This window comes from Vulpes lagopus, chromosome 23 (genome assembly GCF_018345385.1).
Source record: "Vulpes lagopus strain Blue_001 chromosome 23, ASM1834538v1, whole genome shotgun sequence".
Lineage (NCBI taxonomy): Eukaryota > Metazoa > Chordata > Mammalia > Carnivora > Canidae > Vulpes > Vulpes lagopus.
The window spans coordinates 54606556-55183271 of record NC_054846.1 but is presented as its reverse complement, the minus strand read 5'-3'; the positions used below and the strand labels follow the sequence as shown (position 1 = coordinate 55183271).

The window sequence follows — 576716 nt, the reverse complement described above, 5'->3', positions numbered from 1 at the left end:
GTTATTCTATATGTTGGCAAATTGAACTCCAATAAAAAAATATATATAAAAAAAAAGACTATCCCAAAGGGACTGAATGGAAGGGGCTGCCCCCCTCAGAGCAGCCAGAGGTGATGACAGTCTAGATGTTTAGCATCACAGAGCTTTGACTGCCCAACCCAAGGAACGGGAGCAGTTGATAGGGGACTGCAGTCCAATGACAGCCCGGCCGGGTCTTGCTCCTTGGCTCCTAGTACTAATTCATTCACATTGCAGGAAGCTGGAAGAGGCCCCTCTGGGCTCAGCTTTCAGATCAGTCTCCTGCACAGCCATTAGGCTCTCTTGTAGATCAGGCCTGCCCCTGACACGGGGGGCATGTAGTGAGTGGCCTGGCATAATGACCAAGTCAGATACGTGGACTGGCAAGGAAACTAGTAACTCAGAGTAGGGAAGTGACTGCCCCACCAAACTTTGTTCCAGCAGACTATATCTAGATATGAATCTTGCAGTTTAAGAGATTCCTGCAGAGTTGCAGAGGCCCGTGCTACTTCCTCAAGGGATCATAAATAAATCCTCAATCTGCTTCTATAACCAAGTTGTCCATTTACCGGGTGGGGTTGTAAGACTTTTCTGTTTAGCAAAAGGTTAGCCCCTGTCCCTAAGTCCATTCACTGCTTTGGGAAGCTTTGACCTTTTTTCTTGGTGGAGCCAAGATCACAGAGCTTCCCCTACCAGATTCCGTTGTAATTCTTTTTCTTGGTCTTCCCCAGTTGTAACTGTTAATATCCAGATCTCATACCTGACTTTCATTTGTCTTGGAGAATTCCAAATCAGAGGCTCAGAGATCAAAGGAGCAGTCCCACTGAGGCCCAATGATTAAGGCCTAGCCCTCGTCTACATCCAAACTGTCAGTTATCCAGAAAGCCCTTGATAACCGGCAGACAGGCTGGGGAACCAGAGGATTCCTGGGCTCACAGCTGCTCACCTGTGCACCAGGGGACAGTACAGGGACAGTACGGGGGATCTTGGTACAGAGACCAGCCTGTATGGTATGGTGCACAGGATGTGCAGCTCCTCTGTTCAGGGTTTCAGAACTGATTCCAGGTAATATAAAAGGATCCTTTTTTTGTTTGTTTAAAAAAATATTTTATTTATTTATTTATTCATGAAAGACACAGAGAGGCAGAGACATAGGCAGAGGGAGAAGCAGGCTGTATGCAGGGAGCCCGATGCGGGACTGGATCCCAGGACCCCAGGATCACACCCTGGGCCCAAGGCAGACACTCAACCACTGAGCCAGCCACGCGTTCCAAAAGGATCCTAATTCCTAAATAATCCACTTTAGGTTTTTAAAGGCTAAGCTTTACAATGGGAATTGGGACATTTGCCTGAGCTGGGTTTTTTTTTTTTTTTTTTTTTTTTTTTTTTTTACTTTTTTCCTTTTTCTACCTAACTTAGAAACCTAACTTCTTCAAACCACAGGGCTAGTCTATGTTATTGTCCTGGTCACCCTCTGACCCTCTCACGTTGTAGCTACTGGAATTCTGGGAGTGAGCACCCTAGCTGCTGCTCAGGCCCACGAAGGGGGCAAAGTGGGAGATGCCCTCTCCTACTAGATCTTCCAGGGGCTGAATGCCAAGATCCTTCACAGCACGTTTCTGAGAACTCCAGGTAGAAGTAGCCACACCTGACTGCCCTGTGCACCTCAAAGCAGAAGCCCAAACAAGAATCCTCTGTTAGGATTGTATATCTCCTAAGCAATGGCCTCCAGATTTTTTTTTTTAATTTTTATTTATTTATGATAGTCACAGAGAGAGAGAGAGAGAGAGAGAGAGAGGCAGAGACATAGGCAGAGGGAGAAGCAGGCTCCATGCACCAGGAGCCCGACATGGGATTCGATCCCAGGTCTCCAGGATCGCACCCTGGGCCAAAGGCAGGCGCTAAACCGCTGCGCCACCCAGGGATCCCCTCCAGATTGTTTCTATCCAGCTTCACCAACGGAATTGCCTCCATTTTAGTTGGCAAACCACCGTGGAGAGCGCTCGTAGTCCTCAGAGCAGCACAGGCATCTGGCCCCCAGGGCCCACCCAGAACTAGAGGCTGTCAGGGCCATGCCCCGTGGGAGGGGGGACGACGCAGTGCCAGGCAGAGCCGCAGCAGCCACCAGCACATCGGCCCCAAACCCCAGGTCTTTCAGTTTCTTCAGGTGTCTCCCGGGGTCTGGGACTTTGAACTCTGGCCAGCCATGGACTCCTCACCAAAAGGTCTCTGCGAGTCAGCCAGCTGCCCCCTATGACTTTTACTTTTTAAAAATAATTATTTTTAATTTTTATTTCATTAAAAATAAAAAATAAATAAATAAAACTTAACCTTTGAAAACAGAAGTGGTCATGAAGAAATGCTTATAATTTAAGGTTAAATGCAAAGGGGCCAAAATAACTAAGATTACTATTTAGTCCAACATTGTAAGCAACTGTGCTCAGCTCACAATGTACAGTAGGCACCTGGTAATGGGACTTGCCTATGCACATTGCCTCCTTGCAGCGGCTCGCTGTGGAACCTCTCATTCTTTGCACTCTTATCCTTTATTTACTCATTTTATTAAATAAATAAAAACAAATAGTTTTTAATATTTTATTTTTTTTACATATGCTTCACACCCAACGGAGAGCTGGAATTCACAACCCCAAGATCAAGAGTTGCATGTTCCACAGACTAAGCTAGCCAGGCCCTGGACTACGTTATTTTAAACTACTAGTAATACTGTGGTGGGTTGGTAGTTTATGCCACTTTTCTTTAGGCTTGAAGTCTTACAATGTGGTTATGGTAGGTCTATAACAAAAATATTTGAATTAAAGTCACTCTGTGCTTTCACAGGTAACTTCTGAATTCTCCTCCATTGCATGATTTCCAAGGATACATATAAAATTGATTTCCCTTTAGCCAAGAAATTACAGGGTTTGAGATCCTATCTGGGTCAGAGAAACACCTTTCTCTCTCCAAAGCAGATTCTGCACAGCCAAAATAGATATATGAGCATATACTTCTCTTACCTCGAAATTTGAGATACCCTCCTCATGCCTGCAGGATTGATTCCAAGTTCTTTAATAGGGCTCCCAAGACCCTTCATAATCTATTGCCATTCTACCTCTCCAACTTTATCTCCCAGTAATCTGCTAGCATTTTTCTTTCTTCCTTACCCTAGTTACATCAGACTTCTTCCATTCCTTAAAACACACATTAACTTTTTCCACACTTTATTGATGTGTATCATTTATACAATACGGAGCACCAAAATTTTTTTTATATTTTATTTTTATTTATTCATGAGAGAGACACACAGAGAGAGGCAGAGACACAGGCAGAGGGAGAAGCAGGCTCCATGTAGGGAGCCTGATACGGAACTCGATCCCAGGACCTTGGGTTCATGACCTGAGCCGAAGGCAGATGCTCAACCACTGGGCCACCTAAGTGTCCCAGGAGCACCAAACTTAACTGTACAACTCAATGGTTGTTCATATATGTATATACATGATCAAGATCTAGAATATTTCTAGCATATCTACACTATTCTGATTTCCATCAGCAAAGATTAGTTTTGCCTGTTATTTAATTAAAAAAAAATGGAAATATGCCATATGTATTCCTTTTTTTTTTTTTTTTTGAAGTAAGCTCTATGCCCAATGTGGGTCTTGAACTCATGACCCTGAGATCAAGAACTGCATGCTTCACTGACTGAGTCAGCCAGGTGCCCCTACCATATGTATTCTTTAAAACGCATAGTATATTTTTATGTTTCCTCTACTTGAGAACAGGAATGCTAAATATCTGTCACGTGCTAGTGCTCTCCCATTCTGCATCCATGGAAGATATTACTAATTCTTCATTCTTTCTTACTGTATCTACATTGAGGTTTAGGCTCTTTTCCTAAACTGTTTACCAGTAGCCACTCCTGATTGTTCAGAGTTGGCACTAGTGAAATTTCCCTGGACAAGAGTGGCCTCTTTCACATGAAAGCCTTCACCTCTACCACACACAACACATTTGATAAGTCATTTGGGTCTTGTTTATTCTATCACTGTAATATCTTTCCAATCTGTTCCTTTTTTTCCATTACTACTTCTCCTGCTTATTTCAAGCTTTTGTAATTTCTCACCTGATTTTCTTTTTTTTTTTTTAATTTTTTATTTATTTATGATAGTCACAGAGAGAGAGAGAGGCAGAGACACAGGCGGAGGGAGAAGCAGGCTCCATGCACCGGGAGCCCGATGTGGGATTCGATCCCGGGTCTCCAGGATCGCGCCCTGGGCCAAAGGCAGGCGCCAAACCGCTGCGCCACCCAGGGATCCCCTCACCTGATTTTCTACAACAACCTGCCCCTGTTTGCCCTGCCTTCAGTTCTGGCTCCTCTATTCTTTTCTACACACTGCTGATTAATCTTTTTTAAATATCCAAATGTGATATATACTATATCATTCTCTTGGTTAAAACCTTTAGGGGGCTATCTTTCATGCTAAGCCCAAGTGGTTAGCATGGTACTGCAGGCCTTGTGATCTGGCCCTGCCCATCTCTCCAGTATCATCTCCTGTAACCTGCCCTCCTTATGCCAGCTGCATGCAGCTTTCTGAAACACGCCCTGTCATCTTTCTTCTCTAATCTTGAATGCTCTTCTTTAAATGGCAAAGTCTCCTTCACTCATCAAGGATGTTTCAAGGATACTTATTTTTTTTTAAAGATTTTATTTATTTATTCATGAGAGAAGGCAGAGAAACAGGCAGAGGGAGAAGCAGGCTCCATGCAGGGAGCCTGACGTGGGACTCAATCCCAGGTCTCCAGGATCATGCCCTGGACTGAAGGCAGCACTGAACCGTTGAGCCACCCAGGCTGCCCTATTCACATTTCTAAGAGTCCCTTGAGGGAAGTGAGGTTTGTGGCTCCAGAACTCATCAGAGTGCATGACATTTTTTTTTTTTTACAATTAAAAAAAAATTGTGGTAAAGGAATGTAACATAAAATTTACCATCTTTATCATTTTCTTTCTTTCTTTTTTTTTACTATCTTTATCATTTTCAAGTGTATGGTTCAGTGGTAGTAAGTACATTCATATGGTCCTGCAGTTATCATCATCATTTACCTCCAGAACACTTTTCATCTCATAAAATTGAAATTCCATACATATTAACTTCATTCTCCCCTCCCCCTAGCCTCTGGCAAATACTATTCTACTTTTTGTCCACGATTTTGACTACTCTAAGTACCTCATAGAAGTGGAATCACACAGTGGGTTTTTTTTTTTTTTTTTTGTGACTGGCCTATTTCATTTGGCACCATGTCTTCAAGGTTTATGGTACCTACTTCAAGGTGGTAGCTTGTGTAAGAATTTCCTTCCTTTTTAAGGCCGAATAATATTCCACTGTATGTGTATACCACATTTTGCTTGTCCACTCATCTGCCAATGGACAATCGGATTGCTTTCACTGCTTGGTTATTGTGAATAATGCTGCTGTGAATATGGGAATATAAGTCTCTCTGAAATCCTGCTTTCAATTCTTTTGAGTATTTGCTCAGAAGTGGAATTGATAGGTCATATAGTAATTCTATATTTAATTTTTTGAGGAACCACAATACAGTTTTCTGCTGCGGCTGCACTATTTTACCTTCCCATCAACAATGCACAGGGTTTTTTATTATTTCTTCACATCCTTGCTAACACATTGTTTTCTTTGTTTTGTTTTTCTTTTAGATAGTAGCCATCCTAACAGATGTGAGGTGACATCTCATTGTAGTTTTGAATTGTATTTCCCTAATGATTGGTGATATTGATCATCTTTTCATCTTTTCATTGAGCTTATTGGCCATTTGTGGATCTTCTTTGGAGAAATGTGTAATCAAATCCTTTGTGCATTTTGGAATCAGATTTTTTGTTGTTGAGTTTTAGTTCTCTACATATTCTGGATATTAATCCCTGATCAGAGATAGGATTTGGAAATATTTTCTCCCATTCTTTGGGTTGCCTTTTTACTCTGCTGATACTGTCTTTTGATGCACAAAAATTTAATTTATATGAAGTCTAATTTGTTTATGTTTTCCTTTGTTGCCTGTGTTTTTGGTGTCTTATCCAAAAAAATATTTCCAAATCCAATATTTTTGCCCTATGTTTTCATCTAAGAGTTTTGCTGTTATAGATCTTACACTTAGGTCACAGATTCATTTTTAGTTAATTTTTGTGTATGGTGTTAGGTAAGGGTCCATTTTTATTTTTTTGCATGTGGATATCCAGTTTCCCAGCACCATTTGTTGAAAACACTGCCTCTTCCTCATTGAATGGTATTAGCACCTTTGTCAACTATCATTTGACCATATAGGTGAGGGTTTATTTCTGGAGACAGTGCATGGCATTTCATAGGATACAAAGATGAATCAGATTATCCTAACACACTGATGTTAGGTCATAGGTGAATTGGTCATAGGGAGATTGTTAGAATGAAGTTGGATCTCATTTTTTTTTATTTAAAAATTTTTTTAAATTAATTAATTTTAAAGATTTTATTTATTTATTCATGAAAGACACAGAGAGAGGCAGAGACACAGGCAGAGGGAGAAGCAGGCTCCTTGCAGGAGCCCGTTGTGGGACTTGATCCCTGGACCGAGATCATGCCCTGAGCTGAAGGCAGACACCCAACCACTGAGCCACCCAGGCATCCCGTGATCTCATTTTTTTAAAGATTATATTTATTTATCCATGACAGATACACAGAGAAAGTGGTCACAATATAGACAGAGGGAGAAGCAGGTTCCTGGGACTTGATCCCAGGACCCCAGGATCACCACCTGAGCCAAAGGCAGATGCTTAACCACTGAGCCGCCCAGGTGCCCCTAATTTTTGTTTTAGAGAAAAAAGGGAGAGATGATTTTAGAGGAAAGTAAAACAGCTGACTTAAAAAGAGTTCATGTTAGAATTACAGAACTTAAACCCTTTCCTGCCCTAGTTCATCTAGTTCACGTCCTATTTTTTTTTTTAAGATTTTATTTATTTATTCATGAGAGACAGAGGGAGAGAGGCAGAGAAACAGGCAGAGGGAGAGGCAGTCTCCCTGCGGGGAGCCTGATATGGGATTTATTGCAGGACCCCAGGATCATGACCTGAGCCAAAGGTAGGTGCTCAACCACTGAGCCACCCAGGTGCCCCCACATCCTTGTTTTTTTTTTTTTTTTAAGATTTATTTATTCTATTTATTCATGATAGACATAGAGAGAGAGAGAGGCAGAGACACAGGCAGAGGGAGAAGCAGGCTCCATGCCAGGAGCCCGACGCGGGACTCAAACCCGGGACTCTAGGATCGCACCCTGGGCTGAAGGCAGGCGCTAAACCGCTGAGCCATCTAGGGATCCCCATCTTTGTTTTTATATATGAAGAAAAAGAGGTCTGATGTTACTCTTGAAATCAGAATTATTTTTTTTTAATTTTTATTTATTTATGATAGTCACAGAGAGAGAGAGAGAGAGGCAGAAACATAGGCAGAGGGAGAAGCAGGCTCCATGCACCGGGAGCCCGAAGTGGGATTCCATCCCAGGTCTCCAGGATCGCACCCTGGACCAAAGGCAGACGCCAAACTGCTGCGCCACCCAGGGATCCCCCAGAATTATTTTTTTAAAAAGATATTATAGAAGATTTCAAATCAGTGAAGGAAGAACTATTATCTAGAATACATAGATTTGAGAAAGAATGAACTCTCTATAACTACAAATATTCAAGGAGAAGTTGAATGATCACCTGTAAGTTTTGCTGTAGAGAAGGCAGATCTGATCATTTTTCTGCCTTTCTTGTAAATATTCCATGACTGCCCATTAACTTCAGGATAAGGGCCTACTTTTTTAAATGGCATATTATATAGCTCTTAAGATGTGGTCCTAGGCTACCTAATAGCATAATTTCCTGCCATGTATCTATGTTCTTGATAAATCCAACTGTACTGTGAGGTCTATCCTTTCTAATTCTCAGACTTTACTCAAAAAAAGCAAGACAAAACAAAACCAACCATCTTAAAACAAACAAAACAAAACAACAGACTGTTTCTTTTTTTTCTTTTTAAGATTTTATTTATTTATTCATGAGAGAGAGAGAGAGGCAGAGACACTGGCAGGGGGAGAAGCAGGCTCCATGCAGGGAGCTGGACATGCGACTCTACCCCGGGGTCTCCAGGATCCCGCCCTGGGCTGAAGGCAGCGCTAAACTGCTGAGCCACCTGGGCTGCCCTCATTTATTTTTAAGGATGCAAAAAGACAAAAAGAAATGGATCCTTCTCACTATTTTTGAGGTGAAAACACTACATTAGGATCTTTGGTACTGTGTGCTATTTGTAAAAATCACAAAAGTTTTAAACTTTGAACATATCTTCTGCTTTATGGACAGTTTAGTGTGTTAGTAATTTCTAAGTACGTTCTATGTGTCAGGATTGTGCTGGGTGCTGGGAATACAAACATGAAGAAGGCATACACTGACGTCTCTCTCCTGAAGAAATCAGGCATCTAGGAAAAAAAGGAGGGGGAGCTCAGAGAAAATCTTTAGCAGATCAGATCATATCTCTCCCTTGCTTATAAATGTTTAGTGACTCCCCGATAACTACAGGAGAAAGCCTGTTTTTGTTGTTTTAATGGCATACATAGCCCTTTATGATTTGTTCCCTTTAAGATCTACAAGCAGATCTACTTGGTTTGAGCAGAGTTATCTCTGAGGTACCTTTTTTGTGATCTGATTTACTCACCAAATCACCTTTTAATCCAATATGATTATTTTTGGACTAAGTTTTTCTATCACCTAGGAAGAGAATAGAATATGAGTATTGATCTACTGGGCAAATTATATTTCTCATTATATATGATGAAATAAGACTTTTGTACAAGCAATTTTCACCTGAGTTTTAGAAGAAACTGTGTTCCTAGAACTTCTGGAGGGCTAAATTTAGAGATTTAGCCACAATTATGATGTCTTCCTTGCAAGTATCAGATATAAGTCCTCAGTGTATTTTTACAGAGCAGTCATTTTACTGTCTTATTTCTCAGTAAGCTGTTTCTGATTTTATTGAAAGAACATAGGACTGGTATTTTTTTTTTTTAAGTTTTATTTATTCATTCATGAGAGACAGAGAGAGAGAGAGAGAGAGAGGCAGAGACACAGGCAGAGGGAGAGGCAGGTCCCCTATGTGGGACTTGATCCCTGGACCTCAGGATCATGTCCTGGGCCAAAGGCAGATGCTCAACCGCTGAGCCACCCAGGTGCCCCAGTACTGGTATTCTAGTCTTGCCTGTGACTGACTGTATGATCCTGGTGACTAATTAAATCTCTTATGTCCAAAGTTTCCTGACTTTTCAAGTAGAAATATTATTTGTTCTATATATACTTTGTGATGACACACACAAAGTTTATTTTTTATTTTTTTTACAAAGTTTAATTTTAACTTAACGAGTATAGTTTAACTCAACGATTATATATTATATGGAATACAAATATAAGTATTTGTGCTCAAGCTTATATTCTATTGGGATTAGACTTATAAAAGTAACATCTAGGGATCCAGAAAAAGGATGGATTATATTCAGTGGAGGGAGGGGTGTGATCAGGAATATTTGATAAAGGAGATAGGGGTTGAGCTGGGTCTTGAGGAATGGGAAAGGTGGTAGAGTCATCTGGAAAGGATAAGAACAGAGAGGCCCTGGGATTCTCAATCTGGCCCCAGATTTTTTTTTTTTTTTTTTTTAAGATTTATTTAAGAGAGAGAGAGCAAGTACGAATGCACAAGCTCAGTTGGGAGTGGGGGTGAGGGGAGGGGTAGGGATAGGGTAGAGAGAGAATCTCAAGCAGATTCCCCGCTGGGTAGAGAGGCAAGGCTGGATCTCAGGACCCTGAGATCAAGAACCGGAGATTATGACCTGAGCAGAAATCAAGAGTCAGACACTCAACCCACTAAGCTACCCAGGTGCCCCTGGCCCCAGTTTTTATTTTCAGACTTGTTATCTTCTGCACACTTCAGATTAAATGATGTTTTTTGAATCAGGCATGTGTCTGGGACATAGCAGGCAAGCTTCCAAGGTCCAGCTTCTATCTCTTCCATTAAAGCCTCACCCAAGTGAATTTATCCTTTCTTCTGCATCAGTCCAGGCCTTTGTTCCTATGACCTCTTGCTTTCATTGTAGCTTACTAGAACCACCTTCCTTGCTTAATGGTGAACTTTTTGGAGACAGGAATCTGCTACTGAACTCAGTGATTTGCTTTTATGAAGTAATCAGGGAATTTTATTCAACTGAACTTGTTCCAAGGACACTGATATCACTCACTGAAGTGAAGGACAGAGGGGGGAGAGAGAGAGAGAGAGAGAGAGAGAGAGAGAGGCAGAGACACAGGTAGAGGGAGAAGCAGGCTCCATGCACCGGGAGCCCGACGTGGGATTCGATCCCGGATCTCCAGGATCGCGCCCTGGGCCAAGGGCAGGCGCCAAACCGCTGCGCCACCCAGGGATCCCTCTCTATAGGCTTTAACTTTTGTTTCCTGTTTTCCTCACCACATCCCTGTAAAGTGGTTTTGCCTTTGAAAACTTAGATGAGGAAACGCAGAGGGTGCATTTGTCCATAGTCATCCAGGAAAATTCTGAAGTCAAGCAGGGCTCTTTTGACTTGAAATCCACTATTTGCTGCACTATACCCAGACCCTGTAGAATCAGACAAGTAGGAGTAAAATGCACTTATTCTCAGTGCTCTGGTTTTCTCTTTGTAGGTGGGAGCAATAGTACTGACCACATGGGATTGCTATGTTATGAGGGTTAAATGGGGTGAAATATGTGAAGTCCCTAGGTCAAGGTCTAGCACTTGGTGGGCAATGCTTGGTGTCTTGTCATAAGCTTCAAATTCAAATGGAAACAAACAGAGCAGTAAGTATCCACTTCTGAGGTGTAGCGGGAAACAGATGGGACTCCACAGACAGGAATATCCTTTGTAACCTCTGGTAGGTTATATCCTCTGAGACAAATATGAAAGGTCATAAGGCAGTATTTTGTAAACACTTCAGATTTGGCATGCTCCTTCACCATCACGTCCACCCGTGTTCTATCCTTTTCCTGCGTCGCGTGTGTCAAATGCAAGCATTGTAGTTGAGTGATTTATGGTCAGACGTTGGTTGAATACTGTCCAAGGGTTTTTGTTTTTTTTTTAAATAACCAAACCATAGGTCCTCCCAGATCGTGATTTTAAATAACTATGCAGAGGAACCTAATACATTAAAGCATGCAAGGAGGGGCCCAGGGATGGTAGCCGATTGCAAACCCGAGTTAAACTAAAATTATTCTTGAAATCTTTCCAGGTTAGGGGGCTGTTCTTAAAATTTTCCGGCCGAGCTCCTTAACTCCTAAATAGGCATTTTAAAAAGGAAAGAATTCCAGCTTTGGTGGGCTGGTGGCAAAGGCGAGTAGGCTGGTGTCGACCCCGGTTCCTCCGTCCCGCTCCCGCTTGAGGTTCAGAAGCCCGCGCTGGGCGCCGAGGGTCGGCGAGGCTTGGCCAGGCCACAAGGTGCGCGCCGGCGGCGGCGGGGGCGGCGGCGACGGGGCAGCTTTCCGGCCCCTCTTTTTCTTGGGGGCCTCGGGAGGGCGGCCCGGCCCAGGAAGAGGGCGGAGCCGCGCGGCCGAGGCCGTCAGCCGGCGGCTCGCGGGGCCCCGCGCGGAGCCGCCCCCGCCCCCGCCCCCCCCGCGCGCAGCCGGACCCCCGGCCCCGCCCCCCTTCGACCCCGCGCCCCCTCCCAACTCCCCCTTCGGCTCCGCGCCCCGCCCCCGCCGGCACCGCCCCCTCCTCGCGGGCTAACGGGTGCCCGCGCGCGCGCCCCCGTCCGCGGCCGGAGTGTGAGTGCGCTGCCCTCCCGGCGCGGCCCCTCCCCATTGTTTCTCGCCGCTACCACCGGCCTTCGGACGCAGCCCCGCCCCCGCCCCCCGCCCCGTTTCACCCGCGCCCGGGGGCCCCCAGAGCGAAGGGAGGGGGACCCTGCAGTCTTTCCTCGGCGTCTCCTCCCCAGCCCTGCCGCGGGGTCGGGCCTCCGCCGAGGCTCCGGCCGGCCCGCCCCGCCCCTCCCCCACGCCCGCTCCCCTCGGCCCCCTCCCCTCAGCGGGTCCTCCTTTTTCTCTCCCTCTCCCTCCTCCTCCCCCACCCGATCCCTTCCCCCCCACAATGCAGTTCGCGGCGCGGCGGACATGGCGGTGGAGTCCTGAGCTCGTCGTGTCCCGGCCTCCAGCGGCGGCGGCAGTGACGGCGGCGGCGGCGGGAGGCGGCGGGGGGAGCGGGAGCCACTGGGATGAGGAGGCGCCGCGCGCGCCTGTAGCTCGCGGGCTTCGCAGGTACGGAGGTTGCGGGCGCGGCGCCGGGCGCCGGGCGCCGAGGGGGTGTGCTCGGGAAGGCCGGCGGCCCCGCTTCGCCGCCTCAGGTGCCGCGCCTCGCAGGTGCCGGGCCCGGCCGAGCGGCCCCCGCCGCCCCCGGGCCTGACACTTCTCTCTGCCGGGACGGGCTCCGGGCGCCCCGAGGGGAGGCAGGCTGAGCGCCGTGGGGCGGCGGCCTGGCGGCTGAGGCGGCCTTGGGGCGCCGCGGGGGCCGGACTTCGCGGGGCTGCGGCGCTTGGCTCCGGCCGGAACCCGCAGACCCGGGGGCGGCTCTAGAGTCAGCGGGTCGGTGCGAGCTCGTCCGCGGCGTGTGCGCCCTTCCTTGCCTGCTCCTTTCCTGCGCCACGGACGCAGATGTACCTGAAACGCGTAAATACACTCACGCGATACGCGGTGAGTCCTCTCCGGGTCGCCCGTGGCGGCGGGGGCGGCGGCGGTGCCCGCTCGCCCCTCGGCCCTCTCCCGCCTTCTCCCCCGCCCCCGGTCGGTGGTGCTGATGAAGGCGTTTGACGTGGGAAACTGTGAGGTTCATATTTGTAAACAGACGGCGGTAGCGGTGTGTGGTGCCCGCCTCCGCCGGCGCGCTGGTCCCGTCGTCCGATTGCAGAAGAGCCAGCGGTGTAGACCCGCGAGAAGCGCGTCGTCGAGATTTCTAGTCACACCTGAATGGGACGAATTACTGTTACTTTAAAAACGTTGATTGCACATTTTCTTTTCATAAGTTTATTAGATCTTTGATCCGACGAATTTTGAACCTTGCGTGGGACCTCGTTTCGGTACACCATGTTTCTTCATTTTGATATATTTCTGATACAAAAGTAGTTCCTTACACATGTGACATTCTACTTCATGTTGTGATCTTTATCGTGTCTAGAAACGCAATTCAAATTGCGTACTGTTGGCGTGCATTTGGTAATTAGCTGGAGTGGATCAGATTACCTTTTGTTTCCAAAAGACCCCCCCCTCCCCCGCCAAAGTCTTGTAGCAGCGAAATGTGTAACACTTGGCGAAACAGAACATATCCTGTTTCTAAAGTAATGAGAACTATTAGCTAATAATGCTGGATAATCCCAACTGGGTACGACAATTTAGAGTGCCCTACCAAATCGGTGAATTGTGGAATGGTTTAAAAAAAAAAAAAGTTGACTTTTTTTGTTGTTAATATCAGCATGTTCTGTGAGTTAATTGTACGCTGAAATTTCCTTTAGGCCCAGCAACCTTGTAATTTCTGCACTTTGCATCTTAGTACTTATTACAATTTGCAGAATTATGAAATAATTGTTTCATTTAGAATGCTGTACTTTAATTCACTAGTGTCTAGTATGCTGAAATGCTTTCATAAACAAATTTTAAAGAGTGCTTCTTGAAAACCGTATACTTTGGGGAAGATAACCGCCGTATGCTTTAAAATTTTGTGCTTTAAAAATGTGATGCTTAATATAAAGAAAAAGTTGATTTGAAAAATGAGCTCTTTTAGGTAAATCGCTATTTCCAATTTTTAATTTGACTAGTGTGGAAAATGAAAAAATAATGTTTCCTTGAAATAATACAGAAGCGGAAGTGAAACGTATTGATATTTAATGTTTTAGGTATAGCACATGTATAAATATAAAGGGAAAATTAAGGTGTTTTCATTGTTTTAGGTCGTTAGCAATGTAGATAAATTTACAAGATGTTATCACGCACATGTTTAGTTCAGTTTTGTAATTCCTGAATCACACAGAGGTTTACATTTATTTTTAGTTCACTTAACTAGAACAGTACAGTGTCTGTTATAATTTTAGACCTTTTAATATAAAAATTTATAATTGCAGTTATTAAGGAGAATTTTTATTAGTTCTCAGAGCAGATTCAGTTTAGTAAGTAGAAAACTTTTTTGACCTCAGAGTTAACCTTGACATGCATAATAAGCATCATTAATTATGTTGTGCGCGCTCTCTCTCTTTTTTAATGTTCTTTATAGAATGTCAAATCAGGATCTGTGGGGTGAAAAAGGTTTTTGAGTTTATTTTCTACGGAACATTTCTGTTTTCAGACAATAAATAGGACTTAACCTATAAATGCTGATGCTGGTAAATTTTGTTTATCCTAAAAAAAAAAAAATCAGGCCATTTTGATACAAAATTCAATGAGATGTGTTATTTTCTAAAGTAAACTACAAGTGCTGAGATCCATAAAATGTTACAAAATTCAATGAAAATCATTACTGCAGACCTAAACATGGAAAGACCTAAAACAAGGAAAAAACAGTGTAGTTTAAAGCAGGATATGTGATATGTAGGTTTTTTTCTTCTTAATCTTAGAGGAATTAAGATTGTTTGAACTAAGTGAATTAGAATTGTTTACACTAAACTAAGTTTCAATTCTAGAATTCTAGATAATTACATAGTTTGGGGAACTGTTTAAAGGCCAGCATAATATCCCCAAGCATTTCTTACAAATCCAAAAAGAAAGGGTATATAAATGAAAAAAGAACAGTTTAGATTTTTTCCCTCAAGTGAGAGATTTAATTTGTATGATATGTTATGGTTTCCAGATTGTTTTCATATCAAATTAATTCATTAGGTGTCCATAATTATCCTGAGTTAAGGGGGAGAGAAAAGGGAACTGACATTTGAGTAACTGTTTTGTTCCAGGCATTGTGCTAGACATGTTTATGTATTTTTTTCATTTGTTAAGTCTAACAACCTTATGAAATCTTTTTTGTAGTTGAGTTCAGTGTTAGCTGAAGATCATAGAGTTAGAAAAATTAAGAGCAGCCCACTGCTCTTCCTATTATATATGACCTGTTGCTTTTCTGATGTATCAAGTAGTCTCAATTTTGTAGGATAAACTGCCTAAAGTTGCTCATTCAATAATCATTTAATCTTTCATTTTATCAAACATTTGCATTTGTACATTAGGCTAGACGCTGGTAGGCTTTAGAGACACAAAATTATATTATCTTAAGATTTTTAAAAAAATTTTATTCATGAGAGATGCAGAGAGAGGGGCAGACACATAGGCAGAGGGAGAAGAAGGCTCCCTGTGGGGAGCTGGAAGCGGGACTCGATCCCAGGACCCCAGGATCATGCCCTGAGCTGAAGGCAGATGTTCTACCACTGAGCCACCCAAGTGAGAGAGCATAAACTGAGGGGGGAGGGGCAGAGGGAGAAGCAGACTCCCTACTGAGCAGGGACCCTCCTGCAGGGTTCCATCCCAGGACTGTAGGGTCATGACTTGAGCTGAAGGCAGATGCCCCAGACACAAAATTATTGAAGACAGTCTTTCCCTTCAGGGAACTAAAATACGGATAAATTACAGCACATTCGATCATGGAAGTTCAGAGGGAAGAAGTTGGCTCTTGAGGGATGAATAGGAGTTTGCTAGGTTAGAAAAGGGGATAGTCTGGAGGCCTGTACAGAGCTAAGGAATAGCACATGCAAACATAAGTTGTTACGGGACTCAAAATAGGAAGAGTGAGAACTTAGTGTGGCGAGCATTGAGGGTTTATGGATAGAGTGATGAGACAAACGGTTGGAAATAGATTGTGGAGGTTGTGTATGTTCAGTTATGGCCTTTGGATTTTTATTTTGCCAAACAAGATCAAGTGAGATAGTGGTTGAGCTGTGATTAGAAATGTGCTTTCTGGGGATCCCTGGGTGGCTCAGCGGTTTAGCGTCTGCCTTTGGCCCAGGGCGCGATCCTGGAGTCCCGGGATCGAGTCCCACATCAGGCTCCTGGCATGGGCCTGCTTCTCCCTCCTCCTGTGTCTCTGCCTCTCTCTCTCTATGTCTATCATAAATAAATAAATCTTTAAAAAAAAAAAAAAGAAATGTGCTTTCTGATTCCTAATTTAGTATTTTTTTTCTCTTCAGTTTCCTTACCAACAGAGTTTACCCTTGTGGGGTAAACTCCTCCATCGGTGGATGGTCAAGCCCTCTTTTTCATGCTGTTCTTGTGTCTTCTTCTTAGTAGTTGCTGTATATCAGATTGGTTTTTTGAGGATCCTGAATGTTAATGTTAAATTTCTTAGAAGATTCTTTTTTTTTTTTTTTTTTTTTTTTTAGATTTTATTTATTCACAGAAGACAGAGAGACAGAGGCAGAGGCCTAGCAGAGGGCTCTCAGGGAGCCCGATGTGAGACTTGATCCTGTGAAGCCGGGATCATGCCCTGAGCTCAACCACTGAATCACCCAGGAGTCCCAGAAGATTCTTTTTAGATAAAAATACCTCTGAGTGAGGGACACCTGGGTGGTTCAGGTCACGACCTGCCTTTGGCCCAGGTCATGATCCTAGGGTCCTGGGATCAAGTCCCTCATTGGGCTCCCTGCGAGGAGCCTGCTTCTCTCTCTGCCTATGTCACTGCCTCTCTCTGTGTATCTCTCATGAATAAATAAATAAAATCTAAAAAAAAACACCTCTGGGGGAAATCACTTGTTATATAGTTCCTTAGGAAGTTTTTTTCATTCCTTGATTAGGCTGGTTGACTGATTTCTAGTTTAGCACTAGAAAGCATTAGGATGGGGGACTTGGGAGTGTGGGCTTCCTGTAAGCTCTGTGTTCATCAGCAAAGATGAGTAATCTTTGCACAAAGCAGCCTGTATTTTTAAGAAGAAATTGGTATAAGTCACATAATAGTCTGGTAGTTTTATTTATGTATTTACAAATATTTTATTTTTAAGTAATCTCTACACCCAGCAAGGGGTTCAGACTTTTAAACCCTGGGATCAAGAGTTGCATACTCCACCGACTGAGCCAGCCAGGTGTCCCAAAAGTCTGGTAGTTGTAAGTGGGTATTTGATTTACAATGGTAATAGATAACTTACTGCAAATTTATGATATGTAATTTCTTTCTAAAGATCTTAAGTATTCACTCTTCACAACCCTTTTTTTTTGTATTATCATTTACAGGGGTGGAAAAGAGATGCAGAAGGGTTAAGTATCTTGGACAAGATTTCACAGCTAGTTTGCTGCAGAGTTAGCATTTGAACTCAGGGTGTCTGAGTCTGGATTCAGAGCTCTTAACCACTACATTGTGTTGCACCTCAAGCTTGGGGTTGTCAAAATTTAGTATACAAAGGGTGTTAAGTTCACCATAGTTACGTAGGTTGTCAAAAAATACATTGTAAGAAAAAAAAATACATTTTAAGAATGTAAAATGTGAATTATACGTAATAGTGAAATCTGCTTGCATTTTGTCAGTCTTTCCTATAGTTAAATAATTACCATTAAAATTGCTCAGTTAAAAAAAAAAACAATTGCTCAGTCAGTGGCACCTGGCTGGCTCAGCTGGAAGAGCATGCTATTCTTAATCTCAGGGTTGTGGATTCAAGCCTCCCCGAGTTTGATTTAGAGATTGCTTAAATAAATAAACTTGAAAAAATTAAAAATAAAATTGATTGGTCATTAAGTATATTTAAGCTCCAGTCTTGTGCTGAGTGTTAATTTAGGTTAGTGGTATTCAAACTCTGGGGACCTTTTTCAGGGGATCTCTGAGTCACAATTTTTCTTTTTTTTTTTTCCACAATTTTTCATAGTAATATTAATGTAATATTTGCCTTTTCCCCTCTCCTGTTATCTAGAATATAGAGTGATACCTACACTGTATGTGAAAACATTGCTTTGATGGCTAATGGAATATGTAATAGTATTTCTTTTTAAAAATTTTTTCTTTGAGATACAGTTTACAGTATCATAAAGCTCATCCTTTTATAGTTTTAAGTATATATTCATAACGTTTTATAACCATCACTGCTGTCTAATTCCAGAACATTTTCATCTTTCCAAAAAGAAACCATGTGCTCACTAGCAGTCACTCCTTCACTCCTCATTTCCCTTTCCTTCAAGTCTTTGGCAACTACTAAGCTATATTCTGTCTATGAGTTTGCCTGTTCTGGACATGTTATATAAATGGAATCATATATGTGGCTTTTTGTGCTTGACTTCTTTCACTAAGCATAGTGTTTTCAGGGTTTCTCCATATTATATCATGGGTCACTACTCCATTTCTTTTTATAATATTGCATTCTATGGAATGTGTTCTATGGAGCTACCATGTTTTGTTTATTATTTAATAGTCATTTGGGTTGTTTCTACTTTTTGACTAATATGAATAATATAGCTATGAACATCTTTGTAAAAGTTTTTGTGTGAGAGATGCCTGGGTAGTTGAGTGTCGTTTGAGTGTCTGACTCTTGATTTTGGCTTAGGTCATGATCTCAGGTCAGCCCTGCATTGGGCTCTGTGTGGTGAGTGTGGAACCTGCTTGCGATTCTTTGCCCCTCTCTTCTTATGCTCTCTTTAAAAAAAAAAAACATTTTTTTTTCGTGTGGATGTATGTTTCCTTTTTCTTTGGATATACACCCAGGAGTGGAATTGCTGGGTGTTTTGATACGTTTATATTTAACTTTAAAGATTTTGTTTTTATTTATTAATTTGAGAGAGAGAGAGAGAGAGTGCATGCTTGGCTGTGGGGGAGTGGGGGAGGGGCAGAGGGCGAGGAGAGAATCTCAAGCAGACTCCATGCTGAGCTCTCAGCCTGAGATGGGGCTCCATCTCATGACCCTGAGATCATGACTTGAGCTGAAACCAAGAGTCAGCCGAGTCAGATGCTTAACCCACTGAGCCACCCAGGCGCCCCCATTTATGTTTAACTTTATAAAGACCTGCCAAACTATTTTCCCAAGAGGTTGCACCATTTTGTATTCTCACTAGCAATGAATTTTGAATTCTATTTTCTGCATATCCTCACCAACACTTGTTATTGTTCACCTTAATACAGCCATCCTAGTGGGTGAAGTTGTATCTCATGGTTTGATTTGTATTTTGATTTGCACCCTAATAAGTAAGGGTGTCTAGCATCTCTTCATGTGCTTATTGGCCATTTGTTCTTTGGAGAATGTTTACATCCTTTGTCCATTAAAAAAAATTATGAGTTCTTTATATATTCTAGATACTGGACTCTTACCAGATACATGATTTACAAAAATGTTCTCCCATTTTGTGGCTTTCTTTTCATTTTCTTTAAAAAAATTATTTTTAAAAGATTTTATTCATCCTTTTGAGAGAGCATAAGGGCGAGGGGCAGGGGGAGAGAGAGAAGCAGGCTCCCCTCTGAGCAGGGAGCTCACTGCGGGCTCTACTGCAGGAGTCTGGGATCATGACCTGAGAGAGGCAGATGCTTAATTGACTGAGCCACCCAGATGCCCTCTTTTTTAAAATTTTTAAAATTGTGATAAAATACATGTAACACAAAATTTACCATTTTAACTATTTTTATGGATACATTTAGTGATACTATGTTCACATTGTTGTGCAGTCATCACTGCTTTTTTCTATCCCCCGAACTTTTTCATTTTTTGCAAACCAACACCATACCCTTTAAGCAGTAGCTCTCCATTCCTTCTTCCTCCCGCTCCTTAGCAACTACCATTCTACTTTGTCACAATGAATTTGATTATTCTATGTAATTAGAGTCATATAACATTTGTCCTTTTGTGTCTGACATTTCATTTAGCACAGTATCTTCAAGGTTCTACCGTGTTGTAGCTTGTGTTAGAATTTTCTTTTATCTCTTCATCTGTTGATCAACACTTTGGTTGCCTCAGTCTTTTGGCTGTTGTGAGTAATGCTGCTGTGCACATGGACATATAAATATCTGTTTGAGTCCCTGCTTTCAGCTCTTTGGTTGTATACCCAGAATTGGAATTGCTGGATCATACAATAAATTTACATTTAATTTTTGGAGGGTTTGGCATATTGCTTTTTTTTCATTTTCTTGAGTAAAGTATGTTATGTTTTTGAAGTGTGTTAAGTTTCAGTTTTGATAAAATTTGGTTTGTGTATTTTTTTAAATAAATTTCTGTTTTTAATTTTTTTGAAGAGTTTATTTATTCATGAGAGACACAGAGACATAGGCAGAGGGAGAAGCAGGCTCCCTGTTAGAACCTGATGCGGGTCTTGATCCCAGGACCCCAGGATCACACCCTGAGCCAGAGGCAGGTGCTCAGCCATTGAGCCACCGAGGTGTTCTGATTTATGTATTTTTTTCATTGGTTGCTTGTGCTTTGGGAGACTTATCTTAGAAATCATTGCCTAATTCAAGATTATAAAATTTTATACCTCTTTTAACAGTTTTATAGTTTATGTTTTTACATTGAAGTCTTTGTATGTGGTGTGAGATAGAGGTCCAACTTTATTCTTTTACATGTGGCTGTCTGGTTGTTCCACTGATAAGACTGTTCTTTCTCTTGTTGAATGGTCTTGGCATCCTTGCTGAAAATCAGTTGATCATAAACATCTGTTTATTTGTGGATTCTCCATTGTTTCTGGATTCTACATTGATCTGTATGTGTAGCCAATGCCAGTACCACCCAGTCTTTTTTTTTTCTTTGTATATATTTTTATTGGAGTTCGATTTGCCAACATATAGTATAACACCCAGTGCTCATCCTGTCAAATGCCCCCCTCAGTGCCCGTCACCCAATCACCCCATCCCCCCCACCAACTCCCCTTCCACTACCCATTGTTCATTTCCCAGAGTTAGGAGTCTCTCATGTTCTATACCACCCAGTCTTGATTACTGTAAGTTTGTATAAATTTTTAAAGTCTGAAAGTATGAGTCTTCCAACTTTGATCTTTTTCAGGATTGTTTTGGCTCTGTAGCATCCCTTGCAATTTGATTTGAATTTTAGGATCAGCTTGTCAGTTTCTGCCAAAAAACCCCAAAACAAACAGCTGGAGTTTTGAAAGGAATTTTGTTGAATCTGGTGATTAAATTGGGGAGTATTGTCATCTTAATAGTCTTCCAGTTCATAAGTATGAAATGTTTGTGCATTTACTTTCATTTCCATTAAGTAGGCCTTTACCTTTTTTTTTTTAAGATTTTATTTATTTATTCATGAGACACAGAGAGAGAGAGAGAGGCAGGGACACAGGCAGAGGGAGAAGCAGGCTCCATGCAGGGAGCCCCATGTGAGACTCAGTCCCGGCTCCAGGATCATGCCTTGAGCCGAAGGCGCTGCCAAACTGCTGAGCCACTGGGGCTGCCCTACCTGCCTTTTTTTTTTTTTTTTTGCCCTACCTGCTTATTTCAACAGTGTTTGGTAGTTTTTAGTGTACAAGCTTTGTACTTTTGTTAAATTTATTCCTAAATATTTTATTATTTTTGATGTTGTTATAAATGGTATTGTTTTCTTAATTTCATTTTTGGGTTGTTTGTTGCCAGTGTATAGAAATACAATTGAATTTTGTATATTGATTTTGGAGAGCAACCTTGCTGGACTAATTTATTAGCTCTGATAGTTTTTTGTGGATTTCTAATTTTTTTTTTTTTAATGTAAGATAATATCTGCAAAGAGACATAGTTTTACTTCGTCCTTTCTGATCTGGATACTTTTTATTTCTTTTTCTACCTGGGTAGTACAGTGTTGAATAGAAGTAGAGATAGTGGACTCTTTTTTTTTTTTTTTTTTTTTTAAGATTTTATTTATTTATTCATGAGAGACACAGGCAGAGACAAGGGCAGAGGGAGAAGCAGGCTCCATGCAGGGAGCCCCATGTGGGATGTGATCCCGGGTCTTTAGGATCACTCCCTGGGCTGAAGGCAGGTGCGAAACTGCTGAGCCACCCAGGCTGCCCAGTAGTGGACCTTGTTTCTGCTCTTAGAGGAGAGAACATCTAGTCTTTTACTATTAAGTATGATGTTACCTATGGGGTTTTTTAGATGGCCTTTGTAAGGTTGAGGCAGTTTTTTTCTATTCCTAATTCAGTGAATGTTTTTATCATAAAAAGATGTTAAGTTTTATCAAACATATTTTTGCATCTATTGAGATGACTGGTTTTTGTCCCTTATTAATATGATATATTGTTTGATTTTCATGTGTTGAACCAATCCTGCATTCCCAGGACACATACCACTTGGTGATCTGGTGTGTAATCCTTTAGTTTGTTAGTGTTTTTTGGAAAGTTTTTGCATCTACATTCATAAGAGACATTGGTCTGTAATTTTCTTTTTTCTTTTTTTTTTTATTTATGATAGTCACAGAGAGAGAGAGAGAGAGAGAGAGAGAGAGGCAGAGACACAGGCAGAGGGAGAAGCAGGCTCCATGCACCGGGAGCCTGACGTGGGATTCGATCCCGGGTCTCCAGGATCGCGCCCTGGGCCAAAGGCAGGCGCCAAACCGCTGCGCCACCCAGGGATCCCCTGGTCTGTAATTTTCTTATAATGTCTTTGGTTTTGATATTAGGATTATACTGGCTTTATAGAAGGAGTTAATAGTGTATTCTTGTATTTGAACAATTTCTCAGTTTTAATATCTAATGACATATGAATATCAATAGCTATAACCCACACAAAAAAAAGTCCTTTGGATCTTCTGTAATTTTTAAGAATATAAACACAGCCTGAGATAAAAAAGTTTGAGAATACCGGTTTAGGTGAACAGACTACCCTAGTGCCTAAGCATTGAACCAATTGGAACTCTTGTGTCTTACAGTCCTAAACCAGTCCTGTTTGTGACCCTAAGTCACAAACTTAGGGTACCTCATTAGTTTATAAAATGGAAATATTGGGGCACCTGGATGGCTCAGTGGTTGAGCATCTGCCTTTGGCTCAGGTCATGATCCTGGGGTTCTGTGATTGAGTCCTGCATCAGGCTCCCATAGGTAGCCTGCTTCTCCTTCTGCCTGTGTCTCTGTCTCTTTCTCTGTGTCTCTCATGAATAAATAAATAATATCTTTAAAAAAATAAATAAAATGGAAATACTACAGGACTGTATTAACTTCATAAACGTATAAAGATAAATGAATGAGCATACTAAACATGTATTAGCTAATGCGGTATCTTCAAAAACAATTATTTTTAAAGCTGATAAATTTGTAAGCGCTCTGGACATTTTTGTAGAAACTTGTGTTATTATGTGACAGTTTCTTGAATTCTGTCACATAGATTAAAAAATGTTAGTCTTTGGAACTTGTATTTAAGTTTTCTTTGATAGTATCAGTTTTAAGCCAGTGATGTCCATTTTCTAAGAATTACATTTCCCTTAGGCATTTTATAATTACTAGAAACCACTCATAATTATGATCCTTCTTCCTCATTCTTTTGTTCCTCTTTATTTCTGTTGGGAATATATATTCTATTTCTCAGATGTGTCACGACAGAAGAAAAATTGAGAACCATTACTCTATTCTAATCCTGTAAGGAATATAATTTATTTTCCTCACATCTCAAAGCCAGGAAAACCAGACCCATGTTTTTCTAAATATTATTTATTCTGTCTTTGTCTATAGTTCATCTTCTGTTAATAATGGCCTGCTGCCTATATTTCTTATCTGACTTGGCATTGCAGATAGGAACCTCTAGGTCATTCCCTTATATTTGCTGATATTGGATGTAATTCTTGACATTGTATTGGCAGTTGGACATTAAAGGTCATCTGACACCTTAATTTTGTTTTTCCTTAATTTCTATATTCCAGACATTCTACATTCCTTGGCAAACCTACTCATATGGTTCTGCTTCTGACCAAAATCTCCTACATATCTACATGTGTATCTTTCTAATTTATTTAGTTTTCTGATCTGTCCTTAATCTCTGTATGTAACATCTTTTTAGCTTTATGCCTTTGTCCCACTTATGCCATTATTGTTTTCTTCCCCCTTACTCTTTTGAAATATTCATTCTGTCTACCCAGTATGAATTAAAGTATTTGCTAATTGTACAAATTAGTAGACTGGTATTTTATATATTTAGTTAGGTCCTTAACACAGCTTGGCAGAATTTTAGTTAGATTTCTTTCTGTTCCTCACATATGCCATTGTTTTGCTCCTGGATTAAGCCCTCTGCTGCCCTCTGCTTTTCTCACTCAGTGCTGTCTACTCTTTCATAGAAAAGTATTAAAATTGTGTCTTCACAGCTCTGTGAGATGATAGGTGGTCCTGGCAAAAGAGTCTTCTTTAGTCAAATAAATCTGGGAAATGTAAATTCTCTCTTGGAGATTTGAGGTGCTTGTTGAAGAATCTGAAAGGTGGTTCTGGAAAGAAACACAACCTTCTCCCCCTTCCCAACTCCACTAAAAATTGCTTGTGATAAGACCCTAAATAAGGCTTTTTACTGCTATTGATACTCTCATTTTCCTCTCAGCTCCCCCCCCCCCCGCCTTTTAAAAAGATTTTATTTGTTTTTTATTTGTTTAAGAGTGAGCTAGTAAGAGAGAGCATGAGCTGGGGGAGGAGCAGAGGGAGAGGGAGACGCCAACTCCCGGCTGAGCAGGGACCCAATATGGGGCTTGATCCCAGGAGTCTAGGATCATGACCTGAGCCAAAAAGGCTGATGCTTAACCGACTGAGCTAGCCAGGCACCCCTCTCCACTTTTTTCCTATTCTGGAGTTCACCTAAAACATAAATTGTGCCACTCTTCTGCTTATTAATCTGTTATGCCTTGTGTATAATTTATAATCTCAGTTCATCTTCTATATTCACCATTATGCATGCTATTTTATGGTCCTAAAAAGCTTGCCAAAATTTTCTAAATACGTTTTGTTTACTATATACAGAATCTTATTATTAGGGCTATCTCTTCTCTCTCTCTCTCTTTTTTTTTTTAATTTTTATTTATTTATGATAGTCACACAGAGAGAGAGAGAGAGAGGCAGAGACACAGGCAGAGGGAGAAGCAGGCTCCATGCACCGGGAGCCCGACGTGGGATTCGATCCTGGGTCTCCAGGATCGCACCCTGGGCCAAAGGCAGGCGCCAAACCGCTGCGCCACCCAGGGATCCCTCTTCTCTCTCTCTTAAGTGAGAAGTTCTTTCTCAGTCCAACTGTTATTTCCATGATAAAGGCTTTTCTAAGGCTCTTTCCACAGGGTTCCCATAATGTGTGTCATGTAATATATTGTCACTATTTGTTTATATGATTATCTCTGCTATTATACACATGAGTCCGTTATTGTTATATTTTCAGCTTTTTTTTTTTTTTTTAAGATTTTACTTATTTATTAATGGAAGGCACAGAGAGGCACAGACATAGGCAGAGGGAGAAGCAGGCTCCCTGTGGGGAGCCTGATGTCGGCCTTGATCCCAGAATCCCCGGAATCAAGGCCCTAAGCCAAAGGCAGACACTCAACCACTGAGCCACCCAGGTACCCCATATCTTCAGCTTTTAATCCAGCACCTTATATGTGAATATTGACAAATAATCTTTGTTAATACAAATTCCAGATTTATATTTATTTACCTTAACAAATGCAGGCCTAGTACATAACTTACAGGGGGAAGTGCAAAATGAAAATGCAAAGACCTTGCTCAAAAAAGTAGGAAAAAGTGCCATTACAGTTTTTTGTTTTTTTGTTTTAATTTATTTGAGAGAGAGACAGACACAGACATGAGCAGGGGGGAGGAGGCAGACAGAGAGGAAGAAGCAGACACCCTCAGTCCCAGGATCCTGAGATCATGACCTGAGCCAAAGGCAAAATGAGCCATTCAGGCACCCCATTCTTCTTTTTTTAAGTTTTATTTATTTAAGTAATCTACATTCAACATGGTGGGGCTTGAACTCACGACTCTGAGATTAAGAGTCCCATACACTTCCAAGTGAGCCAACCAGGCACCTCAACAGGTTCTACCTTTGACTTTGGCAGGACTGAAAGGAAAAGGAACTGTGCCTTGTTTTTTCTTTCTGTGTCATCACTTTTAGCGTAAGTGGTTGGTTAATATAGGTAAGTAACATAAGAAAAGATTCAATAGGTTTTTTTTTTTTTGTCACATTTCTTAGAAGACTGTTGCCTTTCTTATGTGGTTGAAGCAAAGTATAGTTCAAGTAGAAAATGTAGCTTCTTGGGGCGCCTGGGTGGCTCCTTGGTTGAGTGTCTGTCTGCCTTTGGCTTATGGAGTGATCCTGGGGTCCTGGGATAGAGTCCTGCATCCGGCTCCCCGCAGGAAGCCTTGCTTCTCCCTCTACCTATGTCTCTGCCTCTGTCTGTGTATCTCTCACAAATAAATAAATTAAACCTTAAAAAAAAAAATTAAAGAGGCTGCTTCGGCATACTTAGCTGTAGACAACATGTTTACCTTATACTCACTTTGATTCTTGCTTGCACTTCTACATATGGTGGGCTCTGTTGGAATTCTACGCTGATGAGGCTTCACCAAAGATACATAAAAATGAGGTGGAAAGGAAGACCTGTATTTTGCATGTATCTCTTCTTCTATGCATATCCTATTGTCCTATCAGACTAAAAAACAGGGGTACCTGGGGGCTCCCTCTGCTGCCCCCTACTTGTGCACGTTTTCTCTCTCTCTCAAATAAATAAATAGAATCTTAAAATGACAAAACAAATTCAAAGATTACAAATTAAGAATTTCAAGATGGTGATGGCAGTTTTAAGCCAAACACAGGGTCTGTTTTTTCTGATCAGGGAGCCCTGTGTGACTGCACAGATCACATGTTCGTGAAGTTAGCTCTGAACAAAAGGATCAGAGGGAAATAGTAACATGCACTGAGACAAAGAGGCTGCCATATTTCATGTCATACCATTGTGATGAGAATTGTTAATACTTTTTTATTTTGAGGCATTCTGAGGGAAGTTAGGTGCAGCTGAGTGATCTGTGTCGGTAAATGAATTGTGAGCAAAGGTAACCAGAGCTATTCCTTCTCTCCCTGTTTTACTAAAACTGAGAGTAGCATAAGATTAAAGCAGCTTGGAATGTTGAGCAGTTGCACAAAGGATAGCTGCCTTTGAAGCCACCTGAATTCATGGAGGATTTTACATGAATTGATAAATCAACTTATGTTGTGGTCAGCATTGAATTACAGAGGTTGTTGTTGCCGTATCACCTGGCTCTTCCAATTTGTCAAATTTCAGAAAAAGCCTTGTAAGATCAGCGTAATTACATATCACAGTTTTTGGATCTATGGGATATACTAGGTATTCCCAACAAACAGTCACACTCAAAAAAATGTTGGGTATATCATAAATACTCGGGAGCTGCTTGATAATAGAAGAATCAAGAGCTCCTTGGTGAATCTTGCATTGCAGAACTCTTTGTCTATAGAGCTAGTTCTTTTTTTTTTTTTTTTAAAGATTTTATTTATTTATTCATGAAAATACACAGGAGGGAGAGAGAGGCAGAGACACAGGCAGAGGGAGAAGCAGGCTCCATGCAGGGAGCCGGACGTGGGACTCATCCCGGGTCTCCAGGATCACGCCCTGGGCTGTAGGTGGCGCTAAACCACTGAGCCACTGGGGCTGCCCTATAGAGCTAGTTCTTGATTTATAAGGAAGAAAAGGAAAACTGTGGCTTGAGTAATTTGGGGACCCACATAATCTCCACATCTCATTGGGAAAGAACTCTGAAACAGTTGGCAATCTTGGGCCAACAAATTCCTTGTGAAAAGAAGCATAACTTAAATTTCTTTTAACGATTCCTGGTAAAGATTCTAATATATAATAAAATGACCCCAAAGGCTTACCAGATAAACAAGTAAGGAAAAGGATTGACTAATCCAGAAAACCTACATAAGTGGTGACTTTGGGTGAGTAGGTAATTAGTTTGTAATCCCATTTATTTGGAAAACTGACTTTTTTGAGAGAAAGGGGCATGGTTCCACTTGTCTTTTTTTTTTTTTTTTAAGATTTTATTTATTTATCCATAAGAGAGACAGAGCGAGCGAGAGAGAGAGAGAGAGAGAGAGAGAGAGGCAGAGACACAGGCATAGGGAGAAGCAGGCTCCACACAGGGAGCCTGATGCGGGACTTGATCTAAGGACTCCAGGATCAATCACACCCTGAGCCAAGGGCAGACACCCAACCACTAAGCCACCTGGGTTGTCCTCCACTTGCCTTTGATCATAAAAATCCTGTCACATACAAATTTTACCCATATAAAATTTCTTTTTTAAAAAAACTTTAGCTATTTTGGGTTGATTAACATTTATGATTTGAGGTCCATGATACCTTATATATGTTCAGTGTACATTATTTTAAATAAACTCTTTTGAATTTTAAGTTTTTTTTATCGTAAGATATACGTAACAAAACTTAGCATTTAAGTGTACTCAGTGACATCAATACATTCAGTGTTGTATCATCATTACTATTTTAAGAACTTTTTTTTATTATCCCAAACAGAAGCTTGGGTATGCATTAAATAGTGTCTCCTATTCCTGTCTTCCCCCAGCTGGTAATAACTTCTGTTGTATTTTCTGTCTCTGTATTTATTTATTCTAAGTATCTTATAATTGAAGTCATACAGTATTTGTCCTTTTGCAACTGACATTTCCTTTAACACATTGTTGTCAAGGTTCATCCATGCTGTAGCCTGTGTCAGAATTTCTTTGGCTGAGTAAAATTCCATTGTATGCTATACCACATTTTGTGTATCCATTCATCTGTTAGTTATTTGGGTTGCTTCCACCTTCTGGCAATTGTGAATGATGTTGCAGTGAACAAGGCATACAAGTTATTTGGGATATATACCTAGGAGTAGAATTGCTGGATCATACGGTAATTCTGTGTTTAAGTTTTTGAAGAACTACCAAACTTTTCTGCATTGGCTACATCATTTTATTCTCATCAGCAGTTGCATGAGAGTTGGATTTCAAACTCTCCATATCCTCATTAACATTTGTTATTTTCTGCTTTTTTGATAATACTAGTATGTATGAGGTGGTGGTTTTTTTAGTATTTTTGATTTACATTTCCCTAATGATGTTGAGCATGTTGTCATGTATGTATTGACCATTTGGAGTAATTATTCAAGTCTTTTGCCCGTTTGTTAAGTGGGTGGTTTGTCTTTTTGTTGATAAATTGTAGGAGGTTTTTTTTTTAAATATTTTATTTATTTATTCGTGAGAGAGAGAGGCAGAGATACAGGCAGAGGGAGAAGCAGGCTCCATGCAGGGAGCGCGATGTGGGACTTGATCCCGGGTCTCTAGGATCATACCCTGGGCTGAAGTTGGCACTAAATCCCTGAGCCACTCAGGGATCCCCAAGGAGTTCTTTATATATTCTGGATACTAAACCCTTACCAAATATATGATTTGCAGATTTTTTTTTCTCCCATTTTGTTGGTTATCTTTTCACTTTTTTGGTAGTGTCCTTGCTGAACAGATGTTTTAATTTTTTTTCTTGAGGTGTAATTAACATGTAACATAATATTAGTTTCAGGTATGTGACCTAATGATTCGATATTTATATGCATTGTGAAATGATCGCTATAGTAAGTCTGGTTAATGATTAACATCCATCACCACACAGTTATAAGTTATTCTTTTTTTTTTTTTTTAAAGATTTATTTATTTATTTATTCAGAGAGAGAGAGAGAGAGAGAGAGAGAGAGAGAGTCAGAGACACAGGCAGAGGGAAAAGCAGGCTCCTTGCAGGAAGCCTGAGGTGGGACTCGTTCCTGGGTCTCCAAGATCACACCCCGGGCTGCAGGCGGTGCTAAACCGCTGTGCCACCAGGGCTGCCCTAAATTATTTTTTCTTATGATGAGAACTTTCAAGATTTACTCTCTTAGCAACTTTTAAATATACGATATGGTATTATTAACTATAGGCACCATGCTGTACATTATATTCCCAGAGCTTATTTTTTTTTAATAACTCTTAAGTTTGTACCTTTTTACCACTTTGACCTATTTTGCCCACTTCCTTCCCCCCAGGCCCAGCCTCTGGCAACTACTAATGTTCTGTATATCTATGAGTTCATTTTTGTTTGTTTTAGATTTTACATGTAAGTAGGATCATACAGTATTTGTCTTTCTCTGTCTCCCGTAGTGTAATGCCCTCAGGGTCCATCCAAATTATTATAAGTAGCAAGATTTTCTACTTTTTTATGGTTGGATAATGTTGTATTTTATATACATACCACATTTTCTTTACCTATTCATCCATGCGTGGACACAGGTTGTTTCCATGTCTTGGCTATTGAAAATAACACTACAAATTAACATGGGGGTTCAAATACCTTTTTGAGTTAGTGTTTTTCCTTTGAATAAATGCCAAGAATTGGAATTGCTGGATCATTTGGTAGTTCTTTTTAATTTTTGAGCACCTCCACACTTTTTCATTGCGGCTATACCAGTTTAACATTACCATCAAAGTGCACAGGATTTTCTTTTCTCCACATCCTTTCCAGTACTTGCTATTTCTTGTCTTTTTGATAATAGCCATTCTAACAGGTGTGAGGTGATATCTCACTGTAGTTTGGATTTGCATTTTCCTGATGATTAGTGATGTTGATCACCTTTTCATGTCCTATTGGCCATCTGTATGTCTTCCTGGGAAGAATGTCTGTTCACATCCTCTGCCCGTTTTAAAATTTGATTGTGTTTAAAAACCTATTAAGCTACATGATTTCCTCATATATTTTGGGTATTAACCCCTTATCAGATATATGATTTACATCTATTTTCTCCTATTTTGTAGATTAACTTTTTATTTTGCTGATGGTTTCCGTTGCCGTGCAGAAACTCCTTAATTTTTTAGGGGACTCCTGGGTGGCTTAGCAGTTGAGCGTCTGCCTTTGGCCCAGGGTGTGATCCCGGAATCCAGGATCGATTCCCACATCAGGCTCCTCGCTGGGAGCCTGCTTCTCCCTCTGCCTATGTCTCTACCTCTCTCTGTCGCTGTGTCTCTCATGAATAAATAAATAAAAATCTTAAAAAAAACCTTTAATATTAAAAAAAAATTTTATCTGTTTATTTTAGAGAGAGTGTGAGTGCACCTTGCATTGTAGGGGGAGGAGCAGAAGGAGAGGGGGAATCTCAGGCATTCTCCCTGTTGAGTGCAGAGCCCAACTCAGGGCTAGATCTCACAACCCTGAGATCATGACCTGAACCACACTTAACTGACTGAGCCACCAAGGTGCCTCAGAAGCCTTTTAATTTGATAGTTTTCCTTGTTAATTTTTGCTTTTGTTGCCTTTGGTCTTGGTGTCAAATCTGAAAAATCATTGCCAAGACAGATCTCAAGGAAGAAACTTTAAATTTTGATGATTCAGTATTTATTTTTTTGTTGTCTGCTTTTTTTAAAAAAAATATTTATTTTTAAGCAATCTCTGTAGTGCTTGAACTTATGACCCCATGAGATCAAGAGTCATATGTTCCAACTACTCAGCCCGCTGCTCTGTTGTCTGCTTTTTTTTCTTCCTTAAAGATTTTATTTATTTATTCATGAGAGACAGAGAGAGAGAGACAGAGACACGGGCAGAGGGAGAAGCAGGATCCATGCAGGGAATCCAGTGTGGAACTTGATCCCAGGTCTCCAGGATCACGCCTGGGCCGAAGGCGGCACTAAATTGCTGAGCCACCGGGGCTGCCCTGTTGTCTGCTTTTGACATTATATTTAAGAACCTGTTGCCAGATCCAAGATTGTGAAGACTCACCAGTTTTTATATTATGTGTGTATCTCTGTGTGTGTATGTTTGTAATTTATTTTTTTTTTTAAGATTTTATTTATTCATAGAGATGCAGAGACACAGGCAGAGGGAGAAGTAGGCTCCATGCAGAGAGCCTGACGTGGGACTCGATCTAGGGTCTCCAGGATCATGCCCTGGGCCGCAGGTGGCCCTAAACTGCTGTGCCACTTGGGCTGCCCGTATGTTTGTAATTTAAAATATAAGATAGAGGCTCCTGGCTGGCTCAGTTGATGGAGCATGTGACTCTTAATCTCGTGGTTTTGAGTAGAGATTACTTAAAAATAAAATTTTTTAAAAATATAAGGTGTAATTTTAGTGTAATTTAAAAATTTACATCTTTGAAACTTTAAAAAAATTTTTTTATTATTATTATTTATTTATGATAGTCACAGAGAGAGAGAGAGGCAGAGACACAGGCAGAGGGAGAAGCAGGCTCCATGCACCGGGAGCCCGATGTGGGATTCGATCCCGGGTCTCCAGGATCGCGCCCTGGGCCAACGGCAGGCGCCGAACTGCTGTGCCACCCAGGGATCCCTCTGAAACTTTTAAAAATACATTTTACTTATTTTAGAATGAGAGTGTACGTGACAGCATGAGCAGGGGGAGGGGCAGAGGGGGAGGGAGATGGTGTGGGAGAGGGAGGGTTGTGCTGAGTGCTTAGCCCCATGTGGTTGAATCCCATGACCCCACCTGAAACCAAGAGTCGGGCACTTAACCAACTGAGCTACCCAGGTGCCCCTTTTGTTTTTATGCTTCCATTGTTTATGCTTCCATATTTCTTTTCTTTATAAACATTTCTTTGAGAGAGAGAGTGCACATGCAGGCCAGGTGGAGGGGCTGAGGGAGAGGGAGAGGGAATCTTAAGCAGACTCCATGCTGAGCTTCTGTGCCAAAACCAAAAATTGGATGCTCAACTGACTGTGCCATCCAGGTACCATTGTTTATTTCTGAAAATTTGACTTTGGTTGTTTCTTTTTTTAAGGATTATTTCTAAGTAATCTCTAGACCCATCACTGGGGCTTGAACCACAACCCAGAGATCAAGATTTGCAGGCTCTACTGACTGAGTCAGTCAGGTGCCCCATTGTCTTCTGGATATCCCTGTGTGTATTATTTCTTTCATTTAACAGTAAGTAGGTCCTCACTATTCTCATAGCAGAATAGAGACTTCCTCATTCTGTTTTATGGCTGCATGGTAATATATTTTATGATTTAATGTTATTTTTTCTTACCAATGTGGTATTGATAGCCATTTGAGTTTTTTCTGGTCTTTTGCTTTACAATTAGTGCTTTAATAAATTATGCAATATATTAATTATGAGTCTTACCTGATGTGATCCATTTTGAATACATTTTTATAACTAGTGTAAGGTCAGGGTCCAACTTCATTTCTTTGAACGTAGATACTTGGTTTTTCCCTACACCATTTGTTGAAGAAACTATCCTTTCCCCATTGTGTATAAATCTTAGCATCATTGTCAACATCAGTTGACCAAATATGTGAGGGTTTATTTCTGGACTCTATTTTGTTTTATCAATCTGTGTCTTTTCTATGACAATACCATACTGTTTGATTACTGTAGCTTTGTAATAAGCTTTGAAATCAGGAAGTGTAAGTCCTCCAATTTTTTTTCCCTTGTTTTCTAGATTGTTTTGGCTCTTTAGAGTTTTTTGAAATTCCATATGAATTTTAGGGTGAGTTTTTTCTATTTCTGCAATAAATAGCATTGGGATTTTGATAGTGATTGCATTGAATTTTTAGATCAACTTTGGGTAGTATTGGCATTTTAAGAATATTAACAATGTAAGTTAGTTGGTGATAACTTTAGTGAAGGAAACGAGTGGGTGAGTATACAGTGGGCTGCACATCATGCAGTTTGTCCTGTCTCCAGCTTTTGGCAGCTCTGGGAAAAAGGCTTAAACCATTCTTGGGATTTTTGAGTTTAATAACAGCAAGCAAGGGGTGGAGTGCTTAATCCATTTAAATGAATGATGAACATTAGAAGAGGTGTGTCTTCCAGCTTTCCATTCCCTTGAGGGTGTAAGTAGTAGGAGCTTAAATACTTAATGGTTTCAAGCCTCAATTACCTGAAGGCAGTGATTAGAATCTGAAAGCAGAACCCAAGGAAGAGGTAGGCAGGAAAAATAGACTGGAAGGAATCTATGAACTTGGCATATTGTACTATTTATTTAAGTCTAATCTCTTTCAGTATTGTTTTGTAGTTTTATGTAGAATTTTTTTTTTTTTGCTTCTTTAGTTAAATATATACTTAAGTATTTTATTCTTTTTGATGATAAAGTAAATGGTATTGTTTTCTTCATTTCATAGACCTGATCTTTGTGTTGATTCTGTAGTCTGCAATTTGCTAAATTAGTTTTTTAGTTCTGGTTTTGGTGCTTTTTTTTTTTTTTTGAGGGGGGGGGGTGCATTTTTAAGGGTTTTCTTACATATAAGATCATGTCATTTGCAAGAAGATAATTCTATTCCTTTCCCATTTTGCTGCCTTTTCTTCCTTTTTTTTGCCTAATTGCTCTAGCTGTAACTTCCAGTAGTATTATGTCAAATAGAAGTGGAAAAAGGAAACATCCTTATTTCAGATTGTAGGGAAACAACTTTCAGTCTCTAACTATTGAGTATGATGTTAGTTGTGTTTTTATTTTGTTTGGTAAAATGGATTTTATCATGTTGAGGAAGTTACTTGATATTAAAGTTTATTGAATGTTTTTTTTTCATGAAAGGCTGCTGGATTTTTTCAAATGCTTTTTATTGCATCAGTCAAGATCCTTATGTTTTCCTTTTCCTTCAGTCTGTTAATATTATGTGTTACATTGATTTTTGTATATTGAACCACCCTTGCATCCTAGAGATAAACCTCACTTGGTCATGGTATATGACTCTTTTCATATGCTGCTTATGTTACAGGATTTCTTTTCCTTTAGGGCCCACGGTTCTTGGTCATGCTGCTTCGAAGAATGAAGATGTAGACCAAATGAAGAGTGGTGGGCAGCGAAACAAAGTTTATTGATAATACAAAGCTCCTGAAGAAGGGGGGAGGGACCCAAGAGGGTTGCCACCTGAGTTTCTAAGTCTAGCGGTTTTTATGTGCTCCCTGGCAGGCTGTTTTAATCTGATTAACCCTCTATGAGTCTGTCACCATGTCATGTTTTTGTTGTCTACCTATCACTTGGAAAAGGGTGGAGGCTACTTCCAGGGTGGTGTTTAAGGGTGGTTTCCTCTTAGGTTGGGGGCCCCTTGTCCCTGTCTGTCTTATAACTATCCTTCATTATTTGGTTTGCTAGTTTTTGTTGATGATTGTTTGAATATGTGTTCATGTTAGGGTAATGCTGGCCTCAGAGAATGAGTTGGAAAGTCCTTCCCCCTTGCCCCCCCTTTCAATCTTTTGGGAAGAGTTTAAGAAGGATTGGTGTTAATTCTTCAAATATTGAATGGACTTCACCAATATAGTCTTTTGGTTCTGGGCTTTTTGTTGTTGGGAAGTTTTTGATTACTGATTTCATCTTATTTGTTATATGTATATTTGGATTTTTTTATTTGTTCTTGATTCTGTTTTGATAGTTTGTATGTATAATTTGCCCATTCCATATAGGTTATTCAATTTGTTGGTAAGCAGTTGTTCATTGTATTCTTTTATAATCCTTGTTTAAAAAACTTAAAAAAAACCTTTTTATTTATTGAGAGAGAGCCTAAGTTAGGGGGGAGGGGCAAAGAGAGGGGGAGGAGCAGACTCCATGCTGTGCAGGGAGCCTGATGAGGAGCTCAGTCCCAGGATCCTGGGATCATGACCCAAGCCAAAGGTAGACACTTAACCGACTGAGCCACCCAGGCACCCTATAATCCTTATTTTTAAAAATTATGTGAAGCATCCCTTTATCTGCATTTTAAGAAAATGTGGCAAAATGTACATTGTTTTCATTTGGGTCAAGGTATTTTCTAATTTCCCTTGTGATTTCTTTGACCAATTGATTGTTTTGAGTATGTTGTTTAATTTTTACTTGTTTGTGAAATTTCCAGTTTTGTGTTGATTTGACTTCTAATTTCATTCTGTTGTGATAAGGAAAGATACTTTGTATGGTTTCAGTCTTTTTTAAGTTTATTAAGATTTGTTTTGTGGTCTTCCATGATGGTCTGTTCTATTTGCAGTAGAGAAGAATATGTGTTTTGTTGATGCTGGGTAGAGGCTTCTGAATACGTTAGGTCTATTTGGTTTTAGGGTTGTTGAAGTCCTCTATTTTCTTACTGATTTTCTGTCTGGTTGCTCTATCCATTACTGAAAGTTGGGTATTGAAGCCCCTGTTATTGTAGAACTCTGTTTCTCTTTTAAGGCCTGTTAATTTTTGTTTCTTATGTGTTTTTTGTTTTTGTTTTTGTTTTTGTTTTTCTTTGTTTTTTTGTTTCTTATGTTTTGAGACTCAATTATGAGGTGTGTGTTTATAACTGTTAATTGTCTTTTTTGGATTGAACTTCTTATCAATATATAACGTCATCTTTGTTTCTTTTTGTCTTAAAATGTATTTTGTTTAACAATTATATGATCACCCAGCTCTCTTTGTAGTACTATTTGCATGGAATACCTTTTTCTGTCCTTGTACCTGTTTTTTTTTTTTTTTGGTCAGGGAAAGGGGAGGCCTGAGGGAGAGAGAATCTTAAGCTGAGTGGGGAGGCTATGCAGAGCTTGATCTCAAACCCTGAGGTCATGACCTGGGCCAGAATCAAAAGCTAGAGGCACAACTGACTGAGTTGCCCAGATGCCCCTGATTTCCATGGTTTCTGATGGGAAATCATTTGTTAATCTTACTGTGAATACTTTGTACATGAGAAGTTACTTTCTGACTGCTTTCAAAATTCTCTCTTTGGTTTTCAAAACTGAATAATAGTGGGTCTTGGTGTGGATTTCTTTGAGTTTATAATGCTTGGAGTTCATTGGACTTTTTGGTAGTATATAATTGTGTCTTTCATCTGATTTGGGAAATTTTTGGCTATTCGAATACTTTTGAATACATTTCCTTTTTTCTCTTCTTTCCTATTATACATATGTTAGTGTGCTTGATAGAGAATAAAACAAATAAGAAACTCAGGAAACTACTAGGAGCAGAAAAAATTTCAAGACAAACTATTAGTGTTCATATATGAGATGATAGTCATGAGACAAGAACAGAGTGCTGCAAAAAGTAATAATCAGAAAATTATAAAGTGTTTTTAGAAATGAAAATACGATATACCCCTTGTGCTCCTCTCCTCCAAAATGTAGAAGAGTTGGAAGATAGAGGTGAGGAAATCACTCAAGAAAGAAAATAAAGGTAGAAAATATAAAGATAAGATAAATGGAGAATCAGTGTAGGAGACATTAAGTTCAATTAATAGGAACTGAAGAAAAAGAACAGAGAAAATGAAAGGGAGGAAATGATAGAAGACATAATAATACAAGAAAAAATTTCCAGAAGTGGGGGGACTTGAGTTAGAGATAAAAGAACCAACTGAATACCCAGAAAAATTCATGAAGATATATCTGCTCCCAGAGCTCATCATTTAGAAATTACAGAACACTGAGGGGAGCCTGGGTGGTTCAGTTAGTTAAGTGTCAGACTCTTGGTCTTGTCAGGCTCAGGTCATGATCTTAGGGTTGTGAGATCGAGCCCTGCATCTGGCTCTGCATTCAGTGGGGAGTCTGCTTGAGAGTCTTTCTCCCTTTGCATCTCCCCCCCCCACTTGTATGCGTGCTCACTCTCTGAGATAAATAAATCTTTAAAAAAGAGAAATTACAGAACACTGAGAGAATATCCTAAAAGTTTCCATAAAGAAGACAACAATTCAGTAAAAAAGATGAAAAGAATGGCTTGATTTTCTCAGTACTAACACTAGAAACTAGAAATCATTGAAACAATACCTATTGCATTCTGAGTGAATGATTCCTTCCTTCCTTCCTTCCTTCCTTCCTTCCTCCCTTTTCCCTTTTCCCTTTTCCCTTTTCCCTTTTCCCTTTTCCCTTTCCCTTTCCTTCTCTCTTTTCTTTATTTATTTATGAGAGAGAGACACAGAGAGGCAGAGACACAGGCAGAGGGAGAAGCAGGCTCCATGCAGGGAGCCTGATGTGGGACTTGATTCCAGTACCCTGGGATCATGCCCTAAGCCGAAGGCAGACACTCAACCACTGAGCCACCTAGGTGCCCCCAAAAGTAGTATTTTTAAAAAGATTTTATTTATTTCTTAGAGAGAGTGTGTGTGTGTACAAGCAGGGGGAAGGCAGAGAGGAAGAAGCAGACTACCTGCTGAGCAGGGAATCTTGGGGCTCTATCACAGGAACCCAAGGTCACGGAGCTGAAGTCAGACGCTTAACTGGCTTGAGTCACCCAGGGGCCCCTAAAAGTAATATTTTAAGCTTGGTGGTTTATTGCTAGTATTTCAGTGTTAAAAATAACCAACTGCAAATGATAGATTACATAATTATAAAGTCACATTTAGTGACTTTATAAAGTGTTTAATAACATATTCACTTAGAATTTATTTATTAAGCACATACCATGCATTGTAATTCAGTCTCAAGAGTCCTAGTTTATGTGGCTTCCTTTTGGTTAGCAAGCTTTTTTCCTGTAGGAGAGTATTATTGACAGATGCTCTCTCTCTCTCTCTTTTGTAAAATTAAGATAACATTGACATACAATTTTATATAAATTCATGTGTACATCATAATGATTTGATATTTGTATATATTGTGGAATTATTACTATAATAAGTAACTACTGTACAAATGCTGTGTTTTTATAGAGCTTGAGTGGTCCCTGGTAATTTTCTATAACTTGTAAGATGATCAGAACCAGTACAACATCAGCATCACTGTGTTTCAAGGATTTGTGTAGAATTGTAGCATTTAGTTGGAATAGACTCTAAAGATATCCTAGTTTAGCCACTCATTTTATAGTTTACAAATCTGTGACTCAGAGAAGGTCACTGTCTCTTTGTTGAGGGTCATTTAGTAGTTGGGTGGGTCTCAGTGGTTGGAGGCATTAGCTGAAATTGGTTCATTATGTAATTTTTTAGGGGGGGGATCTTAAAGATTTTTTGTTCATTTGAGAGAGAAAGAGTGAGTGAGAGCATAAGCAGGGGGTAAGGCTAAGAGGAAGAAGCAGACTCCTTGCTGAGGAGGGAGCCCAACATGGGGCTCTTACTCAGGACCTCAGGTCATGACCTGAGTCCAAGGCAGATGCTTAACTGACTGAGCCACCCAGGTGCCCCTATTTTTTTTTTTTTTTTTTTAAGTAGTACAAACTTCCAATGGCTTTCTGTAGTCATGCCTTACAGTAGTTGCCCTCTCTGTCCTTTGGAAGGGTTACTTGAGAAGTAATTATTGTTGTGATTAGTTTTTCTGTTCTCGTGCAACAGTTGTTTTCTGGTATACTTTCTTACTTAGTGTAGGCCTACAACTTTTTAAGTCTCAGACTCTAGAAGAGTGTGATACCTGATAGTCTGTGGCAAATAAGCAAACTTCTGATAGCTCTGTGGTTTTTCATGAACAATTATTGTGCTGCTGTTGCTTTGCGTAATTGTAACTTAAATGCACACAGAGACCCATTTAGCTTGAAATCAGACTGTACCTGCACATAGTAGCTAATGTAGAGTGTGTGCAATATTATGCAGAGTTTGTAGAAATCCATGCCTGTTCTCTGGAACCCCACATGAATATTTCATTCCCAAATTATAACCACCTGTAGAAATCAGAGCCCCATATCCACCCATGCTACTTAGGTTCTTCTCTTCTCTTCTCTTCTCTTCTCTTCTCTTCTCTTCTCTTCTCTTCTCTTCTCTTCTCTTCCTTTCTCTTCTCTTCTCTCTCTTCTCTTTCTCTCTCTCTCTCTCTCTCTCTTGATTTTATTTATTTGACAGAGAGCAAGAGAGCACAAGCAGGGGGAGTGATGGAAAGGGAGAAGCAGGCTACTTGCTGAGCAGGGAGCCCCATGCTGGGCTTAATCCCAGGACCCTGGGACCACTGTCGGAGCTAAAGGCAGACACTTAACCAACTAAGCTATCCAGGCGCCCCTTAGATCCTCTTTCTGAGTGTGCCCACACTCCTCCTTCCTTTGAGTGTGTACCTTGACTTTGCAGTAAAGCTTCCTCTGTTATACTTTTTTCGGACTTGTCCTTGAATTCGTCCTTATGGTAAAGTCAAGAACCTGGTGCCAACTGCTGGTTTAGGTCTCAGGGCCTGAGAACTCCCTAAGTCTCTAGTAGTCAGTAGGCATTGTTAGGATTCAAGGAAGGAAGACCTGATTAGAGCAAGAAGTAGAAAGTGGACTGATGTTTTATAATATAAAAATGAAATGGGATATATTCTAAATACTATTGTTTCCTGTATTCAAACAACTTTTTAAAGAAATTCATTAAACATTCTTTTTATTTTCTTGATAATTCCTTATATAAGGTTAGAATCTCATTTAACTCTCATTTACTACATTCTAAAAATGTAACCAGGAACTAGAACATGAGTCCAACATTTTTATTTGACTCAGCCAGTTTTGCTGAGTGCACTGGGAAGTGGTGAACCTTACTCAAAACCTTACCTCCTCAGAGAGGACTTTATTTCTAGGAATTACAACATTTTTGGGGAAAATTTGTACTATTGATAGCTTAAAAATAGCAATTTTGCTATATATAAGTACTATATATATATATATTTTTTAAAGTGGCCTCCTTGCCCAATGTGAGGCTTGAACTTCTGACCCTGAGATCAGTAGTTCTATGTTCTAAGGATTGAGCCTGCTAGGGACCCCACCATGCTTTTTTTTTTTTTTTTTTCTTTTGAAGTAACAGGATATCCTGCCACAGTTTCTACAAGAATTTAGATATAGTTGTATGTTTATCAACTATTTTGACAATTATGTGAAACACCTTATAAAGAATATTGAAAGCAGAATGTGTAAATTAAATGAATTAAAATATCCAAAAACCAGGAACAGTAACATTTTTTTATAGCTAAAAATGGTACAGCTTTTTATTAGAAAATAAAGTTAGCCATAAAAGATAGCAATCGTGAAAATATAAGATGGTTTTGGGTTAATTTCTTTTTTTTTGGCTTAAATTTTAATTGTAACTTAAAATTACGTTAAAAAACGTAAAATAATTTAGAAAGAAGAACATAATCAGTTTTCTTTTTTAATTAAAGAGAGAATATCAATCTTATTTAAGTAATCTCTACACCCCATGTGGGGCTTGAACTCATGAGTCATATGTTCTTCTGATTGAGCCAAGCAGGTGCCCCTAGATTGGACTGCTTGTGTTTTCTTTGTTCTATTTCCTTTTATATTCATTGTGGTACATCAGTTGCTAGTTTTATTTCCCTTTCAGTTGAAATTGTTATTGAGTAATGTAAAACAAATTTAACTTCTAAAATTCTCATATTGCCATAATTATATTAGAACATTTTTTTTTTTTTAAGATTTTATTTATTCATGAGAGAGACAGAGAGAGAGAGAGAGAGAGACAGAGACACAGGCAGAGGGAGAAACAGGCTCCATGCAGGGAGCCCAACATGGGACTTGATCCCAGGTCTCCAGGATCAGGCCCTGGGCTGAAGGCGGCGCTAAACCACTGAGTCACCCAGGCTGCCCATATTAGAACTTTCTTTATGACCATTTGGGTTATTTACCAAGTGGATTTTAACTCCTCATATGGTTATCAGAGTTTTTAAGTTTGTACAATCTCTTAAGTTTTGAGAACAAATTTTGAGAGTCTCACCAATTTTTTAAAAATGGCTTTTACATTTTAAGTAACACATTTTGTTTTGTTTCAACCCAATAGTTTGTTTGCCTAATCTGGACTTGAAGCAATTCATCTGCTGGAAATCTGCCATTTTACAGTGCCACAATTGGAAAGAAGCAGGTTTTCAAATAATGGAAGACTCTAAGGCCTCAAAAAATGAAAATCATGAACCAAAGAAGAATGCTTGGGCTATATCTAATCAAACTTTGAAAACTAGAAATGATAAATCCATAAAAGAAATTGGGACCAGCTCTCCAAATAAGAATAGTAGCAAAAAAAATAAGCAAAATGATATTTGTATAGAAAAAACAGAAGCTAAATCATGTAAAGTAAATGCTGCCAACGTAGCAAGCCCTAAAGATTTAGGATTAGTCCTTCGAGATCAAAGTCATTGCAAAACAAAAAAATCACCTAATTCACCGGTGAAAGCGGAAAAGATACCTGTTTCACAGGCAAAAGCAGAAAAATCACCAAAGTCCCCTAATTCACCAGTGAAAACAGAAAAGACACCCAGCTCACAGGCAACAGCAACAGAAAAGGCACTTAGTTCACAGAGGAAAACAGAAAAAGTACCCAGTTCTCAGATGAAATCAGAAAAGGTCCTTGGTTCACCAGTAGAACCAGAGAAGGTGCCCAGTTTACTGTCGAAGGAGAACATGAGACGGACAGAATTACAGCAAATTGGGAAAAAAATTCCAAGCTCTTTTACTTCTCTGGACAAAGTGAATATTGATGTTGTAGAGGGAGGAAAATCTGTTTTAGAAAACTCACCACTATCTCAGAAGCAACAAGCATGTGCGGATAATACTGGTGATTCTGATGATAGTGCTTCAGGAATTGAAGACATAGCAGATGATTTGAGTAAGTACAAATTAGATTATCCCACAGGTTACATTTTTGGAGAGATTTTCTGATATTAATGTTCTTTAGATAATCCTTAATGTGATTTTTACTACTTTAATTGCAAAAAGGACATTAATAATATGGCTTTTTTAAGCTAAAAAAAGAACCTTTTTATTTATTACAGTAGGCTAAAAGCCTGTGCAAATAGAAATTAGGGGCTCCTGTAGTCTGTATGTACATGTGTACACACACACACACACTTTTTAAGTGTTCCTGGTAATATGTGGCTTATTCATTCAACAAACATGCATATATTGAGTTCCTTTTATATACCAAGCATATGTTTACAAGGGAAAATAAAAAAATACAGCACCAGATCTGAAGGATACTTCTAGTTAGATGGGAGTGATACACATAAATAAAGTGGTAATTTAGTTCAGTGCTAAAAACTTAAAGAGTTGAGTGAGTGTGTGATCTGATTGAGGGATTTAGACTTTGGGTTGAGAAAATGCAGGACATAAATGTGAGAATGAGAGTATGATTGAGATTAAGTATGACTGAAACAGAATTAGGGGTGAAAGTGGCAAATGATGCAGCTGAAAAGACACACAATAATTGGAAAAAGAAGGATCTTTTTGGATGTGATAGACAGTTTGGACTTTATTATGAGTGTTTTGAGAAGCCATTGAAGAGTTTTAAGCAAGTTAGTGCTATGATCAGATATACATATTTTTATACATATGTAAGTATATGTACATATATCATGTATATACATATATAAATGTTTATAAGTATATATAGAATAAATATGTATATACGTACTTTTAATAGTTTCAGCTGTAGTGCAGAAAATTCTTTTTTTTTTTTTTAATTTTTATTTATTTATGATAGTCACACAGAGAGAGAGAGAGAGAGAGGCAGAGACACAGGCAGAGAGAGAAGCAGGCTCCATGCACCGGGAGCCCGACGTGGGATTTGATCGCGGGTCTCCAGGATCGCGCCCTGGGCCAAAGGCAGACGCCAGACCGCTGCGCCACCCAGGGATCCCCAAATTCTTTTTTATAAAATTTTTTTTATTGCAGTTCAATTTGCCAACATTTAGCATAACACCCAGTGCTCATCCCGTCAAGGCCCCCCTCAGTGCCCATCACTCAGTCACCCCCCACCCGCCTCCCTTTCCACTACCCCTTGTTTGTTTCCCAGAGTTAGGTGTCTCTCATGTTTTGTCACCCTTACTGATATTTTCACTCATTTTCTCTCCTTTCCCTTTATTCCCTTTCACTAATTTTATATTCACCAATGTAGTGCAGCAAATTCTTTGACAGGAAACAGATTGGTTAGGACACTTGGGATTTACTTGAGGCTTTTTGGTATGAAGTTTATTTTCTTTTGGGATTTTGATCTTAGCTTTAATTGCTTATAAAGGTCTATGTCTTTTGAGTACTTTTTTTTTTTTCCAAGATTTTATTTATTTATTCATGAGAGACACACAGAGAGAGAGAGAGATGTAGAGACACAGGCAGAGGGAGAAGCAGGCATCCATTGTGGAACCTGATGTGCAGGACTTGATCCCAGGACCCTGGGGATCATGACCTGAGCTAAAGGCAGGCGCTCAACCACTGAGCCACCCAGGTGCCCCTTAATTGCATTTTCAACATAACAGCCAGAGTGTCCTGTTAAAATTATTCAGATCATGTTACTACTTTTCAAAATGTTTCTGTAGTTTCCCATACATTAAGATACCAATTAATGTCCTTTCAGTAAACAGTAAGGCTCTATGTGATCTGTGCCACTGTCCCACTTGCCTGCTTTCATTCATCTACTTCTTACTTTCTCCCTCTCTGTCCCAAGTACGTGATTTCTTTGCATTTCCTCAAATACGAAGGATGGCTTTCACTTTTACTTTTTCCTCTGCCTGGAACATTCATCCCCAAGATGTCCATATGGCTTGCTCTCTTACCCTTCTTCACCTTCTCAGTGAGGGTTTTGCTGGATCCTTTATCTAAAATTTATAATTCTTTTTGCTGGTTTAATTTTTCTCCATTGTCTTTATCACTGTCATATTTAAAATTTTTCTTACTTTAAAAAATTTTTGTTATTAATTTTTAAAGATTTAGCACATGTGTGTGCACACACATGAGGAGGAGGTGGAGAGAGAATCTCAAGCAGGTTCTTTGTTGAGCAGGGAACCCAGTGTGTGGCTTTATCTCACAATCTCGAGATCATAACCTGAGTCCAAACCAGGAGTTGGTCTCCAACTGACTGCACCACCTGGGGCACTGCTGTTATTAATTTTTTAAGTATATTCCACACCCAGTGTGGAGCCCAGTGCAGGGCTTAAACTCAGGATCCTGAGATCAAGACCTGAACTGGGATCAGGAGTTGGACACTCAAGTGACTGAGCCATCCAGGTGCCCCTATCTTTTTATATAATAGCTTTATTGAGATATAATTCACATGCCAAAATTTCTCATTTAAAAGCATACAGTTTAGGGCACCTGCCTGGGTGGCTTAGTTGGATAAGTTCCTCTTGATTTCTGCTCAGATCATCATGTCAGGGTCTTGAGATCTAACTCTGCTTTGGGCTCCTTGCTCAGCATGGAGTCTGCTTAGGATTCTCTTCCTCTCCTGCACATCCCCCCCCCCCCCGCCTCCCCCCCCCCCCCGCCCCCTCCTCTTCCCTATTTGCCTGCATGTACTCTCAAAGAAAAAAAGAGTAGAAACATAATTTGGTGGTTTTTAGTACCATATTCATAAAGTTGTGTAGATTTTGTCACTGTCTACTACCTGAAAATTTTCATTTCTGCAAAAGTAACTATACCCATTAGAGTCACTACTCAGGGGCCACCTGAGTGGCTCAGTTGATTGAGGCTCTAACACTTGAGTTTGGGTTAGATTGTGATCTCAGGGTTGTGAGATCAGCCCTGCATTGGGCTCCACGCTAGGTGTGGAACCTGCTAAAATGAGCGAAAATATCAGTGAGGGTGACAAAACATGAGAGACACCTAACTCTGGGAAACGAACAAGGGGTAGTGGAAAGGGAGGTGAGTGGGGGGTTGGGGTGACTTGGTGATGAGCACTGATGGGGGGCAGTTGGCAGGATGAGCACTGGATGTTATGCCAAATGTTGGCAAATTGAACTCCAATAAAAAAAAAATAAAAAGATTAGAAAAATAAATCCTTGATAATGCTTTCACTGGGAGGGAAAAAAAAAAGATTCTCTCTCTCCTTCTCCCTTTCCCCCACTAAAAAAAGAAGTCACTAATCTACTTTCTGTCTCTGTAGATTTGCCTGTTTTATGTAAACGGAATCATACAATATGTGGCCTTTTGTGTTTGGCTTTTTTCACTTAGCACAATAGGTTTTTTGGTTTTTGTTTTGTTTTTATTTGAGAAAGAGAGGGAGAGAGAGAGCATGTGTGTCTTTAAACAGGGGAAGGGGCATGGGGGAGGGACAGGGAGAGAATCCTAAGCTGACTAGGTGCTGAGCTCAGAGCCCAAAGTGGGACCCTATTCCTCAACCCTGAGATCATGACCTGAGCCCAAACCAAGAGTCAGATGGATGTCCAACCGCCTGAGCAACCGGACCCTCCCCACCCCCACCCCCCCTTTTCAGAGAAGGAGGATGACAGAGAGGGGTAGAGGGAGAAGGAGAGAGAAAATCTTAAGCAGGCTCTGTGCCCACGGTGGAGCTTGATATAGGGGCTTGATCTTATGACCCTGAGATCATGACCTTAACCAAAATCAAGAGTCGGATGCTTAACTGACTGAGCCACGTAGGCACCCCTGCACAGTGCTTTCAAAATTCATCCATGTACCTTACTCCTTTTTATTGCTGAATTCCATTGTATGGATATATCACATTTTATTTATCCTTTTATCCGTTGATAGATATTTGAATTGTTTCTATCCTTTTCTTATGAATAATGCTGCTATGAATGTTTTTTTTTTTTTTAAGTTTATGTGTGTATGTATGTTTTCACTTCTTGATAACATGTTTTGGGGTGGAATTGCTGAATCATACGGGAATTACTATCTTAACCATTTTAGAGTTTATAATTCAGTGGCATTAAGTACATTTATAGTGTTTTACAACTATCACCACTATCTCATTGCAGAATTTTTTCATCACCCCAAAAGGAAACCTGGTACCCATTAAGATTCAGTCCCCTTGGGGGCACCTGAGTGGTTCAGTTGGTTAAATGTCCAACTTTTTTTGGAAAAGATTTTATCTATTTATTCATGAGAGACACAGAGAAAAAGCAAAGACATAGGCAGAGGGAGAAGCAGGCTCCCTGTGGGGATCCCGATGCAGGACTCAATCCCAGGACCCTGGGGTCACGCCCTGAGCCAAAGGCTGACTCTCAACCACTGACCTACTAGGCGTCCCTGGCATCGAACTTTTGATCTCAGCTCAGGTCTTGAAAAAAAAAAAAAGATTCACTCCCATTTTCCCTCCCTCCATCATCCTCTGACAACCACTAATTACACTTTCTGGTTTTATATATTTACCTATTCTTGGTATCTCCTAGAAATAGAATTATGTAATATATGATTTTTTTTCATGTCTGGCTTCCTTATTAATAAGCATCATGTTTTCAAGGTTCATTTGTGTTATAGTATATATATACATCAGTACTTCTTTTTAAGGCTGATGGTATATACTGAATTGGTCCCCTTAAAAAATACATATGCTGGGTTCCCTGGGTGGCGCAGCGGTTTGGCGCCTGCCTTTGGCCCAGGGCGCGATCCTGGAGACCCGGGATCGAATCCCACATCGGGCTCCCGGTGCATGGAGCCTGCTTCTCCCTCTGCCTGTGTCTCTGCCTCTCTCTCTCTCTGTGACTATCATAAATAAATAAAAAAATTAAAAAAAAATACATATGTTGAAGCCTTAACTCCTAGTGTGATTTTATTTGGAGATAAGAGGTTTTAGGAGATAATTAAGATTAAATGAGGTCATAAGGGTGGGGTCCTAATCCAATAGGATTGAAATAAGACGGAGAGATCTGTCTCTTTGTATGCACTAACTAAGGAATGGCCTCATGAGGACACAGCAAGAAAGCAACTGTCTACAATTCACAGAGAGCTCTAATCAGAACCAACCCTGCTGGCACCCTGATTTTGGACTTTTCCTGCCTCTAGAACTGTGAGAAAATAAATTCCTGTTGTTTAAGCCACCTAGACTATGGTATTTTATTATGGCTACCTGGGCTAAGACAGTTGAATTACATTCTGCTATATGGATATGCCACATTCTGTTTATTTATCAGTGATTGGATGTTTGGTTTGGGTCTTTTCCACCTTTGACTGTTGTAAATAGTGTTGCTATGAACACTTATGTATGGGTTTTTGAATACCTATTTTCAACTCTTGTGAGAGTTAGTATCTCATGGGACTAAAGTTCTATGGAAAAAAAAGTTGGGAAATTCTTCCTAATGTTATTTTATATTGATATTGATTTCAGAAAATTAAATAATTTTGTTTTTCTGTCTTTTAAAGAAAGATATATAGCTTTCTATAATTATATTGGCAGAAATGACAGTTTTACAGGAATTGATGTTAGTTGCCTTGTTATGCTGGGTGAATTGTACATATAAAAAAGAGAAGAGGGGGCAGCCCGGGTGGCGCAGTGGTTTAGCGCCGCCTGCAGCCCTGGGCGTGATCCTGGAGACCCTGGATCGTGTCCCACATCAGGCTCCCTGCGTGGAGCCTGCTTCTCCCTCTGCATGTGTGTCTGCCTCTCTCTCTGTCTCTATGAATAAATAAATAAAAATCTTAAAAAAAAAAAAAAAAGAAAAAGGGTTAGAATATTTTCTGTTTTTTTGTTTGTTTTTAGAATATTGTTTTCTTGCTACTATCCTTTTTCATGAAATGTAGAAATAAAACTAGGGTTTTACCTTTTTTTAATATTTCCATCATAAAATGGCTACTAAGAAACTAAATTATTTTTCCAAATACTAGGACATCATTGCAAATTGCTCATTGTGCATCAGTGTTTACCTGACAGTAATTCTGATCTTTGAGTCCTTCTTATAACATCTTTACCTAAGAGTTTGCCATATGGGGATCCCTGGGTGGCGCAGCGGTTTGGCGCCTGCCTTTGGCCCAGGGCGCGATCCTGGAGACCCGGGATGGAATCCCACATCAGGCTCCCGGAGCATGGAGCCTGCTTCTCCCTCCGCCTGTGTCTCTGCCTCTCTCTCTCTCTCTGTGACTATCATAAATAAAAAAAAAAAAAAAAAAAGAGTTTGCCATATGATTCCAGAGACTTCTGTGCCCTTGTGGTAGAAAACGCATCATTTCCAGAGGCATACCATTTCTTCTTTGTGTGAAAAATTAGTGCTATCAAAAGATAGAATAGACTGTCATGGTTCTTGTACATTGCATGTAGTTAGTTGGCTTTTGAAGGTAGAGTGGATAGATTTTTTGGTTGTCTATGAGCATTTACTTTAAGCAGTGTTTTTAGATACATCCACATTAATTTATTTGTTCAACACTTCGATTGTATCATCTCCGGCCTATGTATTAAAATCTGAAAATGAAAAGTTAAATAAAACGTAGTCATTACCATCAAGGAATCCATCATCTAAGGTAGAAGATAGATATATGAATACAAATTACAGTAATATGCAAATGTGAGATAATAGCAAGTGCTATGAGACTGCAGTTGTATAGTTGAACAACAGTTTTTGAACTGCACAGGTTCACTTATGTGGATTTTTTTTTTTTAAGATTTTATTTAGGTGGCACTAAACCCCTGAGCCACCAGGGCTGCCCTGTGTGTGAATTTTTTAAGTTTTAAAAAATTTTAAAAAGGGCAATAGGGTAAGAAAATAAAAATTTTTTAAATTACTATTTTTTTAAGTAATCTCTATACCCAAAGTGGGGCTTGAACTTAAAACCCTGAGATCAGGAGTCACATGGTCTACTGACTGAGCCAGCCAGAAACCCCTGGTTTTCTTTTTAAAATAAATACATTATGTTACTGTAAATGTATTTTCTCTTATGATTTCCTTTTTTGTGGGGGGAAGGAACAGAGAAAACAAGACAGACCCTTAAGCAGGCTCCATACTCAACACAGAGCCCAATGCAAGACCTGATCTCCTAAGATCATGATCTGAACTGAGATCAAGAGTTGGGCACTTGGGAACCCTGGGTGGCGCAGCGGTTTGGCGCCTGCCTTTGGCCCAGGGCGCGATCCTGGAGAGCCCAGATCGAATCCCGCGTCGGGCTCCCGGTGCATGGAGCCTGCTTCTCCCTCTCCCTCTGCCTATGTCTCTGCTTCTCTCTCTCTCTCTCTCTCTGTGTGTGTGTGACTATCATAAATAAATAAAAATTTACAAAAAAAGAATTATTAAAAAAAAAAAAAGTTGGGCACTTAACTGACTGAGCCACCCAGACAGCCCCTTAATAATTTTCTTGATAAGAATTTTTTTCTAAAAAAAAAAAAAAAAAGAAAAAAAGAATTTTTTTCTAGCTTACTTTATTGTAAGAATACAATATATATATAATTATATATATAATTATATAATTATACACATAATGCATATATAATTATATATATAATGTACAAAATATGTGTCGACTTGTTTATGTTACTATTAAGGCTATTTGTCAACAATAGGCTATTAATAGTTAAGATTTTGGGCAGTAAAAAGTTATATGCAGATTTTGACATCCTAAGCCTTAATATTACTCATGTGTCAGCTGTATAAAAAATATCAGACTGTCTTTGAAATGGTTTTGGCCTAAACTGAATTTTGCAGGACAGGTAAACATTACTAGTTGAAGTTAGGATAGTCTTAATAATGGAAGGAACAACATATATAAAAGGCATTGAAACTTGAAGTAGCATTGATCCATTCCAGCACATTTGGTATGAATGAAGTTAAAAGTGTTATGGCAGGATGTTGTAGTTATTCTGTTTACTGCCTTCATGAAGGAAAGGATGGCATATAATATGCTAGAGAGTTTAAACTTTATCTTGAACTCTTTGAAAGCTTTTTAAGTATGTTAAGCAAGAGACTAACATAATTCAGTTTGCATTGAAAAAAATTACACTGATAGTGGAGCCTACCGTATGCCAGTCCCATAATGCTAGGTGCTGGAAATGAAAAGATGGTAGCACACAGTCTATGCCTTGAAAAAGATTGCAATCTAGTTAGGCAGAGAAGCAAAGAGAAAATATTGATGTGGTAGAGGTATTCTGAGTTCTTTGAAAGCAAAAAGAGAGGAGCTTGGTGTGGGTTTGTGGTCTAAAGATATATGTTCTTTTAGCTGCTAGTGTATATAGTGATGAAGTCATTAAAGTGATTTTAGTGACCAGCCTTTGAGACTTAAAATAACTTTTTATCACACTTCAGAATTCAGAGATTTTACAACATGGTTTTGTTAACCTTGTGTAATCAGCTTTAGTCGTATTTGTCTCTCTTGATAGATTGGAAGAACAAGCAAGATAGGCATTTGACCCATGAAATAGATTTTTCTTTGTGAATTTTGGTACCATGTATATCTCATACTTGTATTTTACATAAGTATTCCAACTTGTACAGCTAAGGAAAGTGTAAGGCAAGAATATTTTTCCTGTATATGCATAAATTATTTTCCATTAAAATTTTTTAAATTTATCACTTCTGATGGTAACTGATTGCTTCCTTTTCTAGGTAAAATGAAGAATGATGACTCTAATAAAGAAAACTCTTCAGAGATGGACTATTTAGAAAATGCTACTGTGATAGATGAATCTGCATTGACACCTGAGCAGAGGCTAGGCTTGAAACAAGCAGAAGAACGCTTAGAAAGAGATCACATCTTTCGACTTGAAAAAGTATACTATGTCATTTTAGTTACTTGGTTGAATATGCATGTTTCATAACTTTTCTTTTTTTTTTTATTTTTTTATTTTTTTTTCATAACTTTTCTTTGCCAAGTACAGCTCTTTTTCTTTAATTACTAAGGCAGAGATAGCATTTGTTTTTCCTTGCTTCCCTCTTTCCTTCCTTCTCTCTTCCTTTCTTCTCTCCCTTTGTTTAGCAAATCCTTATGTCTGTGAGTCTGATCTCATTGATTCATTCCAGGGATCAACAAACTATGGCCTACCCTCTTATTTTTGCCTTTTTGTTTATGTGCTTTGTGTTTTTAAAATTGTGTAAAATAAGTGTAGTGCTTGGTTTTTGTAAGCAAAATTGTATTGATACATAGCCATGCCCATTTGTTTACCTGCTGTCTATGACTGCTTTCATGCTACCATGGCAGAGTTGAATTGAGTGAGTAGTTATTTGCTCCAGAGAGCATATAGCTTGCAAAGCATAAAATATTTGCTGTTTACCAAAGCATAAGAGATTTATCAAAATATTACTCTGTCCCTTGATAGAAGAAATTTGCTGACGTCTGATTTATCCACTCATCAAAACATAAATGAGTGCTTGTTATGTTCTAAGTACTACACTGGGATATATTGATGAAAATGGCAATTGGTGAATCAGAAGTGAACAGTCCATTTGGAGTGACAAATAAATTAGCAAATATTATATGATATACTACACTCACTTTTCTCCTTGATTTTTGTCCACTACTTTCCTCTTTTGTCTTCCCCATTTACTGAATATCTCTTATGTATTCAGAATTGTTCTAGCCATTAGTATCTTGTTCCTGAGTCCTAATTAATTTCTTAGCTTAGAAGTACATATTTGTAGCCTTAATAAAAACACTGCTAGGTATTGAAGGAAATAATCATAAATCAATCTGTTCACAAAAAGAAATTTGGGATATTTGTGAGTATGTATATAAGGAAATAGGTCATCATTCTTGACAAATAAATGAAAGAAAGAAATGGTATAATTTTATAGAGTTTAGGAAAATGAGATGGTATCTAGATTGAAGAAGGCAATCCTGAGTTATTAATAGAACTTTTGACAGAATAGTCATCTTGTGAAAATAGAAAGGAATATCAAAAGGTAGAGGCCCATAATAAGGAAGAGAATTTAGGTTGTATAGCTAGTCTCCCAAGGTCCGAGTTAGAAGAAAGTCTTTTTTGCAGTTTACTATTTTACTTATTAGTTCTTTCATTCCTCACTTTCTCTTCCCCGAGTCTGGAATTAGTAGCTATTCTGGATCTGTGTATTGTTAAGATAAATATTGAGTGCTATTCATGTGCCATGATCTAGTGATAAGAAGTTGAATTGGGAATGTGTGGCATTTTTAAAAACATGATACTGCTTTTCTAGGAGTTTACTAATTAGAGAAAAACATGTAAGCAAATAATAGTAATAAGAAAGTATTGTCTGAAATCTTAGACAAAAGAGTGACCAACTTGAGTTGGGATATAGAGGCATCAGTTTGGAGAATGCTTTATAAGGAGGTGACATTGGAACTGAATCTGAAGGTGTAGGAGTTTACTAGGTGAATTGGGGAAGGCTGGTGCAGGTGAATTATACAGCATGTATAAGGGAAATGTGAAAAATGTGTTTTAAGAATAAGTAGGGGACTGGATGGGTTAGAATACAAAGCACAAAAGATCAGTTCTTCGGAGATGAAAGATATTGGAGTGGAATGGATATTTGATGGTGGTAGGAAAGAATGGCTTGGTGTAAAAGAAAAGTTTGGAAGCATGGAAAATACTTTTTTATTTCAATTTAAGCAGCAATGATATAAAATGAGTGTGCCAATCCTAGCATAGATGTCTATAATCTCTTTTCTTTCTGTCACTTTGTTTCCCAGTCCTCTAAAACCTCTTTATTTTCAGTTTAGTGTACTCTTTTTTTTTTTTTTAAGATTTTGTTTATTTATTCATGAGAGACACACAGAGAGAGGCAGGGACACAGGCAGAGGGAGAAGCAGGCTCCCTGCGAGGAGCCCATTGCAGGACTTGATCCCAGGACACTGGGATCACGCTCTGAGCCAAAGGCAGATGCTCAACCACTGAGCCACCCAGGCATCCCAGTTTAGTGTACTCTTAATTAACATTTTTTCTCTACCAACTTTAGATATTCATTAAGAATATTCTTAACTATTTGCTTTTGATTTTATCAGGTCCTTTTGTTCATAGATAGTGTATCCATAGATTATGTGATTGATAAATAGAGATGTAGCTTTTAAACTATACCAAAGAATCTAAGAATCTAAGCTATTAGATTAGAAGGATAAATTTCCCTATAGTTAGTGTTAAATATTGTTTAGGAGATACTTAGAATTTCCATGCCCAGCAATCTATTCTAGCTGGTCTGCAGAAACTTTAAAAAAGTTATTAGTGTGTGTGTTTAAGAGTAAAATAAAATATAACCATGATGAAGGAATTTTAAAGCATTTGTTTATGCATTTTTCATGTGTCTCTTCTGTGAAACTAGAAGCTTCATGATGTTGTGAGAACATTTTTGTTCTTTGCTATTGTGCTTAATATAGTACCTTGGATGTAGTAGTTGGTTAATAATTAGAGGTGGTTTGCTTAGTGGTTAAGTTTATAGATTTTGGAGTCACTGGGTCTACCTCTGCCACTTAAGTGGTTGGATAACAGATAAGTTCTTTAATCTCTTTAATTAAACTTCAGTAACCACATCATTAAAATGTTGCTAAAAATTTAACACCTAGCTCATTGACTGTTATGAGGATTAAATACGTTAATACAAGTAAAAGTTGGAATGCCTGGGTGGCTCAGCGGTTGAGCATCTGCCTTTGGCTCAAGGCATGTTCCCAGAGACCAAGATTGAGTTTCACGTCGGGCTTCCTATATGGAGCCTGCTTCTCCTTTTGCCTGTGTCTGTGCCCTGCCCCCCTCTCTCTGTCTCTCATGAATAATAAGTAAATCTTGAAAAAAATAAAAAATACAAGTAAAAGTTCTTTGTATAGTGTTTTTAAGCACTAAAGATCAGCTACTTATAGAATTGAGTTATTTTACCACATAGAACAATTTTTATTACTCATTTTAAGGTTATATAGAAGCAGTTTTTGGTGTTAGAGATTTATCCAAAGTCAATTGAGATGTCATTTCAAGCCTTCTGACTCCCCATTCATGTTAAAATACACTTCTTACCAAAAGAATCTGGACAAGTCCTTATCTGCCAATATTTTACAATTAAAAAACTTATATGAGTGATTTCCTGACTCCCTTTTTTTTTTCCTGACTCCCTTTATAATCTCATCAATATTTATGACTTTTAGTGTTCTGTATTTATGTGTTCATAAATAAAAAAAATAAATTTAAAGAACATAAAGGATTGACCTATGTGGGAATTGGGAAGAGACATTCCAAGTAGAAATAAATGTTAATGCTAAGACTCTAAGGTAGGAATATGCTAATATGTCTTGAGAAACTGCAAAAAACCTAGTATATGACTAGCTCTGAGTGGTAATGAGGGCCATGTCACAGGGCCCCTTAAGAGGACTCTGGTTTTTATTCCAAGTATGAGAGGAAGACAGTGAAGGTTTTCGGTAGAGAATTAAGATTTAATCCATATTTTAAAGGGATTACTTACCTTCCTAATTCTTTTAAGAATAGAAGCAGGAAGAGCTTATTGCCATTATGGTGTACTACATTGATCTTGAAAATAAATTATGTTGGCTTGGTTCAAGAAGAGTGGTGAAAGTGACAAGGGTCTTAGCATTAACATTTACTTCTACTTGGAATTTATCAGTAAAGTCTTAAGTGATCCTTTTTAATTTTCTTTTTTTTTTTAAGATATATTTATTCATGAGAGACACAGAGAGGCAGGCAGAGACATAGGCAGAAAAGCAGGCTCCCATGTGGAGCCTGATGCGGGGCTCGATCCCAGGACCCCAGGATCACGACCTGAGCCAAAGGCAGATGCTCAACCACTGAGCCACACAGGCATCTCTGATGATCCTTTTTTAAAAAGTAGTTGACTCCCCTGCACCATATTCCTATTTATTTGTGCATTTGTTTACTTATTACATGTCTCTGTATAGTAGATTGTAAATTATGATGATGGATTTTGATTTGTTTTGTTTATGCTATATGTTCCTTAGTTCCTAGACAAATGTTTGACATACAGTATGAGCTCAGAAAATATTTAGAGAATTAAGTACTAGTTGTGGCTAGAAATTAAGAGATAGGAGTTTCTGCAAGGACTTAATTCATTCTTTAATAAGGACAGATTTGAAAATTTTTTGGTTTGTTTTTTTTAAGTTTTTATTTAAATTCCAGTTAGTTAATATACAGTGTAATATTAGTTTCACACGTGCAATACAGTGATTCAACACTTCTGTACACTACCAGGTACTCATCACAAGTGCCTTCCTTGATCCCCATCACCTATTTAACCCATCCCTGATGGTTACCCATCCCCCTCCTTACCTTGTGTTTGTTCTCTTGACAAACTTGGTTTTTTGGTTTACTACTCTTTCTTTCTTCCCCCGCTTTGCTCATTTATTTGTTTCTTAAGTTCCACACAGGACTGAAACCGTATGATATTGGTCTTTCTCTGACTAACCTATTTCGCTTAGCATAATACTCTAGCTCCATTCATGTCATTGCAAATAGTGAAAGAATTTTTACACTACAAATTGAAATGACTGGATTGAACTGAGTTTTCTTTTTTGCTTGTTGTCTCAGACAAATTATTTAATTTTTGAGATTTAATTGCTTTGCCAGTAGATTGGGGAAATTATTACAAGGTTTTAAGATTAATACATACTTTATAAATGATGGCTATAATTATTTTTAGTCTATGGTAGGACTGTTGCTAAATTTGGGGCAGGTTTCCATTTAAAGAAAATCATATTATGAAGTTAGAGAATCCTTTTGTCAGGAGTTGCAGCGTACTGAAGGTCACTCTGAAATAAAAATTTAAGCATTGCTGTAATTTCAGAAATTGCAGTATAAGGCACTAGAAATAATGTTTTAAAATTCAGTGTATATTTATTTTTTGTAATTTTTCATTTTCTAACCATATCAGTAGAGTTGGCTTTGGATTCAGATATACATAAATTTAAATTCAGCATCTCCTACTTACATACCATATCCTTGTGAAAGTTACAGGCTGTATGAGCTTTTCTTTTCACATCTAGAGAATGAAGATAATATCAAGCTAATTGGATTATTAAAGGTATTAAAATGACAAATTATATGTGAAGCACCTACCATAGTGCCTAGCACATAATAGGCACTTCGGAATTACTAAGTTTTTTTTTTTTATTATTATTTCAAGAATAGATTTATAAAGTATGACTAAAGTACTATGATAATTTTTATGTGTCTGAGTTACTCCCTTTAGAATAGTTACCTCAAGAGATTACCCATTTATTCCCATGAGATTGCAGTTGGAGTGTTTCAGAACTCAGCTTTTGGAATTTTCTTCCACATTTGTAATTCATTCTTTAGAAATCTATTTGAGGGTGGATTTTATTATTTATAGTAATTAAAAAGACAAAGTTTGAAAATAGTTTTTGGGAGAGCATTGGAATAAGATTAATAAGACTACCTTTCTTATCCTACATTAGATTCTAAAGACTATATTAGTAAAGTATCAAACATTTAGCATCATCATGATGTTGTTTGAAATGAGAATATGATCTCCTATGATGACTATTTTGAAAAGGACAAGTATCTTTTGAGTATATAAGTGCTGGTTTATTAAAAATTTATTCCTTTAATGCTTATTTTTCTTATATTTGTGTAATTATAAAATTCATATATATGGTCAAATATTTACTTCTCTGTTTTCTGAAAAAATACATTTTTTAATGTTTCAGCGCTCACCAGAATATACCAATTGCCGGTATCTATGCAAACTTTGCTTAATTCACATTGAAAACATCCAGGGAGCTCATAAACATATAAAGGAGAAACGACATAAGAAAAATATTTTGGTGAGTTCTTTTTACAAAATATTTTATTCATGTTTTGAATGATAAAACTATATCATTTATTTGTAAAACTAAAAATGGGGTATTTGTCCCATCTTACATTAGTAACTGAAGTGATAGCATTAAAAGCTATGATTGCCCTTCTTATCTTAGGTAGTCAGGAGGGGAACCTTTTCAGAGACCAGTCTGTTCATACTAAAGTGTGTTGATACTTAAATTTAAAATTGGCAGATAGGGGCACCTGGCCAGCTCAGTTGGTAGAACATGTGATTCTTGATCTCTTGGTTGTAAGTTCGAGTCCCATGTTGGTGTAGAAGTAACTTAAAAATAAAATCTTAATTAAAAAAGAAAAAAAAAATTGTCAGGCCCCTACCCTAGGTGGCTCAGTTGGTTAAATGTCTGGTTAAATGTCTGCTTTCGGATCGGGTCATGATCTTGGGGTCCTGGGATTGAGCCCTGTGTTGGGCTCTCTTCTCAATGAGGAGTCTACTTCTCCCTACTTCTCCCTCTGCCCCAGCTCCCCTATTCATGCTCACATGCTCTCTCTCGCTCTCTCTCTCTCTCAAATATTAAATAAAATCTTAAGAAAAAAAACCCCTGCCAAATGCAATCAGTCCAGTTGATATTTGTTGAGTTTTTATGTGCTAGGTCTAGGCAGTGTTGAATAAGATGGTTGTGGTTCCTACCCTCAGAGTTTCTAAAGTATTGGTGAAGGTATGCACTGAAAAAGAATTTAAGTATAATGAGTTTTATTAAAGGGAGAAATGTGGTGCTAAGGAAGTGTACAAGGATATTTTACTTAGTCTGCAACAGGGATAGTTTCTCTGAGAAAGTGACATTTGAATGGGTAGTTCGAAAGGCTGAAAGGGGTAATTTAAAACGCACAATGAGGGCACCTGGGTGGCTCAGTTGGTTGCGTATCTGACTCTTTGTTTTGGCTCAGTTCATGATCTCATGGATCATGGGATTGAGCCTGAGTCAACTCTGTGCTCAGCAGGGAGTCTGCTTGAAATTCTCTCCCTCTGCCCTTTACCCTGCTTGTGCATGTGCATAGGTACACTCTTTCACAACAAACAGATAGATTTAAAAAAAAAAAGGCAAAAAGGTAAAAGATGACATGGCATATGAGGAACTGAAAGAGTCTAGCATGATGGGCACAGAGAGATAGGAGGAAATGATGTGAGATGAAGCTAGAGAAATCCATACCATGTAGGGCCTTATAATCTTTAGACTTTGGGAATTCATAATTTTTTGGTTATTTTTATTAGAAAATTTCATAGACATAGATATGAATGATTTTTTAAAATAAATTATTAGTATTTTAGCTATTTGTTTTTTTTTCAAAGTGGTAATATATTTTAAAGATTTATTTGAGAGGGAGTGCATGTGTGTGCACAAGTGGGGGGGCAGAGGGAGAGGGAGAGAGAATCCCAAGCAGACTCCATGCTGAGTTCAGAGCTTGATCCCATGACCCTGAGATCACAGCCTGAGCTGAAACTAAGAGTTAGATGCTCAACCGACTTTGCCACCTAGGCCCCTCTCAAAGCGGTAATATTAATGCTATATAATCTCCTACTTGTGTCTAAGTCTCTGCTTGTATATTTTCTCTGAGAAATACTCTTTTACCTGACCTTTCCAACAATTCTGGATTAGGTATTCCTTCTCTGCTTGCAGAGCAGCTTGATCAGAAAACCTGATATACTGTATTGTGTATGTCTGCTTTCTCTTCTCTTTTATACGTCGATATTCCATAGGACAGGTTTCATTTCTTATTTATTTTTGTTTCTGTATTGCTTAGGACAGTGTCTGACACACAATAGGTGCTTAGTATGTCTTTCTTGAAAAAAAATGCATTGAAAATCAGGAACTCAGAAGGAAAAGAAATTCAAATTTTATCAGTGTTATCACTTCGATTTAATTAGAGTTTCAGAAGACTTAATAGAACAAAGACAAAGTTGGTGGTAGTTTATGAGATAATAACTGAGAAATTTCAAGAAATGTTGAGTGATGCTAATCATTAATTCTAGGAAGCTCAGGGAATTCTAAATAAGAAACTTAAAAGAAAGCCGATAGACATTATATATACTATAAGGTGATTTTAGAATATTCAAAAAAAAAAAAAAAAAGCCAAAACCCTTAGAAACAGCTGTATTGGACTTCTGCTTTTGTTGACGTTGTAATAATAAGGACTAGATTTACCTTACTTTTAAATAAACCAAAGGAAAAAAACAATGGTTTTCAGGCAATGAAGGACAGGCAGTGAATGGAAAGCAAATAAGATGAGCCCAATGATTACTCCAGTTTGAGTTTCCATACTGCATTATAGGAAGGGGAGCCTCATAAACTCCCAGAGTTGAGGAGATGAACTTGAGTTCAGGGAATCCAGGGTGGCTAGAGTTTGTTGGACATAATAACAAAAAAGAGAAAGCTATAGAAAGAAATCCATAGATATAAAGACAGTCCTCTGACAGTATTCAGCACAGTACTGATTGGTACATACATGTGAGACAGCTGCCTAAAGCCAGGGAAAGAATCATCTGAAGGAATTAGAGTAGCGCTTGATGCTTACATAGAGCTGAGAATAGTACCTTCTCACTATCCAGACTGGAAAACCTCATACTTCATGGGCATTGGGTAGTCAGAAAGATCTTATTTCAGGAGTGGAGAATATATAGAAATTAAATGCAGTCTCATCCCAACTAAAGAATTTTTGAAGGCAAGACCCAACAGGACAGCTTCCAGTGTTTTAATGTTGTTACAGAACAAAGCTTGAGAATATTTATAGAAATACAGAATACACAGTTAATTTTGATATATGGTGTAAAATAATAAGGGTCCATTTTGCTTATGGGTATCCAGTTTTCCTAGCACCATTTGTGGGAAAGGCAGTGCATTTGCCATTGAATGGTCTTGAGACCTTTATTAAAAATCATTTAACCATATATACGAGGGTCTAATTCTGGGCTTTGTGTTTTATTCTCTTGGCCTATACATCTGTCTTTATGCCAGTACCGTAATGTCTTGATTACTATGGCTCTTTATAGTAAGTTTCAAAATCAGGAAATGTGAATTTCTGGCTGTGTTGTTCTTTTTCAAGATTGTTTTGGTTATTTTGGGTCCCTTGAGATTCTGTGTGAACTTTCGGATCAATTCCTATTTGTGCAAAGAAAAATTAAAGGGGTTTTGATGGAATTGCATTGAATCTGTAGATTGCTTTGAGTAGTATTGATGTCTTAACAATTTTAAGCCTGCCAATCCATGAACATGGGATATCTTTCTATTTGTTCATGTCTTCTTTCATTTCTTTAAGCAGTATTTTGTTGTTTTTAGTATACAAGTCATTCATCTCTTTGGCTAAGTTAATTTCTAAGTATTATTTTTGAGGTTATTTAATTGGAATTATTTTAATTTCCTTTTCAGATTATTGTTAGTGTATAGAAATGCAACATTTTTGTGTATTGATTTGTATCCTGCTACTTTATTGAATTTGTTTATTAGTTCCAACAGGTTTTTTTGTGGTATCTTTAGAGTTTTTTACATATTAGATAACGATTAATGAATAGAGTTAATTTTATTTCTTCCTGTCCAAGTTAGTTGCTTTTTATTTCTTTTTCTGGCTGGCACTCTTAATAAATATGTTAAATAGAAATGATGAAAATGGGCATTCTTACCTAGTTACTGATGTTAGAGAAAAAGGTTTCAGTCTTTAACCACTGAGTACAATGTTAGCTGTGGGTTTTTCAAATAGGTCTTTATTATGTTGAGGTAGTTTCTTTTAATTTTTAGTTTGGTAAGTGTTTTGTTTTGTTTTTACCACAAGAGGGTGTTGAATTTTATCGAATGCTTTCTTTGCATTGATCAAGATGATCATTTTTTTTCTTTCATTTTGTTAAGGTGGTGATCACATCGATTGTTATATGTTGAACCATTTTAGCATTCCAGGAATACATTGCACTTGTGATGGCATATAATCTATTTAATATTTTACTACACCTGGTTTGCTAATTTTGTTTTGAGTTTCTATTGAAATTTTTAAAATAGGAAACTAACAATATTTGGCTTCTAGTTAACATTTCAGCCTTATCACCTTCCAGTCACCCCTTAGCTAATAACTCTTTAGCCACATTGATCTCTTCGATTAACATTAAGTTCTTTCTTGCCTCCAAGTCTTTGCATTTAATGTTTTTTGTATTCTCTGTATCTGGAATACTCTTCCCCCAGAAATTTAAATGCCTCTCTCCTTTAGTTTTAGAATTCTGCTAAACATTACTTATTTAGAGGGACCTCCTTTGTCTACTCTATTCTACAATAAAAACCCCTGCCCATCAATCTGTAGTCTTTTACCCTATTTGATTTTCTTCATAGCTTTACCTGATGCGATAGTGTACATTTATTTATCTGTTGTCTATTTTCTGTAACTAGAATGAAGTTACATAGGGCAGGGACTTCATTGATCATCCTCATGATAGTATGGATGAGGATGATCAATGATAGGAGGATATCAATGAGACTGTTGGATAGAATAGTATCCTTAAGGGAAATAGGATAGGCTTATTAATAGAATAGATAGAGGGCAGCCACGGTGGCTCAGCGGTTTAGCGCCACCTTCAGCCCAGAACGTGATCCTGGAGACCAGGGGTCGAGTTCCACATCGGGCACCCTGCATGAAGCCTGTTTCTCCTTCTACCTATGTCTTTGCCTCTCCCCTCCTCTGTGTCTCATGAATAAATAAATAAAATCTTTTTTAAAAAATAGCATAGATAGAGGAGTATGTTCATTGATTGTCTTTTATCTTTTTATTTCCATGAAAATCTAGCAATATAATTCAGAGCATTTTTTGGTATTTCTGCGTATATAAAATAGTTGTGTTGCATGTTAATCTTGTATCATTGTTTTTATTAAGTGTGTTGCTATTAATACCTTAGATGGATCCTAAAAAAATAGCCCTGAAAACTTTACTCAGCCAAGATTTAGATTATAATTAAGATCGCAGAAGTATTCATAGAAATTTATAAAAATAAGGTTGTTTTACCCTCATGTTTGATTTTCTGTGTCTTAGATAAACTTCTGTTGAGACTGAATATGGTAACAATGCATAAAATTAGAAATAAATTGTTTTTGTTTTTTTTAATATAAAGATTTTATTTATTTATTCATGAGAGAGACACACACACAGAGAGGCAGAGACACAGGCAGAGGGAGAAGCAGGCTCCATGCAGGAAGCCTGATGTGGGACTCTATACCGGGACTCCGGGATCTGGCCCCGAGCTGCAGGCAGACGCCCAACTGCTGAGCCACCCAGGCATTCCAGGTCTTTAACTATATTGTGGGGGGTAGAGAAGAGAGAACAAACTACTTTTGATTTTTAGAGCTGTTGGGAGCTATGTCTCAAAAAATAAGAGAATGTCTCTTGACTGAAATGTGATAATAAAAAATGCTGTCATTATAACATTAAGGAAATGGTATGGTCTCGGTTATGGTAAAAAATAAAGGGGTGTCTGGATGGCTCAGTTGGTTAACTTGATTCTTGATTTTGGCTCAGGTCATGATCTCAGGGAGTCCTGGGATCAAGCCCCACATCGGGCTCCGTGCTCAGTGGGGAGTCTTTCTCCCTTTGCCCCTCCCTCCTCCTACTCGCTCTCACTCTCTCTTTCAAATAAATAAAATCTTTTTTTTTTTTTTAACTATAAATACTATGATGTTGGATAGTGGATGACTTTGTATTTTACTGTTTTATGTAACTTTCACAATTTTAACATGTGTTTTTTAAAAATCAGAGTACAAAATTAATCTTTAAAAATCATTATGTATATATAGTATAGTCAGTCCCTCTTTAGCTTTTTGGTTTAAATTGGCTTTCAAACTTTTAGTAGAATCAAGCGTTTTTGGGAACAGTCATTTACCTTAGCATTGGGTAAAATGACAGAAATCAAATGTAAATGGTAGGCAGTATAATAAATGTGATGATAGTGTCTAGGATGTTTTCTTGTGACCATTTATTTATTTATGATAGTCACAGAGAGAGGGAGAGAGGCAGAGACACAGGCGGAGGGAGAAGCAGGCTCCATGCACCGGGAGCCTGATGTGGGATTCGATCCCCGGTCTCCAGGATCGCGCCCTGGGCCAAAGGCAGGCGCCAAACCGCTGCGCCACCCAGGGATCCCCTTGTGACCATTTAATATGATACCATATGCAGATCAGAGAGGATTCAAGACTTTCTACTACATATAAAACAGTTCCTTTTCTATAACAAAATTATCCGCAAAATAATCAGCTAAGTGTTGTACTTAAAGTATTTTGGCTTTGATGTAGCATTTCAGAATTTATGCAGATAGTAAAGTAGAACAAGTTTTATTTTTTTAATGTTTAATGGGAGCTGCCCCAAAGCACCCCTCAATCTTCCAGTACTTACAAAGGCAGGTATTTCTTTTGTCTTGTTTATTTCCATATCCTAGGTGTCTTGAATCAGGCACATAGAAGGTGAATATTTGTTAATACATTTTTGTAGTCTTTCTACCCTAAATATAAGGATAATAAGATAGAAACATTTTTTTCATGTTGTTAAATGTTACACTAATAGGAAAAACAAGAAGAAAGTGAGCTTCGTTCTCTGCCACCTCCTACCCCTGCCCACTTGGCTGCTTTAAGTGTTGCGGTTATTGAATTAGCAAAAGAACACGGAATCACAGATGATGACCTCAGAGTCCGTCAGGAAATTGTGGAGGAAATGTCAAAGGTTATAACAACATTTTTACCAGGTACAAATATACTTTATGCTTAATTTTTAAAATTGTACAACTCTTCTACTTGCTTCTATTGAACTTAGTGTAAATTTCTTAGTGTTTTCCTTTCTCTTCGTTTCTCCATCTTAGAAGTAGATGAATTTAATTATTTTATAACTGAATTTTTTTTTAATTTTTATTTATTTATGATAGTCACAGGGAGAGAGAGAGAGAGGCAGAGACACAGGCAGAGGGAGAAGCAGGCTCCATGTACTGGGAGCCCGATGTGGGACTCGATCCCGGGTCTCCAGGATCGTGCCCTGGGCCAAAGGCAGGCGCCAAACCGCTGCGCCACCCAGGGATCCCTATAACTGATTTTTTTGGAAATATTTCAGAAAGGGAAAAATGGGGAATTATAACATAATTTTTGTAATAAGAAAAAATTTTAAAATGTCAGTTACAGGAAAATTTCTTAAAGGTCATATTTAATATTTTTTAATATCTTTGCCTTCTGAACGGACATTTTAGTTACATTATTTTCGGTGTATACATTCCAGGTAGTCACTGAATAAGATTCCTATTGTCTGGGGCAGCCCGGGTGGCTCAGCTGTTTAGTGCTACCTTCAGCCCAGGGCATGATCCTGGGGACCCCGGATCGAGTCCCATGTCGGGCTCCCTGCATGGAGCCTGCTTCTCCCTCTGCCTGTGTCTCTGCCCCCCTCTCTCTCTGTCTCTCATGAATAAATAAATAAAATCTTAAAAAAAAAATTCCTGTTGTCTGATGGTGAGGAAAAATTAATTTAAGTGGGATCATTAGAAGTAAAATTTGCACTTTTATTTCTTCTTGACTCTGCTGTTTACAGAAAGCTTATGTTTTGAGGATAAAGGGGAGTTGTGCCAGGTTTATTGTAGATACTAATGTAAAGATTATATTTGCTTAGCCCTTATGATTTTTTTTTGCATCAATATTGAATTTAAATGTCTATTTAATAAGACTTCTCACCACCAAAAGGATATTGAACACTTGACAAAGTGTTCACTTGTTATGAGATTTATAAGAAAGAATATAAAATTGAAATTTAAAAATGGAAAACGTTTCATTTCTCTTATTTCTGTAATAATGTGGCTTCTATCTAAAAAACATTGAATACTAATTTAAATGAAATACAGAAATAATTTGCTATTGGGGCACCTGTTTGGCTCAGTTAGAAGAATGTGTGCATCTTGATCTTGAGGTTGTGGGTTAGAGCCCCACATGTGATGTAGAGATTACTTAAATAAACTTTTAAAAAAAAGATGCTTTTAAAAAAAAGAAATAATTTATTATTTTAAGAATAGAAATGAAATTTTTATGATTTTAATGACTTCAGTGACTTTCAGACTTTTTGTGAACTTGACAAGTAGACTTTTATATATACAAATGAGTAAGAACTCACACTTTGTAAGAAACTGCACTTGCCTGCCTGAATAGTTCCAATCATGTTATTTTTCAACTTGCTCTCTCTGATGAGATCTTTTTAAAAATTGCCTTATTATGATTTTTAAAATAATATATTCAATAGTCTGAAAAAGTTCTATGTTATTATTCTATATATTTTATTCTGTGAACCCTTCAAAGCCACAGGATTTTGCTTTTTTTGTTAAGTGACTAGGCTTCACTTTGTAGTTTTAAAGAATGTTGGCGTTGAGTGTCTATGATCCTTTTACCATTTACCTCTTACATAAGTAGAAATATTAAAAATAAATGGTGGTTTATGACAATAGCTATATCTAGGTTAGTACATTATTTCCTGTTACATATTAAATGTTAAATTTCTAGTCATTTCTAAATGAACTATTCTAAAATTTTGTTTAAACACTGAACTTTTATGAGTAATTTCTTCCTTGTCTCTGAACTCCATAACTGAGAAATATTTTTATTATTTTGTTATATCAGTTAAAGAAAGGATGTAATTCTATAAATGTTTTAATAAGAATTGGAAGACACAGAATTAAAATAATGCAATTTTCCTACCATTGTTTTTTAAAATTTCCCCTATTTGTACTCTGTTTCATGCTTTGATATTTTTTCTTTTATTTCCAGAGTGTTCACTTAGGTTGTATGGCTCATCTCTTACTAAATTTGCTCTGAAAAATAGTGATGTTAATATAGATATAAAATTTCCTCCCAGGGTAAGTAGAAAAACCTTTTTCTATGTGATTCTTAATTAGCACTTGGCATTTTTTAATTGATTATCTTTTTAGAACGTGTGGGGGACTATAAAATTCTGGTTTGTAGAGTGTTATGATTATAATTAAAGGTTGCTTTTGGAAACTCTTAGGTGTTAGACATAGATGGAATAAAGAAATAAGGGAGAGGAAAAAGAAAAGAGAAGAATTCAGTAAAAAAGGAAAATGCTATATGTTTGATTATGTTGAATATTTATTGCTCGTAGTAAGCAGTATAGAAAGTAAAAGAGCCTTGAAATCATACATCTGTATTCAAATCTTGGCTGCAATGAGCAAGTTATTTGACCTTTCTGAGACAAGTTTTTAATTTCCAAGATAGGGATAATAACTTTATATTAAATGAGATACTGTATATTGGCATATTTGTGTAGCGTGGTACATTATGGGTACTTTTAAAATAAGTAGTAACTAGCACTGCTAACATTATTTATTGACCTTTGGCAACATTTCAAATAGTCGGTTGACATGTGTTATGGTTTTTTTGAATAATTTTAATGCTCAAAGAGCATTTCATTTATGTGAAAATTTGATGTTTTAATTTCTCATATGATACGGTCATTTACTTAAGATTAGTATATGATTATTAAATACTTAAAAAATAGCAGCAAAGTACATATTAAACTAAGCGTTTGATAAGCTTGTTATTTAAAGTAATGTCTCAGCCTCTTGACAATGCTGGCAGTACCAGTGTCTCTTAAATTTCTTTTCTCAACAACTTCTCTTTAACAATTATTTGGTAAACTAATTTCTTTCCCATTTGTTTTGCTATGAAGTTCCAGAATCTTTCTCATACTAAGAACTTATTAATTCTAGGAATATTGATGGAATAATAGCATTACATTATTTGATTCTACTTCCATGAACAAGGTTCATTAACAAAAAGTAAAACACTTTCCTTTTTTTATTACTTTAAGATACAGAGCATGATTTTATCTAATTATTTAATGAAATTGAATTCTCTCTAAAGTTTGTAGCTTGAACTTTGAAATCAGTGTATTGATTTAATTTGAAATCTTTTAGATGAATCATCCAGATCTTCTGATACAAGTGCTTGGGATTTTAAAAAAAAGTGGTGAGTTTCTTTTTTAATTTGTCTTTCTAAAGAAAATTCTTTAAGGGTACATGTAATGTTTCTATATGGCTAATCAAGTTAAACTAATACTCATAGCATATTTGAGTCATTATATTACATATACTTATTATGTACTTGTTGAATAAGTGTGGTACAAAATTTATATGTCATTAGATCAAAAGTATATTTAAAGTTGATATGTAAAAAAAGTACTGCTTTCGGATAATTTAAAAATGTTAGCTTTGAATATTATGGGTATTCCTTGCATAAACGATAGAACACCTATAATCGTTAGGAGGTCATTGATGAAGGATGATTTTGGAAGAGACTTGGAGAAAAAATATGTCCACGTGTTGAGTAAATATGTTTTCTTCCCCTCACTTAATATTAATCTAATCTCATCATTTATATTACATTAACCAAATCATACCTTCTAAAAGTTTTTCATATCTGCCTTATTTGTTTGGATTGCTTCTGGTATAAAATGGACATTCATATAGGTAAAGCTACTTTTTAAAATAAAAATTTTTTAAAGCGACAGTTGTCCTAACCAGGACCTAGGTCAATTAGTACAATATGGAATATTGTTAAAGTAAATATGTAATATTATTAAATTTTACATATAATATGGAATATTGTTAAAGTAAATATGAAATATTATTAAATACTTCAAATATTATTAAATACCTTTTTAAAAAAAGTTACTGCTTTTCTTGTTAAAAGTAAAGTCTTAAGAGCTCAGGATCGGGCCAGACTTTCTAGGCTCAAATTTTTGTTCTGCGACTTATTGATTATATCCTTTGATAAATTATATAAGGGTTAATGCTTCAGTTTTCTCATTTGTAAAATGACACAATATGTGTATGGTATCTTTTTGATAAGGAGATTGTTGTGAGAATGATGTGGGCTAAGCCACAGTTTAGAAGTGCTTAGTTTATAATAACTTCTTATTAAGGTCTTGCTACTATGATTGCTATTACTATTGTTATCTTAAATTTTATGAATCATAAATATCTGGCAAGAATATTTGCAGTTTGACTTAGAAGATACAGCTTATTGACCTTAGCCTTACCCTGTCATTGACTTCATAGTCTGTTTTAAACTTCCCTTCTCTCTCTCTTTCTCTCCCCCATCAGTTTTCCATTATTTGTCAGCTTCTTGTTGGCCATTTTCCTTAGCTATTAAGGGAATGATTTGATCCAGTTAATCTTGTAAAGGGATTTTTTTTAGTATCACTTTCTTTCTTAATAAATAGTTTCTTATTGCATAAAAATTTTAAAGCATATTACAGATAAGAGGTAGATCTAGAGCTTTTACTTCTTTTTTTTTTTTTAAGTATTTTTTTTAAAATTTATTTATTCAGAGAGAGAGACTGAGAGGCAGAGACACAGGCAGAGGGAGAAGTGGGCTCCATGCAGGGAGCCGGATGCGGGAGTCGATCCTGAGTCTCCAGGATCAGACCCCGGGCTGCAGGCGGCGCTAAACCGCTGGGCCACCGGGGGTGCCCTAGAGCTTTTACTCCTTTAGAATCAGTGGACAGAAAAAAAAAAAAAAAAAAAAAAAGAATCAGTGGACAGCATCAACCTAGCAAACATATTTTAAATACATGACTGAATCATCGTAAGTCACATATATGGGCTTACAAATTCAGTTTAATTAAAAAATTATTGCCACCTGGACGCCTGGGTGGCTCAGTGGTTGAGCTTCTGCCTTTGGCTCAGGGTGTGATCCCCAAGTCCCAGGATCGAGTCCCATATTGGGCTTCCTGCATGGAGCCTTTTTCTCCCTCTGCCTGTGTCTCTCTCTCTCTTTCTCTCTCTGTGTCTCTCATGAATAAATAAAATCTTTAAAAAAATTATTACCTTTTCTCTTTTTTTTTTTTTTAAGATTTTATTTTATTAGAGAGCACTAATGGGAGGGGCAGAAGGAGAGGAAGAGAGAGAATCTTAAGCAGATTCCTCACTGAGCTTGGAGGGTTATGTGGGGTCTATCCCAGGACCCTGAGCTCATGATCTCAGCCGAAATCCAGAGTTGGATGCTTAACCAACTGTGCCACTCAGGCTCCCCACACCTTTAAAAAAATTTTTTTTAAAATTTAAATTCAATTAATTAACATATAGTGTTTATTAGTTTCAGAGGTAGAGTTTGGTGATTCATCAGTCTTATATACTACCCAGTGCTCAGTATATCATGTGCCCTCAAGATGTCCATTGACAGGTGAATAGATAAAGATGATGTGGTATATACGTATATAGTGGAATACTATTCAGCTGCCTTTATGCCTTCATTGTTCTCCTTTAAGACTTCTATCCTGTCATCTACAGGATTGTTTTGTTTATATATGTCTTCCAAACCCTTAATTGAGTTCTTTGTATCTTACTCATTGTCATATCCACCGTGCATATTGCAATTCCTGGCATGTAAATCTCCAGTACATGATATTTTTAAATAAATTAATAATTCCAACAATTACTACTAAGAGGTTTTCTTTAAACTTCAAATGAAATAATATCAAACCCCATCTGTTTTTATTAGATTAGACATTTATGGCATGGGAGATGTAGAAAAAGATTTCAGAGTGGGAGTGTGCCTTTACCCTCTTCCTTAAGAGCTTTGTTTGGGCAGACTCTTCATATATTAACAGAGAATGGGGACAGCGGAGTTAGCCTTTTACTTCATGGATAATATAAAAGAACTAAATTGTCAAAGAATTATTGATTCTTATTTTATGACTCCTTTGAAAATAGAAGTGGTATTCCTTGTTTTCCATATTTCTGAAGGTTTAATAACTTTGACTCGATTATATACTTATTAGAGATGTTAAGTCCTTTCTTCTTAAGGTGATTATAATTTTTGGGACAATATTTGGGATTGTGCCTGTGATTTGTGATATACAACAAATGACACCAAGAGAGGTAAGAGATTTTGTTGGGTTGATGCTCATAATGATAAGTCTGTATTATCCCACAGAAGCAATGTGAATGATTTTTAGAAGGAAACTATTTCTTAATGTTTACCATAGAGTAAATATTTGAGAGAAGTTGACATTATCTTGTTTATTTTTTTTTCTTTATTAGTATTATATATAGATGTGGAATCTGATTTTCACGCCAAAGTTCCTGTTGTGGTATGCAAAGATCGGAAAAGGTTGGTAATAATGAAGAGAAATATTTTTTTGAAATAACACCAACCAAGTATGCAGTGAACATTTCCAAGACAAAATTTTGTTTTAGATTTCTCTTTGGATTAATATAACTAGGCTAGTTTCTATTTATTGAAAATAAAAGCTTACTAAAAGACTAAAAGCATAAAGCTACCAGTTAAAAACGAAACACAGTAAGGCAAAACTTCATTTTTTTTCTCAAGTTGATTCACCCAAAAGTATTGAACTTTTACTGTATGTTAAGTACTTTTACTATATGCTTCGCTGTAGGGATACAAACATAAGTAAGAAATAGCCTGTCTTCTCAAGGAGCTCACAGCTTTTTAGAATCTAGTTTTTAGTTCAGTGAATTGAATGAGTCATTGAAGACTGATCTTGCCTTTCTAGTCAGATGTCTATAGGACTGAGAGAGCAATGTGCCTATGAAAAAGGAAACTGAAATAATACTATTTGAGATCAACGTGGGAGACATGGAAACAATACAGAAAAAATCAAGTGTTCTTTTATTGAATACTAACCTGTATATCTTAAAATTTAAGAGTACTATATTTTCTTATTCACAGTTAGAAGGATTTGTGGATTCAACTTTGTTACTTTCTAATTAAAAAATTGAGACATGGAAGAATAAAATATGACCAAATTCATATCATTTAGAGTAAAGCCAGATTTGGAATGGAAATATTCTGACCTCTAGAGGTTTTGTTTGCTTTTTTTTTGTAACCACATGTCAAATTGCCTCTTTGTGGAACCACAGATTGTTCTCCCTGCCACCAAAATATCTCTACTAGAATTCTGTCACCCCTTTAAGGTAGCTCCTATTTTCACTTACATATAAGCATTACCTGTGGGGATCCCTGGGTGGCGCAGTGTTTTGGCGCTTGCCTTTGGCCCAGGGCGCGATCCTGGAGACCCGGGATCGAATCCCACATCAGGCTCCCGGTGCATGGAGCCTGCTTCTCCCTCTACCTATGTCTCTACCTCTCTCTCTCTCTCTCTCTGTTACTATCATAAATAAAAAAAAAAAAAAAAAAAAAAAATTAAGCATTACCTGTGGATTAATATGTACATTCTTTCTAATCTGAAAGTAGTGTATCAATAAAATTAGGAAAGCTTGGATAGAAAAAAATTAGAGTCAAGAAGTATAACTAGTCAGTTCATTTCATTTTTTCTTTCTATCCTGTGCAAAGCAAAAAGAATGAACTGGGAAGGTATGTTGTACCACTTGATGTTGATGAAATCAATGTCTTTGATATAAAATAAATTTCAGTGACTCATAATGCTACTTTTGTAATTTTTGATGAATTTAAATACTAAATGAAGTTGAAATTTATTTGTGAAGTACAAGTGAGTATTTAAAAAATCTTTATATGGAACTCTAGTGATGAAATGATTTGTAGTTTTCAGTTAGCTCTCAGTTTATTAAATTCTTATTTTTATTATGAATTCCTAGATACTAAAATATGGTTACTTAGAAAGGATAGCCATAGGATTTGGTATATTCTGGTTTTTAAGGTATAAATACAGTGAAATTTTTCTTTCCCATTCACAGTGGTTTGCTCTGTAGAGTGAGTGCTGGAAATGATATGGCATGCCTCACTACTGATTTACTTGCTGCCCTTGGCAAGATGGAACCTGTCTTCACTCCCTTGGTGTTAGCCTTTCGCTACTGGGCTAAGGTAAGTGGAACAGAGGAAAAAATACTTGTCTTTTAAGGTAACTCAGACCTTTCCCCCCACTGACATGTACGTAAATGTTAGTATTTGGGGATAAAATAGTTATTTGTGCCAGACAGAAGGTGATGTGGCAGGTTCTGATTATGGATGTGAAAATAAAGTGAAGTTTCATAGAGTAATTGACTTACTGTTGTTCTCCTTTTATGTAGTATAGAAATGGTCTTACACATAGTAAATGTGGCTCAAGTTTTCACTCTTAATGTAAATTAAAGTTGTAAAATACAGTTATGCAAGTTAATACATAGGTTTGCAAGGTTTTTTTGTGAGCATCTTTTTTCCCATCTCTGTTTTAGAACATTATTCTCTTTTCTCTAAATTATTGGTAACCTATAGCACTTTCTGATTGGGTAACTGCTAGGAATCACATATCTGTTTCCTAAGTTAGAATTAATTATTAAGGGCTGTGGTTCCTTTTGTAGTTATTTTTTTGGTATGAATGTAAGGAGGAGGAGTAATTACCATTATTAGTCCAAATGACTAGAGAGGGTTTAGTTTTTCTGTGTATGTTCTTATAAGTATAGTATTCATCACTTGTTGTACTAGGGATGAGCAAATTCTCAGTCTGATACAAAGAGGATGGATATTAAGGAGGTAGTGGTGGAATAATAAATGAGAGCAAAAAATGCTCGAGAATTCTTTTTGGAATTTTTTGTTTGTACTCTGATAAGAGGATTGAACTCAGAGTTGGGGCAGACCCAACTTGGTTGGTTAAGGTAAGGAACAGCTTGAAAAATAAGGAATGATCAGAAGTCCTAAGGTTGGGGTTTCACAATTTGAGGCCTTAAAAAAATTCTAGCATATGAATATATTCTTGTAACTGATGTAATAAGATTACTGTTGACTACTTTCTGGTTGCTCTCTCTCTTAAGTACTTAAATATTTTTAGCATTCCAGTAATAGGAAATAGTTTTTTAGGAAAGCCTCTTGAAACGCTTTAGCCTTATCAGTCCCTTATAATCAAGTATAGGGAATATAGTCAGTGGTATTATAATACTATTGGTGATAACAGATGGTAGGTATACTTTTGGTTGTGAGCATAGCATGACATACAGAGTTGTTGAATCATTTACGTTTGTATACCTGAAACTAATATAATAGCGTGTTTCAATTATACTCCAATTAAAAACATTCTGAGGACCAACTGACAGGTAATAAAAAAAAAAAAAACATCTCATGCAAGGGGAAAAAAGTTCCCTGGGCTTTTTTATTTTCATTTTTTATTGTATGTATAAATACAACTTGCACAAGTTGATATTTTAATATACGTATTAATTGTGAAGTGATTACCAACCTGTTACCTCACATGGTTACCTTTATTGTGTGTGTGTGGTGAGAACTCTTGGGATATATCTTCCTAGTAAATTTTAGGTATATAGTATAGTATTGTTACCTATAGTCATCATGCTGTACATTAGATCACCAGACCTTACTCATTTTATATCACTGAAATTTTGTATCTCTTGACCAAAATCTCTCCCATTTCCTTCTCCTCTGGTTACCATTCTAACCTCTGCTCCTATGAGTTTGACTATTTTAGATTCTACATATAAGAGAGATTATTAGCATTTGTCTTACAGTGTCTGTTTTCTTTCACTTAGCAAAATGTCCTCTTGGTCCATCCATGTTATTGCAAATGGGAGAATTCTCTTTTTTAAGGATGAATAAAATTCTACTGTATGTGTATACCGACTTTTATCTCTATCTGTTGATAGACATTCAGGTTGTTTACACAACTTGGCAGTGAGATCCCTGTGTGTTAAGAACTGTCTCGAACTGCCTGAATGTTACTCCTCTGTGAGATTCCAGTAGTGTTAACAGCATACATAAACAGTTTCTTAACAGTTACAAAAAAGTTTCTAATTAACTTGACTTAGTCATTAGGTAGCACACTTCCTGTCCTAGTACTCTGGATAAATGGGAATTTATTTTAGTGGAATAACTAAAGCTCTTTTTATAAGTGTTTTTTATCCTCTCATTTTTAATTGTATTCCTTTTTTTTTTTTTTCAAGTAAGTTCTATGCCCAATGTGGGGCTTGAACTCAGGACCCCAAGATAAGAGTCACATGTTCTTTTGACTGAGCCAACCAGAAGCCCCTATATTCTTAAATTTACCAAGCCATTAAACTTCAGTGATAATTATCTTAATTATCTAAATAAAATAAAAATAAAAATAAAAAAAAAATCTAAGTATAGACTAGTCTTATATAGATGCAAAAGTATAAGTAAAATATAAATAAGTAGAATATATAGTGTATTAAAAGGTTATATGCCATGACTATGCAGGATTTATTTCAGGAGTATAAGAATGGTTTAATATCAGGAAGTCTGTTAACATAATTTATTATATTAACAATTTGAAGTAGAAAAAACATGGATGCTGAAAAGGCAAGTTCTTCATAAAAGCCAAGCTTTTAAGTAAACTAGTAAACGAAATTAATGATGAAGACTATTTACTACCAAAACCAGACAAAGACCCCACCAAACAGGAGAATTATAGACCAATACCCATAATGAACATGGAAAAAATTCTCACTAAGATACTAGCCAGTAGGACCCAACAGTACATTAAGAGGATTATTCACCATGACCAAGTGGGATTTATCCCTGGGATGCAAGGCTGGTCCAACACTTATAAAACAGTCAACGTGGTATATCATATCAATAAGAGAAAAAAAAAAGAACCGTATTATCCTCTCAATAGATGCAGAGAAAGCATTTGACAAAATACAGCATCCATTCCTGATCAGAACTTTTCAGACAGAGTTCAGGGATAGAGGGAACATTCCTCAGCATCTCAAAAGCCATTTATGAAAAGCCCACAGCAAAATCATTCTCTCTCTCTCTTTTTTTTTTTAAGATTTTTTATTTATTTATTCATAGAGATGCAGAGAGAGAGAGAGAGAGAGAGAGAGAGGCAGAGACACAGGCGGAGGGAGAAGCAGGCTCCATGCAGAGAGCCTGACGTGGGACTCGATCCCGGGTCTCCACGATCACGCCCTGGGCTGCAGGCGGCACTAAACCGCTGCGCCACCGGGGCTGCCCGCAAAATCATTCTCAATGGGGAGACACTGAAAGCATTTCTCCTAAGATTAGGACCATGACAGGGATGTCCACTCTCACCACTGCTATTCAACATAGTACTAGCCTAGCCTCAACAATCAGACAACAGAAAGAAATAAAAGTCATTCAAATGGACAAAGAAGAAATCAGACTCTCCCTCTTTGCAGATGACATACTGTACATAGAAAACCCAAAAGACTTCACCCCAAAATTGCTAGAATTCATAGAGCAATTCAGCAATGTGGCAGGACACAAAATCAGTGCACAGAAATCAGTGGCATTTCTGTACCCTGACAATGAGACTGAAGAAGGAGAAATGAAGGAATCAATCCCATTTGCAATTGCACCCAAAAGCATAAAATACCTAGAAATAAACCTGATTAAGGAGGTAAAGGATCTATACCCTAAAAACTACAGAACACTTCTGAAAGAAATTGAAGATGTAATGAGATAGAAAAACATTCCATGCTAATGGATCATTGTGAAAATGTCTATGCTACCCAGGGCAATGTACACATTCAGTGCAATCCCAATCAAAATACCATGGACTTTCTTCAGAGAGTTGGAAAAAATAATCTTAAGATTTGTATGGAGTCAGCAAAGACTCCAAATAGCCAGAGGAATTTTGAAAAAGAAAACCTGGAGATCCCTGGGTGGCGCAGCGGTTTGGCACCTGCCTTTGGCCCAGGGAGAGACATATGTAGGAAATATGTAGGAAAATATGTAGGAAAGGGAGACAAAACCAAAAATGAACTATTGAGACTTAAGATAAAAAGCTTCTATACAGCAAATGAAGCAGTGAAGAAAACTAAAAGACAACCTACAGAATGGGAGAAGATATTGGCAAATGACATATCAGATTAAAGGCTAGTAGCCAAGATCTATAAAGAACTTCTCAAATTCAACACCCACAAAACAAAAAATCCAATTATGAAATGGGCAGAAAACATGAACAGAAATTTCAGCAAAGAAGACATAGACATGGCCAACAAGCACATGAGAAAATGCTCCGCATCACTTGCCATTAGGGAAATACAGTTCAAAACCACAATGAGAGGGGATCCCTGGATGGCTCAGCGGTTTGGCGCCTGCCTTTGGCCCAGGGCACTATCCTGGAGTCCCGGGATCCAGTCCCACATCAGGCTCACCGCATGGAGCCTGCTTCTCCCTCTGCCTGTGTCTCTGCCTCTCTCTCTCTCTCTCTCTCTCTCTCTCTCTCTCTCTGTGTCTATCATAAATAAATAAATCTTAAAAAAAAAAACACAGTGAGATACCACGTCACACCATTGAGAATGGTGAAAATTAATGAGACAGGAAACAACAAATGTTGGAGTGGATGGAGAGAAAGGGAAACCCTCTTGCACTGTTGGTGGGAATGTGAACTGGTTCAGCCACTCTGGAAAACTGTGTGGAGGTTCCTCAAAGAGTTAAAAATAGAAATGCCCTATGACCCAGCAATTGCACTGCTGGGGATTTACCCCAAAGATACAGATGCAGTGAAATGGCAGGACAACTGCACCCCAATGTTAATAGCAGCAGTGTCACAATAGTCAAACTGTGGAAGGAGCCACAATAACCCTCGACAGACGAATGGATAAAGAAGATGTGGTCTATATATACAGGGGAATATTACTCAGCCATTAGAAAGGATGAATACCCACCATTTACATCAATGTGGATGAAACTGGAGGGTATTATGGTGAATGAAATAAGTCAATCGAAGGACAATCATCATATGGTTTCACTCATATGTGTAATATAAGAAATAGTTAAAAGGATTATAAGGGAAGGGGGGCAAGTGAATGGGAAAATTTTATTTATTTATTTTTTAAAACAGGTTTCTTTTTTTTTTTTAAGACTTATTTATTTATGAGAAATGCGCGCGTGCATGCACACACACACACACACACACAGAGACAGAGACACAAGCAGAGGGCAAAGCAGGCTCCATGCAGGGAGCCCGACGTGGGACTCGATCCCGGGTCTCCAGGATCATACTCCGGGCTAAAGGCAGCGCTTAACCGCTGAGCCACCCGGGCTGCCCTGAATGGGAAAAATTAAAGAAGAAAACAAACCATGAGAGACTCCTAACTCTGGGAAACAAACAAGGTTGTGGAAGGGGAGGTGGGTAGAAGAATGGGGTAACTGGGTGACGGGCACTGAGGTGGTGGGCACTTGACGGGATGAGCACTGGGTGTTATACTATATGTTGGCAAATTGAACTGAAATAAAAACAAATGTAAAAAAAGACCATTTACTAAAAAAATAAAACCATCATTTTAAATGGTGAATGACTCAAGCTATATGTGTTAGAATTAGGAATATTACAGAGATGTTCACCAGTAAAGTTGTACCTTGTTTTGGGAGATTTAAAAAATGTGATAAGAAAATGAAATGAAACCATGTAAATATTGGAAAAACAGTAGCATTTTATTAGTGGTATAATTGTACCTATAAAACTTTAGTAAAAACTATTGGGATTAATAAAAGAATTTGTAAAAAAAAAGAATTTATAAGATGACTAATTACAATATAAACATAGGTTTTAGTAGGTTTTCTCTGTCATAAAAATAAGCTGATAGAGTGAAAATCGAAAAATACTACTTAGTGATAGTACCACAAATTATAAAATAAATAAATTTAATTAAAAAGATACAAGAAGGGCAGCCCGGGTGGCACAGCGGTTTAGCGCCGTCTGTGGCCCGGGGTGTGATCCTGGAGACCCAGAATCGAGTCCCATGTCGGGCTTTCTGCATGGAGCCTGCTTCTCCCTCTGCCTGTGTCTCTGCCTCTCTCGCCCTCTCTGAATGAATAAATAAATATTAAAAAAAAAAGGTACAAGAAGAAAATTACATTATTGAAAGGTATAAAAACGAAATCTGAACAAATTCATTTATTCAGCAAACACTTGTTAAATGCTTCCTTGTGCCAGATACTGTTCTAAGTGCTTGAAATATCTAACAAGATATATAGAGTCCTGCTCTCATGAAGCTTACATGTTTGTGGAAGAATCAGCCAATAAACAAAATACAAGTAATATAATATCTGATAGATTTTAGTGGTATAAAAATGAGATGATGTGATAAGAGAGTGACATTATACTAGATGGTTAGGGAAGGTCTCTTTGAGGAAGTGATATATATATATTTTTTTAATTTTATTTATTTATGATAGGCACACAGTGAGAGACAGAGAAGCAGAGACATAGGCAGAGGGAGAAGCAGGCTCCATGCACCGGGAGCCCGACGTGGGATTCGATCCCGGGTCTCCAGGATCGTGCCCCGGGCCAAAGGCAGGCGCCAAACCGCTGCGCCACCCAGGGATCCCGTGATATATATTTTTTTAACTTTTTAAATTTATTTATGATAGTCACACAGAGAGAGAGGGAGAAAGGCAAGAGACACAGGCAGAGGGAGAAGCAGGCTCCATGCACTGGGAGCCCGACGTGGGATTTGATCCCGGGTCTCCAGGATCGTGCCCTGGGCCAAAGGCAGGCGCTAAACCGCTGCGCCACCCAGGGATCCCGAGGAAGCGATATTTAAACTCAGACTAGCAGTAACCAGCCATTTAAAAGACTAAGAGAATAGTATCCAACAAATACCTAGTACAGTTCTCCTAAGGTACAAGAGAGTTTGTGAGGAAAAGAAAGGAAGGCAGGAGTGCCTGGAATGAAGTGAGAGAGAGAATGTTTCTGTGGTAAGGAATTTGGATTTTAATTGTGAGAAAGCAGTTTTTTTTTTTTGAAGATTTATTTTATTTATTCTTTCATGATAGACATAGAGAGGCAGAGACACAGGCAGAGGGAGAAGCAAGGCTCCATGCCGGAAGCCCGACGCGGGACTCGATCCCAGGACTCCAGAATCACTCCCTGGGGCAAAGGCAGGCACCAAACCGCTGAGCCATCCAGGGATCCCAGTTTTGTTTTGTTTTGTTTTTAAGATTTTATTTATTTATTCATGAGAAACACAGAGAGAAAGGTGCAGAGACACAGGCAAAAGGAGAAGCCAGCTTCATTCAGGGAGCCCGATGTGGGACTCGATCCCAGGACCTGGTATCACACACTGGGCCAAAAGCAAATGCTCAACCACTGAGCCACCCAGGGGTCCCTTGTTATGAGAGTTTAGTGGAAGTAATTGATGAGAACTCCAAAACTTTTAGAAAATGCAAAGTTACAGTGTTCTTAGATAGGGAGATGCTACCCCTAAAATGTTACATCATCCTAATTTAATTTTCAAGTGTACAGTAATCTCAATTAGAATTACCAAGAGTTTAAAAAAATTTGATGGAATGATCTTGAAATTACTGTGGACGAATGTTTGAGAATAGTCAAAAGAATTCAGAAAGAGAACACTAGTGAAGGAGACTGAATTTACTACTATAAAATTGCTTGAGTCAAGCATATGTCATTGGCATAGGAATAGACAAATAGATCTGTGGAATAGAACAAAAGGCCCAGAAATTGTAATGTATGAAAAATAAAAGATTTCATTTCAGTGATAAAACAATGGTTTATTTACTAAATGGTGCTGTCACAGCTGTATATTTTTTAAAAATATAATTGTTTTATTTAAATTAAGTTAGTTAACATATAATATATTATTAGTTTCAGAGGTAGAGTTCAGTGAACAACGGTATATTTCTTGAAGAAAATAATGTTGGATCCTTAGGACACTTAAATGCAAAATAAATTCTACTTAAATGAAAAATCAAAATTTTAGAAGAAAATTTTAGAGAATGTGTATGTAACTTATGGTTTGGAGAAACCTTTTTACCATGTTAGGAAACCTAGAAGCTATATAGCATAAGCATATTTAAATATATATATATATATGCACACACACACACACACACACGCATTAATACATTTTGTATGATAAAACGTTCTTTAAATAATGTCAAAATAAAAATAGATTTGGAAAAGTAACATTGTTCAAGTGCATATATCAGATTTAAAAGGTTATTAACTGTAATGTAAATTGATATGCAATGTATGCAAATAGAAAAATTGGCAAATAATTCAATAGGCAGTTCAGAAAAAAGCAAATCTAAATGGTTAATAAACATGAAAATTGTATAATCTCTTATCATTGAAGAACTGCAAATTGAAGTAATTATTAGATAATATTTCATACATCCCATTTTTTTTTAAGTGGTAATACTTTGGAAAGTGTACATTCATGCTACTAGTGTAAAAGAAGAATTTTTTCGTGATTTTGGCAAACAATTAGATATTAGATATATTACACATTTTTACTTATTAGACATCACATTTTTAGATATTAGATATTATATCTAATATTAGATATTAGATATATCACACATTTTTACTTATTTTTTTTAAAGGTTTATTTATTTATTAGTGAGAGTACGAGTATGTGCAAGGGTAGGGAGAGGCAGGGGGAGAGGGAGAGAGAAACCCAAATAGGCTCTGTGCTAAGCATGGATGCCAACATGGGGCTTGATTCCATGACCCTGAGACCATGACCTGAACTGAAACCAAGGGACAGAAACTTCGACTATGTCACCCAGGCATCCCTCTATCACACATTTTGAAATCCATCAAACACATTCTTGGGAATATAGCTTATATTAAATAATCACCAGTAATAAGGATAAAACAGCATTGCTTAAAGTGGCAAAAATTGGGGATAAAATGTGAATGCTCTGGGTGGGGAGACTTGTTGAGTAGCCATCCAGATCATAGACTATAATTTAAGCATTTAAAAGATGTGTTGGGGGGAAAATATATAAATAAATAAAAGAATGTGTTAGATTTGTAGTAATTGACTTAGAGGAACTTTGTTGGTGCATTGTTAAGGAGAAGAATAACATGCAGAGAGATGTCTATAATATGATTTTGGAAAAGAATGACATAAAATCTTTTCTGCATTTATATAGAAAATAAAAATATATAGGAATACCTTTATATATGGTTATGGAAAAAGGCATGAAAGAGTATATAGATGATCGTTAACACTGAGTCAGAAGTAGAAGATAAAATCTTTTAACAGCGTGTACACAGTAAAAGTAAAAGCACTAAGTTTGATATTCCATTTAACTAAAATACATATGTGACTTTATATGCAATAAAGAAATGAATGGAAAGATTGTCATCAGTGTGTTAATAGTTATTTCACAGTGGTGAGGTTTCAGGTCATTCCTTATAATTTTTGTTACTTAAACGTTTTGCATGATTACAATAGGACAAAAACAGCTACTTATATTAGGAGGGGAACAAAGAAGATTAAAGCTAATGGCAGTACTTTCTCCCCCTTTGTTTTGCAGTTATGCTATATTGACTCCCAAACTGATGGTGGAATCCCTTCTTACTGTTTTGCTTTAATGGTGATGTTTTTTCTACAACAAAGAAAACCCCCTCTTCTTCCTTGCTTACTTGGAAGTTGGGTAAGCATGAATTTGTGATATGTATGTGCATGTATATATGTAGTTCGTTCTTACAAAGTGCTTTGTTCAAACGTTTTAAGCTAGAATTCTGGTTTGTTTGTCCATCTTTTTGTTTGTTTTTGTTTTTTAAATAATTTTTCCACTACCAATTTGGAATGCCTTTTTATGTAGATTGAAGGCTTTGACCCAAAAAGAATGGATGACTTTCAGCTGAAGGGCATAGTAGAAGAGAAGTTTGTGAAGTGGGAATATAATTCAAGTAGTGCAACTGAGAAAAACTCAATTGCTGAGGAAAACAAAGCTAAGGCAGACCAACCAAAAGATGATACCAAGAAGACAGAAACAGACAACCAAAGTAATGCCATGAAGGAAAAACATGGCAAAGTAAGCTTTTTTTTTGTTTTTGTTTTTGGCTTTTCTTTCTGTAGAATTTGTGATGCCTTCGATTGAAGCTCTTTACTAGTAGATTGACTGACTTTGCATAAGCCTCTTGGCCTCATTTTCCTCATCTGTAAAAGTGAGGGGTTGATCTGGTTTAGTTTTTCAGTACTGAGATTACTTAATGAATTTATACCTTATTTTGGAAGATGTGTTTTGCTTGATTCATGTCATGGTAATTCTTTACTTCTTTTTCATTTAGACAAGGAAAATTTCCTTCAGGAGTTGGGTTGTGATCGAAACTTTAGCATATGGGAATTGTGTTGCCAGATTGGTGGAAAAATAAAGGCCCTTTCCTCCTTTAGGGGGTGTCTTGCTTATTTAATCATTCAACATTCATTTATTAAGGACCTGCTATGTGCCAGACATATCTTGAGGGCCAGGGGACCAAAGATAAATATCCATGGATTGTGTCCTCTAGAAGAATATAGTCTTCTGAAATAGATAGACATATTACAGAAATGAAAGCATTACTGAAATGTTTGCTCTAGCTATATTGAATTATATTTAGTTGCCTGAATATACAACTCTCCCACTTTTCTAGACTTCTTTCTACTCTCAAACGACCAATAGATAGTAATTTTGCTTATTACTTTGGTAAGGCAACTGTGAAGAAATCCAAAAAGAACTTCTACACATTCCCACCACCACCTGCTACTGTTTGCACCCATATAGTCTGCCTTGATACGTGCTTTCGTAAAGGAACTTCCCAAGTTGCTAATTTTCTCCATTTGTGTATTTAATTCTATCCCTTCTTGTTTATTCTAGAACACTGCTCTAGCAGTTCTTCTCTTTGCTCTAAATTAGCAATTTTTCATTCTTTATTAAATCAAACATGCTTTTATCTCTCCCATTTTAAATAAAAAATATGAATATCATTTCCCTTCCCAGCTAGCTATTCCTTTGCACCTTTTTGCAGTGAAACTTCTTGAAAGAATTGTCCGTATTCATTATTTCCAATTTGTTTCCTCTTAACTCATTGTAATCAAACTCAGGCTTTGACCCTCATCAACCTACCAAAACTTATATTGTCATCTTCCACTTTTTTTAAAAAAAGATTTTATTTATTTATTCATGAGAGAGAGAGGCAGAGACACAGGCAGAGAGAGGAGCAGGCTCCATGCAGGGAACCCGATGTGGGACTCGATCCCGGGTCTCCAGGATCAGGCCCTGGACTGAAGGCGACGCTAAACTGCTGAGCCACCAGGGCTGCCCCACATTGTTAAATCCAGTTGTCACTTCTCAATTTTTATATTTTTGACATATTAGCAATATTTGCCAGTTGATTATTTTCTTCTCTGAAAAATTTCTTGACTTTCAATATAGCATACCATGGCTGATCATTTCTTCTCAGTCTCCTATGCTGATTGGTTTCTCCTTCTCTCTTTGGTCTCTTAATGTTGGCATGCTCCATGGCTCAGTCCTTGATCCCCTCCCCTTTCTTCTGTATCTACACTCCCTTGGTGATCTTACTCAGTTGCATGGGTTTTGCATAGCATTTGTATGATACTCCCAAATTTAAATCTTCAACCAAACCACACTCTTGAATTCTCTAGTTGTATCTCCAACTGTCTATTTAATGTCTCTGCTTAGATGTCTAATAGATGTCTTTAACTTAACATGCCTAAAACTGGACTCCTGGTCTTCCTCTTGCTCCACGTAATAGCGTTCACTTCTAATTTGATGGCATTTCATCCTTTCAGTTGCTCAGTTAGAAGCCTTAGAATCATCCTTTACTTTTCTCTTTTATACCTTATATCATGTCTGTCAGGAAATCCTGTCATTTTTATTTCAAAGTATATTTAAAATTTGAACACTTCTCACTGCCTCCACTGTTAATATGCTAGTCCTAGCCACCATCATGTTTGACTTGGATTGCTACCATAGCCTCATAATGAGTTTCCTCTGTCTACCATTGTTCCTACACAGTTGACCCTTGAAATACATGGATTTGAACTGTGCAGGTCCACTTATGTGGATTTTTTTTCAATATAGTATAGTACTGTAAATGTATTTTTCTCTTCCTTACAATTTTCTTAATATTTTCTTTTCTCTAGTTTTATTGTGAGAATATAGTATATAATAAATATAACATATAAAATATGTGTTAATCGGCTATTTATGTTATCAGTAAGCCTTTTGGTCAACAGCATGCTATTAGTGGTTACGTTTTGAGGGAGTCAAAAGTTATATGTAGATTTTGACCCCCATGTTGTTTAAGGGTCAACTTACAGTCTGTTCTCAGCACAGCAATCAGAATGGTTCTTTGAAAACTTAAGTCATATCACGTTCTTCCTCTTCTCCACACTCAAAACACTTCAGTTGCTTCTTATTTAATTTAGAATAAAAGCTGAGGATTTCTTACTGAGTAGCTCTTTTTTCTTCTCTTCTTTCCCTTTCTATACCACACTAGCTTTCGTGGTTTTCTTTTTAAAGGTAGTCAAACTCCTCTACAATATGTTTGCTCATCTGTTCCCTATTCCTCTTCTTCAAATCATATCTTTTTCACAAGAACTGACCGTGCTATTTAACACTGAAACCATGTCCTACTCTCATACTCTTGTCCCCTTTTTACTAAACCTACTCAACTTTTTCTTATTTCCACACCACTTTGCTTTTTCTAACTTGTTATGTAATTTACTTGCTTTTGTTACTTTTCTTCCCTAGAAAGTAAGATCCACTAAGGCAAGGATCTTGGTGTTTTTTCTTTTTTTCTTCATGATTATATCCGAGTGCCTGGCACATAGTAGGCACTCAATTAATAGTTGTAGAATTGAGTGAGTGATTGTTTCATGTCTTTTTGCTCCTTAGTGGTCACTTTTAGCCAGTTTTTAGCTAATTTCTTTAGAATTCAGCATTACCTGTTTTGTAAAAACTCCCTGATTTAGAGGCCCATTTTGCACATAGTGTTTGTCAAATTGTCCCTTCCTTTCCTAATACTCTATGAAGTAGGAACTTACATTATTTGAGTGGTAGTATGGTAGGTATAGTGATTAGCAACATAAATTCCGTAGCCAGGTGGTCCTGAGTCAGATCTTTTGCCCTGAAGTAGTATCTACTTCATAGAGTTGTTAGAATTAAATAGTTACTGTATGTGCAACACTTAAAAGAATAAATGATGCATAGTTGACCATTTTGTTTAAGTGTGGGCTCTCATTATTTTTTTTATATCCTCAGCATAGTGCTAGGGACATAGTAGGTTCTAAATAAATGTTTGCTAAATGAAGGAATTAGCTTTTGAATGCCCAGGGCATTATTTCGCTTTTTAAAGCAATTACTGCAGTAAGGAGCTGTAGTAATTGTTACGCAGTGGTGTGCAACCTTGGTTGTACATGCAAATCACTTAAGGGGCTTCAAAAATCCCTTTGCTTAGTCCATAGCCCAGGTCAGTTAAACCAGAATCTTGGGAAGGGCATGGAAGGGGAATGGTACAGAGCTCAGGTATTAGTGTACTTTAAAGCTCCCAGTGTTATCTGATGTGCAGCCACGTTTGAGAATCACTGGTTTAGTGGGAAGAACATAAAATTCTAGGAGTCAGTAAAGTAGAATTCTGTTCCCAGCTGTGCCACAAGCTGCTTTTTGGCAAGTTACTTCTTTATACCTTAGTTTTGTAAAGGTAACCTCTAAGGTCTTTTTAAACTGAAAATTCAGTGATTCTGTAGTTTTGTGAAGCTTAAATGAAAAGTATTTTTTCTTTTCCAGTCTCCTTTAACATTGGGAACACCAAATCAGGTATCCCTGGGACAGTTATGGTTAGAGCTGCTAAAATTTTATACATTGGATTTTGCTTTGGAAGAATATGTCATATGTGTACGGATACAAGATATTTTAACAAGAGAAAACAAAAACTGGCCTAAAAGACGAATAGCTATTGAAGGTGAGATGATGTATTTCATTTGGAGAATGTTTTTGTGTGCCACTTCATCATTTGTTTCTACTGTAGTGTTAAAAATTATATGCCTTGGCTTTGTAGAATTGTATTTGCCACTAGGTTGTCATTATACGTGTCAGGTAAATTCTTTATCAAGTCCATGTTAATTTTATAGGATTAATACTTATTTTAAGGTTCCTAATCTATAAATATATTGCTTAGAGTTGTTAGCATATTACATGCCTTTATTTTAATTTTTAATTCTGAAGATTTTCAGAAATATAGGAAAATAGAAGAGTTTGTATAACTCCCCTTTTAGAAGAAGAAACAAAAAGACAAATTATGATAGCTCCAGGCTTTAGAGCTCATTTATCTACTGTATGTAAGTGTACAAGATATAAGTACATGTTTGAGTTTATCTGTGGGTCTAGAGAAGGCCAACAGAGGACAAGGAACAGAATAATGTATAGTCTAAACAGACTTAAAATGATGGACAAAAATTCAATTCACAATCTATAAAAAGTGAGTGAAATACTTCTTAGAGTATTCCTGTAAGTTTCTTTCATAAAATTATGTTAATATATAATTTTAAAATACAGGTTTTCTGTTGTCTTCTAAAGTACCTCATCTCTAGGAATGTGTAAGTCACGGGGGTGTATATAGAGAATATAATCAATGGTTTTGTAATAGTGTTTGTATAGTGACAGATGGTGGCTACACTTGTGAGCATAGCATAACTATAGAGTCTAATCACTATGTTGTACACCTGAAACTAATGTAACATTGTATGTCAGCTATACTTCAAAAACATTTTAAAAAATACCTCAGCTATTAAATGTGGCTAAGCTCAAAAGAAAAAAGATTGAAGAAAAAAAGAAAAAAAATTGATGTTGACAAAAGTTGCACATCAAATCCCAAGAATATTAAGATCTTTAGAGATGCAAATTAATAGGATGGTTTTGAGAAAATTTAAATCATGCAGTATTTCACTCACTTTTTATAGATTGTGAATTGAATTTTTGTCCATCATTTTAAGTCTTTTTATTCTATACGTTATTCTGTTCCTTGTCCTCTGTTGGCCTTCTCTAGACCCACTCAAACATGTACTTATATCTTGTACACTTACATATAGTAGATAAATGAGCTCTAAAGCCTGCAGCTATCATAATTTGTCTTTTTTTTTTTCTTCTTCTAGAAGGGGAGGAAAAGCTTTTGGGTTTAGAGAGCAGCCTGTGGACTTAGATAACAGCGAAAAGTAACAGATGCCCAAACGTTAACAATCTGAAGCCTGTCTATTAATCCTTTTACTTAGTGTTCCTCAGTAATGAAGAAAATGTCTTTTGGATGTCATCCATTTGTTCATTCTTCCTAGGACTGACTTGTATTTAAGGCTTTTAAAATCCAAAAACTCATAAGCATTTTTGAGGTCTTTTATATTTTCTTAATAATGAAGATGTAGTTGATATAAGCCTTTTCAGCATACCCATTTTAGACTGGATCAAAATTTAAATTTTGGTTTAATTTTTACTTAGATCTCTTTCTTCCTACTTTTTTATTTCTTTTGCTGTTTAATTTTCTGACCTCACTGAAGTTAAATGTTAAAATCATAGTTTTTAACTTGAAGCTTTTGAGAGTTATAGGTTATATTTTGTTTAAATTGCAAAGAGTTTGTAGCTGAAGAATATTATGACGAGATGAAAATTATTCTTTTAAGAGATGAAAATTATTAATGGGTCCTAGAGGTTTGAAAAATTGTATCTAATGACAGAATAGGTAGGCATAATGGTGTATGCCTTTTCTACCAATTTTATCATTGAAATTTTGTAATTACTGAGTTGGATGTTCTTGACTAGCATCTCATTAATTACCCTTATTATTTTTTCTTCTCTTTGCCCCTTAACATTTTTGTTTTATGACAGAAACAAAGGAAAAGATATTGCTATTATATTTCTCTTACTCAGTTTGTAGGAACTTCCATTTAGGAAAACTTTGGGTAAATGTACTCTGTTGACAGTATAGCAGTTCAAATCTGTTTGGATAAGCTTGGAATTGTAGTTTGTTAGTAGATACTTAGCAACTTACCATTTCCTTTTTTACTAGATCCATTTTCAGTCAAGAGGAATGTTGCACGGAGTTTAAACAGCCAGCTTGTTTATGAATATGTTGTGGAGAGATTCAGAGCAGCTTATCGGTATTTTGCCTGTCCTCAGAGGAAGGGTGGAAATAAATCTGTGGATTCCATGAAAAAAGAGAAGGGGAAAATAAGCAATAAGAAATCAGTGAAGTCTGACAATATGGCATCCAATTGTTGCATTCTACTTGGAGAAAGCACAGAAAAAATAAATGCAGGAAGAGGTCAGCCTGATAAATATGAAATGGAATGTACATCACAGAGATGTATTACTGAAGATGACAGTTTGTTGGTAAATGAACTAGCTTTGGCTGAACTTGGACGGGAATCTTCCTGTCTTTCTACCAGTAAAGACAGTGAATTAGAGCCAAAATCAATTAAGAAACAAGATGATTTAGCACCTTCAGAAACTTGTTTAAAAAAGGAACTCAGCCAGTGTAATTGCATTGATTATAAATCCCCTGACCCAAGTGAATCTGCTGTTACAGACTGCAGGTCAAATACAGAAACAGAAAGTTCACATCAGATTGTGAGCACTGACACATCTGCTACCTCTTGCAACTGCAAAGCTACAGAAGATGCTTCTGACCTTAATGATGATGATAACCACCCCACCCAGGAATTATATTATGTGTTTGATAAGTTTATTTTAACCTCTGGCAAGGTAGGATACAGTTTGTAAACAATCTGAGATTTTGTGGGTTTTGTATGACTATAATTTTTAGATCCAGAAATGTAAAAATAGCTTCCTTCTATGATGGTAGACTTATATTTTGGAATGATATTTTGATGTATATTTTCACTTTTTCCTTTTACATTTATTCCTATAGTTGTCTTAAAGAATGTGTATAAAACCTCAGAAGATTTCAGGCACTCTTACTAGTTGGTTTGTTTCACTTTCTCATATAAAAGGATTCATCAGATATATGCAAATGAGTTTGCCAAAGGCAGCAAATATTTTAAATTTTATTTTTTTACATATATGTTTATTTTTTCTTCCACAAAAAAAGAACACAAGGTTTGCAAATTCTGATAGCATTCTATTTTAAAGTTTTGTTTGTTTTGGGATCCCTGGGTGGCGCAGCGGTTTGGCGCCTGCCTTTGGCCCGGGGCGCGATCCTGGAGACCCGGGATCGAATCCCACGTCGGGCTCCCGGTGCATGGAGCCTGCTTCTCCCTCTGCCTATGTCTCTGCTTCTCTCTCTCTCACTATGTGCCTATCATAAATAAATAAAATTAAAAAAAAAGAATTATATAAAGTTTTGTTTGTTTTGACATGGGGTGGGTGAATAGTCGAGCAGAAAGTAAGAACAGGAATCAAAAATAGGAAGAATCCAGATCTCTGTCTGCCATTGAGCTTTTCTTTGGATATTGGCACATCCTTTATAAATTAATGGAGTCTTAACTTTTCTACTAGTCTGAACTTTAACTTCATAAATTATCAAGATAGGATACCCTAGGAACAGAAGATAAACTGTAACCACTTTGTTAATAAAAGAAAGTTTTAGCCTATTCATATGCTTCAAATGCAGTGTACATATTTGAAATATCAGCACCCAAGATGAGAAAAAGATTATATAGATCATGTGTAAACCAAGTAGAATATTTTTTTATTTTTTTTAAATATTTATTTATTTATTTATGATAGAGAGAGAGAGAGAGAGAGAGAGAGAGAGAGGCAGAGGCAAAGGAGGAGGGAGAAGCAGGCTTCATGCCGGGAGCCCGACGCGGGACTTGATCCCGGGACTCCAGGATCGCACCCTGGGCCAAAGGCAGGCGCCAAACCGCTGAGCCACCCAGGGATCCCCTAGAATATTTTTTTAGAAAAACCTAGAAAGTTATCCAGTTTTATTGTTTTATCAATAATTAGTTGGCAAGCTTTAAAAATTTTAATGTCATTACTGTGTTTCTTTATTCTTTATTGGATATATCACTTTTTTTTTTTTTTTTTTTTTTAGGTTGCAGTGTTTAGGACATACAGAGTGTTGAAAGGATGAATTAAATGGCAGGGTTTTAGAAAAGCCTCTTAAATACATAACTACAGTGTACATTTTTTTATTCTATAAAGAAAAACTAAAAAAAAAGAAAAATTATAAAATTTTTCTCCCTGGAAGCTTAAGATAGCTCTTTTTCCAATTAAAATTTTTTCCAGTTATTTATAACATTTTTCTAGAGTTTTCTGATAAACATGTCATTTAAAAATAGTTTTGAAAAGTGAATAAAAATTCCTACGGTACTGTTAATTAGCTTTTAGCACAGCATTCCCACAAGTAGAGGTTTCTGTATATAATTTGCATCAGAGTTCATGGCTAGGTAAACTTTTGTGGCTGTTGCATAAGAATTATTATTCCTTATATGAAACGGAGTTACTTTTAGAGTTCAGCCCTACAGTTTGGTTTCTTGAGTACCATGCTAATGTAATAAATTGAACCAACTAGCCAAACAAGGTTTTATAACTGGTGGACTATGAAGATAGAAAATGTTTGGAGGGATCCCTGGGTGGCGCAGCGGTTTGGCGCCTGCCTTTGGCCCAGGGCGCGATCCTGGAGACCCGGGATCGAATCCCACGTCGGGCTCCCGGTGCATGGAGCCTGCTTCTCCCTCTGCCTGTGTCTCTGCCTCTCTCTCTCTCAATCTCTGTGACTATCAAAAAAAAAAAAAAATAAAATAAATAATAAGTTCCTTTAAAAAAAAAAAAAAAAGAAAATGTTTGGAGTGAATTGAAAGGTGCCACTTGAGATTTCTTTATATTTTATTTTGTTAAAGATCTCAGATTAAATTAACGCACATTTTTTATCTCAGGGGCTGATTGAAACATTTGCGTTAATCCATACCTATTGCATCTTCTGGTATTTCCTATATCTTACATCTTTGGGTAAATCTGATCTTGATAATATCATTTTAGTGGGGAAGAAGAGTTAAAGTGATTGTCTTAAAATATGGTTTTTACGTTTAACACTGCATTTTATTAATACTCTTTTTTTTTTTTTTTAAATCTCCTGGAAGCACAGGTTATCAGAATTGAGTTACGTAAAAGAGTCTTTTTGGACCTGCTAAGTGATGATGAAGTCCCTCAGTAGTTTATTAGATTATTAGACTATTTTTTTACCTTTGTATAGCCACCAACGATAGTATGCAGCATCTGCAAAAAAGATGGCCATTCAAAAAATGATTGTCCAGAGGATTTCAGGAAAATTGATCTAAAACCTCTACCACCAATGACCAATCGATTTCGGGAAATACTTGATTTAGTATGTAAAAGATGTTTTGGTAAGTCTTTTATTACTAGAGCTATCATGGATAGATTCTTTCCTAGATTTTGAATATTTATTTTAAAAAGTTTGTTTACATTTTGTTTTGGTAAAGGTTTTTGGTTTTTTTATTTTGTTTTTTTCCCAGTAATACAGAGACCCAACAAGAGATATTCACTAAATGCCTACTAAATGCATATCACTGTGGTAAATGGCAGGGGGAATACAGAGTCCATGTTATGTGTTGCTTTTAAAGAGCTTAATCTCTGGATCTGTGCTAATATGGTAGCCAGTATTTAAATTTAATTAAAATAAAATTTAAAACTAAGTTCCTCAATTTTACTAGCCGTATCTCAAGTACTGAATAGTTACAGGTGGCTAGTGGCTGCTGAATTAGACACTCCAGATAAGAACATTTCCATCATTGCAATACTTTTGCACAGTTCTGCTCTAGACAAATATATGATACGTGTGAAAATTGCAGTAATTGGAAGGATGTATTACATGCTGTAGTAGTAGTAAACAAAATGCAGTGCAAATACAATTAATTAATTAGTGTGGATCATAGGAATTGGAATTAATATTTAGGCATTTGAGATGGACCTTGAACTGCTTTTTAAGTTCTAGGAGACTATGCACAAAAGTATAGGATATATAATATCTTTGGGAGAAGAATTGCCTTGGATTTGGTAGGGTATAAGAAAGATAATAATTATATTTTGGGAAGAGCCTTACATACCTTTATTCAACAAACATTTATGGGTATCTGGGATAAACCACTCAGCAAACATTCTTTTTTTTAATTACTTGCTGTGTCCCAGATAAAGTAAAATTTCTGACATTATAATATTTAGTTCCCCATCATAATACCTCCCCACTACCCTTTCCTAACTTCTTGCCAGGCAACTACTTACCTGCTCTTTTAGTTGCTATAAAGTAGTTTGCATTTTCTAGAGTTATATATAAATAGAATCACATAGAATGTACCCTTTTTTTCTAAGGTGATTCTGGCTTCTTTCATTTAGCATAATTATTTTGAGATTCATCCTTGTTCTTATGTGTATAAATGTTTCATTCTTATTTATTTTTTTGTTTCATTCATTTTTATTGCCGAGTTGTATTTCATTATGTGGATGTGTCACAGTTTGTTTACCATTCACCTGTTGACTTGTTTCTAAATTTTGGTTATTACAGCTCTGCTGTAATATGTAATCTGCTCTGTATGTCTATGTGTGGGTTGGGGTATGGATATATGCTTTAATTTCTTTTAGGGTAATACCTAGGAGTTCAATAACTGGATTGTGGCACATTTTTCTCCCTGCAGCTTTATTAAGATATAATACATTTTGTTTTTATTTATTCATCATTTATATATCTCCATATAAGCTCATGGATATTTTATAGTTTGGGTTATGATCTAATACTACTGTATTGCTCAAATTGTTCCAGATTTGGCTATTGGGAACTCTTTCAGTTGGTTCCTATGACTCTTTAATATGCCCCTATCGGTGTGTGGGTGTTTTTTATTTGTTAATTTGGTTGTTTTTTAGCACTTCCTTACTTTCTGGCACTTCAAGATGCTCCAGGCTCATCATGTATATTTTTCACTGCAGTCCTAGAATTAGATATTTCTCTGAAGGACCCTGGCTCCCTTTATTGGAGAATGGTATTAGAAACTAAGATCTGGATCCTAAGGTGCTTGCTATTACTGGGTATTGTTGCTTGTAGGCCCTCTCTGAGTGAGAAAATTTTGTATATACATATTAATTTAGTATGTGCTCATATCTATAAAAATTTCTATATGTGACTGTCTTATAAGTTAAACATGACTTTGTACTGATGACTCCAACTTGAATACATTACCATATAGCTCATTCAAGACTCTTCTTTCTGCTTATCTGTAAATTTCCTGCTCCCAACAGTGGGAAACCTGGCTTCCATCATCTGCTACCCATTTACTTAATTGTTCCATTTAAGTACACATGTATAACATTATCAGAATTGTTATCTAATATCCCTATGGGAAATCACTTTATCAGAGTACAGTACTTATGTGTAGTTCCTTTTGCACTTAGTCTTAGAAACTCCACTCATTTTCAGAGTTACTTAGATTAGTCCCTTTTCCCTCCCTCCCTTGAGTGAAGTTGTCTTACACATATAGATTATTTTGTTGGAGCCTGCATTCCACCCTAAGGTTCTCCAATCTCCTAGATGATTTTTTAAATTTGCATACTGCAAAGTTTACTCTTTGTAGTGCAAAGTTCTGTGAATTTTGACAAGGGCATTGTGTCATGTATTACCATTATAGTATCCTACAAAATAGTTTCACCAGTTTTTTTTTCTTTCTTTCTTTTTTTTTTTTAGATTTTATTTATTTGAGAGAGAAGAGAGAGAGAGCACAAGTAGGGGAGGGACAGAGGGAGAGGGAAAAGCAGGCTGCTGTTGAGCAAGGAGCCCCATTGCAAGGCTCAATCCCAGGACCCCGGGTTTAACCAGCTGAGCTACCCAGGCACCCCTCACCATTTTAATAATAATAATTTAAAAATCACCTGTAATTCAGCTACAGGTATACTTCAGAGATATTGTGGGTTAGGTTCTAGACCACCACAATGAAGTGAGTATTGCAGTAAAGTGAGTCAAGTGAAATTTTTTCTTTCTCAGTGCATATGAAAGTTATATCTTACCAAAAAAAAGTTATATTTTACTCTATACTGTCATCTTTTAAGTGTGCGGTGGCTTTATGCCTAAAGAAAAACAATGTGTGTATCTTAATTAAAAAATACCTTCTTGCTAAAATACATGAACCATCATCTGTGCTTTTGGTGAATTGTAATCTTTTTGCTTATGGAGGGTCTTGCCTCAGTATTGATGGCTGCTGACTGATCTGGGTGCCTGTGGCAATTTCTTAAAATAACAGTGAAGTTTGCCACAGTGATTGACTCTTTCTGTCATGAATGATTTCTCTGTAGCATGTGATACTGTTAGATAGGTATTTTATCCACAGTAGAACTTCTTTCAAAATTGGACTCAGTTATCAACTGTGTTTATCAACTTTATCAACTAAGTATGTAATATTCTTAATCCTCTGTTGTCATTTCAACAGTCTTCACAGCACCTTCAGGAGTAGTCTGTCTCAAGAAACTACTTTCTTTGCCCATTTGTTAGAAGCCGCTCCTCATCTGTTCAAGTTCTATCCTGAGATTGCAGCAATCCAGTTACATATTCAGTCTCCATTTCCTATTCTCTAATTCTTTTGTTCTCTGCCTCACATCTGCAGTTACTTCCTCCACAGAAGTCTTGAACCACTCAGAGTTATCCATGAGGATTGGAATCAACTTCTCCCAAACTCCTCCTGTTTATGTTGCTATTTTGACTTTTCCCATGAAACACAGATGATTTTAATGGCATCTAGAATGGTGACTCCTTTTCCAAGAGATTTTTGGTTTACTTTGCACAGATTGATGAGGCAGCTATAACCTTACAAAATGGATTTCTTAAATAAGACATGAAAGTCGAAATGACTCCTTGATCCATGGGCTGTGGAATAAATGGATGTTGGGTTAGTAGGCATGAAAGCAACACTAATCTTAAGATCTCCTTCAGAGCTCTTGGGGCTCAGGTGGAACATCAATGAACAGTAATGTTGAATCTTTTTTCTATGGTAGGTCTCAGCAGTGGGCTTAAAATATTCAGTAAACCATGTTAAAACAGTTGTGCTGTCATCCAGGCTTTGTTCATTTATAAAAATATTAGATTAAGTATAATTCCTAAAGGTTCTCGGATATTCCGATTGGTAAATGAGCATTGGTTTCATCTTAAAGATTCCATTTACATTAGCCCCTAACAAGAGAGTCAGCTTGTCCTTTGAAGCTCTGAAGGCAGGCATTGACTTTTCCTGTCTAGCTATGAAGGTCCTATTATCCTTTAGTCTGTGTTGGAAATCTGTTGTTTAGTGTGACCACCTTCGTTAATTATGTCAACTAGATCTCTTGGGTCACTTGTTGCCTCACCTTGCACTTTTATGTTATGCAAATGGCTTATTTTCTTAAGCCTCGTGAACTCACTTTTGCTAGCTTCAGACTTTTTCTTCTGCAGCTTCCTCATCTCTCTCAGCCTTCATATAATTGAAGAAAGTTAGAGCTTTGCTCTGGATTAGGCTGAGAGTATTGTGGCTGGTTTGATGTTCTGTTTAGACCACTCACACTTTCTCCATATCAGCAATAAAGCTGTTTCACTTTCTTATCATTTATGTATTCACTGGGGTAGCACTTTTAATTTCCTTCAGGAGCTTTGCCTTTGCCTTCACAAGGGCCTACCTTCCATCATATCTTGACTTTTGACATGCGTTCCTCACTAAGCTTCATCATTTCTAGATTTTGTTCTGAAGAGACATGTGATTTTTTTTTTCACTTGAACAGTTAACCTTACCATTGTAAGGTTATTAATTGACCTAATTTCAATATTGTTGTGTCTCAGAGAACAGGCAGGCCTGAGGAGAGGGGGAGAGAAGGGGGGAATGGCCAGTCAGTGGAGCATTCAGAACACATACATTTATTGATTGTTTGTCTTATTTGGATTGCAGTTTGTGACACCCCAAAATAATTATAGTAGTAACATCAAAGGTCACTGATCACAGATTATCATCACAAGTACAATAATTATAATGAAAAAGTTTGAAATATCATGAGAATTACCAGAATGTGACACAGACATAAGTTGAGCAAATGCTGTTGGAGAAAAGGGGCTTGATGATAGACTTGCTCAGCCACAAAATTTCAATTTGTGAAAAATAGAGTATCTGGGACAATAAAGTGAAGTGCAGTAAAGTGAAGTATGAGATATGCCTATATTCAGCTTGCAACCACAGATGCTACATTTGTTTTTCAGAAGCTGAATATTAGTTTAATCATTATAGTAAATTACTGCTTTGTTCCCATTAACTCTTGAAGATAAGTCTGGAGGAGGAGATAGAAAAAAAAAAAAGACTATTCTTGAGACTGTGTGGTCTTATTTGGGCAAATAATATGAATATAAATGAAATAGCTAGAATATTGAATGGTTACTATCAACTGACAAGTGGTTGGGGAACTGAGGAAGTTCATTCAGGAGGCATTGAAGGCTATGAATGGAAGCATCTTATAGGGAACATGTGAATCTTGATCAGGCATTTGAGGGAACTTAGGTTTGAATGGATCAAGTGCCTCACATAACAATATTGAGTATAGACTTACAGGTGGGAAAAACAATCATATATATGGGAAAGAGCAGAATGTCTAAAGAAAACAATACTAAAGAATTTGTAGAAGTAAATATATTTTGTAGATATTTCATAGGGAAAATAATCATGTGAAACATACATAAACCTATAAAAATTATTTTTTTGCTGTCCCTCTGCAGGAACAAGGATTTTAAAGTCAGAGAAGTTAACAAATAATGAAATTTTAAGTAAAGAGTTTAGGGGAAAAAAATTGAAGACCTTTTCAGATTCCATTTTCCTTACTTTTCTTTTTCCTTTTTCCTTTTTCTTTTTTTTAACTTAGATGAGTTATCACCACCCTTTTCTGAACAACACAACAGGGAGCAAATTTTAATTGGCTTGGAAAAGTTTATTCAAAAAGAATATGATGGTATGTCATATGTTAAAAATTGATTGTTTTTGTTATTATAGCCACCTAGTCTGAGTTCTGTTTATTTTAAAAGTGTTCATTGAATGTTGTGTGTTAGGTAATATTCTAGGTGCTGGGAATACAGTACCAATACAAAAGGTGAAAACTGCTTTTGTCAGCTTATATTAAGAGGGGTAAACAGATAGTCAACTAACAGATATATAATGTGATTTCAGAAAATAAATGCTATTATAGTGTAGGACTTAAAAGGATAGTGATAGGGTAGTTCTCTTTACTCTTATGGTAGTTCTTTCTGATAGAGTGACATTTGAAGAGGGTCATGAATAATGTGAGGGAGCAAGTTATATGAATATCCAAGGAGAGAACATTCTATAGAGAAAGAATAGCAAGTACAAATACCCCAAGATTATGTTTGGCATGTTTGAAGGCCATGCAGGACAATAGGTGGCTGGAGTAGATGTGTGAGGTAGACTGAAATAGAAAGATGAGATCTTGAGAGGGCCTTAGAGATATTGGTAGAAGCACTTTGAATTTTCAGTGTCTAATGAGAAGTTTCTGGGAGGTTTTAACCTTTAAGTGACATGATCTGAGAGAATAGACTATAGGTCCATAAGAATAGAAGCAAATGGAACAATTTAGGAGGCTGTTGCATAAGTTCAGATGAGACATAATATTGTTCTGGAAGAGTCCATGGGAAGTGTTCAGATACAGGACATTTTTTGAATGTAGAACCAATAGGATTTGCTGATGCTTTACATGTTAGATAGGGGGGAAAAGGAGTCAAGGATGGTTTCAAGGCTTTTACATCAGTAGTTGGGTGATATTATTTAACTGAGAAGTCCAAATAGCAGTAGGAGCACCTTTGGGGTACAAGGGTGAAGAATCAAGAGTTTTATGGCCAAATATTTTAGAAAAGGATAGAGTTGATTTATAATTAGAATGAATTTATACTTTAAAAGATAACCTGTTATATGCTATACAATTCCATTTTCTGTTATATTTGCTATTATGTAAAGTACTGACCAAATCTAAGTCTGTTATATCAAACTCATGCATATTTTTATTTGCTGATGAACATAGCTTCTTTTGTCTCTCAGTTGCCATTGAAATTTCAAGTTGGACATCAGAACCAAATTGGAGAATTAGGTTTTTACAGTACAGAATTTGTTGCCAAATATATAAAGAATTAATAGTGAGAGAAATCCATTTAAGTCACAGCTTGTTTTGAAGAGGTACCTGTTATTGAATGACACTAAATATGAAAGGGTAACTATCATAATTTATATCAAATGGATTAATCACTCACTTTGGGAGAATCGGTTCTGTGTACTAAGGTGATAATTGTAAAACTACTTGAATTGTGCCCTGAAAAAACTAGTTTATTTCCAAAAGATAAATCTCTAACTACTGAACTTTTCTATTGGTAGTGTTGTGGAGCCTGAAGACAAGTGGATGAATTTATGAGATAGTTAAATTGAAAGAAATTAATGGACTTGTTGATTGTTTGGATGTAGAAGCTGAGAGAGAAGGCTATTAGGAACTATACATATATTTCTGACATGGCCAGTTGAGTAGATAAAGATCCTATTTGCAGAGAAAAGGGATTATAGGAGCAATAGTAGGTTTGTGGTAAAGTTGAAGAGTTAGATTTAACTTGTTTTTATGATGTCTTTAGAAAAATGGAAAAAGCAGTTAGAAACAAAGGTTGTGGGAACTTGGGCAAAAGATCTGGACTTTAGATGAATATTTTGGAATTTCTCAGTATATCTGGCAAGGGAAGGTATTTAAGCCAAAGAAGTAGACATTTTGTGTTAGTCCATTAGTAGGTAATAGAAGACTCCTCTTTCCTGATAATTATGAAACTTTGGACCTTTGTTTTCCTTTATTTAGAAAAAGCAAGATTGTGCTTATTTGGCTCTTCTAAAAATGGATTTGGATTTCGTGATAGTGATCTGGATATTTGTATGACCCTGGAAGGCCATGAAAATGCAGAGGTAAGAGTTAGTGTCTGGAAAGGGATGTGGAAGTTTATTTTCTTCCCGTGGTGAATGTATTTTAAATTATGTATGTAGTGTTGATAAAAATACAGTGTCATTCTTGGTGTAAATATATTAGCAATAGTAGTATTTGAAATGTAAAAGCATTTAGCATTATCATTTTAGAAGACATTCAAATAACTAAAGAAGTAAATTTATTATTTCAATAGTTTTCTGTCACAAAAACCATGTCACTAAGAGTTAAAAGTGCTTTGTAATGAATTTTTGGAAAAAGTACACCATAGAGTTGCAATTTTTTCTATCGGAATCAACGTGAAGCTGGCGCTGTATTAGTGAACGCTGATCTCATTTCCTCTGTCTTTTCATATCTCTTCTATTAGATGATGTCTTTGTATCACTAAAGATAGAAAATAAGTGGACATCTAATTTATAAATGGGTTGTATTGTACAAGTTAATTGCAATTTGGGGGCACTTAGAACATTTTTTTTTTTCCGTAAAGCAGCGTTACAAATTTTGTGTTCTAGGATAGCTTTTAGAAACTCATTTTGGGTGGGGAGGGGAACTAACATTTATTGAGGCCTCATTTCATTCTCACAACCACCTTCGAGGTAGATAATTTACCCCATTTTACAGATGAGGAAACTGAGGCTTTGAGAGATAAACTGACTTGCCCAAGTTCACACAGCTAGTAAATGTTGGAGCCGGGATTCGTACCCAGGTCTGTCTGACTCCACAGTTCATGCTCTTTCCATTGTATCTCATTGCTTCTCTGTAATTTATTTAACCCATAATGTAGCTGAAATATAGTACTAATAGTACTGTAGAACCTAACCACTACTTTTGGGAGTTTCAATGTGAGATGCCAGCAGCAGACCTTCCCCCAGAGCAGTCTTAGCAGTGAGAGTCTTATCATGTTAGCTTTCTTCGTATACCAGCCTCCAGCAGTAGAAACATTGTCCAAGCTCCAGTAAAGAAAGGGACTGATTGGACAGGGAAGTATCCCAGGCCTTCCTAGCAGCAACTAGAAAGGAGAGGATCCCTGTAGTTGCTTTTTTCTTTACCAACATAGCTGTTGGAATTTATGTCTGAAAACCAGGGACTGCTTGCAAGATTGGGGTGTGGCCAAGCTTCTGGCATCTGTAGTTGTGTCAGTATAGCCTCTGTTGTATTATAAAAGAATTCAGCAGAATAGTGTACCTATGTTTCTGAAAATTTTTTCATAAGGTAGCTTTTAAATTGTTAGAACCAGAGCAAAGATGGCAGAGTAAAGATGTCTGGTAGATCCTTGTTTCTGTCCCTAAGAAATTATTTCTGGTATTAACATTTTATCTTTTTCCAAAAATGGAAAATTCGTAAATATTTTAGTTCTCCTTAACTAACCTTGTACTTAATGCCATCTACTTGGAAAGAGGCTACCCTTCTCCATTTTGAAGAGCAAGAATTGAGGGACTGGGAAATGACTTTACCCAGGGGAAGAGGTTAAAGTTTAGATACCTTCAATGTAAATTTAATAATCAGATTTCTAATAACTAAGGGTTTGTCTATTATATATAATCTGTGCATTCACACTGGAAAGTTGAAGCAATGCAAAAATAAATTTCCTTCTAGATGAGACAGTTGAAACCTAAAATTCAGCATAAATTGTATCTTTGCATAATAAAGAGAAAAATTATGATCTAATTAATTAATTTATTTATTGTTTATTCATGAGAGACAGAGGCAGAGACACAGGCAGAGGGAGAAGTGGGCTCCATGCAGGGAGCCCGATGTGGGACTTGATCCCTGGACTCCAGGATCAGGCCCTGGGCTGAAAGCAGGTACTAAACTGCTGAGCCACCCAGGCGTCCCAAAACTATGTTTTATTATGTGTTAATTAGCAACTATAGATTCCCTTGAATCCTCAGGTTAAGCTGCAATGACTACCGCTCTCTTGTAGCTAAAAAAGACATGTTGGGGATATGCAAAAGTGATTTTAGTAGTAAATGTGGGCACTGATGTGTATATACCATTTGGCCTAATCCAGTTTTTAAAATAATGCCATTATCTTCCTGAATTATTCCTTGTATTATGTTTATTGTTACCATATCAACTCTGCTGTCTCAGGTTTTGAAAAAAAATCAATGTATTTAAATTTGTAGAGGTAAGAATTTTCTTGAAGAAGTAGATGCTGGTAAAAATTGTATTACTTTCCCTAATCAATAAATAGCTTACAGATTTAAAGTGCTTATTTTGTGCCAAGCATATACTGCTGAATGCTTTACATACATGTCTCATACAATCCTTCCAACTACTTGATAGGGCAGGAGTCTATAGTTACTTTGACTTTGTAGAATAGTATGAAGGTCCATGACTGGTCAGAGTCATGCAGCTAGTTAATACTTAGTTGAAGTTTGAAACCAGGTTTGTCTAAATTCATTGCCTATATTCTTAAACACTATACTGTTTGTCTTCACCAGGTCCATCTCTAGTTATGTATTCACATATTTGAAAACATTATTCTTCTGTCTTTGTGCTTCTCACACTTTAATGTGGATGCGAATTACCTGGGAATCTTGTTATGATTCATTAGACTGGGGTAGGCCTGAGATTCTGCATTTCCATTGTTTCCAGATGATGGTGATACTGCAGGTCTCTAGGCCACGTACTTTAGCTTATAGCTGGAGATTTTCAGTGCTAGTATTAAATGCCTCATTAAAGTGAATTTGCATGAGGCCAAATTCAGTTAGACAAACTTTATTATTTGTTTCTTTTGTTTTTTTAGAAATTAAACTGTAAGGAAATAATTGAAAATTTGGCAAAAATTCTTAAGAGACATCCAGGTATGAATTTTAAATTACAGCTTTAAAACACATTTTTAAGCTTTTATGAAAATTATTTAACCTAATGGAGTTTTCGTGTTTGTTTTCAATCAGGTTTAAGAAACATTTTGCCTATAACTACTGCCAAAGTGCCTATAGTAAAATTTGAACATAGACGAAGTGGTTTAGAAGGTGATATCAGTTTATATAATACATTGGTAAGTTTCTTTTTCTGTGTAGACCCAGGTAGTTTACACTTGTCATTTTAAAAGCTTACAGATCCCTGTCTATACATTTATGTTTAAAAGTTTCAAATGTGAGCATTATAAGACAAAAATATTTTTAGGAATCATCTTGGTATTTCCTTCAGATGAAGATTAGTTTTTGACTCATTTATAGGTATTTTAAGTTTTGCAATTATATATTCTATTTGGAGTGTATTAATAACTTTTTATCTGATTTATAAGTTCAGTAAATTTGAAATGCTTTCAAATATGTAATTTTTTTTCAGGCTCAACATAACACAAGAATGTTAGCTACTTATGCAGCTATTGATCCTAGAGTACAGTACTTGGGATATACTATGAAAGTGTTTGCAAAGGTATTTATGAAGTGGTTAACGATCTGCTTTGTTATAAAATACAGTTTTTTTTTTTTTTTAAATACAGTGTTTAAAATGAAATATACTGATGTCAGACTTGTGAAAAATATCTTCTCAGTTCTGTTTATCTGAGTTTTTTAAAGGAAGCAATCAATAATAAATGACTCAAGTTTATACCTCTTAGAGTAGTGTGAGTCTTAGCTTTTTCATGTATGTGCTTTATTCCTTTGTTCAACACTTGAGTAAATTCTCAGTAGTAAGATTTCTCAGTGTAGTAAAGATTTTCAGCCCGAGGTATGAGAGTTGACATATCATTCTAGTTTGAGTATCTATCTGGGTTAGGAATTCTGAGATTTGGGTTTAGTTATAAATATTTCTGGCCGAGAAAACAAAACGATACCAATAAAACCTTGTGTTTCTCCAATTATAACACTTATGCTACTGAATTGTTTTCTTGTTTTGCACTAAGTGTGTAAACTCAATGAAGATAGAGAACTGTATCCCTACTTTAGTGTGCCTGCTTTATGATAGCTGCTCAGTAAATAGTTAATTTTTTAATGTGTTGGTGGAAGGCTTCTAGTAGCCGAGTGACTTTATTGCATTTTCATTTCATAAAATCCACTTTTCGGGATCCCTGGGTGGCGCAGCGGTTTAGGGCCTGCCTTTGGCCCAGGGCGTGATCCTGGAGATTCGGGATCGAATCCCACGTCGGGCTCCCGGTGCATGGAGCCTGCTTCTCCCTCTGCCTGTGTCTCTGCCTCTCTCTCTCACTGTGTGCCTATCATAAGTAAATAAAAATTAAAAAAAAAATAAAATCCACTTTTCTACAACAGGGAGACAGATAAGTCTCCCATATATGGACAGAGGTGTCATCTTAGAAAAGAGTGGCATTTAGCCACATCCTCAAATTGTATTTGATATGGCTACTTTTCTAGATTGACCTCACAGAATACCTTTAGCAAAATGGTTCTGTACTTCAGTGGAGTTGTGGCAGTGAAACTAAGGCTTTCATGTCAGAGAAATCATTCTTCCCCCTTTATATAATATCAGCTAAAGTCTTACTCAAGGCAGTTTCTGAGGATTCTTTTAGGACTTATTTTTAATTAAAAATTTGTTTGGAATAGTCAACTTATTCATGTGGTTCAAAAGTCTAAAGGGATTTCTGGTGGAAAAATCTCCCTTCTACACCTGTCTCCTAGCCAACCAGTGCCTCTTGCTGGAGACAACTGGTGTTAAAAGTTCCTCTATATTCTTCTGGAAATATACCAGTATAAGCAAATACATACGTTTCTTATCTCCTTTTTATGACAGGTATAACTCTGCTAAAAATGTTGTTTTGTACTTTGCTTTTCTCACTGATCAATAGATATTGGAAATTATTTCCTATTAGTATACTAAAGCTTTTGTCTTCTTTTTTTTTTTTCCTTTCTTTTTTTTTTTTAATGACTACAGCCTGTTCAGTTGTGTGGTCATCGGTTGTTTAAAACCTATGCTTTATTATTATTATTTTTTAATCTCAAACAACAGTGTGCTGTGATTAAAAAAACTTTAGTTATTTCACATTTTTTTGGTGTGCTTGCAGGATAACGTCTTATAATTGCTAGGTTAATAAGTGAGATTGCTTTTGCAATTTTGATACTATCATATTATTCTTCATAGATTTTTTGCTAATTTGTATTGTCATCTGTAATGTATGAGAGTGCCTGTTTACCCATCCTCATAATAGTTTGTTATTTAACTTACAGATATTTGACAGTTTGATGGGATAAAAAAAATAGTATCTTAGAGTAGTCAGTATTTCTGCATGGAATAAGATTCTGAAATTTTATTTTCAATCATTGTTATGTTTCTTTAGCGATGTGACATTGGAGATGCTTCCAGGGGAAGTTTATCTTCATATGCTTATATCCTTATGGTGCTGTACTTTCTACAGCAAAGAAAACCACCTGTTATCCCAGTTCTACAAGAGGTAGGTGTTTAAGAAAACTGGAAAGGAGTTTCTTGTGAAAACATTAAACACAGTAGGCCTTGGTCAGTTTATGAGGCCATGAAGGATTTTTCCAGCATGGACATCCTAAGTTTTCTTCTTCTCTTCATGATATAATCACATAGTGAACCTTTTTGAAAAATTCATTATGGGGGCATATAGACTGCCAAAAGAATTTTAGACAACAGAACTATTGAATATCTTCCATAGTGTGTTTGTATTTCAGTCTTAGAATGTTGCAGATGATGGTGGAAGTCGTATGGCCCATGAATACACACATTCTGGTCTCAGATGGCAAGTGTAAAGTGTTTTCTCTCCATAGTATTCTCGCTGCTCCTGCCTGGCAGTGAAGTTTGGTATATTCTTGTGTGTACTTTGGTTGACTTTGTGAATTTTGGTTGAGGAAAGAAACCCAAGGAAATTCTTGCTCATCTCTGTAAGGTCATATTAATTGCATCAAGCATAAGAATGTACGTCAGAAGAAACCTGTTCATCAGATTTGATAATTCATGGGTTCCCTTTTGGTAGCCAATTTATACTCTGAAATAGGCTCAAAGGAGTTCTTAATCATCTATCTATTCCTCCTCATTTTTGGACAAAGTATATTTGCAAGCATTTGGGAGGATCCAGTTCTGGTATCCTTAGGTGATTATTTTGAAGTAAGAGAGAAGCATCAGAATTGTTTGGTAAATCATATATTCTGACTTTTCACAAACCAATAGTCCTGGCAGAGAAGAAAATCACAAAATAAGCAAGCCATATGGTGGATGTCAGATGGCCTTAGTAAGTTTTAAAAAGTTCTAATGAATGCCATGTGCTTATAGCAGCCTTTATTCCTCCTTTTAAATTAACAGTAAAGAAGAAACAAAAATTTCAAATGTCCTTTCCTGACAAAATTTTAAGTTGCTGAATCTACGTTGAGTGATGTAATTTTTAACAAGGTTGTTCACAGTAGGATATTTAAAATTTAACATGAATTAAGGAGGCCTGACAAGGCCAAGGTCATTCTGTATATTAGTCTAACTATTGTTAAGGCTTTAAATTTGGGTATCTTAAATGCATTATTACCCAGCAATATTACAGCAGCCATTTACTATAATTTGCTATGACTTTGACAGAACACAGTGATTAACTCAAGTGGCACACAAATTTTGTTTTCATGGTGGTTTGTCTGTGTTCTCATTCCCATGAATGAGGAGCCACTCAGGCAGTACTATATAATGGAAAGAGCAGGGGCATGATTTTGAAGCCAGAAATACCTTATCTGAATCCTAATTCTGACATTGTGGCCTTCAATAAACTGCCTGACTGCCACTAGTCCAAGTTTCATCAAAAGTATTAATGTAATAATAGTATTATTTCAGTATATTGTTATAAGGAACAGAGAAGTCAAATGCCTTTGAATTATAGTGGGTTCTAAGGTAGGTGTTCATAAATGGTGCTTGCTTTATTATTACTACTACTATCATTAGCATCTTTATTAATATTATTATTGGAATAATATTGGAAAAATATAGATAGGACTGCAGTAGCCAACTTCAAGAACTCTCCCATTATCTGCTTAACAGTGCTTGATGAAATGAGAGACAGTCCATGGAATGTTTTCCATCATAATGAGCTCTGATTGTGGGGGGCTTTGTGATACATATGAACTGATGATATATGGATTTTTGCTTCTGGCCTTTTTTGCTTGTCATATGGGACCCCATTGTCCATTGCTCTGGCATCATTTAAGTATTGGTCATTGACATCGATCAACTTTTAAGGGTAAGGATATGTTTAATGAAGCTGTTGATCTTTGACTCCATTTGTAATTGAACCTAGACTTGAAGTGACTGAGTATAAGTAAGACTCTGAGAGGTATATTTTTCATGGTTAATAACACAAAGTTCTTTAGGTCAAAAGGAGCTTTCCTAAGCAGAATGATTTTGCTGTATTCTAGAAAATCATCATATGTAAAAGTAAATTTTCATGTAAAGATATTAAAAGAAGGTTAGGGATTGTTAATCACACTTGATATTATGAACTTCCATGTTTTCTAAGCTCATACCAGCTTAAAAATTGCAATTGAATGGATGACTCTTGAAGACATTATGCTAAGTGAAATAAACTAGTCACTAAAGGGTAAATATTGTATGATTCTACTTTATATAGGGTGGTCAAACACATAGAGATGGAAAGTGGAATGTGGTTTTCAGGGGCTAGGAGAGGGAGGAATGGGAAATCATTGCTTAATAGTATCAGTTTTATTTTTGCAAGATGAAAAGAATTCTGTAGATGGATGGTGGTGATGGTACACAACAGTGTGAGTGTACTTAATGCCACTGAACTGAATATTATAAAATTTACCATCATGATCATTTTTGTTATGTGTATTTTACCACAACTAAAATATTGCAATTTAAATATAGCAGCAAATCCTAAAATACTACCATTGAATATGAAAGTAATTGTGGAAATGTACAGGATCTCCTTGTACAAATATGATTGTTTCATGAGGTTTTTAGAGGAAGGACTGAGAGCTTGAGTAGAGGATGATTAGTGTTGAGTGAAAGAGAAGAGAGAAATGGAAAGAGAAATTGTGTGTGTGAGTGTGTGTGTGTGTGTGTGTGTGTGTGTGTGTAAGAGAAAGGGAGGATAGCATTAATCCTAAGGCCTGAAACAGTGTAAATTAGAAAATGAAATATGAGAGCTCATAAAAAATATAGGCAAATCAATGATTAAACATCTTCCAATGCCCACAGGGTCCATTTACTGTGTTATCAGCCAGCATAGTTGGGCTTGGATTATGGTTCTTAGTCAAAAATAAGAATTACATTAAAAAGAATCAGGGTCAAAAGACGTAGCCTGTATTATTCCCATGTAAACCTATAATAGCATCTATAAGGGTAAAATATCCTATAATGGTAAAATTATACTTTGATTTCTTTAATACCTTTATTTCATTTTTCAGGGCAGAATTTGTTGTAGGTATTCTAGGCTTTCCCATGTTTCTTTTATGAAGTGTCAGAATTTATGGTAGATAGTAATTGTATGTAAGTTACATAAATTTAAAAAGCAACTGGGGAGCCTAGGTGGTTCAGTCAGTTAAGTGTCTGACTCTTGATTTTGGCTCAGGTCATGATGGCTTGTGAGATGGAGCCATGCCTTGGGTTCCACACTCAGCAGGAAGTCTGAGAGTCTCTCTTTCCCTTTGTCCCTCCCCCTTTGCATTCGTATGCTTACGTGTGCACTTGCTCTCTCAAAAACAGCTTATGAGCCTAAGTTTCTGGAAACTTCATCTTTTTGTAAACATGATTTTGGAGTAAATACATTCATTCAACAAACCTGTATTAAGTATTCTCTGTATGACAGACTTTGATGTAGTAGGAATTTTGGCTCCAGAATTAAGTTACAGTTTTTGCCTATGAAAAATTTAAACCTGAGTGTGAGATTAGAGGGGCCAGACATGTTAATTTTGTAAATCACTGTGCCACCTAAAATGCAAGGGGTTATGGGGACCACCTTATCTGATGGTTTTAAAGTATTTTCTGGCAAGCTGTAGGTGCTCATTAGTGTATGTATGAGAAGCAAGGTAAGATAAAAATGGGGTATGTTTTCTCCACTCAGCCTTCTATTTAAAGTACTACTTTTATCTGTTTTAAGCTTCCGGGAAGATTCCTCTTAAGAAAAGATTCTATAGCTTAAAAGAAAAATAAAATTTGATAACAACTGACCTAATTAATCTAGTCTCTCATTTTCGTTGGGAAAACTTAAGATTTTAGGAGAATAATTGTCTTGTCTAGAGTCACTACTAGGCAGGACTAAGACTAGAAATGAGGTCGGCTGACGGTGAGCCTGTTGCAACTTTTTACTTTATTGCATCTTTTTTAAAGAAGTCCTCTTACACAGGATACTTTTCTTCTAGTAGCATTGCATCACCACCACCCCTTTCCTCACAATGAGTAATTATTCATGAAGATTTTATAGTTTTTATCTGGGTGTTGGAGAGATGTCAGAAAAAGCTACCTAATTTTCTCTTCAAAAAAATCAATAGCCAGGGGCTTTTTTAGCCTCATCTGATACAGATAACTGTGTAAAAATACTAGAGCTCTTCCCCAAAACATACAGTTCTGTTGATTTCCTTTGGGTGTACAAATCAATAGGTATTATGTATTTCTACATCTATGATCCTTAGATGAAAATATGGTTTTCATTGTTTTTTTTTTTTCTTTAGTTTCACTTCATTAGTCTTGGGCTGGATGGGTTTTGACAGGCAAAATAGGTAACATCAAATATGTTATTTGGAAAGTCTCATGCTCTTAAGATATCCTTTCCCAGCTTTGATCTTCCAGATACATTTTATTCATTAATACCTTGGCATCAAATTATACCATCCTGACATGTTCCTTTTGGAAAGAAGTATCTCAGTATCTTTTATGGCTACATTCTAAAATGATATGAAGATACTTGGGCATTTGCTTTATAAAACTTAAAATCTGATGATAAAATTGTTTTTACAGATCTTTGATGGAAAACAGATTCCACAGAGAATGGTTGATGGATGGAATGCATTTTTCTTTGATAAAACAGAAGAACTGGTAATTTTTTTTCATTCTTTATGTTATAGAATGCTCACTGATATATGTTAGGATTTGCATAATTTAATAATTTTACTTATACTTAAGGTCCATATTTTGGGTAAGTATAGACATCTCTTTTTTTCTTACCTATAGAAAAAGCGTTTACCTTCACTTGGAAAGAACACAGAAACCTTAGGAGAGCTTTGGTTGGGACTGCTTCGCTTCTATACTGAAGAGTTTGATTTTAAGGAATATGTAATTAGCATTCGGCAGAAAAAGCTGTTGACAACTTTTGAGAAGCAGTGGACATCCAAATGCATTGCAATTGAAGGTAATCATTTAGCTGACATTAACTGAGGAACAAAACCAAACAAAAAGCCAGGCTTTCATTTGGCAAGGAAATTGAAGGAAAAACTAAAAACACATTAGAATTTGGAAGATTCTTCCTCTTGATTTTTATGTTTTGACCCTTTTATTACTTTTTTCCCTCCCCCAGTTTCTGTCTTTTTTAATCTATAATTTTAGAAGAATAACTTGCTCATTTGAATGGTCTGATTATGTAGTGTTAGTCTCTAGTTATGGCTCCTATGTATATTTTATGTTGTAATGAACATAATTCCTAATTGAAAAATGAAATATTTATTTTCTAGATCCTTTTGACTTGAATCATAACCTTGGTGCTGGAGTATCTAGAAAAAGTAAGTTTTAAATATACAGATACCCTGTTTTTAAAGCTTTTACACATTAAAGTCTGCATCTTTATTTATTTTTTTTCTTTTTTAAATAGTGACCAATTTTATCATGAAGGCATTTATCAATGGAAGGAAACTTTTTGGTACCCCTTTTTATCCACTCATTGGCAGAGAAGCTGTAAGTTACCATAATTTGAATTCTGAGTCTTTCTTATAGAATTGCTTTTTTTGTAATATAGGAGACCTTATCCTATTTCCAAGTTGGTGTTAGAAATAGGGGAATGGGACAATTATACGCTCCCTATTTTTTTTTTTTTATTGCACTTACCATAGTTCATAATGAGATAACTGCAAAATTTTGTGTGTCTCTTTGTTGAATTCTGTCTTTCTCATTAGACTATCATAGTTCCATGAGGACAGGGTCTGTTATCTCTTCATCATATTTCCAGTACCTGGTAAGATGGCACAAATAAACATTTGTTGAATGAATGAAGGTAGTCAAGAGTCAGTATCCTTAAATTTTGAATTTGAGGTGCTGCCCACTGCCCCCTTCCATCTTTAGAAATCTTGATGAAAATATAAAGAGGACAACACCAAAGAAATACTTCCTTACTTGCTGAGACTTCTGCTCTAATTTTGAGATAGCCGAATTTGATGGCATGGAACTGAGAGAATTCCTTTTGCCTAAACTGGGTGGTATAGTATTTCCCATTCCTCTTGGTCTCACTCTGGTTTTTGGTTGCTTTCTAATGGGAGAAGGTCTAAGGTTCGCAGAAAAAGAAACTTCCAAGAGAAGCAATCTCGAGAGAAAATGTCTCTTCTATTACATAACGAATATCCTTGATTTTGTTCAGTATAGTTTCTGTACTCTTTCTTTGGGATGTAGGGTGAGAAAAGCAGAAGAGTCTACAGCTGTTTTCCCTTGTAGCATTACTTCTCAGACATTTCTTATTATCCTGCACCTTAGGGGATGGTGGTGATAATAATTATAATGGAGAGATAGAAAATAACAGTAAAATTTGAAATGACATCAAAGTTGTGTAAGAACAAAATGTCAAACAAAAGGAAAATCCAACAATAATTTTACTAACATACTAATTAAAAATAATATATGAAGAGCACAGTCAGATCAAAATAAATCTGCTGATACACTAATAAAGCATTTTACCTGAAAATTGTGGGAATTCCAACTATTAGTGTGTATATGTACGTATGTTCCATAGGAACCTAGCAGTTTCATGTTGTCAGACTTTTTTAGTAGAATATTAGAGTCCTTAGTAAACTACAAATGTGCTAATAACTTTAGTCTATGAATACAAAGTTTTAGCAGCTCTTAATAACTCAGTATAAGTAGTCCTAGTAGATACCAGTCTTCGGTCTTGAATATCATTTGCAGTAAGACCCAAACATCAGTGGGGCCTGTCTGAAGGGGCCTGTGAGTCTGCTAACCATTTTTTGATCTACTTTTTTCTGTTTTAAAAGTCAATATATAGTATTCTATGGCTTGTGTATACTAGTTTAACTATTCTCCTTTGGTGGACATTTAAATTGTTTTTATTATCCGTGTTATAACTGATACTGTAGAAAATATCCTTTAAAGTCTTTCATACTAAAATAAATAAATAAATAAATAAAAACAAAGTCTTTCATACTTATACTTTCCATAGTAAAATTTATTCTTTTGATGCATATTTATTGATTTCTCTCCTATGTACTGACTAGGCTTGTAGGGATACAAAATAGATGTGTTTCATTCCTATATTACTGAAAATGAAGACAAGTATATTTTCTATTCATTCATATTTTTTGCTCACTCACATATTCTCTTTTCATCTATTTACATTATTAGGTCCTCTACTATTCTGACTCATTTTCTCCCATTCTGTCAGCTATCTTCTGTCTTCATTTTTCTTCCCACTTAACTTAGATTTCCTGGTCTGCTCCTGGCATATATTTTAAATTCCTTTGCACCACTGACCCTTTTTTTGTTTTTATAGGTTTGTCAATGAGGACATTTCATATAAATGGAACCATAAAACTTGTAGCCTTTTGTGACTGGCTTCTTTCACTTGGCCTAATGTTCTCAGAGTTCGTTCATGTTGTACCATGTATCACCACCTCATTCCTTTTTATGATTGAACAGTATTCCATTAAATGGAATATATATCACATTTTATTTATCCATTCATCACCTATGATGGACATTTGAGTTGTTTCTACTTCTTGCCTCTTATGAGTAATGCTGCTGTGAATATTTCTGCACAAATTTTTGTGTGGATGTGTGTTTTAATTTCTTTTGGGTATATACCTAACAGTAGAATTGCTGGTTCATTTTGACAAATTTATGTTTAACTTTCTGAGGTGCTGACAGACTTTTTTTAAAGCATCTGTGTTATTTTACATTCCTACTGCCAATATGTATGGATCCATTTCATCTACATCCTTTCTTTTTTTTTATGATAGCCATCCTAGTAGGTGTGTCTCTTATACTTTTATCTTTGACTTTAAGTAGATTTGAAGAGTGCTAAGTGGATATGTTATTTTGTCTTCCAGGGACGTGGGTACTGTTAGGACAAACTGGTCCTTGTGATAGTGCAAAACAAAACTAAACTAAAACTTAGTTTATTATGCTAGGTGGTAGGATAAAGAAAATACGATCCTGCTACTTCTAAAACTTGGGAAAATTATTTACTTTGTATTGGTTCTGTACCTTCTCTTAAATGTTACATGTTCTTGAAATGTTATAATGCAAATCCAATCATATTTTAAATAAACCAGAGGATTGCTTTATTTACAGAGAGGTCTTTTGTAAAGAGTATAATTCTTGGGGCATCTGGGTGGCTCAGTCAGCTAAGTGTCTGCCTTCAGCTCAGGTCATGATTTCAGAGTCCTGGAATTGAGTCCTGCATCAGGCTCCCTGTTCAGCGGGTATTCTGCTGGTTCCCTTACCCCTGTCCCCTGCTTGTGATTGCTCTCTCTCAAATAAAATCTTTTCAAAAAAAAAATTCTTTTTTTTCAAAATAGCCTTCTTGAGGCAAAAAGCAGGAGATTTGTAGTCAGACCAACTTAGCTTGAAATCCTGTTTACTTACCAGCTTTTTTACTATGGGTAAATGACTCAAACTCTACGAGCTTCTATTTCTTCATCTGTAAGTGAGGATGAAAATAGTTTCTACTTTAATAAGTTATTAGGCAAAGATGCCACAGATGAATGAAGAAATGTGGATGTAAAGTGGTTAGCACTATTAGCAACTGTGATATTGATGATGATGATAATTTCTTTTCTTGATTTATTTGAGAGAGAGAACAGAGGGAAGGAAGGACAGAGGGAATAGGAGGAGGAGAATCCGAGCTGAGTATGGAGCCTGACTGGGGTCTGGATCCCACAACCCCTGAGATCATGACCTGAACTGAAATCATGAGCCAAGCTGCTCAACCACCTGAGTCACCCTGGGGTCCTGATGATGATAATTCTTAATCTTATTTTCATATCATGGTTTTAATAACAGTGAAATAATTTGTTGTTATTTATTTCCTTTTTTTTTTTTTTTAAAGATTTTATTTATTTGACAGAAAGAGACAGAACGAACAGGGCAGAGGGAGAGGGACAAGCAGACTCCTGGCTGAGCAGGGAGCCCAACATGGGCTTGATCCCTGGACTCTGGGACCATGACTTGAGCTAAAGGCAGATGCTTAACCAACTGAGTGACCTAGGCACCCCATTTATTTCCTTTTTTGTTTTTGTTTTTTGATAGCGAGTTTTTTTTTTTTAATATATTATTTATTCATGAGAGACACAGAGAGAAAGAGGCAGAGACACAGGCAGAGGGAGACGCAGGCTCCATGCAAGGAGCCCAATGTGGGACTCAATCTGGGATCCCAGGATCACGCCCTGAGCCAAAGGCAGACGCTCAACCACTGAGCCACCCAGGCATTCCTATTTCCTTTTTTAAAACCACTTTTGCATGTTGGTCTTCTTTCCATTTGGATTCCAAAATTCATAGTGGTTTTTTTTTTCTAGTAAAGTTTTATTTTCTCTCTAGGAATACTTCTTTGATTCCCGAGTGCTAACAGATGGAGAACTGGCTCCCAATGATCGATGTTGTCGTGTGTGTGGAAAAATAGGCCACTACATGAAAGACTGCCCTAAAAGGAGAAGGTTGGCAAATGATTGTATATCAACATTACAGGGAAAATAAATGTGAGGCCAATTGTAGCTATAACTGTGCTCATATATAAGTGAGAAAGTTCAGGGCTTTAAATTGGACGTTAGGTAAAATGTGTATTGGAGTGGAATTTTGTTACAGAATGATATTTATTCATGGCACAGTGGTATCTCATTCATTTGTTCATGTATTCATTAATGCATTCAGTTTCTGTTTCTTGAGGGTTTTTTTTTTTTTTTTTTTAATTGAAGAAGCATTTATTGACACCTACTCTACTGGGAACTGTGCCAGGAGCCAAGAAAAAAAAAAAATGACCAAGTCATGGGGTTCTTGCTGAGTACCTTCCAGTCCTGCAAATTAGTAATTAAAATATAATTGAATCTGTGAGATATTTGAGTTATACCTATATAATATATACCTTGAGGCATATACATCCTCTATACCCCCAAAAATATAATTATCAAATATATCTTCCTATATTCTATATACTCTGTTTAATAGGCCAGGAAAATTCTTTCTTTAGTTTTCAAGGCTTGTGTAGTAAGAGCTTAGAACTTTTCAGAGAGTATTAATTCCTAGGTTCAATCAGTGCTATATGCTGACTTAAATTTAGAGAAGACACTTTCTTTAGGCATCAGCTTTTCCTCTGTAAAATGGAGATAATAAATACCAACCTCTTAAATATTGTTATAAGATTACAATTTGATATTAAAGTTTTTTCTAATTTGATATTATTAAGCTACTGGAATACCCAGTTTCTGCCATATGAGTAGGTGTGCTCTAAATGTGAGTTCCTTTGCCTTAAAAAAGGTGCATGAAACAATGGGCATGTTAATCCCTTTATTGTGAAACTTTTGTATAGTTTAGGTTGTTCTGTGCTTCACTCAGTTTACAAGTCCCTAGCCCCCACATTATTGGTATCAGCAGTTTACTGTTTAGACTAAAGAAGAAAGACAGTGAAGAAGAGAAGGATGGAAATGAAGAGGAGAAGGATTCACGAGACCTTGTTGACCCCCGAGACCTCCATGACAGTCGAGAGTTTAGAGACCCCAGAGACCTCAGATGCTTTATATGTGGAGATGCAGGACATGTACGAAGAGAGTGCCCAGAGGTCAAGCTGGCCCGTCAGAGGAACAGCAGTGTGGCAGGTAAATAGAAAAGACCAAAAATAGTTTTTGGTAGAAATAAGGTCATTTGTGTTGATGTCATTCTAAGGATTCTGATTCCTCTCTGTTCCAAACTTAGCTGTATGATTTTGGACCTTACAATTTCTTAAAGAGAGAAAATTTAGCCTTTATTTTAGACAGTACTCAGATACATTCACTATTAAAGTCTTAGCAGTCTGTTGTATTCAGTAAACTCCCTTTAAGTATTCTGTTGATTTCAGTTACATCCTTTATTCTTTCCCTAGCAAAATTAATAGAAATTAAATTTTTTTTTCCTCCAAAAGTTAACAGGAGTTTTTTTTCTGGGAACATGTACAGGAGAAATTATATCTCTTCCCATTACTATTATGTGTGAGAGAGATCTGTTCCTGTTATAATTCGTAAGTAATTTTAAGAACTAGAAACCCCAGTTTTAAGAAACTAGAAACCCCACGTTCAATGAAAGAAAAAATAGAATATTTAGAAGTGATGATTTCCAGTTACTCAGATTCTTGTTGCAGAAGGTTTTCTTAAATATATCATCTCCTTTAGAAAAGAAGTATATGTCTTTTTGTTCTTGTTTCTACTACCAGTGTATTTTTTTTTTTTTTTGGTGATTTGCATGATTGAAAAATGGCTTTAAAAATACTAGTTGTTATAAGTCTTTCACAAACGTAATAATGATTTAAAAGTCCAAGTTTATAAAGTTAGAAGGATTTGAAACTCTTAACAGAGGAAGGGAGTTTATTGATTGTCATTTCTTAGTTTTTTTATCTGTTGATTTTCTTTCTTATGTCTTCTCTTAGCAGCCCAGCTGGTCCGCAACCTTGTAAATGCCCAACAAGTGGCTGGTTCTGCTCAGCAACAAGGTGATCAGTCCATAAGGACTAGACAGTCCTCAGAATGTGTAAGTACTCTGCCTGCAAAGGGATTAGTTTTGTCAGGAAGATAGTACTATCTTTGATGGGTGATATGATTGATCTTTTAGACTGGCAAATATAGTCATCCAGATTACACAGTGCTTTGTAGAGGTGTCCTTGCTAGGCACATGAGGTGGGATGAGCATTACCTTTGGAGTAATGCAGATCTGGCTTTTTATCTGTGGGTAAGCTACTTAACTTTAGTAAGCCTGCCTTCTTATTTGTAAAATAAGATAACTACCTAATACATTTGTTGATTGGTTAAAATAAGGTAATGACTTTGAGGTTTCAGGCTTTGCCTAGTGGCAGAAGATCAGCACAATATTTATAAAAATAGACACAAAGCTTGAGATGTGTTAGGGGTTTAGTAGTGTTGGGGCAATACATGCATGGTGTTGGACTTGCCTGAAGCTTTTATGTGTCTCCTCATAGCTGATATGAATACCTAGTGAAATACGTCCTCTGAAAGAAGAGTATTGAATTAGAGTTCAGGTTTACAAGTTTCATATTAACTTTGCTGAGTTACTCTTAACCCTTGTGTAAATGTCTGTTTACCATGTACTCCTTAAATTAATTTAATGCGAATTGAATACTTCCTTACTCTAAACCTGATACTGTGCTTTGGTGCTTCACACTTGATCCCTTGGATGGCCATGTGAAGTGATAGGTATTAGTATGATCAAACTTTACAAATTGGGAAGCTGAGAATAAGAGAAATTAAAAGATTCAAACCTGGGTCTAGGTGCTAAATATGGTATAATCTGTGTTTAGAAAAAATTCTTAGAGGCTATTTGAAGATCAGTATTGGGAAAGTCTTGTAACAACTCTCCCATTTAGGAGCCCACTAACCCCACTTATAATATTTGAATACCCACTATGGTGCTGACATTTTTTTCTTTTCTTTTTTTTAAATTAAATATTTTATTTCTTTATCTGACACAGAGAGCACAAGCTCTCTGCTGGGGAGCAGCAGAGGGAGAGGGAGAAGCAACTCTCCACTGAGCAGGGAGTCTGATGTGGGCTCGATCCCAGGACTCTGGAATCATGACCTGAGCTGAAGGCAGACACTTAACTGACTGAGCTGCCACCCAGGCACCCTGGGCCTGACATTGTCATAAATGTTTTTTAACAACAGTAATATTAGCTAACATTGTTTAGTGGCTGTTGGCCATATCTTTTTTTTTTCTCCTGTTTCTTATGATAAAATATTGGAAAAGTACAGAAAGTAATAGATACCCATGTAGTGCCACCAGGCCTTAACAATTCTTTACGTTTTATTATCTTTGGTTTATTAAAAAGTGATATGTAGTCAGTAATTCCTATGTAATTCCTTTTGGATGCTGTTCCCATCTTAAAGCCTTCCCACCGTCCCTTCCTTTAGTAGTAGATTCTAAAATGTATCTACTGTCCTGAATTTGGTGTTTATATTCTGTGTTGTTTAATTAATCTACACAAAAGTCTATGAGATAGATTATTATTTTATATTACAGGTGAATGAAGAAACATTTAAGGTTCTTGCATGAGGTCAGCACACACTTGGAACTAGGGCTTGAACTCAGGCCCTGTCTCTAAAACCTATGCTCTAACCACTTTCCTATGCTGCTGCTTTTACTTTTTGCCTTTAGCACTTACTTTTCTCTTACCTGAGATTTGGGTCATAGTCTGTCTAATGGACATTGTTGTTCCGATATCTCACAAAGCGCTTTAACCTCAAAATGTGTAGAATGTAATACATATTTCTTTCCAAATTCCTAAACTTAACCTCTTGTCCCTGTGTTCTCCATCTCATTAAATGATCCTATTCGCTGGTTTCCAGAACTACTCCCTCTCTCAACCCCCACATCCAGTCCCTAAGTCCTCTTATTTTCTACCCATAAAAAATAGCTCACAGCCATTTGCTTCCCTATCCCTATATTGTATTTCCCTAGCCCACAGCCATTTGCTTCCCTATCCCTATATTGTATTTCCCTAGCCTAGGTTACCGTCATTTCAGGGCTGCTATCTTAGAGCAGTTTTTTACTCACTCTCTTTAAGTCTTCCCCTCACCCCCCAGACTCACTCTCTATTTCATTCCCATTAAGCTAGAATAATTTTTCTAAAATGCAGATTGATCATATTCCTTACCAGTTTGAAAACCTTCAGTGGTTTCCCGGTGCCCTCAGGATAAAAGTCTTAATGACAAGGCCTATGGGACCCTTCATTAACATGTCCCTCATTCTTCAACCTCAAATCTGCCATTCCCTTGCCCTTTTACTTCAGTAATATTAAACTTCTTTCAGAATCCAGTTGTTTATACAAGCCAGGAGGTGTCGATGAGCGTATAGACCTTCAGTCATGTTGTTCCCTCTGCATGAAACACTCTTCCCCTTCCCTTGTCCCTGTCCTATTTTATCAGACTGACTGCTGTTTACCCTTGTGTCTCAACCTAAAGGTCACTTCTCTGGCAAACTTTCCTTGATTTCCACTTTTCATCCATCTTATCGTTTTCTCCTCCCAAGTATGTTTAGGTATTCCTGCTCTGGGATTTCCTTATACACTATATATCATAGATTCCTTATCATGATAATGATTGTATTTCATTGTAATTGCTCATGTAATCTATTCATCTGCTCTTTCTCCTTTCCCTTATAAACTTTAAGTTCCTTCAGGGGCATGCATGTTAGTATTGATTTTTAATACCTACAACAATGCCCAGACATAATTGACAGTAGCTTGTTGAGGGACTGAATCAAAGTGGCTGTGAGATATTTAGACATAAATTTCTAGTTACAGTTGGAAATATGGGTTCTGCATGATGGGAATGACATCTAGGTTCTCTCTTCTTTGGACAGTAAAAACATTTATAGGGTAATATATATGTCAGAGAAGGTTTGAGGCTCTTGGAGAAAATTCTATTTTCATGTAAAATGAGGCTCTTACTATGCACATCAGAGTTGTGTTTATAATGTTCTGATGAAATAACTCCATAATTTTGTATTTAGATAATCTCTGCTTTTATACATTAAGATGTTTTGAAATTAATTTTAAAATGTTATCTTTTTCTCTTTGCAGTCTGATTCGCCATCTTATTCTCCTCAGCCCCAGCCATTTCCACAGAACACTTCCCAATCAGCTGCCATTACCCAGTCTCCATCCCAGCCAGGATCCCAACCCAAGCTTGGCCCACCTCAGCAGGGAACCCAGACCCCCCATCAGGTCCAGATGCCTATGTATAACTTTCCCCAGTCACCACCAGCTCAGTATTCTCCCATGCACAATATGGGATTGTTGCCAATGCACCCTCTCCAGATCCCTGCCCCATCCTGGCCTATCCATGGCCCAGTGATCCACTCTGCACCAGGCAGTGCCCCCAGCAATATTACCCTGAACGATCCCAGCATCATCTTTGCACAGCCTGCTGCCAGACCTGTGGCGATCCCTAACTCCTCTCATGATGGACACTGGCCTCGTACTGTGGCTCCAAATTCCCTGGTGAACAATGGTACAGTGGGGAATTCGGGTAACCCTTCCTTTTCTTCTTTTGCATCTGTCTGTAGAAAGGTTGGGTGATTGGTATTACTGGTTGAACTTGGGGAAATAAATATGAGGAAAAGAATGGGAAGCAATATTTATGAGGGACAATATAGGATTAGGTAAAGTTTATGGGCTGTCAATTCACACTGTCTAGATTTGAATCCTAGCCTTGCCATTTATTATGTGGCATTAGGCAGTTGCTTAATCTCTTTGTGCATTGGTTTCATCAGTAATATAGGGATATTAATAGCATCTAACTCACAGGAATGTTGTGAATATTAAATGAAGTAATATACTTAAGTGTTACTCATTTTATTATTATTTTAAATTTTCACGGCAATCCAGCATGGTGTAAGTATTATTAAAACTAACTTTATAGTTAAGGAAATTGCAGGGTTAAGTAACTGTCATGCTGTCATAATTAAGCATAGTAGATCCAAGATTTACCAATTTCTTTCTTCAAAACCTATGTATGATCTTTGCCCTAGACTCATTTCTCCGAGTAAGGATCAGTTCTTTAAAAAGGTTGGTAGCATTTTGTAGCATTAAAAAATATTAGTTTTGGGTGCCTGGGTGGCTCAGTCGGTTAAGTGTCTGCCTTCGTCTCAGGTCATGATTCCAGGGGTCCTGGGATCAAGTACTGCATTGGGCTCCCTCTGCTCAGCAAGGAGCCTGCTTCTCCCTCTGCCCTTCCTACCTGCTTGTGATCTCTCTCTCACGCTCTCCCTCTCTCTCTCTCTCTCAAATTAATAAAATCTTAAACAAAAAAATACAAAACACTAGTCTTTTTTCTGATTTCTAATATATTTTCATCATAGAACATTTGAATAATAAAGAATAATCCATATTCTCAATTCCTAGACATAGCTGCCAAGTGATATGTAGGTGTCTTACCATCCATTTGTTTTTTAAATATTGCATAATCAAAAATATTTGATAAAAGATAAATCTTGTTTTATATTTAGCTTTTTAGTCCATTTTTAAAAGACATTTATTTTAGAGAGAGCTTACGAATGGGAGGGGCAGAGGGAAAGAAAGGAGAATCTCAAGCAGACTCTGTGCTGAGGGCAGAGCCCAACTGGAGGCTCCATCTCAAGACTCAGATCACGACCTGAGCCAAAACCATGAGTCAGTTGTCTAACTGACTGCGACTCCCAGATGCCCTGATAATATATATATATTTTTAATCTTTATTTATTTTAATCTACGATAGTCACACAGAGAGAGAGAGGGGCGCAGAGACACAGGCAGAGGGAGAAGCAGGCTCCATGCACTGGGAGCCTGACGTGGGATTCGATCCTGGGTCTCCAGGATCGCGCCCTGGGCCAAAGGCAGGCGCCAAACCGCTGCACCACCCAGGGATCTCTGCCCTGATAATATTTTTATTTTAAAAACTGTATTATTAAAAATTTGAAATGTACACAAAAAGAAAATGATGAATTACACCCCCCTCCCCATTACCCAGCTTTTAGCAGTTATCAGTATTTGCTAGTCTTTGACTCCTTTACTGCATTTATCTGTTTTAAAGATTTATTTATTTTGGTGGGGGGAGGGTAGAGGCAGAAGAAGAGGGAGAGCATTTCAGGCAGACTCCCTCTTAAGCATGGAGTCTGATGTAGGTGAGGTCTTGATCCCACAACTTTGAGATCATGACCTGAGCTGAAACTAAGAGTTGGACACCTGACTGAGTCACCCAGCCAACCCACTCCTTCACCTCATTTTTTTTTTTTTTTTTTTAAGATTTCATTTATTTATTCATGGGAGACACACAGAGAGAGGCAGAGACATAGGCAGAGGGAGAAGCAGGCTCCATGCAGGGAGCCTGATGAGGGACCTGATCCTGGGACTCTGGGATCACACCCTGATCTGAAGCTGAAGGCAGACACTCAACTGCTGAGTCATCTGGGTGTCCCCCTTTTTAAAAAAAGCTTTGGCTTTATTTATTTTTTATAATATTTTATTTATTCACTTGATAGCACAAGCAGAGGTAGCAGCAGGCAGAGATAGAGGGAGAGGGAGAGGGAACCCGATGCGGGGCTCAGTCTCAGGACCCTGGAACATGACCTGAGCTAAGGCAGATGCTTAACCAGCTGAGCCACCCAGACGCCCTTGGCTTTAGTATTTAATCAAATCTTTGGCATTGGATTAAATTTCCCTATAAATGTATTTGTATTTCTTAAAACACACACACGCGTGCACACGCACACACACACACACACGAGACTATTATTACCAAACCCAGTGTCCTCTAATACCTAGTCCTTGTTCATCTTTACCTATTTTTCTTTTCTTTTCTTTTCTTTTCTTTTCTTTTCTTTTCTTTTCTTTTCTTTTCTTTTCTTTTTTTTTTTTCTTTCTTTTCTTTTCTTTCTTTTTTCTTTTCTTTCTTTTCTTTTCTTTTTTCTTTTCTTTTTTTCTTTTCTTTTCTTTTCTTTTCTTTTTCTTTTCTTTTCTTTTCCTTTTCTTTTCTTTTCTTTTCTTTTCTTTTCTTTTCTTTTCTTTCTTTTTTTTTTTTAACCCCCCTCTGCATGACTGTCAAGAAATTTTGGCACAGGTGCATGATTTACCTATTTTTCTGAAATTACTGTTGATTTTTTGGAATTAAAATTCAAACAAAGCCCCATACTTTATATATGGTGTTCTCTTAAGCCTTCTTTAATTTATAATAGTTTTTCCTATTTTTTTTTTTCAAAACCCCATATAAACTTTAAGAAATAGAACTTCCCACATTCTGGTGTTGGGTGAAATTTTTTTGGGGGGGTGAATTTTATTTTGGGGGCATTGTTTAAATTGTACCTCTGTCCCCATATTTTCTGTAAATTGGTAGTTAGGTCCAGCGTCTGGATTAGATTCAGGTTAGTTTTGTTAGCAAGAATTTTACTTTTTGGTTGGTGCTATATGGTTCTTGTTCCCTCATTTTAAAAAGAACTTACTTTCTGTTCCTCTTTTGGTGACCTACGATGGATCAATGAATTAGGCGAAGTCAGCCTGTTCTATTCATTATTAAGTTCCTCATTAATTTTTACATAATAGTTGTAGCTGTCATAGATAATTATTGCTGATAACCATTATTTCACTATCGGTTGTAAAATGATGATTTTCTATTCACAATTTGTGATTCTTCTATAAAGAACTTTCCCTTATTAGCTAGTTGATTATCCTGAAATATAGTTTGTATGGGAAAAGTAGACTAAGCTTGATTCTTTCCCTTTATCAATTTTCAAAAGAAATACAGTACTTTTTTTTTTTTTTAAGATTTTATTCATTTATTCATGAGACACACACGGAGAGAGGCAGAGACACAGGCAGAGGGAGAAGTAGGCTTCCTGAGGGGAGCCCGATGCAGGACTCAATCCCAGGACCCCGGGATCACACCCTGAGCCAAAGTCAGATACCCAACCACTGAGCCACCCAGGCGTCCCTAAATACAGTACTTTTAAAACAAAAATAATGCTATTACTATTACCTAGAGCACTATGATGGAGGAGGTATCTCTGAACTCTTCGAACAATACAGATAATGCATTTTGCTGAGCAGAGATGCCAGAATGTGGGAACTCATTTAGATTTCCAAGGTCAAGGCATATATGGCATACATAGCCATTCTGTCACTCAACAAATGTTCACTGTATATATGTCATGACATGTACCTTGATAGTTACTGAGTTATGTAAACATGAACACAGACCCACCAGTGCCTTGCCCTTTGGTACAGTGGCTCAGTTTTGACAGTTCTAGTCCTCCGTGTACCATCACTAGTTGATCTCTTTACGCCTTAATGAACTAATTAACATCCCAGAAACACACTATACTGTCTCTTATCCCTAATTGTTAATTAATTTGTTCCATCTGCCTAGAAAGTCCTCTCCCTTACCTCTCTTGCTCACTCTCCCCTCCTTTTGCTTTGTGAGAAAGCTTGGCTTGATCACTCATCCCCCATCTTTAAATTTACCTACTTTCTGCAGGACACCCTTAATTCTTGTTGATTCTATCCTCCAGTTGTGTTAGCTATCCCTTCTCTCCATGTTTGTATTATGAAAATATTTGGTTGTGAAAAATGGCCAAGGGAGATTGGAATGTATTCTAAGAAATACCTTTCTGTGTTAAAACATCGTTTCTCAATTCATCTGGACCTCAATATGTATGCCAAGTCTCGTTTAAAGAAAAACAATATACCTTGTAGTATAGCCTCAGCTCTTAGTTGTAACTTGATTTTATGAACTTCCATGAACCAGCTGCTTTTTTTTTCTGGTTACCTCCCGAGAAGACTGAGCTTGTGAAGAATGTGTCTAGTATGGGTTTTAGTTTTTTTACTGTGTACTCCTCCCTATCCCGTACCTCCTAATTTGAGTTCCTGCTAGGAAGTTCAGTGAATGAGGACAGTGTCTTTCAGATTATTTCCTGCCACATTATGACCCTGAATGAGAAAAGTCACCAAAATGATCCAAAAGATTTAGTGAGTACTTTAAAAAGTTACACTTTGAAAGATTTACTTACAGATACATCTTAAAGGGACGTAGACTATGGGGTGGTTTGCCGTAGAAAGAATAGCACTCATAGTGTTTTTGAGTTCTTACTTACATACCAGAACTTCTGTAAGTCACATTACCTCTGTTATCTAATTTAATCCTCACAATAACCTGAGGTGCATAATAGAACCTTTATAATTTTTGGAATTGGTATTTGAACTTCAACCTCTTTGGCTCCAAAGCCCAAGTTCTCAACCATTACACCAAGTGCTTTAGTTTCTAATAGAATCAACTTTCAGGCCATGATATAATTATTTCTAGGATAGTTGGCATTGTCTTTAGGGTAAAATGTAAGCTCCTTAATGATGTACTGTAGTTCTTTGAAATGTAAATTTTACCTTACCCTGTCCAGCTTTTTTTCTTATCACTCCCTGCCTTTACTCCTTTCTTTGTATTGCTATTTGTTTTGCAGCTTCCCAAACTTCTGTGCTTTCCTGTTTCCTGGCTACTGTACATGCTATTCCTTCTGTCTAAAATGCCCTCTTTGCCTCATTTTGCCTAACTTGTTCCTTGTGCTTAAAAATTCTATTTAATCATCCTAGAAAAACCTTCTCTATCCTTGAACCAAATATGTTAGTGCCCTCTCTAGAACACCTTCCACCCATCTATTACAGCAGTGACCACATATTATATGTCATCCTCTTGTATGTCTCTCTTAGGAGTAATTTGAACACAGTTACATATTTGATTCTTTAAAAACTTTGATATCCTCACATTTAGCATTGTTCTTGTCCAGTGTAGGTACTCAATACATCTTTGTGGAATGAAGGTGTATTGAAATGAACAAACTGATGTTTTAAAGTATGTCTTTCCTGTCTTGTTAAAATGCAGAGCCAGGCTTTCCAGGACTAAATCCTCCAATTCCTTGGGAACATGCACCACGTCCCCATTTCCCTCTTGTCCCAGCTTCGTGGCCTTATGGTTTGCATCAAAACTTCATGCATCAGGGAAATGCCAGATTTCAGCCCAACAAACCGTTCTATACTCAAGGTACCGTTGCTTACAAATTCATTAACAGGCTGGGTGGGTTTTACTCTGGGACAAAGGAAGCTACGTGAAGGCCAGAAACAAGGAGTAAAATTTTATGCATTCAATAAATTGTGAGAGAGCATACTGTGTGTCAGGTGCTTGTTGTTCAAGCAAGAATTAAGTAAAACTTGTATACCTAATGCATATTTTATTAGGAGAGCCAGGCATGTAAAATAGACAAGAATAGGACCAGAGTTAACAGAAGATATGGACATCAGGGATCAATTCACACAAGATTTTGACGTTTGAACTAGAGATACAGGATTTTTTTCCTGGAGATTACAGGAGAAGAGTTCTTAGCTGAAAAAATAATATAACTAGGAGTTCAAGAACTTAAGGGACTCAGGAAATGTTGACTGAATGAAATGATAACTTTAAGGGGAAGCCACTGGTGCAGATTCCATTTAGCCTTCCTAAACTATCCATGTACTACAGGGGCATCCCTGTATTATCAAGTGGCAGAGCACTGACTGTGCTTATTCTTCAGAGTAAAGAACTAGGGTTGAGGAAAGTTACTTTTGGTTATACAAGCCCTTTTAGGGCTCGGTGGGGTCATAGGGGGAGTCTGAAGTTCTTCCTTGGTGAAATTGTTGTTTTCCTCCTCTTCATCTCTCTTTTCTTTCACATACCATTTCCCTTCTGCCCTCCTCCTTCCCCTGCTAAATGTTTTGACATGTGTTATGTCCTCTTTACTGTATAAATAGAAAAAAAAAAAAAAAAAAGAACTAGCTACAAGTTAAATTCTAAGGGTTTTCAGATAAACAGGCACAAGCCTTTCAGTTTTCCTGTCTGTATTGTGTCCAACAGACAGATGTGCCACCCGTCGGTGTAGAGAGCGTTGTCCCCACCCACCAAGAGGAAACGTGTCGGAGTAATGCGAGTCCATTTTCTTTCAGCTGGTCTACCGATGCACAGCAACCAGCCAATCCTGCTGTCTCAAGGGTATCCGTACCTCAATGTCAGTTACATTCAGCAGAAAAAGTGACATTTAATGGAAAACAAAACAAATCAGGTCCTGATTTAAAATTTTAACACGTTTAGATAGCTTATTTAAATTCTAAGACTGTTTTTAAAGACTGTATTATTTGTATATAAATATGAACTATAGTTTTTACTAGTATCACCAAATTGAGTGATACAAATTTCATCTATTTTATTACCCTATTTTTAAGGGAATTTTGTTTTGTTTAATCTTGATGAATTGTATAAAGAGAGAATTTAAAAATTACATTCTTTATTTTCTATTAGCTGTATTCATACTTTGGTTGCTTCAGACTTTATATATATATTGTTCTTAAGAATTAGGAAAAACTTTCATGTGTTTTAAATTTGTCACTTCTATTCTTTACAGAACCTTGTAGTGCCAAAACTTTTTAAAAGGTAAAAAAAGAAAAAAAAATAAAACTACAACATGAAGATTCAGAATTTTTTTCTTTTACATTCTTGTATATTGAAAATATTCAAACTTGAACAGAAAGTTGCTTTTGTCTGTATTTGAAGTAATTCTATTTTAAGTTAATAAATCTTTTTGACAAGAGTCAAATTTGGTTAATTCATATGGTTGTTAGATCATGGAAATACAATGTAACAATTTAGAGATTTGTTTTACTCTCTGTGAATAGAGTATTCAAAATTACAGAATTAGTTTTAGAGATCCAAGGATCTTTTTTATGTCTTTTACTGGATCTTCACAATACCCATATGAAGTTGACAGAAACATATGCTATCTCCATTCTATCATTGAGAAAACTGAGGTGCAAAACAAAGTGAAATCCAAGGTAGCACATTTATATGTTGGAAAGAGAATTGAAACAGATGTTTTGAAGGAGAGTTTTTAAGCACTGAGAGTGATACTGACAGAGTGGAGGGAGATATTTATTTACTGAAGTACTAGCATGTGCCAGACTATCCATTCTGAGTTCTCTTACTACCTGGAATGCACACTTCCCAAGATGGTTTTTACCAGTAATGGTTGTGGTCACTTGAGTATAGTTGAAATTAAAATTTTTCTATATCGGGTGGTGTTTTGGTACACTGCAGTGAGGTAATTTTATCTGAACACCCCCCCCCCCCCAGTTATATATTTGCCAGGGATTTTGGACTAAATGATCGTATAGATTTGGAAATTTGCATTATAAGTAAATACAAACGTATTTTAAGGACAGTGTATTATCTTTGTTCTGCTTCCTCAGATATGCATTACTTAAATAGGAGACTACCTGGGCTTTTGCCATATTTTCCAGCTTGCAAGATGCTTGAAATCTATTGCAGGAGGTTGAGGGCTTTCCTGCCATATTTGCAGCCCTGAAAAGGTATTTATTAAATGTTAAGATCAGTATCTCTCAGAATCCTACTAAATGGTGGAGTTCGCTTATTTATTTTGTTAATGAGATAGCTGGCCCAGTTGTATGCTTTTGTGTTAAAATACAGGCATACCTCAGAATCTTGCAGGTTAGGTCCCAGATCACTGCAATAAAGTGAGTCAAATGCCTTTTTTGATTTTCCCAGTGTATAGAAGTTATGTTTACACTATTGTAGTTGATTAAGTATGCAGTACCATTATGTTGAAAATTCACATCTTAATTTAAATATACTTTTATTGTAAAAAAAAAATGCTAACCATCAGCTGAGCTTTAGTGAGTTGTAATCTTTTTTGCTGGTGGAAGGTCTTGACTTGATGCTGAGGGCTGACTGATCAGAGTGGTAGTTGGTGAAGGTTGGGATGACTGGCAATTTCTTGAAATAGGACAACTGAAGTTTGTCACACCAATTACCCTGTCATATCACCTGAACACTCAGGGCCATTGGGGTTAAAAGTTAGCCTAATTTCAGTATTGTTGTCTCAGGGAATAGGAAAGTCCAAAGAGGGAGAGAGACAGGGGAGTGGCCAGTCAACAGAGCAGTCAGAACAACCATTTGTTAGATTTGCTATTTTACATGGGCAGGATTTGTGGCACCCAAACCATGACACAGATTACTGTTACCAAAATACGATACAGACAACTTGGTGTCTCTGTCATATGCCATTAGACAAAAAAATCAATACACTTGTTTATGGAGGGTTGCCATAAACCTTGGTTTAAAAAAACAAAAAACAAAAAAAACGCAGTATCTGTGAAGTGCAATGAAGGAATGCCTCTATGACTTGTGTCTCCTTTAGCAATTACCAGTGCTCATTAAATGACAAAACTGTAGCAAGTGGAAAAATAGAATACTCTTAGTTTGTCATTTATACAGTAGCTGCTCAGTTTTAGAAGTATGCAAACTTCTCAAAGTTGTAAACTTTTGTGATTGTGAATTCAGATTCATTGTGGAGCAATTGAAAAGTGCTCAAATTATCAATCTTCTGCAGAGTACACATACACCCCACACATAAGATTGTATTGTTTTGAAATGTTTTGTATAATGTTTAATGACATGGAAATATTAATATTTTCAGTGTCATTAAAGATCATTCAAAACTGAATATTAATGATGTACCATTTATTTGTTTAGTCCTCTACTGATGGGCATTTCTGCTTTTCTCATATATAATAATATGTAAAATGATAGGATAAAGCTATTTTTGTGTTTATTATTCTAGTATGGTGAATTTATATTCATATATGGGATTATTCAGTAAAAAGGATAAAGTTCTAAGTTCCTGCTACATACTGCCAAATTGCCTCCCGGAAAGCTGGTTACCGTTTCTGTGGTCCCAGCAAACAGTATATAAACTGTGTTGGTAAGCTTATCAAATAACTTTAAAGTCCAAACAATTCATTTTTTTTCCTTAAAGGATAATTTAAATGTATTAAAAAAAAAGGGGAGACATTAAATAAAAACAAAGTATAAAAATCAAAGTATAAAAAGATCATCAACCAGAAATAAATACCATTAATAGCTGGTGAACTTTATCCATTCCAACTTTTTGTTTATTTTCTCATTCACCCAATGTGGGATTAGAACTTGTGACTGAAAAAAAAAAAAAAAAAAAAAAAAGAACTTGTGACTGAGATCCAAGAGCCACATGCTTTTCCAGCTGAGCCAGCTAGGCACCTTCCCCTAGCCCCAATGATCTTTCTTAAACATAGACATACATACATAGAGTTTCAAAAAAGTGGGCTCATATGCTGTTTACTAAATATAGCAAGTTGGGGCACCTGGGTGGCTCCGGTTCTGGTCCCCGGGGGTCTTGGGATCAAGTCCTGCAATTGGGCTCCCCACAGCGAGTCTGCTTCTCCCTCTCCCTGTGTCTCTGCCTCTCTGTTTCTCATGAATAAATATAATCTAATGTATATGTATATATATATGTGTGTGTGTGTGTGTATGTGTGTATACATCATCAGATTAATTTCACTTGGATTTAACAAAAAAAATGTGAGATGAAGTACTCAAAAGTTTTTTCCTAAACTTTAGTAGAAAAAAAGATTAGTTCTAAAAGATTCCCCTTAAAGTTTCGGACAATTCTAGAAAACATTAAAGAGGCTGGTTATTTTTTCCTAGTTTTCAGGTATGTTTTAGTTAGAGATCATGCATGACTCCTGTTATGAAAAAAATATTTACCAGTTCCTCTACTTCTTGGTTATATTAATTTTTTAAAGATTTTATTTATTTATTCATGAGAGACACAGAGAGAGGCAGAGACATAAGCAGAGGGAAAAGCAGGCTCCTCAGAGGAAGCCTGATGCAGGACTTGATCCCAGGACCCTGGGGAACATGACCTGAGCCAAAAGCAGATGCTCCAGAACTGAGCCACCCAGGTGTCCCTATATTATTTCTTATATAGACAATGTTCATATATAAGTTGAGTTCTACAATTATTTCCCATTGTTTTTATTTGTGAGAGACAGAGATAGCAAGAGAGAGCACAAGCAAGGGAGAGAGGGAGAAGCAGGGAACCTGATGCAGAGCTAGATCCCAGGACCCTAGGATCATAAACTGATCTGAAGGCAGATATTTAACTGACTGAGCCACCCAAGCATCCCTCTCTTTATGTTTTAAAGACAGCTTTGGCTAGGTATAAAATTCCTATCACTATTTTCTGCACACCATTAGAGCCATAGGAGACCAGCTTCTGAAGTTTTCTCTTTTATATAAGACTTGATTTCTCTGCTTAGGTATATCCCTATAATCCTTTATATCTTAAATTCATTAGGATATTTCTTGAAGGTTTGCTTTTTATTTCAGGAAAATTTTATCTAATTTGCTCAATTCTCTTCATTAATAATGTAAATTATGCCTATGTAGGATTTCAGGTTTTGGTTTTTTTTTTTTTTTTTTAAGATTTATTTATTTATGAGAGAGAGAGAGAGAGAGGCAGAGAAACAGGAGGAGGGAGAAGCAGACTCCATGCCGGGAGCCTGGTGCGGGACTCGATCCTGGGACTCTAGGATAGCGCCCTGGGCCAAAGGCAGGCGCTAAACCGCTGAGCCACCCAGGGATCCCGATTTCAGGTATTTTATTATCTTTGTAGCTTTTAAGTTTTCTATGATTTTCAGTATTTATTTCCTCCAGCCTATTTTCTCTATGCCTTATTTTATACTGTTTTCTAAAAAGGCTTTTCTCCAATTTTTCAGATCTTCATTTAAGCTCTATTAAGCTTATTTTTCCATCTTAGGTTTTAATATCATCTTTGAACTTCTTTTATACTTTGTGCATTTTTTTAAAACATCACTTTGCTATAGTCTTTGTGAAGAACTTACCACTTTAACTTTCTGTAGGGAGTGACCAACATCTGTGATCATTCTTATCTCAATACTTATTTAACCTTAGGTCACTCTATATGATAGAAATAATGGAAAGAGGCTAGAGGAATGAGCTTTCAGTTGGGTTATTATATTGGAAGACTTTCACCATACTTTAGGAAGTGAAATCAATTTAGTGGTTTACATCCAATATTAAAAACATACTAAAAAAAATACTGTACAGGAAATAGATCAGTTTTACATAAAAAATTTTTTCCTGACATGTTTTAGTTACAGAATATAACTTTTAGTGTACAGATGTAAAATGTTTCTTAATATAGACTAGTCAAAGTTAGAATACTACAGTTCCAAGACCTGTCCAGTAGGCTAGCACACAGATGACAGAAATGGCTCTCAGCCAAGTTTGTCTTTAGCTCCACCTCTTCTGGAATTCAGTAATATACCAAATCTTTAGAGAGATGTTCAACACATCCCACTCAAGAACTCTTAGCTCTTTGAACTAATGAAAGAATGGGAACAATCTATTTCCTGCTATAGTTTGGCTGTACTATTGATTCAGATTTCACCATATACCTTTTACCTACGCATACGTAAGTATGCGTTTATAGTTTGTTTGGGGAGGCTTATTTCGGTTATTAAAAGCTGCATGGGTTTTTTTTTTGGTGGGGGGAGGAGGGGCAGGAGCAGGTATTTGAATTTTTTATCTTAGACTTTAAAGTGAATATTTTAACAATAATACAGGATGATAACTTGATTGGTTCATAGGTCATTAAACCAGAGACATTTCTTTGGATCTCGATCATTTTGGTAAAGAAATAACTAACTGCTGGGACTCTATTAACAGATGTAAATAGAGGTGCTTATATTGAATCCTTAAAGGCAGTCCTATATATAGTTGTATAATGGATAACAGTAGCTCTTATGGTCAACTTTTATTAGCTCAAGTATCATCAGGAGAAGAATCTCTGAAGAATGTGAAATTTTAAATATCCCAAAATGCTTTAACATTGCTGCAAAAGTTCAAGTCAACAGCAATCAAAAGAATGTTTATTTTATGACCAGATAAAGCTTCCCAGGAAACTGGATCCTGTGAGGCAGCTGGTCTTCATAATTCTTGCTGGGTCCAGAGCTGCAGGAAGTCAAAATTGTTCCCTCTCCCCACTCCTTTTTTTTCACTTTTCCCTTTTTAAAGGAGGAAAGGTAAGTACTGGTAGACTGAATACCCCCCTCCCCCCCCATTGTCAACGCTTGTGGACACCTTGCAGTTCTTATTTTGCTTCTGAATCCTCAGACTTAGCTTCTTCAACATACTGTCTCCTAATTCTCCTTTCTTGAATGGCTCCTTTCCATTTTCAGTTGGTTGATTGCACTGCTTCCTTTCACCAGTGTTGAGTGTTGCCAATGATTCTGTTGTTCTGTTGTTGGCTTTTCTTACATAAACACACACCTCATGGGCAATCAATTCCATTTAATTCTACTTCTTTCACAGTTACCTAAATGTTGTCAATTCAGGATTAGATCTCTTGGCTCAACTCCAGTTCCTATTTATATTACAGCAGTCTCTAATTACACTTTAGGATAAACTGAATGCATCATTTTTTCCTACCAACACAACTTTCACCATATGCCCCTCTAAATCCTGGCCTCTCCCTGTTCTATTTTATAGCCTTGTGAATGAATGGCACTGTTTTCCAGCAATACAGGTCAAAACCCTGAGGGGTTATTAGATAATTTCTTCTTTTCAGTCTTAGTACCCTACTGCTGACTATTCTTAGATAAATGTCAGTGCTTACAAGATAAAGGCTGAGCACCATAACCTAGAATCCAAGGCTCTTGGGGAAGAAGAACATACATTATATTATGTTATATAAAAGGTATTTAAGTTTCATTGTTGAACTGTTCAACGTAACTGGTCCAGAGAAGCCTTAGCTTATGATCCAATGATCCAGAGAAGCCTTACTTTTGAATGCATTTTCTTCTTACAAAACTGCTGCTAACTCGTCAGTTTTCCTACTACTATTCCTACATGGTCCTGGGGCGGGGGTGTGTGTGTAGAAGCTGGAGGTTATAGGTTTTACTGATTTGATTTTTTGAGTGTACTATCAGCAGCAATAAATCTCAGAATTCTCAGAACAGTTCCCATAATGGAGCAAAACAAAACTACAGAAAAATGGAAAATAGGTGTGTAAAATTTAATAACAAAAAGGTCAACAGGCAGCCACATCCTGTCCTTGTCACTCATCCTCTCCACCCCTCAAATCCTTTCTACCCTTGTAAATTTGAGTACAGTCAAGATTGGTTGCACAAAGGGGTCAAAAGCAGCCCTTGGGAAGCACTATTCCTCAAATGGATTACAATTCAAAGAGAGATACAAAACTCAGCACCTCTTTCACTTAAGTAAAAAAAAAAGAGAAATTGGTTAAAAAGAGCTAAAATATTCTCATAGCTGCCTGGGGAGTAAGATCTTAATCCTTCCACAAAGACAGATGCCTTTAGATCCACAGGTGGCCATCTGATCTAATACCAAACTGAGTCCATTATTCATTCCCTCTCCGGCTCTTCTTGTGGCTTTTCTTAGATCTGAAATGGTAACACACATGAACCATAATAAATTTAACAGCTGTTTAAGAAGGCAGGCAAGAACTTTTGAGGAAGATACATGTATGCTGATACTGATGGGACAGAAATGACATCTAGTATTCATTAAATGTGCTTAGTGTTATGTCTAAGCAACACTGAGGCAGGTATTACTATCTTAAAGTTTATCAAATGAAAGTGACCTGTCCAATGTCACTCAACTGTTAATTGTTAACAAAGTTGGGACTTAACCACAGGTCTCCTGAGACCAAAGCTCATGGCCCACTCTCCAAAGCTGCAATCCTACATGGAAAAAACAAAATAACACAAAACAAATACATAATCCTAGTAATTCTCAGGGCAATAGGCCAATTTTGTCCTGGAATAAAGTTCCTAAATATCCCCATCAAAACGAAATTTCAGGTCTGACTTAGTTGTGTGATTGGAAGTTTGAGTAAAAAAAAAATTCTTAAAATAAGTCAATCCATACCTTTCAGGAGACTTTGAGTGACTCCTGTGTCTGTGACTACGATGATGACCTGGGGAAGAAAAGGCCACTAGATAAGTGATACTCTACCCACCTACTTTTCCACTGTTATTTTCACTTCTCCCAATCCCTTTCACTGGCATAATATTTTTTTCTGGCTTATGCTAGACACACATCTTGATAGCACCTGTCTGGACTGTTTGTTTATGGGGGTGCTTGTTTACGGTGGAGTGCCAGAAGAACTGAATCCATTTCATATGCATTTGAGGGTTATGGTTAATTTCACAAACATCACATAGGTCTTAATTCCTATAATTTCAGATGAAAAAAGTGAAGTTCATCATTCTTTCAGTAAAGCTTTTAAGAGAAAGTAAAGATGTGAATTCTTAATTTTCAGATTTTCATTTCCTTTTCTTTTAAGCAATCATATTAGCTAGGCACTCCTGTCCTGGAGAAGGTTAAGCATCTATTACATTTAAGATAACCAATAGCAAAAGTCCCAAATATTATACCTGGGGACTTGGAGCGGGATCTGTGCCGTCTATCTCGAGATCTGCTGCGGTGACGTCTTGGGCTTTTGCTCCGATGCCTTTCTCGGCGAGGGGAGGGGCTGTGGAAATGATTCGTTAGACTCCTTTTTCTGACATTTATACTCACATCACACCCCTCCATCCCCAAAAGCTGTATCCTTCATTACAAGTCAACTGAAGGCCTACCTCCTCCTTTTAGGAGACCGACTCCGCCTACACAGAAAGAAAAGAGGAAGAACCTTAGGCGCACTGCTCAAACATTCACCCACTTCTTATCCATGACCTTTGTTACATAACTTTTTATTAGAATCCTCCCACTCTAAGTCTGGGATTGGCCATGTGACCTGCTTTGGCCAGTGGGGTATCTGCAGATGTGATACCAACAGATACTGGAAGGAAACTTGCATGATTGAGCTTGTCTGCTCTTGAATTCTGTCACAGTTGAGGGAACATGCCTAACTTAGCCTAGAATGAGACACACACAGAAGAGATGAGTTGCCCCAGGTATCCTCATTAAAAGCCAATAGACAGCTGACCACAAAACAGGTATGTGAACTTACACTGCCTATCCAAGCCCAGCTTAAATCACTGATGCAGACTTGTGAACTAAATAAATGGTTATCATCTACCACGGAGATTTTGCAGGTGGTGGTTTTATAGCAATTCCTGTACTGGGCAAACATTCCCCACAAGCTGAATTTTTTCCCTCCCTGAAATCCAAACTTCTGTATTAATTACCAGGCTTAAAGTTTCCCTGGAAGAGGCCAAGGATTAGGGCTTTACCTTCTGGGAGACCGGCTCCTACTCCTTCTATAGCGCAGTGTGGGAGAACGACGGGGCTTGTCCAAGTCTCGGTAGCTTCTCCGGCGATGATCAGGTGATGGCACTCTCTCCAACTGGGAAAGAAATGGATAGGTCAACGCTGAGTACAGACTTAACACAGAACTATTTAGGGGTAGAACATACACTCCCCTCCTCAACCTGTCCCAAATTCTACCTTCAAGTGAATTTAAAACACAATAATACATAGATAACCCTAAGGACAAAAAGAACTACCAAATAAAAAAACTGTTTCCAATAATCCTACTACTCCAGTGTTGGTACCGCTATTCTGGGACTATGTGAGAATTGTGAGAGCTAAGTAATTACGTGTATCTCCTTAAAAGGTTGGATTTCCAATGTGAAAAGAGAGGTGTAAGATCAGTAAAATTAAGTACAAAGTGTACTTTACTCTTAAATTTTTCCTCTAGGTTTGCCAACTGTAAAGACCTAAAAACACCAACCAAACCCATAGCAATGAGCATTTATAGTGCCCAGAGTGTGGTATCTAAATACCATTTTCCCTGTAAAGGAAACCAATGGCTCCTTGGAAAAATGGCAATTTCAGATTGGGGCCAGAAGCTTATAAAACATGACTAGAATGTATCGTCAGAAGGCAAGGAGTCTGAGACTGCCATGGTTGTTGTCAGTTTCATGAGTCAAGTGGGGGGAGGGGGAGGGCGGAGCAGCGATCCTTTGGCCAAAGAGGGGACAATTTCATCATCAACAAGGACCTGGTTCAAAACACCTCCAATTAGCATAAATCCATGAGTTTATGTTACCAAGGACAAAAGCACATTCATCACATTGGGAGGATATTATGGACTCAACTCATTATTTTAAAAACTGATAAGTAACCCAGTATTTCTCTTTTCTATATCAACTGTACGTAAGAAAAACTAAGTATTGACTTGGGAGATTTTACAGCAGTGTTATAGGTAACATGATGAAAAAGCAAAGAATTAAACATCATGATTTTATAACCCCTAATGGGTCTAGGCAGAGATCATTTAGGCACAGTGGTTCCTAATAAGGCAGAGAAACAGACTTTGCTCACCCTACGGAGAGTACACACGAGTACCTATGAAGTAGTGTTGCTTTACTGCAAAGGGTACAAAAACCTCAAATCCAATTGAGCCTCCAGATCTAAGAGTTTACAGAAGATACAAGGGACAAAAAAACATGTTAAGTGACCCCACAGGGACATAATCAGAAGAATACAATTGTAAAAATCTGTATAGAATAATATGACTTGATTTATGGACCTTCTCTGAATACTAATTCAAACTATTAAATATAGGACAATTGGGGAAATGTGAATACTGAATATTTTATTTCCTTGTTTCAAGTTTTATTTAAATTCTGGTTAACATAAAATATGTTAGTTTCAATACCGAATATTTGACATTAAGAAATTACTGATGATTTGGGGGTGATGATAGTTATCATGGTTAGGCTTTTTCTGAGATATGGATGAGATATACTGATGATTGTGATCTATGTCAAGAAAACTGGTGTGGGGACAATTTGGAAGACATTAGAAAAAAAATAAAATGGCTTGAGTTGATACTATGGCGGCTAGGTGACAGGTAAATGGAGGCACATTCTCTCCACTTTGTGATTGAAATTTTCCATTAAAAAAAAAGGAAAAACAGAACGACTACTTTTGGTTCCCTCACCACAAAAAAGCACCTCAGCCTTAGAAGGCTTTAAATTCATGAACGAATGTTTCCTTTTGCACTCCTTAAAGGGAGCCTACTGGCTCAGAGCTACACTTCCATTTACACTCAGTATCCACCGTTTTATTTCCCCCCTACCCTTTTTGGATACATAGAGTATTATATTTTCAACATGGATGTTTCAGATCCTTCTTTCCTAACCATAAGCATTTCCACATCATATACTTTTCATAAGTTTTAATGGCTAAAAGCCTGTTGAGCTGCTAATAGTTAACCTGACTGCTTCCTGACTGTTTTCAACTTGTCAACATTTTAACTAGTAAAAAACATGACCATGTAGTAGGTATTATTTTTTTCCTTAAGCTAGCTTAATCCTTAGGATAGGTTCAACTATGAACAGTATTATTATTTTAAGTATTTATATTAATAGCTACCAACTGTGAGTCACTTATAATGTCCCAATATGCAATGGGCTTTATGTATATCACCTCATTTAACTAATAGAAAGGTATCATTCTTCTTTACTAAGGGAAAGACAGAGATTAATTTACACAAGATTATGGAGAGCTGAAATATGAATCAAAGCCTTTATTTAACTTCAATGCCCATACTCTTAAATGATAAATATTGTATTTTTTGGTTAAAGTTAAAAATTAAAGTCGGAAAACAAAACAAGGAAGGACCATTCCCCTCATCCCCTCCCATAATTATCCCTCCTGAACCCTTAAGCTCCCAGGTGCCTGACCTTCTCATCCTCCTCTTCCTCCTCTTCACTGGACTCCACGTCATCCATGTCCTCTTCTAGAGCACTAACCCGAGGCTCCAGTTGCTCAGCTTCCTCTAGCACATAGCGTTTCTACAGAAAGCATAATGAGAGTCAGGGGGCTTTGTTGTCTTCTCTATGTCCTGAACCCCTGACACTGGGGCTCTGGGATAGATGGGAAACTGGTGATCAACAGCTGAGGCAATTTCATTTCAAAGATATTCCAGACAGTTCAAAAATTTCTTAAGGAATTTAACATACTTGGAATCTATACTTTTACATCCCCCTGTAATTACATAAATACAAAGTCGAAGGGAACTTCATTTTCTGTTGGCTTTAGGCTTTATTCTCTGTGATCTTTTACACTTAAAAGTCACTGAAATATCAATCAATATAGATGTAGCCCTGAAAAAAAAAAAAAGGAGCTTCATATACAAGGGCCAATATAAGTTCAGAGCTGTGACTGGTGGCTGGTAGTTCCAAGACAGGGTCAAAGCAAAATCTACCCTAAGAGACCCAGTGAGGCCCAGCCCAGTTTGGGGGCTGAAGATTGTCTTGGTCCTGGTTTGGAATAGCATCAACTTTACTTGACCTGGGATTTAGGCAACAGTCTAGTAGAGTCACACATTTTGAACAAACTATAGGATATACACGATCCATCTTCTGGTTCCATTTTCTTCTGAGATGTGGCTTAGCTGGCTTATTGTGTGATTAAGGACCCGAAAGGCAAGGATGAGTTCAAAAATGCCAAATGGGACTGCCTGAGTCATACCATCCCTTACCATTTTCTTGTGCCCAGGATATAAAGAATGTTGGATAGTCCTAAAATAACATTTAGCTTATCTCTAACAAAATTCTATAATGGTTGGCAGAAGTGAAACAGATACCACTCTGTGTAGTCAATCCTCATTAAAGAGCTCCTTGGAAAAAGGCTCTTCAGTTACACAATCACCATAGTTTGGGATCTAGGACCGTATCAGACAGGGCATCCCAAATCCCTAATGCTCAGACTAAAATCAATATGTTAATTCACAGTATTGATGTTTGATGAAATTAGAATTTATTCCAGAGCAGATTCTTGGAATGTCAGGACAGGACACATCAGAAGCTAAATTGATGAGGTGCTTAATAAGAACAGAATCAGAGCAGAAGGTGTTTTTAAGGGTCACTTCCAGGACACACAGACCCACACCAGACCACACTTCTTGGTGATAAAATGTACACCAGTCAGATTTCAGTTTCTCAGTGAGGCATGTTTTGCAGTCTTCTAGACTCTATTCAGACCATCTTATCTGCATCAATTGGCTTGCTTTCAAGCTGAATGGGTTTTCGAACCCCTATAATTGTACTTCAAAATAATCCATTTCTTATAGTATTTCTAAAAATAGGAGCAGCTAATAATAATGACAGTTAACATAACCACAATGAAGTGTGAGAATTGGGCCCTGAAAGCAGATTTTCAGTTTTGAAATCTCTTCACTACACAGTTTACAGTAGCCAATACAGACTAAAACAGATATAGCATACATATTTTTAGAACTTTTATAGAGTCCTATTACTGGATCGCTGTGGAAGAAGAGTTGGTACATTGCATTTAAATGTGAGTACTCATCTACCAACTACTTTTTATCCAGCTGATTTGCTGCCTCATCTGACCCATTTATCAGATACCTGCAATTCATTCTATTTCCTACTTTGAACTATCGTGAAACATATATTACCATGCTGAGTAATAAGGAAAAAAACAGCACATACAAGTAGGTTCACTATTCTTGACTGTGAAGAGTTTCAAGGGTGTACACACAAATGGCAAAATTACCAAACTGCACACTTTAAATACATGTAGTTTAATGTACATCAATTATACATTAATAAAGCCATTTAAAAGAAAAAAGGGATCCCTGGGTGGCGCAGCGGTTTGGTGCCTGCCTTTGGCCCAGGGCGCGATCCTGGAGACCCGGGATCAAATCCCACATCAGGCTCCCGGTGCATGGAGCCTGCTTCTCCCTCCGCCTGTGTCTCTGCCTCTCTCTCTCTGTGACTATCATAAATAAATAAAAAAAAAATTAAAAAAAAAAAAGAAAAAAGCCTTTGTTCACATGAAATCTCACTTTCAAGCCCAATATGTGCCTTAGAGAAAAAAAGAGCTACTCTGGTTGGAATATGTGGGCTGTTTCCTCTTATTCCTCTCTGTAGTCTTAAACAGTCCCACAGGGTAGTTTAAAGACCAGTGAAGTAGTCTAAGTCCCCCATTTCATAAATGGGAAAATAAAACCAGTTTCCACAGCTAGTCAGCTATAACAATCCAGAAATTTAATCTATTTCCCTGCTGAGTCATCTCTCCATTATACATCATTCCTTTTCTCTTTAGGCAACCTACTGTTTTCCCTTTGTATTTAACAGTAGTTTTAAATAATACTCTGCAAGACCCATTCCTGAAAAGTGCTTCATGGATAATCATTTATCACTAGAAAGTGGAGCAGGGTTATAAAGTTTGACATTTAAGAGATTAAGATCTTAGTCTACCACTCCTGACCCTCCTTTTATCTGTTTTACAGCCTACAATTTCCTTCATATAACATTTTAAATAGTCACTTCCTGTGTTACCTTTTTAAAAAAAAAAATTTGTTTATTCATGAGAGACATACATATAGAGAGGCAGAGATGCAGGCAGAGGGAGAAGGAGACTCCATGCGGGGAGCCCGATGTGGAACTCAATTCCAGGACCCTGGGATCACACCCTGAGCCCATCACACACTCAACCACTGAGCCACAAAGGCACCCTGTATTACTCCCCTTTAAAGCCCCACTCTTCAAATACTTTACTTCTGTTTTTCTCTCCCAATCCTCTTTTTCATAGGTATGAAGACTAGTTAAGAGGACCCCTGAGATCATGGGCTTCAGTGTTTTATTGTGTATGTGTACTCCTCTGTCCCTGTCTTGGGGAAAGAAGGGCAACTCTGATAAGAGACCTTTATCTCTTACCTGTAGCCGGGGTAGAATGATATCACAGACTCTCTCACTGTGCAGCAGTTCATCAATAAACTCATCTACGTGCATCAGCTCAAACTCTGAAAGAACAATCACATGCTCAGGCAACTTGGAAATAAATTTATATAGTCAAAAAATAAAAGTGCAAGACTCTATTATAAAATACTTGGTATAGAAAGTGTGAATCCTCTGCAGCCTCCCTTCCCTACACATTTGCTAATAAAACCACTCAGTGTGGTTACAGAGAAGGGATTACTAAACAGACCTGGGGTCAAACTACAGTCATTCATAGCCTTGTCATCACTTACCTCATTCATTCAGCTCACCTTTACTGAGGCCATCTGTATCAGGCCTCTTCTTGGAGCTGAGGATAAAGGGATGAATGAAGCTGTCCCAATTAGCAGGAGACACAACACAAAAGCATGCACAAACATATCTAAGTTGTATAGGGGTGATTTTTTTTTTTAAGATTTTATTTAAGAGAGTGAGAGAGTACAGCAGGGGGGAGAGGTAGAGGGACAAGCAAATTCCCCACTGAGCAGGGAGCCCGATGTAGGACTCAATTATAGAATCCTGGGATCATGACCAGAGCCAAAAGCAGATGTTTAATTGACTGAGCCACCCAAGTGCCCAGGAGTGATGTTATTTGTAAAGTTTTTTATTCTTATTATTTTTTTTTTTGAGAGAAAGAGAGACAGGGAGAGCAAGAGCAGGGAGGAGAAGGAGGAGCAGGCTCCCATGGAGCAGGGAACCTGACACGGGGCTTACACCCAGGACCCCTGGGATCACGACCTGAGCTGAAGGCAGATGCTTAACCAACCAAGCCACCCATGGTGATGTTCTTGAATAGATTATATAACTCAAGTACAATTTCTCATGTGAACCCACTATATTTCTAAATATACAGCATGTATCTTACATGGTAAAGCAAAAGCTTTTTAGAATTGTTATAGTAAACATTACCTTAGTTCAGTGGTTCTCAAGCAGCAGTTAACTTTGTCACCCACAACTAGTGGATAGAGGCCAGGGATATGGCTAAACATCCCACAATGGGCTGGACAGCTCCCCATAACAAAGAATCATCTGGATCAAATTGTCAATAGGTTGAGTAACCCCATCTTAGTTTTTAACATAATATAAACATAAGTAATTCCATGATGGCCATAACCATGTCCATCTTGTTCACCATGTTATTTCCAGTATGTAGCACAGTACCTGGCATGATACTGGCACTTAATTATGTATTCAATAAACAAGGTAATAAGTTAATAAAAGTTTAAAGTAAAATAACAAATTCTTGGCTTTCTATTTCTTAGTGTTACATGTAGAGGTAAAAAGCAAATTCTAGTTAGACACTAAGAAGAAAAAGGTTTTGACTGCATTTCCCTGAATCTGCCTTTTCCACAAAAAATATCTTTGTAAAATGTATGGAGCTGCCCACTGTGGGATTCCTATGTAAGTCTGAGTACACTTAACCTATACTGCAGTGGGAAGTACGGTGCTAGAGAAGAAGGAACGCCTGGGTGGCTCAGCAGCTGGGCATCTGCTTTTGGCTCAGGGCATGGTCCTGGAGTTCCGGGATCGAGTCCTGCATTGGGCTCCCTGCATGGAGCCTGCTTCTCCCTCTGTCTCTGCCTCTCTCTGTCTCTCATGAATCAATGAATAAAATCTTGGGGGGAAAAAAAAGAGGCCACTAAAAATTACTGTGATGATGGGGCACCGGGGTGGCTCAGTTAAGTGTGTGCCTTTGGCTCAGGTCATGATCCCAAAGTCCTGGGACTGAGCCCTATGTTGGGCTCAATGTTCAGCGAGAAATCTGCTTCTCCCTCTCCTCCTCCATCCTGCTCCTGTTCTCTCTCTCTCTCAAATAAGTAAAATCTTAAAAAGGGCAGCCCAGGTGGCTCAGTGGTTTAGCGCCGCCATCAGCCCGGGGCATGATCCTGGAGACCCGGATCAAGTCCCATGTTGGGTTCCCTGCTTGGAGCCTACTTCTCCCTCTGCCTGTGTCTATGCCCCTCTCTCTCTTTGTGTCTCTCATGAATAAATAAATAGAATATTAAAAAAAAAATAACCGTGATGATGTAACACATGGAAAACTAACTTTGCGAGGTCTGAGGAAGGCTTTTACGAGGTCATTCTGGAGGCAGATCAGATGGGATGGAGTACATTGGAAAAAGTACATGATGCAAGGCTGAGACTGATATAAGATGTAGTTGGAAAAGTAGGCAGACAAGGGCAGATTGGGCAAGACTAACAGGAAGCTAGGAGTCTAATGGAATACTCCATGCAGGAGGTGAAGAACCTGAAATGAAGACCGTAACAACAATGATGATGGGCATTCACAATGTTACAACAAGAAGGCAGAAATATGGGGATCCCTGGGTGGCTCAGCGGCTGAGCGCCTGCCTTCAGCCCAGGGCGTGATCCTGGAGTGCCAGGATTGAGTCCCAGGATCAAGTCCCGGGATCGAGTCCCACATCAGGCTCCCTGCATGGAGCCTGCTTCTCCCTCTGCCTGTGTCTCTGCCTCTCTATCTCTCATGAATAAATAAATAAAATCTTAAAAAAAAAAAAAAAAGGAAGGCAGAAATATTGGTGAAATAAAAACTGGTTCAGGGAGGAAGGTCCAGACCCTTAACACTATACTCACCCCCATTTCGGTTCTGGCTCTTGATTTTTCGATAGTCGTTGTACAGAGGCTCTAAGTACTTGTAGCAATCAATTGCAGTGCCTGTCAGCCTCATGTAAAGTGCTCCCAACATGCGGACATACCTGACAGAAGAAGACAAACAGTAGGCCATCCTAAAAAGTTCTTGCTCTTGAGTTGCATACCTGGCTTTTCTCACGAAAGCAGTGGATGAACAAGTTCTTTCTCTTCTTTGGCGATGAGAGAACTGCAATTTTGAGGCAACATGGAGCAGAAAGAGAGCTAAAATATGGAAACCTGGGTTCAAGTTCCCATTCTACCACTTACTGGCTGCAGGAGCTTGGGACATGTTGCTCAACTTTCAGAGTCTATTATATTTAGAGTCTATATATGACAGGAAAATAGGAACCAATTTACCTTAAAGGATTATCTCAAATGAGATACTGAATTTAACAACAACATATAAAATATGTTTACTAATAGTACAAGAAATAATATACATACACGTGAATATATAAATTGTTGCTAGGCAGCACAGAGTGCTAGTTCTGGAAAAAAGTCATCTGGGTTGCAATTTGGATTCCATTAATTATTGACTTTGTTATATTAGGCAAGTTACTTGCTTTCTCAATTCTTGTAAAATGGAGATGATTGTGCCTAATTTGTTGGCTTAGTGAGAAATGTGTGTAAAGTGCTAAGCATAGCATACACCACATAGTAAGAAAGCTATTTTCTAGCTGTTACTGTTTTGTAAGATTCCTTTTTCTTTTCTCCTATATCCAACTACCCACTCAAATTCTTCACTTGGAATAACTAGTAGGCATTTGAAGCTCGACAGTTTCTTTATATGACAAACACAACAGAATAGTAAAGAATTTCAACACTGAAGCCAGCTTTACCACTTACTAGGTATCTGACCTCAAGGAAATTAATCTGTGCCTGAGTTTCCTACCTTGTGTAACGGAGATAATAATTTTGCAGGGTTGTTGTGAAGGTTAAGTAAATGATTATATGTTAATCCCTTAGAAGATGGTACAAAATTAGCTACTATGTTTGTCTCTTATATTTGTCTGTGAGCTCCTTGAGAATAAGTAATACAAGAATATGAGCAGCTGACATTTTGGGAGTCTTTACCAAAAGGCACTGTGTTGTGAAATATACAGCACTATCTTCTTTAACCCTCCTATCAACCTTGAGCTGGTATCATCATCTCCATTTACAAGTAAAGAAAGTAAAGCTCACAAACTTCTCTAAGGTCACAATAAGTAACAGAGCCTGGATATGAACCTCCCTCCACCTACACCAAAGTTCTCCTGCTTATCTACCACATGATGTAGTTTTCTTCATATTTGAGCCTCCAGTGCTATGAACACACTAAGCGCTCACTCCTGCTTAATATATTTTCAGTGAATTTGTGAAATGCTTTCTGGGGGAGAGGAGCAGTTACCAGGACTGAGAATGTAAAGAAGATCAATACAATCAGAACAGACAAAATACACACTGGAGAGCTCAGGAGCCAAAATCCTAGAGTAGAACTCTGTAGAAACAAGATACACTGCTCTTACTCCTCTTAACCGAAGCCAAATTCTGGACCACTGAAATTGAAAGCTTTTAAATTAGCTAGTCAACATTTCACTCACTTGAAATCTTCATTTTTGATAAACTCCACAATGATATCCTTCTCAGGCTGGATTTGAAGCATCTTCAAGGTCAAACACAGAAAAGGAGTTGGCTTTATGTTGCCACCATAGACACCGCCCACAAACCTCAACTCCATGGCTTTATCAACTACAAGTTCAGCTAAAAAAAAAAAGGCAAAAACAAAAACAAAGTGGCATCTCAGATAATTTAAGGCCAAGCTTTTCCCAGTCTGAAATGGAGATAAGTTAGTTCAAGGTTTGGTGCTCAATACTAATCAACAATTTAATATTAGAAGTGTGTATATTAATAGTAATAATAATAACAGCAGCCAATATACAAGAAAGGATGACTATATGCCACGTATTCTCCTAAGCATGTCATATTATCTCATTTAATCTTCACAACAAGCCATGAAATTCCTGCACAGAGGCTGTTTTCAGATAAGGAAAATGAAGGCTAAGAAATGTTAAGTGACTTGCTCAATGTCCACCACCGGAGAGTAGCAGGGCCTGGATTTACATATAAGCAGTCTATCTCCAGTGTCCATGTCTATCTCCATTATGTCTGGAGAAAAGCAGCCAAATCTGGAGCTAAAAGAAACCGCAACAGTATACGACCCAATAACTACATAACTTTAAGTAAATGTCATCTACAGAATAGGGATAATAACCTTCCACAAGGGATGCCTGGGTGGCTCAGTCAGTTAAGCATCCGCCATCAGCTCAGGTCATGATCTCAGGGTCCTGGGACTGAGTCCCATGTCAGTCTCCCTGCTGAGCGGGAGTCAGCTTCTCCCTCTCTTTCTGCCCCTCTCCCTACTTGTGCTCTCTGGGTCTCTCTCTTTCAAATAAAGTCTTAAAAAAAAAAAAAAAAGCAACCTTCCACAATTGTTTTCAAAAGTAAACACTAGCTGTATGAACTCTAGGGCAAGTCTTTTTACCTTACTTTTTTTCTTTTTGACTGTCAATTTAAATCTGAACAGTAAAGGTACAAAGTTTAAGGGGCTATAGTGAGTGTTAAGTGAGACAGTACAAATAAATGTTAACATCTACATGATACACAGCAAATAATGTATGAGAGATTCCATTAGTCGAAAATCATTTTATAAATCAGATTTCAAGTTCCTTTAGGATAAATTTCTATTTTTTTTGGATAAATTCCTATTAATTCATTCAACATTACAGTTGACAACTTACAGCCAGGTACTAAATACTAGAGATATAGGTAGAATGATAAAGAAGAACAAAATTACTACTCTTACAGAGTTTACAGTCTGGCAAGGCAGAAAGCATTGGAAAAATAATTGAAATGGGACAAATAGCTAAAATAAGATGCAGAATGCAATACAATTATACAACAAGGGAACATAATCTAGCATTGGAGGAAAAAGGTCACACGTTCACTTTTGGACATACTGAGTTGGCCTGATTATTAATTAGAAATTGAGATCTCAGAGGGCGATCTGGGCTGAAGAGAGAAATTTGAAGGCATCTACAGGTAAGATCATACAAGGAGAGAACCTGCAGTGAGAAAAGGCCTCAAAATTCACCCAAAATTTACATAACTCCAAAATTTAACGGTGACTCAGAAAAACGATGTGACACGTCCAGGGACACACAGCGGTCGTGGCAGCGACAGTGATGGCACAGAGTAGTGCTGGGTGCTTCTTAAAATACACACCAGTAACCATACCAAATACTCCTTATACATGACGCGTTTTACTCCTTAGAACCGTTGAGGTGGGCAAGATACCCGTTCTACAGCAGAAGAAGCCATACATCGTTCACTGGTAAAGCAGAGCTACTAAAATCAGGAGCCAGAATTCGAAGACTGCAAGGCTTGGAAGCCTTCTCGGAAGAACTAAGGTTTCTATTAGGACCCGAACGTGGAAATAACTGCACATCGTGCAGATTTAGAGAACGAAAGACCAGGAACTGGGCTTCAGGTATGTTAACGTTCCTTTAAGGACTTCAGAGTCTCCGAGTTTAAGAGGGTTTGAGAACTCGGGAGATTATCGTTAAAGATGAATAGACGCAGAGAACCCAACAGACACCCTCAGAATCAGGCCGCAGCAGACTCACACGTGTCCCCAAAGCCCAACCAACATCGATCCAGGCACACAGCAGGTGCTAGATTTTTCTGAGTGACTGACAGACTCCGCTCCAGTCTCCCGCCGGGGCCGGTGCCCCGCGCCCCGTACGCGGAACGGGGCCACCAGGGTGGAGGAGGGTCCGCGCGCGCCCGCTCACCCGTCAGGCCGAAGCACTCCTCTTTCCAGTACTTGGACTCGTAGATTCGCGTCCGAATGATCTTCTCCACCAGATACTGAGGATTGGTGCCGTGGATGCTGTGCGCATCCTTCACCGTACGGTTCGCCATCTTAGGACGCCTTCAGTTCTACTTCCGTCGGGTCCTTTAATGCGTCACATCTAGGTTAAGGCGAACCGGAGAGAGACGAAGTAGGGCGGAGGGAGCCTAAGTAGCTCAGACCACCATCTGGAAGCGGAAATGCTTCGAAGGAAAGAACTTCCTTCCGCCAGCAGCGTCGCCCACCGAATCAATGATGGCCGCGGCACGTTGGCAGACGTACGGCGCGCGCCTCGCGTAGGTGGGCGGAGCTAGAGGGCTGGCTGGTGACGCAACGTGGGGACAGTCTGGGGGCGGAGCCACGGCTTTTGGCGCGAAATTTTCTTTTCTCCACCTTGCGTAGCGAGGTTCATTTTCAACCTGCTTGGGCTCCGGTGCGGCGGGTGGCTGTGAGAGCAGTCCAGCTGGGGCAGGCTGGAGTCGCTGCGGCCCGACGAACTCCCGGAGCGGAGACGGTGGGAGCGGAGGGCTTCGGCGCCCGGTGAGTGGCAGTCCCGGGCGGGACGGGGGTCGGAGCCGCGGAGACTGGAGAAGTTCTTCTCTGGGGACTCCGTCATTGATTCATCCAGCGGATATCCACTGCGCGCTGCTGACTGCCAGGCCCTGTCCCAGGGCCATTAGGAGCATTCTTTTCCACATCCCGATTTATAAAGGGCTTCCCACTCCCCCAGGGCCTGAGAGTGCAGTTGAGGCACCGGAAGCCAACCTTAGAGACGCGTGAGCGTTCCCGTCGTCAGCAGCCTGAGGTTCTCAGAAGTGGTCTTAACTGGGCCGCCTGTCTGCTTTGCCCTTGTGGAGCCTTTGCGTCTTTCCCTCCTTTGAGCCACCGCGAACCAAGCGCCGCAGGGAAGGCGGGACAGAAGTTACTGCCCCATTTTACGGATGTAGCAGTTGAGCCCAGAGACTTATCTAGGTTGCTTTTTGTAAGAGGCCTGCGCTCCTGGCCAAGTCGTCCCCCCCGCCCCGGACCCGCTCCTAATTGCCGGCCTTTAATGCACCTTCTTTCTAGGAAAGAAGTCCAACTTTACTTCTAGTTTAGTCTAGCCCGGAATAGAGGCGCCTTCTGTTTTCACAGTTGGAAAAGCACTAGACTTCGAGGCATGAGATGTGAGGTTCTTATCCTGGGCTACTGTCTGCGAAACTGAAGTGATTAGGTATGTCAGTTTTCGATTTTAGTTGTTTGTAAAAATAGTACCCTCGTCGCTGTTAGGAGTACCTGTGAAGGCCCGCCGAGGTTTCCACAGTGAGAGCAAGGTGTACCAGGTCTTTTTGCAATACTTTTTAACATAACAGAGGTCAATATGTGGATGTTAGAAGGTTTATGAATTCCCTGAAAGTAAATGCAAAATGTTGTGCGAATTGTACGCGAGTTTCCTAACATTCATCAGGTTCTTTTTCTTCTTCTTTTTTTTTTTAAAGATCCACTGTCTCTTACAAATAAATGCAAGAGATTAAGGGAGTGGGGAAGTGAATTTGCCATTTTGCATTTTCTCACTTAATTCTAGAATGGGGCCTGGCACACAGTGGGTGATTAATAAATATTGGTTAAATTAAAGGGAGATTCTATTATCATACCATTTTGTGGGTAAGGAAATTGAGGTCCATTTGGTTTCTCAGTTGGTGGCTAGTAAGTGTGGTAAGCACACCTGAAGCAAGGCCTCTCAGGAATGTATTAACAGTACCTGCTTTCACACAGGTGTTGTAAGGTAAAGTGGTTTAGAGTCATTGGAATCCGGCTGCTCAGGGTGCAAATTAAGTCTGTCCTACCTGTGTGACACTGGGACAAGTTAATCTTCGTGAAGTGCTGTAGCACCTACCTTTCACTGAGCACATACTTATTATTGAGAGTCTACTGTGCACTTAGCATGTACTCGTATTGTTTTAGGATTATTTTGAGGATTAAATGAGATAAATATATAGAGAGTTTTTATATTGGCTTAATACATATCTGCTATCACTCTTACCGCAACTCCCTTATGTTTTCCTTGGGCGTGGCACCCTGCACTTGGTGGTGTGTATGTGCCAGATTTCTAGTATCTCCAACATTGAGAGCCTGTGGTGGGGTATCTCCTAGAAGCCAAAGCCTTTCTACCCCGTTCATCATCTCTCTCTGCTGGTGGTGGGTGAGATGAAATACTGGGTCCTAAGGTAAGAAAGTAGGATAACAGTACAAAGTGGCTTGACCTCCTTATGATGCCTCTTTAGAAGAATTCTCAGTTAATTTTTTGAACTTTTCATTAAAAAATAACTATATACCAAAAAGTGCACATATCATAAATGTACAAGGTCAATGAATTTTCTTAAAGAGAACATACCTGTGTAACCAGCCTCCAGATCAAGAAACAAGACCAGCATCCCAGAAACATTACCCTTGTCCTCTGTGCTCTCTTTCAGTCACTTAGGTTACCTTCTGTTCAGACTTTGAACGCCATGGGTTACTTTTACCTATTTTTAAACTTTATGTGAGTGGAATCAATATAGTATGATTTCTTATGGTGTCTGATTTCTTTAGCTCATTGTGAGATTTTCCCATGTGTACAGTTGTAGTTGGTTTGATTTCATTGCTGTATAGTGCTCCTATGAACATTTTGGTTCGTGTCTTTTGATGGTATGTATGTTTTTATGTTGGGTATATTGTGTTCGAACTGTTGAGTCGTAGGATGTGCATATGTTCAGTTTACTAGATGTTGCCCATGTTTCAAAGTGGTTTTACCAATTTACACGCCTTCCAGCAGTGTATGAGGACTGACTGTTCTGTCCTTACCACACAAACTTGGTACTGTCCTAAGGATTGATTGATTGATTGATTGATTGATTTTTAAAGACTTTATTTATTCATGAGAGAGACACAGAGAGAGGCAGAGACACAGAGGAAGAAGCAGGCTCCCTGTGGAGAGCCCCATGTGGGCCTTGATCCCAGGATCACTCCCTAAGCCAAAGGCAGATAGATGCTCAACCCCTGAGCCACCTAGGCATCCCTGTCCTAATGATTTTTAAAACCAGATTGTTTTTTCGTTCATTCATTCACCTATTTTGTGCCAAGTCCTAAGTGAGGCTCTGGGAATGCAGTTATGAACAAGATAGACAAGGTTCCAAGATCTCTGCTTTTTGGAAGTTAGCATTCTAATGTAGGACATACAATAAATAAGGAAGTAATATAATGCTTATTGCTTTGATCATAGGGTGATATAATGGAACATGGCCCTGAAGGATAGTATAAGGTAGTGGGAGGGTAAATTTCCATTGAGTATCACTGAAGGCCTGAGAAAGTTCTATTGGGGTTGAGACTTGAGCCATCCCTGAGAAGATATGCAAGAAGAGAGAACAACAATGGTGTAATACGTTTGAGGGCACCAACAACGTTGGTCTATTTGAGGTTTTGGAAAGCAGTCCTAGAACAGAGTGATAGACCAGAGTGAGGCAGGGTTTATGTCCAAATCCAATCTTCTTTCATCCAATATCCCTGCCTGTTCAGCGTAGGGTAAATCACCCACTCTTGTACATATGTGTCCATATTCTGATCTCACTGAACACAGCTCATGATCTTCTAGAAAAAAAATGTTAAATTTTATCTTGGATTGGTTTTTGAAGGAGGATACCTGCTTTAGTAAGCTTAAATATCGTCCGGATTTTAAAGATTTGAGAGCATGGAGTTGATTCTCTTAGGTATACAGGAGTACCTTATAGGTAGGTATGGCCCTGTTTACCAATTTGGGGTTTGAAAAAAATGAGATGATTGTTTCAGTGTGGTCAAGTGTCATAGTCAAAGTGACAAATCAAGCCATTTGTCCTACATTAGATTATTCAGGAGTTGTAGAAAGTTTTCTGGGATATAACCAGTTTGCTACAAAGTACTCTCAGTGATATTCCAGTTTTGTTTTGGTTTTTTTTTAACAGCAGTGTTTAGTGAGACCTGTAATTGACTTGGACCTTTTGTTCTCTCGTAGCCTATTTTGCCTGATTGCATTGTGGAAAGGTGAAAAGTTCCAGGTTTACTTCTGATAGTTCGGTGTTAGATCATCCACTAAAAGAAAGAAGTATCTGTCATAAGGTGACTTAGTGTCCTCGAACACTTCTACTAATTTTTACCAAAAGCTTATTGGATATAATGAATCCAAATTTATTTTTTACTTGAGCACAAATCTTCTACTTGTTTTTACTCATGAATTTTGCTAGCTGTTTGTTCATTTCTGTGATGTACTTAATTAAAATTAGATTAATTTTAATACTACCATGTTGTGAACTGTATGATACTCTTAATGTTCTTCAAAGTAATCATTTAAGCATCATTTGTAAGCTGTGTATTTACTAATGACTTAGTATCTTTTTGTTAATTAGTTTCCTCAAAGTATACTAAAAAAATACCTTTTTTAAAAGCAGAAAATCTTATAGGTCAGAATGTTCCCAAGTAGAAAATTGGACATAATGCTACTGAACTTTAGGATAGAAGCTTGTTTAATCAGGATGTCAGTAAGCTATGAAAAATCTCTTGTTTTGGGGCAGCCCAGGTGGCTCAGCAGTTTAGCGCCGCCTTCCGCCCAGGACCTGATCCTGGAGACCCGGGATCAAGTCCCATGTCGGGCTCCCTGCATGGAGTCTGCCTGTGTCTCTGCCTCTCTCTCTCTCTCTCTCTCTCTCTCTCTCTCTCTGTCTCTCATGAATAAATAAATAAAATCTTTTTTTTTAATTAATTTTTATTGGTGTTCAATTTACCAACATACAGAAAAACACCCAGTGCTCATCCCGTCAAGTGTCCACCTCAGTGCCCGTCACCCATTCCCCTCCAACACCCGCCCTCCTCCCCTTCCACCACCCCTAGTTCGTTTCCCAGGGTTAGGAGTCTCTATGTTCTGTCTCCCTTCCTGATACTTCCCAACATTTCTTTTCCCTTCCTTTATATTCCCTTTCACTATTATTTATATTCCCCAAATGAATGAGAGCATACACTGTTTGTCCTTCTCCGATTGACTTATTTCACTCAGCATAATACCCTCTAGTTCCATCCACGTTGAAGCAAATGGTGGGTATTTGTCATTTCTAATTGCTGAGTAATAGTCCATTGTATACATAAACCACATCTTCTTTATCCATTCATCTTTCGATGGACACCGAGGCTCCTTCCACAGTTTGGCTATTGTGGCCTTTTTTTTTAAATTATCTTTTCAACACAGATTGAAATTGTTAATCCATCTATCAGTAATTTAGAGTAATTCTGTCAGATTAAAGAAAATATTTTTTAACCCTGGTTTTGTCAAATTTTAGCTCCATAAAAACATTTAATTTAGAAGAAAGATTTATCTTGATTACTTAGACTTAAGATAATAGATTGTCATTATTATTAGGACTAATGGATTGCAGCTTTCTTTTTCTTTTCTTTTTTTTTTAAGGTTTTATTTATTTATTCATGAGAGAGGCAGAGACATAGGCAAAGGGAGAAGCAGACTCCCTATGGGGAGCCTGATGTGGTACTTGATCCCAGGACCCCGGGATCACGACCTGAGCTGAAGGCAGACCCTCAACCACTGAGCCCCCCAGGTGCCCCACAGGTGTAACTTTTACAATGGAATACGTAAGCTGGATTGGGAGGGTATATCAGTTGATGTTCAGTTAGGAGCACAAAAACACTTTAGGTATTTTACCCATAGTGATCTGTGTATAGTGTTGAAAAGGCGAGAACAAAAGATGATATTTCCCAGAGATCAGTAAGTGCTGAAAGCCATTACTGCCCCTAATGCTGGAGGAACAAAAGGGAAGATACAGCTTGCCTGTCTGCATTCATAGTTCTTAACCAATTTTCTAAGCTTTTAACCCTTTGCAAAGCAAAGAGTGCAGAAAGGTGGGAATCGGACAGAGTTCTAAATGAAGCGCTAAGAAGGAAGATAGCAATGGAAACTACACAAAAGTTTGTCTTCCAACAGCTAGAAGAGGGATGACATGATAGTAATTCCTGGGGCAGTTTGTATGCCTACAAGAAGGAACTGATAGGGTGAGTGGATAAAGATGTTTTATATCACAGAGATGGAAAGGGTATTTGACAAATGTGGAGGAAAACCTTATCAAACAACATCCACCAGGGGGAGCACATCAGCACTGTGGGCTTTTGTATTTGAGGTTTGGGCCTGTGGTATAGATTTTGGAATGTTTGGATGGCTGGAGTCTTTCTCTGGAGAGAGCTGGGGAAGAGAAGAGGTGATGATGATGGTGGCACTAATGAATACTTAGGTCTAAGTGATCTAATGCTGGTACAGAGTGATGTTAATGGTATTATTGTAAAGATAAAGCTAGGAATTGTAAGCATATGTTTGTGAGAAGTAACTTCAGTGGCTAATGCTCTGATTTTTGCCAGGTTTTTTGTTTTGCTGCTTTTTGGTAGCTTCTTTTTTTTTTTTTTTAATTTTTATTTATTTATGATAGTCACAGAGAGAGAGAGAGGCAGAGACACAGGCAGAGGGAGAAGCAGGCTCCATGCACCGGGAGCCCGACGTGGGATTCGATCCTGGGTCTCCAGGATCGCACCCTGGGCCAAAGGCAGGCGCCAAACCGCTGCGCCACCCAGGGATCCCGGTAGCTTCTTTATGATCACTGATTTGCAAGATTTGTTCAGTGCCTGTGATTAGAATTTTTCCTCTCAGATGCCTTTTGTAACTTCTCTGATGACTGATAACCTCAGGAAGTGGAGCAAAGTGAGAAGGACATGGATGCTGGGGAGAGTCAGATTGCTGCTGGTTGGTCCTGTGACCTTTGACAAATTATCTATGTTCTCTGTAACTTGATTACTTTGCCTGTGAAGGGGAGATAGCCATAGTATCTACCTTGCAGGGTTAATATAAGGATTAAAAATAATATGTTAATCACGTATTATCAGGTGCTTAGCATAGTGTCTGGCACACGAGAAGTGCTTAATAAAATGTTCTTGCATTTTCTTACACCTCTCTTTTTCACCTATGCCTCGTAGATTCTGAACCTCATTCTAAGAAACGTGCTCGAGTACAGTGGTTTATCCGATTCTGTGAAGTTCCTGTCAGTAAACGGCATTTGCTGGGCCGGAAGCCTGCTGCACAGGAGATATTCTGGTATGATTACCCTGCCTGTAACAGCAACATTAATGCTGAGACCATCATTGGCCGCGTGCAGGTAGGTGATGTCTTGATACTCAGTTCTATCTTGGAGCTTATTTCTGGCTGCCTCCTAAACTGCATGACCTCAAAAATATTCTTGGCTCTAACTTATGCCATGGAAATAAATTTTTTTCCTGTTTGTTGTCTCTTCTGCTTGCTACCTGCTTCATCTCAATAAATATTTATTGAGAGCACTTTCCATGTGTTAGGAGCCTCCTGGAGGAAGTGACATTTAGGTTGTGACCTGAGGGATGAGCAGGAATTAGCATATGTATCTCAGTGGGAAATTATATTTAGCTGTGAATGTGGCAGGCATAAAGCTTTGCAAGGCTGGATACACTTACTTAAATGAGGACTTCACCTTGAGTAGATCAGTACAAAGAGTGTTAGTTGCTAAGAGCAAATTTGTATTATGGGATTTTGTGATGAATCAGGTTCTAATGAGCTGAAGGTTGAATGGAGACACTGGTTTAGAGACTAAGATACAGGTTATTTTCTGAGCTACTTCAGGCCCCCCAAATAGGGGATTATATCAGGATATGAAGTATGGTCCCAAGTTTAGTTTAATGGTAGAGCAGAGAGACTTAGGTCTGGCATGACCATAGCCAGATTTTTCCAGTCTATGAGCCCAGCATAACATAAGCCTCAAGATAATTTGTCTCTGAGTTAAATGAGTAAAGGATTGAAAGGCAGATATAGAAGTTGAAGCAGCAAAATGGCAGAGAAAGGCAGAGAAAGAAAGGCAGGAGCATGATGGGGTGGGAAGGCTGAGCAGGACTGTGATAAGCCAAGCTCAGCGAGTGATGGAAGGCCATTGGGAAGAGTACTAAGCACTCAGGAAGTAAAGTGGGACCAGATATTAGAAGGTACCAAAGATCAGTTTAATAATCAAATCTTGCTGTAGCAGGGAGCCATTATAGCCTTGAGCAGGGGAGCATGCTTAGAGAAGTTGTTGTGGGGAAATTTGGCATGAGTGAATAGATTGGACTGGGTATCATACCCTATAGCTAAAAGCCTGGAAAGATGCTATGCCATGTCTGTGCCTCTTTAGTTTGGAAGAGTGACATTCTGGGTAAGGATGCAGATGTGAATGCTATTTAATCATAGCTCTCATGAAGCATCCCTTGGCTCATTTGGTTCTCATTTCTTCCTGTTCATCTATACTTCTTATATACAGGTAGTAGCTTTAGGCCCAGATGAGGTGATACCTATGGATCTGAAAAATGAGGAGACACTCTTTGTGAAACTATCTTGGAATGAGAAGACATTCAGACCACTATCCTCAGAATTATTTACAGAGTTTGATAAGCTACGAGAATGCAGTCCTAGGTGCCAGAAGCCTGTGGGAGCCAAGACTAAGGCCATAAGAAGCCCTTCTTGGACCAGAGCAGAGCATGATATCAAAAGGATTGAATCAAGGCACTCTACCTCCAAATCTCGCCCAACTCCTTCCCATCCTGCCACCCCAAGGGCAAAGAAGAGACTGGAACTCAGTGGTAAGTGTGAGATGAGTCACAGTGGGCAATATTGAGACTACAGGAATATGATAAAATATGTACTCTTGCTACAGTATCGAATTAGTGCAGCAGTGGGCCAGGTACTGAGTGGATACATGTTGAAATACACATAACATAAAATTTACCACTTTAGTCATTTTTAAGTGTACAGTTAGTGACATTGAGTACATTCATGTTTTTGTACAGTCATCCCCATCATCTGAAACTGAAACTCTATAACCAATAGGTCATAATTTCCCATGTCTCCATCCCCCATCCTTGAGCAACCACCACCATTCTGGATTTGACTACTCTAGATACCTCATTTTCTTTTCTTTTCTTTTTTTAAAAATTTTATTCATTTATTCATAAGAGACAGAGAGAGAGGCAGAGACAGGCAGAGGGAGAAGCAGGCTCCTCCCAGGGAGCCCGATGTGGGACTCGATCCCTGGACCTGGATCACACCCTGAGCCGAAGGCAGACGCTCAACTGCTGAGCCACCCAGGCTCCCAAGATCCCTCATTTTCTTTTCCTGAATTTGACTATTTTAAGGTACCTCATTTAAGTGGAATCATACAGAACGTATCCTTTTCTGACTCATTTAAGTTGGCACAGTGTCCTCAAGGACCATCCATGTTGCAGCGTCAAAATTTCTTTTTTTAAAAAAGATTGAGGTATAACTAACTTATAGCATGTTATTAGTTTCAGGTATGTAACCTAATGAGTTGTTTATATGTATCACCATACATGTTTACAAATATTATTTTCCTGAGATGAGAACTTTTAGGATTTACTCTCATAGCAACTTTCAGATATGCAATAACAGTATTCTTAACTATAGTTGCCACTATACCTCCACATACACTATATCCTTATGACTTATTTACTTTGTAACTGCAAGTTAGTACGTTTTGACCTCCTTCAGCCATTTCACCCACCCCGACTGGTGACTACCTATCTGTTCTCTGTATCTATGAGCTTGGTTTTTTTGTTTTTTTATTTAAAATTTAGATTCCACATATAAGTGAGATCATACAGTATTTGTCTTTCTCTGATTTACTTAGTGTAATGCCCTCAAGGTCCATTCATGTTGTTGCAAATGGTAGGATTTTATTCCTTTTTTGGCTGAAAAATATTCCTCTGTGTGTGTGTGTGTGTGTGTGTGTGTGTGTGTGTATCTATCCATTCATTCATTAACGGACACTTCATGCTGCTTCCATATTTTGGCTATTGTGTATAATGCCTGCATGGCAGTGCATCTATTTTTTCAAGTTAGTGTTTTCATTTTCGTCAGATAAATATACAAAAGTACAATTGCCAGATTGTATTTAATTTTTTGAGGAGCCTCCATACTGTTTTCCATAGTGGTTGTTACCAATTTACATTCTCACCAACAGTGCATGAGGGTTCCTTTTTTCCCATATCCTCACCAATACTTGTCTTTTCTTTTTTTTTTTTTTTAATTTTATTTATTTATTCCTGAGAGACACAAATAGAGAGAGAGAGAGAGAGAGGGCAGGCTCCATGCAGGGAGCCTGACGTGGGACTCGATCCCAGGATTCCAGGATCACGCCCCAGGCCGAAGGTGGCGCTAAATTGCTGAGCCACTCAGGCTGTCCATACTGATATTTCTAATCTGTACCACAGGGTTCTTCCCCTCCTTCCCATTTTCCATTGTTGTACTTCCCTTCTTCAAGAAGAGTTCTGGCTCCCAGGAGCAATCCTGAAACACACACAGTGTATCAGTTATTTCTTTAGTAATCTTTTGGAATTTCCCAAATGTTTTACATGTTTATGTTAAGCTCCTAAATATTCACTATATTAAGGAGCTATCAAGAACACAGATAACTTATACTTATCCAACCTGGCACATACGCAAAGGATTCAGAAGGACTAATGACACATAACAGGATGATAATTGGTAACATCATCATTTAGAAATAAATGGCAGTATTTTTTGATATTTTTTAAAAAATATTTATTTGAGAGAGTGAGTGAGAGAGAGTTTGAGCCAGGTAGGGGAAGGGAGAAACAGACTCCCTGCTGAGCTGGGTGTCCAACATGGGGGCTCTATCCCAGGACCCTAGGATCGTGACCTGAACCGAAGGCAAACACTTCACTGACTGACCCAACCAGGTGTCCCTTGACTATTGATTTTGCAGAACCTTGACAGTTAGGGTAAGAAATCCGGACTTGACATAATTATATAATTAGAGGAGAGAGAATATGAAAAAATTTTTGATTTTTTTTTTTTTTAAGATTTTATTTATTTACTCATGAGAGACAGAGAGAGAGAGGCAGAGACACAGGCAGAGGGAGAAGCAGGCTCCACACAGGGAGCCCGATGTGGGACTCGATCCCGGGTCTCTAGGATCACGCCCTGGGCTGAAGGCAGACACTCAACCACTGAGCCACCCAGGTACCCCTGGATTGTTTTTTTTTTTTTTTTTTTTTTTTTTATTTATGATAGTCACAGAGAGAGAGAGAGAGAGAGAGAGAGAGAGAGAGGGGCAGAGACACAGGCGGAGGGAGAAGCAGGCTCCATGCACCGGGAGCCTGATGTGGGATTCGATCCCGGGTCTCCAGGATCGCGCCCTGAGCCAAAGGCAGGCGCCAAACCGCTGCGCCACCCAGGGATCCCCTCCTGGATTGTTTTTAACAGGAGAAAATGAAGTATGAGGGAGACCAGGACACTGGAACATTTTTATATTGATCTAGATATAAGTTACCCTTGTATTCACCACACAGGTGCTAGATAACTTCCTGCACTTTATCTGCAGCTAATCCCAACATAGCCATGGACTGTGACTAAAGTGAACGTCTCTGTGCCCAGTACTTTCCTGCCTTGTTGCCTTTACTCACATCGATCTCATTTATTCTCCCTCTAGTTCCTTTTCCTCCCCTTTCATCTCTGTTGAAATCTTGCCTTTTTTCAAGGTCTATCTCAACAGCCATATTGGAACTTAGGTGCTCAAGGACACTTTTACTTCAAATTACAGGCAATTATGTGTATCATCTCCCCTGTTATACTAGAGTGTCTTATGGATGGGGACCAGGATTGAGTCTCATTCAGTGTTTGTTTTCTCCTATCACCTGGCATGTACTCTGTCATTTTTGCAGCTCCATTGATATCTGAATGAATGGCTGGGTTCCTGGTGCCTTATGGTAAGAGGGAAGCAAATCCAGGTGTGGGTCTGTGTATTCACAGAACCCATTTGATTGCCTCCAGTGATCCACCTCCTCTCTACTTATGTGTAGATAGAATCTGACTTAGGAAGAATCTAGGTCTTATTGTTACTCAGCCGAGCCACTGATAGAAATTCTTTCAAATGCTGTTAAATGGGGCCTGAGGGCTTGCAGAATCACCTATGGTTAAGAATCAGTCTTTTGGGAAGTTTTTACTTCAGGGAACTTCTGAACATTTATCCACAAAAGCTGATTTAACAGCTGACCTATGGTTCTAACTAGGAAAATCACCTATGGAATTTAGAAGACATGAAAAATTATGAGAGCTGGCTAGCCTGGGGAAAGAAAGCATGGAGTGATTAAAAATATGGGCAACTCATAGGGCATCTAGATGGCTCAGTCAGTTTAGTGTCTGACTCTTGATTTCAGCTCAAGTCGTGATCTCAGAGTCAGGAGATCAAGCCTTGCATCGGGCTCTGCACTAAGTATAAAACCTGCTTAAGATTCTCGCTCGCTCTGCACTCTCCCTTCTGTTTGTGTGCACAGGTGCACTCAAAAATAATAATAATAAAGTAACTGGCCCCTAAAATACAATGAGGCAGCAAGCCTTTGAAAAAAAAGTATATATATTTATATACATGGACAACGGTGTGTGTGTGTGTGTGTGTGTGTGTATACATATACATATATATATATTTTTTTAACTCATATCTTTGTAAAACTTCAGTGGAGGAATTTAGCTATAATGAGATTGAGGTTGTATATTAGTGCTTATTATAAAATTCATGCATTGTCTGTGGTAATTTCTTTTGGGATTAGGTTTCCCTAGGACACCTAGCACTAGGATTTCCCAGCAGAATTCAGGGGCCTTGTTGGATTCTCCCGGAAGAAGTAAAAGAAAAGTGGCCTTATCTGAGATCACCTCACCTACTAAGAGGTCTCAGCCTGATGGACTTCATACCTTGTCTCCAGCTCCGAAAACTCCACAGAAAACTGGAGAGATTCACAGCTCATGTGCCAGGAATGACAAGAAGGCATCACCTGACTGTCAGAGAATCCTGAGAACCCGAGTCCCAGCTTTGAATACCACGGAGATTATTGAGGAAAGAACACTTAAGCCTATCAACGGGGGCTGGCAATCCTCAGTGGTGCCTTCCATGATTCTGACACCAAAAAACATCAAAAAGAGGTGACTGGGCCTTAGCCTACCTCCCACAGAGCAAACTGAGATCTTTTATGTGATGTGCAATGTGTGGGACATGGCTGTTCAAGGTAGAACAGCAAGTCTCAGATCTGATTGTTGTAGCATCACCCAGGAACCTTTCCAAAATACAGATTTCTGAGCCTCTTCCCAGATGTACTGAATCAATTTCCAAATGTTAGGCCCAGGGATCTGCATTTGGAAATGCTCTTGGGATGATTCTGATATATTTGGCTGTCCTTTGGGGAATCACTGATCTAGGAAATAATGTCCCAAACCTGGAACGCTTCACAGTCCTGCTGTGGCTCTTTGCCACATGTTAACACTCACTTTCTTTGTCTGTTTTTTGTTCTTTTTTTTTATTTTTAAGATTTTATTTATTTATTCATGAGAGACACACAGAGAGAGGCAGAAACACAGGCAGAGGGACAGGCAGGCTCCATGCAGGGAGCCCGACGTGGGACTCGATCCCGGGTCTCCAGGATCATGCCCTGGGCCGAAGTCGGCACCAAACCGCTGAGCCACCTGGGCTGCCCATGTTCTTTGTTTTTTTAAACTAGAAACCATTCTCAAATACATATAGTACAAGAAGATAATACATCTAGAACAAACTTTGCAGTTTGACACGAGACAATGTTTATAAATAATGGGCTGCACAAATAATGTCATGACCAAATAGAGATTACACATTGCCATATTTCCTGCTCAGAAACTACTCCAGTACCTGGTATATATTGGGTTTGCTTGGTAAATGCTTTGTATTGAATATATAGCTGCATTTCTGCTCACCTTGAGCCTGGACGGTAAATCCATCAATGGCTCAGAAATGAAAGAGGACGAGAAGCTCTGCCTAGCATGAGAACATTCTAGTCTCCAGCTGGGGAGGTCATAAGTCTGATTTCAATGATAAGCTTCAGGCAAACTTTTATCTTTTCTTTTTTTTTTTTAAGATATTATTTATTTATTCATGAGAGACACAGAGAGAGAGAGAGGCAGAGACACAGTCAGAGGGAGGAGCAGGCTCCATACAGGAAGCCCGATGCGGGACTCGATCCCGGGATTCCAGAATCATGCCCTGGGCCGAAGGCAGGCGCCAAACCACTGAGCCACCCAGGGATCCCCTTATCTTTGGTTTTGAGTTAGGCTTCAATTATAAACTTTTTGGCAAAGTGTGATTAATTCCTTCCAAAGTAGCTGTAAAAGAAGAGGAGCCAGTCAGGCCACTGACTACTGCTGGCGCCTGCTGCTGATTCCTAGTACCCAAAACTGTTTCTTATAATCTTGCTGTGATATCTTGCAGGGAGGCAGAAGAACCAGAAGCTCAGGATGAAACTACCTCTACCCCGCATCGGATCCGTAGAAAAAGTTCTTTCTTGACTTTGAATCGGATTAGGCAGCAGCTTCGGTAAGACTGTTCTAAGCAAGCAGAAAATGTTTGTCACTGCCATCTATGATATCTATCATCTCATTTCTTAAAGCTTCCTGTATTGCTTGTTTGTTATTTGCTATTCCATTAAATTTGCCTTTTACTTAGTATGTGTGGGATTGTGTTAATTCATAGTTTGAAAGGAGCAGGAAATGCTGCCCTGGGTTCAGGGGGGCGTCCCAGGAGCCCTTATTCATACCCAGCAAGGCTGTTAGTGGAGTGCCTAAAAGCATGAACTTTGATTCTGCAACTTGGATTTAAACCTGAGCTTTGTCATACTATGTAACCTTGGAAGGGTTACTTCACTTTTTTTTTTTAATATTTATTTATTCATGGGGGTGGGGGGCTGCAGGGACACAGGCAGAGGGAGAGGCAGGCTCCATGCAGGGAGCCCGACTCGGGACTCAATCCCAGGACTCCAGGATCACACCCTGGGCCGAAGGCAGGTGCCAAACTGCCGAGCCACCCAGGGATCCCTTACTTCACTTTTCTAAGCCTCAGTTTACTCTTCTATAAAATGGGAATAATAATATACAAGTCACAAGGTTGTTGAAGGATTTAATAAGATAATAAAATTAAAGCCCTTAGCAGAGCATCACAGTAACAAGGGCCCAAGAAGCAGAGCGTATCCTATATTACTTGGTTGCAGGAAAGACTATATCTCTAGTCCACAGTGACCTATTAGGGAGCTTTTTATTTAGACACTGAATATCAGAAATAATGTGTCCCACCATTCAGGTTTTTAGGTAATAGTAAAAGTAACCAAGAAGAGGATGAGTTTCTGCCAGCAGCAGAGATTTCAGACTCTAGCAGTGAGGAGGAAGAGACTTCCACACCACCCCTTCGAGGGAGAACATCCAGCAGGGTATCCAGGGACCCAAGCTCGTCCATGAAGTCATCCTTACAGACCCCCTCAAAGACACCAAAGAAAACCGTAAGGCTCTTTTAGGTTTGTTTGCAGGGAAGGATCCTTCTCTTAATTTTAAAATTGTGGTGGCTGAGGTCACACAGTAGTAACAGCTGGATTCTGAGGACGTCTATCATGCTCAAAGTTATTCCACTTGGAATATTCATAGAGGAAAAGATCTTAGTGAACCCTAGGACTGAACATGAATTCAGTAGACAATGATTTTGAATCCGAGTTTCTTTTAAGATACAGAGCCAAATAGCCAAGAGACAGACTTCCTGAGAAGGAATGAGACCTTGCTCCTCATCTTTGCATTCCCCACAAACCTAGCAGAGTGCTTTTTGTGTAATCAGGGGATTGCAGGGGCAAGAGCAACTGGCTCCAGGGGTCCTGAGCAGACCAGGTTCGGCTACTTGACACTGACAAAGTCCAAAAGCAGAGAGACCAGTGGGGGTGAAACCAGAAAGGAGTTTATTTCAGTGAAGCCACCATGGGGAAGAGAGCAGACTAGCATCTCAAAGTCTGTCTCCGAAGTGCTGAAAACACATGTAGATGTCTACCAGAAAAATGTGGGACAAAGGTGAGTGGGTACATGCTGGTGGGCAGTAAAGTCAGGTCAATGATTATCATGGGGCCTGACCTGCGGAGGGCAGGTCTTGCTTTCGTCAGGGTGGTGGTTATAGCTTGAGGGGTAGTTTCAGTTCCCATCATGGGATGTGTTGCCCACATAAAGACATAAATTAGAAAGAAGAACTAAATCAGAAAGTATAGTCTAAGGTCAAAATGGCAGTGAAGTCCTCTTTCAAGTGCTCAGTGGGTATCAAGTCTGGAGTCCAGGGCTACTGAGCTATGTAATGTTTTTGTTGTGCCGCTTGATTGACCTGAGAAATAGGAGTACTACTGAGGTGTTGGAAATGAGTTGTGTAAAGGAAGTTGGAAGAGGCCATCTCTTCTGCTTCCTGTGGAATTTTAGCAGAATGTTAAAAGCTATTAAAAGAGGGTCTTCCCATGTTCAGGTATGTTGGAGAAATGTTTGGATTACACAGTTAAATTGGTTCATTGTCATAGGACTTCTCAAGGCCATAAATTTATTAATGTTATTGTGGCCTTCCAAGAGTCTTTGATCAGGAAACTCTTCTCATTGAATGGAGCAAATTGTTTTTAGGAAATGCTTATTTAGGAGATTTTTGTCTACAGCTGATCTCCATCTTTCCATATCAAGAAAAAGGTGATTGTGCTTGGGCTGAAGTCAAAAAAGACTTCCAGGGAAGGAAGTCAAATACTTCACCTTTGGATTAGAGGTAGTCTTAACCTGGGGTTTCTCATTATGCAAACAGCCCACAAGGTTCTGATTGCATCTGCTGGGTCCCACCCAGAAAAGGGATATTAGAGTGTGAAGGCATCTTTAGCATAATAAAAAAAGTCAGAAGTCCACCAAGGTTTTTTTTTACTTTCTCAGCAAGGTTTTGGTATTCCTTTCTTGTTACCTCCAAGTTAATGGTTGTAAAAGTGTTAGGATCTAAGCGCTTTCTGCCTGAGGAAGAGTTGGAGAGATTGTTCCTACTTCACTGCCTGGTGGAAATCAGAGGGTGGATAAGGGAAAGGCCTCCTTGGAAGGGAGTGCTTTGTGGGAAGACCAAGAAGGTACCGTAGGAGACCTGTGCGCTGCCAGTAGCAAGGAAGAAAAGAGAGTAGGGCTGTTAGCCTACACTGAACAGTGACCTGGGGGTTTGGAGTGGAAAAATCTGGTGAGGTCTCTACCAGTCTGGATTATGGAAGTCCTGAACTAAAGTTTGACCATATTTTCAAATGAGTCTAAAGGAGAAACATATGACTCAAAAAACTAGGTTTATACCTCCTACCTTACTGTGTATAGGGCAGAGTAGTTAGGGTTTCTTAATCATTTCTTGTCTTTCAGGAAAATGTTACTTTTAAATAGTATTTAGTCTATACTTTCATTCTTTACTCAGATTGACATGTTTTTCAAATTCCGATATTGTGTATAAATGAGAAAAAAGAAATTGTGTTTGGCCTGTGAACAGCATACCTAATGTGAGAGAGAAAGGGACTAAGAGATCCACCACTTCTCCTGCCATCTTATCATGAGTCAGAGTTGTTGATGTGTCCTAAATGGTGTTTTTGCTTTGGGTTTTTTCCTTCTGAAATATGTTCTCTTTTTTTGACTACAGCCCAAGCCTCATACGCCACGTCATGCCACTCCCCAGATCCGCAGCCGAAACCTGGCTGCCCAGGAGCCAGCCAGTGTGCTGGAGGAGGCCCGGCTGAGGTGACACTGCTCGTGGGCCCCTTTTAGATAGGCAGGAATGGGTCTCTGCTTTCATTCACGTCAAACAAGTAATTTGTAGTCATTCGTATACGTCATGAAGGTAGAGAGTAAAATGAACATGTGTGTTTAGAGAGAAGAAACCTTTTAAGCGGTGTCTGAGTGGGATAGTGGGGACATGTTTTCGAAGGAGTAGCCTTCCAGACTACTGCCACCGTTTGCTTAGTGATAGAAGATGGCCGGTGAGTCAGAACACCGCTTCTCCATGATGGCACCCTTTAGACCTATGCGGGAACTTTTTCAGAATATATAAGCCATGATCCTCCCAGCAAAAAAGTAAATCAGAATCCCTTGTGGGATAAGGTCCACTATAATTTAGGAAAGCTCCCTGGGTGACATGTACCCTTGGTTAGAACCTATCAGTTGAGTAATTTGGGTGGAGAAAGGGCTTATGAGGACAAATGTAGAGATTTGAGAATGAAGGCATTCCTGTGGATTTATGATGAAGTTTCATATAGAGACTACACAATAAAATACACCATTTGTTACCAAGGAGATGGTGAAATGTTTCTGATATCTTCATTTTCCCTTATGTGCCACGGATCATAGGCTGCATGTTTCTGCTGTACCTGAGTCTCTTCCCTGTCGGGAACAGGAATTCCAAAACATCTACAACTTTGTGGAAAGCAAACTCCTTGACCATACAGGAGGGTGAGTCATGCTGAGGCAGACGGGACGATCTGGGGAGAAGGCCCCTGCTAGCATACTACCTCAGGTGTCCCAGTTTAACCAACTGGTCTTTCCCCAGTGTCAGAACAGGCAAAATTGTTACTGAAGCCTGAAGGCTTCTAGAGCAGTTTTTGTCAAACTAGTTCTCTAGGAGGAAAAATTCTGTTTTTCAGAGAAAATGAAACTGGTCTTCTTTGCATACAGTATTGCTTGTGTAGAAGGAGTGATTCTTTTTTTTTTTTTTTTTTTTATGATAGTCACATACAGAGAGAGAGAGAGAGAGAGAGAGAGCAGAGACACAGGCAGAGGGAGAAGCAGGCTCCATGCACCGGGAGCCCGATGTGGGATTCGATCCCGGGTCTCCAGGATCGCGCCCTGGGCCAAAGGCAGGCGCCAAACCGCTGCGCCACCCAGGGATCCCGAAGGAGTGATTCTGTGACAAGACATGGTTATGTCTTGCTCTGACTAGCCTCCAAGGATGGCTTACTACCTCCACCTCCACATATCAGGGGTCTGGGCCCTTCCTTTGGCACACGTCCCCACACCTCTCACTGGTGCTACTGTGAGGCAGCCGGCACAGACTTAGCCCACGGGTCTTCCCTTCTTGCCATAGGTGCATGTACATCTCTGGGGTCCCCGGGACAGGGAAAACTGCCACTGTGCACGAGGTGATACGCTGCCTGCAGCAGGCAGCCAAGGCAAATGATGTTCCTCCCTTTCAATACATCGAGGTCAATGGCATGAAATTGACAGAGCCACATCAAGTCTATGTGCAAATCTTACAGGTGAGTAAAGCTATTTGAATTTTTTGGAAAATATAGCAGGGAGCCTGCTTGTCCCTCTGCCTGTGTCTCTGCCTCTCTCTCTCTCTCTGTGTGTGTCTCTCATGAATAAATAAAATCTTTTTATTTATTTATTTATTTATTTACTTTTTAAAAAAATCTTTTTAAAAGGAAAAGTTTACTTAATACTTAATTTTGTGCTTTAAAAATTTTATTTATTTATTTATTTATTTATTTAATTTGAAAGAGAGCACACTAAGGGGGTGGAGAGGCAGAGGGGAGAGGGAAAAGCAGGGTGCCTGACTCTGGGGCTTGATCCCAGGATCCCAGGATTATCAGCTGAGCTGAAGGCAGACGTTTAACTGATTGAACCACCCACACGCCCCTAATTTTGTGCTTATTGATGTTTATGATGTGCCAGACATTGTCCTTTGTAGCAAGAGCAAAGAGAGCAAAATTCCTACCCTCAGGGACCTTAAAGTCTAGGAGCTGGACATGAATTACTGAAGCCAGGATTTATTAACGTGGTAAAAACTGCACACAGGAGGCCCCGTGGCAAACTGTGGCAAACGGATTTGAGATTGGCTGGAGTTTGAACCTGGCTCTTGCATTCATTTGCTGTTTTCTTGGAACAGGTAATGTCCAGTTATAAATGGAGTCATGCAGTAATGATTGTGGAGAGGCTTCTAGGACCTGCCTGTGGCTCACTTTCATTTCAAACACTTTCTTTATCATCTCTTTTGGTGCCTTCTCTTCTTCCAGGTTAAAGTTAAGATGAGAGCAGAAGGCAGAATTTAGGATGCTGAAGTCCTCAGACTAAATTGCTTCCTCTCTTGCAAATTTAACATTAAGCTCAGGAGAGTACAAACCTTGCCGTTTACCATACCTCCTTTCCCCGCATTGCAGAAACTGACAGGCCAAAAGGCAACAGCTAACCATGCGGCAGAACTGCTGGCAAAGCGGTTCCTTACCCAGAGGTCCTCTCAGGAAACCACCGTGCTGCTTGTGGATGAGGTAAGGAGGTTCCCCTGGGAGGATGAGAAAAGTGGCATCGTGCTTGCCTGTGGCACTCCGGGAGCAATTGCTGGGTCGAGAGGGAGGTCCTGGCTCCTTTCATCCTTCATTCATCTGAGTCTGTTCTTTGGTGGGGAGAGGCATATGTCCCTTGATATCCTTGCTGCTTTCGTGTTGGGACCTGAGAAGCACATGCAGCTAAAGCAGTGGTAACCGGTCTTCACTTTGCGGCTCTGGCTCGGGTCTGTGGTTGATCCTGCATCTCTATCCATTTACTGGCAGCTTGACCTTCTGTGGACTCAGAAACAAGACGTAATGTACAATCTCTTTGACTGGCCCACTCACAAGGAGGCCCGGCTTGTGGTCCTGACCATTGCCAACACGATGGACCTGCCAGAGCGCATCATGATGAACCGGGTATCAAGCCGACTAGTAGGTCCAAAGGCTTTTCTCAAGCTGTTCTTTCAGATCCATAACCTGGGCTAAGGAGTTGCAAAAGTTAAATATACAAGAAGCTATAATAAATAGGAAAAGTATAAAATGTGATTTCTGAGATTCTCCTAATTAAATGTGTCACCATTGCACGATTTTCTGCAAACACATCTTGGTGTCTGCCACCTGGTACTCTTATGCAGCACAGCGCCCTGAAGGTCTAATTATTCATGACAAATATTGAAGCACTCACCCCTGCTAGGTGATGTTAGATGCATGGAGTATAGCGGCGAGTAAGGCAGATGCAACGTCTGCCCTTGTGGACCTGGTGGTTCATCAGGAAGCCCACATCAAGTACACAGAGCGTGATGAGTGAAGCCAGGAGCCAGGCCTGTGCTTACCAGAGAGCCAAAGATACTCCCACCTACTCAAATGAGAGCACCTCTGCCTTGATCTAGTAAATGATTCTAGTAGAATAAAAGTTATTTTATTTTATTTTATTTATTTATTTATTTTTAAATTTATGATAGTCATACAGAGAGAGAGAGAGAGGCAGAGACATAGGCAGAGGGAGAAGCAGGCTCCATGCACCGGGAGCCTGACGTGGGATTCGATCCCGGGTCTCCAGGATCGCGCCCTGGGCCAAAGGCAGGCGCCAAACCACTGCGCCACCCAGGGATCCCCAAGTTATTTTAAACAAAATAAAGAAATACTTGAGAACTACTCCTGCCCTGCAGGATAGCACTGGTCATTGTCAGTAGTGAAAGGAGCTGGAATCCATGGTGGTCCCAGGGTGGAATGTGTAACCCGTTCTATGGTACTTGGAAATCAGGCTTAGAGACACAAGGGTGGCCATGTGGCAGGACTATGAGGGTGGATAATTAATGAACTTGTTCTCTATTATCTTGTCTCCTCAGGGTCTCACCAGGATGTCCTTCCAGCCCTATACTCACAGCCAGCTGCAGCAGATCCTTATATCCCGACTCAAAAACATAAAGGCCTTTGAGGACGATGCCATCCAGCTGGTAGCCAGGAAGGTAAGTCAGCTTCAGGGAGCATTTGCTTATACCTACAAACCAGGCAGCAAGTCTTGGCTGAACGCCTGCCAGTGTGAGGCCTGTGTTGGGTGCTCTGCAGATGAAGAGAAACTGAGAAAGTCCTGTAAAAGTAAATATCAAAAGTAGAACAAAAGTGTGAAAAGTTCCTTTACCTTCTCATTGTATAATTAATTAGCAGGCTTTAATATGGTGGGCTTACATACAAATGAAGATTAATGGATTCAGGGGGCAAACAGCATTGTATAATGAAAAGGCCATTATAGGCAGTCAAGTAGCAAACCGTTTGAATCCCAGCTCTAATATTTAGTGGGGATTGGAGGTTATATGAAAGTTACTTAACAACTTCCCAAGCCTGTTTTCTTCTCTGAAAAATGGGAATAAAAATGTTGACCTCCTAGGATTGTTTTGAGAATTAAGTGAGATCATGTTTGTAATGTGTCTAGCAAGGCACACAGGCCAGGGTAGGTGTGAGGTACTGGATAGCTACATCCTCCAAGCTCACTGGGAGGATGCCCGTCAAGCCTGTTCTCTAAGGCTGCTGAGGAGCAGAAGTGGGTGAAATGTCTGCTTCAAGCTGAATGCAAGAATCCACACATCCGCAGTCTTTCAGCACTTAAAAGAAGTAGAAACTTATTTCTGGTTCTTCTCACTTGACATGATCAGAATTCTGAATGCCTAAAGCAGCAACACATGTCATGGCAGCTCAGAGCTGGGTGCTGTATGGGTTGCTGTATTGAGGTCAGAGGTGAGACAGATGGGGAGCTCAAATCCAAGCTTTGTTTTCTAGGAGCTCAAAGGTAGCACCTAACTCCTCTGTTGGGTAGTTTTTCACTTCTGCTATCATGCAGTTTCTGAAAGTTCTTTTTTGTCTCTTGTCTCTCTAAAGTGTCCTTTTTAATGCCGATCTGTTTATTTGAGATTGTTTTCTCTCTTTTCCTCCAAGATGCTTTTTGTCTGTTGAGTTTGGACTCTGTCTTGCAGCGTTAGAGACTTTCCTCAGATGTCTTGGTTGTCTACTCTGGTGTATGCACGAAGACTTAAGAGCTTTGGGGAGTTCTGAGCACATGAGTGGGGCTTGTTCACTGAGAGCTTCACTGTGGAGTAATCTGATTGGGCCAATTTCATTATCTCCAGTTCTTTCCCTTTAGGTTAAGATGGTCAGATTTTCCAGAGTAGGCATCTTGGTCCTAGCCTGGAGGGTAGTATTCTGGAAGTGGGGGAGGTAGGCTGCAGTCAGAGAGGGTGGAGGTCTTCAAATTCAGCATGCAAATAGTAAACATTTATGTCTAGTAAGGGACCTCCCCTCCCTGCAATCATACCTAGTGTTCCCTGGTCCAGAGACTTTTTGTTTACTCTTGCTTGAGAATAAATCTCTGGACTCCTGCCATGCAGAAGAGGGATCATCTCCAGGGCAAAGAGTTTTATAGCGACAGTACAAATAACCAAGGCACAGAATTACCCACAGAGCCCTAAACCTTCCTGTGAGTGGCCCTAATATTTACCCAACAGCATGAAATGGGGGAAGGAATCTAGGGCAAGGGGCAGCAAACCTATTCTGTGAAGGGCCAGGGAGGAGATGTTAATAGGCCTTGTGGTTATAGTAGTCTCTGTCACTACTATTCAGCTCTGCCCTTGCATCTTGAAAGCAGCCATGCAGACTAGGTAAATGAATGCTCATAGTTGTGTTCCAATAAAACTTTATGGACAAAAATGTGTGGCAGGCTCTACTTTGCTGACCCCTGCTCCAGAGCATCAGTTTCTTTCTTTCTTTTTTTTAAGATTTTGTTTATTTGTTCATGAGAGAGAGAGAGAGGCAGAGACACAGGCAGAGGGAGAGGCAGGCTCCATGCAGGGAGCCCGATGTGGGACTTGATCCAGGGACTCCAGGATCACACCCGGGCTGAAGGCAGACGCTCCACTGCTGAGCCACCTAGGTGACCCTAGGGCATTGGTTTCTTAACTTTCAACCAGTCCTTATTTTAGCCAAACCATCCCCCTTTACTTCCAGTTCCAGTATTGCAATCATCTGAGCACTTTGAAGATATTTAGTGTAACTTAGATTTTTTTCTTGGATTCCTTAATATAGTGACTTAGGAATTGGCTCTCTCCAGTCTGCAGAATCAACCATTACTTTGCCACCTCTTCCAGCTTGCAGAACGATACTCTCTGCTCCTCTCACGTTGCTTCCCTTCCTTTTGGGGTTCTTGGTTTCAGAAGGCATCAAATTTAGATGCTGTTTTTACTCAAAACTTTGCCTGTAATTTCAAACCTCTCTTTCATTTCTATACATATAAAGAAACATAACTATTTTATATTCTGTTTTTTTACAATTAGATGCTGTTTCCCATGCATCCCATGCAGATGTGGCTTTGTTTTTGTGTCTTTTTTTTTTTTTTATCGTATTTATTTTTTACTATATGCTTGTGTTAGAACTTTGAGAATTAGTTGAGGGCTGGGTTGAAGTTAGTTCATTTAGAATCTGTTTTTGCTTCTGTCAGTTACCAAGGGCCACTATCACCTGGGACCATTTTTAAACAAAATTCTCCACTTGAGGTTTTTAGGAGACACAACATAAATTTGGGCTGTAAATCCACATGAAGTAGTTGAGGTCAGAGTCCAAGTCTTCTGTTAGATTCCATGTGGGGTGGGCCCACTGCAGTGGTAATAATGGGAGGGAAGAAGTGATAAGTTGGAACCATCCATGGGACTTCTGTACCCACTGGATATGGAAAATCAGAGAAGGGGGGAATATAAGCTGATACTCATGTTTTTGTCTTGGGTTACTAGAAAAGTGACTTTTATTTGAACATTACATTTGCGTTCTGAAAATAAATATACACAAAACATTTATAAACTCTGATAATCTCACTTCCCACAGATGACCACTTTTAATCTTGGTGTGTTGTGTATGTGTATGTATACGCCTATACAATTTGCTCTTGTAACTTAGTGTAGCATGAATTTTGGGAGGAAATAATCATCTCAGGATGTCGTCAGGCAGGCTGTTGTTACCTGTGATGGCTGCTGGGCAAATGGTGGGGATCGCTGGCAAGTCCTAGGAATACTGAGAGATCCTTGCAGGCTGCAGAGTCCAAGAATTCCAATCTCTGTGAAATTTCTGGTGCAAGTGGCTTTCTCAGTCAGCTTGGGAGAGAGACAGGATTCCCTATAAAGGGAGCCTGTGTGCATGGAAAGAAAGGAGCAGTGGGGTCACTGGCTTCATGGGTTGGTCTGATTCATCTAACCACAGATTCCTCTGTGTCTTCCAGCTTTGTGGCTTCCTTCCCTCATGATATGGTTCATTTAGCCATTGACCAGGTAGTCTCCAAATTTTACCACATGCTGTGAGGGAGACTGCTGTAATCAAGATTGGCTCCACATCAGCCTCTTGGCTTTGGCTGGCTGCTTTTGGGGCACATTATTCTCTTCATGAAAGGAATGAGAACACTTGTGTTTCTAGGTGGTTCAATAATGATCTTGGCCAGTGGTCTAAGTTTTATTTCCCAGATTTTCAATAAAGCTAAGAATTCCTGCCCTTTCCATTATGAATTTATCTATAAATCCAAGACAAAGGTTTAGACTCAAGGAAGAATCCCAGAAACAGTGTAATAATTTATATCCAGGCTTCCATCAGGTTCCCACTGGGGCTAAGCACATACCTGCAGGCTTAAGCCCATTCTCAGCACTGCCTTTCCTTTTTAGCTGAACATAGAATCTGTTGGTTTTTCTCTTGGGCTGAGATAATGGTAAAACGACCTCAAGGAATAAAATACTTCCTCTGGTAGGTAGCAGCCCTTTCTGGAGATGCACGACGCTGCCTGGACATTTGTAGGCGTGCCACAGAGATCTGTGAGTTCTCCTGCAGGAAGCCCGACTCCCCTGGCCTGGTCACTATAGCCCACTTACTCCAAGCAGTAGATGAGATGTTTTCATCGTCATATATCACTGCCATCAAGTAAGTTGCTTCTAATGGATGTACATAACAATATTGTACTGTGATTATGTAATTTGATAAATATAGCTACAAAGGTGATTTTATTAAATATATAAATGTTCCAGTGTACTACATTGTAATCCTTAAAAGTGCATAATGTTATGTGTCAAATATACTCAGTTTTTTAAAAAGCAAGAATCTTCTGCTTCCTGACCCTGAAGCTTCCTCGATAGAACCCAGAGAAGGTCCCAGTGTAGGAAGTCCATGGAAATTTCTGTGCTTTTATTCATTCAGCCTGCATTTACTGAAGACACTGCCATTTTCTTAAGGGGCAAACTCTACAGGGAGCTAGAAATGCAAACCAGCAGAGTAGGAGAATCATGACCTGATTCTGGTACTCAGGTTTTTATGAGTATCAGCACCCACAGCGAAGTAAAGTGCTATTAGAACAAGAGGAAGGAAGAAGCTATTTCTCGCCCAATGAATGATACACTCTGCTCATGAAATGAGCATGCTGGTATGTTTCCAGATGTGTAGTTGTGTCCCTGGCTTGCACAAATGGCATTTTCTATATCGCTTTGAAACTTTAAGGGTAGAGGAAACCTTACTGAATAATATAGGAGAAAATATTTCCCAGGCTTTTTTCCCCCCTCTCTTCTCTGAAGACACAGGAAAACTTTATTTGGCTTTTCCCTGGGCCAGTGGTATAGCCACTTAACGAGAATTCTTATATTTTCTTTAAGAAATTCCTCTGTTCTGGAACAGAGTTTCCTGAGAGCCATTCTTGCTGAGTTCCGTCGGTCAGGACTGGAAGAAGCAACATTTCAACAGGTGATTGATTTTTTGTTTTCAATCCTTCTAGATTTTGCTTTTGTTTTGCTCTTGTTTTCTGCTTGTGAGATTGAGCCCCGAGTTGGGCTCTGCGCTCAGTGCAGGTCTGCTCAGGATTCCTCCCTCTGCCCCACCCCAGCTGTGTGTGTTCGTGCACGCGCACACATTCTCTCCCAAATTAAATAAAGAAATGTTTTTGTTTTTTTAAAGATTTTATTTATTTATTCATGAGAGACAGAGAGAAACAGAGACAGAGACACAGGCAGAGGGAGAAGCAGGCTCCATGCAGGGATCTCCAGGATCAGGTCCTGGACTGAAGGCGGTGCTAAACCATTGAGGCCACCCGGGCTGCCCAAGAAATCTTTAAAAAAAAAAAAAAAAAACAGAAACAAAGATCAGTAAGACAAGAGTTACTGCCCTAATACAGCTTTGGTGTGTGTGTGTTGGGGGGTGGGGGGGATAAGGCTCTCAGCATGACCCATTTTAAAAACAAATTACAAATATCAATGCAAACACTCTTTGAGCATTGTTTCAATTACATTGGACTCATTAGGGCTAGTGTTTGGAGGTTTAGAATTAGTGTCCATAGATAATGGACTAACCTTAAAAGATTGTTAAAGGTGTTTGAGTGTCTACCTGGGAGCGTGTGTGTCCGTGTGTGTGTGTGAGAGAGACTGTATTTTAGACATTCAGATAGGTCCAGCTACTTCTGTACTTTCATGGTTTCTTAACTTTTTAAAAACCTGTTTTAAACTGCTAGTTATGCTTGCCCATTATTGTTCTCCTCTTAGAGCCTGAGACAGCTCTTCCAGAGTGGCTTTCATTTTAGTGCGTAAACACTTCCTGAACATCTGTAATGTGTCATCAACTGTGAAAGTGTGGCAGGAACCAAGTTGAATTGGTCAACGACCCCGTTCTTGACAAGCTCCCAGCCTGGGTGGGGGTGATATGTAAATAGCAAGTGCCCAGGAAGTGCTGCAGGCTTGCCTGGCGCCGGGCGCCTTAGGAGTACCCCCGCCTCTCTTTATGCAGTATTCTCTTTGGGCCTTTGTGCTTTAGCACCTGTGCTATAATCTGCTAAGGAAAGTACCCTTATAGCAAAATTTGACTTGAATTATGACAATCTCATTTGGAACTCTTACTCCCTGGAGATTAGGATTGTTTATGTAAGTGACAATTACTAGATATTTTATATCCATTAACACATGAGGGATGTGGGAGTATGCTTAATAGATGAAACTAAAGCTCAAAAAGTGAAGTAACTTCCCCAGGGTTGTGTGTTTAGGTGATCAGGAGAACCAGGATTGAGACCTGTTCTGATTCCAAAGCCTGACCAGCATGCTGGCCCTGGATCTGTGCCCCATCAGGGCACTTGGTGATGCCTTCAGGGTATTGAGTATCCTACATAAGAACTGACTTGGGGGGTGGGGGGTGGGGCAGCGCCGGTGGCGCAGTGGTTTAGCGCCACCTACAGCCCAGGGTGTGATCCTGGAGACCTGGGATCAAGTCCCATGTCAGTCTCCCTGCGTGGAGCCTGCTTCTCCCTCTGCCTGTGTCTCTGCCTCTCTCTCTCTCTCTCTCTCTCTCTCTTTCTCTCTTTCTCTCTGTGTCTCTCATGAATAAATAAATAAAATCTTAAAAAGAAAAAAAGGACTGACTTGGGGCACCCGGGTGGCTCAGTGGTTGACACCTACCTTCCGCCTGGGGCGTGATCCCGGGGTCCCAGGATCGAGTCCCGCATCGGGGTCCTTGCAGGGAGCCTGCTTCTCCCTCTGCCTGTGTCTCTGCCTCTCTGTGTCTCTCATGAATAAATACATAAAATCTTAAAAAACAGAAAAAAAAATGTCTGACTTGCCTACAAGAAATAAATGATGAGGTACAGAACCAGTATATTTTAAAGTATAATTTTTAAAAAATTACTATTTATCAAAAAAATCTTTAAAAAGACTTAGAAGGCACAGAAAATATACTGAGAAATAAATAAAGAGATATAGTCTCTAAATACAAATCTATTCCAGTCAAAATCTTGGCAGGGTTTTTGTGTAACTTTGCAATTCTCATTTACATTTCCAACCAACATTTACATTTCCAACCAACAATGGAACTGACATCTAAAGTCTCCTGTCAGGCACTAAGGAAAAACACAGCACCTGTGAATAGTCCTTCCAGAATGTTCGACCAAATCTGATAAAGTTATCAGAGGAATCAAAATTGAGGGGAAGATATGCAAAGCAACTGTTCCTCTTCAAAAATATCAGTATCGGGACACCTGGGTGGCTTAGTGGTTAAGCATCTGCCATCAGCCCAGGGCGTGATCCTGGATTCCCAGGATTGAGTCCCATGTCGGGCCTCCCGGCATGGAGCCTGCTTCTCCCTCTGCCTGTGTCTCTGCCTCTCTCTTTCTCTGTGTCTCTCAATAAATAAATTAAAAAACAACAACAACAAAACGCCTAAATAGAATGCACCATGTGAACCTTGATTGGGTTGTGGATGCGAACAAGTATAAACATTAGGGAATATATATTATATGTAAGTTTGAGGTAAATGTTAAACTTTGTGAATGGCAAGTTTTTGCCGTTCTATTGAATGTTCTTATTGAATTATTTATGGGTGAAAGAACATCTGCAAATAGTTCTCAAAAATTCAGAAAAAAAGTACATATATGCATATGTTTATAATTGGATTTAATAGAGGATCAGTATCAGAGCAAAAAATTACACAATAAAAAAGAAAAATGAGTAAATAAGTCATCTACACAATAAGACACATGAATGACTAACAAAATGGAAGCCTACTAAATGAGGCCTGCAAGTCAAAACTCTTTCACACATACATTAGAAAACCTTTCCATGACCATAGGAAACAACTAGAACCCAAATGCCCCACTGATGGGAATGTAAACTGGCACTGTTTTGGAGCTGATTTGGTAATATTTAATCTGGAAAATGCAGGAACCCTCCGAGTCAGCAATCCCACCTCTCGATATATACCCTAGAGAAACACGCTGGACCCCAGGGTTTGTGTACAAGAATGTTTACGGCACGGTAATGGCAAGCAATTGGGAAAGAATCATTTTCATACTATGAAATACTATAGAGATGAAAAATAACCAGATACAGTATTAAGTATTGATGTGGATGAAGCTTACAAATAGAGCAGAAAAAGGAGTTGAAGAATGTGTGTAGTGAGACCAATGACACGATGTTGATGCTCGCAAACAAACGCTATAGACGGCTTCCAGATCCCCACGTGCAGAGGAGGGCAAAGAATTCAGCCGAGTAAGTTTGTCTTTGGGAAAATGCTGCAACCTGAGAGGTGTACAGGTGGCTTCAACTGTATTGTGATTTTTTTTTCTCTTAAATTTGTGGTAGATACCCGTGTATTTAGGTCAGTTCCTAGAGAAAATAGGAGCTACTTATTGAGTAGCTACCTGCTTTAGACACTGGAGAGAACTCGGGAAACAGAAACCTCTGCCTTTGTGGAGCTTGCATTCAAACAAATATGAAATATTGCATATGTCTGTGTATATTATTTCATTATAAGAGAAAACTTCTTTAACGAGAAGAGAGATGAGAATATGAGAGCGAAACTTCATTTTGAATGGTGAAATGACCTCTTTGGACAATGGCCCAAAAGCAGTAAGAAAACAGGCCCTTTGTCCAAGAAGAGTGGAAGATTTTTGAAACCGCTAACTACAAACTGCAAATAATAATAATGTAAAACTTTAGGATTCCGGCAGGAGCGCGGTGCTAGGTTTGTTGTAGGCGAAGCTTCCCGTTAAGGCCCCTCCACCCGACATCCCTGGGTCAGCAGGGCAGGGGAGCCGTCTCCGCGTCAAGCCGGAGTGACCTGGACGAGGTGCCTGGCCCAGCCGCTCTCACCTGGGCAACGCGCCTTCCGGCGAGAAAGGGGACGTGCAGTGCCTTACTGAGAAAGAGCAGCCCCTTCGCGTTTTTTGGGGACCCAGGTCTCGAGCAAACCCCGACCGCGGGGGCGAAGCAGGAGCGTCCCGCCTCCCGGACGGAGCCTGCGGCAGCCCCGCCCCCACGCCGACGGGGCGGGGCGCGGGGGGGCGCGGGGCGTGGCGCGGGCGTCGCGCCCGAGGGGAGGGAGCTCGGCGGGGGAAGCGGCCAAGAGCCGCTGCCGGGACGCAGCGGCCGCATGTGCGCGAGCAGCGGCGCGCCCCAAACCTGCCCAACTACCGTCTGTCTCTCCGAGCGTCGCGCTACCTGCCCGAAGGCGCCTGCGCGCTGAAAACCTCACCTCTGGAGTCACCTGTTGGCACGTCACGCCCGCCCCGGCTTGCGCCTGCGTGGTGCGCGCCTCACCGGGCGTGGCGTCACGTGTCCGGGCGGGAGCCGCCTCCCGCAGGGTCGCTTCCTGTCGCGGCCGCCGCCGCCTCCCCGGGGCCGCGGGAGCCCTGGGCGGTGCCGGGCGGGATTAGGACCGGGCTAGCGTCGGATCCGCGGCGAGGTACGCAGCGGGCCCGCCCCGGCGAGGGGTGCTGCGGGGCAGATGCGGGCGCGGGGGCGGGTCCCTCGGCTTCGCCTCCCGTGCGCGCTCCGCGGCCCTCGCGCCTCGGCCTGGGGACCTGACGTCCTCTGCCCCGAGCCCGTTCGCCTCAGCGCCCCGAGGGCTGCCGTCACCCCGAGCGCCCGCGGCCGGTGAGCCTCGGAGCCCCGTGGGTTTCGCCCCTCGTCTCCATCGCGACGCCACTTCGCGGGGCCGTGGCGAGGTGCTCGGTCCTGGGCAGCCTCCCGGCCTCCGTGCTCCCTCCGCGGCCGCAGGGAGGATCCCGGATCGCCCGCCCGGCTCCGTCACGTCCCCCGCCCCCGGGTGCTTCCCGGAGCCCCGAGGGCCCCGCCCGCGCCGTGCCGCGTCTCCCTGCGCCCCAGGCCGCAGCTCCCTCGCGCGGGTTCCTCCCCCGGAACCCTTGTGGGGGTTCCCTCTGGGAGTCCATTCCCCGCCTTCCCCCCAACTTTTTCATGACTCAGCACAAGCATCACTTTCTCCAGAAGCCTTTGGGGGTGCGGGCCGGGGCCGCGGGGGCCGCTGGGGGGTGCCAGGCCGGCGGGGCGCGCGTGTGTGGGTGACAGGCGGGGGCCGCTGGGGGGTGACGGGCCTAGGCCGCTGGGGGGTGACAGGCCGGGCCGCGGGGGCCGCTGAGGGGTGGCAGGCCGGGGCGGCGGGGGCGTGGGTCCCGTCACGTCGTGTCCTGTTGCGGTCGGGAGCCCGAGCGGGAATGCGGGTCGCTGCGGAGCTGAGCGGCCCGACGGGACTTGGTGTGGGGACGAGTGTCCAGGTTTGTGCTGCCAGTGGCGGCCACTGGTTGAGGCACTGGATTTCGAGCCGTAACGTAGCGGGAGCCGTTCTGAAGGCTCCAGCCTTGCGCGCAGCGGGTCCCTGAGTGGCCGACCGCGCCCCCGCCGTCCTCCTGGTGTCGCCCAAGCCGAGCAGGCGGGCCGGGGCCTCCCACCGCGGTGCCGCCGCCGGGCGGTGCAGGTGCGGGGCTGGGAGCTTGGCAGCCACACCCACGGCGGCGGCGCTGCTGGGGGCGGGCCCGGAGGCTCCTCCCGCCTGACGCGCTTTCCTTCCCCGTCAGACCGGCGTCCGCGCTGCCGAGATGCCAGGGCCGAGACCCCGGAAAGGCCCTCAGGCCGGTGGCCGGGGCGTGGCCGCTGCGAAGCAGGTATGGACGCAGCCCCCCTCGCGTCCCGGCCGCCTGGGGTCTCCACGCGGCTCGGGCAAACCGGGTCACCTGCCTGACTCCCTCGCTGGTCCTGTGAGACGAGCGGCGCTCCCTGGAGGCGGCGGCGCGGTCAGGCCCCTCTGACTAGCGCCGACCAGCCGCGCTGGGAGAGGAGCCTAAACCCGGCTGCGTTTCGACCCAGGCGTCCTCCTGCCACGGTCACTCCATGAGTGAGCGGGCTCAGGAGCCACCAAATTTGGGGTGTTCTGATGGGGTGTCATCACTGTCGTAGGTTTCTCATTTAGGGCCACGATTTTGCTTGCCAGCCAAGGATGCCAAGGCTTGAGGACTGTGGCCATTGGAAGAGCTTTGCTGCTTAGAGACACAGGGCTCTGGCCCATGTGGGAGACTGAAAAGTGTATCCTCTAATCTGCTCCCTTTATTTCTTCTGGGCCCAAGTCCTGAAACTTCTTAGTCCATTTTTTATTGTCTTAAAAGAAGTGAGTAAGGGAGGGTGTGGAATGGAGAGCATAGACTGAAGTCACAAGCCTTTTACTTTAGATGCTAGCTCTGCTACTTAAGGCTGTTTCAGTTTCACCTGAGCATGGTGATGGAACTAGGGCTACCTTTTCCTAGGGCCGTCAGATTCATGGAGACAGAGAGTAGGATGGTGGTTGACAGGGTAGGGGAGGGAAAGGGGAATTGTTGAGTAAGATGAGAACAGTTCTGGTGGTGGTGGTGGTAGCACAGTAATGTGAATATACTTAATGCCACCGAACTGGACGCCTAAAAATGGTTACGGTGAGGGGCACCTGGCTGGCTCAGTTGGTACAGCATGCAACTCTTGATCTCAGGGCCCTGAGTTCAAGCCCCATATTGGACGTAGAGCTTACCTTAAAAAAATGATTAAGATAATTTTTCTGTTTCATTTGTTTTTTCAAAGATTTTATTTATTCATTTGAGAGAGAGCACAAGTGGGGTGGGGGCTACAGAGGGATAGGGAGAAGCAGGCTCCCTGCTCAGGGATGCAGGCCTCGATCCTAGGGCCCCAAGATCATGACCTGAGCCAAAGGCAGATGCTTAACTGACTGAGCCACCCAGGCACCCCTTTTATGTTTTGTTTTAAAGTTTATTTATTTATTTTTAAAGATTTTATTTATTTATTCATGAGAGACACACAGAGAGAAAGGCAGAAACACAGGCAGAGGGAGAAGAAGGCTCCATGCAGGGAGTCTGATGCAGGACTCGGTCCCGGGACTCTGGGATCAGGCACTGAGCTGAAGGCAGATGGTCAACTGCTGAGCCACCCAGGCATCCCTAAAGTTTATTTATTTTTAAGTAATCTCTACACCCAGGATGGGGCCAAGATCAAGAGTCCCAAGCTCTTTTAACTGAGCCAGCCAGGCACCCTGTTACACGTGTTTTACCACAATTAAAAAAAAAAAAAAAAAAAAAACAGGGCCTAAGTCTCAGGATTTGAGAATTAAAAATCATGTAGAATGCTAAGTGCAGTGTCTGACAGCTAGTGCTGTTACGCTGTAATAATAATGGTAGTCTTACTTACTTACAATGTAGTCTTACTTACTTACTTACTTACAATGTAGTCTTACTTACTTACTTACTTACAATGTAGTCTTACTGGGTTCTTTATACTCACTAGGGAGATAATTGCCCCAAAGGCTAATGTTGCAGGCCTCAGTTTCCCTGTCTGCACATTGTGCCTCACACATAACGAAGGAGCCTGGGACTGCCTGAGACTGGCTCTAGGGCTGGTCCTCATTGTGTGGTTCCTAAGAACCCTTCTCTGCTCTCAGCTGGGGCTCTTTGTGGAGTTTAGCCCTGAGGACATGATGCTGGGAATGGAGGAGACTGAGGATGATGAAGACCTGGAGGCTGAACTGCTGGCCCTCACCGGGGAAGCAGGGGCCACAGGCAGGAAGCCAGCCCCCAAGGGGCAGGGTGAGTTTGTGGCATTGGGCAGGCTTGTTGCTGGGACCAGATGGTTCAGGTGGGTGGTAGAGACGGTTGTCTCCTCACAGCTGGGAGGAGCCAGTTGGATCACCAGGTCCTTGATACCCTGTCTTCTGCAGTACTCCCACCAGGAGGCTGTCTCGTCCTGCTCATACACCTGTGTGATGGGAAGCTCACTCCTTCTCTGACGGCCCCTCTCCCCATTATGGACAATGGTCCTAATGAGTCTCAGACTGACTCACTTCTCTATCTTAGCCCTAGCTAGGGCCCAGTAGAGCGGAGGGGCTCGGGCTTAGCACAGGTTGCATGGAGCACGTAAGTACACAGACGCTATTGAGTAAGTGCAGTCTCCCTCCCCAGCCTGGAAGAGGGCAGAGACCTGAAGCCTGGGAGCGTCTGAGGGTCTAAATCTTTCCTTTAGAGAGAACCATCCCTCATCCCATGTGCCCCTGAGATGAGGACAGTGGGAGGACCTGGGAAGGGAGTCACTGGTCTGGGAGACCCATGGCCCTTACTTCTCTCAGTCCAAACCGGCTTTACAGTTAGATGAGCCTGGGTTTGCATCTTGGTTACTAAGATTGCAATGTGAGGAAACTTAACCTTGGTATTATCAGCTCACATGTGTAAAATGGGGGTGACACCTACCTTGTAAAAGTATCGTAAAGCTTCCCTGGACGTTAAAAGTCTACACATATGGGAAACGAGGCTTTGGGGAATAGATGGGCATGTCTGTGAATACCTATGACAAAAATGCCAAGAAGGGAGCATTCCCAGGAAGCTTTCCCAGCTGAGGGTCTTTTGAGCTGGGTCATGAAGAGCAAGGGTTTTCCAGGTGGGACTTTGGCTGTGGAAGGGAAAGAGGGTTTCTCCCTGGATGTGTCTTGTTGGCACAGGGGACCAAAGACCCTCCTCACGGACCTTTGATTGCCCTCACCGTCTGTGACCTTCTTCCCTCAGCCCCCCTGCCTATGGCCCACATCGAGAAGTTGGCTGCAGACTGCATGCGGGATGTGGAGGAGGAGGAAGGGCTGGAGGAGGAAGGGCTGGAGGAGGATGCAGACTTGCTGGTGCGTCTGCCATGCTGGTGTGGAGGGGAGGGGGGGCTCTGTGATCAAGCCTGAGGAAGAGGCCTGGGCTTTGTCTCGTGTGTGCTCTGAGGTTGAGTGAGTGCCTTGCCCAAGAAGGGTCCATTTTCCTAACCACGATGTGAGGTCTCTTTTGACGTGTGGTCTGAGCTGTGCATTTGGGAATTTTCAGATTTGGAGTCTTCACTGTTTTTAAGGCTTTTAAGGTCAGATTAAAGGAGTGTTTTGGTAAAGAGGACTTTGAGGCACAGTGATTGATGCTGGCGATGCTGCTGGGGGTGGGGGGCTTTATTTTTGTACCCTGTCATGGGTATGATGCCGAGGTTCCCAAGCTCCTGAGACTTGTCTCTTTCCAGACTGAGCTGCAGGAGGTCCTGGGTGTGGATAAGGAGGCTGGGCCCCAGGATGGTGATGAGACAGCTAGCCCAGGAGGCTCTGAAGAGGAGAAGGGACAGGAAGACACCGAAGCCCCAGGGCAGACAGCTCTACTGACAGCTTCAGTCCCAGCAGCTCAGGTAGGTTCTGGAGGGATCCTGTGCACCTCTGATGCCCTGAAAGTGTCTGTGGAGAACATGCGTGTAGCATGGCTTGCTTAGGAAGGCTGCAGTAGCCCTTCCGCGCTCCTCCAAGCCGCCCCAAGCAGACAGAGCCTGAGAAGCTGCTTGCGGCTGGCCAGCCTCAAAGGCCTCTCTGTTCTCCCAAACCACCCCCTGCAGCCATTTCCTGGCCTCCACAGATTGTTTAGGCCTCTGTGTTTCCCTCTGACATGGCATCTGGCCTCTCCAGTGAGTCTTTGCCTCCCACCTTGAGGCTTTTAGGCTCTTCCTTCTCCTTGAATCCAAGAGCTTCATTTTCGGGGGCAGCTTCGTTGCAGGGAGGGAGCAGCAAGGGCCTAACTGGCCCTGGAGTGGCCATGCCCTGAACTGAAGTATCTACAGGCTGGAGGGCCTCGGGGGCTGCAGGCTCTGCTGGAGGATCGGATCCACAACTACCGGGAGGCTGCAGCCAGTGCCAAGGAGGCAGGTGAAGCAGCCAAAGCCAGGCGCTGTGAGCGTGGCCTGAAGGTGGGTTGGGCCTGGCCAAGGAACAGCGCTGGGAGGAGTGGGGCTGAGGGCAGTGGGTAAGGCTTCCCCACCACCCTTGTGGAGGTGGAAGATTCCTGGCCCATCTTCAGGCAGGGTTCAGGCTGAGATGACTCGCTGGGCTTCTGGTTCTCTCTTTCAGACTCTGGAGGCTCAGCTGGCTGCTGTGAGGAAAGGCAAGAAGATCAGTGAGGATGAGATTCCACCTCCAGTGGCTGTGGGCAAGAGACGGCCGGCCCCCCAGGAAGCCGCTGACAGGAACCCTGAGGCAGAGGCAGATGCCCCAGCTCCCTTCACCAAGGAGTCAGGTACCTGGAGGCATTCCAAGTCCTGTCCTAGTCTCTAAGCTCAGAGCCTGCCTCCCCATCCCACCCTGCCCATTGTCATCAGTTGCACCTTCCCTGAAAGGTCCTTGAGCCAACTGGACCTGTAGGCACTGGGACCCAAAGGGTGCGCCTTCTTCGTTGACCCTCGTGCCACTTCTGCGGGCTTTTTGTTTCTTAATAGACAAGCCCTCTCAGCCGGAGACAAGCCTCTCGGGCAGTCCTGGCATTTCTGCCCCACCTGATTCAGACCCAGACCCATGGGCCCTGCTGTCAGCTCGACAGAGAGAGTACAAGTTGGCTGCCCTGAATGCCAAGCAGGCTGGAGACCTAGACCGTGCCCGAGAACTCATGAGGATTGGGAAGGTATGGCATCTGACTCAGAGGCCCTGTGTCCAACCCCTTGTTTCACAGATGGGGGCAGTGACCCACATGGTCATGCATGTAGACTGGGCCTGAGGAAGATGGGTCTGGGGGGGGAGTTTAGCACAAGGGTTCCCTGGCTGATGCCCACACCTGCTTCTCCTACTGTAGAGATTTGGTGCAGTCCTGGAGGCCCTGGGGAAGGGGCAGCCTGTGGACCTGAGTGCCATGCCCCCAGCACCTAAGGGTCAGTATGGGGACAGGGGTTGGGGCCGGCTCAGGCTGACATCGGGGAGTTTCGGGGCCAGGACTCACCAGGCACCTCCACTTCCACCTCTCCTCTGGGTCCCCAGATCTGAAGGCCTTTCCACAGGCTTCCAAGGCTGTCACAGCACCCTCAGTTGTACCCCTAGCCCTGGAGCGAGTGCAGCCAGTGACAGGCTCTGACACTCCAGCAGCTCCAGGTAGGACGGGATGGTGGAACTGTGGGCTGGGGCCCTGGGGAGAGGCAGCAGACTGATGCCATCTCTTTTCTCCTTTCAAGTGGTTGCTGCTGAGCCACCGACGGTACTGGATGCCCTGCAGCAGAGACTAAACAAGTATCGGGAGGCAGGCATCCAGGCCCGGGGCAGTGGGGATGAGCGCAAGGCGCGGATGCACGAGCGCATAGCCAAGGTGGGCCCACAGCTGCACGACCTCTCTGTGGCTGCGATGGGCCTCGCTCTTCGGGTCTCTGTCTGTCTGTCTGTCTCTGTCTCGGGAGTTCGTGCTGCCTCAGGGGCTCGCTTGCCTTCTGGGTCTCCCTCTCCCTGCGTGGAGTCTACATGCCGCGGTCCCCGCAAGTCCCCCCTTCCCTTGCAGCAATATCAGGATGCCATCCGGGCACACCGGGCAGGACGGAGGGTGGACTTTGCTGAGTTGCCTGTTCCGCCAGGTGAGCGGGCTCGGCATGGGGGCCTTATACGGAGGTCTGGGAGCAAGATAGGTGGGGAGGGGCAGTGCTTGCTCATGTGTCTGCCTCTAGCCATGGCCCACAGCCGCCTCGTGCTTCTCCGAGGCTCCCCTGCTCCTCTCCCAGCCATCTGTCTTCCACAGGATTCCCCCCCATTCCTGGCCTGGCGCCCGCTGTGGGCACCGAGGAAGATGTGGTGGCAGCTACTTTAGCTGCTGCCCAGAAGCTGGCTTCCTCGGAGGATCCAGCCTCAGCAGAGGAGGAGGAGGATGAGGTTTGGCTCAGGCCCGAGGCTCCAGGGGTTGGCTGGGGGGAGTAGCGGACGAGGGCTAAGCCCACTCCCTGTCATCATCCGTACTAACAAGCTCAGTGAGGTAGGTATGCTTTCTTTGGTTTCACAGAGAAAAAACTTGGTCAAGTGCACCCAGCCAGGAGTTAGCAGAGCTAGAGTTGGGCCAGCATTTCTGACTCCAGGGCCCTGCTTCAGTCCCCATTACCCTGCTTTCCTACTGGGAAGGTTTTGAGGCAGCTTCCAGCTCTGAGGTTTTCTAGGGCCCGTGACGGGAGAGCCACTCACGTCCGGTTACATGGCAAGCTAGTGCAGCATTAGGAAGGAAGCACAGGTCTGGGAGCTGCCACAGCCCGGGTGGGAAACAGACCCCCATGACACGTTCCCGGGCACCTGCAGGATGAGCCCCCAGCCCAGGCCCCAGTGGCCAAGAAGCCAGCGAAGCCTGCGGTCCCTTCATTTCGGGCCTTGCCTGATCCCAAGGCCTCCAGTTCTAAGGAGTCGCTGAGTCCCTCTGGTGAGTTGGGGAGAAGGATGGATGAGCGAAGGCTCCAGGGAGGGACAGGCATGGCCCTAGCCATCATCCCTCATCCTTCAGTGCGGGAGCAGCTGGCATTGCTGGAGGCACGGAGACTGCAATACCAGCGGGCAGCCCTGCAGGCGAAACGTGGCCAGGACCTGGAGCAAGCTAAGGCCCACCTACGGGTGGCCAAACGCCTGGAGGCTCAGATCACGCAGGTACGAGCTGGCCGACCTGTGGACCTCTCCAAGGTGAGTCTCGCCTCGGTGAGCAGCAGGACTTCTCAGTCAGGGGAGGCGCTGGCTGGCTTGATGGGCGGGGCCGGGAATGAAGCAGCCGCTTGGTGGGGGCAAGGTGCAGATAGAATGCGGGGACACCTGGGAAAGAGCTGTTGCTTATGTTGCTCTGCCCTGTGGTCCCAGAGGAGGCCAGGAGGCCAGAGGGGCTAGCTGGGGTTAGAGGTGACAAGGCAGGGCAAGGCGAGGGGGAAGCAGAGCGTGGTGGCGGCCTGGGGTAGAGTGGGAGGTAGTGAGTTCCCATCACTGGAGGTTAGTGGGAACTGGAGAAACAGTAATGTGGATTCGGTGTTTGTTATGCTCAATAGAGGAATAATCTGACTCTTGGGGCCCCTGAGGGGCTTTGTGACCTGGGCAGGTGCCTTCACCCTTGACGGATGAGGAGGGCGACTTCATCCTCATTCACCACGAGGACCTGCAGCTCTCCCAGAAGACTGAGGAGGTGTATGCCCAGCTACAAAAAATGCTTCTGGAGCAACATGAGGTCAGTCGTCGTTTCTCTTCCCCTTTCAGTGCCTGCAGCCCCCTTCAGGGAAAGGTGTAGGGCTCAGGTCAGATGGGCCTGGATTCAAATTCTGGCTCTTTTACTTACTGGTTGTGTGACCAAGGGGAACGTACTTTGAAGACGGGAGCGAGAAAGGAGTACTAAGGGAGGCGCGTGTATCTGTGTGTCTGGGTGTGTGTCCATCGTAAGTCAGCCTCTGAAATGCTGTTTCTATTAGGTTTTGAACAGGAGCTCGCTAAGTGAATTTGGGGGAATGGCTATCCTCAGGAAAGAAAACAGCAAAAAGTTAGAAAAGTGTGATGGGACTTGGGAACAGTGGCCTTGGGGTATGTGTTAGGGGAAGGGGGGTGAGGCTACATACAGAGGAACGGCAGGGCTCAGGCCTCGAATGCTAAACTAAGCAGTCCTGCTACGGGCTCTGGTGTCACTCTGGGCGCTTATCTGCAGAAATGTGTGCTGTTCTCCAAGCAGTTCATGCACCAGGGCAACGTGGCCGAGACCACCAGGTGAGCAGTGGGCCCAGGGCTGCGGCTTATTGGGTGGGGGAGATGAGCCCTGCCGTGCTGACGTGCCCACCTGTCCCTGTCAGGTTTGAGAATCTTGCTCAGGACCGCAAGAAGCAGCTGGAGATCCTGCAGCTGGCCCAGGCCCAGGGCCTTGACCCTCCCAGCCATCATTTTGAGTTGAAGACATTCCAGATTGTGAGGTGCCAAGGCTTAAGGGAAACGGGTTCCATGCAGGGATAGGACAAGAGACTGGAGACATAGGCCTTTTTAGTGAGGCGTCCGGGGCTGGCTGTGCCATAGGCACTGGCGCAGGGAAGGAGTGGGCCGTGGCTGCCTGCCCATGAGAAGCTCAGAGCTGCGGTGATGGTGGCGGGAACTCGGGACTGGAGGTCACGGAGGTCTGAGGTGTGCGTACCAGCCCTGCCACTGCTCGCCCAGGCTAGGTTTGCTTCCCTGGGCCTGCTCTCCTGACCACCTTCCAGCAAGGCAGCCAGGCAGGCACCGGACAAGGGGACCTTCCCTACTGCTCTTTGTACAGCTCTTTGTCCTTGCTTCTTGGCTGTAGGATCTTCTCAGAACTCAACAGCACGGAAATGCATCTGATCATCGTCCGGGGAATGAACCTCCCAGCTCCTTCAGGTAGCCCCAGGGCCACCTCTGCACTGGGCGCTTGCCCAGACCCCTCAGCCCCGGCTACTCCTTCTGATCCCAATTCCCCTTTCTCCATCATAGGGGTGACTCCTGATGACTTGGATGCTTTTGTGCGGTTTGAGTTCCACTACCCTAACTCGGTGAGGTTCAGGTAGAAGGAGGATCCCCTGAGCCCCATCTTCTACTCCAGGACCCTGTGCCCAGTTTCTCTGCATTCCCTGGGACGTCTGGCTACTGGGAGGGGTTTGAAGACGGGGTTGGGGGGCAGGCACTTCCCTCAACACTCAGCCTAGAGGTTTCGCCCTATACACCTCTTTTTCAAGCTTTCCTGATTTCTTCCATCTTCCTGCTTTAGGAGCAGGCTCAAAAAAGCAAAACAGCTGTAGTGAAGAACACAAACTCTCCAGGTGAGGACCGCTCTCTCCTCCGACCCGCTCTCTCCTCTGTGTGTGCAGAACTTTCGTTTTCAGAGTGTTTTCAGTTTATTATCTTAAGTTGGTTTACTCAAGAGGTAATACATTTGGGGAAACTGAGGCTCAGAGAGGTAGAGGGACTTGCCTAGGGCTCCATAGCAAGGAGGCAATGGAGATGGGACTTAAATCCTTTCCGTTTTGGTATAATCTGTATCTAGCAAGAGCACAAAAATTGTGTGGACTTCCAAACCAGGGCCTAGAAGCTCCACCACTGCCTGGTAGGTGTCACTCCGAATTGTAGGCAGAGAGGGAAATCCAGCCGTGAGTCCATGCCACTTCTTGTCTTTTCCCATTCTTGCAGAATTTGATCAGCTCTTCAAACTAAACATCAACCGAAACCACCGGGGCTTCAGGAGGGTGATCCAAAGCAAAGGAATCAAGTTTGAAATCTTCCACAAAGGGTGAGGCCCTGATCAGGCCACTGCCAGGATGGGCCCGGGGCGGGGAGTGGGGGGGTGGGGTGGGGTGGGGAGCAGAGCAGCTTCTGTTGCTGCCCCTACTCTGTTTTCTTGCACAAGCCCGGGGCTCCCACCGGCCTTCCCGGTCCAACAGTCGGCTGATTCTTGGTTCCCCAGGTCCTTCTTCAGAAGCGACAAACTGGTTGGCACAGCTCACCTGAAGCTGGAGCGGCTAGAGAACGAATGTGAGATCAGAGAGATTGTGGAGGTAGGATGAGCAAACCCAAGGACCTGCAAGTAAGAACCAACATTCATGGGCGTTAGTCCCTACTGTAGGTTTCTTTGCGCCCGTTCATTTTGAGGCATCGTAAATGTGCCGTAGACCAGGTGCTTTTCCATTCCATGTATGAGACTGACAGGGTCCGAGACAGCGTGCTAGCGTCACTGGACAGGAAGCTGTGATGCTCTGCACAACATGCCCCGCTACGTCCCCGGGGATGGTGGACTAGAGGGCCCCTCGAGGGTCTGACGACTGCCATCCTACGTTTTGGGGGGGGCCGGGTTGTGATCGGCACAGCTGTCTAGTAGCACAGTGGAGCAGAACCAGCTCTGGACGTAAAGCTGAGCAGGTAGTTCCAGATTGGGGCCCTCCTGGAGTGTAGCTGCTCTGCGTTTAGGAATTGGCTCCAGAGAGCTTCTTGAACTTCTATGAACTCCCTCAATTTCAGGGGCAGGGACTTGGAGACCTTGTGTGTGACAGGTGAGGACACGAAGGTCCAGTGAGAAGGGTGCCGGGTAAGCACCGAGATGGTGCCACTGGTGGGCCTCGGCCCACGTCCTTGCTACTGCCTGTGTAGGCTGGGGCCTCTCCTTCCTCGGAGGAGGGGGGCTTGATCGATGCTCTTGGCCTGTGTTCCAGTCCTCGCCCTGCCACGCTGGCTGTGCAGCCTTACCGTCCACTTCTCTCGGGGCCACCTGTGAAGGAGGGCAGCTTAGGGCTTAGTGGCTTTCGGGCTGTGGCTTGAAGTGTGAGCATCTGTTCTGGGAGCGTCCATGGGAAGACTGGGCGGAGCCCTGGGGTCGCCTCTCCACCTTGGAGCACGGATACTTACTTGGATTTACGTGTTACTTAAGACTTAACCTAAAACCGCCAGAAGGCAGGACCGCAGGATTGTCCCGCCAGTGCAGACACTGCAGGACATGAGCTCCTTTCTTTTCTGACCCGTGAGCCGAGGAGCGCTCTGCTCCCAGCCCCGGGCCTCTCAGTTACCGTCTCCGTGGCCTTCACAGGTGGTGGATGGAAGGAAGCCCACCGGGGGCAAGCTGGAGGTGAAGGTGCGGCTGCGGGAGCCTCTGAGCGGACAGGATGTACAGACGGTCCTGGAGAACTGGCTGGTCCTGGAGCCCAGGGGCCTGTAAGGTGGGCAGCTGCCTGGGTCCCTGACCTCTGCCCTCCAGAGTGGTCTGGGTTCCTCTCCTGTGGGGGAGAAAACCTAGGACTCTCTCCTCTGTAAAGACAACCAAGGGGCAAAACTGTTGGGTAGGGCTGGGGCTAAGTTCCTTGGATTCTAGAACTGGAGGTCTCGAGTCTGACTGCAGGAAATCTTTTCTAAACTGTTGGCATGTGCAATACAGTTTAGACTCACGACACGTGCTCTGTGCCCTCGTGCAGGAAACGGCCTGCGCTGGGAGAGGAAACGGGCGGCAGCTGCGTGCAGGAGTGTACTCTTCCCAGCTTTGTTGGCTACAGAAACCTTTGTATGTAAGGAAGATGCTGCTACGCGAGATCCAAAGATCTGGGGAGTATGTGTGTTACTGACCACAGCCCTGGTCCTCCACCGGAGCAGGCTGGATCCCGGAGCTCTCCCCTGCCACCCCCTGCCGCCAGGCCAGGGCACGGATGGCCTCCTAGCCTCGTTGCTCTGTGCCGGGGGTCTTCGAGCCCCTTAACCCTTGTGTAGCAACTGTGTGTAGCTTATCCTCACCCTGGATGCAACATTTCTGGATGTGCCTTTCAAAGCTCTAACTGAGGGATGGGAGAACTTGAGGGTGACCGGGAAACCCCTGCCTGGGGCGGGGCCGGGTTCCGTGACTCCACTTGGTCAGTGCAGCCTGTCCCACACAACTCAGTTTACCCTAGCTGTGCCTGTGCCTTGGCTCCTGATTGCTGCTGCGCCAGCCTCCCTACTTCCCGAAGCTCTCCTGGAGGAGGAAGTTACACCCAGGAAGGCGTGCTGGGAAGTAGGGGCGAGGCTGGGTCTCGGGTTTGGTCCGTGCATCTAAGTCTAAATGACTGTTAACTGGAAGAAGAAAAACAAATAGAAAAAAAAAAAATATATATATATATATGTAATTTTATGTAGCCGCTTTTATTTAAGAAACTAGGTCAAATTTATTATAGGGGTTTTACAACACTCTATATGCAGAGTAATTATCAAAGTCCTGAGTAAAAGCCCTGTTCCCTGTCACTTTTAAAAGCCAGAGTAGCAGTAACATTTGTTACTGACAGAAATTGCCACCATGGCTTCTGCTTTTGAGGGAGGGCAAGGGGAAGCAACCTGGTCTGCTGCTCCCCTAGACACGTCCCTTGGTTCCTGCCCAGGAAATTCTCCTTTGGCTCTGTTTTTCTGAATGGATGGAGACAACAGAGGGAGTTAGAATAGATTTAGATTTAATAGCCAAAACCGCAATATGCTACATTTCTTAGAAATAAGCGTTAACATCTTTTTTTTCCCCCCTTTTTGAAGCATTCGGTTCAACAGAGCATTCCTCAAGATTTTTTAAAGGCTATGAGTGAAGCAGATGCATTCAGCTTCCCAGTCACCATGGGACTGCACAAGCACAGCTCAGGGATAGAACTTCTTCGTCTTTTTCCAGGATAGGGCTGGACCATGCTTCCTGCCCTTAAGAGCAGAGCGGTTCATGATGAACAGAATAGGAATGACAAACGGCTTTTTTCCTAAAGTTTTCTAGCCAGTCTTCCTTACCTATCAGTGAATTACCAAAATTTCCACAGATGTGAGAGCTAGAACACTTGATTGCAGTCATATCTGTGTCAAGCAATAATCTAGAATGAGAAGGAGGTTGTTAGCTTTTAGAAGGTGGCCTAGAGCAAAGGGGGGGGGGTGACTCGGGAGGGTTCCTGAGGGTGTGCACCCACCCCGGCATTCCTCCAGCTGCAATTATCCTCAGAGGTTACAAACAGCCCTAGGAGGTTTTATGTTCGGGCTCCGCTAGGAATGAATGCCCTGTTCTGATTTGACAGTTTTGTGCCTCAGAGACGTCCTTTCACGACCTGTTCTCCTCCGGTACGTGTCATTCCCCTTTGCTTTTGGAAAACAACCCGCAGGCTGAGGAAGGTGAGACAAAGCCACCCACTGGACTTGGAAACAGATTGTTAGAAGGCCCTTGTAGCAGCCACGGCGTGCAAGGGTCACTAGTGGGCGGCGCCTGCCCAGCCTCCTGGTCCTAAGATCTGTCCTCTTGCAGCAACCAGACATCAAGAGTTCTGGGACTCCTGGGCAGCTGGGAACCAGTCACAACCCAAATAACTTTACGTCATAAATTCTTTCTTCAGTCTAGTGCTAGATGTGCTTCCTTTAGAATTAGTGAACTGAATAAAATAAAAATTTTAAAATTTATCTTATTAAAGGGCAAAAGATTTTAGAACCTTAACATTATTTTCCTTTCTTATGGCACCACTGTGAAACCTTCATTGTTACTTCCAAATTCCGAGGTTTCCTTAAGTATTCATGGATGGCTCCCAAAAGATCTTGTCCCTTAAGAAAGCTCCTTTTAGGATGAAACTGTAGGGCTGAGACAGAGCCAGGGAACTTGCACCTGCTCCAGCTCCATCACAGATTTTTCCCTCCCAGGGCCTCAGCTACCCAAGCTCTAAAATGGGCATGATCATGCCTGCTCTACTCCTTAGCCTTTCTAGCCATATATTCACTCCCTAAAATAGAAACCACACCACAAACATAATAGAAAGTGTTCAGCAGATGCCCTGATGACTGAAACACAAGATGCATAAATTATTCCCCAGGGACTAGTTATGATAGAAGTAAATTCATTTGGAAATTTGGGGCTGGCCAGCGTTCAGGGACCACAGCGGACAGGGGAAGACACTAGATAGGAACTTCCACAAAGCAAAGTCCCACATTCCTGTGACCCTGGAGACCAGAAGGTACTCAGAGTGTTGATAAAAATACGTAGACAAACTACATTGCCTAACGTTTAGTAAGAATTCAATAATTAAAATTAGTAAGTTACCAAGATGGCAATTATTTTCTTCTTTATAAGGATCTCTGTACAATATTCTAAAAAAATTTTCACTTATTTAGAAATGTGAGGTTTCAGCCCTCCACTTTGTATCGTTCTACAACATATAGAAACATAAAACAAGGGAAAAAAGTAAACCAGCCCGGGTTACTTTATGCTCAGCTCCACAAGATGACTTTACTAAACAAAAGGTGTTTCATACAGTTGAGGAAATGCAGGCCCGACTATGCAGGGCGAGAGCGCGTCCTCAGCAGGACTCCCACGCTTGCACTGGTCCCGCAGAAGCCGCCTTTGCGGAGGAAAGATCCACTGCGGGGAAACCGGCCAGCTCCTGGGCGGCTCTCAAGTTCCGGGGCTGAGGCGGCCTGGGTGGCGCGCCCACGACACACGTTTAAGTGTCTCCCGTCTGGCAGCTGCGGTGGGGGGTGGTTCCAGAGCTCAGTCCTGACAAGTCAGCGTGCTGTGGGGGCACCTTGGGTCCACGGGAAGGTCCAGTCCACAGATCTCCGCGGCTGCAGCCACAAAGCCCACGGGGTGCAGAATGCGGCAGCCCCGCCCCCCGGACGAGGGATCAGCCCAGCTGAGCGCGCAAGGCTAGGGCCCACGGTCCGAGATGCCAGGCGCTAAACCAACTTTAGCTGCCGGGAGGGGGGGGGGGTCGCAGCGCTCACCCCCAGGGGCCTGCGTTAACTTCTGGGGGATTCTTGGAGCGGTGCTGCTCACGCAAAGGGCGGACTCCTGCTTGGCTGGGCTGCGAGTAGATGGCAGCGGCAAGGGAGCTGCCCTAGACCAGGATTTTTCAAACCGAGTTGTGAAATCCATTTGGTCCGTGACTAAAGAAGTTTTTAGCAAAGAGAACATGATCACATATCACGTGTACCAAGGGTCACCTAGATCTTGGCTTCTCCTACCGCTCCCACGAAAAGACACTGGGGCACATTCCAAAGCGCAGGCAGGGTAGATACTCCATGAACTGGGATGGTGGCCTTCGGACAGAGAGGAAAATGGGAGGAGCGCCTCACAAAGATGTGGGCGCTGGCTTGAAGGGGCGCTCTGGCCAGAGCTGAGAGCACCTGAGCCCCGAAATAGAGAATTACAACTACTCTAACGTAATGTTAACAATGAAAAGTAATTAAATGCATGGATAGGAAAGAAGGAAGGGCTTCCGCTTACAGATGACCAAGCATAACTGCTAAAGTGCCAAGAATGCATAAACTTAGCACCAAACACAAAATGAGGCATTGTCGACTCAAAAATGGGGTGAAGAAACCTATACTCACCAAAAATACGGAGGACATTAAGGTGAGTCAGGACAGCTGCTTGCTCAGTCTGATCCTAGGCTGGAAGCTTTGGAGGAAAAAATGCTCTGAAGGACATGACAGATGCCAGATTCAAGGATCCTATTAATGTTAAACTGAAGTTGCAGTTATGAAGGAGAACGTCCTTATTTTTAAGATTTAAACATTATTTAGGGATAAAGGATGATGATGTATGCAACTTACTCTCAAATGCCTTAATTTTTTTATGGAGAGAGAAAAAGCTAAAGCAAATGAAGCAAAATGTTAGTATGTGAACAAGAACAAGCGGTGAGTCTAGGTAAAGCGCACGTAGGTTTTGTATTTACAGCTCTCCCGGAGGTTCACGTTACTTCTCAATACAGTGTTTCTTGAAATGCGTCCAGCACAGACCTAGAGGTGTCTTGCGTGTACTCTCTCTTTCCCAGAAAGGCCCAGAGCCTGAGCGATCCTGAACGCAGCTCTGCTTCGAGGGACCGCACACTGAGCTGCCCTACCTCGGACCTTGGCCACAGGAGATGGCCCCTGGGGCTGTGGTTCACTGCGGCGAGTGAGCTGCTCAAAAACACCGAGGGGGAATTCCACTTGGAGTCACTGTGATGTAAGGGACAAAATCAGTGCGGGAGTCTCCTGTTTTATATCAGTTCTGTACAAAGAGTGCAAGACCAATGCTTCTTTGTTTATTTCCCCTCTGCCCTCCCAACCCCATCCTTGGCGATGGTTGTACCCATCTGAGCATTTCTGAGCACAACAGCATATGGAAATCTTGAGAGGGGAGCAGGAATTTTGTCTAAACGGTAACGGAAGGGGATTAGCGGCAAGGATAGCGTAACTTGTGCGGTAACAGAAGCTGCCTGGATCTTCTTGGTGGACAATGCATAGAAGACTCAGAATTACGGAACACCTGACCCCCGGCCACCCTCTCCCACCCCTGCCCCCAAGCCCCGCTCCCACCCACCCCCCATTTAATAGTGTTAACAAAAGCTTAATCTTCCAGTTCTAAAGTGCAAATGATTTGGGTATGACTGCTGTTGCAACAGGTCTGAACAGAAAACCAGTGAGGTCTTCTCCGTCTATGCGATGTTTTCCAGAATGTAAAAGATGAGCTCCATGACGACAGGGCCCTCGCTCAGCTGGCAGGCCCCTCCGTGGATCACCGGCACCAGGGCGCTGTCCAGGTCACTTGTGTACTGCGAGGGCAGGGGCTGCCCGTTACTCCCGGCCTGATAGCCAACCTGGCACACGAGAGAGGGGGACGTCACCGCCCAGGGAAGGCTAGGCAGCCGGGCTGCGGGGAGACTGCCACCGCGTGCCCTCCTTCCCTCTCCTCCCCCGTTGTCTGCTGCCCATCAGGACACATTCATCCCCACCGTGCTGCTGGGGCTGCGCAACCCCGAAGGCCTCAGGCTCCCAGGAAGGGGCGGCACCAAGAGCACGGCGCCTGGGCAGCAACACTGAGGCCTCCGGGGCTGGACGTCAGGGCGCGAAATCCACAAGGCACGTTCACCCGAAACGACCCAGGTGAATAGAAGGGGGGCCTGCTGAGAAGGTGTGCTCTGCGACTGCTCAGGCCGGTGACCCTCCAGCAGGTCATCAGTCGCATTCGAGAAAGGGCCGAAGTCCCTTGTTCGTGTTACCCTATAGGCTCACTAGGGCCGCGCGGGTCAAGACCTTAAGTAGGAAACAAACCCGCGGACTGATGACCAGCTGGAAGCGGAGCCCGGTCACAACCTCTCCCATCTTCCCTGACGGTGACACAGCTCTGCACCAAAGCCTGAGAAGTGGGACACGTCCCGGGGACCCACTAGATCAGAATACAGGGCAATGGGAGAGAGCCACAGGGGCGAGGACCTGGGACGGAGGGTGGGCTGTTCCGAGTCCGCAGCACGACCAGCATGGGGATGCTGGCAGCAGCAGAGCCGGTGAGGCCCACGCAGCTGGGTTAGGGAAACGACAGGATGAGGACGGTGAGGGACATGCAGGCTGAGGGCAGCAGGTCGGTCCCTAAGGACGGGACGGGCAACGAGGAGTGCTGATGCCCTTCACACAGGGTGGCAGGTCCTCCCACACACCTCCACTCCTTCCCCACCCTCACGACTAAGTCCTTGGACATACTCGGGTGAGGAAGCCAAGGTTCAAGCGATTCAGAGTCTCCCAAGCAGTGCATCTGGGGACGTTCCCGGCTGAGGGAAGGCCGAAGACCCAGGGAACTCACTTGTCAGAAGATACAGGCGTCGCTAAGCCCAGCTTCCCAGGCTGCCTGACACTCTTCTTACCTGGTCGGAGTCTAGTGTCACACGGAGTCCTAGTTTAGTCATTCCGTCCTCCTTCAGGAGCTTGAGGTGGGGACAGAGTGCGAGGCAAAAGGCCTTGGCCACGTGCTCAGTCAGTCGGCTATGATCCGCAGGGTCACTCAGGCAACTGTGCTGGTCGTCATTTTCTAGGAAAAATACCTGTTCCCCAAACAGAAGAGACTTTAGCCTTGTGCCTGGGAGATGTGGGGACAAAGAGCAAGTCCGTGAACTTACTGGTATGACCGCCCTGATGCCAAAAGGCCTTAGGGAAGGCCTCCCATCTCCCTGGTCTCAGCCATGCTCGTAAGGGCATGTTCTCCTCAGAACCAGAAAAGGCTGGCATTTCGCACTGTGTTCTTCTAAAAGGTGATCCTTTTATGTGGTGACTCCTCTTAGGAAATGACCGTGAAGTCTGAGGGAACAGCTCTTACAGATTGTGACCCAACCCCAGCACGTCCCACATCTCTCCGAGAGGAGAAGCGACTTCAGGGCACAGAAGTAGAGGCAAGGCCACGCCACGAAGCAGAGTCTCCTGCCTCTCAGGACAAGGCTTTCCTGCCGCACGGCCGTGCCCGCTGAGGCCGGGGCAGTGCGCGGAGCAGCACGGACAGAATCGGAGCAGCAGCAGCAGAGCTGAGAGATGCAAGTCCTGGCCAAAGAGGCTCAGGGCTTCCTAATGTGCGGTTATTCCTTCGTAAGGCAGCCCTGTCCTCCTTGGTGACTATAAATGATGTAAAAGCATAACACAGAAGCCAGAGATGTGCAAACACCCAAGGCTCTTGCGCACACTCCCCACCCTGGGCCTGCCGAGCAGCCCACACAAGTACCACGAGGGGCGGCCGGGAGGCCCAGGCCCTTGGGCCGCAGCACCACAACCGAGTGGAGTCCGCAGAGGCGTCCAGAGACCTGGGCCCCTGCTCTGCCAGCCAATGGGCGCCTGCTGTCTCAGGATTACTGGGGAGCAAGGTGGGGAAGGCGGCCACCACTCGGAGTGGTAAGGAGGTCCCGTGGCCCAGACCCTGTACCACTTGAAACGCGTCCAAGGGAAAATGGTGACAAAGCGGCCAAGGCCACTGAGCTGCACATGAGAACACTGGGCCTGGTCATACAAAGGGTATGTCACTCGGAACGACAGCCCCAGAAATGGGAAACCAGGTTCTGGGTAACTTGGGTAAAGCATTGGACATCGCTTGCCTGGACTTAACTGTGTGTAATACAGAAAAGCTAGAAGCCACGGAATTTTTTTAAAACAAATTCAGACTTTTAAGGCTGTAAGGAATTTTAGAGGTCTTCTCATGTAATATTTTATTTTGTGGAGTGTAACTCAGGTTGAAGAGAAATGAAGAGACCTACAACCTCCCCGTTTATTCTCCAAGAATAACCTCCCTGAGCTGCGCCCCGAACGGGCTGCCCTGCCCCTCCCACTCCCAGGTGAGCCTCTCTCTGCAGCTCTCAGGTGAGATAGGACCACGGGGGAAAGAGTTCGGCACTGGCTACATCTGGGTTTAAAGCAGAACTTTGCCATTACTTGTTTGCCTTGGGATCTTGGGCAAGTTACTGAGTCTCTGAGCTTTAGTTTTCTTATTGGTGAAATGAGCCTATTTTTTAAAGCCTGTGTTACGTAAGAAACTAACTGTGAGCACAGCCTAACTAGCCCACCATTCTGAGGAGCACAGCACAGAGGGTATATACCACTCAGACAAGCATCCTTCTTGAATTCTAAAGCAAAAAAATCTCTAAAAGCTCGTTCATAAAAAGGAAGAGAAATCAGATCACTACAGGCTGTGCTTGGTGGCATTTCTTCCTGGACAGACTGGAGGGACCTGGGAGTATAGAGGGTACACAGAAAATTTTCTTTTCTTATCCTCCAGAATCCGTCCACAGTGTGTCTCTGGACCTTGCAAAAAGTTGTGCTCAAAGGAGATCAAGACACCAAGTTTCTTTCTTTCTTTCTTTCTTTCTTTTTTTAAATTTTACTTATTTATTAGAGAGCACAGAGGGAGAGGGAGAGGGAGAAGCCGACTCCCTGCAGGGCAGGGAGTCCGATGAGGGACCCGATTCCAGGACCCTGAGATCATGACCTGAGCCACCCAATCACCCAAAGTTTCATCTCCTTACCTCTGTCCATCTGATGACTTTTCCATTTGCTTTATACTCTGATCCATGGAATATCTTCACGCTTGTTATAGACTCCATGGACTTCCCGTCTATGGGACTTACAACACTACAATAGAGACAAAGGAAAGAGATGGGAGCAGCTCTTGAAGTTAGAAGAACCATGTCTCTAATCAAGTCTTGCTACTAATTATACCAGGCACTTTGTTGAACACACCTGAGCAACACATCACAGCAAGAAGACACTGCACAGAAATGTACGTAACTAGAGCTCTTGTGGGAAGGGCCTGTGCACTGAAATCATTCAAAGGACACATAAAAAAGGAGCCATGATTCCAGGAATTGCTTCTTTCAATGTAAAAAAAACTCTCTACTCAAACCTGCTCCTTCCTGAACTCAGCAAGTGCACGGCCACCACCTGATATCGCGCTCTCTGCCCGGTGCTCTCACTGCTCCTGACCCTAACACTCACACATTTGCATATCTGCCTCACAAATGAACTTCTTAAGGGGAGGGACATGATACACTTGCCTCTGTATGCTGTACTCCCAGTTCTTACCCACTGCTTAGAATGTAGGAGTTTAATATTTATTGGTTAAAAGAATCATTTGACCAAGTATGTTAATTTTAACAGTGCTGGTGTAAGCTCATGAACAAATATTGATATTATTATTGCAACAAATTCCCTTTAGTGCTAAATTATCACTCCTGGATTTCTGAATAAAGAAAGGCCACTTTAAAAAAAAGGCCACTTTTTATAATAATTTCCTCTTCAAAATATAGCAAGTATAAATAGGTGGAGATTCACCCTCATTCTGATGAGGATTTAAAATAATTGTCACAAAGATTCCAAATTCTTCCTTTTAAAAAACAAAAAACAAATGGTGGGTATTTGTTGTTTCTAATGGCTGAGTAATATTCCATTGTATACATAGACCACTGGAGGGTATTATGCTGAGTGAAATAAGTCAATCGGAGAAGGACAAACATTATATGGTCTCATTCATTTGGGGAATATAAAAAATAGTGAAAGGGAATAAAGGGGAAAGGAGAAAAAATGAATGGGAACTATCAGAAAGGGAGACAGAACATGAGAGACTCCTAACTCTGGGAAACAAACTAGGGGTGGTGGAAGGGGAGGTGGACAGGGGGTGGGGGTGACTGGGTGGCAGGCACTGAGGGGGGAACTTGATAGGATGAGCACTGGGTGTTATTCTATATGTTGGCAAATTGAACACCAATAAAAAATAAATTTATAAACAAAACAAAACAAAACAAAAAAACAGGGCAGCCCCGGTGGCTCAGCAGTTTAGCACCGCCTTCTGCCCAGGACATGATCCTGTTGATCCGGGATAGAGTCCCACATCGGTCTCCCCGCAGGGAGCCTGCTTCTCCCCCTGCCTGTGTCTCTGCCTCTCTCTCTGTCTCTCATGAATAAATAAATAAAATCCTTAAAAAATAAAAAATAAACAAAAAACATCTTATTTATTTATTTATTTGGTGCAGGGAGGAGAGAGAGAAAACACATGAGGCAGAGGGAGAAGCCCCATGTGGGGCTCCATCCCAGGACACCAGGATCATGACCTGAGCCAAATGCAGACAGTCAACTGACTGAGCTGCCAGGCGCCCCACCCAAGCTCTTCCTAACAATTTTCAAACCTGTTTACGTTTTTTAATCTCTATGTAAAAAGATCAAATTAAACTTAAACTTCAATATAGGGGATTCATTTCATTCACCTGAATTAAAATTATTTAAACAACACTGAATTTAATTTGTAACTCATGAAACAACAGTGTCAAACAAGGGCGCTCTTGGGGCGCCTGGTGCCACAGTCAGTTGAGCATCAGACTCTTGGTGAGATCGAGCCCCAAGTCGGGTCCGTGCTCCGTGTGGACCATGCTTCAGATTCTTTCTCCCTCTCCACCCTCCCTGCTCATGTACTCGCTCTCTAAAATGAATAAATAAAATCTTTTTTAAAAGGGTAATCTTAGTTTATTAGAGTATTTTGGGACAGTATACCCAGACACTGAGGGACAAGCTGGAAAACATTCACTTTATACACTACACACTAAACTCTTGAATTCAAGAGCCTTCCTTATCTAATTCTCGTCCTGTTTTTGGTCTGTTGTTTTTTTTTTTTTAAGATTTTATTTATTTATTCATGAGAGACACAGAGAGAGAGAGAGAGAGAGAGAGAGGCAGAGACAGGAGCAGAGGGAGAAGCAGGCTCCATGCAGGGAGCTTGACACGGGACTCAATCCCGGGGCTCCGGGGTCACGACCAGAACCAAAGGCAGATGCTCAACCACTGAGCCCCCCTGGCATCCCTCGTCCTGTTTTCTAAGATGCTGCCACTGGCGGCTGCTGTAGGTAGGAAGGGGCAACCTGCTGGTTATTAGTTACTGATATCTTATGGCATCAGATTATCAGTTTTTTGGTCCTAATAACTATGTTCATTTCAACTATAGGAGAATATTAAACACAAATTGTTTTTGAAATTTAAATTTCCAACTTAGTATGGGAAGATAAAGGGTTATTTATAAAATAGGCAAATATACTCATTGATTTAGAAATTGCTTCTTTTTGTTCAATAACAAAAGCGTAAGAGGTTTTTTTTTTTTTTTTTAAATCTGGCGTGCTGTGTTAGAAATGCCCTCTATCTGCCTTTGCTCCTGCTGCTCCCCCAGGCTGGATGCCTACTGTGCCTCAACTATGTGCAGACACCTACTCACATACCACATTCAGCTCCATCAGCGGCCACTTCTCTATGAAGGGCTTCCTGAGTACCGCCCTAGCATCCTTACAGGCCCCCTCTTTACTTTCGTATTTTCACTGTATCCTAGAGTTTTCTATGAGCATCTCCCATACTTTGATGCACTTATTTATAACGATCTTCAAAACCAGGCTGAACCACTTATCCAGCAGGGAGTCTGTACAATTCATTTTTGTATTTCCAAAGACCTACACATAGAATTATTGCCTGAAGGAAAAAGGGATGGACTGGACCAGAGAAAGCTTAATACAATGACGTAGGATATATTTGTTCAACCAATCTTTTAAGTATCTACTAGGTACCCAGAGTTTTAGGTGTTGGTGATACAGCAATAAAGAAACCAGACAAAAATCCCTGCCCTTACAGAGTTCACATTCCAGGGCAATATAATAAGTAAAAATATATTTTTTATGTTAGAGAATTAAAAGTTCTCTTGAGAAATATAATGCAAGAAAGAGAGATAGGAAGTTTTGAGAGAAGAAAGGTGTATGGGAGGGTTATAATTTAGAGAGGTTGGCCAAGGAAGGCCTTACTGAGAAAATGACATTTTAGATAAAACCTTGAAGTCAGTGAAGGAGGAACTCATCTGGCTGTCTTGGCTACTGAGGGGCAGAGTACAAGGTGAAAGAACAGCAGGGGTAAATGTCTGAGGGCAGAAGTAGAGTCGATGTGCTCAGGGAAGAAGGCACGTGTTGCTTCTGTGAGGTGGGCGGGTGGTGGGAGACCATATAAGCTGAAAACCACTTTGGCTTTTCCCCGAGAGATACTGAAAGCCAGTGGTGGGTTCTGAGCAGAGAAGTGACGCTGCTCTGGCTGCTGTATTAGCAACAGATTAGGTTGGGGGGCAAGAGGAGTTCAAGACTACAAACAAGCAAGCCAATTAAAAGGCGATTGCAATAATCCAGACCAAACGATGGTGGACGGAGAGGTGGTGTGATAGATGTTGAAATAAAATCCAACAGAATATATAAAATGCATACTATAAAATATAACAGTACCAGGATTCACCATTGTGATAGGTGTAGGGTATGAGAGGAAAACAAGTGTCAAAGATGATGCCAAAGGTTTGGCTTGAGTCTGCAGAGTAGAGCTGCCATATACTGGGAAAGAGTACAGGGCTTGAAGCCCAGGAGGGTGGTGTTAAGTCCTAGCCCTGCCACTTCCTGGCTCTGTGGAGTCATGGAGCCTTCAGGTACTTGTTTACTCATCTATAATGTGGGAAAAACAACACTAGTTATTATCTCAAATGAAACAATGTTAGCAAAAGAGCTTTTTTTTTATAAAACCATAAAAGGCTTAGGTTATTACTATTATCTCAATAACTTTAGAGGATTGTTTTGTTTCATCAACTCCTCTTCCCCTCCCTTCAAAAATATGCAGAGAAACTTCCTTCCTTCAGAAATTGAGCCAAGAAACTAGAAATTTAATATTTTATGTTATATACACTCAAAGCAGTACTTTCTCTTTGGGCTTTCAGTAAAGTCGTAAACACCAGTGTAGACAACACCCAGAGCCCAGCCCAGAACTACATGCCACAAGGGGCAAAGTCCACTGTATTTACCCCTTGTTGACGTTCTTGTCATCATCCACCCACTGGATGTAGATGTGCTCCTGCGGATCCTCCACGTCCGCCTTGCCACAGCTGATGGTGAAGTCCTTCATCTCTCGCAGCGCCTGCCTCAGGGCATCCATGTTCTCCGCTGTGATCTGGACCATAACGCCATCTGAGAATCAGCATCAAGATGATACAGATGGAAACAGCGCCAAGCCAGGGAGAGGGGCTAGAGCTTCTCCTAAGACTGCTCCAAGGGAAAGCTTACACATGGCCGCATCCCTCTTCCGCACAGAACTGTTTTCACTCTGTATTTAATTGCTCTAATCATATCTGTGTGTCTGCACCTCTGTCTCTCTCACCTTCCCACGACTGCCCAGTATACAGCGAATGCCCAGGAAATATTTGTTAAATACGTCACCGAATAAAAACAGCAGCGGTGGGAGAAGAGATGAATCCATTCATTGGCTAGTGATGAATAGGGCAAACCTACCACATGGTTCCACGAGCTACCGTGTAGCTAACACATGAGAATTCTACGTGGCCTCGTCAAAGGCAAACACTGAAATTCAGCATAAAGTCGTCACATATTAAGCAATTACTGACACAAAATTTTGTCAACTAAAATAATTTCTAGGGGATCCCTGGGTGGCTTAGTGGTTTAGCGCCGGCCTTTGGCCCAGGGCACAATCCTGGAAACCCCGGATCGAGTCCCTAGTCGGGCTCCCAGCATGAAGCCTGCTTCTCCCTCCTCCTGTGTCTCTGCCTCTTTCTCTCTCTCTTTCTCATGAATAAATAAATAAAATTTAAAAAATAAAATAATTTCTAAAAAGCTTCAATAAAGATATCATAAACAGGCAGCCAACTGCTCCACTGACACACAGTAAAATATAAGACCTAAGAAATTTTCAGTCCAAAGACACAGACCTAAGTTTTAAGCATATTACTTTGCATTTATAAGGATCTGTGTCACTTCAAATTACCATTTCCGCAACATTTAATGGGTATTTTTTTAATCATCTTGTCAAGACACAATTCCAAACGTAGTCAGTACTTGATCACTTAGGCATTAAATAGTCATTTAAGACCAATGACTATATAAGCCCTAGATTTCTTAACAATTTCTTTTTTTTTTTTTAAGATTTTATTTATTTTTTCGTGAGAGAGAGAGAGAGAGAGAGAGGCAGACACAGGCAGAGGGAGAAGCAGGCTCCCTGCAGGGAGCCCCACACGGGACTCGATCCCAGGTCTCCAGGATCAGGCCGAGCTGAAGGCAGACATTTAACAACTGAGCCACCTAGGTGTCCCTTAACAATTTAATAGCATGTTTCCACTTCGTAGTCAAAGTTGTGAGACTTAGTTGTAAAATATTAGTGTAGTTTGCTCTTCACTAGCTGTTTTATTAAGTTTACCAATAAAGGAGGTCAAAGGCAGTGTCTATTAACGTGTAAGATTGTCTATGTATTTCAGTTAACATACTGGACTCCAGCCTCAGGAAGGACTGCTTTCACACAGGCCACTGGAGTAAGCCACTGTGGAAATGAAAACCTGTTTCCACTATGTGCGGCAGATTGTACTTTCCAAAGGTCACAATATCTCCCATCTCACATCTCAGTATCTCCCACCTTAGCGCTTTCTCACAGCGCTACCTTCCCATTTCCCCATTAAGAAGTGGTGTCTAGTTCCTCTCCTCCTGAACCTGGGCAGGCTCTTTTTTTTTTTTTTTTTTTTTTGAAGATTTTATTTATTTATTTATGAGACACACACAGAGAGAGGCAGAGACATAGTCAGAGGGAGAAGCAGGCTCCCTACAGGAGCCTGATGCAGGACTCGATCCCAGGACTCCAGGATCACGCCCTGGGCCAAAGGCAGACGCTCAGGTGCTGAGCCATCCAGGGATCCCCGAACCTGGGCAGGCTTATGACTACTTCCAACACTAGAGTATGGTGAAAGGGGCATCGTTTGACTTTCGAGACTGGGTCATAAGAAGCAACATGGCTCTGCCCTTTGCTAGAACACGTGTGCCTGGAGTAAGAAGTCCAGCTATCCCAAGGCTGCCAGGCCATGCTGAGGAGTCAAGGTGTGAGTACTTCAGTCACCACTCTGTCTTTAAATCATCCCACACCAGCCCCAGATGTGTGAGTGAATGAACCTTCAGAAAATTCTAGCCTCCAGCTATCAAGTCATCCCAACTGAGGCCCAGGACATCACTGAGTAGAGTCAAGCCCTCTCCACACTACTTTGTCAAGATTCTTGACCCAGAGGAATCACTGAACCTGATAAAACAGTTGCTATAACCCACTAAGTTCTGGGTAAATTTGTTATGCAGCAACAGTAACCAGATCAAAGCAACCAGATCAAAATATAGGAAGAATCAACCAACAAAGAAAATAAACAGTATGCTCATGAGCCTTTCATTAATTCTCATTTAATTAGTTTTGTTGGGATATGTGTTATGTCTAATCTAATTATAGCAACCAGCAGCAAACGCATCCCATTCTGTACCCCAAGTGATGATTGCAGCATTCTTGTGAGTTAAGACAAACTGAATTTGAGCCCAATGATATATACTGAACTCAAACTATGTCCTCTTGGATGCCCTAACCCAGAGCTCTGAAAGGCCATCTCTTAATTTTTATGTCACTGTCCCATGATTATCTGTATCACTTATTCCCTTCTTTGGAGAACTAAGCACTATATAACAGTATTAATTAGCTTACGAGTTAAGATGCTACCAAATACATAATAGAAGTCAGAAGTCTACTGTAGAAGTGTCATGGTTTCACTTGACATCCTCTGCTTTTGAGTTTTTAACTTTTATTATTATTATTTTTTTTTATGTAAGCTCTATGCCCAACATGGGGCTTAAACTTAGGCCTTGGAGATCAAGAGTCACATGCTCTACCAAATGAACCAGCCAGGCACTCCAACATCCTTTTTAGTTGTATGATTAGGACTGAATATACTTGCAGTAAACGACTTATTCTTTACCTTCCACAATACTGGACTTGGCAAGATATCCAGAAGAAGATTTCAGAGCGCCGCTGAACACAAAGAAACTGGCACCAGTCACTAAAATATAATATAAATAGTTTAGTGTAGACTCTGAGATATAAAGCCTGAGAACAATAATGAAATATTTGATAGTTGGTAACTCCAGCCACCATCAAACAGAAAACAAAGAACATCAACTCTATGTAACATAATATACAAGTAACCAATAATGCTTATGGTAGCTTTGGGAATGAACTTTTAAGATATACCCCTCATTTTGTTTTCCTCTCCCTCCAATCAAGAATTAAAGAATCTTTTTTTTTTTAATTTATTTATTCATGAGAGACACACAGAGAGAGAGAGAGACAGAGACAGAAACAGAGAGAGAGAGAGAGAGAGAGAGAGAGAGAGAGAGGCAGAGACACAGGCAGAGGGAGAAGCAGGCTCCATGCAGGGAGCCCAACGTGGGACTCCATCCCGGGTCTCCAAGATCACATCCTGGGCTGAAGGCGGCATTAAACCACTGAGCCACCGGGGCTGCCCAAGAATTAAAGAATCTTACAAGCAAAGAAATCTTAGTGGTCAAGTCTAGGGTTTGGCAAACTACAACCTATTTGGCCTGTCCCCTGTTTTTTTTTTTGTTTGTTTGTTTGTTTTTTGTTTTTTTAAATTTTATTTAATTTAATTTTTTTTCTGTCCTGTTTTTTTTTTTTTTTTGTCCTCTGTTTTTGTAAGTAAAATTTTATTGGAACACAGCCATGTCCACTCATTTGCATATTGTCTATGGCAGTTTTTGAAGTATGCCAGAGTTGAGTAACTGGCGACCAAAGACCACAGGCTTGCAATGCCTAAGATATTTATCATGTAGCCATTCATGGAAAAAGTATGCTGTCCCCCGATCTAATACTTTTTTTTTTTTTTTAGATAAAACATGTTTTGAAGATGGAGATGTGGCTGGCAACCGCTTTATTCACCGAATGCAGTTCTCTTAAAAAAAATACCTATTCAAAAGACAAATATCTGTTACCATTATTTCTTCATAAAAGGACATTTAATCACATTTAACTCTAAGAAAATCTCACTATGCTCCTTCATATCTTTTTTTTGTTTGTTTTTAAAATTTTCTCTTTTTTCAGTAATCTCCACACCCAACATGGGGCTTGAACTTACAACACAGAGATCGAGTCGAGTGCTCCACTGACTGAGCCAGGTAGGAGCTCCTGGGCTTCTCCGCATCTTACGTTGGACTAAGCTAATCCAATTTCCTGCCCAGTAGCCCTGCAATATCTCTAACAGGTGGACATCCAGGCTTTATCAAAGACTCCTAGTAACAAAGAACACAAAATGGCACAAGGCAGCCCGTTCTATTTCTTGGTAACTCTCAGTCTTACAAAATGTGCTCTCAAATTGAGTCCAGATCTAGATCCTTATAACTTTTACCCAATGGTGCTGGTTTGGGCCTTTTGTAACTACAGAGAATAAACTGAATCTTATTTCCATGTACTAGAAAACCTTAAAAATAGAAATAGCTATTTTTCACACTCTTCCAATCTATACTTTCCCAAATTAAACATTTATACTTTATTCAAAACTTTTGACCTAGTTTCTAGATTTTTCATAGGCTCTGAGTCATCTTCTGAAGAATCTCTAGTTTTATCAATGGATATCATCAATTACACTAATGATATCCAGAACTTAATTCAAATATTCTACGATGTGAGCTGACTAATGGAGAGCATTGAGGACTTATCACCTACCGTATTTTAGATATCATATTAAATATACATACACGTGACAAAGACGTTTTATGCCATTACTAAACAACCGATTTAAAAAACATATTGAAGACAGTGACCTATGTCACTGTCAACCAGAGAAGTATTTCATAAAGCTTACTAAAGAAAGCTAGTTATGGGAGATATTCTGAGTAAAAAGAAGATTCATAGTCAAATAAATTTTGGAAGGTCCAGGCACTATCTTCCTTTTGGAAAATCACAATACAAATCAGCCTATTAAAGGCTCTGAGGGTTCCTGTAGTAAAGAAATCTGTTTAAACTTATTTAACCCAGGATTTCTCAGTTTAATGTATTAAGCAAGACTTTCACTTATCTATTTTTCAAAACCACAGAACCCAATTAGACACCTTAAGAAACGCCACTATAAGCAATGCTTCATAAATATCAATGTGCATTTGAACACAGGGACCATGTTAAAAAACAAATTCTAATTTAGCAGATCTGGAGTACAGACACTTCATTTCTAACAATCTCCTAAGTGAAGAGGACATATTCTGAGTACCACTGAACCAAGAAGCCTTCTTTCAGAATGCAGGCAACCTATTAATTACCATTCTTTGGATATGATCATTCAACAAGCTTCAAATCTACCTAAGCATATTCTCACTAAGAGGTCTAGTCTCCTACCTTCAAATATCAATTCTGGCCCTGCCAATGTCCTGAGGCAGTATTTTCAAAATGTTCCCCTCAATAGTAGAGATCCCATTTGCAACTCTGAGCCTGGCTACTTGGGGAGTCAATATCATCTTGGAGAATAAGCTTGGAAAGGTTAATTTCATCAAATTGTTTGTGGCCACTTAGCTAGAAAGTTTAGAGTTATGGGGCCGAGATATCCAACTTTCCAAGTCCAGCACAATTCTTACCGTTAATCAGCTCAAATACTCACCCTTTCTGGGTTGATTGTGAATACTGATAGCCTGGGTCTGATAGTTTCCGTCATCATTCTGTACACAGACAAGATGAGAGTCTGCCTTCTCATTGAAGCAGGCCCCTCCTGCCAGGACATGCTCATTGGATTTGTTCATGGCTTTCATCATCTGCGATCAAAGAAGAGGGTTATAACTTTCTTATTCTACCAAACATAAATGGGCACTTTTTTTGGGTCTGACACAAGACAACTCCTTTACCTCAAAACCAAAAACAGTAACGAAAACACAGTGGAAAATTAGTCACCATTGGAAAAAAAAAAACCCAACATATACAACAATTCTCTGTATAGTTTATAGGTGATTTGTATTATAATAACCTAAGTAAGTACATGACATGTTTTGCATTCATCTTTTTGGTATTTTTGTTGCTGCACGGAGCTCAATGAACATTATTAGTTTAGCTAATTACAGTAATTTCAACTACCCACTGGATTCTCTGAGGATATCTACACTGAAATTCTAAGTCAAAAGAATGACCTATATGTAAGTATATTTGCCTACTTTTCTCATATCCACACAAAGGAGGGTTTTCCTCTAGAAATATATAAACTCCACTGCTTCTTAGTTTTACTAACTGATGCTTGAAATCAATGAAATCACTTACTAGTATGTTGCTTTGTTCTTTTTTTTTTTCAAGTTTTTATTTAAATTCCAGTGAGTTAACATACAGTGTAAAATTAGTTTTGGAAATTAGTGATTCATCACTTACATACAACACCCAGTACTCATCACATCTCCTCCTCACTACCCATCACCCATTTAACCCTTGCCCCCAGCCATCACCCCTCCAGCAACCCTCAGTTTGTTCTCTAAAGAGTCTGTTTTGTGGTTTATTCTTTTTCCCCCTATATTTATCTGTTTCATTTCTTAAATTCCATATGAGTGAAATCATATGGTATTTGTCTTTCTCTGACTTACTTTGCTTAGCCTTATACTCTCTAGCTCCATCTATGTCCTTTCAAATGACAAATGTCCTTTCATTCTTTTTCACAGCTGAGTAATATTCCTTCATGTATAATACCACTCTTCTTCACTCATCACTCAATGGACATCTGGGCTCTTTCCATAATTTGGCTATTGTAAATAACATTTCTATAAATGTAGGGGTGCATGTACACCATTGAGTTCATGTTTTTGTATTCTTTGGGTCAATACCTAGTGATGTAATTGCTGGGTTGTAGGGCAGTCCTATTTTTAACTTTTTTTTTTTTTTAAGATTTATTTGAGAGACAGAGAACACTTATGCACGAGCATGGGAGCAGGAGAGGGGAGAGAGAATCTCTAGCAGACTCCTTGATGACCCAAGGCTCAATTCCATGATCTTGGGATCATGGACACTTAACTGACTCACCACCCAGGCACTGCATCTATTTTTAACTTTTTGAGGCACTTCCAGACTGTTTTACACACTGGCTACACCAGTTCACATTCCTACCAACTGTGCATGAAGGTTCCTTTGTCTCCCCATCTTCGCCAACGCTGTTGTTCCTTGTGTTGTTGACTTTGGCCATTCTAACAGGTGCAAGGTGGTATCTCACTGTAGTTTTGATTTGTATTCCCCTGATAGTAAGTGATGATGAACATTTTTTCATGTATTTGTTGGCCATCTGTACACTTGGAGAAATGTCTGTTCATATCTTCTGCCCATCTTAATTGGATTATTTTCTCGGTGTTGAGTTTGAGAATTTCTTTATGTATTTTGGATCCTAAACTTTTATTGGAATAAGTCACTTGCATTTTCTCGGTGTTGAGTTTGAGAATTTCTTTATGTATTTTGGATACACTTGCAAATATCTTCTCCCATTCCATTGGTTGCCTTTTAGTTTTGTTGATTGTTTCCCCTCACTGTGCAGAAGCTTTTTATTTGGATGTAGTCCCAAAAGTTTATTTTTGCTTTTGTTTCCCTTGTCTCAGGAGACATATCTAGAAAAAAGTTGCTCTTTGCCTATTTTTAAAATGGGATTGTCATTTGTTGTTGAGTTATACGAATTCTTTATACATTCTAGATATCAGACCCTTGTCAGATATGATTTGTAAATATTTTCTCCCATGTTGTATATTGTCTTTGTACTTTCTTGTTAATGTCTTTGAATACACAAAAGATTTTAATTTTATTAAGTCCAATCTGTTTTTTCTATTGTTACTTGTACTGTTGTATATTATCTAAGAATCCACTGCCAAATCCAAAGTCATGAAAAAGTACCCTTATATTTTTTTCAAAGAGCTCCATGGTTTTAGCTTTTATATTTAGGTTACTGATCCATTTTGAGTTACGTTTTATATATGGTGTGAAGTAGGGATACACATTCTTTTACACGTGGAAATCCAGTTGTCCCAGCACCATTTACTGAAGGCTATTCTTTCACCATTAAATGATCTTGGCACTCCTGCCAAAATCAGCAGGCCACAAATGTACAGATTTATTTCCAGTTTCTTGAGTCTATTCTATGCCAGTACCACACTATTTTTATTACTGTAGCCTTGCAGTAAGTTTTGAAATTGGGAAGGGTGACTCCAATTTTGTTCTTATACAAGATTATTTTGGCTTTGGAGGCCCTTGCAATTCCAAAAGAATTTGAACACTGGCTTTTTCTTTTCTGGAAAAAAAAAAGACCATTGGAATTTTGATAGAGCTTGCACTGGATCTGACATCTAAGTCTTCTAATCCATGAACATGAGACATCTTCCTATTTATTTAGGTTTTCTTCATTTCTTTCAGCAATGTTTTATAGTTTTAGGAGTACTAGTCTTTTTAGAAGTACTAGTACCTTCTTGGTTAAGCTTATTCCTAGATATTATACCAATACAATTCTAAGATATCCTCATTTCCTGGCTTTACTTTGTTATGTTTATAACTCTTGCAAAGTTTGTGTTTTAATAAATTATACCACCAGAGGCATCCAAATAACTGAATATTCCTCTCACACTGATATTTATCTACCTCACGAATTCAAACAACTTCTATCAGTGTTTTCCAAAGATTACTTTTGAGTAAGTTTTCTGCAAACAGGATAAGTCAGTAGGAAGATTCCTATATAGCAAAGTCCATTGATAGACTAATTTAGGTTCTCATTTGCAATTTACATTTGTATCACATGAAAAAGCTGTTATAATCACATATAATAAATTTTTAAAGTAAACTCTATCTCCAACATTGGGTTCAAACTCACAACCCTGAGATCAAGTTGCATGCTCTACTGACTGAGCCAGCCAGGTGCTCCCACATAGCAATTTTAAAGAATGTTTTATCGTTTCTTCCAAATCATTAGGCTAAAGTGGTTTCTAACTTTGTCTAAGCAGATTAAGAAACGTTCTCTCTGGGATCCCTGGGTGGCGCAGCAGTTTGGCGCCTGCCTTTGGCCCAGGGCGCGATCCTGGAGACCCGGGATCGAATCCCACATCGGGCTCCCGGTGCATGGAGCCTGCTTCTCCCTCTGCCTGTGTCTCTGCCTCTCTCTCTCAATCTGTGACTATCATAAATAAATAAAAAATTAAAAAAAAAAAAAACGTTCTCTCTCTTTTTTTTTTTTTTTAAAGATTTTATTTATTCATGAGAGACAGAGAGAGACACAGAGAGAGAGAGAGAGAGAGAGAGACAGGAAGAGGGAGAAGCAGGCTCCATGCAGGGGGCCCGATGCTGGACTCGATCCCGGGACTCCAGGATCACGCCCTGAGCTGAAGGCAGGTGCTAAACCGCTGAGCACCCAGGCATCCCAAGAAACATTCTCAATTCAGACATTGTAAATAAGTTAGCTAGCCGCTAAATAATAATTTCCCCAGATGTCAATTTCAAACCCCAATGAGATAAACAAACTTCATACTTCTTTATAAATGAATACTTTTACCTTCTTAAAATCATGTTCATTTATACCAAGTTTCCCAAATATTCAAAGGGCTTTGCTGACCATAAAATGAAATTACATTTGTCATATGATATACTCAATTTTCTAGTCGTGCTATTCCTCTGCTCTATCAATTCAAACTCTGTAATATCTCCTGTATCTATCCCTAACTTCACCAGAATTCAAGATATATTTGTCTGTTTTTTGGACTAATAATAACCTTATAACTGGTTTTTCTGCAGTCTGTCAGTTCTGATCCATTCCATGATGTTTCCGTATTTACCAAAGCACAGCTCAGATCATGTCAATCTTTTCTACCTTGTTCTCTACTTGAAGTAATTAGCTTCCCATGCTCTTTTTTTTTTAATTTTTATTTATTTATGATAGTCAGAGAGAGAGAGAGAGAGAGAGAGGCAGAGACACAGGCAGAGGGAGAAGCAGGCTCCATGCACCGGGAGCCCGACGTGGGATTCGATCCCGGGTCTCCAGATTCGCACCCTGGGGCAAAGGCAGGCGCCAAACCACTGCGCCACCCAGGGATCCTGCTTCCCATGCTCTTAACCCCAAACCAGCTTTCCTGTCTTGCTTCCCTTCCTACCATATCTTTATTTGCAGGACTACTTCTTGATGTGCTACCATTTCCCATCTCTAAGCGTTTTAGCCTTCCTATTAATCCTTTGTATCCAAGCACCTGAAAAAGTTACTCCCCAAAATAAGGTCTAGTAAAAAAAAAAAACCAATTCTTGCAAGCAGCCTTAATTCCCAGACACCAATGCGACTGCTTCCTTCTTTAACTGCCATAGGACATTGTTTATATTTCTTATACTGCATCAACATTCAGGTTTGGATTAGCATCAAGGACTCAAGCCAGGCTGCTTGCATTTCCTAGCTTTGCTACTAAATCACTGTGTACCCTTGGGCAAGTTACTTGATTTCTCTATGTCTTAGTTTCCTCCTCTGTAGAGGAGATAATAAAAGTATTTCATACAATTATGAGAATTAAATAAATATTTATAAAGTGCTTAGAATAGCACCAAGAACATAGTAAGTACTGACGATGTGTTTGCAAATAAAATTTGTATGCTTGTCTCCTCCACTCTGCTTACAAAATTGTAAAGCAACCTAAAAAGCAGTAGCAAGTAATTCAACAAAGTACCTCTTAGGAGATAATGGGATTCAGATCCTTCCTAAGAGCTCACGAATTAGTGGAAATGACATACTGATAAAAGGCAAGGAAACAACTGCTGGGACAACAGTATGTGCAGAATAGGTAACATCTATAGAGTGTCAAGCCTGAGCCAGGAACTGACCTAAATGTTACACAGGTCTTATCTCAGAAGACTATTTTAACATAGCAGGTGAAGCAGTACAGAAGCCTTATCTTCCTATGTTTCCCACCCCCAGAGTCTAAACATCCATGATAATTGTTTAAAGCCAGTTAAAAGAATACAGTTCTAGGAATGATTGTGTTAGAGAAATAAGTGAGGAGTTATAACATCTAGTCCATCTCTGAATTAACATGCCACGTCCTTTGATTTCCTCTCTTGAGATCTCATGTTAAAAATGACAGTTTACTTAACCTTCTGATTTAAAGTGGAAAGAATTATACCTACAGGAGAAGTTTATGCACAGCCCCGAGAAACAGCTACAATATCTATATAATGTGTAAGGCTTGGCACAGGCCTTGGCTTATGACAGGTGCTCAATAAATATTTGCTAAATATACTAATTAGTAAACCATATAAATAGGGATAGATTTGGAGGGTTTATCTGATTTATGAAGTTAAACTAAGAGAAAATGTGGTTAGTATGATTTTAAAAATTTGTTTTGTTCACATACAACTGCAGTGTCACATAGATTAGTTACCTAATAAAGTTTTAATGATATAATTCTATAAACGTTTATTAAGAGGCTGACAATGAATTTAAGTAGAAAGACACTGCAGAGACAGTGGAAAATTTAAGAAAGCACTTCACCAGAGATACAATGAAGAATGAAAGACAGACTCTGCCTTCAGGGGACTCAAAATTCAAAGCAGAAAGGGTTTCCTACTCATCTGCTATACAAGTTACATGAGTAAAGAAAGCTAGGAAAACAAAGAAAGAGTGATACTGTCTGGGGGATGGAGAATTCTAGGTAAAATATTCGAATTGGCTATGAAATCAAGTATAAAGGAAGAACACTCTGGATAAGGGGAAAGTCCTGAGTGAAGGAACAGGAATAGACCTGAGAAAAGAACACGGAGTTGAGTAATTATCGAACCGAGGGAATATCCTTTCCTGGAGATATTCTAGAACAATATAAATATCCTTCCCATTACCTGGAGCTCATCTGTGTCCAGAAGCTACCAACCCACGTTCAAGTCTTATGGGTCTACATATCACCAACTATGAACCTTTGAACCTCCTCTCATTCATTCAGCAAAAACTTATTGAGCATCTAATCTGCACTGTGTTTGTTCAGTAGGAAGTTGGGTTTGTTCAGCAAGGAACAAATTCCTTCCATCACAGAACTTACATTCTCATGTGTGCATGAGGGAACAAAAACAATAAATGAAATAAGTAAAGTACATGACATGTTAGACATTGATAAATGCTCTACAGAAAAGCATGCATGCAGGACCAGAAGTACTGGTGGGTACCATTTCAAATAGCCCAGTCAAAAAAAAAAAAAAAATAGCCCAGTCAAGGAATGTCTTACTGAAAAGTGAGGAAAAAGCCATGGGAATATATAAGGAAGGACCTTATAGGCATTTAAAACAGCTGGTTCCATGGCCCTGGGGCAGTTTCAAGGAACATTAAGGACAGTGTGGCTGAAGCTGAATGACAGGAAAAGAAAAAAAAAGAGGTATAAGAAATTAGGTTAGAGAGGTAATGGGCTAAGGAGTACAAATGTGTAGAGGATTTCAGTTTTTATTCTGACTGAAATGAAAATCTTTGGAGGGTTCTGAGTAGAGGAGTGACATGATCTAACTTAGTTTTAACAGGGCTGTTGTACTGAGAACAGACTGATGGGGGAATGGGTACCAACAGGAAGACCAGCTAGGAGGCTCCTGCACAAACCTAGAGGAGAGATGACAACTTAGACCCAAACTGGTCTAAAGATTGAGACATGCTTGGATTCTAGATGCTTCTGGAAGGCAGAGCTGGCAGGATTTCCAGGCAGATTAAACATGGGATGTGGAAGAAAGAGGATTCAAAGATGACTCCATAGTTTGGGGCCTACTAAGTGAAAGGATGGCCATGCCTCCAATTCAGGTAAGGCTGCAAGTTTTAAGGGAAGATCAGGAGGTCAGAATTAAACCAGCTAAGCCTGAGGTGCCTACCCAAGTAGAGATGCCAGCAAGGCAGCAAGATACTCAAGTTTACAAAATGGAGGAGAGATTCTGGCTGGAGGAAGACATCAGCATAGAGACAGTATTTAAGGCCAGAGGATTGGACAGATCACTATGGAAATGGATAGGGAAATAAAACTTAGAAAGATGGAGCCCTTGCGTTTTCTAAAATGTGTGAGAAATAGGGTCAGAAATGAGTATACGGATATAGAAATTAAACTGTGGGAGATGAGAGACACCCTAGGGGTCTCTTACTTCTTGTGATGCTTGAACATAGTGAGATTAGAGCTGGTGGCCTCGGGGCCAAAAGTGGCAGCAGAGCTGGGAGTGCTGAGAGACAGGGACAACTAGGGGCTTGGCTAGCAGCGGAGTGTCCAGAAGCCACCGACCCTCCTAGTAGCGGGCATGTAGAGAATGGAGGAGGGTCTTATTCCAGTACACAGAGCTCAGCGGTGACCTCCTGCTGCAGTAAGTGAAGGTACAGCAGCCAAGGTTCCCTCTTGGGAGTCCTTTTAATGTGTGGTTAAATAGTGTCTTCTACATTTAATACTAGCAACAGTGATGTCACTCAGTCAATGGAACTTTACCTCCCTCCTCTGCACTACTCTCCAGCACACCTTTCACCACCTCCTTTCATTCTTTTTTCTTCTTAATTTCTCTTTCTGCTACTCCATTATTAGTGTACAGGAATGCAGATTTCTGGATATTGATTTTGTATCCTGTGACCTTACTGAATTAATTGATCAGTTCTAGGAGTCTTTTGGTGAAGTCTTTTGGGTATTCTATATATAGGATTCATGTCATCAGCAATTTGGGCAAGTTTTACTTCTTCCTTACCAATCTGACTGTCTTTTATTTCTTTTTCTTGTCTGATTCCTCTGGCTAGGACTTCCAGTACTATGTTGAATAAAAGTGGTATGAGTGGACTTCCTTCTCTTATTCCTGATCTTGGGGAAAAAGCTCTCAGTTTGTCACCGTTGAGAATGATGTTAACTGTGGGTTTTTCATATATGGCCTTTATTATATTGAGGTATGTTCCCTCTAACCCTACTTTGTTGAGGGTTTTTACCATGAGTGGATAATTTTACTTTGCAAAAGCTTTTTCTGCATCTATTGAAGTGATCATATGGTTTCTATCCTTTCTCTTGTTGATATAATGCAAATTGACTTGTGAATACTGAACCATCCTTGTATCCCAAGAATAAATCCCACTTGATTATGGTGAATAATTTTTTAATGTATTGTTGGATTTGCAACTCCTTTCATTCTTTTGAAAAGAGAACTATCAGCTCTTCCTCCCCTAAAAGAAATGTATTCTTTGAAGGCCAGAAAATAAGATATTCCTCAAACAGGTTTTAGGGCCATCTGTTCTTGCTAATGCTACAATGAACCTTTGAAATTATGCTTTTGTAAGTTCACATTTCTCTGAAGAATATGTGTAGCCTTGAATTAAAATAAACCCAAACTCCTATTTTAGTATACTAGAGAGGGAAGGATTCTCAAGAGGCCATTGAGCCTAAGTTATACTAGTTAGGGAATTGTACAGCCATAGAATTTCACAGGCCCTTGCATTATATCACAACCAACATAAATTTCTTTATTCCTTGGTATTGAGTAAAGGATTAACAAAACTTTGAGACTTGAGATTTTGACATTAGGTTAATTGTTTGGCTCTATTCTGGCAGTTACGTCATAAGAGATTAAATGATTACTTTAAAAACTGATTTTTTACAATTATATTTAAAATTGGCAAAATGTACAAAAACGTAAAAACTTTGATGTGTATATCCCCATAAAAACAGTACCTGAAATCACTCTCTACTCTGTTCCACTAATCTATACATAAATATATAGAGCAGGGCAGCCCCGGTGGCACAGCAGTTTAGCGCCGCCTGCAGCCTGGGGTGTGATCCTGGAGACCCGGGATCGAGTCCCACATCGGGCTCCCTGCATGGAGCCCGCTTCTCCCTCTGCTTGTGTCTCTGCCTCTCTCTCTCTCTGCCTCTGAATAAATTAAAAAAAGAAAAGAAGCAAAATTTAAAAAATATATATATAGAGAGAGAGCAAAATAAAACCATCTTGATTATTCTACCTTTAAAATAAACCTTAACATTGGGTAGTATAAATCCTTGAAATATGTTCTTTTTTCAAAGTTGTTTTTGGGGGAATGCCTGGGTGGCTCCGCGGATGAATGTCTGCCTTTGGCTCAGGGCATGATCCTGGAGTCTGGGGATCGAGTTCCACATCGGGCTCCCTGCATGGAGCCTACTTCTCCCTTGGCCTATCTATCTCTCTGTGTCTGTTGTGAATAAATAAATAAAATCTTTAAAAAAGCAAAAACAAAAACAACCAAAGTTGTTTTGGGTAGGGGCACCTGCGTGGCTCAGCCAGTCAAGCATCTGCCTTCAGCTCAGGTCATGATCCCAGGGTCCTGGGATTAAGTCCTTCATCAGGCTCCCTGCTCAGTAGGGAGTCTGCTTCTCCTTCTTATTCTGACCATCTTCCCAGTGTGTACACTCTCTCTCTCCAAATAAATAAATAAAATCTTTTTTTTTACTTGTTTTTGGCTATTCTATGTTCCTTGTATCTCCATATAAATTTTAGAATAAACACTTAAATTAAAAAAAAATTCCTGCTGGCATTTTGATTGAGATTGTGTTGAATCTAAAGGTCAATCTGGGGAGAACGGACATCATAACAATACTGAATCTTCCAATCCATAAACATAGTATCTCTTTTCACTTATTTGGGTCTTCTTTAATTCCTTTTTCTTTTTTTCTAAAAAAATATTTTTATCTATTTATTAATGAGAGACAGAGAGAGAGAGAGAGAGAGAAAGAGAGAGAGAGAGAGAGAGAGAGAGGCAGGCAGAGACACAGGCAGAGGGAGAAGCAGGCCCCAAGCAGGGAGCCCTTCATGGGACTCGATCCCAGGTCCCCCGGATCATGCCCTGGACTGAAGGTGGCGCTAAACCACTGAGCCACCCGGGCTGCCCTTTTTTTTTCCTTTTTTTTTTTTTTAAAGATTTTCTTTCTTTCAGAGTGAGAGACAGCATGAGCAGGAAAGGAAGGGAGAGGTAGAAAGGGTCTGAAGCAGACTATGCACTGAGTGCAGAGCCCACTGTGGGGATCAATCTCATGACTGCAAGATCATGACTTGAACTGAAACCAAGAGTCGGATGCTTAACCAGCTGAGCCACTCAGGCACCCATAGGTCTTCTTTCATTTCTCTTAGCAGTGTTTTTTTAGCTTTCAGTGTATAGGTATTACAGATCTGTCAAATTTATCCCTAAGTATGTAATATTTTTATGCTATTTACTGTCTTAAAATTCCAATTTCTTTTTTTTTTAAGATTTATTTATTTTAGGGGATCCCTGGGTGGCTCAGTGGTTTAGCACCTGCCTTCAGCCCAGGGTGTGATCCTGGAGTCCTGGGATCGAGTCCCACGTCGGGCTCCCGGCATGGAGCCTGCTTCTCCTTCTGCCTGTGTATCTGCCTCTCTCCCTCTCTCTGTGTATCTCATGAATAAAGAAATAAAATCTTTAAAAAAAAAAAGATTTATTTTAGAGAGAAAGAGAGAAAGTGGGTGGAAGGGGAAGGGTAGAGGGAGAAGAAGAGAAGTAGACTCCTCCCTGAGTTCAGAGCCCAACAAAGGGCTCAATCTCAGGACCCATGAGATCATGATCTGAGCTGAAATCAAGTCGATGCTTAAGTGACTGAGCCACCTAGCGGCCCCATAAATTCCAATTTCTGAATGTTTATTATTATATACAGAAATATGATTGATATTTACACAAGGATCTTGCTTATTAGATCTAGTAGCCATTTTGTAAGTTCCTTTAGATCTCCGACATAGTAAACAATCATGTTATCTGCGAATAAAGACAATCTTCTTTTTTCCAACCTATATCATCTTATTTTGTCTTATTACATTGGCTAGAAGCCCCACTGAAATGTTGAATAGAAATAAGAGTAGACATCCTCTCCTTGCTCTTCATCTTGAAGTGGAAGCATTTAGTCTATCACCATTTGATATATTAATTGCAGGTTTTTCACAGATGTGTTTATTAGGCTGCCAAGATACATTTACACATACACACACTTAGAATGGAAGTGGGGTTTTGTCAAATGCTTTTTCTCCATTATGTAATCCTCCTTTTTTAATCCTCTAATATTAATTAAGATTAGAGGATAAAAAGATTAATTTTAATTAAGATTAAATTTTAATTAAGATTAATTTTTGAATGTTAAATCAACTTAGCATTCTTGGAATAAACCCCACTTAGTCATGATGTACCTTATCATCTTGTGTTTTGCTGGACTTACTAAAAATGTGTTACATTTTATGCATCTATCTTCATGAGGGATCTTGGTCTGCAGTTTGCATTTCTTGCAATTTTTCTCCCCTGGTTTTGTTTTTTTGTTTTTTTTTTTTAATTTTTTATTTATTTATGATAGTCACACAGAGAGAGAGAGAGAGGCAGAGACATAGGCAGAGGGAGAAGCAGGCTCCATGCACCGGGAGCCTGACGTGGGATTCGATCCCGGGTCTCCAGGATCGTGCCCTGGGCCAAAGGCAGGCGCTAAACGGCTGCGCCACCCAGGGATCCCTCTCCCCTGGTTTTGTTATTAGTGTAATGTTGGCCTCACAGAATGAGATTCCCTCCTTATCTATTTTCTGAGTGTTTTTACAGAACTGGTATCATTTCCTTTGTTGTGTAGCAAAGTCACAAGTGAAACTATCTGGACCTGTGTTTTGTTTTGTTTTTAAAGACTGAGACAGAAAGAAAGAGAGCATGAGTGGGGGCGGGGGTGGAATGCAGAGGGAAAGAGAAGCAGACCCCGCCTTGGGCATGAAGCCCAATGTGGGGTTTGATCCCAGAACCCGAGATCATGATCTGAGCTGAAGTCAGACACAAACAACTGAGCACCCTGGCACCCTGGAACCTGTATTTTAATTTGTAGGAAGGTTTGTAACAATAAATTCAATTCTTTCAATTGATACAGGGATATTCAGGTTATGTATTCTATTTTTTTTTAAGTGTGATACAAAAGTTTGATGTTCAAGGAATTTGTCCATTCTGTCCAAGTTGAACATTTACTGGCACAAATATATTCATAATATACTTTTGTTGTTTACTGTCTACAGGACTTGTAATAATATCCCCCTCTCTCATATCTCATAATGGCATTTTGTATTCTTGGCTATGAGTCTTAGGCTATCAGCCTAATCAGTCTGACTATAAGTCTGTCCATTTTATTGATCTCAAGCTTTTGGTTTCATTTTTCTTAATTTTTTTTGTCTTCTACTTTATGAATTGCTGGTTTTGTATTTATTATTTTCTTTCTTCCATTTACTTTGTGTTTTATTCTTCCTTTTCTAGTTTCCTACGGTCACTGATTTGAAATGTCTTTTTTTCCCCTACTATAAAAGTTTAATGCTACCAATTTCTCTCTAATCACTGTGTTAGCTACATCTCACAAATTTTGATATGCCATTTTCATTTTCAATTAGCTCAAAATATTCTCTAATTTTCCTTTAGGTTTCTACTGTGACCCATGGGCTATTGAAAAGTGTGTATTATGTTTCCAAATATTTGGGAATTTTCTAGAGATCCTTCTGGTATTTTTTTTTTCTTCTGGTATTTTTAATTGAATACTATTGTTGTCAGAGATCATACTTCGTGTAATTTGAATCATTTTAAATTTACTAGGACTTGTTTTACATCACAGTATCTTGTAATGTTCTGTGTACACTGGAAAAGAAGGTATGCTCTGCTGCTTTTTTTGGGGGGGGTGTTCTATAAAAACCACTCAAGTCAAATTGGTTGACAGTACTGTTCAAGTTGTCTCTATCTTTGATGATTTCCCTATCTACGTCTAACAATTATTAAAACAGGGTTACTGAAATCTCCAAATACAGTCATGGACTTGTCTACCCTTGCAGTTCTATCACTTCTTGCTTCAAAAATTTTGAAGCTCTGTTATTAGTGCATAAATGTCTAGGATTGTTATATCCTTTTGATGAACTGCTCCCTTAATAATTATGCTTTTAAGTTTGCTAATATTTTCTTCAGCAGTGTCTAATCTACTATTAATTTCATCCAGATTTTTCATTTTATTGTCTTTTTCATTTCTTAAAGTCTGATTTGAGTCTTTTTAGTATTTTCCAAGTCTGTCCTTAACATGCTTGTGCCTTGGTCCTGTTAAGCCTTTTCTCTTAAGCTTGATAGGTAACATCAGAGCAGCCTGAATTTATGGATAATCTGGCTCAGCAGAAATAATCTGCCACTAGTTCACTTTGGTTGATAAGAAGACAAATTATGCCTGGTCCTGTGAGAATTGTTTTACCTGTATCTTTCTAGTGCTTTTCTCACATACATACTCTGATAAGTAGTCAGCTGGAGACAGTGGGAATCTCCTATAGATCTCCAGAGTTCTTTTATTTCTAGTAATCTGTTTTACAAATTCTAGCCATCATGACCTCCCTACTTCCTCAACTCTGTCTCTTCAACTCAAGGAGACTTCTAGGTTCAGTTTGGGTTTCCCCTACCTGAACTATGACCTGGAAATACCAGACAGTAAAACAGGGCAATCACAGAGCTCACTTTCTCTGCTCCACTGCCCTTTTCTTTCTTTACTTATTTCATGGCGACATTTAGCTATTTAAAGCAGACCTCTGTGTTAATGTGCCAGAACTGCTATTACAGTGTACCACAAACTGGATGGCTTAAACAACAGAAATTTATTGTCTCACAGTTCTGGAGGCTGGAAGTCCAAAATCAAGATGTTGGCAGAACTGGTTCCATTTGAAGGCTGTAAAAGAAGGATTTGTTCTGGACCTCTCTCCTTGACTTGTAGGTGGTCATCTTCTCCTTATGTCTTTCTACATCATCTTCCCTTTGTGAGTATCTGGATTTGATTCTGGCTCCACCACCTGCTAGTTTTATGCCTTAATATCCTCATCTATTAAAAGGAATTAAACATGCTAATCTCACAGAAACAGTGTCAAGAATAAATAGTGCCTGTTACATAGTATATTTTCAATAAATGTTATAATGTTAATATAACTAACAATAAATGTCAGTCAACCCAAAGATCAAAATAATCTCACAATTATAACATGAGTAGGGTTACGTAAACCAACAGAGCTTGAATGGCCTTGATTAGAGAATTTATATATAAAGTCTACTTCCTTTATTAAATTTTCCATGCTGTCAGAAGTACTGTTTTTTAGCTTTCTAAGCTTAAAATCTTTCCTTAGTGGCCCCCTCACAGTTTACATATAGCCACAAAACTCAGGTTTCTAAAACTCATTTTAAGTCACTTCTCTGTTTTAGAACCTATAAAATCTATCTACAGATTATCATATTAAGTCTAGATTGCTTTGCTTGATTTCTGAAGGCCTCTGAAAATCCAGCAGTCTTTGTACAACTTTATCTCCTAGTCTACTTTAGCCTCTTCTTCACTGGGTAGGCTGTCGTCTTCTATCTTCCTCTCATGACATGTCCATTCCTGGTGCTTTCCTGCCTTTTTTTCTGCAGGCATCTATCATCCTTTTCACTTGTTATTTTTCACCATTCTTTTTCTGTGCCTAAACATCATTCATTGTCCATTTCAAATCTTTTATTCATTTGCACTTATAAGACATTTACACGAACATTTACAAACTTGTCCTATGTGGAACATGCTGCTCTGGCTGTTAAGGATTCAAGATCAAAACGAAATAAAAGAACATTCCTGACTGCTCCATTTACCAAAGCTCTCCTTTCTCTAGACCTTTAGTAAACCTGCAGTAAGTTTCAGCACTTGTTTTTACAATGTTTTATCTATATTAGTTCTGTTTCATGTCTTTATTCAATAGATATTTCTTGTGCAATTACTCTTTACTAGGCAGTCTGCTAATGATACAGTGGTAAACAAAACAGACATATTTCCTCACAGAAATATGTCTGGTAGAGAAAACAGATACTGAAGAAGGAATTACAAATATAATATTTGTATTACACACAAATATGTGTAGAATTCTAGAGATGTTTATAACAGGGAGAGTTACTCTAGTTGGGAGTTAACTGAAAGCTTATCTGAGAAAATATCATCTAACACCTGAAAAATGAGTGAGAGTTAGGCAGGTAAGGAACAGGGAAAGTGTGCATCAATAAGGAAATGGCTTGTGCAAAGGCTTTAGAGCAAAAGGAAACATAGTTTAGAAAATAAGTAAGACTATGGATATCAACAAAAAATAAATAAATAAGAGGAAAAATGAAATATTGTCGTAAGTGAATAATATATAAGAAATTACTTTTTTAACTACAAAGTAAAGTGGAATTATTAGCAACACAATTCAGATGTCCAAGACTATGAGAGAAACATTGAACTGAGTTGAAATAAACCTAAAATATGAGTTGAAATAAAAATTGAATTAGAAGGAAAGTTAGTCTGCTAAATCAAATAAGAAAAATAAGTGATATATAATTGGTAAACTTTATTGAAAATTAAATGTAATAAACAACAAGAAATAGAGTTACTGTCTTTTAAAAAAGATACTTGAACCTGCACAACCATAAACCTAGGAGGCAGATAAAGACAGGTAATATAAATGGCAGTTGTTGTCATAAATGTCCTAGGTCAGTACTGAAATAACTATGGAGGCCTCACAGCTTTTTACAGATATGCTTTTATAAACAGATCCAATTTCCAAACATCATCTTGCAAATACCAAGGACAGCAATGTATATCACCTGCTTGAGAATGACATTTCATTGCCCTACTCTGGACAATAAGCTCCCAGAAGGCCAGCAAAATGTTCTTACTCATCTTTGTATTTCGTATCACAGATTATATTTAATAAATGTTTGTGAAATAAAAAATTTTCAAATTTGAGAAATAAATGCATTTTCAAAGCATAGCTCTTTTAAGGCTATTTAGGGTACTGATAAAAATCTGCTCATTTTAAAGATTTGACACTACCTAATCTCAACTATTACTATCTGATATTCCAAGGTAGGGCTATATAACAAATAAAAACTGTTAATTGTATCACAGAAAAAAAGAAAAGCACATGTTCTACTATCCTGAAAAAAGCCATTGTATTGAAAGCCATGGGTAAAACGTTTCTTGACATAGGTCATTCTCATAAAGCTCATTCTCCTGAGCTTATAAAGCCAGTAAGACATTTACATGATTCTAAGTGAAAGTACAAAATGTTTGAGTGTACAAATGAATAATGAATGAGTGGCTGAATGAAGGGGGAAAAAGAAAGAAGAAAAAAATGTAAAAAAGAGAGGGAAGGAGGAAATTACTTTATACCAATAAATAGTGGAAGTAGTAATTGGGGACTTACCATCCTTATAAAATATCAAATTGTAACCATTATTATATCAAACTAAGTTTCAAAATAAGATTTTTCCTTTATACCATAATGATTACTGTTGGACATTTTAGTACTGATTTTAAGAAACTTTTAAATTTAAGAAAGACTTCACATGGCACGTAGGCAAAATGCACTATTTACATAATTTTGTTAATGTGTGTATAATATGCAAATTTTCATTATAGTTACAAAATACAGCTTAATTCAAAATGCAATCATTTATTTGTTTTTGAAACCTTACAATTCCTTTCAGGAGTGAACGATTAAATGTTGAGTATTGTCAAAATTAATATATACTTACAACAGGAGGAAAAATGAAAAGATCTCACCATGAATACTACCGATATAAAGTTAATTTTATACCTTAATCGAAATGCAAATCAATCACTGATTATCATGGTATGAAAAGCACAATCAATGACACAATTAACGACTAAATAAATCACAAACCTAACATCTTGATTTTCTTTCATAAAATGCCTCATCACTCATCTAAGTCACAGTATTATTCACTGTCAATTAATTTAAAAATGAAATTTATAAACAATCACATATTTTTCATCTTCATTTATGTATTTGACAATGAGACAATGAGAAATATGTCTTCATGGTAAATCTTACCTCATTGTATCTGTTGCTGGGAATTTTGATACTGGTTTTCCGAACTTCCATGTCAACTATCAAACCCTGAACTACTGGCAATGTATATTGGTAATTTCTGAAATCCTAGGAAAAAGCAAATTGAAGTGGTTAAATAAAGAATTCGCCAATGGCAGGATTTGATTTATAGCAATAAAATCAGCATAAACAGAAAGAATGTGAAAATTAAAAGATCTCAGTTATTTAAATAAGGAAATGTATTATGGAAATCCTATTGTATATATTCCCTAATTAGAATGTAAACTCTCATAAGGAAGTAGACCAGTCTCATATACACCTTATATACAATATTAAATAAATATTTGAATGCTTATTACTCTGCTTTACCACTACTTAACATTTTCTGTATTTGTTAACTGTCTCCTCCCTCTAAAGTAAGCTCCAAGAGGGTAGGTACTCTCACTTGTTTTCTTCTTGTTATATCCCAGATGCCTGGAACAGCCTAGGCACTCAATGAATATCTGTAGGGTAAAACATATACACATATACACACCATATCCAGTGTGGCTGAAACAAAGTGAGCAAAAACGGTAGGAGTTCAAGTCAAAGTGATGGCACAAAGCTAGATTTCATAGGGTTTCATAGGCCACTATAAGTACCTTTGCCTTTACTGTGAGGTGTCTGGCCTACTTTAACAGATCTCCCTGACTACTTTGTAAAGAATAGAGGTAAGGGAATAAGCATAGAAGAAAAGAGATCAAATAAACATATAAAAATAATTCAGGCAAGAGACAGTGATAACTTGACCAAAGTGTCAAAAATTCAAAAGGTGGTGAGAAGCAATGAGATTCCAGATATATTTTGAATGGGAACCTGACAACATTTATCACTGCATTGAATATGGAATGTGGAATAAAAGTGAAGAATCAAAGATGATTCTGAAGTATATGGACTGGGCAACTACAAGACTGCATTGCCATTTACTGAGAGGCAGAACATGATGCAAAGGGGAAGGTGGCAAGTCAGAAGTCTGCAGAAGAAAGGTGTCCTAGAAGCTAAGAAAAGAAAATGTATAGATACTGGTAAGCTGTTGGATGGAACAGTGTGAAAATTGTTTTCTGACTGCTTCTATTGGGGAAATTGGAGCTGGGTCATCAGCTGGAAGTAAGAAAAGGAGAGGAGTACTGGCAATTTGAGAAAACAGAAAAATTGGAATGTGTTATGGACCAGGAAAGATTGCCAGGTAAGTCTGAGAGCTTCCTTAATGGTATTGGTCATGAATCTAAAGTGAGAACAGTGAATAGGCTTGTCTTCATCCACTTACAGGCTTGGATAAGGTTATGAATGAATGAAGAAGTAGATCCACGCAGGTATGTATAGTCAATTGACTTTTCTTATTTTTTTATTTATTTATTTATTATTTATTTATTTATTTATTTATTTATTTATTTATTTATTTATTTATTTATTTTTATTTATTTATTTATTTATTTTTTATTTATTTATGATAGTCACAGAGAGAGAGAGAGGCAGAGACACAGGCAGAGGGAGAAGCAGGCTCCATGCACCGGGAGCCGGACGTGGGATTCGATCCCGGGTCTCCAGGATCGCGCCCTGGGCCAAAGGCAGGCGCTAAACCGCTGCGCCACCCAGGGATCCCTCTTTTTTTTTTTTTTAGGTTGATTGACTGATTTATTAATTACAGGGAAAGAGCAAGAACAGGGGGAGGAGCAGACGGAGAGAGAAGGGGAAAGAATCTCAAGCTGACTCTGCATGGAGTCCCATGAGGGGCATGATTTCACAAACATGAGCCAAAACCAAGAGATGGTTGCTTAACTGACTGAGCCCCAACTGACTTTTTGAAAAGGGTATAAAGGCAAGTAAATGAAGGAAGGATAGTCTTTTTGACAAATGGTACTGAAACAACTGGACATATGAATGAAAAAAAGTTTCTAACAATGCCTCACAATCATAAAAACTAAAAATGGACCATAGGCCTAAATATAACACATAAAAATAGAACTATAAGCTTACTACAAAGAAACATCCAAGAAAATATTTGTTATATCATTCTAGTCAATAAGTTCTTAGCATACAAAAAGCATGTTCCATAAAAAAAAAAAAAATCAAGAAACTTGAGGGGTACCTAGGTGGCCCAGTTGGTTGAGCATTTATCTTCAGCTCAGGTCACGATACTGGGGTCCTGGAATTGAGCCCTGAGTCAAGCTCCCTGCTCAGTGGGGAGCCTGCTTCTCCCTTACTCTACCCTGCTTGTGTATGTTCTCTCTCTCTCAAATAAATAAAAAAAAATTTTTTTTTAAGAAATTGAACTTTAACAAAATTAACTTCTGTTCTGTGAAAGACAGTGTTAAGAGAATAAAAAGATAAACCAGAGGCTGGGAGAAAATATAACAAATGATACAAATCTACCAAAAGACTTATATTCAGAATACATGAAAAACTCTCAAAACTCAACAAGAAAATAACAACCATATTTTTTAAATGGGCAAAAATCCGAACCTTCACTAAAGAAGATATAAAGAGGAAAAATTAGCACATGAACAAATGTTCTGAATCATTCACTATAAACAGCATACAAATTAAAATCACAAAACTTAAGATCACTAAACTCCTATTGGAATGGCAAAAATTAAAAACAAAAAAGAGAAATAACAAGTGCTGGCAAAAAAAAATTTTTTTGTATATTCTTTGTGAGTGCCAGCTACTACAGGTGTGCTGGAAAGTAATTTCACAGTTCTTTATAACACTAAATGTACAACATGGCTTAACTATCCCATTCCCAGGTATTTATCCAAGAGAAGGGAAAACTGACGTTTACCTAAAATTTCATAATTAAATGTTTATAGCAACTTTATTTATAGTCACCCCAAACTAGAACAACCCACAGATCCATCAACAGGTAAATGGAAACTGTGGTTCATACGTACAACCGAACACTACACAGCAATAAAGATGAATGAACTATTTGTATTAAAGGTTACCAGAATATGTCACCCCAAAATATGCCTGTTAATCACTCTTTGGTCAGTCTCATTTATAGGGCCTCAGTCAAAGAACCAAAGATAAGTAAAGGAAAAAGACTATTATTTCCTCCTAAATAATATATGTAACACAGATAAATCTCAAATACATAAGTAAAAGAAACCAGACTGAAAATGTTACATACTGGGTGATTCCAATTATATGACAGTCAGAAAAAGCTAAAACTATAGGGACAGAAGATCAATGGTTACCAGACATTAGGGGTGCACTAGCAAGTTTTCTGGAGTGATGGAACTGTCTGTATCTTAATTGCAACAGTGGTAGTAACATAACTCATTTGTCCAAACTCTTCAAAAGGTGAATTTTACTGTACATCAATGAAAAAAAAGTTTCTTTAAGAAAGGTAAATTTATTTTATTTATTTTTTTTTTTTTAAGAAAGGTAAATTTAAATAGGGTTTACATTTTGCCAGGCCACCACAATAGAGGGGAAGAGACAGAGAGGAACTAGAATTATGTCCCCCCCAAAAAAGTGATTTTAATGATGAAACCATAGAATCTTAAGACAGGGAAAGAGAAAAGCAAGAGGAGGGAGACAATGGAACAGTCTTAGAATCAATAGATTGGGGATGCCTGGGTGTCTAAGCAGTTGAGCGTCTGCCTTCGGCCCAGGGCATGATCCCGGAGTCCTGGGATGGAGTCCCAATTCAGTCCCTGCATGGAGCCTGCTTCTCCCTCTGCCTGTGTCTCTCTGCCTTTCTTTCTCTCTCTCTCTCTCTCATGAATAAATAAATAAAATCTGAAAAAAAAAAGGAATCAATAGATTGTAAGTCCTAATAAGCTAGAGACAGAGAAGGTGGTAAAGGGTTCAAAGCAAGTTTTCTCCAAATGTGTCACCTTGAACTGAAGGCAACTGAGACTCTGTAGCTCAAGAGAAGCTTTTGCCTTATCTAAACTACCCAGAAGAACCTAAATTGAGGGTCTTTCCCAGACTTAGAATTATTACTAGAGATAAATTCTATCTGTGTGACCCATCTGTATGGCAGATTACCAAAACACCTAATTAGCAAACATCTGTTCTTATTCTTACTGCCTTATGAATTGCCCTCCTCCCTTTGGAGGCCCTAGGCCCCTATCCCATTCCTTAGCTCAGGATGGCATATATAACTCCTTTCACCTTTCTGTCTTTGAACCCCTCATGTATGTGAGGTTCTCACATATATACAAAATTTAATTTTCTCCTGTTAATTTGTCTCATGTTAATTTAATTCTTAGACCAGTTGGAAGTATCTTTAAAGACAGAGAAAAAATTTTCCTCTCCAATAGTCGTGATGCAGAGCAAGACACTTCAGTAAATAATCCACTAAAAGTTTATATAAGTAAATTGATATAGGCCATAAAAACCATAGGTTTCTGCTACTAGATTACAGGATAAATATCTCCTTTTCATGCTAACACAGATTATGATCAGTTAGAAAAATTACCTTGTCAAAAACGTGACTAAAAACTAAAGATGTCAAAGAGTGACAATAGGATGGGGACCAGAGTAGAAAGAGGGAGGGAGGGAGATGGGAGAGAAGGAAATCTTATAAAATATAACTTCAAAATTTCCATTTTGGGGGGGGCTTGGCTGACTCAGATCGTGGAGCATGATATTCTTGATCTCAGAGTAAAAAGTTCAAGTCCCACATTGAGGGTAGGGATCATGAAATAAAAATCAATTAATTAATTTTTCATTTCCGGCCTAAATGAAGAAAGGAGGACTAGATTTATTCTCCTGCCTGAAACAAACAAACCTGCACAGAATACAGGAAACAATAATTTTTAAAGATACTTAGTCTCAAGCAACATAGAACAGTGATCCTTGAGAGGCAGAAAACGAACAAGATGAGCTCTATGACTATTCAGCTTATGCCTCCAGAGAGTTTCCAAGTTCAGGTGCAGGAAGGGGGAATGTAGGTAGAGGTGGACAGATTACCTGAGTTGAGGCAAAACTAAGAATCCAAAAACCCAAGGTAGCTAGAGTTCACAGGACAGAGTATCAGAGAGCAGAAAACTGATGCAGAGAAGAACTCCAAAGAGTTGTAGGGGATCTCACTCCAGAATTCAGGAGAGTTCTGATTAGCAAATGTATATGAAGAAATCTCTTGAGGCCAGTGAAAGAACTACCTGAAATGATTACTGGAAACATTATCTGGTACACAGGTCTGTGAATATAGTGCCTAGACCTAAAAACCAGAGAGGAGAATCTCCTATTCCATGGACATTAGGCACAGCATTGTTGTACGACAAAGAATTTGGTTAGTTTTTGCTCCTGGTTCCTGAGAGGTGGCCTCTAAAGCCCTGGAATTTCCTGAGCTACAGGAGTATCCTTGTTATTCAGCAGTGGATCCCTTGATAGTCTATGTTAATTTAGACCCTCACAGTGGGTCTCTAGATAGTTTATGCCAACAAGATGACTCAGGGTGGGGTGTGGCCATGACAAAAAGTTCAACCATCTGACTAGAGGTTGGGGCTTAGGGGCACATGATATCAGGGGGGCTGCAGACTGAATTCAATCACATGGCCAGTGACTCAATCAATCATGCCTAGGTAAGGAAACTCCAATAAAAACTGGGGACACAAAAGGTCAGGTGCTTACTCTGTGCATATTATGTATCAATGCTGGGTGACAAGTCCCAGAGGACACAGAAGCTTCCTATGTGGGACCCTTCTAGACCTTGTAGTATGTGTCTCTTCTTTTTACTGGCTCTAATTTGTAATTCCTTTACTATAATAAAACTGTAATCATAAGTATAATACACTTTGCTCAGTTCCATGAATCATTCTAGTGAATTACCAAAACTGAGATGGCAGTGGGAATGCCAACATTTGTATCCAGTTAGTCAGAAGTATGGGTAGCCTGGGAATCCCTAAACTTGAAACTGGTGTCGGAAGTAACAACAGTATTGTAAAAAATGTGCCTTTAATCTGTGAACTTTGGCCTAACTCCAAATAGGGCCAAAAGTCATTTCAAGTACTCAGAAGGGTCTTGCCTTAGTATTGGGGAATAATTAGTATTATAGTAAACCAGATTTGGTTCCACCTTACAAATCTTGAAAGCAAGACTTGAAAGGACCAAACTATTTTTAGGTAAATTAACTACCTTACTTGCAACACAACTCAAAAATATTTATAGGAATAGAAAACTATCCAGCACCAAGCAAGGAAAAATCATAATATTTGGCATTCAATAAAAAATTTAAAAATACCAACCATGCAAAGAAGCAGGAAAATACAACTCAAAGTAAGGGGGTAGTTAAAATGAACTAGAACTGATAGAGATGTTATAATTATCAAACAATTACATTATAATAATTACTATGACCATATTCCAGATGTTCAAAATATTAAGTATAGGCATACAGAATACAGAAAAAGACCTAAGCCAGACTTCTAGGGATGAAAATTACAATGAGTAAGATCAATCCCCTTTTCCCCTAAAAAGATGGATCTGGCAGCTTTAACAATGCAAAATAAAAGATTACTGAACTTGAAGACAATAAACAATTAAAACCATCCAAAATGAAACATAAAGAGGAAAAAAAAAGACTGAAAAAGAATTAAAAAAGCATTAGTGAGCTGTGAAACAATTTCAAGCAGCCTAATATTGTCTGTAACATTAGAGTCACTGAAGGAGAGGAGGAGGTAGACAGAAAGTTATTTGATAAAAACTATAAACTTGGGCAGCCCCGGTGGCTCAGTGGTTTAGCGCCACCTTCAGCCCAGGGCCTGATCCTGGAGACCCAGGATCGAGTTCCATGTCGGGCTCCATGCTTGTCCCTTTGCCTGTGTCTCTGCCTCTCTCCCTCTCTCTCTCTCTCCTTCTCTCTGTCTCAAATGAATAAATAAATAAAATCTTAAAAAAACAAAACTATAAACTCACAAAACTAAGAAGCTCAATGAACCCCAAACACAAGAAACATATACCAAAAAACCATATCAAGGCACATAATCATATTGCTCAAAACCAGTAATAAGAAGATAAAGTGGGCAGCCTGGGTGGCTCAGCAGTTAAGCGCCACCTTCGGCCCAGGGTATGTCCTGGAGACCTGGGATCAAGTCCCATGTCAGGCTTCCTGCATGGAGCCTGCTTCTCCCTCTGCCTGTGTCTCTGCCTCTTTCTCTGTGTGTCTCTCATGAATAAATAAATAAAATATATAAAAAAAAAGATAAAGCAACCAGAGAAGGAAACAACATTATGTAGAGAGGAACAAAGAGGGAAAATAGACTCCTTGTCTGAAACAATGCAAACCAAAAGATAGTAGAAGGATTATTATTCATCCTTCAAATACTCGAATAAAATTGCCAACCTAGAATTCTATATCCAGCAAAAATATCTTTCAAACATGAAGGCAAAATAAAGATATTGTTAGAAATACAGGTGTCAAAAGAGCTTCTCACCAGCAGACCCACAGGACAAGAAATGTTACAGGAAATCTTTCAGGCAGAAGGAAAAGGACAGCAGATAGAGATACAGGTTTACACAAAGGAATGAAGATCCCTGGAAATGGCAACTATGTAGGTAAAGCTACATAAGTTTTGATTATTTAAATATCTTTAAAACATAATTGAAACTATTAACTACAACTGCATGACAGAGTTAAGGAAATAAATCCAGTCCCCAGAAAGCAACTAAAAAGCTGGGTAAGCAGTTTTTAAAAAAAACAATCATTACAATGCTCTGGATTAGACCAAAGGCATACAACATCCTGAGACAGGTTTATTCATGAAAGCTGTTCAACTCCAAGCAAGGCCAGTAGAGCTGAGCCTATGAGAGCTGAGCCTGTGATCATGCTTGGGGCTGCCTCCTAGGCCACTCAGGTAGTTTAAGGTAGTTTGTAAAAACAATAATCTCTGCTACTGGAAGGATCTGACTTGATTTGGAGTGGTAGTGGTAATCTCAGCAGCTCATGAAGACAGAAAGCTTGGTTGGCTCAAGGTTGCTACTCGCTGGCCTGTTTGGGGTAAGTGAGGAGCAGGCAGGCTAGTCAGAGATTTAACAAAGGCTTTGGGAGGGGACACAGCCCTGAAAAGCTTCACAAACTCTCCACACACCCAGGAGTGATCTTAGTCTGTGCACACGTATAGTAAAGACCTTAGTGGGCCCAAGCCAACCAATATCCTTGGTCAACAGAGTTAGAGCCTGTGCATGTGCAAAGGCACATGGGAGCCCAGTGCAAAGGAAAATAATAAAGTTTGAATCCCAATCTATACACAAATCCATCAAAAAGGATGAAAACCTTTGTCACCTAGGGTATTTTAATAAATCTCTGAGCAATCTCGGGCTAAGCAATAAGCTACATAGACAAAGGGGACACCCATATGACGGGAAGCTTAAAATTAAAACAAGACAGAATGCTTGGTGCTTGATTACGTCTAGTCTTTACAATAATCCTGCAAGGACATTTAGTAAGTGTATAATCAAGGGCTGAAATCCTATACTATTTCATTCCAAAACTCCATATACTTTCCAAAGAATATGTATGTTATTCTTTTCCTATAGTATAAATCTCCACCTGGCTATTAACAAAAAATGAAATCGTTCTCTTCCTTTTCCTGTACAAACCCCAGTAAGAAAAAAGAAAATAAAAATCCCCAACTTACTGCAAGAAGATTCATGATGGTATGCCCTGTCTCTCCAAACAATGGCTTCCGAAATCTGACACTGAAGAGTGGGCATGGATAAACTATGGAAATGAGAAATAACAAGACTCAGTTTGACAGCTTAACATTTTGGTAAAAGAGATATCATGATTCATAAAGTTTTCAAAATATAACTCTAACAGCTGTTTTAAAGCATATGAAATTTAGGGCTCAAAAGCTTTTGGCATAGTAGCATTAAAGACAAATTCTGAATCTTCTACAAACCATACCAGAGTAAGTCTTTTGATGACCAGAATAAGCCTTTTGATGCAACTGTCTCAAAAATGAACTACAAAGTCTTAGGAAGCACTCTTCTTCAAACTGGATTAATATGATCCAGGAAACAAATATCTCCTAATTCTTCTGTGTTTACTCTTACACACCTCCCTACCAGGATTATCCTCCTTAGAATAGGCAACCTATTAGCTGGCTTATTCCTCAAACTTTATGGGGTGAGACAACCTATTAGCTGGCTTATTCCTCGAATTTTATGGCGTGAACTGCCTATACAGGACAGAAAGATATACACGTTGTTTCCTCTGCAAACAATCCTTTCCTTTCCCTACTTCATTTAGCTGACTCATATGTCTCTCTCACAATTCAGTCCAGAAGCAAATTGGTCCAAGAGATGTTTCTTATCCAACTCCTTCACACTTGGTGAAGTCAGAGTCCGTCTTGGAACTCCAAAAGAACTTTGTTAGCTTTGAACATGTGCTTTAACACAATATACTACTATAATCATTATTCCTGTATGTCTTCCTTACAGAGGTTTCCAAGAGCCTATAACCATGCCTTAGCTATTTCTGAATTTCCAGGATTTGTTACAAATAGTAGGGCTTTGTTAAATTCTTATTAAATGAATAAATAAGCAAAATAATGAAGCTGACCTCCTGAAAACACATAATATACTGTTTTATAGTTTGTAAAACAGTTTTTCATTATCTCATTTGATCCTCTTAACAATCTTACATAATAATGTAAAACACAAGTATTATTTTTTCTACTTGCAGAGGAAACTGACAGATTGAGTGACTTGCCCAAAGTTACAGAGCTAGTAAGTCATAGAGTTACGAACCCTGTTCAAATGGTCTGATTCCTAGACCACAGCAATTCTGAGTAAGTGAAGATAGTTTAAAAGAAAGCTTGCATTTAGGCCTTAATGTCTTTAAAATACTCACAACTTAGTTGTATTGCTTCCACCATGGGCAAGGAAGCTCTTCTATTGCTCACTTTATCAACTGAGAGTGATCTCTACAGCACTAGTTTCTAGCATGTTATGTTATGTAAAATATAATTTGTCCTAAGTATTTTCCAACAAAATTACCAAAAAATGCTCACTATAGATAATGTAAAAAGATACTTGTTAAACTCCAATTTTTTTTCTGAAGATGATTATATATTTATCAGTGAACTACATAAAACCAGTAAGTTTACAAGATAATAAATAATCACTAACTTCCTCACTTGAGATTTTTAGTCCTTTCCATTAAAGCTAAAATAAGTAAAGACAATGGCCAAATTTAGGTTGGCTATTTCAAAAGACTTCTCCTGGATTGTATCACTGTGGGGAGAGGGTCTGAATATCTCGGGCCGTTAGTCATCAAATCTTGGTCATATGGTGTAGAAGTTATTTTACACTTACGTCGATATTCAGCTCCAAGTCTCAACATTAGTCGGATGGGAAACACTTTAGCCCAAGGAGTTTCCCATTTCTGGATGAGAATCCCAAACAAATAAGGTGGGGTTGGGAGTACTAGGTCTTGCAGTGACTGGTAAGTAGATGTCACATATAAGAATCCACCATGTTCTTTACTGCCAAGGAAACTCTGACTGAAGAAGGAATGTCCCAAGTTGCCCACAACATTTCCTAAAACAAAAAAGTTCATTAATTACTCCCTTAATAAATCACTCACATTTTTAATAATCGTCATTACTTAACATTGGGCCAGACACTGCCGAACACTAATTCCCAAACTTTCACTATGAAACGCATTTATAAGCGGGATTTACTAAATGAAAATTTGTTTTCTTTTTTTTTTTTTTAAAGATTTTATTTATTTATTCATGAGAATACACAGAGAGGGGAGAGAGGCAGAGACACAGGCAGAGGGAGAAGCAGGCTCCATACGGGGAACCCAATGCGGGACTGGATCCCGGGTCTCTAGGATCAGGTCCTGGGCTGAAGGCAGTGCTAAACCGCTGAGCCACCCGGGCTGCCCAAAAATTTGTTTTCCAATCTTATCAGGGCCTCTGGTTAGCATGAAATATTATCACACTGTGGAAGTCTATCTAGCTAAAAGCCCAAAATATTAATGCCTTCCTTAGACTGGACAACTCTACTGTATGAATCACTTTGGAGGTATCAGGATAAGAATCACTGCCTCAAAAGTCATGAAAAAAATGTTATGACCAGGTACTTGCTCTCACAGACCTTACAATCTCACTGGGTGAATACAGTCAGTTCATGAACATAATAAATTAAGACCATACGTAGTTATGTATGAGACACTGAGGGAAGAAAACTTATGGAGAAGATAGTATCACAGACAGGATTTATATTTTGTAATTTTGGGTGGGACAAATATGAAATATAATGCAGGGCTTAAATTCATACTAGTTTTTTTTTTTCCTCTTAGGTGCAAATGCTCTTGCCTAAGCACTTTCTAATTCAGATATTTTTTATTTTATTTTATTTTTTTAAAATTCAGATATTTTTTAAATGAAACAGTGACAAATTAGCCTTTCATTAAGATGACATTTTCCTCAGTTTGGAATTACAGAAGAACTTCCCAACAGGAGATGTTCCATAGAGGTAGATAGGTTCCCTAGACATGTGTAAGCTTCTTCCAATATCTCTGAAAGAAATAACAGCAAATACAGAAATGCTCATCAGAAAACTTAATGCTTACTTTCCTAGAAAACAAGGCTCTGCTCACAGAATAGTTCAATAATGGGTCACAGAATCCAGGAGTGAAGTAAGAAGCTGAGAGCCATATTCACCTGTACATTATTATTTGCCAAATACATATAGAGACAGTACTCTTATTACCCCAGGATTAACCAAATCTGGCTGCACATTTTAGCTGCTGGGTCAGATCTATGAAAACAAAATCCCCATATCTAGAAGCAGTATGTATTTTAGGGGAAAAAATCACAGATTGTGGAGTCACAGAAGTATGGTTTGAATACTAGTTCAATCACTATTATGTGATTTGGGGGCAAATTATTTGACTTCTGCAAGTATCAATATTGGTGTAAAGCAGGGGAAATTATAAACTTCAGAACTGTTGAATAAACGATAGAATTTATGCAAAATGCCTAAGAACACATGGCACACAGTGTGTTTTCAAAAAACTGTAACTCTTATTGTTATAATGTACATGTACATATAATGACTAGGCAAATATTATAGGATTTTCTTTGCTTTATCAAAGATTTTAAAGTTTGTATAAATTTTCATCTTTTAACCTGGAGAGAAGAATGGGATGTAAAAGAGATAGAAGACTTTTTTTTTCCATCTACAATGGAGAGGATACAATAGCATTCCTCTGAAGTTCTAACAAGAGCATAATGTTTATGTTTCATAAAACTGCCCTAGTGCTTATATACCTCAAAGGTGAAAACTCTGTCGGCTTGGTACTCAGGCATTCATTCATTATCCCTTTGGGGATTTCCCTATTAGAGATTGGATTATTTATGGATAATCTATTACTGGCTATTTTTCCATAGATATTACCTTTTTGCTTCTACCACCTAACAACCTCTTTCTCCCTGTCTCAATAACACTCAGATTCTTCCCTATGCACCTTCATATTATACATTATACTGTAAACATCTATGTTCTTAAAAACATTTTTTAAGGTAAATCTCTATCAATCGTAATAAGTGATTGATACTGTAAAAAGATACTTGTATCTTTTTAGATACAAGTATAGTATTTTTTTATAGTAGTATAGTATAGTAGTATAGTACTATAGTATAGTAGTATAGTATTTTTATATAGTATTTTTTTATAGTATTTTTTATAGTAGTCTATATACCACCTCACTGATAAACATGTAGCATTCCACAGGTGTAGATACTAGCAAAAATAAAACACTGGGTATGAGAATTTAACAAACACAAGCTTTCGTTGAAAACTTAATCTGGGGCTCTTGAACTCGTGAAGTCTGTTATATATTGGTTTATTTATTTTTTTTAAAAATTTTTTAAATTTTTATTTATTTATGATAGTCACACACACACACACACACACACACACACACACAGAGAGGCAGAGACACAGGCAGAGGGAGAAGCAGGCTCCATGCACCGGGAGCCCGACGTGGGATTCGATCCCGGGTCTCCAGGATCGCGCCCTGGGCCAAAGGCAGGCGCCAAACCGCTGCGCCACCCAGGGGTCCCTATATATTGGTTTATACAGGTACTTCTCTATGGGAAGATACAATAGAATGAATCTACTGAACTAATATATCCCAAGACTACTACAGAATCCATATACATAAAATAGATACTGATTCTTGCTTCTGAGCTTAAATGACCAAGAATACAAAGCTATTTTGCATGGCATTAATCAGATAATTCTCAGACCAGTGCCACTAGAACTGAACTTTGGAAGGAGTGAATGAACGAATGAATGAATGTATTTAAGAGAGAGAGAGAGCGTGCGCACAAGCAGTAGGGGCAGAGGGAGAGGGAGAAATAGACTCTCCACTGAGCAGGGAGCCCAAGGCGGGGCTCCATCCCAGGATCCTGGGATCATGACCTCAGCCAAAGGCAGATTCTTAACCAACTGGGCCACCCAGGTACCTCTGGGTTTTTTATTTTACAGATGAGGAAATTGAAGGTTAGGAGTGGAGGTGAAGTGACTCTCAAAAGACAAGGTAAAATAAGTGGCAAAATAAGATCTAGAGAGCAGATCTTTTAATCTCCTAGTCTTTTAATATACCATACTGTCTTTCATACATATATATAATAAGTATATTTTATATATAGTAATTTACAATTTTCCATCTTAAATTTGGAATTTTAACTTTGTTTTTCAAAGTGCTTACAGCCATCTTTAAATTCAATTCAAATACAATTTAAATATCTATGTGACAACAGCTTCCTTTTGTTTCAAAACATGTTTATTCTCACAGCTAACTCAAATGGAACAATTTCCAAACAAATGGTTTACTTACTTTAAGAAATTAATATTCATGATTAACATATAACTAAACTTCAAACTATCAAAAGAATTTAGATAGCTGCTTAATGTTCTTTGCAATACAATAAACTGCAGTTAAGCATAAGTACTTCAAAAAACGTCATTTCCTCAGTCCAGAGCATCTGCGAGATTTGCCATCTAACTTCAAAAAATTCAAGAGGCCGTTTACTGCTTTTTTAGAACATGAGATTTAGAGAAGATACAACTGAATTCAAACCGGGGTTCAGCCACTAATCAACTACGTGTCTGATTTTTGATTAAGTTACTTAAGCCCTCAGTGCCTCTCAGTTCCCTCATATGTAAAATGGGGACAAGAACAATAAGAATCTCATGGAGTTGTCGAGAAGAAATGAAATAGTGCACATAAAACAATGAGTATGGCCTAACATGCAATGAGTGTTCAATATATACTAGAAGGGTGCCTGGGTTGTACAGTTGGTTAACCACCCAACTCTTGCTTTTTTTTTTTTTTTAAAGATTTCATTTATTTATTGAGAGAGAGAGAGAGAGAGAGAAAGAGAGAGAGAGAGAGAGAGAGAGAGAAAGACAGGCAGAGGGAGAAGCAGGCTCCATGCAGGGAGCCTGATGCGGGACTCAATCCCGGGTCTCCAGGATCACGCCACGGGGGCTGCAACTCTTGCTTTTGGCACAGGTTGATCTGTGTTGTGAGACTGAGACCTGCATCAGGCTCCATGCTCCTCAGGCAGTCTGCTTAAGAATGTCTTCCTCTGTCCCTCCCCTTTGAATGTGCACACTGGCATGCTCTCTTTCAAGTAAGTAAATCTTTTTAAATAAGTAAATAAATACTAGATATTAGCCTTAAATTATCTCTTCATAAATAATTCCATATTTCTTTCTCATTGGTTGAAAAATTACTTTGCAAAAAGCACAATAACATGGCTCCTTTGCTCATAGAAAGATACAAGACTAGTTTACCAAAAAGGTTCATAATTAATTGCAAAAGAAGACTAAAAATCCAAACCATGATACAACATCTTTAACTGGAAAAACAATACAAGAAATTACTGATGATGAAGAAAACACCAATGAAGTTCCTCCTTCCCTGGAAGCACAGCTGCTAGGAAACATTTTTTTTCTTACTTTACATATAAAAAAGTGACTTACTTCAGAAATACTAGAGATTATAAGCAGTATAATTTTAATAGCCATGAGAAATAATAGTAAGCTACTAAAATCAGAAACAATTACTGGACATTGATTGATCAATCAAAAATTTACCACATGATATACTGCTAGATACTGGTCCAAAAAAGAGATACACATATTAGCAAAATATCTTCTAAGATGCACAAAGCTTGACAGACTCCTAGTCATTCCACAAACATTTGCAGGATACCTATCATGTTTTTATAAATGTCTTATCAATTATTTATATTCTTTGAGAGATTACTATTTTTTTTTAAGATTTTATTTATTTATTCACGAGAGACACAGAGAGAGAGGCAGAAACACAGGCAGAGGGAGAAGCAGGCTTCATGCAGGAAGCCCGATGCAGGACTCAATCCCGGGACTCCAGAATCACGCCCTGGGCTGAAGGCAGATACTCAACCGCTGAGCCACCTGGGCTGCCCAAGAGAGACTACTATTTTAAAATCTCTTCCCTGCCCCCCTTCTCTAATCCACCTACAGTTTTTCTTCTAAATACTTGTGGGGATAGAAAATTGGCAAGAGACGGTGGTTTCAAAATACCTAAGTACATTTTTTTTTTTCTAAATTAATAGTGAGTATGCATCTATACTCTTAGGCTGAGATAAATCTCTGCGTTAAAAAAAAAAAGTCAAATTCCATTATATTTGAGGCCTATAATTTTATATGACATTACAAAATTATTAATAAAAATAAAATTCAAAAATGAATGCAATTATCAATAACATATACATTAGTAATATAGTACCTTAAAATTTACTTTGCCTTTTGATAAATCTATATAAGAAATTTAAATTAACCAAAAGTTCATCTGGATTAACCCAAGTGACCACAATTTAAAGATACAAAGTAAGGAAGATTTTAGCAGAGTAGGTGATAAAGAGAAATAATTTTTAAAAAATTTTCAAAGATAGGAAATTATAGAAACTTCCCAAGTAGTCTGAGTGACTCATGGTATTTCTTTCTCAAGTACTAGAGACACTGGGGTCTCAGAAATGCTCTTAGGTTGACCTCAATAGCATTTAATCTTGTTTCCAAGTCCCAATGGGAACAAGAAAGTCAGGAATAATAAGCACAGCATTTTTATTAATAGAAGCGTTCTCTCAGGACTCGTTTCCTCCAGATACTTCTCCACAAAATGACAAATTGCTTCAATCCACGTTTTTTGTTTGTTTGTTTGTTTGTTTTTTGATAAACTTCTCCAATGTGCCAGACTATTTGTTCTAAAGGCTGGTACACAGAGTTGAGCCAGACAGATAAATCTTGCCCTCCCAGAGCTTATATTCTAAAGGAGGCAGACAAACATCAGTTAGCAAAGATAGTGATAAATGTTTTGAAGAAAATAAAAGAAAGGTAATGTAAAAGATTGATGGAGACAGGGGAGAGAACACTTCTTTAGCTATGAGGGTAAGGAAAATATCCTTTGAGGTAGAAACATCTGATAATAGATCTGAATGAAGAGAAGATACCAACCAGTTAAGATCTGCAAAGAATAGCATTCCAAGTCTAGGAACAGTAAGTACAGAAGTCAAGAGTTAGAAATGAGTTTGATGGGTTCAAAGGTCACAAAGGCGATCAATGAAGCTAAACTAAGGAGTAGTAAGAGATAAGGTCAAATAAATCTTCAGAAACTAAATCATATAGAATCTTGTAGGCCAAAGGCATTTGGAGTTTATTCTTATTTGTAGTGAGAAGCCTCCATTGTGCCTTCATACCCATCACTACGCTACACAAATATGCTCTCAATTTGCAGGGATTAGATTTAGGATAACCAAAGAACAGCTGAGAGAAAATAAACAGGTCTGCAAACATAAAACTGCAAATGACTGAAAGGGAACAAAAAGCATTTTTCAAAGGTAAAATGATTTAACACGCAAGGTTAATATTTACATTCTGTGTTTATAATTTTAATGGTCTTTTTGCCTCATTCCAAAGTTAAATCTAAAAGCTGAAAATCAGTAACAGTGTAAACCTTGTTATGCCCATGTAAGTATTAATCAATTCACATTAATATTCCTATTAAATTGATGACTTTTTTGAAGAGAAAATATACCTTAGGATCCAGCACAAAAGGCAAAAATTACCCAAAACAACAGCTCAGAGATACCCAGATTGATTTCAGAGGCTTCAACATCAAAAAGGAGTTCCAAAGGAAGACAATGTTGGGAATGAAAGAGAAGTAATATTCAAAGAGATAATAACCAAGAATTTTCCAAATTAAAGAAAGGTGTTTTCAAATCAAAAGTACACTTTTGGTACTAGACAACAAAAATAAAACTAGATCCTCATATATGTTCACATATAGATCAACAGAATAGAGAAAGAAACCCATACATAGAATGCAAACTAATATTTAAAAAGCATCAAGGTAATTTGATGGCAAAAGGATAGTCTTTTTAACAAATTGTTCGAACAACTGGATATCCATAAGCGAAAAAAAAAAAAACAAAGAACTTTGAGCCTTATCTCTGTAGGGCTCAAGGGCAGCTGCCCCTTAGAGAGGCCATGTTGGCACAAAAATTATTCTTTCTGAGTTAAAAAAACTATTAAAACCCAGCAGATTCAGGAATAGCTCTTTTCTTCCCATATAACTGTCTACAAAAATTTTAAATAAAGGATCTGGTCTGGTAAAAGAACTATCACCCATAGATGACTACATTATACCATGAACTAGGTATGGAAGACAAGAAGAAACACATGCAGGCCCATTTGATCAAAGTTCTCTATGTCACATTGTTTCTGCGTGGCCCCGCAAACACTTCAAACACTCTTTTTCATCTTCCTGTGAATTGCATTCCTTCCCTCTGAAGTCCCAGACCCCCTACCACTCCCTCTGCTTAGTTCAGAATGGCATATATACCTCACCTTGCCTGTCTCTGGAATTTCCATGACTGTATGGATTCCCCATATGTATGAAACTAAATTTGATTTTCTCCTGTTAATCTGTCTCATGTAAAGTTGGTTTTTAGTTCAGCTAGAAGAATCTTCAAGAGAACAGGAAACTCTTACTCTCCAACATCTCACTCCCTGTGGAAATATTAACTCAAAATGAATTATATATATATCTATATGTAAGAGATACAACTATAAAACTTCCAGAAAAAAATATATTCGGAGAAAATTTTTGTGACTTTGGGTTAAGGTAAGATTTCTTAGGAAACTAAAGTATAAACTATAAAAGAAAGACTGATAAACTGGACTTCATCAAAATTTAAAACTTAAACTCTTTGAAAGAGTAATAAAATGAAAAGATAAGCCATACACTGGAATATAATATTTGCAAAATGTACTATCTGATAAAGGACTTCTATCCAAAATTTATAAAATACTAAAAACTCATTAAGAAAACTCAATGTTTAAATGGGCAAGAGAAGAGCTATAGATGGTAAATAAGCATATGAAGAGATGCTCAATATCATTAGTCATTAGGGAAATGCAAATTAAAATTATAATGAGATGCTACAACACACTCATTAGAAAAGCAAAAATATTTTTAAAAGGCACCATCAAGTGCTGGCAAGGGTCCAGAATAATTGGAATTTTTCATACATTGCAGGTAAATGTATAAACAAAGCTGCGATACATACATCCAAACATATGGATGAATCTCAAAAGCATTATGCTAAATGAAATAAAGCCAAATACAAATGTGTGATTGCATTTATAAAACCTTCTGGAAAATACAAAACTATAGGGAAAGAAATTAAAATGATAGTTGCCTGGAGCAGAAGGTAAGGGAAGGAGATTAAATACAAAGGGACATGAGGTAAGGTTTAGAGATGACAGAAATCATTCTGTATGCTGATTCTGGTGATGATGACCTAACTGCATCTGTTCATCTACACTCACTGAACTTTATGTCTGAAAAGGTGAATATAAGTTATACCTCAATAAACCTGATTAAAAAGCTCACAGAGAACTTTAGCAATGGACTTGCACAGAATTAAGGATAAAAATAAAATCCTAAAAGTAAAAGAGTAAAGACAAATAACTATATTTAAAAAGAAAAAAAAAGGGATCCCTGGGTGGCGCAGTGGTTTGGCGCCTGCCTTTGACCCAGGGCGCGATCCTGGAGACCCGGGATTGAATCCCACGTCGGGCTCCCGGTGCATGGAGCCTGCTTCTCCCTCTGCCTGTGTCTCTGCCTCTCTCTCTCTCTCTCTCTGTGACTATCATAAATAAATAAAAATAAAAATAAAAACTATTTAAAAAATAAATAAATAAATAAAAAGAAAAAAAAAAAAACTAGGCTGTAGGAGATGCCAAAAGTCAAAGGAGTATCTTCAAAGTACTTGCTAAGGGGAAGTAAAAGGAAGAAAGTAAGGAATGAGAGAACGAAAGAGGAAAGGGAGGGGGAAAAAATCCCAAAGAGATTAACCTAGAATTTTATAACCAATGAATTATTCAAGAGAGAAGACAAAATAAAAAAATTTCAGACATATAAAGGCTAATGGAGTTTACTAACCACAGAGCTTCACTAAGAGAACTAATAACAAGATAAGTTTCAGCAAGAAAAGCAAGTCCAAAAGGAAACACAAGATACTAAAACAACAGATATGGAGAAAATATAATGGCAAATTTAGTAATCTTGATTGAATTGAATAATGACAGTGATTTTTGATACTGACACCAAGTTGAATTGATGAATATAAATAAAAACATTTTTTCTTTTACAACAAAAGGCAAAACAAACTATAGACAACAGTAAGATTAGTGAAGGTATCAAGTAAAGCATTTTTTAAAAAAGATTTTATTTATTTATTCATGAGAGACACAGAAAGAGAGAGAGAGACAGAGGCAGACACACAGGCAGAGGGAGAAGCAGCTCTGTGCAGGGAGCCCGATGCGGCACTCCATCACGGGTCTCCGGGGTCAGGCCCTGGGCCGAAGGCGACGCTAAACCGCTGAGCCACTGGGGCTGCCCAAGTAAAGCATGTTTTAGGTCTGTGTCATGTTTGGGAGGATAAGAATCCTGTGTTGGAGGCAGAATTCTGTCTGCCTCTTGGTATATACACCGTAATTCACTCTGCTTGAGCAACAGCAGCATCTATTAATATAATGGGATGTACCCCATGGTTAGGTTACTTATCAATGGAGCTAATTAGTAGGGAGGTTATCAGCGTGGGCCTAACATCAAACCTTTAAATCTAGGTCTAGGGGTCAGAGATTCAAAGTGGAAACATACTCCTCCTGATCTGAAAGAAACACCATTGCTGTGAACTATCCATGGAGCCAGAAAGCCACAGAACTGCAGGCAGCCTCCGGGAGCCAGGAGGATCACCCAGCCAACATCTATCAAGAAAAAAGGGATTTGAATTCTGCCAACAACCCGAGTTCTGAATGAGAAACCTCACCACAGATGACACCGTGAGGCACTGTGAACAGAAGATTCATCTAAACTGTGCCTGGACTCCTAATCATGGAAACAGGTGTTATTTCAAGCTACTAAGTTTGTTGCTTAGAAATACATCAGTAGAAAATTAATACATACTGAATAACTTAACTCTGTTAGAAAAAGGCCATAATTCAGAATATATGTTAAAAAATTAAAAGAAAGATACAACCAGAGACATATTTGTCACAGAAGACAAATTATGTACAGCCAATAAATATATGTGCAGCTTCATTAATAATTAGTGAAATGCAAATCATACTGAGATACTATTTTCTATCTACTAGCTTAGCAAAAATTAAAACACTATCAAATGTTGGCAACTGTTATATGCTGGAGATGGGGACAGGTGGATATAAACTGATAAACTACTCTGGGCAACAGTCTAACATCATCTAATAAAGTTGAAGATATTCATATCCGTATTTAAACCAGCAATTCTATTCCTTAAGTGTTCATGTACAAAAATTTTAAAGAACATGTCTGAATAACAATATATTGGTAAAAAAAAGCAAATTATTCATCAGGAAAACTGATAAACTGTGGTAAACGTATATAATAGGTATAAAACAGTAGCTGAAAATGAATGGACTAAAACACTAGAGCTATGAACAAGTGTCAGAAACATGATGGAATGAAAAAAGCAAACCACATAAAATATATACAGTGTGATTATCAATTGTATAAAGTTTAAAAGCATGCAAAAATAAATGTATAGTAATCCTTAGTGATGCAAAATATTTGTGATAAAATTACAGAGAAAAGCAAGAAAACTAACACAAGATTAAAGTCAGTGGTTATTTAAGGGTTGCGGAAGTTTGGGGAAGATGTAATCAGGATTGGTCATTGATCAGTGCTTCAGTGGGCTGGTCATTTTTACTTCTCAAGTTGGGTATTTTGTTTATGGGTGGTTATTTTGTTGTTAAGCTTTATAACTTGCATAATTATTAAATATATGTATATTTACACGCTTTTATATATACCAAACAATTTTTTAAGGATAAGTAAAAAAAGTTTAGGAAAGAAGGGCACCTGGGTGGCTCAGTGGTTGAGTGTCTGCCTTTGGCTCAGGTTGTGATCCCTGGGATCGATTCCTGCATCAGGCTCCCCGGAGGGAGCCTGCTTCTTCCTCTATGTCTCTGCTTCTCTCTGTCTCTCATGAATAAATAAAAAACCTTAAAAAAAAGTTTAGCAAAAAAATACTTCTATCTGGGAGGATTATTAGAGAAGAATTCACAGAGAAAGTCATCTTTGAGTAAGACTTAAGACAACTGATAGGATCCAGATAGTCTGGATAGTATGAAACAGTATGGTGGTAGTAAGGCACCATGATCATGGGTAGTGAAGTAGGAAATCATCAGAGTGTATATATAAAGAGCCGAGAAATGTCTAGTTTGGGAGACTACTAGTGGAAATGAAACTGGAAAACAGGATCAGATTACACAGAATACTGAAAGTCAGAATACACATTTTATTCTAAAGGCAATACAAAGCCCATAAAGATTTTTGAATAAGAGAGGAAAATAACAAGAGATTAACTCCAGAAAAAATAATCTGGTACATACAATTCTCGTTTCATTCAAATCCATGTTCTGAATGTTTGTTTGCAAAAAACAAGTACAAAACATAGGAGGAATGGAGGAGAGATGGCAAGAAACAATACATGATCTAGAATCTCCCACGACACTATAATGATAACCAGAAGGCACCCCAAAACTCTCAGAATGTTGTTACTCACCAAAGGTAACTTTCTCTCTCATTGTGGGAAGCATAAGCAACCATGTATGACAAAAAATGTACATATGCTAAATAAACATATATGGACACAAAGACATATACATATATTATTAAATACATATAGTTTGGATTAAAAATTCATAAGAAATTGTAAATAAAATTCATTCAAGGGCTTCTAAGGCTTTTTGAGTAATTTATGGCAAAGTAACTCCTACACAAGTGACAGAGTATTCAAGGCTTTCACATTTAGGAAATTTAAGACAGAATTTGCTGACTCTGCAATATGTGCTACACAGGAGAGAAAAATATTAGGATCATTTCATAACATGTAAAAGATGTTTCCACTTATTTAAAAAAATGTAGTGAAATTATATATCAAGTTACTACCTTGCTTATCTAAAAACAGGATTCTTAATAAAACAGATATAACACATAGCACAGATATTACGTATACCTGTTGTTTTTTTTAAAAACTGCGGTACTATTAATATACACATTGAGACAACTGACATACTGTAAAGAATACAGGTCTGGGAGCCTTAGGCCTAATTCTGCCACCGTCTAGGTCTATGATTTAGATTAGCCTTAACACCTCTTATTTTCCTCATCTAAAAAATAGTTTATACCAGATGATCTAAGATACCTCCTAGTCTCAGTATTTTATAAGTTGTGAAATGATTCCTAGTTGAGGAGAAACTCTTAAGACTCACTTGTTTTATTTACTTAGATATATATGCACATGCCGTCATCTATATTATGAATATTTAAAACAGCTTACATGGTTATAGTCTGACCTTAGACTATCACCATTATTTTAGTATCAGTAATTTTGTTGCGGAATTTTTGCATTTTAATATGATAGTTCAAAATAGATTCTACTGATATATAATGATACTTCTGAAAAGTGAATAACCACTTATGGTAAACATATTTTAATAACTCATGTAATGACTCACAGCCTTTCTTTGTTGGTATTTCTCAGAGTTCCATTCACAGCTCTAGTCTCATCTCACTGACCTATCCCATTCACAACTATAGTTTCAACAATCGTGTAACTGCTAGGTCTTCCAAATATCAGATCTACTCCCTGAGGTCCATATCTATATAGTCATCAACCATTTACGTATCACCATTTGTTGTCAATATTTCAAATTCAACACAATGGACAAAGAACCAATATCCCACTCCTCTGCCAAATCCATTCTTATTCTATTTCTTATCTCAAGGAATAAGAGCAAAGTCCACTCAGATGTCCAAGCCAGAAATCTGAAGCCACTCTGACTTGTCCCTTCTCACCTCTCACATCCACTTGGTTACCAAATCCTACTGAACTGAAACATCACTGTCTTTCATTTCTTTTCAATAATCTTTGTTCCTACTGCTATTACCTAATTACTTTATTAAACCTTGATAATTTAATTTCTTGCTGGATCCTGACAATAGCTTTTCTAAAAATTCAATTTTAAAATAACAAACTGTTTGTGAGGATATAGAGGAAAGGGACCTCCACGCACCATTGGTGGGAATGTAAATTGGTGCAGCCACTAAGGAAAAGAGTATGGAGCTTCCTCAAAAATAAAAACCAGCTCAATCAGCTGAGCATCCAACTCCTGGTTTCGGCTCAGGTCATGATCTCAGGTCCTGGGACTGAGCCTCACACTTAGCATGGAGTCTGCTTGGGATTCTCTCTCTTCTTCCTTTGCCCCTCTCTCCTGCTTGCACTATCTAAAATAAATAAATAATTTTTTAAAAAGATTGTATTTACTTATTCATGAAGACAGAGAGAGAGAGAGAGAGAGAGGAAAAGACACAGGCAGAGGGAGAAGCAGGCTCCATGCAGGGAGCCTGACGTGGGACTCGATCCCGGGACTCCAGGATCGAGGTTTAGTGGCGCTAAACCACTGAGCCACCCAGGCTGCCCAAAATATTATTTTTTTTAAAAGATTTTATCCATTTATTCATGAGAGACACACACACAGAGAGAGAGAGACAGACAGAGACATAGGCAGAGGGAACCTGATGCAGGACTTGATCCCAGAACTAGAACCTGGGACTCTGGGATCACCACTCGAGCCAAAGGCAGATGCTCAACTGCTGAGCCACCCAGGTTACCCCATAAATAAAATCTTAAAAAAAAAAAAAGAAAAACCAGAACTACCATATGATTCAGCAATTCCACTTATGAGTATTTATCTGAAGAGAATGAAAACACTAACTTGAAAAGAGATCTGCATCCCCATGTTTGTTACAACATTATTTACAATAGCCAAGACCAGGAAAACACTTAAGTGTCCATCAATAGAAGAATGGATAAAGAAAATGTGGTGTGTATATATACAATGAAATATTATTCAGCTATAAAAAATAAAATCTTGTCACTTACAACAACATGGATGGAACTTGATAGCATTATTTTAGGTAAAATCAGCTAGAGAGAAAAAGATAAATAACATATGATCTCACATTTATATGTGGAATCTAAAAACCAAACAAACAAAAAACCACAGGACTCCTAGATACAGAGAACAGGTTGGTGGGGGAGGGAGAGGGGTTGAGAGGGTGGGTAAAATCAGTAAAAGTGGCCAAGAAGTACAAAATTCCATTTATAAGATAAATTAGTACTGAGGATGTATGTACAGCAGGGGAACTATAGTTAACAATACTGTATTGTATATTTCAAAACTGTTAAAAGGGTAGATCTTAAAAGTTATCATCAGAAAGAAAAAATTATTAACTAGTGTGAAAATGGATGTTAAATAGACTTATTGTGATCATTTCACAGTAAGTACAAATATCAAATCATTATATTTTATATCTGAAAGTAATGTTACATATGAATTATATCTCAATAAAAAATGTTTAAGTCAATCTTATTAGGAAATAATTTCATGCAATAAAACCCGGAGATTTTAAATATACAGTTCAATGACTTTTGACAAATGTAAATATTCATGTAACCACCATCCCTATCACTATATGAAATATTTACATAACTCCAGAAAGTTCCCAGGGCCCCACTGTAGTTAGTTGCAACACCTGCATCCCCAACTCACCTCAAGCAAACATGATCTAACACCACAGATTTATTCGCCTGTTCCGAGAATCATGTAAATGGAATCTTCTAATATGTACTTTTTTGTGCCTGGCTTCTTTTGTTCAGCACAATATCTGTGATATTTATCCATGCTGTCGTATATATCAGCAGGTCTTTTTTTATTGTTGAGCAGTATTCTAGTGTTTATCCACTATAATTTTTTGTTTATCCACTGTAACTGCTTCTTAACTCAATTTACCTGCCACCAGACACACAGTGTCTGTCACTCATTTTTTCAATTGTTCCTCATTGCCTACACAATAAAGCATGGACTCTTGAACAAGACTTTCATGAATCTCCCATGCTTTTAGTCCCTAATTTCCCCTTAAAATGTACATGAATATACAATTGCTTGGACCTCCAATGTCATTTCTCTGCTTATAGTTTTCATATGTGAATACATTCAAATTGAGGAGAAAAGTGAGTGTTTCAGATCATTTCTGGAAATAAATGTAGGTCCTGAGTATTATATGGCCTGAAGGTTCTAAATGACTACATATTAACCCCATATATTTTGAACTGACACAGTAAATACAGAAGTATACTTCATAGGTATGTGGTCAGTTGCTGATGTACTTACTGTCTTATCCTCATGTAATAGGACACCTAAATTATCATAGAGACTAAGACATAAAGGTATAATCTTTAGCTATAATCCACACTAAAGATGTAATTTTATATCCCGCTTTTGTACTTACTTCAAGAACATTTTACATGTTGTTACATTCTATTCATAAATATTACTTTTAATGGCTAAAAAATGTTCTAAAAAAGATGCATACATCTAATCAGCATAACAGTTTTAAATGTTTCACCTGTAGCTAGGCATTTAGGTTACCTCTAAATTTTTGTGTTAACAGTAAGTAATGTTGTAATAAACACTTTCATGTACAAAATGTATTTTACATTTTAGATAATTTTTTTTAAAGATTTTATTTATTTATTGAGAGAGAGTGCGAGAGAGAGAGAGAGCACAAGTAGGGTTAGGGGCATAGGGAGAGGCAGGCTGTCGCTGAGGATGAGCCCAATGAGGGGCTCAATTTCAGGACTCTGGGATCATAACCTGAGCTGAAGGCAGAGGTTGAACTGATCAAGCAGCCCATGTGCCCCATTTTAGATCATTTTTTTGACATAGAATCCCACAAGGGGAATCACTGCATTCAGAAAATATGAATAATTAATGGTTTTAATATATTTATAAAATATTACCATGTAATACATGAAAATAATTTTAATACCCTGGTCAATCTCACTCCCCTTTCCAAGCCTTGTTCCTCAGAGACAATCTCTTCTATTATTCATTTGTTGTAGTTATTACACAACTCTTTTCCTATTTACCAACCACAGGTACTGGTTTTTTTTTACTTCCTGTTATGATGAGAATTTAGCTCAACTACACCACTTCTTACTTCCTCTGTTAAATCAGAGGAGGTCAACTTTGTAATGCCAAATAATACACATAAATTTTTCTCTTAATTTATAACAATATGTCTTTTTATTAGTATCCTTAGCCTTTTCCAGTAGTTATGCATTTACTTTTACATTGGTAGGGCTAGCAATATTTATAATTTACTTTGAAACCATAATAAAGTTGCCCATTCTAGTGGTTTTTAAAACTTGAAAATTAAATAAAGAATGTTTACATAATGATTATATAGATATTGTTAACTGAAGAAACAAGTAGTAAGTTATGATTATGCTTCCTTCTACCAGTTGCCAATAAGTACCAGGTACCCTAAGCCACTCAGAGAAAAGTATTCTTATATCATGGTCAATGGGTAATCTTTGACCTTTGATTCCAGCCTTTGTAAAATAATAACAACCACACCAGGTAAAGTACTAAAATTTATATTTCCTTAAACCTTGGCAAGTTCTAACTTGCTGCTGATACCAAAGTCCAATGCTAGGCTTCAGTATTTATGACTATTATTTTGCAACTGAATCCAAAATTTTTATTTTTTTTTAAATTCTCACTCATATTTTAAAAAATATTTTTATTCTTTTATTTTTTTTAAAGATTTTATTTATTCATGAGAGACACAGAGAGAGAGACAGAGAGGCAGAGACACAGGCAGAGAGAGAAGCAGGCTCCATGCAGGGAGCCCGACGTGGGACTCAATCCCAGGTCTCCAGGATCACACCCTGGACTGAAGGTGGCGCTAAACCACAGGGCCACCGGGGCTGCCCTCATCTTTTTTTTTTGAAGTAGGTTCCACACTTATTTGGAGACCAACATGGGACTTGAATTCATGACCCTGAGATCAAGACCTTAGCTTAAGTTGGACATTTATGGGATGACTGGTGGCTCAGCACTTAAGCGTCTCCCTTCCAGCTCAGGGCATGATTCTGGAAACCCGGGATCAAGTCCCACATTGAGCTCCTCGCATGGAGCCTGCTTCTCCCTCTGCCTATGTCTCTCTCTCTCTCTGTCTCATGAATAAATAAAATCCTTAAAAAAAAAAAAAGAGTGGACATTTAACCAACTGAGCCACCCAGGGGCTCGTAAAATTTTTATCTTGTAAAGGGTGCAGACTAAGTCATAAAGCATTCCCACCTGCCAGAGCATCTCGATAAAGCTGCACAAAATGATTAAAGATATCCTTCGGCAAACATTTTTCATCCGGTAGACACTGTAGAAGGATGACTATCTCAGACTGACCCACTGCATGCATCCCCTTGGTTGTGAAACACCAGCACTTCCTGTTCACATCTATAAACGGAATAAAAATAAAGACATTCTTTTCAATCCTTACCTTTAAAGAAATGCACAGAAAACTGTTACAATACATCAAAGGACAAAACAGGTTATATTGAATCTGTACAATTCAACTGTGAACTATAAATCCACTGAGACAAAGTATTGTAGAAAATAAAGAATTCCAATGTCTCTGGCTTTAAGTAAATACTTAGAAAATCAATGGAAGGGAAGTAAAAGAAGTAATAGTAAAAGAAAATGCATTTAAAACTTTTAACTCCTATTATTAGAAGGTGTAATTATTAAAAGAAAGCATTTCATAAAAATAAAATAAAACAAGGTATCCTAGGCTATATGATTAAAGAATATATTCCCTCACCTGTATTTTTTTTTTCTCACCTGTATTTTTAAAAAATTCACTTTACCAAGGAAATAATTACTCATGTAGAACTAGAAACAACAACAAAAGCCAGTATTATAGCTTTGGATTCAGGTTGTGGCTTAAAGAAAATATATATTTATATATACATTTTAAATTTAACCTAGCTAGAAAGATTCTAGCTTTTTATTTTTTTGAAGATTTTATTATTAAGTAATCTCTACACTAGCAGGTGGTTTGAGCTTTACAATCTGAGATCAAGAGTTGAGTGTTCTACTAACTGAGTCACCCAAGTCCTCAAGATTCTAGCTTCTTAAATTGTAGTCCTTTTTGGGAGAAAATTTTAGCTAAACAGCAACATGATTTTACTTGGTTTTATCCTGTAAAAAGTGGTGAAAGAATGGCTTTTCTAGACTATTTACTTCCACTTCTTCACTTTATGGCATTGTAGAGTCCCAATATATAGCACAAGTTATATGTAATTAAAAATAATGTTCAATCTGATACTTTTATCATTTTTATTCTACACATAATAGGATCCCCAAAGGAGCTGAAATAAGATTCAAATATAATTACAGACATCACAATGTAAATCAAAACTAATAAAATTTCCCTTTCTTTCCCTTTGGGAATTGTTACTTTATATACCTAAACAGGAAGCACTGAATACAACCATATTAAGATGGTATACACTTTAGGAATTCTGGGTTAGCTATTTTCTAAGTATAACTTTTAAACTAGATATGGTAAATTAAAATTTCACAAATTATTTTAAAACCTGATCCTAGAGGGAAAGGGGGAAAGCATTAATAACTGGCCAAATATACAAGAGTACAATTAATAAGGAAGCCAGAAACCTGCACTCTTTAATACAGGTTTTCAAAGGAAGTAGCATGTAGGTATTTCTGGTCTCCGAGATCAACTTAAAACAAGTACACAGTGGGAATTAGAGGACAGTTCCTCAGTGCTTTACTCTTCTCTCCAAAACTCTGCCTATTGACATTCATCCAGGATAAATGAATTCTCTATTTTCCAAGACAATCCTGGAATTAAGATTCTAATTTACTATTCTCTTACTCATTCTGATGCCCCCGAAATTTAGAAGTTAGCCCCAAGAATTAGGAAGTTTCTTCTGAATCTTAAATTTAATGTACTGAATTTTAATGTAAGTGTTAGCTAACTAACACTTCTCTCAAATGAAGGTTTGCACATGATTAAGGTTTCTGAGATTTAAATCTAGCCTGTAAATTATTTGACCCTCTTGGATAATTTATCCATTTCCAACTACTCTGGTGGTGAGTTGTGACTTAGCACATCCATCTCAGGAAATTCTGTTTGGCTTTCCTCTTTGAGGAATTCACCTATCTCATTTCAAGAGTTTCAGTTAGTCCCACAGTTGTCCTCTGGGAGATGTTATTTTATACAAACCAATATCTTTGGTACCCAGTTTTCAGTAAAATGTGGCTCCATCCATATAAAAATACTGTGTATAATGAATTTAAAAGCTTTACTTATTATCTATGAGTCAGTAAAGTATCTCATTTTAATTTTAAAAAACGAATTTCTAACTTACAATTTACAATTTTAACCATTGACAACAAATTTGCATTTAAAACAAATACAAGTGGGTCAGGACCACCATCCTCTAATTGCTGCATTACTGAAATCTGTGATGGCTTCTCTTCCACAGCATAGTCTGCAAGGGAAGAAAACAATGTAAAAGATTAGATAAAGGGACATATCAAGAAAGAAATCTGATGGAGAAATGGGCTGATTATTCACAAGAAAGAGTTAAGCACTGATTTATAGATAGGGTGAATCTACGTTTATACCTGCTCTCCCAGTGTAATGCTAATAGTTTCCCTTTCACTCTCAAAAGTGTTCCAGTCCAGTTCAGATAAGAACATGGTTATCCTATGTAGACTTTTCCACAAACTGACTTATGCCATAATCTAAAGACACCCCTTTAGCACATGCACCCGCTGTTTATAGCAGCATTATCAACAATAGCCAAACTATGGAAAGACCCCAAATGTCCGCTGACTAATGAATGATAAAGATGATGTGGCATATATATACAATGAAATATTATCCAGCCATCAAAAAGAATGAAGATAAAGAATGAAATACTGTTATTTGCAAGGACATGGATGGAGCTAGAAATGCTAAGTGAAATAAGTCAGAGAAAGACAAATATCATACAATTGCATTCATATCTGGAATTTAACAAACAAAATGAACATAGAGGAAAGAAAAAAAGAGAGGGAAGCAAACCATCAGAGACTCAACAATAGAGAACAAACTGAGGATTGATTGGAGGGAATGGGCTAAATGGGTGATGGGTATTAAGGAGGGCACTTATGATGAGCACTGGGTGTTATATATATGTAAAGAATCACTAAATTCTGTACCTGGAACCAATTTTACCATATATTTTAACTAACTAGAATTTAAATAAAAACTTGAAAAAGCAAAATAAAGACAGCTCTTTTATTTAACAAAAATTCTCCAACTATTATAACAAGAATTTCACATATATTACAAGTTCTAAGACCAACATTTAAAATAATCTATGATATACAAGAAAGTGATAATACACTACTTACCAAATGTACCCAGAAAATAAACTAAAACTATCATAAGTGACTGGTTTCATGAAACACTTCCTCTCAGTCAAAGTTCAGCATGTGTATCAATCACCAAAATCACTAGTAAATCACACAATAGATTCTGAACACGGACAAGTTAATACTTGAGATCCTGCACAGAACTTTTCCCAATTAATTCCTGAAACCACAGTATACAATCAATATTCAGTAATGCCATTTTGAGTGATGGTAGTCTTCTCACCCTTACATCAAAATCATGGATAATAATCAAGAGAAACCAAAAAACTATTTTTTGGATGTAAGGAGAGATGTCTACTCTACCAATGAAAATATTTATTGAACAGAGAAATATGAAGTGACTTTTAAAAAGAAGAAAACATTTGTATGAAGTTATTCCACTGGAATACAAAACTGCAAAATTCTGGTAAGGAGATAGTAATGTGGTTTAAGTAAATATAAATAACTAGCTGTTGTTTCTTAGTAGGAGGGGTTTGGATAATTAGATTTAATGAAAATGGAATCTTATTTATCTTAAACAATAGAATAGGCCAATTAAACTTCTTATAAGTTAAATCTAAGACTCATTAAAATAACCAAAATATGAACCTAAGTAGTAATTTAACTAATAAAATAATATTTTTAAGGGGTCCTAGTCAAAAGAACGCTTCACCTACATATAAGTTCACTGTTGAACTATTTGGGACATGGCTGGATTTTATAGTTTGATACTTTCAGCCAACCTTGCTGAGAGCCTGCTATAGGTCCAGCACCATAGGAGGAGAAGACATGAGTATGAATTAGGATTGAAGGAATCCATGTTCTAAGTAAAAGAATCAGACCTATAAAATATCTAAATTGCAATCAGGGAAGTGTTAATATAGTAAAGATCTATTAGAATCTCTCTTCAGGAGCACCTGGATGGCTCAGTCAGTTAAGCCTCCAACTCCTGATTTCAGCTCAGGCCATGATCTCATGGTTGTGAGATGGAACCCCATGCCAGACGCCAGGCTTAACAGGGAGTCCGCTTGAGGCTCTCCCTCTTCCCTGTCCCTCCCACTTTGTTCCTCCTCCTACTTATGCTGCACATGCACTCTCTCTCTCTAAAATAAATAAACAACACAAACATACACTCAAAGTGGTTGAAAGATCTAAATGTGAGATAAGAATCCATCAAAATCCTAGAGGAGAACACAGGCAACAACCTTTTTGACCTTGGCCACAGTAACTTCTTGCAAGACATATCTCCAAAGGCAAGGGAAACAAAAGCAATAATGAACTAATGGGACTTCATTGAGTTAAAAAGCTTCTGCACAGCAAAGGAAACAGTTAATAAAGCTAGAAGACAACCTACAGAATGGAACAAGATATTTCCAAATGACATATCAGATAAAGCGCTAGTATCCAAGATCTATAAAGAACTTACCAAACTCAATATTCAAAAAAAACAAACTATCCAGGCAAGAAATGGGCAGAAGACATGAACAGACATTTCTCCAAAGAAGACCTACACAAGCCCAACAAGCACATGAGAAAATGCTCCACATCACTTGCCATCAGGGAAATACAAATCAAAACCACAATGAGATACCAGTTCACATTGGTGAGAATGCTGAAAATTAAAAAGACAGGAAACAACAAATGTTGGAGAGGATGTGGAGAAAGGTGGAACCTCTTGCACTGTTGGTGGGAATGCAAACTGGTTCAGCCACTCTGGAAAACAGTGTGGAGGTTCCTCAAGAAGGAATAGGGTAAAAATAAGAGCTCTAAAAATAGAGCTACCCCATGACCCAGCAATTGCACTACTGGGTATTTACCCCAAAGATACAGATGTAGTGAAACAATAGGACACCTGCACCCCGCTGTTTGTAGCAGCAATGTCTACAATAGTCAAACTGTGGAAGGAGCCATTATGTCCTTCCACAGATGAATGGATAAAGAAGATGTGGTCTATAGATACAGTGGAATATTACTCAGCCATCAGAAAGGACAGATACCTACCATTTACACTGATGTGGATGGAACTGGAGGGTATCATACTGAGTGAAATAAGTCAATCAGAGAAACAATTATCATACAGTCTCACTCAATTATGGAATATAAGAAATAGTGAAAGGGACCATAAGGGAAGCGGGAGGGGGGGGACTGAGCGGGGAAAAATTAGAGATGGAGACAAACCATGAGAGACTCCTAACTCTAGGAAGCAAACAAAGGATTGCAGAAGGGGAAGTGGGTGGGGGATGGCGTAACTGGGTGATGGGCAAAGGAGGACACATGATGAGATGAGCACTGGGCGTTATACTATATGCTGGGAAACTGAATTTAAATAAAAGTTTTTTAAAAAATTAAATAAATAAAATCTTTTTATTATTTTTTTTATTATTATTTTTTTTTTATTTTTTTATTTTTTTAAAAAAATTAAATAAATAAAATCTTAAATGAAAAAAAAGAAAATGAACTAGGGGTGGTGGAAGGGGAGGAGGGTGGGGGTGGGGGTGAATGGGTGACGGGCACTGACGGGGGCACTTGACGGGATGAGTACTCGGTGTTATTCTGTATGTTGGCAAATTGAACACCAATAAAAAATAAATTTATTATAAAAAAATAAATAAAAATAACAAAAACAAAAAGAAAAAAGAAAAAAAAGAATTTCTATTCAAATGGAGATGATGTAAAACAATTCTATGGAGACAGCATTGGTAAAGATTCAGAGAAGAGCTTTTCATTAATCTGGGTTCTGAAGGGTTGAGAAGTTCTTTAAGGAGTCTACAGCATACAAAGGTATTCTAGGCAGAGGAAAGAAGATAAGGAAAGTATTAATTACATTTCTACTTTGCACCAGACCCTGTTCTTGCTATACACTTTCAGGTATGAAATCTGATTTAAAATTCACAATGATTTTTTAAATAGGTGTGTTACCTAACATTAGGAAAAAGATTCAGGTAGGATAAATGATCCGTCCACTGATAAATCACAGCTAGGAAATAAGGGTCCTAGGATTAAAACTCAGGTTTTTCCAGTTCTGTAGTCCATTCTCTCCCCATTATTCCACAGCATAAGAAAAAACATGAAAGTGTGGAAAGTGAATATTCAGAAGACAGTAAATAATCTGTAGTATGCATGTAAAGTACTGGGGTATTGGCTGGAAATAAAGTTAGAAAGATAAGTTGGGATAAAGATATAAGGAACATTGCATGGTAAAATAATTAATTTATACTGAAGGCGCTGGGAATCCACTGAATGTTTCTAAGCCAGAGGAATCTATGATAACATCTATGTTTAAAAGATAATTGGCAACAACATGGAAGATAAGACAAAGGAGAGAAAGAATGAAGGCATGGAGACCAGGTAAAAGACTAGGCAAAACTATGGAAAGCTTATTGATAAACCCATCTCCCAAAAATGTACTAACTAGATGTTAATCTGCATCTATCAACACAAACTTTCACATAAAGATAAGCATTGTTTTGACTGGATAGTTATTTTACTTCCTACCAGAACTCACTAAAAATATATTTTTAATAAAATGGCTATTTAAGGTCAGTGCTCTCCACTTATTACATGTATATTTCCGAATGTACATTATACTAAAAAACAAAAAGTTAGATAAATGTTCTGACCATTCAATCAGGTGGGCCAAATCAGAGTATTATATGCTTTGAAATTAAAGAAAAAAGTGCCAATGAACATTTATATACCATAATTAAAAATAATATATCTTTCCAACAAATAAAATGACCATATAATATAAAAACATAAATATCTACTCTAAAATTATATAAGTAACAGCAACAATTATTTTCACGGCACTGAGTAGTTGTTTTCTCTGCTGGAGAAGAAAAAGGTGGGTTTATCACTCGAATTCTCTCTCTTTCCCTTAATTAGAAGACAACATCCAGCATCCTGCCATTATTATTCCTGCTGAAATATGTAAGTCCACATACCTCCTTTTACACCGGTGGAGATGAGAATGGGAGGAAGGCCATCTTCAGGAATTAGGTTCATTGCACTGCCAACAGGACTTCCAACCTGAGTTATACTCCCAGAGAACAGAGAGACATCCGTCTAGGAAAAGCAAATCAGCAAAGTGAGCATTGCAGAGAGCTCAAGATTTTACCAAAATATTGTTGAAAATATAAATCGGAATTTAAGTGAAAATTTGGAATTCATACGTTTTGAAAAATAGCACAAGTTTCTCATTAACTTGTGGTTTCCCAAACACCTGGATTTATACTATGAAAGTATTTCCAATTGTATTGTTTCTCTTTTTGGCATCACCAAATCATAAGAATGAGAGAAGAGGCCTTGTAGCCTAGGTTAAAGCTTTCTCTATCTAGGTTTCTTCGGCCATAAAAGAAAATATTTTTATTTTTATTTATTTATTTATTTTTAAGAAAACATTTTTAAAAACTGCAGTGGAACAGAAACTAAGTTTCAGTATTATCTCAATTTCTGAACCTTTAATGCATTTGGGTCCACTTAAAGTCTCATTTACAATGATGCCTGGGTGGCTCAGTCGGTTAGGCATCTGCCTTCAGCTCAGGTCAGGATCTCACGGTCCTGAGATCAAGTCTCACATCAGGTCAGGCTCCCTGCTCAGTGGGGAATCTACTTCTCCCTCTCCTTCTGCCCCTCCCCCCCTACTCATTGCTCTCTCTCCCTCTCTCAAATAAAATTAAAATCTCTAAAAAAAAAAAAAAAAAAGTCTCATTTACATTGCTTTTTAAAAATAAAAAGGGACACCTGAATGGGTCAGTTGGTTAAATGTCCCTGATTCGACTCAGGTCATGATCTCAGGGTTGTGAGATCGAGCTCCTTGCCTGGCTCCACTCCACTGGAGCCTGCAGAAGATTCTCTCTCTCCTCTGCCCCTCCATCCACTTCTTTCTTAAAAAAATAAAATAAAAATTGTAAAAAATAAAACAAACTTTGAGAATAGTGGTGATGGTTGTACAGCAATGTGAATGGACTTAATACCACTGGTTTGTACACTTAAAAGTGACTAAAATGAAGGATTTTATGTTATGTGTATTTTACCACAATAAAAAAAGAGAAAAAAATTAACTGATAAATACAGAATAAACGAGCATCTGGGTGGCTCAGTCTGATAAACATCTGATTCTTGATTTCAGCTAAGATTGTGATCTCAGGGTCCTGGGTCCAGGCCCCACATTGGGCTCCACATCAGCAGGGATTATACTGGAGAATTTCTTTCCCTCTCCCTGTGACCTTCCCCCTGCGCTTGTGGGCAAGTTCATGCTTGCTCTTGCTCTCAAATCAATCTTTTAAAAATACATAGATTAAAACAAGTCATTGTTTTCTTTTGCTATGCAGTGAAATAAAACTTCAAGTTCATTTTTCTTTGCATTAATATGAAGATCACATTAACTACTCTAATAAAGTATAATGCTGCAAGACACATTTGGGGTGGAGTTAAATCCATTTAATTAACAACTTAATAGAATACACTCAAAGATCTATTAAAATAATGCTCTCTTCAGTATATTCTCTAACAAGAAAAGAAAAAAGAAAAGAAGCTTTAAAAATGTTAAAATAAAAGCATTTAAAAACTGTTTTTAACATGTTTTAAAATATTTATAGGGGCACCTGGATGGCTGTTGGTTAAGTGTCCACCTTCAGATTAGGTCATGATCCCAGTGCCCTGGGATCTCTCCCTTTGCCTCTCTCCCTGCTTATACTCGCACACTCTCTCTCTCAAATAAATAAATAAAATCCTCCAAAAAAGCCAAATAAAAAAATAAAAGTGTTTATAGCAGCTTTATTCATAACAGCCATAAACTGGAAACCATCCAAATGTCCGTTAACAGGAAAACAGAAAAACTGTGGTATATTGTGGAACATTACCCAGCAATAAAAAAAATACCAACTTTTGATGCACACAACATGGATAAATCTCATAATCAAATCTTCATAAGAAGCTAGACACAAAATACTATATACTATGTTTGCATTTAGATGAAATTTAAGAACAGTCAAAAGTAATCCATGGTAATACAAATCAAAATAATGATTACCTTGGGGAAAACACAGGCAGGTTTTGAAAAGGACACAAGGGAACCCTCTAGAGTATTTTCACTTGGGTAGTGGTTGCATGGGTATGTCCATAAGTTCATCAAGTTGCTTCTTAAAGATTAATGTGCCTCAAGCACAATGCTATCTAGATTTTATACTTGAATAAAGATTAAAACTATTTTTTAAAAAATATGTCCATGTCTTACTATATTTTTGTCTATGCTATTATTTAGGACTCTATCAGTTTTTAGCAGGCTTTTGCTAAAAATTTTGCAGTGTTCTCATCACTGGAAAATTTTATTGACAAACCATTATTACTGATTTGAAACCTAGCAGAGGAAATAATCTATTCTAACTTATTATTTATTGATGCATAAATCCATCTTTTAGTTTCACAGAAAGTGGTCATCTGGTTTCCTCTTATGTATCATCTGTGAAAAGGAATTTATTTCATTCACTGAGTACCTACTAAGTGCCATGCATTTTACTGAACCATTAAGATGAGAAAAATATATTCTAGTCTTGCCCTAAATTTGTTTTCCTACATTTTACCAGATAAGTGTTTTAAAATAGAGTGTTGAGGGATGCCTTGGTGGCTCAGCAGTTTGGTGCCTGCTTTCGGCCCAGAGTATGATCCTGGAGCCCCGGGATCAAGTCCCACATCGGGCTCCCTGCATGGAGCCTGCTTCTCCCTCTGCCTGTGTCTCTGCCTCTGTGTGTCTCTCATGAATAAATAAATAAAATCTTAAAAAAATAAAATAAAATAGAGTGTTGAACAATGTAAAAGACAGAAATAAAATATCTTGGTTTAGTTTTGTAAACTGAGCTGAACCCGTTTCCCTGTAATATTCACTTACCAGAACTTCCTCTTGCAGTCAAACAAAATTTATATTTTAAAAACCTATCAGGGTCACCTGTCTGGCTCAGTTGGTAGATTGCACAACTCTTGATCTTGGGGTTTTAAGTTTGAGCCCCACGTTGGATGTAGAGGTCACTTAAAAATAAAGTCTTTAAAAATCTTACATAGAAACCAAAAAGTAGAACAGAAGAAAGTAGAGATGCTCAGTTGAAGAGAAAGGAAGAGAGGGATTCCTCAGCCACCTGTATATGGCCTGGCCCTTCCTCACCATGGCACTCCCAAGAGATCACCAAAGAAGCTGGGGAACATAGTTTGAAAACCAATGTACAAAGGCGGCAGGATTCCCTCTGCATGACCTCTATCTAACTACAGCAGTAGCCTGAGCCCACTGAGAACAACCTTCATAAGAGTCTTTCTCTTGGGGGGAAAAAAACCCTCTAAATATAGAGCAAACAAGAACTGATTTTGCCAGGACACCTGGGTGGCTCAGTGGTTTAGCGCCCGCCTTTGGCTCAGAGTGTGATCCCAGGGTCCTGGGATCGAGTCCCACATCGGGCTCCCTGCAGGAAGCCTGCTTCTTCTCCCTCTGCCTGTGTCTCTGCCTCTCTCTCTGTGTGTGTCTCATGAATAAATAAATAAATCTTTATTTTAAAAAAATCTGATTTTGCCACCTTTACTTTATCCCTAGACACACAGACATATGCACTAAACTGTATCTGAAACCCACAGGGTTCCATAGAAAGGTCACTCAACTTAGAAAGTGGCAAGGCAGAAGCAGCACAATGCTGAGTAAACTAAGTACACATTTTTAGCTGCTGTTTTATTTTCTTACCTCTGCTGGTAGAGGACTGGTAGTTACTGGCTTCACTGGGTCATGTGACACAGCCAGGGTTCCTGCAGAGGAAGTTCCATTCACGGTTAATTTGGCTGCATCAGCAACTTCTCCATTAGGCAGGATCCCATCAGCAAACCAAACTCGCCTCTGCTCTCTGGGCTGAGCCACTTGAGGAGCCAGAAAAATAAAACAGGTATCAATGTGATATTGGTAGGACTTCTTAACATCAAAGAAGAGAAGGTCACCAATTCCAGAAGTACTAAGAAATCACTTCTTAGCATCTTATAAATATAAGAATTGTAACTGTGTTTAAAAGTAGTTATAAATAAAATATGAGTTTAAATATATTCTTTATTTCTGTAACTTAAAGATTTAAAACACTTTGCTTTAAAATATTAAGTACACTTATGATAATGTCACATACTCTGTTCCCTATTATTGACAGAGAAACTAAAAAAGGTTTTTTAAATGCCTAAGAAATAAATTAATAGCAGGGGGAAAATATCTAGCAATAGATATCCACATCTCCTAAAAGTATGAAGTTTCCCCAGGAATTAAATATCTGGAAAAGTGATTTGGTATTTTTAAAGGGCAAAAGATGCCCTGAAGAATGTTCAAGAATTATTTACTAATAAAGGAAGAGTTGGCACAGATATATAAGAGAGTTGGGAAGCAAACTGACCAGATTTTTGGCTGAAGTATAACTGAAGATGAAAAAAGAGTGACCTGGCAGTGCAAAAGTAGTTCGCAATAGGGGAAAAGCTGGAACACTAGGTCTGATGAAATGATCTCTTTAAATCCAGTTCTGGAAATCAATTCCAAACAACCAAAACAAAGAACGACTAGCAAAGAACAACAAAAACAACAAATGAAGAGAATAAAGATTTTAAGAAAGAAAGTCTGAACTCATAAAAATACAAGGAATATGACTAAGGGATGATCTGAAGAGAGGGGAAAATGGGGAAGAATGTGACAATGTCAGTAGAAGTCTTTGATCTTCAAACAGGGAGGAGGGCTAGTTAGCAAGGGGAAGGAAATATTAGTAGACAAAAAGACATAAAATTAATCAAAGAAGATTGATCTTAATTATCAAGGGAAACTTCTTCACAAGATCTTTTTAAGGAAATACATAATTGTTATTTTTACTACTGATTATCTCCTGAATTTACAAAGTGCCTTTCAGCAGACAATATCATAATCCTAAAGATATAATAGACTAAAATAAGTTGAACCTATGATTTCCTACCTATCACCTATATAATCGGAATTAAAGTTCCAGATTTTATAAAGGTCTAAGTACCTAACATATTTTCATATTTTTATATGGATAGATTAAAAATGAAAAGAGAAAATGGCAATGTGTTTTCAAAAAGCAATATTAGAATGGGCTGGTCCAAAGAAAGAACTCTCCATTTTCATAAACTCCTACAAAGAACATTAAAGTAGGCATGAAGCTAGGATTTTACAGACCAACCTCAAATTCTGTATCTTTTTTCAAGTATAAGCAGTGTAATCACTCCATTCTTAAGCTGGAGAGTGTATTAGCATATTTTTAGAGGTGCCTCCAAAATATCAGGCAACACAGTATTATTCTTTATTTGCCCAGAAATAGTCTTGACACATTTCTCACCTTGTTCCTTCCACTTTAATAACCACCCAAAGGGACTTATCTACAGTGTTTTAAAGACTTGTGCTGTAAAATCACATCAGCACATTTTCAGAGGAACTTGGTGAGGAAAAAGAGAGAGAAGAGCACATGATCCCCTACCTTCTGCTCCAGGGTGCTTTAAAACTCCCACAGGTACCATCACAGTGGGAGGTGGAGAGCTCAGGGCTCCTGAGGCCTGAGCTTGCTGCAAGGGAGGGATAGTAGAACAGTATTCAGCAGGATTGTTAGGGTTAGGGCTCTGGCTTGAGGCACTCATCATGTTCTCCCAGGCTTGAGCTAAAGCAAATACAGACAATCAATGTGAATGGATTGCAAAATATGGACATCAAGACCTCCACAATATTGGATAAATAATGTAGTTCCTCCTCATTAACACTCATAGTATGTCTCTCTTCCAGCTAGTGAAAGTATTAAGGAGATAGGTGATTTTACTCAATAAAGGAGACCATTTAGTTAAGTAAACTATTTGGAAGCAACAAATAAGAAGTAGGTGATACTTCTGATACAGACTGATATATCAGTCTGAGGTTAATGACTAGGCACCTGGCTTCTTTAAAAGAGACCATATGTTCCCTTAAGAGGGAGTGAAACATCAAACTAGAATTTGCAACTGCGATAGCATTTAGACATGGCGGGGGCAGGTTTAATATTCTATGCATTTTATAAAGTTCTAATGAAAATCAAAATCGGAGATTAAAATAGCATAACTCCATTGTATGATATTCTTGGTTTCATTTATAGACTTCTAGGCTTTTCTCAGTGGAGGTAAAATCTCACTTGAAAAATTCTGAAGGCTAAAGCTCAAGAGAACACATCTCAACATTTTTGTGAATTCTGCTTGTGTGTAATCATTACTTCATGTAAAAGTATCCAGCAACAAAAACCATTTCACACCTCTGGTGTGCCTCAAAAGCATAGGACCCATTTGAACATGAAAATGTGCCAATGTCATATAACTGCCATCAACCAATATGAATGATCACAAATGTGTTAAGAATCTGTATATTCTATATAATTTTACTAACTAAATATTGACATATCAACTATTGTTTTTAAAGTAAACAGGAGGGATCCCTGGGTGGCGCAGCGGTTTGGCGCCTGCCTTTGGCCCAGGGCGCGATCCTGGAGACCAGGGATCGAATCCCACATCAGGCTCCCGGTGCATGGAGCCTGCTTCTCCCTCCGCCTGTGTCTCTGCCTCTCTCTCTCTCTCTGTGACTATCATAAATAAATAAAAAATTAAAAAAAAAAAAAAAATAAAGTAAACAGGATGCAAGATACTACAGAAATGAAAGATATCAAATTTTATCTTCAGGTTCAGGTAATACTATATGCCCAGGAATGGAATCCACTCAATTTTTTAAAGCATCTCTTAAAAACTCTCATTCAACATCAAAGAATGATCCATAAGATTATGAACATTTATTGCCTCTAAACTCCAGGACAAGACTAAAAACAATAGCTGTGTTCCTTTGAAAGCACTGGCAGAAAAATGGTAGGAAGAAAAAAAGTGAAAGGAAATAGGGATAGGAAACACTGAAAAGCATCAAATTAAATATTCAGAAAAAGACTTCGCTAAGCCATGCAAGAGGAAAGACACTGGAAAAACCAGAAAAAGTAGATACTTTAGGATCCCCTGGTAAGGGCATCCTTGGCTTAATAAAAATAAGTATTCTATATTAATCCTCTGCCATTTCCTTCATCTTTAGCTATGCCAAGTTAAAAAAAAAAAAAAAGGAAGAAGCTATCAACTTGAAAGACCTCATCAAATAAAAGAGGTAGTAGGTACTGTAATTAAGTATCATGCTCTTTTCTGTGGATATATGTCTGAAAATGAAAGCAGAATTAAAAATCATCAATTGAGTAAATGAATGAAATAACTACAATCTAAAAATTGACCCTTAAGAGTGGAGAGAATGAATTAACATTTGATCAAAACTGTAAGAATTCAGAAATGGGAGGAAATTGGGTAGATCACAGGAGATCAGAACAGATCAGATTAACTGACATGCAGTAGGTTAATAAGCCAGCAACAGGAAAACATCACTATGAGCAACGCAGACAGACAGAGCAGGAGGGGTCTGAAGCAGATAGGTTCCGGCCTCCAGGATGCACACTCCCTGGCACAGGCAGCAGTGGTGCCCAAGTTGAACATTTTATTAGCAATTCTTCTGGCAACTGTGCAAAGAGGTACTCAAAGAGAAAATACTACAGCCTGATCAATTTTATTGTATCTCTTTACAAAAATTCTATTGTTGTTTTTTTAAAGTTTTAACTAAAATGTCCTTAGATTCATTTCCAGTCCCACAAAAGATGAACACTGGACAAGCTGTATTTACTTTCTTCTGGCCATATTCTTCTACCACATAACTAAATTCAAAATTAATATCCTTATGACAAATCTAAATAGTATTAAGGAGATAACTGATAGATAAATGCACTTCTCTATTTGATCTTAGATGCTAAAATACTTATTTTTAGCAAGATAAATAAAACAAGGTGTTAATAAGAATACATTTTAAGTTATCAAGGTATTCCCTAGAAAGAGATAGCTTCCCTTGAAAGGAAAACCTTGGCCCAATTTTAGTATTTCATCATCTGAGTAGTCAATAGCCTACCCACCATCCCACTTTAGTCATTTCACAGAACAGTAAAGCCACACAGCACCAGATTTCCATGAGAACCTCCTTTCTTCCTGCAAAACTTACCTGACATTAGCATTCATTCATTAAATTAGGCACAGGAATCTTGAAATGCTACAACATCTTCAAAACATGGAAATTTAGCTCAATATTTTCAGTTAAAGGTGTGCCTTTTGAGAAGGTGAACAACATATGGAGAAAGGCAGGAAAAAACAGTAGCCTTTTCATAGGAATTCTCTTGTTTTGTCTTCATAACTGTGAATTCAAACTGTTTTAATACTTACCATTCATTAGCACTGAATGGCAGATTACACATACTCTAGCTTCCTTTCTATCCATGTATAACAGTTTACATTTCAGGCTACAGCAGGAAGCACAGAAAACCTATAGGAAAGAAAAAGAACATACTAAATGTATTTAGGATCACAGTACAAAGGGAATAAACCAATACTGACCAACACTGACTGACAGGATATCATATTACTACAACACTGAAAATTTCAAAGGAAAATGCAATTGAGAAAGCTGGGCACAAGACCCAATTCAAAAGCAAGAGTGAGATGACACATCTGTCAGCAAGAAGTAAAAGTGTTGGTTGAAAATAAAAATCTTATCCAAGATTACATAACAAATACACAGCAGGGGGAAAAATGAGCTGCCCTTAGGTGATATTCCTATACACAATACCATGTAACATGGGCATTTAAAGATAGTTACATCTGTTTGGAAAGGCAATAGAGCAGGATAAAATAATAAGCAAGCATTGAGAATTCCAGGTTTGAGCTTCTGGTTTTTACTCATTTTATGTGTGGAATAATAATCATAATACTTATTTTCACTGGTTTGCTATGAAAGCCAGGAAAAATCAAAGTATACAACTCAATCACAAAAATAAGCACAGGCCCAGCTATAGGAAATCAGAGCAGGCAACCAAAAATTCACCAATTTCACCAAGGCCAATTTCTAGCACCTTATTTCCACTTTCCAGAGTTGGTTCCTGATAATACTACTTTCTTCTCCCTTCCACATCAGGCAATAAGAATCTCCTTAGCTCCCTGCTAAGATTTATTTTCTTGAGGAGTCATTAGTCACTTATCACAGAGAGCTCCATACAGACAGAAGGCTGTTGCAGTAGGATAAATTCTACTAATCCAGTCTTTGTGGCCAGGATGTACCTATCTGGGGCACCTGGGTGGTTCAGTGGTTGTGTCTGCCTTCAGCTCAGGGAGTGATCCTGGGATCGAGTCCTGCATCTGGCTCTCCGCAGGGAGAGCTTTTCCCTCTGCTTATGTCTCTGCCCCTCTGTGTGTGTCTCTCGTGAATAAATAAAAATAAAATCTTTTAAAAAAAGGAAGTATCTATCTTACAAAGATGAATCAAGAAATGAGGTCATAGACCTCAGGTCTCAGACCGAGAGAGATCATCTCCTCTCCTACCATGATTATCAATTTAGTTTTCAGAAGCTTTATATTTCTCAAAGTAACTGCAATGCAGGGGGAACAAGAAATATATTATCCTTTTTGCTATCAGAAGAAACTGAGTTTGGATGGTTAAATGACTACTTGTTCAAGTTCACAGCAAATTGTATGAATACAAGCTTTTTACATACATTATCTCATTTAACCTGTGAACGCAATCATTCACAATTAACAGAGTTAAATAAAAAAATGTCAAGTAAAATCATTCAGCTGTACAGCTAGTAGGTTACCTAATAAGTCTCCAAAGGCTCTGTTCTTAACCACTACGTAATACTGTCTCATTCTAATTCATAGATGGCATTTCATTTTGAGACTTGACTTTTCCTTCTCCCTCACCATGACTACATCTAGTCAGTCAGTTGCTAAGTCCTATTCGTTCTCCCCTTATTTTTTTTTAAGATTTATTTATTTATTCATTCATTCATGAGACACACACACAGACAGAGGGGGCGGGGGCAGAGACACAGGCAGAGGGAGAAGCAGGCCCATGCAGGGAGCCCGACGTGGGACTCGATCCTGGGTCTCCTGGATCACGCCCTGGGCTGAAGGCAGGCGTGAAACCGCTGAGCCACCGGGGCTGCCCTCGTTCTACCCCTTAAATGGTACTCCCAAAATACCATCTCTCCCTCTCCATCATTAATGCTGCTGCCTTTATTCAGGCTTCTATTATCCGAGGCCAAGAAGATAACATAATGATCTGTCCTCCTAATCTTCAGATGCCTTTCTAATTCATCTTTCACACAAACAATAAATGACAAACTTTCTAAACAGTAAACCTAATTATGATAATCTTTGTAATCAAGATGTAAAGCCAAGAAGGCATCATTTACTCATTTACGCTACAGTTATTTGAGCCCCAACTATGTGCTGGGTCAGGCTACCATACTAGATGCAGCAGTGAACAAAAACAGGTATGACCTTTGCCTTAATGAAAGTTATAGTCTATAGAGATTGTAATCTAAAATTAAATAATCACACAAGTGAATATAAAATTATTTGCTTCAAAAGAAGTACATGGTAAAATAAGATGTATTCTAGGCTTTACCACAACTGGCAGGGTCAAGGAAGGTTTTATTTAGGAAATGAGAAAGATAAACTCTGAGGTAAAAGTTTTCTATGCATAAAATGGTAACAAGGAGAGAGAGAATAATAAGCCAAGGTAACTGCAAATGCACAGGTCTCATCAGGGGAAGAAAGCATGGCTCCATTAAGGAACTAAAAATAGTTAATGTAGGGTAGCCCCAGTGGCTCAGCGGTTTAGCACTGCCTGCAGTCCAGGGTATGATCCTGGAGACCCGGGATCGAGTCCCACATCAGGCTCCCTGCATGGAGCCTGCTTCTCCTTCTGTCTGTGTCTCTGCTTCTCTCTCTCCTCTCTGTATATTCTCATGAATAAATAAATAAAATCTTAAAAATAAATAAATAAAAAATAAAAATAGTTAATGTAGCTAGAGACCCTTAGGTTAAGGGAGGCGAGGAATAAGATGAGGCCAGATAAGACAAATAGCATATGATTTCATTCATGTGTAGAATCTAAGACACAAAACAAATGAACAAAGAAACAAACAAAAATATGGACTCAAATACAGAGAACTGGTGGTTGCCAGGGGGAGGTTAGCGGGGTGAGGGGAGGGTATGGATGAAATAGATAAAGGGAATTAAGAGGTACAAACTTCTAGTTATAGGAGTCATAAGTCATGGGGATGAAAAGTAGAGCATAGGGAACAGTCATTAAGAGTAAGGGATCCCTGGGTGGCGCGGCGGTTTGGCGCCTGCCTTTGGCCCAGGGCGCGATCCTGGAGACCCGGGATCGGGTCCCACGTCGGGCTCCCGGTGCATGGAGCCTGCTTCTCCCTCTGCCTGTGTCTCTGCCTCTCTCTCTATCTCTCTGTGACTATCATAAATAAATAAAAATTTAAAAAAAAAAAAAAAAGAGTAATATATAGAACTCTTGAATCATTATATTATACATATGAAATATAACACTGTATGTTAATTACATTCAGTTACAAAAAAGATGGCAAACCAAGCAAAGGTTCTATACGTTTTATTAATAATTTTGGTTTTCTAAAGAGAGCAGTGGGAAATCACTTAAATATTTTAATCAAAGAGAAAGATATAATCAGACCTGCATGGCTACAGTGTAGAAAAAAAAGAATGGGTCTGGGATTTTTCAATGTACAAAACTCAATCAGTGTAATACACATTAACAAAATGAAAGAAAAAAACCCATAAAATCATTTCAATTAAAAAAAACCTTTGACAAAATGCAACACCCTTTCATAATAAAAAGCCAAGAGACTAGAAACAGAAGGAAACTATCACAACATAATAAAAGCCATATACAAAACACCCACAGCAAACATACTCAATGGTAAAAAAACTGAAAGCTTTTTCTCTAAGTTCTAAAAGGATGCCTGCTTTCACCTCCTCTTCTCAACATTGGTATTGGAATTTCTAGCCAAAGTACTTAGACAAGAAAAAGAAATAAAAGGCATCCAAACTAGAAAGAAGTAAAATATCTGACAGATAAAAATATCTGTCTGCAGATGATAAGAACTTATATACAGAAAACCCTACATATTTCACATAAACTATTAAAACTTATAAATGAATTCAGTGAAGTTGCAGTATACCAAGTCCACACACAAATATCAGTTGCATTTCTATACACTAAAAATGAACAATCTGAAAAGGAAATTACAAAACAATTCCATTTACAATACATCAAAAAGACTAAAATAGACTAGATAAAATATTTATGTTATATATAATGAACAAAGGACTAAGATCCATAACATATAAAAAGCTTCAATGAACTAATAAGAAAAATACAAATACCTCTAGAGAAGATAACTCACATAGGTAAATTTACAGAAAAATAAAGGGACGCTTGGGTGGCTCAGTGGTTGAGCATCTGCCTTTGGCTCAGGGCATGATCCTGGAGACCTGGGATCAAGTCCCACATCGGGCTCCCCGCATGGAGCCTGCTTCTCCTCTCTCTGCCTGTGTCTCTGCCTTTCTCTCTGTGTCTCTCATGAATAAATAAAATCTTTTAAAAAAAAAAGAAAAGAAAAATAAAATGGCTAGTAAATAAACATATACTAAGTAACACTTATGACAAAATAAAAATTAAAGGAATGAGATACTCTTTTTCGTTGTACAAAAATTAAAAAAAAAAACTGGTATCATCCAATGGTGGTGAGGGTACAGTAAAAAGGTCAAGTTAGAGGATAAGAATTGGATGAAAACAGGGCTTTTTCCCCCTCTCTCTTTTTATTTTATATACATTTTCTAGGTGTTGGACTGGGATATTTTAATTTTATTTTGAGTAGACCCTTTTCTGTATTCTAAATGAAAAATAGAATTAAAAGGGACATTAGTTGGGCGTTACAGGTTGAATCGTCTCTCCCCTGAATGCACATATTTAAGTCTCTCAGTACTACTACAGAATGTGACTCATTTGGAAACAGAGTCTTTACAGAGGTAATCAAATTAAATGAGGTCATTAAGGTAGGCTCCTAATCCAATATGACTGGTAACTTTATAAAAGGGCAAATATGGACACAGTATGCAGAGATTACGATATAAACATAAAGATATGAACTATAAGCCAAGGAAAAAGACACGGAATAGATCCTTCTCTCAAGACCATCAGAAGGAACCAACCCTATCACCATCTCAATCTCAGACTTCTAACCTCTGGAATTGTGGCACAATAAATTTCTATTGTTTAAGCCACCAGTTGGTGGTACTTTATTTTTAAATTTTTATTTATTTATTTGAGAGCGAGTGAGTGTGAGTGGGGGGAAGGAGCAGAGAGAGAGGGACAAGTAGACTCTGCACTGAGCCTGGAGCCTTACTTGAGGCTCAATCTCACCACCCTGAGATCATGACCTGAGCCGAAATCAAGAATCAGAGGCCAACTGACCCAGCCACCCAGGTATCCCCCAGTAGTCCTTCATTATGGCAGTCCTATAAAATTAATACAACTAGCAACTTTCCAAAGTAAAGGACTTGCTTTGGGTAAAAAATCCTCAAGAAAGTATAAAAAACAAACAAACAAAACAAAACAAAACAAAAACCAAAGATACCCTTTTTAAAAAGCAAGCTAGGGGGCAGCATTATGCAGTTAAACAACAACACCTAAGACTACTATCCTTCCCAATAAGCGATGGGTCTAACAATAGTGTGGAGGGGGATCTTTTATGTCTCCAAGGAAATTAGAGAAAGGTACAGAAGTTAGTTAGAAAAGTGGATGACCTGCCAAGAAACTACCTACAATGGTAAGAAAATGGGAGTCAGGGGGATCCCTGGGTGGCGCAGCGGTTTGGCGCCTGCCTTTGGCCCAGGGCACGATTCTGGAGACCCGGGATCGAATCCCACATCGGGCTTCCGGTGCATGGAGCCTGCTTCTCCCTCTGCCTATGTCTCTGCCTCTCTCTCTCTCTCTCTCTCTCTCTCTCTCTCTCTGTGACTATCATAAATAAATAAAAAAATAAAAAATTAAAAAAAAGAAAAAGAAAATGGGAGTCAGGCAAATGGATGCATTTCTGTGGGATCACCCATGCCAGAGAACTACATGGGATCAAATGTAACATAAATCACAAAACCACCACAGAACAGTACATACTGCTGACAGGTGTCGTACCACAACATAAAACAGAAGAATGACCCAGAAATGCTGGTTTTCATTCTCAAAAAGACAAAGACTATCATGTAATAAGCTCCTCAGGTCATTAGAATTAGTACCATGGAATAGATATGTAGAATCTAGGAGATTTGAACCACATGAGAACAATAATAATTCTGGATTTAAAACTACCAGATGAAGTTGCTTGCCATGAATCAGGCTAGTCAGTGTTTCTGAACAACCTGGCATTCTTGGCATTTGGGGCAGCCAATTCTTCCCTGCACAGCACTGTTCTGCTTAACACAGGATGTTTAGAAGCCCGGGTCCCAAATTACTATACACCAGTAGCAATCCCAGTCACTGTGACAAACAAACAGCATCCCACTTCACATTCCAAACATCATCTAAGATCCTTCCCCAGTTCTGAGCTGAGGGTCAGAGTCAAAAAGACAGTTCTAGAAATAGAGAATTACATTATCTGCACATACAAACTTATTATACTACCAAAATATCACCCCATATACTTTTATTATCACAACTAACACAATCTACTGCAATCTATTACTACATTTACCATAGTCTTCATTTTCCCACACTAGGATGTAAACTTCATGAAGGATTGAAGTATTTTAATACTGATACCACAGTGCCTGAAATAAAATAGGTGCTTAACGAATGTTTCTTGCTTCCTGATTACTAAAATTACTGCACACATGAATATGTGAGTGGAGAAGCAAATAGTAAAAGTTGTCTCTTTGTAAAGAGACAAATTATGATAATTTATAGTGCATAAGCTATTCAATGTTCCAGCTAAGGACCAGTTAAAATGTTCCACTTATGTGGGTTTGTTTGTTTGTTTTTGTTGTTGTTTTTACTGAGGTCAGTTCCTTTATTTCATTGTTTATATATATTAAGGTTTATTATTTGTAGAGTTTAATTTTTTTTAATTGAGGTATAACTGACACACATTATATTAGTTTCAGGTGTACAACATAATGACTTAGTATTTGTATATATTGCAAAATGACGACAATAAAGTCTAGTCAACATATGTTATCATACATAGTTACAGAATTTTTCCTGTTATGACAACTTTTAAGATTTACTGTCTTGGTAAATTCCAAATATGCTATATAGTAATATTAACTATAATTGCTATGCTCTGCATTACGTCCCCATGACTTATTTTATAACTGAAAGTCAATACCTTTTGACTCCCTTCAACCATTTTGCCATTTTACCCTACCCCTACCCCTCATTTCCTCCCTGCTTCTGGCAACCACTTATCCATTCTATGGGCTTAGGGTATTAGTTTTTTTACTTTTAGATTCCACATATAAGAGAGATCATATGGTATTTTTCTCTGACCATCTAGAGTATTTGTAATTTTTCTTTAATGTGCCATTTCTGGACTTCAATCTCAACTTTATCATTCCCTGACCAAATAACTTTATGGGAATATATTTTTTAAAGATTTTATTTATTTATTCATGATAGACAGAGAGAGAGAGAGGGGCAGAGACACAGGCAGAGGGAGAAGCAGGCTCCATGCTGGGAGCCCGACTCAGGACTCGATCCCGGGACCCCAGGATCACGCCCTGGGCCTAAGGCAGGTGCTAAACCGCTGAGCCACCCCGGGATCCCCTTTATGGGAATATTTTAAACTCTGCCAGCCTCAGTTTCTCCTTATATGTAAAAATAAAATGATAATATTCTCCTTGTAAGGCTTTTATGAGGATTAAATGGATAATACATATAAAACGTAGTAAATTGAGACCGAGTGAAATGATGGTGCCTTTATTTCCCTTTCCAAACTTCCTACTCATGGCCTTCTACATAACACATCTTACTGCCAAATTTATAAGCAAGTTTTATACTCAAGTACCATTTGTGCCTATTTATTCCCCTTTAGAGTGTAAATAATACTTATTAATCCTTGAAAATTCTTGAAAATTCAAATCACCAAATGTTCACTTATTTCGTTCCAATTCAGAAAGTGGAAAAAGTGACATCCCAGGTCTTCAAAAAGCACTGTAATTATGACAAAAATAACTGCCTTGCAAGAACAAAAAGCATGAAAGTGCTTGTGACTAATACCCAGCTATTCACAAAGTGACAGTAACAGCTTATAAAAATTATTATTTTTTCTTTTTTTTAAAGATTTTATTTATTTATTCATGAGAGAGACACAGGCAGAGGGAGAAGCAGTCTCCCTGCAGGGAGCCCGACATGAGACTCGATCCCTGTACTCCAGGATCACACCTTGGGCCAGAGGTAGATGCTCAACCACTGAGCCACCTAGACATCCCAGCTTGTAAAAATTCTTAAAGTCAGAAAAGTACTTTACCCTTGCTTATTAGCAAATACCAAAACCAATGTAGTAAGAGCTAAAGCAGTTCTGATGCCAACTCTGCCTCTATTCAAGCACCTGTTCCAACCAACTACTGTTATTAACTGAAAACAAAAATAATTATTAGTCATTTTAAGAGTATACCACAGGAAGGGCTATAAAAGGTCTCTAATTTAACCTTGCAATTTTATTTCCTTTTTTTTTTAATTTTTATTTATTTATGATAGTCACACAGAGAGAGAGAGAGAGAGAGAGAGGCAGAGACATAGGCAGAGGGAGAAGCAGGCTCCATGCACCGGGAGCCCGACGTGGATTCGATCCTGGGTCTCCAGGATCGCGCCCTGGGCCAAAGGCAGGCGCCAAACTGCTGCGCCACCCAGGGATCCCACAATTTTATTTCCAATCCAGGTTACACAGACAAATACAACACCAGAATTATAAGAAAATAAATTCAACATAAAACCTTAAATTTGTTTGAAGCTACCAAACTCAATTCCTGTAATATGCTATAAATTAATTCTTATATGTCCTGTTGTTATTTTATAAATAACATATATTGTGTTTTATGTTTTATGTGTAGGTTAAAAAGTGCTAATTTGGGACGCCTGGGTGGCTCAGTGGTTGAGCGCCTGCCTTCCGCCCAGGGCGTGATTCTGGAGACCATAGATCGAGTCCCACATTGGGCTCCCTGCATGGAGCCTGTTTCTCCCTCTGCTTGTGTCTCTGCCTCTCTCATGAATACATAAATAAGATATTTTTTAAAAAGTGCTAATTTGTTAAAGGCAAAAAATTAAAACACATCCCCCCTACTTTAAGCCATATTTTGGTCATTCTGCATTTTTAAAACATTTTTAATAGAAAATTTCAATCATATAAAAGTAGACATAACAGCATAAAAAATCCTTAAGTGCCCAGTGCCCAGGTGAAACAATTATTAAAGCAAATCCTCGTCTAGTTCTTCATTTAATAATTTTGAAATAAATCTCAGATAGCATTTCATCTCTAAATATTTCAGTACATAACTCTGAAACACAAGGACTATTTCAACAGTAGTATATCTTAAAATTAAGATTCTTAAACTTAATTTCTTAATATCAAGTATCTGAACAATGTTATTATCTTTAATAGACATATCTTTTAATAGACTCCATTTTTAAAAATTTTTTAAAATATTTTTATTTATTTATTCATGAGAGACACAGAGAGAGAGGGGCAAAGACACAGGCAGAGGGAGAAGCAGGCTCCATGCAGGGAGCCCAACATGGGACTCCATCCCGGGTCTCCAAGGATCACGCCCTGGGCTGAAGGCGGTGCTAAACCGCTGAGCCACCCAGGCTGCCCCATTTTTTCTTTTTTTTTTAGAGTAGTATTGGGTTCACAACAAAGCGAAGCGAACATTACAGGGCATTCCATATTCCCCTGCCCCAACACATGCCTAGTCTCTGCCATTATCAACATCAATCATTCTAGTTTCCTAAGGTGGAAGCTTAGATGATTGACTTTAGATCTTTCTTTTCTCATTTATGCATTTAATGCTGTATTGTATATTTTTACATTTTATTTAGCTTTTTAATGTTATGCTTGAAGTAGAAATCAAAGAGGTCCTTAATACTATAATTAGTGAATGTCTCAAGTCTCTTTTATTATATAGTTTCTCCTTCAAACATATTTTATTGAAAGAACTGAATCATTTGTCCTGTTCTTTCCCACAATATGGATTTCACTGGTTGCCTTCCTGTGGTGATGTTTAATGTGTTTCTCTTAACTTTCTTATAAATTGACTGCTAGACATAGAAACTGATCAGTTTGGATATGCTCTTTCCAGGGGCGCCTGTGTGGTTCAGACAGTTAAGTATCTGCTTTGGCTCAGGTCATGATCCCAAGGTCCTGAGATCAAGCCCCATGTCTGGCTCCCGGCTCAGTGGGAAGTCTGTTTCTCTCTCTCTCTGATCCTACACTCCTGCTTGTGCTCTCACTCTGTCTCTCTCAAATAATTTTAAAAAGAATATGTTTTTTCTGGGAAGACTATTTCATAGATCTTGAATTATTTTTAATTGAACCAATACTAGGAACCTTGTTAAGAATTAAAAACAAAAAGAATTATCCAGAATTCCACCAATTAAAATTATTTATAATTTTATGTTGTTTTATAAATACATGTTTTTATACCCAAGAATAACTTTTATAATTATAAACAAAGCATAACTATGAGTTTGCGTTTTATTTTATCCCTGTGTCATCATAGGCATTTTCTATACTGCCTTATCATGATTATTCTTTTTTTAAAAAGATTTTATTTATTTATTCATGAGAGAGAGAGAGAGAGAGAGAGAGGCAGAGACACGGAAAAGCAGGCTCCGTGCAGGGAGCCCAACATGGGACTCGACCCCGGAACTCCAGGATCACGCCCCAGGCCTGAAGGCGCTAAACCATTGAGCCACCCAGGGATCCCATCATGATTATTCTTAATGGTCAAATTATATATATATAATAAATGTATATATCATATTTAACTTATCATTATCCAATTGTAGAGAGAAATTATTTGAAATGCACTTGCTATTTAAAGTAACACTAGGATGTCTAGGAGGCTCAGTCAGTTAGGTGTCTGACTCTTGATCTCAGCTCAGGTCTTGATCTTAGAGTTGTGACTTCAATCCCTGTGTTGTTCTGTCAAAGGAAGCACTGATTTGTTCTATCAAAGGAAGCACTGATTTAAGACTCAATATCCTACTCTCCATTTTTAAAATAATTCTCTTCTGGCTTAAAAAATTTGTGACTGGGGCATCTGGCTGGCTCAGTTGGTAGAGCATGCAACTCTTGGATCTGAGTTTGAGCACCCCATTAAGTGTACAGATTACTTAAAAGAAAATTGTAATAAGGCACCTAGGTGGCACAGTTGGTTAAGTGATTGACTTGGTTTCCGCTTGGGTCAAGATCTCAAGGTTGTGAGATCAAGACTGTGTTGGGCTCAGTGTAGAGTCTCCTTAAGACTCTCTCCCTCTCCTTTTGCCCCTCCCCTCGCCCGCCCTTGCAATAACTCGCGAATGTGTGCACGCTCTCCTTCTCTTTCAAATAAATTTTTTTTGGAAAAAAATTGTGACCAACCTAGATGAAATGGACAAATTCCTAAAAATACAAAACCTGCTGTGCCTGAATCAGGGAGAAACAGAAAATCCAAATACATCCATAACTAGTAAAGAGATTGAAACAGTAATCAAAAACATCTCAACAAAGAAAAGCTCCAAATAGGGACACCTGCATGGCTCAGCAGTTGAGTGTCCGCTCATGGTGTGATCCTGGGGGCCTGGCCCACATCAGGCTCCCTGCAGGGGAAGAGGCTGCTTCTCCCTCTGCCTATGTCTCTGCCTCTATCTTTGTGTCTCTCATGAATAAATAAAATCTTAAAAAAAAATAAAAATAAAAGTAAATTCACCCTTTATTCTAGGGAGGGGAGGGGAGGGGGGAGGGTACGAGAGGAGAGGAGAGGAGAGGAGAGGAGAGGAGAGGAGAGGAGAGGAGAAGAGAGGAGAAGAGAGGAGAAGAGAGGAGAAGAGAGGAGGAGAGAGGAGAAGAGAGGAGAAGAGAGGAGAAGAGAGGAGAGAGAGGAAGAAAGAAAAAGTTCCAAATAAAATGGCCTCATTGGTGAATTTTACCAAACATTTAAAAAACAAATAGGATCGTGCCATCTGTTTCTGGAAAGACTTATCAAAGTCTTTCCAAAAACTGAAAAGGAAGGAACCCTCCCTAATTCATTCTATGAAGCCAGCATTACCCTGATACCAAAGCCAAGCAAAGGCACTACAAGAAAACTACAGACCAATATCCCTTATGAATACTGACGCAAAAAAAAATCCTCAACAAAGTACTAGGAAACCAAATTCAGCAGCACATTAAAAGGATTCTGATGAAGTGGGATTTATTCCTTGAATGTAAGGGTGGTTCAACATAGAAAAATCAATCAATGTAATATACTACATTAACAGAATGGGAAAGAAATCCACATGATCACCAATACAGAGAAAGCATTTAACAAAATTCAACACCTTTAGATGATAAAAACATCTAACAAACTTAGAAGAAAATTACCTCAACATAAAAGGCCACATATAAAAAATTCACATCTAACATCATATACAGCTACGAAAGACTAAAAAACTTTTCCTCTATGATAGGAACAAGACAAGCATGTACATTTTTACTACTAATATTCAAGCTTAGTATTTGAAGATTAGCCAGAGCAATTAGGCAAGGAAAACAAATTGGCATTCAAATCATAAATGAAGAAGTAAAATTATCTGTTTACAGATGACGTGATCCTATATGTAAAAAATACTAGATTCCACACATAAAACTATAAAAACTAATAAATAACAGCAAGCTTGCAGGATATAAAGTAAACCCATACAAATCAGTTGTAATTTTTTTTTAAGATTTATTTGAAAGAGAAAGAGAGAACATGAGTGGGGCAGTGGGTTACAATCTCAAGCAAACTCCCTGCTGAGCACAGCCAGACTTGGGGCTTGATCTCATGACCCTGAAATCATGACCCCATCTGAAAGCAAGAGTCAGATGCTCAGCCAACTGGGGCATGTAGGCACCTGCATAAAATCAGTTGTATTTCTATACACTAATAATGAACAAGTCAAAAATGAAATTAAGGAAATGATTCCATTTATAGTAGTATCAAGAATAATAAAATACTTAGGAATTAACCAAGGAGGTGAGAGTCTTATACACTGAAAATAACGAAAGTTTTTTTTTAAAAGATTTTATTTATTCATGAGACACAGAAAGAGAGAGAGAGAGAGAGAGAGAGAGAGAGGCAGAGACACAGGCAGAAGGAGAGGGAGAAGCCTGCTTCCTGCAGGGAGCCCGATGTGGAACTTGATCCCTGGACTCCGGGATCACGCCCTGAGCAGAAGGGCAGATGTTCAACTACTGAGCCACTTAGGCATCCTGAAAATGACAAAAAATTGCTGAAAAAAAGTAGAGATATAAACAAGTAAAAAGATAATTCATGAATTGAAGACATTATTGTTAAGATGTCCATACTATCCTGGGAGGCTGGGTGGTTCAGTCATCTGGTTTCAGCTCATGTCATGATCTCAGGGTCCTAAGATCCAGACTTGAGTTGGGCTTGTGCTCAGCATGGAACCTGCTAGAGATTCTCTCCCTCTCCTTTTCCCTACTCCTCTGCTCTTCCCCACACTGGTTCATGTGCTCTCTCTCTTAAAATAAATAAATAAAATCTTTTAAAAAATGTCCATACTACTCAAAGTTATCTACAGATTCAATGATGCCTCTATCAAAACTCCCTGATCTTCACAGAAATAGAAAAATCTATCCTTAAATTAATATGGAATCCCAAGGGATCCCAAATAGCCAAAATAATCTTGACAAAGGACATCTTTGGAAGATTCTTACTTTACGGTTTCAAATTTACTACAAAGCTACAGTAATCAAAACATTACAATATTAGTATAAACACAGACATAAAGAACAATGGAATAAAACAGCGAGCCCAGATATATACCCACACATACACAAATGATTTTGACATTTCAATGGACAGAGGACATGTTTTGAACAAACGGTGCTGGGGAAACTAGATACCCATATTCAAAAGAATGAAATTGGACTCTTACACCATATACAAAAATTAACTCAAAGTGAATAAAAAAATCTAAATTTAAGTGCAAAAACTATTATAAAACAGAAGAAAATATAGGGAAATAGCTTCATGACATTTAGTTTGGCAACAAAAGAAAAGTAAATGAACATCAAAGTTTAAAACTTTGTTTGTATCAAGAGGCACTAACAACAGAGTAAAAAGGTAACTTATGGAATGAAAGAAAAGATTTGCAAATCATAGCTGACAGAGGACTGATGTCCAGAATATATAGAGAATTCTACAACAAAGAACACTTTTTAAAGAAACTACAGCCAATTTTCCAAAAAGACATAATTAAAATAGTAAGTTGCCATTTAATGATAGTCTACTACATATAGTACTAGATAACACATTTATTACTTCTAATACACATAATTAATTCAACAGATCTTTATTATATAATTGTATAGGTTAAGTATTACCATCTTTATTTTACAGATGATCAAAGTGCCTTGCCTGATATCATAAAGAAGCTAGCAAATAGCTGTGAAGTTATTCTGAATCTAGGTGTTGAGAAATATTGATCTCTTTTGCTGTTTATAATGCTCTTAATACATTTCAACAAACTTTCACTGTGAGAAATTTCCACTTCTCTGCTTCCCAAGGAGCACAACCAGTGGTCATGTTTTAACAGCAGAGAACAAAACAAACCTTAAGAAAACTGATCTCTGAAGTTATAAACCAACAGATTTTCTTAAAGTGCTTTTTACTCGAGTCCAAAAAAGATTATTCTGTATTCACTACCAAAATTCTCAAATGTTAAACAAAATTGCCTGTAACTCAAGTTATTCAAGAGTAAATTGTGAGTAATTTAACATGTAATTTTATTTAAAATAAGAAATTGCCATCTAATAAGTACCAGATATTTTTCAACTTTCTTTTTGAAATAAATATATTTGCTTTGGACACATGCTATAAACATAGACATTCCCCTAAGAAAACAATATAAAAACCACCATAAAACTTACTGAATTGTTTCATTTTTGTCCTGTCAACTATATTTAAAGGAAAAGAATGTGAGTTATATAGACAAGAAAAAACTGACTGGGGTGCCTGGGTGGCTCAATCAGTTAAGCATCTGCCTTCAGCTCAGGTCCTGATGCCAGGGTCCTGGGACCCAGCCCCATTTGGGGCTCCTTGCTCAGCAGGAAGCCTGCTCCTCCCTCTCTTTGCCTCTCCCCCAGCTTGTGCTTTTCTCCTCTCTCAATCACCCTCTCTCTCAAATAATAAAATCTTAAAAAGAGAGAGAGAGAGAAAAGAAAACACTGGTTCCTAGTTCACTAACTGAAGAAACTATCAGTTTTTTCAACTGGAAGATAGGAATAATAAACCTTTCACAATGGATTTACTAGGAAGATGATAAATTACAGAGTATGCACCAAACAAAGGTTTAGCTACTTTCCGTTTCCTGCTTAGCTGGCTGCCTAGGAGCTCTGCAGTTGTAATTCCAAGTGTTGAAGTGATCCTTACTAAAGTTAAGGACCTCAATTTTATCACTCCCTTACCGTTTGTTTTTCCCTGAAACTATTGCATATTGCTTTGGCGTGTGGGCTCTAAATTTGAATCCTAACTCATTTATTGGCTGTGTGATTCTGAACAAGTTACTTAAAAATTTTAGGCCTATTTAGTCCCTTGTAAAATGTGGACTATAACCCTAGCTACTTCACAGGGTGTTATGTATATTAAATAAGATAAGTAGCATTTAGAAAAGTGCCTGGCTCACAGTTAACACTCAACAAAAATTCAGCATCTCACTCTCACCACCACTACCATCATCATCTATCTTCTTCCCACTGCAAAGCATGTACAGTTTTCTGATTTTTTTATTTTTTATTATTTTTTGTAATTGTTTTATTACTTATTTTATATATTTAAATTTTGTCATCTATGGAAGCATGAGCAGTATGTTTTAATAGGATAGCCATTCTATTTTTTCTTTCATCTCTTTGGTTGAAAACAGAACACTAAGCAATAAGTAAAACTTGAATGAATCAATGAAAGAATAAGTGGAAATGGACAGAGAGATGGCAGTATAGATTGGCCTTATAAAACTTTTCTTGCTTCTCCAAAAATTGCTGTGTACTGCAAAGATAATGTAGCAAGCTCACAATGTCTCCAAAGACTTTATCCCATGAAGTCAGGACTGTACTAGTATAAAATGATTGAAAAAAAAATGTTTTTAAGATTTTATTTATTCACAAGACACACACACACAGAGGCAGAAACACAGGCAGAGGGAGAAGCAGGCTACATGCAGGGAGCCTGATGTGGGACTCGATCCCGGGTCCCCAGGATCATAACCTGGGCTGCAGGTGGCGCTAAACTGCTGAGCCACTGGGGCTGCCCAAATGACTGAAAATTTGATATACCCAGTCTCACAAGGCTACCAAAATTTCAATCTCTAACTAGATTTTACTTTCCTACTCCCAGGAAACTCTCAGACCTCTCAAACTTTCATCATTTACCTCTCTCAGTGTTTATATTTTCTATATGAAGTATGAGCCAAGTATGAGTAAATGTCTTTGTGCTCTCAACAATAAATCCACAATCCTAACTTAATCTGTCCCCAACTTAATCTTCCTTTCCCCAGTTGAAGACCAAACCCTCAACATGTGCATAGATCCCATTCCTTTGGCCTTCTTAAGGATTTTCTTCTTCCTTTGATCAATCATTTCCCCGCCCCCCCCCCCCAAAAAACATGTCTAGAGGATCATTCATTTAATTACATAAATACAAGAGTAAGTATTTCTCATCCTTTAAAAAATTCATCTATAGTGGTGCCACCGTGGCTCAGTCCATTGAACGTCTGCCTTCCGTGCAGGTCATGATCCCTAGGATTGAGCCCTGCATCAGGCTCCCTGCTTAGTGGGATCCCTGCTCCCCTCTCCTGCTTGTGCATTCTCTCTTGCTCTCTCTCTCTCTCAAATAAATAAAATCTTTTAAAAAATTCATCTATAACCACCATCTTCATCTAATAAGTGCTCCAAAATTTTGTTTGTTCTCCCTCACAGCAAAACTTCTTGAAAAAACTCTACCTCCTCACTTTTTATTCCATTTTCCACTCATCCCCCATTTTCAACCTATTCTGTCTTCTGTATCCACAGCTCTACTAAGTCTGCTTTTATCAGAGTCTGATATAGATCAGTCCACTGGTCCCTTTTCCTATTCATATGTTCTTGACCTTCCATCAGCACTTTATATAGGTGATAACTCCCCTCCTATGACAAACTACATTCTCCCTTTTATTTCCAAGACACCACATTTTTTTGGTTTTCTGCCTAACTCCCTGGCCATGCCTCCTCTGTCACTTGTACTGGGTCTTCCTCTGCTTGACCTCAGTATTCCTCTGTTGACCTCAGTAGCTCGGCCTTGGGCCCCTTTTCTTCCCTCTGTAAACTCTTCCCTAGGTAAGCTCATCCATTCCCATGGCTTCCCACTGTATTCCTCAGACGACCTGCAGAACACTACATGATGTATTCCCTGGCTTCCTCTCCAAGCTCTTTTTATGTGACTGTCTTCCCTTATTATACTAACCCTACTAGATTCCTTTCAGTTTCTTGTATAAGTGTCTTCTTAGCTAAGTCCACCTGTTCTCTCTTCCTGAAGCATTTTTCTCCCTGCACTCTGAATGGCTGACTCCTCAACTTTCATATGTTAACTAAAATGTCTTTTCTCAGAGGCCTTCCCAGATCTTCCACCCCTCATCTTTTATATTAGCCCTTCTTGTCAATTTCCTTCATAGCTCTTATTACAATTCGTAATTATACATTTGTTTGCTTTTGGTTCTTCCCATTAATCTTTACATAAGGGTAGGTAGGGATCACAGTGTCATCCATGTAAACCTAGCACCCAACACAGTGACAGAGAAATAACAAGCACTCAATGTGAATTGATGATCGGGCATTCACTTATTCATTCATTAACCAACATTTATAAAGGAATTTGTGGGTGACAGGTACTTTGCTAGATGCTGGGGACAAAAGATAAATCAGAATCAATCTCAAGATCCTTACCTTCCAATGAGAAGGACAGACACAATACTGTGTGATAAGTGCTATGACATGGGTGAGGCTGGCTTTTAGCCATTACACAAACTTTTGAAGGATGTGAATGGAAAATATTTCCTTAACTTCTTTAGAAACCAAGGTTAATACAAATGTTTTTCCTGTTTTACCATACCAGAATGGTTCAGATCATCATGTCAATGATAAGTCAAGTTTTTAGGCAGAGTATAAAGAAAACTAATTATTGAAGAATATTCTATTTAAAGCATCCATTTCTCACTCTCATATCTATTGTTCCCCATCAAGTAAATATGAAATCAGGAAAATAAACTCTTTTTGGTTTGAATCTGTCAAGAGAAACATATACAATTAATTTAAAATATTTTCCAAAGATCTTATATTATATTCTGAATTTGACACCATTATCTGAAGACTCAAGGTGCTACATAAGAAACGTACTGCTCCATTAAGAGACAGTATTCATTGGTTTATCCAACAAATATTTTGTAAGCACCCACTAATGTGTTAGGACTGAGAATATAGCACCAATTAAGGCAGAAAAGATACTTATCTGCACTAAGTTTAAGACTCGAATTGGAGAAAAAAATAAGAAAATATGTAAATAAAATCTTAATTGAAAAGCTAATAAATAATTTCTAACACTAATAATCAAAAAACAGCTAAGAAACTTTACTGAAATGTCCAATATAAAAATGTTTAGTTAAGGAGTGGTGGCCTGGATAGTTCAGTCAATAGAGCACATGACTCTTGATCTTAGGGTTATGCGTTCAAGCCTCATGCTGGGCATAGAGATTACTTAAAAACAAAGGAAAGACATTTTAAGAAAATGTTCAGTTAAATCCCAGAGATCCTTCTAAGATTATTAAAAGTGAATATGTCTAAGAATGAAAGGAACACAGACTGGGAGAAAAATTTGTAAAACATATCTGATAAAAGGGCGTGATCCTGGAGACCTGGGATCAAGTCCCATGTCGGGCTCCCTGCATGGAGCCTGCTTCTCTCTTTGCCTGTGTCTCTGCCTCTCTCTCTCTCTCTCTGTGTTTCTCATGAATGAATAAATAAAATCTTAAAAAAAAAACATATCTGATTAAAAAAAACCTTGTAACTTATGAAATGTAAAAAGAACTTTTAAAATTCAACAAGAAAAAAATTAAATTCAACAATAAGAAAACAAACAGCCCAATTAAAATTGGAAAAAAGATCTGAACAGACATTTCACCAAAGATATACAGACAGCAAATAAGCACATGAAAAGATATGTCACCATCATAAGTCATCAGGGAATTGCAAATTAAAACAAAAATGAGAAACTACCAAACATCTATATGAATGGTTAAAATCCAAAATTGATAATATCAATGCAGGTGAAGATGTGGAGCAATAAGAACTCATTTATTGCTGATGGGGATGCAAAAAAGTACAGCCATTTTGGAAGACAGATCAGCAGTTTTTTACAAAAAGAAACACAAGTTTACCATACAATCCACCAATCATTTTCCCAGGTATTTTTACAAATGACCCGAAAACTTATGCCCACCCAAAAACCTCCATGTGGAATGTTTATAACAGCTTTATTTACAATTGCCAAAAATAGGAAGCAACCAAGATGTCATTCAACAGTTGAATGAATAAACAAAACTATGGTACACCCACACAATAAAATATTACTTATAAATACAAAGGAATGAACTATCAAGTCACAAAAAGACATGGAGTTTCCTTGACATTGGTCTTGGCAATGATATTTTTATTTGGCACCAAAACCAAAAACAATAAAAGCAAAGATAAACAAGTAGGACTACATCAGCCTAAAAAGTTTCTGCACAGTAGAGGAAACCATCAACAAAATGAAAAGGCAACCTATGGAATGAGAGAAAATAACTGCAAATCATTTGTCTGCTAAGGGGTTAATATTTAGTTTTTTAAAAAGATTTATTATCTATTTATCTATCTATCTATCTATCTATCTATCTATCTATCTATCTATCTATCTGAAAGAGAGAGAAAGAGGACACAAGTGGGAGGGGCAGAGGGAGGCGAAGATAAAATATCAAGCAGACTCTTTGTTGAGTACGGAGCACCATGTGGGGCTTGATCTCAGGATCCTGAGATCACAACCTGAGCCAGAAACCAAGAGTCAGACACTTAACCAACTGTGCCACCCAAGCACCCATGGGTTAATATTTAAAATATATAAAGAACTCATAAAATTTAAAAGAACAATCTGATTTAAAAAGGGGGCAGAAATCTGAACAGATATTTTTCCAAAGAAGCTATATGAAAAGGTCTCAATATCATTAATCATTGGGGAAATGGAAATCAAACCCACAATGAGACATCACCACACATCTGTTAGAATGGCTATCAAAAAGACAAGAGATAACAGGTAGAGATGTAGAACAAAGAAAAACCTTGTGCAATATTGGTGGCAATATAAATTGATGCACCTACTATGAAAAATAATATGACAATTCTTTAAAAAATTAAAAATAGAACTACCATGTTACCCAGAAATGGGATTTCTGAGTATTTATTTAAAAAAAATAAAAACAGTAACTCAAAAATATCTGTATCCCCATGTTCACTGCAGCATTATTTATAATAGCCATAATACAGAAACAACCTAAATATCCATTAATGGGTAAAGAAAATGTAGTATATATACACAATAGTTAATTTATTCAGCCATAAAAAAGAAGGAAATCTTGTTGTTTACAACAACAGGACGGATCATAAGGGTATTATGCTAAGTGAATATTAGAGAAAAACAAATACCATATGAGCTCACTTATATGTGGTATCTTTAAAAAAAAAAAAAAAAGCTCATACAGAGAATAGATTAGTGGATGCCAGAAGTGGGGAGTGAGAGGTGGGCAAAATGGGTAAAGGTGGTCAAAAGGTACAAACTTCCAATTATAAAATAAGTCCTGGAGATGTAATGTACATCATAGTGACTATAGTTAATAGTACTGTATTGCATATTTCAAAGTTGCTAAGAGAGTAAATCTTTTTTCTAACAAAGATTTTAAGGTAATCTCTACACCCAATGTAGGTTTGAACTTAATGACCCCAAGATTAGACTTCCATGCTCCACCCACTGAGCCAGCCAGGCACCCCTCAAAGAGTAAATCTTTTTTTTTTTTATTTTTATTTATTTATGATAGGCACACAGTGAGAGAGAGAGAGAGGCAGAGACACAGGCAGAGGGAGAAGCAGGCTCCACGCACCGGGAGCCCGACGTGGGATTCGATCCCGCATCTCCAGGATCGCGCCCTGGGCCAAAGGCAGGCGCTAAACCGCTGCGCCACTCAGGGATCCCATCAAAGAGTAAATCTTAAAAGTTCTCATCACAAAAAAAATTTTGTAACATATATTTTGTACAATATATGTACAATTTTGTACAAAATTTTTGTGACATATTAACCAGACTTATTGTGATCATTTCACAATATATGCAAATATCAATTATCTTATACACCTGAAATTAATATAATGTTGTATGTCAATTATACTTCAATTTTTTAAAAAAAGACACGGAGGAACCTTAAATGCATATTACTAAGTGAAAGAAACCAGTCTGAAAAAGGTTATATAACAGTAGGGACAGTAAAAACATCAGTGAATGCCTGCAGTTCAGGGGGAGGAAGGAAAGCACAAGTGGGGCACAAGGGATTTTTAGGGTAGTTTAATTATTCTATAGGATTCTATATAATAGGATACATAATACCGTTTATCAAAACCCACAGAACCGTACAATACAAAGAATGAAATCTAAAGTAAACCACAGCATATATTTCTTTTTAGTTAATAACAATGTATTGATATCGGTTCATCAATTTTAACAAATGTACCACACTAGTGGCAAGATGCTAATAATGGGGTTAACTACAGGGAGTGTGTGGGAACTCTATACTTTCTGTTCAGCTTTTCTGCTCTAAAAAAATAGTCTATTTGTTTTTTTAACTGGGTATGTCTAGGAAGCTAAATTAAAGAACAGGGATATTAAGAGGTAGACAGGGGATCCCTGGGTGGCGCAGCGGTTTAGCACCTGCCTTTGGCCCAGGGCGTGATCCTGGTGACCCGGGATCGAATCCCACGTCGGGCTCCTGGTGCATGGAGCCTGCTTCTCTCTCTGCCTGTGTCTCTGCCTCTCTCTCTCTCTCTCTCTCTGTGACTATCATAAATAAATAAAAATTAAAAAAAAAAGAGGTAGACAGATATTAAGAGGTTGCCATCATAAACATTATTTTAAATTAATATTAAAATACACTGCATTTTAACTACATTAGAATTGAAAAATTTTAAAGGGCAGCCCGGGTGGCTCAGCAGTTTAGCACTGCCTTCCCCCCAGGGCCTGATCCTGGAGACCTGGGATCGAATCCCACCTCGGGCTCCCTGCAGGGAGCCTGCTTCTCCCTCGGCCTGTGTCTCTGCCTCTGTGTGTGTGTATGTGTGTGTGTGTGTGTGTGTCTCGTGAATAAATAAAATCTTTAAAAAAAAAATTTTTTTAAGTGTGCCACGAGGGGGCACTCAGGTGGCACAGTCATTTGGGCGGCTGACTCTTGGTTTTGGCTCAGGTCACAATCGTAGTGTCATGAAATCAAGCCCTGCAAGGGCGGAGGCACTCAGCAGGGAGCCTCCTTGGAATTCTCTCTCTCCCTCTCTCTGCCCCTCCCTCCCCTCTCTAAAATAAATAAATAAATCTTGAAAAAAAAAATGTGTGCCATGATTGATGTCTGAGTTCCAAAATAGGTAAAATAAAGTAAATCTAATAGTAAATAAGAGGAAAAAAAGAACAGAAGAATAGTAGTCCAGTATTTCCATCCTTGTAAAGATGAGGAAGCTCCTGTCATATTCTAGAGCTCTCAGGATAAGAATTCTTTAAATACCTGGATGAAGTCAATATTGACAAATACTCTTGGAATCCTGCTAAAACAGTACATATGACATAAATCGAATTTGGTATCAGGCAAGTTTATCATAACTAATGCAGCAGGCATTTTCCTATGGTTAAAATATAAGCACCATCAAATTTTTTCATGCTCTGAAACAATATTATTTTATTCCAGATAGCATCAAAAACATTGTAACTCTCCCCTAATATTTCACGTGAGTATGATGCTGTATTCTGTAATATTACTGAATAAAAATATTGTTAACGTCTAAAAATTATTTTAAATAATGTGTTTTATTCTTGGTTTTAAATATATCATTTTAGGGAAGCCTGGGTGGCTCAGCAGTTGAGCATCTGCCTTCAGCTCAGGGCATGATGCCAGGATCCAGGATCAAGTCCCACATCAGGCTCCTTCCAGGGAGCCTGCTTCTCCCTCTGCCTGTGTCTCTGCCTCTCTGTGTCTCTCTCACGAATAAATAAATAAATAAAATCTTTTTTAAAAATTTAAAAATGATATTTTAATTTTTAAAGTATATTTTCACTTAAGCTAAAAATATGGCATAATGACATGAGTTCAAAATATTATATAGGTTTTTTTTAAGATTTATATATTTATTTGAGAGAGAGAGAATGACAGAAAGAGTGTACAAGTGAGGGGAGGGGCAAAGGGAGAGAATCATCAGACTCCCCACTGAACGCAGAGCCTAGCGGAGCTCCATCCCATGATTCCTGAGATCATGACTCAAGATGAAACAAGGAGATAGATGCTCAACTGACTGAGCCACCAAGCACCCCTATAGTTCTCTTACACATCTTTATATATAAAATTACTCCTGACATTACTGTGGAACACTAATTCAAATTAAAAGTAGCATTAGACATTAACTGTTTTGCCATTATATACAGAAACATATATATTATGTAAATTATATAAACTTATAAAGTATTTATATAGTATGTAAATATAAAATACATCACATTAATGTCTTATAATTACATTTGTAAATGCTCAATATATGTTAAATATCTGTAATTCCAAGTGTCTGAAAGGGGAAAACTTATCAGAACTATATTAAAAGTTAATCTGAGTCATTTTTCAAAATCCTGTTTTAACATTAGGCATATCATCAAGCTATATTTTTACAAACTGTAATGAAGGTCATGTGTGTCTAAAGGGATCTTGAAGAAATACTGGGAATCAAAAAGGAAAGAGTAATTGCAAAATAAAACTCTCTGTAGCACATTTAACTGACACCTTGATAAAGAGCATTTAACCGAGAGGACTTCCAGAAAACACACTTTCAGCACAGCACACTTCAAAATGTTTAATGGTGTACTCTTCTCACAAAGTGACCTTAGCTAATCAGTACATTTAGTAATAATTTTACAGAGATAAATCACTGCTAGTACAAATCTTTCCATTTTCTTTTTTTCTTTTAAACCGTTCATAAAAATCTCTTTCAGAGCTGCAAGGAAACAGAATAGTCTATGCAATCCTCTCCTTTTATAAAAGAAACAGAAGCCTAGAGCTCTTTCATATCCATTCCAGTGTTTTCTACATTACCTCTCTTACAGTTCTCTTCTCTGTTCTATTTATTCAAATTACTAATGCAATAAAAAAATTCATCTACGTTTATACTTTTAAAGCCAATTACAATGGAAAAAATAATTGTGAGTAAACTGAAGTGGTACACATTATTACCATCACTAAATCTCTCCTCATTCAATCACTTTGCGTTCGTATTGTTTTTTTACTTTGTAAATCAAGACCTGATAGGTAAAGTTAAACCTAAAATCCTGCTAATTTTGGTAATTTCACCTGATATCACCAATCATTCAGAATTCTCCTCTTCCTTTTATTTTTTTTTAATTTTTATTTATTTATGATAGTCACAGAGAGAGAGAGAGAGAGAGGCAGAGACACAGGCGGAGGGAGAAGCAGGCTCCATGCACCGGGAGCCCGATGTGGGATTCGATCCCAGGTCTCCAGGATCGCGCCCTGGGCCAAAGGCAGGCGCCAAACCGCTGCGCCACCCAGGGATCCCTCCTCTTCCTTTTATTTTATTTTTTTTTAATTTTTTTTAAAATTTATTTATTTATGATAGTCACAGAGAGAGAGAGAGAGAGAGAGAGAGAGAGAGAGAGGCAGAGACACAGGCAGAGGGAGAAGCAGGCTCCATGCACCGGGAGCCCGACGTGGGATTCGATCCCGGGTCTCCAGGATCGCGCCCTGGGCCAAAGGCAGGCGCCAAACCGCTGCGCCACCCGCGCCACCCAGGGATCCCCCTCCTCTTCCTTTTAAATTCAAATACTCAAATTCCCAATCCTTTACCACTGCCCAAAACTAATGTTCACCCAAAGACAAAGACATATTTCTAGTAAGCAATTCAAGTACAGATAAACCTTGTTGCTATGTCCAGTGTCATAAAAAGAGCATAAGGCAGGATGCCTGGGTGGCTCCATAGTTGAGCATCTGCCTTTGGCTTAGGTCATGATCCCGGGGTCCTGGGATCGAGTCCCGCATCGGGTTCCCCACAGGGAGCCTGCTTCTCCCTCTGCCTATGTCTGTGCCTCTCTGTGCCTTTCATTAATAAATAAATAAAATCTTTAAAAAAAAAAAAAGGAAAAAAATAAAAATAAAAAAAAAAGGCATAAGGCTTTGGAGTCAGACAGATTTGTCTTAAAATCCATATGCTCTTGGGGCACCTGCTCATGGCAACCCCTGCTTGGTCTCTCTCAAATAAATAAAAATCTTCTAAAAAAATCCATGCTCTCTCATTTTCAAACTGAGGATATAGGCAGATTACTTAATCTTTCTGAGGCACATTTTTCTCACCTGTAACTATATCTCACAGAACTGTAATATTAGATAACTCTAGCATAAAGTGTAAATGTTCAAAATGTTATTCTATTCTTTATCTTTCACACCATCTCAAACAAATACAAAATATCCAGGTAATAATTATCAGTTCAAGAAATTTTGCTTTTATTTTTTTAAAAGATTTTATTTATTTATCCATGAGATACACACAGAGGCACAGACACAAGCAGAGGGAGAAACAGGCTCCACACAGGGATCCCGATGTAGGACTCGATCCCAGGTCCCCAGGATCACACCCTGGGCTGAAGGCAGTGCTAAACCGCTGAGCCACCCGGGCTGCCCAGAAATTTTACTTTTAAATATTTTTATGTCTACTTCTATTAAATAGTAAACAGAGTAATCATTAACTGCCTGGCACCAAATAACTAATAATGGGCCACATCAGAGATGGTAATGGATAAAGTGTGACAAAGCTTTGAAAATGACCAGGGATGCCTAGATGGCTCAGCTAGTTAAACATCTGCCTTCAGCTCAGGTGATGATCCCAGGGTCCTGGGATCCAGCCCTGTCTCACCCTGAACTCCCCTGTTCAGTAGGGAATCTGCTTCTCCCTCCCCCTCTGCCTTCCTCTGTCCTCCCCTCTCTACCCAACAGCCCCCCCATGTGTTCTCTCACTCATATAAAATCTTAAAAAAAAAAAAAAAAAAAGAAAATGATCAATTGGAAGACATTTTTTCTTTTAAAAATTGTTCATTTTCAAAAAAAAACTTCTTCACTTTCAAAACTCCTCTTTCCTTTACTCTTAAATTCAATGTTTTCTTAGTCCTTTGAAGTCAAATGATCAAATAAAAAGGGGTCAAAATATTGATGGCAAATGGAGCTTAACAGAAGATGAATACTCATGATCTGGCTGAGGTCAGTGATTTCCCCAGGAAATTAATATGGATATGTAATAATGGTGATCATCTGAACTTAGAGGGCACCTTTTGGGGAAAGAGTTCTCTGTACTCTTTCTATTCTATAATTTATCACCTACTACTATACAGGAGAGGGAGGGATTATGTTGCTATATGGAGCAATTATATATATTAATAACGTGTGAAATCATTAAATAAAACTCACATTTGCTGACCATTTTAGAGTGTGACATACTTTTCCAATTAACAATGAAGACAAGAATGGAATCCAGAAATCTTGATCTCCATTTTATTTTTTTATTTTTTATTTTTGATCTCCATTTTAGCAATAGATATAAAATACATTTTAAAACTTTCATAAATTCTAGTGTAATTATTTTACATTCTACTTAATTACATTTTACCAAGATAAATGCTATAACAATTCAATTACTGGGCAGCCCCGGTGGCTCAGCGGTTTAGCGCCACCTTCGGTCTGGGGCCTGATCCTGGAGACCAGGGATAGGGTCCTGTGTCGGGTTCCCTGCATGGAGCCTGCTTCTCCCTCTGCCTGTGTCTCTGCCTCTCTCTCTCGGTCTCTCATGAATAAATAAATGAAAACCTTAAAAAAAATTCAATTGCTTATCAAAAATTGAATATAAGCTTTAAACTACACTAAATAATTTCCCACAATTTTCTGTTAACTCCTTCGATATTCAAGTGTATTTTTATCTTGACCCATTCTTCTGTAAGATGAATTTCCCTTTACCCATGAATTTTCCACCTGTACTCTGATGTGATCTTTTTTCTCTTACACTTTAGAACTCTGTCCCATAAATTATATCCTTTTATATATCTCCCTCTCCAGTCATCTCATAACATGACTTTCCTGATTCACTCTGCCACTTAAAAAAATTAATGCCTTATTCTCAATGATCCTAAAGTATTTTGTTCATACTGCTAGCATAAATGAGGAGGAGACATGCTGGAAGCAGTAAGACTGAAAGAAAGATACTAGCTTGGAGCACCTGGTGTCTAAGTTAGGCGTCCCACTTTTGGTTTCGGCTCAGGTCATGATCTCATGGGTCATGGGATCCAGCCCCAGTCAGCTCCACACTCAGTGGTAGTTTGTTTGAATTTCTCTCCTTCTGCCCCTCCCCCTGCTCATGTTGTCACTGTCTCTTCTCTCTCACAATTAAAAAAAAAAAAAAAAAAAAAGATTACTAGCTTTAAAGCTGCCTCTAGCATTTACAAGCTATGAGATCCTAGGCATATTCCTTGACTACTCTGAGCCTTTGATTCTTAATCAAATAGGAAAAAATTAACAACCTATTCTACAAGAGTGTAATGAGGATTAAATGAGATGGAATATAAAGCATATATAACCAGCTCTTAATGCAATGTCCTATAATTTGTAGTGGGATGGTCTACTCAGATCAATGGTTCAAAATGTTTTTTAGGATTTTTTTTAAACTCCAGGAAATCCAGATATTCCTCTCCCAACTTATTGAAATCAGTGCTCTTGATTACAAACTTCATGAGGTCATATTATCACAATTTTTGTATCTCTGAATCTCTAATACCGAGCCCAGAACCTTTCACATATTAGATGTTTAATATATGCTTGTTAGAGTAAAGAGAATTAAGCTGTAGATATTAAGTAGAGAAATTAATGGAAATACAAACTAAATTTGTTTTTTCAACAGTAAGCATTATTTTACAAAATCCCATTGCTTGGGTTATTTATCTAGCTACATTCCCAGTATCATCTCATTAATAGCTAGAAAAAGTATACCTATATTTACAAGCTCTTTTCTTCTGGGAAGCTCAAAGATTTTTTTTAAAGATTTTATTTATTTATTCATGATAAACACAGAGAGAGAGAGACAGGCAGAGGGAGAAGCAGGCTCCATGCAGGGAGCCCGATGCGGGACTCGATTCCAGGTCTCCAGGATCACGCCCTCGGCCAAAGGCAGGCACTAAACCGCTGAGCCACCCAGGGATCCCAAGCTCAAAGATTTTTACAGAACATCCCTGAAGTAACTGGAGATGGAAAGGAAAAAAATAGAATATGAATCTATAATCCACATCAATCCAAAAATTCATAAATTCCCAGCAAAACTTCCATCAAACTTTTCAGTTTATGTGCATTTTGCCACCATTTCTTTTTTTTTTAAGATTTATTTATTCATTTATTTATCTATTTATTCATGAGAGACAGAGACAGAGAGAGAGAGAGAGAGAGAGAGAGAGAGAGAGAGACAGGCAGAGACACAGGCAGAGGGAGAAGCAGGTTCTCCTCAGGAGACCAATGTGGGACGCTATCCCTGGGGATCAGGTCGTGGGTCAAAGGCAGATGCTCAACCACTAAGCTACCCAGCAGTCCCTCCACCATTTCCTTTCCAAATCCACCTAAGTTACCTATTTATTCATTACACCTGGATATGCTGATCTAGAGCTAAAGTGTTATTATTTGCTCGAGAGCAAAATTTTCAGAAAGTGTTATACACAGTAAGCAACACATAGAACATAAAAATGACAGCTCTAATTCCTTAATAGAAAATTGACTGTTTAGACTACTGACCATAGGTTTACCTTAGACTACAAGATACAGGAATTAGAAAAATTATTTTCTTCAAATTTTAATAATCAGAGACCAGCAGCCCAATTATAGCTTTCACTTCCTTCTGCTCCCCATCACTTGGTTCTTTTGTACCCTACAGTAGCCCTTGCCGACTGCCCACCCAGGAAACATTCTCCTCCTTTTTGTATTCACGGAATCTCACTTTTGTTCAGGCAACACTGGGCTTAGTCCCAGGGGATGATCGTGACTGATCTTCGCCAATCCTAGCAATCCTGTTCCTGTTTGTCAATAATTGATATAAAATGGAACCTGTGATCTAAAACTGGCCAATAAATTGAAAAAAGTTGCTAGGGATTCTTTCCTTCCTGATGAGAGGGCAGCAAGAAGAACAGGCTCTCTTGCCCCTCACCAATTTCCCTGTACTTAAGAAGTTGCCAGGTTCAACTTGATGTTTTAAGCTGTGCCACTCTATTGAGGCCGTAGGAAGATCAAGAAAACTTCAGTGATCCTGACTGTACCCAGGCCTAAGTGAGACTCTACCTTCAGGCTTTTGTTACATGAAATGTTATTTTTATCTATGTCACTAAGGGTCAGATCCTCTGTTCTTTAAAGTTGAAAGCATCCTAAATAACACAAAGAGGCCAATAAGTCAGGCAAGAAGGGAAGTAGATTTAATTACTGAGCACTTACTATTACATCTGTAATCTCATTTAATTTCATTTAATCTCACAACAGCCCAACGAAAATTACTAATCTTTTGTTTTTATAAAAACAAAAGCTTAATAAAGTTATATAGTAATAGTAACAATGCTAAAATTGAAATCCATACCTGAAAACAAATTTTGCATTTTTGAAAAAATATAAAATCCCTTTCCTCCTTGTTTCCAGATCTTGTTAAAAAGATAAACCAGTAAGTTGATATGATACTATCAAGCAAAACTCAGGGAGAGCTAAGGACTATCAATTATTCTTTTTTTTTGTTTTAAAGATTTTATTTATTTATTCATGAGAGACACAGAGAGAAGCAGAGACACAAGCAGAGGGAGAAGTAAGCTCCATGCAGGGAACCCGATGTGGGACTCGATCCCGGGACCGCAGGATCATGCTGAGTCGAAGGCAGGCGTTCAATCGCTGAGCCACCCAGGCATCCCTCAATTATTCTTATAATCTTTCACAGGATCTATATCCCTCAACTCTATTTTATACCAAAGTTACATGGGGAAGAGGTGCCTGGCTGGGTGGGGCAATCGATTTTAAGGGCCTGACTCTGTTTTGGCTCAGGTTGTGATCTCTAGGTCATGAAAGCAGGCCCCAGGCCCAGCTCTGCACTGAACACGGAGTCTGCTTGGGACTCTTTCTCCCTTTGCCTATTACCCTCCTTGAATAAATAAATAAATCTTTAAAAGTAAAAGTTATATGGGGGAAAAAGAAAAAATATGTGTATATGTGTATAAAATGCTCCAGAATGTCTAGTAGAGTGACCAAAATCCTACAGTAAAAACTAGGATAGATTTTAAGTGTAATATTCAATTTCTCAAGAATAAAAAAATATTAAATAAATCAAGTATTTATTTTTTTTAAGATTTTACTTATTTATTCATGAGACAGAAGAAAGAAAGAGAGAGAGAGGCAGAGACAGAAGCAGAGGGAGAAGTAGGCTCCATTCAGGAAGCCCGATATGGGATTCAATACCGGAACTCCAGGATCACGCCCTAAGCCGAAGGCAGGCACTAAACCGCTGAGCCACCCAGGGATCTCACAAGTATTTCTTAAAATAAAAAAATAACTTCCTTATTTCAAACTATTCCATTAACCAAGTATCTATCAATATAGAAACCACAAAGTTAGCACTTCCTCAATTTTCATCTGTTCCTAGTAAGAGATTCAGCTTAATCTTGGCACCAAAAAAAAAAAAAAATTATATAAACACTAAAATTCAGCAAGGTCATTTTTTATTTAGAGATTTACAAGAACTGGGTGTTCCAAGCTATTTATAATATCATCTTAATCAGAAGTATGTTCACTGTATGTTGCTTTTATTAATCTCTAATTGAGTTCAATAAAATAGGCATATCATATTTCTGACCTGATATATACACCACTTACCTTCCCACATGCTCTGCAATGATGCCTCCTTTTGGTGAATGTGAACCTGGCTTCACATTTCATGCAGTTTGGAGCCTGAGAATCTGGTACCCATACTGGAGCCACCTCACCCAGAGTAGTAAATGGTTTTCTGGCAGAAATTCCAAATTGACCAGCTCTGAGATCATTATCTGGGCTTTCTGGAGCTAATGCAAGGCACGGTCTACTGGATATCCCAGACTCGTAGTTTTCTAAATGTTCCCCATTTGTATCAGCAACAGAGATGTTTCCCAAAGAGGCATTGCATACATTGGTTGTTGAGTTTTCCCCTAATTTTGCTTTCCCAAGAACATCATTTTTGTTTTTAATATTATTTCCACGATTTGTAGGAGGGTCATTTTGCAAATGGTCAGACAATGGCTTTGGAATTTGAAGTTTAAGATTAGAAGGTTGCTTGGGTCTTGCACCACCAAAAGGAACACTGATAGATTGCAGGTTTGCTACTATCTTGGGTGAAGACTGCCCAAGCATGGATGGAACTTGGCTACAGAAACTGTGTAAATAATTTTTCTTCATTAGGTCACCAGTGCTGTTTAAAAGTAGTCCACTCCCTTCTGTGGCTTCATTTCCTCTCTGTTCATAAATATTTGAGTAGCATTCTGACTTGCTCTCTTCTATTTCCTTTTCTTCTGTTACTGAATCTTCTTTGGAGGGTAAGGTCTTTGGAACAAAACAAACAACTGGGCTCTGCATTCCATAGGAATCACAATTAGGTAGAGAATTTGCTGCTGGTGTATCCATAGTGGAGAAATCACTTCCTTCACTTTCATTCATGCAAGTTCCTTTTAAATCTAGATCTGCTTCTGCCATTCTCTCACACTCTCCTCCACTATCATTGTAAATGTCCTCAGGCTGATTCATTGGCAGAAACTTCTCATTTTCTTTATTTATTTGGCTGTCATTCATATCATTTAGTTTAGCCAATTTCCAGTTAGTCATCTCCTGAGAATCAGAGAAATGCTCTGTCATATTAAGAAGTTCTGAAGTGCCAAGAATTTCTGCACGTTCACAACCTTCGTTTTTATCAGCTCTAATGTCACCGGGCACAAGACAATCTGAAAACTGTTCACAGTTATTATCCCTTCCAGACCCATTAGGCATGTCTGTTTTGAGAAGCAAAGATAGACCAGATCGGACAGAGTCTTCAGTTGTTCTCTCCTCTGCTGGTTCTTTTTTCATCAAAATCCCCTCACTCAAGTGGGAAAAGGAGTTTGGACTCCCTAGATCTGTCCTAGCAGAGCCGGTTTTGCCAGTGAGAACTTCATCTGGAATATAGTTCTCTTGCTTTTTAGCAGCAGGACCTTCATCTGTCCCCTGGGATGAGATTACTGAATCAATTGTTAAACTTGTAATCACAGACATGGATGGGTCTCTACCTGTAGTTTCATCATCCTTTAATTGTGAAGGGGAACAGACACTGGTTAGATTATCAGATGAAGTAGTACACATATGTTTAACAGAATCCCCCACTGCACTTGGTCTGTTCAACAGATCCATTTGTTTCTCTGAGTTCATATCTTTTTCAGTGGACCCATTAACACTAAAATTAAATTGATCAGTTTGTCTGTTTTCGTTATCCAATGAACAGCTAAAAGCATCCACAAGGGACTGACTGTCATAATTATTACAATCCTGCAAATCGCTTTGTAATGTCCTTTTATCACAGTTATGCATGACGGCTACAACAAGAACATTCTTCTCATCTGGCAGACAAGCTACGTTTCCACATTTCTTCTCTCCCACTTGGATAGTACTACATTGATCATCTCGATTACAGTTCCTCTTAATTAACTGATCTTCTGTAACGGCATTTTCATCAATCCACATTGTGTTGATCTCTGGATTCAGACTATAGTCCTGTCCATTAGCACAATGGTCCTCTCCCTCTGTGGTAAGAGAAGCTGAATCAGCCAGAGAGAAGACTTTTAGTTGTGGTTGTGACTCATTAGAAACTGGAGGTTCATTCACACTGGCCAAAGCAGGGTTAAATGACAGTCGGTGAGAAGGGGGATCTAAAATCTTATTCCACTTGGTATCCAATAAAATAGGAGAAACTGTTTCATCTGAAAAAATAAATAATTACAATAAGTTTGCTGGTGACAATGGAAGAACTAGGACTAATTAACTACATTTGCAGATATTCTGAAATCAAATATTCCTAGGGTATCTAAAAATAGAATATTCCTAGAATTTGAAGTTTCTAATTTTTAAGCTAAGAACAAAAAAAAAAAAATATGCTTAAGATTGTTCCTACATATCACCAAGTGGTAATATCCCAGAATGTTCCAAACAACAAAAGAATTCTATTTCAATCTAGTAACATAATTAATATCGCACATAGGCTGTACTTGGTGGTGGGGGCAGGGAATAGCAATGGGAAGGACCTTAGATTGGCTGGATACAACACAGGGTGGGGACTAATCTAAGGTGAAAAAAATTAGGACAGTGGTAAAGATGTACTAATTAAGTGGGAAGGAAAACAAAGGAATTTTCTATGGAGACAATGCTCTATGATCTACATGAGGACTGGGATGTGGGTTACAGGGATAGATTTATTTGTCAAAACTGGTACAGTTAAGATCATACATTTTAATGTATGTAAATTTCATCTTAAAAAACAGTAAAAAATTTATAAGCAGCAAAGAGTGAATGAAGATACAAATGAAAACTGGCAGGGTGATAACTGTTGTTGAAGCTGGAAAATAGGTATACTAGAGCTTACTACACTACTCTTTGTATGTATTTGAAATTTGTCCATAATAAGCATTTTAAAAAGTTTGCTATAGTATGTGAAATTATAACTGAGTCATATTATTAATTAGGTTTATATTATTATCTGAGGATATTTGGCAGAAAAATATTCATTTATCTTATTAAATCAACCTATTTATATTCTTTTTTTTAAGATTTTTTATTTATTTATTCATGTGAGACACACACACACACACACACACAGAGAGAGAGAGAGAGAGGCAGAGACACAAGCAGAGGGAGAAGCAGGCTCCATGCAGGGAGCCTGACATGGGACTCAATCCCGGGTCTCCAGGATCACGCCCTGGGCTGAAGGCAGCGCTAAACCGCTGAGCCACCCAGGCTGCCCCAAACTTCTATCCATAAGCATAAATTCATGTTTACTTTTTAAGAGATTATAACTATGACGATTATTTTCCTAATTATAACTATATGTGTGCTATATGTGCTATATGTATAACTTAGAAAAATAAGTAATGCATTTATTGTCTTTCTTGCTCTCTTCTTTTTTTTTCTCTCTCTCTTGTTCTCTTCTTACAGTAAATCTAATAATCACAGTCTTGAAATTATGTAGATATATTTTCCCTTAGGTAGTAACATTTATCTTCGATGCCCCCTTAGGACCTTTCATATCACTATTAAAGCATTTACTATGCTATGATGCAATAGCTTCTACCTGATTTTTTCAGACAGCAACCATTTCTCTCCATCAATGTAAGTCTTCACTTTGCATTGTGCCTGGTATATAGTAGGTACACAATAAATATATGCTTAGTGAGTACCTATCATAGTAAAAGCATTGTGCTTAAGAAGCATAAAGATTAAATGACAGCTCTGGCCTTCAAGAAGTACATAATCTACTTAGAAAAATAAGACACAGATATAATACAGATGAGTAATTAGCAGTACAGAACAGCATTAGTATTTGAAAACTATTATGTATCAAAAATAAATAGAAAATAAATTCAGAGAAGAAATATTTTAGAGGCTGAGGCAGCCTCATAGAAGCAGGAAGAAATGGGCTAGGCTTTGAAAACAATTTTATTTAAGTTTGGAAAAGAGGTCATTCCTAAGGGGGAGCAAGTATAGCCCCAAACACAACAATCTGAGGGAGCAATAAGTAAAATCAGTTTGGGTTGAAAAAAGAATTTGTGTAAGGAAGAAGTGAAAAGCAGCTAAAAAGGGCAGATGATAAAGGTCATAAAACATCAAAATGTTTGGAAAATGGTCTTAAATCCTCTGAGTGTTAAATACAGGGTTGATCAAATTTGAACTAGCAAATTTAAGATTTAGTAACATATACTTCTTTTAAAAAAAAAGCACCATTATTTCCAAGATGGTTCATTGAAATAAACAGGAAATGCTGTGTCATACAAGAATATTCAATAATATTTAAGTAAGAATGATCAGTCAGTTATCAAAAATTTCATTATTCAACCACCTACTACATATACATACTGTTAATTATCTAGTGTCATCACAGTCTGTGTGTGGTTTTTCATTTAAAGAAGGAAATTAACACAAAATAAAAAATCACTCTATTTAAAATATACTTTGAAAGATACCAAGCTGGAGGTGATAGTTTTAATGCAACTAGTACTAAGATTTTTTAAAAGTAGTTCAAAACAAGTAAACAACATAGTTTCAAACAAGAATCGGGCTTCTGAAGTTCTCCTTCTAAAGGAATTATTTTTTATAAGCAAATGCTGTATTTTTGAACTAAAAGACAATTTTTACTGATTCAAAAAAAAATACTTTCAAAATCAACTATATACAAAGTACCCTACTAGAATCTACAGAGGTCACAAAAAGATTGATGGAATGAACTAACAGTTTTATTAGAGTCAACAGTATTCTAGAAGTATACTATTCATATGATTAGGTATAGTACCTGTATAGGTATCTCATAGTAAATAACCATGGTACACAGAGGGCCACACCAAAGAAAGGATTGAGAAATTATTTGTATAAATGATTGAAAATAAAATAAAAATACACCTCCCACCTTGGTGTGTAGATCCAATGAAATCCTAAATGATTAATTTCACATTTACATGAATCCTACGGCTATGGAATAGCTATGGGTCATCAAAGGTTAAATATGAGAAGAGCAGGCTATTGTATGTATCCTTCCTTCTCCCTTTTCCTTCCTTACCCTCATAATTCTGTAAGCCTTGCTCTATCACAGACCCAAAGCAACAACATTAAAACTAATCTCTTGGGGCACCTGGGTGGCTCAGTCAGTTACACATCTGCCTTTGGCTCACATCATCGTCCCAGGGTACTGCTTCTTCCCTCAGGTGATGGGCTCTCTCTCTCTCTCTTTCAAATAAATAAATAAAATCTTTAAAAAAAACAAAACAAAACAAAAGGAAACCTAATCTTTCTTTCCAACTGCTATCAAAGAACAACCTAAAATCACTGGATAACAGTAAAGGTCTGGAGTCCATTACTAAAATCATGGACTTCAGATCGAAATATATCACTTTGTAAACTTGTTACATGTCATTTCCTTTTAGAAACAGAGAATACCAGGGGGCACCTAGGTAGCTCAGTTAAGGGTCTACCTTAGGCTCAGGTCAGGTCAGGGCTCACGGAGCCCTGCCTGGGAGGGAGGGGGGTGTCCCCACTCAGCATGGAATCTGCTTCTCTCTCTCCCTCTACTCCTCCTCACCCCCCCCCCACTAGTGCTCTCTCTTTCAGAAAAGAAGAAAGAGAGGCAGAGAGAGAGAGAGACAGAGAGAGAGAGAGAGGGAGAATACCAGGGAAGGAAAAATCTAATAGTGGCTTATCCTGGGGCACCTGGGTGGCTCAGACAGTTAAGCATCTGCCTTTAGCTCAGGTCATGATCCCAAGGGTCCTGGGATCAAGCCCCGCATCCGTCAGGCTCCCTGCATAGCAGGGAGCCTGCTTCTCCCTCTCCCTCTGCTGCTCCCCCTGCTTGTGCTCTCTCTCTGTCAAATAAATAAAATCTTTAAAAGATAGTAATTTTGGTTTATTCATTTAAATCATACTGAGAGGGAAATTTAAGGAAAAGGTTTTCCTAAATGAAGTGACTCTTAAGCAGACATTTTATCTAACCATTTTGGCAGTAACTTAAATCTGTAAATCTTTAATTTTTTAAAATGATTTTATTTGTTTGAGAGAGAATGCATGTAAGAGAGCACGAGAGAGACAAAGAGAAGGAGAAAGAGCTGAGCTGAAGGAGAGGGGCAGAGGAAGAGAGAGAGAAAAGCAGACCCCCCGCAAAGCAGGGAAGCCCCCACTCCTCACAATGTGGGGCTCGATCTCAGGACCCTGGGATTATGATCTGAGCTGTAGGCAGACACTTAACCAACTGAGCCACTCAGGTGTCCCTAAAACTGTAAGTCTTTTAAATTAGGTTTAAAATGTATGTGTACTTTATTGGCCAATCAACAGGCAATAAGTTATTTTTCTTAGTTTAGGAAACATAATCACACATTCTAAAGCTTCTCTTGACCATAAATTTGTTGTATAAAGAAAATTCAGGCTCTAGTATCATAATGCCTGGATAACTAATCATCCTGCCACTTATCAGCTAACTAACTTTGGGGAAATTGCTTAATCTCTTTGGTCTCTCATCTATAAAGTATAGATAAAATCTATTTTCATGGGATTATTTCAAAGATTAATAATACAGCCTATGTAAATGCTTTACCATCATATCTGGCACATAGTGCTAAAAAACGTTAGTTCTTCTTCTGGGTATTAAAATACAATACTATTATTATTAAATTATTAAGTCATTTTATTTCCTTTAAGTGTTGCATCCTCTTATACCCCACATTCTCCACATCATAAATGCATTCAAATAGATTCACCAAAATAAATTCTCACCTTCGTTTTGTTCAAATTCATCTAATACCTTGTCCAGGTTGTAAGCTTCTGCTTGGAAGTAATTCTCCATCGGTGAGGAAACACCCTGAAGAGACTTATTTAAACCTAGAAAGTAGGTCAAATCTGTATTACACTTTCAATTACTAAAATATAATTTATAGACATTACAGCTGATAATAGAAATACAAATGATCATGAGACTGCTATGAACAATTATTCACCAACAAATTGGAAAACCTAAAGGAAATAGATAAATTCCTAGACAAATACAGCCTACCAAGAGTGAATCATGAAGAAACAGAAAATCTGAACAGACCAGTTACTAATAAGGAGATTGAATCAGTAATTAAAAACCACCCAATAAAAAAAAAATAAATAAATAAATAAAAAATAAAAACCACCCAATAAAGAAAACTCTAGGACCAGATGGCTTCACTGACGAAGTCTATCAAACATTAAAAAAAAAAAAAAGAACTGGGGTGCCTATGTGGCGCAGTTGATTAAGTGTCTGGCTTTGGCTCGGGTCATGATCCTGGGGTTCTGGGATCCAGTCTGGCATCGGGCTCCCTGCTCAGTGGGAACTCTGCTTCTCCCTCTCTCTCTAACCCTACTTACTGCTCATGCTCTTGCTCTCTCAAATGAATAAATTTTTAAAATATTAAAAAAAAAATACTATGCTTCTCAAACTCTTCCAAACAATACAAGAGGGAGGAACACTTCTAAACTCATTTTACAGAGCCAACATTACCTTGATACCAAAACCAGGTAAAGACACTAACGAAAAAATAATTACAGACCAATATTCCTGATGAATATACATACAAAAATCCAAAAACAAAATATTAGCACACAAGATTCAATAATACATTAAAAAGATCATATACCATGATCAAGTGGGATTTACTCTAGGGACACAAAGATGGTTCAACATCTATAAATCAATGTAGTGTATCACATTAACAAAATGAAGGATGATCATCTCAATAGATGCAGAAAAAGCATTTAACAAAATTCAACACCTATTTATGATAAAAACCCTCAATCAAGTGGGTAGAGTGAGAATACACCTAAACATAATAAAGGTCATCTATGACAAACCCACAGCTAACATCATACTCAGCAGTGAAAACCTAAAAGCTTTCCTCTAAGCATAAGAACAAGACTAGGATGCTCACTCTCACCATTTATATTCAACATAATACCAGAATTCCTAGCAAAAGCATTTAGGAAGAAAAAGAAACAAAAGGCACATGAATCAGAAAAGAAGTAAAACTGTCTGCACTCGCAGGTGACATGATATATATGGAATATCCTTAAAAAAAAAAAAAGGAACATCCTTAAGAGTCCAGATACACACACACACACACACACACACACACACACACACACACAAAACCTGTTAGAATAAATGAATTCAATAACATTGCAAGATTAAGTCAATACACAAGGGATGTCTAGCTGGCTCAGTCAGTAGGGTGTGCAGCTCTTGTTCTCTGGTTTGGGAGTTAAGCCCCATGTGTGGCATAGAGTTTTAAATTTTTTAAATTAAAAAAAAAATTTTAAGTGAAGCCCAAAAATCATTTGGGTTTCTATACACTAACACCATATTATCAGAAAGAGAAATTAAGCAAACAATACCATTTATGATTGCATCATAAAGAACAGAATTCCTAGGAATAAATTCAACTAAGGAGGTGAAAGATCAGCACTCAGAAGACATTGATGAAATAATTAGAAGACACAGATGGAAAGATATTCTGAGTCATAGATTGGAAAAATTAATATTGTTAAAATGTCCATACTACCCAAAGCAATTTACAGATTCAATGTCATCTCTATCAAAATTCCAATGGCATTTTTCACAAAAACAAAAGAAAATCCAGTAATGTGAATGGATCTACAAGAGACCCTGAATAGCCAAGGCAATCTTGAGAAAGAACAAAGCTGGAACCATCACAATTCTTTTTTTTTAAACCATCACAATTCTTAATTTTAAACTATATTTCAAAGTTATAGTATGGTATTGACATAAAAAAAACAGACACATAATCATTGGAACAGTAAAGAGATCCCAGAAATAAAACCACATATAGGGTCAAATAATTTATGACAAAGGAGTCAACAATATATGAGAAAGGATAGTCTTCAATAAATGGTGTTGGGGGGCAGGCCTGGTGGCTTAGCGGTTTAGCACCGCCTTCAGCCCAGGGTGTGATCCTGGAGACCTGGGATCGAGTCCCTTGTCAGGCTCCCAGCATGGAGCCTGCTTCTCCCTCTGCCTGTCTCTCTCTCTCTCTCTCTCTCTCTCTCTCTCTAATAAATAAATTAAAAATATAAAAAAAAATAAATGCTGTTGGGAAAGCTGGACAGCCACATACAAAAGAATGAAACCATACACCTATCTTATACCACACACAAAGATTAACACAAAGGTCAACTTAACTCAACATGGATTAAAGACTTGAACATAAGACCTGAAACCATGAAATGCCTACAAGAAAACAAAGGCGGTAATAAGCTCCCTGACATTGTTTTTTTTTTAATATTTACTTATCTATTTATTCATGAGAGACACAGACCAAGAGAGAGAGGCAGAGACACAGGCAGAGGTAGAAGCAGGCTCCCCACAGGGAGCTCAATGTGGGACTCGATCCCAGATCCTGGGACCATGACCTGAGCCAAAGGCGGACGCCCAACCGCTGAGCCACCGAGGCACCCCCCTAACATTGTTCTTAAAGATGATAATTTGGATTTGACTCCAAAAGCAAAGGCAAGAAAAGCAAAAATAAACAGGTAGAACTATATCAAACTTAAAAGCTTCTGCACAGCAGAGGAAACCATCAACAAAATAAAAAGCAACCTACTGAATGGAAGAAAATATTTGCAAATCATATATCCAATAAGGAGTAATACCCAAAATACATTCAGAACTCACACAACTTGACTGCAAAAACAAACAAACAAAAACAACCCAAGCAATCCAACCAAAAAATACACAGAAATAATAAGTGTAATTGTTATTGTACACTGTTGGTGGGAATGCAAACTGTATGAAAAGGAGTATGCAGGTTCCTCAAAAAATTAAAAATAGGACTACCATATGATTCAGCAATTCCTCTAGTAGGTATTTATTTTAAAAATGAAAATACACAAAGCCAACTATGTCTGAAGTGATGGATATTAACTAAACTTATTGTGGTAATCATTCTAATATATACATATATCAAATCATTATGTTGTACACCTTAAACTAATACAATGTTATATGTCAATTATATCTCAATAAGCTGGAAAAAAGTGAAAAATAGATTTATGAATACAAATATTTATATAAATTTATAACTCTTAAGTAAACAAGGATAAAATGTCTTATAAATCTACTCAGACCATGGTAAACTATAAAACATCATCCCACTAGAGGTATGCTAAGATCTTTAAGCTAATAAGGTCTAGAAACCTTTAAGCTGACAATAATCAAAATGTAATTATAGAAGACAAACGGTACATTTGAATAGGATAGGTCTCAGGTTGTTTTTAAAACAATCTCCAAAAAAAAATTAAAAAAAAAAAAATAAAACAATCTCCACATCCAACTTGGGGCTCGAACTCATGACCTGGAAATCAAGTCAAATGCTCTACTGATTGAGCCAGTCAGGCAACCCTTAGTTATTCTTTTTGAACTTCTTCTTTTCAAGTACTATTTCTAAGTCTTTCTTGGTATTAATTCATCTAAAGCATTCTGTGGGTACATATACTAGGTATGTCACTTACTTAAGAGAATGCCAAGAGCACACAGTAGTTGTTCAATAAACATTATCCCATTTTTATCTGTATTTTAATAATCCTCATATTTATCTATCTCTTTAATTTCTCAATGTTCTTTGTAAACTGCTTGGTTTCTTACTGGTATACAGGGAGGCAGGTGGGAGGAGAGGTAATATCACAATTCCCCTAAAAGGTCTGAATAAGGATACACAAAAATAAACTCAAAATAGTTGAAAGAGCTAAATGTGAGACAAGAATCCATCAAAATCCTAGAGGAGAACACAGGCAACAACCTTTTTGACCTTGGCCACAGTAACTTCTTGCAAGACATATCTCCAAAGGCAAAGGAAGCAAAAGCAATAATGATCTAATGGGACTTCACTGAGATAAAAAGCTTCTGCACAGCAAAGGAAACAGTCAACAAAGCTAAAAGACAACCTACAGAATGGAACAAGATATTTGCAAAAGACATATCAGATAAAAGGCTAGTATCCAAGATCTATAAAGAACTTACCAAACTCAATACCCAAAAAACAAACTATCCAGGCAAGAAATGGGCAGAAGACATGAACAGACATTTCTCCAAAGAAGACCTACACAAGCCCAACAAGCACATGAGAAAATGCTCCGCATCACTTGCCATCAGGGAAATATCAATCAAAACCACAATGAGGGGGATCCCTGGGTGGTGCAGCGGTTTGGCGCCTGCCTTTGGCCCAGGGCGCGATCCTGGAGACCCGGGATTGAATCCCACGTCGGGCTCCCAGTGCATGGAGCCTGCTTCTCCCTCTGCCTGTGTCTCTGCCTCTCTCCTCTCTCTCTCTCTCTCTCTGTCTCTCTCTGTGTGTGTGACTATCATAAATAAATAAAAAATTTTTAAAAAACCACAATGAGATACCAGTTTACATCAGTGAGAATGGCGAAAATTAAAAACACAGGAAACAGCAAATGTTGGAGAGGATGTAGAGAAAGGTAGAACCTCTTGCACTGTTGGTGGGAATGCAAACTGGTTCAACCACTCTAGAAAAGTGTGGAGGTTCCTCAAGAACTTAAAAATAGAGCTACCCTATGACCCAGCAATTGCACTACTGGGTATTTACCCCAAAGATGCAGATATAGTGAAACATCAGGGCACCTGCACCCCAATGTTCGTAGCAGCAATGTCTACAATAGCCAAACTGTGGAAGGAGGCACTACGTCCTCCATGGATGTGGTATGTATATACAATGGAATATTACTCAGCTACCAGAAAGAATGAATACCTACCACTTACACTGATGTGAATGGAACTGGGGAGTATTATGCTGTGTGAGATAAGTTAATCGGAGAAAGACAATTACCATAAGATTTCATTCATATGTGGAATAAGAAATAGTGAAAGGAACCATAAGGGAAGGGGGAAACTGAGCAGGGGGAAAAATTAGAGAGGGAGACAAACCATGAGAGACTCCTAACTCTGGGGAACAAAGGGTCGCAGAAGGGGAGGTGGGTGGGAGGATAGGGTTATTGGGTGATGGGCATTAAGGAGGGCACATGATGAGATGAGCACTGGGTGTTGCACTGCATGTTGGCAAACTGAATTTAAATAAAAAGTAAAATGGGGGGCAGCCCCGGTGGCTCAGCGGTTTAGCGCTACCTTTGGCCCAGTGTGTGATCCTGGAGAACTGGGACTGAGTCCCACGTTAGGCTCCCTGCATGGAGCTTGCTTCTCCCTCTGCCTGTGTCTCTGCCTGGCCCTCTCTCTCTCTCTCTCTCTGCATGGAGCTTGCTTCTCCCTCTGCCTGTGTCTTGCCTGCCTCTCTCTCTCTCTCTCTCTCTCTCTGCGGCTTTCATGGATAAATAACTAAAATTTTTAAAAATTCTAAGAAAAACGTAAGAAGAGGGAAAATAAAAATTTAACTACTATTACAAACTTTGAGGTAAATCTAACACGTGAATTTTCTTTGACTTGTAGTGTTTCTCCTCTAAGACACATAAAGTGTGAATATTATTTCTTTCATTTTACCAATAAAAAAAGGGGATTTAACAGATTTACTCAAGTATTTCTCCATGATTATTCACCCAACTTTTATTTATTGGTTGGTTCCTGTTAAATAATTTAACATTAAGTTAACATCAGGCTCCCTAGACAAATAGACTGCATAATAATCCCTTAATGGTTTTTCTTAAATCTTTTGTGTATAATGATTTATAGTTCAAAATTTTCATATACATGCCATTGTATTTTGATAAAGACTGCATATTTAAACTTTCTAATGCTAAGAGCATCAATGAAATTTCTCACACAATCTAGCACATATAATATACATTTACAATACTCCGTATTTCAGTCATTATATATAAAATATTCATAAATAATTGGATCCAATATATATTGTGCATCTACTATACGTAGGGTATTGTAATCAATTCAATTCTCATACATCATTCTCAACATCAAGCTTATAACTTAATGGTAAACAACAGTCAATGGGAAAATTAATACAATAATAAATGAGTTTATTTGTTAAGATTTTATTTATTTATTAATGACAGACACAGAGAAGAAAAAGAGAGAGAAGCAGACACACAGGCAGAGGGAGAAGCAGGCTCCATGCAGGGAGCCCGACATGGGACTCGATCCCAGGTCTCCAGGATCACGCCCTGGGCTGAAGGCGGCGCTAAACTGCTGAGCCACCTGGGCCACCCAATAAATGAATTTAGTTACAACACAGTACAAGAGACACAAAGTACTACTTGATCAATTTGTCAGATAAAATTAACAGGTAAGTGCTACAGAGTAAGTAAGTGCTACAGAGTAAGTACTATAAAAGTTCAAGAAATGGGCAGGACCACTGTCTGGATGGTCAAAGAAAGCATTATTCATGGGTTGGAACTGGGTCCAGAAGGATAGAAAAATTTTAACAGATATTCCAGATGGCAAGATGCAGAAATGAAATTTCAAACAGAGAGAGACATATAAGGAATTACCCTAGGGGTGGGCAATTACTGAGTGATCATTGAAACTGGATCAGGACTTTATTTAGATAGTTAACATTAGGACATAGTTGGAGATGTAGACAGGCATCATATTATTTATGCTGTGGAATGCCAGTCTGAGAAAGGTATTGTATTACTTTAAGCAATGGGAAGCACTATAGCACATTTATATAACCTTTATTGCAGTATATTGTTATAATTATTCATTTTATTATTAGTTATTGCTATCAATCTCTTACTTTGCCTAATTTATAAATTAAATTTTATCGTAAGTATGTTTATATAGGAAAAAAACAGATATTATATACAGGTTTTGGTACTATCCATGGTTTTAGGCACCAATGGGGTCTTGGAACATGTCCCCTGTAGATAAGCAGGGACTACTGTGTGAACAGCTGGTCAAGAAGGTATGCTGAACTCCAATGATAATTACTGATTCAGTCCAGCATCAAAAAATCTGCTAAAGCGGGATGCCTGGGTGGCTCAGCAGTTGAGTGTCTGCCTTTAGCTCAGGTCATGATCCTGGGGTCCTGGGATCGAGTCCCGCCATCAGGCTCCCTGTATGGAGCTTGCTTCTCCCTTAGCCTATGTCTCTGTCTCTCTCTCTTTGTATCTCTCATGAATAAATAAATAAAATCTTAAAAAAAATAAAAAGAATGTGAAAGCCTTCAGATAAATGGTCACTGGGGGAAGAAAATATTCACAGTGCTTCAAAGTATTAGTCCACAGATTATTAATCACGAAGGAAAAAATATGCTTATAGTAAAAAGATGTAATTACTACCTAAACCAAATGATCAAACTTAGCATCACCAACAGTTTAACAAGCTGACATGATGCACCACTTGATGTGATGCAATGAGAAGTTTAAAACATTACCAACACAGTATTCTTGCCAAAAATGTTTAACCTGAATTGAATCCTGAAGAGACAATTTGACAAATCTAGAATGCAAGGCATTCTATAATACAACTGTTCTGAACTTTCCAAAAAATTCAATGTTACAAAAACCATCATTTCAAATTAAAAGAGACTAAAGAGATTAAATAATCAAATGCCATGCATGAATGCTCTCTGGATCCTAGATCAAGAAAACACACATATACACATACACAGCAAAAAAAAAAATTACATGTAGAGAATAATCCAGGAAATCTGGACTATATATTAGGTGATAAATTAATAATCTTCTTTTTAGATGTGATAATGTCATTTTGATTTTGTAGGAAAATATCCTTACTCTTAGGAGATGCCTGCTGAATGATTTAGGAAAGAAGTGTTGTATTATCTGTATTTAACTTTCAAATGATTCAGAAAAAGAAAATATGTGAATGTGTGTATAAGTGTGGGAAAGGAAGGGAGAAAGGAGGGAGGAAGAGAGATGTTCAAAAAAGAAGCAAAATGGTAAAATCTGGTGAATCTAGGTGAAGGATATATGGGTCTTTATTGTATTATTTTTCAATTTTTCTATAAGCTTGGATTTTTTCAAAAGAAAAAGAATGTACTGAGCTAGTGGTAGGAAACATTCCTTCTCACTCTGAATATAGAAATTCTAGAAAAAATAACTTATTTTAAAATAGTTTCTACAGCCAAACTCAAAAGCAAGAAAGGAAATATACAGATACATAAACCAAGAAGCAAGCAAGCCACAGCAATGAGTTAGAACTAAAGGGTGTCAGTCCACAGAACCTGCAAAACTAAACAGGAACCTTTAGGCCTAGGATTTGAAAGCAAGCAGGGAGGATGGAAATTACTGGCTGCAAATGTATAGATGTTTCTACAGTGGAAGGGGCCAGACTGGGCTCTCTGAATAAAGCCAGGAGCTAGGGGAAAAACTATCCCAAGTGGCTCCAAAATGACAACTGAACAGGATGGAATGGAATTCCAATAAAATCAACTTCCAGAAATTAGAATTCCTAGCCTGCCCCTCACTCAGGATTGGGAATGATACTTAGTCTTTCTATTCACAAAAGGTGAAAACCAGAAAGAACCCTGCACTATTGATTTGGAATTCTAGATATCAGTATGAACTCACAGACTTCAAGAAACAGATACAATAAGACAAAGATATAACGTGTATAGGTCCACACACAATAGATATAGATGTAAATGTGTCTCCACACACACACACACACACACACACACACACACACACAAACACACACACACACACACACCTTCTCTAGTTCTGTGCACAGGATCTTGGGGCAGCAAAATTCTATCTTTACTTCAAGTAACAATGAGCATATACCTCGCACCAGATTTGGTTTCTAAGTATTGTCATCCACTGAAAAGGAAGCAAGGGCCTCCAAGAGAAATGGCTGATTCCATAGCTGGAGTTGAAAAACTACAAGAGCTTTGATGAGGATGTAGGGAAATATGAACTGTCACACATTGCTAGAAGGACAGTTTGGCAGTTCCTCAAAAAGTTAAACACTGTTACCTTTTTGGCATAGCTATTCCACTCCTAGGTTTATACCCAAGAGAAATGGAAACATATTCACACAAAAACTAATCCCCAAATGCTCAGAGCAACATCATTCACAACAGCAAAAGGTGGAAACAACCCAAATGTGTATCAACTGATAAATGGATAAATAAAGTGTGGTATGGTATATTAACAAAGTGGATATTATAGGACAATAAAAACAGATGATACATCTATATGCTACAACATGAATGAATTTTGGAAATATTAAAGAAACAGATACAAAAAGCTATATATTATATGATTCCACTTGTATGGATTGTCCAGAATAGGAAAATCCATAGAAACAGAAAATTAATTTGTGATTGTCAGGTGCTAGGGGGAATTGGAAGGAAACAGGAAGGGACTGCTAATGGATATAAGATTTCTTTTGGGGATGATAAAAATCTTCTAAAACTACACAGAATGTGATGACTGCATAACTCAGAAAATATATAAAAACCACTAGACTCTCTACATTTTAAAAGAATGAATTTTATGGTACGTGAATTATATTTCAACTTTTAAAAAAAGAACAACCTTATCTTGCATGCCCTAAAGCAAGTTATGCACACCAAGAATATGGGTACATGTCAAAAGGACACAGAAAGCAGCCTGAAAAAGTTCCCACAGGCTAAATAAGAAAATCAAAATAAATAATGATAGCAATGGATTATAACCCACTAAATAAAAAAGAGAACCAAGAGTCTTTGCAATATGAATGAATGAATCCCAAGTGTGATGAGGAAGGGTATATTTACATAGCTTCAAAGTTCTTTTCCACAAAATACTAATTACCAAAGGAAAAAAGAGTAACTTGACAGCAAAGCCTGGCAAGCACCAACTTACACAAGTATCAAAGCATCATCAATAATGCGACAAATGAAATCTGTGCTCTCTGATAGGCTGCAATGAAAAGGACACAGCAATGTCAATACAGGGGGAGGCAAGTAGGGAGCGAGGGCAGTCAAGGGGTTATAGGAATTCCCTTTAATTTTTGCACAATTTTGCTATGAACCTAAAACTGCTCTAAAAAAATAAAGTATATTAATTAAAAACAAAAATAGCACCACTTCTGTGATAGTCCCACAAAAAAATGCATAATCTGAATTATTTCTTTCAAGTTCCTCTTTTGTACTTTTGGTCTGTTTCTCATTGAACTCTTTCCCAAATGCCTATTTATTGAATAAATGGAAGTCTATTTATTGAATAAATGGAAGTACTAAAACCAACTGGAAGATCTGTATGCCTGGCTTTTCAAACCAGGTTTCCACTACATGGTGGTCAGGCGGGAATACAGCTATTTCATTGGGAGACCTCTAAATGCCAGTATAGATAAGTCTTCTCTTTAGACTCCAGAGAGGACTCATATTATCTTCTATAAGGGAATACAAGGATGTAAAACCAGACTTACCTTCTGAAAGAAAAGTGAGGGGAAGGGTCTCACATTTCAATATAAAGGATTTCCCTTAATTCCCCTGCTTTCACTATGGTGCCTCATCCTTGATCTGTTATGTTTAGTATCCCCAAGTCTTGAGCATCTTTAGTTTCATCTTCCAAAAAAAAACATATGGTCTCTTGAAGACTTGGGAGAGGGGCAGTGTTCTCATTGCATAAGGTGGGTCTCCCAGATGATTTAAATCCTATGTTAGGACTCATTTTTTAAATTAATTTACTTATTTTAAGTAGGCTCCACACCTGATGTGGGGCATGAACTCACAACCCTGAGATCAAAAGTCACATGCTCGGGGATCCCTGGGTGGCGCAGCGGTTTGCCACCTGCCTTTGGCCCAGGGTGTGATCCTGGGACCCGGGATCGAATCCCACGTCGGGCTCCCGGCATGGAGCCTGCTTCTCCCTCTGCCTATGTCTCTGCCTCTCTCTCTCTCTCTCTCTCTCTCTCTCTCTCTCTCTCTCTCTTTCTCTGTGACTATCATAAATAAATAAAAAAAATTTTTTAAAAGTCACATGCTCTACTGACTGAGCCAGCCAGGAACCCCTAATGTCAGGATTCTTTATTTCTTATAAAAGCATCTAACTCTTCCCAAAATAGAAGTCACTAAATATTATACATGTATATCTCAAAAAAAGAAAAATAATTACTTAATTTAATACAGTTTCTTCCTGTGGACCTCTTTGTTGTTGGGTTTCTACATGTCTCCTTTTTTATTCTATTGACCAGAGTCTTTTTGGACACTCTCTTGAAACTGTCTTAGAGGGTCCCACTTTTATAGCACTGATCTGATTGCTCCTTTTATGTTTTCTTCACTGATATTTCCTCTTTATGCTACCTACTAATTACAATGAACATGTATATATCCATGCACCAAACATTACCAAGTATCTATACAAAGTACCAGGTACTGTCTTAGTCATTAGATTATAATGAGAAATAAGACAATGTCCTTGACCAAAAGGTACCTAATGTTTCATATTGGAGACAGATATGAGTGAAACATATGAGTTTAAAATATAAAACACTGTACCATTGATATATGCACTGAATGCTGTGGAGCCAAAGAAAAGGTGAAGCTAAATCAGGCTGAGGTAGGGGTATATTTTTGGGGTAAAGTGGGTTACTATGACAAATACTCTAATAACTGATTATCACTGAGTATTTACTATTTATTATTGTAGATAATTTTTGCAGTAGGTTGAAAACTTCCTAAAGAGGTAATGCCTGAATAAGATTTTTTCCAGTAAAGGCAGAAAAGGGCACTCCTTTCATATACTCTCCATGAGGTAGCTAGGGTACAAGAAATACTCTTCCAGCTGCAGGCACAGAAGTTCTGATGGGGAAGGCACTACTAAGTGCCACTCTGCTCCACTCTCAACTGAGCAGTAAAGGAGCTCCATCTCCTATCACACACACTGTCAACCCATCCCTCTATCCTCAAAGTTTACATGAAAAATCAACGAACTCAGTCAGAGTATGCAACATGCCATTCGTGAATGGCATAATCAGTTTTTGAAACTAATCTTACCCACATAATCTCCAACTTCGCCCTCCCTCTCCCCCATGCCAGACCATTTTCTACCCCTTAAGTAATTGTAAGACATGAAAGAAATCAAACATGATTCCTACTCAGGAAAAAAAAAAATCAATGATTCCTGCTCTATAAGAATTAGTAAAATACTTCCAATTTTCTGCTGGAAATTACTGTTCTTCATAATCTAAAAATACAAAATAAAATAGTGTTATTAAATCTGTATCTCTGATTCCCTGCCCCCAAATTAGCTTTAATTGTTTAGCTCTTACATGATGACTAAGAAAGAAAAATAAGATTAGATTTTTTTTTTCTCTTAACAATGTTGCTCAAATCCATGTTCATGTTGAAATTACCATTCTATCTTCAAAGTGGAAGTTGACTCTAAAAGGAAAAAGCCAAGCACTGGCAGAAAAATTAGAATTTTTGACATAATTCAACAGTAATTTAAAAATACCCTTTGCTCTGGATTTAAGTCAAATCTTTTTTTAAAACCATACTCCTGGTTTAACAAGAGGCAAAGTTATAAATGAAGCAAGCAGCACATATACATGAGCATTATTTTCTATAGATTTAGTTGTTTTCTTAAGTTCAGTCTTTAATAAAAATAGAACACTGGTTTTCTTACCTTTTTCCCCTTACACACGTGATAAGGAACAGACTTCCCTGTGCTTACTCATGATGCTTGCTGCACCACCAGCCAGTCTTGCTGATTCAGTATGCTCTGTTTGATCCTAAAGAAAAAAAAAAACACATTGCTCATTATATTTGCTAAAGCAATAAGCCTTAATTTTCTTCATATAAACCTATCATAGCCAAACGAATGAAAGCTATGGGCTTAAATAATACATTACAATTACATATTCCGATTCAAAGACCTGGCCAGCATGAAATGCAGCAGACATATTTTATTGTGTAAGAAAGCCAAAAGTTAAATGTTTCAATAAACAGTTTAGCATTTTTTTAACATTTCTTAATTTTAATGGATAATACATAGTGAAACACCAAAAGCAGGCACTTTCTATCCAATGGTTGATTCTATGTTAATTCATAAAAATACCACTTATTTTTATATTACAATAGGTCCTCCAAGAATCCAAAGCCAGAAAAACTGCTGCTTCATGAGAATGTGTGATTTTTTTTCCTGTACATACAGAATCCTTAAATTGAGATTCAGAGGCTTCCTGTTGAGATTTTTATTGGAAAAACAACTGTTTTTCCCTCCAAGTGGGATCTCTTATGATTCCAATCCTCTTCTACTGTTTAGAAGTAGTAGATCTGTTAATCCAATATTAACCTTTACTATCAAGGGTATGCAAAAGACAAAGCTGTCAAAGCTTCCTCAAATGTTATTTCCTTCTTCTGAATATATGACAACATCTATGAAGTTATGGTAGTCCGATTTAAATATCTCTGTAGCTGCTTAGAGAAAATTTAAAACTCTTTAAGAGCCTAATTTAGCCTTGAACAAGATTAGTAGTTGTAATAAGAATAAAATTAAGAATCTCATATTATCCATATAAAACATCTAACATACAATCATAGCATTTTCAGAATAGCAAAGTATTTCAGATATGATCTAATGAATAAGGAACATCATTCAATTTTAAAGATAATAAGCACTAAAAGAAATTTTCCTGGCATTATGGCAAATATAATTCCATTATCTGATGTGAAAATTATGTACTCAATAAAAAATAAAAGAATAAGAAAAAGCCTAAAATACAAGTTTCCAGGGACTAATAAAAATCACTAGTGAGGGATCCCTGGGTGGCGCAGCGGTTTGGCGCCTGCCTTTGGCCCAGGGCGCGATCCTGGAGACCCGGGATCGAATCCCATGTTGGGCTCCCGGTGCATGGAGCCTGCTTCTCCCTCTGCCTGTGTCTCTGCCTCTCTCTCTCTCTCTCTGTGTGTGACATAAAAAAAAAAAAAAAAAAAAAAAATTAAAAAAAAATCACTAGTGAAAGATTTTCCTATCTTGAGGACTTGAAAAAAATATGTATTTGTTACATATTCTAAATGAAAAGTGCTGTTGGTACTAAGAACCAGGTTACATCTATCAAATAAAGAACTAAATCATATTAGAACTAGGAAATGGCTATATACAAGGTAGAAGTACCAAGGTCAAATGAATGAGGCAAAAGTAAGGTCCTTACCTCTACTTAAACAATTTAATTAAATGTTTTTTAAACAAAGTTAACTCTATAGATTCAAAGTCAAATCCTGTATGTCTGTATCTGTTTTAATGTGTGAGGCAAGTCCAATAATATTATGTAACTGTCCCAAACATTACAAGTTTGTCTTCTGAAATTTTATCCCTCTGACTTTTAGCCTCAGCTGGCAAAGCCTCAAGTCGGGTTAAATCCAATTATCTACCTATCTCCATATGTACCCCCAGGGGCTTAAATGTGTCTAGAGGAAAGTCACACAGGAGGACTGTTCTCTACATTTGTGACTTCGCACTACATTTCCCTTAGTCAATCTGCTTTCAACTCTGCACCTCATTCTTATCTTCTGACATGCCTAGAATCCCTTAATGCAAAGCTTTCATAATTCAATTCTTGCAAAAAAATAAATCTTTAGTTTCCTGCAGGACAAGGAGTAACATTACTTAGCTGCCATAAGGTAAGTAGAATACCGGCGTAACTAACCACTCCATGTACAGACTTCCAACCAATTTCTTTTCAGCAATATACTTCCCCTAATAAACCTTTAAAGATCCCTAGAACCTCCACAAGTTTCTCTAAGGGTCTTTGGGGGTGTAGACTTTCTTCTCATCACATCTCCCTCCATAATTTATTGCTTCTTCATTTCCAAGACCTTTGTTTTACTTTTTCTATTCATCGAAACCTCCCATCCAATGTTGTTTCCTACTATCATTTCAGGGGAGTTCTAAGGAAAAAAGAAGAGTGGGGGGGAGGCAAGTGTGGTGCCAATCCATCCTATTTAGCCATAAGTTTCCATTATTATCTTTGAGAACATATAATACTGTATTTTTTCTTAAAAGTAGCCTTAAAAGTTGTCAATGCCCTAGCAAATAAATTAAGAGATAGTTTAGAAAAAAGGGAAAGAGAGATAAACAGACTAGCAACAAGTAGTGCCTTCCTCACCTCACATAAAAATATGCTTTGCATATAAGAGACAGTAATCCAGTACTTTTTGCCCAGAATAAGCACTTTATGGCAGAGGCCATTTCATTGCCTTTTGGCATTATGGTATTGTTTTTTGGAAAAAAACAAAAGTTTAGTAACTGGGTATATATACAGCATAAAATACAGTATAAAATTTTTTTTTAATGTTTTAAATACAGTCCAAGATACAGGGGGAAAAATTTCATAGAATGCCTTCAAGATTCTGCTCAATGTCACCTCCTAATGTGAAATTAATAATCACTTAGTTCTCTATGCTCTCATAATACATGTATTCTATAACACATTTCATACTACATGGTAATTCTTCTCTTTACAATCTGTTGCACTCCATGAAACAATTAGCCACTCAAGGCTAGAAGCCCTTTATCCTCCCCCCCCTTTATCCCAAGACCCCAGCACAGTGCTTGTCATATAGTAGGTATTCAAAATATCCAGGATGTTTAATTAAGTATAGCATATAACACATCTCCCATGGCAAAGATTCCAGATCAACAGCTCCTAATTTTATCTCTTTCCTTCTATTTTTACAACTGTCTCATGTTTTTTTTAAGGATTTAATTTATTTATTCCTGACAGACACAGAGAAGCAGAGACACAGGCAGAGGGAGAAGCAGGCTCCCCATAGGGAGCCCAATGCGGGACTCGATCCCAGGACCCCAGGATCACGACCCAAGCCAAAGGCCCAATAAGGGACTCAATCCCCAGACCCTGAGATCACACACTGAGCGAAAGGCTGATGCTCAACTGCTGAGCCACCCAGGCATTCCTAGAGATTTATATCTTGAGGAAATAACTGGAAAAATAGAAAAAAATATGGAATAACTGTTAGATGGATGTTAAAATAGCAAAATATTGGGAAAAATCTAAATGTCAATAGAAAGGAGTCATTTATGACTCCATATTTGGGGAAAACTTAAAAGTCTTTCTTTTTTTCTTTTTTAAGACTTTTATTTTTAAGTAATCTCCACATTCAACATAGGACTCAAACCTACAACCCTGAGATCAAGAGTTACACACTACATTGACTGAGCCAGCTGGGTATGCCAAAACTTACAAGTCTTAAGAAATATACACCAAAATATAACAAAGAATCTCTTGGTAGTGTTTGGGTTATTTACATTTTTTCAGTCTTCTATATCCCTAATTTTTCTTGGAATGAATGTTTATTATTTTTTAATAACTGAAAAGAGAATAAAGAATACATGAATTTCAATTAATAAAAACCCATACTAGGGGTGCCTGGGTGGCTCAGTCAGTCAAACATCCAATTCTTGGTTTTGGCTAAGGTCATGATTTCAGGGTCCTAAGATGGAGCCCCACATCAGGCTCTGGGCTCAGTGTGAGATTCTTTCTCCCGCCCTCTCTCTTTCCCTTTGCACCTCCCTCCTCTGCTCCTTGTCCCTGGCTCGCTCTCTCACTCTCTCAAATAAATAAATAAAACTTTTTTTTTTAAATTCCAAGCTACTTAAATTTTTACCTTTGAATGTGAAAAAGGAAGGAAACAGGAAATACAGGAATTTTAAAAGACTATCTCACTGGGATATATAACAGAAGATTAAATTTTAATTATATGGGGTAAGTGAAAGAAAAATCATCTAAAATTTAAAAACCAAGTTTTTTTAATAACCCTATAAGGAAAATGACAGGAATAAAGATGATGTTTAAAATATAAAATGAAAAATAAATAAATAAAAAAAATAAATAAATAAAATAAAATATAAAATGTAAGCAATCTATAGAAATCTTTGATGTGAACATGTTTATAACAGAAGAGATTTATGAAGGTAATACAGATCTTTCTCAACTTATGATAGAATTGTGTCCCAATAAACCAATCGTAGGTTGAAAATATCTTAAATCTAAAACACATTTAATACGCCTAACCTACCGAACATCATAGCTTAGCCTTGCTTGCCTGAAACATGCTCAGAACATTTACATTAGCCTACAGTAGGCGAAATCATCTAACACACAGTATATTTTATAATAAAGTGCTGAATAGCTCATGTGAATTTAGTGCATACTATACTGAAAGTGAAAAAAAGAACGGGTATATGGGTACAGAATGGTTTTAAGTGTATCAGTCTTTACCCTTGCAATCACATGGCTGACTGGGAGCTGTAGCTCACTGCTGCTGCCCAGAATCACAAGACAGTATCACTACATATCACCAGCCTGGGAAGACATCAAAATTCACAATTTGAAGTATAGTTTTCTACTGAATGTGTACTGCTTTCCAATGATTCTAAAGTCAAAAAAAATCTTAAGTCAAACCATTGTTAAGTAGGGAACAGTCTGTAATTTCCACAATCCAGGACACAGGTTAAAAAAAAAAAAAAGACAACAGCAAAGAAGAAAATGAGAAGAAACATTCTAAGTTAAATACTGTTTCTATCATGGCTGGGATTAATACTAGTTACGAGAGAACAGTCAGTAACTGCTTAGTAACCAAATTTCTTAACATTTCCACCAGTAAATCTGACAAGGAATTAAACCCAGCATATACAAAATCGCATTCAATCTTCGAAAGTCATTTTCTTTGTTCCCTATCCTAAGGCTCTCAATTTAAGTGTGGCAGATCATATTTGCAAAGATACTTGCTACAGTATCTCCATTCCCACATGATCTTTTTTTTTTTTTTCAGTTATTTATGATAGTCACACACAGAGAGAGAGAGAGAGAGAGAGAGAGAGAGAAAGAGAGAGGCAGAGACACAGGCAGAGGGAGAAGCAGGCTCCATGCACTGGGAGGCCGACGTGGGGACTCGATCCCAGGTCTCCAGGATCGCGCCCTGGGCCAAAGGCAGGCGCCAAACCGCTGCGCCACCCAGGGATCCCCCCACATGATCTTCTTACAAGAGTAGTGAAACCTATGCCCCCTTCCTCTAAACATAGGCAGTACTTCATGACTACTTCAACAAACACAACAAAACAGAAGAATACTGTTTTCAAAACTAAGTCATAAAAGGTAACAGCTTTTTTCCTGGTCCTTTTGGGATACTCACTCTTGGAATCCAGTAACCATACTAGAGAGACCACATGGAAAGGCCACACGTAGGTGATTTTGCCCATAAGTCTTTACATATGGAATGAGCAAGCCTCAAGATGAGCAAGCCTCAAGCAAGCCCCAGCCACTGTCTGACTACAACGTCATGAAAACCCTAATTGAGAACCACCTAGCTGAGCCTAGCCAACCTCTAATAGGAAGGGGCAATAATTGTTGTTTTAAGCCACTAAGTTTTGGTGTAATTTATTACATAGCAATAGATACACATAAAAGGTTGGTAATTTGATACTTTTAAGGGGGGAGGGGCAAAGAGGGAGAGAGAGAATATTTTTCTTTTCTTTTTTTTAAGATTTACTTATTTATTCATGAAGAGAGAGCGAAGAGAGAGGCAGAGACACAGGCAGAGGAAGAAGCAGGCTCCCTGCAGGAAGCCCGATATGGGACTCAATCCTGGGTCTCCAGGATCACACCCCGGGCTGCAGGCGGCGCTAAACCGCTGCGCCACCGGGGCTGCCCGAGAGAGAGAATCTTTTTTTTTTTTTTTAATAATCATTTATTTATTTATGATAGTCACACAGAGAGAGAAAGAGAGAGAGAGGCAGGGACACAGGCAGAGGGAGAAGCAGGCTCCATGCACCGGGAGCCCGACGTGGGATTCGATCCGGTCTGCAGGATCGTGCCCTGGGCCAAGGGCAGGCACCAAACCGCTGCGCCACCCAGGGATCCCCGAGAGAGAGAATCTTAAGCAGGTTCCATACCCAGTGTGGAGCCCTACTAGGGGCTCAATCTCACAACCCTGAGATCATGACCAGAGCCAAAATCAAGAGTGGATGCTTAACCAAGTGGATACTTAAGCGACCCAGGTGCCCCAATTTGATACTCTTCAATTCAATCTTATATAAATATTCTAAAGGAAAAGTTAAGAACCATAAAAGGGAAAAAAAAGAAGACAAATTGATAGCAGCCTGTTCTCTACTGAACTAGTTTGGCTCTGACTCCAAATTTGCATATCCCACTCAATAAAACAGGCTTTGAGCTTCTTAGAGAACAGTTCAGGAACTACCTCATCATTCAAACAAGCTAGGTGAGGGAGGGGATCTTACCTTCTTCTATGGAACCTTATCAAAGTTTTCCTCTAAACAATATACAATATTATACTTAGAGTTCTGGTAAATGCATTTTTCATCTCTAACTTTTCAGTGCCATTTTAGAACTCCTCATAGATCAGCACCCCGAAACCCATCTAGCTAACTCCTTAATGAGTCTGTGCACCATTATCCACCCTCTGACCATCTCAAAGCCTTAAACACCATTCTAGATACTACCTTTCCTTTCCCTCCCTCTACGTTCAGTCTAACACCAAGTCTTATCAATACTGCCTTTTAAAATCTCTCAAACTGGGCAGCCTGGGTGGCTCAGCGGTTTAGCCCTGCCTTTGGCCTCGGGTGTGATCCTGGAGACCCAGGATCAAGTCCCATGTCGGGCTCCCTGCGTGGGGCTTGCTTCCCCCTCTGCCTATGTTTCTGCCTCTCTCTCTCTCTGTCTCTCATGAATAAATAAATAAAATCCTTAAAAAATAAAATAAAATCTCTCAAACCCATGTACTTCTTTCCATTTCCACTGCCATATCCCACACCTTTCCATTCCCCAGAATTTTGTTAGAATTCTAACTAGCCTCTCGTTTTGTGTCCATCAAGCCTCTTCTCTATGCAAACGCAAAACACAAATTTGATTATGCTATTTTTGTACTTAACATCATACAGTGGTTTCAGCTTACCTCTCCAGTATGACAGCTTCTCTCTATTCTCAAATTCTTACTCTACGCACTGGTCATCCTAATCAACTGAACTTTTAATTTTTTTTTTTACTTTTATTTATTTATGATAGTCACACAGAGAGAGAGAGAGAGGCAGAGACACAGGCAGAGGGAGAAGCAGGCTCCATGCACCAGGAGCCTGATGTGGGACTCGATCCCGGGTCCCCAGGATCACGCCCTGGGCCAAAGGCAGGCGCTAAACCACTGCACCACCCAGGGATCCCCGAACTTTTAATTCTTAATCTTGCCCATCTCCATTCCTCAAAACGGGCCTTCATACTGATACATGCTATGATATGGATGAACCTTAAAAATATTATGCTAAGTGCAAGCAGCCAGTCACAAAAGACCACATACTATATGGTTCTATTTATATGAAATGTCCAGAACAGGCAAATCCTTAAACACAGAAAGTAGATAAGTAGTTGGCAGAAAATACGGAAAGGAGAGAATAGGGAGTGACTACAAATGGATGCAGGGTTTCTTTTCAGTGTGATAAAAATGTTCTGGGGAGGGGATCCCTGGTATATCTGATATATATCCCCTAAGTAAATCTGATCCTTAAAAAAACCCTTTGAATATCAACACCCTCATTCACAGTGGCAGAAAAAAGAAATCTGAATCTTTGAGAAGAACTTTATTCCTGCAGATCAGACCAAAGTATGTTAATAGAGCAGAATCTGGGAGCTGACATTGTTGCTACCCCACATTCACACAAGGCTTCAATTTCCAGGATCAATCCAGCATCTTTCACGAACACTGAATTCTCAGTCAAGAGCTATTAGAATCAGGTGGTTGTTTTCATCTAGTATTCACTAAACAAAAAAGCACAGTTTAACAAATATTTGGAAATGTGATAATAACACATGTGATGTGTCAAATATATACACATATATAGATGTATACACACACTGAAACTCTAAAACAGCAACTGATTTGAGATTAGCACTAAAACAAGTAACACGTACAATTTTCATCTCTGCAGTAATAAGACTCAAGACCACACAGATGAATTTGTTTATATGTGATTTAGGGCCAGAAACTATTCAGATATTCAACATCTCTAAAATAGCACACAGATATTTTTGTTCTATGACTGGAACCATTAATTAACTCCTTACCTTGAATTTCTAGTTAGTACATATCTTTCAGATTATACTTGTAAAACAGAATTCTAGAATTCCTCTCACCACATGCACACACATAAATTTTTATTGTAAGATTAAACACCATGTTCTGGGGAAACCTATCAACCTAACCAGTTTATTAACCAGGTGTGCACTCCTGATCTAAACTGAATGAATTACAGACCCTTCTATACTATCCCTGAGACATACAAGCTGTAATATATCTGTAAAATATCCTCATATCCTTATTTGACTTTTTTTTCTTAAGCAAGCTTTAACTTACAATAAGAATTTTAATATATCCCAATAGTTTGATATAAATGGAGACAAACAGGGGGATCCCTGGGTGGCGCAGTGGTTTGGCGCTTGCCTTTGGCCCAGGGCGCGATCCTGGAGACCTGGGATCGAATCCCACATCAGGCTCCCGGTGCATGGAGCCTGCTTCTCCCTCTGCCTATGTCTCTGCCTCTCTCTCTCTCTCTCTCTCTCTGTGACTATCATAAATAAATAAAAATTAAAAAAAATAAATAAATAAATAAATAAATGGAGACAAACAGAATCAAAATCAGTTTCAACCTTAATCACATACCAAAAATTTCAAAGATCAGACACTAACTTAGATATTCTATAATCTACAAGTAGATAATAACTGAGAAATGAATTCAGTAGGAGAAATATCTTACCTTTTGGATCATTCTAGGTAGCCGACTAACAGGGTGATACAATTTGTATACCACAACTTGTATACACCAAGAGTGATAAATCACGTATACTGTAAAACCAGATTATGACTCACTACTAATCCAGTAACTACAGTATTTCACAAAATACCAACTACTGGAAAACTAACCAAATTGATAGGTTCTTAAAATTGTTTATCCTAATACTTGCAGTAAAACTAGATACAATGTATGCTCTTGTTTTGACAATTCTTTGTGAGCCTTTACAGTATTTTATCTTCCTTTTAACAATGTCAAGATTAAGAAGAGCAAAACTTGAATTGTCTCAGCCAAAGCTCTGAACAACTGAGTTGAATGAAACAAATCCATGCTCAAGTTACTTACTTACATTCTCCATATGAATGACTCTCAGATTTCTCTAATCTTCATCTCTCACTCAAATTCCAGGGCCACGACTTCACGTATCCAATATACACTACTTCTCCATTGGATGTTCCACTATACCTCAACTTTCAAATAGTGAACCCTTCACATTCAAAAAGAATGCAATCTCAAAAGAGTTATGTACTCTCATTGTCTCCTCTTCACCTCCCACTCATGCCCCCACTCTTTTCTGGCTTCTTTCTCCATCCTAGCAACATTCAATTACAGTAAATCACATTTTCATCCTTTATAAAAGCTTTCCTCCATTACTTATTTGCCACTAAAAATTCTAATTTTCTCCTACTTCATTGACTCCTCCGTCTCAACTCCATTCCTAACTCCTCTCCTTCTACCCAAACTTAAAGTTGAAATTTCTGTACTCGGTCCTCTTTTTTCTTGATTTATCTTCTTTTTTAAGGAAATTCTACTACCATTGCCTTAACACCATCTATTAACAAGTCCCAAATTCCTTTTATCCACTTCAGATTTCTTCTCTGGGTATGTGTACACACACACACACACACAGGTGCCTATTCATGCCTCTTTTATCTTACAGACATCTCTAACTCAATAAGCATATCTTTTCTGATACTAATCAATGCTTTTTCTTCTCCATTTCCTATATCATCATCTACCCAGCTGTGCATAATACAGTCATTCTCTATCCCTTTCTCCATGACACTCAAAATCAATAGCCATCTCCTAAAATTGATGAAAATCCATTTACTCTGTCTATTATCACTACCTTGGTTGAAGCCCCTATTATCTCAGATCTGGAATACTGTAATAATCTTTTCAATGATCTTCTCATAGGTTTTTTTATTTTCCCCTCCTTCCCTCTCTCATACCTACTTTTGCTACCTCCTCCCTAATTCCATTCTCTACTCAGCAGTTAATCTTTTAAAATAACTAAACAAGGGTCAACAAAAAAATTAAAAGAGAAAAATTTTAAAAGCTTGAGACAAATGAAACACAATATAGTTTATGGGAGGTAGCAAAAGCAGTTCTAAGAGAAAAGTTCATAGTGATACAGGCGTATCTCAAGAAACAAGAAAAATTTCAATTAAAACAATCTAATTTTGCACCTCAAGGAAGTAGAAGAAAAATGTAGCTCAACATTTGTAGAAAGAATGAAATAACAAAGATCAGAACTAAAAAAATAAAAAGATGAATGAAATTAAAGATGGTCCTTTGAAGAGATAAACAAGACTGACAAACCTTTAGCTAAACTAACCAAGGCAGGGGGGAAAAGAGAACGGGCTCAAATAAAATCAAATATGAAAGAAAAGACATTAAAATTGATACCACAAAAATACAAATGACTATAAGAGACTACTGTGAACAATTATATACCAAAAAATTGGACAATCTAGAAAAAATGGGACAAATTTCTAGAAATATACAACCTTCTAAGACTGAATCATGAAGAAGGAGAATAATTACTAGTAATGAGACTGAATCACCAATCAAAAAATCTCACAACAAATTTACAAACACCCAGCACGACTATCATTCAGAATTGAAGAAGAGATAGAGTTTCCCAGATAAGCAAAAACTGAGCAAGACTACCACCAGCAAGTCAGCATAAAGAAATATGAAATGGGGGCACCTGGGTGGCTCAGTCAGCTGGGCATCTAACTCATTTTCAGCTAGGGTTGTGGGATCAACCATGTTGGGCTCCACTCTGATCTCGGAGTCAGCCTGTCCCTCTCTCTCTCTCTCCCTCCCCATCTGCCCCTCCTTCACTCTCTCTGTCAAATAAATAAATAAATTTTAAGGATTTATTTGAGAGAAAGAGCAAGTGAGCATGAGTGCGGGAGGCAGAAGGCAGAGGGAGAAGCAGACCCTCTGCTGAGCAGGGAGCTTGATGTAGGGCTCCATCCCAGGACCCTGAGTTCATGACCTGAGCAAAAAGCTTAACTGACTGGAGCCACCCAGGCACCCTAATAAATAAAATCTTAGAAAAAAGAAAAGAAAAAGAATATGAAAAGATCTTTTTTTAAAAAAAAGATTTAAAAAAAAAAGATTTTATTTATTTATTCATGAGAGAGAGAGAGAGAGGCAGAGACACAGTCAGAGGGAGAAGCAGGCTCCACACAGGGAGCCTGACGTTGGACTCGATCCCAGGTCTCCAGGATCAGGCCCTGGACCAAAGGTGGTATTAAACCGCTGAGCCACCGGGGCTGCCCTGAAAAGATCTTCTTTAAGCCAAAAAGAAAAGGCCATAACTAGAAATAAGAAAATTTTTGAGGGGATCCCTGGGTGACTCAACAGTTTAGCGCCTGCCTTCAGCCCAGGGCGTGATCCTGGAATCCCAGGATTGAGTCCCATGTTGGGCTCCCTTCGTGCAGCCTGCTTCTCCCTCTGCCTTTGCCTCTGCCTCTCTCTCTCTCTCTCTCTCTCTCTTTGTGTGTGTGTCTCTCATGAATAAATAAATAAAATCTTTGAAAAAAAAAAGAAAATTTATGAAAGAAATCTCACTGGTAAAAGCAAATAAAAAGTAAAGGCAATGGATCAGCCACTTAAAAAGCTAGTAGGGGCTGCGTGACTGGCTCAGTTGGTAAAGCATGCAACTATTGATCTCTGGGTTGTGAGTGCAAGGCCCAAGTTGGGCACAGAGTTTATTTTTTTAAAAATTGTTTTAAATAAAAAGTTAGTTTGAAGGTTAAAAGACAAAAATAGTAAAACCTACTATAACTACAATAAGTAGTTTAGGGATATGCGAAATAAAAAGACGTGAATTATAACAACAAAAACACAAAATGAGAGATGAGTAAAAATGTAGTGCTTTTAGAATGCATTCAACTATCAGCTTAAAATTGACTGCTATACATTTATGTAGATATATATGAATTTTATGGTAACCACAACAAAAACCTGAGATACCAAAAAAAAAAAAAAAATAGAAAAAAATAGAAATAGCAACATAACACTAAAGAAAACCATCAAACCAAAAGAGAGGAGCCTTGAGAATAAGAGATGAACTACAAAAACAACAGAAAACAATGAACAAAATGGCAATAAGTACACCTATCAATAATTCCTATAAATGTAAATGGACTAAAATTCTCCAATCAAAAGACATAGGGTAGGATCACCTGAGTGGCTCAGCCGGTTAAGCATCTGACTCTTGATTTTGGCTCAGCTTATGATCTTGGGGTGGTGAAATCAAGCCCCTGTCTGGCCTCACACTCAGCAGGGAGTCTACATGAGATTTTCTCTCTCTCCCTCTTCCTCTGCCCCTCCATCTGCTTGCATGTGCACATTCTGGCTCTCTCTCTTTAAATGAATAAATTAAAAATTAAAAATAAATAAAGTCTAAAAAATAAAGACTCCATAAAAAAAATTTCTAGAACTAATAACTGAACTCAGTTAAATAACTGAATTCTGTATCACAGGACACAAAATTAACATACAAAAATTGGTTGCATTTCTACATACTAATTACAAATCTATCAGAAAGAGAAATTAAACAAACAATCCTGCTTGCAATTGCATCAAAAAGAATAAAATACCTAAGCATAAACTTAGCCAAAGAGGTGAAAGATCTGTACTCTGAAAATGATATGATACAAATGAAAGAAATTCAAGACAACACAAAAAAATGGAAAGATGTTCTGTGCTCAAGAGTTGGAAGAATTAAAAAAAAAAAAGAGTTGGAAGAATTAATATTGCTAAAATGTCCATACTCCTCAAAGCAATATACAGATTCAATGCAATCTCCATCAAAATTCCAATGGCACTTTTTACAAAACTAGAATAATCTTAAAATTTGTATGGAATCACCAAAGACCCCAAGTACCTAACGCACTCTTGAGAAAGGACAGAGCTAGAGGCATCACAGTCACAAATTTCAAACGTACATTACAAACATACAGTAATCAACACAGTATGGTATCTGCATGAAAACGACACACTGATTGATAAAATCAAGTATCCAGAAATAAACCCACACATATTTCGTCAATTAACTGACAACAAAGGAACTATGAATATAGTAGAGAAAAGACAGTTTCTTCAGTAACTGGTGTTGGGAAAGCTGGACAGCCACATGCAAAAGAATGAAACCAGACACTTACCTTACACCATATACAAAAACTAACTCAGTAAGATTAAAGACTTGAACATAAAACCTGAAACCATGGGACACCTGGGTGGCTCAGTGGTTTAGTGCCTGCCTTCAGCCCAGGGTGTGATCCTGGAGTCTTGGGATGGAGTCCCACATCAGGCTCCCTGTGTGGAGCCTGCTTCTCCCTCTGCCTGTGTCCCTGCCTCTCTCTGTGTCTCTCATGAATAAATAAATAAAATCTTAAAAAAAAAAAAATAAAACCTGAAACCATAAAACTCCTACAAGAAAACATATGCAGTAAACTACTTGACACTGGTCTTAGAAGTAATCTTTTAACTTGACTCCAAAAGCAAAGGCAAGAAACGCAAAAATAAACAAGTAGGACTATATCAAACTAAAAAGCTTCTGCAGAGAAAAGAAAATCATCCACGAGGGACGTCTTGGTGGCCCAATGGGTTAAGTGTCTGCCTTCAGCTCAGGTCATGATCCCAGGATCCTAGGATTGAGCCCTGTATCGAGCTCCCTGCTCTGTGGGGAGCCTGCTTCTCCTTCTCCCTCTGCCTGCTGCTCCCCCTGTTTGTGCTCATTCTCTCTTTTTCTGTCAAATAAATAAATAAAAATCTTTTAAAAAATCTAGGAAATGAAAAGCAGCCTACTGAATGGGAGAAAGTATTTGCAAATCATATGACCAAAAGGGGTTAGTATCCAAAATATATTTAGAATTCATACAACTTAATAGCAAAAAAAACCCAAACAATCCAATTACAAAATGGGCAGAGGATCTGAACATTTTTTCAAAGAAGACATACAGATGGCCAACAGGTACATGAAAAGGTGCTCAACATCACTAATCATCAGGAAAGTGTAAATCAAAACAATGAGATCATCTCATACCTGTTAGAATAACTATTATCAAAAATATATAATAACAAGTGCTGATCTCTTAATCTCAGCCGCAGCAATTTCTTGCTAGACAGATGTGTCTAAGGCAAGAAAAACAAAAGCAATAACAAACTACTGGGACTTCATCAAGATAAAGGAAAGGAAACAGTCAAGAAAACTGAAAGGCAACCTACAAAATGGGAGGACTATTCACAAATGTCTTATCAGATAAAAGGCTAGTAGTATCCAAAACCTATAAAGAATTTATCATTCCCAACACCCAAAAAACAAAAAATCCAGTCAAGAAATGTGCAGAAGACATGAACATTCATCCAAAGATGACACACAAATGGACAACAGACACATGAAAAAATGCTCAACATCACTCAGCGTCAGGGAAATCCACATCAAAACACAATGAGATACCACCTCACACCAATGAGAATGGTAAAAATTAACAATTTGGGCAGTGGCAGGGGTGGGGCGCCTGGGTGGCTCAGTTGGTTAAGCATCTGCCTTTGGCTCAGGTTATGATCCCAAGGTCCTGGGATCAAGCCATACATTGGGCTCCCTGCTCAGCAGCGGAATGTTTCCCCCTTTCTCTCTCCCTGCTTATACTCTCTCTCTCAAATAAATAAAATCTTTAAAAGTGGGAGGGGCACTGGATGTAATAAGCACTGAGAGTTATATGCAACTGATGAATCATTAAATTCTATCCCAGTAACTAATGATACAGTATATATTCACTACATTGAATTTAAATAATTTGGGGACAACTGGGTGGCTCAGCGGTTGAACATTTGCCTTTGGCCCAGGGCATAATCCTGGAGTTCCAGGATCAAGTCCCACATCAGGCTCCTTGTAGGGAGCCTGCTTCTCTCTCTGCCTGTGTCTCTGCCTCTCTCTGTGAGTCTCTCATGAATAAATAAAATCTTAAAAAAAAAAAAGAATTTAAATAATTTTTAAAAAAGAAATAACAAGTGCTGGCAACGATATGGAGAAAAGGAAATCCTTATGCACTGTTGGTGGGAATGTTAAACTGGTGCAGCCACAATGGAAAACAGTATGAAGATTCCTCAAAAAGTTAAAAATATAGGGGCACCTGGGTGGCTCAGTAAGTTAAGCAGCCAATTCTTGCTTTCAGCTCAGGTCATGATCTCAGTGTTGTGAGTCAGAGCCCCATGTCAGGCTCCATGCTTGGCATGGTGTCTGGTTTTTTGTTTGTTTGTTTGTTTGTTTTAAGATTCTACCTATTCATTCATGAAACACACAGAGAGGCAGAAACACAGGAAAAGGGAGAAGCAGGCTCCCTGCAAGGGAGCCTTATGCCAGACTGGATGCCAGGACCCGGGAATCACAACCTAAGCTGAAGGCAGACACTCAACCACTGAGCCACTCAGGGACCCCAGCGTGGTACCTGCTTAAGAGTCTCTCTTCCCCTTTGCCTGTCTCCCTACTCACAAAAACAAAAACAAACAAAAAACAAAAAAAGAAAGAAAAACTTAAAAATACCAAGGACAACCTAAGCAGATAAAGAAAATTGGTGTGGGAGCACTACGTGGCTTAACCATATCAGTCTCCAGGCTCAGCACGGAGGCTGCTTGAGTTTCTCTCCCTCTGCCCCTCTGCCTCCTTCCCCCACCCATACATGCTCTTGTGTTCTCTAAAATAAATAAATAAATCTTTTTTAAAAAAGTTCTGATCACAAGAAAAAAAATCCTGTAACTACATATGGTAACAAATGTTAACTAGACTTACTGTGGTGAACAGTTCCCAGTATATACAAACACTAAAATATTATGTTGTATACTTGAAACTAATATAATGTATGTCAATTATGCCTCAATAAAAACAAAAACAGAATTGCTGTATGGTCTAGCAATTCCACTTTAGGTATTTATCTGAAGAAAATGAAAAATATAATTTAAAAAGATAACTGCACCCTATGCTCATTACAACATGATTTATAATAGCTACTACAACATGGAAACAATCAAAGTGCCCATCAATGGCTGAATGGAGAAAGATGAGGTATGGATTTACAGTGGAATACCATTCAACCATTAAAAATAATGAAATCTTACCATTTGTGACAACATGAATGGACCCTGAGAACATTACAGGAAATGAAGACAGAGAAAGACAAATACCACATGATCTCATTTATATGTGGAATTTAAAAAAAAGAAACATCCTAGCTTGTAGATACAGAGAACAGACTGGTAATTGCCAGAGGCAGGGGCTGGGGGATGGATGAAATGGGTGAAGGGAGTCAAAAGGTACAAACAATTCTAGTTATAAAATAAGTCATGGAAATGTAATATATATACAGCATGGTGATTATTGTTAGTAATACTGTATGGCACATTTCAAAGTTGTGAAGAAAGTAGATCTAAAAAAACATGTTTAGGGGGATCCCTGGGTGGCGCAGCGGTTTGGCGCCTGCCTTTGGCCCAGGGCACGATCCTGGAGACCCGGGATCGAATCCCACATCAGGCTCCCGGTGCATGGAGCCTGCTTCTCCCTCTGCCTGTGTCTCTGCCTCTCTCTCTCTCTCTCTCTGTGACTATCATAAATAAATAAAAAATTAAAAAAAAAATAAAAAATAAAAATAAAAAAACATGTTTAATATCTGTGTATGACAACAGATGCTAACTATACTCCTTGTGATCATTTCACAATATGTACAAATATCAAATCATTATATTGCGCATCTGAAACTAGTATGTTATGTGGCAATTAAACAATTTTTAAAAAAGAGTTAATCAAATGATTCTTATCCTGAAATTCTTCCATTGTTTTCCACTGCATTTAAAATTATTGAAACTCCTGACTATGATTTTATAAGGTCCTGCATAATTTAATCCCTAAGCCTTCACCTCATTCTTTTACCATTTTCCCTCTTATTTACTTACCTCCATTCACACTGACATCTTCCTGTTCCTCAAGACTATCATGTTGTTTCCAAATTTGAGCCTTTATCCATGCTGTTCCCCCTCCTCGGTTTATTGTTTCTGACTCTTTTCTACCTCTACCCTCCCAGCTAATGTCTGAAAATAAATGTTAATTCTTCAGGGAAGAGCTCCTTTGATCCCTTCAGCATGGGTTTTATGCATAGCTCTCTTTTAACTCTATAATTATTTTTGTAATATTGTAAAATATCAGCTGGCATGAGGACAGGTTACATGACTATCTCCTTCACCAAAATACTAACAGCCCACTTAGCAAGCAGAAAATATTTTTCTATGAACACATGTTGATATGTTATAAATTCAACAATAAACAAAACTACATTTAATTTCTCCTATTAAATGCCATGCTATCATTAATCAATCCTCTCAGGCTTCACTGATGTTTATAATGATCTTCAATTTACCAATCTTAATAATTTGTTGAGTTCTACCCTCTTGATTTCTCTAGCACTTCAACCAAGACTCCTTAAAAGAACCATTGTAAATTTTGCATTTCAACATGCTGGACACTAAAAACACAGAGAGAATACTCATTAGATGAGAGCTTTTGCAACATGGTATGGTAAGGTTCATTGGCCAGTAGTGTATAATATAATCTGCCAAGTTAGAGCTCAATGGCTGAGTGTATAAGAGCACTCAGAATGTGAACAAAGATAATATGGTGAAATAGATTATTTTTATGTCCTTTAATGTTGAATTTAACAAAAACTTTCATAAAATACTTAATCATCAACACTCTTTGTGTCCATTTTTTGAAGAGGGGAAATAATAATATTTATTGTCCACTTACTATAAGTAAGTGCTTTACAGGTATTAAACCCTTAATCCTCTTAAAAACTCTAAGTAGTTGGTGTGGAATTAAGCCCTCCAAAATGTACATATACTATAAGAAGGCACACATTTTATCTTAATCCTCCTTGTTATATCAATGGCATCCAAATAGTATCTGGTATATAGTAAGCACTCAAATATTTGTTGAATGAATAATGAGGAAATGGAGGCAAAAAGTTCAGTAACTTGCACAGAGATACAGATAACTAAACTATGATAAAGTCACAGAGAGTGGCAGAGCCAGGATTAGAACTCAGGCAATCTGGTTTCTTATGCCAGACTCTTAACAACTGGATATGTATATATGTGGAAACTACATTCTTCCTTCACTTCTCCTCTTTACCATTCGGAAGTAAATGTGGTGTAGAAATGCTTCCGTGAACCAGAATTTGTTCTGTTTTGCTAAAATAAAAAGAAACTCTGGTTCAATCACAAATAAATATTGGGACTCCTGCATGGCTCAGCAGTTGGGCCACTGCCTTCAGCTCAGGGCATGATCCTATGCTTCCCGGATCGAGTCCCACATCGGGCTCCCTGCATGGAGCCTGCTTCTCCCTCTGCCTGTGTCTCTCTCTCAGTGTATCTCATGAATAATAAAATCTTTTTAAAAAATAACATATAAACACTAGACTACAGTATGTCTGAATTTATAAATGCTACCCCTAGGGATAATAGTACTCAGAGCAGGGCAGCCCGGATGGCTCAGCGGTTTAGCGCCACCTTCAGCCCAGGGTGTGATCCTGGAATCCCAGGATAGAGTCCCACGTCAGGCTCCCTGCATGGAGCCTGCTTCTCCCTCTGCCTGTGTCTCTGCCTCTCTGTCTCTCATGAATAAATAAATAAAATATTAAAAAAAAATAGTACTCAGAGCAGAGCAAGAGAAAAGATATACATCAACAGGTTACTATAAGGGGTTTTTAAAATATATACACGTCTACTGTTATATTCATACATGTTATTTAACATAGGATTATAATTACCATTACACAGAACAGTGTGAAATGAGACATGCATGTACATGTAGATTTGCCAGTCTCTTTAAATAGCTAAAGAGCATTCTGTTATATTACAATTTAACTTTCATCCCTATTAGTGTACATCTAGATTGTTTCCACATTTTTGTATCTATACACAATATAATGGATATCTTGATAAGCGTACCTTTACACTTTATTATATAATAAATAAAACCCTAAAAAATAAATAAATAAATAAATAAATAAATCCCTAAAAGTGGCATTTGAGACAAAAAGTAGTATACATTTTAAATTTTAATAAACATTGCCAAAATTTCCAAACATGCCGTATTTATTTTTATTTCCTCCATGAGTATGTATAAATTTTTTTCTATACACTCTTGTCCTTACTACTACCCTTGCCCATCCCCCAAGTAGGAAATGGGATTTGATTTTCTAATTTCTATTCTTAATATGAACAGAAGTTGAACATCTATTTATATCTTTTATGTTTATTGGCCTTTCTAAAAATTGCCTATAAATGCCTTATATGTATCATGTTTAGAATCTTCGTCCCAGTTTAATGTTTGTTCTTTTTTTCTACATGGAAATGTTCCATTTTTGTGTAGACAAATTTATCAATCCTCTTTATGAATTCATTTCACATCATGCTTAGAAAAACCTTCCTCAGGGATCCCTGGGTGACTCAGTGGTTTAGCATCTGCCTTTGGCCCGGGGTGTGATCCTGAAGTCCCGGGATCGAGTCCCATGTTGGGCTTCTGCATGGAGCCTGCTTCTCCCTCTGCCTGTGTCTCTGCCTCTCCTCTCTGTGTGTCTCTCATGAATAAATAAAATCTTTAAAAAAAAAAAAGAAAGAAAAACCTTCCTCATTCCAATATAATAAAAATATTCATCCGTGTTTTCTCTATTTCTATGATTATTTTTACTTGTTTTACTCTTTCATCATCTAGAATCAATTTTGGTAGGTAAAGTTCTATAACTTACTTCTCTCATTAAATGATGTATCTAAATATCTTTCCAGAGCCACCATTTCATTTATTTTAACTGTGCATAATAGAATTCTAAAATATACTCATATCATAGTTTAGTTATTTGTATTCATAACTATATATAACTAATACATTTATTAGTTATTTATATAGCACTAAGAGTACTTACACTTTCCCATATTTTTCCACAATTACCAAGAATGTGGTCATGAATCCCTTTGTACATGCATCCTTATATACATGTTTTTAAAAAAAATACACATTAAGAAATTACTGAGTCATTAGTGTGTATCTTTGTGTTTTTAAAGATTTTATTATTTATTCATGAGAGACACAGAAAGAGAGAGAGAGGCAGAGACACAGGCAAAGGGAGGAACAGGCTCCATGCAGGGAGCCTGACGTGGGACTCGATCCCAGGACTACAGGATCACACCCTGGGCTGAAGGCAGGCGTTAAACCACTGAGCCACCCAGGGATCCCATGTATCCTTTTTTCTTTTTAAGATTTTTATTTATTTATGAGAGAGAGAGAAAGAGAGAGGCAGAGACACAGGCAAAGGGAGAAGCAGGCTCCATGCAGGGAGCCCAACACGGGACTCGATCCCGGGACTCCAGGATCACGCCCTGAGCCAAAGGCAGGCACTCAACTGCTAAGCCACCCAGGTATCCCAGTGTGTATCCTTTTTCGACACTGACAAATTACCCTCCAAATTAAGTACCTAATACATTTTCATTTTAAGGATTTATTCACATGGAGGGAGGTAGAGGATGAGCAAAATAGGTGAAGCAGAGTGGGAAATACAGGCTTCCAGTTATAGAATCAATTAAGTCACAGGAATAAAAGGCACAGCATAAAGAATATATATACTCAATGATATTGTGATAGTGTTGTACAGTGACAGATGGTAAGCAGCTATACTTGGGTGAACATAGCCTAATGTATAAATTTGTCAAAAGTCACTGTTAAACATTTGAAACTAATGTAAGATTGTGCGTCATAAATACTCATATTTTTTTAAAAAAAAGAATTCATTCAATAAGTATAAGTGTTTTCTTTGTGGTAAGCACTGTTCTAGAAACTGAGTATACAACATAACGTAACCAACCCAGACAAAGGCACTTGCTGTGGTGATTAAGATGACTAAAGGCCCTAGGGACAAATTGTCTAAGTTCAAATTTGGGTTCAACAAGCACCAGGTGTCTGACCTTGGGGAAGTTATCCTTATGCCTCAAGTTCCTTATCAATAACTGGTTACTAGTAAGATTGACACATATTTTTCCCTTTGTATTTCCTCTTCTGTGATCTCTTGTTGAAATTCTCTGTCCATTTCTGTTGGGATGTTGGTACTTTCTTACTGATTTGACTGTTAAATAAAATATGACACAAATATTTTTTAGTATGATACCCAAGCTGACAAATAGGTTATCAGGATCTATTTGTAGCCAAGTCACAAGAATAGCAGTATTGATTGCTGTTTTGCTAAGAGAATTTCAGGCCCTATTCTTCACTTTAAAAGGTTTCAATCAAACAAAAAAAATAAAAGGTTTTAATCAATCAATCAATCAATCAATCAAGTTTCTAACTGGGACACTTGGATGGCTCAGCGGTTGAGCATCTGCCTTTGGCTCAGGACCTGACTGGAGTCCAGGGATCGAGTCCTGTATTGGACTGCCTGTTGGGAGCCTGCTTCCCCTTCTGCCTGTGTCTCTGCCTCTCTGTGTGTGTGTCTCATGAATAAATGAATAAAAGCTTTTTTAAAAAATAAAAAGTTTCTAATTGCTCAGACTTAGGGGAAGGAGGTAAAAAAATACTCTCCAAGCAACTCAAAGTATAAGCTAGGGATCCCTGGGTGGCACAGCGGTTTAGCGCCTGCCTTTGGCCCAGGGCGTGATCCTGGATACTCGGGATCGAATCCCACGTCGGGCTCCTGGTGCATGGAGCCTGCTTCTCCCTCTGCCTGTGTCTCTGCCCCTCTCTCTCTCTCTCTCTCTCTCTATCATGAATAAATAAAATCTTTTTTTAAAAAGAGTATAAGCTAAAGCTTAGGGGCATATCCACTTTGGTCTCCTAAACACCTGCTACAGGGTCTGGCACATAACAGACTCTGGATGAACAAGTATTGTTTGAATGGATGCAAAATCTCCTTACTAGACTACAAGCTCCTTGTGGGCAAGGATGGTGTCATACTTACATTGGTATCACTCCCACAATGCCTAACAGTGCTTTTACACAGAAGCAGCATTCAAATGGTTTTACTAAGATCAGTATCTCTGTGACTGCATGGAAGCAACTGAGGTAATCAATGTAAAAGAAGCAATCCCTCCCTCACATAAAGATTACACCCTGATTTGCAGCTGCAGATAGCTCTATCTGCAGCTGCAGTCTGGTGTTTGAGTCCCTGAATTACATTCACTATTCATTTCAAGTCTATGTTCTAGGGGGGTAAAATGCCCCAGGCAAGTTATTGTGCCATGAGCCCATCTAGGTATTGCTTGACGACATCTGTGCGGTATTTCTCATGTCTTAGTATCTCTACAAAGCATTGTTTTCCCTAAAATATTTTTAAAAATATTTTATTTTATTTACTCATCAGAAAGAGAGAGAGGCAGAGACACAGGCAGAGGGAGAAGCAGGCTCCATGCAGGGAGCGCGACATGGGACTCAATCCCGGGTCTCCAGGATCACTCCCTGGGCTAACAGCGGCGCTAAACCACTGAGCCACACAGGGACCCCCATTCCCTGAATTATTTAAGAATAAGTCCACTTCAGGACAAGACACAGCTCTTTGGGTCTCCTGATTTATCTTCCTACACACTCTGCCTGGTAGCGCTCTGTTTGGTTAAGTTTTACTAGACAGGTTACTTGCTAGATTATCACTCTTGGTGATCTAGGCTTGTAGTTTCATGTGGAAAAAATGAGACACTGTGGTATAATGGAAGAACTACAGGATCCATACAGCCCGATGATGTTTTTGAGTACTACCTCAGCCATTTACTAACTACATGACCGGGTCTCAGTTTCCTTCAGTTTTATTATTAATGAAGATATCATCAATAATATCTACTCCACCTGGGTCACAAGACTGCAAAATTAGAACTACAAAATTAGATAATAATGCAGAAATGTTTTATGAAGTCTTCTATAAACATCTGTCATTAGTATATGAAATATGGCTCAAAAACTCAACAAAAGGATTCCACCAGACAAGTCACTTCATTAAAGCAAAGATCACATCAGTCTGGGGCATGGCTGCATCTCCAAAGCCTGGCATATTTGTTGAAAGACTAAAAAAATGAAAGAGAATGAAAACAAACAAAAAACCACTCACCAGTCAAAAAAAAAAAAAAAAAAAAACAACACTCACCAGTGACTTAGTCAAATTTAAATCTCTGAGTTTCAATTTGCTCATTTGTCAAGTGAGAGCACCACCACCCACATCAAAACATTGTTAGGAGGATCAAAAAGAAATAATACCAGGGTGCCTGGCTGGCTCAGTCAGTGAAGCATCTGACTCCTGATCTCAGGTTTTGAGTTTGAGCCCCACACTGGGTATAGATATTACTTAAAAAATAAAACCTTAAAAAAAAGAAAGAATATCCATAGAATATCACATAATAGATACTTTTCTATCTGCTTCTTCCTAAACCAGATATGATTTAGAGCTTGGTTGTATAAAAAGTAGATACTGTTAACAGTTTAATAATAATAGGTACTGACTCAAATTATTCTAGATCAAGGAACATTACACTACCAATTACCCTTTAATCTCAATAAAAATTAGTATATTGGGAAAGTCATTATTTAAATACTTTACCTCAGCCATGTTTAAACAGCTACTGTTCTCTGTGACTCACATACACATAAAACATTATAATGAACCACTGCCCCAGTGAGGTTAAGAGTCTTCTCAGAAACAAGTGTTTCTTTACATAATCTCGACATTAACAATTTATTATTAGTCAAAATCATTTAAGTATCAAAGCTATATCAAAACAAAATCCATTTATTGGTCACAGCATATGAGATAGAAGCAATGTTTTATTTAGTTATCAACAGTGTTCACACACACAGAATCCAATCCATATTATGCGTCAGAGTTAAAACTAAAGTATGTAGGGGTGCCTGGCTGGCTCAGTTAGTAGAGCATGCAACTCTTGATTTTGAGGTTTTTAAGTGTGAGCTGCACATTGGGTGTAGAGATTAATTAAAAAAATAAAATATTTTAAAAATAAAATAAAGCTAAAGTATGTTCAACAAAAGAACCCCAAAATACATAAACATAAACTAACAAATTAAAAAATAGACAATTCAACAAGAACACTTGTAGGCTTTAATACTTCACTTTCAATAATGAATAAAACAACTAAGAAGATTGGCAAGAAAAGAGAAAATGTAAACAACATTGTAAGTCATCTAGACCTAATAGATATCTACAAAATACTCCATCCAACAACAGCAGGATATATATCCTTCTCAGGTATACATGGGTCAGGAGAGATCATATGTTAAGCCATAAAACAATCCTCAATACATTTAGAAGGATTGAAATTATGCAATGGAATGAAATCAGAAATCACTAACAGAAGGAAATTTGTACATGTACAAATTAGATAACATACTAAACAACCAAGTAACAAATCACAAGAAAAATTAGAAAATACTTTGAGATGAATAAGAATGCAAGCACAACAGTGACACCTGACTGGCTCAGTCAGTGGAGCATGTGACTTTTGATTTCAGAGTTGTTAAGTTTGAGCCCCACACTGGGTGTAGAGATTACTTAAAAATAAAACCTTACAAAAAAAAAACAAAAACAAAAACAACAAGACATCAAAACTTATGGGATGTCGTGAAGGCAATGCTTCAAAGGAAATTTATAGTTTTAAAACACACTTTTTAAAAAAACAAATTTTCAAATACTAACTTATTAAGTTTATAATTCTTATTCTAATTTTTATTTTTTTTAGAACGAAAACAAATTAGAGCAAAAAAAATCAACAAAATCAAAAGGTAGTTCTTTGAAAACATCACAAAATTTGACAACCTTTCGCTAGACTGACCAAGAAAAGAGAAGACTCAAATTACAGAAATCAGAAATGTAAGTGGGGACATTACTAATACCTTACAGAAACAAATAAAAATTATAATATTATGACTAATTGCACACCAACAAATTACACAAGCTGGATGAAATGTACAAATTCTGAGAAATAAACTACCAAAACTGGACTCCAAAAGAAACAGAAACTATGAACAGACCTATAAATAAGAGATTGAATTATTAATTTTTAAATTTCCTATCCAAACCTAGGTATTTTCACCAGTGATCTCCACCAAATATGTAAAGAGCAAATTAACGCCAATCTTTCATAAAAATAAAAAAAAACAGAATACTTCTGCATTCATCCTATGAGGCTAATATTTATTACTGACACCAAATCAAAGACACCCTAAGAAAACTACAGACCGAAATCCTTTATGAACATACATGAAACCTCAACAAAATACTAGCAAACCAAATCCAGCAACATATAAAAAAGGATTATATACCATGAATAAATGAAATTTATTCTATACCTGCAAGGTTGGTTTAACATATGAAAATTAATCAATGTAATATACTATATTAGTGAAAGGACAAAAGCTACATAATCTCAATAGACACATTTGATAAACATAGCATCAATAAAATAATTTTTAAATGTTAACTATACTGGAATTAAAATAATTAAAACAGACAAATCACCTAATTTAAAAATGGGCAAAGAATTGAAAGACATTTCTCCAAAGTAAATATGCAAGTAGTTATTAAGAACATGAAAGATGCTCAACATGATTAGCATCAAGGAAATGCAAATCAACAACCTGATAAAGATATCACTTCACAATCACTAGGATGATTAGAATCAAAAAGACAAACAATATCAAGTGATGGTGAGGATGTGGAAAAAACTGCAATCCTCACACATTGCCGACGGGAAGGTAAAACGCTGTCACTTCTTTGCAGAGTTTGTCAGTCCCTCAAAAAAAAAAAAAAAAAGGTGAATACAGAGAGATACCATATGACCAAGCAATTTCACTCCTAGGAAAATACCCTAGAATTATGTCTACACAAAAAGTTGTACATGTATGTTCAAAGCAGCATTATCTATAATCAAAAAGCAGAAACTGAAATGTCATTAACTGATGAATGGATAAATAAAAATGTGGTATACACAATTCAGTAATAAAAAGAAATGAAGTACTGATATATGTACAATATGATAAAACCTTGAAAATATTTTACGAAGTGAAGGAAGCCAGATGCCATTCATATGAAATGTCCAGAACACACAATTCTACAGAAACAGAAAATAGATTATTGGTTGCCGGTCCAGGCAATAGATTAGTGGTTGCCGGGCCAAGCGGAGGAAAGATGATGATCAATGGGAAACAGGGAGTGGCTAGTAATGGGAATGGGTGTTCTTTTCGAGGTGATGAAAGTGTTCTAAAATTAGATAGTGGTGATAATTGTATAACTCTGTGAATGTACTAAACATTACTGAATTCTACATTTTAAGCAGGTGAATTTTGTAGTATGTACGTTATAAGTCAGTAAAGCTATTTTAATGCATTAAAACTAGAAAAAACTATCACTATTCTGACTGAACTTAACATGCATGCTTGACCATGTCCATCAATCTACCTTATGAAAACCACTGTAATAAATCTTCAATTCTAAAGTAGAAAAATTAGCAACCTGGCCTCTCACAACAAATTCATTTTAAGAGCTACAAAACTATTACCTTTTTAAAAGATTTTATTTATTTGAGAGTGTGCGTGCGTGTGTACAAGCAGAGGGAGGGGCAGGCAGAGGGACAGGGAGAAGCAGGCCCCCACTGAGCAAAGAGGCAGGTGTGCAACTCCATCCCAGGACCCTGGGATCATGACCCAAGCTGAAGACACACATTTAACCAACTGAGCCACCCAGGTGCCCCCAAAACTATTCTTTTTCAATGAAATCATTCATCAAATCATTCATCTTCAAAACATTCATCAACTGCCAAATGTGATAAAATTGCTCGATTTCTTGAGCAGTTATTTTTAACAAAGGATTTTAAAGTGTTTAGCAAAACTCTATTAAAACTTCCAACTCAATAAATAGGATATTTTACTTGTCTGGTTTGTTAATCAAGGACTAATAACTCTGTAATCGCCCAACAGAGCTAAGCAACAGAATTTTGGACATTCCTGAACATTCCCAAGCTTGTAGTTTCATAAAAAGTACCTACATTAAACGTTGATAATTTTGTCAGAATTAGGCTTTCCATGTGAATTTACCATCTTTTAGCATGGTGTAACCACATAAAAATTGCTTAATTTCTTTTTAACTATTTTTTCCTCCTCTAAACTGGGGGTAATAAAAATATCTGCCCTAATCCTCAATATGATGGCTATGAAAATCAAAAGAAAAAGCACTCTATAAGGCACGATTACTACCTCCCCCAAGTGAAAAAACTGGTCAAGAAGATAATTAAAGTATCAAACATGTCTAAAGAAAAATATAAACCTGGAATGGGGGTGGTGCTATACTGGGGAAACAGACTTAAAGGTTCTATTTCCAAACAACAAAAAAAGTATGTCACTGGATTTGAAAAGCTTTTTATCAATTCTTTCATACTGAACATTAGTAACTCTTCAAAACTAAAGGATCATTATCAACGATAATCTTCCCAGGCAGTTAAGAATTTGTTTTTGTGTAAAACAAAACAAAAAAAAAATTGGAAAGGTTGACTTTAAAATTATTTTCCTTAAAGCTTTCTAAGCAGTAAGTCACAAAAATGTCATGTTGACCTGTTCAATGTTATTTTTAAAATATACAAATAATATTTGTGCACAGTAATGCTTTTTCTCCAATACACCCTAAGCAAACTATACTAAAAATACCATGCTAGGGAGACATCCCCGCTTGTCATGAAAGAAATACCAAAAGGACAAATAGAACCATGAAGTAACCCAATTTAAAGTTGCCAACTAAAAAGGTACATTCCCAAGGGGTAAAAACTGTATCAAATTATCTGTTACATGAGTTTATAAAACATGGTGATATCCTGTCTGCAGCCCCACTCCATCCTTACTTTAAATAACTTTTAAAAATTATTTCTGTAAGACACCTGGTTGACTGAGTGTCTGTCTTTGGCTCAGGTCGTGATCCTGGGGTTCTGGGGTGAGTCCTGCATTAAGGTCCCCGCAAGGACCCTGCTTCTCCCTCTGCCTATGTCTCTGCCTCTCTCTGTGTGCCTCTCATGAATAAATAAATAAAATCTTTTTTAAAAATTATTTCTGTAAAAGGAAAAGCTCTGACAGCTTGTATTAAAGACAAAATTGGAAAGAATAACAAAAGAAGAGGGAACACACCTAACAATAAAGGAATTCTGAGAGTATGTTCACAATTTTCATAAACTCACACATATTTTCTGGTCAATCTTCACAATAAAAGACAATCCATAAGTAGATAAGGAAGACCTTGGTCTACATCAATTGTATCTTCAAAACATCCAGTAACATAAGTTCAGAAGATAAGGGTAAACAACTTAAAAAATACATGATTGGGATGCTTCAAAGTAAAGCAGGGGGACTATACCTAAATGCTGAAAATAATGCTTATAAATTATTGCAACTCATCCAGAAGCAAGATTGTTATACCTGCTGGTATAGAAAATTCCTTCTGTTGGGCACTGGTAAATATATGAATGAGCAAAAGGAAAGCCTATCTTTTTGTCCAGTCTATGAATTCATCCAAGCATGCATCTACTCAAGCATGTATTTACTGATCTCTCACTATATATGCGTAAGAGCAGCGCTAGGAGCTCTGAAAATAGGAAACCTCCAGTCCAATGCAAGGAGGGACCAACAATATGATATAACCCATGACATCTCTGGATGCTCAGAGATGTAGCATTCAATTTTTTTAAGTTGGTTAGTTTGTGTATGTATATGTATGCATGCAATCTCTACACCGAAAGTGGGATTTGAACTCAAGACCCTAAGACCAAGAGCCGTGAGCCAGCCATGTGCCCCAGAGATGCAACATAAAATTCAACTGGAAGAAGAAAAACCAAGAGTATCTGAGGTGAATGTGGAATCTAAGAAATGACTTTGCTGCCTAACTCATGCTTTTAAGCTTTTCATGTTGACTGATCCAGACTGTTTTTTTTGTTGTTGTTGTTGTTGCTATTATATCACATAAGTCACATAAGTAATTAGAATATTTTAAAAATTGGATGTATTTTACCTAAAAAAGCATATGTATAACAAAAGATTGGTCCTAAAAAAACAAAATAAAGAAATTCAAGGGGATCCCTGGGTGGTTCAGCGGTTTAGCGCCTGCCTTTGGCCCAGGGCGCGATCCTGGAATCCCGGGATCGAGTCCCTCATCAGGCTCCCTGCATGGAGCCTGCTTCTCCCTCTGCCTGTGTCTCTGCCTTTCTCTCTCTGTCTCTCACGAATAAATAAATAAATAAAATCATTTAAAAAATTCACCTTCTTGGGCAACCCCGGTGGCTCAGCGGTTTAGTGCCTGCCTTTGGTCCAGGGCCTGATTCTGGAGACCGGGGATCGAGTCCCACGTCGGGCTCCCTGCATGGAGCCTGCTTCTCCCTCTGCCTGTGTCTTTGCCTCTCTCTCTCTGTGTGTCTCTCATGCATAAATAAAATCTTTAAAAAAAAATTCACCTTCTTGATTTAAATAATTTTAGATAAGGTTAGTAACTTAAAAGACAAAAGTACCATCCTACATCTCAATTCACTTATCTATCCAATGAAAGGACTAGTCTAGAAGATCTCTAAGTACTCTATGATTTCTAAAATTGACTTTGAATGTTCTGTTGGTGGTTGCTTTTTTTTTTCCTTCAAAGAGAAGTCTGTGCATTTATTGGCTGAATAGGCTACCCGAGAGGGATGAAGGGAGAGGGGCAGGTGGCCCTGATGCCAGGCTTGCCATGCTTCACAGCCTTGTAGGTGATTGAGAATTCGCCCAGGTAGTGGTCAATCACATTGGGCTTCATTTCCACCTAGCTAAGAGTCCTGACATCGTAGTCAACCACCATGTTGTCCACCATCTCAAGCAGCATTGCTGTTTTAATAAATTACAATAAAAGTATATCCCAAGCACTCATAATTAGTCTAGTTAAGTAGATATTAATCTTTCAGTATACTAATTAATTTTGTAATCCATCTCTATCCCAATATATATACTCAGTGCCTTATCAGCTGTCAATTTCTTCTTCTCTTGGTCTATAAATATCTTCATATATCTTCCAGTATGAGGTATCTTTTAATAAAAACATTAATTCTTCTTCAACTCTACATTCCCCTTTAGTTACTACCTTTTTGCCTTCCCTGCAGAGCCAACTTCTTTTTTAAAAAATTTACAGATTCATGGGACACCCGGGTGGCTCCATTGGTTGGGCTGCCGACTCTTGATTTTGGCTCAGGTCATGATCTCAGGATTCGGGGATCAAATCCTCCTGTCAGCCTCCAAGCTCACAGGGGAATCTGAGGATTCTCTCTCTCCCTCTCCCTCTACCCTTACCCCCACTCATGCTCACATGCTCTCTCTAAAATAAATAAATAAATAATTTTTAAAAATTATGGATCCAACTCTCATTTTCAATCCACTGCAACTCATTAAATTCATCAATGCTTTCTAACTGCCAAGACCAATAGACACTTTAAATCCTCATCTTAATCTAGGCACTGGAACCAGCACAGCTGACCACTCCTTTTAAAAACTTTCCTCCCTCTCTTCTTTAAAACTTCATACTTTCAGAATCCCTGGCTGGCTCAGTTGGAGGAACATGTGACTCTTGATCTCCAGGTTGTGAGTCTGAGCCCCACAGAGGGTATAGAGACTATTTAAATAAATACTTAAGAAAAAAACTTGATACTTTCTACATATTTTCCTCCCATGTCTTTTCTTTCTCGGTCTCATTTTATGAGCTTCTCTCTTAAATATGATTTTTATCCAGTCATGTTCTGAGACCTCTTCTGTCTCTACTTGTTTTCACTGGAGATTCTCATCCACTCTCTTGACTTTAACTACTTCTCCCTAAAGACTATTATATTTCCTATATTCCTTCTGTAAAAAAAGTTTTCACCATATATTCAATATTGGATCCAAGGCCAGACACCTAGGAACTACTCTTTTCATCAACTATGTCTAATCTCAACAATTCTCTCTCCTTTAAAGATTTTATTTATTTACTTACTTAATTTGAGAGAGAGAGAGAGAGAGAAGGGGGAGAAGAAAGGAAGGGACGTGGCCTGGGTGGCCCAGTTGGTTGGGCATCTGCCTTTGACTCAGATCATGGTCCCAGAGTCCTGGGATCAAGCCCCACATAGGGCTCTCTGCTCAGCGGGGAACCTGCTTTTCCCTCTCCCCTCTACTTGTGCTCTCTTATGCACGCACACACACACTCTCTCTCACGCATGTGCAAATAAATAAATAAAATCCTTAGAAAGAGAGAGAACAGAGAAGAGGGACAAGCAGACTCTGCAATGAGTGGGGAGCTTGAGGCGAGGCTTGACCCCAGGACCCTGAGATCTTGCATGACCTGAGCCAAAATCAAGAGTCGGAGACTTAACCAACTGACCCACCCAGGTGCCCCCCAACAATTACCTCTCACATCCATTCTTTCTTCTTTATCTCAGATATTATTCATACTCTGATCTTTGGCTTATATTTATTCAATAGTTTCCCAACTGGTATACCTGTCACCATTCTTGCCTTCCTCTATACATCTGCTACACTGACACCAAAATAATTGTTCTAAAAGCCCAAATAAGATCAATTGGTCTACTATTTTAAACTCTTCATTGGTGCCTCATGCTTAAGAAAAAAATTCTAACTCCTTTAAACAGCATATGCAGCTTTTCTTCACCTGGCTTCACATTTAGGTCTCCACCTCAACTTCTGCCCCTCATCCTTTCAACCTACAAAATTACATTGCCACACTATTCGCTATTCCCCAAATACGGCATGTTGCTCCACATACTTTCACACATTTGTACACCCAGGCTTTCCTTTAAGATGTCCCTCTCTTTTTTTCTTCGTGGTAAACTCTTGCTAATTATCAATACTGAACACAAGCATCATCTCTTCGGTGAACTCCTGGCAGAACTTGGTAAATCTGGTGCATTTACTTATTTACATTATCTGCCTTCCCAATAGCCCTTTAATTCCTTGATGACAAAGACATCCTATTCTTTTTCTTTTTTTTTTTAAGATTTCTTTCTTTATTTGAGAGGGGGAGACTGACAAGAGGGAGAAGCAGAGGAAGAAGGACAAGCTGACTCTGCTAAATGTAGAGCCAAAAGCAAGGCTCGATTTCAGGACCCTAAGATTATCTCCTGAACTGAAATCAAGAGCTGGACACTTAACTGACTGAGGCACCCAGGTTCCTCTCTCATTAATCTATCTCCAGCACTTGGGCACAGTCTTACCAGAGTAAACATGTCAATATAACTGTTGTTAAATGAACAGATAAATGAATGAATTAAGTACTTCACCGAGCACTACTAAGAAACATAATTTTCCTTTCTCGAAAAGCTTCTTGAGGGGATCCCTGGGTGGCTTACTGGTTTAGTGCCTGCCTTCGACTCAGGTCATGATCCTGGGGTTCCGGGATCGAGTCCCACATTGGGCTCCTTACATAGAGCCTACTTCTCCCTCTGCCTGTGTCTCTGCCTGTCTCTCATGAATAAATAAATAAATAAAATCTTTAAAAAAAAAGATTCTTCATATGTAGTAGAGGAGCAAGAAGACATATATTCATGAAGAGTTAGGTAACAATACAAAATATAAGACAGAATTCAGAAAAAAGTACACAATATTAAAATGGAACAAATGTACAAATAGAAGTTATAAAAATTTAGAGGAAACAAAAAATCACTACAGCTTAGAACAATCTGAGGCGACATGGAAAAACTATGAAACAAATACTGAGAGAGAGGTAGGATTTGGAAAAATTTAGAAAGAGGAAAAGAGGGGATCCCTGGGTGGCTCAGCGGTTTAGCGTCTGCCTTCAGCCCAGGGCGTAATCCTGGAGTCCCGGGATTGAGTCCCACATCGGGCTCCCTGCATGGAGCCTGTTTCTTCCTCTGCCTGTGTCTCTGACTCTGTGTGTGTGTGTGTGTGTGTCTTTCATGAATAAATAAATAAAATCTTAAAAAGAAAAAAAAGGAAAAGAATTTTGTTTTAATCTATAAAAATCAAAACTAATTCTAAGCTGTTTCAATGTATGCAACTGGTACATCAAGAAACAAAAATGTTTCTATAGAAAAAAAAATTGAACTTTCCTGATTAACAAATCCATCAAATCTATTCAAAGAATATATCTTTGAGCTTACTACCATAAGGCCAAGATCAAATTGCAAACAAGCTATGCACTTGTTTGAAAGACTTTGTATGAGCAAGCTTTTGTGTCAAATCTCCTAAAAAACAAAATTACAATAAAAATCTCTACATATGGGCAGCCCGGGTGGCTCAGTGATTTAGCACTGCCTTCAGACCAGGGTGTGATCCTGGGGACCGAGGACTGAGTCCCACGTCGGGCTCCCTGCGTGGAGCCTGCTTCTCCCTCTACCTGTGTCTCTGCCTCTATGTGTCTCTCATGAATAAATAAAATATTTTTTAAAAAAACAATCTCTACATAATTTGTATTTATATGATACAAATATTTGCTTCACCAATATCTGAGCACCTGTTATGTTCTCAGCACATATCTAAACACTGGGAATAAAGCAGCAGGCACACAGACAAAATGTGGCTTTCTTGGAGCTCACATTCTAATGGGTAGAAATGGATAATAAACAATATAAGCATGTAAAATATGTGACATACCAGATGATACATGTCAAGGAGAAAAATAAAAAAAGAAAAGGAGGAGAAAGATTGGGGGTTATAATTTTAGAACAGCCAGAGAAAGTCCCATTGAGAAGGTGACATTTATGTCAAAACCTGAATGTCAGGGAACAACTCTAAAAATATCTAGGGAAGGAGAGTTCCAAGCAAAGACAGGACAAAGCAAATTAGGTGAGGGGAACACCAGATGAGCAGGAGAGGTTTAGGGGAGGGATCAGATTAAAGCTGGCCAACTGCCAATTATTTGTAGCAAAAATCAGTCCAGTGGCACTAAGCATATCCACATTACTGTACAACCATCATTTCCATCCATCTCCAGAACTTTTTCATCTTCCCAAACTGTATTCTTTAAACATTAATTCCCCATTCCCATCTCCCCCCAGTCCTTAGTAATCACTATTCTACTTTCTGTCTCTATGAACTTTCCAATATTATTTTACTGGAAAGGAATCTCAAGTCCTGATAGGCAGGACTATCTGCTTTATGGCAGATAAATGTCAAAAGTAAGACTTATGTAGAAACAAAAGCATTGATGATTTATAGCCAAATAGATTCACAAATAGATTCCTTTTTTGCCTCAGGACCTAGGCTTAGTTTGCTGAATTTCTGCAAGGTATTTAACAAAGTCTCTCATCTTTTAATGGACAAATGTCAAAATAGGGGTCATATTATCAATATGGTTAACGGATTCCTAACAAGCTGAACAGCTGACCATAAACACCTATCCACTTGAAGGCACATCACTAATAGCATGGCCTAAATCTTCTTGGTTCTAACTTATTCAACATTTTTGTTAATTATTTGGCTATGACCATTTGTGGCACAATGATGAAATCTGTGATATGATATAAAGAAAAGTGTGACAGCTGGATCTGCTAGATTAAAGAATCAGTATTCAAAAGATCTAATCAAATTAGAATAAACTAAATCTATTTAACATGATGCTTTACAGAGATCTATAGTTCTACATTCCTGTTCAAAAAGACCCAAACAGGGGCGCCTGGGTGGCTCAGTGGTTAAGCATCTGCCTTCGGCTCCAGCCGTGATCCTGGAGTCCAGGGATCAAGTCCCACATCAGGCTCCCTGCTTCTCCCTCTGCCTCTGTCTCTGCCTCTTTCTGTGTGTGTCTCATGAATAAATAAATAAAATCTTTAAAAAAAGAAAAAGAAAAAGAAATGTCCAAAATGGAGGGGTTAGAGGGTAGGGCAATTTCAGGCTATATGATCAATAGCACAGTTCGCCTCAACCAACATTCACTGGGCACCTACTTGGTCCTAAACCATACCTGAAATACTGTTTCCAGGCACAAGACTCATGATGCATTGTGACAAATAAAAACATCCAAGAGGGCAGCCTGGGTGGCTCAGCGGTTTAGCGCCGCCTTCAGCCCAAGGTGTGATCCTGGAGACCTGGGATCGAGTCCCATGTCAGGCTCCCTGCATGGAGCCTGCTTCTGTCTCTGCCTCTCTTTCTCTCTCTGTTTCTCATAATAAATAAATAAATAAATAATAATCAATCAATCTTAAAAAAAAATCCAAGAGAAAATAAGAGATGTCTAGAAGTTTTTACTTAAAGAGTATAAAAGTAACTAAGAAATTTAATCAGAAGATAATTATAACAGTAATACCTAACAATTCCTTTATACTTATGTGTGGCACTCATGGAGATATGTCACTTGTATCTCCCTTCAATAAAGAACATGGTATTCTGCTGCTAGGCATGCAGTAAGCTGACAGCCTCCTGTTTCTTCAAGATCCCTAGAAGCTGAGACCATTCTCTTCCTGGGCAGCCAGCCTCAGCCAACAACTGGTCACATCATGCCCATTTCTGTCAAATGCAGGACTCTCTAATGAAGAATTTTTGCTCTAGAGTCTTCACTGGGTCTGGGACTGTCAGATCTGAATCATACTGAAGCCCTCCCTGCCAACTGTTTTCCTCCCCCTTTCCTTTCATAGGAGTCTTCCTCCTCCCCTATCATATACTTCTTTGTATTCCTAACTCTGCTCCAGCATCTGCTTCCAGGAGAACTCAAATTGGCACAGTTGACCAGAAATGGACTGAGAAAGCAAAAGGTAAAAATCAGATTTGGAAACTAGATCACTTCCTATCCTACTGCAGTATGGATTTCATCCTGGGTACTATGTGAAATGTGGACAGTGCCTGATAACAAGTTGGTGGCTGAAATGTTAAAACTTTCTTAGGAAGAGTGCTAACACTTCCTTGGGAGAATATTCCCAAAGAGGACTCTATGTGACTGGTATAATGATTCTTATGTTTGAAATGTATGAGGGGAATAATGCATGTTAAGCACAAAGGAAGTGGCTAGCTTTTATGCTGCACTAACTCCCTAGAGAAAGCAGCTAATAAACAATTAGAAGCTAAATATCACAACCAGAGGGTTCTCTGGTAGCTCCAAAGAGGTCCTTACCACCCACAGTGGAAGAGCACAAAAGCTGAAGACCAAACTCAGGACAGTTCGAGACTGCGATGCTAAGACGACTGAATGCTCAGTGAGGGCAGGTTTATTGTGCCAAGATCTGGGTCCTGGTTTGGACAACAGGGAAGCATGACAGACGGGAGAGGGATATCTAAAATGGTTGACCCCAAAGACTTCGATTCTCTAGACTGCTCTGAGCTCTCAGAGTCTGCAGGGATAACTCCATTCCCCACTGTATGGGAAACACTTCAGAGGTCTCTCACCTGCAAGGCAATAAAAGGCTCTCCTCAGGAAGGGCCCCCACCTCCACGGCTGGTTGCCATGATAGTAACTCATGTTAACCTTGCCAAGGAAATCTTGGGCCTCACAAGGGAGAAAAGAGATAAGAGCCCAAAGTTGTTGCAAGAATTCACCAACACATACCAGCAGGATCACGGAGACAACAGAGTGGGGCTTCACTTAGTCAAGGAGGCCAGAATGTTAGCCTTATAAGGTAAAGTCTACTTGACTGGGGGTAGGACACCATTTCAGAAGATGGGGGTCACCACTGTGGCATGAAGTTCCTGCTACAGTGACTCCTAGAAGCCTGGAAAAAAAAAAAAAGGCCCACATTGAATGAAATTGAAATGCCTGAATTGGGATGCCTAGATGGCTCAACTGGATAAGCATCTAACTCTTGATTTCAACTCAGGTCTTGATATCAGGGTCATGAGTTCAAGCCCAGCACTGGGCTCCATGCTGGGTATGGAACCTACTTAAAAAAAAAAAAAAAAAAAAAAGTGAAATGCCTGAATTGACACAGCAGAGGATGGAACTTGGGATTAAAGGGCTCAGGAAAAAAATAAATAAATAAAAAATAAAAAAAAATAAAGGGCTCAGGAAAGTGGGTATGCTAGAATGAATATATTAATGTGAGGTCAGAAGACCCACCAGAGGATTATGTACCATAAGAGAGTGCGTAAGACACACCATTCACCAAGGCCATCAGAAATATACCGCTGAGAGGGACACCACCATCACTAAGAAGTGGTTGTTCTCTTCTAAAATACATGCTGTCACAGTTTGGCTCATAGCAATAGGGATAATGAGGCACTGAAGCAACAGCAACCAGGTGGTGGCACTTAAAACCAGAAGCTAGTGGACCACAGTTATTATAACTGGCAAGATGGGAAATAGCCAATAAACCTTGGCCCACAGGGAGCTGTGGAGATAGTTAACAGAACATGGTGTCATTAGAGCAAAATAAGCAGTCAACATTGCTGCTTAATATCTACAATCAAAATAAGGCAAGAATGCATAAGCACAAGGCTGAGAGTGGTGGCCTCAATACAAAACTACTATCCCCGGGGATCCCTGGGTGGCTCAGCGGTTCGGTGCCTGCCTTTGGCTCGGGGCACGATCCTGCAGTCCCGGGATCGAGTCCCACATCAGGCTCCTTGCACGGAGCCTGCTTCCCCCTCTGCCTTTGTCTCTGCCTCTCTCTCTCTCTCTGTCTATCATGAATAAATAAAACCTTTAAAAAAAAACAAAACAAAAAACTACTATCCCTTGCCTAATTCTTGGACCCGACCTAGTTGTCAGATCCAGACCCACCAGCTTAGAGAGATGGCTGGCTCATATACTATACAGATACTCAGATATAGATATATATATATATATATATATATATATATATACACACACACACACACACACACACACATATATATATATATCCTTCTCCAACACCACCTATGGCTGTTTACTCTGGTGACTATACAGTGGGTAAAGCAAAATACCCAGACATTTAAAGAACTATTGGTCATAGAGTCTGAGTTGATGTTGATATCTAGACACCTTGGAACATCATTATTGCCCTATTACAGGAAAAGAATATAGAAACTAAGCAATAAATGGAGTTGTGGCCAAAGTCCAGCCTACAATGGGTCCACTAGTCTACAGATCCACCAGGGAGTCATTTTCGCAGGCCCTGAATATAACAAGATTGGCATCCCCGGAAGTTGAGGTAATCTCCACCCTGAGCCCTTGACCTCTGGAGTAAGAACTATCATGGGGAAAAAGACAAGAGAAACCTACAAGTAATCTAAACATCTCCCACCCCTTAGCCAAAATGGTAAATCAAAAACAGTACTACATAGAGGGTGAAGGTAAAAGGAATGGCAGAGATTAGCACCACCTTAGGATCTCAAACATGCAGGGGTAGTGGTCCCTTTCCTGTGTTTAACGCCTCTGCAGGAACCGGCTGGATCCTAGAGAATGATGAGAGACAACCACAAGCTCAACCAAGTAGTAGCCATAACCAAAGCTGCCCCTACGAGATGTATTATGTTTGCTACACTAGATAAATAAATATAGCCTCAGTGTGGTATGTAGCTACTGACTTGGCAAATGAGTTTTCTATCCTCATCAGAAACAGCTCCTTTCACATGGAATAGACAGTATACATTCACAGTTTTGCCTCAGGGCTGCTTTTTTTTTTTTGCTGCAAAAAGCTTTATTGTCTCCATTTGGCCCACGTTTTGGGAAAGGGCTCCAGGATGGTTAAAAAACTGCCTAGTGGCTGCATGGGAAAAGGTTCAGGCACAAGCCCTGGCACCAGGGGGTTGCCAGAGGAGCCCCTCAAAGGCTGCTGGTCTCCAGAGGCTCCTAGTCGTGCTTGAGAATGAGCCTTTCGAAAAGATACTTGCCCAGCCCAGCCTGGGGGGTGGCCAGCCTGCGGAGGTTAGTCAGGTGGTCGCCCATCTTCTTTTTTTTTTTTTTTTTTTAAATTTTTTTTTTTTTTATTATTTTTATTTATGATAGTCACAGAGAGAGAGAGAGAGAGGCAGAGACACAGGCGGAGGGAGAAACAGGCTCCATGCACCGGGAGCCTGATGTGGGATTCGATCCCGGGTCTCCAGGATCGCGCCCTGGGCCAAAGGCAGGCGCCAAACCGCTGCGCCACCCAGGGATCCCAGTCGCCCATCTTCTTGATGAGTTTTACCTCCTCATCTAGGAAGTGGTTCTCCAGGAAGTCACAGAGATGGGGATCCGTGTGGGCAGAACCCAGGGCATGCAGATCCAGAATCCAGAAGGGCCTGGTTCAGGCTCTTCTCCAGAAGCAGGGTGGCTTCCATGGCGTCCAGGGTCTTCCCCCACTCATCTTGGGACGGTTTCTGCACGTCCTGGCTGGAAGAGGGCACAGCCGCCGCGCTGATTTTGCATCTTCAAGAAACGCTGGGCGCCCTCGCGCTTCTCCTCAGCCAAGCTTCTCCTCAGCCAACTCGCAGAAGAAGTGGCCCACACCCTCCAGAGCCACATCATCATGGTCGAAATAGAAGCCCAGAGAGAGGTAGGTGTAGGAGGCCCACAGGTGCATGTTGACCAGGTGGTTGACGGCGGCCTCCACCTCGGTAGAATAATTCTGACGAATCTGGGAGCTCACGGTTGATCCCAGATAAGGAATTAAATTCAAACTTGGGTGTTCACTGCTGGTGGCAGAAGATGGCCAGGAAGATGGCTCCAAAAGCTGCGACTGGAAAAAAGGTTGGAGGGTGGCCGTTGGCTGGTGGAAGGGGCGTCCCTGGGTCTGTTCTGTCCAAACACTGTTGAAGCAAGAGACAGATCCGCAGGACCACTGAAAGCACTGCCGCCTCAGGGCTATATTAAGTCTCCTACTCGATCATAAAAGTATGAAGAGAAATAGACTCAGAACAGCACACTGATCCATTTAATCAAGCTGATCGTGCAAGATGAACAAGAGATGGCCAGCATGCTAAGTACATGGTAAGATACATGTGCTCCAAAGGGCAGGTGAAAAACTCTACAAATATCCGTGCCATTTCAGTGAAGTTTCAGGAATTCTGGAGGTCACAGTCATTCCAACCCATTCCCTTCAAAGCAAAAGACAAACTGCTGCATCTTGCATCTCCCAGTACAAAAAAGGAACCACAACTCTGGTTGGCTTCTTCAGATTCCAGAGGCAACACATTGTATACATAGGAATATTGCTATAACCCATGAAATGAGTGATACGAAAAGCTCACTGCCAGCTTTGAGTAGGGGAAACAACTCTATAGCAAGTCCAGGCTGTAGTGCAAGCAGTTCCTATCCTGTTGGAGGTCTAAATGTTGGGAAAATATGCAGTAGAGAGTTTACAGCAAGCCTTAGTGGAAGAATCACAATGCAGGCACCCGGAGATCTGCAAGACAATCATACTGTTACAAAAAAAAAAAAAAAAAAAAAAAAAAAAAAAGCTCCTGGTGTGTTTCTGGGCTCTGGAAAGAAACTGCTCACCCACTGGGCACTGTATGTCCAGAACTGCCCATAATGAGCTGGGTTCAACAGGGCTCTCCAAATTATAAAGTCAAATGAGCTCAGGAACAATCCATTATGAAGTGGAAATGGTACATCTAAAATCAAACTCAAGCTGGGTGGCACAGCAGGTTGAGCATCTGACTCTTGGTTGAAGGCACAGTAGGTTGAGCATCCAACTCTTGGTTTCTACCTGGGTCATGACCTTGGGGTCATGAAATCCAGATACAGCCCTGTGTGGGGCTCCGCACTCAACAGGGAGCCTGCTTGTGGTTCTCTCTCTTCCTCTCCTTCTGCCCTTCCCTCTGCTTACATGCTACCTCTCTAAATAAATAAATAAATAAATAAATAAATAAATAAATAAATAAATAAATCTTTAATTAAAAAAAAAATCAAAACTGAGCAAACTGGGTGGCTCAGCAGTTTAGCACCGCCTTCAGCCCAGGGCGTGATCCTGGAGACCCAGGACTGAGTCTCACATCAGGCTTCCTGCATGGAGCCTGCTTCTCCCTCTGCCTGTATCTCTGCCTCTCTCTGGTATGCAAGTCTCTCATGAATGACTAAATAAATAAAATCTTAAAAAAAAAAAAAAAACCCAAGCAGAACCAAAAGACACAAGTAAGCTATATATGTAGGCAGCTACCACAATTATTCCAGCACCTTCTCCTCAGTTCACACCTACAGCTGCTTGGGGGATCCTTTATGACCAACTTAAGGAGATAAAAGCCAAAGCTTGGCTTATAAATAGATTATAAATGGCTGAGTATGTGAGTGGAAGCTGAAAAAAGAAACAACAGCTTCATTATAGCCACACTTAGGGTTGACCTTGACAGTGGGAAGGGAAAAATCTTCCTAAGGACAGAGCTTCAAATGATACACCTGGTCATGAACTTTGGTAAAAAGAAGAGTGGCCAGAGGTGAAAATATAGACTCATAAGCAATTGCAAATGGAATGGCTAACTGCTCAGGGGCCTTTAAGGAAAAAGACTACACAATTATTAGAAGAAGGCATGGGTAGAAGCAAATTAATAGACATATGGGAATGGGTAATAGTGCATTAAGTGTGAAAATTCTTTTCACGTGCTAATAACCCCCAAGAAGCATCCAATGAAAAGAGACACCAAATAACCAAGTGAACAAAATGACTCAGAAAGTTGACATGAACCACCCCAGAACTGGCATGATGGGACATGAATAAAGTAGCCAGTGTGGCAGAAATAAAAATAGAAGCAAAGGAGGAGGCATGGCCTCCCACTTAGCAAGGCCCAATCAGGCTACCACCCCCACTGAACATCCAATCTGCGAGTAACAGAGACCAACACTGAACCCCCAGTATAGCACTATGCCTCAAGCTGACCAACCAGTTACCACATCCTATTCCTTCCATCTTGAAAAGGCCAGCAGTTGATCCCCACAGGTATTCAATAGATAGTTATTCCAGGTATAGGTTTTTCTTTCCATAGAACCCCAGCCATACCACTAAGGAATGGCTAACAGAATACCTGATCCACAGACATAGAATCCCATTTAATGTAGCATCCAACCAAAGGAACCACATTACAATGAAGGAATTGTGGCAATGGGCCCATAACCATGGGTTCCAGTGGTCTTATCATATAACAGCATCATACAAAAGCATCCAGCCTTATAGAGTACTGAAATGGCCTACTAGAGACACAGCTGATAAACCAGCTCAGAGACAAGAATGGTGTGCTATCCTCTAGGATAGAGTATGTGCACTGATTCAGAGCTATGTTCCCAGTAGGAAGAACACATAAGTCTGAGAACCAAGAGGTAGAAGCAGAAATGGCCTCCACTTACCATCATTCCCAACAATCCACTGGAGGACCTGTGCTTTCCATCTGGGCAATGCTGGACTCCAGAGACCCTGGGCATATTTTTGCCAGGAGACATGTCAAGGATCATACTGAGTTATAAGTTATAGCTGCAGCCAGTACAACTGGGACTCTGTGTCCCTGGACCAAGAGCCAAGAAGAATCACCACCATGGCAGGGTAAATTAAGCCTCATCCTCAGAAGGAAGTATGTCTGCTGTTACATAATAGGAGCAACAAAGAGTATGTGTGGAACTCAGATGATCCATCTGGGTGGCATTTGCCCACATACTCCCCTGCCCAGTTGTGACTATGAATGGACAAATGCAACCACTCCAGCCTCACAGCAGTATGATTCTCAGCAGCCTCAAAAATGAGGATTGGGTCATATCACTAGGTAAATTGCCCTAGACCAACAGAAATGATAGCTAATGGCAAGGGAAATTTAGACTGAATAGTAAAGGAGACAAGGAGATCCACTGCAGCCCTGAGACCAGTTACACAGATGAGGGCTGAAGCTTGTCTCACTAATCCATTTCCTTGAAGTTTCCTATCAAGAAGAGAAGTCCAGGGTGCCTGGCTGAGGCATGAGACTCTTAATCTCAGGGTTGTGAGTTTGAGCCCCACATTGAGTACAGAGATTACTTTTAAAAAAATAAAATATTGAGAGAGAGAGAGAGAAGTCCATGGAACACTGAAAGAACTGCTTTCAGAAAATGTTTGGAGACCTAGATCCTACAGCACAAGAAATGGACTGTCGCAAATACTTGGATCTCCCTTCAAGAAAGAACTTGTATTAAAAAAGAAGAGGGGAGGGAAAAAAAAAAGAAGAGGGATGCCTGGGTAGATCAGTTGGTTAAATGTCCAACTCTTGATCTCAGGGTCATGAGTTCAAGCCCTGCATTTGTAAAAGTTAAAAAAAAAAAAAAGAAGAAGAAAGAACTTGCATTCAGGTGCAAGGAGACAGTTAGCTAACAGGCTCCAGCTGCAGCATGTTCAGAATTCATCTTGGCATTCCAGTTGAGGCCAGGCTCTTCTGGGACAGCTCCTAGCCAGTGATGAAACATGGTGGATGTACTAGAACCCAGCCATTTCTTCCCAATGCAGGACTCCCCTAACAGGTGATTTTTGCTCTGGAGCTCCCTGTTGGATTAGCTGAGTTTTGTTGTTTTTTTAATCTGTATCACAGATTGAGGCTCTTGTAGGTCAGTTCAGCTTGCACTCCCTTTCCTTTCCTGTATTACCTTACTCCCCCATAAGACCAACAAAAGGATGGATAGTCAAAAAAAAAAAAGGCACTTGGTAAATATAAAAGACTTTTTTCTAATAGTTAACAGAAAGGTCCTTCAGGAAGTAATCAGGGCCTATTACCCAAGAGTTGAAATAGTCATGGATATTGTGAGTGGCCTTATAAAACATAAAAGTTAACCTACATCAGTAAGAAACATACTACTAAGTATTATGTGAAAAAAAGGAATCCCCAGCTAATAAACTGGATAATATATGGCTGAACAAACTCTGAACCAGTTTCTTTACTTTTACTCCTAAATTTTTAAAACACTAAAGTGTATTTATCAATCTCTATCTGAGGTTCTATATATAGAACACTGAAAAATCCAAACTTTTTTTTATAAATTTTTATTGGTGTTCAATTTACCAACATACAGATTAACACCCAGTGCTCATCCCGTCAAGTGTCCCCCTCAGTGCCCGTCACCCATTCACCCCCACCCCCCCGCCCTCCTCCCCTTCCACCACCCCTACTTCATTTCCCAGAGTTAGGAGTCTTTATGTTCTGTCTCCCTTCCTGACATTTCCCACACACTTCTTCTCCCTTCCTTTATATTCCCTTACACTATTATTTATATTCCCCAAAAGAATGAGGACATACACTGTTTGTCCTTCTCTGACTGATTTACTGCACTCAGCATAATACCCTCCAGTTCCATCCATGTTGAAGCAAATGGTGGGGATTTGTCATTTCTAATGGCTGAGTAATATTCCATTGTATACACAAACCACATCTTCTTTATCCATTCATCTTTCGATGGACACCGAGTCTCCTTCCACAGTTTGGCTATTGTGGACATTGCTGCTATACACATCGGGGTGCAGGTGTCCCGGCGTTTCATTGCATCTGAATCTTTGGGGTAAATCCCCAACAGTGCAATTGCTGGGTCGTAGGGCAGGTCTATTTTTAACTCTTTGAGGAACCTCCACACAGTTTTCCAGAGTGGCTGCACCAGTTCACATTCCCACCAACAGTGTAAGAGGGTTCCCTTTTCTCCGCATCCTCTCCAACATTTGTTGTTTCCTGCCTTGTTAATTTTCCCCATTCTCACTGGTGTGAGGTGGGATCTCATTGTGGTTTTGATTTGTATTTCCCTGATGGCAACTGATGCGGAGCATTTTCTCATGTGCTTGTTGGCCATGTCCATGTCTTCCTCTGTGAGATTTCTCTTCATGTCTTTTGCCCATTTCATGATTGGATTGTTTCTTTGGTGTTGAGTTTAATAAGTTCTTTATAGATCTTGGAAACTAGCCCTTTATCTGATATGTCATTTGCAAATATCTTCTTCCATTCTGTAGGTTGTCTTTTAGTTTTGTTTACTGTATCCTTTGCTGTGCAAAAGCTTCTTATCTTGATGGAAGTCCCAATAGTTCATTTTTGCTTTTGTTTCTTTTGCCTTCGTGGATGTATCTTGCAAGAAGTTACTGTGGCCAAGTTCAAAAAGGGTGTTGCCTGTGTTCTCCTCTAGGATTTTGATGGAATCTTGTCTCACATTTAGATCTCTCATCCATTTTGAGTTTATCTTTGTGTATGGTGAAAGAGAGTGGTCCAGTTTCATTCTTCTGCATGTGGATGTCCAATTTTCCCAATACCATTTATTGAAGAGACTGTCTTTCTTCCAATGGATAGTCTTTCCTCCTTTATCAAATATTAGTTGACCATAAAGTTCAGGGTCCACTTCTGGGTTCTCTATTCTGTTCCATTGATCTATGTGTCTGTTTTTGTGCCAGTACCACACTGTCTTGATGACCACAGCTTTGTAGTACAACCTGAAATCTGGCATTGTGATGCCCTCAGCTATGGTTTTCTTTTTTAAAATTCCCCTGGCTATTCGGGGTCTTTTCTGATTCCACACAAATCTTAAAATAATTTGTTCTAACTCTCTGAAGAAAGTCCATGGTATTTTGATAGGGATTGCATTAAACGTGTAAATTGCCCTGGGTAACATTGACATTTTCACAACATTAATTCTGCCAATCCATGAGCATGGAATATTTTTCCATCTCTTTGTGTCTTCCTCAATTTCTTTCATAAGTGTTCTATAGTTTTTAGGGTATAGATCCTTTACCTCTTTGGTTAGGTTTATTCCTAGGTATCTTATGCTTTTGGGTGCAATTGTAAATGGGATTGACTCCTTAATTTCTCTTTCTTCAGTCTCATTGTTAGTGTATAGAAATGCCATTGATTTCTGGGCATTGATTTTGTATCCTGCCACGCTACCAAATTGCTGTATAAGTTCTAGCAATCTTGGGGTGGAGGCTTTTGGGTTTTCTATGTAGAGTATTATGTCATAGGCGAAGAGGGAGAGTTTGACTTCTTCTTTGCCAATTTGAATGCCTTTAATGTCTTTTTGTTGTCTGATTGCTGAGGCTAGGACTTCCAGTACTATGTTGAATAGCAGTGGTGAGAGTGGACATCCCTGTCTTGTTCCTGATCTTAGGGGAAAGGTTCCCAGTGCTTCCCCATTGAGAATGATATTTGCTGTGGGCTTTTCGTAGATGGCTTTTAAGATGTCGAGGAAAGTTCCCTCTATCCCAACACTCTGAAGTGTTTTGATCAGGAATGGATGCTGTATTTTGTCAAATGCTTTCTCTGCATCTAATGAGAGGATCATATGGTTCTTGGTTTTTCTCTTGCTAATATGATGAATCACACTGATTGTTTTATGAGTGTTGAACCAGCCTTGTGTCCCGGGGATAAATCCTACTTGGTCATGGTGAATAATTTTCTTAATGTGTTGTTGGATCCTATTGGCTAGTATCTTGTTGAGAATTTTTGCATCCATGTTCATCAGGGATATTGGTCTGTAATTCTCCTTTTTGGTGGGGTCTTTGTCTGGTTTCGGAATTAAGGTGATGCTGGCCTCATAGAATGAATTTGGAAGTACTCCATCTCTTTCTATCTTTCCAAACAGCTTTAGTAGAATAGGTATGATTTCTTCTTTAAACGTTTGATAGAATTCCCCTGGGAAGCCATCTGGCCCTGGACTCTTGTGTCTTGGGAGGTTTTTGATGACTGCTTCAATTTCCTCCCTGGTTACTGGCCTGTTCAGGTTTTCTATTTCTTCCTGCTCCAGTTTTGGTAGTTTGTGGCTTTCCAGGAATGTATCCATTTCTTCTAGATTGCCTAATTTATTGGCGTAGAGCTGTTCATAATATGTTTTTAAAATCATTTGTATTTCCTTGGTGTTGGTAGTGATCTCTCCTTTCTCATTCATGATTTTATTAATTTGAGTCTTCTCTCTCTTCTTTTTAATAAGGTTGGCTAATGGTTTATCTATCTTATTAATTCTTTCAAAGAACCAACTCCTGGTTCTGTTGATCTGTTCCACAGTTCTTTTGGTCTCGATTTCATTTAATTCTGCTCGAATTTTAATTAACTCTCTTCTTCTGCTGGGCGTGGGGTCCATTTGCTGTTTTTTCTCTAGCTCCTTTATGTGTAAGGTGAGCTTTTGTATTTGAGTTCTTTCCAGTTTTTGAATGGATGCTTGTATTGCGATGTATTTCCCCCTCAGGACTGCTTTTGCTGCATCCCAAAGATTTTAAACGGTTGTATCTTCATTCTTTTTTTTTTTTTTTTTTTTATTTATGATAGTCACAGAGAGAGAGAGAGGCAGAGACATAGGCAGAGGGAGAAGCAGGCTCCATGCATCGGGAGCCCTACGTGGGATTCGATCCCAGGTCTCCAGGATCGCGCCCTGGGCCAAAGGCAGGCGCCAAACCACTGCGCCACCCAGGGATCCCTGTATCTTCATTCTTATTAGTTTCCATGAATCTTTTTAATTCTTCCTTAATTTCCTGGTTGACCTTTTCATCTTTTAGCAGGATGGTCCTTAACCTCCACGTGTTTGAGGTCCTTCCAAACTTCTTGTTGTGATTTAGTTCTAATTTCAAGGCATTATGGTCTGAGAATATGCAGGGGACGATCCCAATCTTTTGGTATCGGTTCAGACCCGATTTGTGACCCAATATGTGGTCTATTCTGGAGAAAGTTCAATGTGCACTTGAGAAGAATGTGTATTCAGTTGAGTTTGGATGTAAAGTTCTGTAGATATCTGTGAAATCCATCTGGTCCAGTGTATCATTTAAAGCTCTCGTTTCTTTGGAGATGTTGTGCTTAGAAGACCTATCGAGGGTAGAAAGAGCTAGATTGAAGTCACCAAGTATAAGTGTATTATTATCTAAGTATTTCTTCAGTTTGGTTATTAATTGGTTTAAATATTTGGCAGCTCCCATATTCGGGGCATATATATTGAGGATTGTTAAGTCCTCTTGTTGGATAGATCCTTTAAGTAGGATATAGTGTCCATCTTCATCTCTCACTATAGTCTTCGGGGTAAATTTTAGTTGATCTGATATAAGGATGGCTACCCCTGCTTTCTTTTGAGGACCATTTGAATGGTAAATGGTTCTCCAACCTTTTATTTTTAGGCTGTAGGTGTCCTTCTGTCTAAAATGAGTCTCTTGTAGACAGCAAATAGATGGGTCCTGCTTTTTTATCCAGTCTGAAACCCTGCGCCTTTTGATGGGGTCATTAAGCCCGTTCACGTTCAGAGTTACTATTGACAGATATGAGTTTAGGGTCATCATGATATCTATTCAGTCCTGGATTTGTGGATTGTTCCACTGAACTTCTTAAAGGGGAATTTTAAGAGTCCCCCTTAAAATTTCTTGCAGAGCTGGTTTGGAGGTCACATATTCTTTCAGTTCCTGCCCGTCTTGGAAGCTCTTTATCTCTCCTTCCATTTTGAATGAGAGCCTTGTTGGATAAAGTATTCTTGGTTGCATGTTCTTCTCATTTAGGACCCTGAATATATCCTGCCAGCCCTTTCTGGCCTGCCAGGTCTCTGTGGAGAGGTCTGCTGTTACCCTAATACTCCTCCCCATAAAAGTCAGGGACTTTTTTTCTCTTGCTGCTTGAAGGATCTTCTCCTTATCTTTGGAATTTGCAAGCTTCACTATTAAATGTCGAGGTGTTGAACGGTTTTTATTGATTTGGGGGGGGGGGGTTCTCTCTATTTCCTGGATCTGAATGTCTGTTTCCCTTCCCAGATTAGGAAAGTTTTCAGCTAGGATTTGTTCCAATACACATTCTGGCCCTCTGGCCCTTTCGGCGCCCTCGGGAACCCCAATTAAACGTAGGTTTTTCTTCCTCAGGCTGTCGTTTATTTCCCTTAATCTGTCTTCATGGTCCTCTAATTGTCTGTCTCTTTTTTCCTTAGTTTCCCTCTTTGCCAGTTCTTCCACCTTGTTAACCCTTGTCGTTAGGACTTCTAGTTTGGATTGCATCTCATTCAATTGATTTTTAATTTCTGCCTGATTGGATCTAAATTCTGCAGTCATGAAGTCTCTTGAGTCCTTTATCCTTTTTTCTAGAGCCACCAGTAGCTGTATAATAGTGCTTCTGAATTGGCTTTCTGACATTGAATTGTAACCCAGATTTTGTAACTGTGGGAGAGAGGACTGTTTCTGATTCTTTCTTTTGAGGTGAGGTTTTCCTTCTAGTCATTTTGCTCAGTGCAGAGTGGCCAAAAACAAGTTGTATTGGGAAAAGGAGAAAAAGAGAGAGAGAGAAGGAAAGAAAAAAGAAAAAGAAAAAAGAGAAAGAAGAAAAAAAGGGAAAAAAGATAAGAAAAAGAGAAGGAAAAAGAAAGAAAGGTGAAAAAAAGGGGTGGGGAATCAGAAATCAAAAAGAAAGAAAAACACAAAACAAAACAAAACAAAACAAAACAAAACAAAAAACACGGGGGAGTATCTTCTGATTCTGTATACTTTAGGTCCCTTGACTTCCTCTGGAACTGGTCCGTCTAGCTGGTCTTCTGGGGGAGGGGCGGGTTGTGCTGATTTTCAGGTGTTAGCACCTGGGGGAGCTGCTCTGCCCCCTGCCTGGTGCAGGGCTCAGTGGGGGTTGTTTACCCCGTGAGGCCCCAGGAGGAACAGCCACAATGGCTAGGCAGCTCTGGAAACCTGGATTCAGCCCCCGCAGTAACTCTGGGGCTCTCCGTCTGCAGGGCCTGGAGGCTCCGGGGCGGGGCCGCTGATCTGCTCAGCTCGGGGCAGGAGCGTCCTTGCTGTCCTGGGCCCTCCAGGTCTCTGCCTGTCCCGGGGGGAGGCCGGATTCTGGGCTGTGTCCCGGCGCCCTGTGCTCAGGGGCCTGCACTGTTGGATTCGCGCTCCTGGCCAAGCAGCCCCCTCCGCGGAGCTGCCGCCCGAGCCCCTCCGAGCTGCTAGGGGTCAATGTGTGCACGCTGCAGCCCTTAGGGAGCTCGGCGCACTCTCCTGCGCGTGCTGCAGGTGCCTGTTAGTGTCCCAGGGAGCCTGAGGGCATCCCCACCCTCCTGGGTCCTGCTCTAACTCCCTGCAGGCGCCTTTCCACCCAGGAAGGTTGGTGCAGCTCCTGCTTCTCCGGGACGGGGCTCTCCTGTCCTGGGGACACTCGCCCCGGCCTCAGCCCAGCTCCTGGCGGGGCCCCTCCCCCTTGGAGGCCTTTTGTTTCTTTATTTCTTTTTCCCCCCGACTTCCTACCTTGATAGAAGCGCGAACTCTTCTCACGGTAGCATCCAGCTGGTCTCTCTTTAAATCTCAGGCCAAATTCGTAGATTTTTAGGATAATTTGAAGGTTATCTAGGTAATTTGTTGGGGACAGGTGATTTGGGGACCCTACTCTTCCACCATCTTGCCCCTCCCTCAAAAAATCCAAACTTATTTGATTAAAGAATACTTCCTTGCTCCTGGCCTAGGATGATTTAGTTCCAAAGTCAAAATTCACTGATCAAGGTCTCCAAAAACTAACGAGGGAAAGAATGACAATTTTCTAGCTGGCTAACAATTTTCCAACTAGTCAAAATATCACCTATCTATATGTCAAAATAACCATCTTTAGTATTTTGAGAGTAGAAAGGATATATAAAAGTTGTCACTAAAATGCATCTCATCCTTTTTTAATATAAAACATGCCCTTCTTTGCTTTATCAACAAATTCTCTAAAGATCTACAATAATGGGTTCACATTTTAATTACTAAATTTTCACTTTATGAGCAATATGAAAGCTTTATTTCAAGTGTGCTACAGGTGACCTGGTAATTTCATTTAACACAGATCTAGATGGTTTTTTCTCAAGCACATATACACTATCACAAGAAAGGACAGAAGAATGGGAGTAACAGGTAGGGAGGGAAGAGACATCAGTTGCAGACTACTGATCCAGCTAATTCCCAGAGTTTCTGTGTTTTTATTTAGAAATATATTCTCTTTTCTTATTATAGGAGAAACTTTTATGTAAATTACAATCCCTTGTTCTTAATTCTCCTATTTTCCTTAGCCCATTCCCCCTATTATGTTTTTTCATTAATGATACTGTCCACTGCCTGGAGCTATGCATATGCCATCTATGTTTTCATCCAGTTCTTTGGAAATTTGGATTGAATATTAAATGTGGAAGGGGCATCTAGTCCATCATTCATTTTCACGTCAGAGAAATGCAGCCCAGAAATCAGCTATTATATTTTTCTGATAATAGCAAAGCAGACATTTATCTACTTCAAAAATACATATATGAAAGCTGAAATTCCCAAAATATATGCACATACACATTTTTTTTGAGAGAGAAGGAGAGAGAGAGAGAGCAGGGAAGAGGGGGAGAGGAAGAGGGAGAGGAAGAGAGAGAATCCCAAGCAGGCTCCATGCCCAGTGTGAAGCCTAATGCAAGGCTCAATCCCAGGACCCCAAGATCACCACTGGAGGCAAAACCCAAAACCAAGAGTCAGACCCCAAACCAACTGTGCCAACCAGACACCCCACATTTTTTTATCATACAAAATGCTACATGCCAGCAGTATACTTCAAAGGCAAATACCACCAAAGTCAATCAAATAAAGTTGAACTCTCCTAATATGAATACTTCCTAAAGCACTATGTATCTTTTTTTTTTTTTTTTAAGAGGGAAGGACAGAGAGAGAGAGAGAGGCGCAGAGGTGGGGACAGAGGGAGGGGGGAGAGAGAACTCCAAGCAGGCTCCTCACTAAGCATGGAGCCCAACTCTAGGTCTTAACCTCAGCCAAAACCAAGAGTCGAATGGTCAACCAACTGAGCTACCCAGATGCCCCTGGAATATCTTAAAACAAATACAAAACACATGGAGAGGTTCACATGATGAAAAAGACTGCAAACTATGTAGTCAGAGAGATACATGGTTTGAATCATGGATGTGAGCTTAGGAAAGTCAGTAAAAATCTCCATGCCACAGTTCCCTTAAGTTATAAAACCTTCATGACAGTATGACAGTCATTTTAAGAATTAGAAATAACATATATGAAACACCTACCAGAAAGATGGCACACAGTGGTCAAAGCTATATATATATATTTTTTTTTTAAACAACTGATAATTTATTTAAAAGGCTGATTCAAGAATCTGCAATAGTGACTTCAATGTGGACTCCTAGCTCAAAACTGATGAAAGTAATCTGTTTAACATTCTCGAAGGACTGTGAAAATCAGTAAGTCACTCACGGATCCTCATCTGAAAACAATCCCAAGTCTTAGAACCTTCACCACAAGGAAGTTTTCTCATAGTGATTCTCAGAGTCATGGTGGGCAGCAGAACTGGTCCTTTCACTTTGAGACTCTTTTCCTTTGAACCTCTGATCAAGTCAGCACATACCTTTTCCAAACATTTTAGGTTGCAGCTGGTTAGTTCTAACCCAGTGAATTCCCACCTCTGGTTCCACAGGTGCCTTTCTGGTGTCTTTAAAAGCCATGGCTGTGGCGGGGTGCAGCTTCCTGACCCACTTATTCCTCCGCGAGAGTGAGCGAACAGCCGTGAGTCAGGAGCAGGAGCAGGGTGCCCAGAGCTCCACTGTAGCTGCAACAGCCTCTTCCTCCTAGAGCTCAACCTTCATTTTTTTAGACATTGAGCAGAAGCTTCCAAGAGTGACCTCACAATAATCTCAAAAATAGTTTACTTCAGCTACTAACTAAAAACAAAAACAGGGACGCCTGGGTGGCTCAGTCAGTTAAGTCTCTGCTTTGGGCTCAGGTCATGATCCCAGGATCCTGGGATCCAGTGGTGTCTGGCTCCCTGCTCAGTGGAGAGTCTGCTTCTCTCTCTCCCTCTGCCCTTCCCATCCCTCCAAACCACCCCCACCCCTTGTGTTAACCATCTCTCTCTTTCATATAAATACATAAAATCTTTAAAAAATAATAATATAAAAACAAATACCTATGGGCAGTTATTACATCACTAGAATCACAAAAAGGTCTAGATGATATATTCTTAAGTTTTAAGGTTTTTCTGAAACTGGAAGGGTTCTGCTTCAATGACTTTTTAAGGGTTCTCTTGTTCAATTGAAAATGAAAAATGGAGGGCTCAGCCAGTTAAGCATCTGCCTTAGGCTCGGCCCAGCCATGGTCTCAAGGTCCTGGGATGGAGCCCAGTGTGACAGACTCCCTGCTCAGCGAGGAGTCTGCTTCTCCCTCTCCCTGCCCCCACCCCCTCACTCCCTCTCTCAAAGAAATAAGTAAAATCTTTTTTTTTTCTTAAATTTTATTTATTTATGATAGTCACACAGAGAGAGAGAGGGGCAGAGACACAGGCAGAGGGAGAAGCAGGCTCCATGCACCGGGAGCCCGATGTGGGACTCAATCCCGGGTCTCCAGGATCGCGCCCCGGGCCAAAGACAGGCGCCAAACCGCTGCGCCACCCAGGGATCCCGAAATAAGTAAAATCTTAAAAAAAAAAAAAAAAAAAGAAAAGAAAAGAAAAGAAAGAAAGAAAATGAAAAATGGAGACTAAGAGTTACATAAACCCTGACAATATTTTCACAAAATTTTTAAACTGCTTGCTCTTTGTTTTAGTAAAGAAAATTTTGAGGTAACCAATATTTTGTTTCAATATAATACAAAAACATATACCACTTACTCTTTCTTCATTTTAATAAAACAAACTGGCAGATAAACTACCAAACTGTAACAAGAGATTAGAAAAGAACCATATTACAGGGGCACCTGGCTGGCTCAGTCCATAAAGCATACAACTCTTAATCTCGGGGTTGTGAGTTTGCGCTCCACCTTGAATGTAGAGATTACTTAAAAATAAAAATCTTAAAAAAAATCATATTACAAATAAAAATGCATATCTCTTCATTAACCCTAGTTAAAAGGCTCCAGAACTAATGTTTTTTGTAATTTTCTATAGAAATTATGACATTCGAAACTAAAAGACTGTATAACAAACCAGTGAGGCCTTTTTATCTCATTCAGTTGAAGGTCTGCATTAAAGGACCTAAAAGTGATCCTAAACACTTAAAATACTGTGTATATAGAATGAAGGTCCAAAGCTTGCACTTTGCTCAAATAGTTCCCTGAAGTATCTCCTAACTAGTTTGAAAAAAATCTTTAGAAACATTACCAAGTTATTATTGCTGACTTTGATCTGTGTTCTACAAAACCTCATAGAAAAGCTTTAATATCTTCAATGGGAACAAACAATAGGGGACTATACTATGTATAATAATAAAGAATAGGAGCTCTTGGCTAGCTCATTCTGGGGAGCATGCAACTCTTGAACTTGGGGTTTTAAGTCTGAATCCCACATTGGGTGTAGAGATTACTTAAAGTCCGTTGAGGGAGGTGATAAAGAACAATGACTCAACTATATTTATATAGAATTACATATCATGGAGAGACAATGACAATCCTTACAATCCTTAATGTTGGGCTGGCTGAGACACAGGGGCACCTGGCACCCAAAAAGGCTGATCTTTGGGCCAAAGCAGCCATGACCACATCATCTCCAGTAAATCGAAGCCTAGATGGGAAACCAAAACTTTCCATCCAGGACTTTCCAGCCAGGGACCACCCCCCATCGTCTGTACTATCCCCACCCCCAGCCAATCCCCTAGGCACAGATGTTCCCTTGCCTAATTTGGCAAGGGACCCACCCGAACCCCCGAGTGGTGCGGTGAGGTGCACCTTCCCTGACTCAGAGGCCACCTCTCCCGGGGGGCACTCCCCATTAAAGCACTCTCGAACCTACTGCCTGGCTCTGCTGGGTTTTTTATTTCTCCGCTGTTCATTTTGGAAAAAAACCTAACACTTAATATGTCAGACCTCAATGCTTAGAAATGTTAATGGGTAGCATATTTATGCTATTGGACTCTATCTTTTTAGAAATGTTTTAACAGTTAAAGGAAAACTGAACTTAAGGAAATATTCTTAGAAGATAATCTTCCAGCTGGAAATCCCCATAAAACACTCTTCCCATTACTACGCAACGTGGTTAACTAGTTCTGTCCAGTTCACTGTTTACTAAACAGGAAACTAGAAAGTTCACAGCTTTTGTCCTCAAGGCAAAAAGATTCCTTATCATTAAAGACTCCCATAATTTATCTGCAAGTAAAAGCTTCATCAATTTACATAATGACTGTAAGTAAAAGTTATAATCCTCAAATAGAGCCTTAATTTACCACTTCACACCCACTAAGATGGCTCTAATTAAAAAGATCTAAAAAAATAATAATAATAAGGGTTGGTGAGGATATGCAGAAACTGGACCCTTCTACATTGCTGGTGGGAATACAAAACGGTCAGTCCTCAAAAAGGTTTGAAAAGTTACCTTTTGACCCTGACAATATAACACTAGGTGTATACCCAAAACAAAGGAAAACATTTGTACATTAAATGTTCACAGTAGGGATGCCTGGGTGGCTCGGCGGTTTGGCACCTGCCTTCAGCCCAGGGTGTGATCCTGGAGACCTGGGATTGAGTCCTATGTCTGGCTCCCTGCATGGAGTCTGCTTCTCTCTCTCTCTCTCTCTCTCTCTCTCTGCCTCTCTCATTAATAAAAAATAAAATCTTTAAAAATAAAAAATAAAAAAATAAATGTTCACAGTAACATTGTTCATAACAGCCCAAAAGAAAAAATAACCCAAACTGACGAAGGGATAAATAAAATGTGGAATATCCCTATAATGTAGTATCATTCAGTAGTATAAAGAAATGAATTACTGGTACATGCTAAAATGTGGACAAACCCTGAAAACATTATGCTCAAAGAAAGAAACTAATCATATATCTTATGATTCCACGTATACGAAATGTCCAGAAGAGATGGGATATAGGCAGAAAGCACATTAGTGGTTGCCTAGGGCTGGGTAGATTGAGAGGAAACAGGGAGTGGATTTCTTTTTGGGGTCATGAAAATATCAAAAAGCAGATGCTGGTAATATCTGCATAACTCTGAATACCTCACAGCATTGAACTGTACACTTTAAATGGGTTAACTGTATAGTATTTGAACTATATCTCAACAAAGCTGTTATTAAAAAAGAGTCTTATCTAATATTTTAAATTTAACTGAAATATATGTATTCTTCACTTTACATCTTAAAGTTAACTTTAACTAATAAAGTTAACATTATTTCAAACAGCCAGGAGAACCCAGGACTGAATACACCCAAACTTTCTTTTTTAATGAAAAGTTCTAGACTCATTTTATCATTTCCTTAGGTCTTACTTCCTAAGACTCCTTCCCTCAAAAGATACTAAGTTTTCATTTAAGTTTAATTAATCTTTAAAACCTAGGGCATGGATTTACTACTTCTGTGTTTTGTTTTTTTTTTAATTTTTTATTTATTTATGATAGTCACAGAGAGAGAGAGAGGCAGAGACACAGGCAGAGGGAGAAGCAGGCTCCATGCACCGGGAGCCCCATGTGGGATTCGATCCCGGGTCTCCAGGATCGTGCCCTGGGCCAAAGGCAGGCGCCAAACCGCTGCGCCACCCAGGGATCCCTGTGTTTTATTTTTTTTTTAAGATTTTATTTATTTATTCATGAGAGACAGAGACAGAGAGACAGAGAGAGAGAGAGAGAGAGACGCCGAGACACAGGCAGAGGCAGAGGGAGAAGCAGGCTCCATGCAGGGAGCCCGATGCAGAACTCTATCCGGGGACTCCAGGATCATGCCCTGAGCTGAAGGCAGGTGCTAAACCACTGAGCCACCCAAGTGTCCCTAAACATAGCATTTTTAAATTGTTTTATTAAATATTTATTTATGACGCATAAAACATTCCACTAACTACACCATTAAAATACTAACTCTACTGATACCTTAATTTCTCCCTAATTTAGCAATCTCTAATAGTTCAAAATTAATCATATTGATTTTATTTCCTAGTTGTAAACTGTATAAGTAATGATCTTTCAAGTTTTTTCAAATACAAGTAAACAAAAAGTATACTTTCCACTTTCAGGGTAACAATGATTTACCAGGATTCATGAGATTGAATTGCAGCTCTGATTTACATACTGTATCATTTAATCCTTACAATAATTCTATAGAATAGGCATTAACAGCTTCATTTTATAGAATAATTAAGGCTTAAAAGGGGTAGGAAATTTGTTCAAGGTCCTATAGGTTATAAGACTGAATCCCATATCTGACAGGTTATAAAAATCTAGATCTAATCTACAGTTTGTAAAGAAAAGTCTATGTTTTGAAGACCATTCAGTTTTTAAATAATGCAATTTAACAAATTGATAGTTTTTGAAAACTAAGTATATAGACTTGTTTTATTCAATAACTGCAACTATTTATCTCTCATTATTACCTTACACTAAAAATGTTGCTCGATATAATGCAAGTCAGGTACACACAACTAAAATAAAAAATCACGTAAAAGTCCGAAAATGAATAATGGAAAATAAAACTCTGACAATGTAGTAAGTGTACCCTATACATACAGAATAGCTCATTTATTCAGTAAAAATGAGATGGGAAATATGTATAATAATTACAATCAAAATTGTTTTCTATCAAAAATTTTTAAGAATTCCAAAAGTAGATTCATTCTCCAAAAAAAATTAAAGCTACCATGTTTTAAGTCACATATAAATTCCAAACGCTATTTTTAACTTTGTTTTTCCCAAAAAGAGAAATGGATGTGAACATTTATTGGGTACTTTTTAAAGATCCTGAGCTAATTGCTTTTCATTATTTTTATCTCATGGAACTAGTTCTACTTCTCTGTGATGGGTACTACTCCAATTATTACTACATAAGAAGCAACTCAGGATCTAAATGGCACATTGTTCTAAGAGTTGTAGTAAGAATTCCTGCCCATATCTGACTCCATACTCTGTACCACATCATGCAATTAGCAACCATAAAACACCACACACACACACACACACACACACACACACACACACAATGTCTTTAGGAATGTATTTAAGTCCAGGCAATTATCTTTTAAACGAGATTTGTGCCTTGCAACTTGTCTGTGGCCAACATATATAACAGGTGCCAAATAAAAGTTTACTGAATGGGATGCACACTGGTAGCTTAGCAACAGAAGAAGAAATGGGACCATCTTCATTCATTCTGCCTTTCTAAGGGAGTTAATATACAACTATTACTTACCAGACAACATATACAACTTTCTCCTTACAGAATAAAACAATTACAGAATAGAAGGGAATGATCCGGCAAGCTGTTGATTAAATATTTGAAGCTTTCTTTTTTTTAAGATTTTATTTATTCATGAGAGACACAGAGAGAGAAAGAGGCAGAGACATAGGCAGAGGGAGAAGCAGGCTCCATGCAGGAAGCCTGACGTGGGACTTGATCCTAAGACCCCAGGATCACGACCTGGGCCAAAGGCAGATGCCCAACCTCTGAGCCACGCAGGTGCCCTAAATATTCGAAGCCTTAAAGAGAGATCCAGCATGTTCTGCTCAACTCTTGTCTGCCTCGTAAGAGTTCTGTCTCCACAGTTGGCTAGTTGCTAGCAGAGAGGCCATGGTCATTTTTGTGCTTCCTAGAACACCAAACACAGGACCTAACGCTTAATACTAATAGCTAAACTTTTATAAAGATCTTCCACAAATTACAAAACTTTTTCAGGTGAATTAACCCTAAAAGCCTTGCAAGGTAAGTGTAGTATCTATCTACATTTTATAGACAATGACTTTAAAATCCAAGAAGAGATTAAGTGCCAAGATAAGTGGCCAGGTATCCTATAACACCACAGCCACCAGAAAAGGCTCTTGATATACGTTAATTGAATCAGCTATCCCTTGAAATATCATTTTTCTTTCTAAGATTGTAATACCATTATCTGTTGCTATGATAAATGATTGTACTGCCACTTAAGATTGATAGCTTTGCTAGAAAACAGATACTGTCATTTAGGCTTGACCAGGTTAGTTAACTTTTAACTTCGTATATCAGTGATTCTCAAACTTTAAGAGGACTACGAATTGGGGAGCTTGATAAAAATAAAGATCCTTGGGCCACCATGATCTCGAAATCCTGATTCAAGGGACCAGGAATCTGCATATCTTAATAAGCACTCTCAGCTGATTCTAATGGTTGTAGTCTTTAGAGACCCTTTGAGAATTGAACTAGACTTCTAAAACTTAATCTACTTCCCCCAATTATTTTAATCAAGCCAATTTTTTTTTTTACAGTTTTAAGTATTTAAGCAAAATCTTACAAAAACAATCCAAGCCTACCACATCTAACAGGAAAGGTCCTCAAAAATGTTTACTACACCAAACTTCTCTAGACCTCAGGAGCCTGCAGACCTCAGGCCCCTGCATGCAGCCTGCTTCTCTCTCTGCCTGTGTCTCTGCCTCTCTCTTCACATAGTTGATGAGTTCAACTATGACTGCAACGTAATTTAGTAAAACATTTTTGTAAGTCCTACAAAAACGACTGGATGTTAAATAGTAAAAGGGAACCAATTAACTCTGAACCTGACAGAAATAATTAAACATAATTTGAATAATTAACAAGGTAATCATAAGCCAATAACTTTTAAATCACCAACAGTACAAGCCCATTTAAAACTTTAAGTGACCATCAAAATGTACTAACTATAAGATTATGGGTGACTTTTTCCGCACTATTAAATATTTATTGAGAGTTGACACAGGTTTCTGTATTCTTCGAATTTTCTACAATAAGCAGATTTTATTCACAATTATCAAAGTTCTAGAAGTACTTATTAATCCTGTAACCTTCACATACATAATAGGAAAACAAGAATAACCTGTAACCACATTTATCATGAGCCATAAACACCAAAACACCTGGCTTTAAGGTATCAATCTGTAATCATTATTTTTCACATTAATACCAGATCACTTAACCTCTAAAATTTAGACTGTCCCATTTCGACCAGGTATGTCATTAGTGTAGTTAGCCTGACTTTTTAAAATCCCCTTGTCATCCACTCTGGGGATCTATTTAATAGGTGGAACTTCTTTGTATTGAGAACTGAGGCATTACAATATTCACACTCTTATTAGGGAGAAGGGGGAACAGACCATTGTTTAAAAAAAAAAAAAAGGATATTTTTATCATTGTGAGTATTTATGTAGGAAACTTGGCGCCAAGCTAGGAGGGGCTTTCTCCAACAGCCCCGTCTCGGAGGTAAATGTCACAGGAAGCGGCAGGGGCGAGCTCGCGGCAGGTGAGGAAATCTCAGCTCGAATACGACGCAAGCGGCTGTTCCCGCCCGGTGCGCGGTGGGCGACCCTGGCAGCGGCCGCGAGGGCCGCGGGCTTCCGCGCCCCCTTCTTGGGAGCCCCCCGCCCCCACCGCGGGGCCGAGCGGCGGCCTCCGGGGTGCGCGGGCCCGGGCCGCCCGCGGGGGTCGGGGCGCGCCCGCCGCGGCCGCCGGGACCCAGGCCAGGCCGAGGGCTTCCCGGCGGCGCGGGGCCTAGTCGCCCCAGCCTCGCGCCTCGCGGGGACGCGGAGGGAAGGCTCGAGGCCCGAGCCGCGGGCTGGCGGAGGCGGCCGCCGAGCCCCTCCCTCCTGCGGCGGGAGGCCGGGGGTCCCCCGCGCCGCGCCACACTCACCTCGAGCCGCGGCCGCCGCCTCGGCATGGCCGGGGGGCCGCGCCTGGGCCGACAGCCTCCTCCGGAGGGCGCCGCCGCGACGCCTGCCGCTCCTGAAGGGCTTGCGGCCGCCGCTGCTGCTGCTGAGGCCCAGCGCCCGCCGAGCCGCATGGGGCTCACGGGCCGCCGCAGCACGCGGGTCCCGGAGGGGCGCCGCTGAGCCGGGCCGGGCGCGGGGCTGCGGGCGGGGGGGCGGCGGCGGAGCCTCCAGCGTCGCCGTGGCCGCTCCCGCCGCCGGCGCCGCTGGCCCACAGCGCCCCCTGGGCCCCACGGCCCGCTACGGCGCGGGGACTGCGGCGGCCGCCCGGCGCGAGCGGCAGGGAGGGCGGGGGCTCCGGGCGCGGCGCTGCCCTCGGAAGCCCGGCCCCCGCCCCGGGCCGCGAGCGCCCGGCCCTCTCCTTCTCCCCCGAAGGTGCGCGGGCGGCCGTCACCGCGCGTTCTCGTCAGAGCGGGCCTGAGGGGCGCTGCGGGCTTCCGTCGCTCGGGGGGCGACGGCCCCCTGAGCCCTTCCGTGGGTGTGCGTGTAGGATGCGGACCCAGCGCCAACCTTGCGTCCACGCGCCCGCGCAAAACCCGCGCCCAAAGCACCTGAATGGTCTTTGACCTTAACTTCTGGATCTGCTGTGCAGAGCGGTACAGAAATTTCCGACGGGTACCAGGTCCTTAATCCCAAACCGACCCCAAATTAGAAAAAACCATAACATGCCGAGCAAGAGAATAGCCAACGGGTTGTCCTGAAATTCATAAACAACTTAAAGGTAAGAACCACCCCACCCCCCCGTCGTCTACGTTACCCCCATCCCATCCCACCCCCACTTTTCCGCCCCGACCGCAGTCAGACCCCGGATCGGGCCCTGAGGGAAGGAAGTGGGCGCGTCGCGCGGCCTGCGGAACCTTTCCGTTTGCGGGGATCCCGTGCGGCCCCCCTCGGCCTCGGGATGCACACGCCAGAACCTAAAGCAGGAGAAACCAAAAGACCGTCGGAAGGGAAGGAAACCTCCAGATCGCCTGGGCCCAAACTCCCCAGTAATAGGACACTTTTGTCCTGGAGCGCTGTGGCGGATGGGCAAGCAGGGACCTGGCGGCGCAGGTTAGCCGGTGACCCTGGGCAGGTTACCTCCTATTTCTGAACCTGGGGTTACTCGTGCCTGCGGTGCTGGTTGTTGTGAAAATGGGAGGTAATTTATGTGAAGAACTAGCCCAGAGAAGTAGCTTCTCAATGTTAGTTCCAATTATTGTTGGTTCCAAAACACCCTCTCAGTCTTTCTTAAATTCAAGATTATTCCCATCTGTTTTTGTTCTTTCTCTCTCAATCTCTGTGTAAATATATCCCTTTCAAAACATGAGTGCATCAGAAAAGGGAGGAAAAAAGGAAAAAAAGATGGTGCATTGTTCTTTATTGTCCCTAGTCTGGGTAAAATTTTCCTAAATTTCATTAATAGATTTATGTAATTTCCCTCCACTGAGGAAAAATAGAGCCTAATACACTAGATGCTATAATATTCTATTGCAAAGCAGATTTTAGCGTAAAGCTAGTATATTTTTCTGTATATAAAAGTTATAAGGCAATCTCACCTTAGGTTATGTCCTAATAATAATCTTAATGAGAAAATTATGTAAGGTCTCTGGGAACGTTCAAATAATAATTGAGCAGCCACCTTAGAGAAAATATAACCTTACAGCTCTCCTCCAATCAATGAGCTGTTCCTGTTCTTGTACAATCCTGAGTGTGCCTTCACCACCTACTTCTGAGTCACATTACAAAAAAAAAAAAAATCACTATCCCCTTTTTATAACAAGAGAAACTGGGGCTCAGAGAAAAACTGTGATTCATCCTCATAACAACTCTATGAATTAAGTACTCTACTACCACCATTTTACATGTGAAATACATCTAACAGAAGGGAGAGCTGGAAGTAGACACTGAGATTCCTTCAGTCTCCCATCTGATGCCCTAACAATCCTTTTTGCAATACTCAGAAAATGCTGTAAGTTACTGTTGCTAAAAATTTTCAATCTAGAGAAATAGGCCCTTTCATTTAGATTAGTTTGGCAGCCCAGCGTTAACAGTGCTTTCCAAACCTGGTTCACTACCACCACAGGAAATCTGCATTTGTTTATGAATAATCATGCTACCCAGGGTGTAGCTACTACATGAAGATGATTCATTTGTTCCCAAGACCAGTTTCCTCTTGCTTCACGCTTTCTCACCTTCTATTCAAATATGTTGCTGAAAGAGACTGCCTTTATCATCACTATCACTTCCTGATCATAGTAGTCTACTGTAAATCATTTCATCTCTAATTTCATTCCATCACTCAACTCTTCCTACCCAGTTTGCTCTCTGCTCCTGAAATAGCTCTCCTCTGTTTTCCCCTCCTCTACTATAAACCTTTTTCGTTTTAATCTTTCACCTGCTGTCAATTGATTTGGTTACCTACCCTCAGTTTTGCAACTACACAGTGACTCTAAAATACCCTTTTATTCCTAATCTGGTAGACCTTTCCATTTTCATTTTTATGCCATACACATCCCGTAGAAAGCCAGTATGCTAAGAATAGTTTCTTCACGTGAGTTTAAGCTATAGCAGCATCCCAATAAAAATTTTCTTTGCTTTTAAATTTTATTCTGAAAAATTAAGGCCTTGGGGCACCTGGCCTGCTCAGAGAATCATGCAACTCTTGATCTCAGTGTCCTGAGTTCCAGCCTCATGCTGAGTGTAGACATTACTAACAAAAATAATAAATAAACTTAAAAAATCAAGGTTTTTACTTGTCAATTAATTATACATCGATAAAACTGGGGGGGGGGGGAAATGAGGCCAAAGAGATATCCATTTTCTTGCTTTGTGAATGGCAAGAAATTAAGGAGTTATCCTTAATTCTGGATAATTAGTCACTGAGTCTGATAAATTATACTTCTTGCTGTTACTGAAATTTCTCTCCTCTCCAACTCTACTACCACTCACTGTGGTCTAGGGTATATATATGTTCAGTAAATTATATGTGCAATGAACAAAAAGGAGGAGGAAAGAGAAATGAATGAATATTTATGTGTGAGTAGATACTATATAAAAGTTTAAAAGAAGGGACGCCTGGGTGGCTCAGTGATTGAGCATCCTTTGGCTCAGGTCGTGATCCTGGGGTCCTGGGATCGGGTCCCACATAGGGCTCCCCATGGGGAGCCTGCTTCTCCCTCTGCCTGTGTCTCTGCCTCTCTGTGTCTGTCATGAACAAGTAAATAAAATTCTTAATAAAAAAAAAGTTTAAAAGAAGGTACAAGGGGTGTCTGGGGGGCTCCATGGTTGAGCCTCTGCCTTTGGCTCAGGTTGTGACCCCGGGGTCCTGGAATCCAGTCCCGCATCGGATCCCTGCATGGAGCCTGCTTCTCCTTCTGCCTATGTCTCTGCCTCTCTCTCTGTCTCTCACGAATAAATAAAATCTTTAAAAAAAATAAGGCACAAAACCTCTTTCATGTTCCAAATAATCCTTGTGCTTCCCAAATTTATAAGCACTTATCAATACACTGTCAATCTCTGTTTACTTACATGTCTCTCCTATCAGATTTTGAGCCCCAGGCTCAGTGTTTGGTTCATCTCTGTGTCCACACAACCAGTCTCAGAGTACAGCTCAGAGAATGTTAAACTGATCTCGGCTGGCTTAGCCTGATGTGCATCAAACTAGTGCATTCCACCCATTCAGTGACTTTTTAGGTCATTCTCTTTAACTTTCAGGGCCCACCATAGAGAAAGACTCCCCTTCAACAGATGATTGCCCTGCAGCCCCAAACTGCCCCCAGCCTGCTGCTGCCAGCTGCAATCCTCCACACCCCTCTGTAATCACCAACCACAGCCAGGAGTCAAACCCAGAATTCACAGTGCTACCGAACAAGCAAGCCCTAGACCAGACCATAAGTCAGTAGTGCAGCCCAGACTTAAAAAGGAAATTGTTAGGTCCCTTGAATCATTTACAAAAGAACAAAGCAAATTCCATTTTAGGAATCAAACAAAAGTAGGTAATTAAATATGTGAGTAAAGATATATGCAAAAAGATCTTTATTATGTACATTGCTGTAGGTTTATAACAAAAATATAAGGAAAACTATAAAGGAATTAAATGAATTACAGTACACAAATATTATTAATAATTGTGTTTTTAAAGAATTTTAAATGACATTGAAAACTGCTCATGATTCACTATCAAATTTAAAACAGTGTTAAGGGGCACCTGGGCGGCTCAGCTCATTATCCTGGGGTCCTGGGATAGTCCCCAGGGAGGTTGCTTCCTTCCCTCTCTCTCTCAAAATCTCTTTAAAAAAAGAAAAGAAAAGCAACGTTAAGTAAAAGAGTATTGTATGATCCCAATTAAGTTTTTATATATTTATTTAGAAGGAAATAGTTCAAAATGTTATGTTTATGGGATTTTTAAACTTCTTTTAAAATATAATTTTGGGGCACCTGGCTGACTCAGTTGGTAGAACATGCAACTCTTGATCAGCAGGTCATGAGTTCAAGCCTCATGTTGAGTGTAGAGATTACTTTAGAAAAAAAAATTTTAGACCCTAAAAAGAGAAAGTTCAAAAAAAAAATAATTTCAAAAAAATCATTTCAGATGTAAAGAAAAGTTGTAAAAATACTACAAAAATCCCATATATCTCTCACCTATATCTAACCACATTTGCTTTATTCTCATTTACTGACTTGTGTGTGCACTTGCTGTCATTCTTCCTCCTTCTTCTAGAGATGGATACACTTATAGATGTATAAACAAACTGTTGTAATTATGTTCTGGCCCATTTATCCCTAAATATTTTTCAGTGCATTTCCTCAAAACAGAGTACAAATATCACAGTACAGTTCGCAAAATCAGAAAATTAACACTGATACCATACTATGATCTAATTTATGACCTTATTCAATTTTGCCAATTGTCCCACTAACATTCCTTATACAAAAAATAATTGTTTTTTTCTGGTCCAGGATTGAGTGCAGGATCACACATAATAGTAGTTAAATCTCTAATCTTCTTTATTTTGGAACAGTTTCTCAGTCTTTGTGTTTTATAACCTTGACACTTTTAAAAAATATAGGTCATTTATTTTGTAAAATACCCCTCAATTTGAGTTTGTCTGATATTTTTTTCTTGATTAGATTCAAGTTATGTATTTTTGGCGGGAATACTACAGAATTGATGTTGTGTCTTCCTTAGTGCCTCAGGAGGCATGGGATACTGTGTGTCCCATCACTGGTGATAACAACTTTGTTCACTTGGTTAATTAAGGTGTTATCTGTCAGGTTTATCCAGCGTTAAGTAACTAGTTTGCTTTTTGTAATTAATAAATATCTTGTAGGGAGTCATCTGGGACTACATTCAAGTTTTAACATTTATTGATAATGCTTGTTTGAAACAGTTATGACTATAATTGTTGCCAAATGGTAATTTTATAATTCCATCATTAACATTCCTTATACATTTTTTTGTCTTCTTATTGTGTAGGAGAGCATCTTGCTTCTCCTTCATTTATTCATTTATCAATTTATTGATTTATATCAAAATGAGCTGGGAGCTTATCATTTTTTAAACATTTCCCTTACTTTGTAGCACTACGTCCCAGGATTACTTTGTGCTTTCCCAGCCTCTAGAATCACCCATTTCCTTTCATAACCCTAGTTCCATTTAGTGGAGAATGATGTTTAAAAATCAAGATCTAGGTAGTAGGCGTGTTCATTGTCACTATGGTACCAATGCTTCTAAGCTCCCTAAGGGAATAAAGCTAGAAAACATACACACACACACACACGCCACTCACTTACTTGAACATCATTTTTACTTTAAAGAACAACAGATAAACTGTCATTTTTCAGATGTGGAAATTTGGCAGACATTTTCTAGAAAACAAAATGGATATGCTTGTCACTTCAAGGAAGTGTTTGTTGCCAAAGATAAAATTCAAGTTTTCAAGTAAAAATTAGAATTTTGGAAAATGTATTCACCACCATGAGCTCAGCAGCTTCCCAAACTTTTTTGAAGACGTGAGTGGTGATATGAACAAATGTTGTGGAGTGTTTTTTTATGAAAATTATTGTATAGTGAAACATGTTAATATTTGGAAGGCGTGCATAACTCTGAGCTAGTATTTTTTTCAAATGACCAATGCGAGACGTGTTGGCAGCTTAGTCAGTTAAGGATCTGCCTTCAGCTCAAGTCATGATCCCAGGGTCCTGGGATTGAGCCCTTCATTGGGCTCCCTGCTTAGCAGGGAGCCTGCTTCCCCCTTTCTCTCTGACCCTCCCCTGCTCCTCTCTCTTCTCTCTCTAATAAATAAATAAAATCTTTTTAAAAATGACCAATGCATGATGTTATAAAAACATACATGGGTAAAATATCCCCTTAAAGTCTAATATAGACCAAAGGATTTTAATGGAATAGAGTACAAAAAGTTCATTGATAATAGTTTCAGGTTCCATGTTGCAGTTAACCTTTAAGAAATTGCCGCATTCAGGACACCTGGGTGGCTCAGCGGTTGAGTGTCTGCCTTTGGCTCTGGTCGTGATCCCAGGGTCCTGAAATTGAGTCCTGCATCAAGCCCCCTGCAGGGAGCCTGCTTCTCCTTCTGCCTGTGTCTCTGCTTCTCTCTCTCTGTGTCTCTCATGAATAAATAAATAAAACCTTTTAAAAAATATATTAAAAAATAAAACATTCCTCACTTTCCTAACTACAAAATCTATTTTCCTCATATATCTCAATTAAAACAACATATCCCAACAGATTGAATGGAGAAGCAGATATGATAACCCCGCTATCTTCTAGTGGATTAACTTTAAAGGGATTTGCAAAAATGCAAATAATGCACTCTTCTTACTATGTTTTTGTTTTAGAATATATAGTTATTTTTTATTAAAATGAGTTATTTTTGTTAACATATGAGTTCACTATTGTTATTTTAAATAAATAATTGTTTAAAATATTTTCTTTTTTTTTTTAATTTTTTTTAAATTTTTTATTTATTTATGATAGTCACACAGAGAGAGAGAGAGAGAGGCAGAGACACAGGCGGAGGGAGAAGCAGGCTCCATGCACCGGGAGCCTGATGTGGGATTCGATCCCGGGTCTCCAGGATCACACCCTGGGCCAAAGGCAGGCGCCAAACCGCTGCGCCACCCAGGGATCCCTTTAAAATATTTTCTTAGCTTTAATTTCAAAGGTGATAAATACCAATAGATATAATCCACATAAACAAAAGAACTCTGGGGTCCTCAATAATTTATAAGAGAGTAAAGGGGGGCCTGTGACCAAAATGTTTGAGAACCACTTCTATAGTTTATTCACCCATTCCCCTATTTGAGGGCATTTAGATTGTTTATAATATTTTCCATTACAATGTTGCAATGAATAATTTTATATATGCATGTTTTTCTAATGTAGATATATCTTTAGGGTAAATTTTTAGACGTGGGATATCTGGGATAAATACATATGTAGTTCTGTTAAATATTACCAAATTTCCCTTACTAAGAGTTGTACCTCACTGCTATCATTGCCTCTCTCCCCTACCAACACAGATATTTTCTGCCCAACCTGATACAATAAGAGATATAGCACTTTCAAGGCTATGTAGTGGAACAGCTTTGGAAAAAGACAGCCATGGATTCAAATCATGAGTAACTACAAGGTATGAATGGAAGGGCCTGTGTACTCATCAATGAGATGAGGCTAATGTGTATTGTATATACAAGGAGTTGAGTAGGTGTTCATTAAATGGTAATAATGTTATTATCTGAATCTCTCTGGACAACTAGGAAGGTAGTCAGAGTTGACAAGCACAGATAATGGACTGTTCTGGGGTGCCTGGATGGCTTAGTTGGCAGGTATCTACTCTTGGTTTTGGCACAGGTCATGATCTTGGGGTCATGAGATTGAGGTCAGTTTAGAGTCTGCTTGGGATTCTCTCTCTCCTTATACCCCTCCCCCTGCCATAAATAAATAAATAAATAAATAAATAAATAAATAAATAAATAAAATCTTTTTTAAAAAAATAGACTATACTAATGAACTATAGAAGATGTTGACAGTAAAAGAATATAGAGTTGCCTTGGGAGGTACAAGAAAAGAACAGGTCACCTAAACCAGAAAAGAGGCTAAAAGCAGATGCTGAAACCTAGAGTACAAAACCTGAGCAGTAAGAGCAAAGAAGAGTTCATTAATTCAATCACTTGGTCAACTGTTTACTGAACACTACTATTTACCGGGCACTATGTTCTGTGGTAAGCAAGGTACTGTCTCTGCCTAAGGAGTTTAGACTCTACTAGTAGAGGTAGATGAGAAAATAGGCAATTATGATTTTAGAGGGTAAGTACAGTGTACTACAGAAAACAAATCAGAGGCATCTGACCCAAATTTAGGTGTTGGGCAGGAGTTTTTAGGGAAAATTATACCTAAGCAGAGACCTGAAGAATGGCTGGGACTTAGCTACATAAATTGAATGGGGAAGTGGGAAGGGAATAGTTAGGAAAAGAGCATATCCCAGGCAGCAGAAATAGAATGTGCAAAAACCTAGAGGCAAGAAAAAACGTGATGTGTCTGGAGAACCGAGAGGGCAATTTTGGTTGAGGCAGTGAGGGCAAGGTTGGGAGCAGTGATAGCCAAGGCAGGGGCCAAATCAGTAAGGCCTTATTCATGTCAAGAACTTTGGATTTTATCTTATGGGTGATCGAAGGCCATTAGAGCATTTAAGCTGGTCAGTGGCATTAAGGGTTTGATTTTAGAAAAAAAGATCACTCTAACTGTTATGTAGAAACTAGAGGACACTCATTTGGAGACAAGGAAGCCATTTATAAGTGTCTATTGAAATAACCCAGGCAAAAGTGGTGGTGACCTGAGTAAGGGTAGTAGAGGGAAAATGGTGATTTCAGGAGGCAAAATCACCAAACTATGATTAGATTGGCATGTGAAAAAGAGGGAGAAGTCAAAGGAGACCCTTGAATTTCTGGCTTGGGCAACTTGGTATTCAGTGCAATCCGAGAGAGAGACAGCAGGGGAAGAGGAGCAGACTTGAGGGAAAAAATGATGAGTGCTGTTTCAACATGTTGACAGAGTAGGAGACAGGTTCAGAGAGATGAAGTTACTTATCTAAGGTGACTGTAATTGGCAGAGCTAAGATTCCAACCCAGGTCCATCTGACTACATATTTCCTCATTGCTTCAGCATGGCCGTGGGATGCTGGCCGTGGGATCCTCCCACACTCAGCGTGGGAATGTGCACCAACTACCAGGCAGGGGCAAACCACCACGAGCATTATAATATAAGTGAAATGCCTTCATATATGTCAAATCTGACTGAATAACACAAGAGCGTATTTCCATAAGCATAAACATTATTATTAACATTGATCATGATGACTCAAACTGCCATCCTCTGGTCCCAGAAGGAAAATATTAGGATACACTTGATGCTGGGGAATGTTTATGATGTATTTTTTATACGAATTACAGATGAGGCAGCGTGGCATGTATGGTACAGTAGAAAGACCCTGGATACCTGGGTTCTAATGATGTAAGTATGGACTGGACTGGAGGAGGAAAGTTATATAGCATTTGACTCTCTGGGCCTTTGCTGAGGGTGTCCACTTCAGCAGGTCTCTTTTACCCACCAGCGCAGTCCATGCCACTGCCCAACGTATACAGAGATGGTACAGTGCAGTGGGAGGAGCTTGCACGTTGGAGTTAAGTGATACAAGCTGCACCAATTTCAGGCTGTTTGAAGGAAGTCACTTTCTAAGTCTTACTTTTCTTATTTGTATGGTACACAATTATATGTGTTACCAACAAAGTGCCAGATACATGGTAAACACAGAGTTAATTATCTTTCCTTGCCTTTTCTTTTTAACCTCAAACACTGTTTTCTATCTCTATCTCTAAAGCTCTAGAAAAGAGTTAATGGCTTCTTTACACCATTCCTTAGTCTTTCCAATGTACATATATCCTCTTGTAATCAGAAAACCAAATAAACAAAAGATATTTGGGGGCACAGAGTAGACCAGCCCATTAGTTAGCATCCATTACAACCTGATAACCTACAGGTCTATTTTATTTGGGTATGCTGTACTCCAATCATATGAGGGTATGCATATGAGGAAATAACTGAATTTATGTGCGCATTCTCATGTGAATATGAATCCACCTGAATTCTACAAGTACTGAGCTCTATGAACCAGACACTATAGGAATAGAGGTGAAAAGTTTTTCCTTTATTTTGAAAGTATTTGTGTGTGTGTGTGTGTGTGTGTGTGTGTGTGTGTGTGTGTGTGTGTCTCAGTTTTGGCTGTGGGAAGAAAGGATTGGATTTATAGAACTGAGGAGCATGTAAGTTGCAAACAGTAATGGGCTGGGGCCAACTTGTATTGGATCATGAGAGCCAATTATTAAGTTTTGAGAAACTTTGCTAGCCAATTGTTACAGCAATTTGTAAAAGGCTAAATTATATAAAACTATAACTGAATACATTATATTAAGAACAGTTAAATACAAGCAGCCCTTGCTTTGCATAGGTCTGAAATTTGCGAATTTTACTTACCACAGTTTAGTTAAGTAACATCCCCTCAAAACACAACTCAGGTTTGTTTGTTTTTAAAAATGTATTTTTCAGTAGTCTCTATACCCAACCTGGGGCTCGGACTCACAACCCCAAGATCAAGAGTTGTGTTCTCCACTGAATGAGCCAGCCAGGAGCCCTGAAGTTTCATTTATCATAGTATGTTAACTATAAGTAATTGCACAAAGTACAAATACTGCTGCTATTTCTTCAGTCCATGAATCACTATGTAAATAATAGATTCACATCATGTTCACTGACCAATCACATCACTTTTTTTTTTTTTGTAAGCTCTGCACCCAATGTGGGGCTTGAACTCACAACACAGAGATCAGGAATCACATGCTCTACCGACTGAGCCAGCCAGGCCCCCCCTCAATCACTTCTTTCAAAGTCTGTCAGTGATTGGTCATCTTTTTTTCAATTTTGACACAGATAATAAATTATATACTGTGTTGCTTCTTTTTCTACTAGTGATAAAAACCACATGACACTTTAAAAGAATGAATAATCAAACAAGGAGGTTGGCAGGGAGATCAAATGAAGCAAAGAAACAAAAAGTGATGGGCACCTGGCTGGCTCAGTCAGAGGAGTATGAAATTCTTTATCTCAGTCTCATGAGTTCAAGCCCCAAATTGGGTGTAGAGATTACATAGATAAACTTTTTTAAAAAGAAAAAGAAAAGGGGATCCCTGGGTGGCGCAGCGGTTTGGCGCCTGTCTTTGGCCCAGGGCGCGATCCTGGAGACCCGGGATCGAGTCCCACGTCGGGCTCCCGGTGCATGGAGCCTGCTTCTCCCTCTGCCTGTGTCTCTGCCTCTCTCTCTCTCTCTCTCTCTCTCTCTGTGACTATCATAAATAAAATAAAAAATAAAAAAAAAAGAAAAAGAAAAGAAACAAAAAGGGATACAGCTGCAGGTGAAACTTTAATGTTAATGAAATTATAGAAGAAATCATTGAGTATAGGAATATTGATATACCTTCCATTTGAAAGACTCTAGATATACAGCCAGAGGAACTTAGTGAAGGCCAATTTATTGATATAAGTGAAGATAATGGTTGTGACCAAGAGAATGAAGATGTTTTTCACATTAAAATTATTGGATATACTTCATAATGTTGAAAGAGCAAGGAATAAAATGTTGAAAGCTGACCCAAACTTAGAAGTGGGAGCATGTACCAAGCATGGAAAAGTTGATCAGTCATATTGTAAATTATACAATAAGAAAGCAAGCACCATTCAAATTACTCTTAACAATTTTTTACTAAGAAATAAAATGCTTTAACTCGGTGTTTTGAACATTTTAAATTATAGTGCACTATGCCCCTCAATGGGGAAAGAATTGTCTTTTTAACAAATGGTGCCAGGGCACTTGGTTATCTATATGCAAAATAATGAAATTGGACCCCTACCTCATACCATAAAAAAATGAATTCAAAATGAATCAAAGACCTATATGTAAAAGCTATAACTATAAAATTGTTAGAAGGAAACATTGAGGGATCCCTGGGTGGCGCAGCGGTTTGGCGCCTGCCTTTGGCCCGGGGCGCGATCCTGGAGACCCAGGATCGAGTCCCACGTCGGGCTCCCGGTGCATGGAGCCTGCTTCTCCCTCTGCCTGTGTCTCTGCCTCTCTCTCTCTCTGTGACTATCATAAATAAAAAAAATAAAAATAAAAAAAAAATTAAAAAAGGAAACATTGATACAACTCTTTGTGATTGTGGATTAAGTGGTGATTTCTTAGATATGACATCAAAAGTTCTAACAACAAAGAAAAAAGGGACAAATTGGTCTTCATCAAATTTTAAAACTTTGTGAAATTGGCTATGGTGAGAATATTTATACCACAGAAATTGGCAAATGGCACATGTCAGGGTTTGTTTTCTTAATTGTCTAGATTTTATTTATTTTTATTTTTTAATATATTTATTTATTTATGAGAGACACAGAGAGAGAGGCAGAGACACAGGCAGAGGGAGAGGAAGAGACACAGGCAGAGGAAGAAGCGGGCTCCCTGCAGGGAGCCTGATTTGGGACTCCATCCCGGGTCTCCAGGATCACACCCTGAGCCGAAGGCAGACGCTCAACCGCTAAGCCACCCAGGAGTCCCAATTGTCTAGATTTTAAAAGTGTTAGAGCAAATGTTAGTAATGTGGATTAAACTTAAAATTGTATCGTTTCAAAAAAAATTTATCGTGGGCAGCTCCGGTGGCGCAGCAGTTTAGCGCCGCCTGCAGCCCCGGGCGTGATCTGGAGACCTTGGGAGTCCCACGTCGGGCTCTCTGCGTGGAGCCTGCTTCTACCTCTGCCTGTGTCTCTGCCTCTCTCTCTCTCTGCATCTCTATGAATAAATAAATAAAATCTTTTTTTAAAAAATTGTATCGTATCTATAACTGTCACATTGTGAAAAGCACAACAAAAATTGAAGAAATGTTCTTCTAGCACTTGAAAACTATTACTTGGGACTGCCTGGGGAGCTCAGTTGGTTGAGCATCTGACTCTCGATTTTGGCTCAGGTTATGATCTCAGGGTCGTGGGGTTGTGGGATTGAACCCCGCGTTGGGCTCTACATTTGAGATTCTCTCTCTCTCCTTCTGCTCCTCCCCCTCCCTGCTCTCTCTCTCTTAAATAAGTAAATCTTTTTTAAAAACCCTATCATCTGATGTAGCAAATAAGTCATATTATTGACAAATGAGTGAATTTCCAATAGATCTCTTCATTGATTCACTTTCTTATTCAAAAACAAAATATTAACCTTCATTTCATAACTATACTCAGAGAGCCAGTAATTATGCATTATTTAATTACTTATTAAATGTATTTATTTACTTATTCACTTATTATCTAATTAGGCATCTACCAGCATGCCACTGGCTGGAACATCAAAGATCCTAGAATCCAGCATCTACCATTTTATATGATGAGGACATGAAACCCAAGATCTGCCTTAGGTCACAAATAAATGAATGGATGGATGGTCAACATTTGAGTCATGTGTTGTTCTTTTACATATTAACCCATCTACCTGACTATCTAGGAAAATATGTTTTCTGTGACAATGCCAAAGTAGGATGGGCAGTGAAGATATGTGAAACATTATTCCTAGTTTAGCTAGTAAGCCCTTCTATCCAGGGCTTTAACAATGCTGTGTACCTGGAAGGAGGAGTCAGAAGAATCAGGACACAGGAAGAGACTTAACCAGGTCCCTCTCCCTATCTGGGCAGACAGCAATAGAGCAGGCGAACAAGCCATGTCTTACTTTTGGACTTTTCTCTCCTCTCCTTACACCCTGAGGCATTGAAGAGATTGGGGAGATATTCAGGCTTCCCTCTACAATTAGGGGTAAGAGGGCTGGCCCCAAGAGAAAGGATCAGGTTCAGACTTGGCCTCCAGACCAAAGCTCTTCCCTTGGCCTCAATCACTTAGAACATGACTTCAATGTTACCTTGTTTATTCAGTGTCCGTTTGCAAGGTGAGCCAAAGATTATTAATAACAGACCTTTTGCATATAGCCCTTTACAATTTGCATGACCTTTGTACATGTACTGTCCTGTTTGAGCCCCATAATAGCCCTTCATGGTGAGTAGGGGAGGGGCTAATAAGCCTATTTTATAGGTGAAGAAATGAGGCTCAAAGACCAAGGATACCCAAGTCCATGGAATCCATTTCAGGACTGAAACCTAGGAATATTGACACAAATTGTAGTTGTCTTCCATGGCACAAAAGTACAATAGCATAGGCCTAGCAGCATTTACAGAATTATTAGTGATAGTTACCAATAATAATAAATAGCTACAATTTATGAGCACTTATTGCTCATGGCATTAAGTGCTTCATTTGCATTCTCATTTAATCTTCATAACAATCTTTTGAGGTTGATGCTAACTTCTCCATTTACTAAGACCCTGAGGTTCAGAAAGGTTAAGGAATAGGTCCTGGATCACACAGCAGAAGTGTCAGAGCAAGAATCTGAACCCAGATCTCAGCTTCCAAAGATCATACTCTTAAGCTCTTAAATATTATAAGATCATCAGGAAAGATATTAGTGGGAGCAGGGAGATCGTTATTATTCTATGAGAATAATTATTCAGGAGGATTTGGGAAGCTGTCTTTGAGAAAGTGACATGTAAGTTGGGATCTGAAGACCAAGTCCTAGTTAGCTAGGAGACAGCATGTGGAATGAATGGCCTGATGTGAAAAAGCACCTTGGGGAACTGACAGGGTGGCTGGAGTGACCTGAGCAAGGAATGAGTGTCGAGAGATGAGACCCAAGAGAGCAGGCAAACAGTCGGGTCACAAAGGACTTGTAGTCCATGGTAAAGATTTGAGATTTTTTTTCTGAAGAAAAATGGGAAGGCTAAGAGCATTTTCAGTCAGGGAAGGACATGATTCAATTTATGTTTAGAATACCATTGATTGCTAAGAGGCAATGGAATTGTAGAAATAAGATCTGAAACTCTTTCAGAAATCCAAGCAAGATGGTATCTTGGACGACGCCTCAGGTAATAGCAATGGAGAAGGACAACTTTGAGTGGATGAATTAGATGTGCCAGATACTGTGAAATATATTTTCTTATTTAAGCCCCACACAACAACCCAGTTATGTAGATATTTTACAGTTTTTAAAGTTTTTTTTATTTTATTTTATAGATGAGGAAGTTGAGATTAAGAGAGGTTCAGCTTCCATATTATGCTTCACACTGTTTAACAATGATCATCTTGGGGTGCCTGGCTGGCTCAGTTGGTAAATACTATGTGACTCCTGATCTTGAGGTCATGAGTTAGAGCCCCATGTTGGGGATAGAGTTTACTTTAAATTTAAAAAAAAAATTTTTTTTAATGTTTTTTTTAAAAATGGATCATCTTATCTGCCAAGTAAAGTAATGGATATTCTGAATCCAGAGTAGGTGTCAGGGTGATTAGCATGATAAAGCTTCTGTCTAAAAGACGAGTCTTTTTCATCAGAAAGAGGTCAATCTAGCTAGGGAACTTCTGTAGTTAGACAAGATTACGTCACCTAGAAAACTTTGTTTGTGACTTAGCACAAGATCAGGCGATCAGGGCCCCTAGATTCCAATCAATGTGGAACCTTTGTTGCTGGGCAACATTAACGATTTAGACCCCAGAAAGATGTAATTAGATTGATAGAGTTTGAAAGACTCCTTACAGACTGTAGGACACAAGTGTCCCACTTCACAGATGAGAAAACTAAAAACTAAAGTTCAAAGATGGGGAAGAGCTGGCTAGGGTCACTTAGAATGATAGTGGCAGAGTTGGGGCTAAAACTGGATCTTCTGACTCTCAGCCCACAGTTCCCACGGAACCAAGCTCTGCCGTCTCTTTGATAGGCCTGAGATCCTTTTACATTGGGATATACTGTATCAAATGAATTCCAGGTAGAGAAAGTGTGGTTTTTGAATGGAGGAAAGAAGACAAATCTCACTTCTACTCCCAAGAGGTCCCTGCTAGAAACACGAGTCACTATCTTCCCACGTTACAGCCTCTTAAATACCCAAACATGGCCTACTCCGGAGAATGCTGGGGAGGGGGCCAGAACTGTCCCTAAGATTATGAGTGCCATTCCTTCCTCTCTGCCCCCTTCTTACTGCACGTATTTTCTGTTCTCTTAAAAGCATGCTTTTGGGAAAGCATCTTCTATCGGTTGCCTTCATTTGGGCATGAATTAAAGAGAAGTAAGTCCTAATAAGGCAAGGGTGCTAAATTCTGTCCCTCACTGCTATGTGATGCTTGGGCAAGTCCCAGGGCCTGTTTCCTTATCTATATAATGAGGATACTGGACTTAATTGCTGTGAGCCCTGCTAGTTCTGATCTATGGAATCAGAATGTATTAGTTCCTGCAACTCCAGGTCCCTGGCACAGTGTAGGTTTACCAGAGCTCTTGGTTACCTGGTGAGGTGAGGCTTATCAGGTAGATTATCATCAACTACTGGCCCTTTCTGCTTCCCATCCCCCTCATTTCTCCCCTAGAGTCTCAGCCAATGACTGGAAGCTTCCAGGATTCAGATTCTTTTTCTTCTCTGCATTCAAGGAAGCAGCCTCAGCACCCACCATTGGTCCTCACACTCATTCTCTGAGTATAATTCCAGGGAGACATCTTCCTGCCTTAAAATATCTTCTTTACCCACTGGGAGGAAGTAAGGTATTGATAAAAGAGCAATAGCATTGGAGTAGATAACCTTGGGTTTAAATCTTGGCATGCCATTTTACCAGCTCTGTGACCTTGGAGAGGTTATCCATCCATCCTCAGATCCCCAGGCCCTGCATATTATGAAGATTAGAGATAGTATCTGTAAAATACCTGTAGAAGAAAAGCATATAATCTCCTTTTCTCTTTAGGGGAAAAAAATCACATTAAAAATACAGTATATATATTTTTTTAATATAGTATTAAGAGAGCTGACCCTCTGTTTTCTTCCTATGAGGTTTTTTGGTTTTGTTTGTTTTTAAAGTAGGGTAATGCCATCTAACACTTTATTTTCTTTTTTTTTTTAAAGATTATATTTATTTATTCATTCATGAGAAACACACAGAGAGAGAGAGGGGCAGAGACACAGGCAGAGGGAGAAGCAGGCTCCATGCAGGGAGCCCGACGTGGGACTTGATCCTGGGTCTCCAGGATCACGCCCTGGGCTGAGGCAGAGCTAAACCACTGAGCCACCCAGGTTGCCCAACACTATTTTCTAAAAACAAAATGCGGTCCAAAGTTTTTTCTCCTTCCACATGCTTGGTACATAATTAATGCTCAATACATTTTTATTATCACTATAATTACAACCATTGATTTTAAGTCCAGCGAATCTACTCAAAAGGTTCTGAATTCTCTCTGAAACAGAAATCTGATTTAAAAAATGCTCTCCTGCTGAAAAACATTCTGTGGCTCCTCATAACCTATACAGTATAAAGCCCATTTAGAGTTCTTTTTTTTAATTTTTTATTTTATTTATTTATGATAGGCACACAGTGAGAGAGAGAGAGAGAGGCAGAGACACAGGCAGAGGGAGAAGCAGGCTCCATGCACCGGGAGCCCGACGTGGGATTCGATCCCGGGTCTCCAGGATCGCGCCCTGGGCCAAAGGCAGGCACTAAACCGCCGCACCACCCAGGGATCCCCCATTTAGAGTTCTTAACACTCTGGTCCCAACTTGCTTTTGCAATCTGGAGTCTCTGATATTGTTAAAAGAAAAGAAAAGAGAAAACAGAAAGAGAAAGAGAAAAGAAAGAAAGAAAGAAAGAAAGAAAGAAAGAAAGAAAGAAAGAAAGAAAGAAAGAAAAGAAAGAAAGAAGAAAGAAAGAGAAAGAAAGAAAGAAGAAAAGAAAGAAAGAAAGAAAGAAAGAAAGAAAGAAAGAAAGAAAAAGAAAAAAAGAAAGAAAGAAAGAAAGAAAGAGGGAAAGAAAAGATTTTTTGCATCCCACCTTAGCCACTTAACCTTTTTCCTCCTCTGTAGTACTGGGATAGTACTTTCTACCTTACAGATTAAATAATAGTAGTTTATATTAGCTACTAATTATTGTAGTTATTACATGCCAGCTAGAGTATAAGAATTTGACAGATTTATTTAATCCTGATGAGTATCCAATGAGGTGAGCACTTTTATTTTCAGGAGAGAAAACTGAAACTTAATGTATCATTTATCAAATATAACAGACTTAAACCTGGGTCTAGCTGCTATGACAGTCCTACATGTCAGTCTTTGTACTATAAAGTCTTCCTTGAGCCTTTCTTTCTTTTTTTCTTTTTTTTTTTAAGATTTTATTTATTTATTTGACAGCACAAGTAGGGGGAGTGGCAGGCAGAGGGAGAGGGAGAAGCAGGCTCCCCGCTGAGCAGGGAGCCTGATGCAGGACTTAATCCCAGGACCCTGGGATCATGACCTGAGTCAAAAGCAGGCACTTAACCAACTGAGCCACCCAGGCACCCCAACCTTCCTTTTTAAAAGGACTTTGTACACTGGGAAGCTGTGAATATTGGCTATTAATCACTGTTATCACTTCCTCCTTCCATGGACCTGATACTCTATGTTTTTTTAAAGATTTATTTATTTATTCATGAGAGACACACAGAGAGAGGCAGAGACACAGGCAGAGGGGGAAGCAGGCTCCCCAGAGGGAGCCTGATGCTGGATGATCCTGGATCCTGGGATCACACCCTGAGCCGAAGGCAGATGCCCAACCACCCAACCGCTGAGCCACCCAGGCATCCTCTGATACTCTAACAGAGAAATTTGCCATTCTCAAAGGCATTTTGTAGGACTTAACCTCATGACCCTGAGATGGAGACCTGAGCTGAGATCAAGAGTTAGGCATTCAGCTGACTGAGCCACCCAGAGACCCCTCAAAGGCATTTTTATTTATTTACTAAAGTTTGGGAGCACCTGGGTGGCTCAGATGGTTAAGCATCTGCCTTTGGGTCAGGTCATGATCTCAGAGTCCTGGGATCAATCCCCATGTCAGGCTCCCTGCTCAGGAGGGAGTTTCCTTCTCTCTCTCCCTCTGCATCTCCCCTCCACTAGTGCTTTCTCTCTCTCTCAATTGAATAAATAAAATCCTTAATTTAAAAAAAATAAAGTTTATTTAAGTAATCTTTACACCCAATGTGGGGCTTGAATTCATGACCTCAAGATCAAAAGTCACATGCTCTTCCCACTGAACCAGCCAGGTGCTCCTATCAAAGGCACTTTTACAGTTCTGAGCCTCTGTTCATATTATTCTGTTTGCCTGTAGTGCTCTTATTCCCCTCTTAGAATTATGCTCCTTTCATGAGGTAGCAGATCACCTGATCTTTGAAGTCTTCCCTAACATGCTGGCATATCCCTAATCTCCTCAACTCTAGACATTAAGACTTCTCCATCTTTATCTTCTTGGCTGTTTCCACTTGATAAATGTTCAATAGGTAGTTGTTATGCTCATTAATCTCAAATCATTTATTATAAATTCAGTGAAACCAATCAAGGGAATTGTCTATCTAATGGGTGTTCTAGTGTGCCAGAGAAAATCTAAAGTGATTGCTGGGTGTTGCTTAGGAGAAAAATAGCAATGTAATTCAAGCCATGTCCAACACATGGCATAGCAGTCATTGGCAAAGCAGCTAGAGAAGTGTTCATTAGAAGAGAGTGAAGGAGAGGGGTAATAACAAAACCAGCATTACATAATTGCATAATATTCACAAAGCTCTCCTATATATGTTATCTACATAAATTTTTAGCCCCATTTTACAAATGAGAAGGGAAATGAGGAAACTTTTCTAAATCCCAGAATCTTTTTGGAACATGATATCAATCAACCAGATAAGGTGATGATTTCAAGGGTCCTCCAGAGGCCCTGTGATTTTCCAAATTACTAATCTCATTACTTGAAAATATGTGAAATGTCACATTAGGAGCTTAAACGCTGGCTGAGGCTTTAAATTTTAAGTATTTAAATGGAGGAGAGAGGCACCTGGGTGGCTTCAACTCTTGGTTTCAACTCAGGTCATGATCCCAGGGTCCTGAAATCAAGCCCTGGGTCAAGCTCTTCACTCAGCTCTGAGTCTGCTTATCACTCTCCTCCCCCACCCCCACCCCCGCCCACTCATGCATGTGCTTTCTCTCTCTAAAATAAATAAATTTTTTAAAATGAGTAAATGGAGGAGAGGGGAAGGGGAATGTATGAAATATTTTAATTCATTTTCACTTTAGCATAAAAAATTTCAAATATATTCTTGAGAGCCACTTACTTGACCTAAGTAGGTTGGATGGATTCATTGAGAGTGCATGAGGGAACTGGGGACCTGAAGGAGAGCCTTCAAATATAAGACAAGGGGTGGGGGAAAGGAAGGCAAACTGTAGGAAGTTTCATTAACTTAATAATTTTGTCATGGACCAACCTGGTTCCCTATTATTGTAGCCATTGCCAGAGGACTCCATTCACCAAGGAATTTGTTATCTCAGGAATATGAGAGCAGGATTCAGTGTATAATCAAGTAGTAATGCTTGGGAAATGCTCAAGAAACCTTTCTCAGCATCCTCTAGATGCCAGAAAACGGAGAGTCAAATCTGGGGTTATAAGAATGATATATGGAGTAAAATAGTAAAATCTGCCATTCCAAGTTTGACACCTATAATTTAGTGTTAGAATCTCAGACTTTGATAGAACTTGGAGGTCAAAGAAAATACAAAAGTCATGGAATAGTAGTTGGTATTCTAAATACAGTTCTTAGGTTGCCATTATTGAAATTCCTAAAGTAAAATTTCTAGTTGTGATTTAGGAATCTAATTATAGGGGGTGCCTGTGTCAGCTCTGCCAGTTAAGCGCCCAACTCCTGATTTGGACTCAGGTTGTGAGATCTAGCCCCGGTTGGGCTCTACCCCAAGGAGATTCTCTCTCCCCCTCTCCCCTCTGCCCCTCCACATCCCCTATCTTTCTCCCAATCTAAAAAAGACAAAATATAAGAAAAGTAATATAATTACAGGACTCAAGTTCAAAGAGTAGAGCCTATGCTTTCATAGCAGAATTTTAAGTTCCAGTTAGTGGCTGAGTTCTGTTGGTAGAATGAATAGAGAATAGAACCTGAAGTTTCAGTAGTAGATATTGCAGTTCAGTATCCAAATCTCAGGCTCTGAATTCAAAGCCTAGAGTTCTAATAGTAAAATGTCAGGTTGAGAGTAAAATCTAGAGGTCCAATAGCATTTCAGTTTCAGGGAAAGAACCTAGAGTTCCTGAACTGGAACCTGGAGTTACAAGATTAGAACATGGAATTAGAAATTTCCTAACTCCAGGAATTTGTGGCGGAGTGGGCAAATAACCGCGGCTCTCCAGGCGGCCCGATGCTCGCACCATGTCGAGGCGCAAGCAGGCGAAACCCCAGCACATCAACTCGGAGGAGGACCAGGGCGAGCAGCCCCCGCAGCAGCCGGCCCCGGAGTTTGCAGATACGGCCGCAGCGGCGCCGGCGGCGGGGGAGCCGGGTGCTCCAATGAACCACCCGGGACCGGCAGTGAAGCCAACAGGGATGGAATGACTGCAAAGAGGACTCGTCGGGAGGAGACTCACATCTGTGAGAAATGCTGTGCAGAGTTTTTCAGCTTCTCGGAGTTCTTAGAACATAAGAAAAATTGCACTAAAACCCCACCGGTGCTCATCATGAACGACAGCGAGGGGCCGGTGCCTCCGGAGGAGTTCCCCGGGGCCGCGCTCGGCCACCCGCCGCACAGCCCAGGCGGTAAGGAGGGTCACAGGGAGGATGGCGGCGGCTCGGGGGAGCTGAAGGAGAAGCTGGGTGCCAAGTCTGTCGTGTACCTGAAGGCCGAGACCGCCCTGCCCACCGCGTCCCAGGACATAAGCTATCTACCCAAAGGCAAAGTGGCCAACACTAAGGTCACTCTGCAAGCACTGCGGGGCACCAAGGTGGCGGTGAACCAACGCAGCGCCGAGGCGCCGCCAGCCCCCGTGCCCGGCGCCAGCAGCATCCCGTGGGTCCTGGAGCAGATCCTGTGCCTGCAGCAGCAGCAGCTGCAGCAGATCCAGCTCACCGAGCAGATCCGCGTGCAGGTGAACATGTGGGCTTCGCACGCCCTCCACTCCGGCGTGGTGGGAGCGGACACCCTCAAGACCCTGGGCAGCCACATGTCCCAGCAGGTTTCTGCGGCCGTGGCCTTGCTCAGCCAGAAAGCCGGCAGCCAGGGCCTGTCTCTGGACGCCTTGAAACCAGCCAAGCTACCTCACGCAAACATCCCTTCCACCGCCAGTTCCCAGGGGTTGGCGTCCTTCGCCCTGAAGCCCGACGGGACGAGGGTGCTGCGGAACGTCATGTCGCGCCTTCCCGGTGCTTTGCTACCTCAAGCCCCAGGCTCTGTGCTCTTCCAGAGCCCTTTCTCCACTGTGGCGCTAGACCCGTCCAAGAAAGGGAAGGGGAAGCCACCGAACGTGTCCCCGGTGGAGGCCAAACCCAAAGACGAGGCCATCCTCTGCAAGCACAGGTTTTTGGGTCCGATAGCTCCCTGCAGATCCACCTCCGCTCCCATACCGGAGAGAGACCCTTCGTGTGCTCTGTCTGTGGCCACCGGTTCACCACCAAGGGCAACCTCAAGGTGCACTTTCATCGACATCCCCAGGTGAAGGCCAACCCCCAGCTCTTTGCCGAGTTCCACGACAAAATGACGGCAGGCAATGGCATTCCCTATGCACTCTCTGTACCCGTCCCCGTAGATGAATCGAGTCTCTCTTTAGACAGCAAACCTGTCCTTGTAACAGGGACCCCCGGTCTAGGGCTACCTCAGAATCTCTCTTCAGGGACTAACCCCAAGGACCTCCTGGGCGGCCCTCTGCCCAACGACCTGCAGCCCGGGCCTTCCCCAGAAAGTGAGGATGGATCCCTACTGTCTGGGGGGGGGGGGGGCAAACCACACTTCCCCGAGGGTTGGTGGCTTCCAAGGGAGTGGGACCCCCGAGCCGGGGTCAGAGACCCTGAAATTACAGCAGCTGGTGGAGAACATCGACAAGGCCACCACCGACCCCAACGAATGTCTCATTTGCCACCGGGTCTTGAGCTGCCAAAGCTCCCTCAAGATGCATTACCGCACCCACACCGGGGAGAGGCCGTTCCAGTGCAAGATCTGTGGTCGGGCCTTCTCCACCAAGGGCAACCTGAAGACGCACCTCGAGGTTCACCGGACCAACATGTCCATAAAGACGCAGCACTCGTGCCCCATCTGCCAGAAGAAGTTTACGAACGCAGTCCTGCTGCAGCAGCACATCCGGATGCACATGGGCGGCCAGATTCCCAACACGCCTCTGCCCGAGAACCTCTGTGACTTTGCGGGTCCCGAGGCCGCGATGGTCAGCGAAAATGGCAGTGCGGGTGCCACCTGTCACGATGACGTCATCGAGAGCATCGACGTGGACGAGCTGGGTCCCCAGGACGCTTCGGGCAGCTCCCTGAAGGTCCCCGTGCCGCTTCCCAGCATCCACTCGGCATCCCCCACTCTCGGGTTCCCGTGACGGCCGCCCTAGATGCCCCGGGGAAGGTGGGTCCTGCTCCTCTTGTCCTGCAGCGGCAGAGCAGCAGAGAAAACGGCTCGGTGGAGAGCGATGGCTTGACCAACGACTCGTCGTCCTCGGTGATGGGGGACCAGGAGTACCAGAGCCGAAATCCAGATGTGCTGGAGACCGCGTCCTTCCAGGCCCTGTCCCCGGCCAATAGCCAGGCAGAGAGCATCAAGTCCAGGTCTCCTGATGCTGGTGGCAAAGCAGACAGCTCCGAGAACAGCCGCACTGAGATGGAAGGTCGTAGCAGTCTGCCATCAGCATTTATCCGAGCCCAGCCAACCTATGTCAAAGTCGAAGTCCCTGGTGCGTTTGTTGGACCTGCGACCATGTCCCCAGGCATGACACCTTTGCTAACGGCCCAGCCACGCCGACAGGCCAAACAACACGGCTGCACACGGTGTGGGAAGAATTTCTCCTCGGCGAGCGCTCTTCAAATTCACGAGCGGACTCACACTGGGGAGAAGCCTTTCGTGTGTAACATATGTGGGCGAGCTTTTACCACCAAAGGCAACTTGAAGGTCCACTATATGACGCATGGGGCGAACAATAGCTCGGCACGCCGTGGGAGGAAGCTGGCCATCGAGAACACCATGGCTCTGTTAGGAACTGATGGGAAGAGAGTCCCTGAGATGTTTCCAAAGGAAATCTTGGCCCCTTCGGTGAACATGGACCCTGTCGTGTGGAACCAGTACACCACCATGCTCAATGGAGGTCTGGCCATGAAGACCAATGAGATCTCTGTGATCCAGAGTGGGGGGATTCCTACCCTCCCAGTCTCCCTGGGGGCCAGCTCCATTGTGAACAACACCACTATCTCCAAGATGGATGGCTCCCAGTCTGCCATCAGTGCTGAAGTGGAAAAACCAGGTGCTGCCGACAGCGTCCCCAAACACCAATTCCCTCACTTCCTCGAAGAAAATAAGATTGCAGTCAGCTAAGCTCTTTGTCGAGGGAGAAATGCAGGCAGAATGACCTCTAGAACTCTACTACTTTTTTTTTTCCTTGTTAAAAGAACCCATCTCCTCCTGTTTTTCTTACTGATGTGCAAATGATGTTTACAGTTGTGATCACAACCTCAGACAAGTCCTACAATCAGATGTTGTTATGCTGCTTTGCAAAAAAAAAAAAAATTGAAAAAATCGAAAAAAATCAAAAAAGAGAAAAGAAATTGAAAAAAGAAAAAAATTGAAAAAGAAAAAAACAAAAAATACTAAAACATATACAGACTAGAATTTTTTTTCCTTTAATTTTGGAAAGAAGCGGGTCCTGCAAAGTAGCGTTGTTACTTGCAACAAACTGTATACATAAAACCTTTGTACAACCAAGAGTAACTATTTCCAAAGACTATCCTCCTATTTCAAGTTGGAACTTACTGAACTACAATGGACAAGACAACTGTTAGCCTAATTGGGGGAGGGGGTACTGTATACTTCCCTGGTGACTGTATGCGGGTACATGGACAAGATCTGGCATCTGTTTAGGGACCTGTTTCGTATGACACCCCCCCCCCCATCCCTGTACCCATCCTTCCTTTTTTTTTGTTCCTGAATGTACTTTTTTTTTTTTCTTTAAGGTTGTAGAATTACAAAATTCCTTCAACCTTGGGACCTTAGGTAGGATACCCTCAAATGGACTGGTTTAGTCCTTAGGGAGTCAATGTGTGTTGCTGCTTATTTAAATAGAGTTCATTTGGAGCCCCAAGAGTACCAATGTACTCCCTATGCTTTCCAGATGCCTCCTTCCTGAGCCACCAGGAGGGCTAGGCACCTAAGCAGGGACCCTCAGGTGACTTAATTTGGTTCGCCAGTGCCTACTCAATCAAAGACCTGGGTTTTCCTTCTTGAAGAAACTCAAGGAAAGGGCATATTTCTTTACAGGTTCACATACTACTTTGTACAAAAAAATATCCTTGGTGCAGCTTATGCCAAGTTAGTATGAAGATTGTTCTTGAGTATTGCATGAAGGCTACGATGTTCAAACGGGCAAGTCATGAGTGTGAAAGCTTTAATTTATCTACCTCATTTATTTTTTATTTTTGTAGCCATAGTGTCTATTTTCCTATTTTATGACCGCTGAAGTGTTCTGACGCCCTGTCTTAAACCTGAGTTGATGTGTGGTGGGAGCACCTGGACGTTGAAGATATTTTCATGATTCTTTTTTTTTTTTAACTCTCGCCCCCCCCCCCCTTTTTGTATATGTAATGATGAAACATGCTCTGATGGTTGAACAAGGAAGGAGAAAGAAAGACCTTGATTTCCAAGTGGAGAATTTCCTTCTTTTGTGGAAAAGTAGATCAAGACTTAACAAAAGTTGGTCTGTGTTATTGCACCTGACTTTAGGATCCAAAAATTTTTTTGCCATGTTGTGCCTTTCCTTCTGGAATTGTAAGTTGAGAACACAATGCTAGTACCTGTTTACACTGTGAAGTGGATATTGTTACAGAGAACACACCAGAGCCTTTCTCCCTGTTAAGCAAATCACGCCCGTGTGAATGTATGATCTGTGGAGAAACCCCTGTAGTTTTTACCTGCTGATGCTGTCTGTCTTGTTGGAGAATAAATTTTGGATGTTTTTTTTTTCTTCCCCCCCCCCCAAAAAAAAATAGAACATGGAATTATATTATTAGAATCTTGGATTTTGAGATTGGAACTTTAAGTTCCTATAATACAGTACTAAAATTTGAAGGCTTAGCTTGAAATACAAGATAAGATATAGGATTCAGGGATCCCTGGGTGGCGCAGCGGTTTGGTGCCTGCCTTTGGCCCAGGGCGCGATCCTGGAGACCCGGGATCGAGTCCCACGTCGGGGTCCCAGTGCATGGAGCCTGCTTCTCCCTCTGCCTGTGTCTCTGCCTCTCTCTCTCTCTCTCTCTCTGTGACTATCATAAATAAATAAAAATTAAAAAAATTAAAAAGATACGGGATTCAGATAGCACATCTTGAGTTTCAGTAGAGAATCTTGAGGTGGCATAATGGAACCTTGAGGTGCAATATTAAATTATGAAATTTTGAAATTGGAATCTAGCTTACTAGATTACTATTAGAATCAGCAATAATGCTAATGGCTAACATTTATTAAGTGCTTACTATGTGCCAAGCATTGTTCTAAGTGCTTTACATGTATTATTATTGTTATTATTACTACATTTAATGCCCATAAAAAATCTTCAAGGTGAGTTCTATTATTACTATTTCTATTTTACAAATGAAATACTGAGGCACAGAGAGGTTAAATAACTTTCCAAAGGTCACATGCCTGGGAAGCACAGAGATAGTATCTGACCACAAGTTCTGTATCTCTCTCTTTTTTTTTTTTTAATTTATTTTTTTATGATAGTCACAGAGAGAGAGAGAGAGGCAGAGACACAGACAGAGGGAGAAGCAGGCTCCATGCACCGGGAGCCTGACGTGGGATTCGATCTTGGGTCTCCAGGATCGCGCCTTGGGCCAAAGGCAGGCGCCAAACCACTGCGCCACCCAGGGATCCCCCAAGTTCTGTATCTCTAAAGCACATGCGTTTAACCACTATGGTAAGTACCTCTAGATACTAGAGTCTAGAAATTTAAATTTAGTAAAGCTTGAGGTTTAACAAATAGAACCTGGAGTTACTCTAATAAAAATTGTGCCAATAGCAGCATCTTGAATACTCTTTATATGCAAAGATAGAATGAGGGACTTAACACAATAGAATCTGGGATTCCAAACATAAATTATTCATTTCTGAAATCAGAGTTCCAAATGAAAGACCTCGATTTAGTCTCAATAATGGGAGCCCAAAATTCTACTATCAGAATTTCAGCCTCAACTTCAGGTCTAATCCCAATAATAGAATCTGTGTTTCTGAGACTAAAGTATAAGTTACTATAGTAGAATTTTAGTTTCTGAGAATGAAATCTAGAGTTTTAATAATGGAACCTTCAGGGGAGACAAAGTCCTAGGGTTTTAATAGTAGAATCTAAAGTTATTAAAGTAGATTCTTGAGTTCCAAGATTGGAAACTGAGATTCCAATAATGAAATCTTAAATTGTAATAGCAGAATATAATGTCCAAAATTAAGATCTTGAGTTCAGAGAATGCAGCCTTTTGTTCCAAAAGTGAGATATGTGATTCCAAAAATAGAACCTGAAGTTCCAATGTTAGAATCTTGAGCCTTGGTCAGCCTGGGTGGCTTAGAGGTTGATTTAGCGCTGCCTTCAGCCTAGGGCGTGATCCTAGAGACCTGGCATCCCTGCATGGAGCCTGCTTCTCCCTCTGCCTGTGTTTCTACCTCTCTCTCTGTCTCTCTGTTTCTCATGAATAAATAAATATAATCTTAAAATAATAATAATAATAATCTTGAGCCTTGGGGCGCCTGGGTGGCTCAGTCAGTTAAGTGTCTGCGTTTAGCTCAGGTCATGGCCCAGGGTTCTGGGATTGAGCCCTGCATTGGGCTCCCTGCTCAGTGGGGAGCCTCCGTCTCTCTCTCCCTCTGCCTGCTGCTTCCCCTGCTTGTGCGCACCCTCCCTCTCTATCAAATAGATAAAAATAATATTTTTAAAAAAATCTTGAGCCTTGACTGAGAATCTTGAGAATCTGAGGTTATTAGAACATTAGAATATGGAATTTGGGAAATGGAATCTGGAGTTGCCAAAATAGGAATTATAATTCCAGAAGCAGCATCTTGGATTGTAATAGAGGGATTTGTTTGTCCATTGGGAGAATATTGGACTCAAAGAATACAACCTAGAATTTTGAACACAAATTATTAGGTTCCTAGAGTAGAATCTGTAGTCCAACAGTAGAATGATGGTGAAATATGGACTTCTAGTTGTAGAATCCGGTATTCTCAGACCTGGAGGTCCAATATTAGAATCTGGGTTTTGCAGAATAGAACCTGGGAATTTCTGTAGAACAATCTAGAGTTGCCATTGAAGAATTCTGGGACTGAAAGTAGAACTTGGAGTTATATTTGGCGAAATCTTGATAGAGTTGTTTTCATCTCTGTTTTCAACACTTATCCTTTATTAATAGTGAATTTATTGTGCCTCGGCAACAATCATTTTTCCTGTTCACTAAGGGAGGACTTTTTTTTAATTTAAGATTTTATTTTTGGGCACCTGGGTGGCTCAGTTGGTTAAGTGACTACCTTCAGGTCAGATCATGATCCCAGGGTCCTGGGATTGAGTCCAGCATCAGCCTCCCTGCTCAGCGGGGAGCCTGCTTCTCTCTCTGCCCCTACTTGTGAGCTCTTGCTCTCTTTCTCTCTCTGTCAAATAAATAAATAAAATCTTTTTAAAAGTTTATTTTCAAGTGATCTCTATGTCCAACATGGGCTTGAACTCACATCCCCAAGATCAAGAAGAGTCACATGACCTACAGACTGAGCCAACCAGGCACCCCTCAATTAGGCAGGACTCTTAATCAGAGAGTACGATTTTGACTGCTACTTTCAGAAATATAGAATTGACTGTAGCTTCCCAGTGCTATTTGGCTCTAGATGAGAAGTCTTCCAATCAGTGAGCCATGTGATTAGGCTTATGATATGTGCTCTGAGGCATTCCAAAGAGAAGACCCTGTCCTCATCCTGAGAAGCTAACCATGAATAAGACAGTATAAGCCCAATATAGAGTAGAATGTAGTCCAGCGCTAAACTGCGGGGCTGGCATTATTTAAATGGAAGGAAAGAGATCAGTATAGGCTCAACAGTCAGGAACGCCCCACAGAGGAGCCTTTCAAGGCATTTCAAAGGTAGGTAGGTAGGTAGGTAGGTAGGTAGAAAGAAAAGAAAGAAAATAAAAAAGAAAAGAAAGAAAAAGAAAAAGAAAGGAAAGGAAAGGAAGGAGGGAAGGAAGGAAGGAAGGAAGGAAGGAAGGAAGGAAGGAAGGAAGGAAGGAAGGAAGGAGGAAAGGCAAAAAAGAAGGCAGGGCATGTCAGGGGGGAAAATACTCAAAGAAAACATGGAAGTATGATCTAACATGGTATGAACTAGCAATTTTTCAGCAAAGAAATATTTATGGAGTGCCTGCCTGCTTCTTATCAGGCACAGTGTAGGCCTTGGATAAAGAAAAAGAAATCACAAGTAGTTTCTGCCCCTGAGGAAATCATGTGGAAAAACAAGTATGATGACTTTGGCATCAGACATACCTGGGTTTAAAAAGCAGGCTCATTAACCTACTAGCTGTGCCACTAAGCAAGCACCTTTATCTTCAAGCTCGTCTCTTCCTTTGTACAGAGAGGATAATGGTGCCTTCCTTAAACATTGTTGTAAGTAGTGCTCTTTTTTCTCTACATTCTCACCAACACTTGTTTCTTCTATTTTTTATTGTAGGCTGGCATATTATTATTATTTGCTGAACCATTTGAGAGCAAGCTGCAGGCATCATGACCTTTTACCCATAAATAACTTCGGTGTTTATCTCCTAAGAAAAAGGACATTTTCAAATATATCATAATACAATTCTCAATTTCAGGAAATTTTACATTTGTTAAATATTTTTGTCTAATATATAGTCCTTATGTAATTTTCACTCATTGTCCCACTGATATCCCTTAGGTCAAAAAACAACTCTCCACAAATATTTTCACTTTTCTACATGGTTAGGGCTTTCAGAGAAAAAAAAAATCTGTCAAAGCTGGTTTGTATAGCAACCCTAAAAAGAGAGACTTCTGGAGAGATAAAAAGTCTTACCTTCCCCTCTCCTCAGCTGCTTGTTTACATTTGCAAAGGTGAAGTAGAGATCATTCCCACCTTTCCCCAGATGGGATTTGCTTACATTCTAAAGCCACGATCTGTTTGTCCCTCTCTGGAAGGAGGGATGGGTAGCTATGAAGGTCATTCTAGATAGGCTCTGAGATTCATAATTTTGGAGTTTCTCTTACATAGTACAAACTCCATGGTGCAAACTTCCCATAGTGTAAGCAGATGACACCAGACCCTTTTTCTGTCACCCTATGGGAAAGTAGGGCATAGAAAATAGGTTCTAAGATTGCTGTGTTAGTAAAAACAGTTGCTCTTTGATCCAGATCTGGAGGTTTCGTGTGTGTGTGTGTGTATAACTATACAAGTAAGGTAACATCTCAGACCCTTTGCAGTTTGGACTTAACACTTTATAGCTTTTGTTCCTCCCCAGATCCAGGATCTTATTGGGGACTCACCCGTTGCATTTCCTTTGCCCAGTCTCTTTTAATATTCACCCTTGAACTTTTCTTTGTCATTCATCATACCAATACTTGTCAAGAGTCTATAGCATTTATTCCATAGTTCCCTTCTTTCCTACACATAAAAAAGTATACAATATCTACTCTTCTGTACCGTGCTTTATCACTTAATAGTATAACCCAAAGATTGTGCTCTATTAATGTATTGAAATCCTTTTTTATGGCTATATAGTATTTCATTGATTGGGTATCCTATTTCCCGACTGTGTAGCATATACAGTAGGTATTCAGTGAGTGTTTTTTGGGGAAGTGGGTGATTCAAAAAGAAAAAAAGAACAAAAGAAGTGAATGTAGAACAGTTGAGCAGAAGAGTAATATATGGCCTAGACAGAGAATAATTTGGGGTCAGTCAGACGGGGGATACAAATCCAGCACTCTTGGTGTTAGGGGGTTTGGCACAGGAGTTAAGCAAGCAAGCTCTGAAATCGGAGTACCTAGGTTAGACTCTACCACTTACTTAGCTGTGTTTCCTTGAGAAGACTACTGAATGAATTGTGCTTCAGCTTCCTCATCTGTAAGATGGAAATGATAGAGCACTTACTTCATACAGTTGTTGTGAGAACTCAAGAAATATGAGCTATACTTTATATGTACAGCTCAATAAATATTAGCTGTACTTTATAGCTATAATGTTTCTAAACTCCAGTTTCTTCATGTATAAAAGAGGGCTAGTAATACCCATTTGACAGGGAAGCTTTTGGGGCTAGGTGATATGATGTCTATAAGGCACCTAGTATTGTGATGAGCACAGAGAAGCAATCATTAAACGGTAGCCTGCGAGGCAAGGGGACAGAGGAGGAACAAGATTACTGGGAGGATTATCAGTACTGCAAGCTCCCTGAGGATTGTACTGTTTATCTTATCCATTAACTCAGGCCCAAACAAATACAATACCTGTCACGTTGGCTTTGGAGTTAGACAAACCTATTTGTGTTCAAATTCCAGCTGGTCACCTGCAAGCTGTGTGATCTTGAACAAGTTACTCAACCTTTCTGATCCGTATTTTCCCCACTGATAGCACGGGGACAATAGGGGCAGCCTGGATGGCTCAGCGGTTTAGCACCCGCCTTCAGCCCTGGGCATGATCCTGGAGACCTAGGATCGAGTCCCATGTTGGGCTCCCTGCATGGAGCCGGCTTCTCCCTCTGCCTGTGTCTCTGCCTCTCTCCCTCTTTGTGTCTCTCATGAATAAAATCTTAAAAAAAAAAAAAAAACAGGGACAATAGTACCTATCTCAGGATTTTTGTTGGAATTAAATAGAATGATGGATGTAAACCTATCTTATCTCACCTTAGATGATGATGATGATGATTTAAAAAAAAAAAAAAGTAAGGCTGATGCCTGCCCATGTACATATGCAATACAAAATATTTTTCTGATTACCTTCCTGTGGTAGCCATGAGAATGTGACTTGCAAGCCTCTAACTCAGTGCCACTTCCAATTTTGCCTCTAAAACAGGACTTTAAGGGATGCATGGGTGGTGGTTGAGTGTCTGCCTTTGGCTCAGGTCATGATCCCAGGGTCTCAGGATCAAGTCCCACATGGGGCTCCCCTTGAGGAGCCTGCTTCTCCCTCTGCCTATGTCTCTCCCTCTATCTCTGTGTCTTTCATGAATAAATAAATAAAATCTTTCAAAAAAATAAATAAAACAGGACTTTTAAAGTGCCTGGAGATCTAAGTCAAAATTAAATTCTTCTAACTCATTGAACAAGGTCATCATAAAAGGCTATGTAGTTTAGTAAACTTGAGGTCATGATTGAATAATGTTCTGGGGGATAGAGCACAATCAAAACTGTGGAAAACTTCACATCTTCAAGTTTTCCTTCTATTTTATTAGGCTCAGGCTTATTGGTTAAGGAAATGACTCTCACAAGCACCTGCCAAATGAGTTTCATTGTTCTGCTTTATTACCACCACCCCAAAACATCCCTCAAGCCTGTGAGGGAAGGAAGAAAAGGCCAATAAGGGGCAAAATAACACAAGTGGCAGGATAAGAATCCTCTTGTACCCTTCATGAATGTCAGGACCGGGTAGCCCCTGGTGCAGGCAACCAGTGTCTCTGGCAGATAGCCGAGAGTTTTGAGGAAGCCGTGTAACACAGAGCCATCTCTGTGTCCTGTTTGCTGTCCCGTTTGTTCTAGGAGAAGGAGATGGACAAGATATCCCAATACCACTATAAGGCCTAATTAGACAATGAGCATTGGAAAGTTTATCAGTGGCTTAGATTCTGCCTCTCTGGATTCAGTGATACTCAAGATAACCTGACCTTGGTGGTCTCTCATTCCACAAAGAATCCATAAGATATGAATATTCTTATACTCATTTTGTAAAACAAATGTCACACTTTCACAAACATTTTTTGTGATCCGCAGAAAGGAATTTTGATTTATTACTTGGCATATATTTTGCAAAAATTAGGAATACATATATTAAAATCCAACATATAGTATTCAGTCATAATAGAAACCTGACAGTAAAATAGAAATCTGGCATCTAAGGACTAATTTTCTCCCTGTGCCTCATAGTGATATAGTTCCTTTGTAAGTTATTGAATGAAGTAGCAAAAACCAGATTTGAATTTATATCTAATTCCCAGACACTTTTCATTTTGTTTGGCCATGTTGTGCTTAAAAGCAGTCCTTTCTAAATCCCATGAAAATTATTCTGAGAGGAATAGATGCTAATGAGTAAAATAGAAAGCTGTCATTTTTGTGCAAAGCTAATGCACTGACCCTCCATAGATGTTATAACAATGGTAGTAGTCCACCACTGGCAGTGGGCTTAGAATTTACAGAATCACACAGAATTCTAGGGGGTAGAAAAAGATCATTAAAGTGATCAAATCTAGGGATTTTCAAAGATGTTTAGGTAATAGGGGTCCTGGAAGTCACAGTGCTCTTTGTAAAACATCACAGATTACTGAGAACTAAAATCATTATATAAAGAACAAATGATTTCACTAGCAGACACAGCATGGTGACCCAGCCTTTGAAGTCTCACAGATCTGAATTTTCCATTCAGTAGCTTGTGACTTTGAGTAAATTAATAACTCAGATTAGTTAACCTTCCTGTGCCTCTGACCCCCCACCATATGAGAAATGGGAAAAGCAAATCCCTGTTTCAGCATTGTTAAGGATTACTTTTGACATATGTATGGTTTACATATTGACAAGTGGTAGCTGTAGGTCCATAATTTTTGTACCCAAAATGCTCAGAGCCAGATTTATTTTAGAATTAGGAATTCTTTGGGTTTAAAAAATGAAACATAGGACATAGGTTATATAAGTAAGACCCCAGGTGATGCAGTACCCTATAATCCAACATTTTTATGTTTATGGAATTTGTACCACAGTTATTAAAAATATACTTTTTTTTCCAAACCATCTTGAATTTAGTTGGGATTTTGGACTTGTGGATAAGGGATTGTAAACATGTATTATTATGTGAAGATAATGTGACTATTATATATATGTATCTCTCCAAAGTTTAAGAAAATGTGTTTTTTTATGAAGGATGTGTTGGTGCCACATTCAAATCCTTTTTACCAGTTGATGCATACATTCTTCAGTAGCTGCCCGTGTTGGTTAACAACTCACAGTTTAAAAAAAAAAACAAAAATAAAATAAAATAAAAATAAAAAATAAACAACAACAAAAAAACAACTCACAGTTTTTCCCCTTCTTGGAAACTTGTCCTAAACCAAACAAGAGCCATCTCTCTTGTGAGCAAGGGAAGTGGGGAGAACTGTCAATGGCCTTCTGACATAGTCTCATGAGTGAAGAGATTAATTTTGGGGTACAGTTCTTGTTTCAGAGTTTCCCTGTAGGATTAGATTGAAGCTGGTCTTCAAATCTACACTATTACTTAGTTTTTCTCTCCTCTTCTGTGCTACTTCTCTCTCCTCATTTGAGCAAATCCCCCCAATAAATCACTTGAACCAGAATCCCAATCTCAGGCTCCGCTTCTAGGGAACCTAAGATATTTGTTGCCAAGAGTGCTCCTAGAAAGCAGATCCTAATGATGGGATCCTGGAATTGGATCACACAAGGACTGTGGTAGATGGAGTATGAGATTCCCTGGCATTCTATAGATGTAACTGCGGTCTTTCATCTGTAGTGATTTGGGGTGGATATAGGTAGAAGGGAGGGGATGCTCCATACAACAGGTGCAATGTTTCAAGCATTTGAATGATATATGGGAAATAACCATAAGAATTGTGGAAGTGGGTGACTGTTGCTAAGAGCCATTAACTGATGAAAGATAATGTCAAACTCAGATCTGTTAATCAACAATTCTAGCAAAGGACCTCACTGTTAGCATCATCTCTTGGGGCACCTGGGTGGTGCCTATACTAGTCTAAGATCTTATTACCACTGTTACTGAGAATAGTTATCGCCATTGTTACTATACTGAGAATTCAGCCTTTTCTAAAATTCTCCAATTCTCACAATTCTGCTGTGTAATTAACATTCTCTGATCATTGGGTGTAAGAGAAAAGGGTCTCCTTATTTTTTTGCCTTTTTAAAAAGATGTATTTATCTGACAGAGACAGGAGGAGAGGCAGAGAGAGAGGGAGAGAATCTCAAGCAGATTCCTCAGTGAGTGTGGAACCCCATGCCAGGTTCAAGCTCACAACCCTGAGATCATGACTCAAGCCAAAACCAAGAGTCAAACATCAGGTGTGCCCCTATTTCTTTTTAAATGATATCTACAGTGTGAGGCTCAAACTCATGACCCTGGGATCAAGAGTCAAATGCTCTTCCAACTGAGGCAGCCAGGCATGTCTAGACACTTGATTTTTTTTTTTAACAGAAAAAGTGTGTCAGCAGGATAAATTCATCACCACTTTGCTCAAGTTTACAGAATATTTTTGACAAGGTATGCCTAAAAGATGTCAAAATTTTCAGAAGAAATACCACTGTCAAGGAGATCAACATATGCAACCTAAGAGTCCCAAACACAACTAAGGATCCTGTCCTGGGTATGCAATATATGAAGTTTATAAAGTCAGTTCCTGAATATGCAAAAAATTACAAATCCTCCTTTTTAAAAAGGCTTCAAACTTGGGCACCTGGGTGGCTCAGTGGTTGAGTGTCTGCCTTTGGCTCGGGTTGTGATCCCAGGATCCTGGGATCGATTCCCGCACCAACCTCCCCAAGGGGAGCCTGCTTCTCCCTCTACGTCTCTGCTTCTTTCATGAATAAATAAAATCTTAAAAAAAAAAAAAAAAAGCTTCAAACTTTTTTTTTTTTTTTTAATTTATGATAGTCACAGAGAGAGAGAGAGAGAGAGAGAGGCAGAGACACAGGCAGAGGGAGAAGCAGGCTCCATGCACCGGGAGCCCGATGTGGGATTCGATCCTGGGTGTCCAGGATCGTGCCCTGGGCCAAAGGCAGGCGCCAAACCGCTGCACCACCCAGGGATCCCTCAAACTTCTTAAATATGTCTTAAGATAGGTTTGACCTTTAGGCTAATATTGAGTGGTATTTGAATATATATATATGAGGTTATCTGTCTATAGGCCACATACACATAATTTTCATTTCAATAAACATTTGTTGAATGGTGTGGGGAGATGTTTAGCGTTTAGACTCTTGAATTTGATAGATCTAGACTGGAATCCTTGTTCTCCCACCGATCAGTTGTGTAACTTTTGCACCTCCCCTAAACCATTTTTTTTTTCCTCTTTAAAGTAGGACTGGGGTGCTTGGCTGGCTTAGTTGGTAGAACATGCAACTCTTGATCTTGGGTTCATGAATTTAAGCTCCACGTTGGATGTAGAATTTACTTTAAAAATAAGTAAAAATAAAAAATAAAAGGACTGGAATATCTGTCCCACTGGACTGTTTGAGAGTTCAGTGAGAGAACTCTATATCCAATGGTTAAGTATTCAGTATGTATTAGTTATGATCATGAGCAGACTACACTTTGGTCACTCTGCTAGATGTTGGGGATAAAAGATGTAGGTCCATTTGCCCTCAAGGTGCTCACAATCTAGATGGGGAAAGTATAAAGAAAATCAAATAATCTGAATATTGTACTATAGTAAAAATACATGCAAAGGAATGGAAGCTTGAAACAGAATGGCATGTTGGAGATAAATGTTTAAAGGCTATATGATATGCTCAGATATGAAATTTAGGAACTTGGTCTCCTGTGTAGAGGATGAATTGAAGAGAGTACATAAGCAAAACCAATGGGGAGGCTATGATAATCTAGGGAAACTCTTATGTGGCAGAGCAGTAATGGTTGAACTGGACGGTAGCAGTGCAGAATGGAGCTTTGCTGTGCCTACAACCATGAGCCCTTCTGCCAGGGCATAGGGGATGACACACTTGAGTCATCTTTCATCTTCACGTTAACCATTTAAGAGGTTCTAAGACATCTTGTTCGACCATTTTTCAGGTACCATTTTACAGAAGAAGAAACAGGCTCAGAGAGCAAGGCCATCACTGCACTATTACAGAGGCACTATTCACACTGTAATTTATGAAAATGGTGTTCCTGGGCAGCCCGGGTGGCTCAGCGGTTTAGCGCGGACTTCAGCCCAGGGCCTGATCCTGGAGTAGTCCCACGTTGGGCTCCCTGCATGGAGCCTGCTTGTGTCTGTGTCTCTGCCTCTCTCTCTCTCTCTCTCTCTCATGAATAAATAAAATCTTAAAAAAAAAAGAAAAGAAAAGAAAAGAAAATGGTGTTCCCTGGAACACAACAAATATGAATGATGGCCTCTAAAGTTGTGCATCACAGCAGCTATGTTGGAAAGGTTACAGCATGTAAATAATGGAACTGATTTCTATCTAAAAACTTGTGCATTTCCTACTATATCATACTATGTCTAATGATGATGTCATTTATGGATATAGAGCACAGGCAAATTAAACACTGAATTACAACAAAGAAACTAATCAAATACATCCCATTATGGGTTTTCATAGGAACCTCGTATGCATATTAAAATTAATTTAACGGAATTCCATAAATACTAGTTACTTAACACATCAAAATGCTGGATGTATTCTTAAACCATTACTTAATAGGTAAGGTAGGATAAAACAAGAGTAGGGTCCCAACTATTTACTTTGGGCTTCCCCAAGAGAGATAAACAAGGAGCTTCACATAAATGGAAAGGACTTCTCATAAAATGTTAAGACCATGAATCAATTTTGTACAGATGTTTCTTGAATTATCCTCCAATTTTAAGGTGAATTTCCCAGAAAATGCTTATTCTGTAGTTATCTTAGCAATAAATACATGACCATATAAAATATAGTTACTACTTCATAGGTGAAAAAAAACCTGCATAATTAATACTTAAGCCAAGAGCACTATTTACAAAAGTTTCATCCATACTCTTATCAATGCCTGCTCCCTCTGAAGGCAGAAACATTTCTTTGGATTGAGTCAATATCTCAATATGCTTTGTCCAGGAAAGGGGAAGGTATGAAAATACAAAACAAAAAAGAATATTGGCTCACTGCACCCAAGAGAGGCCAGCCATTAAAGATTTGTCAATAGGATAAAAGGGAAATACTGACCTGGGCTCCTCTGGGTGAATAGTTAATATGTGATAAAAAGGGAAAACAGTATACACATACAAAAAGTTCTATGGGCCTTGATAAAAACAGACATTTCTGAAAATATATAAAAATCAGTTGAGAATTTTCAGAAATGAGATTCACTGAACGAAAGGAGCAGAAAGAATGTTAAGATTTCATCTCACTTGTCTAACAATGAACTTCAGAGTAGTTAGGGGACCTGCCTAAGGTCATACTTAATGCCAGAGTCTGCACTAGGACCCAAGTTTCCTGACTTCCAGATGAGTGCTCTTTTTAAAATTTGCTATGCTATCTCTTATATGTCCTTAATCACTTGAAGTCTCCCTGTCTCTGACCCACAATGTGCCCCCTGGGGACAGTCAGAGAAAAATAATTTTGGACCATGTAGACCATTTAGAACTACTAACCTAACAATGGCTGAAATATTTCAAACAATGAGTAGGCTGAAATTCATCAGGGGGTGGGGAGTAGAGAGGAAATACAAAAGAAGGAAATTCTGTAGACAATAATAAGAGAAGCACAAGAGGAAATATTATCCTCTTTTGTTATTTTATTACTGTTACTTTATTTTGTAGTTAAGTCCATGTATTATATAAAACAGAACAGGAAAAATGAACAAATTTATAAAATAAATTGAAGTGTCTGGATGAAAAAAATACAAGAGCTTTGCCTTCTTGCCTATAGATCTCTTGATGTGTTGTTGGTCTTGCACTTTAGATATCAAATAAAGATATCTAGCTTGAAACATAGGTTGATATGCTGCAAGGTTAAGCCATAGTCTGCGGGTGAGCCAGGAAATGATAGATTTTCTAACTCTTGTCCTTAAATATTGTCTATAACAAATGCTGATATAGCAAAATGCAAGCTTTTATCATCAGACAGCAAGAGGGAAACTTGAATTAATGAATGCAACTTACCTCCAAGTCCTCTGAAAGGAGGTGAAAAAAATAAATACTGTATTTTACCAGTGTTCCCCCAAAAGCATTACTCTAAGCATGCAGGAGGATGCTGTGAGCAGCTACAACAGTAAGATCTAATCCAGAGGTAGGTTCAAGACCAAGAGTAGGAGAGTGGTTGAAGAAATCCTCCTGGAGCCAGTACCATTTCATAGGATGACCATTTGTGTTGGGGAATGAGTCTATGGCCTATCTTTTTCTGACTCAAAAGGACATTCCTAATTTTAACCTTGCTGAAAACAGGCATTTTGCACCTGTTATTAAGAACAGCTAGTATACAGGATAAGGCTGGCATAAAATTATTTAGCAAGCACATGCTAGCTATTCCTGTTTGAAATCTACCAAACTATAAAATCAAGGGGGAAATAAAAAGTTGGAGATGGAGCTGTTGTTCCTCAAGATGAGGGGAAAAAGGTCTTACCAAAAGAGGGATTAGGCACTCACTTAACTCTATATGGAGAAACATCCTTCTCAGGCTAGTAGAAGATGAGGAAGAGCATTACCAAAGGCTGACCAGGCCACTGGGAGCCCAAAAGGAAAGGGAAAAAGGCATTTAGGAAGAAAGCTAGAAGAAAATCTTCTGGGTCTAACTAGGTAAGTGAATCTAAGGCAGATGCACCAAAGATATGCTACCCACTATGCCAACATGGAGCTGGTGGTAAAATATCTCAAGACATTTTAAACCCAGAGAAATGTATGAAAAATATGTTAACAAAGCAAATTAAAACCAAACTTCCAAGGGCAAAATCTCCTCAGATATGAAATTGAAGACAGTCACTTTTCATTAATTCTGTGATTAGAAAAAAAATAAAAGTAACAAATGTAAAGATTTGTTTTATTTTCTACTGGGGGAAGAAGGACGATAAATAGAACCGTTTTCCAATTTGCTCTCCACTGTATACATACATACCCACACGCATACACAGACATACACACACCAAAAATACCCAAACAAAAAAACCAGAAAACTGAGAATCAAACACCAAAACACCCTCAAACTGCACCAATACTTCGTATTTTGACCAAAAGAATAGATCCTGGGAGGAAGTGCAAAATGCAAAATCAAATGACCGAAAAATGCTGAACAAACAGCATTATTAATATACAAAATATTTATATTACTGAACTAGTAACAGTTGATGTTCTCCATGTCTGTAAAACTTTGGAACCACATAGCTGATTTGTTAAATCTAGTCCATGCCAGCTTCCAAACACCAGAAAAAAAAATTTAGTTAGCTTCGTTCTTTGATGCCTCATCAAAATTTTCTACGAGATCTGAAAAAAAAAAAAAAGAGTTAAAGATACAATAAATAAATAAATAATAAATAAATAAAAAGGAGGTAAATGAAATTCCTAACTTGTAGCCCTAATAAAAACCAAATTGTGGCTACTAGAATTAGCCTGAAAACATACAGGACAAGAAGCAGAAATGAATGAACTGATGGTACTTCATTTATCTGCTTTTAAAATGCTAATCCTAAGGAAATGTTAGGGTTTTTTTTTGCCTGTGCAAACTACTAAGATGAACAGCATTTTTGTATGTCAATCACAATTCCCACAGAAATGTTTTAACAATAACTATGCAAATTTAAAATCACAGTGATTCTAATTTAACAAATGCAGGCAGCAGAGCTTTATGTGACAATTTCTGATTCTAAGTTCTAAATGAGAGGTCTTTTATTCTTTTTCATTAGATTGTATCCGTGTTTTTATGAGTCAATTTAAATTCATGAGCTCACTATCAACAAAAACTAAAAATCATTATACAGTGAATTAAGTGAGATAAACAGGCTGCTAAAAATCTTAGAGCTAAAGAAATGTCAGTTACCTGGAACATCATCATCCTCTTCATCAATGTCTTCTGGTTTTGGTGCTTTGCTATCCAACACTACAAAAAATTTATTTTAAAATTAGTTTAGAACAAAGGCCTTTACAAAACACTTAAAATGTTATTCTTTTCTCTTGTCTAAATCTTACATAGTTCAGAAAAGCTAAAGATTGTCTGATCTAAGACTATACTTTTTACTTACACGGAAATCAGTAACACTTTATTAGGTATATACTAAATATAGCTGTCAATTTCAGTGGGCAGTGAAGGTAAAATTTATATGGAAAATGAAATAATTCAGATGGGCAGGAATAAAAAGACATTATACTTAATTTATTCCCTGAATTCCATATGCTGTAAGTCAAAAATCAATATTTAAGATTTTCCATCTCTTCTGGTGTAAGAAAGTATCTAGTTATGTAGTATGGGCACTAATGTAAAAGGTGCTTTGATTTTTAGGGGTAACAAGACACATTTGAAACCAGAGCTATAGTGGAAATTCAGAACTTATGGTTGCCATGGTTGAACTATAGGTTTAGTCAACAATATTAAAAATACAGTTCTGTAATAATAATATCTTCTTGTCATTAATCAGAAGTGAGTATCAAATACTGCCTATAAAATGTGGTCTGCAGACCTTTTAGGTAATTACCTCTCAACTCTGTATTATCAAAATGTATCCGAATATTCTATATACCACAATGCATAATTATTAAAGAAATAAATTCAAAAACTTATGAAGTATAGAAGCAACATTTTAAAAAGTAAAATTTACATACAAATAAATTCTTCCAATATCAAATGGGACACCTTTTAAATCATTAGGCTCTTCAAATTAAGGTAGACAAGGAAAGATACAAACTGAAATACCTACCTTGCCGAGGGAACTGTTCAGCTAACTTCCTAAGACTTGTTAAGCTGTCAGCACCAAGCTGACTTAATATTCCAGGAAGCATTTCTGTGATTGGTTTGGCTTCTGCATGACCAGTAATTGCAAAGGTGTTAGCAGAAAGGGAAGCTTGGACTTTGGGATTGTTGAAATGAATAACTGTCCCATCATCTTTAATCATGTTCACCTATATGATCATAGAAGAAAAATGTACTTCACATATTTGGTACAACTAAAACAATTATTTGTTTAAATAACAACTTAGCCAATTATGGTTTGTTTGTTTTTTTTACAATCCCCAGGTAATAATTGTCTAAGCAGTAGATATGGGTGGAAAAAGACCCTAGCAACAACATAAAATTGTGTAGATGGCATAAATTACTAGGATAGTCAAGAAATAGTCATTTTAGCACCTAGATTTTAAATTCAAAGACTTCTATAAGAAGTCCATGCCCAGATTTTAAAAATAATGGAATTATCAGCCAAGAACTGGCTTCTTAATGAAAAACCCATTATCTTGCCCGATTTATACTATATCAAACTAATTTGGTACAAATTCCATTTGGTGGGTGGGGTAGCATCGTATTCAGGTGACAGGTTGTAAAGGGGTGATAGCATATGGTAAAAAATAACCACTGAAAATCCATAAAGAACACTCAGAAATTTAATCAGATGTTTCACTCCTTTGAACACTTAGTAAATTTTTAAAATTTCAAATTGTTCTCATCATGTCATTCTTTGTAAAGGATTTTGTCAGTTCCTCTAACTCTTAAGTATGACTTTTCAACAACCTTCAATAACCCTTATAAAGATCAAAGAAGCTCTCTAACTCACTTGCCTGGCCACCTGAACATGCTTTATCAATTATTGGGAAACCTTTAAAACCATCCTCACATTCTTTTGGTAGCTTTCACCAACATGAATTGACTATTTCAAATTGGACTTTATCCATTGCTTGAAAAGGAAAGTTAAACATGCACTATCTAAATTCTTTTTATCTCTCACTCATTCACTTTCTTACTGTGTTTTAGTAGAGTTGAATTTGCATGAGTTAATAAGGGTGTAAAAAATGTGATTCCACTAGTAGTTGATTCCACTGGGTAAGTTACCTTGATGGTAACATGCTTATTATATAAAAAGGTTAGGAGAGTTAACTCTTGGCTACTTTAGAAGCATTTCATGATCCAAAAACTGCCTTTGTCACAATCAAGAAGAGATGCTGAGTGTTCTCCATGGTCAGTGGGAAGTGGGCTTTTCTTCCTCAAAGTGATCACCACGACTGATAGCACCAGAAAGGAAGAGGAACAAAGGGGCTTCTAAATTTCAGGCAAGACCTGGAACACAGAGAAAATAAGGCAAATCCCCTGGAAAATTGTAACTGAGCTCTACAAATAATTTCCCAAATTTTCTCTCACAAAAAATCACAATTTGAATTCTCTACCCTTCCCTGTATCTCTATTATAATTAAGGTTCTATTACACATATTAGATACAGTAAGGATTCAATCCAGCTGTTCTGAATAAATACCATTGTGAATTAAAAATAAAACTTTAAAAAGATTTTATTTGAGAGAGAGAGAAAGAGAAAGATCACAAGCAAAGGGGAGGGGCAGAAGGAGAAGCAGACTCCCCAGCTGAGCAGGGAGCCTGACACAGGATTGGATCTTAGGACCCTTAGATCATGACCTGACCTGAAGGCAGATGCTTAACTGAGTCACCCAGGTGTCTTAAAATTTATATTGGCTTTAGAAAAAGATATAGTTTTGAAGATAATTATAGTTCAGGTAGAAAAGTTTAATAGTAAAGCGGCTGAAAATTTGGAAGAGGAGTGATTTGAGAAGGAGGTGGCATAGTGGATATGGAATGGAATGTTGTTCTGTATCTACCCTAGCATCACATTATTCTAGTTTGGAAAAAGAATAAGGATATAGTAGGACTTTACATTCCAAATCAAGACCAAATCTCTGTAATACATCCAGGCATGAAACGAATCTGAAATACTAGAATTTGAGATATTTGTTATTTACAAATGTTTAAGTCATAAGAAATTTGAAATCAATATTCCTCCAGAAGTCAGGCCATATATTTGTTGAACTTAAGAGGCTTTCTAATTCAAATGTCTTATCAGACAAATAAATACTGAAGATAAGAGCTCTTGGTTAAGCAACATATCTAAGGACAGTAGCTAGTTACATGCAAACCTAGAACTTGAACCTGGGGTCCTAACTTTGTTTAGTTTACTTCCTGTGATATCATTCTCATTCTTAGAAATGTTTATTTGCCTATAAAAATTCAATTCTATGGACCCATGAAAGCTTGCCAGAGAATTATTTATCTCAGAATAAAGGCTTAATGGAGAAAGCAAAAAACCTCAACACAGATATATGGATAATATATATCTTACTGGCTATGAAACAAGAAGCTAACACAAGCCCCTCTCCCCCGCCTTGTATCATGCATTTTCCTATTTAAGCTTCTGTACCAAAGGCTAAATGTTAAGTCATATTTTACGACCTAATATAGGTCTTTGTAGCTTAAAATATGTTGGGTTTAGTGTGAAAAGCAGGATGAATTCCATCTCAGACTGTGAAACAGAAATACATTTATAAATAGTTGTTTTAAATGGGGTTGCACAAAAGATGTAGCTTCATGAATTGAGAGGTCCAGAAAAGGGTGGAGAGTTTAATTTTAGATTAGAGAATGAAGTATTAGAAGTTAAAGGCCAGAATATTTTATTTCCATCTACCATTCTTTCCTCTCTACTGAGCAAATAACATGGTTATGTAAGACTCCTAGATGCAAGCTATTAGAGGAGATGATCAAAGGATGAACTGTTGGGCTGAGCAAGATCAGTTAGACACTTCCCCCACACCCTTTTAGAGGCAAAGAAGGGATAAGGAATTTGTTAAATTCACAAAGCAAACTGTGTGCATTTCATATGGAGACTTCACTTTTTCCAGTTATTTTACTGCTGTTGGTTAACACAAGTAATACAATCTATATACAATATAAAGATAAGAAGCAGACAAGGAAACAAAGACCATTAAACCAGCTACTGTATCAGCTTAGGTCTTTTTCCAATCAAACAGCTCCTTTATATAAAAATGTTTTTACCTAGGGCAGCCCGGGGGCTCAGTGGTTTAGTGCCGCCTCCAGCCCAGGGCATGATCCTGGAGACCCGGAATCGAGTCCCATGTCAGGCTCCCTGCTTGGAGCCTGCTTCTCCCTTTGCCTGTGTCTTTGCCTCTCTCTCTCTCTCCTTCTGTCTCTCGCTTCCTCTGTGTGTCTCTCATGAATAAAACCTTTTAAAAAATGTTTTTTCCACTTCAACAGGAAGCTGAAGGTAAAGGATACTACTTGAACTATGGAGGAAGCAGCATTTTTGAGACCCCAGTCCACACCACCAGATGCCCTTGCTCTTATTTTTTGCTCAAATAATACTGACATGTCCTATAGTTACCAAAAACTATTTTCTCTCTCATGCCCAGTACATTTACATATGCTGTTTTCACTGTTTAGAAGAAACTTTTTCTGCTTCTCCACCTGCAGATTCTCATTTATCCAAGATTTGGGTCAGATGCTTCTTCCTCTATGAAAATTTAGGGTTATTTATGTACTTTCTGCACTTCATGGGAATTGCAATTATATAGAAATGTCTTTAAAAAAAAAAAAAAAAAAGAAATGTCTTGTAGTATAATTGTGTTTGCAAGTCTGACTTTACTAGAAGGTGAATACCTTCTGATCAGAGACCATGCCCTACTAGACATAGTATGCCCCCAAGTGTCCAGTACATAATAGTCACTCAAATTTGCCAAATGAATGGACACCTCAAATACAATTTATTTTAAAATATGGATGCTGTCAGACTTCAACTCCCCAAATGCTAGATGAGGGATCATTTCAAGTTTTAGAAATTGCTCCAGTAGTACTCTTAATGAAGATGCATAGAACCTCCTGAGCTGTATCTTTGGCTTGACTTTTTCTATTGTTCTGACTTTTCAGAATCAGTGTGAATGCCCAACAGAATTCAGGGGCATTTTAAGTCATTCTTGGCAACTGCTGGGTGGCCCCATTATGCTGCTATCAAAACCTTATGCCTTTGGTGAACCCTGATTGGGGCACATGTATTAATCACAGCAACCTTCTATCTGGTAAATCTGATGCTTGCTTTATTCCTATACAGCAATAAGCTTTTATGGCTCTTGGAGGCTCACAAAGTTATCCTCAACTCTACAGCTCGCAGACAACTGCCTTCTCAGTTCAGAGAGGAAGTTTAAATTCTTCCATGTGGTATTTTTTGTATCCAAGTCCCCACTAGGCCAGCTAGCTGCAGTTCTGAAAATTGACAGTTGTCTTAAAAATCAAGTTTTACTGATACTCCTTCCTGTATGTAGTGGCATTTATCTATTTATTTTTAAAAGACTGTATTTTTAAGTAATTTCCACATCCAGCGTGGGGCTTGAATTCATGACCCTAAGATCAAGAGTTGTATGCTCTATCAACTGAGCCAGCCAGCTGCTCCTGTAATGGCATTTAAATGTTTATCAGGAAATTCATCTTTTGTTGCCTTACTCCCTTATCTTAATGGGGTAAAATGATAGACATTTTAAGAATAAGGCACACAAGTGCCTGTGGTTTTGTGAGGCTAAGGGATGTAAGAGTTTGAAGATTATGGGCTTGGCACATACTTCCATAAGTCAGTTTCTTTCACATTCAGTCCTTCTAAGCTCAGCACTTGCTTATTTCTAAAGGCTTGTATGAAGCATAACCTATTATTGTCAATATGAGCTACAGCTAACAGCTGTCATTAAATTGTATGATATGCTGGGATCATTTTCTTTTATGTGCTGGTGGCAAGAGTCTGATGAGATGGATTCCTCACAGCTATGCAGTAGATACTATAAAATGGTATAACCTTTTGAAAAGCAATTTGGTAACATGGATGAGGAATTCTAAAATGTAAAAAAAAAAAAAAGGAACTCTAAAATGTTCATGCTCATTCAGCCAGTAACTGTTATTTACAAGAATCTCTCTGAAGGAAATCAGAGATGAAGATACATATTATGTATATTAAAGTCAAGGGACACCTGGGTGGCTCAAGCAGTTGAGCATTTGCCTTTGGCTTAGGTCATGATCCTGGAGTTCCAGGATTGAGTGCCGCATCAGGCTCCTGCATGGAGCCTGCTTCTCTTCCCTCTGCCCAAGTCTCTGTCTCTCTCTGTGCCTCTCATGAATAAATAAAAAAATCTTGAAAAAAAAAAAAGTCAAACATGTGATTCTTTTATTATCAAAGTATTATATTATAAATTAATAAATGTTTAATTGTGGCATAACCATTTATTAGAATATATGTAGACATCTACATTGATAATTAAGAAGAGATTTATTTTTTTAAAGATTTGTTTTGGGGGAGGGGGAGAGCATAAGCAGGAGGGGCAGAAGGAAAGGGAGAGAGAATACCAAAAAGACTTCATGGTGGAGTACTTTATGGGGCTCGATCTCACGACACTGAAAGATCATGAAATGAGCCAAAACCAAGAGTTGGACTTTAACCAACTGCACCACCCAGGTGACCCAAGAAGTTTTTTAATATGAAACAATTTTTTATAACATAATGCTATTTGGGGAAAAAAAAAAGGATTCCAAATTGTGCATCTAGCACAGTCTCAAATGTGTAAAATACACACATATAAAGATGGGGAAGATATAAAATTAATAATAGTTATTTCTGGTTAGTGAGGATTATCATTGAATGTTAGTATCTTCATATTTTCTGTATAACCATAATTTTCCACAATAACTATATATTTTTAATATTTTATCTGTTTGAGAAAGTGAGAACACACGAGCATGTAATCGGGGGGAAGGAGCAGAGGGGGAAAGGAAGGGGGAGGGAGAGAATCTCAAGCAGACTCTGTGCTGGAGCCCGACGCGGGGCTCTAGCTTATGACTCTGATATCACAACCTGAGCCGAAACCAAGAGTCAGATGCTCAACCAACTGAGCCACCCAGGTACCCCTACAATGACAATATATATATATATTTTTTTTAATTTTTTACTTATTTACGATAGTTACACAGAGAGAGAGCTAGAGAGAGGCAGAGACATAGGCAGAGGGAGAAGCAGGCTCCATGTACCGGGAGCCCGACGTGGGATTCGATCCTGTGTCTCCAGGATCACACCCTGAGCCAAAGGCAGGTGCTAAACCGCTGCACCACCCAGGGATCCCCAACAATATATTTTTATATTGGAGGGGGAAAGTGATATTAAAAACAGAAAAATAAATAAAAATAAATAAAAACAGAAAATATTCAGATGAATGGGTAAATGCAGTATTATCCACACAACAGAATATTACTCAGCTGTGAAAGGAGGAAAGTTCCGATACATGCTAAAACATGGATGAACTTTGAAAACATGCTAAGTGAAGTAAGCCAGAGACAAAAGAACAAATATTGTATTTTATGAAATATCTGCAACAGGCAAATTGACAAAAGGTAGGTTAGAAGCTATGAGGAATTGGAGAAGAGGGGATAGAAAGTTATTGCTTAATGGGTATAGTTTGTTTGGGATGATGAAAAATTGTGGTTGCACAACACTGTGAATATAATTAGTGCCACTGAATTGTACTTAAAAATGGCTAAAATGGCAAGTTTTATGTTACATATATTTTACCATGATAAAAAAAAACAGTAAAAAATAAAACAAAAACCTGAAAAGCAGGATCTTAAAAGATAAAGTAAGGCTTCAATGGAATGAAAGGTGAATGGGACATGATGTTTCCCTTTTATTCTCCTGTACTCAGAGCCTGAGGCTCTGGTTGGAGGAAAAAGGAATTATGGTTAAGAGTCCTCCTTCCAGGGGCACCTGGGTGGCTCCATGGCTGAGCATCTACCTTTGGCTCAGGGCGTGATCCCAGAGTGCTGGGATCGAGTTCCACATCAGACTCCCTGCAGACAGCCTGCTTCTCCTTCTGCCTATGTCTCTGTCTGTGTCTCTCATGAATAAATAAATTAATTAATTTAAAGAAAAAAAAAAAAGAAACAGTCCTCCTTTCGATATAAGTGGCTCAGGAAAAGTAAGAACCAGAATGAGAAAAATATAACAGTAAAACCCTATGTGTACAATTACAAAATTTACATTCTCAGCCCTAAGTGTTTTCCTGAGCTCCAGCTTTCTATGCCTAACCTTTTTTTCTTTTAAAGTAATCTCTACACCCAATATGGGGTTTGAACTCATGACCTTGAGATCAAGAGTTAGAAGCCCCACTGAATAAACCAGCACTCCAAAGGCTAACTTCTTAAGAACAATTCCATCTCAAATAATCAGAATGCCTTAAACTTAATAGGCCTCAAACAAACTCATGGGAATCAGCATACTATAGACTAAAAATGAATAAACACACTCCCTGCTATCAAGACTCTTATAATCTGAAAAACAGACTAACTGGTTAATAAGTAACCTTTATACCCCACAGTATGAGGTGGTCATTAAACGTATGATAGCAGAACAATTTAAGCTAAGGGTAGTAGAAAGGTTGATTAATTAATTAGGTCTGGAAATAAAGGAAGTTTCATAGAGGCAGAATTATATCCTAGTTACAATAGAAGATGTACTCTGAATATAACTCTGAAGCAACTAGGCCATCTGGATCAGAAACTCAGATTTTTGGTGACATTTCTTACCAAATAAATCTGATAAAAATCAATCATTTCTGAGAAATGGACAGATCCCATTGTTGATAGACTTACATTACCAGGTGAAGACAGGTGACAGCATGATCACTATATTCAACTAGATTACCAAATAAGAAGCATATCCAAATACCTTCAAATGTCATAGAATATAAAACATTTTTAAAAATTTAGTTATGACTGGGATCCCTGGTTGGCTCAGCGGTTTGGCGCCTGCCTTTGGCCCAGGGCGCGATCCTGGAATCCCGGGATCGAGTCCCACGTCGGGCTCCCGGCATGGAGCCCGCTTCTCCCTCCTCCTCTGTCTCTGCCTCTCTCTCAATCTCTGTGTCTATCATGAATGAATGAATGAATGAATCAATGAATCAATCAATCAATCTTAAAAAAAAAAAATTTTAGTTATGAGGCACCCTGGTGGCTCAGCAGTTTAGCACCGCCTTCAGCCCAGGGTGTGATCCTGGAAACCCGGGATCGAGTCCCATGTCGGGCTCCCCGCGTGGAGCCTGCCTCTCTCTCTGTGTCTCTCATGAATAAACAAATAATCTTTTAAAATAAATAAATAAGTAAATAAATAAACTTTACACCCAATGTGGGGCTCAAACTCATGATCCTAAGATCAAGAGTCCCCTGCTCTACTGATTAAGTGAGCCAGGTGCCCCAAAGTTCAGCACTTTGTTGTTGTTTTTTTTTTTAAGTTTTTATTTATTTATTTGAGAGAGTCAGAGAGACAGTGACAGAGATAGCGAGAGAAAGCTCCAGTGAGGAGGAGAGGGACAAGGAGACTACCTGCTAAGCAGGGAGCCCAATGCAGGGCTCAATCCCAGGACCCTAGGATTATGATCTGAGCCAAACGCAGATGCTTAAGCACTGAGCCACCCAGACCCTGAGGTTCAGCACTTTGAAAGAAGTTTCAAACATTCCAAATAAAAAATAACAAAATTGTAATTAACGTGTTTCTTCTAAGATATATTTTTTCACATCCTTAGTGTTTCTGAAAACTTCTGTACATATATATTTTCATGTTTACATTTAATGCAGTAGTTTCTTTTCTCCCTCCAAAGAGCTGTTTTTTAAACCAAGCATGTGTCATCATTTTCTTTAAAAAATTTTTGAAAAAAACTCTAAACTTAGTAACACAAAACATGTTTGAGGCAAGCCACGTTATATATAGTATACAAGATATTCCTACACAAAATCTGCAAAATGTTATATAAAGTACAAATATCTGAGTCTTCAAAATACCAATTTTAGAAACAGGGAAAGAAGGAAAAAAAGTGAAACTTTCCCATCTTAGGTTCAAATATTCAAAAATTGTATAGCTGTTACCTTGCATTGTTAATTATCTTTATGCATATCTTCTCTGTATAATTGGTCTGTGAGGACTGGAAGACATCTCACACAGAGTTGGCGTGTAATGAGAGTGTACATGTGCTTGTTATGTAGCATTAATTTTCCTTTTTTTTTTTCTGAAGATTTATTTCTTTATTTGGGAGGGAGAGAGAGAATGAGCAGGAGGGACAGACTCCTTGCTGAGGGAGGGGGAGCCCGATGTGGGGCTTGGTCCCAGGACTCTGAGATCACAACCTGAGCTGAAGTCAGATGCTTAAGCAACTGGGCCAACCAGGCGCCCCTGTAGCATTAATTTTCTGTGCGATGTTTTGGAGTTACGACGACTCCTTAAAGTTTAGGACGACCATCAATGGTACCAACAAAGAAGAATTCACACCAGTTTAATAAATGCTATAATAAAAATACAGGGCATTATGAAGGCACATAGGAAAGGCATCTGACCCTTCTTCATACAAAATGTGTATGTGTGCTATCAGAAAGGCTTCTGGGAGAATCATGCCTACATTAAATACCTGAAAAAAGAGGAACATCAATGTCCTTGGAAATAGCGGATAGTATTGCTTTTTTTTTTTTTTTAAAGATTTTGTTTATTTATTCATAAGAGACACACAGAGAGAGGCAGAGACATAAGGCAGAGGGAGAATCAGGCTCTCCAGAGGGACCCCGATGTGGGACTCAATCCCAGGACCCTGGGATCATGCCCTGAGCCAAAGGCAGATGCTCAAATGCTGAGCCACCCAGGCGACCCTGGTAGGGATTGCTTTTATCTGTAATGGTGTAACTAATAAATTCTGCAGGATAGGTGTTCAATAATACAGGGTATAAGGCAGATTCTTTCTTTGGGGGGCTTGAGGGATGAAGGAGGGGAGCAGGAGGAGAGAGGAAAGGCCAAGAGAGGATATAAGAAAGTGCAACTAAAAAGACCAAAAAGCAGGATAAATTGATGAACAGAATTGACATCTAGTTTTGACATACTTCAGTTCAAATTTAGATTCCAGCACTTACTAGCTTGGGCAGGTACCTAATTCTCTGTCTCAGCTTTCTCCTCTGTAACCAATAACAACTGATTCAAAGAGATTGTGAATCTGAAATGGGATAACAGATATTTGTCTAGTTATCTAATTAGTTTCCCTACTAGACTAGACTGTAAGCTCCAAAGAACAGAGACCATGAATAATAACTTTTGAACAACACCTAACAAATCCTTGGCAAAATGCTTGGCACACAGTAGATGTCCATTAAGTGCTGACTATCATTATTTTATTAGGACAATTTCAACTACAAAATTACCATCACCTCAGCATAGCACTGTAACAAGTTTGGCTACATTCTGAAAAGATAAAAGACTGTTAACTGATTGGTTTCCTTATTTTATTATAAAACACTTATAAAATGCTATCTGACCACAATAATTTTATTAATTCTAAGAACCAGAAGGTGTCTCAAATCTGAACAAAATTAAACATTTAGAACATGCTCTTGGAGATATTACATAGTTAAATCTATACTTCAAGAAGGCATAAATAGAATCTTTTCCTCTCTCTAATGTTTTTCAACCAAGGTTGACTTTGTTCCCCAGGGAGCATGTGATAGTCTGAGAACATTTTTGGTTGTCATAACTGGGGGGTAAATAGAGGCTACTGGTATCTACTGGGTAGAGAGTAGGGATGCTGCTAAACATCCTACAATGCACAGGACAGTTCCCACAATAAAGAGCTATCTTGTTCACAATGTCAATAGTGCTTAGGTGGCAGGGAGGGCTGGGGGAGGGGGGGGAAGTCAGAGAGTAGAAATGTAGGCAAAGATATAAGATTGCCAAAACACTTATAAGCTGTTTAGGTTTAACATTATCAGCTATTGTCTATTATTGCAACTTATTTTTTTTCCAAGCCTCAGATTTAAAGGAGGCTTAGATTTTCCCCCCTTATATTCACCCCCGATAAAAAGAATGATCTCTCTGAAAATTATTTTAGATCAATAAAAATATATATAAGCTTTCAATAACACAGAAGAAAAAATGGATATAAAATGCTTAATTTCAAGACTTGCAAATGAAGTTCTAATCTTTATCAGAGTAAGAATGCACAAGCACATCAAGCTGAAAGGAAAAGATACATGTGGCTAACATTTTCTACTATTTTATTGGTATACTAATTTTGAAAGTACAAAGCAGTTTTAAATGATGTATTATATTTATTCATATATGCACAGTAGAAGGAACATGTGGCCATTTCACTGCCTTTTCTTTGGTACTCTGCTATTTATTAGTGATCCTTGCCTCCACATTATTTCTGTTTTATAGCACATGTGCATTAAAAGATCTGTTAAAAAATGTGAGATGGTACCACACATAGTAATGATATCATTAAATATAATTTAAACATTCAATTTAATTTATGGCAGTGAAAATTTAAACATTATGGTTATTCTCCGAAATGGAATCAGCAGGTAGAAGTGAATTTACATGGTAACAGATAATAAATAGCTGATGTTATCATTTTTCTTGAGTATCTTTTGTAATAACATCAGTCTTTGGCTTTGTATTTGAGAAGAGCAGTATCATCAGAATATCATAAGATGATTAAAAAATTTTAACCAATAATTTCTGGAAAAGGTCTAACATGAAATCCAATCCATGTAAAACTAATGCTAGAGCTTCTTGGCTGAAGTAATAAAGAGATGCCGTTGAGCAGAAAGGGAAAAAAAAAATCCACCTAATTTGAAGAAATCTTGGAGTTTATTTCTATACTATTAAAAAAAATCTTATTTTGCATGAAAATTCAAGAGCAGTTTCATAATTTTGTCACATATTGTCACATATGCAAACACTCTGAGTCACAAAGTAAGATGAATTCCTTATCTCAACTAAAATTATTTTTTTACAATCATCCATTTTTATACAATAAGCAAATTCAACACCTAGTCCCTTCAAAGACACCTGAGTGACAATATCTGAGTTTCTAAGCTGATATTTTACATTTGAAAAGTGTAGATCATTATTTATGAATGTACTATTTGTCCACATAATTTAACAATTTACAAAACGATCGTACCTCTTCAATACCAGCTATATTATTCACAGCCAGTTTTTTTAGAGAACTCTGAAGTTTTTTGTCATCAGCTGTAGCTGTTCTATGTACCACCTTCTTCTTTCTGCGAGCTGTACCCTGAAAAATAACCAAGCAGAAGTATTAGGATGCCCTGCATTTGGCAAATGCAGTCACATGTCTTCCTATTCACGATACTCTAATTAAAACTCATGTAAGAAATTGCTGACTTAATAGTAATGACTAAGAAGACTGCTCAGAGTTGTGATTGTTAGCTTAACCCAGATTTTTGAGGGTCAGTTCTAGCCAGTTATTTTTTCCAGTATCCATTTATCATTTCAATATGTTTCAAAGTTTTCTAATAAAAAAATACAATATAGCAATTGTGTTTTGTAACAACTTCCAAACATGCTTTTTTTTTAATCATAGCTACCACCCTGACAATAAAGTTGTCTAAAGATATTCTGAAACTGAAGATTCTGACATAATTAAGAATCAAATATCTACTATATGAGTGTTCTACATTCCTAGAATCTAGGAATGAAAAAAATCAAGTTCTTACTTTAAGGAGGATACATTATAGTGCGAGGGGAAAAGTCAATAATAAACAGAACCATTCAAATGGGATAAAGGCATTAAGGGAAAAAAACCCCAACACAGTAATAAGAATACGTATTAGGTGGGGGCAAAGCACTACTTTATTAGAATGTTTAGGGAAAGCCGTCTAAAGAGTTGACATTATGTGCTGAGACCCATGGGAAGATCTAGGGGAAGAGCCATCCAAGTAGAATGAAGTAAGAGTGAACCTATTGTTTCTACAGAGAAAGCAGGTCAGTCGTGGCTATAGCAGAGTGAACAAAAGGGAAGGAGGAGGAAAGTGCAATCAGAAAGATAGGCAAGGGCCGAATCATGTAGCTTAGAATGCCATGGGCAGGAATCGGATTTTATTCCAGTTGTAATAGGAAGGTTTTAAGCATGAAAATGATTTGACCTCATTTATGATTGTTATAGATGACTGAAGTTGCTGTGGAAAGTGAACTATAATGAGATCAATCAGGAAGCTACTGCAGCAGTTTGACGAGAGAAGAGAAATCTGGCAGTGGAGATGGTGAGAGCTTAGACTGTCAGAAGAACCAACATACTGATGGATTGGACATGGGGTATGAGGAAAAAAGGAATCTGGAATGATGTTTAGAATACTGGCTTGAGCAAATAGGTTGACAACTATACTATTTGCTGAGATATTTCTAAACAGATACTTCAAAACTTTAAATATGTATTTCCATTAAAAAGCTAAAAAAATGGATTAAATTCCTGGGCCAATTTTTAAAAAATGTAATCTATAACACAGAAATAAAACATTACCAAAAGAAGCCTAAGTCTTGAGGGCTAAAACTTCCTGAGACCTGGCAGAGTAAGGGGAAAGGAGAGGTTTCCATCTCTGGGTAGTTCCTGCAGGACTCAGGGGATTAGCTTTATAGAGTAGGCAGGGGCTTCAGTCTCAGCAACGCGGGTGGGAATGGAAGAGAATTCTGGGAGTAGCAGCAGAGGTTGTAGTAAAACCCAGTTGCTGGAGGATGGACGAGGGACTATTTTCACAGCTGGTCATTTATTCGTAAAATGTTCTTAACTCAGGAACAGCTCAGTTGCTTGCTATATACCTCAAATGAAATGATCCTCAGGTACCTCAAATTTAGTATGTCTGAAAGCTCATCAGGCAACCAAACTGTTTTTCCTCTACTTCCTAAGTTTTACAGCTGATGGTACCACCATATGCTTAGTCTTTAAAACCAGAAGTCTGAGGGTCATCCCAGACTTTTCTTTCACCCCTCATGAGTTATGTTGATTCCACCTCCTAAATTTGTGTTCCATATACTATAGTAGCAGCCTCTGAATTGTTCTCTATGCCAAACTTCCATTTCACTCCATTTTCCATGTTGCCAGCACCTACCTTTCTAAAATGACTGTTCTTAAAAATCTTCCAATAGTTGCCCGTTGCCTATAGGATAAAATCCTAAGCCCCTTAATATGGCATATAAGACTATGGTACAACCCCAAATTACCTAGTTGTCTCATTTCTTACCATTCTGTATCCATTATATAGTCTAAACTTTAACTGTACCTAACTAAAGCAAACCATTCCATTAAGTGCCATGCTATCTGCATCTTAGGTGTCTTAGCATGCTTGAGAATGATGATCCCCTTTTCACTCTACCCATTTACCCTCACCTATCTACCTAATAATAAATTCTTGTTTGTTCAAAACTCAGCTCAGTGCTGACTTCATTGTCACTCCTAGGCAAGAGCAACTTGTATCTCATTCTAACATTTACTATTCTATGGTGTAATTGTGAGCATGTCTCTTTTTCAAGCTGAACTATGTCAGAAGAAAACCTTGACCAGCACATAGTAGGTGTTCAGTAAACTAGTTAAATGAATGAATGTGCCAACCACCTGGTTTAAAATACCTAATAATGTGCTGAATCAAGCTCTTCCAGGTATATTCTATGGTTTCTGAATATCCCAAGTTTTTGCATTGGTACATTACATTATGCCTGATGCTACAATGTGACTACTATGGTTACATGAACATGTTACTATGACTCCGGAGTCCTATAACTGTATAGCTATGGAAGGAGAAAGTGCTAGTCACCTCTCCCTTTCCCTTTCTATCTCCATAGATATGGTTATCATCAAAGTAAATGAAAAGTAGAGAAGCTACACAGTATCCTACCTACTCACTGCCCAGGTCTGAGCTGAGTACCATTCTTGCTTTTCCTTTTACGAAGATTGTACTGGGCAGAGATAAGGGCGGGGCATTCTCCTTGAGCCAGGGGCTAGAGCTAAAGGGAATCAAAGATTCTCAGAATTAGCTCTTCCTTAGGCTTCAAAGTACATGGAATAAGAATGTTTGTGCTCATATTGACCAACACAGAAGAATAGGCAGGAATTTAGGAGGAAAACCTAGCAATGAACAGAATGTACAATTAGCTTGAGCATTTCCAGTTAAAACTAATAAACCTAACTGTAGAAGTTGGTGTATCCAGTCAAGATGATGCCCTGCAAATGAGTCTAACATAATAACAGCTATTATTTTTTTTAAAAGATTTTATTTATTCATGAGACACACACATAGAGAGAGGCAGAGACACAGGCAGAGGGAAAAGCAGGCTCCAGGCAGGGAGCCCGATGTGGGACTCGATCCCGGGACTCCAGAATCACGCCCCGAGCTGAAGGCAGGCACCAACCGCTGAACCACCCAGGCGTTCCAGCTATCATTTATTAAGTATATACTCTGTGCCAGACACTATGTTGGGTGTTTTATAAGTATTACTCTAATCCTCGGAAGCATCTTATGCAGGATTATTTCTGTTTTGCAGATGGGAAGATGGAGGCCTAACAAGGTTGGATAACTTGTTCATGTCACATAACTACCAAATGTTAAGAGGATTCAAACAAAGGTGGCTATTTCCATTGTACCACCAGACAAAGAAGTCTTCTAGTTACCTATTTTCAATCTACACAAGTTATTTTCAAATTGGAATGTGGTTTGATCTTGATTATTGAAATGACTTTAGATTTTCAATGACCACAAATCCAAAATAATACTACTATCTAGTAATAATACAGTCTCCTCTCAATTTTTCTTATGCCACACTCACCTTGCCCCCTATCCGGACCTGAGCCTGAAGTTTGGCTAACTTTTCTTGATTCATGCTGTTGGTAAATCTAGGGGGGGAAAAATAGATTTGTTAAAGTCACTGTTTTACCAAAATAAAATAACTGTTTATGCAACAGTACCTTCTGGTTCACTAGGCTTGCAATATGCATCACCACCATGATATCAATACTCTCTCTATATTCTTAATAAATATTAATAACTTGTTCTGGCTTCATAAACCAGATATTAAGAGAACCAAAATTAAATAGGACCACCAGGGTGTCTAATATACAAACAGAAAATAGAAAGGGACTCCAAGTTACCTATTTGAAGATCCTTCCTTAAAAACAAAATTCAATTCTTTAGCATTCAGCAAAACCTACCCAGTTATAAAATCTCTAGACAAAGCCAGTTTTCTTACCCCAGAGATTTTTACAGTAGACAGCATTTACCAAATATTATTAGCACAACCTTAAGTAGACTTTTTCTCCCAAATCATAAATGAACCATAAATAACTTTGTAACCATAAACAGAAACCACCCACCAAAAGCCAAAGAAAAAATTCAACAAAGGCTCTCTAGCTGTCAAGATATGAGGTAGCATATCTTCAAAGTCAGATGGTATGTTAATAACAGGAAAAGAGAGCCAGATTTTCAGACATTCAGCAGTTTAGCAACCCTTTCCACAGAGTTCATTCAATACCTTGCACTGATATAGTATGTCACACTTGTCAAGATATTCTTGCATACATGGTAAAATGCCTCCTTGCACAATTTGATAAAAACATCTCTACTACTTTACTTCTAAATTTTTGTGTGTCTTTAGGGGCAAGGATATTCTTAAAAATAAACTTTTTTTTCTATTTTTTTTTTCTATTTTTTTTTTTTTTAATTTTTATTTATTTATGATAGTCACACAGAGAGAGAGAGAGAGAGGCAGAGACACAGGCAGAGGGAGAAGCAGGCTCCATGCACTGGGTGCCTGATGTGGGATTCGATCCCGGGTCTCCAGGATCGCGCCCTGGGCCAAAGGCAGGCGCCAAACCGCTGCGCCACCCAGGGATCCCAAAAATAAACTTTTTTAAGGCTAATTTTGATTTTGGAAATTCAAAGAAAATTGTAAAATCATAAATCCTAATCTGGTGATATTCCTATTAAAGTAAAAAGGTTCTAAAGTTTATAATGGGTTGTAACATTCCACACTGTATAAACACATAAAAGCCAAGGTTAAAAGCCTTGTTTTACTTGTTCTGTGGACCAACAGATCATTAGTAAGATGTGAAAGAGGAAATAAAGGCTATTATCAAACCTTTTCTGGCCAATTCTCTAATCTCTTTATAATTATCATTCACATGAAAAAGATGTCTTCATGTGAGAGATGAAAGAGAATCAAAGTTATATAAGCACTATTCTGTATTCTGATACTGCACTTTAGCACTAATCTGTATACACACACACACACACACACACACACACACACATATACACTTTAAGGCTAAATAAAGTCTAGTTCCCAAATAACATTCAGAATATAGGATTCCTCAATCTTTGCCCAGCATTGTATCACAATGCTCAAACAGCTAAAAACACTCCTTTACAGAAGGAATACAAAGCCAGGCTTAGGTGTGTGCCAGTCTCAACTCTGCCATAGACTTAAGTTTGCTGAGGCAAATCCCAATGTCTATACTCAGTATCCACAGAAAAGGACAAATATTCACTTTTTCCCAAAGGAACATGGCCATGATAATATAGAGAACTAACAAAGAGCCTAAGGAACTTTCTACAAAAAAAGGGGCTAAGTGAAAATATTAGAACCAGACACAGGGTAAACTTTCTGGGACTTTTCTGCATTTTGAAATAACAATCTCCAAGAGAAGAGATCAAAGACAAGAGATTGAAGTCAAGATGAAGAATCTTGACTTGTTTGAAAAAAAAAAAAAAAAAAAAGAAAGAAAAAAAAGAAAATTAACCGTTTATATCAATATGTAGATGAAAGAACAGATTCCATTCCATGTAATTAGTACAACAGAAAACTTCTTCCCAAGAATTATCTGAGAAAAAGCATTTTAGGGAAGTCGTAAACTCAAGGAGGCAGGGTAGGAAGAAAGTAGTCCTTTGTCTACTAGCAGGTTGGGGTGTGTGGAATTGAAGGAGAAAAGAGGATTGGATTTGGTGTTTGAGGGATGAAATGCCAAGCTTCAGAATGTGGACTAGACCTCAAAGATCACCTGGTTTCATTTCCTATTCCTCAAGCAACCTTCACTTCATTATATCCATTATTCCTGTCTTGTATGTGAAGCCATCTCAAATACCTGCAAGCAACAGGGTATAAATAAATCATAAACAAATCAAATAGTTCACCTCTCTCCTAATGGATTTGGAAATGAGGGTCCAAAAGGGAGAAGTCACTTCCTAAGAACATAGACGACTCAATTCTTCCTTGGGGATCCCAGGATGGTTCAGCCCTTTATTCAAGGACTCGAGAAAGGGGTAAATAATGAGGTTATAATCGATAGTTACTGAGTGCCTACGTTCCCAGCAATACGGCGGGCACTTTCACCTGTTTACATAGAGAGACAATCATTTCAACCTTTAGTCCCGACTTTTTATTATGTGGAGTTTCTCTAAGAGAGGCACAAGTTTTGGAAGCAGAAGGATCAAGGTTCTACCAATTAGGGCTTCAGAGAGGTAGTTTAGTTTCTGAACTTGTATTCCTTCTGGTCCGAAAAGCTTTACCACCACACGGTCTACAGCTCGCTTCGGGGTCAAAGGTCAGTACGAGGCGCAGGGTACGGCTCGCAGGAGACTCACGCGGGGAGCTATCGTTGCCCTCCCGAGGGGGCAGCAACTTGTGGTGCAGGACGTGGGCACGGAGGCGGACGCCGCCATTCACCAGCCGGGGGCCGGGGCGCGCGCGGCCAGTCCAGCTCCCGACCGCCCACTACGCGTCGGCAGCGTGGCGGGGCCCTCGAGGCGGCCGGGTTGCGCGCAGGGAAGCGCAACCGTAAACAAACACTGCCATCGGGAGGGGAAGGCGCAGCGACGGCTTCAGTCCCAAGCGCCTGGGGGAAGGGGCCGCTGACCTCAGTCTCCCTAGCAGGAGAGTGGGAGGATCAAGGAGATGACAAAAGAGGCTGTCGTCACAGCATTGTTGTTGTGAATAAAGAAGAGGAACAAGAGAGAGGCGAGAGACCCCCGCTCCTGGGGCAAAATCCGGGCGGCAGCAGCGCGGGCCCGCTCGCCCCACAGGGGCGGTGCTGCTGGGGACCTTCCCTCAGGTGCCGACCCCCAGCTGCGCCGCCGGTAACCGACAATCCCAACCAGCCGCCTCCGCCCCCACTCGGCTGCCGCGGCGGAAGTGGCAGCCCGAGTGGTTGGCGGGTGTCGGAAGAAGAGGGCGGGGGGAGACCGTGCGCAGCGGCCTATGGCCGTGGAGTGGCGGGACCGCCGGGGGTCTCACCTGAAGCAGGGAGGGTCCTCCAACAACAGCACGCGGCAAGAGCAAGATGGCTGCCTCAGTCGAGACAGAGAAAGACGACGGCAGGAGCGACGGCGGGAGCGGGGCCCACGTGACACGCCCGGCTCCGCCTCCCTCTCTCACCGGGGCAGCCTATCCCGGGGAGCGCAGACAGGGACTACACAACCCAGGCTGCTCTGCGCCTCCCACTAGAAGCGCGGCAGGCGCAGGTGGCCGCACTGCATTCTGGAGCTTGCAGTCCCCCTTCCATTCCATTGTGTCGGTGCCTACAGATTGGTAGGGATCCCAACGGAAGAGAAGTGTACGTTTTTGTTTGGGTGTGTACTTTATCGCAGGGCTTCCACTGAGCATTAACTCCGCACTGTTGAACTCAACTAGTGCGGACTCACTAGTATGAAGACTCAACTAGTCTCCACTCAGGGAGGAGACGGGAAATTTTGACCTGTTGGTCGTGTAAAAAAAAAACAATTGAGAAGGAAATAGTCAACCCACAAAGTTTAAGCACGACAAAACAATTAGGTTTGACTAGATGAAACTTAACGCTCTAAATGCCTGCAGTGACTTTCGTCCTGGTTCCATGAAGAGCTAGGTCGGTTTTGCAATAATCCGAAGTTTGGTTTTCCCGGAGCTTGCACCAGTTCGTTGCATCACCCGTGAGTGATGCGACCGCGGGGAAAAATAAGGTCCAGCGCTGCTTCTCCAGCAGAAGAGGGCATTCTTGCAAGGCACGAGACCACGCGCTGCAGAACAGACTCGCCAGCTCTCTTCCTGGCCCGGGCAGGAATTGAAGAATGAAATCCGGTCGTCTACGTTTTTCATTTGCGGAGCAGGAAAGGGGAGGCCAATGGGCAACGCGCTCACTGTTCGGAGCGGCTGACCCCACCGATCAGTGATCTGCGTTGTGAGTGTTCAGGGCCGCGGTTCTTGGGTGTGGGGCCGCTCGCAGGCAGCCGCCCCGCCCCGGCCGTCCCCGCCGCCGCCCCCGCCCTCTCGCCCGGCCGCCGGAGAGCCCCCCTCCTCCCCCACCGAGCTGCGTGATCTGCACCTTTAAACTTACCCGTGTCACGCGGACCCCGGAGGCCCCACCCACATCCGTCCCACATCACTTCCTCAGGGTCACGGAGCTAGAAACTCTGGGGCGCGAGGGGTGCGGCTGAGCCGCGCTCGGGGAGGCGCGGGCCTTGGCGGGGACGCGGCCCCGCGCACTGTCGCCATGGAGCTGCGGCCTCACCTCGGGGCCACCTGTGCGCTGGGCTTCGGTCTCCTGCTGCTCGTCACCTCTTCTGATGGACACATCGGGCTCGGAAAGGGTCAGACCAACTTCCTGTCTTAACCTTTACTCACCCTGGGCCCGGCCCGCCCAACCCCCGACTTGTGCTCACACGGCCCTGCGCCCCTTCTGTCTCCAAGGCCACGCCGGGTTTCTTTCTTCCTCCTTAACCGCTCCTGGATTTTGAGGATTTTTCGGGGTTAGGGAGTAGCGGGTCCGGGGAACGTTGAGATGGGGAAGTTGTGCTTGAGGCCTCCCTAAATTCTTGGGTTGGGAGTAAGGAATGGCCCTTAAATCAGGGAAAGCATGTCTAAGAGTCCAGCATCGGTGCTTAGCACTGGTAAGGTCCTTAGGAACAGTCAGTCCCCTTCCCTGCTGGGCGGCATAGGGCCTCTGGAACCTGCATATGCAGAGATCCTCTCCCTGGTTTTACATCACCCTTCTCACTTCTTCTCCGAAGAGTCGGGCATTGCCCCCTCCGTGCCTTAGGGAGAATAGGACCTGCATTCCAGGAAGGCATGACTGGTATATAAAGAAAGGCCAGGAAGGATAGAGGGCCTGATGTTAGAGGATCACCAGCGAGTTGTCCTTGGTGTGCTTCAGACAAATGTGTCTGAAGAAACTGAACTTTTTTGGGGACTGAGTGGTTATGAATGGGGGATAGGAGATGTGACCCCCTTCTCCATCCCTTTACCTACACCTTCTTTGGAACTTGGGGTTTATGCTTTTCTAAGTGGAAGAGTGGTAGCATGGATTCCCCTTTCCTTCCATTTTTTGTACTGACCTTACTGGATAGAATGATTCTGATACAGTCCTGTTTTATTATTTATTTATTTATTTTTTTTTTTTTATGATAGTCACAGAGAGAGAGAGAGAGAGAGGCAGAGACACAGGCAGAGGGAGAAGCAGGCTCCATGCACCGGGAGCCTGATGTGGGACTCGACCCCGGGTCTCCAGGATCACGCCCTGGGCCAAAGGCAGGCGCCAAACCGCTGTGCCACCCAGGGATCCCTACAGTCCTGTTTTAAATTCTGCTTTATCCTCCCTGTTTGCATACATATTGGTAGGTGATGAGTTGGGAGGACATTCAGTGTGCCTGAATGCAGTCACTCCTTCAGTAAATAATCAATTTTTGGTCCCCTGTCATATTCCAGGCCCTGCCCTAGGCACTAGGGATAAAACAGTGGACAGGACAGATAAGGTTCCTGCTCTCACAGAGTTTGTATTCAAGTCAGAGATACATGGACACATGAATAAGAACAAATTAGGAAGCAAGAAAATTTCAGCTAGAGAAGTGCTATGAAGGAAAGGAAACTGATGGAGTGGAATAGCTAGGGAGAATGAGGGATCTAGCATTACATGAGCCAGGAAGGTCAAAGAAGGTGGTATGTGGGTTTCCATCTCAGTGATGAAACTGCACAGTGGATTCTACTAGGCCAGAATGTTTTCAATACTGACAATCCCAGTTTGAAACAGATTACTGTATACTTAGCACAAAATTGTAAGTACCAAGGGAGACAGAATATGGTGTTAGGAGTGTGGGTATAGATCTGAGTTTGACTTTATTCTGCTGTTGACCAGCTGAGAGACTTAGGGCAAGTTGCTAAACTTCCCAAAGCTCAGTTCCTCATCTGCAAAATGGGCATAATAATAACTACCTTGGACACTCAACAAAAAATGTATTGTGTTCCAGTTACTGTTAGGCGTAGGCAGTACCTTGGAGTCACCTATTTAGTATCTTTATTCCTTGTTAGACGTAAACTATGTGTGGTTGTTTCAGTTGCCATTGCTGCATAATAAACCACCCCCCAAGTTAGTGGTGTAAAGAAGTCATTTTATTATGCTCATGATTCTGAGGGTCAGGAATTCAAACAAGGCACAGTGGGGAAGGTAGATCCCTTGGTTCCATGTCTGGGGCCTCAGCTGAGCAAGTGGCTTCTCCATGGGATTTTTTTTTTTTTTTTTCATGGGCAAGGTGTGGGCTTCCTCACAGCATGACAGCTGGATTCTAAGAGTGCCTGCTCCAAGAGAACAAGGTGGAAGTGCATTGCATTTTTATCTAGCCTTACAAAGCATAGTATCACTTCCACTGCAAGGATATGTTCAAGGGGAAGGACCCCCATGGAAGCAACGTTGAGGGTCACTTTGTAAGAAAGCCCCAGTACGCCAGGACCATTTCTGTCTCATTTATGCTTAGGAATATTTGTTGGAAGAAGAAATGAATGAGACACCTGATCATTGAGATCCCTGTCTTTTCAGCTTATAGTCTGAAGACTGTCAAGACAAGTAGGCAAGCAGTTGCAGACACTAGCATCTTCACTGTGGGCAGGAGGTTCTAGGAGGGCCATCCTGAGGAAGGAGGTCTGTGTTGTGAGGATTCAGTGGAAAAATGAAAGGCACTTAATATTGTGTTGGAAACTTAGAAAGCTAAATTTAGTTAATATTTATTATTATGGCCTCCCAAGGAGGAATATTTAATTGTTCCTGAAAGGAATTAATAATGTTTCAAACTTTTGTTTTTTGTGTCTCTTGGGTATGGATTCTTGGGAAATAAATTAGAGCCCATGTACCCAAAATGTGCTACCTGAAGCAGTGGTTCCTGAAAATTCTGATGAGTTAAGATTTCTTCCCAAATGTTTCCAGGAGATGGTCTGTTGGTTTATATGGAGGAGAGACTGAATGACCGTACTGTTTTCTTTTTTTTTTATTATATAACTTTATTATTTATTATTTATAATTTATTATTATTATATAACTTTTTATTATTATTATTCATTTATGATAGTCACACACACAGAGAGAGAGAGGCAGAGAGAGAAGCAGGCTCCATGCACCGGGAGCCCGACGTGGGACTCGATCCCTGGTCTCCAGGATCGCGCCCTGGGCCAAAGGCAGGCGCTAAACCACTGCGCCACCCAGGGATCCATGTTTTCATTAAGAACAGGAAGTATGATGGTGTGTTGTGAGCACTGGATGAATCAGGAGGCTGGGATTTAATGCTAGTCAGACCATGTAGCCAGCTCTGGTCTTCCCTGGGGACTCCTTATTGAATGAGAGTGTTGAACTAGAGATTAATTCCTGAGAGTCCTTTCAAATCTAACATTATGGTGTTCTAGAATATATTTGACTCTTGAGCAACATAAGGGCAGGGCTGCTGATTCCCCCACACTCCATAGTCAAAAAATCAACATATAACTCCTCCAGAACTTTACTGATTGATCAGAAGCCTTACCAATAACATAGTCAAGATATTTTTTATGTTATATGTATTATATACTGTTTTATATCATAAAGTAAGCCAGAGGAAAAAAGTTAAAATCATAAGGAAGAGAAAATACATTCATGGTACTGTATTATAAAAAATCCACATATAAGTAGATTCTTGCGGTTCAAACCCATGTTGTTCAAGGGTCAACTATAATTTTTGTCGTTCTCTGTGTCCTAAAAATTTGGAATATATCACCTGTTGGGAGGATTGTAATGACTAATGTTTTATGTACATTTATTATATTTCAGGCACTGTTGCGTGCATTTTTCATGTATTGACTGGTTTGGTCCTCATGATAACCCTCTAAGATGGGTAATATTTTTTCTCATAATCCCCATTTCACAAACGAACAACCCAAAATGGGGGCCCTCTGAACCCTAAATGGGGCAAGGGAGTCAGCTGGTAAATGGGTACAAACACCAGAGGCCATGCTTGTAAGCCATGTACCACTCCTGCCTCAGAGTGCAGGAACTCCAGTAGAGCCTTTGCAGGAGAAATGGGAAGGCTCTTAATGGTTCTTGTGCTCTCCCTCCTGAAACAGAAATGGAGGACTTTGTCAAGTCTCTGGAATAAAAACTTAGCACTGACACATATGAAGGGTTTACCTTCCACGCTATGCCCCTTCACAATAGTCCTGTGGGGTCGATATTTTGTTAGTCATATTATGCATTTGTGAAAGCAGAGGACGGAGCTAGGATTCCAACCCGGGGCTGTTCCACTGCAGTTGGACTCTACTCCCTCAGCCACAGTGTTTTTCTACCTCTCAGGTACCGTGTTGCTTGTTTTAGAGGCTTGGCTACAGCTCTGACACCTGACCCTTTATTTCGTCAGCCCGGGAGGGTGTGTAATACTTTTCTGATATCTCCCACTTCATTCATGAAAACAATTTTAAGATGAAGGCCTTGGAAATTCTGATATAAATGCCGTGTTTAGAAAGGGTCCCTTCCCCTCCTCGCCCGTTAAAGGTGATGTTTTAGGGAAAGGGCAGCTGGATGTGGGCGCCTTCAGCTCACCTTGCAAGTAGTGGCCTACGTGAAGTGGCTGTGCCTGTGCCACGTCAGGAACTGGACTGTCATCCCGTGCTCCACGTTGGCACACGTGAACGCGTGCGTGGTGTCAGGGAAGTGGGTGGTTTTAGTGACAAGGTTAACCCTGTACACTTTCAAGTTATTTTTGAAGGAAAGCAAAAGCACCCAGTTTTCCAGATCTGAAGTCAGTGTTTTCATTCTGCTTTGGTGAGGCCATATTCCTTCATTGTTTGTTCACTCAGTCTTTGCTAGACAGGCAGTAGAGCACGTGGCTACTGCCTGGAGTCTCCACCTGGCTCTGCCACTTACTGGTGGTGAAACCTTGGGCAAGCTGCTTAACTTCAGCTTCCATATCTGTAAAATGGGGATACTTAGAGTTTCCATGTGAAAGCATGGAAAACAGTACTTGGCACATAGTGAATGCAATATGGATTAGTCATTATTAATATTGTTGTTACCATTGCATTATTGTGATTATCACAAAGTAAGCATTTAAAAAATGATAGTAGTGATTACTACTATTATGAAAAATTCCAATGTAATTTTTATTTTTTCAAGATTTTATTTTTAAGTGATCTCTGCACCCAATGTGGGGCTCAAACTTACAACCCCATGATCAAGAGTTGCATGTTTTACTGGCTGAGCCAGGGAAGTGACCCTTTGATGTACTTTCTTTTTAAAAAAACTATCTATTTGTTAGAGAGAGGACATGCACAAGTGGGGAGAAGGGCGGAAGGAGAGGGAGAAGCAGGCTCCCCACAGAGCGTGGAGCCTGATGCAGGGCTCAATTCCAGGACCCTGAGATCATGATGTGAGCCTAAGGCAGACGTTTAACTGACTGAGCCACCCAGGTGCCCCTCCAATGTACTTTTTAATTTTTTTTTTTTTTTTTTAATTTATGATAGTCACAGAGAGAGAGAGAGAGAGGCAGAGACACAGGCGGAGGGAGAAGCAGGCTCCATGCACCGGGAGCCCGATGTGGGATTCGATCCCGGGTCTCCAGGATCGCGCCCTGGGCCAAAGGCAGGCGCCAAACCGCTGCGCCACCCAGGGATCCCCAATGTACTTTTTAATATGAATTTCCAAAGAAGTTTTGTACATGTAGTGAATTGTTTCAAATTATGCTGTCGAGTATTTTCTTGTTCATATTTTATCTCCATTATTGATTGGGAAGTTGACATTCTAGTTCTATTCTTTTGGTGGTTACTTTTGAAATTTTATTTGCGTACTTACAAAATGTAACATTAATACCCTAACCTTCTAATGGTAAGAGGTTCTTAGAGCATTTCAACTTCAGTCACCTCCTCTTTACTTATTAGCAATTGTTCAGTGCTTTAGTTTTGTTTTGGTTTTTTTTAACTCTACAAATTGAGCATTAACATTTTTTTGTACAGAAAATATTTAGATTTATCTACGTTTGTCAGTTTCTTTGCTCACTATTCCTTGTATCAGGTCTTCTGGAATCATTTTCTTCCTGAAATGCGCCTGTTTTTTATTCTTTTAGTCTCTTTGGTTCTTCTCTCCTAGAGGATTATTTCATACCCTTTGTCTTGGGAAGTATTTCCCAATACTTCCTCCACAGTCTTTGCTCTCAGCTGGTGACCATGCTTGCTATTTAATAGGAGACAAAAAAAAAAAAAAAAAAATGGAGACAGAAGCAGTTGGAAGAGGACTTTCAAAAATTGTCATCGCTACATCTACCCACCTTCTAGTACTAGCGTCCATATATTCTTCCTCCCCTGTCTGCTGGATAAACTATCTGTGCTCCTAGCAAAAGCTGATCCCCCTATTTGAGTAGTAACTCTCATTTTCTTTCACCTGTTCAAGATATTATTGACTGTTCCTTCCTGTATCAATTGTCCTACCTTTATTATGTCATTTTTCTTTTTTTTTTTTTAAGACTTTATTCATGAGAGACACACAGAGAGAGAAAGAGAGAGAGAGAGAGAGAAGCAGAGACATAGGCAGAGAGAGAAGCAGGCTCCATGCAGGGAGCCCGAGGTGGGACTCGATTCCGGGGCTGCAGGATCAGGCCCTAGGCCAAAGGCAGGCATCAAACCACTGAGCCACCCAGGGGATCCCCTTATGTCATTTTTCTATCAGCTTTCAACAGCCCTATTTTTTCCTCTATATTTAATAAAAACCCTTCCTCTCCTCACTGTTCCCTCTGGTAGTTGCCAGCAAAATTCTGTGCAAGAGTTGTGGGCACTCCTCTAATTCTTCCCCTGGGCTACATTGATCTTGCTCTAAATCATGCTTTTATCCCACTCTACTGATCGAAACAGGTCTTGTCAAGGTCAGCATTATTCTCCACTTGCTAAACATTGTGATGACTTCTGATTTAACAGGAGCATCCGTTAAATCAGAAGTTGATTCATTCAAGTTGATCATCCTTCTTGAAATATCTTGGAAACACTTGGATTCCAGGGCTCCATCCATGGTTAGCTTTCTGCCGATCTCACTACCAGTTCCTTGTCTTGTCCTGTTGGTTCTTCTTGAACCTGACGTGGGAGTGCTCCAGGGCTATTAGACTCCCTCTCCATCTACACTCACTCCTTGGTGATCTTATTCAGTCTTAGGGCTTAACTAACATCCACATTCTGATAACTTTCCCTTGAATTTCAGCCTCAGACATTCAGTTGCCTCTTCAGCATCTCTACTTGGGTGTCTAGTAAGCATCTCAAAATGAACATATCCAAATCTGAACTCTTTATTTTTTTTAATTTATTTTTTTATTTATGATAGTCACACATTGAGAGAGAGAGAGAGGCGGAGACACAGGCAGAGGGAGAAGCAGGCTCCATGCACCGGGAGCCCGACGTGGGATTCGATCCCGAGTCTGCAGGATCGCGCCCTGGGCCAAAGGCAGGCGCTAAACCGCTGCGCCACCCAGGGATCCCTATTTTTTTTTTAAAGATTTTATTTATTTGAGAGATAGTCTCAAAGCACAAGTTGGCGGTGGGGGCAGAGGCAGAGGGAGAAGCAGACTCTGCTTTGCATGGAGTCAACACACTGGGGTTGATCCAGGACCCTGAGATCATGACCTGAGCCGAAAGCAGTCACTTAACCAACTGAGCCACCCAGGTGCTCTTAAGCTCTTAACGTTTCTTTCCAAAATTCACTCTAACTCTTTCTCTCCCAATTCTGTTCATGGCAATTCCATTCTTCCAGTTGCCAAAGCCAAAACCTTACAGTTGTCCTTAACTCTCTCACCCCTTATCCATAGCAAAATCCTTTTGACTTTGCCTTCAAAATATATCCATCCAGACTCCTATCGTATCTCACACTCGTTACCATCTCAGCTGGCCCAAACCATTATCATCGTTTGCCTGGATTATTGCAATATCCACTTTACTAGTCTCATTTACTTTTGCTTTCCCCATCTATATTATTTTACTGGTGCTACAGTAACAAAGTACTACAGACTGTGGCTTAAACAGCAGAAATTTGTCTCACAGTCCTGGAGGGTAGAAGTATGAAATCAACAGGATGGGCTCCCTCTGAATAGTGAGGGATGGATCTGTGTTAGGCCTCTCTCCTTGTAGATGCTCTCCCTGTGTGCATATCTGTGTCCACGTTTTCCTTTTTTATATAGAGACCAGTCACACTGAGTTAGGGCCCACCCTGATGACCTCATTTCAACTTGATAACCTCTGTAAAGACCCTATTTCCAAATAAGATCACAGTCCTGGGGGTTAGGACTTCAATGTCCCTTTCTTATGAGATTCAGTTCAATTCATAACACCCCACAATGGTCTGTTTTCAGCATAGAAGTTGAAATAATCCTAGACCACATCATGTTACTACTCTGCTCAAAACCCAAGAGTTTAGTAAAAGCTAGAGTCTTTACAGTGGTTTATGGGCTGGGCATTGTCTGCTCCCTCCTTTGCCTCTTTATTCTTCCTCCTTCTACTTCGAGGGACACCATTGTTTAGTGAATAAAAGCAAGTAATCTGGACCTTGCCTGCCTAGGTTCAGATCCCAGCTCTGATACTCACTAGTGATAAAGAATTTGGCAAAGTTACTTAACACTTTGTGTCTCGGTTTTCTGATCTGTAAAATGGGATTCATAAGAGTACCTACCTCTAGGGTTATTATGAGGATCAATATTTGTAAAGTACTTAGAATAGTGCCTCCTTGCATATTATATTAATAGGAAATACTTGTAGCAATTCTCCAATCCCAGATGCTGTTTGGAGTTCTTTAATGTATTCATTTTCCCAGTCCTCACAGCAATCCTAAAAGATAGACACTGTTGTTATCCTCAGTTATCCACAGCTGAGGAAATTGAGGGTAAGTAATTTGCCCAAAGTCATGCAGCTAGTAAGCTGCAGCGCTAGGATTCAATCCAGGGAGTCTAGGTCCAGTTTATGCTCTTAATCGCTACCTATGTTTATGCTCTTGACCACTAATACTATGTAATGAATGTCTGTTTATTGAAATAATAGTTAATTGTGAATACTAGATGGTGGAAAAATACCTTAGTTTTTCTAAAACTCTCTGTTTTGCCCTTGTTTTTGATAGTTTTGCTAGGCACATAATTCTAAGTTTAGAGATACTTTCTTTTCAGTATTTTGAAGTTGATACTCTGTTTTCTTCTGATTTCTAGTTTGCTCCTGTCGATTTTTTAAAATCTTTTGTAGGAGATATGTTGTCTTTGGGATCCCTGGGTGGCGCAGTGGTTTGGTGCCTGCCTTTGGCCCGGGGCGCAATCCTGGAGACCCAGGATCGAATCCCACATCGGGCTCCTGGTGCATGGAGCCTGCTTCTCCCTCTGCCTGTGTCTCTGCCTTTCTCTCTCTCTCTCTCTCTGTGACTATCATAAATAAATAAAAATTTTTAAAAAATTAAAAAAAAAGATATGTTGTATTTGAACTGATTTTAAGGTCTTAATATTTTTGTGGTTCTGCAGTTTCACTACAGTTTAAATGTGTGTATTTTGATTTCATAATTTGTCCCAGTTACATTGTGCTTCATATATCTGCAAATTCATGTTTTATCTCAGTTCTTGAAAATTCTCAGCTATTTTTTTCTTTTTAAAAGATGCAAATGTATTTTAAGTGGATAATACACTAACATGGTTTAATATTTCAAAAGGTATTTTTCCTTCCACTTTTGTTCCCCAGTCAACCAGCGTCCACCCTAGTGATATTATTTTTTTCAGATGTCCTTTTCTTTCATCTTTTCATTCTGAAACTACAATTTAAAAAAAGATTTACTTTTTAAAAAGATTTTATTTATTCATTTGAGACAGAATATCAAAGAGAGGGAGAAGCAGATTCCCTGCTGAGCAGGGAGCCTGATGCAGGGATTGATCCTAGGACCTGAGATCATGACCAAAGCAGGAGGCAGCTTCCCACCCAACTGAGCCACCCAGGTGCCTCCATTTATTGAGGGAGGGAACAAGTGGAGCCAGTGGGTGGAGCAGAGGGGAGGGAGGGAGAGAGAATCTCAAGAAGACTCTATTGAGCATGGAGCTTGATGTAGGGCTTGATTTCACAACCCTGAGATCATGACCTGAGCCAAATTCAAGAGTCTGACACTCAACTGACTGAGCCACTGAGGTGCCCCTGAAACTCCCAATTTTTTAATACTAGTTTTCTTGATCTGCTCAATATCTCTTGGCCTCTCCTTCACATTTTCTTTTTTTTTTTTTTAAGATTTTATTTATTCACGAGAGAGAGAGAGAGAGAGAGAGAGACAGGCAGAGGGAGAAGCAGGCTCCAAGCAGGGAGCCTGATGTGGGATTCGATCCTGGATCCCAGGATCATGCCCTGAGCCAAAGGCAGATGCTCAACCGCTGAGCCACTCAGGCGTCCCTCTCCTTCACATTTTCTATTGTCCTTATCTCTCTATGCTGCAGTCTGGATAACTTCTAATTTTTCTCCCCACCTGTCTCTAATTTGCTGTTTTAACCTATCCATTGAATTTTTTTATTTTTAAAATTTTAAAGTTATTATATATATTATTTATTTTTAAGATATTATTTATTTATTCATGAGAGACAGAGAGAGAGAGAGAGAGAGAGAGAGAGAGAGAGGCAGAGACACAGGCAGAGGGAGAAGCAGCCTCCATGCAGGGAGCCCCATGTGGGACTTGATCCTGGGTCTCCAGGATCATGCCGCGCTGAGCCACCTGGGCCTATATTTATATTTATACATATATACATGTCTATATCTATCTACCTATCTATCTACACACACACACACACACACACACACACATATTTTACTAATCTCTACACCCAGCATGGGACTTGAACTCACAACCTGGAATCAAGAATTGTTCACTCTTGCACCCGAGCCAGCCAGGTACCCCTCCAATGTATTTTGTTTTTTGAGCAGTGTAAGGTCTATAGAAAAGTTGAGCTGAAAAAAGAGTGCCCATGTAAGTCCTCACTTTTCCCACTCTAGGGGTTTGGTTTTCTCTATTAACATTTTGCATTAATTTTGGCACATTTGTTACAATTGATGAGCCAGTATTGATACATTATTATTAACTAAAGTCCCTGGTTTACATTAGGGTTCACCTTCTATGGATTTTGACAAATATATAATGAGATATATATGAATTTGCTAGGGCTGCCATAACAAATTCTACAGACATGGTTAAACAAAAATTTATTTTCTCAGGTTCTAGAGGCTAGAAGTTCAAGGTCAGTGGTTGGCAGGATTGGTTTCTACGCGTAGATGGCTGTCTTCTTTTTGTGTCTTCACATGGTCTTCCCTTTATATGTGTCTATGTCCTAATCTCTTTTTAGAAGGACACCAGCTATAATGGATTAGGGCCCACACTAATGACCTCATTTCAATTTAATTATCTCTTTAAAGATCCTGTCTCCAAGTACAATCATATTCTGAGGTATTGTGGTTTAGGACTTCAGCCTATCAGTTTGGTGAGGTAGACACAGTTTAGCCTGTAATAACATATATCTGCCCTTACAGAATCATACAGAATAATTTCACTGCTATGAACATTCTGTGTTCCATCTACTCATCCGACCCTCCCTTATGAACCCCTGGCAACCACTGATCTTTTTACAATCTCATACCTTTGCCTTTTCATGAGTGTCATGTAGTTGGAATCATTTATTATGTAGCCTTTTCAGATTGGCATCATTCACTTTGAAATATGCATTTAAGGTTCCTCCATGTATTTTTGTGGCTTTATAGCTCATTTCTTTTTATCACTGAATATCCATTGATTTTTTTATTTCAGTAATTCAAAAAAACTTTTTTTTTATATTTTAGAGAGAGAGAGAAAGAGAGAGAATGAAGCAGGGAGGGGGCAGAGGGAGAGGGAGAAAGAGAATCCTAGGCACAAGCCCAGCACAGAGCTTGATCTCATGATCCTGTGATCATGACCTGAGCTGAAATCAAGAGTCAGACACTTAACCAACTGAGCCACTAAGCACCCCAACAATTTTTTGAAAGTAGACTCCATGCCTAATGTGGGGTTTGAACTCACAACCTTGAGAACAAAGATCAAATGCTCTACTGACTTAGCCAGCCAGGTACTCTTATATATTTTTAATTTCTAAAAGTCCTGCAAGTGCCTTTATAGATTTGCCTATTTATTTTGCATATTGCATTCCCATTTTTGTGATCCCCTGTGTTACTTCTTTAAACATTCATACATAGTTATTTTGTATCCAATGGCTGATAATTTTAATACCTGAAATCCTCAGGGGTCTAAATCTATCTGTTGCTTCTGCTGAATCTTACTTGTGGTAGCTTGTTTTCTTACGTGTTTGGGGCTCTAGGATTGTAAACTCATAATTGTTGTTCATCTTTGGCTATTCTGGAGGCCTAAAGAAGGGAGTACTTTACTCCAGACAGGTTTGGTATTTGATTTGCCTAGAAACCTGGGGGTATTACCACTTTAATCTTTTTTGAATTGGTTTAATATTGAGTCTCAGATTTATCTTCTCCATTTTGCTCTATTGTAATGAACATTTGCTTTCAGGTGAGCCTTCCCTTTTGCCTGTTGTCCACTATTCTTCATCTGGTTTTAGCTTACTTTGGATTTGTGTTTATTACTGTGAGCCCAGTGAGTATATTTTGAAAGTCCATTTTATCTAGGATTTTATTGTTTTGTAGGTGGATATCCCTCCAGACTGTCTAGTTAGGCATCTCACCAAAGCAGGGTTCAGTTGCCTGAGTTTAGGTATTGAAAGGTAGAATGATGGTGATCAGTCATATTAGGCACCTTCTAGTTGTTCCAGTTTCACTCTCACTTAATCATTGACTCTTCAGGATTAGACTTTGGGCGCTTGGCAAATGACACATTTTCTCTTGGCTAGCAGCCCATGCTGTTGGGAATGAAAAGTGATGATGATTAGTTTGGACACTGCCTCCATGTGCTAATCTGAATGATCTGTTTATTCCCCTGTGGTAACAATGATGAAAATTTTAATTTACTTCTGGGAAAGAAGGACCTGAAAAATAGTGTAATAACCGAGGGGTCATAAAATTGAAGTTTAAATCCCGGCTTGGCTATTTACCAGCAATGTGACCTGCTCCAGGTTGTGTAACTCCTCTGAGCCTTTGAAATCTCAGCTGTAAAGAAGAACAAACAAAGCTGCTATATACTGATCATTTATAAAATGTTAAGCAGTTTGCTAAGTTAATAACTATAGTATTTCTTATGTAATATTCAGTAACAATCTTATGAGATGTAGCTATTGTTTTACTTATTTTACTGATGAGAAAACAGAAGTATAGGGAAACATAAAAAGGGTTATTGTTCAGGCCAAATTTAAATGAGATAACGTGTAGTTAACATGAGCACATATAAGGTCACCAATAAATGACAGCATTATTATAATCACTCAACATTTTCCAGATATCAAATTAGGTCATTTACATGGTATGGCCTAAATAAGATTCATTTACACAAAAAATATTTTATGGAGCACTTACTATGACCATGTGTAGTGCTCAACGCTGGGGAAACAGGAGGAAATAAGACAGATATGATCTCAGCCCTTAGAGAATTCCCTTTAGAGTGAGGGAGACAGGCACATAAACATTTACAATTCAGCCTGGGAACTGATGGGGCAAGTATGGGGTGCTTTGGGAGTCAGGGAAAAAAATTTTTTTTAAGATTTTATTGGGAGAGACAGAGCAAGCAAGCCTGAGCAGGAGGAAGGCAGAGAAAGAAGCCGACTTTCTACTGAGCAAGGAGCCCTATGTTGGGCTCAGTCCCAGGACCTTGAGATCATGACCTGAGCTGAGCTGAAGTCAGATGCTTAACCAACTGATCCCACCCAGGTGCCCGGGAGTAAGGGAGATTTACCAGAAGTAATGATGCGCTCTAGGTTTGTACTTGAAGAATGAATTGGAAGCAAGGGTGGAAGGAAAGACAGAGGAGGCGGCAAGCTTAAGGAAATGAAAGTAGTTTTTGTATCTGGGATTTTAGAAAAAGTGTGGACAGTAAGCCTGGGGAGATGGGCAGATGCCATATTCTGAAAGGCTGTGTAAGGCCTTCTATCAGAGTTTGACCTTTTTTTTTAGATAATTGGAGAGCCTCTGAAAAGTTTTTACCCAGCAGAGGTGTGATTTTAAAAGATCACTCTGGCAGAAGTGTGGGGAATGACTAGCTTTATTTATTTTTTAAGATTTTATTTATTTAGTCATGAGAGACACAGAGAGAGAGAGAGAGAGAGAGAGAGAGAGAGGCAGAGACCTAGGCAGAGGGAGAAGCAGACTCCCTGTGGGGACCCTGATGCGGGACTCGATCCCAGGATCCTGGGATCACCACCTGAGCCAAAGGCAGACACTCAACCATTGAGCTGCCCAGATGTCCCAAGAGTAGCTTTAAATACTTTTATGTCATTTAATCTTTACACCAACACTTGGAGGTAGTTATTATTATCTTGATTTTAAAGATGAAGAAATTGAGACTTGGAGAATTTACTGTATTCACACATTTAATAGGTAGTGGAGTCACTTACCCATATATGTCTGACTCTAAATCTATGTTGCTGTATTGTCTTCAACTAGTAATGATTTGCATGACCTAATTTATGTTTACTCTGTAGAAAATTCTCATTCATTCTTATAGTATTATTTGCATACTCAGTGTTAGTTTACAAAGCATTTCACAGCCATTATTTAATTTCCTTAAAAACTATGAATTAGGTGATGTTATCTCTGTTTTATAGATATAAAATAAAACTGAGGTTGACCTTCAGTTGAATGGTCCTATACACCTAGAAAGTTGTGGAGCTGTGACTTTAACACCATGCTCTTGACAGAGGAAAGCTTTTTTATGGATATCTTGTGAACATGCCACATTTCTTTTTGAGTCTTTGCTCGTTGTTCATGGGTGAATGTTTATAAGGCTCTTTTCTTCCAGGTTTTGGAGATCACATTCATTGGAGGACACTAGAAGATGGGAAGAAGGAAGCAGCTGCCAGGTACAAGATACGGTTTTAAGTTATTTATAGTGGAAGGAGTACCTGGCTGGCACAGTCAGGTAGATCATGCAATTCTTTTCTTTTTTTTTTTTTAAGATTTTATTTACTTATTCATGAGAGACACACAGAGAGGCAGAGACATAGGTAGAGGGAAAAGCAGGCTCTATGCAGGGAGCCCGATGTGGGACTCAATCCCAGGACTCCAGGATCACGGCCTGGGCCAAAGGCAGCCTCTCAACCGCTGAGCCACCCAGGCATCCCAGAGCATGCAGTTCTTAATCTCAGTGTTGTGAGTTCAACCCCATGTTGGACGTAAAGATTTAAAAAAATACATTCAATAGGTTATTTATGCTAGTGAAACACTTTCCAGCCATCAGCTTAATATTACTTTCACATGAAAAGTTATGCCAGAGCCAGAACTGAGTAGTTGCCTGATGATAACAAAAAATACTACTACTAAGTGCTTATTATGCACCAGACATTGAATAATTTGAGTTAACTTATTTAATTCTCATAACTCTTTTGAGGTGGGTACTGCTGTTACCTTCATTTTAGAGATGAGAAAACTTAAGGCACAGAGCAGTTAAGTAACTTGCTTGAGATCACACAGCTAGTATGTGGTGGAGCCAAGATTCAAACTCAGGCACTCTGGCTTTGGAGCCTGCACTCAACCAGTAACCCACACTGCCTAACAGTCTCAAGGTGAATAGTGTTAAGTTTCAGTTAGGTTTAGCCTATGCACTGATGCACATAGGTGATGCAAAGGAGGAAGAAAAGGCAGAGCAGGGGAGGGAAGGCTAACCACAGATCTAAGTGCTTTACATGCATTCATTTATTTAATCCTTATAACCTATGGGGTTGGTTCAGCCTGTGGAATAAGAACTGTTACTATTTTACACAAGAGGAAAATGAGACACTGATTATTAAATAACTTGTCAATAGATTATACAGCTAGTAAGTGACACAACAAGTACTTGAATGTTTTATACTATATTGTACTGGAGAGATACAAAGACCTAGTATATGTGCATCTACTTTATATCCTTGCATAGCAGCACACTTCTGCACCTGCAAAATTACAGTTGACTTTCGAATAGTGCTAGGGGTGGTTAGGGATGCTCAAAATCTGCATGTAACTTTTGAGTCCACACGCTCAAAATCTGCATGTAACTTTTGAGTCCCCCAAAACCGAAAACTGGTAACATGAACAGTCAATTAACACATATTTTGTATGTTATATTTATTACATACTGTATTCTTACAACAGAGTAAGCTAAAGGAAATCATAAGGAAGAGAAAATACATTTACGGTACTATAAAAAAAAATCTGCATAATAAGTGTACCTGTGCAATCCAAACCCTTGTTTTTCAACTGCATAATGCTTGCTTTGGCTAGAACAGATCCTACAGCTTCATGGCACAAGGCTCACACATTCTGAAGAGCAGGGTTACCAGATTTAACAAATAAAAATAAGGACTCCCAGTTAAATTTGAATTTTGGGTAAACAAGGAGTAATTTTAAATATGCCCCATTCAGTATCTGAGAAATAGTAAAAACATTTTTTGTTGCTTATCTGAAATTCAAATTTAACTAGGCATCCTGTATTTAATCAGGCAACCTTACCAAGGAGAAACAAAAAATAAGTTTGAAGTTCTAAAGCAAATGACTACTCCTACATAAAGTTTTCAGTGAGTTTTGGGGGCACTTTGTTTTTTTCTTCCATACCTTTACATCCCAACCTACTCTATCCGTTGTAGGATGTCTGACTCTCCTTGTAGGTGCTTGATTTTTCCCGTTCAGACCCTTAACCTCCCTCGCGGGAACTGCCTGGTGTTCATTTCCGAATTCCCAATCGTGGAGAGGTTGAGTGATTGAAATGGTTATGGAGTTAACCGTTTCTGAGAGTCACTGGGTGTAAGGAATGGACGGAAACTAGCATTTGACCCCGGTCCTGTGCTGAATATGGTGCAGACTGTCTTGCAGTGTTTAAGCTCCTTCAGGCCCCATTATGGATAATGGCCGGACGTCGCCTTTGGCCACAGAGGGCTCCCATCCTTTTGAGGCCTCTTGACATAACTAACCCGTCGTTCTAGTTTCCATCACTTTCCTGAGCTAGCAGGTCCTGGGTCTCCTCGGAGCGAACTCGTGTTGCCATAGCAACAGCAGGTCCCGTGGACTCGGGTGGGGTCGGAAGTGCGTGGCCTTCCGGTTTGCGTCGGAGACGTCGGCCGCCCGGAAGTGACGCTCGGCGGCCGCGCACGGCCGCGCCCCGCCGGGATGCCGCTCGTGGTGTTGTGCGGGCTGCCGTACAGCGGCAGGAGCCGGCGCGCGGAGGAGCTGCGCGGGGCGCTGGAGGCCGAGGGCCGCGCGGTTTGCGTGGTGGACGACGCGGCGGTGCTGGGCGCGGAGGACGCGACCGTGTACGGCGACTCCGCCCGGGAGAAGGCGCTGCGCGGCGCCCTGCGAGCCGCGGTGGAGCGGCGCCTGAGCCGCCGCGACGTGGTCATCCTGGACTCGCTTAACTACATCAAGGGCTTCCGCTACGAGCTCTACTGCCTCGCGCGGGCGGCGCGCACCCCACTCTGCTTGGTATATTGCGTGCGACCGGGCAGTGTGAGCGCGGGGCCTCGGGCGGCGGCGGACCCTAGCCCGAATGGCGGTGCGGGTCAGAGGCCGCGCGCTGAGGACGGAGGGAGACCCCTGGCGGCGGGCGCCGCGGTCCGCAGGGAGCCCTGGGCCGCCGAGCCTCAGGAAGTGGAGCAGGAGACCGCGGCGCCCGCTCTCCCGGCTTTTGGGACTCTAGAATTCGAAGAATCTGCAAGGCTCGGGTCCATTGCGTCTTACCCCCCCGAGCTTATGGAAGCCCTGACGGTGCGCTTTGAGGCTCCAGACTCTCGGAACCGCTGGGACCGACCGCTGTTCACCTTGGTAGGCTTAGAGGCGCCGTTGCCCCTGGCCGAGATTCGGGCTGCCTTGTTTGAGAACCAGGCCCCCCCGCCCCATCAGTCTACACAGTCCCAGCCCCTTGCCTCCGGCAGCTTTTTGCACCAGTTGGATCAGGTCACGAGCCAGGTGTTGGCGGGACTGATGGAAGCGCAGAAGAGCGCGGTCCCTGGAGACCTGCTTAAGCTTCCTGGCACCACGGAGCACCTGCGGTTTACCCGGCCTTTGACCATGGCAGAACTGAGTCGCCTCCGCCGCCAGTTTATTTCCTACACCAAGATGCATCCCAACAAGGAGAACCTGCCTCAGCTGGCCAACATGTTTCTGCAGTATCTGAGCCAGAGCCTGCACTAGGGGCGGGGGCGGGGGGGGGCGTGGCTCCTTGTCTAACCTCCACTTCCCTAAGTTTCTTGATCGACTAATTTCAGTGTCTGCAGGGCATGTTGATGTGTGGTGGCAGAGCTGCTGTGATTGATTTACTCACACTTTCCTCTGTGGTAGGCCTTGTGTTTACAGCATAGATTGAAACTAAAGAAAAGAGAACTGGCTCGGAGGATCTTGGCAAATTTCCCCAGGGGACAGTCAGGTGGACAGAGTTTGTTTAGATTGGGTTCTGCTTGACGTAACAGACATGGATTTTCCCCATCTGAACTGTGGGAGCGCAGACTGGATGGATGAGTTGTCTTAAAACAGTTATGAACAAAACCTGAAGATGGCTCAGGTCTGCTTCTGCACTGGCCTTTCTTTCATATCATAATTTTTTGAGTACTCTGCCTACTTTTTGCTAATCTGTCCCGGAGCCAAAGGTCACAGATATATCCACGGGTTTCTGTGCTTGGGAAGCTTTGGTTTTAGTGGAAGTGAAAGACAACTACTATTTCATCTAATAAAATCTTTTAGGAGAAGAAAGTTGGCTGGAATCTTTTTCACTTAATATAACTTAATGCTATTCATGTAATTTACTTAATATATGTGTATCTAAATGTTACATCACTATTATGCCTTTGACCAAAGTAGTGCTTTGGCAGTGCTTAGTGAGAGACTATATATTTTGCTCTAACTTAGGGCAATTAACACTTCTATAACTGTTGTGCTTCATTCTGTATTTCAAGGCAAGTATCACCGTAAGCTTCTTTAATTCTTTCATTTATTTCCTTAAATGGTGGGTACCTACCTTACCAGTACTTGTGATTTTCTTTTTTTTTTTTTTTTTTTTTATTTTTATTTATTTATTTTTATTTATGATAGTCACAGAGAGAGAGAGAGGCAGAGACACAGGCAGAGGGAGAAGCAGGTTCCATGCACCGGGAGCCTGACGTGGGATTCGATCCCGGGTCTCCAGGATCGCGCCCTGGGCCAAAGGCAGGCACCAAACCGCTGCGCCACCCAGGGATCCCTCTTTTTTTTTTTTTAATTTCTTTTTATTGGAGTTCAATTTGCCAACATATAGCATAACACCCAGTGCTCATCCCATCACATGCCCCCCTCAGTGCGCGTCACCCAGTCACCCCAACCCCCGCCCATCTCCCTTTACACCACCCCTTGTTCGTTTCCCAGAATTAGGAGTCTCTCGTGTTCTGTCTCCCTCACTGTTATTTCCCACTCATTTTCTCTCCTTTCCCCTTTATTCCCTTTCACTATTTTTTATATTCCCCAAATGAATGAGACCATATAATGTTTGTCTTTCTCTGATTGACTTATTTCACTCAGCATAATATCCTCCAGGTCCATCCATGTTGAAGCAAATGGTGGGTATTTGTCGTTTCTAATGGCTGAGTAATATTCCATTGTGTACATAGACCACATCTTCTTTATCCATTCATCTTTCAATGGACACCGAGACTCCTTCCACAGTTTGGCTGTTGTGGACATTGCTGCTATAAACATTGGGGTGCAGGTGTCCCGGTATTTCACTGCATCTGTATCTTTGGGGTAAATCCCCAGCAAGCACTTGTGATTTTCAGAGATAAATTAGAGGTAGTCTTTGCCCATGAGAACTAATAGTTTGGTGAAAAATACACACATGTAGACATGATTATGGGATGAAAAGGGCTGGTGGTTGCAGGATGAAGACAGAATGCTTTGGAAACCCAGAGGAGGAAAGGACTAATTAGCTGTTTGAGAGAAGGTCGTTTTGGGAAAGCTTCACAGAGGGTGAACATTTGAACTGTCACTCAAACGGGTCAGCAAAGGGTCAAATAGTAAATATTTTAGGTTTTGTAGGCCATAAGGTCTCTTGCAGCTTATTAACTGTAGCACATTGTAGCACAAGAGCAGCCATATACAGTAAGTATGCAACAGTATATTTTAATACTACACTGAAAGGTAAAGTATGTTTAATCTTAACATACCACAAGGTACTATTTTTTAATTTGTTTTCAACCATTTAAAAATGAAAAGGAATTTGTATCTTACAGCTCTACAGAAGCAGGTATTATGTTGAATCAGGTCTACAGACCCTAGTTTGCTGATGTCTGCTCTAGAAGGATAAATAGAAGTTTGCTTGGGAGAGAGGAGGGAGCAAGGCATTCTAAACTGCTCTGTAAGTGCATGGAGCTATTAAAAGGATGGGCTGCCTTGGTTGGTGATGTGTTTCTTCAGGCAGTCTGGGCCACCCTTTGTTATATGAAATATATTGGATATATTATAATTATATATAAAGTATTAGATGATACATTATAATTCCGGAATGAAATGGAGGCTTGGACTAGGCAGCTTGTAAGGCCTTTTCCAACCTCTTATCTGATTTAAAGTTAATTATTGATTGTGGATTGCCATCCTAAAATGAAGTAGACAGTAACAGAAAGAGCATTGGTTTTGGTGTCAGACTTCATGAATTAGTAAGTGGCAGAACCTAGGTTTTTTGGGGCCATATATTTAATCTCTTAGGAGTCTTAGTCTCAATTTTCTCATTTCTGTTTGAGAACAGTAATAGTATATACCTTAGGATTGTTGTGAGGATTTATTTATTTTAAAAGATTTGTTTATTTATTTGAGAGAGAACACAAGCAGGGGAAGGGGCAGAGGGAGAAGGAGAAACAGACCCTCTGCTGAGCAAGGAGCCAGTAGTCCCAGGGCTTGACCCCAGGACTGTGAGATCATGACCTGAAACAAAGTCTGATGCTTAACTGAGTGAGCCACCAGGTGCCCCTGTAGTGAGGAATTTTTTTTTTTAAGATTTTATTTATTCATGAGAGAAACAGAGAGAGGCAGAGACAACAGGCAGAGGGAGAAGCAGGCTCCATGCAGGGAGCCCGACATGGGACTCGATCCTGGGGCTCCAGGATCAGGCCCCGGGCTGAAGGCAGCGTTAAACCACTGAGCCACCTGGGCTGCCCTGTAGTGAGGATTTAAATGATATAATGCATGTAAAGTACATAGCGCAATGTATAATACATGGTTAGATTTTGGCTATTATTACTGTGATTACTTAGATCCCACTTCTCACATAAGTTTGCCCTGTTTGGTTTATAAGCTTTTTCAAGTATTAGAGGCACAAATCCATCCCAGATTTGTAGTAGGTCTCTAATGAAGTAGCTGAATAACTCATTTGACAGTTACTAAATTAATTATGTATATTTGGAATAGTGCCTGCTACATAGTAAATGCTACGTAAGTGTTTGTTATCAGTAATATTCTATGTGCCAGATGTAAGGCATGTGGAAAGAGCTAAGTTCTTAACCTTAGGAAACCCCAAGTCTGGGGGCTCCTAGGTGGCTCAGTCAGTTAAGTTTCCGACTCTAGATTTCAGCTCAGGTCATTATCTCAGGGTCGTGAGCTCAAGCCCCATTGAGATCAGCCTCAGTGTGGAGCCTGCTTAAGATTCTCCCTGCTCCTTCTGTACCCGCTCCTTCCCACCAAATGTTTGTGCTCTCTCCTAAATAAATAAATAGATCTTTAAAAACAAAAAAAAGAGGGGTGCCTGGGTGTCTCAGTTGGTTAAGCATCTGCTTAGGGCTCAAGTCGTGATCTCTGGGTCCTGGGATCAAGCCCTGCTTTGGGCTCCCTGCTCAGCGGGGAGTCTGGTTCTCTCTCTCCCCCCCCACCCCACCTTTTTCTTTTTCTTTCCTTTTTTTTTAAAAAGATTTTATTTATTTATCTGTTCATTCATTCATTCATGAGAGACTCAGAGAGAGGCAGAGACACAAGCAGGCTCCATGCAGGGAGCCTGATGTGGGACTCGATACGGGGTCTCCAGGATCAGGCCCTGGGCTGAAGGTAGCCCTAAACCGCTGAGCCACCTGGGCTGCCCTACCCCCCCCTTTTCTCTCCCTTTTTCTCTCCCTCTCTGTCTCTCTCCCTTCTCTCTCTCTACATTTTCCCCAACTTGTGCTCTCTTTCATACTCTCTCTCAAATAAATAAAAAATCTTAAAAAAAAAAAAAAAGTCTTTCAGGGAGACAGGTAAGTAATAGAGTTCAAGGCAGTAAATGCATCAATTGTATTCTACAGTGTATGGTGGTCTGGTGATGCAGGGGTTGGATGATGAAGAAAGCCCCTGGCTGCTTACATAGCGCTCTCCTACAAGTTGGCATTTGAGCCTTGACAACATAAGAGCTTCATCTGGCCAAGACTGGTTCAGGTGGATTGTGTTGCTTATCATTTAAAAAAGAAAAAGAAAAAATAAATAAATAAATAAATATAAAATAAATAAAAAGATTTATAAATCTTTTGATTATAAAAATTACATTTAATTATAGAAAATACAGAAAAAGTGTAAAATCCACAATCCCGTTACCTAGGAAAAACTGCTATTATATTTTGGTACATTTCTGTCATTTCCTTTTAGGCTCTTTTCCTCTGTATGTAGTTGTAATTTTAATCCAAACTACAGATGATAATTTTATATTCTGGTTTGGTTTATTTTATTTATTTATTCATTCATTTATTTAAGATTTTTATTTATTCGTGAGAGACACAGGAGGAGAGAGAGAGAGAGAAAGAGGGGTGGGGGGCGGTTCAGAAACATAGGCAGAGGAAGCAGGGAGCCTGCTGCGGGACCTGGACTCAATCCCAGGACTCCAGGAACACGCCCTGGGCCAAAGGCAGGTGCTACACTGCTGAGCTACCCAGGCATCCCTGGTTTTTTTTTTTTTTTTTTTTTTTTTTTTTTTAAAGTAAGCTCTATGCCCAACGTGGGCTTGAACTCATGACTCTGTATCAGGAGTCACATGCTATACTGACTGAGTCAGCCAGGCACCCCATTCTAGTTTTCAATTTGATATAACTGAAAAATTCTACTAACATTTTCAATGATTACATAACCATATTTAGAAATACTGTAATTTGACGTTTTCTTCTCTTCTACAGTCTCCCTAGCTTTAGGCCCAAATTTGCAGAATTTACAGGAATGTCAGAACTTACCAATAGTTTTATTACAATAATCTATATTGAATATTTAGGTTGCCGAAAATTTTTTTTAATCTAAATCATACTAATAAATGTCTTTGTACATTAACCTTGTCTTTATAAGGTGGTCATTAGGATAGACATAAAGAAATGGAATTACTAGATTGTAATTTTTTTGTTATCTTTTTAAGTGGCTTACCTCTGATGGTGATTATCCATAAGTCCTGGTGTGGAGCTTGCAAAGGTAAGTGCAAATAATCAAACTTCAAATGTGTTCTTTTTTTTTTTTTTTTTATTCATGAGAGACACAGAGAGAGCGAGAGAGAGAGAGGCAGAGACACAGGCAGAGGGAGAAGCAGGCCCCATGCAGGGAGCCCGACGTGGGACTCGATCCCAGGATTCCAGGATCACACCCTGGGCTGAAGGCGGCACTAAACTGCTGGCCTACCCAGGCTGCCCTCCAATGTGTTCTTAAATAGTAACACTTTAAAAATACTAGCACAGATTTTGTCCTAGCACTGCTGATTGCTTTAAGGAATACCAAAGAAATATATGACATAGATTCCTTTCCCTCAAGAAGTTTGCAGTTATCTTTGCAAGGGGTTGGAGGGTAAAGCAATTGAGATATGATGAGGGAGAGTATGGGATTAGAGCTACAGTAGTCAAGGGAGAATAGATATAGGAAACTGAAATAGAGACATAAGAAGTGATTAGGGAAGTCTTCCTGGAGGAAGTGGGAACAAAATTACAACCCACGTTTATTTGTGGTCTGTGTTCTTTCTGCTGTGCCACCTTGCTGCTTTCCAGGCTTTTTTTTTTTTTTTTACTTTATTTGATATGCTATACTTAACAAAATCCTAGTTGGAAAAGGAGCATAAAATTAATGTAAATAGCGTAATTATATGTATATGTGGAAATGTTACTCTATTGTCTATTACTTCAATAGAAGTTATTGAAATGTGGCTATAAAAAGCAAATAGAAATTCGTATGCCATTATTCTATATTTATGATAAAAACTTCAGAGAAATGAAGTCAGTCGCTCCAGGTCACATACCTATGTTTGTAAGTGGCAGAAGCATGACCAGAATTCAGGTGTCCTGATTTCTGGTTCTTAGGGTTTTTTTAAAAATAATAAAAAAAAAAAAAAGGTCCAGTTATTTGAATCAACTCAGCAAATTAGGGTTTGGATATGACAATGATGTTTTCTTCTATTCCAAAATCTTTTTCCTTCTAGCTTTAAAGCCCAAATTTGCAGAATCTACAGAAATTTCAGAACTTTCCCATAATTTTGTTATGGTGAATCTTGAGGTAAGACTTTGAGAGTTTCTCCTTGCTGCAATGATTTTAAGTCTTTGCTGTTTTAAAATTATCATCATTGGTGGTGTAAAATCATATTCAGCAGATCTGGCTTCATTATGAGAGCGTTTTCCTCTTGAACTCTAATACTAAGTCTTGTGTCAGTGTAGAAAGCCATCCAGCCTCCATTTGTTGGAGGAAGAAGAGAGAAATTGGATAAGATGACTAAATTTTAAGGTCCCTTCAATCTTAGTCTATGATTATGACATGTTTTACATCTTTGTGTGGCTAAACTAAAGGTATAGTAGTAACACATGCAGGACACAGAACCCTGCGAAATGTTATGCAGTTGAGCCCCTTCTCTGTGCTGGGCTTGTATGTAAAATCTTTCTGTTTCATGAACTATCCTTTATGTACTTGACATAGATTACAGGTCTTGTAATCTCAAGTCAGAATATCAGATTTTAGAAGGGATTTTTCGGCCATTGGTAATAGCCATTTTTCAGAAAGAGCATCTTGGGACCGAAGGAATGAGTTGATTTAGTCAAGATCGTAGAGCCGAGTGATAAGAATAGGTACTATGACCTAGCTATGCTTCCTTTTAGGCTGTACTCTTCAAATGAGGGATGTTTAGATGCTCTATGATGCAACTTCTAACCCTGAGTTTCTATAAAGATAATATTTACTTACACATAGGACTGGAAGTCTTTTGAGCATGTTAATGGGGAATGTTGAGGCAGCTAAGGGATTGCTTATGTAACTAGTGGATAGCCTGAATGCTGACACACCTCACTCAAGGCAAAATTATATTACAGGTTGAAGAAATCCCATTTAACTCCTAAATGGGATCCACACCAAGAATGACAAAATTACTATTTATTTGTTATGCATATGAACTAAGTTCATATGCATCACTTTCTAAGTTAGAATCACCACTCAGAGGAAACAGAAATGCCTTCAGTGAGCATACTCCAAATTCAGAAATTTTAAAAGAAAGCTAATTATGTGGTCATATCTCCTGGGAGGACTGTAACTCCATAATTATAGCTAAAATGTTAGTCTCATTTAGCTGTGTGCAAGAAATACTGTGTGTAAGTCAGTGATGTCGATATTGGGAATCAGCAATGGAAAAACAGACAAAATTCCCTGTACTCACTGAAATTACATATGGGAAATTGAATATGGGGAGATAAACTAGTTAAAATATGTCAGATGGTGGCTAAAAGTGAAGGGTGGAAGGGATACTTTGCAATTTTAAGTAGATGGTTGAAAAGAAGATGACATTTGAACAAAGATTTGAAACCAAAAAGGGAGTGAGCTACGTGGATAATGGAGGAAGTATGTCCTGGCAGGGGAAAGAGCAAGTACAAAGGCCTAAGTGAGGTGCATGCCTGGCTTGTTTAATGACAAAACAGCAAGCAAGTTAGTGTGGTTGAAAAAGACTGAACAAGAGGTAGGACATAAAGTTAGAGAGGTGCCCAGGTAGCAGATTACATAGGGCCTCTTAGGCTACTGCAGGGACTTGGGGTTTTACCCCGAGAGAGAGGGGAAGCCACTAAAAGGTTTTTGTTTAAAGTTTTATTTATCTGAGAAAGAGCAAGGTAGAGGGGCAGAGGGAGATAGAGTCTTAAGCAGACTCTGCACTGAGCGTGGAGCCTGACCCAGGGCTTGATCTCCTAACCCCGAGATCACAACCTGATCCAAAACCAAGAGTTGTAGATTCAACTGACTGCCCCATCCAGGCTCCCCACCACCTAAAGGTTTTGAAGAGAGAGGACATGACCTGACTTAAGGTTTACACTTAACAGGATGAAGAAGAGCCAAAGGATGAAGATTTCAGCCCTGATGGGGGTTACATTCCACGAATCCTTTTTTTGGGTAAGGTAAAAGATCTTAATCTGGGGATCTGTGATGTGGAAGGAGAGATAAAGGAGTGAAGAAGGCACTGATTCCATATAGTGAAACTATGCAAGGATGGCTAAAAACAAAACAACCAGTTTCTGGAAAGTGGGGGAGTTCTGAATGCCAGAACTTCAAACCTGAAGGAAAATTTTTTCCATTAGCTGTCTTTGTGATCAGTGACAGAGTACTGGAATCATCCATTATTCATCTGTGTATTAGCTGTATGTCAAGCACTGGGCTCTACACTAGGCGGCTCTACAGGGACAGAGATAAGCCACAGTTCCTACCCTTGACCTCATAGTGCATCCAAGGGGTGGAGTACTATAACCAGACAAATATCTTTCCACAAACAACGTATAAAATATGTTAATTTGTTTTTGTTTTTTTTTTAAGATTTTTAATTTATTTATTCATGAGAGAGAGGCAGAGACACAGGCAGAGGGAGAAGCAGGCTCATGCCGGGAGCCCGATGTGGGACTCAGTCCCGGGACTCCAGGATCACGCCCTGGGCCGAAGGCGGGTGCTAAACCGCTAAGTCACCCAGGGATCCCCAAAAGATGTTAAATTTAATGACCATCTAATGTTTCCTCAGCATCCTGCTGGATTCTGTGTGTGTGTGTGGGGGGGACAAATAGAAATATAGCATCCTACCATTATCAAGAAGAAAGGGAACGTGCCAGGAAGAGAGAACAGCATATGCGAAAGCACGGGAGACTTGAGTTCAGGGAGCTGCAAGGAATTCACTGTGATTATAGCATAAAACACAGGGGTAGAGTGGTGAGCTAATGGGCTGCGAAGTGGGGAGGTCTCATTTCCTAGCAGGCCTAATGTACTATATAGCATTTGAAATACCTCTCTAATTACTATAATCGTTGTGCCGTTTTGTCCACAATAGATCCCAGTGGCAAGGTGCATCCTGAAATCATCAATGAGAATGGAAACCCCAGCTACAAGTATTTCTATGTCAGTGCTGAGCAAGGTATGGCTACGTAGAGAGAGAGAGGAGGGAGACTTGCTGCTAAATTTAACTAGGATGAACCCCATGCAGTGTCTGTGGGAGGAGGCTGGATTCCACACGTGAGCTGAGCATCCCCAGCAAGAACAGCTTTTGGCTAGAATCTTTGTGGAACAGAGGAGAAAGATGAGACTGAGCCCCTTCCCTCGCTGCTTACAGTGCAGTGTGGCGCTAACTGAACCACAGGAAACTGAAGAACTGAGGCTCATGGAGATAGTCACTTGCCTGTGGTCTCAAAATTAAGTTGCAGAGCCGGAATTTCTGTCCAGAACTTAAGTTTTTTTCCTACTGTGCTAACGCTACTCTTCCTAAAGAATGCAAAGGAGCTGATCAAGTCTAAAAGGTATCATGATAGTAAGCTTTAACTGGACCTAAGAAGGCTAAGAATTTGTCTCTATGGACAGATATGAGGGTGGGGCATAGGGTGGGGGGTGGCCCTACATGGAGAGTCCACAGGCTTGCGGGAGGACACAGTGCCTGGACTGAATCCTAAGGAATGAGCCCTAGCCAGCAGATAATGCAAAAAGCACGTTCCAGGCAGAGAGAACAGCATCAGCACAAACAGGTGAAGGGAAGTTGAAATCATGTCATGCCTTCTTGTTCTCTAATCCTTGAACACAACCATTCTAGAGGCCGGGATTTGAATCCCTGCTAAGTACTCTCCCTGTGTTCCTTCCAAAGTTCCTCCTATCATCTATAGGAGGGGGTTGTTGGCTAAGTTGCCACATGTCCCACATTGCCATGTTGTCGGGTTGTTGATCACTTTATGTTCTGAGTACTTGGAACTCTTGTTTCTCAGAACAGGGAGAGGAAAGAGATCTGGAGAGGTTATCTCCTTGCCATGGGTAAGGAGCATGTCTTCTTCCTTACCTAACCACAGATCATCAGAGGCTGGTATATTAGAGAGAACCTTCCCACATGGGAAAGGCAGCTAGATTTTAGGTTGCCAACTCTTGACCCTTGAGTTCACCTTTCCTTTAGTATTTCATCCACCTTACCATTGCTATCTCCACACTACTATCATCTTTCAACACAGTAGTCCAAATGTGGACCCAAGACCTTTGCCTGAATCCCCCATGGCTCAGCTGACATGAAACTGGAACGTCAAGCCTGGCTTTACAAAAGGCTTAGACAAAGCAAAAGAGAAATAACAAACTGTACTACCTGGCTCTTAACACGGCTGTAGGCTTCCTTTCTGAGATTTACAGAATGCGGCTCAACCCAGCCCCTGGCCTGTCGCTGTCTGGAGAGCCTGTACCCAAACAACTGCCCCCCTTGAAGCTGAATCAACAGGGGAGATGTCCTGAGACAAGTTTCAGCTCTTTTTTTTTGACTGAGAACTTGGTTGCTTTTCTGTATAGTTGATGCTAGCAATGACTGCCTCCCTCATTGAAGGCCATACCCCCTCCAAGCACACGCACACACTCATCTGTAACTTCCACAGGAAATGAAATAAACACAGCAGTCATTCAAATAATATGACGGGGGGTGATAGGAGGGTTTTCTATTCCCTTAATGACAAGTGAACATCTGTAGCCTGTGACGGGGATTCAGCCCTAATCCTGGGGGAGAAACCATAGTAACTAGTAGTATTTTTGTAGCGTTTCATAATTTCTAAAGCTCTTTTGTGATCCTGTGTGAAGTAAGTAGCATTACTTCATTTTATAGATGAGGAAACCAATACAAAAAGGTAAATGACTTTACAGGACTAAAATCCAGAACTAGACCTTGAGTCCAGATCCTGTCATATTTCTCCTATAGTAAAAATCTACATTAGTTGTCAAATGTTAGACATTAAAAACCTGCTTCATACTCTTTCCCCCCAACCTTTATTCCACAGTTGTTCAGGGGATGAAGGAAGCTCAGGAGAGGCTGACGGGGGATGCCTTCAGAGAGAAACATCTTGAAGATGAGTTGTAACATGAATATGTCCCTTCTTTCATCAAAGTTAGTGTTCTGGAAGGAAAGCACCAGGGAAGGGAATATTGAGGAATTGCTCAGGACAGTTCAACCGACCAGGAAGCCTTGCTCCTGTCTACGTGGGAAGGAGCACTGTCACTGTGGAAGACTTCTGCTGACAGGAGCTGGTTTCCACGTCTGTGGATCCAGCACAGCACGGCACACTTCCTTCTGCCCCCTCCTAGATGTCTGTTCGTCATGGAATGTAAAGAATGACAGCTTTTGACATAAAACTTGAGCCATTTGGAGATTTACTCCTCATACGTCAATATTTGAATCTTTTTCCGTTTCCTCCCGCTTTATTCACCTTGATGGTGAAAGGAGACCGGTAGCATCTTTTCTACAGTATTAAAATTGCAGAAGTAGTTTCTCATTTAAAACAACAAACTCAAATATAAATCAGTAATTCTATGCCCACCAGAGACCAGCCTGTTTCTTCTCCTTTTCTCCTGGGAATAATCTTGGGCTTCTTCCTGAATCCTGGCAACTTCCATCCTCTTCTACTGCTTGGGCTTCCCTGTTTGCACGCATGTGTGTGCAGGAATGGCTGTGTGCTCCGACTCAATCCCAGCTGGAAGCATGCTCTGCCCCATTACTGTTCCAGAAACAGAAACCTTTAAGCCCTAGGTGGAGCCATTTTTGTCTAGTCATCAACTGTATTTTTGTACTGAGGTTAACAAAAAAAATTAAAAATATTAATTGTTCCTTTAAACTTTAATAAAACTTTGAAAGGAAATGTGTTGTGATGGCCTTTTTGTTACTGGAGAGTGGAGGAAGGGATGGAGATCACTTCAGGAAGACTAACCGTGAGGGCCCGATCTAGGAATCTTCCCACTCCTCCCACATCCAAATGGGCATCAGAGCTCATCTCTTCTGCTATTTAAGTATCTGAATTCCCTCTGTCCCCTCTGTCACTGTTTCCGTACAGGGCAGGGTTTTTCTGTTTCCCAGACTGTTTATTGTGACAGCCTCTTGCCTACTTACGTCAAATACACAGGATTGTACTCCTACAATCCATCCCCTTTGCCTCATTGATCTGTTCAAAATGCAAAGGTGACATTGTCACTCCCTACTTTTTTTTTTAAAGACTTTATTCATTTATTCATGAGAGACAGAGAGAGAGGCAGAGACATAGGCAGAGGGAGAAGCAGGCTCCATGCAGGGAGCCCGACGTGGGACTCGATCCCGGGTCTCCAGGATCAGGCCCTGGGCCGAAGGCAGAGCTAAACCACTGAGCCACCTGGGCTGCCCTGTCACTCCCCTACTTAAAATGTTTCTGGCCACCTCAAGACAATAGGATTAACATAAGGAAATATTTGGGCCTCGGTATGTACCAGGCACTCTTCTAAGTGCTGTGTGTGTGTGTTATCCCATTTCCTTTTATTTTGGTCCTAACAGCCCTATGAGAAAGGTATATAACAATCCTCATGTTACAGAGGAATTTGAGGTACACAGTGAAACTGAGGCACAGAAGAAAGTCAAGATCTTTATCATGGCCTTTAAGAAGCTGCCTACTTCTTCAACTGCATTTGTTCCCAATCCTGTCTTTGCATTCTGTGTTGTGGTGACACCAAGTTTCTTCAGGTTCCCCTTGGCAACATGCTTTCTTATGCTTTTGTGTCTTTGCTTGGCTTGCTTTCCACTGCCCCCTCTTCCTGAAGAGTCTTTCCTGATTCTTCTCATGAGGATAAAGTGTCCTTGTACCTACCCCCACAAGCACATCGGTCCTGGCCCCCCACTACATGATACTGTAGTTCTCTGCACACTTAACAGCTGTCACCAGGTAGCCATGCTTCTCTAGGGCAGAGATTATTCCCCTGGCCTACATATCAAGGTACATTGAATGTCGTTGAATGTGGTTTCAATTCTTTTTTTTTTTTTTTTTTTTTTAATTTTTATTTATTTATGATAGTCACAGAGAGAGAGAGAGGCAGAGACACAGGCAGAGGGAGAAACAGGCTCCACGCACTGGGAACCCGACGTGGGATTCGATCCCGGGTCTCCAGGATCGCGCCCTGGGCCAAAGGCAGGCGCCAAACCGCTGCGCCACCCAGGGATCCCCGCTGTTTTTTAATTCTTTTTTTTTTTTTTTAATTTTTATTTATTTATGATAGTCACAGAGAGAGAGAGAGGCAGAGACACAGGCAGAGGGAGAAACATGAATGTGGTTTCAAGTGAATTGTCAACCTCCGTGGTAGGTTCTTTTCATCCATTCTCTTGACAGTTCTGTGGGATAGGTATTGTTATCCTCATTTATGGAAAAGGAAACTGGAGAGGGAATTGGCTTGCCCGCAGTTTCTAGACAAGTAAATACTGGATTCCAACCATGCCTATCTTATTTCAAATTCATGCTTTTCTGCACATTATCTCCTTTATGTTCCAAGGTGAGACTCAGAACAGTAGTTTTCAATCTGAGGTACATAAAGACTTTAGAAGAGATACATGGACACAGAAACTTGAGTGAATTGATATTCAGATCTTCATTTTCTTAAAAGTGATTTCCCAGGATTCCTCAAAAAATTAAACATATAATTACCATATGGTGCACCAATTCCATCTCTGGGAATATACCTGAAATAATCAAATGCAGGGACTTGAGTATATATTTACACACCCACGTTCCAGCATTTTTTTTACAATAGCCAAAAGATGGAAGCAATTCAAGTGGTCATCCATGGACGAATGGATAAACAAAATGTGATGTATGCATACAATGGAAGATAGTCTTAAGAAGGAAATTCTGATGCATGCTACAACATCAATGAATCTTGCAGACATTCTGCTAAGTAAAACAAGCCAGTCACAAAAGGATAAATATTGTATGATTACACTCATACGAGGTACCAAATTCATAGTCAAAGTAGAATGTGGTTGCCAGGGGCTGAGGGAATAGAGAGCTAGTATTTACAGAATTTCAGTTGAGAAAGATGATAAAATTCTAGAGGTGGACGGTGGTGATGGTTACATAACAATATGAATGTACTTAACGCCATAGAAGTGTACACTTAAAAGTGGTTTAAATGGTAACTTGTAGATATATATATATCTTACCACGATTAAAAAAAAAACTACTTCCCAGAAAACATTCCCACCTCCCTTTCTACTGTTCACCTTTTCCCCACTTTACAGGAGAAAAACGTACTTCTCATCTTGAATCTTACTATGGTGCATTGCCCTATTATGTAAAAACCTCTAGGGTACCAAACAAAGGAAAACTGAATTAGTACCAAGCCTATATGATTAGTCTTTTTGTCCTGTCCATGGTTCTGTCTTTTTTTTTTTTTTTTTTCACGGTTCTGTCTTAAGCATAGTTCTGTCAGGAGCAAAACTTGACATTAGAAATGGGCAGTTTGTGCTATTTGGAGATGTTTTGAATTCAGACAAGTTGTATAGTGGAAATGTTGAAAACTTACTTCTTCCAGTCCCCAGTTATTATTTAGAAAGGCATTTCTCCCGAGGGAGAATTCCAAGAAAGCATAGAAGCATCCAGGTGACAAACTCAGGACAAGTCTTTACCTCCTAGAATTTAGAATTAATCTTAGAATTTGGAACTAGGGGGCAGCCCGGTGGCTCAGCGGTTTGGCGCCGCCTTCAGCCCAGGGCCTGATCCTGGAGGGTTCCCTGCATGGGGCCTGCTTCTCCCTCTGCCTGTGTCTCTGCTCTCTCTCTCGCTCTCTCTCTCTGTGTGTGTGTCTCATGAATAAATAAATAAAATCTTAAAAACATAATTTGGAACTAGAGTAGTTGTCATAGAGATTTATGTTAACGTTTATTTGAAACAAAAAATGGACTTACAATGTTGCTGCTGGGCAAAAACAGATACTTCACAAAAGATATATCAATAGCCAATAAGCATATTATTAGGCATCAAAGAAAAGCAGATTAGAACTAGGAGATGCCATTTCCTACCTGCTGGAATTGCTAAAATTAAAAAGACTGATGATGGGCACCTGGGTGGCTCAGTGGTTGAGCATCTGCCTTTGGCCCAGGGCGTGATCCCGGGGTCCCAGGATCAAGTCCCACATCGGGCTCCGCCTCTGCCTGTGTCTCTCCCTCTCTCTGTTCTCTCATGAGCAAATAAATAAAAGGCAAGTAGTTAACAAGTATTTGATAAGTCTTTTTGGTATGCTTTCTAGAAACTGAGAAAGCGAATGGGCAACAAATCCTTTCACCAAGTAGATGCTTTCTATTTCTTTGCTTATAATGTGATTGAAAGATGGCCTAATTGAATTATCAACTGGTACATCATTTGAAATTTTTGATGTTAGATCACTGTGATTTTGGGACATATAACTCAGTTAAGAGTTGAAAGACTTCAATGCCATTGCAAAAACAAAACTCCTTCCTTCCATTCCCATGTATTTATTTATGTGAACATTTCTCAGCATTTCTATTTCTAAACGTAATAGGTACTGTTTTTTTTTTTGTTGTTTTAATTTTTATTTATTTATGATAGTCACAGAGAGAGAGAGAGCGAGGCAGAGACATAGGCAGAGGGAGAAGCAGGCTCCATGCACCGGGAGCCCGACGTGGGATTTGATCCTGGGTCTCCAGGATCGCGCCCTGGGCCAAAGGCAGGCACCAAACCGCTGCGCCACCCAGGGATCCCGTAATAGGTACTGTTAAGAAAAATTGTTTAAAACTTTCAATGTTTTTGTAGAGCATTGTTGTAACAAGCTTGCATAAAGAGCTGTCTGATTTTCTAAGAGAATATAACTTAATTTGATTTACCATTTACTATTAAATAGGGCACAAACATTTTACAACTCAATGGAGTTAGATATTAACTTATAAGAAAGTTAATTAGATGAAAATAATTTCTTTCCCAGGGAGAATATAACTTTAAAAGTTGGCTCTATTGCCTTTCGGTCATTAACCGGTTTTATATTTGATTTGGCAGGGTTTTTTTTTTTTTGTTTTTTTTTGTTTTTGTTTTTTGATTTGGCAGTCTTAATTCAGGATTCCTTTTTGTTACTGGCTATATATATATATATATATATATATATATATATACACACAGATATATATATACATATATATGTATATATATATACGTGTATATATATATATATACACACACACACATATGTATATGCATGCATTTCTCATATCCTCCTTTGAATTGGTTTTGTCATCTTGCTGGTCCTCATTAATGAGTTAATAAAAAATTTGGCATGTGCTCAGAAACTGAGAATTAAGTTTTTAACATTTTGAGAATTACTTTTGGTATTAAAAATAGAGTTAATGCTGAATCCTGCTAGCCATAAGTAACATTCTTCCCACAAATACATGAATCATATTTTTAAAAAGTTGTGTCACTGGGGATCCCTGGGTGGCGCAGCGGTTTGGCGCCTGCCTTTGGCCCAGGGCGCGATCCTGGAGACCCGGGATCGAGTCCCATGTCAGGCTCCCGGTGCATGGAGCCTGCTTCTCCCTCTGCCTGTGTCTCTACCTCTCTCTCTCTGTGTTTGTGACTATCATAAATTTAAAAAAAAAATTATCAGCATTTGTAATGCTTGTTTTTTCTTTTTTAAAAGATTTTTATTTATTTATTCATGAGAGACACAGAACTACTGAGACAGTTCAGACGCTGAACTACTGAGCCACCCGGGCTGCCCCTGTAATGCTTGTTTTGACTGACATACTAATGATTTTTATAACTAAATCTGGAAATTTAAAAAAAAATTTAACTCTTATGTTTTTAACTTAGTTTCCTTTAAAAGCAGGGCCTGAGATAAGGCCTTCTGTATAGGTCATATATTTCAGGAGGAGATTCTAGAGAACAGGAGTGGGGAGTGAAGCACAGTAGGGATGGTCAAAACAGGGTTCATTATTGAGCTGGTTATCCTTCATAGTCGAGGATTGCCTCAGAGGAGTTAATTTCCTAAGAAACTATACGTATAGAGGTGACAGAGAGCCTTGAGGCAGAAAGCAAGAGATAAAGGAATGCAGCACTTTTTTTAAAAAAACTATCCTATAATCCTGTAGTTGCACTACTAAATATTTACCCCAAGGATACAAAAATACAGATTGTATTATAGAGGCACATGCACCCTAATCTTTGTAGCAGCATTATTAACAACAACCAAACTATGGAAAGAGGCCAAATGTCCTTCAACTAATGGATGGAATATTACTCAGCTATCAAAAAGAATGAAATCTTGTCATTTGCAACGACAGGGACAGAGCTAGAGTGTATTATGCTAAGTGAAATAAAGTCAGTCAGAGAAAGACAAATACCATACGATTTCATTCATGTGTAAAATTTAAGAAGTAAAACATGAACATATAGAGCAGGGAAAAAAGAGAAAGAAGAAAAGAAACCATATAGACTCTTAACAATAGAGAACAAATTTAGGGTTGATAGAGGGAAGTGGGTGGGGGTTGGGCTAGATGAGTAATGGGTTTTAAGGAGAGCACTTGTTATGATGAGCACTGGGTGTTGTGTGTAAGTAATGAACCAATGAATTCTACTCCTGAAATCAATATTGCACATATGTTAACTAACTAGAATTTAAAGAAAGTTTGAAGAAAAAAAAGATAAGGGAATACAGTGATAGGTACATATCCTCAATTTCCTAATGTAGCAGGTCACCACAGTGACAGCTAAAGGGGGATAAAAGAGGGCAAAAGATGTAAAATAAGGTATGAAAGTTATCTAACATAGTTTCTTTTTTTTTTAAAGATTTTATTTATTTATTTATTTATTTATTTATTTATTTATTTATTTATTTATGAGAGACATGGAGAGAGAAAGGCAGAGACACAGGCAGAGGGAGAAGCAAGCTCCATGCAGGGAGCGCCACATGGGACTCGATCTGGGGCCTCCAGGATCAGGCCCTGAGCTGGAGGTGGCACTAAACCGCTGAGCCACCAGCGCTGCCCTCTAACATAGTTTCTTATAATCAAAAGAAATTTTAGTATTTTAATTCCAATTAAATACATATTTTTACTATAGAGAAGTATGGCACAGTGATCAATAAAAGAGTGTATTTTTTAAAAGGTTTTATTTGGTTTTTTTTTTTTTTTTTTTGAGAGAAAGAGAGCACGACCAAGGGAGAGGGGCAGAGGGAGAAGCAGACTCCCCACTAAGCAGGGAACTCAATGTGAGGCTCCATCCCAGATCCTGGGGTCATGACCTGAGCCAAAGACAGATGCTTAACTGACTGAGCCACCCAGGTGCCCCAATAAAAGACTGTAAAGCATATAAAAGCATTTCATTCAGTTAAAATCCTGTGGGTATGGTGAAAGCAATACACGTTTAAGGAGAATCTGTGATAGAAAATTTACAACTGTTAAGAGCTTGTGTATGTATTAGTTTTAAGGGGATAAGGTGGGTATAACATTTCTGTGGCACTCAGATTCTAGTGTATACAGTCTAAAAAGTGATGTAAGTTTTATTTTTGAATGTTAATATTTACAGTATGCCAGAAATTATGTCCTTGGCAGTTATCTAATGAAACTTTTAAATATCAAGTTAAGTGTGTCAAAAGTACATAGTTTTCAAAATTCTTTCAAGGATTATTTGACCTAAATTTCTTTCAAGACTACTGGTTTCAAACATTCCTCAACTGATAGTGCAAATATTTATGTAGCACTATGTGCCAGGAACTATTCTAAACCTTCCAGTGACATTTGTTCTTCTGATCCTGATAACAACCTGATGGATTGGGTTCTATTACCATCATTATCATCTCTGCTTTATAGATTGGAAACTGAGGCACACAGCGGATAAGTAACTTACCCAAGCTAGTAGGTATCAGAGCTGTGATTTGAATGTGGGCAGTTTGGTGAATCCACCCTTTTAACCACCATACCATCTGATGCAGTTTGTTTGTAGTCAACCCGCTCAAGGAATGTATCAGTGCCTAGCTATAGAAGGGGTCTAAATTTTCAGGATAACTAATACAGTTACAAAAAAAGAAAACATAATTGTATATTCCAAAAACTTTTTTTCAAAACCCCCTTCTTCATGAAAACAGAAATATTTTATAGTCAGAGCTGAGATTTTTCAGGTATTTGAGGTTTAAATTGGCAGATGTTTAAATTTTTCTTTTTAAAAAGATTTATTTATCTTAAGGGGAAGTGCAGAGGGAGAGAGAGAATCTTGAGCAGACTCCCTGCTGAGCGCAGAGCCCAGGGCAGGGCTGTATCCCACGACCCTGAGGTCATGACCTGAGCCGAAATCAAGAGTCAGACGCTCAACTGGCTGAGCCCCCCACGTGCTCCTTACGTGTTTATTTTATTCTCCCTTGGTGGCATCTAAATCTCAGAGAATCATGCAGAGTCATGGCGTTGCCCCAGCTGACATCTTCCGAGACGGAGGGTATTTCTCCCTGGGCCTGGCGCCTCCCTCCGTGAAATGCGGAGATGTCCGTCTTCCTCTCGGCCTCCAGGGGGCAGTCCACTCACTCGGTTCCTTGGTCTTGTCTGCAAGACCCCTCTGACTCCTTCAGCCCCTCACTACACTTCTAGTCCCTTCTGTGGGCAGGAAAATTGACCGCCCTCCCGGACCACTCAAGCAGGAGCGACTGCCCACAGTTAGGCGGCCTCTCTGGGCCTGGCGCTGAAGGGTGCTTGCCTCGGGTGCCCCCTTGCCCCCCAGCAGCAGCCGACCTGACGCCACAATCCGGAGGCTCCAGCCAGCTACTAAATCATAATCCGTATGGTTATACTGCTTTCCTCCTGTCGGGGATGAAGCAGGGACCTGACTTTATTGGAAGAGAGTCTTCGGGCAGCTCGGGTGGCTCCGCAGTTTGGTGCCTGCAGCCCAGGGCGGGATCCTAGAGGCCCGGGATCGAGGCCCTGCGTGGGGCCTGCTTCTCCCTCCGCCCGTGTCTCTGCCTCTCTCCCTTTTTCTATGTCTCTCATAAATAAATAAATAAATAAATAAATAAATAAATAAATAAATAAATAAATAAATAAATAAATAAAATCTTTAACAGAAAAAGAAAAAGGAAGAGAGTCTTAATATGGATTTTTTTATCCCACCAAGCTGCTGCTGCTTCTTCTTCTTCTTCTTCTTCTTCTTCTTCTTCTTCTTCTTCTTTTAAAGATTTTATTTATTTATTCATGAGAGACACAGAGAGGGGGAGAGAGAGAGAGACAGAGAGAGGCAGATTCCATGCAGGGAGCCTGATGTGGGACTCGATCCTGAGTCTCTAGGATCACACCCTGGGCTGAAGGCCGCGCTACACCGCTGAGCCCCCGGGCTGGCCTCCCCACCAAGCTTCTACAGTGTCACCCCGTCTGGATTTTCAGTCTGCTTTATTTACCATGATGCTACCTGGCTCAATATTGCCTTGGAGGAGTGAACTCACATTACAGCGATGCTTGCGTGTGAGACCTGGATTGGAAACTGGGCAGGGGTGGGAGGGGAGAGTCAGAAGCCTAGGAGGCCTCGGTTTTGAAGGCATGACCTTGCAGGTGTGACACGGCTCTGGAGCTCACAGTTCCGGCAGCAGCTTCCTGAGCCCCGCTTGTAGCTATGGTGTTATATTCCAGCAGGACAGTGGCTTCCTTAATCCCAGAAGGTACCTAAAGTGGTTTAATCCTGGAACCAGAGCCTGAGAGAGTAGATTCCGAATTCTCCACCTTCCCTATTGATATAAAACTTCCATGTTCTTTTTCAGGACAATCTGTGATATTGTCTGGGAGTCATTCCTTGAGGCTCAGCCCAGTATCTTTTTCCTATAGCCCTTCCACCGATTTTTTAGAACCTAATTTTCTGTATTAAATGCTTTTCTGATTAAAATAGTTAGAATGGCTCCTATTAACCACAACAGAACCATACTGGCTCTAGTGGTAAACTTTCCTAATTAAGATATCATATATATAGATGTGACTCCAAGGTCATCACTTTGAGGTTCTAGATTTGTGACTGGATGTAGTAAATGAAGAGACTTTGGGTTGCATCACCTTTAGTGAGGTGGGTAATTGCACTTTGAGTTGCATTACATTAATTGGGATTTTTCTGAAGTGTAGATATGGGGCAGGGGGAAGGCTATGTAGGGCAAATTAGTGGATTTTATGGACATTTATAATTCTTTTTCGCCATTGCACTAAAATTCATTCTTAGATTTAAGAAATCCTTCACCTTATACATTTTGAAAAGAAGGCAAAACCCCCTTTCCATTTTAGAAGTTGGAAATACCAGATAATTGCTTTCCCAGCCTCCTCTTCTGCTAGGTTAAAGGCTCATGACCTAGGTTCAGCCAGTCAGATAGGCCTTCTGCAGTTTTCTGCAGCAGAAGTTTGACTGAATTCTTGGGGGGAATGGTGGTTGTAGTGCCCATGTGCAATGTTGGAAACTGGTAGTGTTGGCTGTACAAGCTTATAGCTTAGTGGCAACAGTAGTAGTGTCTTCCCCAGCATATCTGTAATGTGTACCCCCAAAGTGGTTCTCCAGTCTCCTTGGGAATTTATGATCTATTCAATGTTATATAATTTTTTTCCATGAATAAGCCAGAGTAAGTCACTCACTGTGACTGATATAGTTGTCAATAACCATTGTTCAAAAGGTTATAGCAGCATCTTCAAAAGTATATTTCATGGAAGAGAAAGTCCTTGACTCACTACATTTGGACAGTAATATATCTCTTGGAATGATTCATAATTCAAAGGAATATTTTAGAACCTCTGGGAGGTCTCACAAGAAAGAAATTTGTACCTGTTAGCAGACCAAGTGTGATGCTGACACACGGAGGGAGGGGGGCACACTGAGAAAACTGCAGTGAAACATGGCCAGAACCAGTGGGTTACGTCAGCTTTGAATCCCACTTTGGTTTTGGACTTTGAGATATGCGAGGTGACATTCCCTTATATTTAAAACAGCTCAAGTTCAGCTTCCCACTATTTGCCATGAAAAGTGATAAGAACCATCATCTAACATCTTAGCTGTTCATTTATTTGACTTTCTCACCACCAATGACGTCAACTCTCTCAGCAACCCACTCCAAGGGTCTCATCTTGTTATCACTCAAAATTGTTCTACCTTTGAAATCTTGAACTCAGATATTCTAGTCTTTGACTACAAGCACCTATTTGTCCTTTTGACCTCACCGATCAACATCTCCTATTACACTTTGACCTTATCCAGTTCTTCTGATGTAACTTGCTCAACTTTCCACTGGTGGATCTATAGGCCTGCCCTACATCTGTCCCATCTTCTCCTTCTTTCCCTCTTTTTCAGTGAAGAAGATGGCTCCTACTTATCAGAGACAAATCAATCCTTCCATTGAGCTCTGGAACTATCCCCTCCTTGTACTTAGATTTTTTCCATCTATAAATGTTTCTTTTTCTCTCTCTTTTGTATCATCCATCTATGGTCCATTGGATCATTCCTATACACATTTAAACAAGCGCTGGTTTTCTCATTTAAAAACAAACCATCTGGAGTGCCTGGATTGCACAGTTGCTTACACAGTGGACTCTTGGTTTTGGCTCAGGTCATGATCTCATGGTTGAGAGACTGAGCTCCATGTCAGGCCCCACACTCAGTGAGGAGTCTGCTTGGAGTTCTCTCCCCTGTCTCCCTTTCTCTCTGCTTGTGCTCTTTCTCTAGTAAATAAGCCTTTAAAAAAATCATATGGAGGTGCCTGACTGACTCAGTCAGTAGAGCATGGAGCTCTTGAGCTTGAGGTCATGAATTCAAGCCCCACTTTGAGGGATAGAGATTACAGTAAAAAAAAAAAAATCTTAAAAAATATATATATAGTAAAAATAATCCGTAGATTTTATGTGTCTCTTCAACTTGACCTATGCTGTCAACCTTTCATCATTCTTATTCATTCTTCAACCTTTACCTTCTCCATTCTGACATATCCCTTTACAACTCCACCTATATGGCTCCTACTAAGGTAATGGAGAAGATATGGGATTAGGAGGTGAGTGAAGGAAATCTAGCTGAAAAAATTATTTTTGAAAGTTCTCTTTCTAATTCTGACTTGCATGGGTAATGCTTGATACAACCTCTAATGCATATTTGATATCTGTGCCAATAAACACCCTGATATGCTGCTGGTCAAAATACTGTATTTTTGTTCATTGCTTTAAGACTTCCAAAGGATCAGAACTACTGAAAAAAAGAGGAAATGTATCCCAGTGGGCCTAACAGTGAACTTTCCTATAGTGTTCCTTATCAAAGCAAATAGCACCACCCTCCACTGTTCTACATGTCAGAGACCTGAGACTATTCTTGACATCTTCTTCTCCCTTACTCCTTAGTCATCAATTACTGTTAATTCTTTCTCCTAAATATTTTTAAAAATCTATTCACTCCTTGTTATAGGCTGATTTATGTCCCCTCTCCATTGATATGCTGACCAATACCTCAAAATGTGACCACATTTGGATATGGACTCTTTAAAAAGGTAATTAAATTAAAATGAGGTCATATTGGGTGGGCCCTAATCCAATATGACTGATGTCCTCATAGGAAGAGATTAAGGCACAGAAGAGGGAAGATCATGTGAAGATACAGGGAGAAGATGGCTATTTACAAGTTAAAAAGAGAGATCTTAAGAAGTCAATCCGATCTCAGACTTCTAGCCTCCAGGACTGTGAGGAAATTAATTTCTGTTATTTAAGCCACCCAGCCTGTAGTAATTGGTTATGGCAAGCCAAGCTAACTAATACATTCTTAGTCTCTATCACCACCAGCAGCAGCATTTGTTGCCTAGATTTTTTGCAGTATCAGATCCATCAGGGAAGGGCTTTTAACTTAACTTGCTGCTATATCCTCAAAGCCTAGGACACAATCTGGCACACAGTAGACATTTAATAAATATTAATGAAACAGTTAAATAAATGAATAGCCACTCAAGCAGTGTCCTTGCAGCCATCCTTGTCTCTGTTTCTAACTGTTCTTCACCGAGATTACTCTCTTTATATTAAAACTCAGGTTACATCATTTCCCTGCTTTATTGTCTCTCTTCCATTATTCTCAGGATTAAGTCCAAAATCAATAATGTTGTTTAAGTGGATGGTATAATTTGGCCCACAAGTCACTCTTCGTCTTCAATACATCTTATTCTCTCATTCTATCATGAGTGTTTCAGTCACAATTGTGTTCTTTCCATCTTTCAAAGTTCTTCGTGGCCTTAACACACGCTATTCCCTCACTGGAGTGTCCTTCCCCATATTTTAGCCTACTTCATTCTTCAGAAATCCCACCTAAATGTTATTCTGTAAAACTTTTCCTAATCATGCCACCAAAATGGCCTTATATTTTCACTGCTTTTCTTTTGTTTAAAAAAAAAATACTATTTATTTATTTATTTGAGAGAGAGAGAGAAAGATAGCAAGAGCGAGCAGAAGCAGAGATGAGAGAGAGAGAGAAGCAGTCTACCTGCTGAGCAGGTAGCCCCATGTAGAGCTCAATCCCAGGTCCTGGGATCATAACCATGACTTACAGCCCAAACTGTAATCAGACCTGTATGCCATAAATGAATAGTTGTGTGAAAGCATGGACAGTGTTAATTAATTTCCTAGGGCTAACTGTTCTACTTTAGCTCTCATGTACAAACAGCAAGCCCAAGGTCCAGAAGAAGTACAAATTATCTCTGGGTAAGAAGGATGGAGTAGATGGCAGGATGACTAAGGAGTTTTCTAGATAAAGGAGGGATATTGAGGAAGACACTTAAGGTAGAAGAAGCTGGTTTGTAAAAACACTGAGGTTTAAAGCAGTTTTTGGAAGCTATGCGTCATTCTGTATGTCCAGAGAGCAAGGACCAAAAACCTTAGAAGTGAAAGATAAAGAGAGAAAAGGATCAGATCAAGTTTGCTAACGAGGTTGAATTTTATTCTTATAGTGCAGCAAACATCACTGATTTTTCCAGTTCTTTGTTTAGGTCTGCTTTGTCTCTTACACATCGATACTTAGAAGAGTCATTTAACCCTGCTGAGCTTCAGTTTCCTTTCCTGTTGAATGGTTGTTAAGAGACGTGAGATAGTGTGTGGAGGGTACTTCAGAGGTTCCAGGAATAAAGTAGATGCTTATCAAATGTTAGTTCCCTTTGGGGGCACCTGACTGGCTCAGTCAGTAGAGCATGTGACTCTTGATCTCCAGGTCGTGAGCTCGAGCCCCAAGTTCGGTACACCCAATCTAATTTTTTTTTATTAAAAAAATGTTAATTACCTTTCTTTCACCCCTATAATCAGGTTGATTTCCCCAGATGGCTTTTGGTCTGTCCTGAGAGCATGAAGTTCCCATTTGGAACACAAGAGGGAGTATGAGACTGAACCTTTGCAAAGGGTTACAGGGCCCGGGCCTCCCTTAGCAAACCCTCTGAGAAAGACAAATGGGAGAGGTTCTTCCAAAATCAGAAAGGCAACCTGACTTATTTGAAAGATTCTAAGTAAGTGGTAACTGTTCTTCAGGTTCCTGGATATGTATTTGAAGGGGGAAACTGTCGGCAAGCGTGCTAGATTTAGTTAAAAGATCCCTTAAAGTAGCTGGTATTTTTGACTAGCCTATTATATACCACCTATTTTACATACATTATCACTTTTAATTTAGCTCTCTGAAAAAGGCAGTAAAATAATTCTCATCCCCTTTTTACAGATGAGCAACCTGTGTGATCAAGACTACATATGACTACAAATGGTGAAAGTTGGATTTGAACCTAGACCTCTCTGATTCCAAAACTTACGTGCTTTTGATTATCCCACACTGTTTTACCTTAGAAAGCCTTGGGGTTTATTTTCATTCAACTCCCTTATTTAACAGAGATTGTCCAAATAGAGAACCGGTCAGTGGTGAGTGATAACTGATGAGACCAAGAGGGACTTTGTGTCCCAGGTGGACTGAAGACCCCGACCACAGGCCATATCTGTGCCCGTGCTGCTGCTGCCTTATAAACATCCTGCAAGATGTGAGGTTTTCAGTTTGGTCAGTTAGCCATAGCCTCACTCTGGGACAATACTGGCCTATCTGGCCCTTAAGTTCCTCATCTCTAAAATGAGGTGACTCCTTCTCCTCCAACAGGTCTCAACTCAAATGTCACTTCCCTATTTAAATCAACCTATTTAGATCATTCTAACATAATCCCCTCTCCTAGTTACTTTTGTTCCATCATCTTGTTGGAATATTTCCTTCAATGTGCTCATCATTAACTGAAGTTATCTTATGTATTTTGTTTACTTATTTGTTTTTCCCTCTGCCCCAGGATTGATAACCTTCCAATGAGTAGGGCTCTGTATGTGTATTTGTTTATTTAAATATTTTATTTTTTTAAAGTAATCTTTACATCTCACATGGGGCTTGAACACACAACCCCAAGATCAAAAGTCACATGCAGCCAGGCACCCTTGTGGTAGGGGATTTTAAACTGGGTTTAGAGAGAGCCCCCTGCTGCTGCCATGTGGAGCTTGGGTTACAGGGGAAATTGGAGGCTGTGGTGACAGTAGTGAGGAGGAGGCTGTGGCCCTGGAATGGAGAGGAAGGAATGGAATGGAGAGTGCTCAGGAGGTAGAATGGATTAGCTCCTGCGAAGGTCTGGCAGGGTGGGTGAAGGAAGAGGGACGGGCTGGTGGGAGCACCCGGGCTTTGACTATCCACATCTTGAATGTTTCCCCGTGTGTCTCAGATTGCACCGCTGCTGACGGTGGTATGCCCTGATGATGGGACCGTGTCCTCAATGGGCATGTAACCAATTTCACTTATAAACTTATTATGTTAGTGGAGAGAATGGCCAAGCACATTATTTATTTTACAAATGAAGAAACTGAAGCACAGAGAAGGAAGGAATGATTAGTGCATGAAGTGCCATTTGAAATACTCATTTTCTAAATCTATTCCCACTCTGGTGGTAGATTGGTGAAACGCAGCAGGTATCTTCCTCCCTTGTGTCCTATCCATACCCCTTTGTGGTGTGTTCTTTCCAGAGGTGAAGTTTATTTCTCCACTCCTTGGAATCTGGGCTGTGTTTATGACTTGACATGGCCTACAGATAGAGTATATGTGATGTTATGCAATTTCTGAGGCTAGGCCTTAAGGGACTGCATCTCTGCATCTTCTGCATTCTGAGAGGGTAGCCCTGAGGCCTCTGTGGGAGCTGGTCTAGCCTACTGGTAGGTTAGGACTGGAGAAGAACCAGGCTTTCAGCCTTCGGCAGAACCAACTGCCAGACCCATGGGTGAGGCCGTCTTAGACCTCTCAGTCCAAGGGACCGCTCAGAGTGATTTCAGATAAAACCAGCAGACTAACCATTCAGCCATTTACAGAATTGTGAGAAATAATACATTGTTGCTGTTTTTTTTTTAAAGATTTATTTATTTATTTATTTATTTATGAGAGAGAGAGAGAGAAAGAGAGAGAGAGAGGCAGAGACACAGGAGGAGGGAGAAGCAGGCTCCACTCCAGGAGCCTGACCCGGCACTCAATCCCGGGACTCCAGAATCGCGCCCTGGGCCAAAGGCAGGTGCTAAACCGCTGAGCCACCCAGGGATCCCCATTTTTGCTGTTTTAAGCCACGAATTTTTGGGAGTGGTTTGTCTGCAGCAGTAAGCAACTTCTGTGCTCCTGTTGTCAGTAAATAGCTTCCTGGCCTACCTGATGGTTCATGCAGTTCCTTCTCTCTCATTGCTCGCATTTAATCCTTCCTAAGTACATATCAAAACTCTCTCTACTTCCCCACTGCTAGGACAAAAGGTCTTTTTTTTTTAAATAGACATTTTATTTATTTGTTCATGAGAGATGCAGAGAGAGACACACACAGGGAAAGAGAGAGAGAGGCAGAGACACAGGCCGAGGGAGAAGCAGGCTCCATGCAGGGAGCCCGATGTGGGACTCGATCCCGGGTCTCCAGGATCAGGCCCCAGGCTGAAGGCAGCGCTAAACCGCTGAGCCACCAGGGCTGCCCTCTTCTTCTTCTTCTCCTTTTTTTTTTTTTTTTAAGATTTTATTTTACTTATATGACAGAGAGCGAGAGAGCGAGCAAGCACACACACAAGCAGGGGAGTGGCGGGCCAAGGGGCAGAGGACTCGAAATCCTGACCAGAGCTGAAGGCAGACGCTTAACAGACTGAGCCACCCAGGTGCCCCAGGACATGAGTTCTGATACTCTTCATCTTTCGCCTGGACTGTCACAGCAAGCTCTCGTGTGCTCCCTGTGTGTTAAGTGCTGTCTCTCGCTCCCTACCCTTCCCGTTCTACTTGTCATACCTGCCAGCATCAGAGCATTCTTTGTTACATGCATAGGTTGCCATGTTACTCCATTGCTTAAAGCCTTTTGCTTGCAAGGTAAATTCCAGCATTTTAAACATGATTTATGAGGGTTTTTTAAAAAAGGATTTTATTTATTCATGATAGACACAGAGAGAGGCCGAGACACAGGCAGAGGCAGAGGGAGAAGCAGGCTCCATGCAGGAAGCCCGACATGAGACTCCATCCTGGGTCTCCAGAATCACGCCCTGGGCTGAAGGCAGCGCTAAACCGCTGAGCCCGCTGGCTGCCCGGGATTTACAAGGTCTTAAGATCATCTGGCCCCTGCTTCTTCTCATCCTGTGTTCTGCTACTTCTCTCATTGAGCCCTGTTTCTAGAGCTGCTTCACAGGTTCTGGTGACCTTCTGGCACCTGCTTAAGCTCCCTCATTGCATGAGGCAGCCTCTGAAGGGGTCAGGTGAAAACACTTAACCTGTCAACATGCCTAAGTTCCTAGCTGGTCATGAGGGACTCATACTGGGATGTGGATTTGAACTTTGTAAAGATTTGAACATTCCAAATGATATCCACCCTTATGATACTAAATGACTATTCTCATTCAATAAGAAGCATCAATTTTATATTTCATATAAATATCAGGAGCTGGAGAAGGTGATTACTCTGGGAATTAGAAAAGATTTAAGGGAATTTTGTTTGTAGGACTCTTAATCACAGTGGTATTCACTGAACAACCACAATTCTGGAGTCTAATAGAAAGAGTTCTAGACTTGGAATCAGACAGACTTGGTATCTGGTTCTGCCATTTATCAGAGATGCACCCTTGGCAAGTCACTTAAATTTTCTGAGTTCTGTTTCCTCATTTATAAAACAGGAAACATTGTATGATTGTATTGAGGACTAAATGAGATAAAAGACATGAATGAACCCATCATATTTTAAGGTCTTAGTGGTTATAATTATATATATATATATATATATATATATATATATATATATATATATTTTTTTTTTAAGATTCTATTTATTTATTTGAGAGAGACCATGAGTGGGGGGTGGTGGCAGAGGCATAAACAGACCTCCTGCTGAGTGGGGAGCCCATGCAGGGCTCAATCCCAGGACCCTGAGACTATGACCTGAGCCAAAGGCAGATGCTTAACTGACTGAGCTACCCATGTGCCCCTTGATAATCGTAGCTATTAATCAATCTGATCCAAGGCAAAAAGTAGAGTTTTGGGAGTAAAATATGTCTTTTTTTCTGTTTTTATTTGGGCATTTAGATCTGGAAGTGAAGGCAATTAAATAAAATTTGATTTGTTCTTTCTGGTGGTAACCTACTAGTCAATAGGGAGATAGCTATTGGGGGACATAACTGATACAGTTCAAATGTCAGAAGGGGCCTCTCTGTCCCCTTAAGATCTAAATGCATTGGGCTTGACCCTCAATTTTCACATTTTATAACCCTTATAAGTTCCAAGCCTTCCTGGAAATTTTTGTAAATTCTTCGAGGGCTGTGTTCTCATAGTCTCTGCCTCTAGTCTTCTTTTTCAACTCAGAAAGACAAAGACCATTGCACAATTTCACTACTCACTCATCCTCAGTACTCCCCTCAGAAAGCATTCCTGAGTTTAATGGCCTTTACTAAAGTCTCAAGAGTGGCAGAAGGTGGTCACATCATACATATGACAATGTATCCCATTATGCATTCTAGAGCTTAAACACTCTTGTGTCCACCTGCTATGGAACAGTTTCTTCTGACCTTTTACCCATGTAGCCCAACCCTTACCACTCATTTTCCTACTCATCTTTTTTCTTTCCCCTTCCAAGTTCTCTTTATTGCCTTTCCCTCCTATTTTGCCAAGTGAATTCTAAATTCTCCTCCCTTTCCTAGCCAAAATAATATAGTGTTCCTCCTCCTCCCACCCTCACATAGCCACATTCTTCAAGGCCCTGAGTAGGACAAAGGACCTTCTATACATTAGTGTCTATCCTTCTTGGAAGGCAGTTGTGACTAAAAATAGCATTTTTTTTTTTATAATAACCACAATGTTCCCCATTTGTTGAATGTTTACTATGTGCCTGACTCTCTATCAAGTGGGTTCCAGTAGCTATCTCATTTTCTTATTTGGTCTTTACAATGACCCTGGGAGGGAGGTAGCTCTCATTACTGTTATTTCTACAAATGAATATAAGGTATGTGCATGTCAGAAAAATTATGTAATTTGCATAAGATCACAGAGTGAGGAGGTGGTGGAACAAGGGTTGGAAACCCGATCTTGCTGGCTCCAAGTCTGTGCTCCTTCCATTTTACAATGTGGCCTTCCAGGGGAAGGAGAAAGAGAAAGTAATCAGAAGATCCAAGGCTACATAAACACGACACCATCTGTTCTTATATTGCTTCACAACTTTAAAAGGATAATTTTGTATCTTATCTCATTATTCCTGCAAAGAAGGAATAGTATTATCATCTCACCTATTTTGATAGGAGTAAACTAGGGTCTTGTAGGAGATGGGGAGTGAGGGAGCAGGTGGTATAGGATATTTGATCTTGAGATCACAGAGGCACTTGTTTGGGGCCAGTAAGACATTCCAGTGTGACTGTGGGAGCCAGGGAGCAAAGTGATGTGAAGAGGAGACCAAAGACTAAGGAAGATCAGGAAGCCACGTGGCTAGTGAAGCCAGGCTGGCAGGACAGGGACTAGTGAGGATAACCACAAGCCTGGGGCCGAAATCTTCAAGGCATAAGGAGTAACTGGGGGTCAGTGATGTTTGTGATGATGAGGAGTAGAAGGTGGGATGGCTGAAGAGCAAAGGAGAAGGAATTTTTGTACAAGGGTAGAAGTGGCAACGCTGACTCCACCTCCTAGTTTTATGGTTTGTGGGGAGTGGGAAAATGAGAAGCCTTCTTGCAGAGGGCTACAAGAGGAGTCTTGGAAGAGGGTCAAGTTTCAAAAAAGGCAAAGAAGTAACCTGAAAACTCTCTGAAGAAGCAGAGGATGTAGAAGAGTTTATTGACAAGGGAATGGGGGTTCTAGAGGTGGAAAGTTCTGCCAGAGAGGTGGGCAGTGGGAAGGTGAATGGGTGGGAGGAGGATGGAGAAGCTCAGAAATGTATAAGGATAAGTTGGAGAGAGAAGTTAGACAACCAGAGAGACTATGAATTGGGCAGTTCCCCAGGTTGGAGAGACAAATTGCAGATAAGGTCATAATGGCACTTGGAGGAAAAATGGTTTTGGTAGCTGACTCAGACCTCTAAGATTTGGAATGGAGGAAGAGTGGGGGGAGGGGCGGGGAGGAGGACCATGATTCGAAGCCAACCTGTCAGCTATATCTGTGACCTTGGGAAGACTTAAAGTGAAGTCCAAGCCAGGATGGGAGGTCGAATTGCCTCCTCTACCTGCCACCCCTGACAGAACTGGGACTTCCTAATGACTAGGCAATAACATTTTCTCACTCCAAGCTACTGCTAATAAAGGGGAGCCATTGAAAGGGTTTGTTTTGTTTTAATAAGGTTGATGGTAACATGGTGATATTTAGAACAATCGCTCAGGCTGCTGGTGTACAGAATGAGTTGGAGAGTGCAAGTGTGGAGGTCCGTAGAAGGCTGTTACAGCAGTGCAGGTAAGAAGAGATGAGGCCTGAACCAGAGTGAGAGCTGTGGACGTGGAGAGGAAGGGCAGGGTGGGATATTTAAGGAGATATTATTACGGGATCGATGGGTTGCGGGACGTAAAGGAGTGCTTAAGGTAGAGGACAAGGCCCAGGTTTCTGACCTCATTTCTTCTCGTAGTCAGCGGTCCAGTTCGGCCTTTCTCCCTGGGCTTTTGTGAGCGTCAAGCGACATGACAGGAGAGTGCCTGGGCAATAATGGCAAAGCCAGGTCCCCGTCATCATCTACATTATTATTAAAGCTCTCTGATCACCGTCGTAAGTTCAGTCTGCGGGATGAGACGTGACAAATCACAGTAGTCGCCCAGGTATCGGCGAACTCGGGGTGGGGGGGCGGGGGCCCAAGGTACCACGGATTTCCTACACCTGGCGGCAGCTCGAGCCTGGGGCGGGGCGGGACGGACGCGGGCCCCGCCCCATCGGGCGGCCGTGGGCGGGGCCTGGGCGGCCGTGGGCGGGGCCTCCGCGCAGTCGCTGGCGCCTCAGCCCCAAGTAGCCGCCGTGGGCGCCCGCCCCGCCCGGTCCGCGAGCCCCGCTGCGCCCCCGGCCGCCCGATCTGCAGTCCCGCTGCTTTGCCGGCGGCCAGCCGCTGGTCCCGCGCCCGGAGTCCCAGGTAAGGGGCGCGGCCCGGGTTCCCCTCCCGGAGGGAATCGGGGCGCTGGCGGCGGCGAGCGGGGCCAGGGGCGCGGGCGGCGGGAGGGACCCCGAGGAGCAGGGCGGCGGGAGGCCTGCGGAGGGGGCACCGCGGCCGGGGCACCGCGGCCGGGGCGAGGCGCTGGCCCGGGGAGGGGCGCCGAGGGCTGCTCCGAGGGCAGGGGCGGCGGGAGGTGGGGGAGCGCGAGCGGCCGCTGGGGGACTCGGGGCGTTGCGGGCGGGGACACGTAGGGACGGACTGAGCCAGACGGTGCGGGACGGGGGTGCGGGCCGCGAGGGGAGGGGCGCTGGGCAGCGCTGGGTGCTGCTCGGGGACCGAGGAACAGGGCGACGGGCTGTGAGCCGGGAGCTGGGAGCGGAAGGGACGCGGAGCCCGAGGCCGGCGGGCGGGATGGCCGTGGGGGGCCTGGAGGCGCGGCTCAGAGCGGGGAGCGGGGGGCCCGGCTGGGTCTACCCAGACTGCGGAGGGAGGGGCGGGGCGCGGGGGACAGGGCGGTGGCCTGGGACCCGGGCTGCGGGCGCCTGGGGGCTGGCAGCGGGGAGCGGGCGGGGAGCAAGCGGGATCGGGCGTGGGGCGGGCGGGAAGCTGGCGGGATCCGGCGGGGAGCGGGCGGGGACCTAGCGGGATCCCGCGGTGAGCGGGCGGGCGGGGATCGGGCGGGGAGCTAGCGGGATCCGGCGGAGAGCGGGCGGAGATCGGGCGGGAGCGGGCGGAGATCGGGCGGGGAGCGGGCGGGATCGGGCAGGGATCCGGCGGAGAGCTAGCGGGATCCGGCGGAGGGCGGGCGGGGAGCGGGCGGGGATCCGCGGGGGGGGGAGCTAGCGGGATCCGGCGGAGATCGGGCGGGGATCGGGCGGGATCGGGCAGGGATCCGGCGGAGAGCTAGCGGGATCCGGCGGAGGGCGGGCGGGGATCGGGCGGGGGGCTAGCGGGATCCGGCGGAGAGCGGGCGGAGATCGGGCGGGAGCGGGCGGGGAGCGGGTGGTGGGGTGCGGAGGAACCGTCGGGAGCTTGGAGACCGCGCAATGGGTGTGCTGGGTTGGGCTGGAGGAAGCCAGGTGTGGGTTGTGTGAAGGTGGAAACATAATGGGGCCCGTAGTGAAGTCCATGGGCACCCGGGTGCTAAACGAGTCCTAGCCACTCAGAAGGCCGGGGCGGGGGTGCAGGCACTGAACTCTGTTCCACTGCCACCTGGGATCACAGAGAAGGAGAGAATTTTGGACAGAAAAATTCATCCACTGGCCGCCTCTGTTCTAGAATCCAAATGTGGGAAGGACTTTAGGGAGGGCAAGGAGGCAGCCTCTGGAAGCTGCTAAAGGTGTGGAGCGGAATGCAAGAGAGGCAAGGCCTTCCATCTCAACTTCCTGGAATTCAGATGGAAAGGGGTTAGGGACAATAAAAGGAATATGTGTTCACAGGTGGGTGCCCACCTGTTCTGTGCATATTAAGGGAGAAAGACCCTGGAATTCCATGAAAAGCCCCAGCTATGGTAGTGGGAAGCCTTGGTAGTGTGTTAGCCAGAGAAGACATTTTGCCAGAAGAAGATGGATGGGTAAGGGAAGGCTTTCTGGTCATGAAGGATTGGATGTGGAGCACAGTGTGTTCCTATCAGAGGAAACACTCTGGGAAAAGGCAAAACTCTAAAATGATCTCCAGTTCAATAAATAAATCTCCAGTTTCTTAAGGAGTATGATGTGAAGAGAGATACCAATAACCTATAGAGGATGCTTTAAAAGATTTCCCCCCTGAGCTCGGAACTCCTTACAGTTCCTCCCCATCTCCCCAGAGTACAGCACAGGGTGTGATGCACAGGAGGTACTCCGTGAATGTTGATTCATTCAGGAACAAATGACCTGTTCATCCCCCATCCCTGAATTATTGTAAGGATGAAACATGATAACATGGGTGAAAAGAGCCTCATAAACTATAAAGCAGTGTACAAAAGAGAGAGGCCACTGGTATTACGCAGGCGTGCCTACATTCTGTGTGAGATGGAATACACTGAAAGCACTGAGCATGCCTGGCAGTTAGTAGGTGGGCAATAAGTGCTAGCTAATATACGGTTTCTGTGGCTCTAAGAGACTGGAGGAAACCGTGAGGAGGTGGGCTGCACTGGGCTGGTGGTGCTGGCCTGGGGAATGTCCAAAGAAAGGTTGAATTAGAAAAGTTAGTCGAGTATGGCTTTAGGGAGGAGTTTATCTATAATATGATAAGGTCCACATTTGCCCAACTCCTCTTCCTATCCTAAATAAATGTTCCCAGTGGGAAGATGGAGTACATTTATTGAGCACCTGCTGTATATCGTGTATTATCTAGATGCTTTACCAACATTGACTATAATTTCCCCAACAATGCTTGTTTTACAAATAGGAAACTGTGTCTTAGTCATGTAAAATTTCTTACCAAGGTCTCACAGCTAATAAATGACAGACCTGGATGCTGAATCTAGTTTGTGTGATTTGGAACCCCAAGCTATTTCCACTACCCAGGATGACTTGGTAGAAGAAAACATGAAGTAGACAGATAAAAAAAAAATTGTTAAGAGATTTATAAAGCACTCTCCCATATACTGGGAGAGTGTAATTCTTACAGCACTCTTCTAGGAAGTCTTTGATTAACTCATTGTATAGATGAGGAAACTGATCAGCCTAAGGTTCACAACTGCTGAGAGAGAGCTGGGCCCAGCCCAGGTCTCAGACTCAATCTTGTGCTCTGTCCATCAAAAGAGAAGTTCATTCATTCACTTGTTTACTAAATGTAAAGCGTTGATCTCTTACTAGAGAGTAGGGCTCTCTCCTCTCTTTCCTCTCTGGAGTTAGTTTCTTCCTTAGGTGCTTGTTTCTGCTGCCTATCAGACTGGAAGCCTTATTTGTCTTTGGAGGGGCCATTTCCCTCTTTTCCCCAGCTTGGGACCAGAGATGACTTCCCAAATAGTCCCTGGGGGATCCCTGGGTGGTGCAGCGATTTGGCACCTGCCTTCATTGGCCCAGGACGTGATCCTGGAGACCCGGGATCGAATCCCACGTCGGGCTCCCGGTGCATGGAGCCTGCTTCTCCCTCTGCCTATGTCTCTGCCTCTCTCTCTCTCTCTGTGACTATCATAAATAAATAAAAATTAAAAAACAAACAAACAAACAAATAGTCCCTGGGCCTTCATCTTTATTGCTTGTCACGGAGACAGTGAGCTCCGCCGCTCTATCATTTCTGTGACTGCCACAAAAGACAGGGAAGATCGGATTGATGCTTATCTTATAAATACATTCTGCACTCATATCTGCCTCAGGCGGCTGCCTGCTGGGCTGCTTTTGGCCTCTCTTCCAAATGTCTGTAGCCCCTGCCACCTTCCTGAAAAGATTCCCTTGGAGGCTTCCATCTGAATGTACCTTTCAACAGAACCTCTCTGCCCTCCGGCCCCTCCCTATTCTCACACCACCTACTGGGAAAGCTATGCTGTGTGCCCATAAACAGATGTTGACAGTATGGTAGCAAGTGCTAGGAAAGAGCTGCTCAGGTTGCTAGATATGCTTCTTTACTCACCCTAAAAATGTGAAGTTTTAAATTTCCCTGAGCCTAATCCAATCTGGGAGTCATTAAATAACAAGGTCTAGTCATAATACTCCAACTGATTTGCTGTATAACCTTGGACAAATCACTTGTCTTTATGGAGCCTCATTTTTTTTAACCTGGGAAATGAAGGGAAGTGGATCAGATTAGGAACTGAATGAAACTAATTTTTAGGGGTGCCTAGGTGGCTCAGTTGTGTAGGTGTCTGCCTACAACTTGGGTCATGATCCCAGGGTCCTGGGATGGAGCCCCACATTGGGCTCCCTGTTCGGAGGGGAGCCTGCTTCTCCCTCTCCCTCTGCTGCTCCCCCTGCTTGTGTTCTCTTTCCCTCTCTGTCAAATAAATTAATAAAATATCAAAAAGAAAGAAAAAGAAAGAAAAAGAAAAAGGAAGAAAGAAAACAAACTAGTTTCTACTCTTGCCTCACTTCCTGTGGCAGACATACCTCATAAAAGCAGGCACTTTTCCTGTTGATTCTCCAGGAGGCCACATGTGTTTTTCTCAACATGGTGTATGAAGCACATTTATATGTATTCTCTTATTTTAAATTCATAGCAGCTTTCTGCGATGCTTTCTTTCATATCGTATCATAGATGAGAACATTGAGGTTCAGAGTTTAAGTGACTTGCCCCAAGTTCATACATTGAATTATGGGAAAACTGGGAGCCAGGCTTTTTGTTATGATAAAGCTGCCACTCCCAAATCCCTTCTTTTTTAAAAAAAAAATTATTATTATTATTATTTTAGATTTTATTTATTTATTCATGAGAGACACAGAGAGAGAGAGAGAGAGGCAGAGACACAGGCAGAGGGAGAAGCAGGCTCCACGCAGGGAGCCCAGTGTGGGACTCGATCCCGGGCGTCCAGGATCAGGCCCTGGGCTGAAGGCAGAGCTAAACTGCTGAGCCACCCGGGCTGCCCCCAAATCCCTTCTTATTCCAAAAATCTAAGAGTGTAAACAGTTGCATCAGAAAAAATGAAGACCAATAATATGACATTTACATCAATAGTCTGGCACATGGCAAATGCTCAATAAATGTTTATCGAAAGGAGTAACATGCCCTAAAAATTTGCTATGGGTCCAGTGTTGATAGAGTGTAAGGATGGACAAAACCCAGATGAATCCAGAAGAGGAGGCAGGTGGCTAATTGTAATGCTCCAGTAACGTAGTCCAGATTAGGGAGAGAACAGTTGAACAAGAGTTGACTGCAGAAGTGACTTAAAGGGGCCAGTGAAATAATATTTATTGAGTACTTCTCATGGGCCAAGAAACCATGCTAGATTAATTACATATGGTAACTTCTCATTCTATTTGTACCATGACTCTGTGAAGTAGGTGGTATTTTCTATATTTTAAAGTAAAACTGCTGTGACTTAAAGAGGTGATAAGACTTGCCCAAAAATTCAGCTGAAGAACAGAGCAGGGATTTTGAACTTCCCTATAACGATACACGGTACTAGGTCTAGTCTCTTCTGTTGGCTGTCAAGCTTGAGCAAATCCTTAATTTCTGGTCCTCAGTTTCTATCTTGATTAAATGGCAATAATAATGTCTGTCCATCTAATTTTGTCTCCCAGGCTTAGAGGATAAAATGAGATAGAGGACCTGAAATGAGGTAAGGATCAAATCTGTGTTTCAGGCATGTTATTCTTTGACCAGCAGTTCCATTTCTAGAGTTTGTTTTTAAGGAAATAAATAAGAAACTGAGCAAATATTTATCTAAAGACATGAACCACTCTGATTTAATTTATAATAATTAAAAATAGAAAAATAAAGGTGCAATATTAGAAATTGGTCCTATGACATATCCATAGGATGGAATACAATGTAGTCAATTGAAATGATGTTTATGAAGTGCTGTACAAGTCTCAGAAAAATATTGTGATATAATGTTAAGTGAAAAGGAGCAGGATATACAACTAATGGGAAGTATGATCTCAGCTACTAAAATATACATAGAAGATACAGACAAGGATATATGGTAAGCTATCATTTATATATAGATAAGAAGTATAAACATCTCTATGTTCATATATGCAAAGACTAACCCTGAAGGATGCATAAATTGGTAACATGTTTGCTTCTGGGGAGAGGAGAGGCTGGGATCAGGGATGGAAGCTCAACTAACTCTTCACTATAAACCTTAGGTTACATATTACTTATTGTTTATGGTAAAAATTAAGAAAATAATGCCAACTACAGATGGTGATATGATCATGTTTGCAAATAGTAGAAATTAGAATTTTTTTCAATGTATGTGTTACTTTTTAAATGAAAAAATAATAAAATATAATTTAAAAACAGATGGTAATTTGTTACATGAGAAAATAAGGGAGAGCATTATATGTTTATTGAATTTAAATAGAATTTTTGAAAAAGAAAATAAGGGAGGGAATACATTTAAATGTTAATAGTGGTAGTTTCTGAGTGGATGGGGTGTCTTGTGTTCTTTTCTAATTTTTTATAATGAATACTTTCAAAGCAGAAATTTCTCGTGAACAAACAAAAACGACTGGCAGCAGAATGGAGGATGGTGTGAAGTTGTTGTGGTTGCTTCTCTAGTTTTAAGTAGGAAAAAGGCTAATTCCTTTGAATTGCCAATTCTTGAAACAGGCTCTGCATCTTGTATCATGAAAAGTTGAAAAGTTAGGTCTATAAGACAGTTTAAGCAAGCAATGGCACCCTCTTCTCCAATCTCACCTTCTTCTTCCATGTAAATGTTGTAAGTGTCCAAGTGTCCTGGGCATGTTCCACACCCACTGATGAGCGTTGTCATGGGGCAGATTGATATAGGAATGGGGCTCAGGGTCTCAGATAAAGGCTTGAGAGCTGGGAGGAAAGAGAAGGAAGAACAGGGACCACTGGAGGCTAGTGGTGGCATATTAAAGGGCTTTTAATAACCCCACTTACTTGTCTTACCTTTCTTCAAGAGAGCTTTAAACTTTCTACATTTGTCAGTTCCGTGTCCTTACAGCTCGCCTGAGAGGCTCACAGAGATAAATCCACCAGTCAAAATCTCTTTCTTTTCCTTTGAGAAACAAAAACAGGAATTTCTGAAAAGCATGATACCCTGGACATTATCTCACGGGAGGGCTGTCCTCCCACCCTCCTCTAATCACTTACACAGCCTGTCTAACAAACCACTGCGGAACATAAGGGGAGATTGCAGGTAGAGAAATAGGGTGCCTGCTACACCAACAGGACTATGGGACTGAGTGCTGGATTATAGGGTTCAGATCCAAAGTGTTCTAGGAAAAGAGGTGGTGGCAGATTTGAGAGAGCAGGGATCTCAGGGAAGCCCTGGCACATAAACAAATACTTGCTGAATAGATGAGTGAACAAACAAATAAATAAAGGATCAAGGCTTTAAAGGATTTGGAATAATAATGACTTATGTTCATAGCTGTGTGGGATTTACCAGTTTATTAAGGTCTTACTTATTGTCATCTCATTTGAGTCCTGTAAAAGCCCTGTAAGGAAAGAAGGGCAGAAATTGTCCTCTCCATTTTCTAGATGATGAGATTAAATCCCAGAGGGATGATGTAACTTCTATTAATCCAGCACACACTTACTGAGTGCTGATTATGTACTAGGACTTGTGCTAGAGGCTAGAGATGCAGGATGAAGTACATGAAGTACAAGATACTTGGTCTAAAGGAGGAGGAGGATGCTTGGTCTAAAGGAGGAGCTGAGGATCCCATTCCAACAGTTTTGAAATGATAGCAGTGCTGTGAGTGTGCTCTGGGGACACAGAGGCTTCTGCATGAGTGGGGAAGGTGAGACTTCATTTGCATCTATAAGGATGAACAGGATTTTATTAGAAGAGTGTTGTAAACAAAGAATACATGTCTAAAGGACAAAGCAAGAAATAAAATGGCATATTTAAAGTGTAATTTGATATAAAAGTGGCACAGGTCGGTAGGGACAAGGCTTAGGGGGAAGATAAAGTTTACAGAGGTTATTCTTTGGTTAGTTGGTTCTTGGTCAAGTTGAACAGTTTGGGCTCAGTCGTAGAGCTATGAGGAATTATGAACGCTTTTCAAAGGGGAATGAATGCCCTGTGCTGAGCCTTCCCTGGGATATTCATGTGTTTACTATTTTGGCTTTTGGTTTGCAAAACTCAGCTCAGAAGCTGCTTCCTACTAGGGACTCTCCTTGACCATCACGCCTTCAAGTTGGGTTAGATGTTAGATGTTTCTTGTGAGCTTCCTTGGACAAGGCTTCCCTCTGTCTTACGACTTATCTACTGCCTTGTTACCCTGTGTTTATGTGCTTTTTTACTGTGATCTGTGACCACTCAGAGGTCATACACCATGTCTGATTCATATCCGTAGTCATTTTACCAAGCACAGGGCTTGACCTAGAGCAACATGCTCAATAAATATTTGCTGAAGGGATGAATGGGAGGAACCAGGTTCCACCCCAATCCTGAGACAACATTTGGAGGCAGGTACAGGACTGGAGTGATTCTGTGCTGTTTGTGTTTCTTCAATGATGCTCGGGTGGAGAGTATGTGTGTGAATGGTGGAGTGGCCGTTAAGGATTGGTGACACTGGAGGTATGTTCCTGAGTAACCATGGGTCTCTCCTACAGATGGCTTCAGTGACTGATAGTAAAGCTGGAGTCAAAGATGCTTCCGACCAGAATTTTGACTACATGTTCAAACTGCTCATCATTGGCAACAGCAGTGTTGGCAAAACCTCCTTCCTCTTCCGCTATGCCGATGACACCTTTACCCCAGCCTTTGTCAGCACTGTAGGGATTGACTTCAAGGTGAAGACTGTCTACCGCCATGAGAAGCGAGTGAAGCTGCAGATCTGGGTGAGTCCTGGGCATCTTGTATGGGATTATCTTGGAGGGCGACTAGTCTGCTGGTGTGAGGAGTGGGAGGTGGGGCAAGTTTGGAATTCCTGAGTCTTATGGCATCAAGCACTAGAGCTGTTGAAGGTCCAGCCCCTGAACTGCAGACGTTTCTCCCCTCTGGGGGGCTCGGTTGCTTCTACTGCTTAGCTGTCTAAGAGCCTATATCCTGCTCATACAAATGAGTGGCCAAGAATCTGAGCTTTGTTGGTAGAAATTTGGATTTGATTTCCAGTTCTGCCACTTATTAATCTTGGAATCTTGACTAAATTATTTAATCTCTCTAGGTTACCCTTTCCTTTGGGGATTATAATATCATCTACAGCATAGGGCTGTTGGTTCCTAGCATAGTTCCTGGAATGTGGTAAATGCACAGTAAATGTTAGTTCCTGTGTCCATAATCCATCACTGGATAACAAATCACTCAAAACTTGATGGCTTAAAACAACAATAATTCATTATTACACAGTTTCTGTAGATCAAACATTTGGGAGTGGCTTGGTTTCTGTCTTATGGCTTCGTATGAGGTTGCAGCCAGATATTGGCTTGGGTTGCTGTCAACTGAAGGTTAGAATGAGGCTGGAGGATCCCATTCCAAAGTGGCTTACTAATGTGTGAGGTATTGGCTGTTAGCAGGAAGATTTAGTTCCATGTGGTTCTCTCCATGGAGTTGTTTAAGTATCTTCATGGCGTCTCCCGGGGGAGAGATCCAAGAAACCAGAGAGAAAGTGGCAATGTCTCTTATTACTTAGCCTTAGAGTAGTCTATTGTTCACTGATTTAGTGTAGGAGGAAAGTACCCAAAGGTATGAATCCTGGGAGGTGAGGATCATTGGCGACCATCTTAGAAGCTGGCCACCACAGGTACTATTGTTGGTATCTACTGTGGTACTAATAAAATATATACATATTTGAGATGATATAGCAAAATGTAGACCATATACTTATCAATAATAAATTAGTTCTAGGATTGGAAATTTTGAAAATTAGTGATTTAAAGTATTCAAAGCATGTGTTATTATCTCTCCATTCAACCTAAGTGTACATTAATACATTGTGCATATATCTTATTAGCTGTATACAATACTTTTCATTTTGTAAATTTTCTCCATATATTATTATCTTACAATTAACCCCACGGGTCAGATATTATTTTAATTCACTCCTATTTTACAGAAGAAAAAAATTCTGACTTGGTAATTAACTTGCCTTAGGTCAACCACACAGTTGCAAGTGGGATTCCTGCTCAGACCTTCTGATTCCAAACTTTGTGCTCTTTTCTCTACACTGTGTGTTAGGTTTTACAGAGCCCATATTTCTGTTTATGATCAAGTTAAGTGTTAATTTATATAGAGATAAAAGTTTATTTTGTTCATTTAGTCTCTATTAAAAGTATTGAGGAATTATGAGTTACTAGAAATGTGAGAAGCTAAACAAACTACTTAGTTCATTGGTTCTAGAAGTGTGGTCTCCAAGTCAGCATCATCAGCATTACCTGGGAATTTGTTAGAAATGCAAATCCTCTTGGGATGCCTGCGAGGCTCATTGGTTGAGCATCTGCCTTTGGCTCAGGGCGTGATCCTGGAGTCCTGGGATCGAGTTCCGCGTCGGGCTCCCTGAATGGAGCCTGCTTCTCCCTCTTCCTATGTCTCTGCCTCTCTCTGTGGTCTCTCATGAATAAATAAATAAAATCTTTTTAAAAATGCAAATTCTCATGCCCCTCCTCAGATGAGAAACTCTGAGTGATGGCCCAACAATGTGTGTTATAACGAGCCTTCCAGGTGGTTTGGAGGCAGGCTAAAATTGAAGAACCACTTTGGTTTAACTACCATTTGGTTCACCGATCTCGTGGTGAGAATCAATGTGCCGGGTGCTTCCTCTTGTGTTATCTGACATTCTCTTCACAGCCAACACACAGAGAGGTAAGAGCACAGAAAATCAGGGAATGGTGAGAATACAGGGGAACTGGAGCAAGGCTGTGAGGAGCCGGGAAGGGTGCTGAGAGAGAAATTTGCTGGATAGGCTATCAGGCAAGGGCTGGAGGGTCGGGGAGACCTTGCACAGCATACAGAAGTTTCTTGTCATGGGTCAGAGTTTACCTACCTGATGATTGTTTACAGAGCTAAAGAAACTCTTAGAGTTTATTTTTATCTATGAACATAAAATGCATGCTTACCAATATTTCCAATATGGATTGACATAGATGTCTTCATTTGATCTCCACATCACATGGTCACATATCCTGAACTCAAAAAGTCTTCAAGTGAGAGAGGACAGTTTGCTCTAAAGGACTGGCAGTGGTGACTCCCTCACTCCTTTCTTTATGTTCAGAGCATTGTGAGCTTTTGCAGTGACTTTATTGATTATACTACCTAATTTTCACTAAATAAGCCTTCACGATGGATATGTAATGTTAAAAGTGTCCTGCAAAGAAACCTCTGCCTGAAGACTATACTCAGTGTAGTGAGCCCAACTAGGCACGGAAAATGGCTGAACTGATGTTTCTCTGACTCCCAGCACAAGTTCATTGTCAAACATGTTTTGAGGTAAAATCAGTGATGATCAGATTAGATCTGACATAGTCAATCATATAGCTTTTGCAAAAAAAAATGAGCAAAGAGATTTTGTGCATGTGTGCATATGTTTCCTATAGCAAAAAAAAGTCTGTATTGTTCATAAATACATTAAAATGTAAGCATTTAAATATTCATCATGTAATTTTAATGTATTTTAGCATCTTTTGTTACAGAAGTAAATATATATGTACATACAATCTAAGTAAATATACGAATATTGTGGGTATATGCTCACATGGCCTTACTTACAGGGGTTTAAATTTAGAGACCATTACCAGACAGTGGGGAGCCATAGAAGGGTTTTAATAAGGTCAGATTTGCATCTTAGAATAATCCCTTGCTTTAGTTTGGAGGACAGATGGAAGCAAAGAAACCAGTGGTTTGGGTAAGTTATAAGGGCCTGCTCAGGCTGCAGTAACAAAATAGCACAGACTGAGTAGCTTAAACAACAGAAATTTATTTTCTCACTGTTGTAGAGACTGGAAGTCCAAGAACAGGGTGCCAGCCTGGATGATATCTGGCGAGAGCTCTCCCCTTGGGTTGCAGGTGGCTGCCTTCTAGCTGTGTGCTCACATGGCCCTTCTTTGGTGCTTATGGAGAGTGAGGGGGCTCTCTGGTGTCTCTTCGTATAAGGACACTAATCCTATCAGATCAGGACCCCACCCTTATGGCCTCAATTAACCTTAATCACTAACTTAGAATCCCCGTCTTGAAATAGAGCCAAATTGGGGGTTAGAGCTTCAAATGTATGAATTTTGGGAGAACACAGCCATTTGGGATGTATACTAGACAGTGTCAAGATGACCTAAGAGATGGAAATAGGAGAGAGATTTAGAACTAGAATTTATAGAATTTGATGATCAATTAATTGTTTAGGAAGAAGGAGGAACATATATCTCCTCTAGATATCTAGATAGATATATATCTACTTACACATATTTGCTTTTATAAACACAGGTTCTGTGATTTTTTTAAAGCTGTGTGAGCTCTAGTAAGTTACTTAATTTCCATGAATAAATAATATCTTCAGCTATAAAAGGCTCACAGGTTTGTCGATGGGGGCTGCATGTGATAACATAGTATTATGCCTGGCACATATCAGGAACACAATAAATGTTAGGTTCCTTTTTCCTTGGCTCCTGATCCATATGCAAAGTCTGACTGGGTCCCCTCCCAGGCTTTCCTCCTGTGGTTCCAGGGGTGCTGAAACAGAACTAGCGTGGTCTGAAATGTTCAATTAAATTTCTCCAGCCAATTTGATCTCTTAGGGGATTTCAGAAAGCCATTGTCAGAGTGGAAGGTAGAGAGGGAATAAGAGGAGGTTATGAGCATTGCTGAGCAGGACCATTCACAAAAGAAGTTTCTATCATCTCTGGCGGATGTTGGGTGATGAAGGTATTGGTAGTGCTTTGTTCGGGGTCCTGGCTACATAGGTCCCTGAGAGCCCCGTCTGTGGATGTGAGAAGACTCAGGATGTGGGGGTAGGGGAGCAGTCTCGTTAATACAGAGTGGAAGCATGCAAAAGTGTGAAGGGAGAGAGACTTGGTAACTCCACAGCAGCAGACCTGACCAGAGGCCATTTACTGCCAGGTGAGGGTTGCCAAGCAACTGTTAGAGGCCTATGTATGGGAAGACTTGAGCAGGGGAGGGCCTTCCATTACTTCCATTTGGGGCCCATTGCACGGACTTTTGGGTCTGGTGCTGGTCAAGGGAAGAATCTCGGGGTCTGTGGGAGGACTGAGCTGACCTCGGACTGAAATCACATACACGATGAGTTCACATGGCTGACAGTGTGCACAATCCTCTGGTCTTCTGAAGGCCTCAGAGTTCACTTTGGCTCTGCCTTCCAGTCCTGTGATCCGGAGTGACACTTCGCTTCCATGGGCTTGTTTCCGTAACTATCAAAGGAAGAAAATAATCCTTACTCTTCTTGCCTCGTGAGTTGTTATGAAGATCAAGTGAGGAAACACAAAGGAGAGCCGAAAGAGAACTCTGAAGCCTTCAGGAGACCAGAGGATCGTGCACATTGTCAGCCGTGCGAATTCGTCTTGTGTGTGATCTCAGTCATTCTTTGTCTGTATCTTTCCCACCTTCGGTCTGACCCAGGGAGGTAATTATCTCCGTAAAGAATGGGTGTTTGAGGTCAGAGATGTGAAGTTACTTACGTGGAGCCAAACTGTAAACGTCATTCTTTAACTCATTCCATGGACATTGTGCCAGGTGTTGTACTAGCTGTGGGGAAATAGCTTTCCTGCTCACGTGGAGTTTGCCCTCTAGGAGGAAAGATAGACACTAAATACATGGATAAAAAAATACCTAATTTGGGGACACCTGGGAGGTTCAGTCAGTTAAGCCTCTGACTCTTGGTTTTGCCTCAGGTCATGATCTTGGGGTCTTGAGATAGAGCCCCATGATGGACTCCAGGCTTAGTATGAGTCTGCTTGGGATTCTTGGCCTTCCTTTCCCTCCCCCGCTGCCTCCCCCCTCCCCTCACCCATGCATGCACGCACATGCTCAAATAAATAAATAAATAAATAAATAAGTAAGTAATTCTACTTGTTTTGTTGTGTTGGTGATGATATTGAAAGGAGAAAGTGTGTAAAGCACTAACATAATGCCTAGCATGGACTAAACACTCAACAGACAGTAATTTTTATTAAGGTTCCTGAGTGATCAAGAGATGATACTCCTTTTCTTCCCTACTTAAGTTTGGAAACAAATGAGAGATAGATGCAGAAGTCAGAGAGATGGGGAGTAATGTGACAGCCTTATGACTGATAAAAGCTAGGGTGAAGCACCTGGTCCAAGTCTTCAGGGAAGTGGAGCTTCCTAATACTTCACTCTGGAGTCAGGTAGACGTAGAAACCCAATCGCAGGCCAACATGGGACAGCAGCAATTAGCTCCTGCACTATGCATCCAAGGTCAAAGTCCATGTGGCCCAGACTTACTAATGCTTCATGCCTAAAGCATCCCACCCAGGTTGGCATTAGATGCCTCTATCTCCATGTTCAGTCTTCCTCTTGGAGGAAGGGAGAGTCCCTCCTCTAACAACTCTTAATAATTAAAGAGAGAGAAGTAAGCATTCACTCTGAAGGGAAGTTGGGCAGAATAATGAAAACTGAGAAAAATAAGAGGAGCCTTAAGAGATTTTCTGGGAATCCTGAATTCTATGGTAACAACAAGTGACTTTCTACATAACTGGGAGCTGAGAACAATAAGACCAGATGACATAGGCTGTTGGGAAGCCACCAGCTAGATTCACTTACTAACCAACTATCTTACTTCCACACCACCCTCTTGAAGAAATTTAGGTTACCACATGGCTTGAGAGTCACTTAAAATTATGAAAAGTAGTGAATATTAAATCTGAGAATGTCAAAGACATACCTTAGAACAAGTAATATAAGGATGCAGTAAATATGGAGTGCCTGGGTGGCTTGGTCAGTTAAGCATCGGACTCTTGATTTTGGTTGAGGTCATGATCTCAGGGTTGTGAGATCAAGCCCTGCATAGGGCTCCATGCTAGGTGTGGAGCCTGCTTCATAGTCTCTCTCTCTCTCTCCTTCTGCCCCTCCCTACTCTGCTCTCTCTCTCTCTCTCTTTCTCCCTCTCTAAAAGAAAAAAAAAGAATGGAATAAATGTAATGGAGCTTAGGAATGTGGGGAAATATAATCATATCAGAAACCTACATTAAGAAGGATTGTGGCTCTTAAGCAGTCCTTTTAAAAAAGATTTTACTTATTTATTCATGAGAGACACAGAGAGAGGCAGAGACACAGGCAGAGGGAGAAGCAGGCTCCACGCAGGGAGCCCGACGTGGGACTCGATTCCGGGTCTCCAGGATCACGCCCTGGGCTGAAGGTGGCGCTAAACTGCTGGGCCACGCAGGCTGCCCCCACAGTAAGGTTTCTTAACACATTCCGGAGTTAATCCTACCATTTCAGGAAGGTGAAATCTGGCCACCTGAACATAAGCTGGCCAGCCATAGAGAGACTGGTAGGCAGCACAGAGGAGGCTAGAGGCTGAATAGGGATGCTGGGGCTCTGACAGGTCCCGGGGGCCCCAGGAATATGGAAACAGTTCCTGAGTACAACATCTCATACTTAGCTCTTATGATAATCAGAACTGATTTTTCTAGGCAGCAAGTTTCCTGGTGTGGCTGCAGAGACATGTTGACACTTTCATCTCCCCAAAGCTGGTAGGAACCAGCTGCTGGAGAGATTTAATCTTATTTTTTAAATCACAACAAAGACTATGGGAAGTCAAATCAGAATTGCAGGCATAGTCTGCCTTTGGAATTTGCAAATGAATTAACCAGAAGTCTTTATTGGCTCCAAGGGGCTTCAAGGGGCCTCCATTTTTTGGGTCATCACCCCCTTACCTCTATCCAGACTGATGTGGGAGAAAAATAAATGCCTACAACCCATTTGTGTACTCATTCATTCAATAACCCCGTACCTATTACATTCCAGGCACTGTCATATGAGGGCAAATAGACAGCTATGATACAATAGGAATGGTACAATAAGGAGATAAAGTGCTGTAGGAGAGAGAAAGGAGCTGCTACCTCTGCCTGGGGAAGTTATTTTTGGCTTCACAAAGGAGGGGACACTTGAGCTGGGTCTTGGTAAATGAGTCAGAGTTTTTCAGGTTAATGCTGGGGAAGATCTTTACCAACAAAAGGAAAGATTTTACCAACATTTGCCAAAGCGTGATTGCTTTTAGGACACGTCATATAGCTGGCTGTGATAGGGACTGGTGAGACCCATCCCTTCCTCTAAGAGGCACTGGTGCAATAAGACAGATGTAACATGTGTACAAATATTAATGATGCTGTAAACATGAATGATGCCTCGAGAGGCACAGAAAGTTCCTAAGGAGTTCAGACAGGGAGTGCTCCCTCTCAGCTTGAGAGCATCAGTGAGGGTTTCATGGAGGAGGTGGCCGTATTGTAATGAGTCAGGTCTCACAGATCATAACGTCCTCTGAGGCAGGGCTGTCTCTCTCTGGGTCTGTGGTCCAGGCTGGCCTCAGCTTTTGCCTCATGGCAGTGTTCCGACATTCCCTGAAATGATTTGCATGTTTGGGAAGCAGTGCAGCCTGTCCTCAGCAGCAGAGGCTGTGGGGTGAGCGGTGAGCCAGGCCCACGCTACAAACCCATTCCTGCCATTGTTACCTTGTTCAGGTCCTGTTACCGGCCTGTGCTTCGCTTTCTTCTTTCTGAAATAAGGGTAATTTCAGTAGCACCTACATAGTACTGAGAGAATGAGATAAAATGATGCTTAACCTCGTGCCTGGCACCTACTAAATGATTATTACTTTGTAGTTTTTGTTATTATTAACTCTGGTACTCCCAGGGATTGACTCGTGGCACCGGCATCTGGACGTGCTCTGAGCTGGACTCCGCGTCTTTCGGGAATTGATGGACGCCCACCTGAATGCTTTCTCAGTCCCGTGCTGAGGGCGATGGTTGGTGGCTGACTCCCTCGGCAGAGCTGTGCCCTAATAGCACAAAGAGTTTAGCTGGGGAGATAAAAAAGAAGTTAGAAAACCGTAAAAAACTAAAATGTGTGGTGCTGAGTGAATGCAATGGAAATTTAAAGGGAAGAGTTCAGTATTGGGAAGAGTGGGTAAAAAAGATTTCTGGGAGGAAGGCAGTGGGGGTGTCACTCCAGAATGGGGAAAGAGGGAGAGTGTAATGGAGACATCCCAAGAAAGGGGGTTGACATGAAGGAAGGTCATGTGTCGCAGTAGTGTGCTTTGTGCAGCTTTTCCTGTGAGGGGATTGGACTCCTCTGGTACCTGCAGTCACAGCTCCTGCCTCTGCGTCATATGCCACGGGGTGCAGCTGTTCCCTCCACAAGAAGCAGAAGGAATGGCACGTGCAGAAGCCCTGAGGCCCCGAGGCAGGGGATTCCCTGGCACACTCCTGGAGCAGTAAGGTTATGTGGCTGGAACAGGGGGACAGTGGTCAGAGATGAGCCCAGAGAGCTGGTGGGAAGGACGGAGTGTATAGGCCCCCTCTGAGGGGCCTATATATATAATTTGTGTAAAAAATTTTATTTTATTTATTTTTTTTAAATTTTTATTTATTTATGATAGTCACAGAGAGAGAGAGAGAGGTAGAGACACAGGCAGAGGGAGAAGCAGGCTCCATGCACCGGGAGCCCGACGTGGGATTCGATCCCGGGTCTCCAGGATTGCGCCCTGGGCCAAAGGCAGGCGCCAAACCGCTGCGCCACCCAGGGATCCAAAAAATTTTATTTTTGAAGATAGCTGACACACAATGTTCCGTTTGTTTCAGGCGTACAACATGGTGACTCACCCTCTCTGTACATCATGCTACACCACAAGGACAGCTATCAGCTGTCAGCACACAACGCTATTATGGTATCCCTGACCATATTCCCTATGCTGCCTCCTTTATTTCCATGACTTATTTATTCCATAACTAGACTTTGGAGTTTTTAAAAACAGTTTTATGACACCAAAAAAAGGGTACATACTTAATGTATATCATTTGATGAATTTGGACTTAGGCAAACATGTGTGAAACCATCCCCACAATTAAGGTAATAGACATATTCATCACATCTAAATGTTTTCTTGTGTCCCCTTCTCCACATCTTTTTCTTTTTCTTTTTTTTTTTTTTGTGATAAGCACACTTAACATGAGATTTACCTTTTCAATAAAATTTTAAGTGCACAACACAGCATTATTAATTATAGGCACTCTGTTATACAGGAGATCTCTAGAACTTATTCATTTTGTATAACTGAAACTTTATACCAATAAACAACTCTCCATTTCCCCTCCCTCCAGCCCCAGAAACCACTTTTTTGTTTTGTTTTTTTAAAGATTTTATTTATTTGAGAGACAGAGATAGGGAGAGCGAGCACAAACAGCAGGGAAAGGGAGAAGCAGGCTCCCAGCTGAGCAAGGAGCCTGACGTGGGGCTCAATCCTAGGACCCTGGGATTCTGACCTGAGCAGAAGGCAGACACTTGACGACTAAGCCACCCTGGCATCCCTAGAAACCGTTGTTCTATTCTCTACTTCTATGAGTTTTACTACTTTAGATATGTCATAAATAGAATCATGCAATATTTGTCTTTCTGTGATTGGCTTATTTCACTTGGCATAATGTCCTTCAGGTTCATTCATATGTTGCAAATGCAGAATTTCCTTTTTTCAAGGGCTGGATAATATATACCATTATATGTGCATACCACACTTTCTATATCCATTTATTTAGCAGTGGGCATTTGGATTGTTTCCATATCTTGGTTATTGTGAAAAATGCTGCAGTGAACATGGGATTGCAGCTATCTCTTTGAGATTTTTTTTTTTTTTTAAGATTTTATTTGTTCATGAGAGAGAGAGAGAGAGAGGCAGAGACACAGGCAGAGGGAGAAGAAGGCTCCCTGTGGGGAGCTCGATGTGGGACTCTATCCCAGGGCCCCGGGATCAAACCCTGGGCCAAAGATGGCGCTAAACCGCTGAGCCACCCAGGGATCCCCTCCTCTTTGAGATTCTGATTTCAGTTCTTTTGGATCCATGCCCAGAAGTGGGATTGCTAGATCATATGGCAGTTCTATCAAAGGACTTGAAAAGACATTTTCCCAAAGAAGACAGGTAAATGGTTAACAGGTATATGAAAACGGCTCAGCATTACTAGTCATCAAGGAGATGCAAATCAAAACCATAAGGTATTACTTCATATATGTTAGGATGGCTATTACAAAAACAAAACAAAACAAAACAAAATAAAACAAGTGGTGGTGAAGATGTGGAGACATTGGAACCGTTATTCCACTGTACACTTGTCTAACCTTGTACACTGTTGGTGGGAATGTGGGTGCAGCCACTAAGCAAAACCGTATGGAGATTCCTCAAAAAATTAAGGAAAGGCTTCAGGTTTTATTCAGAATGAGTTGGGAGGGTTTTGAGCAGAGGAATTACATGATCTGACTAACATTTTTAAAAATCAACTTTATTTTTAGATAATTTTAGATTTATAGAAAATTTGCAAGGAGAGTACAGGAAGTTCTCATATATCCTTCACCCAGTTTCCCTAATATTAACATCTTACATAACCATGGTACATTTATCAAAACTAAGTAATTAAAATTAGTACAATATTATTAACTTAACTATAGACTATCTACATTTCACTAGTTTTCAAATAATGTCCTTTTACTGTACCAGGGTCCAATTCATGTTATAGTTAGTAACACTTTAAAAGTTGAGATATAATTCATATCTTATAAAATTCACCCTTTTAAAGGATACAGTTCAGTGATTTTTAGTATTCCTAAAATTGTGCAACCATCACTACTAACTCCAAAATATTTTAGTGACTTACACTTCAATATTTAATACGATTGCTCTGAGGAAGGATTATGTCTATTTCAAGGATAAATTATTAACAGACATAGGGCAGAAGCAGGGAATATCAGTTAGGATTTGCAATGATCCAGGCCAGGAATGATGTGGCTGGTAGTAGAGAGGTAGTAGTGGTGGAAGAGAAAATGGTCAGATGATGCGTGTATGTTGAAAATATTGTTGACAGGATTTGCTGATGAGTTGAGTGTGGGGACAGAAGGAAGACAAGGAGTCAGGGATGATGCTGAGGGTTTGGTTGAGTGACCAGAAGGTCAAAGATACTTGTGAAAGCAGGGAGAGCAGGATTTGAGGAGACAATTGAGACTGAGTTTTGGTTTCATTAATTTTGAGATGCCTGTTGGAAAACTGAATGGAGATATAGAATAGGCTGTTGGATGAATGAGTTTGGAGTTCAGAGCAGAAGCCCTGGCTGGAGATCTAAATTAGCAAGTCATCAGCATAGAGGTGGTGAAGCCAATAAAATCAACAGATAGAAAGAAGAAAAGTTCTGAAGACGTGCCCAGAGATATTCCAACACTAAGATGTTTGGAAGATGAGTAAGAATCAGCAAAGGAGACTGAAAAAGAGCAACTGAAAAGGGAAAGTATGGTGTCTTTGCAGCTAAGTAGAGATAGAGCTTTTTGGAGGAAGGAGAGACCAACTGTGTCAAATGCTACTGCTAGTCATGAATGTGAGGCTGAGGATTGGGAATTGACTTCTGGATTTAACAACATGGATTTCAGTGGTAACCTTGATACAAGCTATTTGGTGGAGTAGTAAGGATGAAAGCCTGCTGGGAGTTGGAGAAGGGAAATTGGACATACCACGTATGCATAGCACTTGCAAGAATTTTTGCTTTTTTTTTTTTAAAGACTATTTATGAGAGAGAGCGAGAGGGCACATGAGTGGGGGGAGGGGCAGAGGGCCAAGCAGACTCCCCGCTGAGTGGGGAGCCTGATGTGGGGCTCAATCCCAGGACCCCCGAGATCATGACCTGAGCCAAATGCAGATGGTTAATTTAGTGAGCCCCCCAAGTCCCCCAAGGATTTTTGCTCTTAGGGAAAGGAGTCAAATGGTTGGTAGCTGAAGGTGAAGGGGGAGTGTTTTTTTTTGTTGTTAGCATGTTTGTATGCCGGCAGAACAATCCAATAGAACTCAACCAACTAAGCAACCAACAAAGAAACAAAAACACAAAACTGATGCTACAGGAGAGAGGGGAGAATTACTGGGATGATATCCTTGAATTGATGAGAGGAGGTGGCCTCACAAGCAGAGGCTGAGCCCTTGCTAGGAGCACAGACTGCGCATCCACATCAACAGGGGAGAGAGCAGGGATCATGGGCACAGGTTAGAGGTGACATGTACTAGTGGGAGTTCTCCTGATACCATTTTCCAATGAAGTAGAAAGTCATCAGCTGAGGGCAAGGATGAGGGCAGGAAGTATGGAGATTCAAGGGAGAGGAGACTGTCCTGTGGGAAGGCAGGAGAGTGAATAGGCTAGGGAAATGTAATTTGATTGCTCATTAACATTAAGGCTCCACTTGAGGGGATCCCTGGGTGGCTCAGTGGTTTGGCGCCTGTCTTTGGCCCAGGGCGCGATCCTGGAGTCCCGGGATCAAGTCCCGTGTCGGGCTCCCGGCATGGAGCCTGCTTCTCCTTCCTCCTGTGTTGTGCCTCTGCCTCTCTCTTTCTCTATCATGAATGAATGAATGAATGAATGAATAAATAAATCTTTAAAAAAAAGGCTCCAGTTGAAATTAGTGATCATAAATTTAAATTCATGAATTCATGAATTTGAAACATGGTTGTGTGTTTCTCTCTAATCACTTTTTGCTCGGTGGATATAGTCATAGAATAGGCAGAGAGTTGGATTTAATAAAAGTATTGTTTTCCCGGGTATGGACAAAGCAACAGAAGGCCAGGGCAGTCAGGAATGTGTGCAGGGAAGCCAGTGTATTTTTGGCCATAGGATTCAAGCTGGGCAGAGAGGGAGGTGATGACATAAGGGGGGTAGAAGACAGTGAGATCATAGGGGTTGATGACCATTGAAGGAATGAGCTAGAAAAATCCTAGAGATCTGAAAATGGGAGGCTGGAAATGACTATTGGCAATGACAAGATGCAGGGTATGATGAGGAGGGTGAGTGGCTGAGCTGGGAGGGGTTAGACATGAATATTGCTGGAGGAAAGAAGCTCAAGGAAGTGAGAGCTCCAAGATGTTGGAAGGCTCATCTCTATGGACTTTGAAATCACCAAGAATTATGGAGAGAATGAAAAACGAACCAGGAGTTGTTGACCGGTCAGTAGGTAGATAAGTGGGTGGCAGAGTGTCAAGATGTGAGATTTAAAGCTGGAGGTGTTTTGATTTTTGAAGGCAGGAAAGAGAATGATCTGGAAGCAGGGGTGAAAAGCAACAATATTTATTCCACCTGCTGGCCCAGAGATTCAAAGGTGGTGAGAGAGGAAGCCACCATCAATTTAGGAGACTTTAGGGGAGGCTGTGTCCTCAGGGAAAACCAGGTTTCCATCACAGCAAGGAGGTGAATTAAACATTCAGAGAAGACGAAGAAAGAGATTTCTCTGATGACTCACTTTGGGTGTCAGAAGGCCCAGGGAGAGGTGTCCGTGGGGAACGGAGGGGCTAGGGTTGGAAAAGATAAAGTACAGAGAGCTGTATGGGATTCAGAGGCCAGAGATCAAAGACGGCTTGAGAGATTTGGGTTGCTTGCCATGACTGACATGAGTAGAGGAGTAAAAGGTACAATGTAAGAAATTAAAATACAGACAGATGGTACCAAGACAGACAGTGGTGGTGGTGGTGGTGGTGGGGGAAATAGGGCCTTGCTTTCTTTTGATTCCTGCTTTTAGAAGTCAAGAGGCTGGTGGAGGGGCACTTGGATGGCTCAGTCCATTAAGCCATCCAATTCTTTTTTTCTTAAAGATTTTATTAACGGGATCCCTGGGTGGCTCAGCGGCTGAGTGTCTGCCTTTGGCTCATAGTATGGTCCCGGAGTCCCAGGATCGAGTCCCACATTGGGCTCACCCCGAGGAGCCTACGTCTCCCTCTGCCTGTGTCTCTGCCTCTCTCTCTGTGTCTCTCATGAATAAGTAAGTAAAATCTTAAAAAATATATTTTATTTATTTGATAGAGAGAGAAAGAGAAAGCACACAAGCAGGGGGAGGGGCAGAGGCGTAGGGAGAAGCAGACATCCTATTAGCAGGGAGCCTGATATGGGGCTTCATCCCGCAACCTTGGGACCATGACCTGAGCAGAAGGCAGCCACTTAACCACCTGCGCCACCCAACACCCCCCCCCCCCGCTAAGCGTCCGATTCTTAGTTTCAGCTCAGGTCACAATCTCAGGGTCATGGGATGGAGCCCTGAGTCTGGCTCTGTGTTCAGTTCAGCAGGGAGTCTGCTTGGGATTCTCTCTTTCCCTCCCTCTCTGCCCCTCCCCTCATGCTCTCTTTCTCTCAAATAAATACATAAATCTTTAAAAGAAAAAAAGAGACTGATGGAGGTGCATTCCTACTTGGAATGCCTCCCTCTTGATTTCACACATTAATAATTATTGTGGCAATAAACCTGAACTACCATTTATGTAAAATATTCTCACCTGTCACAGGGCTGCTGTGAGCTGCCAGTGGCACTGGCTGGTGGCGATCTGTACTCAGTGCCTTTATATATATATTTTTTTCTTTCTTTCTTTCAAAGTTAACTCTCCCCAATGTGGGGCTTGAACTCATGACCCTGAGATCAAGAGTTATATGTTCCGTTAACTGAGCCAGCTAGGCACCCTTGGGCTCAGAGCTTTTATCAACTCATTTAATCCTCACAAGACCCTGTGAGCTAGGTACTGTTATTGTCCCTATTTTACAGATAAGTAAAATAAAGTCCAACAAAGTTAGGTAGCTTACTTAAGTTCACACAAGTAGTAAGTGGCAAAGTCCAGATGTGAATTGAGATCTGTTTTCAAAACCCCTGCATGTCCTGTGCCCTCTTCCCCTACCCTTCTTGTTATATCTTCACATGGGTAAGGGCTTGGGCACTTAGAAAGCACTCAATAGGTGGTGAAAATGTTGCTAAGAGTTGTAATTTATTCAGAAGCAACTGTATATTGTGCAAATGCTTTCCATGCATTTTTCAAAAAATTATTACAACTATACTGCACAGAACAAATGAGAAAACCAAGACTCAAAAGTTAAGGAACTCAACCAAATCTTGCTAAGATTGGTAAATGGCACAGCTGAGATTCAAAATTAGGGCCATCTGCTGCCAGAGCCTGTATTTTTTTTTAAGATTTTTTTATTTATTTGACAGAAAGAGAAAGCATGCACACACATGTGTGAGGGAATGGGAGGGGGAGAGAGAGAGAATCTTCTAGTAGACTCCCTGCTGAGCATGGAACCTGACTGAGGGCTCCAGCAGGACCCATGAGATCATGACCTGAGCCAAAACCAAGTATTGGTTTACTTAACCGACTGAGCCACCCAGGGGCCCCCAGATCCCGTACTCTTTTCACAGCCAGCGCCCTTCCTTCTTCCCACTGCCCTGTGATGCCGCAGGGACCTTACAGGTGATAGAGAGCCAGTATCATGGCTGACATTTGGAGCCTCCAAGCAAACGCCCAGAAAGGGATGGGTTATGTGTTATAAACTATCTCCTCTTAGCTTTCCAGCTGCGCTCCTTCTGCTCCCTCTCTCCACCCCACTACAACTTCCCAGGTGATTCTGATGGGCATCAAAGTTGTACGATGCTGAGACATAGGTATGTAAGTAAGTGACCTGGCCCTTAGTGTAGTAGGTTGTAAGGAGCTGCTGCCCTGGCAGAGTGAAAGGAATAATGGAGTCGGGTTAGTTCAGCAGTGATAGAAGCAGAATGAAGACGTGGCCCCAGCACTGTGGTAAATAACATGTCGCTGAAGCCTGGTTTCCTTAGCTCTAAAAGAAGAATAATATTAATGACTACTTCTTAGTAGTGGAGTAAAGATTAAATGAGACAATATAAGGAAAGGACCTAAAGCCATGCCTGTTATATATTAGGGGCTCAATAAACTTGCCCAAAGCCACATAGTGAGAGTAGAGCCAGCGTAGGTTCGTGAGTGTTCTATTGCACCATACTATTGTGACTGCTCTTGGTTGCTACCATTTTAAAGATTGTGAGGCATGGGGCTTCCAGGGTAGAGTCCATCAGCAGAGAAACTACACATGGGTTGTGGACCTTCTATCCCCATTTTCAGTGAGGGATAGAGAGAGAAGCAGTGTCTGCTCCTAGGATGCCCAGTTGCCTCTGGAGCCTTCAAAGATTCCCCTAGCTTGCTTGGGTCCTGCCTGGTGTGTTGCTGAGGTGGGGGGAGCGGTAGGGGAGGCCTCTCAACGGAGGATTTGTGATGTCTTCCTTCTACTACCTTCCCTTTCCCCCACACCCTTGGCGCACACCTTGGGTTGCCAGGTGACGGCTGGGTACTCCTGTGCTTCTCACCTTCCTCTGTGAGTGTGTCAGCTCTGTGCTAGTGACGCAGGGCTCTGAGCTCAAGCCCCAGGGTGGAGGTGGACAAGATGGGAAAGGATGGGAGGTCAAGTCCCAGGGAGTATTTATAGTCCCTCTCTTTTTGAGCCTTTGCGTCAAAACTGAGGGTCCTCCTTTTTTCTTCTCAGCTCTTGTCCTAGTCATCCAGTTGTTGATGAGAACCATCAATTCTATCTCCCACATTTCCCTCCTCCCTCCATATTTATGGTTCTGCTCCATAAATATTTACCTAGAGTTAACTGTGAGCCTCGCTTCTGCCCTTTTCCGACCTCAGGTTCTCCTTATTTCCCCCCTAGACCGTAGCAGCAGCCCAAGCGGGTCCCCCTGCGTGCTCCATCTGCTCTCTGATCACTGTCATTCCACTGCGCAAAGCCCAGGAAGGGCTGCCCACTGGTACCCAATAAACTCCTTTGCCTGGTACTCCAGGCCCTTTTTTGCCTTCCCAGCTCTATCTTGAGTCATTCACCTTTAGGCAGTCCACTCTGCACCCATGTGTTCTCCAAACCCCCAATCCAAACACAGGATGCACTTAAAAAAACAAAAACTTTATTTTTTAGAATAGTTGTAGGGCCGCCTGAGTGGCTGAGTCGGTTAAGCATCTGCCTTCAGATCAGGTCATGATCCTAAGGAACTAGGATAGAACCACCCCCCCACCCCCTCACCCCCGTGAGGAGTCCGCTTCTCCCTCTGCCCCTACCCCTGCTTGTGCTCCGTCTCCCTCCTGCGGTCTCAAATAAATAAATAAAATCTTTAAAACAATAGAATAGTTTTAGTTGCAGAAAAATTATAAAGTGCAGAGAGTTCTCATTTACCAGCATCCAGTTTCCTCTATTATCACCATCTTATATTAATATGGTACGTTGGTTCTAATCAACCAATATTGATACCTTATTATTAACCAAAGTCCAGAGTTTATTCAGATTTCCTTAGTTTTTACCTAATGTCCCTCTTCTGTTCCAGGACCCCATCCAGGATACCATACTGCGTGTATTTATCATGCCTGCTTAGGGTCCTCTTGGCTGGGACAGGGCGCACTTTTCTGTCTCTCGCTCTCCCTTTCCCCAGGGATTACCCTCCCCTCACACCCCCCTCCCCCCTGACCTCTGTTTTCCCCCAGCAAACTTCCATTTGCCTTTATTTTTTTAAAGATTTTATTTATTTATTCATGAGACACACACACACACACACACACACACACACAGAGGCAGGGACGAGGCAGAGGGAGAGGCCGGCCGCGCGCAGGGAGCCGACGCGGGACTCGATCCGGGGCCCCGGGGTCCCGCCCTGGGCCGGAGGCGGGGCTCCACCGTGTGGCCGGCGCCGCCCCTCGCCTGACTGACGGCGCGCTTCGGGGCTTCGGGCGTAAGGCCGCGGGGCGGGCTCTGCGGGGCCCCAGCCCTGGCCCGGGAGGCTCGGCTTTCCTCCTGCAGCGGCCGGCTGTGCCCCGCGCACCCCGGCCCCCGCTGCCCGCCGGCCGCCGGCCCCGCCCCGCGCCTGGCCTCGCCGGGAGCCTCCCGGGCTCGGGCTCGGGCTCGGGCTCGGGCTCGGGCTCGGGGCCTGTGGCTGCTCCCCGGGCCGCTGGCCGATCGGTAACCTCGTTGGGCCCCAGAGGAGGCAGGCGGCGCCCTGTCCCCCGGCCCAGGCCCGGAGACGAGGGGGCTTAGCGCCGGGCCGAGGTCACACCCCGGGGGCGGGGCGGGGGGAGACGGCCTCGCGGCTTAGCCTGAGCCCCGCTCCCCCCGCTGGGTCACCAGGTGTCCGCGTGTCAAAAACGAGATCTGGGCGGCCCGGTGGCTCAGCGGGTTGGCGCCCTGCGGCCCGGGGCGTGACCCCGGAGGCCCGGGATCGAGTCCCGCGTCGCCTCCCTGCGTGCGGCCTGCTTCTCCCTCTGCCTGGGTCTCTGCCGCTCTCTATCTCATGAATCAGTAAATAAAATCTTAAAAAAAAAAATGCCTTTAGGAAAAATGAGCTCCAATCCCGAGCAGGGCTGTCGCGCGCCCCGGAGCCCCCCCCCCCCCCCCCCGCCTCCCGGGCAGGCCGTGTGCTCGAGGCCGCCGGCTGGGCCCTCGGGCTGCGCACCCGGGGCTGGAGCAGCCAGAGAAGAGGGACGAAGAGCAAAGAGCAAGAGCGAGGACAGGAAATCGGAGGCGGCTCCAAGGTTGGCCGCTGCGCCCGGGCTGCGAGGGGCCACTCGGGGAGGAGCGAAGCCCCCGCGGCCGGGCCTCTGGCCTCCCCTCCGCTGCCGCTGCCGCTGTGGCCGCTGACAGAGCGCAAGGGCCGCCTGGACACTCCCCGCCGGTAGAGGCTCGACCAGCCTTTTAATTTCCTCCCAGCGGGGCCTTGGGCTCCCGCCTCCTGCCCCCCCACACACACCTCCAGCCCCGGAGCTGTCCCCCCACCCCCCATGGTCACCAGGGCGGGAGCAGCAGAAGGCGGAGGGCAAGCTGCAAACCGAGTGCACGCGGCCGATGCTCTAAGAGCCTCGCAGCCGCCCAGGCGCCTCCAGCCCACTTCGCAGCCAGCAGCTCCTCTCCCAAGGTCAGGGGACGGCTCTGAGGTCACACGCCGGAAGTGGCCGAGCTGGGATGTGAACTCAGATGCGTTCCACCCCCACCCCCGTGCTGTCACTGCTGCCCCTCACGGTACCCACTCATTAAATGCTTATGATGTTTAAGTAAATGACAAGTGTTGAAGGTACACTAAAGGTAGGGGGATGATAAGAATAAAGGTTCTAAGGGGCTTCTGGGAGGAGGTGACCCCACCCCTGAGATGGGAACAGAATCCAGTATCAATATATAGAACTTAAAAATATAGGGGCGCCCGGGTGGGGTGAGCAGCTGAGCGTCTGCCTTCAGCCCAGGGCGTGATCCTGGGGTCCCGGGATTGAGTCCTAGTCAGGCTCCCTGCCTACAGCCTGCTTCTCCCTCTGCCTGTGTCTCGGCCTCTGTGTGTCTCATAAATAAATACATAAATCTTAAAAAAAAGAATTTAAAAGAATTTATATTTTATCTTGTTCCCAAAGAGATTTAAAGTGGTCATGAAAGGTTAGACAGAGTGAAGGACTTCATCCCCCCGGTTTGGCTCTGGCTCCAGCCTGCTTCCCCGCCTCCTCCGGGGCTGCTGCTCCAAACGGCCTCCCAGCACTTCAGGCAGACCTAAAAAGTAAAAACCAAAGGAAGCAAAAAACAAAACTGGAGGAGTCTGTGGTGTCGTGGCTAAGACAACTGGGCGATTGCTAGAGTACTAATGAATTAGAGGGAGGACAGAGCCGGGGTAGGGGGGCTGCGGGGCTGCCCGGCTGCCCGGTTCAGCTCTTCCCCCCCCCCCCCCCCCCCCCCCGCAGGTGTTTAACCTCCAGTCCCTCATCTGCGGAGGGGTGTGAGCACAGAACCTCCCCTCCCCCCCCAACCCCACCCCCACAGTGCAGCAGGGAGGTAGCGCAGGCCTGTGGCACACTAAGGCTCACAACTCACAGCCGGTCATTCCTTCTGCCTGTGGGTACTGGGGGGGAAATGTGGATCATAGAAGAGGAAACATTTGTTGTTTTGTTTTATTTTGTTTTGTTTTAGAAGCAGAAACATTTCAACTGAATTCTGAATGGCAGATAGGGACTGGTCCCGCAGGGCAGGAGATCAGGCTGTTCTAGACAAAGGAAACAGCATAAAACACAGACTTTGAAGAACACAATGTTTGGGACCCGGAGCGGTTCTAACCTGGGGAGAAAGAATGGGAGGGGTGGCATGAGCTTAAGGCAGTAAGACTACTAAGCTTGCAACTATTAAGTTAGGGATAAATCTAGCAGCCTCGCATCCTGGAAGGCACAGGGTTTAGACTAGCTCCAGCATTTACTAACTTGGGCAAGTAGTTAACCTCTCTATGCCTTGGTTTCTTTGTCCTACCCACCTCTTAGAGCCAGTTGTGAAGATTGTGAAGTAATGTATGAAAAACACTTGTCATGGTGCCTGACAGTAAATACTTGATTTGTGTTAATTATTTATATTACTATTTATCCTGACTCCTTAGAACTAGAAGGGGCCCTAAAAATTATCTAGTCTGATGCCCTATTTTAGTTGTTTATATTTTAATTTTTTAAAAATATTTTATTTACTTGAGAGAGAGCACAAGAGTATGAGTGGGGGAGAGGAACAGAGGGAGAAGCAGACTCCCCACTGAGCAAGGAGCCTGACCTGGAGCCTGATCCCAGGACTCTGAGATCATGACCTGAGCCGAAGGCAGCTGCTTAACTGACTGAGCCACCCAGGCGCCCCAGTTGTCCTTATTTTATTTATTTTTTATTTTTTTAAAATGTCTTTTTTTTTTAGATTTTATTTTTATTTTTTTTATTTATTCATGATAGACACAGAATGAGAGAGAGGCAGAGACACAGGCAGAGGGAGAAGCAGGCTCCATGCACGGAGTCCAACGTGGGACTTGATCCCAGGTCCCCAGGATCACACCCTGGGGTGCAGGCGGCACTAAACCGCTGCGCCACCAGGGCTGCCCAGTTGTCCTTATTTTAAAGACAGAAAATCCCCATCATCAGATGAATGGATAAAGAAGATGTGATACAAACACACACACACACACACACACACACACACACAGGAATATTACTCAGCCATCAAAAAGAATGAAATCTTAACCATTTGCAACGACATGGGTGGAGCTGGAGTGTATTATGTTAAGTGCAATAAGTCAGTCAGACAAATACCATATGCCTTCACGCATACATGGAATTTAAGAAACAAAACAGATGAACATCATAGGGGAAGGGAAGGAAAAATACAATAAGATGAAAACAGAGAGGGAAGCAAGCCATAGAGACTCTTAACTCTAGGGAGCAACTGAGGGTTGCTGGAGGGACGAGGGTGGGGGGATGGGGTATGGGGGGATGGGGTATCTGGGTGATGGGCATTAAGGAGGCACTTGATATAATGAGCCCTGGGTGTTATATGCAACTGATGAATCTCTAAAGTCTACCCCTAAAACTAATAACATACTATATATTAACTAAATTGAATTTAAATAAAAAATATGAAAAAAACAAAGATGGCAAACCCAAGGCCCAGAGTGAATTATTTATAATTCATATTTATAACCCCCCTCAAAGCAAGTTAGTGGTAGGATGAATCCTACCCAGGCCTCCTGACTCCCAGCCTGCAACACGTGGCTCCCTTACTATTGTCAGGCTGCCTCTGACAGAGTCTCCCTCCCTCTTCAGAGGATTGTCTCCCATCCCTTGTAAATAAATTTCAAGGCATTTGCTTTGTGTTTATCCTATTTCTAGAATACTCTGGCACCTGTATGCAAATTATCCTCAGGGGACTTGTCTGCTATGGTGACTTGGGCCAACTCCCCAAAGAAGGCAGCTATGAAACCAAAGGGAAAGTACAGCCCAGGGTAGGGCAGAGATCCTGGACTGTCTTTCTAGTTAAGTCCTAGAGGTCCTGAGGAGTTTATTCTAATCTCCTATCTGCCATCTGTATTTTAACTCTTTGTTTCTCTGTTTGAAAATGAGTTCATAAGTAAATCTGTGACCAGGCTCCAAGCTGAGATTTTGGGATTTGAAGTCATGTCAAAAGATGCTGTGGAAGGTACAAAGCCTGTGGAATTCACATGAGCTATTCAGCTATGGTGCTGGCTCAAATTCTGGAGAAATGATTCTTACTTCCAGGAAAATGGAAGTACTATAAGGGATTGGAGGGAGAAACACAACTTTTATGAGACAACCAAATGGTTCAGCCCTGCAGAGCTGAAGAGATTTGAGACTCATGAGGTGATGAAGGGGGTAAAGCAAGGCCTCAAACACTTCTTCCATAAACGGCAATTTCATTGACCCTTGACATAAACAGCAGTGTCCCCATCCCCAGGGGCCTCACCATTTAGCACACACTTTCTCACACTTTCTGAATGTCTTCCAGGTGATAGGCCCCATGTTGGGCACCACAAAACCCTCGGTAGCTCCCTGGTCTCTTCAGGACACTGTCCAAGCACCTGGCCTGGCATTCAAGACCTTGATGATCTAGCTAACTCCAGCCTCACTTCCTACTTCCTCCCCTACCTAGTATTTTAAGTACTGTGTTTTAGAGAATCTAAAATGCTATCAATTGTAATTTATATTCTTATTCCAGAGATGTAAAATGTGAAAAAGTGGACATCTTACAATCCTTCTGAATATTTTATACTTCAGTGAAAATGGAATTGCTTATACTCTCCCTAAACGCCATGCTGTATCAGGCTTTACCTTTTCTTTTTTTCTTTTTAACTGTTTCTTATGGAAAATTTCAAACACACACTCAAGTAGGGAGGCTAAATATTACACACACTCTACGCCAGGACACCTGCACCCCAATGTTTATAACAGCAATGTTCACAGCAGCCAAATTGTGGAAGGAGCCTCGGTGTCCATGGAAAGATGAATGGATAAAGAAGACGTGGTCTATGTATACAATGGAATATTCCTCAGCCATTAGAAACGACAAATACCCACCATTTGCTTCAACGTGGATGGAACTGGAGGGTATTATGCTGAGTGAAGTAAGTCAATCGGAGAAGGACAAACATTATATGGTCTCATTCATTTGGGGAATATAAAAAATAGTGAAAGGGAATAAAGGGGAAAGGAGAGAATATGAGTGGGAAATATCAGAGAGGGAGACAAAACATGGAGACTCCTACCTCTGGGAAATGAACAAGGAGTGGTGGAAAGGGAGGTGGGTGGGGGGTTGGGGTGACTGGGTGATGGGCATTGAGGGAGGCACTTGGTGGGGTGAAAACCAGGTGTTATGCTATATGTTGGCAAATTGAACATCAATAAAAATAAATAAATAAATAAGAAATAAATTTAAAAAAACATGCACTCTGTATCTATAACAATTATCAACTTATGGTTTATTCTCCATGTTTTAGCCCTATTTTTTTCTCCTAGGAATATTAATATTAATAGCAACTGCCACTACTTAACTATGAGCTTAATTTTTCTTAATAATAAAAGTAATATATGCTCATTTAAAAAATACCTTAAGATTACATGCAAGCATAAAGAAGAAAACATTACTGATATTTTGATTGGTTTCTTTCCGGTTTCATTTCTATGACTTTTTAACATGTTTGAAGTTGTACGTTCAATTTTTATATCTTGTTTTTTAAAAAAATGTAACTTTATGATGTAAGTATAGCTAATTTTTCTTAATTATAAAAGTAATATATGCTCATTTAAAAAAATACCTTAAGATTACATGCAAGCATAAGGAAGAAAAAATTATTGATATTTTGATTGGTTTATTTCTGGTTTCATTTCTATGACTTTTTAACATGTCAGGACACTGTCCAGGCACCTGGCCTGGCATTCAAGATCTTCAAGACCAAGCCTCCAGTGAGGCTGGAGTTAGCTAGATCATTCAATTTTTCTTGCTTTTTAAAAAAATGTAACTTTATGATGTAAGTATAGCTAATTTTTATGAATATGTTTTTAACGATTTCATTGTACATTATAGGGAGGTTGCACCAAATGCGTTCATTAATTCATGCATTCAACAGTAGTTGTTGCACTTACATGTGTTGGGCACTCTAAATCATGGTAAAAGAATGAGCCACAATCTCTGGCCTCTCAAAGCTTAGTTGTTCTCCATTATTTGCATGTTTAACCACTTTTAAGTTTGGGGCTGTTCTGAATCATGTTACAGTGATCAGTGACCATCCTTGTGTGTAAAACTTTTCCTAGGTTTCAGATTATTTCCTTTAAATAGATTTTCAATAGTGAAATTCCGGTTTTGCTCTATCTTTGCCAGCATGGGATGTTATGTTATTTAATCTTAGCTAATTCAATAGGCAAAAAATGTTATCTCATCATTTCAAATTGCATTTCTCTGATTAGTTATTGAATGATTGTCTATATATTTATTAACCATTTGTTTTCTGCAAATTGTCTGTTCAACAAGGTTCCTATTTTTATCACTGGCAATTTCTCAGTACAAAGTCTGACTCTTATTTCCTTTTACTTGCTGTGACCTGGTATAATCTTATTCCAAGCTTCTCTTTTTCCTCCTGGCCCTCTCCTACCTCACTTCTTCCCCCACCTCTTCCTGTCTGAAGGGGAGTTGGGTGAGTCACCTAAAAGATACAGGAAGAGAAAAATTAAGTGAATTCCTCAGACAGACTTCTTAGAATGCTCTGAATGGTGCTGATGTCAATTTGGAGGCAAAAAGGGGGAGGACAAAATGGGTTGGTAACTCTGATGCTAAATTTGTCCATGCCAAAGCACTAGGGTTTTATGAATGATGGTTCATTCAGCAGGTGTCTTTAAAATACCTGCTATGTGCCCAGATCTGTGCTGGGTATTGTTAAAGGCTTATTAGCTAGAGAAGACACAATGAAATAGGTCATAATTAATAGTCAACTGTATATATTTCAGAGGCATTCAGACCAGTGGAGAGGTTCCCAGATAACTGGAAATTTCCTTCTGAAACTAACTTGGAAGTGAGGAGCCTAAGGGAAGATAAAGAGCCCGTGTAGAAGACAGAGCAGGAGCAGGGGGGGATAAAGGGAACACTTTGGTGAAGCAAGGTTTCATAGACTCAGAGGAAAGGAGGGGGTTCAAGAAGAGGAGTGTTTGTTGGGGGGATGTCATTTGTTTTTTAGGACAACAGAGAGATCATATTATCTACCCTGCTCTCCTTTTTTCATTTCTTTGTTCATTTAGTATTTTTGAATACCTGTCACATGCCAGGCACTGCTTTAGACATTGCTGAAGGTACAGAAATGAAAGACATAGCCCAAACCCACAGTCTAAATGAGGAGATACAGATCGGAATCAAAACAAATCCCTGATGTAAGTGCTGTCATCCATTCATTCAGAAAATATTTATTGAACACCCAAGACATGACAGATATATTGAGGAACAATGAAAGGAAGTTCTTTGATGGTTAGTTTATCTGCTTGAAGTAAAATGTATTGCCTATATCTTCATGGAAATCATGGAAATCAATAATTATATCCCTGAGAGATCTTGAGTTTTGAATTTTTGAGGATTTTGTGTAAGAGACCAATGCCCTAAATAAGAATCCAAGGCACTCGTCTCTGTGGACCTTGACTTCCCACCTATAAGATGAGGGAGTTGACCCATTATGTATGTGACATGGGATTTGTCACATGTGAGGTAACTTCTCCACTAGACTGAGAATTCCCAGAGCAGAGATTACATGGATTTTTTTCACTGGCATAGTGTGGGCTCAATAAAGATTTGTGGAATTGATTATTCTCATAAGCGCCTTCCTGCTCTAATATTCTGTGCTCTTCTGTCACTAAAATAAAGTCCCATGTATATTGTGTGGGAGCCCAGAAGGAATGATGACAAATTTTGATGCTGGATCCCAAAGAACTTTCTGGAGTAGGTGCTCTTTGATCTGGACCTCAAATGTCAGAGAAGATTACAGTGGGCAGGGAAGTGCTGCATAGTCCCAAGTCCTGGATTCCAGTGACCTCTTTCCTGCCCTGAGCTTTCAAGGATCTATCACTTGCTACCTATACATCCTTAGACTTTAATTTTCTCACCTGTAAACCACTAGCGACAGTAATACGTAGTATGCTGGAAAAAAAAAAACATCCTGTGGAGTCCAAATAGTTGGATTTAAGTCCCACCCCAGCCCAGTAGCCATATGACTTTGGTAAGACCTCTCTAGGTCTCAGTTTCCCTACCTGCAAAATAAAGGAGTCAGACTGGATGAGCTAAGATTGATTTCTTCTGGCTCTAAAAAGTCTGCATCCAGGGTTATTGTTAGTATCCAATAAGATGACACAATAAAATGTTTATACACTGTAGGAGCTCTGCAGTGTGGTCTGTACTGCTGAGGACAGATGGGTGTAACACCAAGTTAGCTCCAAGAGATCACTTACCCATTCTTCAGCTCTCTGCTTCTCCCAGGATCCACTGACTCTCCCTGAGAAGCTCTCTACCTCTTGATTTCCTCCCATTCCCAGGGGACATAATGCCTCTGCTCCATGCTGCTGCAAAATACAAAGAGCTTGGCAGCTGTGGGTCAGAGGGTAGGGTGTGGGGAGAGCCAGTCTGGAAGCTGCCTTCTTGGTGCTCAATATTTCTAACTCCCAACATGGCCCAGAGGTAGTAAATTGAAGAGGGAGGAGGGAGGAGTCTGGCTGGGGGGAGAAGGAATGCCACAGGGATGGAGGCCCCAGAAATGACCTCTTAGTAGTTGTGTGACCTTCCAAGTTCTGTCACTGCTCTGGGCTCCCCCCTTTGTCTATGACATAGGAAGGGTCCAGTAAGAGGGGGTGGTTTGTACAATCTCACAGACCCTTTTCTAATCAATCTTGAAGTTCTAAATGAGTTTTCCCTATCCAGCACATGGTCAGCCCTTGAGTTTCATTCAGCAGTCTTCTTTCCTTTTAAAAGATTTTATTTATTTATTCATGAGAGACACACAGAGAGAGGCAGAGACACAGGCAGAGGGAGAAGCAAGCTCCCGGTAGGGAGCCTGATGCAGGACTCGATCCCAGGACCCCGGGATCACGCCCGAGCCAAAGGCAGACATTCAACCACTGAGCCACCCAGGCGTCTTTCATAAGTGCCTACTATATGCCAGGGGATTTAGCTAAATATAAGATGGGGTCTCAAGATGCTCATTATCTGAAAGAGGAGACAGATAAATAAACTAGTAACTATAATAACTGTGATGTGTCCACTGATATAATGCCAAAGCATGAAAGGATAGAGAGGGAAGTTACTTTGTCAGGGGACAGGAGGTAAGGGAAAGCTTCAGAGAGGATGTGACCTTTGAATGAGTTTGTGAATTATAAAGGAGAATTATAAAGGAGAATAGGCCAACATCTGCATATCAGCAAAAGGCCCACAGGTAGTTAGGCAAAACCGGAACTCATGGATTCACTGGAGGTGAGAGAGGGAAGTAACTGAAGGGAAGCCTGAACTAGATCCTGAAGTGTGTTCTACTGAGAAGTTTGGACCTTAGGTGTAAGGCCACAGGAGAGGCCACAGAAGGGATTGAGATCAAGAGGGAAATAATGAGATTTGGATTTTAGACCCATCCGACATTCAGTGTGCTCTATTGAAAATGTTGCAGACACCCAATAAATTCATCCTTTCAACAAGTATTTGTTGGAAATCTTCCCCCCGCCCCCCTTATGTGCTAGTGCTATGCCAGGCACCAAGACACAATAGTAAGCAAAACCAGACATCCTGTTCTTGTGGCACTTGCAGTTTGGCCGGGGAGACAGACTTTAATCAAATAATTACACAAATAAATACAAAATTACAGTGGGAATGAGAGCTACAAAGGAGAAGTACATGGTGCCAGGACAGCATGTAATTGGAGCATTTGACTTTGCCAGGATGGTCAGGGCAGCTTCTCTGCTGAGCTGAGCTTCAAAGCAAGAGTGTTGCCTCAAGAAAAGGCACAGGCAGGCTCTATGGTAACAGCCTCCCAGGCCTCAGAACCCCATCCAGTGCAGGTTTACTTTCTGGGGTGAGTTTCAAGCAAGTATTGTGTTGTACCCCACCTTTGGTCTTCAGGACCTAGTCAACACTACCAGACCCAGGGATCCCTGGGTGGCGCAGTGGTTTGGCGCCTGCCTTTGGCCCAGGGCGCGATCCTGGAGACCCGGGATCGAATCCCACATCAGGCTCCCGGTGCATGGAGCCTGCTTCTCCCTCTGCCTGTGTCTCTGCCTCTCTCTTTCTCTCTGTGACTATCATAAATAAATAAATAAATAAATAAACACTACCAGACCCAGTGCAGCCTTGAAAGAAAAGAAAGACAAAAGAGGAAAACCCGTTAGGCATTTTAGATATTCCAAGGTAGCAGTGCCATTCCCCAGAGTACTCAGCATCTTACTTCCTGTAGTTGTTCCTCCCGGATACAGTTTCAAGTTCCCATCACTGTACTGGTCATTGGGCTAATTGTCCAGGTCCCTGTGACAGGTGATTTAAAACAGAGATGTAGCAAAGAGCTGTGGTCCCTTGGAGCCAAAAGACCCGGTTTTATTTAAGCCCCTTTCCATCGTCCACTGTCTTTCGCCTCCGCAAGCTTCAGTTGCCTCTGTTGTGGAATGGGGAGTTGGTTCTTCTCTCATAGGATTTCTTTGGAAATTAACTGAGATAATAAGAACAAACTTTATAACCTCTAAGAGCTAAACAAACATAGAGTTTAAATATTTGGAAGGCTGCCACATGAGTAAAAAATTAGATTTATTCTTTGTGTCTCCAGAGAACAGAATTAAATCAATGGATAGAAATTACCACATGCAGATTTCAGCTCAACAGAAGGAAGAAATGTTCTAATAATCAAAAACTGTCCATCAGTGGAATGGCTGCCTTTTAAGGTTTTGGGAAGCCAACATTAGAAACAATATGGTGCCTGGGTGGCTCAGTCAGTTAAGCAGCTGCCCTCAGCTCGAGTCATGATCTCAGGGTCTTGCCATCTAGTACCCCGTCGGGCTCCCTGCTCATCAGGGGTCGGCTTCTCCCTCTGCCCCTACCCCCACTTGTGCATGCATGCACTCTCTCTCTCAAGTAAATAAATAAAAATCTGATTAAAAAAAAAAAGAAGAAAAGAAAAAGAAACACCCAATACAAGTGTGCTATGGAGTTTGAGGGTGCTATGAGTGCGAGGGTAAATTGAATAACTTTTCTTTTTTAAAATATTTTATTTATTTATTCATGAGAGACACAGAGACACAGGCAGAGGGAGAAGCAGGCTCCATGCAGGCAGCCCAATGTGGGACTTGATCCAGGGACCCCAGGATCATGACCTGAGCCAAAGGCAGATGCTGGACCGCTGAGCCATCCAGGCATCTCTAAATTGAATAACTTTTAAGATTTCCTTTTAACTTTAGAATTCAACAATCTGGTAGTTAAGACAAATGGAGGAACTGAGAGAGGGCATATGTGGCAGAGAGTAGCATGAACAGAAATATGGAGCAGAAGTGAGTGTGGCATGTGTGGGCGACCATGAGGAAACTCTAGAAAGAAATGAAGGATCTGTGTTGGGTTGATGATTCAGTGGAAGATGAAGAAGATAACTAATATTGGTCAAGCACCTGTGTGCCAGACACATGTGATTGTGTTTAAACTCTGTGGGTAATATACGGCCTTACCCTCTGGTGAAGCAGAGATTGTTTACCCCAGGAAGGCTTAGAGGACCTCCTATCTGAGGGCAGGGGGGCTGTAGGCTGTGGAGTGGGCTGCGTTCTGCCCTGGGGGTGGAAGGGGATCAAGAGTACATATAGTCTGGTTGGGCTATAGGTTGTACTGAAAATGCACAGGCTGTGGTCAAAAGACAGAATTTGAATCTTGACTCTGTCTCCTTATATCTTGTGACTCTAGCAATTTATTTAATCTCTGAGATCCTCAGTTAATTTATATATAAAATGGAGACTCAAACTTGTTCTACTTTAGGCTGCTGTAACAATTAAGAGAAATGATGCGGAGTAAAAGGCACCCCGGGAAGAGCATAGGCTTTGGAATCAGACAGATCCAAGTTTGAATCTCAGTGTGCCATGAACTGGTTGCAAGATCTTAGGCAAATTATTTAACTTTTTCTTCTCTGTAAATAGAGATAACAGTATTTCAAGGCTGTTTGATAATTAAGTAAAGTAGGAAAGGTGCTTAGCATGGGGCCTGGCATATTACAATGCTCAATAAAATAAAACTAGCAGTTTTATTTTGTTACTGTAAATAATAAGATCCCATTTATGAAGCATTTTTCAAAATATCCAGCACATAGTAGGTGTTCAGTTGATGTTAGCTTCTTTCCGCCTTGCTTGTGTGCCTGCTGCCACATGGGGCTGCTGGAGGCTGGGGCAGTGGCTTCTCACCCTGGTGTCTAGTCTTTGTCATAATGCTCTGCCTGTAGAAAGAGCTCAATGAATGCCTGGTTCACAGAAGTGAATTGATTACTCTTGATGACATGGTCTCCTTCATCAAGTAGCCAGTGACTCATGCCTCTTTCTTTCTCCTCCTTCCTGTCTCCTCTTTGGTTCTATTTCTGACTCTCATCAGTAGGAGGGGAATCTATGTTTGTCAAAGTGATTTTTAAAAATAAAAATAAAAGACAGAGGGAGAGAGAGGGAGCTTCAGGAGCAATTCTCTGGGCTATTTTCCATTGAGCACAGGACAGTGAGAGCTGGATTGTTGTGGTTTCCAACTTTGTTTTTCTTCAAGTGAAATAACCATAATGACACTATCAATAGTAGTAGCAGGAACTACTATGACCTTTCTGAGCACCTACTGTGTGCATGGCACTGTGCCAAGCTCTACAAATACATGATCTGTATTCATCATACATAAAGCACTTCAAGGATGGTATTATTATCGTCACTACTTTATAAATGAGAAAATGAAGGCTTAGAAGAGTTAGGTAATAATGAAAATGATATGTACTCCCATATTTACATACCAGTTATGAGCTAGACATTTTTAAAAATCTTATTTAATTGCAAACAGCATTATTATTTCTATTCTAGATGTGGGGAAACTGAGTGTCAGAGAGATGAAAAAAAAAAAAAATACAAGCTTTCCAAAATCACACAACTGATGAATCGCAGAGCTGGGAGTCAGACCAAGCCCTGCTCAACTTTTATACTCATCTCTTTCCATCAGGCCATTTGCTACTCTTTGAGGGAAGCATCATATTAAGACTCTGGCTGGAGGCAGCCCTGGGCATGTTTGAATGAGTGGGAAGTGACACATAGCATGAAACTCATCTACTCCAGCTGGGCAGACCCTGGGAAGCTGGCCCTGTGCCTGGGGCTAACTCTGGAAGTACAGAAATAATAATTCTGATTCTTTTATGGCACTTACTATGTACTAGGGACTGTTCCAAGCATTTTAGAATTAATACCTTTCTTATTCTTCACAATAAGTAGATATTGCTATTATTCCCATTTTATAGATGACGAGACTAAGGCTCAAAAAGGCAAATTGCCCAAGGAGGGGATTACACAAGAGCATAAATACCAGGAGACAGTGATCGTTGGGAAGCATTTTAGAGGCTGCCGACCATGGCTACATTGTAAGCGAAGCAGTAGAACAGAGATTCACACCCAGGAGTCTAACTCCAGAGACCATGCTCTCAACCTCAAAACTATGTGGCATTTTTGTTTAGCAAGTGGTGATTGAATCTCTATGGAATGCACAGCCCTGTGCTAAGCACTAGGAGCACAGAGATGAAACTGGTTCCATTTCCAAGCTCATTTGTTATTCCACACTAGCTTTTATTTTATTTTACTTTATTGTTTTATTTTATATAATCTCTACACCCACTGTGGGGCTTAGCTGGACATCAATTGGGTGACAAGACTTTTCTGTCAAAGAGCTGGGGCACAGGGCCAGGCTCCAGTCAGAGCTGGGAAAATGGTACAACACAGATGGAGTGAGAAGGGTTGAGACCCAATAGCAGTGAAGCTGTTCAAAAATCATGCCTGGGCCTCAGAATCACTAGTCTGAATGGGACAAAACCCTATGGGACAAGATTCGTGTGGAAAGAGTCGCATCTGTGGTGTTGACTCCAAGGAGCTCAGAAAGTTGAGGCAAGGGTGTGTGGGGGTGGGGTGGATCAAATTCTGCTGAAGTGTTTCATAGATACACACAAACCTTCTGCATTGATAGTGCAAACTGATGATTTCTCTCAGTAGTGCCTAAAATTCCCAGTGTTACATGTTCACTCATTCGTCCATCTCTTCATTTATTCATTAATTCATTCATCCATTCACTGATTTATAAACTGGAGAAAATTGTATTTGCCAGAACTCTTAGGGAGAAGTACTGTATGTGGTTAGGAGGACTATTCTGATAAGCTGCTTGAGGTGTAAGGGTATAAGGAGTAAGACACCCAAAAACCATGCTCAACAAAAGGAGATGGAGATTTATACGCTCCCCAAGGGTTGTGGGGGTAGTAAGTACAGATTTTGTTTTGCTGAGTCAGATTGTGCAAGTCTGGCCAGAGCTGAATTGCTGAGGATATGGAGAAAATGAGCCCTGCCAGGAACATAACTCTTATCTTCGATTTCTCATCTCTTTGGCTCTAATCCAATACCATGCCCTACAACTCATCTCTTAAATACCTCTTGAATCTGTTTCTACTCTATTCTCATTGCTACTGTTCAAATCCTCATTGGAATTCACTTGAACCACTGCAAAGATCTTCTAAGTAGCTTACTTCCTCCCCTCTTTTCCTCCAGTCCATTCTCCACATCAAGCCAGAGTGATCTTTCTAAATAAAGTTCAGATCTAATTATGATAATTCCCTGCCTCAAAATCTTTTATTTTAAAAGATAAAGTCCCATAGGCACTGGAGTGGTTCAGTTGGCTGAGTGTCTGACTCTTGATCTCAGCTCAGGTCTTGATCTCAAGGTCATGAGTTTGAGCCTCACATTGGGCTCTGCACTGGACATGCAACCTGAAAGAAAGAAAAAAAAAAAAAGAGGTAAAGTCCAAATCCCATAGTACAACATTAAAGCTCTCTCTAGCTTCAGCACCAACCAATTTTCCATTTCCTACCATTCCTTAAGTTCTTTTGGAGTACTCAATGGCAAAAACTCTTCCTTCTGCCAAAATACTTCTCCTTCACTTCTCTGCTTAGAAAATTTTCCTTTAGAAAAGTCCTTGTTGTCCTCCTACTGTTATCAAATAAGCACATCTTTCGGGGCAATGCTTCTGGATTTGGTACAGATTCCATTAGTGGGAGCTTCATTGTCTACCACATTTATGATTCTCCTCCTGGGCATATTATGAGATTGCATTTTCTTGGATGTGAGTGTGTAACTTGCTTTAGCTAGTGAAATGAGAGAAGTGGAAGTTTTAAGAGCCAACACATGACTCACACACTTTTTCTCTCTGGTTGTTGCCGTGTCAGTCTTTATCTTGGAATAAGAAAGACAAAAAGCAGAGCATCCAGCCAACCCTTAGTGGATATGTAGCAATAGTAAAAAATAAAACCTTGTTTAAGCTGCTGAGATTTGAGGATTGCTTTGTTATTGAATAACTCAGTATTTCCTAACTGACAACACTCTCTCTCTGCTTTGACATCTTCTATAATTACCAAAACCACATATTTCTATCTTACCTGACTTGTGTGACACGTTTTCTTTATACTGATTATCTGGAACTAATGGAACTAGTGACATATTGCCACATACTGCTAATTATCAGTCTACTGGTATGTCTTAGTACCTCTGCACTTTTACTGAGGATCCTTGAGGGCAGGGATTGTGCTTGGTCCATTTTTATATCACACAAAACATGGTTCATGGCTAACGTATAAATTGTCATGAGTGTAGGAGCCAGACTTACTTTGAATTGCAATTCTGACACTTAGTGACCATCTCTCTGAGCCTCAATTTCCTCACCTGGAGTAAAATGGAGTAACCATATATGCCCTACAGGTTTTTTCTGAAGTGTGTGCATAACAAGTGCAACATATGTACAAATAATGGCATGGTGTAGTTATCATTGTTTCCTTATTTGTTTTTATTATCATTATAGATTGTGTTCAAGAAATACTTGTGCATACGTCTTTCATTGGTTGAGGTTTAGTGGTATATGCATTGGACTTGGAATCAGAAGTCCTAGATTTAAAGCATAGCTTTTGTCACCAGTTTTGTGACCTTGGGAAAGTCACTTACCCTGGCTGCATTTTTGCATTCTCAACTATAAAATGCAAATGCTAATAATACTGATTATCACAGGATTTTCATAAAATTTAAATAAGTTAATACATGGGGAAATGTTTTATACATGCTCAAGTACCATCATTCTAAAATTGTAACAAAACAGAGAAGATTGGCTGGTCCCGCACCTAAGGACTGTGTGGACATTTGTGAAGCATCCCAATGTGTTCCAATAACACTTAGCTGTTGGTCTTGTTTTTGCTTGTTTTGCTTACAGTCTTTCCAACTAGACTGTGATCTGCTTAAAATAAAGAATTGTGTTGGTTACTTTTCTGTTTGTTTCAAGTTTTTATTTGAAGTCCAGTTAACATATAATGTAATATTAGTTTCAGGAGTAGAATTTAAGAGATTCATCACTTCCATGCAATACCCAGTGCTCCCCACAAGTGTCTCCCTTTATACCCATCACCCATCTAGCCTATCCGCTGCCAGCAACCCTCAATGTGTTCTCAAGAGTTAAGAGTTTGTTTTACAGTTTGCTTCTTTTTCTCTCAATCTCTTTTCTTATGCCTATTTTATTTATTATTTTTTCTTTTTTAAAATTTAAATTCGATTTCCCAACATATAGTATACCATCCAGTGCTCATCCCATCAAGTGCCCTCCTTAGTGCCCGTCACCTACTTACCCCATCTCCCACCCGCCTCCCCCCATCCCCTCACCCTCCTCCCCTTCCACAGCCCTTTGTTTGTTTCCCAGAGTTAGGATCTCTCATGATTTGTCTTCCTCTCTAATTTCTCCCACTCAGTTTCCCTCCTTTCCCTTATGGTCCCTTTCACTATTTCTTTTTTTTTTTTTTTAAATCTAGTTTTTATAAGCAAGGAATTTGAAGTCCTCCACCCATCATGTCCTGGGAATTCTTGGTTTTCTGCACGTCTCTTCCTCAGTGGCTGCTTAAGATTCTTTAGTTGATCAGAGTGGCTTTATTTATTTATGATAGTCACACAGAGAGACAGAGACACAGGCAGAGGGAGAAGCAGGCTCCATGCACCGGGAGCCCGACGTGGGACTCGATCCCGGGTCCCCAGGATCGCGCCCTGGGCCAAAGGCAGACGCTAAACCGCTGCGCCACCCAGGGATCCCCCTTTCACTATTTCTTATATTCCACATATGAGTGAAACCATATGGTGATTGTCCTTCTCCGATTGACTTACTTCACTCAGCATTATACCTTCCAGTTCCATTCATGTCGAAGCAAATGGTGGGTGTTCATCCTCTCTGATGGCTTTTAGTGATATTCCACTATATACATAGACCACATCTTCTCTATCCATTCATCTGTCCGTGGACACCGAGGCTTCTACAGTTTGGCTATTGTGGACATTGCTGCTGTGAACATTGGGGTGCAGGTGCCCCAACGTTTCACTACATCTGTATCTTTGGGATAAATATGCAGTGGTGCAATTGCTGGGTCATAGGGTATCTCTATTTTTAACTTCTTGAAGAACCTCCACACTGTTCTCCAGAGTGACTACACCATCTTATGTTCCCACCATGGGTTGGTTACTTTTTAAGCAAAATATTTATTTCTCCTTATATAAGAGCAATATGTGCTTATTTTAGAGAAAATAAAAATGCAAGAAAAAAAATTAAAATCCCTGTAATTCTTAACCCTTATACAGAGATAGTCACTATTAATCTTTTGATGTGCTTCTTTCCAGTTTTCTTCTCTGAATTTATAGTTACAAAACTGATATTATATCACATATACAAGCATGTCCCATGTCCCAGCAAATATTTTTGTGCATAGGTCTGATTTTCTAATTTTGTAGCAAAAATTTTGAGGAGGAAAATTTCTGGGTCAAGAGTGAAAATATTTTTAAATGTCTTGAGACTTCGAAATTGATTTTTCAGAAAGACTTAACCAAGTTTCCACAAGCAAGGTGTGAGGTTGCACATCACACATTACATTACATTTTCATCTATAATGGGAATTATAATTAAATAGTTAAAATCTTTTTACATAATAATTATTCATTTGCCTTTTTTCCTGTGAATCGTTTGTTCCTCTTGCTCATTTTTCTGTTGGAATTTCAATTATTTTCTTTCTTTCCTTTTTTTTTCATAAGTTAACTCTGCCCCCCTCAACATGGGACTTGAACTCATAACCCCAAGATCAAGAGTCATCTGCTCTAGTGACTGAGCCAGCCAGGTGCCCCTCAGTTATTTTCTTATTAATTTTTATGAAGTTTTCTTTATTTTTAAAAAATATTTTTATTTATTTACTTGAGAGAGAGCAAGAGAGCATGGGGGGAGGGAGGAGCAGAAGAAGAAGAGAAGCAGGCTTCCTAATGAACAGGGAGTCTGACCTGGGGCTTGATCGCAGGACCCAGGCAGGGATCATGACCTGAGCTGAAGGCAGATGCTTAATCAACTGAGGCAACTAAGGTACCTCAATTTTTATGAGTTTCTTTTTTTTAAGATTTTATTTATTTATTCATGAGAGACACACACAGAGAGAGGCAGAGACACAGGCAGAGGGAGAAGCAGGCACCCTGAGGGGAGCCGATGTGGGACTCAATCCCAGGACCCTGGGATCACGCCCTGAGCCGAAGGCAGATGCTCACCACTGGGCCGCTCAGGTGCCCCCTTTATGAGGTTTTAAAAATCGTTTTATTCCACTTACCAAGTACAGTACAAGACACATAATAGGTGATCCTTAAATACACTTTGGGTTAGTTGTTAATTAGTCTAAGGATTTCTTGGAACAAAAGCAGACTTTCTAGGAAGCTAACTCTTTCCTTTTCCTACCCAGGACACAGCTGGACAAGAGCGGTACCGGACCATCACCACAGCCTATTACCGTGGGGCCATGGGCTTCATTCTGATGTATGACATTACCAATGAGGATTCCTTCAATGCTGTCCAAGATTGGTATGAGATTCATTCACCTTGTTCATTCATTCTTCATCAAACTGTCTAGGAAAACCTACTGTGTGAGTGAATCCACATACAACTTCCCCATGAAGTTTATCCCTAGGATGGGGTTCAAGAGCACATTTATTCAGGACACCTAGGTGGCTAAGTGGTTGAGCGTCTCCCTTTGGCTCAGGTCATGATCCCAGAGTCCCGGGATTGAGTCCCACATCGGGCTCCCCAGGGGGAGCGTGCTTCTCCCTCTGCCTGTGTCTCTGCCTCTGTCTCTGTGTCTCTCATGAATAAATAAATAAAATATATTTTTTTAATATTTTATTTATTTACTCATGAGAGACAGAGAAGGGCGGGGGGCAGAGACATCAGCAGAGGGAGAAGCAGGCTCCACGCAGGGAGCCCGATGTGGGACTGGATCCCGGGACTCCAGGATCACACCGTGGGCCGAAGGCAGGCGCCAAACCAAATCACCCAGGCTGCCCTAAAATCTTTTTTTAAGCACATCCATTCAAAGTTTGTAAAGATCCACTATACAATGGAACTAAGCACAGCTCCTGAGGCACAACCTCTGAGTAACTTACATCTTTCTTCCGGGAGCATAACTCACAGGGAGAAGGGAGCATGAGGGGAGGATAGGTAAGAGGAACAGTCCGGGATTCTTGCCCCTAATCAGTGAAAAGGATGAGGATGGGAAAAGTTGGAGCATCTGTTGCCATGGGTCTTCTTTGGAGCCAGAGAGGCTGAGCAGGCGCGGGGTGCTGCAGCAGTGCTGGCCAGCGCCAAGCTGATCTGCTCCCCTTTGCATAATAGTCACCCTTTGAGGACTTCCCTTCTCCGACAGAACAGGTGCTGCAGTATGTGAAGTACTGTTGGGGCCTTGTAGCCTTGAGCTGAGGGTGACTTTGCAGAGTGTCCCGGGTGCCAATCATATGTCTATCATTCGTTCTCCTTCTCAGCCTGACGGTCATTCTCCCCTCCCTCCTTTCTCTCTCTCTTCCCTTTTAACAAGTACTATCTTCCTTTTTCTTTTTTCCTTTTTTCTCTTCCCTTTTCTCTTCCTTTTCCCCTTTCTTATTTCCTCTCTTCTCTTCAATCATGCTCTGTCTCCCTCCTCCTCCTTCCCTCCCTCTCCATCTTTCCCCCCACCTCCTACCATGGAGTGACAAGCTCTTTCTTTAAGTGTCTCCACACTGCTCATTCTCTGTTGGCTTTGACTTTCTTCCCTTTCACCAAATCAGTCCCTGTTCATTCTGTCTCAGGAACACAGTGATTTTAACACCTGGTGACGATTCCTCCAAGAATAACCTGAGTTGCTAATCTGGAAGCTGAGAGTGGATGGGGGTGGGAAGAAGGAGGAAGATGACAGGAAGAGGACACATGGAGAGTTGGCTCTAGTTCCCTGCCTTGAGGCTGAAGATTGAGTGTCTATTCTTCCAAGCCCTAGCCTTTCAGTTTTGCCTCTGAGCAACTTGGTCCTAGACTAGCCTCCACCCACCATCTGAGCCCCAGTGCTCAGCACCTGGCAGCCCACAACAAATGTGGCTGAGTGAATTACGTAGCTTGAGGCAATGGTTTCTCACACTTAAAGAGAAAATTAGTGGTGGGATCAGCTTTAGGAGCAGAGTTGGTAATCCGTCCAGGTTGTATTTAGGGTTGAATTAAATTGAGTGTCAGTGTCAGGATAGGGTCACATTTAAGATCTGCTACAGGATTAATCATTTGCTGGCCTATTCATTCATCAGACATTTGTGGACACCTTCTCTGCTCTGTGCTCTGTGCTGGGGACAGGCACTCCAAAGATAAATGAGACTATCCCTGCCTTCAAGGAGAGACTTATAAATTCAGCCAAATGTAACAGGTGCTGCAGTAAAGGTGTAGGGAACCAAAAGGAGAAATAATCATTTCTATCTGTTGGAGTGGTTAGAGACAGAGTTAGGCCCATCCCCACAAAGAGATAGATCCACAATATCAGGGTCCTGTTTTATTCCTTATGTTAAAAATTTTGTTTCTTATTATATAAGTAGCATATGTTCAGTTTTAAAACTTGAAAAATACAGAAAAGTATTTTTTCAAGGATTTTTATTTATTTATTTGAGGGGGTGAGGAGAGCAGAGAGAGAGAGGGACAAGCAGACTCTGATTCCGTGACCTGAGATCATGACCTGAGCCGAAATCAAGAGTGAGTCACCTAACCAGCTGAGCCACCCCGGCACTCCTACAGAAAAGTATTTTTTAAAAGTTTCATAACCCATCCTATATAAAGGAAATCACTGCTGATATTTTGGTTTCTACAAATAATCATCTGAGACCTTAATGAATGTTTATAAGTCATGGAAGAGGAAGGAGAGACTAGCTGGGCCTGAGAAAGCCTGAGAAGGCTTCCCCCAAGGAATTATGGGATCAGCTCTGGGAATAAGTTAGTGTGGGGAAGGGACTCCCAGTATAGGCAGAGGCACAAGCCATGGAAGAGCATTGCAGCATGGGTGGGAAGTGGGAGGAAGTGTGATGAAGCTGCAGAGACAGGATGTGAATGGTCTTGAACACCTTAGGTCTTGAACACTTCATCACTCAGCTAGTCAGGAGGGCTATAGATGAGTCCTTTTAAGAAAGGACTTAAAGTGGTCAGATAGATGTTTTAGAAAGAGCTTTCCAGGGATCCCTGGGTGGCGCAGCGGTTTAGCACCTGCCTTTGGCCCAGGGCGCGATCCTGGAGACCCAGGATCGAATCCCACGTCGGGCTCCCGGTGCATGGAGCCTGCTTCTCCCTTTGCCTATGTCTCTGCCTCTCTCAATCTCTCTCTCTCTCTCTCTCTCTCTCTGTGACTATCATAAATAAAAATTAAAAAAGAAAGAAAGAAAGAAAGAGCTTTCCGCCCAGTGAGGAGAGAGGAGGGCTGGGTGAGGTGTGCAAGCAGGGCTTACGGGTCAGCACCTGTTGCAGCCAGCCGGGGCAGGTATCTATGTGTCCTCAGCTGAGTTCATTGACATAATATGGATGTAGTTCGCTCCCTGGAAGGGAAATGATGTCTTCGACTTTCACAGAGTCCTTGCCAGCATGCAGGATGTCATTAACACAGTCCTCTCTCTGTCTCTCTTTAGGGCTACTCAGATCAAGACCTACTCCTGGGACAATGCACAGGTTATCCTGGTTGGGAACAAGTGTGACATGGAGGAAGAGAGGGTTGTTCCCACTGAGAAGGGGCAGCTCCTTGCAGAACAGCTTGGTATGGGCACAACATATGTGTGTGTGCATGTTTACATGGGAGTGGGACAATAAGGGGGTGCTGCGATTGTGGATGATGTGCATGTGTGCTCTGTGTACGTGTTTTATATTTGTGCAATGTGCATATAAGCTTTTTGCTCTTTTAGGTTATGTTATTTATGATGTGTATATTTTGTTACATTGAATTAATAAGTACAATTTAAATTTATGAACTCTTCTTCACCAGTTCCTTCCACAAAGGTTTTGAGGTGTCCCATAAAAATCATCATAGTACATCAATAAAAAAATAAGAAAATTGGAGAAAAGGGAAAGCAGAAGGAGGAGGAACTTAAGAGGAAGAGGAAGAGGGTGAGATAAATGTATATATTTTAAGTTCCCAGGCATGTGTGAGAACTGGACCAAAATACTGGCTTTTGAGCTTCCTATCAGCCATGCAAAGAGAGAAACATAGTCAATTACAGAGTCCTTAACATAAAAACAAACCCATTGTTCAGAGAAGCACTTCTTTTCATTGGCAACTGTAGAGCAGACTCTATATGTTGGGTGTGACTGTGTCCTTAATATCAAACCTCCTTACAGTGATCACAACATTGTGTCTTAGAATTTCTCAATGTAAACTGATGTTTCTTTACCAAAACACAATCACAACAAAAGTAATTGTATGAAGGGATGAAACAATGTGGTTTAAGTATGCAGCTCAGTGATGCTCTGACTTTTTCCAAAGTTAAAGTGCCTTTATCTTTGTGCTCCACCAAGACCCAGGCACTTCAGGTGTGTCTCAGTGGCCCCACAGCAGAACGCCTACCAATACTTGCTTCAAAGAGCAGCTTCTTTCTTCCCTTCCCTTCCCTTCCTTATATTTTATTTATTTATTTGACAGAAAGAAAAAGAGAGAGCACAAGCAGGGGGAGGGGCAGAGGGAGAAGCAGGCTCCCCTATGAGCAGGGAGCCCGAAATGGGGCTTCATCCCAGGACCCCAGGATCACGACCTGAGCCAAAGGCAGAGGCTTAACGGACTGAGCCACCCAGGTGTCCTGTTTTCTTGTCTTCTCTTGTCTTTTCTATATTGAGGTTCAATGTAGGATCACCTTGGAGAAAACTTCCCCTAGAAGAAAGGATATATTGCTTAACTTTTAGCCAATCTCTCTAAATATGTCTTACAACCTAGGTATTGTAAATATTGAGGAGTAGGGAGTTTAAAGGTATTCTCTGATGGTCTCTGAAGTATAGATATTTGGGCTTGTGGGCAGTAAACTGTATAATAGACAAATGTGAGTTGTGTGTGGTATATATGTGTATTATGTATATATTGTATTATGTGTATTATGAGTACATGTGTAGGAGAGTGTATTATACTCTTTCTTCCCTCCTCTATTCCCCAGGGTGGCCTGGAATAGAAATAAGCAAACTGTAGGTGTTTAATAAAGAGAGAGGTTGGATTATCTTGGACCTTACTATTCTTAGCCCACCACAGAAGTTCACAGGATCCAGAAAGTGTCACCAACCCGTCCCGCAGGTTCACAAAACAGTAGGCATGTGGCCAAGCATTTATTTGGGTGACCTTAGGCTATCACTTTATGCTTTCAACCTGCTGTCCCCAGGGACACTCCCAGCACCTTCCCTGCAGTGGCTACACCCCATCTGTTTAGAGTGTTCTTTTCTACTCCCCACCCCCTACCTTCATCTAGCCAGTAAACTTCCACTCACTTTTCTTTTTTTTTTTTTTTTAATTTTTTTTTATTTATGATAGTCAGAGAGAGAGAGAGAGAGAGAGAGAGAGAGAGAGAGAGGCAGAGGGAGAAGCAGGCTCCATGCACCGGGAGCCTGATGTGGGATTCGATCCCGGGTCTCCAGGATCGCACCCTGGGCCAAAGGCAGGCGCCAAACCACTGCACCACCCAGAGATCCCCTCCACTCACTTTTCAAAACAGCTCAAGCTTCACATCTTCTGTGAAGCCTCCCCTGGCTCTGAGAGCTCTTTTTCATGCCCCCACCTCACACACACAGCAGATACAGTACCTATCACACTTGGGTACACTTGTTTACTTGTCCACCTCCCTAAAGTTCCAGGGGGACAGGAAATGAAGTCTAGTTTATTTTTGTGCCAACAGTGCCTACTTACATGGCCTGGCACCAAGTAGACACTGCAAAAATATGTTTTGATTAAATTTTATTATGTTAAGTATTTGGCTACTTCATCTTATTTCAATCCAATTAAGACTTCCTGAGTGCCTACTCCATGCCAGGTACTGTGCTGTGAAATAGGATATACACCCCCATCTGAAGGACAGAAACAGTGATACCCCAAGTGATCAGTGTTGTGATAGAGGGATATGCTGGGGGTTGTGGGGGTGCAGAGGAGGCACCTAACTCGGTGGGGATCAGAGAACATAATGCCCAAGCTGAGTCTTGAAGACAAATAGGAGCAGCCAAGTGAGGGGGAGAAGCAAGGACATTTCAGGGGAATAACACTGGCAAAGGTGAGGAACAGCACTCTGTGTTCAGGGAACTATAAATCATTGACTGTATGAGTCGAGAGTAGCATTTTCCAAAGAGAAAGACTTATGCTATTGGGAATGTGCAAGATGATTTTATGTACATGCTTTTATATGTATTAGAAAAAAATACATATTCAGCATGTCAAGTCCTTAGACTTAAACAAGACTAAGTTTTAAAAGGTGAGTTAGTTTTCTGTTTGGAAAAAATATAATTGGCATGCCAAGCCCTTATGACTAAGATTTTTTTAAAGTGAGTTGGTTAAATATTTATTACATATTTACATCGTGCCAGGCACCGTTCTAAGTGTTTTAAAATATTACTCATTTAATTTAATCCCCCTAGAGCCCTCTGATATATGTGCTTCTCTTATCTCTATGGGTTGGGTTATTTTTTTGGGTTTTTTTTTTTTAATGGATGAGAAAACAGACACAGAGAAATTGAGTAACTTGCTAGTAACAGGTTCTGTTACTAGCAAGAGAATTATTTCACTTAATTCTCACTGTAACCCTTCAAAGTTGGTACTATAATGTATATCCAATACTCTGAAAAATGAAGTGCAGAGGAGTTAAATAATGTGCTCAAGTTTATGTAGGTAAGAAGTAGTGGAGCCAGTTTAGATCTATCAGATTTATGTAGGAACATAGATGAAGTCTGATTAATTCTTAGTGCAGGTTTTAGGGAGGCGCTTAAAGAGGACCTTAATGAATAGATCAGATTTGGGCAGGTTTACTATTTTAAACTATGTCTGTCCTACACAATTTCCTCCATTATTTGCCAGTATTTGCCTATTTAGACACCTGTCTCTCCTGCTAGATCTTGAGAGCAACCAGGTTATGCCTAATTTGTCCATTATCCTAAGCACGCAGAATAGGGTAGACATTCATTCATACATCTATTCACTTACTCATTGAGCACTTACTCTGAGCTGGGTTCTGTGTTGGCACTTGGGATCTAATAGTGAACAAAACAGCTATGATGCTTACTGTCATGGAACTCATGGAAAAGGGACAATAAACAAATCATTATACAAATAAATATATAATTTAAAATTTTGTAGACAAATTGAATGGTGTGTGAATTATATCTTGATAAACCTGTTAGAAACTGTGGTAAGTTCTGCACGAATTAGTACTCTTGTTATGGCAAGTGATAAAATCCCAAATCAAACTAGCTTTAATTTTTTAATAATAGAATTTATTGGGGCACCTCCGTGGCTCAGTCAGTTAAGTATCTGCCTTCAGTTAAGTGTCTGCCTTCAGCTCAGGTCACAATCCCAGGGTCCTGTGATCAAGCCCCACATCAGGCTCCCTGCTCAGCAAGGAGTCTGTTTCTCCCTCTCCCTCTGCCTCTCCCCCAAGCTGTGCTCTCTCTCCTCTCTCTCTGTCTCTGTCTCTCTCTCTCTCTCTCTGACTTACTCTCTCAAAAAAAAAAATAAATAAATAAAATATTTTTAAATAAATAGAATCCATTGACTCATGTAGCTAGAAAGTCCACTAGACCCAGGATTCTCAACTTTGCTTATCCCTTCAGCCTCCTTCCTTCTCCAGTCAAACTCTGCATGAGGAGTAAGATGGATGATGGCAGTGCCAGATTCATATTTTCCCAACTCCTTCAAAAAAAGGCTTTCTGTCTCTCAACCACTAAATATCAATGTCAGGGAAGATTATGATTGGCCACCTGTGAGTCATGTGCCTGTCCCAGTGGCTGGGGGAGGCGGGTATTATAACCAATAGTGCCACCACAACTCTTTAAAATAGTGATTCCCCAAAAGAAGGAATGGTGGGCAGATAAAAGTAACATAAGTTACAAGTGCTATGAAGAAAGTGAGAAAGAAAAATCTAATTTTAGACTGGAGAATCAAGATCTTCTGAGAAAGTAACACTGAAGCTGAGAACTACAAGATTAGAAAAAGTTAGGCAGAGTGAGTGTGAGTGTGTGTGTGGGTGTGGGTGTGGGGGGAGGGGAGACAGAGGGCCATATTCCAGATCAAAAATAGTTCTAATGTGGGGTAGAGCTTGAAGCACTCATGATATTGAAAGAAGGCCATGCCACAGGGGCTAGACAATCAAGGGGAGAGCGGTGTGAGGTGAGAGTAGAGAGGTAGGCAGGGATCGGGTCATGAAAGATCTTGTGGGCCATTTAAGAATTTTGCAAAGATGTGATCAGTGCACAGTGAGGATGCTCAGCCTTCCTCATCCCCACATCAGTCCTACCCTGCTATGCCAGCAGTTAAGTTTCAGTGGTCTGCTTGCTACCACAGTAGTGCCCCTCTTCTGCTTCATGGGATTCCTCTTCAGGATTCCCTTTCCTTTAGCTTTTCTCAGCTCACTAGGCTAAGACTAGTGATATGGCCAGCAGCTAGCTTTTGTTAAAGCTATGAGTAGCAGCAGGCCATCAATATCCTCAAGGTTCTTGGGACATGGGTGAGACTGTGGAGTTACTGAGGCAAGTGGATCTTTGGGAGCATGGGAGAGTTTCAGAGACTCCTGTACCAAGAGGCACAGCATTTTAGGGCTTCTGCCCTCCTATGCCCTTCAGGAAGGGGCTTTTTGTCCCTTCCCTAGATCTGAATGCAGATGGGTCTGGCCAAAGCCCGAAGGATAGTAAAAGAGAAACACACTTCTGCCTACAAGGGAAGGAGAGACTCATTTACAACGTGGTTTTGGAACACACACATACACTCATTCCAGCAAAGTAGAGGGGGAAAAGCAAACAAGACCAGGAGTTAGGAGGCTGAGGGTTTTATCCTGTTCCTGCCACTAGTTTACTAGGTGACCTTGAGCATCTTGTTTCCTGTCTCTGGGTCTTACTTTGCCTATCTGAAAACAGAGGATTTGGATTCATTGACGAGAAGGCCCATTTGGCTCTACCCCTCTTTGATTACATGATTTCAATTCACATAGTTCCTGCTTATCACTCAGATTCCTTGTACACTGCCTTGCTTATTTTAGGTGCCTGTTAGATGTGGGTTTTTTTGGATTGGGGTGAACAATTGAAACCTGGGTCACTAAGTCCGGTTAGACAGAATCAGAGACCCAGTTGACATTGATAGTAACCAACTTTGGTGTAGTAACTAATTTACAAGGTGCTTTCACAACAATTTTCTGTGATCCTTACTCTTACTTCTGGCCTGGAGGATGCCATTACCATCAGCTCCATTATACTAATGAAGACGTTGATTCTAGACTTGTGTTTTCTTGCATATAATGAGCTGTGCCACACTTCTCTGTCTTTATTTTTTCATTGACAGATTATGTAATTTTTCTAAGCCATACAGGTAACAGGTGTTAGGCCCAATACTCAAACTCAGCCTTTGGACTAAAACTCCTAACATTCCCAGTATATCATCATCCAGTGGTATTTTCCCAAAAGCTTGCCATAGCTTCTCATCAAATTCCTGCCCTCAGTCACAGTGTTTGTGAGATTTCTTCAGATTCTCTTGTGGTAACACATATAAATTAGGAGCTTAGGTCATAAAGGTTTCTCACATATGCCAGCTGCAGGTCAGTTGTGACTGTTCTGTGTGTCCTCTTACTCTGGGATCTAATCTGGGATGGCTAAACTAGACAAAGGCTCTTAAATTTTTTGTTGGGATTTGGAATGCTCACATCCATTGGCCAAAGCAAGTTACATGACCAAATCTGATGTCAGTGGATTGGGGATATATTCCTCCCACAATCAGGCACTGCAGGCTACTTGCCAGTGGGTGGGGATGCCAGATCCTCTACAGGGAGGGTAGGGAATAATCTGCCACTATCACCTAACATATGTGGGCCCTGGGGACACAGAAGTGAGTGGGTTCCCTGCCCTCAAGATGCTCACTGATGGGGTGCATGGGTGGTGCAGTCAGTTAAGCATCTGACTCTTGGTTTTGGCTCACGTGGTGATCTCAGGGTCATGAGATACAGTCCTGCATCAGGCTCTGTGCTCAGTGCCATGCTGAGTCTGCTTGAGATTCTCTCTCTCTCTCTCTCTCTGTGCCCCTCCTCCTTGCTATAAATAAATAAAATAAATAAATAAATATTTTAAGAGTAAGATGCCCATTGACTAGGGGAACAAAATAGTGGATATATAATTTCAACATCCTCTGGGTAGATGGCTTTGTCAGTCCTTAGCCCGTATGCTATCATTCTCTTCTACTCTCTCTTCTGCAAGTACCCCCAGCCCCTGCACCATCCCAGGGAGTTAACATTTGCAGGCTGTGTTTCCCAGGCTCCTGAGATAGTGGCTTTTGTCTGGGTTTAGCCAAGGAGAGACACTGGCAGGTGATTAGAGATGGAGAAAGGGGAAACCTGTATATTCCCACTCCCCACTCCTTAAGTAGAGGCTGCTTCTCTTCTCTGGCTCCTGATCCCATGATTCTAGCTTCTTTTGGCCATTTATTACTAAGGCTAAAGAAGCTGGCTTGTTTTGTTTCTTTGCTGTTGAGGATCTCTGGTCTCCTCACTATTCTATTGGTCTCTTTATTCTTCTGTCACCTATATAACCAATTCCCTCTGGTTTAAATGTTAAGAATAGTTCCCATTTTCCTGTTGGAATCTGACTGAAACAACTGTGTAAGGCGCCTTGGGAGTACAGGGAGAGGTACATTGAGGTACATTGTATGTTCTGAGTGATGGAGGTGGGGCAGGAAGAGAAAGGGAAGGTTCTTTGGAATCAGTGATTCCACAGGTGAATAATGAAGGTGATTAGGAATAGGAACTAGTTGGGACACCCTGGTGGCTCAGTGGTTGAGTGTTTGCTCAGGGCATGATCCTGGAGTCCTGGGATCGAGTCCCACATCAGGCTCCCTGCATGGAGCCTGCTTCTCCTTCTGCCTGTGTCTCTGCCTTGGGTGTTAAGTCAATGAGGCTGGGTATTCCATTATTAGACCTCTTTCAGTCCCAGTTACATAAATCCAAGTCAAAATAGCTGGACAGAAGCATATTTGAGCAAAACAGAAGAGAAAGTTGCTCTAAATGAGATGATTGAGAAATAAAGGGTGTTGGATGAATGGTTCGCATGAAACCCAAAGTTCTTGAAAATGAGAACAACTCTTGACAGAAAGGAACATGGTGAATCCCTTGCTAAATCCTCAGTGACCAGAGGGGGATGAGTTGAAGGTTGATACATGACAGGGTTGGGAGGTATCAGAGCGAGGTAGAAAAGGAATTTGAACATAAAAGTGGAGGAGAAGAGTTCTGGGGCAATGTCAGGATGAGGAGAGGTGAGTTCAGTTGACTGTGAGTTTTTAATAGAATTCTGATGTCAAATTCAGAAGCAGGCAGTGTGGACAAACTGTAGAATCTGTGGGTCTGGCAGCTGCCTTTGGACAGGATAGGTAAACATGATCATGGTGGGTGGTGTGGCTTATCTCAGATTCAGCTAAGAGTTGAACCCTATTAAAGAGCAGAAAAAAAAAAAAAAGAGCAGAAATATTGTTCTGTAGCCAATTAGAGGGAGGAAAGGATTGAGTCTGATTAATTGGTTGTCATCTTCCTGACCTCATCAGGTTCTCAACTCCTGAGAATCCTTACTAATGAACCTGAGGAAAAGGTTACCACCTGGGCCTGCTAATGTGGAGGCTTCCAGAAGTCTGACAGTAATTGGGTGGGTGTTCATTTGGGGCAGTTCTGCTAGGAAGAGAGGCCCATGAGCTGGCTAAGGCCAAGAGCTGGTTCCCATACCTTGGGTACCTCTGAGATGACAGTGGCAACATCTCCTTGGCATGACATGGAGAGTTCGCCATGAGTCTCCACAAGACTTACTCATCATGCCTTGTCTCATCACTGAGCTTTCTGCTCTAATGATAACAAACTGCTATGATCATTCTGGCACATACCAAAGGCTTTTATCTGTGCTTATGCTGTTTCCCCTGCCTGGTATGCTACACATGCATGTGCTCACACATAAACTCACAATCACCTATCTTTATCTAGATGATACCTGCTTAGGAATCACCTTCTCCAAGAAGCCTTCCCTGCCCCCCAGGACAGTTAGGTGCCTCCTCTTGTGCCCTGCTAATCCCCTCTCTTCCCACCACTCCAGCATTTATCACTGTACTATTGTTAGTGTATCTGTTTCCCACACTAGACTAGGAGCTCCACAAGGGTAGGAACTACTGATTCACCTCAGTATCCTCATGCATGTTAAGGTGAGGTCTCATGACCCCCACTATCCCCATCCTCTCAAGCACACTGTCCATCCTCATCCCCACCTCCTTCATTCATTTGTTCATCAACCAACACTCACCAAGTGCCTATTCCTCTGACTAATGCTGGGACCCAGATGAATGACACGATCTCTGCTCAGGGAGCTCCTTGTCAAATATCCCTCTACCATGCAGGGTAATGTGCTATAGCAGAAGGAAGCACAGAGCAAAATGAAGAGGCTGTTATCTAAGCTGAGTCCTGAAGAATGAGACGTTAGGTGAAGTTATGCTCCATTCTAGTCTTAAAGCCTCCCCTCTCCACCAACTTCTGGAAGCCTCCTCCTGCTGTCTTCCCGCTGCCATTCTCTCTCCACTGCATTCCTGCATAGCCTCTGGTTTGCTCTACCTGGGTTAGGAATGTTATAGTGTGTTCTGTCACTGTTCCAGTTGAGAGTGAGACAAGGGGGCATAAGGGATAGAGCCCTGGCTGATGCCCATCTCTGGCTCTGGGTTTTCCTATCTGTAAATTACAAGTCATAACTCCTGCTTTGCCCCACCTGGCTCACAAGGTTGTTTTAAAATTGTATTTGTGAAAAAAATAAAATAAAATTGTATTTGTGAACTGTTACAGACTATGCACACATGCGAGATTGAAACACTGATTAGTGTGTCTTTTCCACAATTAGATTTGATCTCCCTTTGTCCCTGGTTCTCAACACAAGACCTGGCACAAAGTCAATGTTCAGTAAAGACCTATTTTATTGTTTGACCCTGGTGAGGAGGAAAAAGTTTTCCCTAACGGCCCTGAGTGTAAGGAAGCTGGGACTACAGTGGGCTAGGAATAGAAGGGAAAGGGAATTAACATGTATCCCACAGGCCAATTATTTCACTTACTTCTGTGCATTTAATTCTTTTTTTTTGTTTGTTTGTTTGTTTTTGTGCATTTAATTCTTATTACCACCCTATGAGGTAGGTAATAGTCACCCTATTCTAAAAATGAAGAAACAGAGGCTGAGAGAGGTTGGGCATCTTGCTTAAGGTCACACAGCCAGGCTATATGATTCCTGGGCATCTTCTCACTGCCCACCTGTACAACATGACATGTCCACCCCTTAGTGCCAGTTCCTTAGAAGGGGCCCCTGGCCTTGATTTGTATCCTCATCTTCATCCAAACCAATAGTTAAAGCCTATTTACTTCTTTACCTATTTGTCCCTTTCCTAGGCAAGCAACACACTTCCTCCACCTCCCTAAACATTGTCATTTGTGATAAGCCAGCCTTTGGCTTGCTTATCAAATTGACCAGAGCGTCAATTTTTATGATGGTCATTAAGAAAAGCTACATGCTGGAGGGTCTCTGAAGCTGACTGGGTTTCTATGGCTGAAGATAATAAACCAGCAGCTGCTTCCTTCTTTATCACATGTCCACAGTTAGGGCACACTTCTGCTGCTGTCCTTTCTTGGATTAGGAAATGGGCCACAGAGAGGCTGTCAACCAGAGGAGCCTTGGGAAAAGCTGAGAGTGCTTTCAAGCTGAGATGGCAAGGGAGGAAGAACCTTGTTTGTACTTGGGGGCTTTAGCCCTCTCTGTGGACAGTGGGATAATAAGGAGGAGGGAGGAGGAAAGAGAGCCCCTCCTTTGTAGGAAAAGATGACAAGAGAAGGAAAACAGGATGAAGAGAAGGTGAGAGGAGCAAGATGAAATATAGAGAAAAAGCAACTGTCATTCCAGCAGGCAACTTCGTACAGCAGATTATCCATCATCTCACTCAATTCTCCCACTGCTCTTAGCAGGAAGACACTGTGGCTATCCCTATTTGACAGCCAAGGAGTCTGAGACTCAGAGAAACTAAGTGATTCAGAGACATAAAGTGACCCCCAGATTCAGACACTGTGATAGATAAAAGCAGAGAGGGCCAAAGACACTTGTAAAGAAGAGAAAGAGAAAGTTATAGTCAGGAAAGGAAAGAAAGAAGGAAGGGAGAGAGGAAAGGAAGGAACAAAAAAAGGAAGGAAGATATGAAATTAAAAGGTAGAAAGAAAGGAAATTGAAAGGGAGAAAGAGAAGAAGTGGGAGACGGCGCTGAGTATGGACTTTGGAGCCAGCCAAGCCCAGGTCTAAACTCAATTTCCATTAATACAGCCATGTGACCTGTGTGAGTTATGTAATCCCTTGAAGGCTTCGTTTTCTCATTTATAAACTGAACATGATTATATTTACCCACCGGCTGTATGAGGATTAAATAAGATAGTATTTCTAAAGCTCCTGGCCTAGTGTCTGACATTTAGTAGGTGCTCAATAAATATAAAGAATCCCAAGGAGAAAGTGTAAGGAACATAAGGAAAAAGAAGGAGTGGGGATCCCTGGGTGGCGCAGCGGTTTAGCACCTGCCTTTGGCCCAGGGCGTGATCCTGGAGACCTGGGATCGAATCCCACGTCGGGCTCCCGGTGCATGGAGCCTGCTTCTCCCTCTGCCTGTGTCTCTGCCTGTCTCTCTCTCTCTCTCTGTGTGACTATCATAAATAAATAAAAAATTTTAAAAAAAGGAAAAAGAAGGAGTGACACCAAAAAAAGGGAAGAGAAAAGCTTTTGAGGAGAAAAAAAAAAAAAAAAGATGGACCTGGAAGGAAAAGAAAAGAGAAAGGAAGATGGACAAAAGAGGAGGGAGGAGGCTGGGGCAGGGACCTGTAGGGAAGGACTGCCAGCAGCCTGGCCGAAATTCCACAGTTAGAAAGCAGCCACTTGGTCTGAATCAGGAGACCTTTCTTATGTCTCCCTGGACAACCACGTTCTGTTCATTGTCACAGCAAGTGTCCTTAAGGATCTCAAGGTACAAAACAAACAAGACTATCTCAGGCCTCAGGTGCAGTCCTCCGCGTGCCTTCTGCTGAGTTCGTGTGGGGAGGGGAGCCACGGGGGAACTCTGGGGGAATCCAGGAGGAAGAACCTCATGGAGTGGAGATAAGCCAGTGTGTCCAGGGCAGAAAGGGCGAGTGAAGCTGCTTGCCTGCTGTGGATCTTGGGCCTCCCAGACCTTAGACTAGAGCTGGCCAGGCTGAGGCGAGGGGAAAGCAAGGCAAAGAGGAGGGAGATCCCGTCAGAAAGGCCAAAGCCTGGACTTCTCAGACTGGCTTCTCTATGCATCTGGGGCAAGTCGGCTTATTTCTTTAAGCCACAGCATCTGCAGGAGTGAAATGGAGAGGGTCTGCCCAGACATTTGTTCTCCCAGGGGTGATGCGAGGAGCAGATGAAATAATGGACGTGATCAAGGCTGTGGAAAACTGTGAGGTGCTGTGTACACATTTGGAAGAATTCATTCTTGCAGGAAACATATAATGACCCCACTCTGCGTCAGGCACAGCACTGTATACCTTACCTGCGTTATCTCGTTTAATGAGGGAGGTAAACTAGGACATTGATTCATAAAGAGAATTAGGTGACTCGTTGGGGTAACGTAGCCGCCGAAGGTAGGGCCGGGATCTGACTACAGCCGATGCAGTAATCCCTGCCCTGCGCCTTCCTTGCCCTCTCTCTCTTTCTCTCTCTCTCTCCCCCTTTCTTCTTTCTTTTTCTTTCTCCTTTCTTTCTTTCTTTCTTTCTTTCTTTCTTTCTTTCTTTCTTTCTTTCTTTTTTTCTCTTTCTTTCTTTCTTATTTTAATTTTTAAGGTTTTATTAATTTAAAAGAGGGCGAGAGAGAGCGAGCATGAACGGGGAGAAGGGGAGAGGGAGAAGCAGACCCCCTGCTGAGCAGGGAGCCTGACAGGGGGTTTGGTCCCAGCCCCCTGGAACCTGACTTGAGCTGAAGGCAGACACTCACCTGGCTGAGCTGCCCAGGTGCCCCTATAGCATCTCTTTAAAGCAGACTCCTCTCCCATGGAATTAGGTCTCCTTGCTTCACTCTTATACTGGCTGTATTAATTTAGAGTATTCTGGCCAGAGGGCATAAAAAGGAAGGGAAAAATCCTTACCGTTATCTCTCTTCTCTCCTTAGGGTTTGACTTCTTTGAAGCCAGCGCCAAGGAGAACATCAGCGTGAGGCAGGCCTTTGAGCGCCTGGTAGATGCCATTTGTGACAAAATGTCTGATTCGCTGGACACAGACCCCTCCACGTTGGGCACCTCCAAGAACACCCGTCTCTCAGACACCCCACCGCTGCTGCAGCAGAACTGCTCATGTTAGGCAAGGCCCACCTTCCCGATCTCCCCTTCTTGTGGCCCCATAGCCCCCCTGCTTCGCCCGTTATGCTCCGTCCACCCCGAGCCCCAAGCAAGCCGAGTTGCTGTTGTTCTTGCCTGCAGCGGAGCGGAAGTCTCCCCCTGGAGGTCTCTGGGGGTGGCCCCCCTTACAGATACCCAGCTCTAGACTGACCGCCAGGTCACACGTGGGTAGAGATCCACTTTACAGAAGAATACTCCATTTTTACAGAGGCGATTTATTTCAGGGACTAGGAAAGGGAGTTTCTTTTCTGCCTTTAAAATAAGATTTTCTCCATTTACCAAAATTTGACAAAGGACACTTTTCAGGGCCTGGCCACCTGGGAAAGTAAGGCCCACTGGTACAGCTAATCCTATTAAGAAAACGTCCTCATAACAACATAGTTGCTTCATATCAGCCTCCCTGTGGGGCTTCCTCTCACTGCAAGCCAAGCTTTGATTCTCAAAGCCCTCTGCCCATTACTACGGCTGCCCACAGGGCCTGGGCAGTTGCTGTGGTGACAGGCCAGAGCTAATCTCCAGAGAGCTCAGACTCTCTAATGATGCTGAAGGAGCAAAGGCTGAGTCAGAAATACACTTAAAAGAAAAGATTATTCCTTGCAAAATGTCAAAGGTTCCTGCTATATAAAAGAGCAAGACAGTAAGCTCAAGAAAGATGAAGAGAAAGAAAAGAGAAACACAGGCAAGATAAAGGAACGGGTGATGACTTCCTGATTTTGCTGCTTTCCAGCTGGTTTTAACTGTGAAAATTCCATGAAATTAGCCTTTGTTTTTCAGACTCCCAGAATTGGAAACATTTAGAGTTGCCTAGTCTGACTAGTCCATTTCCATCTTCACATCTCCGATAAGTGGCTGCCAGGGCTCACAACCAAATCTCTTTCTTCTTCTTCTTTTTTTAAGATTGATTTTATTTATTTATTTATTTATTTATTTATTTATTTATTTATTTATTTACTTATTGAAAGAGTGAGCGGTGGCAGGGTGGGGGGTGGGGAGACAGAGAGAGAGAGAGTGTGTGTGTGTGTCTCCAGCAGACTTCCTGCTAAGCATGGAGCCCAACTTGGGGCTCTATCCACAACGCTGAGATGCTTAATGGACTGAACCAACCCAGGCGCCCCCCAGATATCTTTCTTCTAAAACATACCTTCTAGGCAGGGATGGGAGCTTATTGTCTACACCACCTTTGGACTGCTCTCAATATCAGAAAGTTTTCCTTGCTTTAAGCTGAAATCTCTCCCTTGGAAATTCTTCTTCCTCTTCTCACCCCATTTGTCCCAGCTCTGCTGCCAGAGACCTCACAGTCTATATTCCCTCTGACCCTTGAGACCCTTGGCTGATTTGAGAACAGAAATCATGACCCTTTCTCTGAGTTAAGTAGCTCTGCCATTCTTGATAGTATCTTCCCCTCATCTTGCCCTTTCTTCCAACCCATCTTTCAGTTACTCCTGAGTAGTCCAACTGGGAAGGTGATTCAAAGCAGAATAAATCTAAGAGGGCATAACCCTAGCAAAATTAGGGGAACTGAACTCAGAGGTCTCAATCTCAAACTCATTCTCCTGGGAGTGAAATCTTAGTTTCTACTGAAGAGTGGATGTGAAGCCACTCCTAGTGAAAACTGCTTAATTAAACACCTGAAGGAGAAAACAAACCAAAATCACAACCACGAAAAACCCTCTGACACCAGAAACAAACTGAATGGATTTTAGCTTCTTAAGACCTGGCATGTGTTTGGTTTTTAGCTGAAATAATGACATGGAACTAGCAATGATTCCTGAAAATCTTTCCTCCCAGGCTTGGCCCAAATCTCCAGTTCCCGCTGCACTAACACACCACCTTAGAAGTTTTGGTGGGGGAAGGGGAGTCTCCTCCAGCTTCTTGTCCATTTCAAATGCAGCTCATTTTCCTAGGAAAGTGCATTAACTGGCATAGGTCCACTGACAACGTAAAAGGACCCTCCAGAGTCAGCTCCATGGAGGTGTTGCTTTCTTCAATGCCATGCAGAGGTTAGAGCTTTAGACTTGAAATCAGGAGTCCTGGACTCTGCCCTTAAATCAAGCATGACTCTGGACCAGTCTTGATTTCCTGCCTATAAGATGAGGGGGTTATTTGGGTAATCTTTAAGGTCCCTTCTAGTCCTAATAACTCTGTGACTCTTTTTTTCACCTTCATCATTTCAGTTGATCTGAAAAATAAACCTAAGAGATGAGGATTATCACCCCAATGTTGTTGTAGCTAACCCCAGTGCCATGTGTACTCTGTACTTAGCATTGTTCCAAGCACTTTACATGTATTAACTTATTTATCCTTTCATCAACTTTGTGAAGGAGGCACTATAATCAACCTCATTTAACGATGAGGAAGATAAGGTAAAAAAAAAAGATTCTCTAGCTTGCCTAACCCCACATAATGAGTAAATAGTAGAACTGGGGTTCAAACTCAGGCAGTAGGCTCCAAGGTCTGTGCTCATTCTGTACTACATTTTTAATAGATTAAACTGTGACCCAAAAAGGTTAAGAGACATGGTACAGCTAGCAAGTATTAGACTCATATTAGGACTCGATCCTAAGGCCATCAGGTTCTAAGTCCACTGGAGAAAAGACTTATGTCTCTTCTCTGTTAGCAAATCTCTCAACGATTCAGACTAATCCAAAGTGATGGATGTCTAATGCTTCTGAAGGAGTCAGTCTCTGAGGCAACCAGGTTCCAAGAGCCTGAGCAAAAATTGTGCAGTGTTTCTCAGGCCCAAGTCACAGTATCTGCCTTTGTCAGGCAAATCTTATGTAGCTGTCAAGCAGGACTTTAAGCAGCCTCCCTACTTCAGCAATGGGACATTTTGCAGGAGTGACTTGGCTAACTTCTTTGACCACAGAAGAATGTGACCTCTTTATAGGCAGTGGCTCTAGGTGTGCTTTTTTACACTGTCAAATCAATACAGGTCAGGCATAATTACTGTTTTTCTGGGCAGTAACACCCATCCACCCTAGTACTAGGATTTCAGACTGAGCTCCTCGTGACCCTTGGATATTTTAGTACATATATCCATTAATCTTTTCTTTCATATTGGATACCTAGGCAAGGATTGAAATTTTTACTTAAAAATTATTAAATTCTTTAAAATCAGGAGCCAGTTTAAGAGAGCAATTTTCTTCACAACGGACAGAATCAAGAGTTAAATGTAATAGTGGCAAACTCTTCTACTGGGCAACAAACAGAGCTGCTGGCTAGAGGGCAGCTCCCCAGCCCTGCTCTGTGACCTTGTTTCTGCAGCGTGGAAGGCAGGAGCTTCCAGCTGATTACAGTGCAATGTTCCTCAATCACGATAATAGTGCAATTAGCTACCAAGGTTCAAGCTGCGTGGTATGTTAGAGGCAACTTGTCCTGGTTTTCATCTTGCTTAACAATCCAAATAAAAGATTTAAAAACAGAAACAAAAACTCTTGACCTCAAAAGAGGCAAAAGTAGGCCAAAAGTGCAATACAGTATTATAGCTATTTACAGAATGTTTTAAATGCATATGTATCTGTAAATACAGTGATTTATGACTTATTACTGTCTCCTCAGTCTGTAGCATTAATTAACAGCTAGGAGCAGCAATGGGGTTGGGTGCACTGAATGGCCACAGACTTGTCAAATATAAGCTCTAAGGGAGCTTAGAGAAAATCTTGTCCCAGATCCTCATTTTACAAAGAGGAGGGTTGAGGTCCAGAGAGGAAAAGGAAATTTCCTAAGGTCTACTCTGAGAGTATGTCAGTGATGGAGTCAGGACCCCGTCTTGGATCACCTCCAGGTAGAAATTTATCTGTTTTGTATCTACTGTGACCTGGATCTGTTAAACACTAGATATATATATATATATGAAAACAAATGATCCCTGCCTGCAAGGTACCTATAGTCTCATGGGGGTGCTGTTTCTAAAATATCCCAATGTGGCAGTCAAGGAAACATAGCCTTGGAAAAGTTAACGTGTTCAAGTCACTCAGTAATATCATTTGAGTTCACTTCTGAATCATGCTCATTCAATTTCTCTCTTCAGATTGTCTCTCAGATGAAGAGTATATGGAGCAGTGGTAGTGAGAGTCCTTAGGTCTCACAATTACTTTGTGACCACAGCCTTGTAATCTCCACAGAATTATATGAATATCTCCCAGACCTGACTTTCAAGTTCACATCACCTGCTCCTGCTCCAGGGCTCTTTGCTTGGGTGTCAAGATTCCTAGAGTGTCTTGAGGAATGTTTATTTGAGTTTGTTTGCCAATAGTTTGGGGTAAGGAGAAGGAATTATAGTAACCAGTGTCCTGGGATCTCACTGATTTCAGATTCTGCATCTCTACTAAGTTACCCCTGATTACCTGTCTCAGTTGGAGGATCAGCCTATGCCTGGGATTGCACCCGAGACAGGCCCCTGAGATATGAATACTGTTAAGCGATGTTTTTTAAGGTCTTTATCCCTTATATGAAGATTTATTCATTTGTATTTACTCATTTAATAAGTAAGTGTCTAGTATGTGTCAGGATACAATCAATGGCACATTAAACACAAGCCTTTCCTTCATGAGGCTTGTAGTCTAGTAGCTTGTGGTGTAGTCTAGACATTGTAAAATACCCAAATACAGTTAAAAAGTGCTCTGAAGAAAAGGTACATCATTCTGTGAGAACACAACTGGGAAAACTAAATCATATTTGTGGAGCTGTTTCAAGAGTCCTAGGAAGACTCCACTGCCCCCAAATACTTCTGCTACCCACTGGCCATTGCTTTATACTCCTCAAGCTTTCGTTTTTTAGTTCAAACCTTTGATGACTGATCAGATCAGACACAGATCCTCCAAAAAGAGTAAGAGTGACAGAAAGAACATTTGTACCTATGAAATATCTTTAGACTGCCTTGCTCAGAGTTAATTACTGTCTTCCAAGGGACATAACAAATGACCACAAAACTTAGTGACTTGAAACAACAAACATTTATTATTTCTCATAAATTGGTGGGTTGGCTGAGTGATTCTTCTGGCTCAGGCTGGGTGGTCTAGAGTGACTTCATTCACATGCTTGGAGTCCCAGCTGAAATGACTAGGGTGCTTGAGGTGCCCCTCCATGTGTTTCCATGAAGGCTGCCCAGACTCGTTCACATGGTGTTAGAAGTTTTTCCAGCAGTAAGAGAGGGCAAGCTCCAATGCAGATACTTCTCAAGCCTCTGTATCATGTTTGCTAATGTCCCACTGACTAATGCAAGTCACATACAAGGGGTGGAGAAATAGATGCTGTCCCTTGATGGAGGAGCTGTAAAGTATTGTGGCCATTTTTTCAACCCACCAAAGGAAGCAATGATAAGTTATCTGAAACCAAGTCTGATAAATTTCCCTGGGTCTTAAAATCTATTATCCCCAAAGAGAAACATCAAAATAGTTTACATCAGGGCAGTCACACCATTTGTTTAGTTGTCCAAAGAATGAAAGAAACTTCTCTGTGGAGTTTTTTTTTTAATTTTTATTTATTTATGATAGTCACAGAGAGAGAGAGAGAGGCAGAGACACAGGCAGAGGAAGAAGCAGGCTCCATGCACTGGGAGCCTGATGTGGGATTCGATCCCGGGTCTCCAGGATCGCGCCCTGGGCCAAAGGCAGGCGCCAAACCGCTGCGCCACCCAGGGATCCCTCTCTATGGAGTTTTGATGCATATTTCACCATTCATTTCTTAGCTACTCCCTGAGGGATGAATCTGGAATCTCATTCTATGGAATTAACTGTAATAATGGTTGTGATTCCCACCTGAGATTCCTGGTGGGAAGCCCAGCAGAAGAATTCAGTGTATGCAGAAAAGATGACTCAAAGAATAGTTGAGGGGCACCTGGCTGGCTCAGTCAGTAAAGCATGTGACTCTTGATCTTGGAGTTGTAAGTTTGAGCCCCACGTTGGATGTAGAGATTACTTAAAAATAAAATCTAAAAAACAAAACAAAAAAACACTTGGGCCCTCTGCTCCCAACCTAATCTAGTCCTGTGGCTTTAGATGCCAAGTCTTTGGTAGTGACATGTATACACAGGGCCCAGTAGACATTTCCATGTCTCAAATTTAACATCTCCACCTTAGGACTCTTAATTCTGCCCCAAATTTATTTCAACCCCAGTCTTCACAGAAACCTCGATATTATTCTTAATTCCTTCTTTTTCTTTTCTTTTTCTTTCTTTCTTTCTTTCTTTCTTTCTTTCTTTCTTTCTTTCTTTCTTTCTTTCTTTTTTTTTTTTTGCTGTCCACATCCAGCAACAAGTCCTATAACTCTACTTTTAAAATGTATTTCAAGTTCGCCCACTTTTCTCCATTGCCATTGCCATGATCTTGGTTCAAGCCACTTGTTTCTCTTCTGGAGAGCTACCATAGAGTTCCTAACCAGTTTCCCTAGTGCACACTTGCTCTCTTACAGTCCATCCTCCACACAACACAAATATTTTAAAAATATAAATAAATGAACAATTCAGTAACACTGGGGTTTACTTTAATACCACACATGAAAAGAATCCAGAGACTTTAATTATTATTAATAAAAGTTATTTCATCAATTATCTTTCTAGCCCTGAATCTGCCCCTAACTTACTATAGGACCCCTGGTAAATAATTTCTTGTAATAGCCAGCTATCACTTCTCCCCAGAATTTCTTCTGGAAATAGTAATCTTTTCTTTTGTAGTACTGCTATACCTTCATCCAAACCAGGTGATTCTAGTGAAGACTGTCAATAAAGTGAGTATGTGACCAACCAAGGCCAATCAGAATTCATCCCTAGGATTTAAAAAGAAAGAATTGGAGCTATTTTCTTCCCTTCTAAGTGGCAGATATTGTGAGGATGCATGCTCTAAAACTGTGATGACCTATCCTCAAACAATGTGTAGAATGCTGATCTATGGTAGGGGAAAACAAGGCTATCATGCAGACAGAGGCATAGGTCTAAGATGAGAAAGTGCGTCTGTGGCTTTCTCAGCTGTGATTCCAGCCTCTTGGGGAAGATGTGGAATCACATCTTCCTTTGATTCTATTACACACCTCAGTATATGTTTCCAGTAAAGCCCTCATTTAGTTTTGCTCATTGGAGTTAAGTTCTTAACACTTAATAACCAAAAATATATTGTCCCCTCTTTGGTTTTCAGTTTTCTCCTTTATACATCCTCCATCTCCAAAGTGCAGTAATTCTAATTTCTAAACACTGAGTCTTTCAGAAAAATTCCACTTCTGTGGACTTTCTGATGAAGACATTGTATAATCTGGAACAAACCCCACTCTCTTCACCATTTTCTCTTCATGTACCTGAATTAAGGAGGAAAAGGGATTTCTCAAGGTGAAAAGTAGTTCTCCACAAACACTGATGACAGCACAGACAAAGAATGGTTAGGTTACTGGTCCACACAGAGACTAGCTTCCCAGGGATTCAAACACTAGACAAAACAGCTAACATCACTGCTGCTCTTTCTCCACATCTGTTCTATGTCTAGCAACTTGGTGACACCCACCATCTTGATAATACAATTGACTAGACTGAGTTGTGTGACATCTGTTTTGTCAGCTTCTCTTCTATAATTTTGAAGTGGCTAAACAGCAAATACCCAAACAGAAAGTCTCTGGGAGACTTGAATAGAGTTTCCTTTGCTTGCTACAAAATCATGTCATAGAAATACTAACGTCTGGCACAGTAAATCAGCAAGTCCCTGAGGGGTGTGACTAGGATTCCCAGCTCCCTTCAGATTCTGATGCATTTCTTCCTGAGTTTTACCAATGGACTGGGATAAAGCTAATAGGCTGTGTGGCCTTGATTAAGTCACTCCCTGTTTCTGGGCTTCATGAGTTTAGACTAGATAATTTCTGTAGGCCCTCTTGGAGCTGATACTCTGTGATTTTAGGCCCATTTTCTGTCAGAGCTGCAAGTGGCAAACAGGATTTTGGCAGGAATCCTTTCATTGTGAAAGCCTTCTTTCTTCTTGGGTAGGATGAAAGCAGCCAAGGCTGTGTGCATGCCCTGCCCTCATCAATCAGCCAGACTTGTAGCCTTGGTTTCTGAGACTCCCAGAAAGCCCCTTAGCAATTAAGTGCTTCTGGATGGTCCACGTCTGTCTGTAGTAGGCCAGAGGTTCCTAAAGGTTAACAACAAGAATCTCTGATGAGGCTTGTTGAGAATAGCACACAGACATATGCAAGTGAGAAGCAACACCAGGCAGCCATGTTTAAGGGCCAGAAATGCATTCCAATTCAAGGGGAAATGAATTTATCTAGCACCAGACATGCATCAGGCTGAGCTGGGTAAGATCTTTTTGAGGGCAATTTCTGTCATTCAGCTGGAAGGCTGGAAACTAAAGGGCTGAGAGATTTGTGCTGAGCTGTCTTCCAGTCCCTCCAAACATCCAAGTTATAGGATGAAGACTGAGAAAGCAGTGTGGTAGAGTGGTTAAGAGCATAAGGTTTATAGTCCAAGAGATCTGGGTTCAGTCCTTAGATCTTCATCACAAAACAGTTGTGTGACTTTGAGAAAGTTACTCATGATACTTCAATTACTTCCTATATAAATGGAATAATATCTGCCTCCAGAGGTTGTTGAGAGGATTAAATGTGGGGATGAGTGTAAAGCCCTTAGTGCAGAGCCTGGCATTCATAGTAGGTGCTGAACATGTGTTGACTATTGTACTACACAAGGTCTCAATTAGGCAAAGTGTCCTGGAGCCTTTGTCAAAAGATACCCCACCAACAGGTACCTGGCTGGCTCAGTTGGTGAAACTTGATCTTGGGTCATGAGTTTGAGCCCCACACTGGGGGTAGCATTTACTACAAAACAAAACAAAACAAAACAAAACCCCAGTGCTCAGAAAACCAGGGTTCTTAAAAGACTTGGGTTTGAGTCCTACAACGTACTAGCTGTGAACCTTGGACAAACATATTTTCATCTATAAAATGAGATTAATAATCTTGCCTACTTTACAAAATAGTTGTGAGAATCAAATAAAAGAAACTATGAAATGTTGCGGACGTATAAAATGGAGCCAGCATGAGGGGCTAGGAGTAGGCAGTGTTCATTCCAGAATGAAACCACACCCTCCAGAGTCATTCCAAGGGTCCCTTCCACCTCTACCAGCTTTCCCCTCTTACCCCACATTTTGGTCCCAGGAACCTAACCTCGCAGAGAAATGTCAGGCCAACATGCCTTATATCCAGAAGTTTGGTTGGCTACAGAGAAACTTCCAGAAGCTAAGATCAGCCAAAGAGAATCAACCACTGCATGCTGAACAGAGCGGTGAGCTGTGGATGGGGTTGGGGCTCAGGAGAGGCAGGCAGTAGGGTCCATTTGTACAGTGACTAGTATATTATAACAAAAATCATCAATTGTGTGTTTGGCACTTTGCAGTTCCCAAAGTACTTTCTCAGTGAAGCTTCATGGTTTTTGACACAACCCTGTGATGTGGGTTTATCATTCCCAGTACTCAGATAAGGAAAACTGAGGCCTGCACCTGAAGCAACCTACTCAAGACTACAAAATGAAGGCAGCAAGTGGTTGGTTGGTCTTAGAACAAGAGAGTCTGCCCAAGGAGTGAGAGGTCCTGATCCTGAGCCCTGCCCATTTGAGGAGATTAGGGGTAGCTGAAGAGAAAACCTAGACATCAGTTGTGTCTACATCTGGCTTCCTCTTTGCTTGTGGGAGAGAAGAAAGGAGAGGCACACCCACACCCACACCCTTAATACAGTTAAACCTTAGAACAGAGGTTTCCTCATATCATGGGCCAGAGGCTGATGGTCTCAGCAGTCACACAGAGAAATGTCACCTTACTCAATTTGCACACCACTTTTCAACTCCTCCAGTTGCTCTTTCTAATTTATTCAACCAGGGACTGGGCTGGTCTCATGCCAACCTAGGCTGAACAGAAGTCCTCAGGAGGAGCAATTAGCAAATTTGGAGTTCTCCCTCTAGAGGACTGAGCAGAAAAGGGAATAATAACGCTCCTATCTCTCCCCATAAGGTTCTAGCTAAGCAGATGTTTTCATGCTTTTTTATTCTCCCTATATTCTGTGTCCTAACAGCTATTCAAAGTGATATATGAAATGTTATGTGGTATTGTGAGCTTGTACAAATGCAAAGATACACATACACACACGTTTGCACAGTAACAAGAGGGAAGATCCCATTTGCAAATATCTGTGGTGTCTGCCTCTTCTGTGTTGATATGTTTTATTGATTCAGACTGGCTTAGCTTCATGTATCTCCTATCCTTATTGTAATGGCAACGATGGCATGTGCATTAAAGTTCAACTGAACTGTACCTCATGTATGGAGAGACTCTTCCCTGGGTATGTGCTAACAACTTTGGGGGTAGACTTCTGAGATCTTAGGAAGGAACTGCAATGAAAGCCACAATACAAGGCAGTATTCAAGTTCATGATGGGCAAGGCAAGTTCATGACTGACTCAAGATAGGGGGAAATCGGGATGAGTATAACTCTCGGAAAGGCTTCAAGGAGGAGGAAGGACTGGCACTGCCAGAGGCCAGGGACAGCCAATCAACTTGTACTTCTGGAGACCCTGTGTCTGGGGGAGCAGAGTGTACCCCAACAGAGGGCTAGGCTATACTGCTGGACAGCATGTGGAAGTCAGGCTGCTGAGCTGGAGAGACAGCAATGAGCCCGCAAGAGAATGAAACAAAATGGAGACACAACTGATGGCTCTGGAAAGTAGCAGAACCCATTCCCCACCTGCCAATGCCCCAAAACTATAACAAGTCTAAGAAGGCAGCAAATTCAGTCTAGTTCTTCACCCATTCCCACTACAGTGTGGTAGGGAGCCCTTCCCCTTTTTCAGCCTGCTTAACTCCTTCTCGTCCATCAGGACTCAGGCATGGAGAGCCTGGTGGGCCAGAGAGGATGAAGGGCTGTGGAAATGCAGAGCAGGGGTGACGGAAGTGTCAGATTCTGTATCAGTCAAGATTCTTTTGATTTTAAGTGACCTATCCCCACTTCTTTAAAATTTAAATTCAATTTGCCTCCATATGGTGTAGCCCCCAGTGCTCCTCACATCACGTGGTCCTTAATGCGCGTGACATAGCCCCACTTTAAATAATCACAAGAAAAGAAAGAGGTCATGGTGACAGGGGAATTTGTTAGCTCATGTTATCGTAAAGTCCAGTGATATATTTAGTTTCAGGCCCATCTGGAACTAGGTGATTAAATTATGTTATCAGTATTCTCCGGGTTGGCTTCATTCTAAGTACACTCCAGGCTTACCCTACCAATATAGCCATCTAAACAGTCTTTGCTTTAATTGTTTTGGCAAAAGTCCTGGATCATGTACCTATTCTGAGATCAATTATGCTAGAAGGTGAGGTGTTGATTGGCTAAGCCTAGATCTTGTCCAACTCCATCTCAGGAGTGGGAGGCTGGGGTCAGAACTTCTCAAACCAGATGAAGTGAAAGTGGGAGAGAAGTGGTTGCTCGGAAAAAAAAAAAAATGAGGGTGCTTTTTCCAGAGAAGAAAAGAATGGATGTTGCCTAGGCAAAAATATCAGCTATTCACAGGAGATACAGAATCAGATCATTGCACAAAAGACATTTAAAAACTGGACAGAAGAGAACAAAAATGGCTTTTGCCCTTAGGATGTGGGGATGGAAGACATAAAGTGGGCAGGGATGGGGGGGCAGACCTGAGGCAGTCAGCAGAGTACAGAGCGGTCAGAGTCAGTGTATGTGGCTGGATTGAGTGTGTGCCCGCCAAGGGATTGAAATACAGCCTTGGCTCTAAGTGCAGGGCCTCGTGCCCTGGTGTGGAGTTGCCTCTGCTGGGAGGAAGGATTCTTTTGTGTAATTCACACAAAAGTGTCATCTGCTCACCAAGCCATCCAGAGGGGCCACCTATCTCTCCAGTTTGCAAAATGTGCTGCAGTGGGTTGAACCGTGTCCTCCAGAAGGCATATGTGAGTTCTAACCCCTGGTACTTCAGTATGCGACTTTATTTGGAAATAGTCTTTGCAGATGTAATCAAGTTAAGATTAACTTATACTGGTTTGGGGTCAGCACTAAAACCAATGACTGATAGCTTTATAAGGGAAAGGAGAGGGAAATTTGGACACAGAGACACAGAGGAGACACAAGGAGGAAGGCTATGTGATGACGCAGGTAGAGATTGGAGTGATGCAGCTACGCACCAAGGAAGGCGAAAGATTTCTGGCAACCACCAGAAGCTGGGAGACAGGTGCACAACAGAGTCTGCCTCAAAGCCTTCAGAAGAAACCAACCCTCCTAACACCTTGACTTTGGATTTCCAGCTTCCAAAGCTGTAAGAGAATACATTTCTATTGTTTTAAGCCCCCCAGTTTGTGGCACTTTGTGAAGCATCCTTTGGATACTAATACAGGTGCTGCGTGAGCTAGCAGCAATCCTGAGGATATGGTTCTTCTCTATCCCTGTGTCCTGCTAGAAGGTATGGACAGTCCAGGTCATCCCAGAGATCCCAACAGAAAATCTGGGCCTGCTCATGGGTCCTACTGCCCAAGAGTCCCCTGGAGGTGCCTTCTACCTTCACCTTCACACAGAGAATAAATACTATTTTCAAATGGTAGTAGTTCATAGAGTGAGGGCTGCCAATAAAGTGAGGCGCAACCTCTCCTTGGTTTAAGAGGAGGACTGGGGCACACTTCAGATTTGAGCCTCTGAATATGTTGTTCTTTCTACTCTTGGTTCCCAAACTGAGTTAGGTACCTCCTCTGGGGAACCATACCCCACTTTGTTTTCCTTTGCCATAGAACCTACCGTGTTATACTGTAATTTCCCGGTTAGTTGTGGGAGTAGATTGCCACATGTTTCTGTGAAATAAACATAGTTTTTCTGAAAAATAAACCAGACACGCAGTAGGCAAATGTGCATAAGGAGTTTGGAAACCTAGTTAAACTAGGAAATGAGACTCCAATAGACTCACTTGCAAGATTCAGAGTTATTGAGCTGTGTTGAGGTAAACCAGGGTGGCTGTGGACACAGGCCAGTGACAGAGAAGGGCATCCCTGGACATCACTCCTCACAAAAGTATACCGCAACTTTATCATACCACTTCATTTTGTTTTATTTACTGTCTTATTCCTGGCATTAATCATGATGGAATTATTTTATTTTTTTAAAGTTTCATGACAGTGGGGACGTTGACTACTTTGTTCACTGCTGTACCCTCAGAGCCTTTGGCAAGTTACTTTACTTCTATTTTACTTAAAACTTTTGTTACTTCTCATTTGTAGAATGTACCAACTTCATCGGGTTATTATGAGGATTAAAGATGTTTATGTAAGAGCTGGGATTATCACCTGGCACATAGGTGATAGTCAATACTAGCTAGCACTTATACTGTGCTCCCTATGTTCTGGGCACCATTCTAAGTCCTTGACATATATATTAATTTAATCTTCACTACTTTATTAGGTAGATTTTATTAGTATCCTTAGGAGATAGATATTGTTATTAGCCTCATAATAATGAGGAAACAGAGAAGATATTTGACTTTCCTAAGGCCATACAATTAGTAAATGTAGAGCAGGGACTGAAACCCCAGAGTCCTTGCCCTTAACAATGACACTATGTTGCCTCCTAATACAAATCCTTTTTGAATGAATAAAATCACCAAGAGAAGGGAAAGAGATAGAGCCAGTGGACTGATTCAAAAATCAAGACAGTATTGAAGGAGAATACTTGTTGGAGTCTATTAGGCATGAAATTTGCATCTAGTTGTCCTCCTTTGGGCAGGCGTGTGCCTGGGGAAATGGCCGTGAGGGTCAATTTATTAAGCAAGGTAATTCGTGGCTACATGTAGCACTGGGATAGGGTGTTGTCCTCCTTCACATCCTGAAGAGCTTCAGCTTGGTCAGGGAATTCACGCTAGCGGCAGGCACAGGGACTGATTCTGGAGACCAGCTCCTCAATCAGACCCACGTGAGATACACCCAAAGCAACCCCCTCTAGTGGTGTCACGGAAGCAGAGGAAAGGATCTCTCTCAACTGCCCATGTTTCAGACACCCCTGGCCTTGGTGCCTGCATCAGTGCTTTATGGAACACTACTGGGGCAATCTCTAAGAAACAAATGTGTTCTGGGGCCCAGCCAGTTTTTCTTTGCCACCACTAAAGAGTGAGCCCCTGGAGGTCAGGGAGGAGGGTTTCATTTCTCTTTCAATCCCTTGATTTCCACAGGTGTCATCACATTAAGGGTGTCCAATGATCATTAGTTGAATGAAGGAAATTGAATGCTTGTTCTGAACAGATGGGATGATTGCTGGACAGGGCAGTTGCTGATATCTTGGATTTTTAGCTGAAGGGTGATGGTGGTGATGGTATTTTGGGAGGGTGTTAAGAACATGGAGAAATCACAGTCAAGCTAGTTCTGGAGGGGGCCATGAAAGAAATGGTTTGTTGAGGTGTGGTCACAAGCTTAAAGCCACATGTTTCTTGGCTTTAAGAAAGGTCTTATTGAAGTCCTCTCCTAATACTTATACAGTCTGCTTAAGTTGGAGAACTCTTCCCCCTGCCCCCAGTTTTCTTCACGGATAAGGTGGCTGTGATATCCAGAGTCCACTATCAGGCACCTATGGGGAACTGTCTTTCCAAGCTTCCAGCTTTTGTAAGAGCTGCCTAGATCGCAGTTGTGCCTATTGAAAGGGAAGCCTCGGGATCCCTGGGTGGCGCAGGGGTTTGGTGCCTGCCTTTGGCCCAGGGCGCGATCCTGGAGACCTGGATCGAATCCCACGTCAGGCTCCTGATGCATGGAGCCTGCTTCTCCCTCTGCCTATGTCTCTGCCTCTCTCTCTCTCTGTGTGACTATCATAAATAAATAAACATTAAAAAAAAAAAAAGAAAGGGAAGCCTCCATGCCTTCCTTAATGGTGTCTTCCTGCCTGTCATGGTATATAGGATGCCTGTGAATCAACTGGCAATTGTCTAAATTAAATAGTTGGGTTATCTATGCTTGATTCAATTAGCTGACTTTAAAAGAACAGCTCTAAAAATAAGAATAGCTATTTTTCAACACACATATATAAAACATTATATATATATATATATGTATATATATATATATATATATATCTTCACATAAGCAGATTTCTTTACATATCTTGAAAATATGATTCTAGAAATACTTCTGCTCACAAACTTGCTCATCCTGGCAGATTAGATTCGCATAAATATTCCTTAGCTACTAGGATCAGGGTCACCTCTCTCTGTCTTCTTTCATTTGCTCCCCTTTGCAAAAGGCATCACCTTTCAGGTAACCAGAGTCTTCATGTTGACTTAAATCCTGTTCTCCAACATTACTCCAGCGTTAAAGTGACCACACTCTCAGTTCCTGATAGACACTAAAGAAGTAGTCTTCCTTTAAAATAATCTGAAAGAGGGATCCCTGGGTGGCGCAGCGGTTTGGCGCCTGCCTTTGGCCCAGGGCGCGATCCTGGAGACCCGGGATCGAATCCCACGTCAGGCTCCCGGTGCATGGAGCCTGCTTCTCCCTCTGCCTGTGTCTCTGCCTCTCTCTCTCTCTGTATGACTATCATAAATAAATAAAAAAAATAAAAATAAAAAAATAATCTAAAATATATTGGTTAATATATAATCTCTCCAGAGGAACTAATATCAAATAAGTCTTCAGGAGCTGAAGTCCCTAAGAGTAGACTCTCAGGCACTGTGGCAGGTTTAGCAGAATATACAAAGAATCCAGGAAAACGCTAATACATATACTGAAACAAAATTCTTGTCACAGAAGGTATTTGCAGCCAGTTGGGGGAAAAATGAACTATTCAAAAATTGGTTATCTATGTGGAAAAAATAAATCTGACCCCTACCTTACACCATACACAATTATTAGTTCCAGGTAGATTTAAGACTTAACTGTGAAATACTTAAAGCTTTTAGTATAATGTAAAACAATGGACCTTTTAGACGACAAAATAGGAAATATCTTCATGACTTCAGAGTAGTTAAAAGAATTTTTTAAAGGGGAACCAAAAGTGCAAACCACAAAGGGAAAAAAGTATAAATTCAATTATGTTAAAGTTAGTAACTTCTGTACACCAAAAGATACAATATCATGAGTGAAAAAACAAGGTACTTGGGGAGAGATGGTATTTATAATATAACTGACAAATGAGCAAAAGAAAAAATAATCACATATATGGCCAATAAGCACGCAAAAATGTTCAAGGAAATGAACGTTAGAACCACAAAGATACTATTTCCCACCTATCAAACTCACAAGTTAGAAAGTCTGATAATACCAAGTATTGACGAGATGGTAGAGTGACAGGAAGCTTCATTTAATGCTATCTGAAGTGTCAATCTGTATGGCTTTGGAAAATAGCTTGGTATTATCTGTTAACAAAAAGCTGGAAACAATCCAAACGCCCATCAACTGTAGAATGGATAAATATATCATAGTAGATTCATACAATGGGATATTACACAGAACTGAATATGAATGAACTATATCTACACGTTTGAACTCTAATGAATAAACAAAAAGGCAAGTCACAGAAGAATACATACCGTATGACTCCATTTATGTAGACTTTAAAAAGCAAAGTAAGCAATGTACTTAGGCTGAGTATCTTCAGTTTGCCCCCAGATTCCCTCTCCACAATTCTATTTCCAGGAGGCTGAGTTGCATGTACTGAATCTTTCGACTTCTGGCTTGTGGTCAGGTTTGGCTGATGGTAGGCATCAGCGGAGGATTAGAGAACTAGGGGAGAATGGGGCCGGGTATTTATTCTCTGGTACTCTCACTGTGGGTTGCTGTGAGTCGGTTGGATTTCCTCCACTCAAGGTCTCAGTTCCTAACAAGGGGTCTTCTCCACACAGCCCACTATTTCTTACTTTTGGTAGCTACTCCCTCCTCTCCTCCTTCAATCCTAGGGTGGTAAAGAGCACTGTTACTAGCCTCAAAATAATATCCTAGAGTACTCGTATAATACCCTGCCTCCTTATACTCTAATTGGAGTGTGCTACCTGTTTTCTGCCAAGACCCTGACTGATACAATAATGTTTAGGGATATATAGACAGTGCAGAAAAACTGATAAAGAAAAGCAAAGAAATTTTGTTAACACAAAATTCAGGATAGTAATTACTTCTGTGTGTGTGTGTGTCTCTGTGTGTGTAAACATGATATAAAAAAGCCAGACGGGGAGCTCATTATGTACTGGTAGTATTCTATTTCTTAAGATGGACTGTTTGCAGATGTGTATTTGCTTTATGATTATTCTTTAATATGGTCCCATATGTTGTGGGACCTTTTGTATATATATTTTCCAACAAAAACAAAATAAAATAAACTCCCACTAGAACGAAAGGTTGGGAAGGCAGATTTTTGTCTTGGTTCTTTGCTAGAATGGTGTTGATACATCAAGTACTAAATAAATATGTGTTGAATATTAACCCAGTGGATATCTAACTTTGGCGTAGGACCTCTCTATCCACAATACAGATAGAACCAAGAAATCCTCACTCACTTTTTTTTTTAAGATTTTAAAATTTATTTGAGAGAAAGAGCACACACACATGCACTTGTGGAGTAGGTGTGGACAGAGAGAGAGAGTGAGAGAGAGAAAATCTCATGCAGACTCTGCTGAGCACAGAGTCCAACATGGAGCTCAATCTTACCACCCTGAAATCATGACCTGAGCCGAAATCAGGAGTCAGATGCTTAACCAACTAAGTCACTCAGGCACCCCTCACACTTTTTAAGAAACTCTAAAATCCCATTGTACAAGCCAGAAAGAATTTCTTTAATTCTGTCTACAAGTCCCACAGACTCAGTCTCCTTTTCCCTCTTCCTGGTGGTTGTTACCGGCATACGCTCCGGGTTTGGGGTATCCTGCCACCCTTTCACCTCACCCCTCTCTCAATCTGGCTACAGAATTAGATATACTCCCTCTTCACCTTTTTGTTCCTTACACTGCAAGCTCAGAGTTATTTTTTAAAGGATTTTATTACCAACAATTTTAGTGAAATACAAAAGGAATAAAAAACAATAAATATTTACAAATGTCTTGGTTGGCAGTGTAGTTTGACTTCCATGTAGGAAATTGGGTTAGATTTGAGTCCTTCCCTTTTAACTATTCTTCTTTTGGGTTTGGTCATTACCACTTTTTCCTCTGGGTTGATCACTGAAGAAACAAGCTTGACAGACCTCCAGGAAGAGTCATACGCCATTAGAGGGAATAATTCATCTGAAGCAAACCAGACTCCCTCTCGAAGGTTCTTCAGCATCTGTCTAGATCCTGATGGTGAATAATGGGATAGCTAAGAACAGGATGATCAAGATCAAAACTATAAATGAGTATTTTTTCTTTTTTTAAAATGATTTTATTTTTAAGTAATCTGTACACCCAAAGAGGGGCTCGAACTCACAATCCTGAGGTCAAGAGTTGTATGTTCTATTGACCAAGCCAGCCGGCCAGGCACCCCAAAACTATAAGTATTTCCTAAATTGTTTCCTGCAAAATGCTGGTCTTGAAAGACCATGCATTGCCACTCTCCCCCCAAAAAGAGGGTGTCTCTACGGTCAGGGAAGTTTGGCAAATGCTACATACTATTTTGTCCTCTTGGAAAACCAGAACATATGTCAGCAACCTGAGAATCCGCTCTAATTTGTTCAACCCTATGTTTCTCAAGGTTATTGACCATTGGACAACCTCTTCAGGGCCTCCATCAATACTCTGCTGAAGTTCTACTGAACATGCTTTGGGGAAATTCTGCTCCCATTAGAAAGTAGATTAAAGTTTACCTTGGTCTGCTAGGCCTGTTATAAACAAACTATGACAAACTGGGTGGCTTAAACAAATTTATTTTCTTATTTTCTGGAAGCTATAAGTCCAAGATCAAATGTGGGCATGTTTAGTTTTCCCTGAGGCCTCTCTCTGTGGCCTGCAGGTGGCCAGCTTCTCATTGTGTCATCACATGGCCTTTTCTGTTAGGTGCATCTCTTGGTGTCTGTCTTTCCTTAGGAAGACTAGTCATAGTGCATTAGGGCCCCACCCTTATGACCTCATTTAACTGTAACTGCCTTCTTTTTTTTTTTTTTTAAGGTTTTATTTATTTATTCATGATAGTCACACAGAGAGAGACAGAGAGGCAGAGACACAGGCAGAGGGAGAAGCAGGCTCCATGCAGGGAGCCCAACGTGGGATTCGATCCCGGGTCTCCAGGATCATGCTCCGGGCCAAAGGCAGGCGCCAAACCGCTGCACCACCCAGGGATCCCAACTGTAACTGCCTTCTTAAAGGCCCTATCTCTAAATACAGTCACATTGTGGGCCATACTTTTATGCTTTCTCTTTCATCTTATGTTTAAACAATTCATCACACAAGTAAATCATACTCCCCAGGCCTTAATGTTTATCCAGTGGGACAACAAAATCAAGAACTTGGATTAGCAGGCCATGATTTAATCATTTACATATTGGATACATACTGATGCAAAGTATTTTGCTCGGTATTGCAGGGGGATACAAAGACGCTGGTAATAAAGACCAGTTCCAACTTTCAGAAACTAGGACCTTCACCAAGACTAGCCCTAAAACAGATTGTTTTGTCTACCACCATACTTTTCCTATTATTAAATAGAAACTCTGAGTCAAAAAATTTAGATTATTATATTTTTAGTCTAAATATCACATAGGCTCTTTAGTTTCATGGAAACAGATGCTGACAACATAGTACAGCTTTGGAATCAGTAATGAGTTTTGCGAGCTAAACCCTCTCGGTACACTAATAAAAGATGGATGCCCATCTGGAAAATAAACTTGGAAAGACCTTATTTTTCACAGGAAACACTCCACTGAATCTTTTTTTTTTTTAAGATTTTATTTATTTATTCAGGAGAGACACAGAGAGAGAAGCAGAGACACAGGCAGAGGAGAGGCAGGCTCCATGCAGTGAACTCAATGTGGGACTCGATCCCAGGACCCCAGGATCACGACCTGAGCCAAAGGCAGATGCTCAATCACTGAGCCACCCAGGTGCCCCTCCACTGAATCTTAAAGCATAGATGGACAAGCAAAGAATAAAGGAGGTTGTTTTTCTCAGAATGGGGAGGAGAGGAGGTCCAAGTAAAATAGCCAAGGAGGGCTTCTGAGAAGGTGCATGGGACTGGGCCAGGAGCAGGAGTTGTATGAGCCAAATCTTAGTGGATGGAAAAGAGTTGAATAGAAAAGACGGAAAAAGTGGGATCCCTGGGTGGCTCAGCAGTTTGGCACTTGTCTTTGGCCCAGGGTGTGATCCTGGTCCCAGGATCAGGTCCCACATCAGGCTCCCTGCATGGAGCCTGCTTCTCCCTCTGCCTGTCTCTCTCTCTCTCTCTCTCTCTCTCTCTCTCTCTCTCTGTGTGCTCTGTGTGACTATAATGAATAAATTTAAAAAATTTAAAAAAAAAAAAAACGGAGGCCGGCCTCAGAGTAATGCCCTGTGTACTAGGCCTCACATACTGACTTAAAAAAGAAATAATGGTGGCTCCAAGGTGCCTCTCTACCTTCAGCGAGTAACATTTGTTATGCCCTTACCATGAGCCAGCCAGCATTTTTAGCTCTCACAATTCTTCTATGTCTATAAGCGTTTTTTTAAGATTTTATTTATTTATTTGAGATAGAGTGGGAGAGAGAACATGAGCAGAGGTACAGGGGGAGAGGGAGAAACAGATTCCCCACTGAGCAGGGAGCCCAACTTGGGACTTGATCCCAGTATCCTGGAATCATGACCTGAGCCGAAGGCAGATGCCTCCCAGGAGCCCCTATGAAATAAGTTCTATTATCCTCATTACATATGAGGACATTGAGGCACATTGAGCATCTGTCACTTGCTCAACATCTCACAGCTTTAGAGCCTGGATTTGAATCCACCTAATCTGATGCCACAACCTCCACTGTGCTAGGCTGCCAGTGGACTATAATTGCTTGATGTTAGTTCATTCATTTAACAAATATTTGGTAAGCACGTATTGTGTCCCAGGCTTTGTGAATAAACAAGAAACGTAATCAATAAAGTAACAGAGTAATTTTCTTGCCTTCTTGAGGAGGAGAGGCAAATTTGCAGGAGAGACAAATTGAGATAAAACTCAGGAAATAATTTCCTAGGAGCATTGAGTTATTCGCCCATTCACCAAGTACTACCGAGCACTTATTGTGTGCTACCAATTATGGTAGTAACTAAAGCTAAGGCTATGAAACAGGATTCTATGACTCAATCCTTGACTAATGGAGTTTCGTAGGGGAAAGAGATCTATGAACCACTCAATTTTACAGCAGACGGAGTTAAAGACATGCCATAAAGATGCCGTAGATGA

The 576716-nt window shown here is 40.2% G+C and overlaps 10 protein-coding genes, 1 long non-coding RNA gene and 2 pseudogenes across 22 annotated transcripts; 8 read left to right on the top strand and 5 right to left on the bottom strand.

Annotated features, from left to right (window-relative positions):
- The first annotated feature begins 11769 nt into the window (after positions 1-11769).
- On the top strand, positions 11770-126411 carry TUT4 (terminal uridylyl transferase 4). 9 transcript variants are annotated; one of them, XM_041738416.1, is made up of 31 exons: positions 11805-11864; positions 12193-12353; positions 41609-42430; positions 51078-51241; positions 57121-57237; positions 63815-63992; positions 66040-66128; positions 67206-67257; positions 70335-70404; positions 71970-72096; positions 81499-81618; positions 81790-82002; positions 85759-85933; positions 88028-88722; positions 91178-91328; positions 96850-96936; positions 98827-98930; positions 101696-101753; positions 101847-101950; positions 102244-102333; positions 104189-104302; positions 108823-108900; positions 109036-109213; positions 109533-109580; positions 109670-109752; positions 113617-113732; positions 114664-114887; positions 115691-115791; positions 118856-119303; positions 124677-124835; positions 125771-126411. In XM_041738416.1, exons 3-31 carry the CDS (start codon positions 41701-41703, stop codon positions 125857-125859), a joined length of 4962 nt encoding a protein of 1653 aa, XP_041594350.1. In that variant the 5' UTR covers positions 11805-11864; positions 12193-12353; positions 41609-41700; the 3' UTR covers positions 125860-126411. The 9 variants fall into 9 exon arrangements, with proteins under 9 accessions (XP_041594358.1, XP_041594351.1, XP_041594353.1 ...); XM_041738417.1 differs by having other exon boundaries at positions 11771-12353; positions 114667-114887; XM_041738419.1 differs by having other exon boundaries at positions 11771-12353; positions 118856-119285.
- Positions 126412-132016: 5605 nt separating this feature from the next.
- PRPF38A (pre-mRNA processing factor 38A) lies at positions 132017-147233 on the bottom strand. The gene is made up of 10 exons (XM_041739095.1): positions 146944-147233; positions 144694-144853; positions 143057-143178; positions 140402-140487; positions 137399-137509; positions 134939-135051; positions 134342-134368; positions 134138-134235; positions 133629-133677; positions 132017-133141 (listed from the first exon to the last, which is right to left on the bottom strand). Exons 1-10 carry the CDS (start codon positions 147071-147073, stop codon positions 133099-133101), a joined length of 939 nt encoding a protein of 312 aa, XP_041595029.1. The 5' UTR covers positions 147074-147233; the 3' UTR covers positions 132017-133098.
- Positions 147234-153755: 6522 nt separating this feature from the next.
- ORC1 (origin recognition complex subunit 1) lies at positions 153756-174295 on the top strand. The gene is made up of 15 exons (XM_041738010.1): positions 153756-153786; positions 154017-154195; positions 155357-155675; positions 159681-160050; positions 161363-161467; positions 162227-162422; positions 164585-164682; positions 165289-165390; positions 166022-166193; positions 167097-167204; positions 167487-167636; positions 168554-168673; positions 172480-172649; positions 173372-173459; positions 174251-174295. Exons 1-15 carry the CDS (start codon positions 153756-153758, stop codon positions 174293-174295), a joined length of 2253 nt encoding a protein of 750 aa, XP_041593944.1.
- A 3494-nt stretch (positions 174296-177789) lies between these two features.
- Positions 177790-190915, top strand: CC2D1B (coiled-coil and C2 domain containing 1B). The gene is made up of 25 exons (XM_041737867.1): positions 177790-177932; positions 179062-179148; positions 180963-181107; positions 182077-182186; positions 182561-182719; positions 183143-183268; positions 183429-183594; positions 183794-183975; positions 184144-184219; positions 184326-184436; positions 184517-184647; positions 184834-184906; positions 185068-185198; positions 185613-185730; positions 185812-185984; positions 186388-186513; positions 186982-187040; positions 187124-187240; positions 187606-187679; positions 187773-187831; positions 188047-188098; positions 188466-188565; positions 188740-188830; positions 189853-189982; positions 190235-190915. Exons 2-24 carry the CDS (start codon positions 179083-179085, stop codon positions 189979-189981), a joined length of 2574 nt encoding a protein of 857 aa, XP_041593801.1. The 5' UTR covers positions 177790-177932; positions 179062-179082; the 3' UTR covers position 189982; positions 190235-190915.
- Positions 190916-191956: 1041 nt separating this feature from the next.
- On the bottom strand, positions 191957-380876 carry ZFYVE9 (zinc finger FYVE-type containing 9). Of its 2 annotated transcripts, XM_041737865.1 has the most exons (19): positions 380593-380876; positions 319678-319783; positions 306853-306957; positions 300205-302306; positions 269028-269127; positions 266201-266377; positions 264430-264599; positions 260651-260771; positions 255674-255796; positions 253581-253736; positions 236070-236294; positions 234389-234471; positions 225762-225866; positions 208549-208699; positions 205864-205944; positions 202882-203044; positions 198551-198656; positions 196415-196591; positions 191957-195373 (listed from the first exon to the last, which is right to left on the bottom strand). In XM_041737865.1, the coding sequence occupies exons 3-19, from the start codon at positions 306920-306922 to the stop codon at positions 195212-195214; spliced, it is 4272 nt and encodes a 1423-aa protein (XP_041593799.1). In that variant the 5' UTR covers positions 306923-306957; positions 319678-319783; positions 380593-380876; the 3' UTR covers positions 191957-195211. The 2 variants fall into 2 exon arrangements, with proteins under 2 accessions (XP_041593799.1, XP_041593800.1); XM_041737866.1 differs by lacking the exon at positions 266201-266377.
- On the bottom strand, positions 358872-359970 carry LOC121481048 (annotated as a pseudogene).
- LOC121480946 lies at positions 372135-372810 on the bottom strand (annotated as a pseudogene).
- Positions 380877-380990: 114 nt separating the features above from the next.
- Positions 380991-437912, top strand: LOC121480973. The gene is made up of 3 exons (XR_005985169.1): positions 380991-381389; positions 388193-388302; positions 435793-437912. It is a non-coding gene; the product is annotated as an uncharacterized LOC121480973 (long non-coding RNA).
- Positions 401939-405335, top strand: LOC121480969 (sal-like protein 4). The gene is given in 5 exon segments (XM_041737933.1): positions 401939-402205; positions 402208-403191; positions 403194-403603; positions 403605-404208; positions 404211-405335. Coding segments are annotated over 5 exon segments (3141 nt in total). The 5' UTR covers positions 401939-402054; the 3' UTR covers positions 405203-405335.
- On the bottom strand, positions 420792-442041 carry BTF3L4 (basic transcription factor 3 like 4). 3 transcript variants are annotated; one of them, XM_041737939.1, is made up of 6 exons: positions 441903-442041; positions 434788-434901; positions 432740-432819; positions 422676-422877; positions 421802-421861; positions 420792-421248 (listed from the first exon to the last, which is right to left on the bottom strand). In XM_041737939.1, the coding sequence occupies exons 4-6, from the start codon at positions 422869-422871 to the stop codon at positions 421202-421204; spliced, it is 303 nt and encodes a 100-aa protein (XP_041593873.1). In that variant the 5' UTR covers positions 422872-422877; positions 432740-432819; positions 434788-434901; positions 441903-442041; the 3' UTR covers positions 420792-421201. The 3 variants fall into 3 exon arrangements, with proteins under 3 accessions (XP_041593873.1, XP_041593871.1, XP_041593872.1); XM_041737937.1 differs by lacking the exon at positions 432740-432819 and adding an exon at positions 438444-438510 and having other exon boundaries at positions 441903-442010; XM_041737938.1 differs by lacking the exon at positions 432740-432819 and having other exon boundaries at positions 441903-442039.
- A 962-nt stretch (positions 442042-443003) lies between these two features.
- Positions 443004-473107, top strand: TXNDC12 (thioredoxin domain containing 12). Its single transcript, XM_041737936.1, has 7 exons — positions 443004-443230; positions 457846-457906; positions 466390-466442; positions 467434-467507; positions 469304-469373; positions 470293-470376; positions 472253-473107. Exons 1-7 carry the CDS (start codon positions 443134-443136, stop codon positions 472330-472332), a joined length of 519 nt encoding a protein of 172 aa, XP_041593870.1. The 5' UTR covers positions 443004-443133; the 3' UTR covers positions 472333-473107.
- On the top strand, positions 458142-461759 carry KTI12 (KTI12 chromatin associated homolog). Its single transcript, XM_041737935.1, has one exon. It carries the CDS (start codon positions 460185-460187, stop codon positions 461202-461204), a length of 1020 nt encoding a protein of 339 aa, XP_041593869.1. The 5' UTR covers positions 458142-460184; the 3' UTR covers positions 461205-461759.
- A 20569-nt stretch (positions 473108-493676) lies between the features above and the next one.
- On the top strand, positions 493677-556324 carry RAB3B (RAB3B, member RAS oncogene family). Its single transcript, XM_041737864.1, has 5 exons — positions 493677-493814; positions 502014-502241; positions 539224-539342; positions 542438-542562; positions 555181-556324. The coding sequence occupies exons 2-5, from the start codon at positions 502014-502016 to the stop codon at positions 555366-555368; spliced, it is 660 nt and encodes a 219-aa protein (XP_041593798.1). The 5' UTR covers positions 493677-493814; the 3' UTR covers positions 555369-556324.
- The last annotated feature ends 20392 nt before the right edge of the window (positions 556325-576716 follow it).

What these genes read in the sequence shown, in the direction of transcription:
- TUT4 (XM_041738416.1), top strand. Translation starts at nt 41,701, where the DNA reads ATGGAAGACTCTAAGGCCTCAAAAAATGAAAATCATGAACCAAAGAAG. An exon ending in TGGGATTTTAAAAAAAAGTG is followed by an intron (nt 67,258 to 70,334) that starts GTGAGTTTCTTT and finishes TTTCTTTATTAG; the next exon opens with TATTATATATAGATGTGGAA. An exon ending in GAGGAACAGCAGTGTGGCAG is followed by an intron (nt 114,888 to 115,690) that starts GTAAATAGAAAA and finishes GTCTTCTCTTAG; the next exon opens with CAGCCCAGCTGGTCCGCAAC.
- PRPF38A (XM_041739095.1), bottom strand. Translation starts at nt 147,073, where the DNA reads ATGGCGAACCGTACGGTGAAGGATGCGCACAGCATCCACGGCACCAAT. An exon ending in ATCAAAAATGAAGATTTCAA is followed by an intron (nt 143,179 to 144,693) that starts GTGAGTGAAATG and finishes TTCTTCTGTCAG; the next exon opens with GTATGTCCGCATGTTGGGAG. An exon ending in AGGAAGAGGAGGATGAGAAG is followed by an intron (nt 135,052 to 137,398) that starts GTCAGGCACCTG and finishes TTTCTTTCCCAG; the next exon opens with TTGGAGAGAGTGCCATCACC.
- ORC1 (XM_041738010.1), top strand. Translation starts at nt 153,756, where the DNA reads ATGGATGCTGGGGAGAGTCAGATTGCTGCTG. An exon ending in GAAGAGACTGGAACTCAGTG is followed by an intron (nt 155,676 to 159,680) that starts GTAAGTGTGAGA and finishes TTTTGGGATTAG; the next exon opens with GTTTCCCTAGGACACCTAGC. An exon ending in TCTATGTGCAAATCTTACAG is followed by an intron (nt 166,194 to 167,096) that starts GTGAGTAAAGCT and finishes CCCGCATTGCAG; the next exon opens with AAACTGACAGGCCAAAAGGC.
- CC2D1B (XM_041737867.1), top strand. Translation starts at nt 179,083, where the DNA reads ATGCCAGGGCCGAGACCCCGGAAAGGCCCTCAGGCCGGTGGCCGGGGC. An exon ending in GCGTGGCCGCTGCGAAGCAG is followed by an intron (nt 179,149 to 180,962) that starts GTATGGACGCAG and finishes CTCTGCTCTCAG; the next exon opens with CTGGGGCTCTTTGTGGAGTT. An exon ending in GCTGTGAGCGTGGCCTGAAG is followed by an intron (nt 183,269 to 183,428) that starts GTGGGTTGGGCC and finishes TCTCTCTTTCAG; the next exon opens with ACTCTGGAGGCTCAGCTGGC.
- ZFYVE9 (XM_041737865.1), bottom strand. Translation starts at nt 306,922, where the DNA reads ATGGAGAATTACTTCCAAGCAGAAGCTTACAACCTGGACAAGGTATTA. An exon ending in AAAGCACCCTGGAGCAGAAG is followed by an intron (nt 264,600 to 266,200) that starts GTAGGGGATCAT and finishes TGGCTCCTCAAG; the next exon opens with TGGCTCAGCCCAGAGAGCAG. An exon ending in CAAGTCCAGTATTGTGGAAG is followed by an intron (nt 203,045 to 205,863) that starts GTAAAGAATAAG and finishes GCTGATTCTCAG; the next exon opens with ATGGCGTTATGGTCCAGATC.
- BTF3L4 (XM_041737937.1), bottom strand. Translation starts at nt 438,497, where the DNA reads ATGAATCAAGAAAAGTTAGCCAAACTTCAGGCTCAGGTCCGGATAGGG. An exon ending in TGAACAGTTCCCTCGGCAAG is followed by an intron (nt 421,862 to 422,675) that starts GTAGGTATTTCA and finishes AATTTTTTGTAG; the next exon opens with TGTTGGATAGCAAAGCACCA. An exon ending in AGAGGATGATGATGTTCCAG is followed by an intron (nt 421,249 to 421,801) that starts GTAACTGACATT and finishes TTTTTTTTTCAG; the next exon opens with ATCTCGTAGAAAATTTTGAT.
- TXNDC12 (XM_041737936.1), top strand. Translation starts at nt 443,134, where the DNA reads ATGGAGCTGCGGCCTCACCTCGGGGCCACCTGTGCGCTGGGCTTCGGT. An exon ending in ACACATCGGGCTCGGAAAGG is followed by an intron (nt 443,231 to 457,845) that starts GTCAGACCAACT and finishes CTTTTCTTCCAG; the next exon opens with GTTTTGGAGATCACATTCAT. An exon ending in TCCACGAATCCTTTTTTTGG is followed by an intron (nt 469,374 to 470,292) that starts GTAAGGTAAAAG and finishes TGTCCACAATAG; the next exon opens with ATCCCAGTGGCAAGGTGCAT.
- KTI12 (XM_041737935.1), top strand. Translation starts at nt 460,185, where the DNA reads ATGCCGCTCGTGGTGTTGTGCGGGCTGCCGTACAGCGGCAGGAGCCGG.
- RAB3B (XM_041737864.1), top strand. Translation starts at nt 502,014, where the DNA reads ATGGCTTCAGTGACTGATAGTAAAGCTGGAGTCAAAGATGCTTCCGAC. An exon ending in TTCAATGCTGTCCAAGATTG is followed by an intron (nt 539,343 to 542,437) that starts GTATGAGATTCA and finishes GTCTCTCTTTAG; the next exon opens with GGCTACTCAGATCAAGACCT. An exon ending in GCTCCTTGCAGAACAGCTTG is followed by an intron (nt 542,563 to 555,180) that starts GTATGGGCACAA and finishes TTCTCTCCTTAG; the next exon opens with GGTTTGACTTCTTTGAAGCC.